Source organism: Schistocerca piceifrons, chromosome 4 (assembly GCF_021461385.2).
Source record: "Schistocerca piceifrons isolate TAMUIC-IGC-003096 chromosome 4, iqSchPice1.1, whole genome shotgun sequence".
In the NCBI taxonomy this organism is placed as follows: Eukaryota; Metazoa; Arthropoda; class Insecta; order Orthoptera; family Acrididae; genus Schistocerca; species Schistocerca piceifrons.
The window spans coordinates 22,562,809-23,139,524 of record NC_060141.1 but is presented as its reverse complement, the minus strand read 5'-3'; the positions used below and the strand labels follow the sequence as shown (position 1 = coordinate 23,139,524).

Below are 576,716 nucleotides of genomic sequence, written 5' to 3'. Positions count from 1 at the left end.
GTCAGCGTCAGAGAAGTTGCTGCTGTACAAGGTAACGTTGACCACGTCACTGTATGGAGAGTGCTTCGGGAGAACCAGTTGTTTCCGTACCATGTACAGCGTGTGCAGGCACTATCAGCAGCTGATTGGCCTCCACGGGGACACTTCTGTGAATGGTTCATCCGACAATGTGTCAATCCTCATTTCAGTGCAAATGTTCTCTTTACAGATGAGGCTTCATTCCAACGTGATCAAATTGTAAATTTTCACAATCAACATGTGTGGGCCGACGAGAATCCGCACGCAATTGTGCAATTACGCCATCAACACAGGTTTTCTGTGAACGTTTGGGCAGGCATTGTTGATGATGTCTTGATTGGGCCCCATGTTGTTCCACCTACGCTCACTGGATCACGTTATCATGATTTCATACGGGATACTCTACCTGTGCTGCTAGAACATGTGCCTTTACAAGTACGACACAACATGTGGTTCATGCACGATGGAGCTCCTGCACATTTCAGTCGAAGTGTTCGTACGCTTCTCAACAACAGATTCGGGCCACGCTCTCTTGACCTCAACCCTCTTGACTTTCATTTATGGGGGCATTTGAAAGCTCTTGTCTACGCAACCCCGGTACCAAATGTAGAGACTTTTCGTGCTCGTATTGTGGACGGCTGTGATACAATACGCCATTCTCCAGGGCTGCATCAGCGCATCAGGGATTCCATGCGACGGAGGGTGGATACATGTATCCTCGCTAAAGGAGGATATTTTGAACATTTCCTGTAACAGTGTTTGAAGTCACGCTGCTTCGTTCTGTTGCTGTGTGTTTCCATTCCATGAATAATGTGATTTGAAGAGAAGTAATGAAATGAGCTCTAACATGGAAAGTAAGCGTTTCCGGACACATGTCCACATAACATATTTTCTCTCTTTGTGTGTGAGGAATGTTTCCTGAAAGTTTGGCCGTACCTTTTTGTAACACCCTGTATAAGTCAAGATATAAAACTCTCTACAGCCGAAATGGACATTTTCACAAAAAAATGTTGTTCTTACTTATAAATGGATGTGGACATATAATTGTCGTAATTATATAGGTTTTAACATCGAAAACGCAGATAAATACCTTCTGCACCATTCAAAATTTTGGCCCTTTAATATCCATTGATAACTTTCACTGTACTTTTGATTCTGGAGCTGTAAACTTTGTTACAGAAACTACATTTAATACGTAATCGATGTACTAGTATATTTTTGACTGTGTATAATTCATTGTAATTATAATGAAAATATTGTAAATTGCTGGGTAATAGCCAAGGGAACTTTATTGGAACGCATCGATAGCAACGACGAAATGGCAGTAGCTGTGCCGTTAGCGAGCTAGGTGGCGCAGTGGTTGGCACACTGGACTCGCATTCCGGAGGACGTCGGTTCGATCCCGCGTCCAGCCATCCTGATTTAGGTTTTACGTGGTTTCCCCAAAACGTTTCAGGGCGATTTTGCTGGCCACGTGAATCCCTCTACGTCAGGCAGTCAGTTCACAGAACATTGTCCTGTTGAAAAATGGCACCACGGTACCGTCGAATGAGAGTTGGTTGGTTGGTTGGTTTTTGGGGGAGGAGACCAGACGGCGAGGTCATCGGTCTCATCGGATTAGGGGCGGATGAGGAAGGAAGTCGGCCGTGCCCTTTGAAAGGAACCATCCCGGCATTTGCCTGGAGCGATTTAGGGAAATCACGGAAAACCTAAATCAGGATGGCCGGACGCGGGATTGAACCGTCGTCCTCCCGAATGCGAGTCCAGTGTGCTAACCACTGCGCCACCTCGCTCGGTGAATGAGAGTTAACAGAAGCAGAGCCAGTATGTTCGTGGCGTGCTACTGTGTCGTCTGAGCTCCCTCAAGCGCTACCAGTAGTGTCCTGAAGCCATACTCAATGATTCGCCACACCACGGCGCCAGGGCTAACACTGCTGTTGGGAGGACGGGAGCTCTCCCCACGTAGCCGCCATGTTCGACAACGGGTAGTGCAGAACACAATACGACGCCATTCATCACCCGTCCATGTTTCCCAATTTGGCTCCCTTCCAAACGCAGCCGTGTGTGTTGTGGTCATAGCAACAGTCCATGCACGGGACAATAATTCACTGATCCGGCCTCTGCCAGTCGCCAACCAGTGATGCGGTATGCCACGTAATGTTATAGGCTATTGGTGTAAAATGGCAGGTACTGATGTGAAGGTGTTAGGATGTGCTTGGTGCGCAACACGACGGTCTTCGTTTGTGCTGATAAGACGTGGTCGACCGGAACCTCGGCGATGTGTACGCCTGCACCCACGCTCGCATGCAGTCCAGCGACGCGCCACTCTCGCATCCGAATGCCCGACACAAGTGGATACACCACGATTCGACCAGCCGTGGAAACGGAGACACGCAATCATGCCCCTTTCATACTCTATGCCGTGCAGATAAGACTGTCCACATGAGCACGTGACACCTGCAAGCCCTTCACAGCGATCAGTCAACCTCTGACTCTGTTCATACCCGTATATACCCTACACGCCCTGACAACAACACTAAAAACCAATAATACTAATGCACTCTGGTGGCCGGCCGGTGTGGCCGTGCGGTTCTAAGCGCGTCAGTTTGGAACCGCGTGACCGCTACGATCGCAGGTTCGAATCCTGCCTCGGGCATGGATGTGTGTGATGTCCTTAGGTTAGTTAGGTTTAAGTAGTTCCAAGTTCTCGGGGACTGATGACCTCAGTAGTTAAGTCCCATAGTGCTCAGAGCCATTTGAACCATATATATATATATATATATATATATATATATATATATATATATATATATATATGCACTCTGGTGGCTGTCCTAGCTGTCAGTGGTAATTGCAACCCTAATCAACTGCATACTCGCCGATGGTTTGGAGTGTTGTGTACATGTACGAAATTACGTTGACGTTCTGCCATGTCTTCTTGTTGTTTCACTTTTTCTTTCAGGTAGCGTAACATGCATGCAATAGTGCGAGAAAAAGAGTAATGAAAATACTTATGCACCTCGAGTGTGCACAATAAAACTCATGTGAAAACGTTAAATGAAAGGTAATAGCAAAAACACATAACAAAACAACACAACGCTGTGTCGGGGTAGTGAATCACTAACGAAGTATCAATGAAAAAGTGAAATATTTTCTCACTCTAGGTTGATTGATTTGGGAGAAAGGACCAAACAGCGACGTCATCTTTCTCATCGGATTACGGAAGGGTGGGGAAGAAAGTCGGCCATGCCCTTTTCAAAGAAACCATCCGCCCACATTTGTCTGAAGCAATTTAGGAAAATCACGGAAAATCTAAATCAAGAGGGCCGGACGCGGGTTTGAACCATTGTCCTCCCGAATGCGAGTCCAGTGTTCTAACCACTGGGCCACATCGCTCGGTCTTGCTTCAGCAAAAGTAGAAAGGTGACATTGAAAACGAACGTGAAACGCAGCTATAAAAGTATATGGCACGAAAGCGAAGTGTATAAACTAACAAGGTGCTGCAGGTGATACATGTCATTACGCACACAGTCTAAATTTATACTCATGTGTTGTATGTGTGTCAGAGTACTGGCAATTAATAGTAAAGAGCAAATGACAAACCGCATCTGATGTTGGTCTGTAGCAGGGTTTTGGAATATGTTTCATGCTCTCGTATCACGGCATTCCTGGAGACCGAAAATCTCCTCTGTAGGAATCAGAATGATTTCAGAACGCTGCAGTGTTATGAAACCCACCACGCTCTGTTCGCCTATGAGATCCAGAGAGTAGTAGATACTGGTTTCCAAGGTTGACACGATGCCCCTCGTCTTCTGGAAGGCATTCGATACAGTTCAACACAGCCACCTAACAAACAGAATAGCAGCGTACCGAATATTAGACGAGGTGTGTGACTGAATCGAAGAGTTTCTAGAGAACGCAATACAGCATTTTCAACGCAGAGAAATCTTGAAACGTAAAAGTGGTTTCGGCCCTACCCAAAGGGAATGTTAAACACCACCCCTTTTGACAATGTACCTAAATGACCCAGTGGATAATGTTGTAAGTCCCATGAGGATTTCTGCAGGTGATGCTGTTGTATGCAGAGAAGTCGGAACGCTAGTAAGCTGTAGCGAACCCTCGACCTCCTGCATACTAACCCAAAACTTTATACACTGCACCAACTGCACAGCGCAACTGAAACGTACCGACAGAGGTAGTCACCATACATGTGGTTACAATGTTGCGATGTTGCCACTCTTTAACGACCTTTTTCTGCCGGATGTACTCGCCAGACGAAATTTTGGGAGAGATATATTTTTTATTGCTGGCATGCGAGGAGTCGCGCTGCGAAACCCGAGTGCGCGAATTTCGCTTCGCCCTGTGTATCTCTGGTGGGCTCTGTAAATCGGATCGCTGACTTCGCACGGCCTCAGGCAGAAAAATACTACTTCTGGTCTGAGATCGTAGTGTTGGAGTAAGTGAGTGCTTGGCGCACAGTGAGTGTGTATCAGTCTGTGAGCGAAAGAGGATACAGTAGGCAGTTTGTGTGGTCTGCTGTGTAAGGGCACCGAGCGTTGGACTATAATCTAGGAATTTTCTCATAACAATATTTCGTGTTACAGCGCACGTAAAATATGCAGTTAAAAATGATGAGTGATTTTATAATGGAATATTAAGTAAAACGATGAACCGTAATTTTAATTGTGACAAGAAAGGATCACTGGATTGATATTAAAAAGAAGCATTGTGAGTACGTTTATTACAGGAAATATAGATGTGGAAACAGAAGTCTTCTCGCAGTTAAGGTAAAGAAATTAATTTTTTTATGACTTTCCTTTTGCCAGCGCGTTAGTATAAATGAGTTGTCTGATAACTGGTAACAGAGAGTTTTGTGTTGAGTAAACAGATTTGCTGTATAGGCTAGTTAGATATCTCCCTTTTGTAATGTTTCTAACATTTGTTGACTCAGGTATCAGTAATTTGATTATTTGTCTTTATGCCTTTTAGTGTTGTTAGATAATACTTGCTGTACAAATCTCATTGTTTGTAACTACTTAAGCAAACAAAGGTTTTAATTTAGTAAAGATGATGTAATTTTTCTGAGCAATGTAATTCCAATTGCAAATATTTTGAAAAGTCAAACTTAACTTAAAATACAACTTCACTATTGAAAAAGTCTGTGTTTGTAATTCACACAAATCACTACCGCTTCCCTGTCCAGGTCATGTGTGTGTGTATTTTTTAAGACATTCAATTTTTCTTAAATGTTTTAATTTATCAGCCAAAAGAATTTCATATATATTACAAAGTATTAAGGCCTGAATTGCACACCGCTGAGCCTGTAGCTAGTAGATTTTATTCTTCTTCATGAGAGAGCAGAATATAACGCGATCCACAATTGCTACTTTAGAGGTAGTAGTAGTAGTAGTAGTAGTAGTTGTTGTTGTTGTTGTTGTTGTTGTTGGTGGTGGTGTCCTCAGTCGAGAGACTGATTTGATGCATCTCTCCATACCCCTCTATCCTCGGCAAGCCTCTTCATCTCCCAGTACCTACTGCAGCCTACATACTCTGAATCTGTTTAGTGTATTCATCTCTTGGTCTCCATCTACGACTTTTACCCTCCACGCTACCCTCCAGTACTAAATTGGTGATCCCTTGATGCCTCAGAGCATGTGCTACCAACCCATTCCTTCCCCTAGACAAGTTGTGTCACGAATTCCTCTTCGATTCTGTACCTTCTCATTAATTATGTGATCTACCCATCTAATCTTCAGCGTTCTTCTATAGCACCGCGTTTCGAAAGCTTCTATTCTCTTCTTGTCTAAACTATTTATCGTCCATGTTTCACTTCCATACGTGGCTACACTCCATACAAATACTTTCAGAAACGACTTCCTGACACTTAAATCAATACTCGATGTTAACAAATTTCTCTTCCTCAGGAACGCTTTCCTTGCCGTAGCCAGTCTACATTTTATATCATCTCTACTTCTAACATCATGAGTTATCTTACTCCCCAAATAGCGAAACTCATCTACTACTTTAAGTGTCTCATTTCCTAATCTAATTCCCTCGGCATCACCTGATTTAATTCGACTACATTCCATTGTCCTCGTTTTGCTTTTGTTGATGTTCATCTTATACCCTTCTTTTAAGACACTGTCGATTCCTTTCAACTGCTCTTCCAGATCCTTTGCTGTCGCTTACAAAATTACAACGTCATCGGAAAACCTACAAGTTTTTACTTCTTCCCTATGGATTTTTAATTCCTACTGCAAATTTTTCTTTTGTTTCCTTTACTGCTTGCTCAATATACAGATTGAATAACATCGGGGAGAGGCTACAACCCTGTCTCACTCCCTTCCCAACCACTGCTTCCCTTTCATGCCCCTCGACTCTTATAACTGCCATCTGGTTTCTGCACAAATTGTAAATAGCCTTTCGCTCCCTTTATTTGACCCCTGTCACCTTTAGAATTTGAAAGAGAGTATTCCAGTCAACATTGTCAAAAGCTTTCTCTAAGTCTACAAATCCTAGAAATGTAGGTTTGCCTCTCCTTAGTCTTTCTCCTAAAATACGTCGTACAGTCAGTATTGTCTCACCTGTTCCAACATTTCTACGGAATCCAAACTGATCTTCCCCGAGCTCGGCTTCTACTAGTTTTTACATTCGTCTGTAAAGAATTTGTGTTAGTTCTTTACAGCCGTGACTTATTAAACTGATATTTCAGTGATTTTGACATCTGACAACACCTGCATTCTTTGGGATTGGAATTATTATATTTATCTTGAAGTCTGAGGTTATTTTGCCTGTCTCATACATCTTGCTCACCAGAGGATAGAGTTTTTTCAGGGATGGCTCTCCCAAGGCTATCAGTAGTTCTAATGGAATGTTGTCTACTCTCGGGGTCTTGTTTCGAGTTACGTCTTTCAATGCTCTGTCAAACTCTTCAGGCGGTGTCAAATCTCCCATTTCATCTTCATCTACGTCCTGTTCTTTGTCCTTAATATTTGCCTCAAGTACATTGCCCTTGTGTAGACATACTATACACCTCTTAAGAGGTAACACAGTTTTGTTACTTTGTTATGTGCACAGGAACGAAAGTTACCGGTTTTTATCAGGGTCAGAGTATTCAGTTCCTAAAGGGCTGAATGTATTTTGCAGTGAGTGTATTTCTTTATTGGTATTCGGAGCTGCATTGCCCAATCAGTTCGTGTAAAGTTTTGCTAACAATAACACATAGTAAACACACCACTTGCAGTTACAACACGCTAGACGATAACTCCAGTTTTGCATGTATTCCCAGTTCAGGCACTCGTCTAAGAATTTCAGTAATTATAAAGAACCTTACAGCCTTAATGAACGAAAATTCTGGAACCAGTATATGACGATTAGCAGCAGCGGGAGCTTTGAGTTATCCTCTCTTCTGGACGGCATTTGATGAACAATTGCTGTGACCACATCTTCTTCAGAGTTTCTTGGCAGTATGCACTTCTGACAGTGGCTTCTGCAAAGGTGTGGTGAATTTTCGCTATTTTCAGTTGTACTGACGAGCCCAAAAATTATGACCGCTGCCTAAGACGAGGTTAAATACCGGCTGCTGACACTGCGGTTAAGTGACACGCCAAAGTAAGTACATAGGCAGAGAAGAGAGGATTGGGGAATGATTCTAGAGACGATGCGGGCTGTAGATGTTGAAATGTACTGACACAAGTGACGCTGACAAGTGCCAGATTGTTGTGGCCCAACGCCGGGGAGGGAGCACCTCGGACGTCGTGAACTTGGTCGGCTGTTCGAGTGCTACTGTCGTGAAAATACATGGATGGCAGACAGAGAACGACGAAATTTCGAGTAGGCGAAAAGGCGTTGGACGTCCACACCACGTCAGGAAACGTGGGGATCGGAAGCTCGCCCGCACATTACAGCGCGACAGGCGGTCATCTGTGGAAGGTCTGGCGACAGAGTACAACGCTGGAGCAGACGCAAGTGTTTCGCAGCACATCGCTTAGCGCACATTTTCGAACAGTGAAAGGTGGCTACACTGAGCCACAGCGCCAGAGATTGCGCCAAAGAGTTTTATTCAGCCGCCTCCACTGGCAGTGCTTGTCGAGAACTCGTAGTAGAGAGTGCTTGCTGAGATGTCGTAGTGAAAAGTTCTTGTCGAGAAGTCGTAGTGGACAGTGCTTGTCGAGATGTCGTAGTGGAGAGTGCTTGTTCCATGTTTTATGCAGTTGTTTGATGGGATAGACGGCAGATGTTGTTCTAATGGAGATATTGTAATGATCAGAGTGCTTTTCGTCAATACATATGAAGGTAACAAAATTCTCTGGTTTTTTTTTTCATTATTTAAATGTCGTAAATAATGCGTGATTTCAGGTTCAGTCAACAAAGCATCTGGCTTGTGTTCTTGTATTAGAGTGTAATTCTGGTTTTCTTGCGCAATTATAGTATTTCTAATTTCTTTTTATCACTTCAGTCTAAATGGTATTTGAAGTTTCTTGTCTTATTGACGAGGAATTGTGCCAGATGTGTACGTTGAGTCATACTTCCACACACAGAACAGTTATACTTGTGCTTTGGTTTCGTAGGTTTTATAGTTGCTGGGGACTTAATTAATTAATTGTGTTAACGAGAATTTTCATTTCATTCTTTGTTGTTGTTCTATGCAGTCAGATTGCGTACAAAAAACTAGTCAGGGCCAACCGTTTACGAGACCTCGTAATCGGACAGACAGTTATTAAAATAAAAATTATTTGCATTATATTTTAATTAAGCCCCCATGCACGTTTAACTCGTGCATGGGGGCTTAATTATTATTTTAATGCAAATAATTTTAATTTTTTTTTAGTAGCTAACTGTCCGATTACGCAGTCTCGTAAACGGTTGACCCTAACTAGTATTATTACGCAATCTGACTGCATAGAACAACAACAAAGAATGAAATGAAAATTCTCGTTAACACAATTAATTAATTAAGTCCCCAGCAACTATAAAACCTACGAAACCAAAGCACAAGTATAACTGTTCTGTGTGTGGAAGTATGACTCAACGTACACATCTGGCACAATTCCTCTTCAATAAGACAAGAAACTTCAAATACCATTTAGACTGAAGTGATAAAAAGAAATTAGAAATACTATAATTGCGCAAGAAAACCAGAATTACACTCTAATACAAGAACACAAGCCAGATGCTTTGTTGACTGAACCTGAAATCACGCATTATTTACGACATTTAAATAATGAAAAAAAACCAGAGAATTTTGTTACCTTCATATGTATTGACGAAAAGCACTCTGATCATTACAATATCTCCATTAGAACAACATCTGCTGTCTATCCCATCAAACAACTGCATAAAACATGGAACAAGCACTCTCCACTACGACATCTCGACAAGCACTGTCCACTACGACTTCTCGACAAGCACTGTCCACTACGACATCTCAGCAAGCACTCTCTACTACGAGTTCTCGACAAGCACTGCCAGTGGAGGCGGCTGAATAAAACTCTTTGGCGCAATCTCTGGCGCTGTGGCTCAGTGTAGCCACCTTTCAACAGCAGCAGATGGACCCTACGTTTCCCCATGTTGGCCCAGTGGCATTGTGAGTAAGGATTGCATTGGGCACGGATCGTTAAAATTGGACAGTGGATCATTGGAATGGCGTCGAATGGTCGGTAGAATCACCTTTCTCGTCACGCCAGGTCGTTACACGAGATCGTGTTCGGAAATTCCGTCATCCGGACGACCACCTGCTCGAAGCAAACAGCGCGATAGAGACTCGGACCAGTGAGGACATTATTATGCTACGCCAGGGCTTCTATGGGACCCGTGGTAGTCATCGAAGGAAGTATGACTGCTGTGGACTACGTGGACATTGTTGCAGACTACCTGCGTCCGTTCATGTTTGATGTCTTTGCCGATGGCGATAGCATCTTCTAGCTGTATAGCTGCCCGAGTCACAAGGCGCTACTCGTGCTGTAGTGGTTACAGGAGCAGGATGCTGCGTTTACGTTGACGTCTTTGGCCACCAAATATGGCCGAACTGAATCCGACGGATCACACCTGTGACGCTATCGGGCACCCAATTACGTGCCCGCTGACCGCTGACGCATATTTTACGGGAATCGCAGCACGTGTCAGGAGACAATAGGCTGCACGTACCCCTGGTAATAGACCAAGGATTTGTCGAACACACATCACTCGGAATCGCTGCTTTATTGCGTTCCATGTGTCGACCAAGACGCTATTAAGAAAGTGGTAATATGTTTAGTCGCGTCAGTGTATGAGTTTAATTACTTACGAGGCGGAATTCGCAGAAAGTACTAGTATTAATATTAATAAAAAGAAATCCCACGAAATTACAAAAAGAGGGCTGCAGCACTGATTCTCAGTCATCGTACGGGTAGGCATTCTGGCATTAGACTTAATTGGGCCATACTTCCTAGCAGACAGATTAAATGGAACTCATTCTCAGGACTTTCTAATTCCCGTATTGCCCATCTCATTTAAGCGAAGACTGTACAAACACTTCACGCAGGAAGCACATTAGCACTTTTTCGCAACACTGTATATCAGCGTACGACGTTGACATTTCAGGAACACACCTTGTCCCTTCTTTGGTTGGTTGGATAATTCGGGAGACGGGACGGAACAGCGAGGTCATCTGTCCCTTCGGAGCCCGCATCTCGTGGTCGTGCGGTAGCGTTCTCGCTTCCCACGCCCGCGTTCCCGGGTTCGATTCCCGGCGGGGTCAGGGATTTTCTCTGCCTCGTGATGGCTGGGTGTTGTGTGCTGTCCTTAGGTTAGTTAGGTCTAAGTAGTTCTAAGTTCTAGGGGACTGATGACCATAGATGTTAAGTCCCATAGTGCTCAGAGCCATTTGAACCATTTTTGTCCCTTCGGATTAGCGAAGGATTGGGAAGGAAGCTGGCCGTGTCCTTTCAAAGGAACCATCCCGGCATTTGCGTGAAGCGATCTGGGGAAATCACAGAAAACCTAAGTCAGAATGGCCTGAGGCGGGGTTGAACCGTGGTGCTCCCGAATGCTTTCCCTTCGTCCACAGACCACATTCCAGCAGGCTTCTGGATGAAGGGACACTCTCAAAATAAATGACTCTCGTGTTTAACCACCCAGTAACTCGGAAAAATACTACAAGGCGTCCATACTCGTACGGATGCTCACCAACTTCGGTTCTTCCTGTACACCTTTCGTGACCGGAATAGTAAAGCGGGGAAAGTTGCAGTGGAACTCTCACGCCATAGGAGGGCTTGCGTAGTAGAGACGTATACGTAGAACGAATTTTGGGGTTAATCGCACTGCTCCCAAAACAGCTGAAGAAAGGAATATGGTTACATTTTCAAAGACAATACTTGTTTCACTACCATTTACTATCTTGTAAAAAACGAAAATAATATGCTAGTAAGTCGCGGAATTTCTGTGGGAACGAGGTCAGTCCCAGATCAGAAAATCTTATTTACGATTTCCTTACGGGAGATAATAATACGGGAGATAATAATAAGTCACAGCTGCAAAATACTAACGCGAATTCTTTACAGACGAATGGAAAAACTGGTGGAAGCGGACCTCGGGGAGGATCAGTTTGGATTCCGTAGAAATGTTGGAACACGTGAGGCAATACTAACCTTACGACTTATCTTAGAAGAAAGATTAAGAAAAGGCAAACCTACGTTTCTAGCATTTGTAGACTTAGAGAAAGCTTTTGACAACGTTAACTGGAATACTCTCTTTCAAATTCTGAAGGTGGCAGGGGTAAAATACAGGGAGCGAAAGGCTATTTGCAATTTGTACAGAAACCAGATGGCAGTTATAAGAGTCGAGGGGCATGAAAGGGAAGCAGTGGTTGGGAAGGGAGTGAGACAGGGTTGTAGCCTCTCCCCGATGTTGTTCAATCTGTATATTGAGCAAGCAGTAAAGGAGACAAAAGAAAAATTCGGAGTAGGTATTAAAATTCATGGAGAAGAAGTAAAAACTTTGAGGTTTGCCGATGACATTGTAATTCTGTCAGAGACAGCAAAGGACTTGGAAGAGCAGTTGAACGGAATGGACAGTGTCTTGAAAGGAGGATATAAGATGAACATCAACAAGAGCAAAACGAGGATAATGGAATGTAGTCAAATTAAGTCGGGTGATGCTGAGGGGATTAGATTAGGAAATGAGACACTTATAGTAGTAAAGGAGTTTTGCTATTTAGGGAGCAAAATAACTGATGATGGTCGAAGTAGAGAGGATATAAAATGTAGAATGGCAATGGCAAGGAAATCGTTTCTGAAGAAGAGAAATTTGTTAACATCGAGTACAGATTTAAGTGTCAGGAAGTCGTTTCTGAAAGTATTTGTGTGGAGTGTAGCCATGTATGAAAGTGAAACATGGGCGATAACCAGTTTGGACAAGAAGAGAATAGAAGCTTTCGAAATGTGGTGCTACAGAAGAATGCTGAAGATTAGATGGGTAGATCACGTAACTAATGAGGAGGTATTGAATAGGATTGGGGAGAAGAGAAGTTTGTGGCACAACTTGACTAGAAGAAGGGATCGGTTGGTAGGACATGTTTTGAGGCATCAAGGGATCACAAATTTAGCATTGGAGGGCAGCGTGGAGGGTAAAATTCGTAGAGGGAGACCAAGAGATCAATACACTAAGCAGACTCAGAAGGATGTAGGTTGCAGTAGGTACTGGGAGATGAAGAAGCTTGCACAGGATAGAGTAGCATGGAGAGCTGCATCAAACCAGTCTCAGGACTGAAGACCACAACAACAACAACAACATACGGGAGACTGGGTGCAGTACACTGGCCGTTGTACAACGTGTCGTTTCGCAGCCAAGTGTTGGAAAGTGTGTCGACCAGAGAGCATACGGTTTACAGCTTTACTGAAGTGTTTTCCCATTACGTCTCCCGCAGTCCAGTAATTATGTCTCTGCACCAATGTGTCCCTATTTCGTAATACTATGTTTAGTTCCAACATTTACGTATATACACTCGATCAACGCTCCGCATTATCCGACAGCAAAGTAGGTCGCTTTCTGATTGGTTGTTGGTAAAAGGCAACTCTCGCGTTATCTGCGTTGCAACAGTGTACGTACCACACTGTACCTGAGAACCTCTTAGTCTCAGTTCCTGTTGGCGGTCCCTGCAGCAATGGAACAGAATCTGGCGCCAGATAAAAGAAGACAAGATCTCATTGTTAGGCAAATTGTATAACACGAGACTTTGATGAAAAACGATCTTGTAACAGACAAAATTACCATAAGGGACGGGTGCCTTCTGTTGAGGACGATCATGAGGTGAGTGTCAGTTCAGACTGTTTCATTCGCGATTTTCAGATACCTTCATAAAGTTGTCTCGTGCAGCATTTGTCAAGTGAGCTGCTAGCACAGTGTCTAGAAGCACAGGTTCGAAATTTTGCGCCCCGTGTTCAAATTCAATCTCATGTTCTTTTTTTCTCTATTTCGTTGTCGCGGAAGTGTACTCGACTAATTTTTTTTGTGACATCGAGAAGTAGAAAGAAATTATTGACAAAACAAGTAAGTATTTCAAGTATTGTTAAAAAAATATTTTTTGCCATCATAATTGGCAGGGATTAACATTTTCCAGTGGACTGGAGTACTCTGTTCCAAATTCTGAAGGTGTCAGGCGTAACATACAGGGAGCGAAAGGCTATTTACAATGTGTACAGGAACCAGATGGCAGTTATAAGAGTCGAAGGGCCTGAAAGGGAAGCATTGATTGAGAAGGGAGTGGGATAGAGTCTTAGCCTATCCCCGATGTTATTCAATCTACACATTGAATAACTAGTAAAGGAAACCACGGAAAAATTTGGAGTAGGAATTAAAATCCAGGCAACAGAAATAAAACTCCTTAAAGCTTGTCGATGACTTTGTAATTCTCTCAGAGACAGCAAAGGACATGGAAGAATAGTTGAACGGAATGGACAGTGTCTTGAAAGGAGGATACAAAGTGAACATCAATAAAAGCAAAACGAGGATAATAGAATGTAGTCGAATTAAATCAGGAGACGCTGAGGGAATTAGGAAATGAGACGCTTAAAGCGGTAGATGAATTTTGCTACTTGGGCAGCAAAATGTGTGAGGCTGGTCGAAGGAGACAGACATAAAATGTAGGCTGGCGACATCAAGGAAAGCACTTCTGAAGAAGAGAAATTTGTTAATGTCGAGTATAGATTAAAGCATCACGAAGTCTTTCCTGAAAGTATTTGTACGGATTTTAGCCATCATGGATGTGAAACATGGACGGTAAAAAGTTTAGACAAGAAGAGAATAGAAGCTTTTGAAATGTCGTGATACAGACGAATGCTGAAGATTGGATGGGGAGATCACTTAACTAATGAGGAGGACTGAACGCAATTGGAGAGAAGAATAATTTGTGGCATAACTTGACTAGAAGAAGGGATCGGTTGGTAGGACACGTTCTAAGGCATCAAGGGATCACTAGTTTAGTACTGGAGGGAAGCGTGGAGCGTAAAACTCATACATGGAGACCAAGAGATGATTACAGTAAACAGATTCAGAACGATGTGGGTTACAGTAGTTACTCGGAGGTGAAGACGCTTGCACAGGATTGAGTAACGTGTAGAGCTGCATCAGATCAAACTTTTGACTTAAGATTACAACAACAAACAACATTTTCCAGGAAACTCTGTTACCAACAGTATTTTTTTGTCCGTAATACGACAGTAGAAGGTTAGGTTTTTGAGTCCTAGAATACTTACACAGCTAATGGAACGGTAACGGAATGTGCCTCAAAGGCGGGAGAGCTGACAAAAGAAACCTGTCATAATTTTTTGGACAAATATTTGCGACCTTCCGTAAAAGTGGAATCGTTTCTCTACGTTATTGACTCTTGTGGTTGCAAAGTGGTCATTCCTTATAAGATTGACTGTTTGTCGATGAAATCGGAGTACCGACGTTTGCATGTAAAATAAGTGTATGCCTTTATATTAACCCTGAAAGGTATACTTTTACTGACAGACGAAGAATGACATCCCCCATTTACAGAAGTTCGCTATTTTCATCACCTATCAAAGGAAAATCACCAGTAGAAGCGATGCAAATAAAATACACGGCTTGATCCATAACAACTGCAGGCTCCAGCTCTTGAAAAAATTCTTCGATATGGGTTGTTTGCGCAAAATTATGGCCAGATCGCGAGATACTTTGCAACTTTAACGAGAATGTTTTCCTAATTATATTCAATCTAAAAAATGTCTTGCGTATATAACTTAGCACTAGCACGTGTTGCTCCAAATTTTTATGCTTTGAATGATTTTTGTAATAGACATCACCCTGGAGACCGCACTGGTTCTGCTGAAGCATGAAAGGAAAAATCAAAGCAAAAAGTGAAATACTACTATTTTATATCTTCGATTTTTCAATTGCCGTTGATTGTATAAGATAACATAATATTTATGATGATAGCATCTGTTTCTAATAAGATTTGAAATGCTTAATTCTTATGTCAGTAATTCTATTGTATTTCAAGATGTTACAGAAAATATTGATTTCACACTATTTTGCGACAGCAAAAGAGAGAAAAAACATAAGACTGGATTTGAAAACGGGGCGTAAAAATTGATGCCGTTTTCCTCTTTTTCCACCAGTCTTCTGCTGGTTTGATGGGGCCCGCCACGAATTCCACTCCTGTGCCAATCTTTTCATCTCACTGTAGCACTTGCAACCTACGTCCTATAATTATTTGTTTGATGTATTCCGATCTCTGTAATCAACAGTTTTTACCCTCTACAGCTCCCTCTAGTACCCTGGAAGCTATTCCGTGACGTTCTGTCATCCTGTCCCTCCTTGTTGTCAGTGTTTTCCATATATGTCTTTTCTCGCGGATTCTCCGGGGAACCCCCTCATTCCTTACCTTATCAGTCCACCTAATTGTCAACATTCAGCTGTAGCATCACATCTCCAATGCTTAGATTCTCTTCTGTTCCGGTTTCCTCACAGTCCATGTTTCACTACCGTACAAAGCTGTGCTCCAAACAAGCTTCACAGAAATTGTTTCCTCAGACTAAGTCCTACGTTTGATCCTAGCAGACCTCTGTTGGTCAGGAATGTCCATTTGGACAGTGCTGGTCTGCTTTTCATGTCTTCCTTGCTCCGTCCGTCATCGGTTATTTTGCTGCCTACGTAGAAGAATTTCTTAACTTCATCTATTTGCTGATTACCAAAGATGATCATTTCTGCTGCTTGTCGTTACTCTCGCCTTCGGTCGATTTACTCGGAATCCATTTCAATGCATCCCATAATTCTTCTTCACTTTCACTGAGGATAAGAATGTCATCAGCGAATCATATCATCGATAATTAAGAGTCTTCAAAAATGGTTCAAATGGCTCTGAGCGCTATGGGACTTAACATCTGAGATCATCAGTCCCCTAGAACTTAGAACTGTTTAAACCTAACTTAAGGACATCATACACATCCATGCCCGAGGCAGGATTCGAACCTGCGACCGTAGCAGCGGCGCAGTCCGGGACTGAATCCCGCGTCCGGCCATCCTGATTTAGGTTTTCCGTGACTTCCCTAAACTTCTCCAGGCAAATGCCGGGATGGTTCCTTTGAAAGGGCACGGCCGACTTCCTTCCCTAATCCCATGAGACCGATGACCTCGCTGTCTGGTCTCCCCCTCCAAAAACAACCCAACCAACCCCCGTACTGAAGCGTCTAGAACCGCTCGTCCACCGCGGCCGTCCTGAAGGGTCTCTACATGAGCCTCGTCGTCATTGTGCTTAACATTTAACTTAATGTACCCAGCCTTGGCACCTCAATTCAGACTGTAAATTCACACTATGTGATCAAAAGTATCCACACACCTGGCTGAAAATGACTTACAAGTTCGTGGCGCCCTCAATCGGTAATGCTGGAATTCAGTATGGTGTTGGCCCATCCTTAGCCTTGATGGCAGCTTCTACTCTCGCAGGCATACGTTGAATTCGGTGCTGAAAGGTTTCTTGTGGAATAGCAGTCCATTCTTCACGGAGTGCTGCACTGAGGAGAGGTATCGATGCCAGTCAGAGAGCCCTGGCACGAAGTCGGCGTTGCAAAACATCCCAAAGGTGTTCTATAGGATTCAGGTCAGGACTCTGTGCAAGCCAGTCCATTAGAGGGATGTTACTGTCGTGTAACCACTCTGTCACAGGCCGTGCATTATGAACAGGTATTCGATCATCTTGAAAGGCGCAGTTCCCATCCCCGAATCGCTCTTCAACAATGGGAAGCAAGAAGGTGCTTAAAACAGCAATGTAGGCCTGTTCTGTGATAGTGCCACACAAAAGAACAAGGGGTGCAAGCCCCCTCCATGAAAAACACGACCACACCATAACACCACCGCCTCCGAATTTTACTGCTGGCACTACATACGCTGGCAGATGACGTTCACCGGGCATTCGCCATACCCACAGCCTGCCATCGGATCGCCACATTCTGTACCGTGATTCGTCACTCCACACAACGTTTTTCCACCATTCAATCATCCACTTAGTACACTGCTAGCCATTGCTACACCAAGAAGAAATGCATATGATAAACGGGTATTCATTGGACAAATATATTATATTAGAACTGACATGTCATTACATTTTTACGCAATTTGGGTGCATAGATCCTGAGAAATCAGTACCACCGAGCGAGGTAGCGCAGTGGTTAGACACTGGACTCGCATTCGGGAGGACGACGGTTCAATCCCGCGTCCGGCCATCCTGATTTAGGTTTTCCGTGATTTCCCTAAATCGCTCCAGGCAAATGCCGGGATGGTTGCTTTGAAAGGGCACGGCCGACTTCCTTCCCCATCCTTCCCTAATCCGATGAGACCGATGACCTCGCTGTCTGGTCTCCTTCCCCAAAACCAACCAACCAACCAAATCAATACCCAGAACAACCACCTCTGGCCGTAATAACGGCCTTGATACGCCTGCACATTAAGTCAAACAGTACTTGGATGGCCTGTACAGGTACAGCTGCCCATGCAGCTTCATCACGATACCACAGTTCATCAAGAGTAGTGACTGGCGTATTGTGACGATCCAATTGCAGGGATACCATTGACCAGACATTTTCAATTCGTGAGAGATCTGGAGAATTTGCTGGCCAGGGCAGCAGTCGAACATTTTCTGTATCCAGAAAGGCCCGTACAGGACCTGCAACATGCGGTCGTGCATTATCCTGCAGAAATGTAGGGTTTCGCAGGGATCGAATGAGGGGTAGAGCCACGGATCGTAACACATCTGAAATGTAATGTCCACTGTTCAAAGTTCTGTCAATGCGAACAAGAGGTGACCGAGACGTGTAAGCAATGGCACCCCATACCATCACGCCGAGTGATACGCCAGTATGGCGATGACGAATACACGCTTCCAATGTGCGTTCTCCGCGATGTCGCCAAACACAGATGCGACCATCATAATGCTGTAAACAGAACATGGATCCGTCCGAAAAATGACGATTTGCTATTCGTGCACCCAGGTTGGTTGTTGGGTACACCATCGCAGGCGCTCCCGTCGGTGATGCAGCGTCAAGGGTAACCTCAGCCATGTTCTCAGAGCTGATAGTCCATGCTGCTGCAAACGTCGTCTACGTATTCGTGCAGATGGTGGTTATCTTGCGAACGTCCCCATCTGTTGACTCAGGGATCCAGACGTGGCTGCACGATCCGTTACAGCCATGTGGATAAGATGCCTGTCATCTCGACTGCTAGTGATACGAGGCCGTTGGGATCCAGCACGGCGTTCCGTATTATCCTCCTGAACCCATCGGTTCCATATTCTGCTAACAGTCATTGGATCTCGACCAACGAGAGCAGCAATGTAGGGATACGATAAATCGCAATCGCGATAGGCTACAATCCGACCTTTATCAAAGTCGGAAACGTGATGGTACGCATTTCTTCTCCTTACACGAGGCATCACAACAACGTTTCACCAGGCAACGCCGGTCAACTGCTGTTTGTGTATGAGAAATCGGTTGGAAACTTTCCTCTTGTCAGCACGATGTATCGCAGCATCTTCATCCTGTCGGTTAAATTTCGCGTCTGTAGCACGTCAACTTCGTGGTGTAGCAGTTTTAATGGCCAGTAGTGTACGCTCCTTACACCAAGCGAGGCGTGGTTTGGCATTTACCGGCGTGATGTGTGCCTTATGAGCAGCCGCTCGATCATGAAATCCAAGTTTTCTCACCACCCGCCTAACTGTCATAGTACTTGCAGTGGATCCTCATGCAGTTTGTAATTCCTGTGTGATGGTCTGAGTAGATGTCTGCCCTCTTCAACTGTCGACCGTCTCTGTCAGTCAACGGACGAGGTCGGCCTGTACGCTTTTGTGCTGTACGCGTCCCTTCACGTTTCCACTTCACTATCACATCGGAAATAGTGAACCTAGGGGAAATCTCGCGTAGAGACATATGACACAATTGACAATCACCTAACCACGTTAGAAGTCCGTGAGTTCCGCGGAGCACCCCATTCTGCTCTCTCACAGTGTCTAATGACTACTGAGGTTGCTGATATGGAATACCTGGCAATGTGTAAGTTTTTGAGGGTGTCCGGATACTTCTCATCACATAGTGTGCAAAAAAAAATTGAGCAGCTGGGTGTGTCTATAGCGGGCACTTCACAATTTACGAAGATTTTTGGGAATTAACGGAGCCCCACATGCATATTCAATACAGCTGTGTGCAACATGTCAGTATATACATCCTTTCCTCCTCTCACCTGACCAATGGAAAGCGTGAAAGAGTGTGCTAAATAAATTTCAGTATCTAGATCTGCGAAAGTAAAGGTAGTCTGCTACTGCGGCAGAACAATCGACCCTATAATGCACGTACCTGATAGCAAAGATGTTTCTGTTCGCTTTGGACGAACCTCTTGAACAGGTTGGGACCACTCAATAGGGAGCTCTCCAGGCACTTCGGGGGAACGGCGTCGGTTCCAAAAAAGTTCGCTCGGCATTGTTCCGGGAGACGTGAGACGAGCCACACCGACTAAGTGTGAGTGTCCCTTTTCATAGTTAATTCACTGCATTATTTTTGTAGATTTCAGCTCCAGTCAAAATTAATGTCTTGCTCTCATCGTTCGTTGCTCGTTGAGCGGTGTACGGAATTTTTCTTGTCAATTTCGGAACATTAAGCCAATAGCCATGCATGCAAGCCATTATGAGATTTTCACTCTGCAGCGGAGTGTGCGCTGATATGAAACTTCCTGGCAGATTAAAACTGTGTGCCCGACCGAGACTCGAACTCGGGACCTTTGCCTTTCGCGGGCAAGTGCTCTACCAGGAGAGCTTCTGTAAGGTTTGGAAGGTAGGAGACGAGGTACTGGCAGAAGTAAAGCTGTGAGTACTGGGCGTGAGTCGTGCTTCGGTAGCTCAGTTGGTAGAGCACTTGTCCGCGAAAGGCAAAGGTCCCGATTTCGAGTCTCGGTCGGGCACACAGTTTTAATATGCCAGGAAGTTTCATGCAAGCCATTGTTATGCTCTGTTGAAACAATGGATTCGTGATGTATCTTCTCAGTTCAGTCTGTTTTAGTTCGTTGGTGATCTCACGAGTATACTATAATTGAACTTCGCTAATTTAGATTTCAGTTCGCACTCTAGTCTCCACCTGCTTTTGTTGTCTCAGGACGTGTTAAGTACGGATCTGAGAGCCTTAAGTTCGCATATCGTGACCCACAGTAATGTATCCTGTCCAATTTAGTCACCTATTCTGAATTTTACCACTCGTTTTATGCAGAATTTTTGTTTGTGGCGACCACATATTCGTGCATTGTGAGTATCATTATATGTAACAGTTACTGATTCTCGGGGTAAGACTTCCGAGTTAATTTAAGAATTTCTTCTATGGTGCAACTATTAACAGTTTATTCTTATCGATGAACTCTTGTTCACTGGCTTCGTGCACTCAGGAACGACCGTTTGCCAACTACGTGCACACTGGTGAAGCTTTTCTTTGTCCTGAATCTCTATTATTTGTGTATATGTGAGTGAATGTCACCATCGAAAGAATTCTCTTACCCTTCCACAATCAATAGTGATAAATCGTGCTGGGGTCTCCAAGATGCAGTTGTAAATGCAATTGTGTAAGTCAGCCGAGAGTGTTATCAAGAGCCAGCTTATTAATTTGTTGAGCTGTTCGTGGGTAAACGTGATATTTTACCAGAGCACATGCTTTCTTATTCCCTCGCAAACTTACATTTTACGTCCTGCTGCTATCCGTTGAGCAACAGATAAATATGACCAAGTTACTTAATAAATATTTATTCAATGATCATAAATGTGCAGATCCGGCAACTTAGTCCATTTAAACATCAAAAGTTTTTCTTTCATATATATCCAGATACCGTTAACATATATGTCATTTTTATGGATACCTTCATCACGAGCACCGATCCCTAACCAGATCCTTGACACAGAGATGTCCTTTAATATCCTTTCACCTTGAATTTTAATTCCACTTTTGAACCTTTCTTTCATTTTCGTCATTCGTTCTTCGATGTGTAGATTGAACAGCAGGGGCGAAAGGCTGCATCACTAAACACTTTTTAATGGGGTCTCAAACGTCCAAAATTTAAGCAGCGAATGGATTTTAAGCTGGGAAGCGCCCCGTTTGTGACTGCAGGTCAGAGACGCTATCCCGAGACCACTGGTTCGCCTTGCCGCTGCCTTCTCACGTGGATACAGCAGCGTCGAAACTTTGACCACCATTAGCTCGGAAACCATTGAATGCTGGCACATCAGCGAAAATAGGTATCGCTTTATTTTCACCCTTCGTGCTATGAAGGGTTCTCCTTGAACGATACACTTTCATAATGCGTTTTGTTGTCTTTCTGGGGTTCGCGTACACAATAATAAGAAACAAAATCGCTCTAGGGTTACGACACTGTAAGCACTTAAAATCCCTCTTTGTCTTTCAAGATGCACACTCCGTTCCTTGCGCTTTAGTTGCTTTTAATCTGTCAACTATATCTGAACCTTGTAAACTTCGGCGAAGCGCTTGAGAAAAGATAGCTCCCATGACCCATATATTGTAGTTTCTTCCCATTCGATTCGTATAAGGGATGCTGTAAGAGTGACTATTTAAGTGCCTCTACCCGTGTTGTTATGTAGTGTAGCTTTGTTTTTGTAGTCCCTTTGCAAGCGATCTATAGTGGGCTGCAGTATATTCCTAGATTCCTAGTTACTAATGATTGTTGAAAGTTTCTCAGTAGGCATTCGTGACGTTTACCATCAAGCTACCGTACCGCTGATCCGTGAGCCGAACAAACATGAGACTACATAAAAAGTTCTCGGTTTTCACGCCGCGTCAAATTTGGATAAAGCGCCAGGTTTTCGATGATTGCCTACACCATTGCCGTCAGGGTGCTAAGTGCGACTGTCGTGAAACTGGCGAGGCTCGAAACTTCATACCAAGAGGATTACGACATGCAGTCAACACGGGGATGGCGCATACAGAGATGGCGTCCTCTACTCCCATAGATATTGTTTGCTCTTCAGGGTAGCTTCTAGCACCGTCATACGCACCAGGCTGTAAACTGCAGGATGTCTCCCTCTGTGCTCTCTCTTTATCAGGTGCATCGTTCCATGCATTGCTGAATGCATATCCGCTGTCTCTATTGAAGTGTTATCACATACACTAATTTCAACTGCGTCCCTGATTCTCGTTTGTTCAAAGAAAATCTTATCCTTATTGAACAGGCTGTGCCCGGCCACCGCTGATTTTTCCAAATACCTGTATGTAATGTGATCCTAGCGCCCGAAGCAGGAAAACTTACTGCTGGTAAACCTTTCGGTGTATAAGCTCGTGGTCCACGAAACTCTTCTGTTCCTAACATTCCGTCCAGAACTGCGCTGGACATCTTCAGAGGCGTTGCTCCTCCTTGACGGCTGACGGGACGGACGTCTGAGGGCGACACGTATAACCTACTGTAGAAAAAGGGAGGGGGGGGGGGGGTGGTGGCCGAAGTCTTCGCCGACTAGGGTTGGCTCTGAGCACTATGGGACTCAACTGCTGTGGTCATAAGTCCTCTAGAACTTAGAACTACTTAAACCTAACTAACCTAAGGACATCACACACATCCATGCCCGAGGCAGGATTCGAACCTGCGACCGTAGCGGTCGTGCGGTTCCAGGCTGTAGCGCCTTTAACCGCTCGGCCACTCCGACCGGCTCGCCGACTAGGGAAAACAGACAAATAGGCTGTAGCAGAGGACGCTCTTGAGCCAGGAAGTCATGAAGTGAAGTTATCTGAAACAAATATTTCATCTACGACGACGAACTATTATCCACGGCTATGTAGGGAAGCCATTGAAATATACACTACTGGCCATTAAAATTGCTACATCAAGAAGAAATGCAGATGATGAACGGGTATTCATTGGACAAATATACTAGAACTGACATGTGATTACATTTTCACGCACTTTGGGTGCATAGATCCTGACAAATCAGTACCCAGAACAACCACCTCTGGCCGTAATAACGGTCTTGATACGCCTGGGCATTGAGTCAAACAGAGCTTGGATGGCGTGTGCAGGTACAGCTGCCCATGCAGCATCAACACGATACCGCAGTTCATCAAGAGTACTGACTGGAGTATTGTGACGAGCCAGTTGTTCGGCCACCATTCACCAGACGTTTTCAATTGGTGAGACATTTGGAGAATGTGCTGGCCAGGGCAACAGTCGAACATTTTCTGTATCCAGAAAGGTCCGTACAGGACCTGCAACATGCGGTCGTGCATTATCCTGCAGAAATGTAGGGTTTCGCAGGGATCGAATGAAGAATAGAGCCACTTTTCAAAGTGCCGAAAGTGCCGCCAATGCGAACAAGAGGTGACCGAGACGTGTAACCAATGGCACCCCATACCATCACGCCGCGTGATACGCCAGTATGGCGATGACGAATACACGCTTCCAATGTGCGTTCACCGCGATGTCGCCAAACACGGATGCGACCAGCATGATGCTGTAAACAGAACCTGGTTTCATCCGAAAAAATGACGTTTTGCCATTCGTGCTCCATGGTTCGTCGTTGCGTGCACCATCGCAGGCACTCCTGTCTGACGCAGCGTCAAGGGTAACAGCAGCCACGGTCTCCGAGCTGATAGTCCATGCTGCTGCAAACGTCGTCTACGTATTCGTGCAGATGGTTCTTGTCTTGCAAACGTCCCCACCTGTTGACTCAGGGATCGAGACGTGGCTGCACGATCCGTTACAACCATAGGGATAAGATACCGGTCATCTCGGCTGCTAGTGATACGAGGCCGTTGGGATCCAGCACGGCGTTCCGTAATACCCTCCTGAACCCACCGATTCCATATTCTGCTAAGTCATTGGATCTCGACCAACGCGAGCAGCAATGTCGCGATACGATAAACCGCAATCGCGATAGGCTACAACCCGACCGTTATCAGAGTCGGAAACGTGATGGTACGCATTTTCCCCCCATACACGAGGCATCACAACAATGTTTCACCAGGCAACGCCGATCAACTTCTGTTTGTGTATGAGAAATCGGTTGGAAACTTTCCTAATGTCAGCACGTTGCAGGTGTCGCCACCGGCACCAACCTTGTGTGAACGCTCTGAAAAGGTAATCATTTGCATATCACAGCATCTTCTTCCTGTCGGTTAAATTTCGCGTCTGTAGCAGGTCATCTTCTTGGTGTAGCAATTTTAATGGCCAGCAGTGTATATACATAGGAATAGTTTTAGTATGAAAGAAGAGACCATGAATCGCTAAACAGCTTTTTATCTTTAATAAGACGACAATCGATAGTTAAGTTTTATCTTTGACAAGTATCATCTCTTCTTATCACATTTAATTTCGGCCACGCCCCTGGTTCTACAGTATAGATGTCGCTGTGAGACTTCCCACCCGTCAGTCGGCGCGACTCAACGAAAGAGTAATGCCTCGAAGATGCCCAGTGCAATTCTGGGCGAAACATTAGGAGCGGAAGAGTTTCGTGGACAGCGATCTCATACCCCAAGAGGTTTACCAGCAGCAAAGACAACCTGGCGTTAAAGCCTTCATTCTGTCGCCAGAAGAGGACTTCCAGCAGTTTACCGCATAATGCGAGGAACGATGTTGCAAGCTACGCTAAACAGAGAGCGCAAACAAAATCTATGGACGTAGAAGGCGCCACCTCTATGCGCGCCATTTCCGTTCTGTCGCCATAACGTAATGCAGCCAACCAGGTGCCGCCCTCTGGGTGTAACGGTGCGAGCCTCGCCAGTTTCGCGACAGTCAGACGCAGCGCCTGACGATGGTGATGTAGGCAATCATCGAAAGCCTGAGGTTTTATCCGGATCTGATACGCCAACTAAACCGATAATTTTTTTATGAGAGGACTCCACCGTGAAAGACTTCGTTACGAAGCATGGGGCTCATCGTGCTATCCCGTTCAACATGCCCTGTCACTCCCATTTGTTTTGGTTGCCCCACACACATGAGGCTGCTTAGAACGAGTGTTTTGTAGGCAATCTTCTTCGTAGGCTGACATTTTTCCAGTATCATACTAATGAACCGAAGTCTGTCATATGTTAAACAAGACTTGAACCGACACTATGTGATCAAAACTTTATGGCGCCCCCAAAAACATACGTTTTTTTTTATATCAGGTGCATTGTGCTGCCACCCACTGTCAGGTAATCCATATCAGTGACCTCAGTCGTCATTAGACATCGTGAGAGAGCAGAATGGGGCGCTCCGCGAAACTCACGGACTTCGAACGTGATCACGTGATTGGGTGTCCCTTGTGTCATACGTCTGTACGCGAGACTTCCACACTCCTGAACATCGCTAGGTCCACTGTTTGTGATATGATAGAGAAGTGGAAACGTGAAGGGACGCGTACAGCACAAAAGCGTACAGGCCGACCTCGCTGTTGACTGACAGAGACCGCTGACAGTTGAACAGGGTCGTAATGTATAACAGGCAGACATCTATCCAGACTATCACACAGGAAATACAGCTGCATCAGGATCCACTGCAAGTACTATGACAGTTAGGTGGGAGGTGAGAAAACTTGGATTTCATGGTCGAATGGCTGCTCATAAGCCACACATCATGCCGGTAAATGCCAAACGACGTCTCGCTTGGTGTAAGGAGCGTAAACATTGGACGATTGAACAGTGGAAAATCGTGTGTGGAGTGACGAATCACGGTACACAGTATGGCGATCCGATGGCAGGGTGTGGGCATGGCGAATGCCCAGTGAACGCCATCTGCCAGAGTGTGTAGTGCCAACAGTAAAATTCAGAGGCGGTGGTGTTATGGTCGTGTTTTTCATGGAGAGGGCTTGCACCCCTTGTTGTTCTGTGTGGCACTATCACATCCCAGGCCTACATAATTGTTTTAAGCACGTTCTTGTTTGGGTATGGCGAGTGCATCTTTCAACACGATCGAGCACCTGTTCATAATGCACGGCCTGTAATGGACTGGCCTGCACAGAGTCCTGACCTGCATATTATACAACATCTTTGGGATGTTTTGGAACGCCGACTTCGTTTCATGCGGTAACGATCTAATCGATACCTCTCCTCAGTGCAGCACTCCGTGAAGAATGGGCTGCCATTCGCGGAGAAACCTTCCAGTACCTGACTGATCGTATGCCTGCGAGAGTTAAGGATGGGCCAACACTATATTTGATTCCAACAATACCGATGGAGGTCGCCACGAACTTGTACGTCTTTTTCAGACAGGTGACCAGATACTTTTGATGACGTAGTATATGTGATCACTCCAGTTCAGATTCCCACAAATTGTTACCTCCAGATATTTATGTGAGTTGGCCGATTCAGTATTTTTAGACTTCCAGAAAGCTTTTGACACCGTTCCTCACAAGCGACTTGTAATTAAACTGCGTGCCTACGGAGTATCGTCTCAGTTGTGAGACTGGATTTGTGATATGCGGTGAGAAAGGTCACAGTTCGTAATAATTGGCGGCAAGAAACAGAAATAATATCAGGCGTTCCCCAAGGGCGTGTTACAGGACCTTTGCTGTCCCTGATCTACATAAACGATCTAGCAGACAAACTGAGCAGTCATCTTAGATTCTTTGTATATGATGCCGTCATTTGCTATCCTGTAAAGTCATCAGATGATCAAAACGAATTGCAAAATGATTTAGGCAAAATATCTCTATGGTGCAACAAGTGGCAATTGACTCTAAATCACGAAAAGTGTGATTCCTCTATACGAACCGTAAAAAGACTCCACTGAATTTCAGTCACACGATAAATCACACAAATCTAGAGGCTGTAAAATCGACTAAATACTTAGGGGTTACAGTTACGAATAGCTTGAAAATTGGAACTATCACGTAGATAGTGTCGCGGGGAAAGCAAACCAAAGACTGCGATTTATTGGCAGAACACTTAGAAAATACAACAGTTCCACTAAAAAGACTGCACCGTCTCTGGAGTACAGCTGTGCGGTGTGGGGTTCGCATCAGATAGGATTGACGGAGGACATGGAATCAGTTGAAGGAAGGGCAGTTGGTTTTGTATTATCGTGAAACAGGGGACAGAGTGCCACGGATATGATACACGAATTGCTGTGGCAGTCATTAAAACAAAGTCGTTTTTCGCTGCGGCAGGAGTTTCTCACGAAATTATAATCGCCAACTTCCTCTGCAGAGTGTGAAAATATTTTGTTGCCGTCCATCTACAGAAGGAGAAATATGATCATCATAATAAAATAAGAGCAATCACAGCTCGCACGGAAAGAGTTAAGCGTTAGTTTTTCACGCGCGCTGTTCGAGAGTGGAACGATAGGGAAATAGCTTTAAGGCGGTTCGATGAACTCTCTCCTAGGCACTTAATTATGAATGGCAGAGTAATGATGTAGTTGTAAATGTAGATTCTAATGTGAGTCATTGGTTTGTAGCCATACGATAACACGTTATTGCGTCTTGTGAAGTGCGCAATTTCCAGAAGAGTCCATTGCTCACTGCTGCTGAAACGTGAAATACATTACGGGTGAATGAATAAAGCTATAGCGAGATACTCGACTGGCAGCTACAGTATCGCCAAGTTTCCCGCGGTGTGAAATCTGCTCCCTGCTGGGGACGTATCGTGCAGCGACATCAACACTGTTTGAAGACGGAACCGAGGGATAGTTCGTTACGGAATTCCTCGCCTCTGGCTGCGCTGTTTGTCTTACTTCCCAGAACAAACCCTCCTTTTCCTATTGCGCTTAATGAGCATGTCTGTGGGTGACAAAATAAGTCACGTAACGTGCTACTACTCTGCTACACTTCTGACGTGATATTTAGCACCGACGTCCCATAGGGCACTCTCTTTACTCAACGACTCCCACGTCATTCCTTTACTGTGGGAAGCACCGGAAGATTTTCCGCTTACGAGGGGACCGTAAAGACTTCCTCCCACCGATTTCATTCACATTGGCCGGATATGTAGGACACTGTTAGCACTTCAACATAGGTAAATAGAAAGACGCAGCTCTCAAACGTTTACGAGAAAATCTAGTGTTTGTAACCTCTGTACGGTCGGTTGTGTTGAAGGAGTTCGTAGCAGAGTGAGTAAGGGCTTCGTCTCCTATGTGCGAGGTCTGAGGATGGAATCTCGCTGCCGGTACTTTTGTGTGTGTGTGTGTGTGTTTTCCCTGCCATCTGATTCTAACGACAGGTTTATTATGACAGCGACTTCCCGTATGAAGCCATTTTCCAGGTATTCGTGTAAGTAGTTCTGAGCCACCACAAACAGCTCTGCATGTGCGCAGACAACTTTAGTTTGGTGGGGGGAGAGAGAAAGGGAACACTGCAACATGTCTGTTTTTACGAGTAAATGTGGTAACGTGCCTGGTAATTATTCAGCAAGAGAAAGTGAACCTGAATGTGAAACCGAATAGCTTCACAGTGAAGTTTCAAATGTGCTATTAAAAACGACAGTTCTGTACAACGAACAGCTCTTTCTCGAAAACGATCTCATTGCTTCGAATCCTTCTGGGGTAACAACACAAGAACATGGGGTACTGGAGAAGAAATATTTTGCAACACTTTTCAAATGCTAGCGGAGAAACAGCTCGTGGTATAAGACTAATTGCCATCAGGAAAACAACGAAGGAAGTCTGTTTGAAGAAACGGAAGAAGTCGCTTCACCTTAATCGGACGATTAAGAGCCCGACGTAAGTTAGCGAAAATGGAGAGCGATTTTGTTCCAGTAGAGAGCATCCAGATTGGAATTTGATAATCTGCACACTCATAATAAAACTGTTATTAGAATTACTTGGGACTATGAGGGAAAAATAAGTACAAGCAGAAAGAATCGATCCAGCACCCTCGCGATTATGAAATGAAGCACTTACTCACTCCGTTGCAGGCTCCTTGACTACTCGCCACTGTACAAAAGTATGTAACCATGTAACGCCGGAAATGCATATCCTCCTATTTCCATCTATTGTACTATAATTTTTTTCCTTGTTTTGTTACCTCAAGATATGACATTTCTGTGTCTTTATATATTGTAATTGTTTTACTATTTGTATATATATATATATATATATTTATGCATTTATGTCGATGTATAATTGGTTGTTTTGTAAATATTATTTGTTTTTTTACGCTGGGTCTTGCCTAGGGAAAACTATGCTATCGAACGATTACATCGATAGGTCGTGTGGAGAACCAAAGTGTTTACGTCTTTGAGAGGGTTAACGCTGTCGCGTGGAGCGCAGGCAGAGGAGAGTCTGTCTGGGGTAGTGCAGTGGAGCAGGTGTGTTGTGTGACGCTCCCGCGGGTTGCCGCGCTTTCGGGGTTTGGCAGCATGTAATTGCGCTCGACTTGCTATGATAGTTTCGGACATGGTGTCGCGGACGGGAAGCGTTAGCTGGCACACATCAAGAGCCCGTTTCGGCTGGAGACCGTGTCGAGAAGAAGGCGCGCCAACATCCAGCTTCTGCAACAGCGACGGCCGACAATGAGTGACTGTCGCTATCTCCTCGATCGACGGCTTCAAACCTTCAATCAACCAACAAGGAAGACTGGAAGTACGTAAGGTTTTTGAACTGTATGGCAGACCTCAGCTTTTAAAATTGTTGCATCACAAAATTACAGCAACTTAGCATGAACCTTTGTTGCTCATTGTCCCAATTGCATTACCAAGCAGGGTCCCTTCCTTTTCCGAAATGAACCCGAGTGTCGTTGAAATTCAGACGCCAGCTTTAAAGTAATATCGTTCCATTTCACTGCTTTAATTTCAAAGTTCAGTTAAGGTATTCATAGCTGGCTACAATATTTAGATTGCACAAGCACAAATTAAGAGTGCGAGTTTTGTTAGCATATTTTAGCTTACCTGTGACTGCAGCTCAGCTTGGTACGTACTAAATTTTACTATTGTTAATTGCTCAGAATCATTTAATTCAAGTTCAGAGTTAAATCTCGTATTTCTAAATTGCGTAGATTCAAGTAGCTTTTGAAATGATTGTTGAGGTAGCCCAAGACTAACCGTATTTTACTGAATTTCGATGTGCTTCAGAAACAAAGCTCACTATTAATTTCAGTCACTAAATTAATTTTCAATTTTCCGGTTTTATTAATTCTTTTGCTAAATTAAGTCAGAGTGTAGCGAAATTTATTACTTCTGACAAACTTTCAGTTTTCACACTACACGTGTCAACCTTCAGTTGCCACGCTTCTAGTGCTAGTTATATGTGTAATAACCTTTCTTTTTCAGTTACTATAGTAATTGTCCATAGGACTGGCGACCGTAATTTCCCCCAAATCTCAAATATCTTATTACCGCTAGTTAATTGTTAACGTAACGGCCGCACATTTACTTCCTTTATTAATTTTACCCTTTTCTCATAATTAATTTCCACCAATTTCATTTGCATTTTTCCTTTCATTTAGATGTAACCCTTTCCTCCCTCTTTACCGACAGATTAACTTCGGTGACGATTGCTTTTCCCAAATTTCCATTGGGTGCACGCGGTTTAATTTTTCACTGTCATTAAGGTCGATAAGTGAGGGGGAGGTTACAATCACACCTAAAATTTCGAAACTCTATTTAATGGAAAACGGTTGATAGTTGCGTCTTTCTGTTTACGCATGTTGAAGTCCTAGTCGTGCGCCACACACCGTTTCAATATGAATCAAATCGGTGAAACTTAGCTAGTCCGGTCCCCTTGTAAGTACAGCAGCAGTTGTGATGGACTGCTCAATGTCTGTAGCTACTGTGCCTTTTTATGCACAAAGGAAACTGATACGTCTTGTGTAACTAAGTGTTTTGAAGCAAGAAACTTTCATGAGAAACTTTTCAAGACGTGTTCGAGAACATGGCCGCGTAATTAAAAATAGAACACAATGATTACCAAATACTGTCTCAAGGCACAAGATACTGCAACAGAAATGCAATTTTGACAAACAGATTCTTTGTAATTGAGCCGTGCTCACTCCCTAACATGCGTTTTCCTGAACTTCGCTGTATATCTGTGTTTGGTTTTCGGCCCTTGCGGCTACGTCGTATTTCTTCCTGCTACGTGTGGCAGCAGTGATGTGTATCGATATTTGCGCCGTGTACCATCTGTGGTTTGGTGCATATAGTTTCCGGTTAGGGGGTCTGGAGGCAGTCGGTCGGTTGTTGCGGACGAGGGAAGTTATCTTCGCGCGGTGCAGCCGGCTGGATCCGTTGGCAGCCCCTGCGCAGTGTCGGAGCGTGTGTGGAGCTGTCGGATCGCTACGAGCTTCGTGGTTCACCGACACAGGACGACAAAGTTGAGTAGTGGTTTCAACTACCCAAGCCACCTCCATTCATGTTGTGGTGGTTCGTTTCGGTGGTTTACTGCTGGGGAGGTTTTCCTGTGAGCAACACCGAGTGTTTCCATTGCTGAAATTTAGCCGCCATGGGGAGCAATTAACAATTTTTGTAGACTACAATTTTTGTAGACTACAATTTGAGTGCACCAGTGGAATTTTCATCCTTGTGGCCGTTAGTGTTCTTGTTACCTTCCCTGGGCACTAACGTAATTTCAGGCAGCGTCCTTTCCTCGGCTGTTGTCGCTGTCCAGCATGGTGTGTAAGTTTGACAGCTAATACCTACTCCATTGTGGATTATCACGTTTGTAACCTTTCCGGTTTGAGTTCTCATTTACTGAGTGACGGGCAGCAAGTCGTTGTGTTGGTCGGTCCGTGGCTGTCCCCTTGTCGGGTTCCGATGGATCAAGTGTAGTTAGGCTCACCACCTGTCTTGCCTAAGTGAACGAGGGCAGACCAACCTCTCTGGAGGCTTCTGAGTGCCACCGGTGTTTAATTATCTGTTGTCAGCTACTTTACATTAAAGGTTTATGTTTGTTTTATTTTCTTAAATAATTTTGCAAGATTAATTTTGAAATTTATCTTTCAAGCTTACACATTGCGGCCTTCTGCCTTGAAAAGATTATGGTAATACATTTTAAAATTTTGAAACTTAATTGTGGCCTTCAGCAATTGGTATTGCACGTTGCATATGTTTGTTCTATCTGCTTAGCCTTAAGGCTTTCCATGTAGCCGTGATACGTTTTTTTTTATTTATTTGATTTGCCTCTTTAATTGCATTTTAATCTTGTTGACTTTAAAAATTTCTTCTTTTTAAACATTCTGGCCTTCTGCCTTTAAAAGTCTATGGTAATATATTCTAAAATTTAATTGTGGCCCACAGCCATTTGTATTGGTATATTAATTGGATTTTTATCTTGTTGATTTAAGATTTCTTGTTTGGAGGCCTTCATCCGTGAAAGAGTTGCATTTAGTAAAGGTCCGACTATGTGCCGCTTTGGTTGTAAAGGTTATTAAATTACATTAAATTACAATTAGAAGGAGAAACTGACCTCAGCCTTTGACCCTTTCCACAATCCTATTGCCTGTGCTGCCCTGCGGGTTTAGCGGGCGTATCAGTAAAGTGTGTACTTACAGAAAAACATTACAAAGCTAAAGCATTGTAATTAGTAATAGCAGATATTCATTCTTAGACAGAAAAATCACGAGCCTTCAGTTCGGCTGCGCATGCATACAGCGCACATAAGACATACTAAATCTACTTCACAAGCCGTACATGTGGAACGGAGTTCCCCTTATATGTTAGGGTCTAATAATATCAGAAATAGGCCTAACGAAAAGAGAAAGACCACTACTAAAAGTGAGAGGATATACATGACTTATCAAAAGTAGTCAGACACGCCCGTGTAATGCCGAACTGACCACCAGATGTCACTGGACGCGGGACCGCAAGTACAAAAGACGCGGGCAGCGTTGTGGTGTCAGCAGAGCAGCAGTGACAGCTGAATGGGTGGGTCGGAAGGGCTCAGTGACTGCGAACGTGGACTAGTCACTTGGAATCACCTGAATTTGGAGTAAAAAATCCATCAGTGACATTTAAAACCATTCTAAAGCTACCGAAGTGGGCTGTTGGTGATGTGATTGTGAAGTGGAAACGCGAAGGAGCAACCGAGACAAGTTAGTAGTATACTGACGGACAGGGAGCGTCCAACATTGCGACGGGAGGTTGTAAAAAAAAAAATCCTGAAATCAGCGGAGGGAATCTCTCGTGAGTGTGCTCCCTGCCGCCGTTGGATAAGCAGCTGAGCAGCAAGTCGTATACTCCTAGCTCACTCATTTGTTACATAGTTTAATTCTTAATTTATTTGCGTGTTTTTGGTACTTGCATTGTTTAATTCATAAATTTCGGGTGTATTATAGTATTTGAGAGTTGTAGCATCGCGTTTTAGTACCTGAATAGTGTAAATTCGCGTAGTCGTTTGTCTTCTGTTTTTGTTTTGAACGGCCAGTGTCGGTTGGTCACAGTCAGTGTGCTCCCTGCCGCCGTTGGATAAGCAGCTGAGCAGCAAGTCGTATACTTCTAGCTCACTCATTTGTTACATAGTTCAATTCTTAATTTATTTGCGTGTTTTTGGTACTTGCATTGTTTAATTCATAAACTTCGGGCGTATTATAGTATTTGAGAGTTGTAGCATCGCGTTTTAGTACCTGAATAGTGTAAATTCGCGTAGTCTCCTTCCGCCGCCGAGCAGTGTCAGCAGTGCGCAAGTAGCAGCATTACTGCATTTACTAGGCAATCTTGTATTTTAATATCCGTTTAAATTTTGTTGATTTGTTTGCGCTCTCTGTAGATTAGTTCAGACGTTCTTTGCAAAACAGTTTTTAGCATGGATAGGGACTGCAACTGCTGTGTTCGGATGCAGGCTGAGTTGGCATCCCTTCGCTCCCAGCTTCAGGCAGTGTTGGCTTCGGTCACACAGCTTGAGGCTGTTGCCAATGGGCATCACTGTGGGGGTCCGGATGGGGGTTTGTCGGGGACGGCCAGCTCGTCCCACGCATCCCCTGATCGGACTACGACTGTGGTTGCCCGGGATACTGCCCGCATTGAGGCTGATCCCTCACCTGTGGTAGAGTGGGAGGTCGTCTCAAGGTGTGGCAGGGGGCGAAAGACATTCCGGAGGGCTGAACGGAAAGCCTCTCCAGTTTGTCTGACGAACCGGTTTCAGGCTCTGTCTCAGGCTGATACTGATCTTCGGCCTGACATGGCTGCTTGTCCTGTTCCAGAGGTTGCCCCTCAGTCTGCAAGATCCGGGCAGTCGCAGAGGGTGGGCTTACTGGTAGTTGGGAGCTCCAACGTCAGGCGCGTAATGGGGCCCCTTAGGGAAACGGCAGCAAGAGAGGGGAAGAAAACCAATGTGCACTCCGTGTGCATACCGGGGGGAGTCATTCCAGATGTGGAAAGGGTCCTTCCGGATGCCATGAAGGGTACAGGGTGCACCCATCTGCAGGTGGTCGCTCATGTCGGCACCAATGATGTGTGTCGCTATGGATCGGAGGAAATCCTCTCTGGTTTCCGGCGGCTATCTGATTTGGTGAAGACTGCCAGTCTCGCTAGCGGGATGAAAGCAGAGCTCACCATCTGCAGCATCGTCGACAGGACTGACTGCGGACCTTTGGTACAGAGCCGAGTGGAGGGTCTGAATCAGAGGCTGAGACGGTTCTGCGACCGTGTGGGCTGCAGATTCCTCGACTTGCGCCATAGGGTGGTGGGGTTTCGGGTTCCGCTGGATAGATCAGGAGTCCACTACACGCAACAAGCGGCTACACGGGTAGCAGGGGTTGTGTGGCGTGGTCTGGGCGGTTTTTTAGGTTAGATGGCCTCGGGCAAGTACAGAAAGGGCAACAGCCTCAACGGGTGCGGGGCAAAGTCAGGATATGCGGGGACCAAGCAGCAATCGGTATTGTAATTGTGAACTGTCGAAGCTGCGTTGGTAAAGTACCAGAACTTCAAGCGCTGATACAAAGCACCGAAGCTGAAATCGTTATAGGTACAGAAAGCTGGCTTAAGCCAGAGATAAATTCTGCCGAAATTTTTACAAAGGTACAGACGGTGTTTAGAAAGGATAGATTGCATGCAACCGGTGGTGGAGTGTTCGTCGCTGTTAGTAGTAGTTTATCCTGTAGTGAAGTAGAAGTGGATAGTTCCTGTGAATTATTATGGGTGGAGGTTACACTCAACAACCGAACTAGGTTAATAATTGGTTCCTTTTACCGAACCCCCGACTCAGCAGCATTAGTGACAGAACAACTGAGAGAAAATTTGGAATACATTTCACAAATTTTCTCAGCATGTTATAGTCTTAGGTGGAGATTTCAATTTACCAGATATAGACTGGGACACTCAGATGTTTAGGACGGGTGGTAGGGACAGAGCATCGAGTGACATTATACTGAGTGCACATCCGAAAATTACCTCGAGCAATTAAACAGAGAACCGACTCGTGGAGATAACATCTTGGACCTACTGATAACAAACAGACCCGAACTTTTCGACTCTGTAAGTGCAGAACAGGGAATCAGTGATCATAAGGCCGTTGCAGCATCCCTAAATATGGAAGTTAATAGGAATATAAAAAAAGGGAGGAAGGTTTATCTGTTTAGCAAGAGTAATAGAAGGCAGATTTCAGACTACCTAACAGATCAAAACGAAAATTTCTGTTCCGACACTGACAATGTTGAGTGTTTATGGAAAAAGTTCAAGGCAATCGTAAAATGCGTTTTAGACAGGTATGTGCCAAGTAAAACTGTGAGGGACGGGAAAAACCCACCGTGGTACAACAACAAAGTTAGGAAACTACTGCGAAAGCAAAGAGAGCTCCACTCCAAGTTTAAACGCGGCCAAAACCTCTCAGACAAACAGAAGCTAAACGATGTCAAAGTTAGCGTAAGGAGGGCTATGCGTGAAGCGTTCAGTGAATTCGAAAGTAAAATTCTATGTACCGACTTGACAGAAAATCCTAGGAAGTTCTGGTCTTACGTTAAATCAGTAAGTGGCTCGAAACAGCATATCCAGACACTACGGGATGATGATGGCATTGAAACAGAGGATGACACGCGTAAAGCTGAAATACTAAACACCTTTTTCCAAAGCTGTTTCACAGAGGAAGACCGCACTGCAGTTCCTTCTCTAAATCCTCGCACAAACGAAAAAATGGCTGACATCGAAATAAGTGTCCAAGGAATAGAAAAGCAACTGGAATCACTCAGTAGAGGAAAGTCCACTGGACCTGACGGGATACCAATTCGATTCTACACAGAGTACACGAAAGAACTTGCCCCCCTTCTAACAGCCGTGTACCGCAAGTCACTAGAGGAACAGAGGGTTCCAAACGATTGGAAAAGAGCACAGATAGTCCCAGTCTTCAAGAAGGGTCGTCGAGCAGATGCGCAAAACTATAGACCTATATCTCTGACGTCGATCTGTTGTAGAATTTTAGAACATGTTTTTTGCTCGAGTATCATGTCGTTTTTGGAAACTCAGAATCTACTATGTAGGAATCAACATGGATTCCGGAAACAGCGATCGTGTGAGACCCAACTCGCTTTATTTGTTCATGAGACCCAGAAAATATTAGATACAGGCTCCCAGGTACATGCTATTTTCTTGACTTCCGGAAGGCGTTCGACACAGTTCCGCACTGTCGCCTGATAAACAAAGTAAAAGCCTACGGAATATCAGACCAGCTGTGTGGCTGGATTGAAGAGTTTTTAGCAAACAGAACACAGCATGTTGTTATCAATGGAGAGACGTCTACAGACGTTAAAGTAACCTCTGGCGTGCCACAGGGGAGTGTTATGGGACCATTGCTTTTCACAGTATATATAAATGACCTAGTAGATAGTGTCTGAAGCCCCATGCGGCTTTTCGCGGATGATGCTGTAGTATACAGAGAAGTTGGAGCATTAGAAAATTGTAGCGAAATGCAGGAAGATCTGCAGCGGATAGGCACTTGGTGCAGGGAGTGGCAACTGACCCTTAACATAGACAAATGTAATGTATTGCGAATACATAGAAAGAAGGATCCTTTATTGTATGATTATATGATAGCGGAACAAACACTGGTAGCAGTTACTTCTGTAAAATATCTGGGAGTATGCGTACGGAACGATTTGAAGTGGAATGATCATATAAAACTAATTGTTGGTAAGGCGGGTACCAGGTTGAGATTCATTGGGAGAGTGCTTAGAAAATGTAGTCCATCAACAAAGGAGGTGGCTTACAAAACACTCGTTCGACCTATACTTGAGTATTGCTCATCAGTGTGGGATCCGTACCAGGTCGGGTTGACGGAGGAGATAGAGAAGATCCAAAGAAGAGCTGCGCGTTTGGTCACAGGGTTATTTGGTAACCGTGAAAGCGTTACGGAGATGTTTAGCAAACTCAAGTGGCAGACTCTGCAAGAGAGGCGCTCTGCATCGCGGTGTAGCTTGCTCGCCAGGTTTCGAGAGGGTGCGTTTCTGGATGAGGTATCGAATATATTGCTTCCCCCTACTTATACCTCCCGAGGAGATCACGAATGTAAAATTAGAGAGATTAGAGCGCGCACGGAGGCTTTCAGACAGTCGTTCTTCCCGCGAACCATACGCGACTGGAACAGGAAAGGGAGGTAATTACAGTGGCACGTAAAGTGCCCTCCGCCACACACCGTTGGGTGGCTTGCGGAGTATAAATGTAGATGTAGATGTAGATGTAGATGTAGATGGCGCACCCGAGACCACGGTCAGTCCGAGAGCCACCAGTGTACACAAAGGTAGTATCGCGAAGTTGAGAGCGAAGGTCGCGAAACTGAAGGCGGCAGAGCGAGGCTGGAGCAGTGTCCTTAGGAAGCGAGTGAAGGCTAAGGTGGACACCGGCCGCCGCACGAAGCCAAGGTGGTGTTCACTCCCATCGGAAAAGTGGCAGGCAGCTGCCGGAGCAAGTGCCGAAAGCAAACTCCAGGAGGTAACAGGGAAGAGGGACGTGCCCCGAGCTGGCGATCAAAGGGGTCATCGGAAAAGGAGGCATAGGATGGGTGGCCAAGCACGGCAGACAAACAGCGTGCATGCCTGCTGAGGAGAAAGTCACGGCGGTAGGACAGCGGTAGTTCGGCAGCTTCTGCACACAGACTCTCGACTGGGCTAATGAAAAAGGCGCCAGTGGCCAACAGGATGCCATGGTGGTGAACAGTACAGAGACGGCGTAAGAGGGACGGACGTGCAGATGCATAAACGAAACACCCATAGATTACCAGAATTACATTTTCACTCTTCAGCGGAGTGTGCGCTGATATGAAACTTCCTGTCAGACTAAACCTGTGTGCCGGACCGAGACTCGAACTCAGCACCTTTGCCTTTCACGGGCAAGTGCTCTACCAAATGAGTTACCCAAGCACGACTCACGTCCCGTTCTGACAGCTTCTGTTAGTTTCTCGTGAAGTTAGAAAGGTAGGAGGCGAGATACTGGCGGATGTGAAGGTGTGAGAACGGGTCGTGGGTAGCTCATTTGGTAGAGCACCTGGCCGCGAAAGGCAAGTGTCCCGAGTTCGAGTCTTGGTCCGGCACACAGTTTTAATCTGCCAGGAAGTTATACCAGTAGTCTAATTTCGAACGGACACGGGACAGCACAAATGGAGGAGGGTTGTTCAATCTGCTGCCCAGGAAGCACCACTGAGAACACACAGGACATTCAAGGACCATATATAGCGGGCTGTCAGGTAAGACATGTGAGAGGACCAAGGAAGTTAGCTATCGAGCATGAGCCCCAGGAATTTCGTGGTTTCAACGAACGGAAGAGCAACAGGCCCAAAACATAAAGATGGTAGTACTTATAGTAAGCCGGCCGCGGTGGTCTAGCGGTCCTAGGCGCTCAGTCCGGAATCGCGCGACTGCTACGGTCGCAGGTTCGAATCCTGCCTCGGGCATGGATGTGTGTGACGTCCTTAGGTTAGTTAGGTTTAAGTAGTTCTACATTCTAGGGGACTGATGACCACAGATGTTAAGTCCCATAGTGCTGAGAGCCATTTTGAACTTATAGTAACCAATTTCGAATGCCTGGTGAATCTTACATGCCATCGTGTGTAGTACCAATTGTGAAGCGCAGAGGAGGTGGTGCTACGGTATGGCTGTGTTTCTCGTGGTTAGAGCAGTGTACTCCTCTTAATAAGCTTAAAGAAGAACTGAATGTAGATGGCTATGAACACTTTTAGTGTTGTGTACTGCGTACAGTAGAGGAACTGTTCGTAGAAGATGACTGCTTGCATCAGCTTGACAGTGCTCCCTGTCTTAAAGCAGCATCTGTGACGCAACATTCCCGAAATCGACCGGCTTGCCCAGAGTTCCGAGCGGAGCCCAATGGAACACGGATGGGATGAGCTACAACGCAGCTCTCTCTCCAGATCCCAGCTTCAAATATCATTAACTTCTCTGCTTTCGGCTCTTTAAGAAAAATAGTTCCCATTCCTCCACATACATTCAGGTACCTCAGTGAAAGTGTCACGAGCAGAGCACAAACCGTCATAAAAGGCGAAGAGTGGACGCACAACATATTAATGTCCAGTAGTATGTGTCCGGATACTTTTGATCACATAGTGTACACTGACCAGCCAGAACATTATGCCCATCTACCTAATAGCCAGCATGACCACCTATGGCAGGGATACCTGCGACGACGTGTCTTGGCGTGGAAGCAGTGAAACCGTGGTAGGACGCTGCAAGCAGTTGGTATCACATCTGCACTCACAAATCTCGTAATTCCTACGTTCAATCCCAGATGTGTTCTGTCGGATCCACATCTGGCAAGTGGGGGGCAGCACATCAGTTGGAGGTCGCCACTGTTTCACCAACTGCGACATGGTGGCGTATACAAACAGTGATCCAATATTGTCGAATGTTTTTTATTTCAGTCTTTGATCACAATATGAATTCTTTAGACTATAACCTGTTTCAGTCCGTAATGACCACCCTCAGATCTTTTTTACACCATGTCCTAAAGTGATTAGGTCATAATGGTATGTCCTAATCACCTTAGGACATGGTGTAAACAAGATCTGAGGATGGTCATTACGGACTGAAACCGGTCATCGTCTAAAGAATTCATATTGTGATCAAAGACTGAAATAAAAAACATTCGCCACTGTTTTCCTCTAACCATTTCATAACACCTCTGGCTTTGTGATCTGGCGTATTGTTGTTGTGGTCTTCAGTCCTGAGACTGGTTTGATGCAACTCTCCATGCTACTCTATCCTGTGCAAGCTTCTTCATCTCCCAGTACCTACTGCAACCTACATCCTTCTGAATCTGCTTAGTGTATTCATCTCTTGGTCTCCCTCTACGATTTTTACCCTCCACGCTGCCCTCCAATACTAAACTGGTGATCCCTTGATGCCTCAAAACATGTCCTACCAACCGATCCCTTCTTCTAGTCAAGTTGTGCCACAAACTTCTCTTCTCCCCAATCCTATTCAATACCTCCTCATTAGTTATGTGATCTACCCACCTTATCTTCAGCATTCTTTTGTAGCACCACATTTCGAAGCTTCTATTCTCTTCTTGTCCAAACTATTTATCGTCCATGTTTCACTTCCATACATGGCTACACTCCATACGAATACTTTCAGAAACGACTTCCTGACACTTAAATCAATACTGGATGTTAACAAATTTCTCTTCTTCAGAAACGCTTTCCTTCCCATTGCCAGTCTACATTTTATATCCTCTCTACTTCGACCACCATCAGTTATTTTTCTCCCCAAATAACAAAACTCCTTTACTACTTTAAGTGTCTCATTTCCTAATCTAATTCCCTCAGCATCACCCGATTTAATTTGACTACATTCCATTATCCTCGTTTTGCTTTTGTTGATGTTCATCTTATATCCTCCTTTCAAGACACTGTCCATTGCTGTCTCTGACAGAATTGCAATGTCATCGGCGAACCTCAAAGTTTTAACTTCTTCTCCATGAATTTTAATACCTACTCCGAATTTTTCTTTCGTTTCCTTTACTGCTTGCTCAATATACAGATTGAATAACATTGGGGAGAGGCTACAACCCTGTCTCACTCCTTTCCCAACCACTGCTTCCCTTTCATGCCCCTCGACTCTTATAACTGCCATCTGATTTCTGTACAAATTGTAAATAGCCTTTCGCTCCCTGTATTTTATAGCTGCCAGGTAATACCTGGCGTATCACCTTCCTGAAAAATGCCACTGCGTTCGGCAAACATGATCGTCATCAAGGGCTGTACCTGGTGTGCACCCAGTGAACGATACTCCTTGGCCGTCATGGTGCCTTGAACGAGCTCCACTGGATCCATGGATGGCCACGTGTTTCCCAGAGCACAGTGGAGCCACAGCCAGCTTGTCCCCTTACCGCTGTACGGATGTCAAGGAGCTGTTCCCCTGCAAGACGACGGATTCTTGTTCTCCCATCAGCATGATGATGAACGTATGGGGATTCATCAGACCACGGAATGCTCTGCCACTGTGCCAACGTGGGATGCCGAGGTCACATTCCCATTTCAGACGTAGTCGCCGATGTGTCGGTGTTAACATCGGCACATGCGTGGGTCGTAGGCTGTGGAGGGCTTCGTTAGGAGTGTTCGGTGCACTGTGTGTTCAGACACACCTGTACTCTGGCCAGCGTTAAAGTCAGTTCCGCCACAGTTTGCCGCTTGTCCTATTTTACCTGTCTGCCAGCCTACGACATCCGACATCTATAATGAGGGGTGGGGGCCCAACACCACGACGTCTGCACGTGGTTTCAATTTGGTTTCGCCACGTGTTGACAAGCACTACAGCACTCCTCGAACACCAGACAAGTCGTGCAGTTTGCGAAATGCTGGTGCCGAGCCTATGAGACATCACAATCTGCCCTCGATCAGACTCAGATAGATTGCACGCCTTCCCCACGTGGGAGGCGGAGTGTGTTAGGCTAGGTCGACACTAAATTCTAATAATAAATGTACCCAGACCCGTGACTATTTCTATTTGATGTGCGAATGAATAGTTTAAAATAGTGCCCAGCAGTTGCGATCTGTCTTTCACTCAAACATGAAATACACTCTTCTTATTCACACCAAAACTGCCACTCTGCAATGGGGGGAATTAGTCCTGTAGGCAGATTTTCCATTATTTTCCTAAATTTCGTTTAGTAAAAACTGCACTTCCGTAAGATATAATAGTTACACATTAAACATTTAAATGGAGGAAAAAGTAACTTGACGGAAGTTTTTGATAATTACAGTTTCAGAAATTAGGTTACAGTTTGAACCACAGAAAGTTTAGGCGACATGCAGTCATCTGTTCACTTTTAGATTATAAACGAATATTTGAGTAATTACTTTCGAAAACGGGCACAGGAACTTGTCACATTAACTTGCCATGTGCCGCAACAAGAACCACTGTATAGTTATAGATAGCTACCGTAGACAGTACCTTGAGGCAGAGCATTATTCAACAGGAAGTATCCTCCTTTTATTTTGGAATCTTAACATGAGACCTAAGGAATAGAGAAAGTCGTATGACAGGTGTCTAAATGTCTGTCACTCTTTTGTTACGAAGTTTTGTTGTGATCTTCAGTCCAGAGACTGGTTTGATGCAGGTCACCAAGCTACTCTATCCTGTGCAAGCCTCTTCATCTCCGAGTAACTACTGCACCTTAATCTTTCTCAATCTGCTTATTGTATTTATTTCTTGGTCTCCCTCTACAATTCCTGGATTACCCCCACTTGATTTTGTATTTATAAACCTGCAATCACCTGACCAGAAGTCCTGTTCCTCCGGCCATGTAGCTTCACTATTTCCCAGTATATCTAACTTCAACCTATCCCTTTTTAAAGTTTCTAATCTGGCTGCCCGATTAGGGGACCTGGCATTCCACGCTCAGATCGAAATGTTGTGGGACAAGGCAGTTTACAGGATATGTGGATAATATAAATTATTATGTGGTAAGACTAATGAAGACATCGCGAGCGGGGTAGCGGCGTGATCTAAGGCTACTTGCGGCGGTTCGGCTCCCCCCTGTAGAAGGTTCGAGTCCTCGTGTGTGTGTGTGTGTGTGTGTGTGTGTGTGTGTGTGTGCACTCTTAGCGTAAGATGATTTTAAATTATATTTAAAACTTGCTTCTCTACGTATCAGATATATTCAGACTTTTTATATTATTGGGACAATGCTTCTCTACGTATCAGATATTTTCAGACGTTTTACGTCATTGGGAAAATGGTCAAAAATTTTTATTTCTGCATACTGAACCCATATCTGAGCCACTGACAGTTTCAACAATGAGTAGAACAGCTATTTCTCCTTTTAGGGTTGTAGGTATGCACAGTCGTTCTCGAAAGTATCCGAACGACCTGAATTGCATTTCACCTGATTCGCATGCGACCGGCATAACGCGGTTGTCTAGCAGGTCCTCTAATCGCTCCTTGGTACAGTCGTTTGACTATTGTAAATGGTTCCAACATGTCACCACTAGAAAACACTGCTCTGTATCGCAGTAACTCAAGATGTAAAGTAATACCACGATCCTACAAACATCAGGGAACACCTTATCACAGATAAGACTGTCCTTCAGGCTTGTAAGTTCACATTTATTACAATAAATGACATACGTGAAATGTTACCACTCTCATTATTACGTCAGATAGGTAATGCATGTAGTAAGTTCGTCGTATTCATGATTTCCTTTCCAAAGTAAAATACAGTACTTATTATTTAACAGAAAATGACAAAAAATTTAAGTTATTTACGAGCAGTTAGTTGAGAGTACGTATGAACTTCAAATGACACGACGAACCGTCTCGTTCTGCATATGGATTCAAACTCAGGTCAGGCAGACTAAGCAAAGATTTCGTGACTGACGCAAACTAATAGTCATTCTTGATAAGGCATACAGAGAGTGATATACCTCGATTTTAGACAGTATCAGTTAGCAAATATCAGCTTTAAATCACATAACGCAAACATTTGTAACGGACGCGAATTCCTACCCAGCACTTATTGTCCCTGTTAACGAACTAAGAGAGATGTTAAAAATTGCTTCTTCACAAGTAACTTACTTGAAAGGCCGTGAGGCAAAGCTTTGTGTTCGACAGGGATTCGAACCCAGAAACTAATCGGATTGATATCGAAGCACAACCAACTGTGACATATCGGATTTTCTCGACAGTAGCTAGATGTTTTAACTGAAATGACGAGACGAAACAATTTTTTCCTTCCCAGGACTCCAACCCGGCACCTATCGCTGTTATATTCTAGAGAAAACGAACGTTAAATATGGGTTTGTTGCACCAGCAGCGACATGTGAGCATGTTTGAACTAGAAATAAAATGACGGAGAGTTCAGTGCTCACTGGGAATAGAGCCCCACACATATCGTTGTTGGCTACACACAAAGAGACGTCAACTACAGAAATTTTCTCCACCAGCAGCTCGGAATAACATCTTGAATTTACAGTGATCTCGCAAATAGTTCTGTGTCCCACTGCGAGCCAAAAACGTCAGATATCGTTAGTGTTGACAACGAATGAAAAAACATCAAAAATCAAAACTATTATCCACGAGCAGGTAGGTGTTCTCATGCTAGAGCTTGATAATACATAATGAAATCTTTAGTGCCGGGCTAGGATTCGAACCCATTCACACGTAATATGTGGAGATGTTGAGGAATCTGCAGTTTTGAACCAACAACAAATTGTAGCCGAACTGTATTGTCACGAAGGGATCAAATTCCGCGTTAAGGGCGGTCTGAGTTGCATTCTCAGTTCAGAACCAATTTTATCGACATACAGAAGCTCAAATAAAAGACGGAATAAGTGTCCTGTGACCATACACAGGGTTTGTTTCGTCACTAGAAATAAATAACTAGTATAAGAAAGGTTACTGGTGATAGAATTTCTGCGTGTCGCCACTCCAGACTTTATTGTGGTTCAACCTAACGCCTAGTTGGCAGAGAAGGAATATCAATCTTTAATGTGAATTTCAGACCACACTGCCATTATATCTTCTTCACCTGGTGTAGTCAGAAGAGAATGGAATCTTTCTCTCCCTATCTAAAACCATTGACAAAAGTGGGAAACGAACCCAGACCATAGGTATAAGAACCTACCATCAGTCCAACAGACCACCAAACCCTCTTTTCTGTGACTCATTTTTACAACGCTACTAGATGACACACAGCTACAACACCTCCAGAGCTGAACAACAATTCCTCCAGAACTTCTGCATACCACAATGCTGCGAGATAATGCAGATGGCCGGGTCTAGACTTCTGAGAGAAACAGTTACAGCTTTTCTTTTGCGCTGCACGACGTTTTTTACAGACAGATAGCGCAATAGAATAGTTCAAGTGTAAAGGAACACTTCCTATCTAAATTTCTGCATCCTACACTGTTGGCAGTTCTGTGTAGGTGGCAGTTACGTGATTTTACTTCGGTGATTACAAAATAGTCGAATGTATGCACTGGGTATAACACTCTCTGTATGCCTTATCAAGAATGACTGTTAGTTTGCGTCAGTCACGAAATCTTTGCTTAGTCTGCCTGACCTGGGTTTGAATCCATATGCAGAACGAGACGGTTCGTAGTGTCATTTGAAGTTCATACATACTCTCAACTAACTGCTCGTAAATAACTTAAATTTGTTATATAATTTTGTTTTAAATAATAAGTACTGTATTTTACTTTGAAAAGGAAATCATGGATACGACGAACTTACTACGTGCATTACCTATTTGACGTAATAATGAGAGTGGTAACATTTCAGGTATGTCATTTATTGTAATAAATGTGAACTTACAAGCCTTAAGGACAGTCTTATCTGTGATAAGGTGTTCTCTGATATTTGTAGGATCGTGGTATTACTTTACATCTTGAGTTACTGCGATACAGAGCAGTGTTTTCTAGTGGTGACATGTTGGAACCATTTTCAATAGTCAAACGACTGTACCAAGGAGCGATTAGCCCGCATCTCGTGGTCGTGCGGTAGCATTCTCGCTTCCCACGCCCGGGTTCCCGGGTTCGATTCCCGGCGGGGTCAGGGATTTTCTCTGCCTCGTGATGGCTGGGTGTTGTGTGCTGTCCTTAGCTTAGTTAGGTTTAAGTAGTTCTAAGTTCTAGGGGACTGATGACCATAGATGTTAAGTCCCATAGTGCTCAGAGCCATTTGAACCATTTGAAGGAGCGATTAGAGGACCTGCTAGACAGCCGCGTTATGCCGGCTGCATGCGAATCAGGCGAAATGAAATTCAGGTTGTTCGGATACTTTTAAGTATGACTGTACATCACTGTTCTGAAATTGTGATGGATTATTTATGACGAATTTTATTAGCGAAAATAGGTATTGTGAAGCCTTAGTTAAAATGCCTAGCGCCTTAAAGAGGAGCCTACATAACGTCCGTGGGTGAACACCGCATATTACTCTTATGCTCGGTTTTGTGCTAGCAATATTTTCTTCATTAGTGATGACTTACCGCAGAAAATTATTCTGTACGACATACTGAGTGGAAATATATATAAAATATATCAGGGGGCCGATACGTTTCTTTCAAACATCAGCAATTATGCGAAGAGCAAAAGTAGCTGAACTTAATATAACTGGTTGAGAAGCTCAGTAATGTGCTTCTGCTAGGTGAAGTCTTAGTCAGTACGTACACCCAAAAATTGGAGCACCGTATGCTACTTACTGACTCCTATTCATGAGCCACATCAATTGTTGATATGACTATTTGTTCCACAGAGCTGAATGTAATGCAGGTTTTCTTTTTTTCAAAATTTAGAGTGTCCATTTTCAGAGAATCGCTTAAGTATTCTTTTGGAAAATACTATTTAGTAACTCTTCTGTTGCTTTCTCTCTAATAGGATTTATTATAACACTAGTATCGTCTGCAAGAAGTACCAATTTCGCTCGTTGAATGTGAAGTGGAAGGTCATTCACACATATGAAGAATCGGAGTGGACTCAAAATTGAACCCTGTGGGACTTCCTCTGTCATGACGATTTCCTCCTGAGTAGTTCCCGTCCGCAGATCCCAATGAGGGATGTTTTACCTCTTGAATATTTTACCCAAGGAAATTCAGTTACCCGCAGTACCAGCGCAGCAAGGCCGGTTTGGTTGATGATACACGGCCAGATCAGTCAATCACCCAGACTTGCCGGTGCACCGGTGCAACTACTGAAAAGGCTGCTGCCCCTCTTCAGGAACCACACGTTTGTCTGACCTCTCAACAGATACCCCTCTGATGTGGCTGCACCTACGGTACGGCTATCTTTACAGATGAGGCACGCAAGCCTCCCCCCCCCCCCCCCCAATGGCAGGGACACACACACACACACACACACACACACACACACAAAGGCGCGTGCTCGCGCGATCTGTGCGCCATTTTCTGTAGCGCAACTTCCCATTTGCTATCCTGAAAAACTGAGTCAAGATCCCTGCATAATGAGTGAGATGTTGAGCTCAGAAAGTGGAAGAGGTGTTAGTATTGTGCTACGCATAGCTTGAGGTAAAAAAAGGAAAAAACGAAGTGAAGGTGTAATGTGGAATGTTGAATGCATTATAACCATTATTATTTCTTTGTATAAATTTTTTTTATCAAACCCCTACTCTGTTTTATATTAGTAATCCTTCAATGAATAAAATGTGTTGCATAACAGGTACTTTCTCGCTGTCTTTTTAAATAAGTGTATTTTTGCAATTTCTTTAATCTCTGTTGGTAATTTGTTGTACAGTTTTATTCCTTGGTAGAAAATGCTGTTTTTAGTTATTTTTCTTGGTAAATGTGAGTCTATCTCTTGTTGCATCGTCGTGGATAGAGCTGTTTGTGCAGTAATTGCCAATGTTATTTTTGATGCTTACAATCTAGGACTACACGCCTGACGCCATTTGTTGCGTAATCAACGGACCGGACACGCTTCATGATCGCTCTTTATGACTTTTCTGGAGAACGAAAATCTCTGTAAAATCAGCATAGCGGCCGCACGCTGTGGCCATAAAGCCAATCTTTTTGTGATTACGTCTTGTATCTTTACTGTTTCATGTCTGACAATTTACTCGGTTGCAGTAACTCCCAATATCTGAAGGAAGAGATCTGGAACGAAACCTGTATTATGAAAATGAGATAAAAATATTTAAATAAGAAATTTTCTTGTCTGGTCTAACGAAGTTGTAATACATAAAAGAAGAAAAGGTATGAGTTACCCTTGTCTACTGCTCGCATTTCAAGTCATTTCCATGCACGTGACGATCGTTTCCTTTTCCAAACACCTCTCTGAGCAATTCATAACTCAGATTAAATTATTATAAGTTGTACTCTGAAAGACATTAAATTTATTTATTTGCATTGTTGTGACAGTCGTGATAAGACGGCAGCGCACTTGGAAGATGGACAATTGATGACATTCTGCTGTTTTAAAATGTAGCGTCCTTCTTTATCAAAAGCAGCTGCAAATAACGTTTTGCTGTGTCTAATCGTGTGATCGTGTTGTTGCGGTCTTGAGTCCAGAAACTGGTTTGATGCAGCTCTCCATGCTACTCTATCCTCTGCAAGCTTCTTCTATGTACCTTCTGCACCCTACATCCTTCTGAATCTTTTCATCTCTTGGTCTGCCTCTACGATTTTTACCCTCCACGCTGCCCTCCAGTAATAAATTGATGATCCCTTGATGCCTCAGAACATGTCCTACCAACCGATCCCTTCCTCTAGGCAAGTTGTGCCACAAATTTCTCTTCTCTCAAGTTGCATTCAATACCACCTCAGCCGGCCGCGGTGGCCGTGCGGTTCTAGGTGCTCCAGTCCGCAGCCGCGCTGCTGCTACGGTCGCAGGTTTGAATCCTGCCTCGGGCATGGATGTGTGTGATGTCCTTAGGCTAGTTAGGTTTAAGTAGTTCTAAGTTCTAGGGGACTGTTGACCACAGCAGTTGAGTCCCATAGTGCTCAGAGCCATTTGAACCATTTGAACCATTTGAATACCACCTCATTAGTTACGTGATCTCCCCATCCAATCTTCAGCATTCGTCTGTAGCACCATATTTCAAAAGTTCTATTCTTGTCTAAACTATTTATCATCCACGTTTCACTTCCATACACGGTATACTATACTCGATGTTAGCAAATTTCTCTTGTTCACAAACGCTTTCCTTACCATTGCCAGACTACATTTTATATCCTCTCTACTTCTACCATCAACACTTATTTTTCTCCCCAAATAGCAGCCGGCTGTGATGGCCAAGCGGTTCTAGGCGCTACAGTCTGGAGCCGCGCGACCACTACGGTCGCAGGTTCGAATCCTGCCTCGGGCATAAATGTGTGTGATATCCTTAGGTTAGTTAGGTTTAAGTAGTTCTAAGTTCTAGGGGACTGATGACCTCAGAAGTTAAGTCCCATAGTGCTCAGAGCCATTTGAACCATTTTTGAACCCAAGTAGCAAAACTCATCTACTACTTTAAGTGTCTCATTTCCTAATCTAATTCGCACAGCATCACCTGCTTTAATTCGACTACATCCCACTGTCCTCGTTTTTCTTTTGTTGATCCTTTGCTGTCTGACAGAATTACAATGTCATCGGCGAACCTCAAAGTTTTTATTTCTTCTCCATAGATTCTTACTTCCTACTCCGAATTTTTCTTTTGTTTCCTTTACTGCTTTCTCAATACACAGATTGAATATCATTGGCGATAGACTACAACCCTGTCTCACTCCCTCCCCAACCACTGCTTCCCTTTCATGTCCCACGACTCTTATAACGGCCATCTGGTTTCTGTACAAATTGTAAATAGCCTTTCGCTTCCTGTATTTTACCCCTGCCATCTTTAGAATTTGAAATAGAGTATTCCAATCAACATTGTCAAAAGCTTTCTCTAAGTCTACAAATGCTATAAACGTAGGTTTGCCTTTCCTTAATCTTTCTTCTAACAAAAGTCGTAGGGTCAGTATTGCCTCACGTGTTCCAACATTTCTACGGAATCCAAACTGATCTTCCCCGAGGTTGGCTTCTACTGGTTTTCCATTCGTCTGTAAAGAATTCGTGTTAGTATTTTGCAGGTGTGACTTATTAAACTGACATTTCGGTAATGTTCACATCTGTCAACACCTGCTTTCTTTGGCATTGCAATTACTATATTCTTCTTGAAGTCTGAGGGTATTTCGCCCGTCTCATACACATTGCTCACCAGATGGAAGAGTTTTGTAATGGCTGGCTCTCCCAAGGCTATCAGTAGCTCTTATGGAATGTTGCCTACTCCCACGGCCTTGATTCGACTTAGCTCTTTCAGTACTCTGTCAAACTCTTCACGCAATTTCACATCTCCCATTTCATCTTCATCTACATTCTCTTTGATTTCCATAATATTGCACTCAACTACATCGCCCTTGTATAAACCCCTCTATATACTCCTTCCATCTTTCTGCTTTTCCTTTTTGTGCTTGGAACTGGTTTTCCAACTGTGCTTTTGATATTCATACAAGTGGCTCTCTTTTCTCCAAAGGTCACTTTAATTTTCCTGTGGGCAATATCTATCTTTCCAGAATGAGATTTTCACTCTGCAGCGGAGTGTGCGCTGATATGAAACTTCCTGGCAGGTTAAAACTGTGTGCCCGACCGAGACTCGAACTCGGGACCTTTGCCTTACCCCTAGTGAGATAAGCCTCTACATACTTACATTTGTCCTCTAGCCATCCCTGCTTAGCCATTTTGCACCTCTTGTCGATCTCATTTTTGAGACGTTTGTATTCCTTTTTGCCTGCTTGATTTACTGCATTTTTATATTTTCTCCTTTCATCAATTAAATTCAATATTTCTTCTGTTACCAAAGGATTTCTACTAGCCCTCGTCTTTTTACCTACTTGATCCTCTGCTGCCATCACTACTTCATCCCTCAAAGCTACCCATTCTTCTTCTACTGCATTTCTTTCCCTCATTCTTGTCAATTGTTCCCTTATGCTCTCCCTGAAACACTGTACAACCTCTGGTTTAGTCAGGTTATCCAGGTCCCATCTCCTTAAATCACCACCTTTTTGCAGTTTCTTTACTTTTAATCTACAGTTCATAACCAATAGATTGTGGTCAGAGTCCACATCTGCCCCTGGAAATGTTTTACAATTTAAAACCTGGTTCCTAAATCTCTGACTTACCATTATATAATCTATCTGATACCTTTTAGTATCTCCAGGATTCTTCCATGTATACAACCCTCTCTTACGATTCTTGAACCAAGTGTTAGCTATGATTAAGTTATGCTCTGTGCAAAATTCTACCAGAGGGCTTCCTCTTTCATTTCTTACCCACAATCCATATTCACCTACTATGTTTCCATCTCTCCCTTTTCCTACTCTCGAATTCCAGTCACCCATGACTATTAAATTTTCGTCTCCCTTCACTACCTGAATAATTTCTTTTATCTCATCATACATTTCATCAATTTCTTCATCATCTGCAGAGCTAGTTGTCATATAAACTTGTACTACTGTAGTAGGCGTGGGCTTCCTGTCTATCTTGGCCAGAATAATGCGTTCACTGTCCTGTTTGTAGTAGCTTACCCGCACTCTTATAATTTTATTCATTATTAAACCTACTCCTGCATTACCCCTATTTGATTTTGTATTTATAACCCTGTATTCACCTGACCAAAAGTCTTGTTCCTCCTGCCGTCGAACTTCAGTAATTCCCACTATATCTAACTCTAACCTATCCATTTCCCTTTTTAAATTTTCTAACCTACCTGCCCGATTAAGAGATCTGACATTCCACGCTCTGATCCGTAGAACGCCAGTTTTCTTTCTCCTGATAATGACGTCCTCTTGAGTAGTCGCCGCCCGGAGATCCGAATGGTGGACTATTTTACCTCCGGAATATTTTACCCAAGAGGACGTCATTATCATTTAACCATACAGTAAAGCTGTATGCCCTCGGGAAAAATTACGGCTGTAGTTTCCCCTTGCTTTCAGCCGTTCGCAGTACCAGCACAGTAAGGCCGTTTTGGTTAGTGTTACAAGGCCAGATCAGTCAATCATCCAGACTGTTGCCCCTGCAACAAAAGGCTGGTGCACCTCTTCAGGAACCACACGTTTGTCTGGCCTCTCAACACATACCCCTCCGTTGTGGTTGCACCAGTAATTCTGATCCGGCAATAGAGAGAGTATGCAAATGGTTCAAATGGCTCTGAGCACTATGGGACTTAACATCTGAGGTCATCAGTCCTCTATAACTTAGAACTAATTAACCTAAGGACATCACACACATCCATGCCCGAGGCAGGATTCGAACCTGCGGCCGTAGTGGTCGCGCGGTTCCAGATTGAAGCGCCTAGAACCGCTCGGCCACACCTGAGGGAGTTTACCCCGGTCATTTCTGAAATAATGTCAAACGCATAATCAGTGTCTAATGATGAAATTCCCGGAAGAGTGAAAATGCAGATCCGTTCACAAAGTTATTTAAGAAAATTGCAGTAACGATGAATAAAAGCGACAACAAAATAGCCATGCAAATGGACGAGTGTGACAAACAGTTTTCAGTGCAAATTAATACGACCATTGTCGAACGCGACAAGGAGATGACCACGGGAATTTTCGCCCAAATTGATAGGCCTAACACTCTTACCGAGAAAGATAAGGAGTTAGCTACCGTATTGATACCGGTTTCTGATGCATTTCTAACGAAATTTCATAACTAAGGAGAACATATTATGGCATGTTGGAAGCAATAAAGAAGTTAACGAACGATATACAGACACTAGACACAGTCAACTGTGAAAACCAGGGTGCAACAGCTGTGTCAAAGTGTCCAGAATTTAGATCTTAATTCCGAGGAAGTGGTACGTGAGCATCTAGACGTAAAAGACGAAAGATTTTCCAACTAAGGTACCAAATGTTTGGAAGTGAAGGACAAACAGGTTAACGAACAGTTAAATACCAAATGGCAAGGAACAGTACAGCGACTTAACGCTGAGGTAACACTCGAATCAGGCTGCAAAGCTTGTGCTGAATCGTCCAATTCCTGAGTGGCGCGATCACGTGTCAGCTCAAGTCACTAAAATGCATCTCGAGGTTACGGCGAATGAATGAGGCGCGTCATCCTTGCTGCCAGTCTTACCGGAATGAAGCAGGACCGGTTCGCCTTCGCACAGAATATATGAATGAATCAGTGGAGGCGGCACCCACCTTAGCGGCGATACCCTTACAAGGAAGATTACTGAAGCTGAAACTACCTCTGTAACTTTTTTTTAACACTGGCCTACAGAATTTTCCCCGACAAAGACAACTCAAACTTAACCTATTCATTTACTACCCATCTGGCTGCTATGAGTGACAACATGACTTCCAGTAATGAACACACAAGAATGGCCCTGAATTGAAAGAAATCCTAACAATAATAGAATTCCAAAAAATATGGAACTAAAGAAATATGAAACTTCGTCCAACTCTTAATTGTCTAAAATCATTTTAATCATGAACCCCATTTTTTTATGAGTCACTTACCTCAGAAAATCTTCATAATACGAACTAAAGCAATTACAGCAAGCAGCAACTACAGCCAGCTAAATAAAAAGATACTAACAACTGTAGACTATGACTACTAGGAAGCACATGGTTAGCAAAAGAAAAATTTTGTTTAAGAGCAAACATTGTATTTAGAAAATTTTATCTATTCATGTGACATCCGGTTCCAAAAACTGTATAGTTGTCAATAATTCCACTACCCAAATACTAACAAAATCAATCATCATACATTTCCTTGCGTCTCACTTTACAATGCATTTCCTACCAACACAGCGTCTCCACTAAGAAAAGTATGTCCATACGCTTCCCTATCCACTTGCTGACTGCTAGTCCATCCAACCATAGAATCTCCTGCCGAGGGCGCACAGCGCTGTCAGTTGTATTAACACAGTTTATAGCGCTGCCAACATACAAACAGGCTACTTAACTAGGCCCTTTGCTCCCCTCAAAAAATTTTACTTAGTGTTTTGGGCAGTGGCCAAGACTAAGTTGTTAATTTTTTTATATTAACAATATCAAATAGAGCAGATGCACACAAAGATTAAGTAATAGGCTGTTGGTCAATAAAGTAAAAATTCACCTCGCATTCCCTAAAACAGTCCTAATAATTCGTCGGAAGAGAAATCTGCGCCATTTTTACCCACAGTGCCTGAGTAGTATATGAAAAAGCACAAGTAAGTAGTGGACAACCACGCAGTCTTTAAGTAGTGTTGTTCTCTCCACGGAAACACAGTGCCGACACTTGAAATGAAGTTTTGAAATGGTACCGTAAGACTGGCAATGGGCCACAACAGAGCAGACCCACAGCAAGTCTTGAAGGATATTGCTACAACTGTTGGGTCACCACAGAGCAGAAACACTGTAGTCTTAACAGATATTATGCTAGTAGTGGGACACCAAAGGTGCAGACGTACTGTAGCCCTTTTAGAGATGGCCAGCAGCCATCTGTTGCAACTATGTGGGTGCACAATCACAACTGAAGACTCCTGAGGATAATATAGCAAGTCCATGAGCCACCATTGTGTAGTCAGTATTGATGCATCATATGACAAGTCCGTGAGCCACCACTTGTGTACTCACCAATCAGTTTTTTTTTTTTTTTCAATGTCCTTACAACCGGCAATACTTTTAACCAGTCCCTTGCTGAATTATCAACACGTGTGCAAGCACTAACACAGTCATATCATCTCTAAGACTTGATACATCTAGTCTGACCAACAAACAAATGTGCACAGTAAAAAGGATCCCTACTATTTACCTAACTTGGAGAACTGGTGTCTACACAATTACAATTTTACAGCATAAGAATAGAATTACAAATGTAAAGAAAGCATCATTATAGTAATGAACATTATAGTACAGATAACATTTTTAATAACACAGGCTTTACAAAAAGAACAGAAATAAGCATATACATGAGGAATTATGACATAAGTAAATAAATGAAAAATGAGAATATCAGTAGAAACATTAACTTAACACTTTAATATTAAAAGAAAACGTAACAGAATAAATAATGTCTGAACATCTACCTAAATTAAAGAACATGGTAGAAAAACAGACATTAAGTTTGAGGATAACAGTATTCCTCATCATAGTGAATGCAGCTTAGTATTAGAAGAAAAAAATTCCACCAAATTTGTCTTATCAGATAAACACGAAGATATAGGAAGAACACAAAGACACAAGGGTACACAAACATATAGGAGTAACACAAAAGGAAAGGACAGGCTCAGCATTTGATACTGCAGTACTTGTGGTGTGTATTTTATACCTCTGTTTTATTTTTCTCTTTTTAGTAATGTCCTTCATGCTCTTACCTCCCTTACTTTCAACCAAAACTACATTTCCAACCGAAACTTCATTTAGTTCTCGCAGACCTCTCTCACTTCAACATTCATTTCCACAAAAATCCTACCTAAGCATGCTACCTGTATTTATACTTTCAACCAGTGCTTATACTTCCATTTTTTTCTACCTCATCATTCGTTTCCAAGAGAATGCTACCTAAACCTACTGTCACTATACCCTACTCATATCTATTCATTTCCTCTTTCAAAGTAATTGTCCCCCATTGGTCAGACTTTCTTTACAGCTTCTCAATGCACATCCCCGATTAGCTAACTTAATCTACTGAGCACAGATACATAAACTAGAGAATGAGCCAATGCAGCAACACAAAAAATTAACACAAACAACGACAAAAATACAAATTGGCAAAGCTAGCAGCAGCGTATCTAAATTAGTAAAGCAAATACAACATTACAACTAATATAAGGCCATATTCAGCAAACAAGAAAAATAAATTAGTAAAACTGGCTTTGTACAGGAATACAAAGTAAAATTCAGTAGGACACTGTCTGACAAATAGCAGCAAATGCTCAAGGACAAGCAGAGATAAATAGCAAGACAGTAATGCAGGTAAGGGAAATATATGAGTAAGCTTACAATAGCATGTGTGCATCTGTGATCATCAAAACTATGCAAAGCAGCAGCGCAAGGAACGAGATGTATACTGTCTCCTATGTGAAGTGCAATGGTTCTGTCACATCTTAACACTAAAGTGGTGCACCACAACAACTTATTCTACCAAAAAAAAATTACCAACTTCTTGAAAATTATGTATGCAGTTCCCGTTACCAGTCCCTTCTACTTCTTATTCTTCTTTCCTTTCCAAGTGTTCTTTTTTTTAAGAATGTGGATCATAAAATTATTATTTAATGGATCTGTTGACAGAAAGTGTTCACATTAGCATATATATTAAGTTTTGTTTTATAAAACCAATGCTGTAGCCCAGCTAGAAACCAGATATGAAATAAAATAAGTACATATGTACAAAGCAAAGCATGGAAACTTCATTCAATAGCCATGTGGTATTTCATAAGTTAGTAGAAAATCTCTCAACGCTCGTAGACTCACTTGTCATAATCAGGTGTGTAAATATAAGAATATTTCTCATCAGTACATAAGCATTTCAGTAAGTAGCACAGAGTTCAATCACAGGTTTACAAGTAGTAATGTATGTCGTGTTTGTGGTGTGTTCTGCAAAGAAATGTCAATAGCGAGTTCAACGTCCTCTCTTTTCTACAGCTATGCGAGCACTTGCGGGAGTACGGCGAGCTCGAAAGCGGCTGAAGCGGCACCAGTAAAGTTGAAAGGCAACACAACAATGGGCTAGCCCGCAGCCCAGCAGAGCCTTACGACAGGGTCACATATACTCTCTACGACAGCATCCAGCTGCAATGACAGTTTCTGTGGTGTCACCGCCAGACACCACACTTGCTAGGTGGTAGTTTTAAATCGGCCGCGGTCCATTAGTACATGTCGGACACGCGTGTCGCCACTGTCAGTGATCGCAGACCGAGCGCCGCCGCAAGGCAGGTCTCGAGATACGGACTAGCACTCGCCCCAGTTGTACGGAGGACTTTGCTAGCGACTACACGGACGAAGACTCGCTCATTTGCAGAGCAGCTAGTTAGAATAGCCTTCAGCTAAGTCCATTGCATTTATCTAGAGAGAGTCTCACTTGTATCATCAAGAACGCTGTATACAAATGATGGATTAAAGTTAAGTATTCCAGCAGCTACGTACTTTTCTTTATAGCATTCATTACGTATCCTGTTTCAGACCTCACGCCACCCTGCGTGAGTTAGCGCGTGCATCTTGGCCGCCTCTTTCTATTAGTGTACGTAGTGTTGGCAAGTCTGCCGATACTACAGTTTCATACAAAAAAAAAAAGTCCCAGGTTGAAAAATTGCAGGAGAAGTGTGTAGAAACGAAATCTCATCAGTGACACTGTCCAAAAATTTCCATCGGAATTCTGGTACTCACATTGCTATATTTTCTTGAAGTACAATTCTTGATTTGCAACATTGTTTTCCACAAACCAGGGTCCCTAACACCTACTCATTATATATGTATATATTCGTTGATACTCTTCAATATATCATAATAAACAAGTAGCATAATCACATTCTTCATATAGCGTCACCTTGCTGATCATAAAAAATGGTTCAAATGGCTCTTACCGCCGGCCGTGGTGGCCGTGCGGTTCTAGGCGCTGCAGTCCGGAACCGCGGGACTGCTACGGTCGCAGGTTCGAATCCTCCCTCGGGCATGAATGTGTGTGATGTCCTTAGGTTAGTTAGGTTTAAGTAGTTCTAAGTTCTAGGGGACGGATGACCTAAGATGTTAAGTCCCATAGTGCTCAGAGCCATTTTTTTGGCTCTTATCACTATGGGACTTAACATCTGAGGTCATCAGTCTCCTAGAACTTAGAACTACTTAAACCTAACTAACCTAAGGACATCACACACATCCATGCCCGAGGCAGGATTCTAGCCTACGACCGTAGCGGACGTGCGGTTCCAGACTGAAGCGCCTGGAACTGCCCGGCCACACCGGCCAGCTACTGATCATAACCATATCTCACCATCATAATGCACATCGCCGTCATAATATCACCATAACATATCAATCAAATCAAGATCATCGTAGCTTCCTTCAATAAACCTTTTTAAAAAAATGCTCTCTGCTCGTTTCAGTAGTGTCATTTACCTCAAACGTACTTCAAAAATCATACCAGGTTTCGCGATCGTAATCGCGTGATCTCATTGAAGATGTTTGCATAATCGCTTCCGTGGAGGAGTTGTTTCAACAGCTCATTCGTGACTTTGTCGTGGCCAGGCGCCTTGCTAGTTGATAACGATTTTATGACTACTACTACTACTACTACTACGTCTTCTGCGCTGCAGAGCGGTAGCGCGTCATCTTCATCGTCTTCTGCTGCGAGGAAGGCGGCCAACTGCCTCCTGACGATAGCGTCGTGTTCCCTATCCTGGGACTCTGCCGGTTAAAATTGTTTTTCGAAAACGTCCACGAGCGGGTTAGCCGTGCCAGCAGCACTGAACGCGAGGCCTCGCTCACCGTGCAGAGGGGGCATTTTTGCTCGTATTTTGGTAAACTGTTTGGTTGTTTACCATACGCTGTTGTCTTCCACCTTTAGAGTGGAGAGACGTGGGGACCAGTCGTGGTTTGTGTGTTCAATGAGCGCTGCTCTCAGCTCTCTCTGGAGCCTGTTGAGCTATCTTCTGGTGCCTGGGTTTCTTGTTAACTTACATTCCTTCGCGATCCTGTTTTTGTTCCTAATCGGAGCAAGCAGGTGCGGTGGGAGCTGTTTAGAGGGGAGGTCGCTTTCTGGAGGCCTGGGTGTGGCTTCCTGAGCTGCTTGTAGGGTCGTTCCGGTAAGGTGGGGCAATGTCCGTGGGCAAGTCGTCACAGAGTTGCCGATATGAAATTGGTATCGCGTAAATCGGCGTAAGATGCAAATGACGGTATGTGTGCTTAGAGGACGGTGGTGGCGTCTTGCAGACGAGTTACAGCGTCGCGACCCAGGTCAAAAGAGCATCCTCGCTTGCTATTGGCTGAGCACAGCTCGACCATGTAAGTTAGTACGGATTTTCTGAGCAGTGATTGGCGGAGAAGCCCAAGATGGAAGCTATACTGTGGTTGCAGACGCAGTGAGGTGACGTCCACAGCCGAGCGCGATCGGAAAGTTAATGGTCAGGTCAGACTTCACCGCTCAAAACGTGTAGCGTCAATAGTCATTCTTCAGAAAGTGATTCAATGGATTAAAAAGAGTTGGCTGTTGGCCCCTGCTAAAGGTGGTCGCAGGTGTAAGAATGGATAGTTTTGAGATTATGAGAAAAGCTCTCATACGGATACTTGAACCGAGTGTGCACGGGAATGTTGAGTCACCGTATATTTATTTTCTAAAACTGTGCTAGACTTATCAGAAACACAGTTGCAGGATGGAACCGAGTGTGGTCAAATATTATTAGCGGGAGTGTAAAACAATGTTAATCTATTATTATTATTGTGAAATATCTCGTGTGTGTGTGTGTGTGTGTGTGTGTGTGTGTGTGTGTGTGTGTGTGTGTGTGTGTGTAACGTTAACAGTGCTCATCAAGAGGTACAACACAGAATAAAAAGGCATCTTCTGGAACAAATTTTATGTACCCTTTACTGACAGGTTCTACCGTGTTTTCCTATGGTCATCAGTCAGCACCACTTTACAAACGAAGCTTCTGCAGCAAGTGGGGTGTATTTACAAGGTGTGTTCTACAGAAAAACTGCGAACTGTAGCTGATGCAGTAAATGTCCAACGATGTCATATGCAGCCCTCTGCTAAGCACTTAAATGTGAATTGCAGAATAATCATGTAGATGTAGATGTAGATGTAGACCTTTACCTTCACGGTCAGCCTGTTACAACCAGCTACAGGAGGGGTAGCTAGTCAACGTGTGTCTACGATGCCTCTGTCAACTGGTTCAAGCACGACAACCATTTCTTTGAACTACTGGCAATAAAGACACAGCTCGTCCACGTCCCCCATTTCTCCGGAATGTCCATCCAGTCTCCCACTTGCCTACAATGCATCATCTCTGAAATTAAATCAATTGTGGAAGTTGTCCTCGTCGTCCTCATGTCTACAATACTAACTACCCAGTAAGCTCCTGGTCCACACTCTTAGTCTAAAACAGCTAACTTCAACACTATCATACGCAGCCTCCGTTCGTAGCTAAGTGGTCAACGTATCTAAGTGGTGTTCCCGGATTCGAGTCCCAATCCAAGTAGGGATTTTTTCTTATCAATGTCTGCTGTAGCGTGCGCACAGCTTCGTCCTGACAACTTGGGAGCTAGCAGCTGAAGGTCTGGAGACTGACAAAGGCCGGGAGAGTGGTCTGCTGAGCCCATGCATCTCCACGCTGCAACCACATGACGCCATTTGTGGAGGATGACATGGCGGTCGGTCAGTAATGAATGACCCGTCATGGCCAGTACTTGGAACTTCAGCTATTTTTGTTCGTAGTAGGTAGATTATAATCAGACACGATCAAATCTTGAGAATAGTCTTTAGATAGCAAGTTTAACTAACGACAAAGACAAAGGTTATTTACGACTCAAGAAACATTATTTCCTTCAATTCACATCTCGTGTCATGAGAGGAATTAGGGAATATCTGGCATATACAAATGGCTGCCAACAATTTTCTCCCAGTCACTGTCCACAAGAGGAAAAGAAAACTTATTCATACCCTCTCCACCAAACACCACACGGAGCACTGTGAAACACAGCTGTTCTTGTAGATCTGGGTTCACACTGGCAGATTCTCTGCTTGCATTCTGCTTTCATTACAGTCCCTATACTCCTCGAAGTAGAGTAGACGCTGCCTTTCAACGACAGTGCTGCTTAGTCAAACATGACGTTACGTAAGACGTAACGAGTAGAACTTTCACTCTAGATGGTCTCTGAGATCTCGTTTGTGGCAGTTGCACACCCGAGGTCGTCGTGGCTGCCTGCAGGGGTATGTTACTCAATGTCACCCGAGTACCATTAGACTGTCTTGGGCAGCGCACTTCCTTCGAAATACCTTCCCTCTCACGTGTCCTCTGGCCAGGAGGTCGAAGACTACGCCCTCGACTGTTAACAGGTGAAATTAAGTGGGGCGGCGACGCGAAACCATTCTACAATCTGTGCCGTTTGAAGAACGTTCACTCGGTGTTACGGTTGTTGGCGTATTTTCAAGGCTGTGTGCTAGTCGATACATGAACCTGTAGAGTAACAAATACAATTTGCGTTGAAGCTACTGTGGCGGTTAACGTGTACAACATGTTAGAACTGTATGTCAGATGGTGCTGGCACACAGTTGAATAGTTACAGATGTCCACCTAAAGAGGCTGTGTGTGTGTGTGTGTGTGTGTGTGTGTGTGTGTGTGTGTGTGTGTGTGTGTGTGTATCATCTTTCCCGAGGCATGTTGTCTAATATAACCTCATGTTTTGTCCCCTATTGTACTGAAGGACACTGTAGGAGAGGAAAAAGAGCTGATCAGAGTTTTTATGTCCACTGTTGAACATGGTGAAGATCGAACACCCTGCTCGATCACTGGATTGCACAGCGAAATCTCGCTCAAGCATCTGGACAGCTAAAACGCAGTTGCCACCGAATGCTGCCGAGTTGGCTACGAAAACGCATCATCATAAAACTCCGTTCTTCGTTTTCCGTTCGATTCCCCCAGTAGTTCTTGTCAACGGCACACCATACCAGTCAGTTTTAAATGAGCAAAAAGACCTGCTAAATGGAAAATTCCTAGACAGCTTTCTACCAGTTCTATGACGAATCATTACAGAGCCATGGATATAAATATGTAATTCGAAACATTACGTAACAATAAAGCAGGTTTTACCTGAGACGCATTTTTCAGTTGTGTTGCATTATAGCACCGTGATAGATTTCATCGTATGATATTTGTACCAACTATTCAAAAATGAGGCGCCCCCACAATAAAAGAATATTTACAAATTATTTTAAAGAAATTACATACAGTCATATTTACACTAATGATGAACGATAATTAAATACAACTGAGAACAAAAACATATGCAGGTTAACGAACAAATTTCTGTAAACTAATTATAATCTTCCCAGTGTTAAGTACGTTAAAAAATGGGCCTGATATGCAACAGCGTTGCAACAACTGCTCGAAAGCAACGTGCTCCTAAAATAGCGTAAATCATATCGGATTTATTTTATGTGATTAACAAGGAGACATAGGAGCAACGACGTACATAATTTACTTCTAAAAAATCATCCATAAAGTAAGTGATAATGCGCCCAGTATGTCTACAGATATACTTGTTCCTACTTCAAACTCGCAAGTGTCTATAATGTACGTAATGTATAATGCTTCCGTTTTAGATACTTGAAAATGGTCCAAGGCCGAAATTGTACAATCGTGCATGAAATAAAGAGAATGGCAGCGGAAGGCATCATGAAATTTTTCAAAAAATTCATAGCAGCTGTCGTCCCTATTGCAATGCAAATTACAAAATATTAGTGTTAAAGGACATGTCTTTCTCATGTGTAATGTACACCGGTAATAAAATACCACGACTGGATTACAGTTTCTGTCTTCAGTAAGGTTTTAATTGTGTTATGTATTCCATAATCCCTGAAAAAATTAAACAGTTCATATATTTTAATTTAAGAATATGGTAATGTTGTTGCTTTAATTTGTTCTGAAAGCGGTGCTGATAGACAATAAAAGCGGATTAAAAGCTGTGAGCTGTCTGGGGAAGTTAACCTTGCATTACTGCGCAATTGTTTCGCCAGGTATCAAGTCTAGCTTACCAAATTCCCAACCAGACTAACATTAATTATAATCTTTTAATCGTTATACGACAACCGGTGATTATATATATATATATATATATATATAAAGAGAATTTAAATGAAAAGAAATAAATCAGTTTATATTTGGAAATTTGTTTTAACATTGATCATTGAAATTTCAGCATATTAAACTTGATTAATAACTGAACTGGTGCCTTTTTTAGGATTGTGAAAATGTGAGTTTGTAATCTTACAGAACACATCAAATATGGAGCCAAGATTGGGAGACTGCATACAACACTGCATTCATAAAATAACACACGAAAAACTTTGTAACATATGCAAGAGGAAATTAACCACAACCAACCGATTCAATTTTCACCCAAAGAAGTTACATTCGTAGCGCAATCCTGTCCGTCACGTAATTACCACACACTGGTATACTAAATTCATACTAACTCTCTGTGAAATCTTCCCGAAAAGAATAGCTGAGGGCTACTTTGATGACTACACCACATGCTTCACGTGGTCAACTTGGTTTACACAAGGAGTGTAACTCCACAATAATTTTGATAATTAAAATAAATTACATCGAAAAGCAATTTACAAAAGAAAAACCTCGAACTGGTTACTATCGTCTTACTATTAACCTGATGGGTCAAACAATTGTATAAGCACGTGGTACTGGTCTCACAAAGTACACCCCACGTAGGTTGAACATAAATAAAAGTTGCTATATAGAAAAATATTGTCAAGATGAGACGTTATAATCTCACGCACATTCGCATTTAAGATTTATGATCTTAGTTAGAGTTACTGATCAACACGTGGCCCCACTTTACTCACAAAGTAGTGACAAAGCAACTAGCGGAAGATATTCTGAACTTCACACTCGAAATACACTGCGTTGTAATTTAAGATAACATTAGATATTTTAGAGCTAAACCTGAAATAAAGGTGATTAAATTTTCAGTTAGGTTGAACTTAAGAAATCCATTGTCCTACGGACTTAGCAGACACGCACTTAGCAGGAGATCTTACCACTTCAGACGCTCGCCACGGACAGACTGCTGTGGTCCCTTCCTGAGGGTGGCTCACAAATACAAACGGAAGTGGCCAGAGGGGCAGCTTCCTATACCAACATGACAAGGGACGGACAGGACCATACTAAGAATAGAAACCTCTCTGCTTTTAGAAAGCGTAGCTACCTGTTCCGACGTTGGTCCTACTGTTCTCTAGCAGACAGGCTTGTCTGCTACCATCAATCATCCAACTAGAAATACATTTGTTCATTTATCCTCTCACACAGAAGGGAAGGGGGATGACAGTATCTTATCATATACAGTATACAGGGTGTTACAAAAAGGTACGGCCAGACTTTCAGGAAACATTCCTCACACACAAAGAAAGAAAATATGTTATGTGGACATGTGTCCGGAAACGCTTACTTTCCATGGTAGAGCTCATTTTATTACTTCTCTTCAAATCACATTAATCATGGAATGGAAACACACAGCAACAGAACGTACCAGCGTGACTTCAAATACTTTGTTACAGGAAATGTTCAAAATGTCCTCCGTTAGCGAGGATACATGAATCCACCCTCAGTCGCATGGAGTCCCTGATGCGCTGATGCAGCCCTGGAGAATGGCGTATTCTATCACAGCCGACCACAATACGAGCACGAAGAGTCTCTACATTTAGTACCGGGGTTGCGCAGACAAGAGCTTTCAAATGCCCCCATAAATGAAAGTCAAGAGGGTTGAGGCCAGGAGAGCGTGGAGGCCATGGAATTGGTCCCCCTCTACCAATCCATCGGTCACCAAATCTGTTGGTGAGAAGCGTACGAACACTTCGACTGGAATGTGCAGGAGCTCCATCGTGCATGAACCACATGTTGTGTCGTACTTGTAAAGGCACATGTTCTAGCAGCACAGATAGAGTATCCCGTTTGAAATCATGATAACGTGCTCCATTGAGCGTAGGTGGAAGAACTAAAATGAGCTCTAACATGGAAATTAAGCGTTTCCGGACACATGTCCATATAATATCTTTTCTTTATTTGCTTGTGAGGAATGTTTCCTGAAAGTTTGGCCGTACCTTTTTGTAACACCCTGTATAAAAGAAAGCGGATGTAGGTTCCGTATGAGACTGTGTGACATGAATCACATATAAACTGCGTTTTAAAGTGTAGTAGTGAGACAGATCGTTCTTGTTTATGTGTAAAAGTAAACACGTTTCACTGCTCAGTCTCCTCCCAGATAGTCAGAAACACCACAGTAAATTTAGAAGAGGAATTTATGCCGTAAATGACAACAGATTTAAGAAATTAATATGAAAGGAATCCAACAGAGACCTTTCAATATGTTGTTGTTGTTGTCTTCAGTCCTGAGACTGGTTTGATGCAGCTCACCATGCTACTCTATCCTGTGCAAGCTTTTTCATCTCCCAGTACCTACTGCAACCTACATCCTTCTGAATCTGCTTAGTGTATTCATCTCTTGGTCTCCCTCTACGATTTTTACCCTCTACGCTGCCCTCCAATACTAAATTGGTGATCCCTTGATGCCTCAGAACATGTCCTACCAACCGATCCCTTCTTCTGGTCAAGTTGTGCCACAAACGTCTCTTCTCCCCAATCCTATTCAATACTTCCTCATTAGTTATGTGATCTACCCATCTAATCTTCAGCATTCTTCTGTAGCACCACATTTCGAAACCTTCTATTCTCTTCTTGTCCAAACTATTTATCGTCCATGTTTCACTTCCATACATGGCTACACTCCATACGAATACTTTCAGAAATGACTTCCTGACACTTAAATCAATACTGGATGTTAACAAATTTCTCTTCTTCAGAAACGCTTTCCTTGCCATTGCCAGCCTACATTTTATATCCTCTCGACTTCGACCATCATCAGTTATTTTGCTCCCCAAATAGCAAAACTCCTTTACTACTTTAAGTGCCTCATTTCCTAATCTAATTTCCTCAGCATCACCCGACTTAATTAGACTACATTCCATTGTCCTTGTTTTGCTTTTGTTGATGTTCATCTTATATCCTCCTTTCAAGACACTGTCCATTCCATTCAACTGCTCTTCCAAGTCCTTTGCTGTCTCTGACAGAATTACAATGTCATCGGCAAACCTCAAAGTTTTTACTTCTTCTCCATGAATTTTAATACCTACTCCGAATTTTTCTTTTGTTTCCTTTACTGCTTGCTCAATATACAGATTGAACAACATCGGGGAGAGGCTACAACCCTGTCTTACTCCCTTCCCAACCACTGCTTCCCTTTCATGTCCCTCGACTCATAACTGCCATCTGGTTTCTGTACAAATTGTAAATAGCCTTTCGCTCCCTGTATTTTACCCCTGCCACTTTTAGAATTTGAAAGAGAGTATTCCAGTCAACATTGTCAAAAGCTTTCTCTAAGTCTACAAATGCTAGAAACGTAGGTTTGCCTTTCCTTAATATTTCTTCTAAGATAAGTCGTAAGATCAATATTGCCTCACGTGTTCCAGTGTTTCTACGGAATCCAAACTGATCTTCTCCGAGGTTGGCTTCTACTAGTTTTTCCGTTCGTCTGTAAAGAATTCGTGTTAGTATTTTGCAGCTGTGACCTATTAAACTGATAGTTCGGTAATTTTCACATCTGTCAACACCTGCTTTCTTTGGGATTGGAATTATTATATTCTTCTTGAAGTCTGAGGGTATTTCGCCTGTTTCATACATCTTGCTCACCAGATGGTAGAGTTTTGTCAGGACTGGCTCTCCCAAGGCCATCAGTAGTTCCAATGGAATGTTGTCTACTCCGGGGGCCTTGTTTCGACTCAGGTCTTTCAGTGCTCCGTCAAACTCTTCACGCAGTATCATATCTCCCATTTCATCTTCATCTACATCCTCTTCCATTTCCATAATATTGTCCTCAAGTACATCGCCCTTGTATAGACCCTCCATATACTCCTTCCACCTTTCTGCTTTCCCTTCTTTGCTTAGAACTGGGTTTCCATCTGAGCTCTTGATATTCATACAAGTCGTTCTCTTATCTCCAAAGGTCTCTTTAATTTTCCTGTAGGCAGTATCTATCTTACCCCTAGTGAGATAGGCCTCTACATCCTTACATTTGTCCTCTAGCCATCCCTGCTTAGCCATTTTGCACTTCCTGTCGATCTCATTTTTGAGACGTTTGTATTCCTTTTTGCCTGCTTCATTTACTGCATTTTTGTATTTTCTCCTTTCATCAATTACATTCAATATTTCTTCTGTTACCCAAGGATTTCTACTAGCCCTCGTCTTTTTACCTACTTGATCCTCTGCTGCCTTCGCTACTTCATCCCTCAAAGCTACCCATTCTTCTTCTACTGTATTTCTTTCCCCCATTCCTGCCAATTGTTCCCTTATGCTCTCCCTGAAACTCTGTACAACCTCTGGTTCTTTCAGTTTATCCAGGTCCCATCTCCTTAAATTCCCACCTTTTTGCAGTTTCTTCAGTTTTAATCTACAGGTCATAACCAATAGATTGTGGTCAGAGTCCACATCTGCCCCTGGAAATGTCTTACAATTTAAAACCTGGTTCCTAAATCTCTGTCTTACCATTATATAATCTATCTAATACCTTTTAGTATCTCCAGGGTTCTTCCATGTATACAACCTTCTTTCATGATTCTTAAACCAAGTGTTAGTTATGATTATGTTGTGCTCTGTGCAAAATTCTACCAGGTGGCTTCCTCTTTCATTTCTTAGCCCCAATCCATATTCACCTACTATGTTTCCTTCTCTCCCTTTTCCTACACTCGAATTTCAGTCACCCATGACTATTAAATTTTCGTCTCCCTTCACAATCTGAATAATTTCTTTTATTTCATCATACATTTCTTCAATTTCTTCGTCATCTGCAGAGCTAGTTGGCATATAAACTTGTACTACTGTAGTAGGTGTGGGCTTCGTATCTATCTTGGCCACAATAATGCGTTCACTATGCTGTTTGTAGCAGCTTACTCGCATTCCTATTTTCCTATTCATTATTAAACCTACTCCTGCATTACCCCTATTTGATTTTGTGTTTATAACCCTGTAGTCACCTGACCAGAAGTCTTGTTCCTCCTGCCACCGAACTTCACTAATTCCCACTATATCTATCTTCAACCTATCCATTTCCCTTTTTAAATTTTCTAACGTACCTGCTCGATTAAGGGACCTGACATCCCACGCTCCGATCCGTAGAACGCCAGTTTTCTTTCTCCTGATAACGACGTCCTCTTGAGTAGTCCCCGCCCGGAGATCCGAATGGGGGACTATTGTATCTCCGGAATATTTTACCCAAGAGGACGCCATCATCATTTAACCATACAGTAATGCTGTAGGCCCTTGGGAAAAATTACGGCTGTAGTTTCCCCTTGCTTTCAACCATTCCCAGTACCACCACAGCAAGGCCGTTTTGGTTATTGTTACAAGGCCAGATCAGTCAATCATCCAGACTGTTGCCCTTGCAACTACTGAAAAGGCTGCTGCCCCTCTTCAGGAACCACACGTTTGTCTGGCCTCTCAACAGATACCCCTCCGTTGTGGTTGCACCTACGGTACGGCTATCTGTATCGCTGAGGCACGCAAGCCTCCCCACCAACGACAAGGTCCATGGTTCATGGGGGGGGGGGGGGGGGGGGGAGACCTTTCAATATATGTGCGGTGTGGGATCCGCATCAGGTGGGACTGACGGATGACCTCCAAAAAGTTCAAAGAAAGGCGGCATCCAACCTTTCAATATATATAATGAAAATTCTTTAACCTGAGAAACATAAGGCAGTTAAGGGGGAAGTTTAGTATTTCTTACAACAATGTATCTTAGAGTTATCTGTACACAAGAGACATCTGAATATTTGGGAGTAGGACAGCAGTTGACAATATAATTGAAGGTAGCGGCGACAACTATCTTGGTCGAAGGAGGACTACCCGTCATTTACGGTCAAATTGTGATCATTGGAATATTATAGGCAGGAACATTTTTAATAACTCTTCTGCTGAGTTTGGTTGAAATGTAAGAGTAGTGCTGATATTTTGTTATACACTCCAAAGAAAGGAACAGCAGTAGCATTGCAACTACAGCCATAACTTTCCGTCTGGAGTGTGATATAGGCGAGCAGTATGCAAGGAATTCTTCATGACGATTTGAATGCATCCGAGGCGACAATCTGTCTAACGGTCCCGCCTCATTACAGGAAGTAGAAGCACCAACAGTGGACTTCAGCACGAAGAGGACCGTTAGATACACAGATGAAACCAAGTTTATTTTGCAAAGTGACAGCACATTCAGTTTGAGGGCCGAGAAAGCGAAGCCTGTAATCAAACATGGGTGAGAGAGATTGTAACGCAGCAAGTTATTACGAGATACAATTCGTTGGAGTAAGGCAAGCAGCCGTCTAGTACAGTGGCTGCAGGATGGCTATGTTTTCTTTCGCTCTGCTCACAGCACAGCTGCCTGCCGTGAGAACTGCATAGCGTAACATTCAGTCCACACGAACATTCATACCCTCTACGAATCTAAATAATCCATATCAGTTATTATCCGATTTTGTTCAAATTTGGTACACAGCCTTTTGTTATTAATGGATTGATCCTGTCAAAAATTCAGATTTTTATTTGTGTAGTTCCGGAGATAAAAGAACTCTGATTTCTCTTATTTTATCGTGATGATCATTTCTCCCTATGTAGGTGGATGCCAACAATGGCTTTCGCAATCGGAAGAGAAAACTGGTGATTGAAATTTCGTAATAAGATCCCTTCGCAACGAAAAACGTCTTTGTTTTAATGATTGCCACTGCTTTTCACGTATCATAACTGTGGCACTATCTCCCCTATTTCGCTATAATACAAAACGAGCCGCCTTTCTTTGAACTTTTTGGAGGTCATCCGTCAGTCCCACCCGATGCGGATCCCACACCGCACAGCAATACTCCATAATAGGGCGGACAAGCGTGGTGTAAGCAGTCTCTTTAGTACACCTGTTGCACCTTCTAAGTGTTCTGACAATCGCAGTCTTCGGTTTGCTCAGCCCACAACATTATCTATGTGATCGTTCCAATTTAGGTTATTTGAGACTGTAATCCTTGAGTATTTAGTTGAATTTACTGTCTTCGGATTTGTGTGACTTACCGGGTATACGAAATTTAGCGGATTTCTTTTAGTATCATGTGAACAACTTCACACTTTTCTTTATCCAGGGTCAATTGCCACTTTTCGTACCACACAGGTATCTTATCTAAATCATTTTGCAATTTGTTTTGGTGATTTGATGACTTTACAAGACGGTAAATGACAGCATCACCTGCAAATAATCTAATAAGGCTACTCAGATTGTCTACTGTGTCGTGAATATAGATCAGGAACAATAGAGGGTCTATAACGCTTCCTTGGGGAACGCCGGATATTACTTCTGTTTTACTCAATGACTTGCCCTCTATTACTACGAACTGTGACCTTTCTGACAGGGAATCACGAATCCAGTCTCACAACTGAGGCGATATTCCATAGGAAAGCAATTTGGTTAGAAGATGCTTGTGAAAACGGTGTCGAAAGCCTACAGGAAATCTAAAAATATGCAATCAATTTGAGATCCCCTGTCGATAGCACTGATTACTTCGTGAGTATAAAGAGCTAGTTGTGTTTCACAAGAACGACGTTTGCTGAATCCGTGCTGACTATGTGACAATATATCGTTTTCTTCGAGGTTATTCATAATGTTCGAACACAGTATATGTTACAAAACCCTAGTGCAAATCGACGTTAGTGATATGGGCCTGCAATTCGGCGAATCACTCCTACTTCCCTTTTTGGAGATTGGTGTGACTTGAGCAGTCTTCCAGTCTTTAGGTACGGAACTTTCTGTGAACGAGCGGTTGTATGTAATTGCTAAATATGGAGCTATTGCATCAGCATACTCTGAAAGGAATTCTGGACCGGAGGCCTTGCGTTTAATAAGTGATTTAAGCTGCTTTGCTACTCCAAGGATATCTACCATGTTTCTCATCTTGGCAGTTGTTCTTAATTGGAACTCAGGAATATTTACGTCGTCTTCTTTGGTGAAGGAGTTTCGGAAAACCGTGTTTACTGACTCTGCTTTAGTGGCACTGTCATCAGTGACTTCACCGTTGTGAAGGTATTCATTGCGTCTCGCCACTGGTGTGCTTTATGTATGACCAGAATTCTTTAGGTTTTCAGCCAGATTCAGAGACAGTTTCATTATGGAAATTATTAAAAGCATCTCGCATTGAAGCACACACTATATTTGGAACTTCTGTAAAACTTTACCAGTCTTATGGATTTTGCGTTCTTTTAAATTTGGCATGCTTTTTTCGTTGTTTCTGCAACAGCGGTTTGACCCGTTTTGTGTACCATATAGGATCAGGACCATCACTTATTAATTATTTATTTTTTATATCTCAATTGCCGTCTTTGAAATCATTTCACATATTTTCTACGCTTACGTGATCAGATCAGGAGTAGTGAAGACTGTCTCTTGAAAAGGCGTTTAAGGGCATTTTTATCAGCTTTTTTAAATAGATGTACTTCGCGTTTCTTTTTGATGGTTGTGGGTGTTACGGTATTCAGCCAGGCAGCAAGTGCCTTGTGGTCGCTAATCCCTGTATTAGTCACGACACTTCCTATTTGTCCAGGATTTTTTTTTTACTTAGAGGTCAAGGATGCTTTCGCAACCATTTACGCTTCGAGTGGGCTCATGGACTAAATGTTCAAAATAATTTTCTGAAAAAGCACTCAGTACAATTTCGGATGATAATGTATTCCTACCGCCGGCTTTAAACGATTAATTTTTCCAGCATATCGAGGGTAGATTGAAGTCGCCACCGACTATAATTGTATGAGTGGGGGGGGGGGGGGAGGGGGGGAATCGGTAAACGATCCAATTACCTCTAAGAGAACAGTCTATTGACACACAGTCAACACGGATTTAGATAACAACGTGCTTGTGAAACACAGCTGGATGTTTACTCACCCGAAGTGTTGAGTGCTATTCACAAAACATTTTCAGTAGATACCGTATTTTTAGCATTCCAGAAGGCTTTTGACACTGTACCTCGCATGCGGCCTGTAACCAAATTCCTTACTTATGAAGTATTATCTCAGATATGCGGAAACTTTCGTGATTTTCTGTCAGAGAGGCCACAGTTCGTAGTAATTCACGGAAAGTCATCGAGTAAAACAGAAGTGATTTCTGGTGTTCCCAAGGCAGTGTTATAGGCCCTCTCCCGTTCCTTACCCACATAAACGATTTAAGAGACAACCTGAGCAGCCGTCTTGGTTTGCTTGCAGATGGTGCTGTCGTTTATCGTCTAGTAATGCCATTAGAAGGCCAAAACCAATTTGCAAAACCATTTAGATAAGATACCTAAATGGTGAGAAAACTGGCAATTGACCCTAATGGAAAGTGTGGGGTCATCCACATGAGTGCTAAAAGAAAGAGTGCTAAAAGTAACACGTTAAACATCGGTTGCACGATAAATCTCAACTGAATACCTAGAAATTACAATTACGAACAACATAAATTGAGAAGAACACTAAGAAAATGCGTAGGAAAGGTGAACCAAAGACTGCGATTTATTGGCAGAACACTTAAAAGAGGCAACAAATATACTAAAGAGACTGTATACACTACGCTTGTCCGTCTTCTTTTGGAGAACTGCTACGCAGTGTGGAATCATTACCAAAGAGCATTAACGGAGTACATTGAGAAATTTCAAAGAAGGGCAGCACGTATTGTATTATGGAGGAACTGGGGAGAGAATGTCACGGATATGATGCAGGAGTTGGGGTGGGCATCAGTAAAACAAAGACGTTTCTCGTTGCGGGGGGTTTATTCACGAAATTTCCGTCACCAGGTTGCTTCCTCCGAATGCGAAAATATTTTGTTGACGCCGACCTACATAAAAAGATCATAATAATGAAATAAGAGAAATCTGAGCACGCACGGGACGATGTGTTCTTTTTCCGCACGCTGTTCGAGATTGGAATAATAGAGAATTATCACGAAGGTGGTTCGATGAACACTACCAGGTACTTAAGTATGATTTCTACAGTAGATGTAAACTAAACCAATCATTAATCTGGAATGTTTTCATATGGTACATTAACAAGTGTTTTTTTTTTAGCGTGCAAAAAGAGGGCATTCCTCAAAAGCAACGAGAGATGCTAATATATTACTCTATTACCAGGACGAAGAACCTTAGTTCACCTACCCAATGTAAGGAGACAATCAAGGGGTGAATATTGCAGAACACCCTAGACGATAAGATGTTTGTGTGTACTTCCGCTGTGGCACAGTCTGTCAGCAAGTCTGATGCGGGACACTACATCTCGTGGAAGGTTGGTCAAGAGCTGGTTCACATGGGTTACCGGTTATGACAAAATTAATGCTGTCAGACACCTGGTCCAGCCCCATCATGTGGCAGCCACACATAACCTACTGAAGCATCCCGGTAGAGGATCACCTATCTGTCTCTAACTACAATGAAGAGCCGAAGAAACTGGTACACCTGCCTAATATCGTGTAGGTCCCACGTGAGCACGCAGAAGTGTCGCAGTACGACGTGGCACGGACTCTACTAAAGTCTGAAGCCGTGCTCGAGGGAGTTGATACCATGAATCCTGCAGGACTGACCATAAATCCGTAGGAGAACGAGGAGGTGGTGATCTCTTCTGAACAGCACAGGCATTCCAGATATGCTCAATAATCTTCATCTCTGGGGAGCTTGGTGGCCAGCGGAAGTGTTTAAACTCAGAAGAGTGTTCCTGGCGCCACTCTAACAATTCTGGACGTGTGGGGTGTCGCATTGTCCTGCTGAAATTGCGATATCTGTCGGAATGTACAATGGACATCAATGGATGCAGGTGATAAGACAGGATGCTTGCGTACGTGTCACCTGTTACAGTCGTATCTAGACGTATCATGGGTCCCATAACACCCAAACTGCACACGCCCCACACCATTACAGAGCTTTCACCAGCTTGAACAGCCCCTTGCTGACATGCAGCGTCCATGGATTCATGAGGTTGTCTCCACAGCCTTACACGTCCATCCACTCGATGCAATTTGAAACGAGACTCGTCCGACCAGGCAACACGTTTCCAGTCATCTACAGTCCAATTTCAGTGATGACGGGCCCAGGCGAGGCGTAAAGCTTTGTGTGGTGAAATCATCAAGGGTACACGAGTGGGCCTTCGGCTCCGAAAGCTCATATCGATGATGATTGGTACGCACGCTGACACTTTTTGATAGCCCTAGCTTTGAAATCTGCAGCAGTTCGCGGAAAGGTTGCACTTCTGTCTCGTTGAACGATTCTCTTCAGTCGTCGCTGGTCCCGTTCTTGCACGATCTTTATCCGGCCGCAGTGATGTCGGGGATCTGATGTTTTACTGGATTCCTTGTATTCACGGTACTCTCGTGAAATGGTCGTACGATCCCCACTTCATCGCTACCTCCGGAGATGATGTGTCCCACTGCTCGTGCGCCGGCTATACCACCACGTTCAAACTCAAATCTTGATAACCTGCCGTTGTAGCAGCAGTAACCGATCTAACAACTGAGCCAGACATTTGTTGTCTTATATATTCGTTAGCGACCGCAGCGCCGTGTTCTGCTTGTTTACGTATCTCTGTATTTGATAGCGTTCTCGCTTCCCGCGCCCGGGTTCGATTCCCGGCGGGGTCAGGGATTTTCTCTCCCTCGTGATGACTGGGTGTTGTGTGATGTCCTTAGGTTAGTTAGGTTTCAGTAGTTCTAAGTTCTAGGGGACTGATGACCATAGCTGTTAAGTCCCATAGTGTTCAGCGCCATTTTTGTATTTGAATAAGCATGACTATACCAGTTTCTTTGGCGTTTCAGCGTAATTAGTAGTTACCACCCAGGGAGTCAGACCCGAGATTGTCACTAATAGAATGAGGACATTATTTTTTTAGATTTTTGTATATTCTGGTAAAAATGTTAGTTGTCTCCGTCTAAATAGTTCAGAGTATGATATTATGCAATTTTTAAAAGCTAAGTTCTTGTAATTAAACCATAGTCCACAACAGGTAAACCACGTAAAAATAAAACCAATTACACTAAGTTTCTATTTACATTCTAGCTACTAGGATACCTAATCATCTAATTTTATTGACTTCATTTTCCGTACTCACGTGCATTATGTTAGTCTGTCCGATTGGGTTATTCCACCCTTTAACTCATTTTTAATTAATGTAACCTAAAGTAGCTCCACAAGGTGGATAGTACAATACATCCATGACTATAGAAATGGCTTGACCAAAGTGCTCTTAAAGTAAACTGAAGTAGCTTCTCAACTACTGGACTAATAATTTGTGCGGGAATTAATAAATTGTTCACCACAATATTCGTGTAAGCACGTCCAATACAGAAGACAAGACCAACTGACCTAGTTCCTATGTACACTGAACGTAACAAAATGACGAGCAAAATGGAAAGATTGCTTATAGCTGCCAAGTCATGAAAGAAGTGAAAAAATAGACTAATGGACTGGTACAGTGGCGCACTAGAATGTTTACAGAGCGCTGGTGAATCGTCTTTTCTATAGCCCGATCGGTAGTAGATGGATAATCTTATTTCAACACGTAAGACACTTTTTGTTTGTAAATGTAATGTATGTAGCGGTAAATTTGTATCTCTATCAGCCAGGTGAAGAGTCTTTGAATCCATACATGTTATAAAAATGTATGTAGATTAGATTAGATTAGATTAGATTACTACTAGTTCCATGGATCATGAATACGATATTTCGTAATGATGTGGAACGAGTCAAATTTTCCAATACATGACATAATTAGGTTAATTTAACAACATACTTAAGTTAATATAACAACTTTATTTTTTGTGTTTTTTATTTTTTTATTTTTTTTTTAATATTTTTTTTCTTAATTTATATCTAAAAATTCCTCTATGGAGTAGAAGGAGTTGTCATTCAGAAATTCTTTTAATTTCTTCTTAAATACTTGTTGGTTATCTGTCAGACTTTTGATACTATTTGGTAAGTGACCAAAGACTTTAGTGCCAGTATAATTCACCCCTTTCTGTGCCAAAGTTAGATTTAATCTTGAATAGTGAAGATCGTCCTTTCTCCTAGTATTGTAGTTATGCACACTGCTATTACTTTTGAATTGGGTTTGGTTGTTAATAACAAATTTCATAAGAGAGTATATATACTGAGAAGCTACTGTGAATATACCTAGATCCTTAAATAAATGTCTGCAGGATGATCTTGGGTGGACTCCAGCTATTATTCTGATTACACGCTTTTGTGCAATAAATACTTTATTCCTCAGTGATGAATTACCCCAAAATATGATGCCATATGAAAGCAATGAGTGAAAATAGGCATAGTAAGCTAATTTACTAAGATGTTTATCACCAAAATTTGCAATGACCCTTATTGCATAAGTAGCTGAACTCAAACGTTTCAGCAGATCATCAATGTGTTTCTTCCAATTTAATCTCTCATCAATGGACATACCTAAAAATTTGGAATATTCTACCTTAGCTATATGCTTCTGATTAAGGTCTATATTTATTAATGGCGTCATACCATTCACTGTACGGAACTGTATGTACTGTGTCTTATCAAAATTCAGTGAGAGTCCGTTTACAAGGAACCACTTAGTAATTTTCTGAAAGACAGTATTGACAATTTCATCAGTTAATTCTTGTTTCTCAGGTGTGATTACTATACTTGTATCATCAGCAAAGAGAACTAACTTTGCCTCTTCATGAATATAGAATGGCAAGTCATTAATATATAGTAAGAACAACAAAGGACCCAAGACTGACCCTTGTGGAACCCCATTCTTGATAGTTCCCCAGTTTGAGGAATGTGCTGATCTTTGCATGTTACGAGAACTACTTATTTCAACTTTCTGTACTCTTCCAGTTAGGTACGAATTAAACCATTTGTGCACTGTCCCACTCATGCCACAATACTTGAGCTTGTCTAGCAGAATTTCATGATTTACACAATCAAAAGCCTTTGAGAGATCACAAAAAATCCCAATGGGAGGTGTTCGGTTATTCAGATCATTCAAAATTTGACTGGTGAAAGCATATATGGCATTTTCTGTTGAGAAACCTTTCTGGAAACCAAACTGACATTTTGTTAGTACTTCATTTTTACAGATATGTGAAGCTACTCTTGAATACATTACTTTCTCAAAAATTTTGGATAAAGCTGTTAGAAGGGAGATTGGACGGTAATTGTTGACATCAGATCTATCCCCCTTTTTATGCAAAGGTATAACAATAGCATATTTCAGTCTATCAGGGAAAATGCCCTGTTCCAGAGAGCTATTACACAGGTGGCTGAGAATCTTACTTATCTGTGAGAACAAGCTTTTAGTATTTTGCTGGAAATGCCATCAATTCCATGTGAGTTTTTGCTTTTAAGCAAGTTTATTATTTTCCTAATTTCAGAGGGAGAAGTGGGTGAGATTTCAATTTTATCAAATTGCATAGGTATGGCCTCTTCCATTAACAGCCTAGCATCTTCTAATGAACACCTGGATCCTACTATATCCACAACATTTACTAGCTGTGCACCATGATAGAAAGACCATTCTCAACAGGCTGAGCATTTATCTGGTTAAACTTATCTTGGTCTATAAAGAAGTTATCTATCAGTGAGCTGCTATCCTTTACCACCCGAGTAGGAAAATCAATAACGGGTGTCAAATTGAAAGAACCGAGTAATACTTCAAGGTCATTTTTCCTATTACCCTCTTTCAGAGAATCTACATTGAAGTCCCCACAAATAATAATTTGCTTCCCCCTGTCTGACAGATAGCACAACAAGGAGTCCAAATTTTTCAGAAATAGATGAAAATTTCCTGATGGGGACCTATATACAGCTACAATTATAAATGTGCCTTTATTTAATTTAAGCTCACAGGCACATGCTTCTATATGTTTCTCTACACAAAACTTTTTTGTTTCTATACTTTTTGCACAATGATAACTTTTGACATATATGGCAACTCCTCCTTTCTCCATATTTTCTCTCATTACATGTGCAGAGAGCTTATAACCACTTACATTTACCTTATCCATATCAGTAACAATGTGATGCTCAGACAGGCATAGTATATCTATTTCATTCTCAGCTTCTAAATCTTCTAAACAAACCAGAAGCTCATCTACTTTATTCTTTAAACTCCCAATATTTTGATGAAATATACTTACGTTATTTTTAATTGTACTTTTATGAGAACCTTTCCTTATTCTAACATTTGCAGTACTCTCCTGTCTGAGTTTCTCATTGTGCTTAGGCCTAGTTCCTATACTAGTGGTCACATGGTGTTCAGAGAGGCAGATTATGTCAATTGGGTTGGGTGACTTTAATTCATCAAGGAATTACCTAGGACTGAGATACAACTTGGTGGAGATAAAATTTCTGGTGATTGGTGAAAATTTATAATTGATAGCTGTGATTGGTGATCCAATGTGCTAGAATTGTGCTGTTTAATTTCTTTCCTAAACTGAAGATTTGTTTCAATCCTGACCTCTCGTAGAACTTGACATCTTTCTGTCTTACCTATCCTAAAAAAGGTGCTGCTCCAACACCTGTAACCACTGGTATTTTACCATTCATGGCAGTGCCTCCCCCCCTTAAATTTCCTGCTATTACCCCAGCCAGTTTCCCCTTCCCTTTCCTGTTGAGAAGTGGGCCGTGCCTGGTATAGTCCCACCTACTGAGATAATCAACAGGAACCACACCAATATGAGCCCCCGCACCCAATCCAAGCAGCCGTTCCAAGTCCAAATTAACTCTCCCAACAGAAGAGTTCAAATGAGGCCGGTCATGGCGTCTCAGGACAGATACAAATTCAACATTGGTGTGTCTCGATGCTGACGCAATCTTTACCAGGTCACACTCTATACTGTACCCAGGATCTCTGTCGATGCTGTTCCCTGGCCCTCCCACAATAACCACGGTGTCTTCCCTGGTAAATCCTTTACAGAGTGAACCTAAATCCTCTGTCACCTGATCCAGACTAGCAATTGGTTTGAAAAAATTTGTGACCTGGTATTCTGGTCCTAATTCCTCCTGCAGAAGTTGGCCTACACCTCTGGCATGAGAACTGCCTAACAACAAAACTTTCTTCCTTTTCGATGACTTTCCTACATTCTTTTTCAATTTCCTATTGAAAGTTTGTTGTGTCCTGTCTACACCTACCTCTGCTTGAGGCTCATCAGTTTCTAACTGAAGCAACAGGTCAAACTTATTTTTGACATTCACCACAAAACTGTCAGACTTAGTTCTAGGCCTATTCCTTCTGCTACCTGTTGCCACTTCCCACCTCTCTTTGCCCTTCTCCCTCCTTAACCTGTCCAGATCTTCCCTAGCCTGATCTAGCTCAGCCTGAAGGGCAGCAATTTTCCCCTCCTGTTCCACTATCTTCCTATCTCTGCTGCAAATCCTACATAACCACTGATGAGCCTGATCCACTTTTCCAACACCCACGCCACTGCAGTCCCCCCAGTGAAAAAAACTACTGCATCCATCACACCAAACCCCGGAACTAACAATTCTACGGCAAGTCAGGCACTTCTCACTCATGGCAAAAATAATACTTTAGCACACGTACGTGTGTATGTTTCGTATGTCCTCCTAGACCAATGGACAGCCAAATTTAGTATACATATCCCTTACCGTCAGACAACAGTCGCTCTCGTGTTAAGAACTACCTACCTGAGACAGTTCAGGAGATATGACGTCATAAATGAGATGCATGAAAAACGGCCCCACTGTGCAAACGTTTAAATTTGTTATTTCTTTACTACTAACTATTCGCGACGCATTTCGCAGACAGTATCCACATATGCCGCTGCATGTACCTAGGGCAATATATCATTATACAACACACAGTCCAAGAGATATAACTTCATAAGCACTGTGATGTGTGAAAAATGCTGCATCATGCATGAAGTTTTAATAAACTTTTTTCATTACTTCTAAGACACTCCTGCAGTCGAGTCAAGGAAACCCCTGACACTAACTGCACAGTTCCTTCTGCTTTTTGTTCAGCAGCATAAGTAAAAAAAAAATCATTGAGAAAACGTTGCTGATGGCGTGAGGCGTTTTAACAGAAATGGAAAATCACTACTTTTATATGAAAACCATAGTCGCCTCCATAATCTCGCGAACTGTCGAGGCGCCGTTTCAAGTTCAACTTCTCACTCAAGAAAAGCATAATTTTTCTGCAAATGAATTTACAAGTAATAATAGAAATACCCTTCTGTGAATTTATATGAAAACGCAATCACATTCTACGATCAATGTATATCATACTATTCACAATATTCTTAGTTTCTCTGTTACTTTTAGGTCATTTAGGATTCTGCAACTAACGTTTAAGCAGAGCTGGAATTCCACGCAGGCCATACTCTCTTACAATGAGTGCCACTACGCATTCAGATGATTTTCCGTTTTATGTTTTCGCTATTCCTGTGTGCTTGGAAGACTTCACTGTTCGTATTACGAACGAACTGCATGATCCTAGGATCTTCCTGTCTGTGGAATGCTTCCACAGAACAAAAGAAAGAAAAATATTCAATATCGCAAGTTAACTGAAGGTTTACACGACATGCATTACGTTCTGCAATGAGTGCAACAGCGCATCCTCTCTTTGTAATTATTCCTTGATTTCTTTGGAACGGCAGCAATAAATTCTTGAACGTCCCTCTCGAGAAAAAAAAATATATCCTTGATGATTGCCAGACGTCATACCTCGACTCCATAGTTCGATCGTTACACAACGACAAAAACAAGATACAGCTCGGCAGCGACATCTTCCCATTGTATCCGGCACCGTCTGTTCTCCCAGAAACGTTTCCTCCCTCGCAGCTTATTGTGTTTTCACGGAAGCTGCTGTGTATTTCATGATATCCAAAAGCCGCCTATATGACAAGAAACTCGAGCAGCCGAATACTAGAAATTGTTCCGAGGACAGCGACTTCATTAGAGGCGGATGTTTGTGGGTGAGACGGATCTGGAGAGGCACAAGCCGATTCGCCGAGATGGGCGTGGAAAATCACACAGCAACAACAGGTTCCCTCGAAGGCAAGGGGATGTCATATGAACTTCTACACCGTAAAAGGTCAAAGCTGGCGTTTTAAATACACATTTCAGTTTCTTTCAGAAACGCAGTATTCTTTTAACAAGTCATTCTGAAGTACAGGAAGCTCAAGTAGTGTTGCACACGTAAGCTTTTTCGAAAGTATAATTTTTTTCTGATGGTTAATTGCAACATTCTTCACACTAAACAATGTTATTACACAACACGTACCAGAATTATAAAATTCGATGTCGGATGTATATACTTTGTTGATTTTTTAAAACATTTTTCACCCTTTGCATTTTGCTCGTCTAAATTTTTGTACGGCTCTATCGGGAAGGAAATTAACGGATATAAAATAGGTTTCGTTACAAAAAATTCTTTAATTGGACCATAATGGTTACAAATATTAATGTAAAGTAAGTTCCCACATCGTGAGAAAGTTCGCGCATATGAGCAGAAAATCAGAAAATAGTCACTAAATTTAAGTTTTGAACAAAACAGGCCAAAGTCAATGTATTAGTTTAACCTTTAGTGAAACGCCTATCAGACGTGTAGTAAAGGCTGTCCAGCAGTATGTGGGCAGAATTCTAACGGACCTAACTCTCACAGAGGCGGCACTAAATCCTGCCTCCTTCGAAGATTTCTTTCATAATAAAATATTGTATCCTGTTCATCAGTTGATGTTGTCGAAAGAAACTTGTTTCCTAAAACAGGTTTCATGGCCACGTCTTTGCTTTCCCACAAAGAACTGATTCCGACACCTAATACGCTTCTTGGAACGGAATATTTCTGACACGCTTCCCTGATTATCACTTCGAGAAGTCTGACTTTTGCTAAAATATCCTTCCTGTTATTTTCATGAGATTTATGTTTTGGCTCCTCCATCTTTGCCAGTTACAGAAAGAAAACTTAAAAAGCTCTTATACTGTTAGTTTTGTCCGGTACAGCCCGAAATTTCTGTGTCCGATACGACACGGACGGACCACCGTGGCAGTTTAGAATACCCATTTGAGCTAAACATTGACACGGTCTGAGTATATATATCGAATAATTTCAGTTTTATGTAAAATTACAATAAAAATGTAATACTACGTAGCTGCAAACAGTTCACGAGACTCCAAAGTTAAGATCGTGCGCCGGAAAAGACGCTAGAAACTGATAATTTGTTTCCAGTCCAAAATGAACTGTCGCTCTCATTCGAAATCGTGTGAACGGTCTTGATCCTCCATATTAGAGACTGCAGTGGCGCTTTAGTGATGGCGTTTTAGCTGCTTCTACAGGCGCTAGAGTTTAGAAACGGCCCTTAGTCCGATACCACCCGCTTTCCGATACGTTACGAACTTCCCCTACTTAAGTGCTGGAAAATTACACTTCAGTTCTCGCTATTTATTGCTCTCAGAGAATTTTTAAAGCAGCAATTTGTTTGGCGAAAGATGTAGTCATAGCTAATCGTGCTCACCCCTAAAAATGGACAAACCAGAGAGCAATAAAGCTTATACGATCTCGTTTCACAACGGTGTACAAAACTCGTCATCTACATGTATTGCGTAATAAAGACTTGACAAGTAAATAAAAAGTTGCAGCAGTGGTCGAGGTAAATGCGTTTATACTAATTCAGGATCTCAACGTTGCTATTAGGAACATAATAGAGGAAGAAAAATGACATGATTCATCTTTGGGCCGTCATGTGGCTAGCATCAGTAACAATTGGCTAGTAGCATTGGCTTTTCGATATCTAAAGCAAACATAGCTGTACATTTGTGGAAATTATTCCACAACGTGAACAGAAGGCAGTGGCATTAAATATACCACATTTTTTTTATTTACACGTCAAGTTCGGTAGGACCAAATTGAGGAGCAAATTTTCAAGGTCATGGAACATGTCAGTACATGAAATTACAACATGAAAATAATAACAAACAAAAATAAAATGTTTATCGACCCGAAAAAAGTCGATCTATAAGTTTAAGTGAACGCAATCAACAATACAACAATAATCAGCTTAGTTTTGCAAGGAACTCCTCGACAGGACAGAAAGAGTAACCCATGAGGAAACTCTTCAGTTTCGATTTGAAAGAGCGTGGGTTACTGCAAAGATTTTTGAATTCGATTGGTAGCTTATTGAAAATGGGTGCTACAGTATACTGCACACCTTTCTACACAAGATCCAGACGCAGGTTCGATTTCTGCCGAGTATTAACTGAGTGGAAGCTGCTTATTCTTGGGAATAAGCTAATATTGTTAACAAGAAATGACAGTAAGGTAAGAGAGAGAGAGAGAGAGAGAGAGAGAGAGAGAGAGAGAGAGAGAGAGAGAGAGCACCAATGTCGAAATACCCAGATCATGAACTTACGCCACTTATTGCCCAAACCGCCCGTTTCTGAGCCGAAAATATCCTATAGTATCATACGACATAAGCGAATGAAATTAAGCAAAGTGGACTAATTTTCGTGTCGAACGATCACTCACTTCATATCGTTCAAACAGTATAAATGGCAGCATTAAGTCTGAACAAGATCGTGAACATGGGCTTTCCACGACAGTTCACTATCTAAACACCTAGAAATGTGAACTGTACAGTTTCACTAATTATATGCCCATTCTGTGAAATTAAAACTTCAGGTTTTGTTGTATTGTGTATCAGAAACTGTAAAAACTGAGTGTTACTGTGATTTAGTGTTTATTTTCTACAGGCGATGAACTGCACTATTTGAAAATGGGCCAATGTTACACACAACACCCTTTATTACCAAGCTAGTGTCGTCAGCAAATATATTTTAGAGTTACCCATAATACTGGAGGGCATATCATTTGTGTAAATAAGGAACAGGAGTGGCCCCAACACTGATCCCCTCCCCCCCCCTCTCCCCCCCTTCCCCCCCATGTGACCGTGTCCCACTCAGACCCGACGTCACAGCCATTCTCAACATTGTGAATAATGACCTTTTACTGTCTGTTTCTAAAGTAAGAAGTGAACCAATTGTGAGCTACTCCCCGTATTCAGTGATAGTCTAACTTCTGGAGCAATATTTTGTGATCAACGCAATCAAACCTCTTAGTTATATAAAAAAAATATTCCTGGCATTCTAAACCTTTTTTTAACCCATCCAGTGCCTCACAGAGAAAAGAGAAATAGCATTTTCAGTTGTTAACGACTTCTAAAGCAAAACTGTACATTTGATAGCAAATCGTATGATATAAAATGAACAACTATCCTTACATAAACAGCCTTTTTTATTGACTTTAGCAAACACTGATGGCATAAAAATAGGTCAAAAATTATCTACATTATCCCTTTCTCACTTTTTATAAATTGGCTTTACTACTGAGTACTTTAATCGCTCAGAAAACTGACCATTCCTAAAGGAAAAATTACAAATGCGGCTAGATACAGGGCTAACATGCGCAACGCTCTACCAGGCACTCCATTATAACCACGAGAGTCCTTAGCGTTCAATCATTCAATTATTGACTCACTCTCCCTCTTGTCTGTATCACATATTTATCATCTGTTATCGGCACTATCAACATACTGCCACTCGTTCCTAGACAAGGTTTAAAAAACTCTTGTGCTATTGAATTAACTTTTCTACAGAGTTTTTAATTATATGTGAGATTCGTTTGAGTACAAAAGCCTTTTAGTGTTAAAATTTTATGCATCATCGTCTGAATGGCCAGTGACCCTTTTGCTAACAGAATGCCCATCTAGTAGTGCACCCTAGTTGGAAAAACACTGCATCAGATCATATGAATTTATAAGATCTACGAACATCGTTTTTCTTGCACCATCATATGCAAAATTTTTATTGAAGTCACCACATATGACTAATTTCAGGTACTTCTTACAAAGTGAATCAAGAACCCTCTCTAGCTTGAAGGTTGGTTCGTTGTTTGGGGAAGGAGACCAGACAGCGTGGTCATCGGTCTCATCGGATTAGGGAAGGATGGGGAAGGAAGTCGGCTGTGCCCTTTCAGAGGAACCATTCCGGCATTTGCCTGGAGGGATTTAGGGAAATCACGGAAAACCTAAATCAGGATGACCAGACGCGGGATTGAACCGTCGTCCTCCCGAATGCGAGTCCAGTGTCTAACCACTGCGCCACTTCGCTCGGTCTCTCTAGCCAGAACAGAAATGCTCTGAAGTCAGAGTTAGGTGACCTATAAAGTTTCACTAAATTCAGCTGCCTCTGCACAAGATTCAAATATCTGTTCAGTGCAGTGTCGTGATACGTCTATGGACTCAAATGGAATACTGTTTCTACGTACATAGCCACTCACCCACCTTGCATGAAACTCCGTGAAAAACAGCCAGCTAATCTCTATCCTGGTAAAGGAAGCGTCTGAATTGTCAAGTTATTTAAGTGGTAGTCCGATATACCAATAATTTCAGATTCAACGTCTATAAGCAGTTCACTATCTCTAACACCTCATATTCTGATGAAGTATGCTAATTCCTCTAGTTGGAAACATGGCGTCCTCTGGAGGTGAGCCCATAGTTAGAGGGACTTCCTTTAAGCAGGTAAACCTATCAATCGATTTCAATCTAAAAACGGTGCAGCTCTAACACCAACTACTACAGGAATTTTTCCTTGCGTGATCCCACCACCACCCACTACACTGTCACCTGTGAGCTTTGCCAGCCTCTCCATCCCATACCTATTGAGGTGCAGGCCATGCCTAGTGAAACCCCTATCTACTGATAGACCCAACTGGCATCACTTCCATGTGACCTATGCCCCCTGCCATCAGCGCTCTCTCCAGCCCCACGCTTACACGCCTGACAGTTGCATTAAGATGAGGCCGATCATAACGCTGAAACAGTTACACGAAATGCACATTATTGCCACCAGTTTATGAAGCTATCTTCACTAGGTCACCACCTACATCATATTCCCCGTCCCTATCAAGACTGTTCCCTGCTCCACCCACTATCACTACCTGATTCTCCTCCATAAAATTCCTACACAACTCCCCTATGCTGTCAGTCACCTGAGCCAACCCTGCATTAGGCTTCACAATGCTGGTGACCTGATACTCACTTCCAGACAATTCCTGCAACTGCTGGCCCACACCTCTACCGTGCGAACTTCCTAGCAGCAGAACCTTTCTGTTAGACTTTACAACTGACCTAGGCCGCCTAACTGCTGAGGACTGCTACATGTTCCCTACATCTACAGCTACAAGAGGCTCCTCTCCACTAAACTCCGACAGTTTCTGAAAACCATTGCATATACGCAAAGTAAAACTGTCTGAATATCTCCTCTTCCTAGCTGCCTTCTTACCAACTGCCAGTTCCCATTCCCCACCACCGCTAACCTCCTCAACCTATTTAGTTCCTCCTTTGCGCTTTGTAACTGCACCTTAAGGGCACAGATCTTATGCGCCTGCTCCTCTACCAACTTATTTCTACCACAGATTCTGCATTGCCAGGAGAGGATCTCGCTAAAATTCCCACTGCATGCCCCCAATGAAAATACTTTGAACTAATTCCACACCGCAACCTACTACTTACAAACCTATGCAAAGCCCACACTTCTCACTCATGGTAAAATTTTACAGTTACTGAAAAGAAACCGTACGTCTACGTTATCTAAGTTCAGTAGTACCAACAAAACTATTTACGGAACTAACAATAGCGATCTCTTTATTCTCTGTCTTCTTAGACGGCAACTACTTATATTAATACTACTACACCACAGCTAATACCAACAAAACTTCACAAAATTATTAGCTAAAACCAAAAAATTCAAACGGCCACTGGAACACTAAGCGAAGTTAACACTGAACGAAAATTTTACTGAAATATTTCACTAGAAACAATAAGAAACGTCAGCTGATAACTATAGCACGAAGTTTACTAAACGACTTCAACGCACAGAAAACTCTGAAAAACACAGCGATCGAACGTTTTCCAAAGTTTAGTAAATCGTTACTTCGCCTCAAACAGCACGAAACTGCACTGAAAACTATTAAATTTAAAAACTGTATAAAAGTGCACAAAAAACTTTATCAGCACTTAGCTTTATAACCGCTATAGCAGCAACTGCACGCCGCGAAATGTAAACACACTACTCAGGACCGAGGCTTGGACGAGCGACGTAATAACACTCACGAATAACAGAGCACTCGAGTCAATAACACAGGAAGAAAGACTGAGATTAATGAAAATCCATTAATAAGTTACTTTTACAGCAAATATTAACACAAATAGAATTTAAAATAACTAGCTGAAGACTAAAATTTTATAAAATACTGACGAGAAATTTCAACAACACACGTGACGTCACTACAAAGTAGGGTATCTGCAGGAAGTGCACTAGGCTGTGTAAGGGTCGAGAAGCATGTTACCGTAAACTTATTCAAGGCATCTGCAACTACCAGAAACTCTAACGAGGTGTAGAACTGAATCATTTCCGCCGTACCGTTACAAAAAAATGAAGCAATATGGTACAGTCTGCCAGAACAGCTGAGGCAAACGAATAAAGTGATTTACTTTGAAAGGCAATTACTACAGCTACAACCAACTAATATGTAACAATATCCGATATTAAGGCGCACACGGGAAGTATAGAATTCGGATGTCATGCATGACAGAGCACTGAAAGACCTAAGTCGACACGAGGTCCTTGGAGTACACGACATACCCTCAGAACTATTGAGATCCAGGTGAGAGGGCCAGGCGAATTGGCGTCAGACTTCAATAAATATGCAATAATTCCAGTTCTAAAGAAAGCAGACGCTCATAGGTGTGAATATTAGGGAAGTGACACGAATTGTTTACAGAAGAATGGGAAAACTGAAAAAGTAGGCACTGACGCTGCGATCTATATTTTGACCGAAATGTTATGTACAACTTGTACAGAAACAACACTGCATTTGTAAGAGTCGACGTCATGAAAGGAAATCAGTAAGTGAGAAGGGTTGTAGCCCATCCCCGACGTTAATCTGTTTTGCCAGCGGCAAAAGAAACCAAGGAGAAATTTGGGAATGGGTATAAAATTCACTATGAGGTTTTGCATTGACACTGGAATTCTGTCAGAATGTAAAAGGATATAGTACATCAGTTAAACAGAACGGAATCTCGAGAAGAGGTTTTAAAAATTTAATGTAAAGGCAAACGTAAAAGAAGAGTAACGAAATGTAGTCGAATTAAATCGGGCAATTCAGACGGGATTAGAGTAGGATATGAGGCAGTGAAAGTAGTAGATGAGTAACACATTTTGGGCAGCAAAACAAACGATAGTGGCCAAATTAGATAGTATATACGAGTAAAACACAGTCTAACAATAGCAAGAGAAATATTTAAAAACTTGTAAGTTAAAGACATGGTTGGAGGCCGAGGCTGTTATTTGAAATAGTTGATGCTGTGCGGCAGGCAGGCACAAATTGTTTTTAGGTTACTGACTTTGAATTTACACAGTTCATCATTAGACGGTTTTCACACTTTCGTCAAAACAATTGATACTCATCGGTAAACCACTGTATCACTTGTTTTGACGGAAACATGGCAGACGTCTGATCATGAAATGTGTAAATTCGAAACGGTAATGGTACTTTTTGAATAAAGTAATTTAGAACCAATTTGTGGCTGGTTGCTGTACACCATCCACAATTTACAAGAAAAACATTTCTGAAACAGAATAACTGTTGATATCGAATATAAATTTAAACGTTAGAAAGTCATTAAAGAAGTGGTTGTCTAGGATATAGCTGTTTAACGGAAGTGAAACATAAAAGTTAAACAGTTCACAAAAGAAGAGAAATATGCTACAGCATAGGCCAGCAGTGACGGCTGCCAACCGGTACGGCAAGCTGCGTGGTTCATTTCGACTGTGTAATTTACAGGCAGAAAGGGTGTCCACATAGTTCGACGATTTTGCTGCGCATGTAGAGGTCTGGAGAGACTTTTCTGTGGTTGGGTAAGATATTAAGTAGAACTGAAGTTAATTTCCGTTTTCCATCCCTAGATCTCGCGCTACAATTATTTGCCCAGGTTCTCGTTCTTACCGCAAGACGTGGTGTTGAGTTATTTGGAGCATTTCCAGATAAAGAGCTCTTGTCTAAGGTCAAAGAATACGTTTGTTGTTTGGTGAGATGGGCAGTATTCGAAGCGACGTATAGAGTCGGGCAACATTAGTCCAAGCGCAGATGAATATATCACACCCTCGTTTAGTGATGTTGTTGTTGTTGTGGTCTTCAGTCCTGAACTGGTTTGATGCAGCTCTCCATGCTACTCTATCCTGTGCAAGCTTTTTCATCTCCCAGTACCTACTGCAACCTACATCCTTCTGAATCTGCTTAGTGTATTCATCTCTTGGTCTCCCTCTACGATTTTTACCCTCCACGCTGCCCTCCAATACTAAATTGGTGATCCCTTGATGCCTCAGAACATGTCCTACCAACCGATCCCTTCTTCTGGTCAAGTTGTGCCACAAACTTCTCTTCTCCCCAATCCTATTCAATACTTCCTCATTAGTTACGTGATCTACCCATCTAATCTTCAGCATTCTTCTGTAGCACCACATTTCGAAAGCTTCTATTCTCTTCTTGTCCAAACTATTTATCGTCCATGTTTCACTTCCATACATGGCTACACTCCATACGAATACTTTCAGAAATGACTTCCTGACACTTAAATCAGTACTGGATGTTAACAAATTTCTCTTCTTCAGAAACGCTTTCCTTGCCATTGCCAGCCTACATTTTATATCCTCTCTACTTCGACCATCATCAGTTATTTTGCTCCCCAAATAGCAAAACTCCTTTACTACTTTAAGTGCCTCATTTCCTAATCTAATTCCCTCAGCATCACCCGACTTAATTAGACTACATTCCATTATCCTTGTTTTGCTTTTGTTGATGTTCATCTTATATCCTCCTTTCAAGACACTGTCCATTCCATTCAACTGATCTTCCAAGTCCTTTGCTGTCTCTGACAGAATTACAATGTCATCGGCGAACCTCAAAGTTTTTATTTCTTCTCCATGAATTTTAATACCTACTCCGAATTTTTCTTTTGTTTCCTTTACTGCTTGCTCAATATACAGATTGAACAACATCGGGGAGAGACTACAACCCTGTCTTACTCCCTTCCCAACCACTGCTTCCCTTTCATGTCCCTCGACTCTTATAACTGCCATCTGGTTTCTGTACAAATTGTAAATTGCATTTCGCTCCCTGTATTTTACCCCTGCCACCTTTAGAATTTGAAAGAGAGTATTCCAGTCAACATTGTCAAAAGCTTTCTCTAAGTCTACAAATGCTAGAAACGTAGGTTTGCCTTTCCTTAATCTTTCTTCTAAGATAAGTCGTAAGGTCAGTATTGCCTCACGTGTTCCAGTGTTTCTACGGAATCCAAACTGATCTTCCCCGAGGTTGGCCTCTACCAGTTTTTCCATTCGTCTGTAAAGAATTCGTGTTAGTATTTTGCAGCTGTGACTTACTAAGCTGATAGTTCGGCAATTTTCACATCTGTCAACACCTGCTTTCTTTGGGATTGGAATTATTATATTCTTCTTGAAGTCTGAGGGTATTTCGCCTGTTTCATACATCTTGCTCACCAGATGGTAGAGTTTTGTCAGGACTGGCTCTCCCACGGCCGTCAGTAGTTCCAATGGAATATTGTCTACTCCGGGGGCCTTGTTTCAACTCAGGTCGTTCAGTGCTCTGTCAAACTCTTCACGCAGTATCATATCTCCCATTTCATCTTCATCTACATCCTCTTCCATTTCCACAATATTGTCCTCAAGTACATCGCCCTTGTATAGACCCTCTATATACTCCTTCCACCTTTCTGCTTTCCCTTCTTTGCTTAGAACTGGGTTTCCATCTGAGCTCTTGATATTCATACAAGTCGTTCTCTTATCTCCAAAGGTCTCTTTAATTTTCCTGTAGGCGGTATCTATCTTACCCCTAGTGAGATAGGCCTCTACATCCTTACATTTGTCCTCTAGCCATCCCTGCTTAGCCATTTTGCACTTCCTGTCGATCTCATTTTTGAGACGTTTGTATTCCTTTTTGCCTGTTTCACTTACTGCATTTTTATATTTCCTCCTTTCATCAATTAAATTCAATATTTCTTCTGTTACCCAAGGATTTCTACTAGCTCTCGTCTTTTTACCTACTTGATCCTCTGCTGCCTTCACTACTTCATCCATCAAAGCTACCCATTCTTCTTCTACTGTATTTATTTCCCCCATTCCTGTCAATTGTTCCCTTATGCTCTCCCTGAATCTCTGTACAACCTCCGGTTCTTTTAGTTTATCCAGGTCCCATCTCCTTAAATTCCCACCTTTTTGCAGCTTCTTCAGTTTTAATCTACAGGTCATAACCAATAGATTGTGGTCAGAGTCCACATCTGCCCCTGGAAATGTCTTACAATTTAAAACCTGGTTTCTAAATCTCTGTCTTACCATTATATAATCTATCTGATACCTTTTAGTATCTCCAGGGTTCTTCCATGTATACAACCTTCTTTCATGATTCTTAAACCAAGTGTTAGTTATGATTATGTTGTGCTCTGTGCAAAATTCTACCAGGCGGCTTCCTCTTTCATTTCTGTCCCCCAATCCATATTCACCTACTATGTTTCCTTCTCTCCCTTTTCCTACACTCGAATTCCAGTCACCCATGACTATTAAATTTTCGTCTCCCTTCACAATTTTAGTGATACTATTTCAATATTTTTAATACAGATTAAATTCTTTTTATTTAAATATTTCGCTTGTGGTAATTTTTTGTAGGCTACCGCGTGTTCCACCCACGGATGTCGTGTGCCTGAAGGTAGCCTCAATCATGTGACAAACGGAATTATATTATCTTGACCAAAAATTCGGAGATTTATTCGTGAGATCTTCGCATTGTTTTAAAATTCTAATATTTCAACAACAGTGCATGCACTTTCATATCTGCATTGAGTTATCTCACACAAATGATAGCTTTCTCAAGCAGTGTGTATACAGGGTGGTCCATTGATCGTGACCGGGTCAAATATCTCACGAAATAAGCGGCAAACGAAACAACTGCATAGAACGAAACGTCTAGCTTGAAGGGGAAAACCAGATGGCGCTATGGTTGGCCAGCTAGATGGCGCTGCCAGAGGTCAAACGGATATCAATTCCGTTATTTTTTAAATAGGAACCACCACTTTTTATTACATATTCGTGTAGTACGTAAAGAAATATGAATGTTTTAGTTGGATCACTTTTTTCGCTTTCTAATAGATGGCGCTGTAATAGTCACAAACATATGGCTCACAATTTTAGACGAACAGTTGGTAACAGGTAGGTTTTTTAAATTAAAATACAGAAGGTAGGTACGTTTGAACATTTTATTTCGGTTGTTCCAATGTGATACATGTACCTTTGTGAAATTATCATTTCTGAGAACGCATGCTGAATACCACATTAATGCAATAAATGCTCAAAATGATGTCTGTCAACGTCAATGCATTTGGCAATACGTGTAACGGCATTTCTCTCAACAGCAAGTAGTTCGCCTTCCAAATTGTTCGCACATGCATTGACAATGCGCCGACGCATGTTGTCAAGCGTTGTCGGTGGATCGCGATAGCAAACATGCTTCAACTTTCCCCACAGAAAGAAATCCGGGGACGTCAGATCCGGTGAACGTGCTGGCCATGGTATGATACTTCGACGACCAATCCACCTGTCATGAAATATGCTATTCAATACTGCTTCAACAGCACGCGAGCTATGTGCCGGACATCCATCATGTTGGAAGTACATCGCCATTCTGTCATGCAGTGAAACATCTTGTAGTAACGTAGGTAGAACACTACGTAGGAAATCAGCATACACTGCACCATTTAGATTGCCATCGATACCATGAGGGCCAATTATCCTTCCTCCCATAAGACCGCACCATACATTAACCCACCAAGGTCGCTGATGTTCCACTTGCCGCAGCCATCGTGGATTTCCCGTTGCCCAGTAGTGCATATTATGCCGGTTTACGTTACCTCTGTTGGTGAATGACGCTTCGTCGCTAAATAGAACGCGTGCAAAAAGTCTGTCATCGCCCCGTAATTTCTCTTGTGCTCAGTGGGAGAACTGTACACGACGTTCAAAATCGTCGCCATGCAATTCCTGGTGCTTAGAAATATGGGACGGGTGCAATCGATGTTGATGTAGCATTCTCAACACCGACGTTTTTGAGATTCCCGATTCTCGCACAATTTGTCTGCTACTGACGTTCGGATTAGCCGCGACAGCAGCTAAAACACCTACTTGGGCATCATCATTAGTTGCAAGTCGTGGTTGACGTTTCACATGTGGCTGAAGACTTCCTGTTTCCTTAAATAACGGCCGGCCGCGGTGGTCTAGCGGTTCTAGGCGCTCAGTCCGGAACCGCGCGACTGCTACGGTCGCAGGTTCGAATCCTGCCTCGGGCATGGATGTGTGTGATGTCCTTAGGTTAGTTAGGTTTAAGTAGTTCTCAGTTCTAGGGGACTGATGACCATAGATGTTAAGTCCCATAGTGCTCAGAGCCATTTGAACCAGCCAGCCTTAAATAACGTAACTATCCGGCGAACGGTCCGGACACTTGGATGATGTCGTCCAGGATACCGAGCAGCATACATAGCACACGCCCGTTGGGCATTTTGATCACAATAGCCATACATCAACACTTTATCGACCTTTTCCTCAGTTGGTAAACGGCCCATTTTAACACGGGTAATGTATCACGAAGCAAATACCATCCGCACTGGCGGAATGTTACGTGATACCACGTACGTATACGTTTGTGACTATTACAGCGCCATCTGTCACAAAGCGAAAAAAGTGGTCCGACTAAAACATTCATGTATCTTTAAGTACTGCACGAATATGTAATAAAAAATGGGGGATCCTATTTAAGAAAACACAGTTGATATCCGTTTGACCTATGGCAGCGCCATCTAGCGTGCCAACCATAGCGCCATCTGGTTTCTCCCTTCAATCTAGACGAGTTTCGTTCTTTGTAGTTTTTTCGTTTGATGCTTATTTCGTGAGATATTTCTCCCGGTCACTATCAATGGACCATCCTGTATAAAATGCAGCCAGACATATACAGTTATCTCACATAATGTTGTAAATTATTTCAGACCCAAATCTAAACATTGTGAGCGGAGCTTTTAAATCAGATCAGGTGGCTCCATCTCGTTCAAATGGTTCAAATGCCTCTGAGCACTATGGGACTTAACATCTGAGTTCATCAGTCCCCTAGAACGTAGAACTACTTAAACCTAACTAACCTAAAGACATCACACACATCCATGCCCGAGGCAGGATTCGAACCTGCGACCGTAGCGGTCACGCGGCTCCAGACTGAAGCGCCTAGAACGGCACGGCCACACAGGCCGGCCTGCATCCCGTACTTTTCGTAAAACACCACAAATGTTCTGAGAATAACTCATCCGTCTTTTGCATATCCTTCAGGCCAGACACGGTCCTTCCTCCGTTGAAATTTTAAATTCGACACAGTATGAAACACGTCAACTGACATGCTAAAATTAAGATGGTTTATAAGTAGTGGAAATCAGTAAAATTACGTAACTCACAACTGACACACTCTCATGGAAGTTGTTTATTTGTGCGTTTGATGTGTGTTTTGTTTGTAGAGACAGAATCGTTACCTTATTGGACTGCATCTCGTAGCTATACTGCGTTTATTACAGTACACTTATTTGTTGCACTCATTCACGGACTCATTAAATTAAAAGATTAAAACTGTTTGTTTCAACATGTTTGGTGACACAGTTCTGTCATTTCTTCTATAGCTTCATTAAGAGGATGTTGTGTACACTCTCGTCTTTTAAAAATGGCGGCAGTCGTGATCACAGCACCGCACGCAAGCGTTCCCGGTTTCACGAACATCCAAGCGGCCTATCCCAGCTCAATTGGCCCGCTAATTTCCCCGATGTTAGTCCCATGGGAAGTGTGTGCCGACTGTTTAGAACAGTGGGTGAAACGACTTAAACACCCACGCAGTTTGGTAGCTCTGCCGGACCTAATAAGGCAATCCGGGAGAAATTTATAGATCCTCATTTTCGTCGAACTGAGGCCATTGTGAAGGTTAGAGGCAGTACTAGAGTCAGTATTAGGATAGTGGCTCCTGCGGTTTTGTGCAGTGTATTTGACAGGAGTCTCATCGACAGCGAGATTTTGTTTGTACGGACGGAGGTGAGGGAAAGGTTCGACAATGGGTTTGCGCAGGTACCGTCCTGGCATTCACCTCAAGTGGTTTAGCAATATGCCTCTCAGAATGTTCGGACGCTGATCTCGGGCCCGCTTCTCCTTAGCATGCGTACCAGGAAGTGGTTTCAGGTGGCATTTATACCCGTTTCGTCAGCTAGGGGCATCTCGCAGGCTTCTGTCTTCGGGCCTGAAACTTGCGTGACTCTAGATGCAGCGAGGCACATGCTAATTGAGACTGTTGCTGTAAACGTATACAATTACGTTGCGCAAAATCCTTTCGTCCCGCCTAACCATCTACGGTGTTATTACGTGCGAGAAACTAAGTCGACGCTTCCGCGCATTGTAGTAAGATGTCACAACGTGGAAACTCTGAAACTAGTGCAACGTCCCGTCCAGTTTCATCGCCAGCCATTGGCGATGGTTAATAAACCCAAATCCAAAGGTTTACTATTCACAAATTTCGATTTTCAACCGAACATCTATAATTCTCCAGCGATGTAATAAATAAAGAAAGTTACTGAAAAAAATCCGAGTTGTGTATGCAACGCTTTGGAAAAAATACATAGGAGTCTTAACAAGGAAACGACTAAAATAGGGTATATAGACGAAAAGGTGAAGCCTCTGAAACGACTCCCGGATTTTTTTCATGCTGGCAACATCTTAAAACTTCTCCCAAAATTTGTCATTTGAATAAAACCAACTTCTTCTTTCTTGCTTTCTTGGAAATCTGATCCGTCTACACAATTAAATGTAAACCTGTTTGGTGCCATACGCGTTTTTCTTCTTATTCATTTATAAACCCCTTCAATGGCATGTAATACGTGTTTGTTTTATGTATAAAATAATTGCATTATATGGGGATTCCAGATAAGCTGCTAGATTTAATTTTTCTGTTATTCTATTGTCAGATAAGAAACAGCATTTTGGACCGCAAGTTTCAGATCGTTAGATTACAGTTTCGTTCTACTTAAGATTTTGTGTCTTCCTGGAGTAGAACGTCCAATTTTAGCCGTTTTCGAACACATATCAATACAACAATTCACTTTAATTCTAATACGTGTGTTTGGTTGTGTGAACGTGTGTACAATATTGCCAACTGTAGTTGTGCGTTTTCCATTCGTATTTTGTTTGTGACGCTGTGTCTTTGTGCAGTTCGACATTCGTTTGTTTATTGTGTGTGTGCATTAGTTACTGTGCGTGGTGAGGACTGCTCTGAAAAAAAGAGAAATTCTAAGTGGAGTGACACGTAAAACTTTTGTTTTGTGTCTTTAGTGAGAGATTAAGTTATTATTTAGCATGGTTATGTTTTACATCTGTTATTTTTTTAGTGGCCAACATGATCATTGAGTTGTTACTTATACTGATTTAGTCATTTATTACTTTCTTGCCCACTGCAAGAAATCTTTTTACACGAAAAGTTTCCTGTGATGATAGAGGTTTTCTGTGGTAGTTGTTCATTCTAATAGTTTTCATATTCTGTTCCATCTCAGATAACTCATCCTACACGTTGTTAGGTTTTCAGAAAAGATAAAATGACTGTATCCATACTTCACGCTTTTATGTTTTCTTTGTAGCTAGTTTTCAAATATCTGCCTGTCATCTCCAGTTACGCTGATTTGCAGTCGTCAGCACATCTGCTATTTTGTGTGTTGATTTGTTTTACGTGTTAAAGTGCACCAATTATTTTTGCTAGTCATGTCATAAGTGTCCCTGTGGTGCGTTCTCTAGTGTCTGTGTTGATTGTAGAGTTTTTTGGTGTTCTTTTCTTCTGTTTGCAGTCATTTTTGTTTAGTTGCGTTTTGATTTAGTGATTCAGTCATTGCATTATATCGGTGTTTTACCAATTGTTTCCGGCTATGAGCTTTATCGCACACAGTTCTTCTTCACAGAGTTTTCTGATGAGTGAGATTTTATTGAGTCTGTGTACCACGTGTTAGAGAGCTGCTATTTTGAGGGTTTTTGGATGCTTTGGTGCAGCATGTATAATTGTGACTGCTACTGTTGCTTTTCGGTAAATGCCAATTTTGTGCTTATTTTGTCTCTCTTTATTGTTATATCCAGGAAGACATTTGTTTTTGCCCGGGTTCCCGGGTTCGATTCCCGGCGGGGTCAGGGATTTTCTCTGCCTCGTGATGGCTGGGTGTTGTGTGCTGTCCTTAGGTTAGTTAGGTTTAAGTAGTTCTAAGTTCTAGGGGACTTATGACCACAGCAGTTGAGTCCCATAGTGCTCAGAGCCATTTGAACCATTTGAACCATTTGTTTTTGTGTACTTTCTCTATAATGAAATGGATGTTTTTATGTGTATTGTTTGTGTCTGTATGAAGTTTATTTCAGCTTCTTAGGGAGGACTGTATACCGTGTGAAACTGTGACTATAAATGCGAATAGAAGTTTCTGTCAATACTGTTTCAGCATTTTGGTTGTATGCTATTTGAGTGAAGTGGCACAGTGGTTAAAGCAATGAAATGTATGTCAGAGTGAGCAGAATCTCCCTACAGCTGTCATGGTGAGGTACTCTGTGGATTTGAAACATTTTTTTGTTTTTAGATTGATTATTTTGTTAGTACCCTTTGATAAAAGGAGAAGTAGCACTTTTTAAAATAAATGAGAAAACAATGACTACTGGACGCAGAAAATTCTCTAACGTTAAGTAGTCCTCTCGCATCAAACTTAAAATCTAGCTATAGGTTTTCAGAACATAATTTTGTAGAGACACTATTTTCTGTGTAGTAACGAGGATAACGATGGAATTAAAAGTCAGATTCACACCACATTTTAAACAAAAACCTAAGAGTACGAGAATGGAAAAGTAAGCCTGCACATCACAAAAAGTAGATTTCATGAATTAACAAACCTGATAGAATACTAGACATAAAATCGGAAATGCAATCTTTACATTGTAGTTATCCGAACCGCCACCTCAAGTCCCCTAATGAAGATATATCGTGTTACTACACGAATTTAAATCAGAGGAGAAACATCTTCTGGTATATCTTCATAAATAATACGATAAAATGTAGGAGTAGAGTTACGAAGCATGTTAGCGAGAATTTCCTGAAAAGCATGAACAGAAAACAAAAAGTGTAGGTACGAAAGTCCGTTACAAAAAAACTGTGCTGGAGAAAAACTATCCGTCATTTACGAATTAATAGAAGAGGCTTGTAGTTAAGTTACGGAGGTTACATTCTGACGCTGCAGCGTGTTTCGAGTGCACTGGTGTCGGAATACTAGCTTCTCTGGACTGAGGAAGATGAGGATCTCTGCCGCTGCGATTATGCATGAGAACAGGTGAACGGCGAAGTGAAATTTGGCCAGTGTGGCACCTCATAAGATATGTGTCTAGCATAATCGATATACTTTACCGATACTCACATTCAGTTCGTTTTTTTTTTCCAGTTCATTCCACTGACGATAACTTTGTGTAAGGTCTGGCTGATGACGTGAAACTGAACAGATATTTCTAAACGTCATTAAAAACAGTTGGTGGGTTTGGTATTAAACAATTAACTAATGTTGAGACTGATACAATAAACGTGAAATTTGGTGTCATTACTAAGAAATTTAAATTAAGGATCAATTCTTTATTCAAGCGGCAAGTACTCGTACATGACACAAACTTGACCGGTATCTTTTACCATTAGCATAAAAACAGATTTACAAATGTATAAAAAGATTTAGCTACCTATAACGAGACTTACAACTAATACATATATATCAGTCATTTTCCAGTTACAGATTACTTGTGGCAATGCTGAATTAGCTTATAGAGCAACTCTCTCTCTCTCTCTCTCTCTCTCTCTCTCTGTCTCTCTCTCCCACACACACGCGCTCGCGCACACGTAAGACACACACACACAAATCATATTTAAAATTTGTAGCTGTCTGTAAACAATTTTTTTGTATAAAATATTATCTTATATAATCTTCAAAAGATTTGTACAAGTACTGTTATTTCATACGAATCTAACCAAAAATTACTGATCACAGCTTGTGGAAACAACAGATGTTGTACATTTATCACGCTGGATTACGTAATAGATACCTATGTTTGAGAGACTGTATAGGCCTGTAAAATAGGATGCTTGTAAACTGTATAAAACTCATGTATTTTGATTTGCAATTGCATCAGCCATATTCTGCCATACTTTCTGTATGCAAACCAGTCTACCTGTTTCATGCTGTAAAACATGCGATACATATAATGTGAAACGGTTGTAATTCATTGTAAAGTTAGTTTCCCACCACGAGAGATAATTATGGGTATACCTACAATACTCTTTGTACACAAACATTTCTGCCTTTATCGTAAGTGAACTTAACCCCACATCTTATTCCATGCCAAAGAGCAAATGCAGAGCAAGTACCATTGATACATGTACGTATATGAGCTGTGAGATTTGATATATATTGTGGAATAAGAGAGTCTCGGACGGCCCACCAGCCCGGCAGCTTGCTGTGCCTCCCTCCGCCCTCAGATAGGCTGCAGAGTGGACTCCTTGGTGAGGACGCTGCCCACCAGAGGCAGGGAGCGCAGGGCCTCCGCCACAGTGTCCATGGCTGAGCGCGCAGTCTCGGAGTAGCCCACCAGCAGCCACAGTAGCAGCATCACGAACAGAGCCTTAGCCGTGCGGTCCAGCACATACAGGCTGCAACAACAACAACAACAGCCACTGGTGAGGCCACAGTATGGAAACATGTAGGGAGCGAGCAATTTAGTCCACAGAACAGACACTGACTACAGAGTCATGTGGACATGATCCAGCGTAAGGTTTCTCCATAAGCATGAACACACCATCAGTACAAATAGATCCTGTTTGAACATACTGAGGATTTTTTACAAGTGGAGATCAGAAACTAAGGTTACGAGGCTGACATTCCTGGAGTTTGGTCTGTTATACACACTGATAAGCCAAAACTTTGTGACCACTGTCCACCGCGACGTTGGATGCGTGTGGTCGCGTTGCTGGCAAGTGACGCTTTAATAAAAGCATGTAAGCGGAGCAGACACGGACGGGGGATCACCCTAGTGAAGATGTGGTCTGCAAAATGAGACATCCATTATAATCCATTACAATCTGCCCTTTGACAAACGGCAGTTTATCATCACACAGAGCCTCTGAACGAATATCTCGAAAACGGCGAATCTGGTCGAATGTTCACGTGCATCTACAGAAAGAGAAGCAGGAGATCCCGGGTTCGAGTCACCATCAAGGTATGCCAACAACATCTGTGGGCAGCTGAGGGTTTCAATTAATTATCAAGAGGTAGAAGGACAGTGAAACTAAAACTAGGTGCTAAATGGTTGGATGTCCACGACTCTTCACAAGACGTGAGGTTCGGAGGCTTGTCTGCTCTGTAGAGTAAGACAGATGGCAATTTGTGACGCCTCTGCCGAAAGAGATCAATGATGGTGCACCTGAAAGTGTTTCGGAGCACACCGTTCATCGCACATCGTTGAACGTGAAGGTTCGCAGCAGAGTGTTCACGTGCTGACCCAAGGACATCGTCAATTACGGTTGTAATGGGCACGGGACCATTGGAATCCGACCGTCAACCAATGGAAACGTGTCGTCTCATCAAGTGAATCACATTTTTGGTACACTAGGTTGATGGTCGTCTCTACAAACGCTGTCATCGAGGTGAAGGGCGGCTTGAAACGTCCAGCTTGCCGTTGACCCAGGCTGTTGGGACATTACGATATGGGAGACATTCTCATGCGGTTGAATGTGACCTCTGACGGTAATCGAAGACACCCTGACAGTTGCGAACCACCTGCATCCCCTTAATGTTTGATGTCTCCCCCGACAGCGATGTCGTCTTTCAGCAATATAACTGTCCGTGTCTCGGAGCCAGAACCGTGCTACAGTAGTTTGAGGAGCATTATAGTCAACTCACGTTGATATCTCGGCGACAAAATTCGCCAGATGTAAATCCTATGGAACCCATCTGGTTCGCTGTCGGGCTCCATCCCCGTGTACGCAGTCCTCCCAGATAGCTGAGTGCTCAGCGTGACGGATTGCCATCCTACGGGCTCGGGTTCGATTCCCGGCTGGGTCGGAGATTTTCTCCGCTCAGGGACTGGATGTTGTGTTGTCTTCATCATCATTTCATCCCCATCCGGCGCGCAGGTCGCCGAATGTGGCGTCGAATGTAACAAGACCTGCACCAAGACAGCCGGATCTGCCCCGCAAGAGGACTCCCGGCCAAAGACGCCAAACACTCATTTCCATTACCACGTACGCAAATCAGCGGTCCGTAACTCACGCGAATTACATGACCTATGCGGAGACATTTAATGTCACATAGCACTAAGAACCTTCCAACAAACTGTCTATCCCTGATACGCAGAATCTGGTATGTATTTCGTTCCAAAGACGAACAAACAAGCTATAAAACATGTGGTTATCGGGGTAGAAATTAGTAGTGTGCGGTAATTCTGATAAACGGGGTTGGTAACTATGCAGAGTTTCAGCCACTAGCCACCCACAGCGCAGGTTGCAGGTAAACACTAATGGCGGCACCTTTGGATAACAGGTCTCGCGAAGAGATCAGTTCAGTTATTTTATTTCTGTGGGCGAAACATCTAACCGCGGCTGAAATTCAGCAGCAACTGGTAGAGGTTCGCAAAGAGATAGTAATGTCCCTTCAGCACGTTGCAGAATGGTGTTGAAAGTTTGGAGCCGGCAGGGAAAACGTCACCGAGAAGTATCGCTGTGGTCGATCCAGCATAGCATGAAGAATCTGAACCCAGTCCACATGGAGGAGCTGATTCAGGGCAACAGGAGGCTCACCTAGCAGGCCGACAACTCGCTTCAGATGAGGAGGTGAAACACTTTAGAACAACGTGGCTGAAGACGCAAGGACGGGATTTTTACCAGGAGAATATATTCAAACTCATCTGAAAAAGCGACAAGTGCCTAAACCGATACCGAAGCTGTCACAAAATCGACCTAATGTATGTGTTATCAGTTGGCTGTATTGGTTCTATCAAATGGTTCAAATGGCTCTAAGCAGTATGGGACTTAACATCCGAGGTCATCCGTCCCCTAGACTTAGAACTACTAAAACCTAACTAACCTAAGGACATCACACACATCCATGCCCAAGGCAGGATTCGAACCGGCGACTGTAGCAGTAGCGGCCGGCTTTGTATCAAATAAAATGTGCACTTTTCACTGCAGTCTTTGTAACCTTAGTTTCTCACCATCCCTTACAAACACCTTAATATATTGCAGTCCATATCTGGGATGAATCTCCCTTGCAGCTCGAGGCATGTCCCTTGATTACAGCGAATGTCACAACAGAGATGTCATGTTTTTTAATGCACTTCATGATATTGCTGTGTCTCTGTTTTAAGAAATTAGACTGAGGCAGCATTGCACTAGTGCCTCGGCCTGAACTTTGGGCAGGACTCCTCTGCCAAACAAGGGAGACGTGGGTCAGCCACTGGCATAACTCTGTAGCTAGGAGCTGCAACACTGCTGGTGCAGCACCCCACAGTGCGACGTTCTGCAGCCTGTGGTTGACCAGACTGCTGCATGGTGCAGCCACAGGGACCATAAATGCTCCCAGATCAGCAGGCAGCAGCGTCCCTACAGCTCCATGCATTTGACTGGCACAGTCTCTATCCCTTTCACTGACCGAATGCACAGCTAAACTAATCCAATCTTACAGAGCAGCATCAACAGTTGAGTGAGGGTACTGATTTGTGAGCTGTCAGCTAGCCCTGTTGATAGTGGGTTTCAAACATAACACCTGCACGGTTCTGGCAGACACCACCAGCCACAGGCAGCAGACGGCAACCACTGGCCTCAGAACACCGCAATGTGGTGCTGACACACTGCTGAGTCAGCGAGGGGACCGTCACTGCCACCTGCTGTCGTGCTGCCTCAGCGTTTTGCTGCAGATGTCACCAGCTGCTCACTAGCCGTGGGTGGCTCCTCGGTTACTATTGTGCAAGTACTGTATGCAAGGCAGCAAATAATAAGGAACGTTCTGTTGAGTAAGCATTCTTGACGTCGTACTGGAGAGCCCACACTACAGCTTCCCACATATACAGCTCTGCAGCCGGAACCAGCCACCCCATAACACTACCGCGCCAAGCTGGAAGTGTACCAGAAAACTTCGAGTAGGGACCTATGAAATGCAGGAAAACGGCGATGTATCACACACTGAAATATTCTTATAGACAAAATTCTTCAATTTTTGTTAGTTTGCTATGTACCTGTATTTAATATTAGAGAAACAAAACATGGGAATCCATGTATACATTCTCCAGGTCGTAGGTACCAGTACTGCAGTTTCGTATTGTGTCTACTTTAAAATAAACACAGTGTTTGGAACATCTATGATAGGGTCGGCCAAGGCGTATTGAACTGCTCACAAGCACAATGTGCAGACCGCGTGTGGGCTGAGACTCGGGGGTGATGAAATGGGAGGTACAAGCCATTACACTGACGATCTGTTTACCCCTACCAGTCTGTTCAGGGCTGGTTCTCTAAAATTCGCACATATGAGAGGTAAAAAATCCAACGGCATTGGCCTCGACTCTGCAACTTCCGCGTCACGTACCGGCGACGTACTTCGAACCTATGAGGCTGACGCATCAGCACCTGCTGTCTGGCAGTGAAACGTCAGCAGCTCTAGCCAATGAGGCAGTGACCGCGAACAAAGGCGCCTGAAACATTGGGATTCCATTAGAGCCGCATCGGTATCATCGGTGCCACGACAGCTGGCGTCTCCGGGCCGTGGCAGCGGCTGACTGATCAGGCCCAGCCCGCCAGTCCAAGCACCGAAGCTGTGGGGAACCTGCACCCCAGCCGAACGAAATCCCTAGCTCATCCGAAGGAACTGTTGGCGCAGTTCAAGAGTTGAGTGGCCGCCATTACTCTTCATTTGTCACCAAGCCACTGTGCAACATCTTAATTATTTACAGTGGTGTAGGACATCATCATCAGATCCAGTTGTGGTCAGGAGTTATTGCCTGTGACGATTTCAAGTAGATTGCAGCTGATCTCTCCACCTTTTCGTAGAAATACCAACATCTGTTTTCCCTTGAGGTCTGCATCTGTATAATAATTAACGTATTCGTTAATCTACCTTCCTTTGAATATGTTCATGTCATTTCTTTCTGTACTCCTGTATTTTCTGAAGTATGCTTTTGATGCGAGTTTCATTTCTGATTTCACTACTCCTTATACGATCCAATGAATTTATAAGCAGCAACTGGTCTTAGCAGTACCGTCTCTGCTTCTTTCACCCTCCTCTGTTGGCTGCTGAATAGTGGTCACGTCTCTGACCCACACATGAGAAGTGGTACTGCCATCACATTACAGCATTTTAGTACCTAATTTTCCCAATGAGAGTGTGATTTATTGTACTTATCAACCGTTGAAATTTTTGCAGTTTGTATTCTTGATGATTGGGTGCAATATATGAGATATCAAATCCCGGGTGTTTAAAAGCATTTATGTATTCTAGCAGTTTATCGTCGGTTATCACGTTGAAAAAGAATATGTTTCAGTCTACAGTCGCAATTTATTTATTTTGCGTACATGCGAACGGTTACGGTACTCAGAACCACCTTCAGGCCATCATTCGATCAAAAAATTCCATTACATACAACAATAATGCAAGAGAAATTTAAAAAATGTTAACCTCTATGACAGCAAAAGTATGGTGTATTGTGTAACCTTAGAGTGCGTAGGTAGCAGTTGTCATTCCCAAATAGGCCTGTCCATTACTAAAAGAGAAGGTCAGCGTTGAGTTTTACATAGACGGAAATTACGGCCAGCAGTGGTAAGAGTGCCCCTGTGTACAGAGTTTCACTTTCTATTCCTTATAATACTTTTTTAACCTTTAGAAAGTTGAATGTAAAAGATTTTCAAAAAAATAAACAAAAAAATTGAAATAAAGAAATTGTATAAAAATAGTTCGCAGTGTAATAAACCATTAAAAGCAAATATCAGTTTATCCAAGTTTACAATTACCGATATATAAAGTTTATGCAACTATGAAACGTCGATATAACCATGAATCATTAAATTAAGCAACTATCGTCGAAATAACAGCATTATGTATTAAAAAAATGCAAAATTATTTTTATTGGGAAAAATCTTGCGTCCAGAGGGAATAGTGACGCAGTGTTCCTATGTTATCTCTGAAACCGCGGGCTAGTGATCTCTGGCAGAGTCCACGTGTACGCTGGGCTCTCAGCGGCGCCCTCTCCACGCCGTGTCGCAGCTCACCGACCGGCCACGGCAGCGGTGACCACTCCACTCCTCGTCGGTAGAGTGCAGCTGTGAAATGCTGCAGTTTCTCTTGCGTCATTGTTCTAACTAGGTAATGGAATTTTTTGTTCGTAGGTTTCCTGAGGATGGTACTGTATACCGAAGCCGGTCCCCATTGGGCAAAATAAATAAACTGAAAATATACACTCAAACACGTTGTATTGGTCGCTGTTCCGCCTACAGTATTTCGGGAATGTGTAATTATTATTTTTGAGCTTCGCTGATCCTTACCATGGAATGGCATTATATTAGTATTATATTTAGATACTGTAATACTACACTACTGGCCATTAAAATTGCTACACCACGAAGATGACGTGCTACAGACGCGAAATTTAACCAACAGGATGCTGTGATATGCAAATGATTAGCTTTTCAGAGCATTCACACAAGGCTGGCGCCGGTGGCGACACCTACAACCTGCTGACATGAGGAAAGTTTCCAACCGATTTCTCATACACAGACAGCAGTTGACCGGCGTTGCCTGGTGAAACGCTGTTGTGATGACTCGTGCAAGAAGGAGAAATGCCTACCATCACGTTTCCGATGTTGATAAAGGTCGGATTGTGGCCTATCGCGATTGCGGCACCAACCTTGTGTGAATGCTCTGAAAATCTAATCATTTGCATATCACAGCATCTTCTTCCTGTCGGTTAAATTTGGCGTCCGTAGCACGTCATCTTCGTGGAGTAGCAATTTCAATGGCCAGTAGTGTATCTTCCGAGTCCGCTAAGATTATTTCATCATCTGCAAACAGGAGTGTGTTTATAATTTTATTATTAAGCTTATAATGGTACACCACTTTCTTCTGCCATGCTTCTGTGGCGACTTCCATGTATACAGGGTGGGTCACTAACTATTGCCACCTAGAATAACTCCGAAAGTATGACGGTAGCTGAAAAGTTTGTGGGACAAATGTTGCGTTGGACAGCGGGGATCATAATATTACGTTGATGTTTTGTTGCTAGGTGGGGTCGCCTAAGAGATATCAAGGTAAACTTTTTATAAATGCGGTGCTAGAGTTTGGTACTTCTTTTCTGATAGCGGCTATCGAGACGAATCCAATGATGTGTGACAGTAAGGTTTTTGTAGGTGAACGAAGGTCAATAAGGTGTCATGAATGTCCATTTACAGAAAGTGTTGGAAGTGATGACCATTGGTGTCAGTGCAGTGCTGCAATCTTCTTGTCATCGATTGAGTGGTATTCCACATCACTGCGGCACTTATCGAATCACATGCTCTGACAATTCTCTCTAGTATCGTGCAAATAGTAAACATTCGCCGAATACGGCGTATCCATCTACCGTGCCATTGACGTGTAAACACCATTCGACGCTTTCGCAGTACAACACTAACAGGAGCGGTAAGACTAGAATCGTCGAATCAAGTGAATGTGAATGCTGTATTCGTTCGAAGAACAATTTGATATGCTTCTCATTTACGGAGAATGCCAACGAAATTCAGTGAGAGCTAGAGACTTATACTCTGAAAGATATCCTTAATGTACTCACCCTACGCGTCGTAAATTTAAATATGTGTGTGATAAATTGAGAACAACTGGATCTTTAACGCATCGGAACCATATCCGGCAAAGGAAAGTTCCTAACGAGGAAACGGAAATTTGTACTCTTGCCACTGTGGTTCGAGATCCTTGTGTTTGTTTGCATAAAATCGCAAGGGAATCAGGCATGAGCCAGAGTAGTGTTCGTGTTCTGCATCGCCATAAATATCATCCTTACCATATCAGTCTCCACCGAGAATTAACTGGTACAGACTGTACGCGTCGCGTTGAATTCTTCCAATGGGTTCAACTTCAGATTGGATGTAGCATATGGCTCTGAGCACTATGGGACTCAACTGCTGAGGTCATCAGTCCCCTAGAACTTAGAACTAGTTAAACCTAACTAACCTAAGGACATCACAAACATCCATGCCCGAGGCAGGATTCGAACCTGCGACCGTAGCGGTCTTGCGGTTCCAGACTGCAGCGCCTTTAACCGCACGGCCACTTCGGCCGGCAACTTCAGATTCAGAGGGCTGATACATTTATTATTTTTATTTTATTTACTGACGAGGCTACATTCAGTAACCATGGAACTGTTAATTTACATAAGAAGCATTGTTGGGCAACTGAAAATCGATGTTGGCTGTGGCGAGATGCACACAAAAAACCGTGGTCGGTGAATGTACGGTGTGGGATTCTCGCCTGCAACAAACATTAGGTCTTTACTGGAAGAAATACCTTCAGGAACAAGGAACAGAATGTGGTATCAACACGATGGGTGTCCGGCACATTTTTCGCTGATGGCTGGAAATAAGTCGGATTGGGCGCGGAGGAGATGTGTCGTGGCCGGCTCGTTCGCCAAACTTGAAGCCTCTGGATTTTTTCTTGTGGGAATTTGTAAACAACATTGTTTATGAAGGTGTTCCAGCTAAACCTGAAGATATGCGGGAGAGAATTGTTAGAGCATGTGCTTCGATAAGCGCCGATGTGATAAGGAATACCACTCAATCCATGATAAGAAGATTGCAGTACTACATTGATACCAATGGTCATCACTTCGAACACCTTCTGTAAATGGACGTTCATACCACCTTTTTGACCTTGGTTAACCTTCAGATACCTTACTATTACACATCACTGGATTCGTCTCGATAGCATCTAGCCGGCCGTGGTGGCCGTCCGGTTCTAGGCGCTAGGACTAACGTTGCAAAACTGTGTGAAAAAGACGAATGGTCGGCTTCGTTTTATTGGGAGAATTGTAGGGGATCGTAGCATCTATGGAAGAGACGCCGTGTACAACGCTAGTGTGATCCATTCTTGAGTACTTCTCGAGTGTTTGACATCTTCACCAGGTCGGATTAAAGGAAGACATCGAATCGTTTCAGAGACGAATAGGCGTATAAAGCGCGAAAGCCATCCATACTGCATTCACCTGGTTCCAAAGTTCATCTGCGGTGACTGGCATTCAGTCACAGCGCTATATCTGTCGTTTCACCAAATGTCACACATTTCCGACTGACGACTACTCTTGTGATGTGACGGGCCAGGACAAAAGGCTGACATCCTGTGACACCAAGAAGGCACGTGTTAATGCAACAACATGTGGTCGTGTATTGGCTTGCTGAAAAATGGCGTCTCCAGTGCTGTGCAGAAAGGGTGTGGCTGCGGGCCGCAGAATGTCATTCACGTGGGCCACACTTGTCACAGTGTCCTTGTGGTTGTCGTCAACAGTACCGCACATCGTAAGGCCTTCGGTTGGCGTTGTATGTTTTTAGCGAATACAGTCACTGTGATGCCGCTCACCTTGTCTGCGGCAAACCCAATGCGGCCATCGTTTTCAAACAAACAGAACCTCTATTCCTCCGAAAACACTATCTGAAGCCATTCCTCTCCCCAGTGACGTCGTTCCACCATTGCACTCTAACATGTTTCTGCACATTCGTTAAACGAAGGCGGAGAAGTGGACGACACGCACGTAATCTGTGCCGCAGTAAAGGGACACGGACTGTCAGCCCTGGAAGTGTAAGGTGTGTTACACTGATCCATTGTTGTGCCAGAGCCGAGGAGGACGGTGATCTGTCCCGCAATGACAATCGGGTAAGGTGTCAACCGACTTGGATTGTCATCTGGGTGGTGAAACTCGACCCATCTCGTCGTGTTCTATGGCCTTCCGTCAACCATTCTGCACACAATCGTTGCTCTGCTGAAACACTTCGTCCCACACGAGCAGCAATTTCCCGGATGGATGCATCACATTCTCTCACGCCAATAATGTGCCCTGTATCAGACTCACTGATCTGACGGCACGGTTCGCGCATACGTAAGCGAGGCATCCTGCACGTCTGCTCAAGTTACATCGATCCATCACCTTCAGTTTATAGCGAGAACGAAATCTGCACTCACATTTTGCCAGTAGGTGGTGTTGCGGTGCGATGTTGGCGTTGACCTTGAACCCGCGGGCGACATGGTTCAAATTCTAATCATTGATGCAGAACATAGTAATGTACATGTCCTGTGAATATGAACGTCCTGTCTCTAGTCGTTCGAGGTGTTGTGCTTTTTCTGAACATGAGTGTATATGCGGTATGACAGGGAATCAAATAAAACTTTGAATTTATGCCTAAGGAGTGTTTTATCCTACAGTTATTACCTCATAAGGACAGGTCAGCTGTGTTGGTGACTGAACGGTCTTGCGATCGACGAGACGTCAGACAACTTCAGTAGCCAGTAGCTTAAAAGTTAAATAAACGAGCAGTGCACGGTATCTGGCGCGCAGTGCCTTGAACATTACCGTCGATTAGATCTGACCTGCTGGAGTACATTTCAGTGATTTGACAGTGCCCACAATGCAGAATGGTTGTATCGTAGAGTATAAGCAATTTAGGACCGATATCATGTGGACTCATGCTTGACAATTTGCTTTAAATGTTCAGAAATGTAAAATTTTTCACTTCACAAAGCGAGAAAGCGTATCGCATGACTATAACATCAATGAGTCACTGTTGGAATCAGCGAGAAAGCGTATCGTATGACTATAATATCAATAAGTCACTGTTGGAATCGGCCAACTCTTACAAATACCTGGGTGTAACACTTTGCAGGGATACGAAATGGAATGATCACATAGGTTCAGTAGCGGGCAAAGCAGGTCGTAGACTTCGGGTTAGTGGTAGAACACTGGGGAAGTGCAGTCAGTCTACAAAGGAAACTGATTACAAATCAGTCGTGCGGCTAGTTATTGAATATTGCTCAAGTGTGTGGGACCCATGCCACATGGGACAAACAAGGGATATTGAACGTATACAGGGGATATTTTACGTATACAGAGAAGGGTAGAACCAATGGTTTGAAAATGTTCAAATGTGTGTGAATTCCTAAGGGACCAAACTACTGAGGTCATCGATCTACTCAAAATAACTTATGCTAAGAACATCGCACACACCCATGGCGGAGGGAGGACTCGAACATCCGGCAGTACATAACATGGCGCCTCAAACCGCGCAGCCACTCCGCACGGCAGCACGAATGGTCACAGCTTTGTTCAATCCGTGGGAGAGTGTCATAGGGATACTGGAGGAAATGTACTGGAAAACTCTGGAAGATAGACATAAAATACCCGAAGAAACTCTATTAACAGGCTTTAGATGATTACTCTAGGAATATAGTACAACCCCGTACGTATCGCTCACATAGGGACCGTGAGCATGAGATTCGAATAATTACTGCACGCACAGAGGCATTCAATCATTCTTTCCGCTCTCCATAGTCGAGTGGAACAGGAAAAAACCCTAATAACAGGTACAATGGGTGCGAAGGCATTGCTAATTACGCATATAATTTTTTTTCGTGATTTTCTTTAGATTTCTATTCTTTTTCTTTTGTTCATATGGGCATTTCTAATTGTGATTAGGTAACATTCTACTGTGGTTTCTAAATGTAAAGATGTAATTGTGATTATTTCAATTGCCAATGGTTAAATATGTTTCTTGATTTGTACCTGTGGTAAAGTTTGTAAAGTTCTCTTTTGGAATATTATTAATTGTAAAAGATGCAGTCAATAACATTTATAAAGATTTATGTAATTTACGATAAAGATATAACATCTATAGACAGGGGCAGGGCCGGCCTTAGCCATTCAGGCGCCCCGGGCGAGTCGTCCAGTTGGCGCCCTTTATTGTATAAATAGCGAACCTGGCAGTGCTTTGCAACACGGTATTTGACTGTTTTCTAGAAATCGTCTTAAGTGGTTAATGGCGTCATCTTATGATCATAACTTGGTTTTTTCCATCGTAAATTTGAGTATTTTATTTTTTTAAATGGAAATGAAATCCAAATAATCTGAAAGCCCGCTAAGACGCTCCATGTGAGTCTTGTGTCGTGATGGGGAGCTCGTGAATGAGTCGTTCAAATGAACGCTTCACTCCAGTGAAGTGTGAACTAACCACTCAATTTCAAAGAACGGGTGCTTCAAACTCTTCACAGATCGCACACTCCACACTTTTTTCTAGTTCACTCACTCTCTTCCCCTCTCCCTCCACCAGTACATCGGCGCTACGTCACTCATTCCCCCTTCACTTCAGTCCTCCCTCTACTGCCAGTCGACGAATCGCGCGGTGTTTGTGGAGAACGATAGGGTTAGTAGGGGTATTGCTGCTGAGGGGCGAGGGGAAGGTAGCGTCAGCTGCTTCCTGCGGTGCTGACATCATTACCAGCGACTATTTGTGCAGTTATACTTCGCGTCTACGGGTAAGCTACCGTTGGCAGCGCTTGCAGACAAATGAATATTAAAATACAAACGAAGAGGGTGGCTGTGTGAGCACGCACAGCCAACATGAAAATAAAATGCTTACCTTGTGAGTCTGGGACTGAAGCATGCGTGGAATCCACGCTTGAAAGATAATCGTTCATGTAGGAATGTTTATCTCATACACATAATTGAAATAGTTACACTAAATGTGAATTTGAGGATTGTCCTAATTAAATTTTAAAAAAATACACACATATATTTATGAATAAACATCAACGGATTTGGTGAATCTTCAGAGATTTCCGTTTAAAAACATGATTTGTTCCACTTTTTTCCCTGTCAGGCTATTTCTTCTGTCAGTTATAAGGTGTCCTGCCTTCGAGAACACTCTTTCACACGGCGTGGTCGTTGCGACAATACACAGTCGTATTTTTGCAAGTTCAAAGAGCGAGGGGTATACTGACAGCCGTTCAGACCACCGCTGAAGTGGATTGCCTTGTCTCTGTAGCAGGGGCTCTTTTAAGTATTTGTCCACTTCCACTATTGCAGCAGCTCTCGGGTGTGGATTACTCTGCAGCCTGGAAAACACTTCATCAAATTCGAGCCAGAGACTGGAAGTTGATTCAGTGGTTGGAACTGAGATTGTTGCAGTAGCAGTGGATGTGTTCGTCACAAATTTCTCACAGTGCCTGATCAGATTTAATTTCACCTTCTCAGCTGAATTTTTATCAGAAAAACCATGTAATTTGAACCGAGGATCCAATGCAGTTGCTTCCGCGAAAATGGAATTTTCCTCTATGTTTCTAAATCGTCGTTTTAGGTCTTCAGCTAACTTTTCAGCCATCTGTTGCACGTCTACATGAATTTCAGTGTTATTAACAAACCTGCAACACCATTTTTTCAACGAGCGACTAAGGAGTATAACTTTAGAAGCAGTGACAACATTTTCACTTGACATTTCCTCAGTGCAGTCTTTGAAAACTTTCAACAGGTCAAAGGCTTGTGTTACACTTGCAATGTCCTCTGCAGTCAGATTTGGAAGATCCGGATAATTCAGAGTGATAACTGTCATTAGGGAATTCTTAACCTCGATTATTCTTCGCAGCATATCATAGGTTGAATTTCATCTTGTAACAGTGTCCTGTTTTAGTGTCAGAACTGGCTCTTTTAACTGTTCCTGCATCTTTTTCAGTTTCGTGCAGGCCTCCGAACTTCTTTTAAAAAATTCAACAATTTTTTTTACTTTATTCAGAATGGGTTGAATGTGCGGAAGCCCATTCTGAACAATTAAATTGAGTGTGTGCGCAAAGCAGGGGATGTGTTTCCTGGCTGTGAGTCTTATAGCTGCCACAATATTAGCAGCATTGTCGCTGACAACACACACGACTTTTTCTTGTATGCCCCATTCCCTTGTGACACGTAGCAGTTCTTCCGAGAGTTTTTCTGACGTGTGCCTTTCGTCGTATTTAAAGCACTCTAGGAGGGAAGACGCCAGCTCCAGGTCTTTAACGTAGTGTTCTGTCACCGACAAATAACTCTCATTTGTAGTTGAGGTCCACCCATCCATTGTCAGCACAACCGCTTCCGCAGAATTAATTTTGGCTCTCACCATTTCTTTCATCATGGCGTACTGTTGTTGTAGCAGCGTATTGGAAATGGTCTTCCGAGATGGCATTCTGTGAGCACCATTCAGTTTGCCTACAAAACTTTGGAAATGTTTGCTTTCCACTATGTTGAAGGGCAAATAATCCTTTACAACAGTCTGCAGAAGTGCGAAATCTATCTCCTGATTTCTTTTGTTAGAAAGAGGTTTCGGAAAATACATGGGTAATGTTCCGTGATATTGAGGTCTGCTTTCTGATACTGAAGTGGTACTGTTATTTTCTGGCACCAACTGCTGTTCGCTTCTGGCATTAGCTGATGTTAGTTCCGGATTGTGCGGCTTTTTATCCAAGAAATATCGGAAGATGCAGGAGCAGGGGGCGCTAAGCGCCTGACTGACAATGACACTGTTGGATGCAGCACTTGAACATGACGCGCTAGATTAAATGTATTTCCTCCTTTATACGAAATACACTTAGAACAATAATTGCACTTTGCTTCCCATCACCTAAATCGGCGAAGAAACCCCAAAGCTCACTACTTTTACGCGACCGCGAGTTGCTAGCCATTGTATAAGAGCGAACAGACACAAAAACTGCTTTCCAAAGAAAATAAAGAGGGATTTTACCCGAAATCGTACCAATGACTACAGGTGACAGTTTACGTTTTGAATTTGGAGGGTTATTATTCTCAACAAAAATAAAATCTACAGGAAAACTTCTGAATAATTACTTAATGTAGGTATATAGACTTTGTAACAGTGGTAAACATACTCATTCTATTTTGGATTAAATTTTAAAAGGAACAATATTGGCCTGCATTTCGTTGGTAGCCCTAGTTTTCAGTCCATGGATACAACAAATAAGGTTTCACTTGGCAGATAAAGACTTTTTTGGCCGCTTCATGAGAAAATGTCGAGCAAGATTAAATGTAATACCTTCTTTATATGTGACAGGTTTCTCTGTTTATCTTTCCTTTGTCCCCTTCGACCATGCACTATTTAACTCTCAGACACTGTAAGAACGTAGAACGTTGCGTTCACGTTGCTGCATAGTTCGGCCATCTGTTGGTAAAATTATGAAGATGATTGACTGATCTGGCCTTGTAACAATAACCAAAACGGCCTTGCTGTGCTGGTACTGCGAACGGCTGAAAGCAAGGGGAAACTACAGCCGTAATTTTTCCCGAGGGCATGCAGCTTTGTAGCTTTACTGTATGATTACATGATGATGGCGTCCTCTTGGGTAAAATATTCCGGAGGTAAAATAGTCCCCCATTCGGATCTCCGGGCGGGGACTACTCAGGAGGATGTCGTTATCAGGAGAAAGAAAACTGGCATTCTACGGATCGGAGCGTGGAATGTCAGATCCCTTAATCGGGCAGGTAGGTTAGAAAATTTAAAAAGGGAAATGGATAGGTTGAAGTTAGATATAGTGGGAATTAGTGAAGTTCGGTGGCAGGAGGAACAAGACTTCTGGTCAGGTGACTACAGGGTTATAAACACAAAATCAAATAGGGGTAATGCAGGAGTAGGTTTAATAATGAATAGGAAAATAGGAATGCGGGTAAGCTACTACAAACAGCATAGTGAACGCATTATTGTGGCCAAGATAGATACGAAGCCCACACCTACTACAGTAGTACAAGTTTATATGCCAACTAGCTCTGCAGATGACGAAGAAATTGAAGAAATGTATGATGAAATAAAAGAAATTATTCAGATTGTGAAGGGAGACGAAAATTTAATAGTCATGGGTGACTGGAATTCGAGTGTAGGAAAAGGGAGAGAAGGAAACATAGTAGGTGAATATGGATTGGGGGACAGAAATGAAAGAGGAAGCCGCCTGGTAGAATTTTGCACAGAGCACAACATAATCATAACTAACACTTGGTTTAAGAATCATGAAAGAAGGTTGTATACATGGAAGAACCCTGGAGATACTAAAAGGTATCAGATAGATTATATAATGGTAAGACAGAGATTTAGGAACCAGGTTTTAAATTGTAAGACATTTCCAGGGGCAGATGTGGACTCTGACCACAATCTATTGGTTATGACCTGTAGATTAAAACTGAAGAAACTGCAAAAAGGTGGGAATTTAAGGAGATGGGACCTGGATAAACTAAAAGAACCAGAGGTTGTACAGAGATTCAGGGAGAGCATAAGGGAGCAATTGACAGGAATGGGGGAAATAAATACAGTAGAAGAAGAATGGGTAGCTTTGAGGGATGAAGTAGTGAAGGCAGCAGAGGATCAAGTAGGTATAAAGACGAGGGCTAGTAGAAATCCTTGGGTAACAGAAGAAATATTGAATTTAATTGATGAAAGGAGAAAATATAAAAATGCAGTAAGTGAAACAGGCAAAAAGGAATACAAACGTCTCAAAAATGAGATTGACAGGAAGTGCAAAATGGCTAAGCAGGAATGGCTAGAGGACAAATGTAAGGATGTAGAGGCCTATCTCACTAGGGGTAAGATAGATACCGCCTACAGGAAAATTAAAGAGACCTTTGGAGATAAGAGAACGACTTGTATGAATATCAAGAGTTCAGATGGAAACCCAGTTCTAAGCAAAGAAGGGAAAGCAGAAAGGTGGAAGGAGTATATAGAGGGTCTATACAAGGGCGATGTGCTTGAGGACAATATTATGGAAATGGAAGAGGATGTAGATGAAGATGAAATTGGAGATACGATACTGCGTGAAGAGTTTGACAGAGCACTGAAAGACCTGAGTCGAAACAAGGCCCCCGGAGTAGACAATATTCCATTGGAACTACTGACGGCCGTGGGAGAGCCAGTCCTGACAAAACTCTACCATCTGGTGAGCAAGATGTATGAAACAGGCGAAATACCCTCAGACTTCAAGAAGAATATAATAATTCCAATCCCAAAGAAAGCAGGTGTTGACAGATGTGAAAATTACCGAACTATCAGCTTAATAAGTCACAGCTGCAAAATACTAACACGAATTCTTTACAGACGAAGGGAAAAACTAGTAGAAGCCAACCTCGGGGAAGATCAGTTTGGATTCCGTAGAAACACTGGAACACGTGAGGCAATACTGACCTTACGACTTATCTTAGAAGAAAGATTAAGGAAAGGCAAACCTATGTTTCTAGCATTTGTAGACTTAGAGAAAGCTTTTGACAATGTTGACTGGAATACTCTCTTTCAAATTCTAAAGGTGGCAGGGGTAAAATACAGGGAGCGAAAGGCTATTTACAATTTGTACAGAAACCAGATGGCAGTTATAAGAGTCGAGGGACATGAAAGGGAAGCAGTGGTTGGGAAGGGAGTAAGACAGGGTTGTAGCCTGTCCCCGATGTTGTTCAATCTGTATATTGAGCAAGCAGTAAAGGAAACAAAAGAAAAATTCGGAGTAGGTATTAAAATTCATGGAGAAGAAATAAAAACTTTGAGGTTCGCCGATGACATTGTAATTCTGTCAGAGACAGCAAAGGACTTGGAAGAGCAGTTGAATGGAATGGACAGTGTCTTGAAAGGAGGATATAAGATGAACATCAACAAAAGCAAAACAGGGATAATGGAATGTAGTCTAATTAAGTCGGGTGATGCTGAGGGAATTAGATTAGGAAATGAGGCACTTAAAGTAGTAAAGGAGTTTTGCTATTTGGGGAGCAAAATAACTGATGATGGTCGAAGTAGAGAGGATATAAAATGTAGGCTGGCAATGGCAAGGAAAGCGTTTCTGAAGAAGAGAAATTTGTTAACATCCAGTATTGATTTAAGTGTCAGGAAGTCATTTCTGAAAGTATTCGTATGGAGTGTAGCCATGTATGGAAGTGAAACATGGACGATAAATAGTTTGGACAAGAAGAGAATAGAAGCTTTCGAAATGTGGTGCTACAGAAGAATGCTGAAGATTAGATGGGTAGATCACGTAACTAATGAGGAAGTATTGAATAGGATTGGGGAGAAGAGAAGTTTGTGGCACAACTTGACCAGAAGAAGGGATCGGTTGGTAGGACATGTTCTGAGGCATCAAGGGATCACCAATTTAGTATTGGAGGGCAGCGTGGAGGGTAAAAATCGTAGGGGGAGACCAAGAGATGAATACACTAAGCAGATTCAGAAGGATGTAGGTTGCAGTAGGTATTGGGAGATGAAAAAGCTTGCACAGGATAGAGTAGCATGGAGAGCTGCATCAAACCAGTCTCAGGACTGAAGACCACAACAACAACAACGAAGCTTTACTGTACGAGCGAGGCGAAGCGAGCGTAGCCGCGGCTGAGCGGCGAACTGGGCAACTTCGCCAGCCTTCCGTACTTCATGAATGAACTACTTCATTTGAACGCTTCACGGCAAAGAGTGAAATGAATGAAGTAGTTCACGGGAATGAACGAGCTCGACCCATCTCTAGTCTTGTGTAGCCTGTGACGTCAGTCCAGCATGCTGCTGTCGCTGCCGTAACAGTCAGTATAGCAGTGATATATTGTTTGGGCATCCACGTTTTGGGAAATTGTCTAAAAATATTGCGTAGTACTGCACTGTACATCTACAACAACTCCAGAAAATTGTTTTTGCGTGTTCCAAACAAAGAAAAGATGCGTAAAATGTGGTTGAAACAGGCTCGTATATCCCAAATATTTCTTTTCTTTTCTGAAGCACCCCTGTACTAAAGCGAACAAAACAAAACAAAAATTATTCAAATTGGTCAAGCCATTTCTTTGTTTTGGTGAGACTAACACACAACAATTGATTTTTATATATAGGAGGTAATATGTATAACGAAAAAACACTAATTTTGAATTGGGTACCATATTTTTATTGAATTTAATATAACTGTAAGCCATAAACCTATATTTTCTGTCAGTCATCTGAACACAAAACATATTACGCCTAATGAAAAACAATTATAAACGACTAAAATTTTACTTTTCTCGCTTTTCTGTCGGCAAAGTCTCTGATCAGATTAGCAAAGTCCAGGTTTTCTGCAACTTCATTTTCAATGGACAGTGAGGCCAAACTGGTTAGTCTTGTTTGAGACATTGTAGACCGCAAGTACGTTTTTATCAACTTCAGTTTGGAAAAACTGCGTTCGCCGCTTGCGACAGTCACTGGTATTGTTAGCAAAATACGTAACGTTATCCAGATGTTGGGATATAACTCTTGAAGATTATGCTTTTTTATGAAGTTTAAGGCTTCAATAGGCGTTGCCTGGCTGTCTTCGAGATAGTGTTGCAGGCCTAAAATTTCGTCGCACAGCAAACTTCCATCAGTATCTGACTTCATGTTGACAGTTAACTTTTCTTGTAATTTAGAACAGCATTGTATTAGTTCTTCTTTATTTTGATTTTTTTTAATGTCAAACAAGAAACTCCACGTCGCAGAAAATTCTTGCATCTGTTCAAATCTTTCTTTCATGGATATGTGCACGGTGTCCAACAGTGCATTGAAAAACTCTACTTTAAACTTCTTTTTTGGGTCAGTTATTTGATCATCAACAGCCTCTTCACCCGGCCTGCGTTTAATACGTCTTAATCGCATTTGTGGTTTAAATAATGGCTGCGTATCAAGATCCGAAGCCAGTTCAGTTGCTGTTACAATAGCTTGTTCGAAACCTGTTTGTCTATATGTTTCCAAATAAGAGCAACATTTGTCAAGGATTCCCATAAACTCGACAAAGTTGATTGTGCGTGACTGACTTGCTTTACTCACAACGTTAATTTGAAACAGAACATCATACCATGTCACGAGAGAAACAATGAAGCTGAAGTCTTTTAATTGTCGTCCTAGTGTTGTCGCTTCGTGTGACACCGCAGCATCGCTTTGTTCAGTAGCATCGGCCAAGGAAACCAAAGCGTCATGCATTTCGCATAATTGATAACGAACCGCTTTGACGCTATCAATTCGAGCTTCCCAGCGTGTGTCACTTACATTTTTCAGGGTGTATATCTTCAAATGGTCGGTCAAAATTTTCCATCTATTTACCGATCCAGCAAATAGATTAAACATTTTTTGTAACATTCCGAACAGTGTCACGGATTTTACTGATGATTTTGCCGCATCACACAATACCAAATTATAACTATGGCATCCACATGGCACAAAAAAAGCTAGTGGATTTAACCTCTTAATTCTGTTCTGGACGCCTTTATTTTCCCCCTTCATGTTCGCGCCGTTATCGTAGCCCTGTCCTCTGCAGTAATTAATGTTAAGGTCAAGATCACTCAATGTTTTTAAAATGCTTCCTGTGAGGCCTTCACCGGTTGTATCATCTATTTGCAGAAATGAGATGAAATGTTCTTTTACACTTACGCCATCCTCTGTTATGTCGGCGCATCTTAAAGTTATCGAAAGTTGTTCTTTGTGGCTTATATCTGGAGTACAGTCAGCTATGATTGCATAATACTTTGAACCCTTTATGCGGGATACGATTGTAGACATAACGTGTGATGCCATGAGTTCTATTAATTCATTTTGTACATTTTTGCCACAACAATGGTCAGCCAAATCACCATTCAATGCCAGTCTGACGTGCTCTTCCATGATTGGATCAAACTTTGCCAATAACTGTACAAGACCTAAGAATTTTCCATTATTTGTGGTAAATAATTTATCTGATAACCCTCTGAATGCCATATTATTTTCAGCCAAATACAAAGTAATGTGCATCAATCTTTGAAGCACATTGCTCCATCGTAAACTTTCTTTAGAATTAGCTTTTGTTCTTCCTTGTCAATAGTTAATCCAGCTTTAAACCTGATTTAAGCTTCAGTCCATTGAGTAAATGCTTTTTTGTGGTTAGGACCTATTTTCATGCAGTTTCAGAGCTTTACTTAAATGTTTCCAATTTCTGAAACCCACAGTGGTAGTCAAATTAGTAGTTGACTTTAAATCAAACAGTCGACAACAAAAGCAAAAGACACTGTCGTTTGATACAGAATAAACTAGCCACCGTCGTCTGATAGTTTCTTCGTTTGATAGTTTTCTTGTGTAATGAGTTGAAGAGAAATGACGCCCATTTTCATCTTTTGGAAAGTTATTTAGACATACTTGTGAGGGTCCACATATTATAATGCGATCTATATCTCTAGTATTAAGTACTTTTGGCCACGTACCTACATCAGAAACATTGTATTCTTTTATTGCAAGAACGTTGATACTTCCATCGACCACAGATGTCATGCGTTGATTTTGACTTGGAGAAATATCAGAGGATTCATGCAAAGATGTACTGCGCTGGTCAATTTGATCACCTTCAATAGGTGATTGTATATTTTTTGTGTATAATTGTTCACAGTCTGAAGAAATATTTACTGATACATGGACTTTTGATTCAATATCTGAAGTATTTGCCTTAGAATTTCCTTTAAGGTACTTATAAATATTCATGTGCTTTTTAGTTTCTTCAAGAACTTTTTCTTTTTCAGCTTTTCTTTTCCGATTTTCTGAACCAGAAAGCTTTTTTTTAATCATTTCCTTCTCTTCTGGCATAATTTAATAAATTGACAAATTATTGCTTGGACACTGCTCTATTTCGCGACCACAATATTCGATCTATAACAAATAAAGAAATTCACCTATCAGTAGACGTAACTAGAAAAAAACCTGAACTGAAAGATAAAAATGTTTTTCGCACCTACCAGAAAATTAAAATGTTGACACAGTCACGACACTCGTTTCACTCACAATTATTCAGCCACGAAAACATGACCGCTGCCTCCGACTCTTACTGACAATTACTGACATGCGGGTGCAAATCGTACCGCTGCCAACATATGCAGTCTAACAAACATTGTGTGGCGCTGTATTATTTCAGTAAGTTAGGGGAGAATTCTCTATGAATGCAGTGCACGCATTGCAAGATCTATTAATTAATGTACATGAATCATTAAGTCACAAATATTCGATATAAATACATTCGTATTAATGAAATCATAATGTAATGTATATTTCACAGTCTGTATTTTCTTTTATTTGGAGCGACCGGTAGTTTCTGTTGTAAACGAGAGATGGTGCGGCTGCATGGGCTCTTCCTTGTTGCAGTTCTTGAAACAAATAAGAGAGGCGCTTTGGTAGAGCCCGTGCTAGCCCGCGTCAAACATGGATGGTTGCAGACAATACGAAGATTGCATTCAGCATGATTTCTCTTCTGCTACCCCGAATTCATCGCGCATTCGTGAGATTAGCGACGTATGTTGAATGAGACTGAATAATATTTTAGTTTCGCGAAATGGGTGATTGTAAATTGTAGTTTGTTTTTTTTTTACATGCGTTTAGTACGTGGCGCCCCTTGGGCCCCGGCGCCCTGGGCGACCGCCCGAGTCGCCCCACCCTAAAGCCGGCGCTGGACAGGGGACAACGATAGTGATATCGATAGTCGAAAGGCTGTTGTGTAGTAGATTGTGGATGGTGTGTGAAGCATCCGCGGAAAAATAGTAGTGTGTTTTATGAAAAAGCATACGTAATTGTATGGACAGTAATACCGAACTATCAGATTGTTAATTCTCTTTACCACTCCGGTATGTAATGCCATCGCCAGCGAACTTTAAGAGCAAATAAACCGGACTGTGAAAGTGCGACTAACAATACTTTGTTGTCGCCGACACGAACAGTGCTTTTATGCGAATTAACTTTGCTGGTATTGGTTTTGGGTGGTGGAACTGTTGTCTATCACATTCTATCAAGCCGTGAAAGTGAAGACTTTAATTAACTGTGCAATATAAATGACTTTCAGTGACGTTGTCGAAGTTTGAAATGGGAGAACAGAGTGGACATTGTTTACGGTGTGCTTCACGCACAAGAACAATTCTATGAACTGTGTATTTGTGGCTAAGACTATATGAATGTGACGAACTGTGTAATTATGGACGATAGCGTCACGGACAGTGCATAAAGTGTAAAAACGAGCGATGTCTACGTAATGTACTTTGAAAGAGAGGACATGTCGACAACGCTCGTATACTGGCGTCTTGTGGTTTGTTAATCACTACGGAGTTAATGATACAGCTGTGCCGGAACTTTATTTGCGTTTCGCCGGAGAAGATTAACCAGCGGAACTGCCTGTATCCCGCTCTCATCATCGTAACCCGCCGACATCGTGCTGCCCAACGCAACGCATCGTATGCAACAAAAAGATAAGAGATTTCGCCGAACGCTATCCCATGACCTAGAAACTTTCTTTCTCTATCAAAAGTATAGGAATTACAGACTCTTCTTTGCTTAGTTTATGTTTGCTTTCTGCTAAAGAAAATAAAGTTACAATCAGTGAATTTAAAGTTGCCTGGTAGTCATTGTTGAAACACCAGTAAATATAAACTTCTTCCTCTCATTAGAACTAATTCTCCTTGCATGTCAAAATTATTGTAGTCATTTTATGTAGTTCTATGTATTGTTATGAGACTAGATATATGACAGTGACTAATAAGAGTATTTTGTCGCGAAATATGGCTTCGCGTGAAAATTACGGCGACCGCCATAATTGCTTGCATTCTGACCAATAACGTAAAAGCTGCTATTCACGTGTTGGTGCATTTCCTGACGTGAGCGGGAATCATAAATGTCAGCTGTCAAATCACGTAGGGACTGTTTACCCAGTAATAAAAGTTTTTGATATTGTATTGCTACGAGTCGTAGTATTAAGAGACACTGGTTATACTCAAAAGTGGGTAGATGTATGGTGAAACCCCTCCCCCCCCCCCCCCCCCCAGTGTTCATGCGATTATTAACAGTATTGTGTGTGATTCACGAAATTTTGTCACTTTTTCTAATTCCTTTCAGATATTGTCTTAGATGTCTTTGAAGTTTCAGAGAATATACACACAATTTCGTCGGTTCATGTTAATTTCAGAGCAGTTTCTCGTGAATATTAGAGTTTCAGTTCATAAACAAAGTAGGATAGTGACCAATTGAGAAGTATAACAGAGTGTGGTTTTCCAACTATAATTTTGGATGACTTCACAGTTCAGATTTTGATAATTACTTTTCCTGTGGGTTGAGGTCATCACGCGGGGCGGGGCGTACCCTCTGCCACGCACCTCACAGTGATTTGCAGAGTGTAGATGTAGATGGGAGACGGTGTTTTGCACTGCAGCCATCACTGTAATGAGAAAGGGGGGAAAAGGAGATTTGTAGACAGCCAACACTTCACGTTCCATATACAGCCGCTCACTTTTGCAAAAAGATTCTTACGCTCGAGCTCGTGGGTACACAGTGATCCACTTAGCGCGCGGCGCAGTTCTGTGGAGGCCGACCCTGTCGCACAGCAGTCGTTCAGTACCGCTATGCGTCAACAGTCATAACGGACGAATTCTGACTGGCGGCCGGCGTTGGCCTGCGTGTATACACCAGTGCTGCCGCGCTGCGCCAACACTCTTACGTGAAGCCCTGTGACACGCACTGTCATGTAAATGTGGCCTCTGACATCAAGTGCTGGCGTCACATTTCGTGCTCCACTGCGTTAGCGGACGTCCTTCGCACACACGACACTGTAGCAGCGTTATGTTCCGTGTTAAATCCTATGAAACGATGACGTTGATGTCCCCCTTAAAAATGAAACTTGATGAGTGGGTTCCTGCTAGCATAACGGTAACTCAAGCTACAGTTACTGCCGGTAAGCAAACGCACACAACGTTCAGTGGCCCTCTACAACATTTTAGATTGTCTACAGACTACAAACAGTCGTTAACGCGGCACTACTCACCTCATTCCGTGATTCGAATCATATACGCTGTTTTCAGTACCCGGGAAAGTACAATCCATCACGTGCTTTACTCTGGTGCTGCAATAGTCACAACGTTTACAGTACGTGCTAGCCCACTGTTCTTCCTTTAACCATATGTGGCTTTATTTCTTTCCTAAGACGCAAACAACAAAAATCGTCGTATTTTACGTGGTGGATTCTGCAAGTCAAATATTATACACATAAATGGCACACTTGGGCAGACACTCCATATGATAATATCTTTGTTATTAGCAGACGTTTAAAAATGATTCGAAGATCTTTCGGTAATCCGACAGGGCCGGAACTACCTATGGCCCTGACTCTAACTTTTGTGCAATAGTATCTTCTTTGTTTCATCGTTCATGTTTCTTCGAGAGAAATTTCTTTTTAAGGGTCGTCATAACATCCAGGTTGGTGTGTGGTTCAAGCATACTGCAACACACAGTTGTTGGAATTTCAGAGACACAATACAGTACATAACAAAGGTCAACAATGAAAAAACTGGAAGTAGCTTATTTTGTGGATTTTGGTTTGCTGAACCGCAATGTAACAACAAAAGAGCCCTCTCCTCCACTTTTCATACGGTTAACACTATATTTACAAAAAAATTTACTGGCTTTAATGACATATATTTCACACACTATTTCAGTTCAAAATAGCATGAGGAGCAACTTTCCACAGAACATTGCATTGGTCATTTTATCGTGATTAGTTTGACAAGCTCTTTGGATCTTTTTCTTTTAGAGCTAAAATCTTGTGCATCCGAAAAAAATAAATTGCCATTTCTACATCTTAATTTGGTCCTAATGAAACAAATTTTGAAAGCCTTAGCCAAATATGGAGACGATCTGGAATATTTTTGCGAGAAATGTCGTCACCTATCAGAAGCTAAATTGGAAGAAGGTGTGTTTATTGGACCTGATACTAGAAAAATGTTGTTCCATTTCATCTTTGAATCAAAAATATGAGTGAGAGGGAGCGCTGGATATTGTTCAGGCTGACCTTTATTACCTTCTTAGGGAGCAAAAGGCAAAAAGCACTCCATCGTCAGGCCTCAATTGGCCCATCCGACCGCCGTGTCATCCCCAGCTGAGGATGCGTGTAGGAGGAGCGTGTGGTCAGCACATCACTCTGCCGGTCGTTATGATGGTTTTCTGTGACCAGAGCCACTACATTTCGGTCGAGTAGCTCCTCAATTGGCTGTTTGCACCCCGAAAAATGGCAACAGACGGTCACCCCTACAAGTCCTGGTCACACTCAACAGCGCTTAACTTCCGTGATCCGAAGGGAACCGGTGTAATGTGTATCCACTGCGGCAGGGCCGTTGCCCCAATAAAAGACACCCACGTTATATCTCGTATTGTAGCCAAAGGTGCTGGAAAAGTTCAATACGTTGGGCTCTTTGGCATACGATTCACCTTTCGGACAGTCACCTTGAACTCTTTTCTGAAAAAATTTGTGTGACGTCGGTGAAAAAGAAGGGTTAGCGCTTTAGCCAAAGACATTAAAAGTTATGTAAAGGTGGCATCACGGCCACTGGAATAAAATATATTGGTCATTTTGTGAGTAGGCTGTATAGGTTTTTTATTGATAATGCCACGTAGCGCGCTGTATGAAAATCACTGGCTGTGCTGTGTGCAGTCTGTGGCTGGATGGCATTGTTGGAATTTGCTATTGTAGTGTTGGGCAGTTGGCTGTTACCAGCGCGTAGCGTTGCGCAGTTGGAGGTGAGCCGCCAGCAGTGGTGGATGTGGGGAGAGAGATGGCGGAATTTTGAGAGCGGACGATCTGGACATGTGTCCATCAGAAAGAATAAATTTGTAATATTCGATATCATGGACTGATATACATATTATGACTTTTGTACACTATTAAGGTAAATGCATTGTTTGTTCTCTATCAAAACCTTTCTTTTGCTAACTATGCCTATCAGTAGTTAGTGCCTTCAGTAGTTTGAATCTTTTATTTAGCTGGCAGTAGTGGCGCTCGCTGTATTGCAGTAGTTCGAGTAACGAAGATTTTTGTGAGGTAAGTGATTTGTGAAAGGTATAGGTTAATGTTAGTCAGGGCCATTCCTTTTTAGGGATTTAGAAAGTCAGATTGCGTTGCGCTAAAAATATTGTGTGTTAATTTAGTGATGATCAGAATAAGTAAAGTGAGAAATGTCTGAGTATGTTCAGTTCTGCTCAGTTGTTTGAAAATCATACAACGTAAGGGATTTACCAGCACAGTAATTCACTAATTTTTCTAATGGGACGTTTCAATTTCATCGAGACGTACCCACAATAGACAGTTCATCGGGTTGAAAGCTACGTTTAAGGCTTTAAGGAGATGATACATCCAAGTCTACGAGTACTTCAGTGAAACCGTTGTTCACACTTTAAAAAATTAAATTGCTTTTCATTCCAGTAGCGTGTGTCCTATTACGTTTATGGTTTCTTGTGAAATGACACTGTGACACCATTATACTCGATAGAAAATGGCCTAAGGTCTAAAATGGATTAATTGCTCCAAAAACATATAAGACTAAGTTACTGCGTTGGTGAAAAACGTAAAGCTAATACCAACCCGAACACTGGTTTTAACATACCAGTGCTTTACTAGGGACGGTCCTATTGGATGTGGTGGTTGCTCTAACAATCCTCCAACCTTTCAGCTGACTTACGAGCCAAACCTGTCATAGGCAGACATTCAGTTTAGCGTGCACTCCAAACCACGGTGTTACCTGGCGTTGAGACACACTGTTAGAGTTGAAAGAGATGATAGGTGGCAGACGAAAATCCTAGAAATCGAACCGATGACCTTTCGAATAACAGTCTGGCACTTCATCCACAATCTACCAAACAATTTTTATTTTTATTTTTTTTTTAATTTTTTTAATTTTTTTTTTCTTTTTTTAGCCTGTATGCTTTTAGCACTTCTCTTTTCACATCGCTTTCCGTATGTCAGTTTAACTCGATACAGAGTTTGTGCGGGAAGGAAATAGTGGGAATCGTTTTGTGTGTTGTATTTACCGCCAAACAAAAAGGTGAAGCACCCTGAAAGAAAGAAGGAAACGAAATGAAACCTCACGCGGGTGTGTGATGTTACTTCAGTGATAAGAAAATCGAGTCAAATTTACGAATAACTTGGCTATTTGGACACACTTATCAGTGTGACGTTGCACCACCCACTCTCGCCTCGATGCATCTACTGATTTGTGCAAAGAAGGGCGTCGTAAAGCTGTTGCGTCGTCGCCTGAGACAAGCTGGAGCACATCTGGTGTGGCTGGTCCTCGACGTCCTGCACTGGGATACAGTCGACGTCCAAGTAGACGTCTGAGCTGGTCCCACCACGTGCTCCATCTGATGACCTGGTTGGCCACAGGAATACCTCAGCCTCACACAGACAGTTCATAGGCATATGTGCCCTTTGTGGAAGAGCAATTTTCTGTTGAAAAATGGCAACACGATACTGTCGCAGCAGAGGTAATACCTAAGGACGTCAGACGTGATACCCGATGGCTCACCACTCCATGATGCCAGTAGTAATACCGCTGTGTCTCTGCGAAACAGTGGAAGAATGGACCCTCTCGCCAGGTCACCGCCATACGAGGTAGTGCAGAACTGCAGTTCATCTTTGAACCCAATGCGGTGGCATTCATCAGCAGTCCACGCTTCTCCGTCACGGCCCCACTCGAAATGGAACCCTTTGTACTGTGGTGTCAACGGCAGCCTACGAATGGGACCGCAGTCCCCTAGACTGATTGCCGCCAGTGTCCGACCAACAGATGTTGCAGAGAGCGGATTACATGTTCTCGGATGGCAGGCGCAGATGCGAAGTGGTCACGGTGTTCTTGACGCACAGTACGGCGACCCTCCGTCGTGGTGGTCACACGCGATCGACCAGAACTTTGACGGCGAGTATGACTGCCGTCACGTCTCCATGCAGTCTAGCATCGGGCCTCTGTCACATCCAAATGCCTCACATGTCTGGATATTTCGCGGTTCGACCAGCCGGCCAAACGGAGACCCACAATGAGGCCCCTTTTAACCTCAGTCCGGTGCTAATAATGTTGTCTCCCACGAGTAGGTGGCATTTTCGTAGCGGTAAGTCATCACCTTTCGCTCTTCGCACCCCTGTTATAACCTATCGCGCCTGGTAACAACATTAAAGACGGGCAACACGAATGCCCTACTCTCTGGTGATCGTCATACCTGTCACAGAGAATTGCAGCTCAGATCATTTACATACCCGCCGATGGCGTGTCCGTGTACGAAGTTGCATTGCCAGTCAACTACATCTTCTGAGTGCTTCACCTTTCATTGTCAGGCAGTGTATTTTATGAAAAAAATCTCAACTCGCTCATGAGGAAATACAGAATAGTGAATAGCTTTCCTTCTTTTCCTCAAATGCTAATTATCACTTAGGATGTCACGAAGAAACTGGTGCTGTACAGGAGATCTCCCCTAATAATTGTCAGGCGCATTTCCTCTGGTGTTTCAGCAGATATTTTCGGTTTTGTAGCTGGAGTTTACCCAAACAAACAGTGGTCATCACGTCTTTCGTGCGACGCTCATTGTCGGCGGAAAGCATCGATTGTTTCCCGCTACAAACAAAATGATTCTTAAAGCGGAATTTTACTTCTCCGTTCGAAAAAGACAATCGTGTGAAACCCAGCTCGCGCTATTCGTCCACGAGACTCAGAGGGCCATAGACACGGCTTTCCACGTAGATGCCATGTTTCTTGACTTCCGCAAGGCGTTTGATACAGTTCCCCACAGTCGTTTAATGAACAAAGTAAGAGCATACGGACTATCAGACCAATTGTGTGAATGGATCGAAGAGTTCCTACATAACAGAACGCAGCGTGTCATTGTCAATGGAGAGAAGTCTTCCGAGGTAAGAGTGATTTCAGGTGTGCCGCAGGGGAGTGTCGTAGGACCGTTGCTATTCACAATATATATAAATGACCTTGTGGATAACATCGGAAGTTCACTGAGGCTTTTTGCGGATGATGCTGTAGTATATCGAGAGGTTGTAACAATGGAAAATTGTACTGAAATGCAGGAGGATCTGCAGCGAATTGATGCGTGGTGCAGGGAATGGCAATTGAATCTCAATGTAGACAAGTGTAATGTGCTGCGAATACATAGAGAGAAAGATCCCATATCGTTTAGCTACAATATAGCAGGTCAGCAACTGGAAGCAGTTAACCCCATAAATTATCTGGGAGTAGGCATAAGCAGTGATCTAAAATGGAATGATCATATAAAATTAATCGTCGGTAAAGCAGATGCCAGACTGAGATTCATTGGAAGAATCCTAAGGAAATGCAATCCGAAAACAAAGCAAGTAGGTTACAGTACACTTGTTCGCCTACAGCTTGAATATTGCTCACCAGTGTGGGATCCGTACCAGATAGCGTTGATAGAAGAAATAGAGAAGATCCAACGGAGAGCGGCGCGCTTCGTTCCCGGATCATTTGGTAATCGCGAGAGTGTTACGGAGATGATAGATAAACTCCAGTGGAAGACTCTGCAGGAGAGACGCTCAGTAGCTCGGTACGGGCTTTTGTTAAAGTTTCGAGAACATACCTTCACCCAGGAGTCAAGCAGTATATTGCTCCCTCCTACGCATATCTCGCGAAGAGACCACGAAAATAAAATCAGAGAGATCGGAGCCCACACAGAGGCGTACCGACAATCCTTCTTTCCACGAACAATACGAGACTGGAATAGAAGGGAGAACCGACAGAGGTACTGCACGTACACTCCGCCACACACCGTCAGGTATGGATGTAGATGTAGATGTAAACAGACATGTCTCATATTAGTCTAGTGCGATATTTGTTTTATCGATGTGTACTAACAAGGAGAGTAAAACACCAAGAATAACCAGTGGTCCAGCAGAGACGGCACTGCCCTGGTCCAGGCTGAGTCCCGCCACCGAGCATGCAGTGCAGCTCAGTCGCTACCGGATTGCTGTTATTCTTCGTGTTTTCCTGTTAAAACATATCGATAAAACGAATATCGGACTAGACAAATCTCGGAGCGCTCTATCGAATGAGCACGTGAACTTCCGACCTAAAAATAATTTTGTTTGTAATAGGAAGAATAGGAAGAAACAGACGCTGTGTGTTCACACTCAGCTTCGCATTCGAGAGGTGACGAGCAAGAATTGTTTGGGTTACTCCAGCTACACCATGCGAAACGAAATTCCAAATATCTGCTAAAATACCAGAGACGACGCGCGTGAGGACTATAAGGAGAGACACTCGGTATATAATGACTCTTGAATGGGAGATCACTCATGTTTTCTCCTTCTCCGGAGTATTTTCAGGCAAGCACTTCGTTACCACGCAAATGATTGCAGTCGCTCTGGTTCCTTTAAGTCCACACACATACTCCGCAATCCACCACACAGTGCGTGGCGCAGGGTACCTCGTACTACAACTAGCAGCTTCTCTCTCTCTGTTCCACCCCAAACAGAACGAGGGAAAAATGACTGCCTATATGCCTCTGTACGAGCCCTAATCTCTCTTATCTTATCTTTGTGCTCTTTCTGCGAAATGTAAGTTGGCGGCAGTAAAATTGTACTGCAGTCAGCCTCAAATGCTGGTTCTCTAAATTTCCTCAGTAGCGATTCACGAAAAGAACGGCTCCTTTCCTCTAGAGACTCCTACCCGAGTTCCTGAAGCATTTCTGTAACATTAGCGTGATGATCAAACCTACCAATAACAAATCTAGCAGCCCGCCTCTGAATTGCTTCTATGTCCTCCCTCAATCCGACCTGATAGGGATCCCAAACGCTCGAGCAGTACTCAGGAATAAGTCGTACTAGTGTTTTATAAGCGGTCTCCTTTACAGATGAACCACATCTTCCCAAAATTCTACCAATGAACCGAAGACAACTATCCGCCTTCCCCACAACTGCCATTACATGCTTGTCCCACTTCATATCGCTCTGCAATGCTACGCCCAAATATTTAATCGATGTGACTGTGTCAAGCGCTACTCTACTAATGGAGTATTCAAACATTACGGGATTCTTTTTCGTATTCATCTGCATTAATTTACATTTATCTATATTTAGAGTTAGCTGCCATTCTTTACACCAACCACAAATCCTGTCCAAGTCATTTTGTATCCTCCTACAGTCACTCAACGACGACACCTTCCCGTACACCACAGCATCATCAGCAAAGAGCCGCACATTGCTATCCACCCTATCCAAAAGATCATTCATGTAGATAGAAAACAACAGCTCACCTACCACACTTCCCTGGGGCACTCCAGATGATGCCCTCACCTCCGATGAACACTCACCATCGAGGACAACGTACTGGGTTCTATTACTTAAGAAGTCTTCGAGCCAGTCACATACTTGGGAACCAATGCCATATGCTCGTACCTTAGTTAGGAGTCTGCAGTGGAGCACCGAGTCAAACGCTTTCCGGAAGTCAAGGAATATGGCATCCGTCTCATACCCTTCATCCATGGTTCGCAAGATATCATGTGAAAAAAGGGCGAGTTGCGTTTCGCAGGAGCGATGCTTTCTAAAGCCGTGCTGATGCATGGACAGCAACTTTTCTGTCTCAAGGAAATTCATTATATTCGAACTGAGAATATGTTCGAGAATCCTGCAACAAACCGATGTTAAGGATATTGATCTGTAATTTTGAGGATCCGTCCTTCTACCCTTCTTATATGCAGGTGTCATCTGCGCTTTTTTCCAGTCGCTCGGGTCTTTACGTTGGGCAAGAGATTCACGATAAATGCAACCTAAGTAAGGAGCCAATGCAGTAGAGTACCCTCTGTAAAACCGAACTGGAATCCCATCAGCACCTGGCGATTTATTTATTTTCAACCCATTCAGTTGCTTCACAACCCCAGGGATGTCTATCACTATGTCCTCCATACGGGAATCTGTACGAGACTCAAACGGCGGTATGTTTGTACGATCCTCCTGCGTGAAAGATTTCTCAAATGCTAAATTTAAAACTTCAGCTTTCGTTTTGCTGTCTTCCGCTGCCACGTCAGACTGGTCAGTGAGTGACTGGATGGAAGCCTGCGACCCGCTTACCGGTTTTACGTAAGATCAGAATTTCCTTGGGTTTTCAGCAAGATCTTTTGCCAAGGTATGACGCTAGTAGTGATTGAATGCTTCGCGTATCGCTCTTTTTACAGCAGCACGAATCTCTACTAACTTTTGCCTGTCCTCATTCTCCCGATCTTTCTTGTATCGCGAGTGCAACTGCCTTTGCTTCCTGAGCATTCTCCGAACTGCGCTGTTAAACCACGGTGGGTCTTTTCCGTCCGTAACCCACTTTTTCCGCACATACTTGTCCAATGCGTGATTTACAATGTGTTTAAAATTTGCCCATAATTCTTCCACGTCCATCGTACCGGAAGTAAATGAAGTCGATTCATTTACTAATGATGCTAACAACTGCTTATCTGCTCTTTCTAGTAAGAATACTCTCCTAGTCTTCTTGACCGACTTTTTAACTTTCGTAACCACAGTCGTAATGACAACATCATGATCACTAATGCCTGTCTCAACACTGACACCTTCGATGAGGATGAGGTCTGGTCTGTTCGTGGCTACCAGATCTAAAATATTTCCATTACGCGTTGGCTGTCGATTTAGCTGCTCAGGAAAGTTTTCGGGTAATGTGTTCAAAAGTAATTCACACGACGGCTTGTCTGTACCACCTGTAATGAATCCATAGACATCCCAGTCTATACTAGGTAGGTTGAAGTCGCCTTAGACTAATATAGCACGATCCGCGTACTTCTGCGATACAGACTGTGGACTCCCTTTGAATGATTCTAGAACTGTCACGGTGAAACTTGGTGGCCGGTAATAAAACCCCACAATTAACTTAGCTTCGCATTGAGAGGTGACGAGCAAGAATTGTTTGGAGCTACTCCAGCTACAAAATGCGAAAACGAAATTCCAATATCTGCTGAAATACCAGAGAGGATGCGTGTGAGGACTATTAGGAGAGACACCCGGTATATAACGACCGTTGAATGGGAGATCACTCATGTTTTCTCCTTCTCCGGAGTATGTTCAGGCAAGCACTTTGTTGCCACGCTAATGACTGCAGTTGCTCTGGTTCCTTTAAGTCAGTGACGTTTTCGTATGAAACATACGTTTCAATTGGTTTTGCGGTGTAAACGCACATTTTTATGTGTGTTGTTCCCACGTGGCGCTTCCCTACTGGACAAACGATAGAGGGCATTGTCCAAGGACGACAAACACGGAGTTCTGCGTCCACAGACGAGACGCACGGTACGTTGACGCTACGAGGCACGTCGAATGACGTAACGCTGCTATATAAGGACGCCCACAGACCCTAGATGGTGTGCTTGGTTTGCTGGGAAGACCACCTGGCCTGTCGAGGGCCGGGGCGTCTTCGAGTGCCCGCGCCCCTGGCTCGGCTACCAGAGTGAGTACACACACATGTGTGTGGAATGCGAGCCGGGATGTCGTGAAGCACTCCTTGGCCCTGAGCGGTTTCAGCCGGCAGTTCCACGTACTTCGTGCGACCGACGCTTCTGGAAGCCTTCCCCACCCCTGTCCGGTACGTCACCAAACTCTCCGCCAGTACTGCCGCCTTCTGCTTAGCCACGTCGACGAAATGCGAGATTAGAAATTTGTTTTCTAGAAAATTATTTCCATATTCCTTACACAGAATTTATCCCAATGGGTATCAAGAATGTTGGCCTTAAGAAAAGACCACTCCGTTTCTGCTGCATGAGGTGTTATTTTGGGTTCTTATGGCTCCGTGCCGTCAGCTTCTTATTCGTTATTTCTCTGACTGACGGAATGCTCTACTGGTTTTCTGAAGCCATCACTGATAAATGTGCCCCATCTGAGTCACCTGTTTTTTGATTATGTTGGTGAACTGACACTAAACATGTCTGGTCGTCTTTGAAAGATCTTTACATATGACTAAAGTGTCACCGAAAGATGTGGAACCTAACGCAAAGTTCGATAGCAAAATGGTCAGAGGGTAATATCAGGTAGTCGTAGAACATGTTGTCGTCCAGCATAAAATAGATTTTGACCCAGCACTCTAGTGAAAGCATCACGAAATGGTCAAACAATCAGTGAAGTCGAATATAGTTACTAGAACTGCAGATCCGTGACTAGCTGTTATATATATATATATATATATATATATATATATATATATATATATATATATATATATATATATATATACTCCTGGAAATTGAAATAAGAACACCGTGAATTCATTGTCCCAGGAAGGGGAAACTTTATTGACACATTCCTGGGGTCAGATACATCACATGATCACACTGACAGAACCACAGGCACATAGACACAGGCAACAGAGCATGCACAATGTCGGCACTAGTACAGTGTATATCCACCTTTCGCAGCAATGCAGGCTGCTATTCTCCCATGGAGACGATCGTAGAGATGCTGGATGTAGTCCTGTGGAACGGCTTGCCATGCCATTTCCACCTGGCGCCTCAGTTGGACCAGCGTTCGTGCTGGACGTGCAGACCGCGTGAGACGACGCTTCATCCAGTCCCAAACATGCTCAATGGGGGACAGATCCGGAGATCTTGCTGGCCAGGGTAGTTGACTTACACCTTCTAGAGCACGTCGGGTGGCACGGAATACATGCGGACGTGCATTGTCCTGTTGGAACAGCAAGTTCCCTTGCCGGTCTAGGAATGGTAGAACGATGGGTTCGATGACGGTTTGGATGTACCGTGCACTATTCAGTGTCCCCTCGACGATCACCAGTGGTGTACGGCCAGTGTAGGAGATCGCTCCCCACACCATGATGCCGGGTGTTGGCCCTGTGTGCCTCGGTCGTATGCAGTCCTGATTGTGGCGCTCACCTGCACGGCGCCAAACACGCATACGACCATCATTGGCACCAAGGCAGAAGCGACTCTCATCGCTGAAGACGACACGTCTCCATTCGTCCCTCCATTCACGCCTGTCGCGACACCACTGGAGGCGGGCTGCACGATGTTGGGGCGTGAGCGGAAGACGGCCTAACGGTGTGCGGGACCGTAGCCCAGCTTCATGGAGACGGTTGCGAATGGTCCTCGCCGATACCCCAGGAGCAACAGTGTCCCTAATTTGCTGGGAAGTGGCGGTGCGGTCCCCTACGGCACTGCGTAGGATCCTACGGTCTTGGCGTGCATCCGTGCGTCGCTGCGGTCCGGTCCCAGGTCGACGGGCACGTGCACCTTCCGCCGACCACTGGCGACAACATCGATGTACTGTGGAGACCTCACGCCCCACGTGTTGAGCAATTCGGCGGTACGTCCACCCGGCCTCCCGCATGCCCACTATACGCCCTCGCTCAAAGTCCGTCAACTGCACATACGGTTCACGTCCACGCTGTCGCGGCATGCTACCAGTGTTAAAGACTGCGATGGAGCTCCGTATGCCACGGCAAACTGGCTGACACTGACGGCGGCGGTGCACAAATGCTGCGCAGCTAGCGCCATTCGACGGCCAACACCGCCGTTCCTGGTGTGTCCGCTGTGCCGTGCGTGTGATCATTGCTTGTACAGCCCTCTCGCAGTGTCCGGAGCAAGTATGGTGGGTCTGACACACCGGTGTCAATGTGTTCTTTTTTCCATTTCCAGGAGTGTATTTTACACTCATGATATGGTTCGTATACTGAGTAATGCTAGCTCTAAGAGTAACATCCTTAGGCAGTGCAACGGCCTTGCCGCAGTGGTAACAGCGGTCCCCGTCAGATTAACGGAAGGTAAGTGCTGTCGGGCGGGGCTAGCACTTGGATGGGTGACCGCCCCGGTCTGCCGAGCGCTGTTGGCTAAGGCTGTGCACTCAGTCCTTAAGAGGCCAACTGAGGAGCTGCTTGACTGAGAAGTAGCGCCTCGTGTCACGAAAACTGATGACAGCCTCGTGAGTGGTGTGCTGACCACATGACCCTCCACACCACATCCAGTGAGGCCCATGGGCTGAAGGCGACGCGGAAGACGGTCGATACTGCAGGGTCCTCCGTGGCTTATTCGGACGATGTTCTGTATCCACAGGCAGTGACACACGCAAAATATTGTGCAATTTTCGTATTTCAAGTCCGTTACATCGTACGGTAACACATTTGCTGAATTACAAATGATATGAAATGATGTTCTTACCCCATAGATAAACGATTAGAATAAAGGGCACCCATGTTTGGTGGCAAGGGTGCCGTCCCCGACACCCCCCAGTCTCCTAGGGAAAAATATAGTGGAGACAGAAGTTTCTGCCGGCCGCGGTGGCCGAGCGGTTCTAGGCGCTTTATTCCGGAATGACGCGGCTGCTACGGTCGCAGGTTCGAATGCTGCCTCGGGCATGGATGTGTGTGATGTCCTTAGGTTAGTTAATTTTAAGTAGTTCTAAGTTCTAGGGGACTGATGACCTCAGCTGCTAAGTCCCATAGTCCTTAGAGCCATTTGAACCATTTGAATAGAAGTTTCCTTTCAAGAAAACTCAGTATTACGCAAGTTTCTAACAGTGTCTGATCTGGATCTTTCTTACGCCTACTTACAAGTCGCCATTTGTCTTCCAAAATATTAAAAATACACAATACCCCAGCTCCACGACCCCCCCCCCCCCCCAATCCTCTTACAAACCATCGTATCGGCGGCCTTGGCTAGAATAATCTGCTGTGTCAGTTCGAGAACTTAGAGAAGGCCACCGTTTTAGCATCTAGATATTATAGTTCTTCTCAGCCTGTGTATATACTGCTTCATGCGATTCGTAGTTAGTAGCATGACAAGTACCATAGACAAGTATCTGTACCATTCACTCGCTGAACTGAGAATAGCGATTTGCCCTTTAACTTTTCCTTAGGTCGTCGTAGAATTGGAAAACGTGAGTGGTAGGTCTGCGATTTTCAAACCTAATTTGAATCGCTTCTTTTGTGGTACACTCTTTTAGCTTCATTATAGTAATTTATTCTTATTGTGCTACTTTCATGTACATACAATAGCAAAGGTATTTTTGTTCGGAATTCTTTGACTTCTGTAGGTTGTAACTCTTCCCAGAGTGGGTGTTTTTGATTAAAGTGATCCCACGTAACGTGAACAAATTAAATAATTAAAGTGTTTGTTGGGGACGGTATCACGAACATGCCAGAGACGGTGACTGATTTTAGGCGTGCAAATCATCAGAGAAACATATGCAATAGTTACAGATTTACAAGCCAAATTCTTACATAAACATGCCTGAAAGAACAGACACCACGCATTTACATACACTTTTTCAAATACTTTACATGTAATTGGTCGGGGCGCCTTCGGGGGATGGACAAGTCTTTTTCCTTGCTATCTCAACGGCGTTACATCGGACAGCCGAAATTTTATTTCGCATTTTGACTGCACGGACATTAAAGTGATTTTCATGACAGCAGCTTTCATGTGCTTGAGTTTGCACTCTAAAAAATAGCATGCCGTAACAGTGCAACAGTCCGCCAGATCTGTTTTAATCAAAATGGGTCAAATGATTCAAATGGCTCTGAGCAATATGGGACATAACATCTAAGGTCATCAGTCCCCTAGAACGTAGAACTACTTAAACCTAACTAACCTAAGGACATGACACACATCCATGCCCGAGGCAGGATTCGAACCTGCGACTGTAGCGGCCACACGGTTCTAGACTGAAGTGCCTAGAACCGCCCGGCCACATCGGCCGGCTTGTAATCAAAGGAATAACCTTCAACCATAAGCTGCTTCTGATAAATTTCAACCACTACGGTCGCAGGTTCGAATCCTGCCTCTGGCATGGATGTGTGTGATGTCCTTAGGTTAGTTAGGTTTAATTAGTTCTGAGTTCTAGGCGACTGATGACCTCAGAAGTTAAGTCACATAGTGCTCAGAGCCATTTTGATAAATTTCAAGACCTCAGTAGGGGACTGGAAACAGACAACAATAACAGTCTCTGTTAAAACTCCGATTAGCTCCCTGAAACATTCTTATTACAGGAAGTGGCACGGGGAACAGTTAAAAGCTAGGAAAAACAGAGAGCTACACCACAATCAAACACTTCAGTTTTCACTAAAACATATCGCTTCAGTCCTACTTCAATGAACCTTGTCAAATCCGTCTCTATGGGCAGACTCCAGCCCCTCCTCCCGGAACTAATAATCTTCTCTACCACATTGAATCCAGCCGAATAATGGTACTTGTTTAGGGGTTACTCTCCGCACACACTACTTCGCCAGTCACAATTTCCAATCAAACGCCAAATTACCACACTAATACCAGCTACGCTGAAGTAACAACGGAACGGCTGTAAACACCCTGAGTCCTGGTACCACTGGACTAGCATTCTTTCTTCCCGGTGGTCCATTGCCAATCCCTGTCACGAAAACGACGCTTAGCTAGCATCTCCTCTATAATCAGCAAGGGGCGGCTATACCGCGGAACAGGGGGCCGCGAGTATATTCTCACAGCGACCTGCTTCGCGGAGGAGCAAGTCCTCAAGCTGTAGGCTCAAATATTTGTTCTTCAGTATGTTCAGTAGTGTGCCAGGTTCCATGAAATGGCTAATATTGGTACAAAGAAATTTCTTCTACCCTTCTAGCCCTCCCTGCCCCACTCTCCCGCACTGGACAGTGGTTTGCGAAGTATATACAAGATTATTCAACTGCCTTTACCGACGTCGTTTTATGCAGCCCGCACTGTTATATCCAGCCTCCAAAAAACCCTCGCGAGATTTTCATATTCTCCCTTTCGCTACACGCAAATTGTTAATGCTAAAGAAAAAATGAACAGGACCCTTTCGTAGAAAATTTAATGTAGTTAAATTTTGTATTGGGAACATTTTCGCTGGAGGCCAGGTTTTCGGTTTGTTCAAGAAAAACCTACAAAAGAGAGCTTCAAACGCACTTCCACCCCCACATTCATCCCTAATCAGTCAGGGTTCCTAGAATATTGTTCGTGACACTCAGTGCTGCCAGTGTAAAAAATTTCCGACCAGACGAACTATTCCCAGTATTCGACCTTTTCTAGTCTCTACTGAATGGGCTATTACGCCACAACCATAGTCGGCTATTTCGTTAGAATTGTTTATTTCAACGGACTAGTAAGGGTAATGAATGTAAAACGACTGTTGTAAACGTTACGCTAAACCAAATTACGTTGACAATTCGATTCAAACTTAATCTTTAACAGGAACAGTAGTTTTGCAGTCAGAAGGCCTAGCGAATACAATGGTGTAAATGTTTACTTTATGCTCAAATTTTTGTCCAGTGATAGGAAAAATTTGGAAATTTGTGGTAAGGTCTTATGGGACCAAACTGATGAGGTCATCGGTCCCTGAGCCTACACACTACATAATCTAACTTAAACTAACTTACGCTAAGAACAACACACACACTCATGCCCAAGGGAGGACTCGAACCTCCGACGGGGGGGAGCCGCACGGACCGTGACAAGGCGCCTGACACCGCGGGGATTCCCCATACGGCTCCAGTGGTAGGAGGGAGTGCCGCGAATGACATACCAGAAATTCTGACCGGTGGGGGCTGAGTGTGAGAGTGGAGTGGGGGTGCATATGAAGGTAACTTCTTCAATAATTGGAAAATCAATTAATTACAATAAATTTCCTCCAAAAAGGTCTTGTTCATTTTTTTTTCTTCTATTGGGCTAACAGTTTGCGTGTAGCGGGCGACAGAATATGTAAATCTCTCGTGTGGCTTTGAAGGCCAGTTGTAACACTGCGGGTTGCATAAAACAACATCGGTACGGCAACTAATTCATCCTGTATACAGAGTGAACAGAAATATAACCGACAAGCTGCAGGGACGGATTCTTGACACGAAAGGGAGGGAAAAAGGTCCTATGGCCATCTGTCCAGGAATGGACGGTGTGCGTGCAACGACAACAGAACGTCTTGGAACACAGTACAGAGCTCCATCGGATCCACGTGACAACCGGTGTTCAAAGTGGCCCCCATGGGATTGTGGGTGACAAGGATAGTAGCGGTTGTCATGCAGGATGCACATAACCGTACTCTGGCTTACACTATATTGGCAGGTTTCTTGCCTGGAGCTTATACTAGGGTTCGCCCCAGTATTCTGTAGAACTCGGTCCACCAAATCTGGTGTATGCGGAATCCACCGCCTCCCTGCACGTTCGTCTGTCTAAAAGAGCCCATAATCACACAGATGCCCAAACAGAGCCTGAAATATTGTGTGATGTGATTGGTATTTGTGGGGATAGTTGTTTTGGTATAGCCGTACTGTCTCTCGAGCGTTTCCAACTCTTTGGTTGTAGACAAACACCATCTTCCCGACATGAATACCGGATCATTCTGCTGCTTACAGTGCGCCGCATTAATCACACAGCCTGCAACATACAAGGAGCACAGGGCACGTGGTCAGAGCGAAAGGGGTCTACTGCGGTGCACTTGTATGTGGCACCCGAAAATGTTAATAATATTAATCTAAAATAAAATGAAACTATGATATTATAAACGCTGTATGTCTCTGATAGGCTTTATAAAGTGTATAACTGGCTGTGCACTACCGCAAAGCCAAAGATACTGCTTCTGAGATTGTAGTGTTGGAATAAGAGAGCGCTTGGCGCACAGTGGTGGCTAGCTGTCTGTGTGCGAAATAGGATAGAGTAGGCAGTTTTTGAGATGTGCTCTGTGAAGCCACCAAGTGTTTGATTATAATAATTACGAATACGCGTATTGTTGGAGAAATGTATGTCGAAGCAGAAGTCTTCACGCAAACAAGGTAAAAATGTTAAATAATTATGACTTTCGTTTTGCCAGCGCGTTAGTACAGATGAATTGGCTGATAATTTGTAATGGTTGAGTAACCCCGGAATGTGCGTAAACTGGTTTGATTCAAAGGCTAGTTAGATATCTCCCTTTTGTAATGTTTCTAAGATTTGTTAACACAGCTATATGTAATTTGGCGATTTGTATTCATGTTATTTTAGTGAGCCTAGATAATACTTGCTGTATAAATCTCATTGTTTGTGAATTAATTAGTAAAACGGATGTATTTGTTTGATTAATGTAATTTCAATTGTCAGATGTTTGCCTTTTCAAACTTAACTTGGAAGATAATATCACTATAAAAGTCAGTGTTAGTAATTCACCGCCTCCCTGTCCAGCTCATATGTTTTGCAAAGACGTTGGATTTTGATTAAATGTTTTCATTTATCAGCCAAAAGAATTTCAAGTACATTTCAAAGTATTACTGCCGGCGTAGCACATCGCTGAGGCTATAGCTTGCACATTTATATTTTTTCATGAGATACCAGAATATATCGCGTTCCACCGTTGCTGCTTTAGAGGTAAGGCAATTTAATTTATTTGTTATGTGCACAGGCACTCACTTAAGTATCCCAAAGATTCAATATTTAAAGAACGTTACAAGAGGAACTGTCATTCGTCAGAGACATCTACCGTAGCAAGACGCATTTCTGGACACATGTTCATGGGACCTTTTTTCTTTAATTTCCAATCAGGAATCCGTACCTGTAGTTTGTCGGTTTTATTAATGTTCACCCTGTGTAGATGCAGATATTACGCTACTTACATTCACTCCGACCAACATACATTAGAGAAAGATCTAAAACCGATGGCTCCATAGTACTTGCACAGCCCTGTCGTACATCTGCTGCTTCTTTCTCTGACTTAGGTCCCGTTGCTCTGAAGAGGCACAGTATTCTTCAAGCCTTTAAACTATGCTCCAGTGTGGCTGTCGAATCTCAATGCATACAGTCTGCGCCAGTGTGGTGGCTTTGACAAGGTGGATATATATTTCGTTAGCTTATCATGAGACAAAACCTAAGACTTTAACAACTTTTAGAATTGCTGGTAGATTTGGTGGAGGCTGCCGATGGCCAGTCAGATTACTCCAAAGGCAGTTCAATACCGACTGGCAGACTACGCATAATTCGGGAAAAATGTAATTTAGTCGTCAGAAGAGTGGAGGGCATCTTCCCAGATTCATAGACCTCTAGATTCAAAACTCATCGGAATAAATACTATGATCTTCAAATTCTTTGCAGTGGAACACCTTTAGGGGAAACAACAGTCAGTTACAACTCTACCACACACAACAGCTAAAGACTCATCGAGTATCACATAACGCCCCAACTGCGAAGATAAGTCGATTTTAGTAGCCGCCTAATGCCTTCTGCAGTATCGAAACGCCCGTATGATGATAAAACTATGTCTCTTACCTTCAAAATTACCTGGCAACAAGAATTTCGAGCTGCAAAGAAGATAAGATTTCGTTCTCGTGTTCACTAATTTTCTGAGCTTATTTAGCTCACATTATCAGTCCCAATGTTAGACTTTACATCCCAGATGTGATGCAATGTTGAAAGTGTAAAATATTTAATCCGGTCTCTCTCTCTCTCTCTCTCTCTCTCTCTCTCTCTCTCTCTCTCTCTCTCTCTCTCTCTTTCTATGTGAAGTATAATGGATAAATGATTCAGAAGCTAACGACTCAGAATCTGAACTTTGATCGTACAGACATGCGATATCTCTTCCAGCAGAAAAGCAGTCTGGTGCACATATCAGCAGCCTTTTGTGGCAGAAAAAGTAACTGACGAACTCTAGATAACTTGGCGTAGACTATGTCGAGGTAGAAAGGCGTATAAATCATTATAGTCTCCCACATTTTGCCGTATAATGCGCCTAAGTATTTATAAAAAGGACTGCTTCGGTCGCTGTATCAACACAAGCAGGCATAACAAAGCAGCCAAACACTTGTTCTCGATCATTTACAAATAAGGGACAGGTAACGGTATGATTACTGTCATCAACACTGTGGAAGAAGCACAAGAAGGAACGCCATGCGGTAACTGTGACCACTCGGAAAGATCAGCAGCCAAAGAATGTCAACAGCGTCACGGCTATCAGACCTTCCTACACCAACACTTCCGAAGGCCAACGACTTTGGTGTAGAATTTGAAATTCAAGCAAAAGAAACTAAAAGTCCATCTTCGACCCTACCCTCTCACAAAATTCACTGAAAAAATGTAGCGAGTAGAGAATGAAGAAGTTTCAGGGGTCAATGGGGACATTGAAACTTACAGCGCTGATGAAGCTGTTATCTTTTAATCAACAAAAATCACACTATAAGAAAAGTGATCCGGTGTGATAAGAAGCCACAATCTTTAGGAGATGATCACAGTGAAAAGATCGTTTTTGCCCTACAAACCATCGTTGCGGCGTTGTAGGTTATGCCCAAGCAAATTCTCAGTGCATTTCGATTATATGGCACATCATCAAGAACTTGTATCAGAGGGTGCTGTAAATCAAATCGAGGAACTTCAGCAACTCTTCCACGAGACTTCAATGCACATATACAGTGTGCCCAAATGAAAAGGACACTACAGTTACATTTCATGGTGTGGGTTCCTGTAGTCATGTCCTAGTTCATGAACCACGGGCAACGTATGAGTGGCCAAGTAAGTGGTCCCAACAGTCGGGATACCAGTTACTTTGGAATAAGGCTGGGCATCTCGGACATATTCTGAGTCGTGGTCACCTTTGTGCTCATACGGCAAAGACTACCAAATCCACCGGTTAGTCCCTCAGCCGTTAGGGGTAAAACCCAATGGGACTCGGGGCAAGTAAGGCTAGCAACCTGCTTCCCTGGTATTTTAAATATGATGCTGGCAACAATCAGAGCAAAATGCCTCGGACCTTTGGAGGTGACGGAGTCCCACCTCTAACTGACAAACCAGGGACTCCTAAGATACGACTTGGCAAACAAATGGTAATGAGATGGGGAGCTATTAATATCAATGGGGGCTACTCTGGGAAGAAGGTAGAGCTGGCAGAGGCTGCAAGTAAGATGGGGCTGGACGTTTTAGCTGTTAGTGACATTCGGGTAAGGGGTGAGAAAGAAGAGGAAGTGGGAGAATACAAGGTCTACCTGTCAGGAGTCAAAGCAGGAATAGCACAATGGGGTGTAGGGCTTTACATCAGGAAAGAAATGGAACCCAGCGTAGTTGCAATAAGGTATGTAAACGAACGACTGATGTTGATAGATTTGACAGTGTCTAGCAAGAAAATTAGGATTGTGTCAGTATATTCACATTGTGAAGGGACAGATCAAGATAAGATGGATAGTTTTTATGAGGCACTCAGTGATGTAGTTGTTAGAGTAAAGGACAAGGACAGTGTTCTGCTCATGGGTGATTTTAACGCCAGGATTGGAAATCGAACAGAAGGGTATGAAAAGGTTATGGATAAATTTGGAGAGGATATGGAGGCTAACAGGAACGGGAAACAACTCTTGGATTTCTGTGCCAGTATGGGCTTAGTAATCACAAACTCCTTTTCTAAACATAAGAACATTCACCGGTATACTTGGGAAGGCAGGGGAACCAGATCTGTCATTGACTATATAATAACAGATCAGGAATTCAGGAAGGCTGTGAGGGACACACGTGTATTCAGGGGATGCTTTGATGGCACTGATCATTATTTAATCTGCAGTCAAATTGGGATTGTGAGGCCGAAAGTGCAGGAGGTCAGGTCCATATGTAGGAGGATAAGAGTGGAGAAACTTCAGGATAAGGAAATCAGGCACAAGTACATAACAGCGATCTCAGAAAGGTACCAGTTAGTTGAATGTAGTCAATTACAGTCATTGGAAAAGGAATGGACAAGGTACAGGGACACAGTACTAGAAGTGGCTAAAGAATGTCTTGGAACAGTAGTGTGTAAAAGTAGGATGAAGCAAACAGCTTAGTGGAATGATACAGTCAAGGCAGCCTGTAAAAGGAAAAAGAAGGCGTATCAAAAATGGCTGCATACCAGAACCCAGGTAGACAGAGAAAGTTATGTTGAAGAAAGAAACGAAGCCAAACAGATAATTGCAGCATCCAAGAAGAAATCGTGGGATGACTTTGGAAACAGGTTGGAGACTATGGGTCAAGCTGCTGGAAAACCATTCTGGAGTGTAATTAGCAGTCCTCGAAAGGGAGGTAAGAAGGAAACGACAAGTATTTTGGACAGGTCAGGAAAACTGCTGGTGAATCCTGTGGATGCCTTGGGCAGATGGAGGAAATATTTTGAAGAGTTGCTCAATGTACGTGAAAATGCGATCAGTAATGTTTCAGATTTCGAGGTAGAATGGGATAGGAATGATGATGGAAATAGGATCACATTTGAGGAAGTGGAAAAAATGGTCAATAGATTGCAGTGCAATAAAGCGGCTGGGGTGGATGAAATTAAGTCGGAACTCATCAAATACAGTGGAATGTCAGGTCTTAAATGGCTACACAGAATAATTGAAATGGCCTGGGAGTCGGGACAGGTTCCATCAGACTGGACAAAAGCAGTAATCACACCAATCTTTAAACATGGAAACAGAAAAGATTGTAACAACTACAGAGGTATCTCTTTAATCAGCATTGTGGGTAAAATCTTCGCAGGTATTGTTGAAATGAAAGTGCGAGCATTAGTTGAGGACCAATTGGATGAAAATCAGTGTGGGTTTAGGCCTCTTAGAGGTTGTCAGGACCAGATCTTTAGCTTACGGCAAATAATGGAGAAGTGTTATGAGTGGAACAGGGAATTGTATCTATGCTTTATAGATCTAGAAAAGGCATATGACCGGGTTCCTAGGAGGAAGTTATTGTCTGTTCTACAATATTATGGAATAGGAGGCAAACTTTTGCAAGCAATTAAAGGTCTTTACATGGATAGTCAGGCAGCAGTTAGAGTTGACGGTAAATTGAGTTCATGGTTCAGAGTAGTTTCAGGAGTAAGACAAGGCTGCAACCTGTCTCCACTGTTGTTCATATTATTTATGGATCATATGTTGAAAACAGTAGACTGGCTGGGTGAGATTAAGATATGTGAACACAAAATAAGCAGTCTTGCATATGCGGATGACTTAGTTGTGATGGCAGATTCGATTGAAAGTTTGCAAAGTAATATTTCAGAGCTAGATCAGAAATGTAAGGACTATGGTATGAAGATTAGCATCTCCAAAACGAAAGTAATGTCAGTGGGAAAGAAATATAAACGGATTGAGTGCCAAATAGGAGGAACAAAGTTAGACAGGTGAACGGTTTCAAGTACTTAGGATGCATATTCTCACAGGATGGCAACATAGTGAAAGAACTGGAAGCGAGGTGTAGCAAAGCTAATGCAGTGAGCGCTCAGCTACGATCTACTCTCTTCTGCAAGAAGGAAGTCAGTACCAAGACTAAGCTATCTCTGCACCGTTCAATCTTTCGACCAACTTTGTTGTATGGGAGCGAAAGCTGGGTGGATGCAGGTTACCTTATCAACAAGGTTGAGGTTACGGATATGAAAGTAGCTAGGATGATTGCAGGTACTAGTAGATGGGAACAATGGCAGGAGGGTGTCCACAATGAGGAAATCAAAGAAAAACTGGGAATGAACTCTATAGATGTAGCAGCCAGGGCGAACAGGCTTAAATGGTGGGGTCATGTTACACGCATGTGAGAAGCAAGGTTACCCAAGAGACTCATTGATTCAGCAGTAGAGGGTAGGAGGAGTCGGGGCAGACCGAGGAGAAGGTACCTGGATTCGGCTAAGAATGATTTTGAAGTAATAGGTTTAACATCAGAAGAGGCACCAATGTTAGCACTGAATAGGGGATCATGGAGGAACTGTATAAGGGGGGCTATGCTCCAGACTGAACGCTGAAAGGCATAATCAGTCTTAAATGATGATGATGATGATGATGATGATGATGATGATGATGAGTTACATTTAAACAAATTTTAATAACTATATTGTAATTATAGCTCATGTGGAATAATTCAGTTGATATGCACTGGTATAGGCACGCGTATTCAAATACAGAGATATGTAAACAGGCAGAATATGGCGCTGCTGTCGGCAACGCCTATATAAGACAACAAGTGTGTGGAGCAGTTCTTAGATGGGTTAATGCTGCTATAATGGCAGGCTACCAAGATTTAAATGAGTTTGAACGTGGTGTTAAAGTCGGCGCACGAGTGATAGGACACAGCATCTCCGAGGTAGTGATGAAGTGGGGATTTTCCGTACGACCATTTCACGAGTGTACTGTGAATATCAGGAATCCGGTAAAACATAAAATCTTCGACATTGCTACTGCCAGAAAATGATCCGGCACTGACGGAACCAACGACAATTCAAGAAAATCGTTCAGCGTGACAGAAGTGCAACCCTTCCGCAAATTGCTGCAGCTTTCAATGCTGGGCCATCAACAAGTGTCAGCGTGCGAATCATTCAACGAAACATCGTCGATATGGGCTTTCGAAGCCTTTGGCCCACTCGTGTATTCTTTATGACTGCAGGACACAAAGCTTTACGCCTCTCCTGGCCCCATCAACACAGACATTCTCAATGTCGTTTCAAATTATAAATTATATCGAACGGATGGGCGTGTGCGAGTATGGTGACAACCTCATGAATTCATGGACCCTGCATGTCAGCAGGAGACTCTTCAAGCTGGTGGAGTCTCTGTAATGAGTTGGGGCGTGTGCAGTTGGAGTGATACGGGACACCTAATACGTTTTAGATACGACAATGACACGCGACACGTAGTAAACATCCTGTCTGATCACCTGCATCCATTCAACTCCATTGTGCATTCTGAAGGACTTCGGCAATTCCAGCAGGACAATGCCACATCCCACACGTCCAAAATTGCTACAGAGTCGCTCCAGAAACACTTTTGTGAGTTTCAACACTTCAACCCATAACTGGCACTGCTAGTTTTTTTTTTAATCAGTGACAGATGTATTTTCGGAACTTTACGTCAGTGACGGAATTAAGCACTGAAATATTATCATTACGAATACAACCTAACACTGACTTTACTTGCCTAGGATATATCCATTTACTAATTTCATTTTGGGTAATAGAAACTTAACGACGTCGTTTTGTTTCTTTCGATAGCTTTTACTTATGTTCTTGTTAAGAAAAAAGAATTTATTGAGTTTGATTTATGATTTCGGTGCCTATTCATTACACTCTGATTTCATTTTGCCTACGAACAAAAATACTTAGAAACGGTCGAGTCTTTTGAATACGCCAGACAGCTAAAAGACTGAGGTTTCTGGATCCAGTGAAGATCATGAGACAAGATTTGTTCCAGCTCGAGAACATCAGGCTTTAAGCCGTTCTTTGGAAGCTCCTTCTGAAAGCGAGGTACGACGTAACTGTGACTGAGGGCGTTTTGGATCATGTTGCTCATCAGGACCCCTCGCTCACAGAAGCTTAAAGCTACTTCTCTCCAACGTAACATCATAGAAGCGAAAAGTCTGACGGAGAGGGGCGCAGGCGCGGAAGTTTTTATACCCTGAATCCTGCTTGTCGTAACAGTTTACCCTTTCACTTTAACCGTTCAAATAGTTCAAATAGCTCTGAGCACTATGGGACTTAACTTCTCAGGTCATCAGTCCCCTAGAACTTAGAACTACTTAAACCTAACTAACCTAAGGACATCACACACATTAATGCGCGAGGCAGGACTCGAAACTGCGACCGTAGCGGTCGCGCGGGTCCAGACTGTAACGCCCAGAACTGCTCGGTCACCCCGGCCGGCACTTTAACCGTGTTCTATTCCCTCTGCACCAGGGTTATGCTACCATCATAAAAGAAGCAGAATGCCAGACGATGCGTGTTGCAGGTGTGGTTCTTATTGTCAGCTGCTTTGGCAAGGTCAGCTCTATGTGGCTCTCTCCCGTGTTAGGAAACATACAGGTTCTACATTCATATCTCCATTCATACTACTTCAAGCGTTATATACAAAGAAGTTTTGTAAATTCCACACACACGAAGTCTCGGGCACAGCTATAAATAAATATCCAGACTAACGGAGTTTCTACTATTACATAAAATGGCCAAGAGACCAAATGGAACTACACTACTGGCCATTAAAATTGCTACACCACGAAGAGGACGTGCTACAGACGCGAAATTTAACCGACAGGAAGAAGATGCTGTGATATGCAATTGATTAGCTTTTCAGAGCATTCACACAAGGTTGGCGCCGGTGGCGATACCTACAACGTGCTGACATGAGGAAAGTTTCCAACCGATTTCTCATACACAAACAGCAGTTGACCGGCGTTGCCTGGTGGAACGTTGTTGTGATGCCTCGTGTAAGGAGGAGAAATGCGTACCATCACGTTCCCGACTTTGATAAAGGTCGGATTGTGGCCTATCGCGATTGCGGTTTATCGTATCGCGACATTGCTACTCGCGTTGGCCGAGATCTAATGACTGTTAGCAGAATATGGAATCGGTGGGTTCAGGAGGGTAATACGGAACGCCGTGCTGGATTCCAACGGCGTCGTATCCCTAGCAGTCGAGATGACACGCATCTTATCCGCATGGCTGTAACGGATCGTGCAGCCACGTCTCGATCCCTGAGTCAAGAGATGGGGACGTTTGCAAGACAACAATCATCTGCACGGACAGTTCGACGACGTTTGCAGTAGCATGGACCATCAGCTCGGAGACCATGGCTGCGGTTACCTTTGACGTTGCATCACAGACAGGAGCGCCTGCGATGGTGTACTCAACGACGAACCAGGGTGCACGAATGGCAAAACGTCATTTTTTCGGATGAATCCAGGTTCTGTTTACAGCATCATGATGGTCGCATACGTGTTTGGCGACATCACGGTGAACGCACATTGGAAGCGTCTATTCGTCATCACCATACTGGCGTATCACCCGGCGTGATGGTATGGGGCACCATTGCTTACACGTCTCGGTCACCTCTTGTTCGCACTGACGGCACTTTGAACAGTGGACGTTACATTTCAGATGTGTTACGACCCGTGGCTCTACCCTTCATTCGATCCCTGCAAAACCCTTCGTTTCAGTAGGATAATGCACGACTGCATGTTGCAGGCCCTGTACGGCCCTTTCTTGTTGCAGAAAATGTTCGACTGCTGCCCTGGCCAGCACATTCTCCAGATCTCTCACCAAGTGAAAACGTCTGGTCAATGGTGGCCGAGGAACTGGCTACGCCAGTCACTGCTCTTTATGAACTGTGGTAACGTGTTGAAGCTGCATGGGCAGCCGTACCTGTACACGCCATCCAAGCTCTGTTTGACTCTATGCCCAGGCGTATCAAGGCCGTTATTACGGCCAGAGGCGGTTGTTCTGGGCACTGATTTCTCAGGATCTGTACATCGAAATTGCGTGAAAATGTAATCACATGTCAGTTCTAGTATAATATATTTGTCCAATGAATATCCTCTTATCATCTGCATTTCTTCTTGGTGTTGCAATTTTAATGGCCAGTAGTGTATATGAAGAGTTATAAACTTTCATTCGTGTCACAATGCATGCTAAAGGTTACTAAATGATAAGCTAGAAAGTAATAATGTTAATTTGTTTAAAAATTTCTGCAATGCTGAATGCTAATTTTATTGAAACAGAAGTCTTTAACATGACGTAATGGATAGGAAGAAATTACAGTGGTACGGGGATGTGCGACGAATGGAGAAAACCAGAATACCAAAACTGATACTGGAGTGGAAACCGGAGGGGAGAAGAAGAAGACGATGACCTGTGACCACCTGGCTCCAAAATGTACAGCAGACATTGAGGAGAATGGGCGCAGAGCAAGAGGACACACAAGATCGAAACACCTGGAGGAATATTTTGAAAATATACTCTAAGAACGTTTATTCTTTTTATTGTAATATCCGAGTAAATTGTTATGTTGGACATAAGCCTTTGTAATGAGGAAAAGTTCAATATAATAAATAAGAGTCTTTAACAAACAAAAATTGCCTTCAGATAGTAATCATATTTTTTAATATGTGCCCTGATATAAATCTGTCTGTATAGAAGACGTGTCATCTTCGTGTATATTACTATCTTAGCAATTAAGATTAGTTCATCTTAACGGTCAACATTCTTCAGAATTATGTAAACATCTGAATGTGAAAGTCTTCAAGTTGTCATCTGTTTATTACTACGCTCAGTGTGACAAATAACTAGACGTAACTAAATATACTAATGAAGTAATCTAAATAACAAACCACTTTATAAACTCTCTAAAATAAATGTATCTTTCCTGGCAGGGCTGTATTTCGATACATAACCTCCCTGGTACACACTACAAATGACCAAAATTTATACTTCAGATTAACGTAACGTTCAAGTGCTGTTATGCACCTGGTAACGTCAGCAGCCCTCTGAAATGCGTCATACTAATTAAATAATTGACAAAAAGTGACTGAAACAGTAGAAATTATTCGATGTATTTCACTTTAACGCTGTTTAAATTAACCATGTCAAATCTCCATCCGCTCCTCCAGATACATCTTTTTTCCTCAATCAGGTTAAAGACCCCTGCCGAATAATAACACGTGTTTAGGTTCTATATACAGTACTTTGTGAATCGCAACTTCCAGTCAAACTGTAAAGCGCCTCAGCAATTCCACGCGCAGCTATGCTGAAACAATGCTCCTGATCCCAATGCTACCGCGTTCTTTCCTCCCAGATGATCCATGACCGACTCCCCGATTTTAGAAATTTGTTGAATATTAGTCTTTCAACCACTCAGCACTTTGATTACAGAATAGATAGCTTATGTCCATCCCATGGCATTACTGTCCGCTCAGCTCCGTCAAAAGTTAAAATCAACTGCACAGTTTATGTTCCGCCGGCAAGAAGCACTTCTACCTTCAATTGCAAATGAATTATCAGAAACGTTCCTCTAGCGCAGCGGTAGTCTTCTGAATACTACGAATTATTCGCCGTACACTGAAAGCCATCTGGCGTGGTTCATTGCAAACAGATGTGGGGAAACTCCCCTCCAACTGTTCAGAAAGGGAGCATCCAGCAGCCCCATGTTGGCTGAAACGTATTCCGAAAATGCCGCCGACGCTCGTGCATACATCGTTGTCTGCTGCATTCGTAAAATTACTTTGTGTATTAAAATTGGAATCGAATAATTAATCCTCTGACAATGCTTCTCTATCATCCTGGAAAAGATGCAGGATGCAAGCTGACTGAGAGCTACTCTTACGGAAATGGCGAAACTGGTTAATACACGAATTGTACGTTTGTCTCTGTACACTCAAAGGCATAATCGGCAATAGTTTAAGAGGGGCAGGAATATCATGATTTGCGCGAGTAACATGTGATAGCACCTGGACTCTGAGATTACTTATTACGCCAAGAGGAAGCCCGGATCAAGGTACGTATCTTCCAGGAGAGTCTTGTCCCCTACCGCCACCACGACAAACATGAAGGCTGGATTGTGGTGGCAGCATTAGACCATGGGACGTTTTCCTTGACACTGTGATGAAATGTCTAGATCCGTGCATTCCCTTACTGTAGATATTTAACGTATCTGACAGGTAATTTTCTAGCAGGACAACAAATCTTTCTAAATACGCTTTACACTGGTTTGAGAATTATGATAATGAATTTGAGATTATGTCCTGCACCCTGAAGTTGTGCTCAGTCACTCTGTGGAACCCATTTATGAGCATATCGATCTCCATCTTTGAATTTAGTAACCATCACGTCTTAAACCACAGGAACAGAATGAATTAAGTGTAGATATCCGTTATTTTCTACTTTCAGCCAAGGAAAAAAAAAACACTTCAGTGCAGATGGTCTACTTTACAAATGTAGATCAGTGCTCTTCATGATTCGTAATTTTAATGTGGCTGATCACTCCAGGCCTCATTGCCTTTGTCCGAAAGCGGCTTCTCAGTTGCGCGGAACAGACTGCTGCTGGAACAAAGTGTGGCAGCAAGCAGTCAGAAGTTGTCCGTTTCTTCAGCGTATTCGACATGTAATTTAACAGAAAACACATCGACTCCGGATGCCAGCCTTTTGCCTATCATTTCTAAATAATTTTAATACTTCACTGACAGATGTAGCATGGTCTTTATCAGTGAATGAATTCTGGAAAATCATAAGCAGGATTTAAACCTCGTTGCGGTAGCAATGATTTCGGTGTCAGTTTCTTCAGTAATTAACTGTAGAGATGATTTCATTCCAGTAATCGACTTCACTTACGGTCAAAAGTTCTTAGCATTTCTTCCAGGCCCTTTACACAAATATTTTCTCCTAAATTAATTATAGGTTTATCGAAGACTGCAATGACACAATTAGGTAAGACACTAACATATTTTTAAGACACACACTTTCAAAATACAAAGGCAGAGCAGATTTTCGTTTTTTTAATTGTTAGTTTCATTTAATATTTCAGTTTGAGTTATTTTAAATTATGCGCCATTTTCTATAAATGTTTCAAGTAAGGCCATCTATTAGCGGCGTACGGAACTGCTTGCATAAAGGTTTTCATTTTCCTTCTGAGTAAACATGTAATTGTAAGTATTATCATTTATGTGATACATGTCATGTAAATTTAAACAACACAGAAACAGCAGCATGTGTAGTAAGGAAAACAAAATTGTGTAAACATTTTTATCACTTCTGAAAGAGAACTGGACGGCTTAGGCAAAGACTTTATTTATTGTACCACCATCGAGTAGACTGTCTGTGGCAGGCTGGCAGTATGACGGTATAGATTGCTTCAAGAGCTGTGGAATGAAAACATTATCTGAAAGCAATGTGAGGTTTGTCATAATTGGAGAGGCGATTTAGTAATGAGGATAGAAAAAATTTGCTGCCCTGTATGACGAGATGCACACGTGCCACAGAAACTCCATAACATTATGCAGTGTCCACATCAACAATGCATCGAACCAGCTAAAATTGCCAAGAAATTTTGTAAAGTACAGCTTCTCAATGAATGTTTCTGTACGATATTGTAGTGCCTGTTATTTCGAATTACGATGCAGAGTTCCTTCGGACTGGTAAGGCGGCCGATAGCGGTATGCGAGAAATCCTGCTTCAAGTCCCGGTCCGTACAAATTTCAGTTGTCTTCATTCCATTATACAGCTGATGGTAGTCCATATGCGCAGCAGCGAATGCATTTAATGAATGTTTTCGTGTTTCTTTCGACATAAGTATAGACCAGTATAAGGAATTCGCTTTTCTTTTAATTTAAAACCTGTTACTATAAATCTGTAGTGAGTTTGGCACTTAAAGTCGTAGTTCGTTTGATGAAAATAAGTTTGCCATTACAGTATAAATAGTATATTTCACTAGCTGCACGGTATCTTTCACTATAGTAGCAGTGTCGCCTTGCATGATTAGTAACAAAGACAGACTGCAAGTTTGCATGAATGTATTATTATTATTATTATTATTATTATTATTATTTGTCATACGATTATATTTCGTCATGTTATGCTTTGTGGTAGGGAAACGTGTCAGAGACATTGTCTTAGTCAGTCTTCTATTTATCATGTCAACAAGAGTAAATTGTTTTCTTTTAAAATTCCAATTCCTAAGTTCTGTAAACATACAAAAATTAGATTACGCGAATATGTGTTCATGCAGCGGTGTCGTTAGAAAATGACGCTGGTTAGTCCGATGCATATACGGTCAAAACATTTGATTAAATAGGATAATTTAATAATAAATCCCGATGGCCGCGTTACGAGACACTCCATCAGTACTATTTTGATTCCATTAAACCTCAGTGCGTCACCAATCTGATGACTCCTTAACCTTGAATCCAGTTTCTATTAACGTTAAGGTTTCCTGGTATTATGTAAAGGTAAATTAAAACAATGATCTGTGTCAGGCATTTTTATTTACTCAGACGACAAAATTCCGAGGGCTTACATCCTTATCTTAAAACTGATCAGTGGATTGCGTTATTTTTTGCTTCCTGGATGTAGCCACTTCTCTGTTTCGAATTCATTTCGAAGATTTTCGAGCCGAAAGAACCCTGAGGTTAGTTATAAATACGCATTTTCATTATTAGATCATACACAAACGCGAAATCCATACTTACTATAAAAATAAAGGAACGTGTGTACGAGTATGTAATGTTCCAAATCACCTCCTAAATCACTGGATCGATTTCAACCAAACTTGGTACACATTTCGCTGATTATGTGGAAAGAATGAGTTTAGGGTTAAGAACCACGTACCTATCAAAGGTGTGCGGGATGGGAGTGAAAAAGAAGTGAAGCTCGCGAGGCACGAATTCCCAGATATTATTCATCCATTATTTGTCAATGAGAGCACGTAGTGCTTCCAACAAACTTTACACTTAATTTTAAATCTTAACGGAACTTTTTCTCGCTGACAACCCCCATAATATAATGAAAGAAATAATAGTTATCGCTTACTACATTTTTGCTATTCATTTAGTAAAACTGCCGCATTAGCTATTACGTTTTAACTTATTACTTCTTCACTACTGACTGTATTCACCACACAATTTGCGCACAGTATTCACATATACTATTGAATGTACCTGGAAAATTATATCATTATACAACACATAATTCAGGGGATATGACGTCATAAAACTGAGATACGTGAAAAACTGCCGCATAATGCATGACGTTTTAATTCGTTACGTATTTACTACTAACTACATTCGCAACATATTTCGCAGACAGTACCCAAATACACCACTGAATGTACCTGCAAAACTGTATCATTGCACGACACATGGTTTAAGAGATACAAGCTTCGTGAAAGCGAAATTGCAAGGCGAATTTCGCTAGACATACAGCAGAAATATGTGTACAAGTTCGAGTGAGATGTGGTAAATATTTGTGAAATATTTGTGACATGTGCGTACTCTGGCAAAGACGAGGGTAAAAAGCTTCTCCTGAGTCGATTTCAACCAAACTCGGTACATACTTGTACATTACTTATTATCTGGAAAGAAATACTGTTGGGGTAAGAACCACTTGCCCGCTATAGGAATGGCGCAGATCTCTTTGTGAAGATGTGAGAAGTTGGGGAGAAGGAGATGGAGAGAGAAGGGAGGGAGCGGGGAGATGGACACAGAGAGGGGGAAGAGGAGGTGGAGGGAACTGGGGGAGGAGGAAATGGACAAAGAAGGGAAGAGGATGAGGTGTATGAAGAGAAGAGAAAGGATGAGATAGACGGAAGAGGCGGAGGAGGCAATGGACAAAGAGAGAGGGGAGATGGGAATTGGGTTAGATGGGGTGACAAGACGAACTTACCGGGGGGCTGGGGGGGGGGGATGAAATAGAGAGAGAGAGAGGAAGGACCAGATGGCCAGGAAGAAAGGCAGGGTTAGATTGCCAGTGTGTGTGTGGAGGGGGGGAGGGGGGGAGCAGGAGATGGACAATGGGGGAAGGAAGAGGTGGACTAACAGAAGGTTAGAATAAATACATACCCAGGCAATTGTTAATAGATAACCTGCCTAACATCGGAGGATGTCATGTCCACGCCCAAAGAAGTACACTGAATATCCAAGGAATCGTACACCCATCAAATATCGTGTAGGTCCACCGCGAACACGCAGAAGTGCCGCAACACGACGTGGCATAAATCCGTAAGGCTACGAGAGGGTGGAGGTCTCTTCTGAACAGCACGTTACAAGGCTTCCCAGATATGTTGAAAAACGTTCATGTTTGGGGAGCTTGGTGGCCAGCGGAAGTGTTTAAACTCAAAAGAGTGTTCCTGATGCCAGTCTGTATCAATTCTGAAGGTGTAGGGTGTCGCATAGTCCTGCTGAAATTGGCCAAGTCCGTCGGGATCCACAATGGACATGGATGGATGCAGGCGATCAGACAGAATGCTTACGTAAGTGTCACCTGTCAGAGCTGTATCTAGACGTATCAGGGGTCCCACATCACTCCATCTGCAGATGCCCCACACTATTACAGAGCCTCCACCAGCTTGAACACTCCCCTGTCCACAAGCAGGGTCCACGGATTCATGAGGTTTTCCCCATTCCCGTACACGTCGATCCTTTCGATACAATTTGGAACGAGAATCGTCCGACCAGACAACATGTTTCCAGTCATCAACAGTCCGCTGTCGGTGTTGTCTTCGGCTTCGAAAGCCCATATTGTTGATGTTTAGTCGAATGGTTCGAACGCTGACACACCATTGAAATTTGCAGCAATTTGTGGAAGGGTTGCACTTCTCTGACGTCGAACGATTCTCTTCCGGCGTCGTTGGTCCCGTTCTTGCAGGGTCTTTTTCCGACCGCAGCGTCGTCGGACATTTGACGTTTTACCGTACACCTGATATTCATAGTACATTCGTGAAATAGTCGTACGGGAAAATCCCCACTTCGTCACTACTTCGGAGATGCTGTGTCCCATCGCTCGTGTGCCGACTAGAGCACCGCGTTCAAACTCGCTTAAATCTTGACAACCTGCCATTGTAGCATCGGTAACCAATCTAACAACTGCACCAGACACTTGTTGTCTTATATAGACGTTGCCGGCCGCAGCGCCGTATTCTGCCTGTTAATATATCTCTGTGTTTGAATATGCATGCCTTTAGGAGTTTCTTTGGCGCTTCAGTGTATTACAGGAAGTGATAAAGTGCGTGCGTGTGTATGTGTGTGTGTGAAACGATTGGTATGAATAGTGAGAAGTAATGCGCCACGTGGTGTCATGCAGCAGGAGTTAGACTGAGGCAGAGACAGAGAGGGGTGGCGTACTGACATGCGGATGTTGCGGCGGCAGCGCGGCAGGGAGGCGGGGTCCTCGTGGAAGCAGTAGAGGCGCGCGCCCAAGGACGCCGTCACCAGGTACTCGTAGGGCTCTATGGGCACCATGTCCATGTCGAAGCGGCGCTTGTCCTCGGCGTTGAGGCCGGTGTAGAGCGCCAGGTAGCGCTCGTTGCGGAAGTTCCACTCGCGCGTCGTGAAGTACTGCAGCAGCTCGAGCCCGTCCGAGATGCGCCGCTGCAGCCGCACCATGCTGCCAACACAGAGCCGCACTCAGCCGCGCGCCTGCCACTCTGCCGACACACTCCACGTCAACATGGGCCGCCGCATCACGCACACAAGCCGAGCGGGAAAAAAACCGAAAAAGCGCGGAGTGCGGCGCAGCTGCACTGCAGACAGCGTATACAAGCCTACATATAGCAGGTGGAAAAAGTATTCGGATGCTTCAGTATTGAACCTTTGGAGTTTTTTTTTTTTCAGTGGATGTAACACTGAAGCACTATTCTCAAACATGTTTGTTCATATACTGGAATGTTTAATCTCAAATGATGTACGGCTTTTTTTTTTTTAATATACTCTGCATCATGTAAAGGAAAAACATCAATGACAGTAATTCCTGATATGTAGAAAGTATTCTTTACATACTTTATAAAAATAGATGCCCTTTTCGTAGCGTGTGTGGGAACAAATAGAGAGGTTAGTACCAAATACAAAACTGCACACAATCACAAAGAACGTTCAGCAAAATCTGTATAAATAAACATGTAAATGTTTACTTTTTCGAAATCGTTATTCTCCGAAATTTCTTCATAGTGTTAACAAAAGCCTCAATATGACCCTTTACGATTTACTTCAGCCTTATGCATTTTACTGTAATCAAACGTTTAGACACTGCATCATGTAAAGGAAAAACATCAATGACAGTAATTCCTGATATGTAGAAAGTATTCTTTACATACTTTATAAAAATAGATGCCCTTTTCGTAGCGTGTGTGGGAACAAATAGAGAGGTTAGTACCAAATACAAAACTGCACACAATCACAAAGAACGTTCAGCAAAATCTGTATAAATAAACATGTAAATGTTTACTTTTTCGAAATCGTTATTCTCCGAAATTTCTTCATAGTGTTAACAAAAGCCTCAATATGACCCTTTACGATTTACTTCAGCCTTTTGCATTTTACTGTAATCAAACGTTTAGACACTGCATCATGTAAAGGAAAAACATCAATGACAGTAATTCCTGATATGTAGAAAGTATTCTTTACATACTTTATAAAAATAGATGCCCTTTTCGTAGCGTGTGTGGGAACAAATAGAGAGGTTAGTACCAAATACAAAACTGCACACAATCACAAAGAACGTTCAGCAAAATCTGTATAAATAAACATGTAAATGTTTACTTTTTCGAAATCGTTATTCTCCGAAATTTCTTCATAGTGTTAACAAAAGCCTCAATATGACCCTTTACGATTTACTTCAGCCTTATGCATTTTACTGTAATCAAACGTTTAGACACTGCATCATGTAAAGGAAAAACATCAATGACAGTAATTCCTGATATGTAGAAAGTATTCTTTACATACTTTATAAAAATAGATGCCCTTTTCGTAGCGTGTGTGGGAACAAATAGAGAGGTTAGTACCAAATACAAAACTGCACACAATCACAAAGAACGTTCAGCAAAATCTGTATAAATAAACATGTAAATGTTTACTTTTTCGAAATCGTTATTCTCCGAAATTTCTTCATAGTGTTAACAAAAGCCTCAATATGACCCTTTACGATTTACTTCAGCCTTTTGCATTTTACTGTAATCAAACGTTTAGACACTGCATCATGTAAAGGAAAAACATCAATGACAGTAATTCCTGATATGTAGAAAGTATTCTTTACATACTTTATAAAAATAGATGCCCTTTTCGTAGCGTGTGTGGGAACAAATAGAGAGGTTAGTACCAAATACAAAACTGCTCACAATCACAAAGAACGTTCAGCAAAATCTGTATAAATAAACATGTAAATGTTTACTTTTTCGAAATCGTTATTCTCCGAAATTTCTTCATAGTGTTAACAAAAGCCTCAATATGACCCTTTACGATTTACTTCAGCCTTTTGCATTTTACTGTAATCAAACGTTTAGACACTGCATCATGTAAAGGAAAAACATCAATGACAGTAATTCCTGATATGTAGAAAGTATTCTTTACATACTTTATAAAAATAGATGCCCTTTTCGTAGCGTGTGTGGGAACAAATAGAGAGGTTAGTACCAAATACAAAACTGCACACAATCACAAAGAACGTTCAGCAAAATCTGTATAAATAAACATGTAAATGTTTACTTTTTCGAAATTGTTATTCTCCGAAAGTTCTTCATAGTATTAACAAAAGCCTCAATATGACCCTTTACGATTTACTTCAGCCTTTTGCATTTTACTGTAATCAAACGTTTAGACACTGCATCATGTAAAGGAAAAACATCAATGACAGTAATTCCTGATATGTAGAAAGTATTCTTTACATACTTTATAAAAATAGATGCCCTTTTCGTAGCGTGTGTGGGAACAAACAGATAGGTTAGTACCAAATACAAAACTGCACACAATCACAAAGAACGTTCAGCAAAATCTGTATAAATAAACATGTAAATGTTTACTTTTTCGAAATCGTTATTCTCCGAAAGTTCTTCATAGTATTAACAAAAGCCTCAATATGACCCTTTACGATTTACTTCAGCCTTTTGCATTTTACTGTAATCAAACGTTTAGACACTGCATCATGTAAAGGAAAAACATCAATGACAGTAATTCCTGATATGTAGAAAGTATTCTTTACATACTTTATAAAAATAGATGCCCTTTTCGTAGCGTGTGTGGGAACAAATAGAGAGGTTAGTACCAAATACAAAACTGCACACAATCACAAAGAACGTTCAGCAAATTCTGTATAAATAAACATGTAAATGTTTACTTTTTCGAAATCGTTATTCTCCGAAAGTTCTTCATAGTGTTAACAAAAGCCTCAATATGACCCTTTACAATTTACTTCAGCCTTTTGCATTTTACTGTAACAAAACATTTAGACACATATAAAGATATACAAGGGTTGACCAGAAAACAATGCATCGCATTTTCTTTTTCTCGGCAGAAAACAATGCTACGAATGCGAAACGTCACGTATGAATTATTTGAAGTCTCCTGAATGAGCGAGCCAAGTTTCCGTCACTTCCGACAGATGGCGAAGTTGCGGAACAGTGTCAAAATGGCGTCTGTAGGTGATGTACGTTACAAGCAACGTGCCCTCATTGAATTTCTCAGTGTGGAAAGAAACTATGGGGAATATTCAGAAACGCTCGCGCCAAGTCTATGGAGCATCTTCTGTCAACAGAAGCACAGTCAGTCGCTGGGCACTGAGGGTGAGGTCATGAGAAGGTGGCATAGTGCTTAGCCCAGTACCCTATTTTACCTGTAGAAGGTAAGTAACATCAAAGCTATTCCTCAAACCGTTGGTGTCACGTTGTTTGTTTTAAATTTAGGTAATACTGTAAACTTTTTTTACGTTATTCGCTTACTGTTCGCTGAGCACTTGTTAATAATAATTTGTTGTTATATGACAGTTTATTCTCAAACTGTCCCATAACCTGCTATTAATTTAATATCTAGATCCCACCGGCCAGTCAAATCAAATAACAAAAACTGCATAAAAGCTACCAATAATTGTATTTATAATTATTTCTATGTCTCCTTTCCTCTTGGTAGAGGAGTGTGTCTTGTAATTAAAGGAGCCTCTGGAATTTCAGCTAGTTCGCGAAGGGTAATTTCACTTACGGGAATGGATAATCATAAAGTTGCTTACCACTGAAAACTATTCTCCATTCAGGTATGGAGCAGAGAAGGACATTCTGTTCTCTCAGCCCAGAAGGGGTCTGGATTGAGGCTGGGCGCTGCAGCATAAAACTGCATTGTGCGAGAAGCAAAGGGAATCCTTTTTAGCAGAGGTAAAGCTCTGCAAGACAGTGGAGAACATCAAGCCACGTAGTGTGGGAGCAACCATTAAGCCCAGCGGAGCCTGCTGAAATATTTGTCGAAATTTTAGTAAGAGGTTTCTGGTTCGCCCATAGTGATCTTAGTTAGGGTGTGCTAAGTAATTCAACTGGCACCTCACACGAACTATGAAACTACATTATAACAAAGTACAATGAATGCAGGTTTTGACTATATTCCAAATGTGTCCGTTTGATGGGTTATGCCACGCAAATTATGTTTTGTTTTATTTCATTTTTATTTTAGTTCTGTTGATTAAACCACTGTTGCATGTTTTGTATTTATATCTTAACAGTGTTACATCTGGTATGTATTTCACACATTTGAAAATGGCCACCCAGATGTACAAGGGCCTTGCAGTAAGTTATACAACGCTTTCTTTTTCTCGGCCAGTTTCGGCTGAAAAAGTGCGGAATTTGTTGTAGGACATCGTGGAATATTCCCGTTTCAGCGGATATAGTTTCACGAAGTTCCGATTGGTGGCGGCGCTGTATATAGCCCTCAAAATTGCGTGTCTAACGAAGGTGTGTTCCAAGTAAAGAGCTCTCGCTGAGTTTCTTTTGGCGGAAAACCAGAGCATCGCAAACATTCATAGCACTTGTAGAATGCCTACAGGGCACATGCAGTAAACAAAGGCACAGTGTGTCATTGGGCGAGACATCTGTAACCTCGCTCGACGCGAACCTCTCCGATGCCCTGCGTCCCAGCTGGCCGCACACAGCTGTGTCTCCGGCAACATTGGAACGTGCGGACACTCTCATTCTAGGTGATCGAGGATCAGAATCAAACATTTCGGTGCTCAGCTGGACGTTTCTGTTGACAGTGCTGAGAGGTGGGGTACTCAAAGGTGTGTGCCTGCTGAGATACTCTCAGCCTCACAAAAGACTACGAAGAGCAATGAAGGACCATCTGTGTGCAGTTGCTTGAACATTACGAGGCTGATTGTGACAGTTTTTCGTTGAACATCGTCGCCGGTGATGAAATATGAGTTCATCACTTTGAACCTAAACAAAATGCCAATCCACATCAAGTGGCACCATACCACAGCTTCACCCTCGGCCAGTAAAGAAATGGCGACCGTCCTTTGGGGCTCTGAAGGGGTTGTTCTGTTTGTAGTTCCCTCATAGCACAACGATAAACTCTGAAGTGACTGTGCTACCCTCAGGAAACTAAAGATACGTCCTCAGTGTGTTCGTCGCCACAGGAATGCAAACGAACTTCTCCTTCCGTATGACAACACAAGCCCTTACACATGTATCCGCACCCGAGAGGTGCTCACACAACTTCATTCGACTGTTCTTCCTCATTCACCCTTCAGCCTGGATCTGTGGGTGACGGGGAGGTTATTGATGCAGAATGACGATGGATCCGACGTTGAGCAGTAGAGTTATACCATCGGAGCTAACAGTCCCTCCCACTAAGGTACCGTAAGGCCGTCACACTGAACGGAGTTTACATTAAGAAACAGGGTTCTGTAAGCAAAAGAGTGAGGAACAATATGGTGTACTGGTGTCCTTAATAAAAAAATAAGCTGTTTTAAGGGAAAAAATTTGTTGCATTACTTACTTAATGCCCTCGTGGGTGTGCAGCGGTGAAAAAGACAAAATAAAATGATGTTCCTCATCCATGAACAATGGACCTTGCCGTTGGTGGGGAGGCTTGCGTGCCTCAACAATACAGACAACCGTACCGTAGGTGCAACCACATCGGAGGGGTATCTGTTGAGAGGCCAGTCAAACGTGTGGTTCCTGAAGAGGGGCAGCAGCCTTTTCAGTAGTTGCAGGGGCAACAGTCTGGATGATTGACTGATCTGGCCTTCTAACACTAACCAAAACGGCCTTGCTGTTGTGGTACTGCAAACGGCTGAAAGCATGGGGAAACTACAGCCGTAATTTTTTCCAAGGGCATGCAGCTTTACTGTTTGATTAAATGATGATGGCATCCTCTTGGGTAAAATATTCCGGACGTAAAATAGTCCCCCATCCAGATCTCCGGGCGGGGACTACTCAAGAGGACGTCGTTATGAAGAGAAAGAAAACTGGCGTTCTACGGATCGGAACGTGGAATGTCAGATCCCTTAATCGGGCAGGTAGGTTAGAAAATTTAAAAAGAGAAATGGATACGTTAAAGTTAGATACAGTGGGAATTAGTGACGTTCGGTGGCAGGAGGAACACGACTTTTGGTCAGGTGAATACAGGGTTATTAATACAAAATCAAATAGGGGTAATGCAGACGTAGGTTTAATAATGAATAAAAAAATTGGAGTGCGGATAAGCTACTACAAACAGCATAGTCAACGCATTATTGTCGCCAAGATAGACACGAAGCCCACGCCTACTACTGTAGTACAAGTTTATATGCCAACTAGCTCTGCAGATGATAAAGGAATTGATTAAGTGTATGATGAGATAAAATAAATTATTCAGGTAGTGAAGGGAGACGAATATTTAATAGTCATGGGTGATTGGAATTCGACAGTGGGAAAAGGAAGAGAAGGAAACGTAGTAGGTGAATATGGATTGGGGAAGCCGCCTGGTAGAATTTTGCACAGAGCATAACTTAATCATAGCTAACACTTGGTTCGAGAATCATGAAAGAAGGTTGTTTACATGGAAGAACCCTGGAGATACTAGAAGATACCAGATAGATTATATAATGGTAAGACAGAGATTTAGGAACCAGATTTTAAATTGTAAGACATTTCCAGGGGCAGATGTGGGCTCTGACCACAATCTATTGGTTACGAACGGTAGATTAAAACTGAATGAACTGCAAAAACCTGGGAATTTAAGGAGATGGGACATGCATAAACTGAAAGAACTAGAGGTTGTACAGAGTTTCAGGTAGAGCATAAGGGAACAATTGGCAGAAATGGGGGAAAGAAATACAGTAGAAGAAGAATGGGTACCTCTGAGGGATGACGTAGTGAAGGCAGCAGAGGATCAAATAGGTAAAAAGACGAGAGCTAGAAGAAACCCTTGGGTAAAAGAAGAAATATTGAATTTAATTGATGAGAGGAGAAAATATAAAAATGCAGTAAATGAAGCAGGCAAAAAGGAATACAAATGTCTCAAAAATGAGATCGACAGGAAGTGCAAAATGACTAAGCAGGCATGGCTAGAGGACAAATGTAAGGATGTAGAGGCTTATCTCACTAGGGGTAAGATAGATACTGCCTACAGGAAAATTAAAGAGACCTTTGGAGAAAAGAGAACCACTTGCAATAATATCAAGAGCTTGGATGGAAACCCAGTTCTAAGCAAAGAAGGGAAAGCAGAAAGACGTAAGGAGTATATAGAGGGTCTATACTTCGGCGATGTTCTTGAGGACAATATTATGGAAATGGAAGAGGAGGGAGATGAACATGAAATGGGAGATATGATACTGCGTGATGAGTTTGACAGAGCACTGAAAGACCTAAGTCGAAACAAGGCCCCGGGAGTAGACAATATTTCATTAGAACTACTGACAGCCTTGGGAGAGCCAGTCCTGACAAATCTCTACCACCTGGTGAGCAAGATGTACGAGATAGGCGAAATACCCTCAGACTTCAAGAAGAATATAATAATTCCAATCCCAGAAAGCAGGTGTTGATAGATGTGAAAATTACCGAACTATCAGTTTAATAAATCACGGCTGCAAAATACTAACACAAATTCTTTACAGACGAATGGAAAAACTGGTAAAAGCCGACCTGGGGGAAGATCAATTTGGATTCCGTAAAAATGTTGGAACACGTGAGGCAATACAGACCCTACGACTTACCTTAGAAGAAAGATTAAGGAAAGGGAAACCTACGTTTCTAGCGTTTGTAGAATTAGAGAAAGCTTTTGACAATGTTTACTAGAATACTATCTTTCAAATTCTAAAGGTGGCGGAGGTAAAATACTGGGATCGAAAGGCTATTTGCAATTTGTACAGAGACCAAATGGCAGTTCTAAGAATCGAGGGCATGAAAGGGAAGCAGTGGTTGGGAAGGGAGTGAGACAGGGTTGTAACCTCTCCCCGATGCTATTCAATCTGTATATTGAGTAGCCAGTAAAGTAAACAAAAGAAAAGTTCGGAGTAGGTATTAAAATCCATGGAGAAGAAATAAAAACTTTGAGGTTTGCCGATGACATTGTAATTATGTCAGAGACAGCAAAGGACTTGGAAGAGCCGTTGAACGGAATGGACAATGTTTTGAAACGAGGGCATAAGATAACATCAACTAAAGCAAACCGAGGATAATGGAATGTAGTCGAATTAGATCAGGTGATGCTGAGGGAATTAGATTACGAAGTGAGACACTTAAAGTAGTAAAGGAGTTTTGCGATGTGGGGAGCAAAGTAACTGATGATGGTCGAAGTAGAGAGGATATAAAATGTAGACTGGCAATGGCAAGGAAAGCGTTTCTGAAGAAGAGAAATTCGTTACCATCGAGTATAGATTTAAGTGTCAGGAAGTCGTTTCTGAAAGTATTTGTATGGAGTGTAGCCATGTATGGAAGTGACACATGGACGATAAATAGTTAAGACAAGAGGAGAATAGAAGCTTTAGAAATGTGGTGCTACAGAAGAATGCTGAAGATTAGATGGATAGATCACATGACTAATGAGGAGGTATTGAATAGAGTTGGAAAGAAGAAGAGTTTCTGGCTCAACTTGACTAGAAGAAGGGATCGGTTGGTAGGACATTTTCTGAGGCATCAAGGGATCACCAATTTGGTACTGGAGGGCAGCGTGGAGGGTAAAAATTATAGAGGGAGACTAAGAGATGAATACACTAAGCAGATTCAGAAGGATGTAGGCTGCAGTAGGTACTGGGAGATGAAGAAGCTTGCACGCGGTAGAGTAACATGGAATGCTGCATCAAACCAGTCTCAGGACTGAAGACCACAACGACAACAACAACAACATCCATGTTAGTACAACCAGTGTCGCAGATTACTTTCATTCATTGAACCCAAAAATTCCGTTCTCTGTAAGGGAAGGGCATAGTTCTTATTTAGAATGAAATCTTGATTCATTAGTGACGAGAAGTTGCGAATCAGACACTTTATTTGTCAAATATGTTGTGCTTTCTTTGCTAGAGGAGAGTAATATTTTGGCGATGATTGCAACGTGAAACCACAGAGAAACCGTTTGGACCCTGTGTTGTACAGTTTTTAGAAGTCAAAAATGGTTCAAATGGTTCTGAGCACTATGGGTCTTAACATCTTAGGTCGTCAGTCCCCTAGAAGTTAAAATTACTTAAACCTAACTAACGTAAAGACATCACACACATCCATGCCCGAGGCAGGATTCGAACCTGCGACCGTAGCAGTCGCGCGGCTCCGGACTGAGCGCCTAGAACCGCGAGACTACCGCCGCCGGCTTTAGAAGTCAAGAAGCAGGACAGTTACAGACCAATGCCTCAGCATTTCAGGATGTATGATCCATGGTCATTTCAACATCTTGAACGATGGCTTCGAAACAGGACACGTTCGTCGTAGGCGAGAGGTCGAGCAAAGAATGGATGAGAAAGAACAGTCCAATGAAGTTTTGTGAGCACCTCTCGGGTGTGCAGACATGTGTGAGACCTTGCTTTGTCACAGAGAAGGAGAAGTTCGTTTGCATTTTTGTGAAGACGAACTTGCTGAGATCGTTTGTTCAACTTCCTGAATGTAGCACAGTACACTCCAGAGATGATCGTTGCACCATGAAGGAGCTACAAACAGAACAACCCCTTCAGAGTCCAAGAAGACGGTCGCCATTACTTTACCGGCTGAGGGTGCGACTTTGAACTTTTTCTTCAGAGGAGAGGTGGTTCTGCTTCCTGTTCGAAGTATTGAGTCCATGTTTCATCGCCGGTGTCGACTTTTAACAAAAAAATTGTCACAATCAGCTTTGTAACGCGCAAGTAGTTCCACACACCTGTGAGTAACCCAAATGGTTGACGAGTGTGTCAACACTGCCAACAGAGACATCCAGCTGAGCAGCGAAATGTTTGACTGTGATCCTTCGATCACCTCAGATGAGTGTCTGCACATCCAAACGTTGGAGGATACACAACTGTGTGTGGCCAGTTGGCACGCAGGATATTGGACTGATAAATAGTACATAGCGGATGTGGCACAAAGGGCATTATCTGCATGGCAGTATGCGCGCCTTGTTACATAACTGCCTGCACAGCTTATAGCTGACTCAGTACTGTAGTTGTCATAAATCGGAGGCCTATGGCAAGAAAGGAAAAAGTCATAGTTACACAGAGGTATAAAAATCTAAAAATATGTACGTGTGGAATTCCCCATTGTACTATAAAATGTTTACACTTCTGTCTTTACTTTGAAATTTATAAAAGTGCAACCTTGATTGTCTTTTCATGCAGATAACAGGATGATTAAATGGACTTTCGAGCACAGATTCAACTGAGTACGACAGCACACTCTATAAGTCATTGGAATGAAGAAGTCACATGATTACATCTCATTGTCTGCATTCTATAGTGTGATAGTAGTAACTGGGTAAGTTGGGTGAACTAGGGGATTATTTACTGCCGTTTTCTATTTTCATATAAATCGATAGGTTGAGTGCACTAGGGGATTATTTGCTGAGCAAACTCAACCCACCAGCAAAATAAGATATAAAAAATTAAATCAATAAAAAATTTTCAAAATCACACAATGAAGTCCAGATCGTGAAATTCATTATCATTATTTTTAGTTCTCTTAATTCCTTTATACTTTAGTACCATCTTCAAGAAATTGGAAGTCCCAATTACTGAATATTTTATTAAACCTGTCTGGCAAAAAAATTTATTATCAAGTGCCATACAAATTTTCTCCCTATATCTAGTTTTAAAATTTACACAATCAGTAATGTAATACAATTCATTCACTTCTAGCTCACTAGAAGAATTGCTTGTATTATTCAGCTTCTTCAGTAGAGTATACATTTATAGAGAATAAAAATATAGTTGATAAATTAAAACTCAATAGCACTCTGCATATGGAATACCATTTTGTTTGAGATAATCGAGATAATTCTTCTTAAAATTGCAGTGTCCAAGTATTTGGACTCTTGAATTCCTTTTAAAAATGCATGGTCTAAAAATTAAGGTCCTGGAATTCAAGGAGCCTGAAATTCCTTACTTAATAAAACCTCATTTTATTTGTTTAATGTTTTCAGTTACCATTATGCAGGCCACTAAAATTCTATAGCAGTCTGTTAATTTTTCAGGCCCTGAATATTTAGCACCTGGAATACCATCTAAAATTTCCCTAATAGTGTGTCATTATAGATTACAATTCCTTTTTTATGAAGTGCATATTGTATTAGAAACTCATAAATGAGATAAAAAATTCACAGTAAAAATATTAGTAATAGGAAGAAAATTAAGAGTGTAAATATTTTATCTATACATCTATACCACATCAGCAAGAATATGAATTCATTTATTAAGGAATAATTTTAGTTCATCTAATGAAAAAAATTGTCTCAATAAAGGGAAGTGTTGAAGAAGTGTGAAAAATGTGAAGTGGAGAAGACAATTTATAACTTTCATTCACTTAAATATATGAAGGATAAACATTGACATATGTGTAAAGAATATTATAAAATGCTTAGAAGAAATACATATAATAATAAAAAAGAACATTTTAAACAGTTTGTATGTAATTGTAAGAATCCTTTGGAAAAATTGAAGGACATGAAAGATTTTTTTGTTTTTACTTTCAACAGCAATAATATAGAGAAAAACAAAGGTAACCACAATGTAAAAAATGTATTGGTTTTGAAGAAATTAAGGTTTTAGTTGTCTTGACTTAAGTCATACATCTAGGGACAAGCTCTCAATTAGATGCCAGATTTGTCAACTACAAGATGTGCGAGAAAAATAAAATAGTGCGAAAGTGTGGAAAACAAATAGTTAAAAGTGGTCTTAATAAACATTTATGGACAAATAGACAAATCAAAATAACTGAAAATGAAATCACTACATTTTCCAAAGCTAATGTTTTCTGTCATTAAATAAATGGAAGCCTCTCTGAGAGCCTTTACAGTCACTCAGCTTCATGATAATTGCAGAAGGAATAATTTACAAGTTTATAGCAGAGTTAGAAAAGATGATTTAATTAATTTAATTATTTCTCATAATTTCTCCACCCCCTTTTCAAAAATATAATGAAAAAAATTCCTAATAAAAGAGAATAAAATGGAACCCTCACTGAGAGAGTTTACAGTCGCTCAAATTCGTGATTATTGCAGAAGGAATAATTTACGAGTTTATAGTGGATTTAGAAACGATGATTTAATTAATTTAAACGTTTCAAATAATTTACCTCCTCCTACATGAAGTCCAGATAATTTGAAAGTAAGTGAATGCCAAGGTAGAGCTAAATATCTTGGTATTAAAGGATGAAATAAATTAAAGAAATCATAGTTAATGCTGTTGGGTTAAAGGCATTTCAATTTCATCCAGAATTATTCCAAAAAACTAGATCAAGGCCATAACTAGTACCTAATATAAATTATTTTTACAGATTGGATGATGATGTTATTGAAAAAGCTTGACAACTGAGAAAGAAAAAATAGTGAGACAACATCAAATTTATCCATTCAGTAGCATACTATTCGAGCAAGAAAAAGAGACTGAGCCATCTAAAAAGCATTTGTTTGAGATTAAAGAAATGAAATCGATTTAATGAAAAATTTAAAGCTTGGTCTGTTGACTACCAAATCGTGTTTAATGATGTCAGTATTTCCAAACTCAGTACTGTCAGTGATAAAACAGGTTATATAACGAAAGTACTTAAGTCTATGGTTGATGTAGCTACAAAGATAACTAATTTCAGGAAAGAAGATAAGTTAAATGCAACAACCAACAATCCAGAAATGTTTTATCCAATTTCCACAGGATATAGAGCATTAGAATCTGTTCAAGCTTTGTGCAATAAAATGAGAGATACCTTAACATCTGATGAGACTATTGATATAGCAGATACCTCATTTAACATTCAGATGATAGCTGAGTGCCCTAGGTGGTCAAGGTAAAAAAAAAATAACAAATCTAGCTGAAGACAAAAAGACAAAAAGATATATCACAAGAATTAAAAATAATGATAATTTGTGTTGTCCTAGAGCAGTAATTGTGGCATTAGCATATCACACAAATAACATTTTGGGCAGAGAACTAACTACAAATGAGATTAAGAAAATAAGAGTAGGAGATAAATACAAATTACAAAAAGAGCTAACTGACATATTATGTAATCAGTTTGGTGAACACAATGAAGTAAGGTTTACTCTAGATGACATTAGAAATGTTAAAGAATTGATGGATATTCAAATAAATGTATGTACTGAGAATTTCAATTCAGTTATCTTTATCAGTCCTAAGAAAGAATAAAGAAATATCTGTATAAAGGTCATAACCATATTGATGTAATTAACAATATGACAGCTTTCCTAGGATCAATTTATTTCTGTAACAAATGTAACAAACCATATAACAACAAGGACCAACATATGTAAAATAGAGAAAAAGTTTAAATATTATGCAAAAGGGCACAACATGAAAGTGTAGAAAATAAGATTTATTGTGAAAAGTGCAATAGATACTGTTATAAAGAATAATGCTTAAAAATCACGAAGAACTTTGTGATACAGCTTACAAATGTGAAGAATGCAAAAAGTTTTTGTTTGACATCTAAAGAACATAAACGTGGCTTTGAACTTTGCAGGTATTGCAAACAAGTAATGAAAACTGGAAATCAAAAATGTTACATGCAATACAAATTGCAAAAAGGAGGAACCTGTTAAAGAAAATTTGGTGAGGATTTTATAGTGCAAGGTTCCCCTAATTGTAATGAAGAAGGTTGTTATGTTAATAGAGAATTCCAAGATTATTATGTTTGCTTTGAATGCAGTGCAATAGTTACTGGTAAACAGTTTAAATGCTGTGAAGATGGATTCCCTAAGAGAGTGAACTGTAGCTATACTGAGAGATACATGTGGTTTGACTATGAAGCAGCTCAAGAAACTGGAAGACGTATTCCAAATCTCATAATTATTGAAATTTTAATAGAAATACTGTTTATAAATTTAAGACAGATGATGAATTCTGTTGTAGGATGATATCTGAAAAAAAACAATTATCACACATTTATAGCTCACCAAACAAAAGGTTAACGTTCCCAGTTTATTTTGAAATACTGTGTTGAAAATACAATAAAGCCATACACCAACTACACAGGAATTAAATTGATGTTATTGGAGATCAAACAGTTAGGCATAAAAATTAAAGATGGCAGTAACTTTGTCCAAGGTCCTATTAGTAGTTTTCCAAAAACTTTTGATTTGAAATAATTGAAGAAAGGCTTCTTCCCTCATTTGTTCAATACACAAGAAAATGAAAATTACATAGGACCTGTTACAGATGCTCAATATTGTTGTGTTGATACTGTGAAGCCAAAAGATAGAGAAGCATTTGTCAAATGGCACAGTTCAAGAGTTTAAGGAAATTATGTGTTCAATATGAAGAAAGAAATTAACAAGTACTGTAATTCTGACGTAGATATTTTGAGAAGAAGTTGTTTAGAACTGAGACAACAATGTCTAGAAATAGCTAATATAGGTGTGTTCTGTTATTTAACCATTGCTGGAGTTTGCATGGCTACAAAGAAACAATAGATGACCTTCATCAAAAGACATTAACAAGAAGCATAGAAATACGAAATGGATATAAATTCGCTGAGATATGTGAATGTGATTGGCTTAATTCAGCAGAGTATAAAAAACTTAAAAAATTGAAACAGTTACCAGAAGCTGTTGAGCCATTGAATCCAAGAGATGCTTTTTATGGTGGTCAAACAAATGCAATAAAATTAATAGCTAAAGCTGATGGTGTTAGCACAAAAATAAAACATGATGATGTATGCAGCCTCTATCCAACTGTACAATACTATGTGACATGAAACAAGAATATGTGTAATCCAAGATATTATACTAAAAGTGGTATGGATTTATAAAGTGTAAAGTATTGGCCCCTAGAGGATTATATGAACCTGTTTTGCATGTAAGAATAAACGAAAAACTGCTCTTTCTTTTGTGTGTCAAATGTGCAGAAGAAAAAATAAGTGAATGCAATCACAGTGATGAAGAAAAAAGTTTTGTTAGTTATTCAATAATCTTTCTCACAACAGGAATATCTAGTCTAATCAGTACATTACCACCAGTTTTTTATCTTTCTTTCTTTTTTGCGCATCAGTGAATAATGACTCAATACTATTTAATTGATCATTGTTCAGTTTAAGTTTAATTGATTTTGGTTTAGTCTTTCCATTTGGTAGCAAAGTATAATTGATTGAAAAGTTATTTATTTATATGGATAAAAATTTATAAGGATTAATATATTTTACATTCCTCAAACATTGTCATCCACACCTAAGCCCATACCTCATTTTCTCTATCCATACATAATGCCTCTATCTGCAGTGGCTGCAACGTTTTCTCCAAATGTTGCAACCCGTGGATACAGTGTTTCTTTTCCAGCTAATTTAAGTTCTTTATCAGCTATATGTCTTTTTTCTAAATCCTTATGATCATGATAGGCAATATCATGTTTTTTGCAAGCTTCATCTAATGGATTAATTCCTTGATCTACACATGCTAATCTTTCTTCTAACTTAGTGAAAGGCCCTCGGTAATTAAAACCCAGTAGATGCATCTCAGGCATTGGTTCATTATTTAAAATCCAATTGACTAATCCTTTTCCATGTTTTTCACTTTTCGAACATGTATGATGAACATTATTCAAAATTCTGATGAAATATGGAATTCCTTTTGGATTGTTGACGACGAAATCACTATATTTATTTGTCAACATTTGCATTATCCCCATTTTTTCATTGTGATAATTTTCATTTCCAGCAAACTGTCCCCTATGTGTCACAGCTAATCTATCAATTAATTATGGGCATCATTCATCCAGGCATATTCGATTGGTTTTTTTGAACATTTTTTACTAAGCCATCACCAACTTCCTCTCCTTCAATTTGCAATGAAGGATCTAATTTTTTGTCTGAGTGCTAGAAAAAAGACATCTATAATTTCCTTTATCAAATATTTGTATCTATTTCCTCTACTCGTTTTTATTTTATTTGGATTATTATCAGAATATAATGCTACTGAATTGTATAATATATCTGCATAATTTAACAAATCAGAACCTGTAAATAATGTAATCTTCCATAATTATCTGTTTTTCAGTTAAAAGATTTATAATCCATCTGTACCTTGATATGTCCTATCACCAATAGTTAATTTATCTCCATTAAATGTTACAGATAATTTACCAACGAATGTAAATGAACCAACAGGTCTTAATCCAAAAACTTTATCTTCATTGTGATTCATATATATTCTAACATTCTTTGACTTACATGTATTTTTTTAACATATTTATCCTTTTTATTCTCTCTCTATTCTCCAAACTTCGTCACTAAATCATGCATTTCCGATTCACTTAAAGTACAGTCATGTTGTGGACTTTCATATTGTTTAATTGGTGGTATTTCATTAAATTCTTCTAACTGATAATGAGAATAAGGAACCATCTGCTTTTCAACTTTTCTATTTTCTTCAATAACTTTCAAAACATTATCACCTAATCCTTTGATACCTTGTTTAACTTTTTCAGTTGCATCAATAACCGGTTGATCTTCATTTCTATATTTTTCATACTTCGTTCTTGGTAGTTTCTTCCATTTTTAACTCTTCTTTTAACTGTTCTTTTACTCTTCTATTTCACCTTGCTGCTTTAACAACTTCTGGATCATATTTTGCAAACATTTATTAGGGTTGAATAACCATTAGTTAAAACATATTTACATTTAACATTTATCTTTAACATTCACATTTATGTTTAATGTTGCATTTAATGTTTATGTATAACATTTAAGTTCATAAAAATTAGTAAGTAAATTCATTCTCATTTTAGTCTTATCGAAATAATAGCAACCACATGCATCTGGACCTCATGTAGCTTCTTTATCAGACCACAGGCAATTAGTATAATGTTCATTACTTTTTCTAATTTTTCATATTCTATTATGTAACCAAAACCTTTTTTAAATTCATTTATATATTCTGGTAAAACGCTATCAGAGTTTCACCATTAGAGATAAAAATTATTAAACATTTATAAAATGTTGTATTTTATTTCTGAATGTACCTTAATCTGGTTTTCTAGTTATGTTTATAATAAAAAATCAAAATCGATGATTCCAACATTTATGACACATTTCTTTAAAATCATCAAACTTTAGATCACCTCCAATGAACTCATGATAAATATGATTTAAATTTGTGTCATCTTATCTAACGATGAACCACAGGCAACGTATGAGTGGCCAAGTAAGTGGTCCCCACAGTCAGGATACCAGTTACTTTGGAATAAGGCTGGGCATCTCGGACATATTCTGAGTCGTGGTCACCTTTGTGCTTATACGGCAAAGACTACCAAATCCACTGGTTAGTCCCTCAACCGTTAGGGGTAAAAATCAATGGGACTCGGGGCAAGTAAGGCTAGCAACCTGCTTCCCTGGTACTTTAAATATGATGCTGGCAACAATCAGAGCAAAATGCCTCGGACCTTTGGAGGTGACGGAGTCCCACCTCTAACTGACAAACCAGGGACTCCTAAGATACGACTTGGCAAACAAATGGTAATGAGATGGGGAGCTATTAATATCAATGGGGGCTACTCTGGGAAGAAGGTAGAGCTGGCAGAGGCTGCAAGTAAGATGGGGCTGGACGTTTTAGCTGTTAGTGACATTTGGGTAAGGGGTGAGAAAGAAGAGGAAGTGGGCGAATATAAGGTCTACCTGTCAGGAGTCAAAGCAGGAATAGCACAATGGGGTGTAGGGCTTTACATCAGGAAAGAAATGGAACCCAGCGTAGTTGCAATAAGGTATGTAAACGAACGACTGATGTGGATAGATTTGACAGTGTCTAGCAAGAAAATTAGGATTGTGTCAGTATATTCGCATTGTGAAGGGACAGATCAAGATAAGATGGATAGTTTTTATGAGGCACTCAGTGATGTAGTTGTTAGAGTAAAGGACAAGGACAGTGTTCTGCTCATGGGTGATTTTAACGCCAGGATTGGAAATCGAACAGAAGGGTATGAAAAGGTTATGGGTAAATTTGGAGAGGATATGGAGGCCAACAGGAATGGGAAACAACTCTTGGATTTCTGTGCCAGTATGGGCTTAGTAATCACAAACTCCTTTTTTAAACATAAGAACATTCACCGGTATACTTGGGAAGGCAGGGGAACCAGATCTGTCATTGACTATATAATAACAGATCAGGAATTCAGGAAGGCTGTGAGGGACACACGTGTATTCAGGGGATTCTTTGATGACACTGATCATTATTTAATCTGCAGTGAAATTGGGATTGTGAGGCCGAAAGTGCAGGAGGTCAGGTCCACATGTAGGAGGATAAGAGTGGAGAAACTTCAGGATAAGGAAATCAGGCACAAGTACATAACAGCGATCGCAGAAAGGTACCAGTTAGTTGTATGTAGTCAATTACAGTCATTGGAAAAGGAATGGGCAAGGTACAGGGACACAGTACTAGAAGTGGCTAAAGAATGTCTTGGAACAGTAGTGTGTAAAAGTAGGATGAAGCAAACAGCTTGGTGGACTGATACAGTCAAGGCAGCCTGTAAAAGGAAAAAGAAGGCGTACCAAAAATGGCTACATACCAGAACCCAGGTAGACAGAGAAAGTTATGTTGAAGAAAGAAACAAAGCCAAACAGATAACTGCAGCATCCAAGAAGAAATCGTGGGAAGACTTTGGAAACAGGTGGGAGACTATGGGTCAAGCTGCTGGAAAACCATTCTGGAGTGTAATTAGCAGTCTTCGAAAGGGAGGTAAGAAGGAGATGACAAGTATTTTGGACAGGTCAGGAAAACTGCTGGTGAATCTTGTGGATGCCTTGGGCAGATGGAGGGAATATTTTGAAGAGTTGCTCAATGTAGGTGAAAATGCGATCAGTAATGTTTCAGATTTCGAGGTAGAATGGGATAGGAATGATGATGGAAATAGGATCACATTTGAGGAAGTGGAAAAAATGGTCAATAGATTGCAGTGCAATAAAGCGGCTGGGGTGGATGAAATTAAGTCGGAACTCATCAAATACAGTGGAATGTCAGGTCTTAAATGGCTACACAGGATAATTGAAATGGCCTGGGAGTCGGGACAGGTTCCATCAGACTGGACAAAAGCAGTAATCACACCAATCTTTAAACATGGAAACAGAAAAGATTGTAACAACTACAGAGGTATCTCTTTAATCAGCATTGTGGGTAAAATCTTCGCAGGTATTGTTGAAATGAAAGTGCAAGCATTAGTTGAGGACCAATTGGATGAAAATCAGTGTGGGTTTAGGCCTCTTAGAGGTTGTCAGGACCAGATCTTTAGCTTACGGCAAATAATGGAGAAGTGTTATGAGTGGAACAGGGAATTGTATCTATGCTTTATAGATCTAGAAAAGGCATATGACCGGGTTCCTAGGAGGAAGTTATTGTCTGTTCTACAATATTATGGAATAGGAGGCAAACTTTTGCAAGCAATTAAAGGTCTTTACATGGATAGTCAGGCAGCAGTTAGAGTTGACGGTAAATTGAGTTCATGGTTCAGAGTAGTTTCAGGAGTAAGACAAGGCTGCAACCTGTCTCCACTGTTGTTCATATTATTTATGGATCATATGTTGAAAACAGTAGACTGGCTGGGTGAGATTAAGATATGTGAACACAAAATAAGCAGTCTTGCATATGCGGATGACTTAGTTGTGATGGCAGATTCGATTGATAGTTTGCAAAGTAATATTTCAGAGCTAGATCAGAAATGTAAGGACTATGGTATGAAGATTAGCATCTCCAAAACGAAAGTAATGTCAGTGGGAAAGAAATATAAACGGATTGAGTGCCAAATAGGAGGAACAAAGTTAGAACAGGTAGACGGTTTCAAGTACTTAGGATGCATATTCTCACAGGATGGCAACATAGTGAAAGAACTGGAAGCGAGGTGTAGCAAAGCTAATGCAGTGAGCGCTCAGCTACGATCTACTCTCTTCTGCAAGAAGGAAGTCAGTACCAAGACTAAGTTATCTGTGCACCGTTCAATCTTTCGACCAACTTTGTTGTATGGGAGCGAAAGCTGGGTGGATTCAGGTTACCCTATCAACAAGGTTGAGGTTACGGATATGAAAGTAGCTAGGATGATTGCAGGTACTAGTAGATGGGAACAATGGCAGGAGGGTGTCCACAATGAGGAAATCAAAGAAAAACTGGGAATGAACTCTATAGATGTAGCAGTCAGGGCGAACAGGCTTAGATGGTGGGGTCATGTTACACGCATGGGAGAAGCAAGGTTACCCAAGAGACTCATGGATTCAGCAGTAGAGGGTAGGAGGAGTCGGGGCAGACCGAGGAGAAGGTACCTGGGTTCGGTTAAGAATGATTTTGAAGTAATAGGTTTAACATCAAAAGAGGCACCAATGTTAGCACTGAATAGGGGATCATGGAGGAACTGTATAAGGGGGGCTATGCTCCAGACTGAACGCTGAAAGGCATAATCAGTCTTAAATGATGATGATGATGATTATTATTATTATTATCTAACGATATTTAAAAATTAAGATTATCTCTGACTAACTGTTTCGGTATTTTTGAAAATGGCTAAGCCAAATAAAAGTAATTTAGTCCTTTATGTCTTCATCTAGTAAAATATTCTCTAATTACATCCTCATTTTCATGAATGAAGTCATCAAATACTTCTACTGAGTTTTCTTGACACTGATTTAATGGAATAATTTCTTCATTATTTTCAATAAAACTAGTAATTTTTTTGTTACACTTAACTTCAATTTTTTCACATCTTCTTACAAATTCTCGATATTTCAGTTGATCTAAACGTTTAGAGTAAATGTACAAATGATTACTTTTATTCCGATTCTACCATCCTGGAACTAGAATATAATTGTCAATCATTAATGTATGTTTTCCACTACCTGTTGGTCCTATGATTGCACATTTGGTAAAAGTTTAATATGTTTATTTTTCTTTTCTTCTCTGAAATTGTTATTTTTGGCTCCCAATCAGTACTCATTTAATTAAATAAACTTTTAAATACTAAATGATTAGATTACATCAATTGATTGGTAATTTGTCTGTTCTAAAAAAAGATTAACTTTACCTATATGAAATAATTTTAGTAATGTTGCGCTGGTTGGTTTTTATTCAACTTTTTTAACTCCAAATACTGGTTGGTTTTTATTCAACTTTTTTAACTCCAAATATTACATCTAGACATAATAAATTATATTGTGATGACGAAACAATAGAAATTCCTATTGGTCAATATAGTTTAAAAAACTTGGAAAAATTTATTCATTCAAAAAATACAAATATTTACATTAAAGCAGACGAAATTTTACACAGAGTTGTCATTGAGAGTGATGTTAAGTTACATATGGATATGAAAGATAGTATTGGAAGTGTGCTTGGATTTGAAGCTAATGAAAAGGCTGTTACTAGCAATGTTCCTCAAATTATTCCATTTGAATTAATAAATATAAATTTTAATTTGGCTGATGGGATGTTTGTAAATCATGCTGATCATTGTCATTGAGAAACTAATATTACTGTCTCATTCAAGCCTAATGCAGAATTTGGTGGACCAATAAGTCAAGAACCACATTATCCTATAAATATTCGTATTTTTGGTGAAATTCAAAATTTAGAAATAACTATAACTGTTGAAAATGACAATTTGATTGACTTTTAATGATTCTTATGTAACAGTTGTTTTAGAAATGTCTTAATAACTTTTATTCTTATTAAATCATGAGCAAAAGTGGTAGTTATCAGTTTTACTCATTACCTGTGAATGAGAAGGGTAAAAATAATCTAAATGTTCCTAATAAGAACATGAAGATTAATATAAATATCGGAGCTAGATGGGTTCATCCAAAGCATACACAATTGTACATAAGTTTTAGTATTATCAGAGCTGATGATACAGATTATCCATCATATGATGGAAAATCCATTAAAAAATAAATTCATAACTATGTGGCAAAGTTGTTCAAGATCATCACTTGAAAGAAAGGAAACAATATTTTGTCTACAGTGGAACATCCATTCATTTCATCTTCTGTCCTTATGAGATTAACTTCGACTATAACCCAAAGGTTAACTATGGAAGGTAATATCCTTAGTAATTAGGTAAAAAGTAAGAAAAATGAAGTACATTTTCCACTAGATTTGTTAGATGGATTCTTCAAAGCTTATACAGAAGTGATGTGGGAAGGAGATTTAACAGTAATTTTTACTTGTAGTTCAAATTCTGGAGATGCTGTTCTTAGAGGGGTTGATAAAAAAGATACTGGAATTGAAATAAAAGATGCACTTCCAAAAGAAGGTAAAAGTGTAGAATGTATGAAAATTTGTGTTCCTGTCATAAAGTATGAACCAGAATATTCACTAGAGCTAGAAGAAGAAAGATTAAAAAATCCAAAAATTCAAATTTCTTTCTTTGAATCACAAACAGTTGAAATAGCCAGATAGGAGGATAAAGAAATTCTGTACTAGATATTACTTATTATAATAATTCTTCTGAATTTCGTACACCTTACTTTATTTTTGTTGTTTTCCAAACTAATCGAAAAAATAATCAACTGATTCAGTCTTCTTTGTTCGATCATGTTAACATACAAAATATCAATGTGAAAAAAGGAAGAAATGAAGTTTTTCCTTGAGAATTTTGGTATCTTGATCTGGCAAATAATTATCTGAAAACATATGAGGCTTTCCCTCGATTTAAGAGAGTCACTCAACTGAGTGACAATGTCCCAGTTAATCCCTTCAGTTTTATTGAGAATTAGCCAATTTTTGTTATAAATATGTCTAGGAGAATGAATGTGTTAGTGACACAGAAAGCTACAATGAAATTAGTTGCTACTTTTGATGATAAAATTCTGAAGGTACAGTTGCATACATAGTCATGTATGATAAGAAAAATTTAACATATGATGTTCAGCATAGAATTTTAAGTGAAAATTTTTAATATTGTTATTTTTTATTCTATATAAATGGATTCTTTTCTGAAAGGGGTACATAATGAAAGCAATTCTGGTTTGTTTAAAAATATTGGAGAGTAAGCACAAAATGAATTATATTACATTACAGGATGTGAATATTTAAATATTTTGGAAGGAAAATTTTTATGGAGCTTGATAATAGATTGAAAATTATTTTGCCAGATAGGTTTAATAAAGCAATAAGAGAATTGGACTTTGAATGTTTTGAAGATGTTGATATTAAACTAAAGTATAACTGATTGTAGAGAGCTAAAAATAATGATTACATTGTTGAAAGGCCTTTCAGAACTCTTTTTTTTCCTAAATTATTAAAATTTATACGAAGGTTGGAAATTTAATAGTGGCAACTACGTATTTACAGCTCTTACAAAATATATACGTGTTGCAAAGTTTTACTGACCTTCAAAGTAGTCACCAGCATTGTGTATAACCCGTTGCCAGCGATGTGGAAGTCGTAGGATACTCTTAGCAGTGCCAGTTGTGTTGACAGTTCGAGCGGCGCGGTCTATTGACCGACGAATTTGTAACAGTTCTGAAGCGAAAGCCGCAAAGTGTTTCCTTCAGTTTAGAAGTAGAGCTGAACTTATGAGGGCTTCAGTCAGGGGAGTGCGGTAGGTGGTACAGCTCTTAGCAGCCCCGTCAGTCAAACAAATCAGTAACAGCTTGCACTGTATGTGCTTGAGCATTATCCTACAAAATGATGGTCAGGTCCAGCAGAAAGTGTGATCACTTCTGTCTCTAAGCTGGTCATAGGCTGTGTTCGAAAAATAAATACCATAGAGACAGAAGTGATGCAGGAACTGACCATAATTTTGGAGGACAATGCTCAAGCACGTACAGTGCAAGCTGTTAGTGATTTGTTTGACTGACTGAGTTGCTGTGTGCTATACCACCTTCTGCACTCCCCTGACTTAAGCCCTCTTCAGTTCAACTCGATTTCTAAACTGAAGGAAACATCTCACGGCATTCGCTTCAGAACTGCTACAAATTGGTCGGGCAATAGACCGCGCAGCTCCAAGTGTCAACACAACAGGCACTGCTAAGAGTATCCTACGACTTCCACGTCGCTGGCGGTGGATTAGACACAATGCTGGTGAGTGCTTTGAAGGTCAGTAAAACTTTGAAAAACGTATCTATTTTGTACGAGCTGTAAATAAATAGATGCCACTATTAAAGTTCCAACCATCGTAGTATTGGTACGTTTTGCAATTGAAGGTTACTCTCTTTCATAGAATCTTCATTGCCTTGAAGAGTTACATACACCTCTAGTCGACAGTTTTACGGAATGGTACTCACAATCTTTTTTGGACGAAAATCAAGAAGAGAAAATCGAGGAAGTAGGCCGGCAGGTAGTGCTGGAAGATGACGCATATCTTGTGCACGAGCTTGGAGCTGCGGATGTTGCCGTCTGGGTACCAGACTGTCCACTCGAATGGGTACTCATAGACGATCTGCCGGCCGTAGTCCAGCACCTCCTTCCACGTCATGCGCTTCTGGTTCGACGACGTGATGTTGTACACAGGCACCTCGCTGGGGCTGTCGAACAGACAACAGCCGGCGTTAGCGCACACGTTCACAGACAACACAGCCAGTTTACTCACAAGAATATATTTTTCTTAAAATAGCTGCTACTGCTGTCATATTGTAATTGAAACCTGCAACCTATAAAATCCATACGCTTTACCAACTCATTGTAAAATTGTATAAAGGTTTAGAAAATCGAATGGCAGCATCTGTGATGGGTACTGTGGTATGCGAATTGACGCTCAGAAAAGTGTAAACGCGGCTGACGAGCTACATCTAAAATCTGTGCTCTAGTTATTAATAATTATTGAATATTTCATCTTTCCGTTTGACGAAATCTAAAAGATAAAGAGGTGTCAAGTAATGACGAAATTAGTTGAACATTTTGTCACAATAAAACGAAGACAAAAGAAAATCGGAAATTCTTGTCACAGCAGTCTCCAGGTCCAGATTGTATACCGATTAGGTTCCTTTCAGATTACGCTGATACAATAGCTCCCTACTTAGCAATCATATACAACCGCTCGCGCACCGATAGATCTGTACCTACAGATTGGAAAATTGCGCAGGTCGCACCAGTGTTTAAGAAGGGTAGTAGGAGTAATCCCTCGAACTACACACCTATATCATTGACATCGGTTTGCAGTAGGGTTTTGGAGCATATACTGTATTCAGACATTATGAATCACCTCGAAGGGAACGATCTATTGATACGTAATCAGCATGGTTTCAGAATACATCGTTCTTGTGCAATGCAGATAGCTCATTATTCGCATGAAGTAATGGCCGCTATCGACAGGGAATCTCAAGTTGATTCCCTATTTCCATATTTCCGGAAAGCTTTTGACACCGTTCCTCACAAGCGACTGCTAATCAAGCTGCGGGCCTATGGGGTATCGTTTCAGTTGTGCGACTGGATTCGTGATTTCCTGTCAGGAAGGTCGCAGTTCGTAGTAATAGACGGCAAATCATCGAGTAAAACTGAAGTGATATCAGGTGTTCCCGAGGGAAGTGTCCTGGGACTTCTGCTGTTCCTGATCTATATAAATGACCTGGGTGACAATCTAGCCAGTTCTCTTAGGTTGTTCGCAGATGATGCTGTAATTTATCGTCTAGTAAGGTCATCCGAAGACCAGTATCAGCTGCAAAGCGATTTAGAAAAGATTGCTGTATGGTGTGGCAGGTGGCAGTTGACGCTAAATAACGAAAAGTGTGAGGTGATCCACATAAGTTCCAAAAGAAATCGGTTGGAGTTCGATTACTCGATAAATAGTACAATTCTCAAGGCTGTCAATTCAACTAAGTACCTGTGTGTTAAAATTACGAACAACTTCAGTTGGAAACACCACATAGATAATATTGTGGGGAAGGCGAGCCAAAGGTTGCATTTCATTGACAGGACACTTAGAAGATGCAACAAGTCCACTAAAGAGACAGCTTACACTACACTCGTTCGTCCGCTGTTAGAATACTGCTGCGCGGTGTGGGATCCTTACCAGGTGGGACTGACGGAGGACATAGAAAGGGTGCAAAAAAGGGCAGCTCGTTTTGTATTATCACGTAATAGGGGAGAGAGTGTGGCAGATATGATACGCGAGTTGGGATGGAAGTCATTAAAGCAAAAACGTTTTTCGTCGCGGCGAGATCTATTTACGAAATTTCAGTCACCCACTTTCTCTTCCGAATGCGAAAATACTTTGTTGAGCCCAACCTACATAGGTAGGAATGGTCATAAAAATAAAATAAGAGAAATCAGAGCTCGAACAGAAAGGTTTAGTTGTTCGTTTTTCCCGCGCGCAGTTCGGGAGTGGAATGGGAGAGACATAGTATGATTGTGGTTCGATGAACCATCTGCCAAGCACTTAAATGTGAATTGCAGAGTAGTCATGTAGATGTAGATGTAGATGTCAAAAACAAACAAAAATTAAGTACTCAACACCGACTACAAAAATAAAATTCCGCGATCGTCTCAGAACTGAAAGCTTGAAATCGTAATATTAGAGGAATACTGACACTTTTGGTTTCATCGCCTGTTTTACATATACATCTACATCTACGTGATTACTCTACTATTCAGAATAAAGTGTCTGGCAGAGGGTTTAATGAACCACCTTCAAGCCGTCTCTCTACCGTTCCACTCTCGAACGACGCGCGGGAAAAACGAGCACTTAAATTTTTCTGTACGAGCCCTGATTTATTTTATTTTATCATGATGATCATTTCTCCGTATGTGGGTGGGTGCCAACAGAATGTTTTCGCAATCGGAGGAGAAAACTGGTGGTTGAAATTTCATGAAAAGGTCCTGTCGCAACGAAAATCACCTTTGTTTCAATTATTGACACTGCAACTCACGTATCATATTTGTGGCACTATCTCCCATATTTCGCGATAATACAGAAGAGTCGCCCTTCTCTAAACTTTTTCGATGTCATCCGTCAGTCCCACCTGATGCGGATCCAATACTGCACAGCAATACTACAGAACAGGGCGGACAAGCGTGCGGTCTCTTTAGTAGACCTGTTTCGCCTTCTAAGTGTTCTGCCAATGAATCGCAGTCTTGGATTTGCTTTACCCACAACATTATCTATGCGATCGTTCCAGTTTGAGTTATTGTAATTGTAATTGTAATCCTTAAGTATGTAATTGAATTTACAGCCTTCAGATTTCTGTGACTTATCACGTAATCGAAAATTAGCGAACTTCTTTTAGTACTCATTTGAATAACTTCGCACTTTTCTTTATTCAGGGTCAATTGCCACTTTTCGCACAATACAGATATCTTATCTAAATCATTTTTCAATTCGTTTGGTCATCTGATGACTTTACAGGACGGTAAATGACCGCATAATCTGCAAGTAATCTAAGAGGGCTACTCGGATTGTCTCCTATGTCGTCAATATAGATCAGGAACAATAGAGGGCCTATAGCACTTCCTTGGGGAACGCCGGATATTACTTCTGTTTTACTCGGTGACTTTCCGTCTATTACTACGAACTGTGACCTTTCTGACAGCAAATCACGAATCCAGTCGCACAACTGAGGCGATACTCCGTAGGCAGACAGTTTGATCAGAAGACGGTTGTGAGGAACGGTGTCTAAAGCCTTCTGAAAATCTAAAAACATGGAGTCAATTTGACATCCCCTGTCGATAGCACTCATTACTTCATGTGTATAAAGAGCTAGGCGTGTTCCGCAAGAACGATATTTTCTGAACTCGTGCTGACTACGCGTGAATAAATCATTTTCTTGGAGGTACGTGATGATGTTCAAATACGGTATATGTTCCAAAACCCTACTCCAAACCAACGTTAGTGACATGGGCCCGTAACTCAACGGATTACTCCTACTTCCCTTTTTGGGTATTGGTGTGACTTGAGCAATTTTCTAGTCTGTAGGTACGGGTCTTTCTCTGAGCGAGCGGTTGTATGTAATTGCTAAATACAGAGATATTGTTTCAGCATGCTCTGAGAGGAACCTGAGTGGTATACAATCTGGACTTGAAGCCTTGCGTTTATTAAGTGATTTAAGCTGCTTTGCGATACCGAAAATATCTACTTCCATGTTTCTCACCTTGGCAGTTGTTCTTGATTGGAATTCAGAAATATTTACTTCGTCTTCTTTGGTGAAGGAGTTTTGGAAAACTGTGCTTTCGTGGCACTGTCATCAGTGACTTCACCGTTGTTATCGCGCAGTGAAGGTATTGATTGCGTTTGCTACAGGTGTGCTTTATGTATGACCAGAATCTCTCTGTGTTTTCTGCCAGATTTCGAGACAGAGTTTCGTCATGGAAATTATTAAAAGCATTTCTCACTAAAGTATGTGCTATATCTCGAACTTCTGTAAAACTTTTCCGGTCTTGGGGATTTTGTGTTCTTTTAAATTTGACATGGTTTTTTCGCTGCTTCTGCAACAGCGATCTGATCCGTTTTGTGTACCATAGGGAATCAGTACCATCACTTATTAATTTATGTGGTATATACCTCTCAATTGCTGTCGATACTATCTCTTTCAAATCATTCCAGCCATAATATATGAAGGCACTATTTTTCTTCCAGTTATATTGCAGAATTCACACCACAATAGAAACAGCACTGACACAAGTATCTGGCTCACCGAAGTTTTAGCCAGAGTCGCGTTCACAGGAACAAGGAGCAATGTTTAGCTATGAAGAAATTTTTCAATTCCTATTACTGATTTCTCCGTTGATTACGAGATATTACTTCCTGAAAACACGTTACTCGTTTCCAGTCTGATGAAATGAATTAGTGCAGATACGGGACACGTTTACAAAAGGACCGGTTAAACTCGCAATGGTGCGACGGCTGTTTTAGTTCGAAGCCCCGCGGGGTAGCCGAGCGGTCTTGGCGCCTAGTCACGGTCCGCGCGGCTTCTCCCGTCGGAGGTTCGCGTCCTACCTAGGACATGGGTGTATGTGCCGTCCTTAGTGTAAGTTAGTTTAAGTTAGATTAAGTAGTGTGTAAGCTTAGGGACCGATGACCTCAGCAGTTTGGTCCCATAAGACCTTACCACAAAATTCCAGACTTTTTAGTTCCACATTATTTTGTAGTCTAATATTCCTAGGACAACCGCAGAAAATTTCTGTGGTACGAACAGAATGCTTTTCAGAATTCTGATCCTTGTTATTGTCAGCGGTTTGTGAACGTGACAAACAATAGTTAGTTGCCTGTGGTTGGTAAGAACAGGAGATACGCCGGCCGCGGTGGTCTAGCGGTTCTAGGCGCTCAGTCCGGAACCGCGGGACTGCTACGGTCGCAGGTTCGAATCCTGTCTCGGGCATGGATGTTTGTGATGTCCTTAGGTTAGTTAGGTTTAAGTAGTTCTAAGTTCTAGGGGACTGATGACCACAGCAGTTGAGTCCCATAGTGGTCAGAGCCATTTGAACCCAACAGAAGATACGCTTGAGGTTGTTATTTTTTCTGAATACGAAACAGTAAATAAAGAATGGAGAAGCAAAGTGAACTCATGGTACTTGCAGCTCACTGCAGAAACAAGGACACAGGGGGCTCTGCGCAGTGGTAAAACCTGTCCCCGCCTGGCAAGACCTTCCATTGTCTCATGCACAACACATCACAACACAATAGAAGACGCAGCCCCCCGCACTCTCGGAAGAAGGCGTTACGTAATCTGTGAGAGATTGCGCTGATATGGAACTCTCTGGCCGCGTCCGATCCCCGGCGGCCCTGTTACGATTGAGTCCGTGATAAAAATCAGAGGCTTAAAAATGCCTTGCAGCATGAATACCATAAGGACGCTACGCTTCATGCTATCATCATCTTCTGCCCCTCAGGGTTTGCCAACATGTGGCTCAAATGATGACACTACCGTACATGTAGTAACAAAAACGTTGATAACAATATTGGTGCTTTAATTCCTAGCCTAATAAGCAGAACTGCGAAATGAAATTTTCTTAGATAGAAGAAAGTGCATTACATTATCGAAACGTAACCTGTTGGGTAACAGAAGAAATATTGAATTTAATTGATGAAAGGAGAAAATATAAAAATGCAGTAAATGAAGCAGGCAAAAAGGTACACAAACGTCTCAAAAATGATATCGACAGGAAGTGCAAAATGTATAAGCAGGGATGGCTAGAGGACAAATGTAAGGATGTAGAGGCTTATCTCACTACGGGTAAGATAGATACTGCCTACAGGAAAATTAAAGAGACCTTTGGAGAAAGGAGAACCACTTACATGAATATCAAGAGCTCAGATGGAAACCCAGTTCTAAGCAAAGAAGGGAAAGCAGAAAGGTGGAAGGAGTATACAGAGGATCTATACAAGAGCGATGTTCTTGAGGACAATATTATGGAAATGGAAGAGGATGTAGATGAAGATGAAATGGGAAATATGATACTGCGTGAAGAGTTTGACAGTGCACTGAAAGACCTCAGTCGCAACAAAGCTCCGGGAGTAGACAACATTCCATTAGAACTACTGACAGCCTTGGGAGAGCGAGTTCTGACAAAACTCTACCATCTGGTGAGTAAAATGTATGAGACAGGCGAAATACCCTCAGACTTTTAAGAAGAATATAATAATTCCAATCCCAAAGAAAGCAGGAGTTGCCAGATGTGAAAATTACTGAACTATCAGTTTAATAAGCCACTGCTGCAAAATACTAACATGAATTCTTTACAGACGAATGGAAAAACTCGTCAAAACCGACCTCGTGGAAGATCAGTTTGGATTCCGTAGAAATGTTGGAACACATGACGCAATACTGACCCTGCGACTTATCTTATAAAATAGATTAAGGAAAGGCAAACCTACGTTTCTAGCATTTGTAGACTTAGAGAAATCTTTTGACAATGTTGACTGGAATACTCTCTTTCAAATTCTGAAGGTGGCAGGGGTAAAATACAGGGAGCGAAAAGCTATTTACAATTTGTACAGAAACCAGATGGCAGTTATAAGAGTCGAGGGACATCAAAGGGAAGCAGTGGTTGGGAAGGGAGTGAGACAGGGTTGTAGCCTCTCCCCGATGTTGTTCAATCTGTATATTGAGCAAGCAGTAAAGGAAACAAAAGAAAAATTCGGAGTAGGTATTAAAATCCATGGAGAAGGAATAAAAACTTTAAGGCTCGCCGATGACATTGTAATTCTGTCAGAGACAGCAAAGGACTTGGAAGAGCAGTTGAACGGAATGGACAGTGTCTTGAAAGGAGGATATAAGATGATCAACAAAAGCAAAACGAGGATAATGGAATGTAGTCAGATTAAATCGGGTGATGCTGAGGGAATTAGATTAGGAAATGAGACACTTAAAGTAGTAAAGGAGTTTTGCTATTTGGGGAGAAAAATAACTGATGATAGTCGAAGTAGAGAGGATATAAAATGTAGACTGGCAATGGCAAGGAAAGCGTTTCTGAAGAAGAGAAATTTGTTAACATCGAGTATAGGCTTAAGTGTCAGGAAGTCGTTTCTGAAAGTATTTGTATGGAGTGTAGCAATGTACGGAAGTGAAACATGGACGATAAATAGTTTGGACAAGAAGAGAATAGAAGCTTTCGAAATGTGGTGCTACAGAAGAATGATGAAGATTAGGTGGGTAGATCACATAACTAATGAGGAAGTATTGAATAGGATTGGGGAGAAGAGAAGCTTCTGGCACAACCTGACTAGAAGAAGGGATCGGTTGGTAGGACATGTTCTGAGGCATCAAGGGATCACCAGTTTAGTATTTGAGGGCAGCGTGGAGGGTAAAAATCGTAGAGGGAGACCAAGAGATGAATACACTAAGCAGATTCAGAAGGATGTAGGCTGCAGTACGTACTGGAAGATGAAGCAGCTTGCACAGGATAGAGTAGCATGGAGAGCTGCATCAAACCAGTCTCAGGACCGAAGACCACAACAACAACAACAACCTGTTGCAACAGACTGTGGAACTGGAAATAAATTAGAACTACACTGCTGACCAAAAAGGAAATTAAGCACCCAGAAACATGGTGGGACGTAGCTTGGCACACGTACCCACCATACGGGGGGGGGGGTGAGGGGGGAGGGAGGGAGGGTTGGATAGAACAACAATATTTTCGATGTGAAGAAATAGCGCAACTACTGTGCTACTTCTTCACATCGGTATTGACAAAAACAGTTGCTGAAAATGATGAACAAAAATATATATGGCAAGACTGGTCTTTTGCGGTGGACGGAGACGTGCGAGGGGAAATGCCGATGTAATCGGAGCTCGGCGCTACCATCAGAAACTGCAACGCTTAATTTCACAACTTAGTTTTGACACTACGACTGCTAGCTCACTGGCGTTCGCAGAAATAAAGAAATAGGGAAGTCGACATGATGTGTTCCGAAAAATCCGACATATTACGAAACCTAAAGCAGCCGCATCGGACACCTCTCACTGTGCCAGTTACGTCCAGTTCCATTTGTTAGCAAAGTGGTTATCGGCAAGCGTGAGCGTGCATCGTTTCAGTTCTTGATCTAAGATAGATAAGCAGGGTGTTGTTTATGTACAGAATGTCTGATAATAAATCAATACTAAATATACACCTCTAAAAGTGGAAATATATTTACAATCTGGAGCCGATGTTTTTATAAAGCGGTACGTCGATATATTGATGCATTTTTCGATATACCGAGAGCCGATAACGGTACTTTTTTAAATATCGGTCTATCGGATTCCCAATATTTTCAAAAATATCAACAGTCCCAGCGCCAACACCCGGGATGTCAATGACCATTTGGAATAGTTGTGGACCAGCTTGCTTCAGGACAGGATGCAACGACTTACGACGCACTACCCAACTGATGCATCCAGGTCAGAGGGGATGCAAAGTCCCGCTGATTAAGTGGGCTTATGCTGCCGAGTTATTCGTAAATTTGACTCGATTCTGTGATCACTGAAATAACATCGCACACTCTCTCAACTCGTGAAGTTTCAGTTCGTTTACTCCTCCGCTTCTGAGTGCTTCTTTTGCCAAGCAATGTATTATGCAATCGTGAATTACGTTTGTATCAAAATATAGTTATGACTGCAAAACAGTCGACACGTGTTCAGAATTACTGTTAAATTTTCAAACGAAAGCGAAACCAAGAAGGCCGAACTGGCAACAGTAATAATAAGTACGACTCCTTTGAACCATTAATCCGTGATCACCCAAGCCGTTAGCTGAAAGTGTCTGAGATATTTTCCAATTTTCATCGCAGAGCTAAAAGAATTTCCTTATAGTTTACGAATTATTTATAAATTATTTCAAAAATTGAGTTTCTCACTTCTTAATTTTTTATCGGACTGTAAACTTATGGCCGCCCGGAGTGGCCGTGCAGTTCTAGGCGCTACAGTCTGGAGCCGAGCGACCGCTACGGTCGCAGGTTCGAATCCTGCCTCGGGCATGGATGTGTGTGATGTCCTTAGGTTAGTTAGGTTTGATTAGTTCTAAGTTCTAGGCCACTGATGACCTCAGTCGCATTGTGCTCAGAGCCATTTGAACCATTTTTTTTGTAAACTTATGTACACGCTATAATTCATGTTAAATGTTTGTATGGCACTATTTTAGATAGGTCATCACACCCTAACACGTCGAAACCCGTATAAAACCTATCTGTACACATTCGCAGCGTTGATACACTCCCCTCTGAGGAAAGTCCATGCCTGAATCCACGACAAGTGACGCTAACGACAGTCTATTCGAACTCACTTACATGCTTCCACAAAAAGCGTAAATAGTTATAGTACGCCAACAGTAATTCAAACTTCTTAGTCTCTTTTACGGTATCGTTTGGTGTGCTTAGTTTCTGTGGAGAATCAGGTAGAAATGGGAGCGTGATTTCACTCACATTTTTCGTATAAAGAAGACAACTGGCACTTTTAGCAAGCTGCAGATGAAATGACTTTAAAAATTCACCCAATGATGTTATGAGCAATCTTTGAATCACCTATGAGACAAATCTTCCAGACCGCGTGGAAACAGTATGGAGAATATCATGCATAATCAATCTCCTTGAGACAAATGTAATCAAATAATTTACAGGAAAATAAATTAGACCTTATAATCTGATTCACTGACCTACTTCGAGATATAAAGCCAATTTGCGAACTTTTTTTTTGCATGACACTACAGTAAGGGAGATTATTATCGCACCTGAAAAAGTTCACATTTGTGACTTCCGAATACTTGTTCACTGAATGACAATTATGGATATTCTGTGTTTAGCGGAGACTTGCGAATCTGAATCTATATGTTCGAATAACATGGGACATAAGAGTGGAATGTTAAGCCGTGACTTTAACGCATACAGTAAAAGTGATGCAACAAAACAATCGGTAATATCCAAAAAAAGGTTTTTGTAACTATGGCCAAATACTATCAGACCGTAACAAAACTCATATCAGTTATGGCAAAGGTATATTACTGCTAGAAGATAACCTTATCTCGGTCTACGATATCGCTAACTGACATCTCTCCAATGATGTCCGACATATTAATGGAGGGTTAGTCTCCTGGTAATGAAAGACAGTTTCATCACCAGTATTCAGTGGCAAGAGAAGATCACCGGACTATGTGCCATCCGAATACGAATGATACACAATATGTAGCAGAATCAAGAGGCAACAATGGGAGTGGAATACCAAGAGCCTTGTGTTCGGGTTAAAAAGGGTGTAAGACAGGCATGTAATCTTTTACCCCTACTTTTCAATGTATACATCGAAGAAGCAATGACCCTTTTATCCTCACTGAAAGTGGAGAAGAATTACACCATGTATTGAATGGAACGAAGAGCCTATTGAGTACAGAATATGGATTGAGAGGAAATCCAAATAAGACAACGGTGAGGAGAAATGAGAAGAGCTAGAAACTTAAAATTAGAGTTGCTGAGTACGAAATAGATGAAGGTAAGGAATTTTTGTACCTGCACAGCAAAATAACCCATGAAGGACAGAGCAAGAAGGACGTAAAAAGCAGACCAGCACTGGAAAAAAGGGTATTCCTGGCCAAGAGAAGTCTACTAGTATCAAACTCAATTTGAGGAAGAAGTTGGAGCACAGCACTGTATAGTAGCGAATCATGAACTGTGGGATAACCGCTACAGAAGAGAATCGAAGGATTTGAGATGTGGTGCTACAGGCGAATGTTGAAAATTAAGTGGAATGACAACGTAAGGGATGAGCAGTTACTCCGCAGACTCGGAGAAGAAATGAATGTATGGTAAACACTGATAAGAAGAAGGGAGAGGGTGGTAGGGCATCTCTTATGACATCAGTGAATAACTCCCGTGGTGGTAGAGGAAGCTGTAGAGGGTAAAAACGACGGAGATTGGAATACATCCAGCACATCCAGGACGTAGATTGCAAGAAGCTGTCTTGAAATGAAAAGGTTAAAAGCTTGACACAGGAGAGTAATTCGTGGCGTGCCGCATCAAGTCAGAAGATTCACCACTGGGAAAAAAGCCGTACAACAATGCGAAACATACGTAAATATTATCCACCCAGTGATGTATGGGGGTGTGAAATTAAGAGCCACACTTGGCTCTGTGCGTGAGGGGCAGGTTATGCGCTGATGACAGATTTGACACACTATCTCCCTTTTGTATAAAGTAAAGTTTTCATCAACCTGAATGTTGTTTTGAAGACCACGTTGTTCCTATTGGAGATGGTACTTCGTTGTCTTCTTCCGACCACTGAATGAGCTATCGAGTCAGTTACTGGACGCGCTACAGTGTAATGTGGAATGCGAGCCATTGTGCAAATCGGCATTTTTCACCTCAGTAGTCATTACGAGAGGTGAAAGAAGTGGTAAGTGACAGATAAAAGTCGTAGGACTGACTCAGGATGAAACCCAAGCCCTCTGCATCTGTGAGCTGGCAATGTACCACTAGGCTGCCGAGTCACAGCCATAATATCGCAAACACAATATTGCACTGCGTAAGAACTCAGCACAGCCAACCACACAGTGCCTTCACACATTGCATTCAATAGCGAAGGGAGACCCAACTCCAGTATAATTTTGGGATACAAGTTCCCGTGTGCTGTAGACAGCTGTGGTATCAAAAGAGTCGTTTGAAGTGAAGATTGCGCCTTGAACGACGAAAATATGTTTTTTCTTCAATTATATTTCATTGTTTTCTTTGGAAGCTCTTTGTCATTTTATAGCACAAACATAAATACAATGGCAACATCAACGTAAACACTAATTACAGATTAGGCCTTCAGCCAGTTCCGACTGGCCAGCGGGTGTCTACTTGAGTACACAGGGGGGAGCACCTGCGACCGTGGGGCACGTGGTTGGTTCAAATGGCTCTGAGCACAATGCGACTTAACTTCTGAGGTCATCAGTCCCCTAGAACTTAGAACTACTTAAACCTAACTAACCTAAGGACATCACACACATCCATGCACGAGGCAGGATTCGAACCTGCGATCGCAGAGGTGGCGCGGTTCCAGACTGTAGCGCCTAGAACCGCACGGCCACTCCGGCCGGCTGGCACGTGGTCAGCACGTGACCAGCCCCTCCAGCCGTTATCGTCCTGCTGCTGCCGCTGCTTCTTTATTCCAGCAGCTCCTCATTTGGCCTCACGAGACTGAGTGAAGTCGTTCCAGCCTCCTCTACCTCAGAAAACTCCAAAGAGGTACCGGGAATCGAACCCAGGGCTTTTTGCTCCAAAGGCAGTGAGCTAACCACTTGCCTACGGAGGCATCTATTTATTTATTTGGATATCTGATGGTATTAGGATTACACAGAGGGAAATGGGAGCTGTATCATAATGCAACAGATACTGAAAGCTCTGTCGTGGAATCACTGTAAAGAGTACTACAAAGTGCAGTAAGATGACATTAAGCAGATAGAAACCACGAATTAAGCTGAAAGAGTACTGAGTGCACAAATTAAAACTGCAAGGAATATTAAGAGTATACAAACGAAGTACAAAACATTCCATCTTTACAGTGCGAAAAGTAAATTTTAATGAAGCATGACAGACGGGAGAAGTATTTAATAACCATCCGTTCTAATGTGGCAAGTAAAATTTATTGGAAGAGAGGAGCATGCAGAACTTTCAGACGCTGGTATTTGAAGACAGTTACAATATACTCAGCTGTTAGAAGCAATAAAACATGAGACTGATTCAGTTCTTCAATTATTGTGACTAAAGACTAAGACATGGGCGATGAAATCCCGATCATAACTTAGAAAACAATTGTGTGCTTCTGCAGAGCTGAACTAAAAGTTCCTTACAATTTGTCTTGTAGGTACATAACCGGATAGATCAAAATTTTAGTAATCCCTCTTTATAACTTGGATTAAAGAGATAATTTACAGTTACAGAATTCTTTGATTCTATCAATATTTACAAAAGGTTAGGAGAAGACCTTATATGAAAGGATGTCATAACATCTCTGTGCAGACAATCTGTTGTCACATTCGCAGTGTAACACTAGGTAACTATCAACAACATAAAATTCAATTTAGCCGGCCGGTGTGGCCGAGCGGTTCTAGACGCTTCAATCTGGAACCACGCGACTGCTATGGTCGCAGGTTCGAATCCTGCCTCGGGCATGGCTGTGTGTGATGTCCTTAGGTTAGTTAGGTTTAAGTAGTTCTAAGTTCTAGGGGGCTGATGACCTCAGATGTTAAGTCCCAAAGTGCTCAGAGCCGTTTGAACCATTTTTTAACCAAAATTCAACTTATCCTTTTGTACGTGTAGTATTTGCATAAACGGATGGGAAGCTGAGAACATTATGCACCTCTCTTGATAAAATAAAAGTTTTTTATTGCGTGTATGGAGATGGTATAAGCTGAATCTCATGGAGTTAGAAGAAAAGTTCATTAACGATTTCTATCGCATATTTCTATCGCATGTATGTCGCATGTCATTCTCCAATGTCAACAAGATGAAAAAGATTTGAGTCTGGAGTTTGTCAATAAACAAGACAGATGATATATAAATTAAGATTATTTCTTTGAAATTGTAAGACATGTGAAAAATTAAAATAAACGATGTAAAAACGCATTTATGGACAATATCTGACGGTTGAGTCACAAAAGTATCTTGTCACAGAACTGTAATAAAACAAAATCAAGGCAATTTATACGACATAGCTCTAATAAATGCGGTGTTTCTTAACGCAAGATCATTAGATGTTGAGTAAAGCAGATCTTTTTAAATTCCTGAACTGAACATAGATACAGAGTTCTCCTGGCCGTTCGATATTTAAGATTTTGTGCACAACTAGAGTTTTCCTGCCCTCAGTATCAGCGGCCCATGAGGCTGCAAAATGACGGGACATTTACATTGACGAATTTCAATATATTATGCCTTTTAAACCCCCCATGAACCATGGACCTTGCCGTTGGTGGGGAGGCTTGCGCGCCTCAGCGATACAGATGGCCGTACCGTAGGTGCAACCACAACGGAGGGGTATCTGTTGAGAGGCCAGACAAACATGTGGTTCCTGAAGAGGGGCAGCAGCCTTTTCAGTAGTTGCAGGGGCAACAGTCTGGATGATTGACTGATCTGGCCTTGTAACATTAACCAAAACGGCCTTGCTGTGCTGGTACTGCGAATGGCTGAAAGCAAGGGGAAACTACAGCCGTAATTTTTCGCGAGGACATGCAGCTTTACTGTATGATTAAATGATGATGGCGTCCTCTTGGGTAAAATATTCCGGAGGTAAAATAGTCCCCCATTCGGATCTCCGGGCGGGGACTACTCAAGAGAACGTCATTATCAGGAGAAAGAAAACTGGCATTCTACGGATCGGAGCGTGGAATGTCAGATCCCTTAATAGGGCAGGTAGATTAGAAAATTTAAAAAGGGAAATCGATAGGGTAAAGTTAGAAATAGTGGGAATTAGTGAAGTTCAGTGGCAGGAGGAACAAGACTTTTGGTCAGGTGATTACAGGGTAATAAATACAAAATCAAATAGGGGTAATGCGGGAGTAGGTTAAATAATGATTAAAAAACAGGAGTGCAGGTTAGCTATTACAAACAGCATAGTGAACGCATTATTGTGGCCAAGATAGACACAAAGCCCATGCCTACTACAGTAGTACAAGTTTATATGCCAACTAGCTCTGCAGATGATGAGGAAATAGATGAAATGTATGACGAGATAAAAGAAATTATTCAGGTAGTGAAGGGAGACGAAAATTTAATAGTCATGGGTGACTGGAATTCGTCAGTAGGAAAAGGGAGAGAAGGAAACATAGTAGGTGAATATGGATTGGGGGGAAGGAATGAGAGAGGACGCCGCCTTGTAGAATTTTACACAGAGCATTACTTAACCATAGCTAACACTTGGTTCAAGAATTATAAAAGAAGGTTGTATACCTGGAAGAATCCTGGAGATACTAAAAGATATCAGATAGATTATATAATGGTAAGACAGAGATTTAGGAACCAGGTTTTAAATTGTAAGACATTTCCAGGGGCAGATGTGGATTCTGACCACAATCTATTGGATATGAACTGCAGATTGAAACTGAAGAAACTGCAAAAAGGTGGGAATTTAAGGAGACGGGACCTGGATAAACTGAAAGAACCAGAGGTTGTAGAGAGTTTCAGGGAGAGCATAAGGGAACAATTGACAGGAATGGGGGAAAGAAATACAGTAGAAGAAGAATGGGTAGCTCTGAGGGATGAAGTAGTGAAGGCAGCAGACGATCAAGTAGGTAAAAAGACGAGGGCTAATAGAAATCCTTGGGTAACAGAAGAAATATTGAATTTAATTGATGAAAGGAGAAAATATAAAAATGCCGTAAATGAAGCAGGCAAAAAGGAATACAAACGTCTAAAAAATGATATCAACAGGAAGTGCAAAACGGCTAAGCAGGGATGGCTAGAGGACAAATGTAAGGATGTAGAGGCTTGTCTCATTAGGGGTAAGATAGATACTGCCTACAGGAAAATTAAAGAGACCTTTGGAGAGAAGAGAACCACTTACATGAATATCAAGAGCTCAGATGGCAACCCAGTTCTAAGCAAAGAAGGGAAGGCAGAAAGGTGGAAGGAGTATATAGAGGGTTTATACAAGGGTGATGTACTTGAGGACAATTTATGGAAATGGAAGAGGATGTAGATGAAGACGAAATGGGAGATACGATACTGCGTGAAGAGTTTGACAGAGCACTGAAAGACCTGAGTCGAAACAAGGCCCCGGGAGTAGACAACATTCCATTAGAACTACTGATGGCCTCGGGAGAGCCAGTCATGACAAAACTCTACCATCTGGTGAGCAAAATGTATGAGACAGGCGAAATACCCTCAGACTTCAAGAAAAATATAATAATTCCAATCCCAAAGTAAGCAGGTGCTGACAGATGTGAAAATTACCGAACTATCAGTTTAATAAGTCACAGCTGCAAAATACTAACGCGAATTCTTTACAGACGAATGGAAAAACTGGTTGAAGCCGACCTCGGGGAAGATCAGTTTAGATTCCGTAGAAATGTTGGAACACCTGAGGCAATACTGACCTTACGACTTATCTTAGAAGAAAGATTAAGGAAAGGCAAACCTACGTTTCTAGCATTTGTAGACTTAGAGAAAGCTTTTGACAATGTTAACTGGAATACTCTCTTTCAAATTCTGAAGGTGGCAGGGGTAAAATACAGGGAGTGAAAGGCTATTTACAACTTGTACAGAAACCAGATGGCAGTTATAAGAGTCGAGGGGCATGAAAGGGAAGCAGTGGTTGGGAAAGGAGTGAGACAGGGTTGTAGCCTTTCCCCGATGTTATTCAATCTGTATATTGAGCAAGCAGTAAAGGAAAAAAAAGAAAAATTCGGAGTAGGTATTAAAATTCATGGAGAAGAAGTAAAAACTTTGAGGTTCGCCGATGACATTGTAATTCTGTCAGAGACAGCAAAGGACTTGGAAGAGCAGTTGAACGGAATGGACAGTGTCTTGAAAGGAGGATATAAGATGAACATCAACAAAAGCAAGACGAGGATAATGGAATGTAGTCAAATTAAGTCGGGTGATGCTGAGGGAATTAGATCAGGAAATGAGAGACTTAGAGTAGTAAAGGAGTTTTGCTATTTAGTGAGTAAAATAACCGATGATGGTCGAAGCAGAGAGGATATAAAGTGTAGACTGGCAATGGCAAGGAAAGCGTTTCTCAAGAAGAGAAACTTGTTAACATCGAGTATAGATTTAAGTGTCAGGAAGTCGTTTCTGAAAGTATTTGTATGGAGTGTAGCCATGTGTGGAAGTGAAACATGGACGATAACTAGTTTGGACAAGAAGAGAATAGAAGCTTTCGAAATGTGGTGCTACAGAAGAATGCTGAAGATAAGGTGTGTAGATCACGTAAGTAATGAGGAGGTATTGAGTAGGATTGGGGAGAAGAGGAGTTTGTGGCACAACTTGACTAGAAGGGGGGAACGGTTGGTAGGACATGTTTTGAGGCATCGAGGGCTCACAAATTTAACATTGGAGGGCACCGTGGAGGGTAAAAATCGTAGAGGGAGACCAAGAGATGAATACACTAAGCAGATTCAGAAGGATGTAGGTTGCAGTAGGTACTGGGAGATGAAGAAGCTTGCACAGGGTAGAGTAGCATGGAGAGCTGCATCAAACCAGTCTCAGGACTGAAGACCACAACAACAACAACATGCCTTTTAATGTTGTATTCTGAAGTAAGTCTTTGTCTTCGAAGGATATTTTTAGGGTTGAAGAAGGCTATGGAATTCATTTGAGACATAAGTTTGTGATTTTCGTGTTTTGTCTGCTGTTGAATCTAAATTACACTTGGATAGGTTTTCCCTAATCCCGTGTTTTCTGTACGCTTGGGTCTACAGCAAAACTGATTTCTTGCAGGTGAACTTTCCCCCCGCGTATGTTGCATTTTATTTGTAATTTCACGTAGTGGTTAACTAATTTCGATCACTTGGTCACTCTCAACAACTTGGTGCAAAGATTGGCTGCTACTAAATGTAAACGAGGAGATAATTGAGGTTGCAAATCCACTCATTGACATTTTAGCTGTATTATCCTGCGATGGCTCATCATTAGACATAATCGAGTGGTCAGAATCATGCGTAAAATTGTGGCTGCAGATTGTACAAGTGAAACACTGTAACAAAAAAAAAGTGTCACATTAACACAGGAGATTTGAAAAGAAAAGTTGTGTCTATAGCAACAAAATTAGAAGAAACAAACAATTTTATTTGTATCACTTAAGTGTCTGATGTTCGAAATTGGGTAATACATGACAACAAAAATATTAGCTCAATTATCCAATAGTAGAAATGCCTGGCAGGTGACAAAGGAAGTCGTATGTACAAACTATAATTTTTTCTGGAATACTTACTGAATTCAACAGATGAGTTTTTAGGTAAAAATTAGCAGAATGTGTAGTATTCCCGGCAGTCACGTTTACTTGTGTGTCACCAGTAAAATGAAAGAAGTAAATGACGCGATAAAGTAAGGAGTCAGACCTCAGTTCAGAGGAAGAAGACATAGGAATAACACTTCATCTACGGTAGAGAGCGCTTATGAAAAACAGTAAGATTCATACTGAAATACTGCTTTTGGGTGGGGTTCTTGTCTCGTAGGACAGCATGCCACATCAGACAGATTTAAAGAACTGCTGCGCAATCAGTCCTTGCAATGTGTTCCAAAAACAGCGGGCGAAAATGCGATTTTTGAGGGTGGCCGTACCTCCGGTTCTGTTGAGCCCAGAGATAGTGGTTAAGTGTTTCGGGTAGCCTTTGGGCTAGCGACCATATGTGTACCTATCGGAAGAACGCAGATGCTATAGCTACCTTAGAGTAGAGGGTCAAAATTTATACACTACGCACTTGCTCCAGCCCAGGAAAATTGAGCAAATAGGTTGGTTCTTTCGCATTAGTTGTGATCTAGGGTGGATCTCACGCGGCTTATAAAACCACCAAAAATAATGATTTTTAGGTACGAAAAGTACCAATTTTTAGGATGGTCACATCAATAATTTCCTTACATGGCAACCCATCGCAATTCATACCGCAAGTTCTTAACATAATGTTCTTGGGTAACCTTGAAACATTTTTTTCGGTATCGTTATCCGTTACCGAGAACCGGAATTTTAAAGTTACCGTACTTATACGCGTAATATCCGGTCTGAAGCGTAAATGTAGTTTTAAATGATGTAGTGAACACGTGACATCGCTAGAATACTGATGTCGCCAAACTACGTTCGTACTTAGCAATTTTTCACCAATCAAACTTTGATGACGCGCTGTCTCTGCATAATGGGCATTTCACGCCTATACAAATAGGCACCAGGTGGCTCTGCAGTGACAAGACATTGGCTAAAAAAGGTTCTTAACATGCATGCAAAATAGTTAAAATAACTATCAAAAATTATTTAAAAGTGGAAAAACTTCAAATTCTGTAAAATATTTCCAATAATATTTATATTCTTTAAAGATGAATTGCTATCGATGAGCAAAGTATTCAGAAAAAAATCTTAAGGAAACAATTTTTCGTTATCTCATTTATGTTAAACTTATTTGTTGTTTACATTTGTCAAAGCATATGAATGTCTCGAAGAATATAAATAAATTGTCCAAACTACACTCCTGGAAATTGAAATAAGAACACCGTGAATTCATTGTCCCAGGAAGGGGAAACTTTATTGACACATTCCTGAGGTCAGATACATCACATGATCACACTGACAGAACCACAGGCACATAGACACAGGCAACAGAGCATGCACAATGTCGGCACTAGTACAGTGTATATCCACCTTTCGCAGCAATGCAGGCTGCTATTCTCCCATGGAGACGATCGTAGTGATGCTGGATGTAGTCCTGTGGAACGGCTTGCCATGCCATTTCAACCTGGCGCCTCAGTTGGACCAGCGTTCGTGCTGGACGTGCAGACCGCGTGAGACGACGCTTCATCCAGTCCCAAACATGCTCAATGGGGGACAGATCCGGAGATCTTGCTGGCCAGGGTAGTTGACTTACACCTTCTAGAGCACGTTGGGTGGCACGGGATACATGCGGACGTGCATTGTCCTGTTGGAACAGCAAGTTCCCTTGCCGGTCTAGGAATGGTAGAACGATGGGTTCGATGACGGTTTGGATGTACCGTGCACTATTCAGTGTCCCCTCGACGATCACCAGTGGTGTACGGCCAGTGTAGGAGATCGCTCCCCACACCACGATGCCGGGTGTTGGCCCTGTGTGCCTCGGTCGTATGCAGTCCTGATTGTGGCGCTCACCTGCACGGCGCCAAACACGCATACGACCATCATTGGCACCAAGGCAGAAGCGACTCTCATCGCTGAAGACGACACGTCTCCATTCGTCCCTCCATTCACGCCTGTCGCGACACCACTGGAGGCGGGCTGCACGATGTTGGGGCGTGAGCGGAAGACGGCCTAACGGTGTGCGGGACCGTAGCCCAGCTTCATGGAGACGGTTGCGAATGGTCCTCGCCGATACCCCAGGAGCAACAGTGTCCCTAATTTGCTGGGAAGTGGCGGTGCGGTCCCCTACGTCACTGCGTAGGATCCTACGGTCTTGGCGTGCGTCCGTGCGTCGCTGCGGTCCGGTCCCAGGTCGACGGGCACGTGCACCTTCCGCCGACCACTGGCGACAACATCGATGTACTGTGGAGACCTAACGCCCCACGTGTTGAGCAATTCGGCGGTACGTCCACCCGGCCTCCCGCATGCCCACTATACGCCCTCGCTCAAAGTCCGTCAACTGCACATACGGTTCACGTCCACGCTGTCGCGGCATGCTACCAGTGTTAAAGACTGCAATGGAGCTCCGTATGCCACGGCAAACTGGCTGACACTGACGGCGGCGGTGCACAAATGCTGCGCAGCTAGCACCATTCGACGGCCAACACCGCGGTTCCTGGTGTGTCCGCTGTGCCGTGCGTGTGATCATTGCTTGTACAGCCCTCTCGCAGTGTCCGGAGCAAGTATGGTGGGTCTGACACACCGGTGTCAATGTGTTCTTTTTTCCATTTCCAGGAGTGTATATTGAACTACAGAATTACTTTTATACGAACAGCAGACCGTGCTGTAACAGGGAGGATAAGGGAACCAGCGGGAAAAGTGCTCCTGTCGGAGCACAGAAAAGACGAATACGCTTTTCTTTAGAAGACTTTGACAGAAAAGTGGGGAAACATCTGCCTAAGCCCTCATTCCACCTTCCTCGGCATAAATTTAGGCATGTGAATATATTTGCACTTTCTTATGCTGAAAGAGAGTAGCAGAGAGATTGTGGAACAGAGAGAATAAGGTCAGTGGGAGAGAAAGAGAGTGAAAACAACCATGGTGCAAGAGAAAATGTGGCAGTGAAACAGAGGCATAGAGAGAGATTGGCGCGACAATAACAGTTGTAGCCAAAGAGAGAGGGAATTTTGATGTTGAATGAGAGACAGTGGCAGCAAAAGAGAAAGAGAGATGGTTGCAGACAGAAGCAGTGGGAGCAAAAAAGAGATAGAGTGGAAATGAAAAACAAAGATGAGACCATTCTTAGGCTTGGGCATCTGGAACCTCCCAGACTGACAAATCTTAAGACAAAGTATTCAACACGTGAATAAAAGGAAAAAAACAGACCACCCCCCCCCCCCTCTGAATTTTTTGAGCTCTCGAGGTATGGTAAAGACAGTCACAGTAGAGAAGAAAGCAAAAGTAAACGGTGTATGTGAGTGGAGTCAGTGGAAGTAAGATACATGTAAATCTAAGGGAGAAAAAGGAAACAGTGGGAGAGAGACTATATATAGACGGTGGCAGTAAGAGGGAGATGCTGAATATGAATGCTTTTTAACTGCAAATGGAGACTGGGTAAACGGATTTAGAATATTGTGTGTTAAAAGATCGCGAATATGATCGCATGCCAAAAGTTTTGGTGAAAAAGGCGGATGAGGATTGGAATAGCTGGTTCCCCATCTTTCTGTCAGTCTTGTAAAGAGGAACATATTCGCCTTTTTGCGCTCTGTCGGGATCATTTTTTCGCTGATTGTTCTTAGGTTTGTTTGACTTACGAATGTCTGAGGACTCTATTGATTGCGAAGATGAGAGTAGACTAATTACAGCAGCAAAGAGTTGTACGAATAATGTTCTTCCTACACTCTATCCGTAACGTAACCGATTAAAAATGAAACACGAAACGCATTTTTCGCTAAAAAGTTGCAGTGCTTTGATGTTTATAGAGTCAAAAACCGAAAGAAAAATATTTGACGAGAAAACTGACGCCTACAGGTGTGTAAACAAAACTACTGCATTAATTGCGTTTTACAAAATTGAAAGATGTTTACAGCATAAATACTGAATCCCCGAGCAAAGCTTCTTTCGCAGCAGGCGTTGTTTATATACCAACGACACGTCTCAAAATATTGTAGAAACTACCTACAGTTTCTTTAATATTTCCGAATATTCGAATTGCAATGTTTCTACTATTTCTGGAAGAATACAAGAGAGATACATTTCCCGAATACTGTAACGATCCTAGGAGACTGACAGATATATCTTCCGACTAAGTGGAGCAGAATTTCTCGCTGTGGGCGGACCAGGACCTGGCGTAAGAGAGGAACTCGACGCTGCTCAGCCGTTGCCTAGTGTCCTGCCATCTACCGGCACTTTTCTTCACTTGCTCTAGCGAGGGCACCACAGGTAGCCAGCGCGCACTCTACAACACCAAGCAGGCGTCAGATGGCAGCACTTTACACTTTGCGTGCGGAGCTTCGACCATAGATACTAATAGACTGGGCAAGCAGTGCGGCGGCTATACATCTGGCGTGGCTGCAACATAGAATCACGTGACTGTTGGCAGAACGTCGGCGGGAGTTCAAGGCAGCATTCTGATTCCTGATTTCACTTCCAGTATTTCTCAGTGGATTTCCTGCTAACTTCACCACATTAAATGTAGCTTATGCAAACACAGCTAGAAGTGATAAATTATTGCGTAACCACTGTACAAATTTAGTTTTACAGCCATTACTTCACAATGAACTTTGTGAACTGCTGAAACACTTTCGATGTTCGGCAATATATTCGCCGCGAATATTTCAGTGTTACCAATTATGAGATGCATTCTCTACTAACAATACGCGTTATGCACTGCATAAAATGTAAATATTGCGCGTGTGTGTTTTAGTGCCTTGATTGTAGAAAGTGTTATAGACTTCATAAATCGGCATAAACAACGAAACCTGTAACGTAAACACACGTGTTCAAATCGAATGTAACGAACTCAATTGTGTCGTTCACCCACAAAACGTAAAGCAGTTTCATTTGAAAGCTCGTTTTTGGTTTAAACAGTTTGTTTCGTAGGTGTATCAAATAAGATATCTACAAAATCAGTACTTACTTACATGAATACTTGTTCCACAGATCATGAATACGATACTTCGCAATGATGTGTCAGTTTAATGAAAGGTAGACCTATCATTACATGACAATTCTTCCAATCACTTATTTATACCTAAAAAATCGTCTACTGAGTAGGAGCTGTCATTCATAGATTCTTTTAGTTTGATTTTAAATGCTGGTCGGCTATCTGTCAGGCTTTTAATGCTTTTTGGTAAATGACCAAAGATTTTTGTAGCAGCATATTATTTATCCCATACATTACAGCTTATTATCTGGAAACTAACATAGGCCATACAACTACCTTTTTGCAAATGGTATTCAGTATCTGTTTCTGATATTCGTATGTTTTGTAACTGGGAAGTACAAAATAAAACTAAACCCTGATGAGAAATCAAACCCCTAACTTGTTTTTGCAAATTGTTCTTTAAAATAATACCAGCATAATTCACCCCCTTTTTGTACCAAAGTCAGATTTAATCTAGGATAGTAAAAATCATCCTTTCTTCTCATGTAGTAGCAATGTACATTGCCATTGCTTTTGGAGTGGGAAGGGTTATTGGTAATAAATATCTCTCTCTCTCTCTCTCTCTCTCTCACACACACACTATATATATATATATATTCTTCAAAGTGCTTCGAACAGATGCGTGTGTGCACAGTAGGCTTGAAATCTTTTCGTTTCACTGCCTGTATCCACATCTGCCTGCGCCCTTCATCCTTTGGAAACCTATACGAAAGAGAAAAAGCAGCTTTGTAGCTTACCATTTCAAGAAATATATACCATTGCAATGTGCGCCTGGAAACACACACAGCACTTCAATTTACGTAACTGTGGCGTTCTGGGTAAGGATATGATACACACAATAGCTTATCAGTATTCAAGAAATGCCGCTAAATTAAACTAATAATACTTACACGTGAAATTTAATGTTACTTCCCTTCACAAAACGCTCGGTACAACCATAAGCACAACAGGATACCACCATTGTTTTGCCAATAGTCACGTGGTATAGCAGTAGAGATGTTGGTGCCACGAAATATACGTCATGACCAGTCTACCAATATCTATGGTCGAAGGTGCGGAGCCAATTTTACTAGGCTTTCCGAGTTTCTGTTAAGGCTGCGGTCGCCATTGGTTCCGATATCGGTGAATTCCGCCGACGACCGACATCGGACGGAGACGGTCGATCTTCAAACCAGTACGCCACTACGTGCGCAGTCACGCTATAGCCGATATTGTCTCCCGAACGCACGGGCTTCGGACGAGAATCGGTGAAATTCAAACCATTTTGTATTCTTTTGCCAAATCGACCGACGTTCTGACACACGAAATATGGAGAGTGAGAAACTGATAAGTTTACTCCAAGAAAGGGTTAGTTTGTGGCATCCTGATGATGGAAATATCATAATCAGATTATAGTTCGGAATCTATGAACTGAAAGCGCAGGTTTATTCGACGCCTCGAATAGGCGAAATCTTTATTGGAAATTTTATGCATAGGTTATAACCAAAAAAATAATTTGTTCAAGTGAAAAGAAAGACGTATCTTACACGCTTATTGCTACTGCACTGGATCTTTTTTGTGATAGGTTGTCTACACATTATTATTACGGCGTACTGGCGTTTTATGCAAGTAGGATAGTGATTCTATTAATATGAAGTGTTTGCAAATGTGATGTACGGTATGTATTTCCACTTTTAAGTGCTTTAGGTTTTCGCAGTATCTTATGCTAGACTTGAAGGTTAATTGACGTACGTCTGCATAACTTTAAATAAATACAGCGAAAGAGAGTGTTTGTAACTTGCTTTTCAAGGTCACCACGAATTATCTCCCGTCATCTCATATATCCGTAAAATTTTGTTTGGTTATCCCGATAACTGAGGACGGAATGTACAGTACCAGCCACGTTCTTTACGAGAGAGCAGAGCGTATTCACGTGCATTTGGCGCCCCTTCAATACAGAAGCCGCTATGCAGCCCTCGTATCGAAGCGCAGAGTCGCCGTGGTATCCACCCCACACTGAGGGGTTAAAATCTAACCTACTTCACACATATAATAGATCCTAATCCAACATAACCTAACATCCTTGACCCTGCCAAAAACCGATGAAGGAGATCGGACGCCCAGTGTTATCACGTGACCTATGGCGATGGTGCCTGACGACCGTTGTCGGCGCCACTGTGAACGCAGACTAAGATTTCAATCCCACGTGCCGGCGACCACCTGACATGTGTATCTGAGTGAAATGGAAAACGTGACAACCAGAAGAGGGATCTATCGAAAACCAAAAATTGTTGCTAAATACGATAAAGGAAAAACTGCCATTCACATCTCTGATCAGGCGAGTCCATGTAGCAGTCCACTGAGGAAGAGAGTAAAATGGAATCGAAGGTAGCAGTCGATCTCATTTTGAACGCTGCTGCCGTGAATGCGTTCTATGTATTCCAAGACTTGACAGGACGGAAAGTGTCAATCGCGATATTTCGGAAACTTTTGGCTCGTGGTTAGTTTTCATAATATGTACAAATCTAAACCCCAGCTTTCTACTGAATGCTTTACTAAACGTCTTTAAAACTGCAGTATTTGTTTTTAAGCTTGTTACTGCCGTTACCATGCACTGACGTGCCCAGACTAAAAGCACAATGGTAGGCCCGGGGTAGTGACGCCGCCCACAGTCCATTACCTGTCCCACGCGACAGACGGCGCGTGTTAAGGTCGATTTCTGAGTTACATTACGCAATACATTATGTGTCACGAGAATTTCTGCGAGAAACTACAAAATGTTTCACGAGATAGACTATTCCAGAGCACTTGAGAAAATTTTCTGTTTTTGTTGTCTACTAAATACGACGCAAACTGAGCGAGGAGGTATTTCGACAAAAGCAGATCACAAATTCCTTTATTCTTCTCGCCCTCGTCACGGTGAGTACCGCACTGTAGGTACACTGTAAATTTGGAGCATGTCATCGACTTTACACACACTGGGCGTTTATATTTTTCTCTGGATGAATTGTGCCACAAATAAATTCAAATTAGCCCCAGTCCCCTACCTGCAATGTTTTCTGGAAGTTTCTCTTCGTGTGAGGGAAACACTGCCACGAATACTCTCCAAAATATTCCCACTTGGTACGGCCTCTCCCGCACTACCACATCTGCTGGTATGGCCGAACTGGACACTTCAATGGATCAGAACTCGAACAACCAACTTAGTCCACTCTTCAAGGAACACAGCGAAATATACTGAGTGTTTCAGAATGAATATACTGGATTTAAGGCTTTGTAGCACATACTACATTCACCTTACCATTATAAACAATACACGAAATGAAAGAGAAACGCAAACAGTTTTTCTTACAATTATTCAGAGTGAACACCGACCACACATCGAGGCGATAGGCGAATTGCGAAACCTCGATCAATGTGTCAGGAGTAACTGTTGCGATAACACTGTTTCTAAGGCCGGTATTACACTATCAAATTTCTTTGTCAAAGATTTGATCAAAGATGTGATCCAATATTCCGTCCAATATATTTGACAAAGATCTTTGACGTAGCGCTAGAAGGGGTATTACACTGTCATCAAATTTTTCGTCAAAGTTCAAGATGGCTGACAACAACTTGTTATTAACCGCAGCAGTTGTACGTACCCCAATTGCATTGTGTGCACATGCGGAAAAGAAGTGGGGGGAAAAAATGGAACCATACATACGAGGTTGACAGTCTTAAAAGTCCTGGGATTACAACTTGATAATAAATTCAGTTGGGAGGAGCACACCACAGAACTGCAGAAAGGCCTTAACAAATCTGTATTTGCAATTCGAGTGTTAGCAGACATAGGCAACATAAAAATGAAAAAGCTTGTATACTTTGCCTACTTTCATTCCATAATGTCATATGGGATAATATTTTGGGGGTAAATCTTGAAGTCAAACAAAAGTTTTCAAGGTCCAAAAGCGTGTAATACGTATTATTTGTGGAGTAAATTCACGGACCTCCTGCAGAAACCTCTTCAAAGAACTGGGTATAGTAACTACTGCCTCTCAGTATATTTACTTCTTAATGAAATTTGTCGTAAATAATATATCTCTTTTTCCAACAAACAACTCAGTTCATACATAAAATACCAGGAACAATAATGATCTGCACAAGGACTTAAAAAGCACTTACTTTAGTTCAAAAAGGGGTCCACTACTCAGGAACACTCATCTCCAATAATTTGCCAGCAAACATAAAAAATTTAGTTAGAAATAAAGATCAGTTTAAAAGGAGCTTGAAAGACTTACTACTGGGCAACTCCTTCTACTCCATTGGCGAAATTTTTAATAGAAACAAATGATGTATTGTATTTATTCATACTATTAGTATTGTTATTTCAGCTTAAAAAATATCGACATGTTCCACATCCACGAGGCTCTCCTCAGCATGAATCTATGGAACGAAAAACTAATCTAATCTGGGTGAAGCCGTGGGTTTTACGACGACACGATAAAAGCATTCAACAAAATTTATTACGTGAGCTTACAGTGGAAGACGTCAAGTCGTACATCAATTACTTAAGAATGGATGAGCATACATTTCTGTATGTGCTCAAAGAAGTGTATCCTCCTATCACAAAGCACAATATTCACTTAAGAACTGCTACATCTTCAGAAGACAGGCTCACTATAACACTCCGATTCCTTGCTACAGGAGAGGGTTATGTTACGTTGGTTTAGGTTAGGTCAGGTTAGGTCTCCAATCTTCTTAATCTATTTTTGTATTCAGGGTGCCTCACGTTGTAAAGCGCCTCATCAGCTTCAGACATCTCTATTAATTTTGCAGTTGTCGGCACACACCAATTGTATTTACCGGCAATGGTTATAAAAACACTACAGACGACAGAACGCTACAGCGATGCTAGCGCTCCATGTGGTAACATGTCACATTGCAGTGAACAGAAGACAAGCGGTTTCTTTGATCAAATATACAGCGAGGCCCTAGATTTGATCAAATATTGGACGACATTTCACAAAGTCCCTATTACACTATCAAATATCTTTGACAAAGATATTGGACAAAGAAATTTGATAGTGTAATACCGGCCTAAAGTCGGATAGATCAGCTGGTATCGGAGGCACATACACGTGATCGAGTCAGATCGTGTGTGAACGTGGAGATCATGCATAAAATGCTGTCAACCAGCCCCTTGCACCCAATCCACCGGTCGGATGCAACGTCGTTTAACCAGTCGCGTACTGAGTTATGGCAGTGAGGCGGCGCACCACCTTGGCCTCAAATAAAGATGTGTTGTTCAGCTTCTTCCCATTGAGACACGGACCATAGCTGTAGCACATCAAGATAAGAAACATCAGTTAAGTTGATTCACCGAAAAAGAAATGCCCGTAAACTTTCCTCGCGGATATTTCTTGGGGCTAACAAGGGGAGGCCGCCAATTGCGAAATTCAGATTCGATTCATACTGCGCATAATAAAAGCTCATGGCCAGAGGTGTAATGTGGCAAAGCACCAAGATGCACTTCTCAGCCGTTGTCGAGAAAATCGACAGTTAAAAGAAACCGTTGCAGTGAAATACACTCTACGATTAATAAATCTGTACAATGTCGTGGCGCAGCGGTAAGCGCTCTGGTTCGTAATCCGAAGGTCGCCGGATCGATTCTCGCGCTATGAAACTTTCTTTTTTTTTTTAGTATTTGTTTTTTATAATTCAAATATATACATATATATATAAATCCCGGCAATCAGTTGCAACAATTATGCATATAATAAGTTGTTGAAAGTCGTTTGTCGTGGCAAAACTGGCGACTTCGAACATCATCATGTTTTCCGCAAACAAAGTTGTATTTCACAAATGTTATTAATTGTCTTCATAATGTTAACCACGCATAGTTAACGGAAGACGTAGAAACGATATTCCGAAACGAATACGTATAGCGTAAGTCAAACGTTCGAATTAGAATAGAGACCCCACGAACACAAATTTGCTGTGGCAGGTATGAAATATAAACTCCGTTACTCGCTCGTTGCACTTGAATGACAGATGTTGAATGGGCCGAAACGAGCCGCCGCATAACAGCGTAGTTGCCTGCTAACTTCGAAAGAAGGTAGATGCGGTCCCTAGCGCAACTTATAACATTGTCGAAAATCAGTGCGAACGGGAGAGCTTTGGTACACCCTGTTAAAAAAACGGAAAAATAGAGGCGGTACAATTCGAGAGCGATCCGCCTTCACCAACATGCATAAGCAATTCATTAATACTTTATGTATATATATATATATATATATATATATATATATATATATATATAAAACTAATAATAAAAAAAATTGCATGGCCCGAGATTCGATCCGGCGACCTACGGATTACGAACCCGAGCGCTTACCGCTGCGCCACGACGCTGTAGAAAATTCCTTCTCGACAACGGCTGAGAAGTGCATCTTGGTGCTTTGCCACATTACACTTCTGGCCATGAGCTTTTATTAAAATCGAATCTGAATTTCACAATTGGCGGCCTCCCCTTGTAAGTGTGGAACACTCGAACTCGTTCAACACGTTTTCCAGTCACTCTTTGTAATTCCATGTTCTTCCCATTGCGCACAGGTATACAAACAAAAATGTTTGAGATGCTCTTTCATTTGGTGTATTATTTACAATTGTAAGTTGAACGTAATAAATGCTATAACGCCTTAAAACCGTTATGTTCATTTTGAAACACCCCGTATTTTTAAAACAGCTTGTCGCCTTCGATCACTATGAAGCATACACCACCAAGTAAGTAGGCCTATGAGTACGACAGCTCCTCCCAAAATATTTTTTACACCTATCTCTCTTCTAAAAATTGGAGACAGCAGTTCCGTAGTGTTTTTACGGTATTCTTACTGTGGCTGTGATTATCACCATCAATAATTGGTTCAAAAGCTAGCGAACTGTCACGTAGCTACTTCTATGTGTATCAACATCCCCTCCTTGGGTTGTTTTATATCAGTGACCTCCGCCTTTTGGTCATAAAAGCTTTTTCTGATACTGTTATGTACTGGAAGAAATGCTGTTTTATTATCCTCCTTTTACCCTGTTTGTACTGACATTTGAGAAATTAAACCAACAATGATGGGCCCCTTGAATGATACTGATCATTTCCTCGTTTTTCATAATTTTCCTTGCAACTTCCATAACTTCTTTGCAAGAATGCTATTTTTAATGTGGCAAAATACATGGTGACGAATTCTAATCATTCACCTTTCTTCAAGTTCCTTGTCTACTTCCACTAAATTTGCAGTAATATGCAGTTGCCAAGTCTCTAATACAAACTTTAGGCTGACAGCTCAACGTTATCATCATCAGTACCTTCTGTTACAGCGTCACGATAATTCTCCCTGCTGCACCCCTAAAAATCAAACCTAGCAATTCATATTGGCTTGTAATATTGTTTTAACTTTTACGGAAGTCAGTTATAACACACTAAGCTATTTATTAGTCACCGCACGCCATTTTTTTTCCTATGTCACAACTTACTCTTGGCGTATTCAATTCACCATCAATCAATGTAATTCTTTTAGTGCGGTTTCTCACAGCCGCGTTGTGAATTCCGAGAAAGATGTATTTTTTACTCTTGTTACCTCACACATGCTAACATCTTTTCGTGGTGTCTTCCGTGCTGCTCACAACAAGAAATCTGCTTTGGTGCAGCTGACTATGATTATAAATACTCTGTGTTAAAGAATTCCTTGGTAACACAATTTCGTTTTAATACTGAAGACGAAAAATAGTTTTTCAGAACGAGAACCAGCTGATAGTTGAGTAAATTTACGAGGGTGTGCTGAAAATTAATGCTTCCGAACTTTTTATGTGAAAACTCTTAGAACCTTCTAAATAAAACGAGCGTTATTAACATTCTACATCTTTGTTATTCATTTATACATATTTATTTCTCAACGTAGTCATCGTGCCGATGAACGCATTTCTCAGGCGGAGACCAGTTTGTTGATACCGTCATTGTAGAATGTTTGACTTTCTTGGCGGAGCCATAACCTCACCTCTGCTTGCATGGCTTCTTCACTATCGGAGTGAAGCCCTCGAAGGTGTTATTCAAGTTTTCGAAACAGATGAAAATCGTATGAGGCCAAATCTGGATTGTAGTGAGAATTATCGATGACACTAAACCCAAGGCGTAAGATTGCTGCGGGTGTCGCAACGCTCCTGTGTAGTCTAGCAACGTGAGGTATGTGTGAAAGAAATCTTCGAATTCGAAACTCAGTTACAGAATGCTGTTTCTGCCGCAGTAACGTAGTTACGTTACACACTGCCATGTTAACACACTACAATTCGTAGCTCTCTAGTGGCAGACGATTGCAAGTATGCAGACATGAAGAATAAAGATATAGAATGTTAAGAACTTTTTTTATTTAAAAAACTGGAAGAGTTTTCACATTAAAAATTCTGAGGCATCACTTTTCAGCACCCCCTCAAAATTACGTATTCACTGAACTTCACAATCACTGTAAGAACAACTTGTCGGGAGTAACCTTCGTTTGAATACTGTAACTTCAGTAATAAATCTGCTGTTTCTCCATCAGTTACTCTGTCTGATTTTTACAGATGTATTATTATTATTCAAATTTTGCCAACTCCCTACTGATTATTACATAACTTCTCCCTGCTGTGTTTTCTATTGGACGTTAAGATTTACCTCTCACACTCCTTTTTCCGTGTTTTCAATATTTTCTCGCATACTGATTTTGGGTATTGCCTGTTCCAAGATATTTTAGGTCCATCTACAGTACCAGAACTAAAGATCTTCTACATTGGATGTCATCTGGACACTGTAAGCGTCCTCCCCCACCACTCTCTCACATACACACATACAGCTATATGAGGCACATCTTTAACGTAATTGGGTTCAAATGGCTCTGAGCACTATGGGACTTAACATCTTAGGTCATCAGTCCCCTAGAACTTAGAACTACTTAAACCTAACTAACCTAAGGACAGCACACAACACCCAGCCATCACGAGGCAGAGAAAATCCCTGACCCCGCCGGGAATCGAACCCGGGAACCCGGGCGTGGGAAGCGAGAACGCTACCGCACGACCACGAGATGCGGGCAACGTAATTGGGCACTAGCAATTTGTGTACATGTATTTTCGACAGTTGGCTAATGGTTTTATTATCTATGATCCCAACTAATCTTCCTTTAACTGTCATCTATCATTGAATTACATGTTTTAGGAAGTGTGTAATGTTTCGCGTTTTGTAATTCGATATGAACATCCATAAAATCTGGATTAGTTTTTTCTGCCTTTCTTTGATAGTCAATTAGTTTCCCCCCCCCCCCTCCCTCATGAACTACGGACCTTGCCGTTGGAGGGATCGCTTGCACACCTCAGCGATGCAGATAGCTGAACCATAGGTGCAACCACAATAGAGATGTGTCTGCTGAGAGGTCAGACAAAACGTATGACTCCAGAACAGTGATTCTCTGACTTCTACAACTTAACAACTTATAAAGGAACGATATGTTACGTTACTACTGATGAATCTACATACACCTTAGCATTTAAGCAGCAAAAAATATTGAAAGTATGACTGAATTTATAATTATTCAGTAGTAAAGTTAGTTTTTGAAGTTCTTTAGGTAATAACGAGAAATTGTATGAATAATGCAAGATTTATCTGTATGTAGTTACTGACTTACATTGTAGATTAATATTTACCGTAAGTCACGTGTATATTTTAGTAACCAATGAAGTATATAGATTTATATCACATCAGCAATATAGAATTGTATAAATAAATGATATGGCAATTAAAATTTTTCTTTTATAATTTCGGCAGTCATAATGTTTATGAACATTTCAGTTGGTAATTTCGACAGATTAGATAATTTCGGCAGTCATAATGTTTATGAACATTTCAGTTGGTAATTTCGACAGATTAGATCTACATGTTAATCTGGATTGTGGGATTTTATTAATAATTTTACAGAGTTGTAACGAAACATTATTTTAGCAACATCTGCTTAAGCATTATGTTTGTTATTTTCAATTTTCACCTAATTAGCTCCTTTATCAATCTGAAACAAATTTCATATCCAATCCTGTTGTTCTATGTTTTGGACACCTCATATTGACATGTACCCAATAAACTGCAAAGTGTTATCTCATTCTGAATAATGTTTCTGACCAGTTAGATCTCTTTGCATGTGGTTACTACATTTGAGTGCAAAAACCGTTACTTCGTGTTTTGTGGATACAATACAAAATGATGCAGAACATGTCATCAATTCAAGGAGAGTAGTAGGCATGGAAAGGCGGACAAGCAGAGTAGCATAGAATAACTGATAAACAGAGCACTTATTTCCTATGATCTATTTATAAAATGGATATCGTTATGTAACACAGACTTCAGCTTAACATTAATTTCTTTTTTTCTAAATTCACATATCAGTTGTGAGTCTTTCATTTACAAAAAAATCACCAAAAATTGGTAAGAATATTTGCACATGCAGCTTTGACGTAGAGCAATTCGGTCACGTTCTCCATAAGACTTCATTTAAGAGTAATATAAGTCTTTATATTGGTGTGCCTCAGTGGGTAAGTGACAAAATTCAGTGGTTCGAGTTTCAGTTGCCACTTCTTTCTAAAAATTTTTGTGCTAGTAAACACTTCTTCAAGATTGTTAATGTCTTGTTAATTTTAATAAGGCCAATTTACATCGTGGTTTTAACGCTACGCTCAGTTATAAGTACCTGGATAACTGGCTGGATAGGTCATTTCATAGGTCGGAAGCATAATACACTATGTGATAAAAAGTATCCGCACACCTGGCTGAAAATGACTTGCAAGTTCGGGGCGCTCTCTATCGGTAATGCTGGAATTCAATATGGTGTTGGCCCACGCTTAGCCTTGATGACAGCTTCCACTTTCGCAGGCATACGGTCAATCGGGTGCTGGAATGTTTCTTGGGGAATGGTAACCCATTCTTCATGGAGTGCTGCAGTGAGGAGAGGTATATATGTCGGTCGGTAAGGCCTGGCACGAAGCCGGCGTTTCAAATTATCCCAAAGGTGTTCTATAGGATTCAGGTCATGACTCTTTGCAGGCCAGTCCATTACGGGGATGTTATTGTCGTGTAACCACTCCGCCACAGGCCGTGCATTATGAACAGGTGCTCGATCGTGTTGAAAGATGAAATCCCCATCCCGGAATTGCTCTTCAACAGTGGGAAGCAAGAAGCTGCTTAAAATATCAATGAAGGCCTGTGCTGTGATAATGCCACGCAAAACCACAAGGGGTGCAAGCCCCCTCCATGATAAACAGTACCACACCATACTAAAACGTAGACTTTCACGGCCGGAAATGTCATGTCCATTATAATTATCCGGGCTGTTATGCCGTGGTCGGTTGATGAATTCTGTGGTGATTCCCACCGTTTCGTCTCCGACTGCGGGAGACATCTTCAAGGGGGTCCGTAGCTCTCTGGAAGGTCCAACAGCCAGTGGGTGTGTTGGACCTTCCAAAGAGCTACGGACCCCCTCGAAGATGTCTCCCGCAGTCGGAGACGAAACGGTGGGAATCACCACAGAATTCATCAACCGACCACGGCATAACAGCCCGCATAATTATAATGGACAGTACCACACCATACACCTCTGCCTCCGAATTTTACTGTTGGCACTACACACGCTGGTACATGACGTTCACCGGGCATTCGCCATACCCACATCCTGCCATCGGATCGCCACAATGTGTACCCTGATTAGTCACTCCACACAACGTTTTCCGACTCTTCAATTGATGAAGTTTACGCTTTTACACCATACGAGGCGTCGTTTGACATTTACCAGCGTGATGTGTAGCTTATGAGCAACCGCTCGACCACGAAATCCAAGTTTTCTCACCTCCCGCTTAACTTCTATAGTTCTTGCAATACACATTGGAACACGTGAGGCAATACTAACCTTACGACTTATCTTAGAAGAAAGATTAAGAAAAGGCAAACCTACGTTTCTAGCATTTGTAGACTTAGAGAAAGCTTTTGACAACGTTAACTGGAATACTCTCTTTCAAATTCTGAAGGTGGCAGGGGTAAAATACAGGGAGCGAAAGGCTATTTACAATTTGTACAGAAACCAGATGGCAGTTATAAGAGTCGAGGGGCATGCAAGGGAAGCAGTGGTTGGGAAAGGAGTGAGACAGGGTTGTAGCCTCTCCCCGATGTTATTCAATCTGTATATTGAGCAAGCAGTAAAGGAAACAAAAGAAAAATTCGGAGTAGGTATTAAAATCCATGGAGAAGAAGTAAAAACTTTGAGGTTCGCCGATGACATTGTAATTCTATCAGAGACAGCAAAGGACTTGGAAGAGCAGTTGAACGGAATGGATAGTGTCTTCAAAGGAGGATATAAGATGAACATCAACAAAAGCAAAACGAGGATAATTGAATGCAGTCAAATTAAATCGGGTGATGCTGAGGGGATTAGATTAGGAAATGAGACACTTAAAGTAGTAAAGGAGTTTTGCTATTTAGGGAGTAAAATAACTGATGATGGTCGAAGTAGAGAGGATATAAAATGTAGACTGGCAATGGCAAGGAAATCGTTTCTGAAGAAGAGAAATTTGTTAACATCGAGTATAGATTTAAGTGTCAGGAAGTCGTTTCTGAAAGTATTTGTATGGAATGTAGCCATGTATGGAAGTGAAACATGGACGATAACCGGTTTGGACAAGAAGAGAATAGAAGCTTTCGAAATGTGGTGCTACAGAAGAATGCTGAAGATAAGGTGGGTAGATCACGTAACTAATAAGGGGGTATTGAATAGGATTGGGGAGAAGTTTGTGGCACAACTTGACTAGAAGAAGGGATCGGTTGGTAGGACATGTTTTGAGGCATCAAGGGATCACAAATTTAGCATTGGAGGGCAGCGTGGAGGGTAAAAATCGTAGAGGGAGACCAAGAGATGAATACACTAAGCAAATTCAGAAGGATGTAGGTTGCAGTAGGTACTGGGAGATGAAGAAGCTTGCACAGGATAGAGTAACATGGAGAGCTGCATCAAACCAGTCTCAGGACTGAAGACCACAACAACAACAACAACATTACAACCCTCTTGAACTGTCGGCTGTATATGTTAATCAACAGACGAGGTCGGTCTGTATGCTTTTGCACTGTACGTGTCCCTTCACGTTTCCACTTCACTGTCACATCGCAAATAGTGGACCTAGGGATGTTAAGGAGTGTGGAAATCTCAGGTACAGACGTATGACACAAGTGACACCCAGTCACCTGACCACGTGCAAAGTCCGTGAGTTCCGCGGAGCGCCCCATTCTGCTCTCTCACGATGTCTAATGACTACTGAGGTCGCTGATGTGGAGTACCTGGCAGTAGGTGGCTGCACAATATGAAAAACGTATGTTTTTGGGGGTGTCCGGATACTTCTGATCACATAGTGTATCTCCAGCAGGAGCAGAACTGTGTACCTGTGTAGAGTTACACAGGTTACACCGTTGGTCAGTTGACATACTCAATCTTCCTCCACTGCTGTCTTTTCTGAAAGAAAATTCATATATTCAGTATGTTCCCCATGGTAAGCCATACAGTCCCTTCGTAAGCATCGAGATCTTTAGTTTACTGTCGAGGAAACAATGTGCAGAACTTTGCATTCAGAAACCAGAGCCTAACCTTTTCCATCTATTGTATTTCACTATGCATTGCCTCTCGAGTATCTTTGTGAAGCAACTGGTTTCAGTTGAGTCATGTTAATTATTGTAATAAAGATACTTCTTCTAGTGGTATAGATAGATAAAAATAAATTACTTTCATTTCTAATATAGAGACAATTCTGCATTGGCATTACAGTTCACTACTCTGTATCTTAGTAATCTATTTTATAACAGTGGATCACTTATTTTCTGTTGCTTTTGTGAAATGCTGTGTTGCTTAACAAATAGATAATATCGCTATTTTGTGTTATTTTTTGTATTTTGTGTTACTGTTACATTTTTTCTGAGGATTTAACTTCTTTTAGGAACATCAAAGGAGGGTATGAAAAGAGTGAAGAAAGAAGATTGTTGTCAGCATTAGGAATTGTGCCACTGTATTCACAACTATGACAGCATCCATACATTGCACCTTAACCTCGTTTGTAGACCTGATATCAGAAATGAGATGACCTTATAAACCTTGAGTGCCTAATCATTCAGAGAATTTTGCCATTGCAGTTCTGAATACTAAAGTAATTTTTATTATTTCAATAGTCTTCCTATTCATACATCCACTTTTAATATGGTGAGTCGACTATAGTGACAGCAGAGGAAGAAAAGCAAACGATAATTTGAAAGACTTGAAGGATTAACAGATCCATGAATTGTAGGGGATGTTCTTCTGAAAATTTTCATAATGGTATCGATCATTAACACATATACCATAACTTTATGAAAATATTTCCACTGCTTCAGTCACTTTTTATTAACATTTCATTAGCACAACTTGTTTTCGCAGCATGCTGCCACCACAAGGTGCATTTGAGTTACATGTTCATTACATGAGTGAAAATTTCCAGTACTTCATATAAGTCCATTAGGTGTCCCACTTTTATTTTATGTAGTAGAAGAAGATCATTCATGGAATGGATGGTCATTGCTTTTATATGTGTATCTATTGCTGATTTATTATAGTTGTGAAGGTGGTTCGATGAACCCGCTGCCAGGCACTTAAATGTGATTTGCAGAGTATCCATATAGATGTAGTTTATGCGGTGGGCATTTTTAACTTGATTCTGTCTTTTCTGGAAGTCTCTCCCTGTCTGGCCTACACATAGGAGTGTGCATGTACTGCATGCTATTTTATAAATGCCTGATTGTGTGTGTTTATCTGCCTGTGTGTTCATGTTGTGTCTCTCTGTGTGTTGCAGTTTATGTGCTGTCAAGGAAATGTTAGTATTGTGCAGTCTGAAAATGTTTGGTATTTTATAGGAGAATTTGCCTGTGAATAGTACACAAACAGTGGCTTTCTTTTTCATTGTGCATGTGGCAATCGGTTTTTTTTTCCTGAGTGCCAATAAGTGTGTCATCATAGCCCTTTGCTGCAGCTGTTTGTTTGACTTTGCCTAATGCATAAAGCTTCACATATTTATCCATTGGTATGATTTGCATATATTACATAAAATGGACAAGGAACACCAAATGGACTTATATGAACAATTAGAAATTTTCATTAATGCCAGAGTACATGGTAACATGTTATTAAATAATAAGCTGGAAATTAATAACATTCATTTCTTCAAAAACTCCTCCGATTTTGAATGCTTGTTTCATTGAAAAAACTGTCTTTAACAAAAAAAATTGTCTGTATTAAATAATCATAGTATCTAACATGCGCCATGACTAGATGCATCTAGATAGAAAAAGGTTCATCTTCACTGTGCATTACTATCTTAGCAATCGAAACTAGTTCATCTTAACAGATAAGATTGTTTGGATTGATGTAAACATGTGTACATGAAGGAATTACGCTGCGATGTGTTTTTCACTTTGCTCTGTGTACCAGACAACTAAACTTCCAACAAAAATTTAAGTAAATGCCCTAATGATATGATCAAAGCACACAAATCACTTAATGTACACATCAAAATATACGTATCTTTCTGTACAGAATTGTAATTCGATCCATAACCTCACTGGCACACATAGCAAATGAAATCACATTTCAGATTAATGTAATCTACATGTAACTGATAACAGCGTGCTGCCGGAAAGTCACTGCAAGAACGGTGGAGAGGCGGAGAGGGAGGGAGAATGGAACGGTCTCGACGGTGCTGTAAATGGTAGGTTTCGATTTATTGGTAGGATGCGTAGGAACCTATATGTAACAAAAAGGTGGGATTAAAAGCAAGTATTGTTCAGAGTTCGCATCAGATAGGTTGAAATGTTGTGTACTGCAAAGCCGGGGTTACGAGGTTGGAAAAGTGCTTTTGTGTACGATTAGTGCTTCAGTTCTTTCATCGTTGCTGAAGTGTTACCACTGTTTGTAGCAGGGAGCGAAACTGTTGAAGTACACTTAAATAGATCGTTGTGTAGAAGATAGTGCGCGATGGGCAGTGCCGTAGGCATATTGGAGTACGTGCATGGGAGACAACAGGCTCTTACAAGAGGTATGAAGAGGTGGTAGGACAGCTGAAAGGGGTGAACCCGCAGTTGGGTGCAAAACAAGGGAATGGCAGTGTTGTTGAAGGCTTTTCCCAATTTTAGAGATACGTGGAGTGAGCGCTGACACTTATTATGTTTATTTCATGCAAAGTTGACTAGTTATAGGAATTAATTTTCGGAGGAAGTTGGAGCAGAACCTACAGTAGGTGATGGGGAGAGGGTAGTGTCGGTCTAGGTGTTTGTGAAAGTGCTTGGCGAGGATCGATTCAAGAAAAATTGGGATAAGGCAAATAACGTTGGCTATGTCTACTGGTGTATGGGAATGAGAGAAATATATTAGACGCATTCGTATTTTATACATGTACGAGAATATTTAACGTTTGTAAATTACTTTAATCAGTTTGATCGACCAGATCTCTTACGGTAGGCATGCGCTTGGCCTGAATTTTCATCTCGTTAATTTACCTCCCACTGACTAACAACGTCGATGCCGATCTTGACCGGCATGACTTGTCATAATCTGGATACATTCTGTTTTATTCAAGTTTTCTGTCGCAATTACTGCTACGGAACTTTTTAAGATCTTTTCCTGAGGAAGATGTTCATGAAATTGGGGAGTCAAGTGGAGTCGCTACGAGCTATTACGTATTGCTTACTGTCAAAGGTTTATAATGTAGTCCGCTTATCAAATTCGCGTAATATTAAATCATGTTGAGATGCTACACTTTTCATTGTAATAGGCGTTGAAACGTGTACTTGTAAACATACCGGGTGATGAAAAAGTCAGTATAAATTTGAAAACTGAATAAATCACGGAATAATGTAGACAGAAAGGTACAAATTGACACACATGCTTGGAATCACATGGGGTTTTATTAGAACCAAAAAAATACAAAAGTTCAAAACATGTCCGACAGATGGCGCTTCATCTGATCAGAATAGCAATAATTAGGATAACGAAGTAAGACAAAGCAAAGATGATGTTCTTTACAGGAAATGCTCAATATGTCCACCATCAATCCTCAACAATGGCTGTAGTCGAGGAATAATGTTGTTATCAGCACTGTAAAGCATGTCCGGAGTTACGGTGCGGCATTGGCGTCGGATGGTGTCTTTCAGCATCCCTAGAGATGTCGGTCGATCACGACACTTGCGACTTCAGGTAACCCCAAAGCCAATAATCGCACGGACTGAGGTCTGGGGACCTGGGAGACCAAGCATGACGAAAGTGGCGGATGAGCACACGATCATTACCAAACGACGCCCGCCAGAGATCTTTCACGCGTCTAGCAATATGGGGTGGAGCGCCATCCTGCACTTCGGTTCTAATAAAACCCCATGTCATTCTAAGCATGTGTGTCAATTTTTACCTCTCTATCTACATTATTCCGTGGTTTCAAATTTATACTGACTTTTTGATCACTCGATATTTAAGAGAAATGTTCAGAAATTCATTCGCTTTATGGTATAATTAATTTTATCGTACATGAAACACAATCAAGAGTCATGAAATGGAGCGAAGGGTCCATGTGTCCTACAGTAAACACACTTTGAATGCGGAATGCTAGTTGGAGCTAGATGCACTGGACATTGCATCTCGGAAATCGTTAGGGAATTCATTACTCCCAGATTTAGAAAGTCAATAATGTGCCGAGAACATGAAAGTCAACAAGGCACTGTGCAAGCTCCTGCTTCCTCCATGATGGTGTGCGCTGTGCTGAAATGGAATGAACGGGTTCGTCTGCTACAACTGAACACATCATTGACTGGAACTGGATGTGTACGGCTAATGGGAGACCTTTTTCAGCCATTCACGGACTTCATGTTCCCAAGAAAGAATGGAATTTTTGTGGATGAGGGATCTCAGTTGTTCAGCACTGGTTTGAAGAGCATACTGGACAGTTCAAGCGAATGGCTTGGCCAGCCACGTGACACAACATGAATTGCATCGAACATTAATACTCGGCAGAAATCAAACCTACATTTGGATCGGACTTCCTTAACTCTTGTGCAAAAAGGTGTGCAGTACACTGCTGCATCCATTGTCAATAAGCTGCCACTCGAATTCAAAAATCTTAGTAGTAATCCACGCGCTTTCGAATCGAAACTGAAGAGTTTGCTCATGAGTCACTCCTCCTATTCTGTCGAGGAGTTGCTTGAAAAAGTAAGCTTATTTTTATTGTATTGCTGATAGCGTTTACTTAAACTTTGATTTTTTTAACGTTCACGAACATTTATTTTTATCTGTTATTACGTTTATGTTGTAATTTCATGTACTGACACGTTCCCTGACCTTGGAGATTTGCTCTTGAGTTTCGTGCAACAGAACTTGACGAGTAAATAAATAAAGAAATAAAATTTGTGGGACATGGTCGAGAGGTCAGTTCGTGTACAAAATCCTGCAGTGGCAATACTTTCGGAATTATGGACGGCTACAGAGTCACCATGGCTCAATATTTCTGCAAGGGACTTCCAGCGACTTCTTGTGCCCGTGCCACATTGAGTTTCTACACTACGCTGGACAAAAGGAGGTCCCCACGTCAGTTTACAAGATCTGCAGGGCACTGAGGATTTCAGAAAATACAGTGGCCCTCTATCGCGAGTGAGGAATAATGGTGACTTAAAACGATAATAATGATTATGGTCTAATTTACGAGTAATCCAGTGGTAATACCGACAAACTGCTTAAGCCACCAAGCGGATATTCCCAGTTGTGCTTACGGATATTCATCTCGCCGTGGGCTTCTTTGTTACCGCTAGATACATCCCTCAGGTTTTGGGAGGAGCGTCGCACCGCTTCGCTGCAGTACCGGCGAGGCGTGAGCCCCTGGTGCCGGGTGTCCCCGCGCTGCCGCTGGCTGGCTGGCTGGCTGGCTCGGCTCACCTGCCCTCTTTGGCCCTGCGCGCGGCCTCGCGCGCCGCCAGCGTGATGAGCCCGTTGATGGCGAAGTCGACGCTCATGACCTCGGCGTGCAGTTCGCCGCGGCAGTACATGCTGCGCAGCACGCCCTTGCCCGCCGCCGCCAGCAGCCCCACCGGCCCGTTCAGACTGTCCACCCAGCCCGCCACCGGCTCCTTCCACGACGGCGTCACTGCGGCAACCACCAACCACGTCACCATTTGCAGCCTGTACAATGAGCACACGAGGACGATACTTGTCACAGTACAAATTGTATATGAGCTGGGTGCTGACGGAAATCGAGACCGAATGGGATCACTGACTTCTGGAAGACATCCACAGTCCAGGCTGAGAGTACCAGAGTAGTGGGGCAACGAGGACATCGCCCCACATTACGGGTTGCCTACATTCTGGGCCAAGTATACATTCAGGGGTAAACCTACACTACTGGCCATTAAGATTGCTACACCACGGAGATGACGTGCTACAGACGCGCAATTTAACCATCAGGAAGAAGATGCTGTGATATGCAAATGATTAGCTTTTCAGAGCATTCTCACAAGGTTGGCGCCGGTGGCGACACCTATAACGTGCTGACATGAGGAGTGTTTCCAACCGATTTCTCATACACAAACAGCAGTTGACTGCCGTTGCCTGGTGAAACATCGTTCTGATGCCTCGTGTAAGGAGGAGAAATGAGTACTATCATGTTTCTGACTTTGATAAAGGTTGGAATGTAGCATATCGTGATTGCGGTTTATTGTATCACAACATTGCTGCTCGCGTTGGTTGGGATTCAATGACTGTTAGCAGAATATGGAATCGGTGGGTTCAGGAGGGTAATACAGAATGCCGTACTGGATCCCAATGGCCTTGTATCACTAGCAGTCGAGATGACAGGCATCTTATTCGCATGGCTGTAACGGATCGTGCAGCCACATCTCGATCCCTGAGTCAACACATGCGGACGTTTGCAAGACAACAACCATCGGCACGAACAGTTGGACGACGTTTGCAGCAGCACACATTATCAGCTCAGAGACTGTGGCGGTTACCCTTGATGCTGCATCACAGACAGGAGCACCTGCGATGGTGTACTCGACGACGAACCTGGGTGCACAAATGGCAAAACGTCATTTTTTTGGATGAATCCAGGTTCTGTTTACAGCATCATGATGGTCGCATCCGTGTTTGGCGACATCGCGGTGAACGCACTTTGGAAGCGTGTATTCGTCATCGCTATACTGGCGTATCACCCGGTGTGATGGTATGGGGTGCCATTGCTTACACATCTCGGTCACCTCTTGTTCGCATTGACGACACTTTGAACAGTCGACATTACATTTCAGATGTGTTACGACCCGTGGTCCTACCCTTCATTCAATCCCTGCGAAACCTGCATTTCAGCAGGATAAAGCACGACCGCATGTTGCAGGTCCTGTACGGGTCTTTCTGGATACAGAAAAAGTTCGATTGCTGCCCTGGCCAGCACATTCTCCAGATGTCTCAGCAATTGAAAACGTCTGGTCAATGGTGGCCGAGCAACTGGCTTGTCACAATACGCCAGTCACTACTCTTGATGAACTGTGCTATCGTGTTGAAGCTGCATGGGCAGCTGTACCTGTACAGTCCATCCAAGCTCCGTTTGACTCAATGTCGCGGTGTATCAAGGCCGTTATTACTGCCAGAGGTTGTTGTTCAGGGTACTCGTTTCTCAGGATTTATGCACCCAAATTGCGTGAAAATGTAATCACATGTCAGTTCTAGTATAATATATTTGTCCAATGAATACCCGTTTATCATCTTCATTTCTTCTTGATGTAGCATTTTTAATGGCCAGTAGTGTATTATTATCTTTTGACTGATAGGTCCTTAAACAACTGTTCTGCTGAGAGGATTATGACCCTCTGGGGACAATCCGTACTTTTTACTGACGCATCCTTAACATGTTGTTCCCCCACCCATCCGCCTCCTCCTCCTCCTCACCCACCCATTCTCCTCCATTCTCTTGGGATCTATCCTCGCTGACATAAGCACACTTTTGATATTAGTTTGATTGACTGATTAATTAAACCAATCAATTAATTAAATCCCCCCCCCCTCTGGAAACTCCCAGCCTCCCCTTCCCCTGCCTCACCTGAAAATTGGCGGGAAAAAGGCCCAATTGATCAGCCATTTGGAGGGAATCGATTCCAGTGTATGGAATATTGTTTAAACAATTTAGAAAATATATTTTATTTATATATTTAAAGAATTTGGTGGGAATTCGATTGCCGTGTATGGAATATTTAAACAAATGCGGCACTTTTTTCCAATCACATAAGGAAACATGTAATTACAACATCACAAATTTCTTAAACATGTATGAAAAACTTGCTCGTGCCACACAACAGTCCCCAAACAAAAACACACTCCTGTCGGCGTCCACTACCATCTCAAGTGCTCTGTATGCAGGAACCAATCTGTTGGATGCCGGCACACGTGAGAGACGACTTCTCTTCAAAGTAAATGTCTGCCCAGAAATACTGCTGGTATTAATTCTCGGTCACATGATCGTGATGTAGGGGACACGGAAGCTATTTCACACACACAAATTGACGATGTCACAAAGCTAGTAGCAGGCTGACTCAAGAGAGAGAGAGAGAGAGAGAGAGAGAGAGAGAGAGAGAGAGAGAGATGTATATGCTTTGCAGATGACATAGGAACTAGCATGGGATATTTCATTCCTCGATGGGCTCTAAGCTGCACATTCTTCCTTCTGCACTTTCTTGTGCTGCATCTCACGAAGTGCTTCAGGAGTTACTAAAGCTGAAGCGGAGTATCACATCTTGAGGATGTCAGAAATGTTTGCCGGAGAAGACATGCCACGGGAAATGTTAATTAAATCGTTAAGGTAGCGGTTAAACAATCTGCTTCACACAGTTTAAAACCACTCGAAATAAAAAAAAAAAGATCAACAGTGTAGAGTAGTTTTCGTGGATACACAACAGTGTTATGTTCTTGACGAGAAATTTCATTAAATAATTCAAACCTATTATTATTTGACGTCACAATTGGAAGCGGTGATGTATGATATGATCGGTAGAATTTCAAATTTCGACGTGAATTTATACTGCCACAGTCACAGAGTTCCCAACCACTACAGTTCTGCTAAGTGTATTTTCTTTTCTAAAGCGCTGAAGGATCCATAAGTTGCCTGGTTTTCTGCACTACACCAGGACGAAGACGTATGGAGAAAAGGGTCTACCACAGGAGGAGATAGTAGCAACGAAAACAACAAATACCTACACAAGACAGAGTCCACTGTGATGCATTGAGAAGCACTGAACACGACATACACTTAAACCGCAATTCAATCTGTAGCGATAAGTTGGCATGGTTAGATGTCAGAGATTGTTATGAGTGAGGAATTCGACGTCGTAGTTGGGGTTCTAAAGCACTATAGAATTCCTAGATTCGTTCTTTCCGCTACATTCCGAAGCAGGAAGGCCTACTGCATGACAGAATAGAGACAAAAGCAAATATCACAGTAAAGACAGAGTCCACTGCGATGTATTGAGAAGTACTAAACACGACACACGTGAACCATGATCCAGTCCATAGTAATAAGCTGTCATGACTAGATTTCAGAGATTGCTATCAATCGGGAATCTGACGTCGCGACTGTGTTTCTAAAGCACTATAGAATTTATATCTCCACTACATTCAGAAGAAGGAAAGCTCTACTCCGTGAAGGGATAGAGCGCACGGCAAATATCATTGCAAGACAGAGTCCACTGCGATGTATTGAGAAGCACTAAACACGACACACACAAACCACAACTCAGTCCGTAGCAATAGTTGCCGTGGGTGGATGTCGGAGATCACTGAAACACTCGCACATGCCGTGCACTCGTGACCCAAACGCCCACACACGGGGCGCCCATCTCCTCGTAATCCGCCAGTGCTGACGTTCAGAGGTCTGTGAAAACTTCCCCCAACCGCCGCCGCAGTCGTGGGCGCGCCCGTGCGCCAGAGTTCACCAGCCGCCGGCCATGGAGGGCGTCCGGGGATGACTGGAGTCGTAGGAATTCGGATGTTATATCAGTACGTCCCATCCAACACACACACGTCCGTTCTGCCGCGCTCACCCAGCACACCGGTCACTTTACGAGTCGTCGCTGCCGCGGACGAGATCAGACATGTCGGCGCTTTCTTTGTACCTGTCGCAGGCTGAGATAATCCATTACTTCCGGTTGCCGACTCCTCGTGAACTCCGCTGCAGCCAGCTGCGGTGCATTGCGGTACAATCAGCTGGAGCTTGGACGTATACAGTAGTTCTAAACAATCCCAACTTGACATCGTAGACCAACTAGTTTAAAAAATCTACTTTACCCAATCCAAAGCAGCGATGTTGTTGACCATACACCTCGAATTTCTCGGGCAAAATGTTGATTCCTCCCGTTTATACGAACTATTTTCGAACATAGAAGAAATTGGACAATACAGCCGTTTTCACATAGCTTAAGTATCGTTACTTGTTGTGATAATCCTGTATAGGACTATGGCATAAGCTATATTCCCTCTAAGTATTCGTACATCACGTAAAAAAAAAAGCACTCCGTCTTCAGGCCACGAGTGGCCTACCGGGACCATCCGACCGCCGTGTCATCCTCAGAGGAGGATGCGGATAGGAGGGGCGTCGGATCAGCACACCGGTCTCCCGGTCTCCCGAAGCCGCTACTGTTCGGTCGAGTAGCTCCTCAATTGGCATCACGAGACTGAGTGCACCCCGAAAAATGGCAACAGCGCATGGCGGCCTGGATAGCCACCCATCCAAGTGCCGACCACGCCCGGCAGCGCTTAACGCCGGTGTAGCCACTGCGGCAAGGCCGTTGCCACATCATGTAAAAACGTGTATTTTCTTGTGTGCCATGTTATGCATCACAGGACTAGAATATTAAACTAATTTTTGGCGCCTTCTCACTTTCAGACTTCATGTTAAGGTAACAGCGCAGAGAAGTTGTAAAGTTTATATTACATATCATTTTATAAATTCGATAAGACATCTGATTTTATTACGATGGTTGTTTGTCCCTGTGTAGGTGAGAGATTCAAATATCGTTAAAAGATATCACCGCAACAAAAAAAGCGCCAACTCAAGAATCATAACGTGGCGCCCTAGCCATCGCTTCCATGCACCTGGCGGCATGTCACTAATCTCAAATTGATAGACAAATTAATTACATTGTTTGTGAGAGTCACTTTGCACGGCGAGTAATTTTTCTTTTTCAGTAGTCGAATTACACTCACCAGGTAGTTCGAATAGGATGCCTGCAAAGGAAGACGATGTTCTTTTCAGGGAACACTATTGAAAACTGACATTTGAAGCTGGCCGCAGAAGGACTCTACCGCCGGCAACATATATTTTGCACAAGAACTGCACTATTAAGAACACGACCACAACGACTATGTTACCTGCATAAAAAGCTGTCTTGGTTCTACAGGCACACACAAGAGTCGCAGATAGCAATACACTTTTTGGTAGAAATGCTGTCTGCAGTTTGGAATCAAGTCTGTCCAGTCAACCACATACTTGCGTTGGATCCTATGGAGATGTCTTTTAATGATTGCAGCCATTAGTGAGTAATACTCATCCCACTCTCTTATCTCGAAACGAGTCACGTTCATGGAACGTATCTGCTACAGGAAAACTCCAACGTTATTATAGAAGACAGTCCCTCTGCATCTTGTAACTGCTCCTCAGTCTCTTCCCCGCCTCCCTGCAGCTTAGTCCATGTGGTCGTCTCAGTTGAAGTTGGAACTCAGCAGAAGATGGAGAGCGCTATATTTACCGTACATATCTACCACCTTCTGTAACCGGTGTAGACAGGGTGAGCTGAGTTAATGGTACAGGGCCATGTTTTGATCACTCGGTGGAAAAGGGGAACATGTCGTTATTTTGTGCCATCCGACAGAGAAAGCAACTACAAACTATTAACTTTATCCAACAGAGAACTCGATACATATACCGAAAACAAATACGATCCTTCTGCTGGCATCGAGTATACGTGGCGATCCTGTTAAACATACAGATATTGATCGACTGGAGCAGGTGCCCAGTGGTCCAAGTCGCTTGCACAAACCAGTGTAAAGTTTCATCGTCCACAATGTAGGAGGGCCGTATCCCACAGACTATCAGCCACAAGACAGGGTCCCCGTTTCGCTGTCTGATACAATGTTTTTCTGCTGTAAAATGTCCAAGTAGCATAGTGCCACAGCTTTGTACACCACCATACATTTTGTTTTTTCCACCGCGACATTGTGGTCTGTGTTAGGTTCTAAACTGGCATTAACATGTTTCGATCCACTCACTCTCACAGAAAACTGGACATCGCACAGTGTAAATCACGTTGCGGCTGCTCCCACAACACACATACTGAATGATTTGAATAAAAGATAGTCACAACATAAGGAAACTGATAGAGTCTGGCGGCATTGTGGAGCGTTTCCAAACAGCTGTTCGAAGGTGATTGATGACGTCTACATTTAAACTCATCTTTCATGGTGACGCGGTAGCAGATGGCTCGGTGTTCTATTTCGACTGATTCCTCATATTGCGATCATGTATGCGATCGCTATTTCTGTGCTGGCCATGCCCGGAAGGTGCTACCCCTTCACCAAGATTCTCTCCATCTCAAACAAGTCATGTCAGTCAATCATTATGTGGTAATCAACAGCATACCATTAGAGAGATGGGATGGAAAAGACACTGCCGATGTACTGTAAGAAGCATCAGAGTTGATTGTGCGATCAGTTTTAGCAATTTCACTGTAATGTCAATGCCGAATAATAAAAATAAATAAAAGTCGTGTGACTAGGGTCTCCCGTCGGGTAGACCGTTCGCCAGGTGCAAGTCTTTCGATTTGAAGCTACTTCGGCGACTTGCGCGTCGATGGAGATGAAATGATGATGATTAGGACAACACACAACACACACTCCCTGAGCGGAGAAAATCTCCGACCCAGCCAGGAATCGAAGCCAGGCCCTGAGGATTGACATTCTGTCGCGCTGACCACTCAGCTACCAGGGCTGGGCATGCCGACCAATGACGGGGCAGCATGCTTCCCAATATCTGTATCATCGCTAAATCGCCCCTCCACCACTTTGTAAGTACCATATACTAGACTGCGAATGTACATAGATGACGGTGTAGTACGTTCATTCATTGTCAACCCTCCAAACATATACATCATCAAAGTATACCCGACAGCGTTCTACATATTTCTGGCTCTCTGGTCATGGCACATACTTTAGGATCTCTCCCTTTGTGAGTGGGAGTCCCAGAGCATTCTCGCATTCTTAGGATAAAGCTAGAGATCGAAAGACTTCCTCGCATTGTCTCTGACCAGCCCTCCCTGAAACACAGTCACGATTAAATTTGCAGCTGACCAGAAGTAGACCAGTACATTGCAAATCTCGTGAAGGAGCAGAGCGAGCCGAGTCCGTAACTGCTCTTCAGTACCAATCTTACTCATGACAGCCATCCACGTACACAAGATTTCCCCAGATTCGCGCGTGTTGAGGAGGTTAGCACCCAATATCGGAGTCTAGCAGATACGAAAGCGTTGTGATTATAGAAGAGACGGTTGGGTTGAAGAAGAAGCGTGTGGTTTTTACGCATGATGGAACTCCAGACGGACGAAGCATTTTACGCAAATCAAGTGCTCTATCAATTCTAAAGTATTATCTTAGTGTCTACGGTCAGTACCAAGAAGGTACTGGTAAGAGAGAACAAACACATGCATTCCTAAGGCGACAAGGCTATTCACTTAAAAGACACTATAACGCTAGAGTGGTGCGGCTTCCCAGCGCATGACATACATTCTCCATGCACGTTTCTCTACAATAAACTATGGTGACAAACTTTAAAGTGATAAAACTACTACTTTTCACACCAAAGAAAACATCGATTCTTTGTAACACAAACACTACACAGGTTTCGAGAGGTGTTCTTTACGAAGCTCATGCCCAATAACTGTTCGGAAATTATGATATATTCACAACAGCCCCATAAAATGATCTTCGAGGGCCGAAAAATGCATACGAAGAAATAGTGACATCTGAGGAGGAAATATACACCATGATCGGCAGTCAGATTAGATGTAACAATCTTACCGCAGTTTACCACCGCCCCTGGTAACCTCCCTCTTGTACGCGAAAGTCATGGTCCGCTGTTTGGCTGTATTGCTCATGTGCAGGATAATATTGCCGCTTTGCACTGGCGTCACGTCTCTAAAATACCTCCCCTCTCCTCTATTAAGGTGTGCATATACAGCATGAGTCCACTCTCCTCCTGCAGAACACGCAGTTTTATTGATTTTGCTCAGTACTTTTTTCATGGTATGTGTCTCTAATTTTATTTATTCTCAGTCAGTTTCCGCAATTTTACTACGTTTTCGCGATTTTTACATACTTAGTGGCATTTCCCTCAATTTTTATGCATCTCACATCAATTTTTGTGACTATCCCATGTTTTTCATTGAATTTTACCGATTTTTTTATCATCTTCTATATTTTTTTCTACAATTTTTTTCATGTGTATATGGTTATGTTGTTGACATAGCCATGTGGCTTTTTGGATTTCTACAAGAATATCTTTACTTCTTATACACTAACCTACTAAAATATCTTAAGACTTGCCCCCTCCGCGATGATCCAGAATATGAAAAGAATAGTAGTAGTTGTTTCGTACCTATATTAAACTGAAGACCTGATTTATGTCCAAGATGTGGCAGAGAAATGGTCTACTTCGCATACATCTTCATTCTTCTAGAGGAGGGTACCAAAACAGGTTTCCCATCGATGGACATGTTTCATCAGACATGAGATGCAGGTCCTCTGATGACTGTGGTTTGGAGAGGTTTGCTGTTAACTATCACATGTAGATAGTGCTCTAAGTCACACACAGTAGCCGCTCAGTCTGAGGCGCCTTGTCACGGGCCGCCCGGGTCCCTCCGTCAGAGGTTCGAGTCCTCCCTCGGGCATGGATCTGTGTTGCTCTTAGCGTAAGTTAGTTTAAGTTCGATTAAGTAGTTTGTAAGCTTAGGGACCGATGACCTCAGCGGTTTGGTCCCAGAAGATCTTACCACAAACTTACAAAATTTACACATACAGAACACGCAATTGGATACGAGTCGATCGCGGATTATACCATACAAGTGATGCACCGCAAGAGAACAAGGGAAGAAATGGTTAAAAGCGTGACAAATGACCTGGCTCTCTTTTCTGGGAAAGCATCAAAGGCAGCATTCATCTTGCATGTATCACTATCACCTCAATAGACACGCAGTAGAATGTTGTTAAAGAAATCATACAGCTGACACCGCAATGTTGTGAGTGGTGGAGATTACAGAGAAGCACATTGTAGAAACTGTTTGTTACGGCTTAGAACACCTAACCGGTCTTGCACAGGCTCAAACACGCGATCCATTCTGTAGCTGTATAGTGCAATCACCCCAGCTGGTAATACAATGCTCTTTTGCTAAGGACACTTTATAAAAATTTATAAGCCGATTGCCGATAACTTTGGGATCACACCTGGACTTGTGATCCGACATATATAAATTTATTGCCCTGCTTTTGGTGGTCATCCACGACAAACATTCTATTCTAACCGTCTTATCATTGTCGACGAAAAATTATTGTTTCCCTGGTTCCCACTGCTTCCATGTCAATATCCCTCTTGCTGTTGCATACCTGTGCTAGAACTGTCCTGCACGAAGCAAAAGACGTGCAAGTAATCCCTCAATTTCCCCGCATTTCGGCGTATTTTCCCTCAGTTTATACATATTCTCTGTCAAGTTATGTCACTTCTACCAATGTGATCATGACATCACTCCTCGTTCCATATTCTAAAATTGCTTGTAAATTTAGTACAGTTGCCAACACCTAGCGCAAATGCACTACTCTTCTGGTCAGACGGCATAGTATAGCACTGTACTCGAATGCACCAGTCACCTCCAACCACATATTCTACAGTTGCAGTGTGTTTGCTCTGTTTTCTGTACGTTGGTGTCTGTGCGTGTGTTGCAGAAGGCTCCCACGACCTAGAGTAGACATGAGTTAGAGTTAGTGTTCGACTGTGGATCCGCCACGCCTTATATCCGGTGCAATGTTGGGATGCGGATCCACAATATACGACATCTGGTATAGGGTTTTAATGTCGATCTGCCGCGCATTATATGAAGGGCTTATTCCAGTAGTGGTACATTTTTGTTCATTCTGAGATACAGAGTCCTAAAGTTAATTGAGCGCTGAGTTGAGATACCAGAAATATTCAATATACACTCCTGGAAATGGAAAAAAGAACACATTGACACCGGTGTGTCAGACCCGCCATACTTGCTCCGGACACTGCGAGAGGGCTGTACAAACAATGATCACACGCACGGCACAGCGGACACACCAGGAACCGCGGTGTTGGCCGTCGAATGGCGCTAGCTGCGCAGCATTTGTGCACCGCCGCCGTCAGTGTCAGCCAGTTTGCCGTGGCATACGGAGCTCCATCGCAGTCTTTAACACTAGTAACATGCCGCGACAGCGTGGACGTGAACCGCATGTGCAGTTGACGGACTTTGAGCGAGGGCGTATAGTGGGCATGCGGGAGGCCGGGTGGACGTACCGCCGAATTGCTCAACACGTGGGGCGTGAGGTCTCCACAGTACATCGATGTTGTCGCCAGTGGTCGGCGGAAGGTGCACGTGCCCGTCGACCTGGGACCGGACCGCAGCGACGCACGGATGCACGCCAAGACCGTAGGATCCTACGCAGTGCCGTAGGGGACCGCACCGCCACTTCCCAGCAAATTAGGGACACTGTTGCTCCTGGGGTATCGGCGAGGACCATTCGCAACCGTCTCCATGAAGCTGGGCTACGGTCCCGCACACCGTTAGGCCGTCTTCCGCTCACGCCCCAACATCGTGCAGCCCGCCTCCAGTGGTGTCGCGACAGGCGTGAATGGAGGGACGAATGGAGATGTGTCGTCTTCAGCGATGAGAGTCGCTTCTGCCTTGGTGCCAATGATGGTCGTATGCGTGTTTGGCGCCGTGCAGGTGAGCGCCACAATCAGGACTGCATACGACCGAGGCACACAGGGCCAACACCCGGCATCATGGTGTGGGGAGCGATCTCCTACACTGGCCGTACACCACTGGTGATCGTCGAGGGGACACTGAATAGTGCACGGTACATCCAAACCGTCATCGAACCCATCGTTCTACCATTCCTAGACCGGCAAGGGAACTTGCTGTTCCAACAGGACAATGCACGTCCGCATGTATCCCGTGCCACCCAACGTGCTCTAGAAGGTGTAAGTCAACTACCCTGGCCAGCAAGATCTCCGGATCTGTCCCCCATTGAGCATGTTTGGGACTGGATGAAGCGTCGTCTCACGCGGTCTGCACGTCCAGCACGAACGCTGGTCCAACTGAGGCGCCAGGTGGAAATGGCATGGCAAGCCGTTCCACAGGACTACATCCAGCATATCTACGATCGTCTCCATGGGAGAATAGCAGCCTGCATTGCTGCGAAAGGTGGATATACACTGTACTAGTGCCGACATTGTGCATGCTCTGTTGCCTGTGTCTATGTGCCTGTGGTTCTGTCAGTGTGATCATGTGATGTATCTGGCCCCAGGAATGTGTCAATAAAGTTTCCCCTTCCTGCGACAATGAATTCACGGTGTTCTTATTTCAATTTCCAGGAGTGTATATACTTGAATATTTCTGGTATTTAAACTGCAATTTTTCAGCGCTCAATTAACTTTCTGTATCTCAGAATGAACAAAAATGGACTTGTACCGCTATTGGAATAAGCCCTTCATATCCAGAGCAATGTTTGGAGGCGGATCCAAAATGCGTCACATCTGGGATAGGGCTCGAAGATAGGCCAACAACACGTTACATCCAGACATGTGTTATATGTTCCAAGTTGCATCCACCAGTGAGAGGACTGGGCCATGGGAGCCTTCTGCGACACACACAGAGTCACAGGCATATAGAAAACAGAGAAAATGCACGGCAACTGTGGAACATGTAGCTGGCAGTGACTCGATGCATCCGAGTACTTACTACGCCTTCTGACCAGAAAAGCAGTGCATTTGCACTAGGTGTTGGCAACTGTACTACATTCACAAGCTACTTTAGAATATGGATCGAGAAGGGATGTCATGAATGCATGGGTAGAACTGACATGAAATCGATAAAATGACGGACAACACGTATAAACTGAGGGAAAATTCACCGAACTGTGGGGTATTGAGGAAGTATTTGCATGTCTTCTGATTGGTGCAGGACAATTCTTGTACATGGGGACGAGTATGCGGCAGCAGGAGGAATACGAGAAAACGTTGACATGGAAGCACTGGGAACCAGGGAAACAGTTTTCGTCTTGATTACGTATTTGTTGTTGTTGATGATGTTGTTGTTGTTGTTTGTTGCTACTATCCCCTCACGTGGTACACTCCTTCTTTGTCCTGGTGTAGCAGAGAGAAGCAGTCAACTTAGGAATTCTGTAGAACTTTAATAAATAAAATACACTTAGCAGACCTGCAGTTGTTAGGAACTCTATAACTGTGATGGTATAAATTCACCTCGAAATTTGAAATTCCAGCTATCATTTCATACATCACCACTTCCAATCGTGATCTCAAATAGTAATAGGTTTGGATTATTTGAAATTCTAGGTATCATTTCACACATCACCACTTCCAATCGTGATCTCAAATAATAATAAATTTGGATTATTTAATGAAATTTCTAGTCGAAAACATAATACTGTTGTTTATGCACACAAACTACTGTGCAGTGTCGATCTTTTCTTGTTTTCAGTTGCTTTAAACTGTGTGAATCAAATTATTTAAAAGCTATACTAATGATTTAATTAATATTTTCCGTGGCACATCTTCTGAAGTAACATTTGTGATAGTCCACACCAGATTTAATAACTTCTGATGCAGTTCGTGAAATGCGACCCAAGAAGGTGCACCAGGAAAGCTGGGGCAGCATGGAGACCATGGCGGAACGAAATATCCCATGGTAGTTCCCTTGTTATCTACCAAGCAAACTACAGCTATCTCTCTCTTTGTATGCATCAATCTTTTTTTAAAGTGTATTTGGAGTCAGCTTGCTACTAGTTTTGTGACATTGTCAATTTGTGTGTGTGAAATAGCTACTTCGTCAGCCTTATAACCCCTACATCATAGACTGGGAATTAATTATTTATTAACACTAATTATTTTTCCTGGAACGATTTCCAGTCAGGCATTTGCTTTGGAAGGAAATCGTCTCTGACGTGCACCGTTGTCAGACACGTTGGTTCATGCATACAGACCACTTGAGATGGCGGTGGACGCTAACACTAAATGTGTTTTTGTTCTGGGAGGGCGACGATGTAATTACGTCTTTCCTTATGCGATCGGAATGAAAAAAGCGCCGCAATTGTTTAAATATTCCACACACTGCAATCGACTTCCTGACAAATTCTTCAAATAAACAATATTCCAAACACAGTGTAGTATCCTATAAATTATTGAAATATGCAATATTACACAAATTGCCTAAATTGTTTAAGCAATATTGTGTACATCACAATCGATTTCCCACCAAATTCTTTAAATAAATAAATAAACTACATTGTCTAAAATAATATTCACTGCAATCGATATCCCTCCAAATGCCCGATCAACTGAGTATTTTTCCCGCCAATTTTCGGGTGGGGGAGGGGGGAGGAAGTCTTGGACTTTCCCAGAGGGGGGAATTAATTAACTGATCGATTTAATTAATTAGTCAATCAGATTGATATAGAAAGTGTGCTTGTATCGGCGAGGGGAGTTCCTGGAGGGATGGAGGAGGAGGAAGAGGAGAAAGAGGGGGAGGGGGATGGGTGGGAGAACAATATGTTAAGGACCTGTCAATGAAAAGGACGGATTATCCCCAGGGGGCCATAATCCTCTTAGCAGAACAATAGTTTAAGGACCTCTCAATCAAAAGAGAACAATAGGTTTGCCCCTGATTGTAGGCAATGTGGGGCGATATCCTTGTTGCCCCAACACTTAACAGTTTAACAGAATTTTTCAAAACCTGCAGTCATATGAGTCAGAAGACTGAGAAAATACTATTTCGCAATTAATAAAATCGTTTGGGTTAATGGCAACCAAACAATTCAAGATGCAGAAATTCCCCACAATCAGCTTAACAGCGCAAGCATCCAATTTGTTAACAAGAATAATATACAGAACAATAGAAAAGAAAATTAAAAATCTATGTGGACAACTTTGGCTTTGTGAAACGTAAAGGCACCATAGAGGCAGTTCTAACATTGCGCTTGATAATGCAAGAAAGACTTAAGAAACATCGAGATATCTTCATAGGATCTGTCAAACCAGAAAAAAGTGTTCGACAACGTAAAATGTTGCAAAATGTTCGAAAATTGCTGTAAGCTATGGGTAAATAATGGTAATATTCAATAGGAGCAACGACCAAGAGGGAAAGATAAGAATGGAAGACCAAGGACGAAGAACTGACGTTAGAAAGGGTACAACAAAAGGATGTAATCTTTGGCCTCTAATGTTCAGTCTGCACGTCGAATAAATGGCGACAGAAGTAAAAGCAAGGTTCAGTACTGGGATTAAAATTCGAGGTGAAAAGATGTAACTCATGCCATTGGCTGAAAGTATTGCTACCCTTAGTGAAAATAAGGAAGAACTGCAGAAACTGGTGAAAGGAATGAACAGTCTAATGAGTACCCAATATGGGTGAAAGTAAACAGAACGAAGACGAATATAATAAGAAGCAAAAAGAATGAGATTAGCGATAAACTTGACATCAAAATTTTTGGCCGCGAAGTAGCAGACGTGAAGAAATTCTACTACATTGGGAGCAAAATAACACTTGACAGCCGAAACAACCAAGACATACAAGGAAGACTAGGATGGGCAAAGAGACCATCCCTGCCAGAAAAAAATCTGCTGGTGTCAAACACAGATCTTCGTTTGAGGAAGAAACATCTAATAATGTACTTTGGGAGTATAGTACTGTATGAAAGTCAATCATGGACAATGGGAAAATTGGGAAGGAAGAGAATCGAAGCGTCTGCAATGTAGTGTTATAGAAAGATATTTAAAACTGGTGGATAGATAAGAAACGCAGAGGTTCCTTGCAGAATAGACTCAGAGAGGAAAATCTGTAAAACACAGAAAAGAAGAAGAGACAGGATGATAAGACATGTGGTAAGACATCAGGGAATAACTTCCAAGGTACTAGAGGGGGCTAAAAACTGTGAAGGAAGACAAATATTGGAATTCATCCCGCAGATAACTGAGGACGTAGTTTGCGATTGCTATTCTGAGAAGAAAAGGTTGGCACTGGAGAGGATTTCGAGGCGGGCCTCATAAAACCACTCAAAAGACTGATGACACACAAAGAAAACAACTTTTAGGACACCTTTTCATGGCCCAGAGAGGGAACTGAATACTAAAGGACACTAGATAGTCGGTTGTTCACACTGTGTCGTCAGAATCTGTAAACAATTGGAAATAAATTACTGTAATTGAGTCGCTCATTTCCAAACCGTCCGTTATCCAGTTTTTGTGGAAATTGAGTTATTGTTACCATAGCATTCATCAAATTTTTTTATATCACATTAAACAACGGTTTTCGTTCAAAACGTCATTTAAACCATTATAATTGAATAATAAAATCCTGAAACACGCCTATTTAGTTTCAGAATGTCCCTTATCCAGTCCAACATGGCCGACTCATCTACCGTTAATTTTTGTACCAAAACGATCTATATTCTTTGCTTTTTCTAAGCAGTGTGTCAATGTTTCAAAAGTGAGTCTTAACACAGTGCAACTACCAACCATTTTAAGGAATAGGTTTATTTAAAATCATTATGTAGGGTATTTTTCCAGTGAAAAGTGTTGTGGTAGAACTGGCAATCAGCTGAAGCTAAATTTTGCTTACTATTGACGATAGGTTATGTTTTTCTGTTCGTTGTGAAGTTGGCACTTGTTTTGTGTGTTCACCATGGCGTTTTTAACGTCAAAATTCTTACCAATAATTGAAGTTAGGCTGTTTTTAAGTGTTCTTGCTAAAGGATCCAGGTAAATGGAAAAAGACAATAGAGAAGCGGAAGCTCCATACGTCAAAGACATTGCCAAGACTATCACACTGTCTTCATTCTGATCAAGTTTTCAAGTGTAATCAGCTTACAATGCAAGACGCTCGTAATTTTCATGGAGGCTTTTATTCTTCTAAGAATAAAACTGATCAGGATTATATACTTAAATATACTGTGAGCTAAACTCCTAAACGGAGGAGAACTAATGAAGGTGAACGGAAACAAATCGCTGAAAATTGGAATCGCTATCTAATCACACATACGAAATCTAGAAACACTTCTTTGGTTCGGATATGTAAGAAATCCTTTTGTGGCATACCTAGTGTTAGTGAGAAAAGAGGTCAACGAGTTTGTAAGAGACATTTCCACTCCAGAAATCTAGCTGTAGAGAATAGAGGAGGAGACCGTAAGTCTAAGCTGTTTGAGGCTAAAAGGCATCCTGTAAAGTCATTCTTAGAAAGCCTCTGCCCACTTGAAAAAAATTACTACAGAAACACTAGAATTACAAGACAGTATTTTTCGAGCCATCTTTCAATATGTAACTTTCAGAAGGCTTACAATTCAAGAGTTGAAAGTGATCAAGTTCGATATTCATATTTTTATGAAATATTTTTCAAACGTTATAGCTTAAGCTTTGGCTCTCCTGCCGTGGACGAGTGCTCCAAATGCATCCAGTTTCAGTTGAAATTAGACAATGGGAACAAATCGGTTGAAATTGAGCTCAATCTTTACAAAAAAAAGGGCAGAATCATTCTTTAATTTACTGAAAAATGACTTGACTGCCAAAAGAATTTGGTTTTACCCAAAATCCCTGATCAGGCAGCTTACTATATACGACAGTTCTATTTATTTAACTTTACTATATGCCAAGGTAAAAAATACTTGCTTGGAAGGAGTGACCACTGTAAGGCTTTTTGCGGATAGTTGTAGCGGACAAAACTGGAACAGTTCAATGATGATTATGCTTCAATACTGGTTGGTAAATGAAGCCCCGCCAAATATTAAAGACATTGTTTTACTATTCCCTGTACCACGTCATTCGTATACTCCGCCTGATCGTGTATTTGGCAGAATTGAGAAGGAAATTCAAAATTATGACACTGTTACTAAGCCTGAGAAATACATTGAAATCTTTAAAGAATGTGGAAGTGTTTTCAGTATGACTGAGAGTTGTAATATTTTTTACTGTAAGAAGATATGTGAAAATTACCAAAAGAAGCCTGGAAATTGTGCACTTGGAAATTTTCAACTGTTAAAAGTTTTATTATAACACTAGGCAATGTGCCCACCTGTGAAGTAATTGTTGCAGGTGAACCTTGGTACAGCACCAATCTCGGAAAGACAAAAGCAGTACTCAGACCTGGATGTAAAGTTCAGAACTTTGAATTACCGTTAATACTACCTGGAGTAACAATAAAAGAGTTGAAAGTGAAAGATGTCAACAAGTTTCTGACTCTTACCTTTGTGGAAAACAGGGCTCAAAATGAAGACCTGGCTTCAACAAAAATATTGTATTCAATCCAGTACAGAATAGACCTTAAGAACAATCTCATGATTGAAACGCCGTTGGACACATGGACGATGAGAATGGCTTTAATTACTTCACAGCAGTTAATAGGACAAATCCAGATTTAAATAAGTAAATGACTACCCTTAAGACACTTTTAAAATTATGTTTTCTGTGATGTGTGTATGTTTAATGTTATTTTTTAATAATTTTCTGGTAAATGTATGTTTCTATCTGTTTCCGTAACTTAAACAGAAATTACTTCAGTTGTTTTAAAAATACCTACAGACATTGTTTCCACAAAAATTAAATTATATACATTTACTAAACCAACACTGCTTATAATTTTTCCCGTATTTCTTTTTCAAACTGTCTCTTATCCAAAGTTTTTATTTTCAATATGTCTCTTCTCCATATCTGGTTCCAAAACGTCCATTATCCAAGAGGTTTTTATTTATAACAAAATTTTGAAATAAGTTATTTTTATGATTTTTTTAATAACAAAAATAGATAACTAAGAAACATGCAGAAAAAATTTCAAGTTTATACATACAGCAGAAATTGTTAAATACGTTTTCTACTAATTACTGAAATTTATGCCGATTGGATAAAGGACATTTTGGAACTAAGCGACTGAATTCTTCCCTAACTACAACACATTTGACGTTGATGCCCTATCTACGTAAGATCTCCGAAATAATATGAAGGTGCCAGGCGGTCATGTGAACCTGCACCACAGACGTAGGTCATGCCGACATGTCAGCCTGTTGTACGCAATCAGCGAAGTAAAATGGGACGACATGGAGGCGTGCGAGAATGGCAGAAGGGAAGTATCATGTTTGGATGTACACATGGTCACAGTGTACATGAATTTACACGATTTGTTGGTATATCGACGTGGAGTGGTCCACATGTCTAGCGAGACATGCTATAACACTCGTAGCAATGCAACAGTGATCGCAGGAAGATCCTCATGAATGGAGACCTATGTCACTCTCTATCCATCACAATCGGTTACAGACCCGAAAGGAACTACACCAGTCAGTGAATACGGTTCACCTCAATCACTTTCCGAGAGAACACTGCGAAGTTGAGCCTCGTAGAACACCTGTGATGATGAGTGAAACTACAAGATCTCAGTCTTTTCCGGGTTATTGGTGGTTTACAGCTGCATTCATGTACGTAGATAGTGTTTATGTTCCAAGTGGTACGTAGGTGGTCACTAATTACAGAACCGCTAGGTGATCCTCGTACGTCTGTTCTTCTGCCAGTTCGTTACCAAAATTAACTACACTGATGTCACGTCATTTGATATCAGTAATCCTCACTGTCGCAATCATCAAATGATCCAGCTTTCACACAATAAGTCAAAAACGTTCCTGTGTCTAAACAAAATAGCACCATGCCAACACCTGTTGTGGATGTCTTAGGTAGACTGCTGCGATCAAACTTTGATAAAGCTGAAAAAGCGCCTGAAGGTGACTTTTAAGTAGTGATATCGCAGTTTGTGGAACTCGTGTATGAACCAGGAGAAGGGAAAGAAGAAACTAGAGGCATGTGTGATGCAGTGCTCGAAAATATGTGATGATGAAGTACGAAACTAAGTGGTACTGGAAAGAACAGAGGCATGAAGTTGTTGCTAGGGAAGGGGACACTTGGTAAGAAATTCAGGAATAGTAATTTGGTATTGGCAGGAGGGCGGGAAAAACTGCTGAGACGAAGAAATAAACGCTCAGACCTACAGCTCCACTCTTGTTTCCGCTACCTGTAGTTCTTGAATTTCATTCATGTAAAGGTTCTTCTTATCAGTTTTGTAAAGTTTATGTTGATCATTTCATTCTGATCCAGCACTTACACATCTGACACATACGCGTATGGGTACACAGTTAGGAAGAAGCGCTGTTTCAATCTTTATGTAAGAAATAGAAAGCTGTCATTTATAATAAATTAATTTATGCAATTTTTATACAACCAGTCCTTAGTGCAGTTTGACTGTTTCTTCAACTTTTAAGCCCCAAAAACTACCTCAAACACGATTTCATAATAAATTCTTAACATATAGATATCACATTAGAGACTAGAGAGCGTAGTACACAGAGGGACTGATGACCCTGTAGTTCGGTCCCTTTCGGCTCCAAACCAACCAACCAACCAACCATAGTACACAGCCAGCCATTAGAATTCAACGTCTGAAACGATAGCAAATAAAGAAATTTTACTCATTGTGCTTATACTGTACAGTAGTAGAAATAAGTTATTAAGTTTTTAAGCGGTTTGGGGGCATACGGGGTGCGAAATATGGTAGGCAGTGCTGTCACCTCTGACAGCAACTATCAAGCTAACCCAGCTGGGTAGAGAGTCTAACAGAGCTTGGAAGGGCGATGTAGCTACGTCATTCCATACTTCTTCAAAAATATTCATCTATCGTAACGGATGACAAGTAATGGCGTGTCTTCATTGGTGTAGCAATGTTAATGACCAGCAGTGTACATATTCAGGCATACTGTGCACCGGTGGAAGCAGTCAAGGAGAGTGCTACTCTTACGAGGGTCGTTCAATAAATAATGCCCCATATTTTTTTTCTCAGAACATATGTATTGTTAGGAGTCAGGATTTTGCTGTAAATATATACATCAGCATGTCTTGTCCATGTCCTGTTTTTCTACATAGTCTCCATCACGTTCTATGGCCGTACGCCAACGTTCTGGAAGAGCATGCGTTCCCCGCTGGTAAAAGCTCTTGTCCCGTAGGCGTAGCCATGTTTTCACTGCATTCACTCTCCTCACCTTCAAAATGTGTACTTCGTAGAGAATCTTTAAGAGACCCAAAGAGATGGAAGACCGAGGGTAGGGTGGATGAGGGAATGATGTCCAACCTAATTTGGCGATGTGTTCCCACGTTCTCAGACTTGTCTGTGGGCGTGCATTATCGTTTTGGAGCAAGATTTCTGCTGGATTCTTGTCCGATCGAACACGTCTGAAACTGTTATTGAGTTCATTCGGAGTCTTCACGTATGCCTCGGAACTGATCCTCGACCCTCCTGGCTTTCACATCCACGAGAATGACGCCATCCTAGAAGACTGACACCATGACTTTTCTGGCAGATGGGGTTGTCTTGAATTTCTTCTTTTGTTGTGAATGAGCATGATGCCACTCCATGGACTGCCTTTTTGTTTCCGGCGCAAAGTGGTGCACCCATTTTTTGTTCCGCGTAACGATCCGTGACAGAAAGGCCTCTCCGTCGGTCTCAAAACGCTCCAACAATTGAGATGAAATGGCTTTTCTTTGAAACTTGTGGTCCGCTGTGAGCATTCGTGGAACCCATCTTGAGCACATCTTTCAATATCCGAGAGTCTCGATTACTGCAGATGCACTTCCAATGCTGGCCGACAACTGTAGAGACAATTGTGATGCGCCGGTCTGCACGAATAATGGCTGTCTGGAGCAGCGGTTGTGACAGGACGTCACGAGCGTGGCTGATCATTACTGTTTCTGCAGTTAAGATCCTTAGACGCCAGGAAGGCATCTGGCCCAGACGGCACCTCCGTAAGATTTTATGTTGACTATGCTACAAATATAGCACCATTCTTATCCGTCATCTATCAGAGATCATTGGAACGGCGGAATGGTCCACGGGACTGGAAGAAGGCCCAGGTCATAGCAATCTATAAAAAGGGTAGAAAATCGGATGCACATAATTACCGGCCAATTTCACTGACATCGATTTGTTGTAAAATCATGGAACATATTTTGTGTTCAGACATAATGACCTTTCTAGAACCTGAGAAGCTCATCTGCACAAACAAGGATGGTTTTAGGAAACAGCGGTCATGCGAGATACAGCTGGCCCTCTTTGCGGATGATATACAACAGGCTCTAGATACCGGCTCCCAGGTTGATGCCACATTTCTCGACTTTCGAAAGGCGTTCGACTCAGTTCCGCACTGTCGCTTGCTACGAAAAGTGCGCGCTTACGGTCTATCCAGTGACATATGCGGTTGGGTAGAAAGTTTTCTAACAGACAGGGAGCAGTATGTCGTCCTGAACGGGGTAACTTCAACAGAAACAAGAGTAACTTCATGTGTGCCCCAGGGCAGCGTAACAGGTCCTCTGCTTTTTACGATTTACATAAACGATCTGGTTGATGGTATTGACAGCAGCCTTAGACTATTTTCCGATGATGTTGTAGTCTACAGGAAAGTAGTATCACACGAAAGTTGTGAAAAAATCAATGAGGATTTGCAGAAAATAAATGCGCGGTGTAATGACTGGCAGTTATCTCTCAATATTAGTAAGTGTAACCTACTGCGTATAAGAAGGCGCAAATCCCAATTAATGTACGAGTACAGAATAAATGCCCAGTCTTTGGAAGCGGTAACCTCCGTCAAGTATCTGGGTGTGGCTATTCGAAATGATCTCGAATGTAATGATCAGATTACACAAATAACGGGTAAGGCGAACTCTAGACTGCGGTTTATTGGAAGAATCCTGAAGCGAAGCAGTCCTTCAACAAATACCTTACAATACGTTAGTTCGTCCAGTCTTAGGGTGTTGTTCGTCTGTATGGGACCCTTACCAGTTGGGTCTGATTCAAGAAATTGAGAAGGTCCAGAAGGTCCAAAGAAGAGTGGCAAGATTCGTGACTGGTACATTTAGCCATCGCGAGATCGTTACAAATCTCATATAAAGTTTGAAGTGGGACACACTTGCAGATAGACGACGCGCTAAACAGAAGCGGCTGCTCACTAAATTCCGAAATCCAATCTTCACCGAGGATGTAGAGCATATATTATTACCACTAACTTTTAAATGGCGTAATGATCATGATTCAAAGATAAGGGAAATAAGAGCTCGTACTGAGTCGTTCAGACAGTCGTTTTTCCCTCGTGCGATCCGCGAGTGGAACAGAGGGGGGGAAATATGACTTTGGCGCGAATTGTGCCCTCAGCGACACACCGCTTGGTGGCTAGCGGAGTATATATGTAGATGTAGATTTCCTGAGGCTGTAACTTTCTTTACCCATCGCCCAACTGTATTCATATCAACTGCAGCATCGCCATACACTGCACACAAACGTTTATTGATGTTCACCACGATTTCTTTTACTGCACACAAGAATTCAGTAACAGCAAGCTGCTTGTAAAGTAAGTCGTATGTAGACGCCATTTTGACGCTGTACTGTGGCTTTGCGATCGGCTAGAACGGTTCGAAACAAACATCAGATGTGAAGCACCAATAAGGACGTTTGTCTATGTATATTAAGAGCTTTTTTTTAAAAAAAAAAAAAAAAAGTGGGGCATTAGTTACTGAACAACCGTCGTACATCTCAAATGTGGTTTCTGTAGTTTCTTTAAGCTTATGAATTTTCTCTTGAAGTCAGTCTTAAAGAAAACAAGTGGCAAGCACACAGAAAGGGTAAGGTGCCGTCCAGTGTTTGGAGCGGGCTCCGTTCAGACAGATTACTCCCTGCATACAAGCTACCACGCTGTGTGCTGTGGTCTTTTATACGTAGGCTACTACGCCCCCGCGCTCACCAATGGAGGGCCTCGCGATGACGACGGGCAGTTCGTGCAGGTGCTGCTCCACCAGCACCTCGGCCAGCCGCTTGGTGAACGTGTACGTGTTGGGATGCGGGTGGATCAGCCTGCAACAGGGCGAGCGCCAGCTCACAAGCGCTGCACCGTGGGCGAGCTGTGCTGCAACTTATTCGCTACAGAAGAATTTCTATTACTCTAATTTATAACGTGTGGTGGACATTTAATAATAATGATAATAATAACAAAAAAAACATAAATGTTCAGCATGTAGCCCTATTTACAAATAATTTTGCGATGTGAATGTAAAATGACTCGAATGTGAATGTAAAATGACTCGAATGTGAATATAAAATGACTCGAATGTGAATGTAAAATGACTCGTTCCACATCATTACGATTTACCGTTCAAACGAAACACTTTCTCTGAATGCCGTTTCAATCTTTACTGTCATTATACCTTCTGTTTGTGGTCATGTGAAACGAGGCTCCGAAAGTGCTAAACTAATTCGATTACTGGCGTTGTTAATGTCTGCTATTACTACTATTGTTAGTATTCACTATTATTATTATTTACGATAATGTAGGAAGGTGAAGAAAGGAATTAAAATTTGTGCTACGGCCAGGACTCGAACCCGGGTCATCTGGCTAATTAGGCATAAATGCTAACCATTACATCAGCGCAGCACTATAGTGAACGATGCTGCACGAACTACTCAAGCCGAATGGCCTCCCCAGCACAAACTTCAATCCATATCACCAGCTTATTTTCCTGCTAAATTGTCACTATTGCCAGGTCTCTCCAGCCATGAAATAGCATTGGACGTAATGGTGCAGGAATTCCCCATTAGGTCCAACGCTGAGGTGTTATTCCAATGCCAGAGAGCCCTTGCAATAGTGACAATGTAGGGGGAAAATAAGCTGTAGATACGGATTGAAGTTTGTGCTGGGAAGGGCATTCGGCTTGAGTTGTTCGTGCAGCATTGTTGACCGTAGTGCTCAACCAGCGCGGTAGCTCAGCATGTTCGGTCAGAGGGTGACTTGCTGTCTGTAACAAAAAAACTGAGTAAAGGAATCAATTTCTTGTGACGTCCTCCCAGATCAAACGCAACGAACAATACCAAAAACGTTAAAAAACAGGGCTGTGGTGGGGGTTGTGGTGCTGTATTGGTCAGCATTTCTGCCTGGTAAGCAAGACGACCTGGGTTCGAGTCCCGGCCGTGCCACAAATTTTAATTCCTTTCCTCAGCTTCCGCCATTAGCGTAGATAAAGATGAGACTTAAATGTCACAGTTGAAATTTAATTATAAGATTGTTATTATTATTATTGTTGGTAATTATAACTAACCTCATAGCAATATCTCAAACACACATAAGCAAACCACAAGTACGCACAGAAAATGCGAATGTTTTGTAACAGTTTTTGGTGTGTTTAGTTGCTGGTTTGATGTAGGGTAGGTCGTGAAAGAATATGCTCAGAGTAAATAAAACAATGAAAAATAACTATAAAAGAGTAAACATAAAACTCTTTTCACTAAATAACCACAAGCACTTTGAATCAGCTGCAGCCTGAATTTACTGGAAATTGCATGCTGCGACGTATTATTTTACACATCAATTGCATCACCATCTTTTCTAAAATATTTACAGAATTCTACAAATACTTACTTTCCTTCTCAAATACACGTGTTTTTTATCCAACAAACACACAGACTTAGAAAATGACATTCTGAAACTACAATATTAAAGTAAGAACAACTCTAGCTAAGCGGCAACGATGCAGTTTACTTCCGACACGTCCATGTTGATGATACGTCGAGCAGTGGCTGAAGGAAATAGAATCATACATCCGTTAATATAACGTTAACAAAATAAATAAACTAATGAGACGTTCTCTACTGATGATCGACTCTCACCGCTGAGAGATAATTTCCTTTTTTTTTATTTATTGCATTTTCGTGCCCACAAAGAAGGGCAGTACGCATAAGTAAGGTAACTTCGGTCTTACAGATATTGATTACAAGTATCTTGAATGGAAATCCACAAAAAGATGATGAAATGTTTGAATTTTATCAAACTGAATCGAGCGATCTTGTTGTGGTGGTGGGTGTTAGCGATAGGGGGTTGGAGCTGGCGTTGCAGTGCTGCTGTTGGTGCTTGTGTTGTAGCTCAACTGAAAATCGATTTCAATGGCGTGATTACCAGCTCCAGCTATACAACCTGGACGAAATGGCGTGGAATCGTGGGACAGAAAAAGGAGGCGGCACATGGGTAGAGTGCTGGGCAGTTTGTGTGGGTTCGAAAAGTGAGTTTGTCAAGTATGTATTTCGAGTGCTGGATTAGTGGAATAGGATTTGTCTCTGCTTATGATTCGGGCGTAAGGGAGGGAAGCAGTGCTGTCCAGGGTGAGATGGGGGTGGGGGCTGGCATTATACAGCGGTATCCAGTCGGGAGAAAGCGAAATGCCGCTAGTTGTGGCACTACTTTTCTATGGTATCAAGGTGAAATACAGGAACGGACTGGCAGTGTATTGTAATTTATTGGAGAGCGTTGACTCGCACAAATGGAAGTATTCTTTGGAGAACTGTGGTAATGGATGAGGAACATAATGAACCGTCTGGGAATAGTTATGTATCAATAGGGCAAATAAGAACTGTTAATGCATGTTTGATGTGGTTATAGGAGTAGGCTATGAGGATAGGCTGCAGGGGTTACGCAGATGTGGAAATTGTTGAATCAGACTTTGGCTCAGGAGGTGATTGACTTCGTAGTGAGGACGTGTGTGAGGGTTTTACGGTCTCGGTTCAGGCGTTTGAAGCACCGGTATTATTGGGATTGTTAGTTAAATTACCCTTCAAAAAGCCGTTTACATAGCATGTACACTGAAGCTCCAAAAATTACTGGTGTAGGCATGCGCATTCATATACAGAGATGTGTAAACATGCAGAATACGGCGCTGCGGTCGGCAACGCCTATATAAGACAACACGTGTCTGGCGCAGTTGTCACATTGGTTAGTGCTTCTACAATAACAGGTTATCAAGATTTAAGAGAGTTTGAACGTGGTGTTGTAATCGGCGTACGAGCGATGGGACACAGCATCTCCGAGGTAGCGATGAAGTGGGGATTTTCCCGTACGACCGTTTCACAAATACTCGATTCGCTGCGGCCGGAAAAAGATCATGCGAGAACGGGACCAACGACGACTGACGAGAGTCGTTCAACGTGACAGAAGTGCAACTTTTGCGCATATTCCTGCTGATTTGAATGCTGGACCATCAGAGGTGTCAGGGTGCGAACGATTCAACGAAATATCATTGATCTACATCTACATCTACATTTATACTCCGCAAGCCACCCAACGGTGTGTGGCGGAGGGCACTTTACGTGCCACTGTCATTACCTCCCTTTCCTGTTCCAGTCGCGTATGGTTCGCGGGAAGAACGACTGTCTGAAAGCCTCCGTGCGCGCTCTAATCTCTCTAATTTTACATTCGTGGTCTCCTCGGGAGGTATAATTAGGGGGAAGCAATATATTCGATACCTCATCCAGAAACGCACCCTCTCGAAACCTGGCGAGCAAGCTACACCGCGATGCAGAGCGCCTCTCTTGCAGAGTCTGCCATTTCAGTTTGTTAAACATCTCCGTAACGCTATCACGGTTACCATATAACCCTGTGACGAAACGCGCCGCTCTTCTTTCGGAGCCGAAAGCCCACTCGTATACCCTTGATGCACGACACAAAGCATTACGGTTCGCCTGGGGCCGTCAACACCGGTATTGGACTGTTGATGACTGGAAACATGTTGCGTGGTCGGACGAGTATCGTTTCAAATTGTATCGAGCGGATGGACGTGTACGGGTATGGAGACAACGTCTTGAATCCGTGGACCTGCATGTCAGCAGTGGACTCTTCAAGCTGGTGGAGGCTCTGTAATGGTGTGGAGCGTGTGCAGTTGGAGTGATATGAGACCTTTGATACGTCTAGAGACGACTCTCACAGGTGACACGTACCTAAGAATCCTGTCTGATCACCTGCATCCATTGTTGTTCATTGTGCATTCAGACGGACTTGGGCAATTCCAGCAGCACAGTGCGACACCCCCCACATGCAGAATTGCTACAGAGTTGGTCCAGGAAAACTCTTCTGAGTCTAAATACTTCCGCTGGCCACCAAACTCCCAAGGCATGAACATTATTGAGCATATCTGGGATGCCTTGCAACGTGCTGTTCAGAAGAGATCTCCACCCTCTCGTAGTCTTACGGATTTATGGACAGCCCTGCAGGATTCATGGTGTCAATTACCTCCAGCAGTACTTCAAACATTAGTCGAGTCCATGCCACGTCGTGTTGCGGCACTTCTGCGTGCTCGTGGGGGTCCTACAAGATATTAGGCAGATGTACTAATTTCTTTGGCTCTTCAGTGTAATAGCGATTATTTCTTTGCTGTTATGGCGATTGTCTTCGTTGGAGTCTCGGACACTATGCCTCCAGCATGTGTATCCTCAACTCTACAATAACAAAATTTTTTGTATGCGTTCGGATGCTTGACGTTGGCTACTTGTGCGTATCGAAAAGCATCGGTAATAAACATCTGCAAATAATAATACATACAACGTCCGCATCCCCATGTTAAGCCACTGGGTCACAGACGACGTAAAAGGTACACAACAGCACGTTCTGCGTCTGTTAACCGAAGGACAAAGAGGGAAAATAGGGTCACTGGCTAGAGGAGAGAAACTGCACGGTCATCAGGTACAATGACTCAGCGAACTGGCGAAGAAAAGTCCGTCAAAGTACTGCGCCGCGCGTCTACAAAAACGATGGCGTGACGGCGCAAGGATCGGGAGAGAAGAGTAGGGAACGGGGCCAGTGCCGCGAACTTCATTTGTAGTCGCTGTCCCCAAGCCGAAGCTTCTAGCAGACGATGTACACATCCACACAATTAGCGTCCTACTGAAAAACCAGATCCTTTGCAATCAAATTCACTGCTCTAGCAGTGATAGGTGTCATTTGAGTATCAATCTATTGTACAAGAATGTCATATCTTTCCTCTCGAGCTGTTACATGTGAGCGAGCAGCGATGTTGTAAGCTGTATTGCAGGGTTAGGTTATCTTCTTTGGTGTGTGCGTAGGCTCAGTAGCAGATAGTGGATAGCTGTGTTGAAGTGAGGAAGCAGTTGTAATGTTACGCTTGAAATGTAAAGTCTCAATTTATCGATAACTTTAATTAAGCTGATAATGTAATGGTAACTGATGTGAGAAGGCGGAAGTGTAATGGAATCTTTACTTACGTGAAGAGGACTTATAAGGTAATTTCTTTGAAGTCACTCCTTTATTATTGCAGCCTTATTTTTCACCTACCTTTCTCTTACAGTTGTTAATTGATCACGGTTTTTTTCGAAAGTAGAAGAGGAACCTAGTGTGTTCCGAAACTACTTCGATTTGCAACTAACAGAGAACTCATTGCGCCTCACGAGTGTCCCTGTGTAGGTACAGTAATTTGGAGCTGTAGCATAGCTGAGCAGTACTGCAACGCATTATCCAGATTTGCACAGAACAGAGGTAAGGACTAAATATTTTGATGTTTTTTTATTCAATCAGGGCCAACTTACGTCATTCAGAGACAGTTAGATTTTTCTGTGTTGTGTATCAGTTTTAATTCTGGGATCTGGGATCAGTTTTGCAAAACTATGTCAAAGTTCATTATCCAGGCAGTTTATACTGTTCAAAATTCTTGCAGTCACATTATTACTTTACCTGTATTAAAGGCTTGCATTCAATCAGGGCCAACTTATGTCATTCAGAGACAGTTGGATTCTTCTGTGTTGTGTATCAGTTTTAGTTCTGGGATCTGGGATCAGTTTTGCAAAACTATGTCAAAGTTCATTATCCAGGCAGTTTATACTGTTCAAAATTCTTGCAGTCATATTATTTCTTTACCTGTATTAAAGGCTTGCATTCTAATTACGACAGTTTAATTTTCTATTACGATGCATCATTACTTCTGCGCAGCTCTTATTATTCAGCCGGCCGTTGTGGAAGAGCGGTTCTAGGCGCTTCAGTCTGGAACCGCGCGACCGCTACGGTCGCAGGTTCGAATCCTGCATCGGGCATGGATGTGTGTGATGTCTTTAGGTTAGTTAGGTTTAAGGGAACTGATGACCTCAGATGTTAAGTCCCATAGTGCTCAGAGCCATCTTTTCTTATTATTCGAAACAGAGCATAGCAGTCGTATTTTAATTATTTAAAGAGAACTTTCAACATTACCTACGATAAAAGATGAATAATTGCACAGTATAGTTCCTCTCATCAAAACCACCTGTATTACTGTCATAGATGCATTTGCGATGTTTGTTGTTGCACTGTCCGGCATATAGTAACCATAGATATTTCAGTTATTTATCATTTCTCTCCCCCCATGAACCATAGACCTTGCCGTTGGTGGGGAGGCTTGCGTGCCTCAGCGATACAGATGGCCGTACCGTAGGTGCAACCACAACGGAGGGGTATCTGTTGAGAGGCCAGACAAACGTGTGGTTCCTGAAGAGGGGCAGCAGTCTTTTCAGTAGTTGCAGGGGCAACAGTCTGGATGATTGACTGATCTGGCCTTGCAACACTAACCAAAACAGCCTTGCCGTGCTGGTTCTGCGAACGACTGAAAGCAAGGGGAAACTACAGCCGCAATTTTTCCCGAGGGCACGTAGCTTTACTGTATGGTTAAATGATGATGGCGTCCTCTTGGGTAAAATATTCCGGAGGTAAAATAGTCCCCCATTCGCATCTCCGGGCGGGGACTACTCAAGAGGACGTCGTTATCAGGAGAAAGAAAACTGGCATTCTACGGATCGGAGCGTGGAATGTCAGATCCCTTAATCGGGCAGGTAGGTTACAAAATTTAAAAAGGGAAATGGATAGGTTGAAGTTAGATATAGTGGGAATTAGTGAAGTTCGGTGGCAGGAGGAACAAGACTTTTGATCAGGTGAATACAGGGTTATAAATACAATATCGAATAGGGGTAACGCAGGAGTAGGTTTAATAATGAATAAAAAAATAGGAGTGCGGGTAAGCTACTACCAACAGCATAGTGAACGCATTATTGTGGCCAAGATAGACACGAAGCCCATGCCTACTACAGTAATACAAGTCTATATGCCAACTAGCTTTGCAGATGATGAAGAAATTGATGAAATGTATGATGAGATAAAAGAAATTATTCAGGTAGTGAAGGGAGACGAAAATTTAATGTCATGGGTGACTGGAATTCGAGAGTAGGAAAAGGGAGAGAAGGAAACATAGTGGGTTAATATGGATTGGGGGAGAGAAATGAAAGAGGAAGCCGTCTGGTAGAATTTTGCACAGAGCATAACTTAATCATAGCTAACACTTGGTTCAAGAATCATAAAAGAAGGTTTTATACATGGAAGAAGCCTGGAGATACTAGAATGTATCAGACAGATTATATAATGGTAAGACAGAGATTTAGGAACCAGGTTTTAAATTGTAAGACATTTCCAAGGGCAGATGTGGACTCTGGCCACAATCTACTGGTTATGAATTGTAGATTAAAACTGAAGAAACTGCAAAAAGGTGGGAATTTAAGGAAATGGGACCTGGATAAACTGACTAAACCTGAGGTTGTACAAAGTTGCAGGGAGAGTATAAGGGAACAATTGACAGGAATGGGGGGAAGAAATACAGTAGAAAAAGAATGGGTAGATCTGAGGGATGAAGTAGTGAAGGCAGCAGAGGATCAAGTAGATAAAAAGATGAGGGCTAGTAGAAATCCTTGGGTAACAGAAGAAATATTTAATTTAATTGATGAAAGGAGAAAATATAAAAACGCAGTAAGAGAAGCAGGCAAAAGGGAATACAAACGTCTCAAAAATGAGATCGACAGGAAGTGCAAAATGGCTAAGCAGGGATGGCTAGAGGACAAATGTAAGGATGTAGACGCTTATCTCACAAGGGGTAAGATAGATACTGCCTACAGGAAAATTAAAGAGACCTTTGGAGCAAAGATAGCCACTTGTATGAATGTCAAGATCTCAGATGGAAACCCAGTTGTAAGCAAAGAAGGGAAAGCAGGAAGGTGGAAGGATTATATAGAGGGTCTATACAAGGGCGATGTACTTGAGGACAATATTATGGAAACTGAAGAGGATGTAGATGAAGATGAAATGGGAGATACGATACTGCGTGAAGAGTTTGACAGAGTACTGAAAGACCTGAGTCGAAACAAGGCCCCGGGATTAGACAACATTCCATTGGAACTACTGACGGCCTTGGGAGAGCCAGTCCTGACAAAACCCTACCATCTGGTGAGCAAGATGTATGAGACAGGCGAAATACCCTCAGACTTCAAGTAGAATATAATAATTCCAATCCCAAAGAAAGCAGGTGTTGACAAATGTGAAAATTACCGAACTATCACTTTAATAAGTCACAGCTGCAAAATACTAACGCGAATTCTTTACAGACGAATGGAAAAACTAGTAGAAGCCGACCTCGCGCGAAGATCAGTTTGGATTCCGTAGAAATGTTGGAACACGTGAGGCAATATTGACCCTACGACTTATCTTAGAAAATAGATTAAGGAAAGACAAACCTACATTTCTAGCATTTGTAGACTCAGAGAAAGCTTTTGAAAATGTTTACTGGAATACTCTCTTTCAAATTCTAAAGGTGGCAGGGGTAAAATACAGGGAGCGAAAGCCTATTTACAATTTGTACAGAAACCAGATGGCATTTATAAGAGTCGAGAGACACGAAAGGGAAGCAGTGGTTGGGAAGGGAGTGAGACAGGGTTGTAGCCTCTCCCCAATGTTATTCAATCTGTATATTGAGCAAGCACTTAAGGAAACAAAAGAAAAATTCGGAGTAGGTACTAAAGTCCATGGTGAAGAAATAAAAACTTTGAGGTTCGCCGATGACATTGTAATTCTGTCAGAGACAGCAAAGGACTTGGAAGAGCAGTTGAATGGAATGGATAGTGTCTTGAAAGGAGGATATAAGATGAACATCAACAAAAACAAAACGAGGATAATGGAATGTAGTTGAATTAAGTCGGGTGATGCTGAGGGAATTAGATTAGGAAATGAGACACTTATAGTAGTAAAGGAGTTCTGCTATTTGGGGAGAAAAATAACTGATGATGGTCGAAGTAGAGAGGATATAAAATGTAGACTGGCAATGGGAAGGAAAGCGTTTCTGAAGAAGAGAAATTTGTTTACATCGAGCATAGATTTAAGTGTCAGGAAGTCGTTTCTGAAAGTATTTGTATGGAGTGTAGCCATGCATGGAAGTGGAACATGGACGACAAATAGTTTGGACAAGAAGAGAATAGAAGCTTTCGAAATGTGGTGCTACAGAAGAATGGTGAAGATTAGATGGATAGATCACATAACTAATGAGGAGGTATTGAATAGAATTGGGGAGAAGAGGAGTTTGTGGCACAACTTGACAAGAAGAAGGGACCGGTTGGTAGGACATGTTCTGAGGCTTCAAGGGATCATAAATTTAGAATTGGAGGGCAGTGTGGAGGGTAAAAATCGTAGAGGGAGACCAAGAGATGAATACACTAAGCAAATTCAGAAGGATGTAGGTTGCAGTAGGTACTGGGAGATGAAGAAGCTTGCACAGGATAGAGTAGCATGAAGAGCTGCATCAAACCAGTCTCAGGACTAAAGACAACAACAACATCATTTCTCTGACGTAACTGATCACCCCGTGCCCCAGTAGGCTGGTACAGGGGCAGAAGGCGGAATCCCCATTGAAAATATTTAGGGGGGAACTTGCCATTCCGGCATATGCCTGACAACCAAGGGAAGCCTCGCAATAACCTTTCTCATTAGTGGGGGATAGGACGATTTTAATTAACTTCTGGGTCGATGTTACCTGTCGCTACAGAGAACAATTAAAATCTGATGTTACATATTACACTCAAACACTCCTATATTTATTTACATTAGTGCAGTGTCTGTATTTGATAGTGTTCCTATAGTTCGATGCAATGGTCCTTCAGATATGCATGCATGACCGAAGGGACAGACACTGCACAAAATCGACAGCCGTATTCGCAATTTACGAATGCATTTCGTGCTTTAATACGGCTATCGGTTTTCGGCAGTGTCTGTTCCTTCGGGCATGCATACAACGAATTATAGAAACACTGTTAAATACAGACACTGCAGTAATGTATTTCAAGCCACAGCCAAGGCAATTCTGTGCGGCTGGTCCCGGCGGAGGTTCGAGACCTCCCTCGGACATGGGTGTGTGTGTTTGTCCTTAGGATAATTTAGGTTAAGTGGTGTGTAAGCTTAGGGACTGATGACCTTAGCAGTTAAGTCCCATAAGACTTCACACACATTTGGACATGTTTCCAAGGCAATCTCACGAGAAAAATAAATAAGTCTCTCCCTGTGTGGGAATCACATCACTGTACGAGGGTTGAGGGAAGGAAACGCTGGCACATATGGAGATTGGGGTCAGTCCTGGACACATGCCCGGATAGGCAAAGTTTTTATGGTGACCGCCGGCGACAAGCAGGAAATCCGTGTTCGAAACGCGGTCAAGCACAATTTTTCATTTGTTTCCAGCAAATTGTTTGGCTGACGTGGTACCGTTTCCGCAAATTGCGAATACATTTCATGACTTTTATATGTCTCGATCGCGGTACCTATTTTCTTAAAATGCCTTAAGCGTTTAGCAATCGCCATTTTCAAAGGCTACAAAAACACATACACTTGTGATGGTAATACCACAATACGTACATTTACACACTGAAACAGAGAACTCACCGTAAATACATAATTTAATTCGTGCGTAATAAGCCAAATGGATATATCCAATACGGATATAAAGTATCTAGTCAACGAGTTTGTTTGCATGGCCATCCTCCGCAGCAAGTGCAGATATATTTGTCTTATAGAGCAAGACAAGACCTTTTTATATTTATGAAACAGATATAGACAAAAGTAGATTACAAATTCAAATGGTTCAAATGGCTCTGAGCACTATGGGACTTAACATCTGAGGTCATCAGTCGTCTAGAACCTAGAACTACTTAAACCTAACTAACCTAAGGACAGCACACAACACCCAGCCATCACGAGGCAGAGAAAATCCCTGACCCCGCCGGGAATCGAACCCGGGCGTGGGAAGCGAGAACGCTACCGAACGACAACTGCAAGGAACATAAAAACGCATTCAGATTAAGTAATTATAAGAAATCAGCAATTGCGAATCGTATACACGAAATAGGCCGCTCCCTCAGGGAACAGAGGTAGACTTGGTAATCTTATGCTTAGAAGTGAAAGGGAAAGAAGTCGACTTGCTAGAATAATTGGAGATAGTCATTCATGAAAATGAACTAGCAATACTCTGAATGCAGAAGTGAAAGACATCGAAATGGGATTTCTTGGCTTTGTAGAATCATTTTTGTGGGAGACACATGAGTATTAATTTGTAATATCTCTATAAGGAATAATTAGAGGCCGACGATCATAGGCTTAGGAAACGAGGAAAAGTAGGCGTCCACTAGAGCAGTGTTACGGTTGACGCAATATCTGCAGTCGTACGGTAATACCGCGGACATGTCAGTTGACAACAACCCGCGCAGCTCAACAGAAGTGCCAACTTGATACTCGCGGAGCCCACGGCAGGGCAGTGGGACGCGGCGGGAACAGCCTGCGGTGTGACTTAGGACTGCCACCGACAGACGTCTACGAATTTTCTGTAAGACGAGGACCCACAGTCCAATGCGTCTCTATTCTGTTTTATCTTACGTGCGCAGCAATTAATATTGTTGGTAGATTTCCTTAGTGTAGTTTCATAAGAAATGTTTAACTACCTGGTCATGAGAGCACGGTATCTCGAATCGCGTTGTTGAGATGGGTGTAGAACAAATACCGGTTGAATTACTACTGTAAAATTTGATATGCAGGAGAGTTTTTACGTACGTAATTTATTCCCTATTTTTTTCGTTTCGACTACGAGAGCGGATAGTTTAAGATCTGGCCTATTGCAGAGACACGGTTCTATCCAGTCATTATGCCAAGAGGTTAATAGTGGAGCAGCAATAGTCCAAATGTGCCTGCTGTCTCAACTGTTTACTAATTCGTGTACTGATATGAGCATTTATTTCAGCTAAATTCATTTCAGGCCGACAAAAACGCCTGTGAAATCACTTACGCTGATAAATAAAGCCGTGTAAAATCAGAAAAAAGAGCGTTTTAGGATCAGTGTCTCCATCGTACGCAGACTGCAGTAGAAAAGTTACAGTGCTGATGAAGAGCGACGATAATTGATATGGTCAGTCGATGCACTGGCGCCCCTTGTAATCTTCCAAGTTTGTGCACAGCTGAATGAGCAGGTGCTACTCACACACTGGTCTGAAGTGCTAAACTGCGCAACGGTTTCGACGGACGTCCTCCCAGTGTCCCGCCTAGTTGATTCTCTGCGAAAAACCACGCGGCACACTTCCCAGCAACGTGCCGAAGCGTCATGCGCTGATCTGCGCCTGCGTACGGCGGTTCTCGATTCCGAAGCAAGGCCGCAGACATACCCCGCTTTATACGTGAACACCCTCCATGTGGCGCATGTTGCTTGTTCGATGACGTGACTTTATCTATTATACAGTATGAACATTAGATCCTAGCTAAGTACCTCGCGTTTATTGGTGGGCCTTCCGCGTGACACTGGTTAATTACGCCAAGAGAGACAACGGTTGATGTTCTGTACACTATTTACAGTTTCCCAGGTTCGACACTGTACAGGGTGTTACAAAAAGGTACGGCCAAACTTTCAGCAAACATTCCTCACACGCAAAGAAAGAAAATATGTCACGTGGACATATGTGCGGAAACGCTTACTTTCCATGTTAGAGCTCATTTTATTATTTCTCGTCAAATCACATTAATCATGAAATGGAAACACACAGCAACAGAACGTACCAGCATGACTTCAAACACTTTGTTACAGGAAATGTTCAAAATGTCCTCTCCGTTAGCGAGGATACATGCATCCACCCTTCGTCGCATGGAATCCCGGATGCGCTGATGCAGCCCTGGAGAATGGCGTATTGTATCACAGCCGTCCACAATACGAGCATGAATAGTCTCTACATTTGGTACCGGGGTTGCGTAGACAAGAGCTTTCAAATGCCCCCATAAATGAAAGTCAAGACGGTTGAGGTCAGGAGAGAGTGGAGGCCATGGAATTGGTCCGCCTCTACCAATCTATCGGTCACCGAATCTGTTGTTGAGAAGCGTACGAACACTTCGACTGAAATTTACAGGAGCTCCATCGTGCATGAACCACATGTAGTGTCGTACTTGTAAAGGCACGTGTTCTAGCAGCACAGGTAGAGTATCCCGTATGAAATCATGAGAACGTGCTCCACTGAGCGTAGGTGGAAGAACATGGGGCCCAATCGAGACATCACCAACAGTGCCCGCCCAAACGTTCACAGAAAATCTGTGTTGATGACGTGATTGCACAATTGCGTGCGGATTCTCGTCAGCCCACACATTTTGATTGTGAAAATTTACAATTTGATCACGTTGGAATGAAGCCTCATCCGTAAAGAGAACATTTGCACTGAAATCAGGATTGACACATTGTTGGATGAACCATTCGCAGAAGTGTACCCGTGGGGGCCAATCAGCTGCTGATAGTGCCTGCACACGCTGTACATGGTACGGAAACAACTGGTTCTCCCGTAGCACTCTCCATACAGTGACGTGGTCAACGTTAGCTTGTACAGCAGCAACTTCTCTGAGGGTGACATTAGGGTTATCGTCACCTGCACGAAGAATTGCCTCGTCCATTGCAGGTGTCCTCGTCGTTCTACGTCTTCCCAGTCGCGAGTCATAGGCTGGAATGTTCCGTGCTCCCTAAGACGCCGATCAACTGCTTCGAACGTCTTCCTGTCGGGACACCTTCGTTCTGGAAATCTGTCTCGATACAAACGTACCGCGCCACGACTATTGCCCCGTGCTAATCCATACATCAAATGGGCCTCTGCCAACTCCGCATTTGTAAACATTGCACTGACTGCAAAACCACGTTCGTGATGAACACTAACCTGTTGATGCTACGTACTGATGTGCTTGATGCTAGTACTGTAGAGCAATGAGTCGCATGTCAGCACAAGCACCGAAGTCAACATTACCTTCCTTCAATTGGGCCAACTGGCGGTGAATCGAGGAAGTACAGTACATACTGACGAAACTAAAATGAGCTCTGACATGGAAAGTAAGCATTTCCGGACACATGTCCACATAACATCTTTTCTTTATTTGTGTGTGAGAGTTTGGCCGTACCTTTTTGTAACACCCTGTATAACTACTCACATCTGGCGTATAACTTTCCTGGGTATAGTTAAGAAAAAGAGAACCGCTGTTGCACCGTTCTTTTTATTCTAGTACTGTCTTTTGAAAGAAGGTTCCTGAAATGTGATCTGATATTTTCCCAGAGGAATGTTTAATATTCAGACATGTGACGGGAGCAACCATTCGAAGCACAAAGCTCTAGAAAACAAGTGCATACCTGGAGAGCTGTGGGCACTTGTTCATCTTCGCTACTGTGAAACACGTCTTCCTACTGATCAAGTGCTCATAGCTCTTAAGGTATGCACTTTAGAGCCCATGTTTCCTACGTTTTTGCTTCGAATGATCGCTCCTATCATATCCCTGAGTACTGGCCGTTTCCCCGGGGACACTCTGAACACGCCGGGTCTCAACCCCACCACCACTCCGCTCCTGTCATTATTCGTGCAGCCTCCTTGGCTGGTGCTGGCGACACCGGGGAAGGCGATGCCTGGCTTTGAACTGTGGTCTCCGGTGTCCGTGATATCGCCATGTGGTGCAGACCTCACTATACGGAACGCTTTGCTTTTTCTCGGCTCAGTACATGGTTCCATGCCTGATGTAGGCTACTAAATTTAACGAGTCCTGGTCCCTACTTCAACGATCTCTTTAATTACGCAGTCCCAGAACGGGTAGAATTGCCTAAATATCTTGGTTTTGTTGTAATCTGTAGTATGGCCAGCTCTTACATCATGGTCGGGTTCCGCTGATTTGGTTGTCTGGTTTCAATCAGTGTTGCATCTATATTCACGGCACCTCTATCCTTTACTGAGCCCATTAATATCAAGGCCGTATAGGATGAACGAAACACACATTGGATGATTGTGTCGTTCCAACATTCTGCTGACTTTTCTGGAGGTATTTAGGACAAAGGAGATACACGCCAGCGATTTCCGCTTTTTCTTCCTGCTGTTGTCTAGATACAACACACGCATTATCTGCTTGCTGCTATATCCATTCCTCCAGTATGTCTCCAGGTACTTCATCTCAGTTTCAAGGCTGTCTTGGTCGCAGATGACTCGCGTCCTGTGAACAGATGTGCATAAAACGCCTTCTCGCTAAGAGTTGTGGCGACTCCTGGAGGCGTGGAGAGCTTACGACCTGATCCGATCAGATATCCGAAAATTCTACAAGGTTGCTGACCATACACGAGGATTTCTCCAATTGTTGTCGCCACCGTACTAATGGGGCTGCGGCATTGATCACATGCAATTTACTAACATATTATAACTATTTTGGAGGGTTCTTACATTCGAGAACATTTTATATCATACAGTAGTACATAAAATAAAATCTCTAACGTGTGATCTACAGCTTAGCTATGACACTCTACATTCCTGCCAAAATGCTGCAACATAGCAGCGTGTTCTATCCATGAGATGTTCTATGAGCAGTCCACAAAAACATTACGACTTGTAATGTCCTCTAACGGAATAACATAGACACTCTGTTCAAAAGTATCCGGACACCTGTCAATGCGCATTAATATGCGGTGTGTTCCTTTGTGCCTTTATCACGGTGATCACTGATGGGGACAGTTTGAATGAGGTGTCTCAATATCTGTGGAAGAATGTCGCCCATTCCTCCTCAAGAGCCGAAACCAGAGAAGTTAGTGATGTTGGACACTGGGATCGCCACAGGAATCGACGTTCTTGAAATGGTTCAAATGGCTCTGAGCACTATGGGACTTAACTTCTGAGGTCATCAGTCCCCTAGAACTTAAAACTACTTAAAGCTAACTAACCAAAGGACATCAGACACATCCATGCCCGAGGCAGGATTCGAACCTGCGACCGTAGCAGTCGCGCGATTCCAGACTGAAGCGCCTAGAACCGCATGGCCACCGAGGCCGGCCGACGTTCTTACTCATCCCAAAACTGTTCCGCTGGATTCAGATCTGGACTCGGGGCAGGCCACTTCATTTCAGGAGTGTTATTTTCCACAACACACTGCCTCACAGAAGCTGCTTTGACAGGCTGCACTGTTACGCTGATACAATCATCCTCTTTGTACCGTTCCTCTACTGAACGCAGAACACGAGGATGTAAAATAAGTTCATATCCTTCCGAATTTGAAATTTCCTGAAGCGCTGTAAGGGGACCATACCTTGACTAGAAGAAACACCCCCATACCGTAACATTACCCCCTATGTACTTCAGTGTTGGCACTGCACGCGATAGCAGGTAACGTTCTCGAGGCATTTGCCGAACCGAAACCCTTCCACCGCATCGCCAGAGAGTACAGCGTGATCCGTCACTCCATTCGTTTCCAGTCGTCCAGTGTCCAGTGGCTCCGCCCCTTACACCACCTCCAACGCCCCTCAGCACTGAGTACTCAAGTGCGTGGCTTGTGAGGAGCTGTACTGTACGACAGTCCCACGTAATAAATATGACACACAACACAGGAATGTTGTTGTTGTTGTTGTTGTCTGCAGTCCTGAGACTGGTTTGATGCAGCTCTTCATGCTACTCTATCCTGTGCAAGCTTCTTCATCTCCCAGTACCTGCTGCAACCTACATCCTTCTGAATCAGCTTAGTGTATTCATCTCTTGGTCTCCCTCTACGATTTTTACCCTCCACGCTGCCCTCCAATACTAAATTGGTGATCCCATGATGGCTCAGAACATGTCCTACCAACCGATCCCTTCTTCTGGCCAAGTTGTGCCACAAACTTCTCTTCTCCCCAACCCTATTCAATACTTCCTCATTAGTTATGTGATCTACCCATCTAATCTTCAGCATTCTTCTGTAGCACCACATTTCGAAAGCTTCTATTCTCTTCTTGTCCAAAGTATTTATCGTCCATGTTTCACTTCCGTACATGGCTACACTCCATACAAATACTTTAAGAAACGACTTCCTGACACTTAAATCTATACTCGATGTTAACAAATTTCTCTTCTTCAGAAACGCTTTCCTTGCCATTGCCAGTCTACATTTTATATCCTCTCTACTTCGACCATCATCAGTTACTTTGCTCCCCAAACAGCAAAACTCCTTTACTACTTTAAGTGTCTCATTTCCTAATCTAATTCCCTCAGGATCACCCGACTTAATTCGACTACATTCCATTATTCTCGTTTTGTCTTTGTTGATGTTCGTCTTATATCCTCCTTTCAAGACACTATCCATTCCGTTCAACTGCTCTTCCAAGTCCTTTGCTGTCTCTGACAGAATTACAATGTTATCGGCGGACCTCAAAGTTTTTATTTCTTCTCAATGGATTTTAATACCTACTCTGAATTTTTCTTTTGTTTCCTTCACTGCTTGCTCAATGTACAGATTGAATAACATCGGGGACAGACTACAACCCTGTCTCCCTCCCTTCCCAACCACTGCTTACCTTTCAAGCCCCTCGAGTCTTATAACTGCCATCTGCTTTCTGTACAAATTGTAAATAGCCGTTCGCTCTCTGCATTTTAGCCCTGCCACCTTCAGAATTTGAAAGAGAGTATTACAGTCAACATTGTCAAAAGCTTTCTCGAAGTCTACAAATGCTAGAAACGTATGTTTGCCCTTCCTTAATCTATTTTCTAAGATAAGTCGTAGGGTCAGTATTGCCTCACGTGTTCCAATATTTCTACGGAATCCAAACTGATGTTTCACGAGGTCGGCTTCTACTAGTTTTTCCATTCGTCTGTAAAGGAATAAGAGATGAAAAATCTGTATACGAAGGAATACGTACTAAGTCAAGTCCATAGCTACCTAAAACTTAAAATACAAATAAATTTAAGGAAACGTAGGAAATGACAAATCATAAACGGAAAATACACGGAACTTGGTAACAGAACTCAAAGGGCGACAACAGTACACTTTATAAAAAATGTGTATGAAATCTTATGGGACTTGACTGCTAAGGCCATCAGTCCCTAAGCTTACACACTATTTAACCTAAATTATCCTAAGGACAAACACACACATACCCATGCCTGTACACTTTATGTTATGTACCCTTTACACTAGTATAATTGCAGGACATGCGTGCAGGTTAATTTGCGCTCTCGCAGCAACTTACTGGGCCGTAATCGCATCCAACATTGAGTCGTCCATCCAACGAGCGGCGCGGAGTATGTCTCGAGGGTCGTACGGGCAAGGATACATCTTCTCGCCCAGTTCCTCGAGGTCGCAGTAGCAGAAAGCCGTTGACAGGTGCACCAGCACCTGCAAAGCCCCAAAAAGAAAAGAAAAATAAGAAATACTCGTGATACACCACTCGCATAATGCACATGTTGTGTACGATTGTGGTATCACGAAAAATCCAACGAGCCGCGCCAGCAGCAGCCACAGGGGGCAAAATATTCTGAAGATGGCTTGCAGATAAGCCGAAACTGGTTAATAAAGAAATATTATTGCGATCTCGACTGTTCATTTTAACTTAAATATAGCATCGAGCCGCTGCTCTCCGAACACTATGTTGTCAAAGTTTATGTACTTACTTTTTTTCCTCCACAAATAGAACCATTTTCTAATACATTTAATTTAATATTAATAAAATAAATTTAAAGAAACTGAAAAGCATAACATTAAAACATAAACTTAAAATAAATGTAAAGAAACAGAAAAACATAAAAATGAGGTTTAAACCAAAAATAGACGAACGAAAAACAATAAAAAGCGTGTTTACAAAGCAGGAACGACGAAAAAGGTGAAAACGAACGGAAAGGTACTGGGCAGTTCGTAAACAAAAAAAAAATCCTACTGAGAAAGATTCCCAGAAAATGAGTGACTGATGTGCTCCAATGAGGCCGTAAAAACAGAATAACCATAATGTGTAACTTACACGACATTTTTTCATGCAATAGCAACAATATATGCATTGAAGGAATAGTGTGCTAAATGATCAGAGAATTATCCAGATTACGACGCCACCAATCGTCAAATGTGGATTTGTTCTTTTGTTGTCAGTCCTGAGACTGGTTTGATGCAGCTCACCATGCTACTTTATCCTGTGCAAGCTTTTTCATCTCCCAGTACCTACTGCAACCTACATCCCTTTGAATCTGCTTAGTGTATTCATCTCTTGGTCTCCCTCTACGATTTTTACCCTCCACGCTGCCCTCCAATATTAAATTGGTGATCCCTTGATGCCTCAGAATATGTCCTACCAACCGATCCCTTCTTCTAGTCAAGTTGTGCCACAAACTCCTCTTCTCCCCAATTCTATTCAATACCTCCTCATTAGTCATGTGATCTATCCATCTAATCTTCAGCATTCTTCTGTAGCACCACATTTCGAAAGCTACTATTCTCTTCTTGTCCAAACTATTTGTCGTCCATGTTTCACTTCCATGCATGGCTACACTCCATACAAATACTTTCAGAAACGACTTCCTGACACTTAAATCTATACTCGATGTTAACAAATTTCTCTTCTTCAGATACGCTTTCCTTGCCATTGCCAGTCTACATTTTATATCCTCTCTACTTCGACAATCATCAGTTACTTTGCTCCCCAAATAGCAAACCTCTTTACTACTTTAAGTGTCTCATTTCCTAATCTAATTCCCTCAGCATCACCCGACTTAATTCGACTACATTCCATTATCCTCGTTTTGTTTTTGTTGATGTTCATCTTATATCCTCCTTTCAAGACACTATCCATTCCGTTCAACTGCTCTTCCAAGTCCTTTGCTGTCTCTGACAGAATTACAATGTCATCGGTAAACCTCAACGTTTTTATTTCTTCTCCATGGACTTTAGTACCTACTCCGAATTCTTCTTTTGTTTCCTTCACTGCTTGCTCAATATACACTCCTGGAAATGGAAAAAAGAACACATTGACACCGGTGTGTCAGACCCACCATACTTGCTCCGGACACTGCGAGAGGGCTGTACAAGCAATGATCACACGCACGGCACAGCGGACACACCAGGAACCGCGGTGTTGGCCGTCGAATGGCGCTAGCTGCGCAGCATTTGTGCACCGCCGCCGTCAGTGTCAGCCAGTTTGCCGTGGCATACGGAGCTCCATCGCAGTCTTTAACACTGGTAGCATGCCGCGACAGCGTGGACGTGAACCGTATGTGCAGTTGACGGACTTTGAGCGAGGGTGTATAGTGGGCATGCGGGAGGCCGGGTGGACGTACCGCCGAATTGCTCAACACGTGGGGCGTGAGGTCTCCACAGTACATCGATGTTGTCGCCAGTGGTCGGCGGAAGGTGCACGTGCCCGTCGACCTGGGACCGGACCGCAGCGACGCACGGATGCACGCCAAGACCGTAGGATCCTACGCAGTGCCGTAGGGGACCGCACCGCCACTTCCCAGCAAATTAGGGACACTGTTGCTCCTGGGGTGTCGGCGAGGACCATTCGCAACCGTCTCCATGAAGCTGGACTACGGTCCCGCACACCGTTAGGCCGTCTTCCGCTCACGCCCCAACATCGTGCAGCCCGCCTCCAGTGGTGTCGCGACAGGCGTGAATGGAGGGACGAATGGAGACGTGTCGTCTACAGCGATGAGAGTCGCTTCTGCCTTGGTGCCAATGATGGTCGTATGCGTGTTTGGCGCCGTGCAGGTGAGCGCCACAATCAGGACTGCATACGACCGAGGCATAAAGGGCCAACACCCGGCATCATGGTGTGGGGAGCGATCTCCTACACTGGCCGTACACCACTGGAGATCGTCGAGGGGACACTGAATAGTGCACGGTACATCCAAACCGTCATCGATCCCATCGTTCTACCATTCCTAGACCGGCAAGGGAACTTGCTGTTCCAACAGGACAATGCACGTCCGCATGTATCCCGTGCCACCTAACGTGCTCTAGAAGGTGTAAGTCAACTACCCTGGCCAGCAAGATCTCCGGATCTGTCCCCCATTGAGCATGTTTGGGACTGGATGAAGCGTCGTCTCACGCGGTCTGCACGTCCAGCACGAACGCTGGTCCAATTGAGGCGCCAGGTGGAAATGGCATGGCAAGCCGTTCCACAGGACTACATCCAGCATCTCTACGATCGTCTCCATGGGAGAATAGCAGCCTGCATTGCTGCGAAAGGTGGATATATACTGTACTAGTGCCGGCATTGTGCATGCTCTGTTGCCTGTGTCTATGTGCCTGTGGTTCTGTCAGTGTGATCATGTGATGTATCTGACCCCAGGAATGTGTCAATAAAGTTTCCCCTTCCTGGGACAATGAATTCACGGTGTTCTTATTTCAATTTCCAGGAGTGTACATATTGAATAATATCGGGGAGAGGCTACAACCCTGTCTCACTCCCTTCCCAACCACTGCTTCCCTTTCGTGTCCCTCGACTCTTATAACTGCCATCTGGTTTCTGTACAAATTGTAAATAGCTTTTCGCTCTCTGTATTTTACCCCTCCCACCTTCAGAATTTGAAAGAGTATTCCTGTCAACATTGTCAAAAGCTTTCTCGAAGTCTACAAATGCTAGAAACGTATGTTTGCCCTTCCTTAATCTAGCTTCTAAGATAAGTCGTAGGGTCAGTATTGCCTCACGTGTTCCAACATTTCTACAGAATCCAAACTGATCTTCCCTGAGGTCGGCTTCTACCAGTTTTTCCATTCGTCTGTAAAGAATTCGCGTTAGTATTTTGCAGCTGTGGCTTATTAAACTGATTGTTCGGTTATTTTGACATCTGTCAACACCTGCTTTCTTTGGGATTGGAATTATTATATTCTTCTTGAAGTCTGAGGGATTTATATAATTTAAATACACAACTCGGTTCGGATAGGCATGATCCCATTACCAAGTTCTATAAATAAAGAAAACTGAATAATTATTTCAAGTACTGTAATGAATACACGTGTTTTTTATGTAGTATTACGTACCTTAATAGTATTACGCTATTAGATATAATCAGAAGTATGCAATCAGCAAAAATGAGGAAACAAGTGAAGCACTGAGAAGGCTTGATATGATGCTGTGTACACACCATTGGCGGGTATATGGATTAGAGTTGGAATTCTCTGAGACAGGCGGAACAGACTCCAAGAGTGCGTCAGGTCTGGTAGGGTATAAAAGGGGCGTGCGCAGCATCAGATATCGAGTGATTACTGCAAAGGACGCGGAGACGCTGCGTATTCGTCAAAGACCGAGCGAGGTGGCGCAGTGGTTAGCACACAGGAAGCATTTGGGAGGGTGACGGTTCAAACCCACGTCCGGCCATCCTGTTCTAGGTTTTCCGTGATTTCGCTAAATCGCTTCAGGCCAATGCCCGGATGATTTCTTTGGAAGGACACTGCCGACTTCCTTCCCCGTCCTCCTCTCCCCCGAGATAAACTAACCAATCAATTCGTGTGAGACAGCGTTCCCAGTGCCTGGCCGAGTTTTGGAGGGGCATCATCATCAGTCCCCATTTGGCTGGCTGGTTGAATCGTGCAGTATCCAGATAGGGCTCTGACAGTGGTCCGATGACGGACTGCGTGGGAGCATGAGGGCAGACATCTTGTCGCCAACGTTCCGTTAGACCACCTCTCATGGCCGTACTGGGCACCAGGCACATCGTAACGCCTTGACAACTCCTCCTGCCTTCGGGGAACAAGTAAAGGAAACAATACCAGCAGCAACTCAGAGATTTATACCAAATAAATTAACAAACGACGGAGCTGATGCCCCATGGTACACAAAACGGGTCAGAAAACAGTTGCCCGCATCTCGTGGTCGTGCGGTAGCGTTCTCGCTTCCCACGCCCGGGTTCCCGGGTTCGATTCCCGGCGGGGTCAGGGATTTTCTCTGCCTCGTGATGGCTGGGTGTTGTGTGCTGTCCTTAGGTTAGTTAGGTTTAAGTAGTTCTAAGTTCTAGTGGACTGATGACCATAGATGTTCAGTCCCATAGTGCTCAGAGCCATTTGAACCATTTTTAGAAAACTGTTGCAGAAACAACGAAACAAACATGCCAAATTTAAACGGTCGCAAAATCTCCAAGCTCGGCCATCTTTTACAGAAGCTCGAAATTTAGCGCGGGCTTCAATGCGAGATGCTTATAATACGAGGTGCATTCAAGTTCTAAGGCCTCCGATTTTTTTCCTAATTAACTACTCACCCGAAATCGATGAAACTGGCGTTACTTCTCGACGTAATCGCCCTGCAGACGTACACATTTTTCACAACGCTGACGCCAGCGGCGAAGGCTTCTTTAGGAGTCGGTTTTGACCACTGGAAAATCGCTGATGCAATAGCAGCACGGCTGGTGAATGTGCGGCCACGGAGAGTGTCTTTCATTGTTGGAAAAAGCCTAAAGTCACTAGGAGCCAGGTAAGGTGAGTAGGGAGCATGAGGAATCACTTCAAAGTTGTTATCACGAAGAAACTGTTGCGTAACGTTAGCTCGATGTGCGGGTGCGTTGTCTTGGTGAAACAGCACACTCGTAGCCCTTCCCGGACGGTTTTGTTGCAGTGCAGGAAGGAACTTGTTCTTCAAAACATTTTCGTAGGATGCACCTGTTACCGTAGTGCCCTTTGGAACGCAATGGGTAAGGATTACGCCCTCGCTGTCCCAGAACATAGACACCATCATTTTTTCAGCACTGGCGGTTACCCGAAATTTTTTTGGTGGCGGTGAATCTGTGTGCTTCCATTGAGCTGACTGGCGCTTTGTTTCTGGATTGAAAAATGGCATCCACGTCTCATCCATTGTCACAACCGACGAAAAGAAAGTCCCATTCATGCTGTCGTTGCGTGTCAACATTGCTTGGCAACATGCCACACGGGCAGCCGTGTGGTCGTCCGTCAGCATTCGTGGCACCCACCTGGATGACACTTTTCGCCTTTTCAGGTCGTCATGCAGGATTGTGTGCACAGAACCCACAGAAAATGCCAACTCTGGAGGCGATCTGTTCAACAGTCATTCGGCGATCCCCCAAAACAATTCTCTCCACTTTCTCGATTGTGTCGTCAGACCGGCTTGTGCGAGCCCGAGGTTGTTTCTGTTTGTTGTCACACGATGTTCTGCCTTCATTAAACTGTCGCACCCACGAACGCACTTTCGACACATCCATAACTCCATCATCACATGTCTCCTTCAACTGTCGATGAATTTCAATTGGTTTCACACCACGCAAATTCAGAAAACGAATGATCGCACGCTGTTCAAGAAAGGAAAACGTCGCCATTTTACGTATTTAAAACAGTTCTCATTCTCGCCGCTGGCGGTAAAATTCCATCTGCCGTACGGTGCTGCCATCTCTGGGACGTATTGACAATGAACGCGGCCTCATTTTAAAACAGTGCGCATGTTTCTATCTCTTTCCAGTCCGGAGAAAAAAATCGGTGGCCTTAGAACTTGAATGCACCTCGTAGTTTCCACAGCGAAACTTTGTCTCGAAGCCTGGGAGATAATGGAAAGAGATCCTGGTCGTATGTGAAATATGCTAGCGGCAACATACACTGAATCCTTCTCTGCGCGATAGCAATGGAGATACTATCGAAGACAGTGCTGACAAAGCAGAGTTACTAAACAGAGCCTTCAGAAATTCTTTCACCAATGAAGATGAAGTAAATATTGCAGAATTCGAATCAAGAACAGTTGCCAATGTGAGTAACATACTGTAGAAGTAGATTACCTCGGGGCAATGTAGCAATTTAAATCACTTAATAAAAGCAAGTCTTCTGGTCCAGAAGACTTACCAGTTAGCTTCCTTCCGGAGTATGCTGATGCATTAGCTCCTTACTAAACAATCTTATACAACCGTTCGCTCGACGAAAGATCCGTACCCAAAAACTGGAAAGTTGCACAGGTTGTAACCTCCCCCTCTCTTATCGACCTTAATGACAGTGAAAATTTAAACCGCGTGTACCTAATGGAAATTTGGGAAAAGCAATCGTCGCCGAAGTTAATTTGTCGGTAAAGAGGGAGGAAAGGGTTACATCTAAATGAAAGGAAAAATGCAAATGAAACTGGTGGAAATTAATTTTGAAAAGGGGTAAAGTTAACAAAGAAAGTAAATGTGCGGCCGTTACGTTAACAATTAACTAGCGGTAATTAGATATTTGAGATTTGGGGGAAATTACAGTTGCCAGTCCTAAGGACAATTACTATAGTAACTGAAAAAAAAGGTTATTACACATATAATTAGCACTAGAAGCGTGGCAACTGAAGGTTGACACGTGTAGTTTGAAAACTGAAAGTTTGTCAGAAGTAACAAATTTCGCTACACTCTGACTTAATTTAGCAAAAGAATTAATAAAACCGGAAAATCGAAAGTTAATTTAGTCACTGAAGTTAATAGTGAGCTTTCTTTCTGAAGCACATCGAAATTCAGTAAAATACGGTTAGTCTTGGACTACCTCAACAATCATTTCAAAAGCTACTTGAATTTACGTAATTTAGAAATAAGAGATTTAACTTTGAACTTGAATTAAATGATTCTGAACAATTAACAATAGTAAAATTTAGTACATACCAAGCTGAGCTGTAGTCACAGGTAAGCTAAAATATGCTAACAAAACTCGCACTCTTAATTTGTGCTTGTGTAATCTAAATATTGCTGCCAGCTATGAATACTTTAATTGAACTTTGAAATTAAAGCAGTGAAATAGAATAATATTGCTTTAATGCTGGCGTTTGAATTTCAACGACACTCGGGTTCATTCCGGAAAAGGAAGGGACCCTGCTTGGTAATGCAATTGGGACAATGAGCAACAAAGGTTCATGCTACGTTGCTGTAATTTTGTGATTTAAACAGTTTGAAAAGCTGAGGTCTGCCATACAGTTCTAAAACTTTACGTGCTTCCAGTCTTCCTTGTTTGTTGATTGAAGGTTTGAAGCCGTCGATCGAGGAGGTGGCGACAGTCACACATTGTCGGCCGTCTCTGTTGCAGAAGCTGGATGTTGGCGCGCCTCCTTCTCGACACGGTCACCAGGCGAAACGGGCTCTTGATGTGCGCCAGCTAATGCTTCCCGTCCGCGACACCATGTCAGAAACTATCATCGCAAGTCGAGCGCAATTACATGCTGCCAAATCCCGAAAGTGCAGCAACTCGCGGGAGCGTCACACAACACACCTGCTCCACTGCACTACCCCAGCCAAACTCCCCTCTGCCCGCGCTCCACGCGACAGAGTTAATACTACCAAAGATCCTAAACACTTTTGTTCTCCACACGACCTATCGATGTATTCGTTCGATAGCATAGTTTTCCCTAGGCCAGACCCAGCGTATAAATACAAATAATATTCACAAAACAAATCAACATTAATGCATAAATATATATATATATATATATATATATATATATATATATATATATATATATACAAACAGTAAAACAATTACAGTATATAAAGACACAGAAATGTCATATCCTCAGGTAACAAAATAAGGAAAAAAATCGATAGTGCAGCAGATGGAAATAGGAGGATATGCATTTCCGGCGTTACAAGGTCACACCAACATTCAAGAAAGGTAGTAGGAGTAATCCACTTAATTACAGGCCCATATCATTAACGTCGATATGCATCAAGATTTTGGAACATATATTGTGTTCGAACATTATGAATTATGTCGCAGGAAACTCTCTATTCACACACAGACAACACCGATTTAGAAAACATCGCTCTTGTGAAACGCAGCTAGTTCTACAAGCACGAATTTCTGGGTGCTATTGTCAAGGCTTTGCAAATCGATTCCGTATTTCTGGATTTCGGGAAGTCTTTCGATACTGTGCCACACAAGCGGCTCGTAGTGAAATTGCGTGCTTATTGATATCGCCTCATTAATGTGACTGGATTCGTGATTTCATGTCAGAGAGGTCACAGTTCGTAGTAATTGGCGGAAAGTCATCGAATAAAACGGAAGTGTTTTTTGGCGTTCCCCAAGGTAGTGTTATAGGCCGTTTGCTGTTCCTTATCTATATAAACGATTTGGGAGACGATGTGAGCAGGCGTCTTGAATTGTTTGCAGATGACGTTGTCGTTTATCGACTAGTAAAGTTATCAGAAGATGAAAAAAAATTTCAAATCGATTTAGATAAGATATCTGTGTGGTGCACAAATTGGAAATCGACCTTGATTTAACGAAATGTAAGAGGTCATCCACATGACTGCGAAAAGTAATCCGTTAGACTTCGGTTACACGATAAATCAGTGAAGTCTAGAGGCCGTAAATTCAACTAAATACCTAAGAATTACAATTACGAACAACTTAAATTGGAAGGAATAGGTAGAAAATGTTGTGGGGAAGGCTAACCAAAGACTGTGTTTTATTGACGGGACACTTAGAAAATGCAAAGCAGACTGCCTACACTACGCTTGCCCCTCCTCTTTTAGAGTACCGCTGCGCGGTGTGGGACTCTTGCCGGATAGGGTTGACGGAGAACATCGAAAAAGTTCAAAGAAGGGCAGAAAGTTTTGTATCATTGCGAAATAGGGGACAGAGTGTCATTGAAATGATACAGGATTTGAGAGGAATCTCCTCACGAAATTCCAATCACCATTTCTCTCATCCGAATGCGAAAATATTTTGTTGAAGCCGACTTGCATAGGGAGAAAAAATCAGCGTGATAAAATAAGGAAAATCAGAGCTAGCACGGGAACTGTTGATGAATGGGCGCACATTGAGTTCAGCGATGAATCGCGGCCCTGCACTACTCCGAATGAAAATCGTCGGTAAGTTTCGCGGGAACCTGGTGAGACGTTCCACTGTCCCAGTTAGTCTTGCGGAGGCACGGCGGTTTTACTCTTGCGGTCATGGTGTGGGAAGGCATCGGGTATGACTTCAGGTCATGGCTTGTAGTGACTGAGGGAACTAAGACGGCACAGTGCTACGTCAAGGACATCCTGCGTCCTCACATATTACCTCTCATATGTCACTATCGAGACGCCATTTTTTAACAGGACAACGCTCGCCTGCACATGGCACCTGTCCCTGTGAACTGTCTGCTTCATGCTGAGGTACTCGTGTGGTTAGCAATATACGCAATAGAAATGAAGTTCCATTTCGTTTCCTCCCCCCTCTCTGCGCGATATTTTCTTGGATAGTGTGTGTCATGAAATAACAGCCTTAATTACTGGCAGCTCTAAACACTCTCTCAGACTCTCTCTTTTCACTGACTAATGAAAGACAAGTGTCATTCACCTTCCAAATGTTGTAAATACATTGTGATGCATACATCAGTGACAATCAACGATACGGCTGTCGACTCAAGGATGTTTGAACATCTGTACGTCTGCGTCATAGCAAGAACTAAAATCATTTTTAGACCATCATTACAACGTCTGCGCCTCTTGCGCTTTGACAGAATATAGTAATATTCACTGGTGTATACGCAACACTTGGCAAACAATCGAATGCTCATCTTTGGCGGCCAGCCCCTTGCGATGTGTTTTGTCTCGAAAGGAATGTAATCCAATAGTTGTGAATGACAAGAAGTAACTGTAAACATATCTGTGTTGCTACAAATGTTGGTAACTTCTCTTTATTAGATGCAGCGTACCAATTATATACTAATTTACCAGTGTAGGATAAAAAGCAGCTAGTTAATACACTCCTGGATTTGAAATAAGAACACCGTGAATTCATTGTCCCAGGAAGGGGAAACTTTATTGACACATTCCTGGGGTCAGATACATCACATGATCACACTGACAGAACCACAGGCACATAGATACAGGCAACAGAGCATGCACAATGTCGGCACTAGTACAGTGTATATCCACCTTTCGCAGCAATGCAGGCTGCTATTCTCCCATGGAGACGATCGTAGAGATGCTGGATGTAGTCCTGTGGAACGGCTTGCCATGCCATTTCCACCTGGCGCCTCAGTTGGACCAGCGTTCGTGCTGGACGTGCAGACCGCGTGAGACGACGCTTCATCCAGTCCCAAACATGCTCAATGGGGGACAGATCCGGAGATCTTGCTGGCCAGGGTAGTTGACTTACACCTTCTAGAGCACGTTGGGTGGCACGGGATACATGCGGACGTGCATTGTCCTGTTGGAACAGCAAGTTCCCTTGCCGGTCTAGGAATGGTAGAACGATGGGTTCGATGACGGTTTGGATGTACCGTGCACTATTCAGTGTCCCCTCGACGATCACCAGTGGTGTACGGCCAGTGTAGGAGATCGCTCCCCACACCATGATGCCGGGTGTTGGCCCTGTGTGCTTCGGTCGTATGCAGTCCTGATTGTGGCGCTCACCTGCATGGCGCCAAACACGCATACGACCATCATTGGCACCAAGGCAGAAGCGACTCTCATCGCTGAAGACGACACGTCTCCATTCGTCCCTCCATTCACGCCTGTCGCGACACCACTGGAGGCGGGCTGCACGATGTTGGGGCGTGAGCGGAAGACGGCCTAACGGTGTGCGGGACCGTAGCCCAGCTTCATGGAGACGGTTGCGAATGGTCCTCGCCGATACCCCAGGAGCAACAGTGTCCCTAATTTGCTGGGAAGTGGCGGTGCGGTCCCCTACGGCACTGCGTAGGATCCTACGGTCTTGGCGTGCATCCGTGCGTCGCTGCGGTCCGGTCCCAGGTCGACGGGCACGTGCACCTTCCGCCGACCACTGGCGACAACATCGATGTACTGTGGAGACCTCACGCCCCACGTGTTGAGCAATTCGGCGGTACGTCCACCCGGCCTCCCGCATGCCCACTATACGCCCTCGCTCAAAGTCCGTCAACTGCACATACGGTTCACGTCCACGCTGTCGCGGCATGCTACCAGTGTTAAAGACTGCGATGGAGCTCCGTATGCCACGGCAAACTGGCTGACACTGACGGCGGCGGTGCACAAATGCTGCGCAGCTAGCGCCATTCGACGGCCAACACCGCGGTTCCTGGTGTGTCCGCTGTGCCGTGCGTGTGATCATTGCTTGTACAGCCCTCTCGCAGTGTCCGGAGCAAGTATGGTGGGTCTGACACACCGGTGTCAATGTGTTCTTTTTTCCATTTCCAGGAGTGTATAACTGAGAGAAGAGCAACTATCTTTTCGTCAAATTATTACTCAGTTAAATGTAGCTGGTGCAAGAAAAATCGTATTAAAGTACCGTAATAACTTATTTTTAGTACAGTGTACACATTCAGTCTATAAGCAGCGTACCTTGACTCGTTCCACATCCACTTGGCATCTGTGGAACGCAACGACTGAATGAAAACTTAACCTGTTGTAAGATCCAGGCGGGCAGCAGCGTGGTTTGAAGCGCACCTAAACTTTGAAGGCAAGCAACATCCGCTCAGGACGAAATGCGAAATTTTTTAGTGTCCCCTAAATAAAATATGCTATTAATAGAGGATATTTCTTTCCATTTACATAGGATAAATTAAGTCTTCTGACAAACAATTTGTTTCTGTGGTGTCACCGCCAGACACCACACTTGCTAGGTGGTAGCCTTTAAATCGGCCGCGGGCCGTTAGTATACGTCGGACCCTCGTGTCGCCACTATCAGTGATTGCAGACCGAGCGCCACCACACGGCAGGTCTAGAGAGACTGATTAGCACTCGTCCCAGTTGGACAACCGACGTTGCTAGCGATGGTTCACTGACAAAATACGCTCTCATTTGCCGAGACGTTAGTAAGCATAGCCTTCAGCTACGTCATTTGCTACGACCTAGCAAGACGCCATTATCAGTTACTATTGATACTGTAATCATGTACCGTCAAGAGCGACGCTCATCATTAATGGATTAAAGTTAAGTATTCCACCAGCTACGTCCGTTTTTCTAAAGTCTAATTTCCTTGTCCTGATCCAGACCTCACGCCAGCCTGCGTGAGTTTAAACGCGTGCCTTTCGGTTACCCGTCACTGTGGACTGGCTGTCTTGTCAGTCCACAACATTTTTGGCGACGAGTAAAAACTGGGTCTTGTTCTTTATACTTGCTTAGATTACTTGTGTCAGGGCTTCGCCACAATCTCCAGATGTACTGTCCGAATTTTATCGCGTGCAGAATCAGCAGACGCAGGCCTTATTGGGTGCCCTTGGACAGCTCGTCCAGGGTCAACGTGCAATGCAAAATGATGCGGCCGTCGCCGCTCCACCGCTACCGCACCCACGACATGCAGTTGCACCACCGTTTCGACCGTATGATGCGGCAATAGAAAGCTGTACGGAGTGGTCACGCCAATTTGGATTTCATCTTGCCGCCTACAGAATTCAAGGTAACGAGCGGCAGCCTCACTTATTGTCATGTGTAGGGGTGCAAACGTACCGTGTGATAGTGAAATTATTTCCACGACGCGACGTAGCAACTCTGTCCTACGAAGAAATTTTGTCTGCTTTAGATGCCTATTTCAAGGAATCAGTTAACATCGTTGCAAAACGGTATACGTTCTTTCGCACAAAACGTATGGCCGGTCAAACTAATCGGGAGTGGGTTGCAACTTAGCAAGGCCTTACAAGGGATTGTCCTTTCGGGTGTGAATGTGGACTCCCTTATTCAGATACTATGGTACGTGATGCAATTGCACAGAACGTTTCTGATGTTCGTATACGGGAGCAAATTTTGAAACTAGTCAATTCCTCCCTTCAACAGGTGATAGACATATTGGATAGGCAAGACACACTTGACTTTGCTCAGGAATCATTTGCAACTTCGCCAGCCGTGTGTAACATTAACCGGCCCGCCGGGTGAGCTGCACGGAACGGTAAACAGCCCTCACGCACGCCCGCGCAGCCACGTGTCCCACGCCCGCAAGCAAATGCAGTGAAATCATGCCCGCGGTGTGCTACTAGACATTCGCGTGAGAATTGCCCATCACACCAGGCTATTTGCTTTTTCTGTAATAAAAAAGGACATGTTCAAAGTGTTTGCCAGAAAAAGCTCAGAACGGACACTCACAACCATTCCAGGCCCTTTGCTTCACGCCGGAATCGGAATCAAACCCAGAATACTCAGGCTCATGAACCTTCGCCCATGGACATTCATGTAGTTAATTCCACTCCGCCCAGTGCCACTCTCTCTAAAAGTGACTGTGTTCGTCCCACAGAAAGCGTGCGTCGTCGTCGCCGGAAATCACATCAATTAGCAAGTGATTCTGTACCAGTGTCTGTTCACGTTGCACGAGACAGTCGCTCTTGTCATCAGCAGGACAATAAACTTTTTGTAGACTTGGACATTCATGGCAACGTAATACCATTCCAGCTCGATACCGGAGCTGCAGTTTCATTGATCACTAAAGACATGTACAAACAACTGGGCACACCTCCGTTGCGTGCCGCAAATGTTAAGTTAACTTCATATTCAGGTCAGACTATTCCTGTGTTAGGACAGTGTAGCCTTCTTGCAACATACAAGGGACAACCAAAACTTGTGTCATTTTACGTTCTTCGTTCTTCTTCTGCAGTGAACTTGTTTGGTTTAGATTTATTTCAGTTGTTTAACTTGTCTATAGTAAATCAGGTCCTATCAGTGAACCAGACTGTGCCTTCAGCCAGTGTTTCTCGTCTATGTGAAGAATTTGCAGACATTTTTGCACCGGGCCTTGGTTGCGCTAAGAACTATGAAGCACATTTGGAACTGCAAGTAAACGCGCAACCGAAATTTTTCCGAGCGAGCATTGTTCCCCACGCATTGTGTGATGAAGTCGCAAGAACATTACACGATTTAGAATCACAAGGTGTAATTGAACGTGTGCAGTCTTCTCTCTGGGCCTCACCCTTAGTAATTTTGCCAAAACCTTCCGGAAAATTGAGACTTTGTATGGACTTCAAGGTAACAGTGAATCCACAACTAGTGATTGCAACTTATCCTTTACCCCGCCCGGAAGATCTTTTTGACAAACTGTGCCCGGGTAAATATTTTTCTAAGTTGGACCTCGCAGATGCGTACTTGCAAATACCAGTGGACGACGAATCCCAGCGCGTTTTGGTGGTTAACACGCATCTTGGTTTGTATCGCTTCAAAAGACTGCCATCCGGGTGTGCATCCGCCCCTGCATTGTTCCAGCAATATTTACAAACTGTTTGTGCGTCGGTCCCTACTGCAGCAAACTATCTGGACGATATTGTGATCTCCGGAAAGACAGAAGAAGAACATTTCGCCACCTCCGAACATTGTTTCAGGTCTTGCGACAAAATGGTCTTCGCTTGCGGAAGGACAAATGTGTGTTTTTTGCTCGTGACTTACCATATTTGGGACATGTAATCAATGCCCAAGGCATACATCCGCGTCCAGAGCACCTCCGTGCCATACAGGTCTTGCCTTCGTCGCAGAATTTGAAGCAGCTACAGAGTGTGTTGGGAAAAATTAATTATTATAATAAATTTGTGCCGTGCGCTTCTTCCATTTCAGCTCGGCTTTATCGCTTACGCCGTAAAGGTGTTCCGTTCGTCTGGACGACGGAATGCGAACGCGCCTTTCGCCAGTTGAAATCGGCGTTGCTTTCTAATAATTGCCTTACGCCATTCGATCCCCAGAAACCCCTTTTGTTGATGGTAGATGCATCGGATTTCGGGATCGGTGCTGTGCTTGCGCACAAAGATGGTTCGCATGATCGCCCTATTGCCTTTGCGTCCAAATTGCTCTCGTCAGCGCAAAGAAATTACTCACAGATCGAGAACGAAGCTTTGGCTCTTGTATTTGGTGTTATAAAGTTTCATGATTTCTTGTATGGTCGTCACTTTACGATCATCACTGACCACAAACCTTTGACATCGCTTTTTCATCCGAACAAGCCTGTACCTCCACGTACAGCGCAGAAATTCATTCGCTGGTCTCTTTTCCTCTCGCAGTACCGCTACGATATCCTGTATCGGTCCACTGCTAAGCACGGAAACGCCGATGCGTTGTCCCGTTTGCCTGTTGCTGAGGATAGAGCATTCGATTCTTCCGAACTTGCTTGCCTGTTCATTGATGCGGAAACCGATGACGTGGTCGAATCGTTTCCGATTGATTCTCGTCGTGTAGCTACAGCCACAGCTGCTGCCACCATCCAAGCGTTGTCCGCTATCTTTTGCTACAGTTTTGCGTTTTGTTGCTACGCAATGGCCCTTGTCAAAGTCACGGATAGAGGATCCGTTGGTTCGCCGACTTTTTGCTCACAAGGAGAGATTTTTTGTACGACGTGGTGTTTTGCTGTTGCGTTCTGATAATGATCAGTCCCGCGTCGTGGTCCCACGTTCGTTACAGTCCTCTGTCTTACGGCTTCTCCACCAAGGACATTGGGGTATAGTGAGAACGAAACAACTTGCTCGTCAGCACTGTACTTGGTTCGGAATCGATGCAGCGATTACGAATATGTGCTCTTCTTGCATGGCGTGTGCCGAAGAACAATCCGCACCACCGCGGAAATTCTTTGCATGGCCGAAAGCCACTTCCCCTTGGCAACGCTTGCACATCGATTTTGCTGGTACATTCTGCAATGCTCGATGGTTGGTTGTTGTCGATTCATTCAGTAATTTTCCTTTTGTTGTCCGGATGTCTTCCACGACGTCATCTGCCACCATCCAAGTGTTGTCCGCTATCTTTTGCATTGAATGTCTTCCACAGACTATTGTTTCCGACAATGGCCCACAATTCATGTCCGCAGAATTTCAGTCATTCTGCAAGGCCCATGGTATTCAACATCTGACATTTGCGCCGTTTTCGCCTCAGTCAAACGGTGCCGCTGAACGATTGGTCCGGACTTTCAAGTCACAGATGTTGAAGTTAAGAGTCGCATTCTCGGGAGGACGCGTTATTGCTCTTTTTGTCCTCGTATCGCTCTCAGCCCCGCGATGGTCGCTCGCCGGCTGAGTTGCTTCATGGTCGTCCTCATCGAACCTTGATGTCTTTGCTGCATCCGCCGCATCAGGTTCCTGTGCAGCGGCAGACGCCTGCTTTTGCTCCAGGCGACGTTGTCTATTATCGCAACTATCGCGGTTCACAGCGTTGGCTCGCAGGGCGCATTCTTCGCTGCCTCGGCCGCGCTATGTATCTGGTTTTGGGGGCCTCTGGTGAGGTGCGTCGGCATCTCAATCAGCTGCGCCTCTGTCGTCGCACGGGTTCTGCCGCTCCCCGTCTGCTTTCAGCGACGGTGCCGTCCGGTCAGCGCCCTGGGGACCCATCTACTGGCTCGCCTCATCCCCAGGTGCTGCCGACGCTGCCTTCCATTCTGCCCCATGGCGTCGCGCCGCCGCCGCAGCCGCCGCCGGCGACGCCCGCAGTGGACGCGTCGCTGCAACCGCCGGGCGCCTCCCTGGGTCGCGCGCCGCCGATCGCTTCCCGTGACCAGCTGTCCTCCGCCATGGAACTCTTGCCCGCTCCGGACCAGATGTCATCTTCGCCCGTCGGGTACTCCGACTCGATGGAGGTCGGCCCCTCCTGCCTATCTTAGGGCGCATAACCCGCATGTTGGCGTGCACCCTGGACTAGGTTTTCAGGCGTTTCCTAGCTCCCCTCGGACCGAATGGCCGGGTGCCGGTGGCACAGCCTCGCCTGTTGTTAGGCTCCCCACCTCGTCGCATACGCCAACGTGGGGTCCTCTCCACGGCGGGCGGAAGCCTTATACCACAACCGTCCGCCGATTTGCGGGGGAGGAATGTGGTGTCACCGCCAGACACCACACTTGCTAGGTGGTAGCCTTTTAAATCGGCCGCGGTCCGCTAGTATACGTCGGACCCGCGTGTCGCCCCTATCAGTGATTGCAGACCGAGCGCCGCCACACGGCAGGTCTAGAGAGACTTACTAGACTAGACAGCCGACGTTGCTGGGAAAGGTTCACTGAGAATTACGCTCTCATTTGCCGAGACGATAGTTAGCATAGCCTTCAGCTAAGTCAATTGCTACGACCTAGCAAGGCGCCAGTTATCCTTTGCTATGTATCTAATGAAGCATGTACAGTAACAAGACCAATGTTCACCAATTGTGGATTAAAGTTAAGTATTCCAGCAGTTACGTACTTTTCTTTATAGCATTCATTACGTATCCTGTTTCAGACCTCACGCCAGCCTGCGTGAGTTTAAACGCGTGCCTTTCGGTTACCCGTCACTGTGGACTGGCTGTCTTGTCAGTCCACAACACAAGCAGTGTTGTAACACACGTCATCGCTAACCACGACGTCGGAACTGTGGTCGGAAAAAGATCCTGACAGGGAGGGACAGGCAACTCGTTCCACAGCTTGTAAATCAAAATCGCTTCCAAACCCGACGGGAATCGTTGCAGGCAGTGAATGAAAGTTTGTCCCAATATGTTAGAGAGAGAACATTGCGACGGAAACTACAATGAACGTTTTCAGTTGGTCACCTCGCAAGAAACCACTGCTCATACAGACACGTAAAGACGACAAGACCAAAGGTCATCGGGCTGGTTTCCTCAACACATCTGCCAATCCTTTTACATCTCGACTGGTCTGTAAACTCAACTGACTTGAATACCATTAGACATGTTGGAACAGCGGGCGAGGCGCCAACATCACTAACCCCACAATTTTGTGGAATTGCGCGATCAAATCCTCAACAATGGGGCTTGACCTATAAGTGACGTAGCTGCACAATCCTGTAGACTCACTCGCTGACCGAATCCAAGCAGCTTTCAAGTCCAGAGGCAGAAGCACACGACAGGAAACTATGCCTGTAATTTGATCCTTCAGTTTCTCCGGGCGTATTTCTTGCTCGAACAGTCCACCGGTGCACTGCCGGTCCATAGTGTCCAACGGGACACAAAGAAGGTGGAGAACAAGTCGCGTCGCGTCGTTTGGCATTTACCGGCGTGATCTGTGGATTATCAGCAGCCTGTCGACCGTGAAATCCAAGTTTTCTGACCTCCCGCCTAACTGTCATAGTACTTGCAGTGGATCCTGATGCAGTTTGGAATTCCTGTGTGATGGTCTGGATACACGTCTGCCTATTACACATTACGTCCGTCTTCAACTGTCGGCGGTCTCTGTCAGCCGACAGACGATGTCGGCCTGTACGCTTTTGTGCTGTACGTGACCCTTCACGTTTCTACTTCACTATCACAACGGAAACAGTGGACCTAGGGATGCTTACGAGTGTGGAAATCTCGCGTACAGACGTACGGCACAAGTGACACCCAATCACGTGACCACGTTCGAAGTTCGTGAGTTCTGCGGAGCCCTCTATTATGCTTTCTCACGATGTCTAATGACTACTGAGGTCGCTGATATGGAGTATCTGGCACTAGGTGGCAGCACAATGCACCTAATAGGAAAAACGTATGTTTTTGGGGGTGTCCGGATACTTTTGATCACATAGTGTAGAAATACCATTTACAAAGGAAGGAACGTCGACGCCGCAGTCATTATAACCGCAGAACATGCTCGCAATCGGAAAAAGATAGGGTAGGTAATCAACCAAGTCCTGGATGCTTCATCATGTGTCCAGAGGGAATATTCTTTATTTCCTGACCTGGTGCCAGAAGACTCTTCCACACTTATTATTTCTAGTACCCTTTCATTTAGTGTTTGCCTACTTAATGTTTTACTGGGCCACCAGATATTAATGTTTGCACATTCTTCTTCTGCGATTACCTCAGTTCTACACTCCTGGAAATTGAAATAAGAACACCGTGAATTCATTGTCCCAGGAAGGGGAAAATTTATTGACACATTCCTGGGGTCAGATACATCACATGATCACACTGACAGAACCACAGGCACATAGACACAGGCAACAGAGCATGCACAATGTCGGCACTAGTACAGTGTATATCCACCTTTCGCAGCAATGCAGGCTGCTATTCTCCCATGGAGACGATCGTAGAGATGCTGGATGTAGTCATGTGGAACGGCTTGCCATGCCATTTCCACCTGGCGCCTCAGTTGGACCAGCGTTCGTGCTGGACGTGCAGACCGCGTGAGACGACGCTTCATCCAGTCCCAAACATGCTCAATGGGGGACAGATCCGGAGATCTTGCTGGCCAGGGTAGTTGACTTACACCTTCTAGAGCACGTTGGGTGGCACGGGATACATGCGGACATGCATTGTCCTGTTGGAACAGCAAGTTCCCTTGCCGGTCTAGGAATGGTAGAACGATGGGTTCGATGACGGTTTGGATGTACCGTGCACTATTCAGTGTCCCCTCGACGATCACCAGTGGTGTACGGCCAGTGTAGGAGATCGCTCCCCACACCATGATGCCGGGTGTTGGCCCTGTGTGCCTCGGTCGTATGCAGTCCTGATTGTGGCGCTCACCTGCACGGCGCCAAACACGCATACGACCATCATTGGCACCAAGGCAGAAGCGACTCTCATCGCTGAAGACGACACGTCTCCATTCGTCCCTCCATTCACGACTGTCACGACACCACTGGAGGCGGGCTGCACGATGTTGGGGCGTGAGCGGAAGACGGCCTAACGGTGTGCGGGACCGTAGCCCAGCTTCATGGAGACGGTTGCGAATGGTCCTCGCCGATACCCCAGGAGCAACAGTGTCCCTAATTTGCTGGGAAGTGGCGGTGCGGTCCCCTACGGCACTGCGTAGGATCCTACGGTCTTGGCGTGCATCCGTGCGTCGCTGCGGTCCGGTCCCAGGTCGACGGGCACGTGCACCTTCCGCCGACCACTGGCGACAACATCGATGTACTGTGGAGACCTCACGCCCCACGTGTTGAGCAATTCGGCGGTACGTCCACCCGGCCTCCCGCATGCCCACTATACGCCCTCGCTCAAAGTCCGTCAACTGCACATACGGTTCACGTACACGCTGTCGCGGCATGCTACCAGTGTTAAAGACTGCGATGGAGCTCCGTATGCCACGGCAAACTGGCTGACACTGACGGCGGCGGTGCACAAATGCTGCGCAGCTAGCGCCATTCGACGGCCAACACCGCGGTTCCTGGTGTGTCCGTTGTGCCGTGCGTGTGATCATTGCTTGTACAGCCCTCTCGCAGTGTCCGGAGCAAGTATGGTGGGTCTGACACACCGGTGTCAATGTGTTCTTTTTTCCATTTCCAGGAGTGTATTTCACACGGCCGTACCATACTGTGTATGTATAGCTTAATTTATTTCCATTTCAGTTCTAGGTTAGTCTTTCATGCTAATTTCTTTTACATGAAGTTTTTTTTCGCCTGAACCAATCTTGCTCTTCACATCTTGAGTACTTCGACTATCGCCTGCGATCTTGCAAAACAAGAATGCCTGGCGCCGTCCCTCGTGCTTATCTGTGGCTTCCTGAAAACAGCGCATCGGCAGGGAGGGAAGCGATGTCACGGAAACGCCTAACAGCGCTCTGGATGACGTCACAGATTACGCAGGTTGTTGCGGGCTGTTTGTAAGTCGCTTATTCCACTTTCGTTCACGTTCCGCTTGTGATACGCTTGAACGCGCCGTGAGGTAATTACGTTAAGTAGCTGCTAGGCCCAGAAACTACCAATTAAGGTTTCCTTAGTGCCGTTCCTCTTAACAGAACACATTGTTATGCACGTTGCGCTCGAACTTAGCCCACCTGTTTTGTAACACGTAATTGGTGAGGTTTAACGGTTAACTGAGTACAGGTTAGAAGATTCGTATTTACATTCTTTTTATTAGATTAGGTAATAACGCTGTCGTTAGTGAGTGAGTCAACGTCTCAGAGTGCTGTAGCGGTTGTCTCAGGATTAATAACCAACTGGTTCGTTTCTCAGAAGTCACAGGAACTGCAAAAGACTTTTTAATCATCCTTGTTTGCCAGTTTTCGACCAAAATGCAGAATCTTTCTCGTATCACGAAATGTAGAGCAATAGCTACCTGTGCAGCTCGTCTTCACATGAGGAAGCAAAGTAATGTCAAGAAATGAAGATTCCTATCGTCACGTAAACGCGAAGGTACTTAAATTGCGTTAGAATGGGAAACGGATTCGGCAGTGACATTGCAGAAGGAAACATTGTGGCATGGTGGTGAAGTGTTTGATGGAAATTTTGTGAGACGATGGTTTGAATAACGCTCCTTTCTCGTACTAGCTCACTGCGAATAGGGTTCTCAGATCCAAAAGTACAAAAGCTAAACTCGGCGATATACTTAGCAAGACATTTTACCCTGAAAGCTGGACTACCAATTTTGAACAGAAATAGTCATCTCGGTATTTTCAGTCGTTTATTATTAATCAATTACACTAACTTGTTTTCCTCGAGACCATCCTTAAACGAGCTTCTCTTGTCACGGTTCGCTCGGCTCCACCCGTCGGAGGTTCGAGTTCTCCCTCGGGCATGTGTGTGTGTGTGTTGTCCTTAGCGTAAATTAGTTTAAGTCAGATTATGTAAGCATAGGGACCGACGACCTCACCAGTTTGGTCCCATAAGATCTTACCCAAAACTTCCAGTTGTTTGTTCAGTATTCTTCCCAAGAAAATCTTACCTCGAAATAATGTAAAAGTTCTTCAGTAAACAAAACAAACAATTATCTATTCTTCTGAGATGGAAAACGAAAAGATATGCAATAACGCCGGTCATTTCAGTAACGTCTATACAGAAGTAATGTTCTTCATCTGAAACAACTTTATCGAGAACGCTATTTTTCCTGGAAATGATTTCGTGGAACTCTAGACAGGATAATTTTAAATTGCACCACAACAACACCGTCTTTGCGATTGCGTCGCTTTGCACTTTATTGCACTCCTTTAGCCACTCGATGTGTAGAGGGTGAATATCCGTTCGAAGTTGGCATAAATGGTCTGGAATTGTAAAATAAGATTTTGCCAATTTCAATAATTCCGAATAAAATTCTTCTTAATTATGTGATTTGGAATAAGCTGTCCACTTTTCATGAGGTAATAGCTTTTTAAAGGCATTTTGTAGAATGGCATTGGATGGTATATCCATATACTGATGAGCCAAAACATTATGATCTACTGCTTAGTCTGCAGCTCGTGGTCTCGCGGTAGCGTTCTCGCTTCCCGAGCACGGGGTCCCGGGTTCGATTCCCGGCGGGGTCAGGGATTTTCTCTGCCTCGTGATGAGTGGGTGTTGTGTGATGTCCTTAGGTTAGTTAGGTTTAAGTAGTTCTAAGTTCTAGGGGACTGATGACCATAGCTGTTAAGTCCCATAGTGCTCAGAGCTATTTGAACCATCTACTGCTTAATAGTTTGTTTGTTCGTCTTTGGAACGCAATACATCACCGATTCTGTGTATCAGGGAGCCGACGGTTTGTTGGTGGGTTTGTGGAGGTACGTGCCATTAGACGTCTACGCACGGGTCACGTAATTCACGTGAGTAACGAACCACTGATCTGCGTAGGCGGTGATGGCGCCCGATAGGGACCCTGATGGATTGCATAGGATTTGCATCAGGCGAATTTCGTCACCGACATATCAAAGTGAGTTCAGTATAATGCTCCTCAGACCACTGCAGTACGGTTCTGGCTTCGAGAGACGGGCAGTTATACTGCTGAAAGGTGATATCGCCGTCGGGGAAGAAATCGAGTATGAAGGGATGCAGGTGCTTCGCAGCTGTGTGTCTTCGATTACTACCGCAGTTTCCACGCAAGCGTAGGAGAATCCCTCCCGTAGCATAATACTGCTTCCACCAGCCTGCGTCCGTGGAGCGCTGCAACTTTCGACCCGTTGTTCACCTTGATGACGGCGTTTACTACCATCGACCTAGTGTAGCAAAACAGTGATCCGCGCGAAGAACTGACACGTTTCCTTTGGTCGAAGGTCGAATCCCGATGCTCCCGTGCCCACGCAGTCGTAACTGACAGTGTCGTTGGGTCAACGTGTGAGCACTTTGGGGTGGTCTGCTGCGTAGCTCCATGTTCAGAAATGTACGATGAACGGTGTACTCCGAAACACTAATGGATGCGCCAGCATTGTGCTCTTTCGGCTCAGTTGCCATAGATCGCCATCTATCCTACTTTACAGAGCAGACAGGCCTCCAAAGCCGTCAACCATTTAGCGGCTAGTGGTAGTTTCACTGTCAAAAAATGTTCAGATGTGTGTGAAATCTTATGGGACTCAACTGCTAACGTCATCAGTCCCTAAGCTTACACACTCATCATCATCATCTTGGACAGTTTCCAGCCACTGGCTGGGTCTGTCGGGAACACAAGCCTCTCCATCGTGTTCTGTCTTTCCACCATTCCCCCTCTTCCACCTTCGTCCAGTTCTCTCCTCTTCTCATCACACATTCCTTCACTCCCTTCACCCATCTATCTCTTGGTCTTCCTCTGGGCCTCTTCCCCTCCAGTTGCAGATCAAACATCCTCTTTGGAATTCTTCCCTCATCCATTCTCTTCATGTGTCCATACCACTGCAGTCTTGATTTTTCTATCCTGTCCTGTACTGGTTCCTCCTTTAGTCTTTCCCTCACATACAAATTTCGCAATCTGTCTCGTCTTGTTACACCCAACCTGCTCCTCTGGAACTTCATTTCACTAGCCTGTATTCTACTTTTGTCGCTTTTGTGCATTACCCATGTCTCACTTCCGTATGTCAATATGGGGACAAAGTAGGTTCGGTATATAATTCCCTTGGATTTCTGTGGCACCTCCTTGCTCCAAATAAGCCCCCTAATGCATTTGTAGAACTGCCCTGCTTTTCTGCACCTTTCATTTATTTCCATTGCGTTTCCCCCCTTACTTTCAATCACGCTTCCCAGGTACTTGAAGTTCTCTACCACTTGTAGTTTTTCCCCTCCACAAGTTATATCCACATTTGGCCTATTCTTCTTCCTTGTTGTGACGATTATTTCACTTTTCTTTGCAGAGAAATGCATTCCATATTGTGCTGCCGTTGCCTCCCATGCATCTAACTGCTCTTGCACCTCCTTCACGCAATTTCCCCATAACATCAGGTCATCGGCAAAAAGCACTGCTTTCATTTTATGATCTCCAATTGCATCTGATACTTACACACTACTTAACCTAAATTATGCTAAGGACAAACACACATACGCCCATGCCCGAGGGAGGACTCGAACCTCCGCCGGGACCAGCCGCACAGTCCATGACTGCAGCGCCCTAGACCGCTCGGCTAATCTCGGGCGGCGTTTCACTGTCCTTCTACCTCTTTACGTAGATGCTGACAACAGCAGCAAGTGAATATTCGACCAGCTTCACCGTTTTCGAGTTACTCGTTGACAGGCTCTGCGTAATAATAATGTGCCCCTTGTCAAAGTCGCTTATCCCAATAGATTTCCCCGTTTGCAGCCCATATCTTCGACAGGCCGCTCCACCGCCCGCGTCTGCTCCGCTAACATGCTTTTGTTACCGCGTCACGTGCCCGCAACGCCACCGGACAGCAACCAATGACACCATGGGCAGTGGTCATAAAGTTTTGGATTATCGGTGTATATCCTTAAGGTGCTTATTCCTCGCGTTTACGTCATTAGCTAGGAACGGGCTGTAGGTGTGCGTATTTCATCGCTAAAAATCCTAACAAAGACCGGGCAGACCGGGCCTGTATAAATACGTTGCGCGAAATGACTAAAGAGCAGTATGTGACACGTGGTAACCTTAACTGTGAAGTCCCTCTTCTTTCCCAACAACGTGAAGACAATAATCTCAGTCAGCTTTTTGCACAGTGAAAAAACGTGTAGCTGGATCCTTCAGAGCTGTGTGAAGTGAGACTTAATGAGCTCGCCGATTAGTGCACGCCCCGCAGCGCTGCTCGTCCTGTTCAGGTAAAAATCAGTGAGGCGCTGGTGGCTGCGCTAGCAGCCCGTGTGAAGCCAGATTCATAACGAGACGTGGCCCTCTAGCAAAGCACACAGCGCCTGCAGCCATGAAAGCATGAGCAGTGCGCGATATGCAGGGGAGGATAGGGGAGTTCATTTCCCCTGTCTGTATCAAAGTATCAAACCATCCACCCGTTCCCTCTGATTTTAAACTACCCATCCCAAACACGGATATTTATTTACTACTCACTTGATATATAATACTTAACATTTAATTTCAATTTGTGGAACCGTACACAGAAATGTAGTAAATGAAGCAGGCATAAAGCAATACAAACGTCTCAAAAATGAGATCGACAGGAAGTGCAAAATCGCTAAGCAGGGATGGCTAGAGCACAAATGTAAGGATGTAGAGGCGTATATCACCAGGGGTAAGATAAATACTGCTACAGGAAAATTAAAGAGACCTTTGGAGAAAAGAGAAGCACTTGTATGAATATCAAGAGTTCAGATAGAAACCCAGTTCTAAGCAAAGAAGAGAAAGCAGAAAGGTGAAAGGAGAATATAGAGGGTCTATAGAATGGCGATGTTCTTGAGGACAATATTATACAAATGGAAGAGGATGTAGATGAATATGAAATGGGAGATATGATACTGCATGAAGAGTTTGACAGAGCACTGAAACATCTAAGTCGAAGCAAGGCCCCGGGAGTAGACAACTTACCATTAGAACTACTGACGGCCTTGGGAGAGCCAGCCTTGACAAAACTCTACCATCTGGTGAGTAAGATGTATGAGACAGACGTCAAGAAGAATATAATAATTCCAATCCCAAAGAAAGCAGATGTTGATGTGAAAATCACCCAACTATCAGTTGAATGTCTTCAGTTGAAGCTTCAGGTCTGAGAGACCGTGGTCGATGTATAAAATTTCCACCTCATGTTTCGTCTTCAGCTGCGGGAGACATCTTCTGAGGTCGTCCGGCTACTGCCTAATGACCCATGGCGGCAAAATACTAACACGACTTCTTTACAGACGAATGGAAAAACTGGTAGAAGCCGACCTTGAAGAAGATCAGTTTCGATTCCATAGAAATACTGGAGCACGTGAGGCAATACTGACCCTACGACTTATCTTAGAAGAAAGATTTAGAAAAGGCAAACCTACGTTTCTAGCATTTGTAGACTTAGCGAAAGCTTTTGACAGTGTTGACTGGAATACTCTCTTTCAAATTCTGAAGGTGGGATGGATCAAATACAGGGAGCAAAAGGCTATTTACAATTTGTACAGAAACCAGGTGGCAGTTATAAGAGTCGAGGGGCATGAAAGGGAAGCAGTGGTTGGGAAGGGAGTGAGACAGCGTTGTAGCCTATCCCTTATGTTATTCAATCTGTATATTGAGCAAGCAGTAAAGAAAACAAAAGAAGAATTCGGAGTAGGAATTAAAATCCGTGGAGAAGAAATAAAAACTTTGAGGTTCGCCGATGACATTGTAATTCTGTCAGAGACAGGAAAGGCCTTGGAAGAGCAGTTGAACGGAATGGATAGTGTCTTGAAAGGAGGATACAAGATGAACATCAACAAAAGCAAAACTAGGATAATGGAATGTAGTCGAATTAAGTCGGGTGATGCTGAGGGAATTGGATTAGGACATGAGACGCTTAAAGTAGTAAAGGAGTTTTGCTATTTGGAGAGCAAAGTAACTGATGATGGTCGAAGTAGAGAGAATATAAAATGTAGACTGGTAATGGAAAGGAAAGTGTTTCTGAAGAAGAGAAATTTGTTAGCATCGAGTATAGATTTAAGTGTCAGGAAGTCGTTTCTGAAAGTATTTGTATGGAGTGCAGGCATGTATGGAAGTGAAACATGGACGATAAATAGTTTAGACAAAAAGAGAATAGAAGCTTTCGAAATGTGGTACTACATAAGAATGCTGAACATTAGATGGGTAGATCACGAAACTAATGAAGAGGTATTGAATAGAATTGGGGAGAAGAGAAATTTGTGGCAGAATTTGACTAGAAGAAGGGATCGGTTGGTAGGACATATTCTTAGGCATCAAGGGATCACCAATTTAGTATTTGAGGGCGGTGTGAAGGGTAAAAATCGTAGATGGAGACCAAGAGATGAATACACTAAGCAGATTCAGAAGGATGTAGGTTGCAGTAGGTACTGGGAGATGAAGAAGTTTGCACAGGGTAGAGTAGCATGGAGAAGTGCATCAAACCACTCTCTGGACTGAAGACCACAACAACAACACAGAAAAGTCTTAATACACTGTTAGTATTAACATGTTTCGCCATTAATTTTGGAAAAAGAGTTATGTGTTTAAGAATCTCACATTATCTCAAACTGAATCGTCGTTCTCATGCTTCATTCTCGCTTTCATTCAGGGTCCGCAGCCCCGAGCTTGCGTGGCAAGAAGCGTGGCAGCCGAACCACAGAGGTACGTGAGTGCCGGGGCTGACATTCACCCCCCAATCCCGGCCAAGGGCTAACATCCCTGTACCTGCGTGCACGTCATTAGAGTTGGGCCAGATTTTTGGCAACGGTGCGGCATGAACGAAAGCCTACGGGACAAAAGCACAAAGCAGTGTAAACTGAGCAACGGCGGGGACCTACCCAGCAGACCGGTTTCGACAGTCTTGACTTGGCTAGCCCCCGACCACGTGAGACGAGTTTAACGCAGCTTGCCCAGTATGGCGTAAGCGAAGTTAATTGATGCCGTTCGATTGTTGTCTCGCGTCTGCAAAAGACATGGCGATCTCCACACTGCCCCACTTCAGTAGCATTGTTATTCAGTTGAGTGCGTGCAGGCTGAAATTCCGCAATTCTCACAATTGCGGAATTTCAGCGTGGCTTTCACACAAAGAAAAATTTCGTCGTTCCTTGACAACAGTGCATTGCCAGATACGTGTCCAAACACTGGCAGTCAGGATACTAACAGTGATGCTAAATGAGTTGATATAGGCGGTAAAACAAAACTGTAATGATGGCGCTAACAAAGAGGAAAGGAGTGAATCTTCGGGGACTGAAAACTGTGAGAAATCTCAAGGTGGGAATGGGAATAATAGCAGGCTTGAAATCGTAGTTGGAGATTGTGTTGCATTATCGCGTTTTCAGAACTGGCAAAAGACTAAGACGTGCCTGTCTGTAGATTACCAAAATTTTGTAATATGCGCAGTGCGCCTAGAAGTTCGTGAACTTAAAGTGGAAAGCATGGAACGTGTGCGTATTGATAATGAATTTTCGCTTCTAAAATCGGTGATCATGCAAATTACAAATCATACGGGAAATGCTTAGAAATAACCCGTAAAGAAGGAAAGCAAAGACTAGAAAAATCCGTGAGTGAACGTGAAAAGTTGTGGGGAAACAAACATCAAGAAAAATGATCGTGAATGCTTCAGTGTTCAGATATGCGTATGTTATAGCTAAACAGGAATTATCATTCACATCATGTCCTGCAGTAATCTAACTACAAAAATGTAACGGTTCTTTCCGTCGGTAACATGTTTCATTCTGACCCTGCATGCCGAATTGACATTATGTTCTCAGGAGAACAAATGAAAAAAAAAAGTTGCTCACCTCCTTATATAATCGCGTACAAACTTCAGTATCTTGTCTACAACCGTTTCCAATAAAACCTGTTTAATAATATATGACGGAATTGCTTGCAATTCTTTTTCTATATTGTTGAATTAGAAAATGCGACAAGAGACAGCATTTTCAGTGCCCTCTCAGCAGCTCTTGAAAAGTATGACATTAAATATCATGTACTAAAAAACCATCATGTGGATATCCTAACAAATGGTGCATCAACAATGCTTGCATCTTACATAGACGTAGACGCTGTACTACGTTATGATTTACGTAAGAATTTAACCGTCACGCACTGTATGAATCACAAAACGGAACTAACTGTCCACAATGGTATGAATGATGTAGCAGATGTATACAATATACGGGGTCTTCTAGATTCCTTATATACTGCGTTTCCTCGAAGTCCCAAAAATTAGAGAGTACTGCGAGGTGCTTCACAACAATTATCCTGGCAACTATCAAAGCAGGCCCGTGTTTTTCATGTAAGTCATGTTGCTCCCTCATTTAATGCTGTTAGAGCTCTTCTTGAATGTCACAGTTCTCTTGTCAATCTTTCTGAAAACCTGAGTCATGACGGTTCCCAATCAACTTACGAAAGATCTAAATTTCAAAGTTTGCTGAAACATCTCGCAGAGTGGTTCCTAATAATGGAATTAGTTGTTCTTTATGAGGTCCTACAAGTTATGTAATTCTGTACACAAAATAGAAATTCTTCAGCTCTTGTAGCAAAACAAGGCATTGACGTGGCTACAAAAACTCTTGAAACACTGAAAACAAATGACTTGCCTTGAATGAGGATTATAGCATTAGTGTTACAGGAAAAGCGCACATTCAAAGGAACATTAAGTAAAGAACCATCTTGTGATGAATGTAACAAATTTCAGAGATTTCGGAAGAACTTTTTTCAGTTTTTGGTAGATAATACAAAAAACTGCTTTGAAGACTTGGATTTCTTTTCTGGTGCAGCCATATTGAATTCAGAAACATGGCCTTCAGACGATTATGAAGTGTGTTTCATGATGAAATGCAAATTTCTGGCTTATGTAAGAAGGTGTATTTGAAATTAAGTGAAACCACATCTGCGTCACTAGTAAAAGATACCCGAAACTACAAAGAAAATTCTCAACACAAGCCCGCTTCTGTGAAAGAACTTGTGAAAACAATCTAAATTGTATCTACGCCTGAATATCGACGCTTATTTAGTGCCATGAATGTAACGCTGGCTGATCAGAGAAATCATTTACAAATTCCGACACTTTCAAATCTACGAGGGCAGTTCAATAAGTAATGCAACACATTTTTTTTCTCGGCCAATTTTGGTTGAAAAAACCGGAAATTTCTTGTGGAATATTTTCAAACATTCCCGCTTCGTCTCGTACAGTTTCATTGACTTCCGACAGGTGGCAGCGCTGTACGGAGCTGTTAAAATGGCGTCTGTAACGGATGTGCGTTGCAAACAACGGGCAGTGATCGAGTTTCTTTTGGCGGAAAACCAGGGCATCTCAGATATTCATAGGCGCTTGCAGAATGTCTACGGTGATCTGGCAGTGGACAAAAGCACGGTGAGTCGTTGGGCAAAGCGTGTGTCATCATCGCCGCAATGTCAAGCAAGACTGTCTGATCTCCCGCGTGCGGGCCGGCCGTGCACAGCTGTCACTCCTGTAATGGCGGAGCGTGCGAACACACTCGTTCGAGATGATCGACGGATCACCATCAAACAACTCAGTGCTCAACTTGACATCTCTGTTGGTAGTGCTGTCACAATTGTTCACCAGTTGGGATATCAAAGGTTTGTTCCCGCTGGGTCCCTCGTTGTCTAACCGAACACCATAAAGAGCAAAGGAGAACCATCTGTGCGGAATTGCTTGCTCGTCATGTGGCTGAGGGTGACAATTTCTTGTCAAAGATTGCTACAGGCGATGAAACATGGGTTCATCACTTCTAACCTGAAACAAAACGGCAATCAATGGAGTGGCGCCACACCCACTCCCCTACCAAGAAAAAGTTTAAAGCCATACCCTCAGCTGGTAAAGTCATGGTTACAGTCTTCTGGGACGCTGAAGGGGTTATTCTGTTCGATGTCCTTCCCCATGGTCAAACGATCAACTCTGAAGTGTATTGTGCTACTCTTCAGAAATTGAAGAAACGACTTCAGCGTGTTCGTAGGCACAAAAATCTGAACGAACTTCTCCTTCTTCGTGACAACGCAAGACCTCACACAAGTCTTCACACCCGAGAGGAGCTCACAAAACTTCAGTGGACTGTTCTTCCTCATGCACCCCACAGCCCCGATCTCGCACCGTCGGATTTGCATATGTTTGGCCCAATGAAGGACGCAATCCATGGGAGGCACTACGCGGATGATGAAGAAGTTGTTGATGCAGTACGACGTTGGCTCCGACATCGACCAGTGGAATGGTACCGTGCAGGCATACAGGCCCTAATTTCAAGGTGGCGTAAGGCCGTAGCATTGAATGGAGATTACGTTGAAAAATAGTGTTGTGTAGCTAAAAGATTGGGGAATAACCTGGTGTATTTCAATGCTGAATAAAACAACCCCTGTTTCAGAAAAAAAATGTGTTGCATTACTTATTGAACTGCCCTCGTATTTATCATTTCAATAAATGGACCTTCACTGCATTGCTTCGATGCAGAAGAATTTGCAGCAAGATGGATCAAGTCCCAGCGCCTTCGCGCCCTTGACGAACCAACCGGCAAATCCTCGAATCCTCAGGAGCAGCCTCATTCATCTCGTATATAATGTGAAGGACACTCAGACGATTTAAGATCAAAGATAGTGAAACAGGGTATATTACTCTGAATGAAATTCCAAATCCGTAATAGCTGTTTATTGTGCTTTTTCCTGTACGACGATCGGATCTATACCTTGGAGGTATGTACAGCGTATGAAACTGGTGGTCATACGGGAAAAACACAGTGAACAGCTATTACGGATTTGGACTTTCACTCAGTTTTCATCTTTGATTTTAAATTGTTCGATTGTCCTTCACATTATGTACAAGTTCTTTAGCTGTAGTTGCCCGACCTATAAAGTTATTTGTATTTCAGTCATCTCGCCTGTTCACCTACAACTCTGTTAAGTGTTGAAACGTCCCCTTAGAGAAAATTATACATGACTGTGTTTAAACTGACACACAATATTTTTTGCGCAACGGAATATGACTTTCAATAATCCCTACAAAAGAATGACCCTGACTAACATTAACCTATACCTTTCACAAATCACTTACCTCATAAAAATCTTCGTTACTCGAACTACTGCAATACAGCGAGCGCCAATACTGCCAGCTAAATAAAAGATTCAAACTACTGAAGGCACTAACTACTGATAGGCATAGTTAGCAAATGAAACATTTTGATAGAGAACAAACAATTTATTTACCTTACTAGTGTTCAAAAGTCATAATATATATAGCAGTTCATGACATCCATTCTTACAAATGTATTGTTTCTGATGGACACACGTCCAGATCATCCGCTCTCAAAAATCCGCCATCTCACTTCCCCACATCCACCACTGCTGGCGGCTCACCTCCAACTGCGCAACGCTACGTGCTGTTAACATCCACCTGCCCAACACTACAATGGCAGACAACAATGCAAACTAGCCACAGACTGCACACAGCACAGCCAGTGATTTTCATACAGAGCACTACGTGGCGTTACCAATAAGAAAACCTAAACAGGCTACTTACAGTGTGTGTATTAATTGTGCAGGTAATACCTTTATAAAATACAAAATCTGATGGAAGCTAACTAGCCATCACATAGTCACCAAGAATGCCCCTTAATAGCTTCCCAGTTTCAGGAATAATAACTGAAATGCATTATTCCGAGATGCGAAACAAATAGCCAGCTGCAGGTAACAGAGTGTTATTGCCAGCAGCATCTCTATAGAAATTGCATTTTACATAACAGTATCTTGCCTAGAGGTAGTGTTCCAGTTTCGTAAACAAAAATCAAAATTTATTGTGACATTATTGTGAAATCTTCAGACAAAACATCCCTATCATTTTGCATATCTCGCAGTGAAGTACCTTTGTCGTTTAGATACTGTTTCACCATGGTCGCATTTGTAACTTCTTTTGCTGTTGCCTTCCTTATCACAGTAAACGCATCGCAAACTGTGGAGCAAAGAAACGGATCGATAACAGACGGCAGCAGCAATGAGGCAACGTATGGACACGAGAGGGTTCATCCGTAAGTGCTTCAATCCACTAAAATTCTGTGCGTGCGCTTTTGTGCATGAGGAAAGAAGCATTATCTGGACATACTGTGACTCCTTCATGCTGAGACGGCTGAATGGATTTGGATGAAATGTGGAATGGAGATAGGTTATACCCTGCATTAATACGTAGGCCATACATTTTAATGCATATAGTATATACCAGTACATGCACTACTGGCCATTAAAATTGCTACACCACGAAGATGACGTGCTAAAGACGCGAAATTTAACCTACAGGAAGAAGATGCTGTGATATGCAAATCATTAGCTTTTCAGAGCATTCACACAAGGTTGGCGCCGGTGGCGACACCTACAACGTGCTGACATGAGGAAAGTTTCCAGGATAATGCACGACCGCATGTTGCAGGTCCAGTACGGGCCTTTCTGGATACAGAAAATATTCGACTGCTGCCCTGCCCAGCACATTCTCCACATCTCTCACGAACTGAAAACGCCTGGTCAATGGTGGCCGAGCAACTGGCTCGTCACAATACGCCAGTCACTATTCTTGATGAACTGTGGTATCGTGTTGAAGCTGCATGGGCAGCTGTACCTGTACAAGCCATCCAAGCTCTGTTTGACTCAATGCCCGGGTGTATCAAGGCCGTTATTAACGGCCAGAGGTGGTTGTTCTGGGTACTGATTTGTCAGGATCTATGCACCCAAATTGCGTGAAAATGTAATCACATGTCAGTTCTAGTATAATATATTTGTTGAATGAATACCCGTTTATCATATGCATTTCTTCTTGGTGTAGCAATTTTAATGCCCAGTAGTGTATATATGTAGTATATAAAGTGGAAACGATAGTATATGTTCCGAGAAGTTATTGACTGATTTATTTCAAATTTTTACGCGATAATGAACATTTGGATAGACATAGACTATACATATTTTTGTAAGATATATGAGAAGGAGTTTACAGAGAGAGAGGGAATGAGGTGATGCACAGACAGAGGGGGAGGAGTTGTTTATGGACAAAGAAATAGGCTATATATTTTTATAATGCATATAATAAAGAGTTCCAAGTGATAGGATTTGAAATGGCGTATACACGTGGATAGTGCATTTCAGCATTCACGTTTATTCAGAAATAATTGTTAAACCATGGTAACATCGCGGGGTGAAGCTAGTAATTAACTATAGTAACCCACACCAGCAGATCCTCCTGGTCTCCTCCCCCCCTCCCCCCCCCCCGCCCCCCCGCGCCACTGACAGGACCACAATTCGCACATACCGGGCACGAGTCAGCGGTGGTAAGTGGAGGTGAGGGCAGCGAGTGGCGAGGCGAGGGGAAAAAAGCCACTGCGCATGCGCCAGAAAACGGAGCCGCCAGCACACTTTTGATCTCGGACGAAGATCTGCATTGCCTTGAGCCACTTCCGTGGCTGAGACCGGTCAGGCAAGTTACGCCAGTGATGTAACGCTGGAGCCAAGAGCAGCCCGCCCGAGGCCGGGTATGTCGCCAGCAAAAGACGTACGACCACAATTGTAATATAATGGCAACCATCATAAATTTCGGCCATACATTAGCCATCTTCAGATTCTATACATCGTAGACAGCTCAGGCGGCAGCTGGTTGAAAAAGGTTGTCCTTAGATTAATAGCAAAATACCCGTGAACTGCGGAGAGCGATAACGATTATCGTGCTATGAACGCTACTATTTTCAGTTTGAAAATACTAAAAGTGTAATCAGTCTTCTGGACAGAGAGGATGTCATTTTTTTTCAGTGGAGAAAAGAATTGGTGATAAACAGATCACTGTCGCCATACTGTACACCAAGGGCAAATACGCCGTGAACTGTCCGTCATATGAGGACTCTGAACTTCGCACCGTACTTCATGCATCTCTAGAGATGTAGACTACGTTCCGGCACCAGATTTCACGCTCTTCCCACACCCATCACCGTCAATGATAACGCAAAACTTACGCTGCACAAACATTTTACACAGTAACGCGCACTTCTGTTTCCCATCAGACTAGTCGGTTGCGGAAACAATTGAAACAGCGTCCATTTCTTGATGACTTTACGCGTAAAGCGAGCACCTTTAACCAGTAGCGAACTCAAACTTCGATTGGATAAATTAAGAACGTGTGCAAAACTACGAGTAGATAGAATAAAAGTAAAAATCTGAAATCGGGCCTTAAGTGACGCTGCATGTTCTAGGGTTAACGGTGATGATAACACGATAATGCCCAATGTGTAGCCGAAATTTGCAATGGTTGCCATCATATTATAAATGTGATCGTGTCTTTTGCTCTTGCTGGCGAAATACTGGACCCCGGACGGGTTACTTTTAGTTCGAACGTTACGGCGATAATCTGAAAAACTGTAACGAGAGTGAAAAGCCCAATAGCTCAGTTTAACAGCAATGATGGAGACTGTAGCGTGTCAAATATTACTGGCCACTATGTTCCTACAGAACTGATTAATACCAGTTGAGCTCGCATTATTTTAAAGTAATGTCTTAAATGTATTATAGTCAAGCTAGTAAATAAAACAGCATATTTCTACTTATTTTCACGTTGACAAGCGAGGGGAGAGAATACCAGCGTCCAAAACCAGGATTTCGTATGCAACTCGCCTGCCCGCTTCTCAACGGGATGTGAAGTCTGGACCGAAGTTGCTGCAACAATTCCCTTCTGGTACTGGCACCAGACTGACAAGCAATATTCTGGTATTGGTCGGACGAGGATTTTGTAGGCTACTTGCTTTGTGTGTGGACTATATGTCATGAGAACTCTTCGTGAATCTAAGTCGGGACTCTGCCTCACCTGCCATTAGTTTTATGTGGTCGTTCCGTTTTAAATTCCTCCGTACACATACTCCTTGACGTTTTATGGATGTGACTGCTACACTGATTCTTCTGGAATGCCATGATCATATAACATGGGGTATTTCCGCCTATTTATGAGCAATACGTTATACTTGTTTACGTTGAGGTTGAACTGCTACTTCCTGCAACAAGCGTCGATTTTTTGTAGATTTCCCTACCTTTGAGATTTTCTGTGCACAACAGCGTCATTCGGGAAAAACCTTATGGGGGTTGGGGTTGGGTTGTTTGGGGAAGGAGGCCAGACAGCGAGGTCATCGGTCTCATCGGATTAGGGAATGATGGGGAAGGAAGTCAGCCGTGCCCTTTCAAAGGAACCATCCCGGCATTTGCCTGGAGCGCTTCAGGGAAATCACGGAAAACCTAAATCAGGATGGCCGGACGCTGGATTGAACCGTCGTCCTCCCGAATGTGAGTCCAGTGTGCTAGCCACTGCGCCACCTCGCTCGGTAAACCTCATGGAACTTATGATTATTACTTGAAAAGTGCCGGCCGCAGTGGCCGAGCAGTTCTAGGCGCTTCGGTCTGGAACCGTGCGACCGCTACGGTCGCAGGTTCGAATCCTGCCTCGGGCATGGATGTGTGTGATGTCCTTAGGTTAGTTAGGTTTAAGTAGTTTTGAGTTCTAGGGGACTGATGACCTCAGATGTTAAGTCCCATAGTGCTCAGAGCCATTTGAACCATTTTGAACTTGAAAAGTAGTGGTTCTCGAATACTCCTCCGAAATAAGTCTGAAATTGTTTTTACGTCTGAAGATTTCTCTCTGTTTACAATAGCATGCTTTGTTCTGTTTGCTAGAAATTCTTCATTAGAACCACATGGCTGGTCTGAAATTCTGAACGCTCATGTTTTGTTCACCGGCGACATACATACATTCTGGTAGTCCAGGAACACAGCACGAATGTGGACGCCGTTATCTACTGCTTTCTCGGTCTCGCGAACGAACAGAGCAAGTTGGGCTTCACACGATTGTTGTTTTCGAAACTCATGCTGATTCATACAGAGGAGATTTTCTGTCGCCAGAAAATGCCACAATACTCGAGCATAAAACACGTTCCAAAATTCAACAACAGACCTAAGTCAGAGATATGAGCCTATAGTTTTGTCCGTCTGTGCAACGACCCTTCTTGAAATCTAGTATAAGCTGCGCCTTTCTCCAGTCATTGGGAACGCTACACTCCTCGTGCGACATACCGTGTACTGCCGCTAGAAGAGGGCCTATTTGATTCCAATATCCTGCGGAGAATCGTATAGATATCCCGTCAAGAAAGTAGCTTTTCCTCGTTGAACTATTTCACTTGCTTTTCTATTCCGTGGTCATTTATTTCGATATCTGTCATTCTGACGCTCGTGTGACGATTTAAGGAAGGAACCACAGCGCGAATTTCTTCCGTGAAACAGTTCAGGAAAAAGGTACTTAGTACTTCGGTCTTATCTCCGTCAGGCTCCTTTACGATCCCGTTATGGTCAGAAAGCGTCTAGACAAATGGTTTTGGTCCGTTTAACGTAAGACCAAAACATCTTTGGATTTTCTATCAAGTTGATAGGTAGAATTGTACTTCGTAGTCGTGGAACATTTCCTTATGCTAATTTTGACCTCGTTCAGCCTTTATTTGTCTGTAGGCTTTGGCTACGTTTAAATTTGCAGTGAATATCTAGCCGCAGTAACTTTTTAACACGTCTGTCGAATTACAGCGGATTTCTTCCACCCCTCACAATTTTGCTCGGCACTAGTCGTCTAAGGCGTATTGTGCTATACTCTTTAACTTCGCCCAATCACCCTCAACATTTTCGGTCCTGGATATGAATTTTTCTACGGTGACGCTCAAGTAATCTGATATCTGTATTACGTCGTTCTTCCGAAACAGAAGTATCTTCGTACCTTCCTTTGCGTTCCTACTTACAGTCGTATGCAATGACGCATTAACTGCCTGATGATAATTGTTTCCCTCCTCTACACAACCACCACACACGCCCACAACCCACACCCTGCCAGAAGTAGGAAACGCCTGCGGTAACCTCTGCAAAAGCTCAATAACAACAGCCAGGCACAACACTTACATCGATTTTCTCAATTTCCAGTGCCTGCGATTGTTCAAAACTCGTATTCAGCAGTTTCACACATCAACCAAGTCTGAAGCAAGATAGGAACAGTAATCTAACTCAAAACTAGGCCTAAGACCGTAATGAGGACCGACACATACACCAGCAACCAGTGCTCTGCTCTTGAAACAGCGCTTCTTCGTATTCGGTGCCAATTCCTAGCTGATAAATTTGCGTTTCGGATAAACCCATCTCTGTAGTCCCCTATATACTGGAGCTAAGTGGGCGACCGGAGTTTCTCTGGACCAGTCAACGTTCCTCTCTTGAAACACAAATCTTGCTGCTGAATAGTTTCATTGATTAACAGAAGTGCTTCCTTCATACCCAGGTAACAGGACTAGCCAGCACTTTGAGATTTGTTTTCCTCATCCACTCATTTCGTGCAACACTCATCTGCTCCCCAAAAGTGAAATGCTAAACATTAACAACATGGTGAAGACAACTGTGTAAATGCATTGGCCAGCTCTGATCAGAATCTTTGTTGGCTGATCGAAAGTAAGTGATAAAAGACATGTGCTAAGCACCTTCCTTTGTCCTGTTCGCCAATCGGAAAGGCCGCACTTGCTCGCTCAGAACATTAATGTTGATCAACCTAGCTTTCCCGTCTTGGGAAAACTCCTTGCATCCACCAAGAATACTTTTAGACCAGGAAGGGGCGGTTGGGCAGATGTGCGGTGTCTGTCCGTGAACTTCTTGAAGGCCGTTGTTCAAGTGTCTCGCTGTTCTAAGTCTGCCCCTCCGTGTCTGTACTTCATCGTGGTGTTTGTTGTTGACAGTACTGACTGATACAGAAGAAACTGCAACATTAATTTAATGAACACTACCCGGAAAGACGATTTGCACTTGGGTAATACGAATACTTCGTTAAACATTTTACAAACGTATGTGGACTGTTCATGAGGTTTCGTTTCCAGCAGGCTTCCAGCAGAAATTAAATAATTGAGCTATGAACCCTCAGTCTTCAAATCTAAGTTGAAAGGTTTCCTTGTTCCACATCCCTTCTGTTCTCCATAGGAATTTCTCGCACTAGTAAACAACATTTCTACGCAACATGTCCATTCCTATACTCTGTGTAATGTATTCATTTCTATACTCCATGCAATTTATTCATTAGTATACTCACTTGCAATGTTTTTGTGTTTTATTAATTCTTTCGTTCATATTTTTCGTAATCATCATTCTGTAAAATTTGTACTATATCATTCCATAGATTTAAGTGTCAGGAAGTCGTTTCTAAAAGTATTTGTATGGAGTGTAGCCATGTATGGAAGTGAAACATGGACAATAAATAGTTTGGACAAGAAGAGAATAGAAGCTTTCGAAATGTGGTGCTACAGAAGAATGTTGAAGATTAGGTGGGTAGATCACGTAACTAATGAGGAGGTATTGAATAGGATTGGGGAGAAGAGAAGTTTGTGGCACAACTTGACTAGAAGAAGGGATCGGTTGGTAGGACATGTCCTGAGGCATCAAGGGATCACCAATTTAGTATTGGAGGGCAGCGTGGAGGGTAAAAATCGTAGAGGGAGACCAAGAGATGAATACACTAAGCAGATTCAGAAGGATGTAGGTTGCAGTAGGTACTGGGAGATGAAGAAGCTTGCACAGGATAGATTAGCATGGAGAGCTGCATCAAACCAGTCTCAGGACTGAAGACCACAACAACAACAACATCATTCCATGACCAAGTTGCTTTGGATCGCATGGTCAAGCGGGACTTGATCAATAAATAAATCGAAGTCACTTGGCCTGAACAAGTTCTTGATCATAGTGAGTCATTAAGCGTACAGCCAGCCCTCAGCCTACCAGCGATACGGAGGGACAACGACATTCATCTAATAATAAACTTAATGCAGAATGTGACTGATCTGCAAAGATGTGGAACTCAGGAGAACTCTCTGCGTTTCGTGGCGCCGAGGAAGCGAATAGGTGGACCTCGCAGAGGGCGCAACACACTTTGGACACTCACTTATCCTCAAACCTCAACCTGAAGCGATACCATACAGAGTGTTACAAACACGTGTGACCAAACGTTCCCCACACGTAGTGGAACAAAAAGTTATATGGACACGGGTTTGGAAATGCTGTATTTGCATGTTAGCGTACAGTTTCTACAACTACTCAACACACTTATCATGGGAAACACACAGGAAAAGAATGTATCAGTACAGTATAAAATAGTTTCCTAAACAGAATGTTCAAATCGGCCTCCGTGCGCAAGGTTACGCGCAACGCCCGCCGTCGCACTGAATCCCTGATGCGCTCAGCGGGTTTAGGCCCGAAGAGCGTGGAGGTCAAAGAATTGGTTCACCTCTACGTTATTTAGAAACTTACGGACATCATCTCTGAAACGAGGAACTCTATCGTGCATGAACTACATGCTCTGTCACACTCGTAAAGGCACATGTTCTAGCAAAACGGGCCTTCTCTGAGACACCATAGTAAGTTCCTCAGTTGGGCCTCGGTGGATGGACATGAGGCACTTTCAAACAGTCACTAACAATGCCAGCCCAAACGTTGAACAAATTCTTTGTTGATGACGTGACGGCCCAATTTCGTGACGATACTCGACAGCCCATACGTCCTGTTGGGAAAATTTACAACCTGATCACGTCAAAGCGAAGCTTCATCCGTGAACGGCACATGTATAAGGGTTCACTGCCGAATGAGTCATTCGCAGAAGAGTACCCGTGCAGGAAAACCAGCTGCTGATGGTGCCTTCACAAGCTGCACGTGGTACGGATACAGCAAGGTTCTTACGTAGTACTCTCCAGACGTTCATGAGGTCAACATTAGTTGTCGCAGCTAATTGTCTTACGCTGACACTAGGGCTGTCGTCGTCTGCAAGAAGTTCCTCCTGCAGTTGCGGTGTCACCGTTCTTCTAGGCTCCCCCCCCCCCCCCCCCCAGTCGTGAGTAGTAGGTAGAAGCCTCCCACGGCCCCTAAGACGGCATTATGAACGTTTCTTCTAAGTAAATATTTTATGTAATGCTGGTACGGTCTGTTTCTGTGTGCTTCCTCTTGTGACGAAGCAAGCTAGGATCTCTTTACTTCCTCTCTTGGTTTGCCATCTGCCTCCTTAAATTCATTTTATTTTCATTTTTGCCTAATTACCATTAACGTGCATGAGTATAAATGCATTTCCATAAAAAAGAAAGGTTGGCCCTCAGTCTTAAGGAATATAGCACCTGGTTATTTTGTGCTTAGTTTTGTATATGTAATTAATTTCCTAATTTATTTTGACAATTTCTAGTTAACATCTTTTGCTACAGATAATTACAGGATGAAATTAGTAATTGTTTCGTGAATTCGAGTCTGTTGTTGACTTATAAACAAATATAAATTCTGTAATAATTATAAACATATGGAAGAAGAACTACTAGGATTCTTAAACTATTTATCTCGCTTTACTCTACAATATATTAGCAAAGCCAGCCCTTCATTAATTCCAAAATAATTACCAGGTTTGTCAAAAGTATAGTTTGCATAACTATATCTGTTAATTTCATTATTTAAACAAATAATTAGGCCTAACCCTTGTGGTAGAACGAACTGTTAAAAACAAGGAATTTTTCATTGTATTCAGTTAATCGAGTGAGTTATGTTTTAATTGTGATTTCTGTAACTTAAACATCGAACAATGTATAGTTTCAGTGCCTATTATTGTGTGGATATGCAAAGGACCGATTTTTGGTCGCGTCACTCCACTCAGTCGACGGCCGATTTTCAGACGTGAAACATGTATTGGTTAGATTAACAACAATGCTTCAACTGAGTGGAATTAGCGTAACACAAACAGGCTGTGTGTTAGAACAATTAATGACAATGCCTCTTTAATTTATTTGAAAAATACCGTCACACGTATTGTATTATTCTGCAAGAACTGAGAACTGAGTGGTTAGGTTTTTACTGCTCATAGATGTTCAACAGCAATCTATTGCAGCAGTATGCTGATGCTGCCTGCAAGCTATTAATGAGGCTCATCAACATTTACCAGTAGTGAACTGGCCATATAATTGTGTAATATTGGGAGGTTATGAACAGCAGAAGTAAAGAACTGTGAAATGCAATTGTTCAAGTCTCGGCTACATAATTTACAGTAGACAGTGTTGAACTTCCACCCCCCATTTTCAGCCAATATAACAATACTGTACGTCGACACCTAGCTCTAGAAACTAAATTTCAAACTGCGAAATGTCACCAAGGGCAGATGTGGACTCTGGCCCTTGTTTATTGGTTATTAACTACAGATTAATACTAAAGAAATTTCAGAAAGGTAAGAAACTAAAGCTAGGGGATCTGGTTAAATTGAATGAGATGTTGACAGGTTCAAAGGTGTTAATATACAGTATAATGAAGACAGCAAAGGATCAACGTGACAAAGAAAAAAGGACCAGTAAAAATCCTTGGATGACACCCGAGACATTGAATTTGAGAAAGGAGAAAATATAGACACCAAAAGTGAAGCAAGCCAAAGGGAAAACAGACGTGTAAAAATGAGACCGATGAGAAGCAGGAAATGGTAAAATAGCAATAGCTGATGGAGAAATGCAAATCTACAACAACATGATCGAGGGAGGTGACGCAGAGGTTCGCACACTAGACTCTCATTCGGGAGGACGACGATTCAAAACCGCGTCCGGCCATCCTGATCTTCCGTGATTTCCCCAAATCACTACAGGCAAATGCCGGGATGGTTCTTCTGAAAGGGCACGGCCGACTTCCTTCCCCACCCTTCCCTAATCCTTTGGGACCGATGACCTCGCTGTTTGGTCCCCTTCTTCGGTGGTAAAGAAAAGGGTAGATTGTGTGAGATTGACAGAGGTAGACTAGTGAGGCGAGAGGCTGTGATAAATATCTGAGGACACAACCGGTCTCGGGGCAGGTCGGCCAAAGAAATGTGGGGAAGGCGTGCGCTGGCGACGCAGTTAGCATGTAGGCCGCGGGTGACCGCAGCGTATCACTGGGGAGAACCCAGCCGAGGGGGGCGGGGTCGTTCTCCGGTCTGAGAGAGGATTGTACGTGCACAAAAAAATAGTTACATAAGCTACAGACGTGCTACGCAAAAACTGGATGCACCAGAGAAATCGCGACAATGAGACGATCTCATTGCAACTTTCAGCTAAATTCCAAACTTTATACTTCAAAATACATAAATAGTTTCAACTATAATTGTTTACAAAATTAATAAAAAATGAACCAATAAAGCCAGTATGTATTTATTATGCAATATATGAAAGCTGACAACGTCAGTAATCTATTCAACACATTACTTTCACAATGGGGCATGTATATAAACAATTATTAGCAATTTACGAAACTTGTATCCAAATTGTGTCATTACTACAATTTCTGCACACACACATGTAACATAGACTGGCACGTCTACTTAAAGAAGACAGTTTTCGATAAGTGTGTCGTACCGGTTTTAATGTACGGGTGCGAAACTTGGATTTTAAATGAATTTTTCAAAAGGAAACTCAGAACTGCTCAGAGAGCTATGGAAAGGTCAATGTTAAGTCTCACTAAGAAAGATCGACACAAAAGTGAAGACATACGAGCAATAACAGCAGTAAAAGACATTATAGAACGGGTTAAGATTCTAAAATGGCAGTGGGTAGGACATATTGCATGAACGAAGGAGTGGAGTCCCAGAGAAAAAGAAGACCACCTGATCTCTGGGATAAGAAACTCAGGAAAGTTGCGGGCTTCAACTGGCAGAAGACAGCAGCGGACAGAGATGCATGGAAAGACCTCTTAAAAATGTATTTAATAACTTAAAGAGGCTACATCTTGTATAGACTGAATTAGCTGAACAATAAATAAATAAATAAACATGTAACATAAGAAGAGCAGTGGTGTCCCAGATCATTACCCAACATTCCTCAGCATTGCCCTGGGATTTACTTTTTCTGTTTCATAAAGCTCCTTTGTGTACAACGTTTGAAGTACTATGACAGGGGAAGTAAACGAAGACCTTTTTGTTTTCCTTTGCTTCATTAACATGGGTGAGAGCCATATAGAGCTGGCCATGTGAAAAGCAACTGACGCTACGGTCCACCATGCCCGGAACACCATGTGTCTGGTCTCGTGCATTGTTTATCGTCATGGCATAACACATGTTCAACGGGAACTGTACACATTTGAAGGGAAATGGTAAATTGGTGTGATGAAGTGGGATTCAGAGCATAAAAATTCGCTCACCTGCGCCACCTCCCGTCCAAATTTCCGCTTACATGGCGTTGCGTTGGAGAGAAGGATAACTTGAAGTCTCTGTGAGTAAAGGGTTCTGAGAAGCGAGATAACGCATGATTTGCTCGATCGGGGTTATGGCATGTCTCACTTTTCGAAGAAGTTTCCAAAAAGTGAGACAAAAGCCTGAAGTTTTCGAGCTGCAACGAGTTTCGTCTAACATCTTCACTGGATCTTTGACACTGCACAGTCCTCAGTCTTTTACCTATTCCGGTGTATTCAGAAACGACCTGACCGTTTTCTAGACTTTTTCCTTGTAAACGAAACGTAACGGAATCAAAAAGTAATGAGTAGGCACGCAAAAAACTTAATAAATCCGTTTTTCCTAGCAAAGAATATAAATAAAAACTTTTTGACAGGAGTAAAGCAATGTCGTTAAACTTTTAATACGCAAGGCGAAATCATTAATATGGTATATCCTAGCCAAGTAAATTCGGTATTAGTTTGTATTCGTAAAGATAAGACTGCAGCACTTCATTCTGTCAGTGACGTAAAATTCCGAAAATACATCTGTCACTGCATTAAAACGACTAACAGCGTCACGTTTTGGTTATTTGGTGTACTACGCGATAATGATTGAATAAAACTTTAAATTACGCTATTTCTTTTCGTCGTCCAGTTTTGATGAAATGAAGCGTGTACGTTGCCCCAAGCTATGCTCAGGTTACCTGTGAAAATCCCTTGAAAATTCAACTAGTTTTGTAGGTTAGTGTGTTCAAACAGACTAACAGAGACACACGACAGTTTTACAGTTCTGTTATTAGTATAGATTGTAAACTGAGCTTAAACTCGTTGCTCGATTCACGAGGTCTTTTGTCGGTGATCGCTTGGTGTGGCACGCTGATTGGTTGTTGTGCGGCCAGAATGCCGCGTGTCTTCGTGTTCGTTTTACTTTGAAAATTTCTTGAAAGTTTGAGTTGAATAGTTTGAAATTTTGCTGTATAGAATTATTTAGTGTTCGTGAGTTCTGACCTTACATTAGGTGGTCTTACGTAATTGTTTTTGCGACCATGCGAACTTTAACGTTGGTTAAGCGATTTAGGGCACCTGTGAATTATAGTCTTTCGCTGCATTTATCATTTGCAGTAGTGTGACAGACTTGATAGATGTATTGTGGCAACAGTGAATACGACTTACGAACTTTAGTTTCCATGTCGGCTGTGAGATTTTTCCGTTGTCAAACTGCTGTTTTTGAGATGTTCACCTGAATGAATTTTATTCACGCTTGCTGCTATATTTAAATGCTCTCCTCACACTGCATGACAACCTTTTCACAACTTAGTTGTTTTTCAAATTATTTCTCATATTTCTTTAAGCTGTAAATCTATGTGAGGCCACCATTCACGTGTATGCATATTCATTTAATAAATATTCTTTTGAATTGAACTTTAAACAATTTGGTTTAACCTATGCTATTATCCTATGTGATTTTATCCATTCGTTCCAGGAACTTTGTTAATTTTCTTATTTATAATATCAATTGATTTCACTAACCTGATCTGTCTGCTATTTAAAGGTTTGATGAGTATGTTTATGTTAAAGAGTTGGGCTCAGGAGTGATGGTGCACGGCCGACCTCGTCTGACTTTTACAGCGAGCCATGCTAATAAAGCTATAGGTCGTGCATTTGTCCGCATCAACAGCAATTAAATTTAAGCAGTGGTAATCTCACTTGTAAGAAAATTAGAAACAACCTTTCGAGAAGAGAGAAGGTGTACGAATATCACAAGCTTAGATGACAAAGTACTGACTAAAGAAGGGAAAGCTGCTAGTTGGGAGCGAGGGTTATACATAAGAAAAGAGCTAGAAGGCAACATTACGGAAAGGGATGATGAAGTACATCAAGATGAGACGGGACTGGTGATACTACAAGAAACAAGGCCGCTGGAATAGACGATTTTCCATAATAAATAAAAAGCACCAGTTTGCTTTTGTTCTACAATATCACTTTTATTGTTAACCGGTTTTCGGCTTACAAGGCCATCTTCAGACTGAGTAAATTTACTCAGTGAAGACGGCCTTGTAAGCCGAAAACCGGTTAACAATAAAAGTGATATTGTAGAACAAAAGCAAACTGGTGCTTTTCATTTATTATAATGTTGTTCTCGCAAGAACCGGCGGAAAATTTTGTTAACACGATTTTCCATAAGTTTGTTCGAGATCCTTAAGAGAACATGCATCGACAAAATTATGCTATCTGACGTGCAACCTGTATGGGACAAGCGAAATACAGAATAATCGGTCTAACAATCCATAATTGCAAAACACTGACACGAATTATTCATAGAAGAAAGTAAGGACTGGTAACCGCCGACCGCGATGAAGGTTATTCTGTGCTCTAGAGCCCCAGAGGAATCTAGGAACACGTGAGGTATCACTCATCCAACGACCATATCTCACAACGCAGGCTGAAGGAAGGAAATCCTACGGTTGCAAGAGACTTAAAGAAAGCTTTCGACAATATTTCCTACAATACACTCTTTAAAATTCAGAAGGTACCAGGCATAAAATACAGGGCGGGATGTGTCGTCTAAAACCTGTACAGGACCCAGCCTGCAGGCGCCATCGGGTCAAAGGGCATGAAAAGGAAGAGTAATTGAGAAGGGGGTGAAACGGTTTTAGCATATCCACCATGCTGTTGAATTTGTACGCTGAACAAACAGGGAAAGAAGACGAAGGTCAAAACTGGAAAAGGAATTATAGTTCGAGGAGAAGAAATAAAAACATTTAAGTCTTCCCCACAGAAGAATGTTGAAGATTAGGACTGCATCTGCATCAAAATGATTACTCTGCAATTCACAGTTAAGTGCCTGGTATGGGGTTCATCGAACCACCTTCTTCCTATTCCTCTGCCGTTGCACTATAGAATAACACAGGGGAAAAACGACACTTAATCGTGATGTCTCTGTTTTACTACGATGATAGTTTCTCCCGAAGTAGATGGGGCATCAACAAAATATTTTCGCATTCGAAGGAAAACGTTGATGATTGAAATTTTATGAGAAGATCCAGCCACAAAGAACAACGCCTTTGTTTTAATAACTGCCACCCCAATTCGTCTGTCAAATCCGTGCACTCTCTCCCCTACTTTGCGACAGTACTGCCCCTCTTTGAACCTTTCCGATGTCTTTCGTCGATCCTACCTGACGTGGACCCCACACCGCTCTGCAGTATTCTAGCAGCGGACGGACAATCGTACGAGCAGTATAGGCAGCCTCTTTAGACGGCCTGTTGCATTATCTAAGCGTTGTACCAATAAACCGCAGTCTGTGGTTCGCTTTCCCCACAGCGTTATCTGTGTGATCGTTTCAATTTAAGTTTTTCCTAATTATAATCCCTAAGTACTTAGCTGACACCACAGCCTTTAGATTTGTGAGGTGTGTCGTGTACCCGAAATGTAGTGGTTTCCTTTCAGTACTCATGTGGATGACCTCACATTTTTCATCACTTAGAGTCAATTGCCACTTTTCCCACAATACAGACATTTTTCCTGAATCATTTGGCAATTGGTTTTGGTCATCTGAAGACTTTATAAGGCGCTAAGTAACAGCAGAGTCTTCAAACAACCTACGAAGGCTGCTCAGATTTTCTTTTAAGTCGTTTATATAGATCAGGAACAGTAGAGGGCCTACAACACTTCCTTGGGGAACGCCAGATCTCTTTTACTCGATGCGTTTCCGTCAATTACTACGAATTGCGGCCTTTCTGACAGGAAATGACGAACCCAGTCGCACAACTGAGATGATATCCCATATGCACGAAGTTTGACTAGAGAGGTCGCTTGTGAGGAACGGTGTCATAAGCTTTCTAGAAATATAAAAATATATTTTTTTAAATATGGAATAATTTTGATATCCCCTGTAGATAGCTCTCCCCACGTTTGTGACAATATGAAGTTCAATTGTATTTCACAAGAACGATATTTTCTGAATCCGCGTTGGCTGCTTGTAAATAATTCGTTTTCTTCGAGGTAATTCATAACGTTCGAAGACAGTACATTTTCCAAAATCTTACTGCAAATATACAGGGTGATTCAAAAAGAATACCACAACTTTAGGAATTTAAAACTCTGCAACGACAAAAGGCAGAGCTAAGCACTATCTGTCGGCGAATTAAGGGAGCTATAAAGTTTCATTTAGTTGTACATTTGTTCGCTTGAGGCGCTGTTGACTAGGCGTCAGCGTCAGTTGATGCTAAGATGGCGACCGCTCAACAGAAAGCTTTTGTGTTATTGAGTACGGCAGAAGTGAATCGACGACAGTTGTTCAGCGTGCATTTCGAACGAAGTATGGTGTTAAACCTCCTGATGGGTGGTGTATTAAACGTTGGTATAAACAGTTTACAGAGAATGGGTGTTTGTGCAAAGTGAAAAGTTCTGGACGGCCGAGAACGAGTGATGAAAATGTAGCACGCATCCAGCAAGCATTTGTTCGCAGCCCAGGAAAATCGACTCGCAGAGCTAGCAGAGAGCTGCAAATTCCACAATCAACCACATTGGCACTTATCTGTCCGTAACTACCTGAACGTCAACTACCCGAGGCGATGGATCGGCCGCCAGGCAGCCCGTGACAGAGCACTTCATCACTGGCCTCCAAGAAGCCCTGATCTTACCCCCTGCGATTTTTTCTTATGGGGGTATGTTAAGGATATGGTGTTTTGGCCACCTCTCCCAGCCACCATTGATGATTTGAGACGAGAAATAACAGCAGCTATCCAAACTGTTACGCCTGATATGCTACAGAGAGTGTGGAACGAGTTGGAGTATCGGGTTGATATTGCTCGAGTGTCTGGAGGGGGACATGTTGAACATCTCTGAACTTGTTTTTGAGCGAAAAAAAAAGTTTTTAAATGCTCTTTGTAATGATGTATAACAGAAGGTTATATTATGTTTCTTTCATTAAATACAAATTTTTAAAGTTGTGGTATTCTTTTTGAATCACCCTGTACATTAGTGAGTCATGTCTATTTTCTTTCTTGAATATTGGTGTGACCTGCGCAACTTTCCAGTCTTTGGATATGGATGTTTCTACAAATGACAGGTTGTATATGATTGCTAAGTATTGAGTTATTGTATCAGCATACTCTCAAACGAACCTAACTAGTATACAATATGGACCAGAGGCCTTGGCTTTATTAAGTGATTTCAGCTGCTTCGGTAAACCGAGCGTATCTAGGTCTAAGTTCCTCACGTTGGCAACTGTTCTTGACTCGAATTTTGGAATATTTACTTCATCTGCTTTGGAGAGGTAAATTCGAAAACCTTGTTTTAGTTGCTCTGCTTTAATGGCGCTGTCATCAGCAACATTGCCATTGCTATGTGTGTATCGGATAACTACTGATTCTCATGTACTGAATCCACCTGAGGAAGAAGAGAAATATATGGCAGAACTTCACTATAGGAACGGATCGTCTGATGGGACGTATCGTGAGGTATCAACGAATCTTCCATGTGGTAATGGTAAGAAGTGTTGAAGGTAAGAATTGTAAAGGAAGAGCAAGGTTCGACTATGGTTAACAGGTACAAATGGATGTAGGCTGCAGTAATTATTCAAAGATGTAGAGGCCTGCACAGCGCAGACTAGCCTGGAGGACGGCTTCAAAATAGTCTTCTCACTGAGGAGCATAAATTAACACACGCTCGGAAGTTTGCAATTAACTTACAATTTTGTAGCTTAACCGTTTGCATGCGCCTCGGTGGAAGTAATTCAAGGACTTATGTGTAATTAACATGTTGGCCGGTAAAAGCCGGAACTACACGGATCCCTCGTGGGATAATACACACGCAAGTCACGTTAAGAAAATATGACACAATATGAAAGCCGTACAACTTGCGTCTCACCCCAGGAATATAATTCCGCCAGTCCACGTGCAGAGAACGACGAAACTGCCTTTGACAAAGTACTGCATATGACGGCTGGGAACGAGCAAAAAGGAAAAGGTGGGACTGTCCAGACATTCGTGTACCGACTCACTGACAACCGTAGAGAGTGGACTTACGATGCTAAGGGAAAAATTTGTTAACCGAGAACGAAATATTGGCTCTGGCTCTGAGCACCATGGGACTTAACATCTGAGGTCATCAGTCCCCTAGAACTTAGAACTACTTAAACCTAACTAACCTAAGTACATCACACATATCCATGCCCGAGGCAGGATTCGAACCTGCGACCGTAGCGGTCACGCGGGTCCAGACTGACGCGCCTAGACCCGCTCGGCCACAGCGGCCGGCCAGCGAAATATTGTGTTTTCAGATTAAAATATGTTTATTTTTCTACATACGCTCATTTCGCTTCAGGACATGTGGTCTCACGTTTTTCTAGACCAATACTTCTGTTACCACTGTACCTCCTTCACCTCCCCTGTTCCATTCGCGGCGCGAGTGGGACGACTCTCGGTAAACCACTGTGTGAGCTTCGAGTTCTATGATTTTCTCGTATGGTCATCTCGTATGTCACAATAAGTAATATGTTCTCCTTGTCTTCTTTGAACCTACGCACTCGTAGTTTCAGTAGTGAACCTTTACGTGTTGCACAATGCCTCTTTTGTAGCGTCTGCCACTGGAGTTTGGCGGCCTGTGTGGCCGAGCGGTTCTAGGCGCTACAGTCTGGAACCGCGCGACCGCTACGGTCGCAGGTTCGAATCCTGCCTCGGGCCTGGATGTGTGTGATGTCCTTAGGTTAGTAAGATTTAAGTTGTTCTAAGTTCTAGGGCACTGGAGACCTTAGAAGTTAAGTCCCGTAGTGCTCAGAGCCATTTGAACCATTTTTGAACCACTGGAGTTTGTTGATCACCTCCGCAACGCTCTTGCGACGAGTAAACGACTCTATGACCAAACACGTCACGCCCGCATCTCGTGGTCGTGCGGTAGCGTTCTCGCTTCCCACGCCCGGGTTCCCGGGTTCGATTCCCGGCGGGGTCAGGGATTTTCTCTGCCTCGTGATGGCTGGGTGTTGTGTGATGTCCTTAGGTTAGTTAGGTTTAAGTAGTTCTAAGTTCTAGGGGACTGATGACCATAGATGTTAAGTCCCATAGTGCTCAGAGCCATTTTTGAAACACGTCACTCTATCCAGCAGTAGCGGATATCGTCCCCTATTGATGCGTCATACGCGACATTTACAAGGTGACAATTACTGAAGTATTTGAGATAAAATCGCTACAATTTCTGACGATTAGCGTTAGGACGTTAAAACTGCACGGTTGGCCGCGGGGCATGATGGGAATTAGTATGCGCAGGCATGGTCTGGTTTAGCAGCGAAGCCCACTTTCACTTGGGTGGGTTCGACAATCAGCAAAATTGGCGCATTTGGGAACTGAGAATCCGCATTTCGCAATGGAGAAGTCTCTTCACCCTAAACGGGTGACTGTGTGCTGTCCAATGTCCAGTCACGGAATAAACTGTGCGATATTCCTTGATGGCACAGTGACTGCCGAACGGTACGTGAAGGTTTTGGAAGATGATTTCATCGCCATTATCTAAAGTGATCCTGATTTCGACAATACGTGGCTCATGCAAGACAGTTGGACCCCACCGAAGCAGGAGAGTGTTTAAGTCCTGGAGGAGCACTTTGGGGGGCAGCATTCTGACTCTGGGTACCCAGAGGCCACTTGATGGGCCTCGATTGGCTGCCATATTCTCCGGATCTGAACGCATGAGCCTCCTTTTTGTGGGGCTACACTAAAGACAAGGTGTACAGTAATAACCTCAAAAGCTGAAAACAACGATTTAGGTGGTCACGACAAGATCGATGGTCTGACACTTCAGCGTGTCGTACAGAATTTCGCTATTCGTCTGCGCAACATCATCGCCAAGGATGGCAGGCATATCGAACGTCATAACCTAAAACCGAATATTTGTAGTGATGTTTACATGTCGAATAAAGTGTGTGCGCGCCGTAATTTGTGACTAATTTGCGTTTGGTTTTTTTTCATGTAGTTCAATAACTGTCACCCTGTATTTACGTTCAATGTCAACTTCCAGTCCCTACACCAACTGTCGATCTTCTGCAGGTCTTCTTGCGTTTCGCTAAAGTCTCCTGGCGGTGCAGTCTCCCTACAGACAAAAGCGTCGCCTGTGAGTAGCCTCAAGCATCCTGCGACGCCATCAGTTAATACAAATTGTAAACAGCATCAGGGCTGCAACACACCAGATATCACCTTAGATCCGTCAATTTCGTTCAACGGGGACTGACGTGTTGAGTTCAGTCTGCAAGCCATTTCTGAAACTAGTCAAAGGTCTGGAGCGATACTCTTACTTACTCAGCGACCGCACGAATCTGCACCTAGTGCCTTCTTGCCATTGTCTACAGTACTGTGGTTCTCACGTACAAACAGAAAGAGTTGAGTTTCGCAAGGTCTTTGAGGAATCCAGGTTGATTTTTATAGTACACATTTTCATTCTCATTCATTTCTGTGAGACGTCTATGTGGTATCTCGCCTGCTCTCACTATCCATCACGTTTACTTGCGACGGTAACTTATTCTTACCACATGACTCATATTCTATAACCAATGTATGGTATGACAACTGCCAAGACTGCAAAAAGAGAGCAAATATTGCAGTGACGGGACGGAATGTTATGGAAAAAAGTAAATAAAAACAAATTACAGGAGGGAGTTTTGTACACGGGTCGTCCGCTTTACTGTCCCACACCGTGATCACATAACCATGAATTCGTGGTTCTTGGAATCCACTCGACGCAGCAAATCTTAAACTAGGAGTTTTCACTGTTTCTACGCGTATTTTGCATCTTTCGTTTCACAGTCCAGTACACCTTCTTCCTGTTTTCATGCTCGATCTGTGTTTAGTTTTTGACGGCCTATCCATTGGACGATCTTACCACTAAATCTGAGGGGCTTGCGATGGGGAGTTTTCCCTTATGAATAACAAATCCATCAGGAACATTTCAGCCCTTCTAAATCTGCCCAAGTCAACTGCTGGAGATGTGACTGAGAAGTGGAAACGCAAAGCAACAACCACATTTATTGACAGAGAGGGACTGTCCATCACTGGGAAGGAATCAGTCCCGAGTTCCGAGATGCTACCAGCACGCAGCAAGCGCAGTGGCTGTGCGTGGGGAGAGAATGCAGTACAGTGGTGGAGCAGAAGTTACACACTTCAGTGGGCGCTGCTGAGCGGCGTTCGAGGTAGTGCGCAGAGCGATGCCACTGAAGGGCGAAGGACTGCAAGCAGCTGGTGTGGAGTGATGAATTGAGCTGTGCCGTGCGGCATTCGGAAGGGAGGGTTTGGGAGTCCCGAGGCCCTGCACAACCTTACCTACCAAAATGTGTGGTACCAATGGTGAAGTACGATGGAGGTGGTGTTACGGTATGGGGGTGTTGCTCGTGTTCAGGGTGTGGTCGCCTTATTTCACTCAAGAGGCCGCTAAATGTGGAAGGGTATGAGCACATTTTACTGCACTGTGCACTGCGCGCAGTAGGTGGACACTTCAGAGACGATAATTATTTGTATCACCGTGATAATGCACCCTGTCGTGGAGGATGAGGCAATGGTTTGGGGACAATAACGTCCCTGAAATGAACAGGTTTGTCCTGGCCCAGCCTGAGCGCTATGCAGCACCTTTGGTGTGAGTCGTTCATCTCTGGGCTCGGGACCTCAGGAAGAATGGGCTGCCATTCCCCCCGTAGTAACACACCTCACGGGATGTGCTCCAGCAGAGTTCCATACGTCGTGCACGTGAAGGGTGCAAACACCTCTTACTATCGTCCACTGACATCTGTCCAGATGCTATAGGTCTGACTGTCCACGTCATATGTAAATATGGAGGTGGAAGAAGGAGAGGGAAGGGAAAAATGTGTGCCAGAGCGGGACTCGAACCCAGGATCCTCTGCGCCATCTGGGACACGGCGTTTACCACATCTGCGCTGATTTCGGCGCGCCTCACGGCCGCCTCACACGCCTACCGATCGCCAGCTGTCCGCAGTGGCTGTCCATTCCCTCCAAGCTCGCTACTCCCAGACGTTCCTGCAGGAGGTCGAACGAATTTGTGCGTCCGCACTGAAGGAGGAGGATCCATTGCCCATCCAGGCGAATCAGTTATATGGATGCGTGGTGTCCGTTCTTTCATCATTACTGGGTAATTGTGACAGATTTTTTATCACCGTATACCGCACTGGAATTCGAGTGTAGGACAAGGGAGAGAAGAAAACGTAGTAGGTGAATATGGATTGGGGCTAAGAAATGAAAGAGGAAGCCGCCTGGTAGAATTTTGCACAGAGCACAACTTAATCATTGCTAACACTTGGTTCAAGAATCATGAAAGAAGGTTGTATACGTTTTGAAGAACCCTGGAGATACTAAAAGTTATCAGATAGATTATATAATGGTAAGACAGAGATTTAGGAACCAGGTTTTAAATTGTAAGACATTTCCAGGGGCAGATGTGGACTTTGACCACAATCTATTGGTTATGACCTGTAGATTAAAACTGAAGAAACTGCAAAAAGGTGGGAATTTAAGGAGATGGGACCTGGATAAACTGAAAGAACCAGAGGTTGTACAGAGTTTCAGGGAGAGCATAAGGGAACAACTGACAGCAATGGGGGAACGAAATACAGTAGAAGAAGAAGGGGTAGCTTTGAGGTGTGAAGTAGTGAAGGCAGCAGAGGATCAAGTAGGTAAAAAGACGAGGGCTAGTGGAAATCCTTGGGTAACAGAAGAAATATTGAATTGAATTGATGAAAGGAGAAAATATAAAAATGCAGTAATTGAAGCAGGCAAAAAGGAATACAAACGTCTCAAAAATGAGATCGACAGGAAGTGCAAAATGGCTAAGCAGGGATGGCTAGAGGACAAATGTAAGGATGTAGAGGCTTATCTCACTAGGGGCAAGACAGATACTGCCTACAGGAAAATTAAAGAGACCTTTGGAGAAAAGAGAACCACTTGTATGAACATCAAGAGCTCAGATGGAAACCCAGTTCTAAGCAAAAAAGGGAAAGCAGAAAGGTGGAAGGAGCATATAGAGGGCCTATACAAGGGCGATGTACTTGAGGACAATATTATGTAAATGGAAGAGGATGTAGATGAAGATGAAATGGGAGATACGATACTGCGTGAAGAGTTTGACAGAGCACTGAAAGACCTGAGTCGAAACAAGGCCCCCGGAGTAGACAACATTCCATTGGAACTACTGACGGCTCTGGGAGAGCCAGTCCTGACAAAACTATACTATCTGGTGAGCAAGATGTATGAAACAGGCGAAATACCCTCAGACTTCAAGAAGAATATAATAATTCCAATCCCACATAAAGCAGGTATTGACAGATGTCAAAATTACAGAACTATCAGTTTAATAAGGCACAGCTGCAAAATACTAACACGAATTCTTTACAGACGAATGGAAAAACTAGTAGAAGCCGACCTCGGGGAAGATCAGTTTGGATTCCGTAGAAATACTGGAGCACGTGAGGCAATACTGACCTTACGACTTATCTTAGAAGAAAGATTAAGGAAAGGCAAACCTACGTTTCTAGCATTCGTAGACTTAGAGAAAGCTTTTGACAATGTTGGCTGGAATACTCTCTTTCAAATTCTAAAGGTGGCAGGGGTAAAATACAGGCAGCGAAAGGCTATTTACAATTTGTACAGAAACCAGATGGCAGTTATAAGAGTCGAGGGACATGAAAGGAAAGCAGTGGTTGGGAAGGGAGTAAGACAAGGTTGTAGCCTCTCCCCGATGTTATTCAATCTGTATATTGAGCAAGCATTAAAGGAAACAAAAGAGAAATTCAGAGTAGGTATTAAAACCCATGGAGAAGAAATAAAAACTTTGAGGTTATCCGATGACATTGTAATTCTGTTAGAGACAGCAAAGGACTTGGAAGAGCAGTTGAATGGAATGTACAGTGTCTTGAAAGGAGGATATAACATGAACATCAACAAAAGCAAAACGACGATAATGGAATGTAGTCGAATTAAGTCGGGTGATGCTGAGGGAATAGGATTAGGAAATGAGACACTTAAAGTAGTAAAGGAGTTTTGCTATTTGGGGAGCAAAATAACTCATGATGGTCGAAGTAGAGAGGATATAAAATGTAGACTGGCAATGGCAAGGAAAGCGTTTCTGAAGAAGAGAAATTTGTTAACATCGGGTATAGATTTAAGTGTCAGGAAGCCATTTCTGAAAGTATTTGTATGGAGTGTAGCCATGTATGGAAGTGAAACATGGACGATAAATAGTTTGGACAAGAAGAGAATAGAAGCTTTCGAAATGTGATGCTACAGAAGAATGCTGAAGATTAGATGGGTAGATCACATAACTAATGAGGAGGTATTGAATAGGATTGGGGAGAAGGGGAGTTTGTGGCACAACTTGACTAGAAGAAGGGATCGGTTGGTAGGACATGTCCTGAGGCATCAAGGGATCACCAATTTAGTATTGGAGGGCAGCGTGGAGGGTAAAAATCGTAGAGGGAGACCAAGAGATGAATACACTAAGCAGATTCAGAAGGATGTAGGTTGCAGTAGGTACTGGGAGATGAAGAAGCATGCACAGGATAGAGTAGCATGGAGAGCTGCGTCAAACCAGACTCAGGACTGAAGACCACAACAACAACAACCGCACTCCTTGACTACAGAGAGCTTTATTGAAAAACAGATCTGTTGATTTTTGGACAACATGGTTGTGGAGATGAAGCAGCGATTAGAATGATTAATCAATAATTCAAAAACAGTCTTAATCGCATTTGTTATTATTATACCGCCAACCAGTTTCAACCTGACGCAGGGGTCATCTTCTGGGCGTTTACACCATTGGTCGAATGCTGGTGGTGTCACTCCTGTCTACATAACGGCAGGAAGCTAGGAGTGACACCACCAGCAGTCGACCAACGGTGTAAACGCCCAGAAGATGACCCCTACGTCGGGTTGAAACCGGTTGGCGGTATAACAACAATAAATGCGATTAAGACTGTTTTTGAATAATTGAAATCTGATGATGGTCATTATGGACCGAAACCGGTAATCTGTTAACAAAAAGTTTGTGACCATGGACGTAAAGTAAAGGAAACTTATTGAAAAATACTGAAGGATAGTTTTCCTTTGTTTTAGCTAATGGGCGTTACAATTCTGTACACATATTTGAAACGTAAAAAATTGCAGACCAAAGCGCTTTTACATTAAAGAAGGCTACTCCCCGCCTGATCAGCTTGCTACACTCCTTGTACTCGGGGTAAAGCAGAAGCTGTGTAGCTGTTGCAGAACTGGCCTCGAGTCTTTTAAAAATCTGTCGTTGAATTGGCGCTGTGCCTGCAGGACAGCTTCACCGGCCGCCTGCAGAACACACACTTGTGGCAGAACAGTTCTTATGGTCTGCAAGCAGCAGCTTCATCGCCTTTCAAACTCTGTAAGAGAAGCGCGGTTCAGGTCCTCGTCCAGCCATGCAAACGACGCAAATATCTTGATGCAAATACCTTGAGAAGGATACGGGCCATTTCCTTCTCTTGGTGCATTCATTCCAAACTGACAGCCTGATCATCTATTTATTTTTATCACTTTTCGTGGAATCATGTGTGCTAAACCTAACAGACTTATTCAGGGTTTGCAGAATTATAATTAGAAAGTTTATAAATAAGAGAAACAATAGTAAGATTGAAATACGAAAAATGTGAAAGAGGAGGCGAATAAAATTCGAGTAACATATTAGAGACGACAGTGGTCAACTTGTGTGGTGAGTCTGTTTGCTCCACCGCCGCGGCGGCACTGGGAGGGGCGGTCGGGGGCGGTTGTGGCGCTGCTGGTGCCGTTCTGACTCTGGACGGGGCAGCGCGAGGCTAGGCGCTGGAGTCTCGGGCTGGCCACCGCTCGAGCCAGAGAGGGGCTTGGGTTGACCAGCGGGCGAGGCAGTCATCTCCCAGTTGGCATACCAAGGAGCTGTCTACGGGAGCTCACTAACAGTCAGCGCGGGGCGTGGCCGCTGTCTGGACACAAACAATCCGGTGGGGCGGCTGGTACCGCTTCCCATGTGAGAGGACGGCGATTCGAGTGGGCGCGCGGACAGGGGCATCCAGACTACAAGAGGGGCACTAACTTTAATGGCCGACAGCAGTATTTTGAACTATCGGGAGATGGGTTGGGTTGGGTTGTGTCGGGGAAGACACCAAACTCCCAGGTCATTGGTCTCATTGGATTAGGGAAGGACGGGGAAGGAAGTCGGCCGTGCCCTTTCAATGAAGCCATCCCGGTATCTGCCTGGAGCGATTTAGGGAAATCACGCAAAACCTAAATCGGGATGGCCGGAGGCGGGATTGGTCCGTCGTCCTCCCTAATGCGAGTCCAGTGTGCTAACCACTCCCCCACCTCGCTCGGTTATCGAGAGATGCCATGCAGTGAAGTGCATAGGCTGTGCGGAGAGTATGTCGGATCATCAGTAATGTTACGAAAAATCCGTGGGTACAGTGTGGCCCATTATGGTTCTTGCTGGGCGTACCGATGTTTTCTCCAAAACCAAGAGCAACATTGATGTGTTATTTATAGGCCGTGTGCGTGACTGATTTGATATGTACCAATGTACAGAAGGTAATCATGTTATTATTACTCAATGACCGTGACTTATTTTGTTTATACCACTCTACTGGACATTTACCCTGTCAGAGTTAACTATTTTGTGTGTCATATTGTATAGAAAAATGTACTGTGATTGCATTGGCACTCCTGTAGACGGTTGGTAGTAGCTTTGCTTTAGTAATTAGGTGGTGGGACTGGTTGAATATCTCGATTTAGCTGAATGCTAATGTAAGTAGCCTTAGTTAACAGATTTATCTTCCAGTTTATTGCTCTGCGGTTAATTGCAGAAGCTAAATTTATTATCTTAATCTGTCAGTGGCCAGGGTCCTACGTTGTAACTATCATTTTTTTTATTGTTGGCCCGGGTCTACCTGCCGGGTAGAACCCTATTTGAATTTCCTTCGCGTTGTGTAAAAGGTATTTTATATTATTATTATGTCGTTGAGCGCTGCCTTCAGGAACTGTACAGGGCTGTAAATTAAGTTTTGTTCAGTACTCATTTCTATATTGCCAGGAAGAATATTTTATGTTTAAATAATCCTTTGTAAAATTGTGTCGATGCCTACACTTCCTCCAACTCACAAACCACTCTGTCCAAACCCTACGCTGCACTCGTCTTTGAGGAACTCCTTTACGGAAAAAAAACCAGTGCCCCAAAGGAAAACTTTCAAGTTTGAATGATATTTTTCCGAAAGTCCGATGCATGTCGCCAGAGTCATACATTCCACACACCAATGTCTATTTCAGTACACCAAAACCCACGACGATGGAAATATCAGTACGCACAGGGGTCAAAGTAGTGGACGTAGGAGAGAGCTGTGAACGGATCAACCCACCTACGCACGCGTGGCTTCCGAGATAAGTGCAGAAAAGCAGGCTGAGAGAGCCGGTGCGTTGGGAAACCAGTGGCGGCTTTCATTCTTTCCCTCAGGCTCGCACGCACACTGCGGGAGGCTGTCCGGTGAGCAAACAGCAGACCCGCTTTCGGCGCGGCGCGCGGACCACGTGCTGTGCTGTGTACCAGGGTTTCGCAACCACTGCCCGGCCCTCGTCTCCGGACCGCTTCCTCGCCGGCCTTAACGAATTACGACACTCAGTTATGCAAACGTCCAGGGCCCTCTGCAAAGCAGCGTCCGGCCACTTAAGTTGCCAAACAACACCAGTAGAATTTCCTTTGACGATAAGACTTGACGATTCATATCAGATTCCTTGTTCTTGTGATCTTTAGTCCGAAGACTAGCTTATGCAGCTATCCACGCTGATCTATCCTGTGCAAGCATCTTCAGGGAGGTATAACTACATTTCAGCCACTTTACTACGTTCAAGTGTCGATGGGCCTTACAATTTCTACCCCTTGTGAGATGGTCATGTCATTTTGGTTTTTCTATGTTATCGATGTGCGCTTCAGAGAGAGACCAAGTTCGGTTACTGTTAACCAATCTTTGGTCTTGCCGTGACACAGTCTTTCTCTCTGCGTAGTCTAATACGTTCTTAGTTGAGGTGTGGTAGGTGATGGACGTATTCCGTAGTGCTCTGTTACCTTTTGATTGTATCTGTTAAATGAGGAAAGAGTGATTGTAAAGGACAGCATGGATGAATGAAATATAGATTAGAAAGCGAGAAGAAATTTTTTTAAGAGAAGTACGAGTTGAGGCTGCAGCACTGCGTAATGGAAACGATTATTAGTGGCTACTTAACTTTGTTCACTTGCTCAGAGCTCAAAGGAAGGCTACCCCACTTCCCTGAATCATGCATTAAGATACCAACTGATTAAGCTGTTTGATTTTTACAGAAATTCTCTGTTAACACTGTGCACTTTTTAAAACATCGTTCATTTTGTTGAGCATAGTATTGTTTAGACCAATGTTATGTGTGAAGACCACGCGAAGTTTCACTCTGTCTTTTTGAATGCATACTTGATTCTAAAATCGTTGTCTTGGAGCAGCATTTCATAGGAATAGTTACCCTCTCCATTCCAATGTTTATCGTTACGCATTATCACGTATCACAGTTTGAATATAGCTTGGAAATTTTATTTACAAACAAAGGTCTAACTTAGCCGCTGCCTGCTTGCTGTTGTGCTTTCGAGAAGTCTGCAACAGTGTTGTCAACACGCAAGGTAAGTGGAAATGTTGATTAGGGTCAGATAACTGTTTTACGTCAGTTGCAGTCAAAAGTTAGCATCCGATTTTAAATTGGATAACAGTTAGTGAGTACATCGTTTGGGTAATACTTAGACTTTTATAGTGTGGGAGGTAGATTTGGGCTACATTCCATACAGAAACATATAGTGGGGGGCTTACGCCCTACGCTCCATTTGATTACCAGATTATCTGTTCCTTGAAGCCTTAGAATGTGTCTAATCAGTTGGTCCCGCCTTATCCTCATGTTCAGCAATAAATTTATTTTCTGCCAATTCGGTTCAGTATCTCTTCGCTTATAATCCTATGTACCCAACTAATCTTCAGCATTGTCTTGCGGCATCACAGCTCCAAGGCTGTTAGCGTCTTCGTGTCCAAACTGTACATCGTTACACTCCTGTACAAAATTTGCTATAGTAACATCTTGTCTGAATTTTGATCAATGTTGTAGTGACAGTAAAAGCACTGAGAGAAGTTTCCCGCCAACTTGTGCAAATTGGTGTAGTTGTTCTTGCCTTTGTTGAAACGAAACATCACATGATGTGCAAGAAATGAATGTTTACTCGCGACATCTAGAATACGTGCGGCGATTTCCTTCGGCGTTCCAGTAAGGGCAGTAGTCGTAACTGCGTATATCTCTATGTGAGACAGTAGCTCTGGGTCACCCTTGCTTGTTCTACCCCACTTTGTCCGTATCTTCCTCTGCTACGAAGGCGTTGCACCGCCTCCATCCTGAACTATTTCTAATTCAATGGTTGCTCAGACGGTTTCTTCTTCAATAGTAATTCCTTACAAAGGATCCAAGAATGTCTGACTGAAATATCAAGCAAATAGCAAAGCAGCCCGAAATAATTTCATTTCCCTTAGAATAACCTACGTTTCCTTTAAATTTCTTCTGGTTCTCAGTGAGGGAGAAGTTCTTTCTTTTCCACGTTCGCTGGTTGCGTTTTTGAAATGCTTCGACACTTTTATGTTCGACATTCTTCTGTGATTGCTTGTGTGCACTATCAACAGTTTTGCTGTTATGATGATCGATTAGAGAAACATGTTCATCCTCAACCCTTTATGAGGTACTTGCAGTAAAATGTGAGAACTCTACAGTTTCTATCTTCTGCTGAGAAATGGCGTAACGACGTAATTCACTGGACTTACTGCAGGATTGTCATCACTGCTGTTCCGACGTGAAGTCAGGTGCCGGCGCGGCGGTCAGAGCAGAGGGCGCTGTGGAGAAGGCGTCAGCCAATAGCACGCTGACCGGCCACTCCCTGGGACGACGACGAGGCGGCAGCGGCCTCCCCTTGTAAGCCGCGGCCCAGTTGAAGACTAGCCGTTCTATGAGCGATCAGCAGCGACTTGGCAACTGTATTATTTCACTTGTATTAAGCCTTGTCTATACTGATGAGATTGGTTATGTTTGTCTGTCACCCTTTGCTCGCGACACGTCTGTGCCTCACAAAGTTAAGTACTATAATCATTTCTTTTTGTAATAAACTTCATTAATACGATTTACTTGAACTGTTGTCTAGCGAACTGAGCAGCAGGTTTCCTAGGTACCCCATATTCGACAGGTAGGCAGGACACAACAACTGCAACCGCCAAAGCCACTGAGTTCATAACTACTCACGTAAGGTAAATCTTACACCCTCTTTAAAAAAAAAAAACCTCTGTGATTGAATAATCGGTCCATAACCTAAAACTAAGATTCAAATAATAATAATAATCACCACCCTAAAAAAATAACATCAAACACAAAAAACAGACCACTGTATGAAAATATTTAGAAACAGAAATCGTGACAAGGCAAAATAATCTGATCAGTGCAGTCTTCCAGTATTCACACAATGTTGCACATGTTGTAAAATCCAAAGTTGAATTATTTGCACAGCTTTTCTTGTGGTTGGTTGGTTGTTTCGGGGAAGGAGACCAGACAGCGAGGTCATCGGTCTCATCGGATTAGGGAAGGACGGGGAAGGAAGTCGGCCGTGCCCTTTGAAAGGAACCATCCCGGCATTTGCCTGGAGCGATTTAGGGAAATCACGGAAAACCTAAATCAGGATGGCCGAACGCGGGATTCCTCCCGAATGCCAGTCCAGTGTCTAACCACTGCGCCACCTCGCTCGGTTTTTCTTGTGATATACTCTTATAAATACACCTACTTCAGTCTGTGTGATTTTTTTTCCTTCTTCCTAAACTGGCTCTTGATGAGGCAAACACAGTCTGAAACTTTGCAGAATTCGCATTCACCCACAGAGGTTACCAGAAGTCCGCGGTGTAGCCCCAAGTGCTAAGTACTGTAGGCAGAGATACTCTGTGAGCTTGATTGCACCTGTGAAACTCGGATTGGTTCACTAAACTCCCAGCACAAGTCCATAAAGCAATTTAAAATCCATTTTGCAGATCTGCAACACTATGCATTTGAGAGATAACGTTGATCTTTGAATTTTTATCTAAGCAGTGGCACATTAACAAAATTATCGCCGCCAGACAGGTATGCCGACCATAGATTCTTGTGTGAAGCCTGGCTGGGTCGCTAGCTCGATATACGACGGTTGGATCTATGAAACATCCTCTTAGAAAAATTTATGAATGACTGTGCTGATAAACCTCTTACATTATTTTCTTTTCAAACAGCTGAGCAAAACTGAACGTACTCAGACATTTCTCTCTTTACTTATTCTGATCAACACTAAACTGACACACAATATTTTTAGCGCAACGCAATCTGACTTTTAATAATCCCTACAAACGAATGGCCGTGACTAACAATAACCTATACCTTTCATGAATCACTTACCTCACAAAAATCTTCGTTACTCGAACTACTGCAATACAGCGAGCGCCACTACTGCGAGCTAAATAAAAGATTCAGACTACTGAAGTCACTAACTACTGATAGGCATACTTAGCAAATGAAAGATTTTGATAGATAACAAACAATGTATTTACCTTAACATTGTTCAAAAGTCATTATATATATATATATATATATATATATATATATATATATATATATATATATCAGTTCATGACATCCAGTCTTACAAATTTACTGTCTCTGATGGACACACGTCCAGATCATCCGCTCTCAAAACTCCGCCATCTCACTCCCCACATCCACCACTGCTGGCGGCTCACCTCCAACTGCGCAACGCTACGCGCTGTTCACATCCAGCTGCCCAACACTACAATAGCAAACAACAATGCAAACCAGCCACAGACTGCACACAGCACGGCCAGTGATTTTCATACAGACCGCTACGTGGCGTTACCAATAAAAAAAACCTGAACAGCCTACTTACAGAACTTAAAGTGACAACTATTTATTCACAACCGATACAAAAGAGTTACATGTTTGCACTTGTTGCTGTCCTTCAAAGTAGTCACCAGCGTTGTGTAAAAACCGTTGCCAGGGATGTGAAAGGCGTAGTATACCGTTAGCAGAGCCTGTTCTGTTGATGGTGCGAATGGAGCGGTCTGCTGCCTGTCGAATCTCTGGAACTGTTCTGAAGCGAATGCCTCAAAGTGGTTCCATCATCTTTGGAATCAAATCAAAGTCACAAGGACTAAAGTCCGGGGAGTATGGTGGATGGTACAGTACTTCCCAGTCCCATCGACCGAACAGAGTAGTCACAGCTTGCGCTGTATGCGCCCGCGCATTGTCGTTCAAAATGATGGGTGGGTTGCGCAGAAACTGTCGCCGCTTCTTTCGCAAAGCTGGCCGCAGGTGATGCTCCAAAAACGAACAGTAATACTGTGCATTGACGGTCTGCCGTGGAGGAACGTAATGCGTTAGGATAACACCATTACAGTCGTACACGAGAATCAGCGTAACTTTCACCACACTGGGGCTCTGACACACTTTCGACTTTCGCGGCGACCCATAATGACGCCATTAGTTCGATTGGTGTTTCAGTTCTGGCTCGTACGATGTGGCCCATATCTCAACCACTGTTACGATACGGCGTAAGAAAGCCTCTCCTTCGCTCTCATCGCACTCAACGTGCGTCTGAGCAGCGTCGTAACGCATCCATTTCTGCATTTCCCTCAACTCATGCGGAACCCATCGTGATCCAATTTTTCGCATGCCCAGGCGTTCCTTCAGAATGTGAAGCACAGTCGTAAGCGCTAATCCGGTTTCATGGGCGAGCTCACGAAAGGTATGGCGTCGATCACAGTCCACTAACGCAGCAACAGCATGCAGTTCTTCTTCAGAGACGCTAGGACTACCAGCTCGATGCATGTCTGCCACAGTTTGCCGACCTTCGTTGAAGGCGTTTACCCAACGTGCTACTGTTCTGTACGGCAATGCCGATTCCCCGCACGCCTCTTGAAGACCTTGATGACACTGTCATGCTGTACGACCCCTGGCACATTGAATCTTGATCCAACTCCGTTGTTCCTGTTTCGAAAACACAGTGACACCGTTACGTTAGACCGCTCGCTCACAGGTGACTGTGTTTCCCTCGATTGTGCGCACGCCGGTGACGTGGGACGGGCGAGTCCATTTGCTCGGAGGTAAGATAGGTATGTCAACAACGTGTGCTATCAGCGACAATAGTAGATTCCATTGCATAGTGTCTCCACAGCACTGTCGCCACATTTACATACATACTCCGCAATCCACCATAAGGTGCGTGGCGGAGGGTACCTCGTACCACAACTAGCATCTTCTCTCCCTGTTCCAGCCTACGTATAAACTGAAATACCGGGTGGATATAATTAAACTTTCCCTATTTAACACGTTGTAACACGGAAACTAACCACCGTACGAGTATCGAACTTGGTAGCATTGATGTCCAGAGTGTGATTTCCATACGTCACAGCGCCACTGTCCAGTTCCAACTATGTCCACCAGGTGCCGTGATCAGTCATCCTGGTTCATTTTCTCACACACTCTACCAGTCGCAGTGCACCACTTGTTCACGTGCCAACATGAGCTTGGACAAAAGGAGCAGGGCGTTATTGGTGAATCTCTATTATGGAAACAACAGTAATGCTGCAGCTGCGCTTCGAGAATATCGCCTGCTGAGAGGGTTACAGAAGGGTCCTTTTTCTCCACCTGCTGTGCGGACAATGATGAGGAAGTGCGAATCAACTGGAGAACTGGGCGTCGCTCCGGGAAGAGGCCGACGACCGGTTGCACCACAGGTGGTGGATGAAATCGCTGTCGCCGTGGCAGACGATGCTGCGCGCAATTCCCCATCGTCAGGCAGTGCGCGTGCTGTGTCACGACAGTCGAACATCCCTTCGTCCACTGTACGGTAGGTGTTTCGAACCATTCTCAGATGGTATCCGTACAAGATCCGTATCGTACAGCAGCTTGCACCACAGGGCGCTCAACGCTGTGTTGACTTTTCTCTCCACTTTCTCGCAAGGACTGAAGTTGACGAGGGTTGGCCCTGGACCATTCTACGGACAGACGAAGTTCATTTTTCTCTGGCGGGTGAGGTGGACGTAAGGAATTGCGGAGTGTGCGGATCTTCACCTCCAGTCACTGTGCTTGAAGTTACTTTGCATGGTGAACGTGTCGCCGTATGATGCCGCTACACGGCTACGTTCATCAGTGGACCACTATTTTTTGAAGAGGTTGGCGCTCAAGGGCCAAAGACGTGCAGTGTTGCTGGCCAGCGTTACTGCGACATGCTTCGCCAGCATATCCTCCCTACAGGAGACAGAAGCATTGAACTCAACAGTTTTCATGCAAGATGGGGCTCAACCGCACATCGCTCGTGAAGTTCACCTGCTTCTCCGAAACACATCTGGAAACAATCGAAGTTTCAGCCGATCGCTTCCAAATGCTTGGCCGGCACGACCACCTGATCTAACTCGCTGATATTTCTGGTTATAGGGCTGCCTGAAGGACAGGGTTACCAGAGTAACATTCACACATGTGCTGATCTGAAGCACATCGTATCAAGAGAGGTAGCAAACATGCCTACGGACATGCTTCGTTCTGCTGTGCAGAATGCAGTCCTGCGCTTTGAGACTCTTCTGGTCACTGATGGACGCCATATTGAGCCCCTTTCGTAGCAGGAATTGTACCGGTAAGTAATGGTGTGATGTACCAAGCAGCACATTAAAAGTGTTTCAATTGAACTGATTCTGCCTTAGTTCTCTTCCCCATGTGCTTGGCATTAATATTATCAAGTTTGGTCCTCGTAGTTTCCGTGTTATAACGTGTTAAACAGTGAAAGTTTAATTATAACTACAAGGTATAAGTTGTTTGAAAATAAACACACACACTATCGACAGGAAATCACAATTTTTGACAAATTATGTGGTCATCATTGTCAAAAACATTTTTAATAACATAATTTGCAAAATGAATGGTTTTAGTCCCAAGAAAAGTTGTCGTAAAGCTTCATTATGATTGGAGGTGTTTTTTAGCTACGAGATCGCTTAAATTTAAACCAACATGCTTACCGTGATATCGAGCTGCATAAAGGACATTAACCGTTGTATCGACGGAACTCACGTCACGGCGACACCGTCTTCAACGACACAGAAACTGTTACGCGCTAGTACTTAGGTGTTCTAATTCAATTGCTCAGTGTATAAGATAGCACGTTAACAGGTGTGGCACAGCAGGGTACACAAGTAAAGGTCACCTCTAGTTTTTTCAGTGTCTTGCAGAGCTGCAGGACGTTCCAGGTGCCGAGCAGGTTCATCCGTATGGAGTCCTTGAGCTTGGCCTCCAGTCTGAGCGTGGCGGCGCAGTGGAAGACGACGCTGACCTCTCTCCGGACCACGGCCAGGTCCTCCTGGCTGAGGCCGAGGTCCTCCTCCTGCACGTCGCCGTGCAGGAACACCAGCTTCTCCAGCCGCTCCGGGCACTCGCTGCGCACGCGCTGGAACACCTGCAACAGGGGGGCGTCGCGTTACTCACACCTCTACCTCACTGTTACGAGCGTGTCCAAATCAAATGGTTCAAAGGGCTCTGAGCACTATGGGACTTAACATCTGAGGTCATCAGTCCCCTAGAACTTAGAACTACTTAAACCTAACTAACCTAAGGACATTACACACACCCATGCCCGAGGCAGGATTCGAATCTGGACCGTAGCAGTGGCGCGGTTCCAGACTGAAGCGCCTAGAACCGCTCGGTCACAGTGGCCGGCTGTCGAAGATCGCACTGGAGACCGACAATGGACATAACCAATGTAGTCGAAAAACAGCCGAAGTTACAAATTTCACTTTTATTTACGTGATGTCTAGTTTCGGGTCGGTACCTATTTTCAGACCATCCAATTAGCCAAAATGGTATTTCCCAAACTATAAGAACCGTGCCACAGAGACAAACACGTACTTGTAACAAAGTGTAAACGATCAGTTACAGAACATACCCGACCCGAAACTGATTACGAAGTAAATGAAAGTGAAATCTGCCACTTTGGCTGTTTTTTCACTGTACAGATTAACATAAGTTGCTGCCATACAATCACTCCAGTATGCTAGACGTTAGTAATGAATAAAATGTTAACGGGTCCCCAGCAGCGTAAAACCGTTAAAATGCCTCGAGCTTTCGTCCAAGTACTCCTTGATCACTGTCGAGCACATTTGACAATGGCCAAGCAGTGCTTGGTCGAAAGCTCGAGGCACTAGCTCTTTATACTCATGAAGTAATGAGTGCTATCGTCTGGGGATGTCAAATTGATTCCATATTTTTAGATTTCCAGAAGGATTTCGACACCGTTCCTCGCACTCGTCTTCTAATCAAACTGCGAGCCTACAGAATATCGCTTCAATTGTACGACTGGATTCGTGATTTCCTGTCAGAAACGTCACAGTTCGTAGTAATAGACGGGAAGTCATCGAGTGAAACAGAAGTAATATCCGGCGTTCCACAAGGAAGTGTTACAGGCCCTCTATTGTTCCTGATCTATATTAACGATATACGAGACAATCTGAGTAGCCGTCTTAGATTGTTTGCAGATGATGCTGTCATTTACCGTCTTGTAAAGTCATCAGATGATGAAAAAGACTTCCAAAATGATTTAGATAAGATATCTGTATGGTGCGAAAAGTGGCAATTGACCCTGAATGAAGAAAAGTGCGAAGTTATTCACATGAGCACTAAAAGAAATCAGCTAAATTTCGATTACGCCACAAGTCACACAAATCTGAGGGCTGTAAATTCAACTACATAGTTAGGGACTACAATTAAAAATAATCTAAATTGGAACGATCACATAGATAATATTGTGGGTGGAGCAAACCAAAGCCTGCGATTCATCGGCAGAACACTCAGAAGGTGCAACAGGTCTACCAAAGACACTGCTTACACTACGCTTGTCTGCCCTATTCTGGAGTACTGCTGTGCGGTGTGGGATCCGCATCAGGTGGGACTGACGGATGTCATCGAAAAAGTACAAAGTAGGGCAGCTCGTTTTGTATTATCGCGAAATAGGGGAGATAGTGCCACAGACATGATACGTGGAGTGGAAATCATTAAAACAAAGGCGTTTTTCGTTGCGACGGGATCTTCTCATGAAATTTCAATCACCAGTTTTCTCCTCCGATTGCAATATTCTGTTGGCACCTACCTACATAGGGAGAAATGATCATCACGATAAAATAAGAGAAATCAGGGCTCGCACGGAAATATTTAAATGCTCGTTTTTCCCGCGTGCCGTTCGAGAGAGGAACGGTAGAGAGACAGCATGAAGGTGGTTCATTGAACCCTCTGCCAGGCACTTTATTGAGAATAGCAGAGTAATCACGTAGATGTAGATAAACTTGACGCTGCTGGAAACCCCGTTCTTATGAAGAGAATAGAAGATATAACTGCAGGAAAGCCAGTCACCGATAGGTAAATGCTTACATAGAAAAATTACACTCGTTCTATTAGTTAATTTATTAATTATGGAAGTCAATGACTTTGGTACCATCTAAGGGTTATGGCAGTTAAAACTAGAAGATGAATTCTTATACAAGATACGACATGGTAATAACGAATATAACATACAAATATTGGCAGCACTGCGAATGAATAGTTGGGAATGCAGAATAACTACTTTCACAACTACATAGCGCAAGAGATTTCGTTCTATTACACCCACAGCGACGGAATCTTCTTTCAATTGCAACTACTACCGCTAGGTCTGTTGCTCCCGTTTCACTCTTTCTGAAAAGTTCAAAAGCAAAGGAAGTTAAGTGTTCTTGTTTACAGAGGCATCACTGAGAAAGAAGCGGGGGCTAGGCATGTAACACACGTGGTCATGTGTAAGGAATGATGCTGGAACTAGGTGACTTGCGTGCATCGCTAAATCTCCAGTATGTTAGAACGATCAGACTGAGTCACGAGATTTCCGTTAATGGGACCTGCGTTTCTTTCGAGCGGTGACTAATCTAGATAATTCCTGCGTTCTCTGGACCAAACCTGACGTTTATAGCATGTGAGCAATTTCTTTGCGCTAAGATTGTAAGAAGTCGTTCGTCTCGATACTAGTTCCCAGTGTCACAAATTGAACATTTATTCACATGAGCTATTCCAGTACTAAAGCTTCACAGCTTCACAGAATACTGCAAGTTACAAACAGAAATGTTGGATGGCACCAGTTTCAACAGATTAAATGGTCTCTTCTAAATTTTCGGAAAACAGCGTAGTTGCCGTTACTTATCGTCATTAAAAAAAAGTCCAAAATAAATACAGAGAAAAGTGTACTGCAATAACCATCGTCCGTCCAGCTAAATTTATCATTAAATAATAGAAAGAAAGCCGAGCCCAGATGTAGAGATTATAGTAGTTCTGGTGAACAGGTTCATTGTTTAAGTAAGGATGGTAAAATGGCGCCTTCTATTCAAACAGTATGAAACCGTAAACATTTGGTTGCGGGGTATGAACTGATTAGAGGACTGTGGACGCCAATAATTTACCATATTTATAAAACTATAAAGTTAATTACTCGGCCCACCAGAACTGCCAAGATGTGGCCATAATTGACTTAATAGACTGCAATGTAAAAATTCTTGATGCTCCACCATCCATTACACAGGGTGGAGAAAAACGACCTGATAGTAAGGTCAAAGCTGATTACAAGTATTGCTTTGTGGAACTACTACGGGGAAAGACAGTCAACAACGAGGTGGTGAGACGGACGTGTTTGGGTGCGTCTAGTAGAGGGATAGTGTCCTGCCAAACTGCTGCTCTGTTATGCCGAGTTTATGCGTTATTGTACTCTTAGCGTAGTTGATTTAAAAGCTGGACTTTATAGAGTAAATATCACAGAAAATTCTTGTATAATCAGACGTGGATAGAAATTTAAGGTTTGTCTAGCTTTGACTGTTCAGATGTAGCCATTATTCTTAACCTAATGTAATTATCAATTGCGCTTTTTAATCTAACGGGTGCCAGCTGGGACAAGCTACTATAAATACACACACTTCTGCGCGTTCGTCTCTGATTGGCTGTCCCTTTGTGGGTGGAGCTCTACACGAGTTCCCCTCCCTTGCTCCCTCTATACAGCTGAAAGGGCACAGTGTCCAACATGCTGTGAAGTTGTTATACGGAAATGAATATGCAAGGAAGGGGGTAGTGTTGAGTGAAGTGGACGATTGCAGACGACGTCATGTCTGTAACGCAAAACGATGCAAGTCGACAGTTTTCAACAAATGGAGGAGTGGTCGGAAGCCGCGTGCTGTGAGACGACGGAGCGTTGTCGTTGTCGTAACCGGGCAATAGAATCTTCTTGGGACGCATTGCGTGAATCGCCAGGCTCGGTTACAGTAATAGAGTTTCAAGAAGATTTGTAACATTTAACAGATTTATAAGAACGCTGTCTCAATTCTCTTCTGCGTAATAATTTTCTTCTGATGTATCTATGGGGAACTTTTTACGCAGGTAGAAACACCTCATACTCATTATCCTTATTTATTAAAACGTTTATTGGGACTCAGTATTCTTAAACACATCCAAACCAATTATTTAGCATTATTTAGCGGCTTACCAAGTCATATATTTCGTTATACAGACAAATACAACTACGCAAGAGTCATTTTTAAAAAAGTATAAACGCGGTTACAAAAGGATTTGAAATGGACAAGCAAATTAAATAAGCGGGAGAGATCATCTCCAGCCACCTATACCTAACTGTGGAACTTAGTACGGAGTTAAGACAAACACGAAGTTGGCTAACATCTATCAGTTTTTGAACACAAATAGTAAATGAGCAGACTGGATTAGATGAACTGTTCGTTGCATTGTCCGTACCGAGGAGATCCTCGTCAAAATGGCCTGTGTTAGATTTTATTTTATTTTATTTTATTATTACATTATGTGATATTGACGTGCACTTCCATAGCCCAGTGGTCAGCTTATCTGACACCTTTCCGGATTACCCTGGTTCGATTCCCGATTCGAGCAGGGGTTTTTCCTGGTTGGGAGGACGACAACGCCTTTCGCTCACCCTCATGATGCCAATTGAGGAACTACTTGAGCGACTAATAGCGGCTCCAAGACCTTCTTGACTTTGGACAACGGCCGAGAGAGCGGTATGCTGTCCCCGTGGCCCTCTATACCGCATCCAAATGACGTCATTAGCACATGAAAAGGCGGCGGTCGGTCGGTCGGTTCCGATTAGTCCGTCTGGACCAGAAAGCAGAGCTATACTTTATTTATTGCTTTGCTATTGCTTTGATATTAATAAAAAATATAGTAATAATATATACAATACACCAACTGGTTCTGTTTGGAAGTTCGTCGATGGACTAGAAGGAGTTGGCCGCAAGTAAGGCTTTCCGGTTCTTCTTAAACTGAATTTTATTTCTAGGTAAATTATTTATGGTTGCTGGCTAAGTTTCGAAAACGCGTATACCTAAACAGTTGACCTCTTACTGCCTTTATGTCTATATATACTTTGTTCCTGAAACTTCCTGGCAGATTAAAACTGTGTGCCGGACCGAGACTCGGGACCTTTGCCTTTCGCGGGCAAGTGCTCTACCGCGAAATTTAAAGGTCCCGAGTTCAAGTCTCGGTCTGGCACACGGTTTTAATCTGCCAGGAAGTTTCATGTCAGCGCACACTCCGCTGCAGAGTGAAAATCTCAATCTGTATACATTGTTCCTGTTCATAATACTGATTTTGTGAAATTAGCTGCTTGTTGCAAAAAGGAATGTATTATTTACAACTCATTAAGAAATAAATACACTCCAAAACAAACAAAAAAGACGCATCACAAACGAGTTATGCAGATTTGTCACAAATTGATATACATGTAAGTATCGACGGCAAATGCGAAACTGCAAACGTTGATGGCCGGTGGATGAATGTGTGACGCTGCAGCACGAATTTCACCGCGCAGCTGGCAAGGACACTAAACGGGGATATGTCGATACCAGGGCGTAAAGTCATTGCGAATTTCATTCCGTGTACTCAGTTCGACAGTAACTATGTCTGGCAGACCGGCGCGTGAACAATATACACAGATGTCAGCATTTGAGAGAGGATGTGTAGTTGGGCTCAAAGAAAGCAGTAGGAGTCATCGGCGAATAGCTCAGCATTTGAACAGGAACGACGCCACTATTCGACGGCGTCGACAGGAATGGGTGAACGACGGCCGAACACAGCTTCAAGAAGGAAGCGGCCTACCTAGAGAGGCGACAGAACGGAAGGACCGAGAAATCGTCAGAGAGCACTCAGAGCCCTGGATTCGTCAATCGCAACTGGAGCTTCACTGGCTACAAGGACCTGTAATAGGTGGCTCACAGAAAAGGTGTTGAGCTCACCATTGACTTCCGTACTCCAATATGCCCGTCTGCAGCGGTGTCGGGTACATTCGGCCTGGAATCTCACTCACTGGAGCAGAATCGTGTTCAGTGATGGTCCCACTTCCAATGAGCCCCTACAACCAGCGGAGACGTGCCTGGAGAGGCCCCAGACAGCAGAGGAGCACCATCCTGACTGTCGCATGCCATATGAGCCAGAAGGGTGGTCTCGAGTGTCACTTTATTTCTCAGCAGGGCCCAACTGGTCGTCATCCGCGCCAGTCTCACAGCACAGTGTTTCGTAGTCGATATTCTACGCCCCGTTTAGTTGCCCTTCATGGCAGCCCATTCTGGACATACATTTCAACAAGATATTAGCCGCCTGCGCACGACGAGGGTTTAGAATGGTTGTCTTCGTGCTCACCAAGCCCTACCTGGACCAGCAAAGTTGGCGGATCTCTCCCCAACGCAGCACGTTTGGAGCATTGCGGGCAGGGCCCTCCAGTTAGCTCGGGATTTTGACGATCTAACGCTCCAATTGGACAGAATTTCGCAGGTTATGCATCTGGAGGGCATCCAACAACTTTCTCAATCAGTGCCAAGCCGAATAATTGCTTCCATAAGGACCAGAGATGGACCAACGCGTTATAGATTTGCTAAATTAGTAAAGCTCTTTCTGTCCATTATAATTATCCGGGCTGTTATGCCGTGGTCGGTTGATGAATTCTGAGGTGATTCCCAACGTTTCGTCTCCGACTGCGGGAGACATATTCAAGGGGGTCCGTAGCTTGATGGAAGGTCCAACACACACACTGGCTCGCTACTGACTGCCGCTAAATTCCGTGTCCGCGCGCCCCCGCGCCGCGACGTGACGTCACGTGTTTTGAAAACGTCAGTGCAATTGGCCGCTGTCCGTCGCCGTCGATCGCCGTTGGGAATCACCTCAGAATTCATCAACCGACCACGGCATTACAGCCCGGATAATTATAATGGACATGATATTTCCGGCCGTGAAAGTTTACATTTTAGTAAAAGCTCTTTCTCTTGGATAAATCATCAATTTTTCTGAAATTGTAATTTTTTTTTTTTTTGTCGTTACATGTACATCAAATCTACCGACTTCATCGTATTCGGGTGATTCCTTCGTGGTGCCTCTTTTCGTTTTTCTTTTTCTTTTTTTTCAGAACGGATGCTGAGTAGTCATTACACTCAGTTCCTTGAACAAGGTTCTTCATTGTGTTGTCAGCATGTGATGTCAATTTCACACGCGCGTGTAATGTGCTTTATGACTTGTCAAGCACAAAGTTTCAGTGCAACTCTCGAACAACATTGGCGATCTCCTTCGCAGATGTCAACTCTAGAAATAAGATGACAGTGCTATTTGGATGAAAAGCGTGTAGCCCACAGTTGCAAAGCATTCCCGACGAGCGGACTCCGTTCCCAAAATGCTCATCGATCAGACTTCCTGACAGATCAGAGCTAGAATGAAATTTTCACTCTACAGCGGAGTGTGCGCTGATATGAAACTTCCTGGCAAATTAAACCTGTGTGCCGGACCTTTGCCTTTCGCGGGCAAGTGCTCTAGAAACATCCCCCAGGCAGTGGCTAAGCCAATTAAAGCTGTGAGGACGGGGCGTGAGTCGTGCTTGGGTAACTCAGTTGGTAGAGCAGTTGCCCGCGAAAGGCAAAGGTCCCGAGTTCTAGTCTCGGTCCGGCACATAGTTTTAATCTGACAGGAAGTTTCAGATCAGAGCTGTTTGCCGGTCCGGAATACGAGCCCAGAACCTTGCCTTTTACACTGGACTCGCATTCGGAAAGACGACGGTTCAATCCCGCGTCCGGCCATCCTGATTTAGGTTTTCCGTGATTTCCCTAAATCACTCCAGGCAAATGCCGGGATGGTTCCTCTGAAAGGGCACGGCCGACTTCCTTCCCCATCCTTCCCTAATCCGATGAGACCGATGACCACGCTGTCTGGTCTCCTTCCCCAAACCAACCAACCAACCTTGCCTTTTTCGTGGGATTTCTCTTGCCCGCTGAGACAGGTATCTAAGTACGGCTAGGTAGCTACCAAAAAGTGATTCAAATGGCTCTGAGCACTATGGGACTTAACATCTATGGTCATCAGTCCCCTAGAACTACTTAAACCTAACTAACCTAAGGACATCACAAAACACCCAGTCATCACGAGGCAGAGAAAGTCCCTGACCCCGCCGGGAATCGAACCCGGGAACTCGGGCGCGGGAAGCGAGAACGCTACCGCAGGACCACGAGCTGCGGACGTAGGTAGCTACCCTCACAGTTCTTCCGCCACGCTGTTACTTTCGAAATGTCGCAGAAGTTGTCCTGCGTAGCTTGCAGAAGCTCTCCCTCGTAACTTGCGGGTCTAGTACTTCTGGAAGACGGGAGTAGCTTCCAAACTGAACTGAGATGCTCATCGTCCAGCTTAAAAGCTTTCTGGCAATGGACGAGTAACGCACAGCCATCCTCATCAGCGAACAAGAACATTTGCAGCCGCCTACATAATCCCCTGAAAAACGTAGCACAAAGTGCAACAAAGAAGAGAGTCTCCAGCAGGAGAGCAGGTCACTTTCGAGACGCTCCTGTGCACACAGACAATCCTGACAGTACTTCGCAATCCACACGAATAGCGGTTCTTACAAGGGAATATCCCCATCGCACCCCCCTCAGATGTAGTTATAAATTGGCACAGTGGATAGGCCTTGAAAAAATGAACACAAATCAATCGAGAAAACAGGAAGAAGTTGTGTGGAACTATGAAAAAAAATAGTAAAATATGCAAACTGAGTAGTCTATGTGCAAGATAGGCAACATCAAGGATAGTGTAAGTTCAGGAGCGCCGTGGTCACGTGGTTAGCGTCAGTAGCTGCGGAACGAGAGGTTCTTGGTTCAAGTCTTCTCTCGCCTGAAAATTTTACTTTCTTTATTTTCGCAAAGTTATGATCTGTCCGTTCGTTCATTGACGTCTCTGTTCACTGTAATAAGTTTAGTGTCTGTGTTTTGCGACCGCACCGCAAAACCGTGCGATTAGTAGACGAAAGGACTTGCCTCTCCAATGGGAACCGAAAACATTTGATCGCAAGGTCATAGATCAACCGATTCCTCCACAGGAAAACACATCTGATATATTCTATACGACACTGGTGACGGCATGTGCGTCACATGACAGGAATATGTTGTCGACCCACCTAACTTGTACACTTGGCGAATGGGTAAAAAGATTCTTCTACCTTGCCCGATTTATGTCTTCCTGTGGATGTGATAATTACTCCCAAAAAAGTGATGAAAACATAAGAGTTTGTCACATAAACTGAAAATAAAAAATTAAACTTTTCACTCGAGGGAAGACTTGAACCTAGCACCTCTCGTTCTGCAACTGCTCACACTAACCACGGGACCACGGCGCTCCTTGAGTCCCATTGTCCTTGATGTTGCCTATCTTCGCATAGACTACTAAGTTTGTATATTTTACAAATTTTTTTCATAGTTCCACACAACTTCTTCCTGTTTTCTCGATTGATCTGTGTTCAATTTTTCAAGGGCTATGCGCTGTGCCAACTTATAACTAAATCTGAGGGGGGTGCGATGGGGAGGTTCCCTTGTTAGAGGTATCTTTAAATTAGTGCCGCAGCAGACCACCAGTACCATATAACACAGTCCCACAGCCTGTTACTAGTTGGTGTTGGACGTAGTCAGCACACACCCGGGTCTTAGTGAGGCTGCAACACAGTGTGACGATCATCCGTAGCTCGGCTGCCTTTCTAAAGTAGTGATTACGACGAATGGTTCTTGGATTTTGTACTTCCAATAGGAACCCATGTGACTCAGTGTCGGCTCGGTTAGATTTCCTTCTGTTTATTATTCCTCTTTTATCCTGCTGACTGACAGGACATTACTAAAAATTCCTTGATCAATTGTGGCTTTTATCTCATGAAGTGGGTGGTATCAGTTTTTGAAAACTCGTGGATATCATGCGTATTGATGGCTCCGGAAGTGTTGCTTATATAATCAATAAGTACTTAACTGTTCTCGAAAACCAGTATTTTATCTCATGAAGTGGGTGGTATCAGTTTTTGAAAACTCGTGGATATCATGCGTATTTATGGCTCCGGAAGTGTTGCTTATATAATCAATAAGTACTTAACTGTTCTCGAAAACCAGTATTTTATACTACCACATTTAGACCTTGGAGCTGAAAGAACGAGTATCAGCATGAAAATTGACACAATGATCATGGAATACAAGTTCGGCTACATTCAGCCTTTATATGCATTACACAGCGTGACTGATCGGTGAGAGGGTACGGGACAGACAAGGTCTAAGGAACTTGTGTCCGGAAATCCATGCTTTTCATGCTAGAGACCATTTACTCAATCTTACTTTGTTACAGAGACTGCGGTCTAATACGCGCTGTACCATGCAGCCACGGTTACGACAGGATGCATGGCTTCCTTCTAGAGGGTGGTACCGTTTCTCATACGTCATGCACTAGCGCCATCTCCTGCCACAGTAATTGGTAATTTGTGTCTGATTCACTTTGTTGTGACTTGGCAAGACAGCCAAGTCACAATGAGAGGAAGCCGAAAGGCACGCGCTTAAGCTCACGCAGGCTGGCGCGAGGTCTGGAACAGTTGAGGGAATTAATAGTAGCAAATACAGTACGTAGTTGATATAATACTTAACTTTAATCCACAATTGTAGAACATCGCTCTTGATTGTACATGCTTCATAAAATAATATCAAATGCTATGGCGCCTTGTATATAGAGGGTCTATACAAGGGCGATGTACTTGAGGACAATATTATGGAAATGGAAGAGGATGTAGATGAAGATGAAATGGGAGATATGATACTGCGTGAAGAGTTTGACAGAGCACTGAAAGACCTGAGTCGAAACAAGGCCCCCGGAGTAGACAATATTCCATTGGAACTACTGACGGCCGTGGGAGAGCCAGTCCTGACAAAACTCTACCATCTGGTGAGCAAGATGTATGAAACAGGCGAAATACCCTCAGACTTCAAGAAGAATATAATAATTCCAATCCCAAAGAAAGCAGGTGTTGACAGATGTGAAAATTACCGAACTATCAGCTTAATAAGTCACAGCTGCAAAATACTAACACGAATTATTTACAGACGAATGGAAAAACTAGTAGAAGCCAACCTCGGGGAAGATCAGTTTGGATTCCGTAGAAACACTGGAACACGTGAGGCAATACTGACCTTACGACTTATCTTAGAAGAAAGATTAAGGAAAGGCAAACCTACGTTTCTAGCATTTGTAGACTTAGAGAAAGCTTTTGACAATGTTGACTGGAATACTCTCTTTCAAATTCTAAAGGTAGCAGGGGTAAAATACAGGGAGCGAAAAGCTATTTACAATTTGTACAGAAACCAGATGGCAGTTATAAGAGTCGAGGGACATGAAAGGGAAGCAGTGGTTGGGAAGGGAGTAAGACAGGGTTGTAGCCTGTCCCCGATGTTGTTCAATCTGTATATTGAGCAAGCAGTAAAGGAAACAAAAGAAAAATTCGGAGTAGGTATTAAAATTCATGGAGAAGAAATAAAAACTTTGAGGTTCGCCGATGACTTTGTAATTCTGTCAGAGACAGCAAAGGACTTGGAAGAGCAGTTGAATGGAATGGACAGCGTCTTGAAAGGAGGATATAAGATGAACATCAACAAAAGCAAAACAAGGATAATGGAATGTAGTCTAATTAAGTCGGGTGATGCTGAGGGAATTAGATTAGGAAATGAGGCACTTAAAGTAGTAAAGGAGTTTTGCTATTTGGGGAGCAAAATAACTGATGATGGTCGAAGTAGAGAGGATATAAAATGTAGGCTGGCAATGGCAAGGAAAGCGTTTCTGAAGAAGAGAAATTTGTTAACATCCAGTATTGATTTAAGTGTCAGGAAGTCATTTCTGAAAGTATTCGTATGCAGTGTAGCCATGTATGGAAGTGAAACATGGACGATAAATAGTTTGGACAAGAAGAGAATAGAAGCTTTCGAAATGTGGTGCTACAGAAGAATGCTGAAGATTAGATGGGTAGATCACATAACTAATGAGGAAGTATTGAATAGGATTGGGGAGAAGAGAAGTTTGTGGCACAACTTGACCAGAAGAAGGGATCGGTTGGTAGGATATGTTCTGAGGCATCAAGGGATCACCAATTTAGTATTGGAGGGCAGCGTGGAGGGTAAAAATCGTAGGGGGAGACCAAGAGATGAATACACTAAGCAGATTCAGAAGGATGTAGGTTGCAGTAGGTACTGGGAGATGAAGAAGCTTGCACAGGATAGAGTAGCATGGAGAGCTGCATCAAACCAGTCTCAGGACTGAAGACCACAACAACAACAACAACATGGCGCCTTGCTAGGTCGTAGCAAATGACGAAGCTGAAGGCTATGCTAACTATCGTCTCAGCAAATGAGAGCGTATTTGTCAGTGTAGCATCGCTAGCAAAGTCGGCTGTACAACTGGGGTGAGTGCTAGTAAGTCCCTCTAGACCTGCCGTGTGGTTGCGCTCGGCCTGCAATCACTGACAGTGGTGACACGCGGGTCCGACGTATACTAGCGGACCGCGGCCGATTTAAAGGCTACCACCTAGCAAGTGTGGTGTCTGGCGGTGACACCACACACTTCTCTTGTGGACTCACCTTATAGTAGATATGATACAGCGTTGTACACAATGGTTCCATATTCGAATCGAGAGCTTGCCAACGTGGTATTTACTTACAGAAAGGCAAATGGTAATGTGGCGGGCAGCAAGGTTGTATCAGGAGACCTATCCCCGCCGGCAACAACCACAGCATTGAATGTTAGCAACAAAAATGGTTCAAATGGCTCTGAGCACTATGAGACTTAACATCCGAGGTCATTAGTCCCCTAGAACTTAGAACTACTTAAACCTAACTAACGTAAGGACATCACACACATCCATGCCCGAGGCAGGATTCGAACCTGCCACCGTAGCGGTCGCGCGGTTCCAGATTGAAGCGCCTAGAACCGCTCGGTCACAGCTGCCGGCAATGTACTGTAAATGGTGTGTGGAATATACAGTGTGTCCCAAAACAACACCGCCAAACTTTAAGGACAGTTTCCTTATACAGAAATAAGTAAACAGTGTCTAGTAAATATAGGCTCTATGATGCTTACCTTAAGAGCTATGAGTACTTGTTCATCTTCGCTAGTGTGAAACACATCTCTTCTGCTGAACACGTGTTCGTAGCTCGTAAAGTATGCCTTTTAGAGGCCATGTTTACTGAATGTTTTTTTCTTGCTTTGGTCCATACTACCTCCTCCCAAAATAAGAAAAGCATTTCATGCGAGTGCCTCTCCTGATGGAAGAAGTGCCCTCGATGATTCGAAGTGTTATGTGGGTGCTGCATGATGGTGCTCCATCTCACTTCTCCGTTAACGTCCGGACGCATCTCAATCGTGTCTTCCCTGGTCGATGAATCGTACGAGAGAATCCAGTTGCATGGCCTGCTCGTTCACCGGATCTCAGCCCGTGCGATTTCTGGTTTTGGGCTATTCCAGATGTGGAGACACTGGAGCAGCGTATTCATGCTGCGTTTGATAATGATCGGATGCAGCTTGGGCGATGTGAACATATGAGACAGAACATGCTACAAGCATGCACTGAGGCACATGCAAACCATTTTCAGCGCATACTGTAACTGCGGCTGCATGGTACAGCTCGTATTAGACCGCAGTCTCTGTAACAATGAATAAATGGTCTCTAGCATGGAAACCATGCCTTTCCCGACAGGGTATTTATAAATGAATATCGGGGTTTTAACGCTTTATAGTATTTATTACATTAAACGTACAGCTATAAATGATATGCAAATGAAAGAGCAACTCAAACAGTTTTACCAAGAGCCTTATAAATGAATGTTCAATGTGAGCACCATTTGCCACACGGCACACTTAAGTCTATAGCTGAGTTCTTCCCAAACGTTGAGAAGTGTGTCTTCAGTGATTGATTGTAGCGACAGCTGCTTCAATCCGGTTTCTTAATTCAGGGAGGTCTGCTGGTAGCGGAAACACGTACACACGATTCTTGTTGAAGCCCCAAAGGAAAAAATCGCATGGCGTTAGGTCGGGTGAATGTGGAGGCCACACAAAGCAAGCCCTGTCATTGGGGCCCCTTGCGGCCTGTCCAGCGCTTGATGTGTGCCGTGTGACAAATGTTGCTCACATTGAACATTTATAAAGTTCTTGGTAAAACTGTTTGACTTGCTCTTTCATTTGAGATATCATTTATAACTGTAAGTTTAATATAATAAATATTTTAAAGCGTTAAAACCCCGATATTCGTTTATAAATACCCTGTGTATTCATTTCTATTTGTTATTTATCAACAATACTTATCATGCGAGTTAATACACTCCAGCTGTAAGTATTGGAAAATACTACCAGTTAACACACAAACTACTACACGCGACAACCAGATACAGCACATAAAAAATTGCTGCAAATACTTGATCTAACAGTCTCAGCTTCTGCATTGAACTTACGTGATGAACACTATTGTTGCCGTACTCCAGTCAGTAAAGTCACAATGTGTGCTGTAGCTCTTTTTTATCATCACCTCCTATGGAGCTACACGAAAACTTAGAACAAGACAATGTTTCTTGGAATTCTGCACAACTTATTTTTTAACTTTTCAGTAGTAAGCACTATATTCACAACACAGCGCTACATATTTTTCTTAATTTATTTATCGTGGCATAATTGGAGAAAGCTCTACAGTCATGGACTGTGCGGCTGATCCCAGCGGAGGTTCGAATCCTCCCTCGGGCATAGGTGTGTGTGTTTGTCCTTAGGATAATTTAGGTTAAGGAGTGTGTAAGCTTAGGGAATGATGACCTTAGCAGTTAAGTCCCATAAGATTTCACACACATTTGAACATTTGAACATAATTGGAGGTGTCAAGGCCGCACTGAGATCTAACCAGGTTTTCTGCATATTTTACGTAATTTCTAGGAAGACATATGTTACAAAGGACAGGTGTGGCTAGCGCTTGGATGGGTGACCACCCGGGTCTGCCCAGGGCTGTTGGCAAGCGGGTCTCACTCGTACCTTGTGAGGCCTTTTGAGGCTCTGCTTGACTGAGAAGAAGCTTCTCCAGTCACGAAAACAGACAACGGCAGCAAGAGGTGTGTGCTGAACACAAGCCCCTCCATATCCACATACGATGACACCTTTGAGTGAGGATGACATGGCGGTCGGTCGGTACCATTGGGCCTTCCGAGGCCTGATCTGACGGCGTTTGGAGAGAGATATATAGTACACAGCACCTAGAAGTAACTATGAGATAAAAGCGGGGAAAAGCAGTTGGTTTAAGCAAACAAGTAAAATTTGTAACTGTTCATTAAAAACGGCCCGTCAAAGGCAGATTACAACCAGATTTAAAAATGGACCGCTGCCAGAAATGGACGCAATAAAAAGGGTGGGTGGGGCAGAGAAAGAGGAACGCGGTGTAAAACAAGAGGCGAAGAGGGCAGCTCTTGGACGATGACATCGACCTAATTCATTCAGGTCTCAGGGTCCGTGCTGTGTCCGTGTTTCACAAGCTCTCTCGCAGTGTCTGAACGCCTTCTCCCGCCTTTCAGACGAATAAACTATCGAGTGCAGTAGAAAGCTGTGCTGGAAGAGCGAGGTACCGTGCAGCGGAGAGCGCCCGCTCCCGACCCCGGCAACCTCTTCAGAAGTTGCGGCCGGCGGCCCACTTGGCCGCGGCTAGGCGAACGGGTGGGCTGGGCTCTCCAGCGCTAGGCCGCAGCTACGAAGCGTACCTGCGGGGCACTGCTAGAGAGCCGCTTGCGCTTCCGCCTTCGAGCGTTTTCAGAACCCGTTATCGCAATATGTCGACACTCGAACTCGTTCCTGGACGAAAGCCAATATTTTATGTTGCTATTCCCAAGCATTCTGAGGCTTCCCATTTCCGCAGCGTCACATACCTAGCACATTCCCAGAGCACGGTATTAACAGCAATTCCTGCGTGCCTACACCGGTTGATCTGCAGCGGTTTTAAACAAATATATTTACAAAATTTTCATGAAGCAGAAACTGGGTGAAGGAGACACTGAGATCGACAACTTTAAAGGGGAGCAAAAGCAAATCGAGCTGTTCTACAGCTCCCAGGGTAACAGATATCGGATTTTAACTAAATACTACAGTCAGTCTCCCAGAATTTACTTAAAGACCGTAGCCTTGATGAACATGCAGCTGATCTTACAGGAGTTGGCTCGTTCAATTGCCTCTTATAATGTAGACGGAACAGTCAAGGAGGAAGGGTAACTGCGTCAGTTTGTTTATAAAGTCACGTGAGATTTTACCAACCATTATATGTTTGTTGTAATGGGAATCCAGTCCAATATTAGCTATCACAAGACTGGACACCTGTCTACGAGCATAGCATCTGGAGACTACATCATAGTAAGACAGTCCAGCAAGCACAAGCCGTATGTTTCAGATTTACCACCCGGCCCCGGACAAAAGAGTTAGCTTTTTTACCAAGAACTAACACCATGAAAGGTTGAATAACAGTTTCTACAACTGCATAAACAGGCTGTCCCAAAAAAGACGCCGATGAACTTTAGGGACAGGTTCCTTACACTAAAACAAAAAAAGTCTATTAAACAAGTGCTCTAAAGCGCGTACCTTAAGAGATATGAGCACTTGTTCGTCTTCGATACTATCAGACAAGTCTGTTCTATTGAAGCTGTCTGCTTTTCTTATTTTGGGAGGAGGTAGTATGGACCAAAGCAAGAAAAAACATTCAGTAAACATGGCCTCTAAAAGGCATACTTTACGAGCTACTAACACTTGTTCAGTAGAAGAGATGTGTTTCACACTAGCGAAGATGAACAAGTACTCATAGCTCTTAAGGTAAGCATCATAGAGTCTATATTTACTAGACACTGTTTACTTATTTCTGTATAAGGAAACTCTCCTTAAAGTTTGGCGGTGTTGTTTTGGGACACACTGTATATTCCACACACCATTTCAGTACATTGCCGGCAGCTGTAACCAAGCTGTTCTAGACGCTTCAATCTGGAACCGTGCGACCGCTACGGTGGCAGGTTCGAATCCTGCCTCGGGCATGGATGTGTGTGATGTCCTTACGTTAGTTAGGTTTAAGTAGTTCTAAGTTCTAGGGGACTAATGCCCTCGGATGTTAAGTCTCATAGTGCTCAGAGCCATTTGAAACATTTGAACAGTACATTACTGCCAGCATTACCGACTACCTGTATTTTTAGTTTCACGCAACGGGCGAAGCAGAACTATGTGTTTGCAGAGTATCGTCGAAATATCTCCAAAGCCAGGTGTCGAAGACTTTATTCGAATCAGTGACTGGGTCAGTGGCTAAGACGATGGTTCAATCCACTTTCCACTAGATGACGCTGTTGTGAGTTAGAGAACAACTTTTTTTGACGTGAGGATGCTATTTTTAAATACATATTCGTGTTCGATCAGAAAAAAATGAGTAAGTATGAGTGGAATTATTTTTCAACTCCTGGTACGAAACTGAGGTTATAAGCGCGAATGCACAATCACAGTTTAACTGGAAGATTATACAAGCTGTACTGCTATTAGCCAAGAGGAGCGGTCTGTGCTAATGTTAATACGTGTACCGAACACCAGGTTATTGATGTCTAGTCCACTTGAATCTGTATTGAGTCGGGTTCGTGGAACAGTATCTTGTTGTAAGTAGACTTGCATTACAGGCCCTCTTGTTGATACCGACTAGTAAGATGTGTCGTTCTGTGTTTTTCTTCGCCATGAAATACTATTGGATGTTTTTGGTGTTCTTCCGTGCGAGAACTGTTTCTGACAGTTATCATGAGCTCAAGTGCTGTTGGAGATCGAACTGAAATGGTTTGAAACTATTTGAATCAGAAAGAAACATTAGAAATTCTATCACCCTTTATGCTGACATTCTCCGCCAAGAAACGTTCAAGTTTTTGTACAGTGTGCAGTTCACCGCCAGTGGGAAAGGGGACATAGAAAAACTGTACCGTAAAGAAAATAAAGAGACTGTAGTGTCAACTGCTGTCCCTGTAAAACTAAACATAAGTCCTCGAGTTGTTGCTCGCAGCTCTGGAATACTGCTCTTAGCGAATCACGAGATCAAAAATTTAACTCCGATGAAATGAAATGACATGTCATGTGGCTACGGAAGGTAGACCTGTCGCCCGGTGCAAGTCTTTCGAGTTCACGCTACTTCGGCGACTTGCGTGTCGATGGACATGGTATGATGATGAAGACGACACAACACTCAATACCTGAGAAGAGAAAAATCTCCAACCTAGCCGGGAATCGAACCCGGTCCCTTTGCATAGCATTCCGCCGCGCTGGTAATTTTTTTATCTTATTTTGTTCGATATCGTTCGTTCTGTTTGTTCCTGACGGACGTCCCCTGACGCTTGTTCAAGTTCATCGTTGAGCTATTAACTCGTTGTTGTTTTTTTTATTTTTATTTTTTTTTTTATTACAGAGAGCAGCTAACTTCGAACACGCTGAGCTACCGTGCCGACAGCACTCAGCAGCTATCGAGGCGGACTTTAGCTCCGATCATACGTTAGTGAATAAGTAACTCGTTGGCAATGTCTTTTACAATCTCCTCATCGTTTTCCTTTAGGCTTGCGACCAAATAGACATAAATCCATATTTGTTGTTTTGGGTTAGCGTTTACGCAGTTAGGTCACCGACAAAAATGATTTTTATCTAATCCGATAACTGGAATAAAATTCCACTCTATTTTGGAAGGACCTCGAATTTTTAGGGTTCAAAAAATGGTTAAAATGGCTCTGAGCACTATGGGACTTAACTGCTACGGTCATCAGTCCCCTAGAACTTAGAACTACTTAAACCTAACTAACCTAAGGACAGCACACAACACCCAGCCATCACGAGGCAGAGAAAATCCCTGACCCGCCGGGAATTTTTAGGGCAAATGGATGTGAAACACAGGTGAAAGTATAAGAACCTAGTTTAACGAGGCTATATCCTATACGACTGCGATGTTTGCGCGGTGGAGTCGGAAAGATCACCTCCACAGGGTTACTAATAACCATTTACAGAATGCATACCGTCATGGTGTTCCAGAACTCTATTATCGCTTGTTGATTTGCCTTAGCAGTGGTTTTGATGCTGGCAAAGGTTTCATTTTCTCTTCTCTGAAAAGTCAGTAAACGCAACACTCATAAGCGTCTTCTGTTAACGTGTGAAACACAACAACGAGAGGCGGAAAGAAAACAACGTAATTTACGTTAGCGAGGGTATGTTGCACAGTCACAGGGGCAATAGACAGTAAACTGACGGTGCAATAAAAGCTTTGAACGAAATTAACTGCTTTATTAAGTTCACTCGTTTTTTTATTCTACAGTTCAGACAAACTGTTGTGGAAAGACGTGTTGTCCGGCACTGAATCTTTCTCTTACAAATCAAAGTTAAAATATAGAGGCTATATTGAAGTATAGTTTCTGAAATTCGTACACATGAAGTTGTCGTGTACGTCATCTCAGTAATGGACGTTCCTCTGTACATACTTATTGGCTAATTACAGCAACCAAATTTTGGTTTTTGTATCATCTCGTCTGTCGTGCAGAATATAAAAAATTTCCCAGACAGGAATACGTACATGTAAGCATTGGAAACAAGTGGTAATACACTTTTTATAAATTGAAATAATAATGAAGGAAAAACACCAAATTACATTTAAGAAATATGGAACACAGAGACATGATATGAACTAGAAAAAATGCCTATAATTTCCGATAAAGCTAGCAGAAATTTTAAATATCTAGAACAATTTCAGCGATCGACGACTCTCAAAGTATTTGATCTGAAATGCTGTTCCAGTCGCTACGCTTATGTAAAATTTACTTAATTAAATTTTAATCATCAAACGTTTCCTTATCATTGAGGCCACTGGTTGCGGAAAGTGTCCATAGATCAGCTGGCTGTCAAATAAGTACCTGCTGGCTGTCATACGGTAAGTACACGTCATTTGACCGCTCATGTACTACGGGAACGGATGCTAGAGTTTCTTCTGAACGTCGTCAGCAGCTTAAAGCCGTCCTCGGGGGCACTAATGAGATGTCTCACAATAGCATTTTTCATGTTGCGTTCATTATACCATTACTGACGACCTCTACCACGGAAACTACATTCGTGTTTCATGAAACTGAGACACAATCTAACAAGGAAGTTCGATGCAACTCTCAAAAGTTCTCTGAAAAATCGAGTTTGAAGTTTTCCAAACGTCTTTAATTCCCCAAATCAAAGTCAGTCTTTCGACGACTGTGGTAGAATGAGTCACTGGCCGGTGGGTCCCAGGTTCGATTCCTGGCTTTTGTAAAATTTTTCTTCTACGAGCATTTCTGTGAAACGTTAGAAATTTAAAAAATGAAAAAATATATTTTGTAACTTTTTAATCCACTAAATCTTTATTATCGACGTTTAATAGAAGATCGGTAACTGCCGGCCGTTGTGGCCGAGCGGTTCTAGGCGCCTGAATCCGGAACCGCGCTGCTGCTACGGTCGCAGGTTCGAATCCTGCCTCGGGCAGTTAAGTAGTTCTAAGTCTAGGGGACTGATGACCTCAGATGTTAAGTCCCATAGTGCTTAGAGCCATTTGCACCATTTGAAGATCGGTAGTTAAGAATTTATATTTCCAAGGAAAATTAGATTTTTGTATGCGATATACAATCGAAAATATGAAGATGTGCAGTTTTCATGAACGGTGGTTATTAGACGTGTGATGAAATGATCGTGTGGCGTTATTAGCTGGGGCATCATATCTGGGACAGTTCGGCCGCCGAGCTGCAAGTCTTTTTGGTTGACGACACATTGGGAGACTTGCGTTTCGATGAAGATGAAATGATGATGACAACACAACAACCAGTCCCCGAGCGGAGAAAATCTCCGACCTGGCCGGTAATCGAACCTGAGCTGTCTATATGGCAGTCAGACTCACTGACCTTCCAGCTACGGTGCCGGAATACATATGTGATAATCAGCATAAAGTTGATGAATTTTGTTTTAAGTGACGTAGGTATTTGAACTGAATGGGAAATAAAACGAAAAAAATAATGACCAAAGGAGGGTTTACCAGTCTCAGGCGCTACCGATATTTCTTTTTTACATCTGTACGTATTTTACGCTCCACAGAAAATCCCACAGAAAGTGAACCTTTGTTTAAAAATTTGCGTTAGCTGGGAATCGAATACAGTACACCTAATTTGCAAGCAAGCATTCTACCACAGAGTCAAACACCGCTTTCGACATTGACCAAGTTTTTGGCAACTTAAGACTATCGAAAAATTTTAGAGTCTCTTTTCTCGAGAATTTTTGGGTTTTTTGAGCGTCATAACGAATTGCTTTGCGTGTTGATATCTGAGTTCTGAACCTGACTTATATTTAATATAAAAAATTACTAAAATAGCCGTGTGGTCTCTTTGTAAGACATAATTTGAGACAGAAATGCCGGGTTTTCCGTTTGCTCAGCTAGTATACTGAGATAAAGAACATTGGAAGTCGTAACAAAACTAAGAACTTGCAACGTACTTGTCTTTCCCGGTCCACCTGCCAACTTGGTTTTTTTTTTTCGTCATTTTCATGAGGACTCGCGCTGTGCACCATTGCTTTTGAAGAGAGGGAACTCTGTCATCGTCTTCAAGTGACACAGTAACCTTTAAGAATTGATGTAAAGGGTACTCGCCGCAGGCCGCGTATTATTGGCTTTTTCATTGGTTCAAATGGTTCAAATGGCTCTGAGCACTATGGGACTCAACTTCTGAGGTCTTTAGTCCCCTAGAACTTAGAACTAGTTAAACCTAACTAACCTAAGGACATCACACACATCCATGCCCGAGGCAGGATTGGAACCTGCGACCGTAGCGGTCTCGCGGTTCCAGACTGCAGCGCCTAGAAACGCACGACCACTTCGGCCGGCTTTTCATTGGTATTGTACCTCTGACAACGAGAGCTTCTTCAGATTTTTGTAGCCTGGGGGTAACCTGTCAAAAGATCACGACCACGCTTAGTGTTTCACTGTAGTGTTGGCAGAGCGAAACCAGAAAGAAAAGGAAAACTGGTTTGTCTTTAGACTAACTGTTAACGGTTGAGGAAGGGAGATTAAGTGTTTCATGTCGTCGACAACGAGGTGATCAGAAACGGAGCACAAATTAGGATTAATGAAGAGCGAGGAAAGAAAGGGGCTGTTCGTTTCCAAAAAAATCATCCCAGCATATGCCTGAAGCTATTTCGAGAAACCACGGAAATCCGAGGGTGGCCAGACGTGGATCTGAACCGTCATCCCCCCGAAAGCGAGTCCAGTGTGCTAGCCACTGCGCTTCTTCGATCCGTGTCAAAGGTTAAGAAGCCCTTCCGAGTTAAGTATTCGGTTAGCGTCTCCAACAACCAAACCTAACAGTTATTGTTTCATTATGCGTGTTCAATTTGTCGTGTACGTTTGCCTCACGTTTAAAATCACACAGATGTATGTCAGTCGTTAAAGACGTTTAGGATGTCTTTAACAACTTGTTGTAATATGTCAGTTGCATTTGCAGACGTACGGATGCTAATACCCTTATGCCAATTCGTGAGTGGAAGGTCCACTTTCTTCACCTTAACAGCTCTCTGCTAAGTAGTTGCTGACAGTCACTGAGACCCTACGTTCAGTCCAATGGCAATGCAGGCGTACCTCAGACCTGAAGAACTGCGTTTTTATTCAACGCTCTTCAAATGGAAACCCAGTTCTAAGCAAAGAAGGGAAAGCAGAAAGGTGGAAGGAGTATATAGAGGGTCTATACAAGGGCGATGTACTTGAGGACAATATTATGGAAATGGAAGAGGATGTAGATGAAGATGAAATGGGAGATACGATACTGCGTGAAGAGTTTGACAGAGCACTGAAAGACCTGAGCCGAAACAAGGCCCCCGGAGTAGACAATATTCCATTGGAACTACTGACGGCCGTGGGAGAGCCAGTCCTGACAAAACTCTACCATCTGGTGAGCAAGATGTATGAAACAGGCGAAATATCCTCAGACTTCAAGAAGAATATAATAATTCCAGTCCCAAAGAAAGCAGGTGTTGACAGATGTGAAAATTACCGAACTATCAGCTTAATACGTCACAGCTGCAAAATACTAACACGAATTCTTTGCAGACGAATGGAAAAACTAGTAGAAGCCAACCTCGCGGAAGATCAGTTTGGATTCCGTAGAAACACTGGAACACGTGAGGCAATACTGACCTTACGACTTATCTTAGAAGAAAGATTAAGGAAAGGCAAACCTACGTTTCTAGCATTTGTAGACTTAGAGAAAGCTTTTGACAATGTTGACTGGAATACTCTCTTTCAAATTCTAAAGGTGGCAGGGGTAAAATACAGGGAGCGAAAGGCTATTTACAATTTGTACAGAAACCAGATGGCAGTTATAAGAGTCGAGGGACATGAAAGGGAAGCAGTGGTTGGGAAGGGAGTAAGACAGGGTTGTAGCCTCTCCCCGATGTTGTTCAATCTGTATATTGAGCAAGCAGTAAAGGAAACAAAAGAAAAATTCGGAGTAGGTATTAAAATTCATGGAGAAGAAATAAAAACTTTGAGGTTCGCCGATGACATTGTAATTCTGTCAGAGACAGCAAAGGACTTGGAAGAGCAGTTGAATGGAATGGACAGTGTCTTGAAAGGAGAATATAAGATGAACATCAACAAAAGCAAAACGAGGATAATGGAATGTAGTCTAATTAAGTCGGGTGATGCAGAGGGAATTAGATTAGGAAATGAGGCACTTAAAGTAGTAAAGGAGTTTTGCTATTTGGGGAGCAAAATAACTGATGATGGTCGAAGTAGAGAGGATATAAAATGTAGGCTGGCAATGGCAAGGAAAGCGTTTCTGAAGAAGAGAAATTTGTTAACATCCAGTATTGATTTAAGTGTCAGGAAGTCATTTCTGAAAGTATTCGTATGGAGTGTAGCCATGTATGGAAGTGAAACATGGACGATAAATAGTTTGGAAAAGAAGAGAATAGAAGCTTTTGAAATGTGGTGCTACAGAAGAATGCTGAAGATTAGATGGGTAGATCACATAACTAATGAGGAAGTATTGAATAGGATTGGGGAGAAGAGAAGTTTGTGGCACAACTTGACCAGAAGAAGGGATCGGTTGGTAGGATATGTTCTGAGGCATCAAGGGATCACCAATTTAGTATTGGAGGGCAGCGTGGAGGGTAAAAATCGTAGGGGGAGACCAAGAGATGAATACACTAAGCAGATTCAGAAGGATGTAGGTTGCAGTAGGTACTGGGAGATGAAGAAGCTTGCACAGGATAGAGTAGCATGGAGAGCTGCATCAAACCAGTCTCAGGACTGAAGACCACAACAACAACAACAACTCTTCAAATAATCTTCTTTGTCTTCGCACAAGTAATAAGAAACTAAGTTCAATCCCACCAAACAACTAGCAAAATAACGTGCGTTTCAGAACCACCCATCAATCTGAACCGTAAAATTATTGACGGAAATCAAAAATAAAATATGTTTTCCTTTTTTCCGGTTTTTTCCGTATCGCTGGGACCGTAATTATTTCGTAGATCACTAAATTTTTTGTGGGAACCGCTGCGTTCTTTAGAATACTGTGCCGTCGATGTGTACCCTTTGCAGTATGCATTCAGTGTCGTTTCCAAAAGCCACATTCCCGAGGTGAATCGTTTGTACAAGTGCGTAAGACTGAACGCTAACCAGCGCGGAGAACATGCAGCAGCTCCGGCTGAGGTGCAGAAACTTGTCTTGTCATCAATATGACGTCACGAGCTATTCGAGACGTCCTCCTTGCTAAGATCGGCTGGTCAAGAGGACATCGTGACTACACAAGGGAGGCAGAGAAACTGCGTTTCTCAACCAGCGAAGACACACCCAGATGTACAACTGTGCCAGACACTTGTTGTCTTATATACGCGTCGCAGAGCGCAGCGCCGTATTCTGCCTGTTTACATATCTCCGTATTTGAATATGCATGCCTATACCAGTTTCTTTAGCACTTCAGTGTATTTATGGCTCTAAGCACTATGGGACTTAACATCTGAGGTCATTAGTCCCCTAGAACTACTTAAACCTAACTAACCTAAGGGCATCACACACATCCATGCCTGGGGCAGGATTCGAACCGGCGACCGTAGTGATCGCGCGGTTCCAGACTGAAGCGCCTACCCGCTCGGCCACTCTGGCCGGCAGTGTATTTCTGATGATGCAAATGCGTCTGGAGACCAGGGCATCCACTTACGCACAAACTTCAAACTGAAAAGGCGCTTCCTACATCTATTGCTATCTCCACGATCTAAGATCAAAATGCTAAAAACGGGAGACGTCTAAGAACCCTTTATGCTCTTTCTGGCCACCGTGAATCAAGGAAACAACTCAAATATTGGCGGTTCAAAAATTTTAACCAACAGTTATAGAACTCTGCCAAAGTGGACAACTTATGGCGTGTTATGAATAAAACATCATAATACAATGCTGGATCAAGAATCCGTGTTTCGTGGTAGATGAGTGGAATGTACAGGATAGGTACACCTCATACATCGCTCTGCAAGGTCAGCTGGTATTCCGCCATTGATTTCGAAAGCAGCGTACACGTTTGTATTCTCACTGCAAGATCAGCTCATATCAAGAGTTTTGAGTACTGTTATAATGGCAAGATAAAAACTTCCGTATGAAATACTACACATTTTCCTGAGTTTTTCTGTTATTATGATTTTTCTCAAAATTAATGGTAAATACAAAACTGAATATTTTTTTAATAGTTTTCTGAACCATTCCACTCGCTTCCTGACAGAATTGCGCAATTTGTTGTATATGGGAGCTCATATTCGTTGTCAGTTTGTATCTCAGACAGTATTAGTTACCAGCAAATTAAAGTTTTCGGCGTAGTTTCCTACACCGTTTATAACTGATGCGACAGTTGACGTTGTTGTTGGTACGGTCGTTAGTCCAAACACTGGTTTGATGCAGCTCTCCATGCTACTCTGTCCTGTCCAAACCACTTTATCTCCGAGTAACTGCAACCTACATCCTTTTGAATCTGCTTAGTGTATTTATCTCTTGCTCTTCCCCAACGATTTTTACCCCTAACTCTTCCCTCCAGTACTAAATTGGTGATCCCTTGATGCCTCAGACTGTCATCGAGCAACCTATCCCTTCTTCTAGTCAAGTTGTGCCACAAGCTCCTCTTCTTCCCAATTCTGTTCAATACCTCCTCATTAGTTATGTGATCAACCGATCTAATCTTCAGCATTCTTCTGTAGCACCACATTTCGAAAGCTTTAGTCCCCCTTAAACATCCCAACCACCACCATTTCGAAAGCTTCTATTCTCTTCTTGTCTAAGCTATTTATCGTCCACGCTTCACTTCCATACATGGCTACACTCCATACAAATACTTTCATAAATGACTTCCTGACACTTAAATCTATATTCGATGTTAACAAATTTCTCTTCTTCAGAAACGATTTCCTTGCCATTGCCAGTCTACATTTTATATCCTCTCTACTTCGACCATCATCAGTTATTTTGCTCCCCAAATAGCAAAACTCCTTTACTACTTTAAGTGTCTCATTTCCTAATCTAATTCCCTCAGCATCACCCGACTTAATTCGACTACATTCCATTATCCTCGTTTTGCTTCTGTTGATGTTCATCTTATATCCTCCTTTCAAGACACTTTCCATTCCATTCAACTGCTCTTCCAAGTCCTTTGCTGTCTCTGACAGAATTACAATGTCATCGGCAAACCTCAAATTTTTTATTACTTCTCCATGGATTTTAAGACCTACTCAGAATTTTTCTTTGATTTCTTTTACTACTTGCTCATTATACAGATTGAATAACATCGGGGATAGGCTGCAACCCTGTCTCACTCCCTTCCCAACCACTGCTTCCCTTTCATGCCCCTCGAGTCTTATATCTGCCATCTGGTTTCTGTACAAATTACAAATAGCTTTTCGTTCTCTGTATTTTACCCCTGCCACGTTCAGAATTTGAAAGAGAGTGTGTCAGTGAACATTGTCAAAAGCTTTTTATAAGTCTACAAATGTTATAAACGTAGGTTTGCCTTTCCTTTACCTATCTTCTAAGATAAGTCGTAGGGTCAGTATTGCCTCGCGTGTTCCTACATTTCTTCGGAATCCTAACTGATCTTCCCCTAGGTCGGCTTCTACCAGTATTTCCATTCGTCTGTAAGGAATTCGTGTTAGTATTTTGCAGCCGTGACTTATTAAACTGATAGTTCGGTTATTTCCACACCGTTGATAGGGACCTTACGTTGTACGACGCACGTTATTTTTGCCGGTATGAAAAGTTATACACAAAGAAAATCATCCTAATTAGAAGTTGTTTACAGAGAATGGCGCACGATCTTACTTGGTAAATGTATGAAATAATAGAGAGTTTCAGGGAGAGCGTAAGGGAACAATTGACAGGAATGGGCGAAAGAAATATAGTAGAAGAAGAATGGGTAGCTCTGAGGGATGAAGTAGTGAAGGCAGCAGACGATCAAGTAGGTAAAAAGACGAGGGCTAATAGAAATCCTTGGGTAACAGAAGAAATATTGAATTTAATTGATGAAAGGAGAAAATATAAAAATGCAGTAAATGAAGCAGGCAAAAGGGAATACAAACGTCTCAAAAATGAGATCGACAGGAAGTGCAAAATGGCTAAGCAGGGGCGGCTAGAGGACAAATGTAAGGATGTAGAGGCTTGTCTCACTAGGGGTAAGATAGATACTGCCTACAGGAAAATTAAAGAGACCTTTGGAGAGAAGAGAACCACTTGTATGAATATCAAGAACTCACATGGCAACACAGTTCTAAGCAAAGAAGGGAAGGCAGAAAGGTGGAAGGAGTATATAGAGGAAACTTCCTGGCAGATTAAAACTGTGTGCCCGACCGAGACTCGAACTCGGGACCTTTGCCTTTCGCGGGCAAGTGCTCTACCAACTGAGCTACCGAAGCACGACTCACGCCCGGTACTCACAGCTTTACTTCTGCCAGTACCTCGTCTCCTACCTTCCAAACTTTACAGAAGCTCTCCTGCGAACCTTGCAGAACTAGCTGTGAGTACCGGGCGTGAGTCGTGCTTCGGTAGCTCAGTTGGTAGAGCACTTGCCCGCGAAAGGCAAAGGTCCCGAGTTCGAGTCTCGGTCGGGCACACAGTTTTAATCTGCCAGGAAGTTTCAAATCAGCGCACACTCCGCTGCAGAGTGAAAATCTCATTCTGGAGTATATAGAGGGTTTATACAAGGGCGATGTGCTTGAGGACAATATTATGGAAATGGAAGAGGATGTAGATGAAGACGAAATGGGAGATAAGATACTGCGTGAAGAGTTTGACAGAGCACTGAAAGACCTGAGTCGAAACAAGGCCCCGGGAGTAGACAACATTCCATTAGAACTACTGATGGCCTTGGGAGAGCCAGTCATGACAAAACTCTACCATCTGGTGAGCAAGATGTATGAGACAGGCGAAATTCCCTCAGACTTCAAGAAGAATATAATAATTCCAATCCCAAAGAAAGCAGGTGTTGACAGATGTGAAAATTACCGAACTATCAGTTTAATAAGTCACAGCTGCAAAATACTAACGCGAATTCTTTACAGACGAATGGAAAAACTGGTAGAAGCGGACCTCGGGGAAGATCAGTTTGGATTCCGTAGAAAGGTTGGAACACGTGAGGCAATACTAACCTTACGACTTATCTTAGAAGAAAGATTAAGAAAAGGCAAACCTACGTTTCTAGCATTTGTAGAGTTAGAGAAAGCTTTTGACAATGTTAACTGGAATACTCTCTTTCAAATTCTGAAGGTGGCAGGGGTAAAATACAGGGAGCGAAAGGCTATTTACAATTTGTACAGAAACCAGATGGCAGTTATAAGAGTCGAGGGGCATGAAAGGGAAGCAGTGGTTGGGAAAGGAGTGAGACAGGGTTGTAGCCTCTCCCCGATGTTATTCAATCTGTATATTGAGCAAGCAGTAAAGGAAACAAAAGAAAAATTCGGAGTAAGTATTAAAATTCATGGAGAAGAAGTAAAAACTTTGAGGTTCGCCGATGACATTGTAATTCTGTCAGAGACAGCAAAGGACTTGGAAGAGCAGTTGAACGGAATGGATAGTGTCTTGAAAGGAGGATATAAGACGAACATCAACAAAAGCAAAACGAGGATAATGGAATGTAGTCAAATTAAATCGGGTGATGCTGAGGGAATTAGATTAGGAAATGAGACACTTAAAGTAGCAAAGGAGTTTTGCTATTTAGGGAGTAAAATAACTGATGATGGTCGAAGTAGAGAGGATATAAAATGTAGACTGGCAATGGCAAGGAAATCGTTTCTGAAGAAGAGAAATTTGTTAACGTCGAGTATAGATTTAAGTGTCAGGAAGTCGTTTCTGAAAGTATTTGTACGGAGTGTAGCCATGTATGGAAGTGAAACATGGACGATAACTAGTTTGGACAAGAAGAGAATAGAAGCTTTCGAAATGTGGTGCTACAGAAGAATGCTGAAGATAAGGTGGGTAGATCACGTAACTAATGAGGAAGTATTGAATAGGATTGGGGAGAAGAGAAGTTTGTAGCACAACTTGACTAGAAGAAGGGATCGGTTGGTAGGACATGTTTTGAGGCATCAAGGGATCACAAATTTAGCATTGGAGGGCAGCGTGGAGGGTAAAAATCGTAGAGGGAGACCAAGAGATGAATACACTAAGCAGATTCAGAAGGATGTAGGTTGCAGTAGGTACTGGGAGATGAAGAAGCTTGCACAGGATAGAGTAGCATGGAGAGCTGCATCAAACCAGTCTCAGGACTGAAGACCACAAGAACAACAACAACAACATGAAATAACTTATTTTGACTATAGTATTGAAGCATAGACATGGTAGGGACGACAAATTACCTTCGCCTGAAAGTAGACTACTTCAGTCTTGATAACTGGTCAGCATGAATCAACGTTAATGTGAAAAGTTCCAGTCCAGCAGCGCCAGAAACTTCATCTCGGTCTGAAACTTCCTGGCAGATTAAAACTGTGTGCCGGACCGAGACTTGAACTCGGGACCTCTGCCTTTCGCGGGCAAGTGCTCTACCATCTGAGCTACCGAAGCACGACTCACGCCCGGTACTCACAGCTTTACTTCTGCCAGTATCTCGACTCCTACCTTCCAGACTTTACAGAAGCTCTCCTGCGAACCAGTGCAGAACTAGCATTCCCGAGTTCGAGTCTCGGTCCGGCACACAGTTTTAATCTGCCAGGAAGTTTCACATCAGCGCACACTCCGCTGCAGAATGAAAATCTCATTCTGGAATTCATCTCGGTCTGCTACTGTATCCTAGAGGAGAAGTAAGGTTCACTTCGTTATGTACCAACCTACTAGCAGCTGCAGTCATACGTATTACATCGCCGCGTCATAAGAAAGGGAGGTGCTGGAAGCATTGTTACACTGTCTTTGATACAAAAACTACTTACTCGAGGACATTGCTCGTACTTCAGGTGAAAGTTACAATAGTTCCTTCAGCAAGTCAACACGACAGTTACTCCCGCGTCCTTGTTCATCACAGCTGGGTTGTAATGGAATGACCTCAATGAAAACTAAGTAGTCGATAGTAGAAAAAGAAAATGAGTTCATCAAGATTGCCTCGCGACCGCAAGCGGCAGTAATTCGATGTGTGTACGGCCATCGCGTTCCACGAAAAGCAGGTTCTCCGGCAGCGGACAGCCAGCTGGTGTTACGTCACACCTCCAGGCACAATACGCCTCGCACCTGTGCGTCCTTCAGACCGCGTCGGTGTGTGACGGAGTTGCTCTGAATCAGTTCCCGCTCGCCACCTGCGTTTATGGCGTTCCTCGTAAGCTGTCCTGCAGCGCCGGTCTCTTAACGAACCGCTTTAACATCCGTGGTCGCTAAGGCAGGTTAGAATGGTAACACCTGACATGAGAGGCGCAGGTTCTAGTCCTAGCAATTACAGATATTTTCGCCACCATAATTTGACGACGATGAGTCGCCAGGTTATTTCACAAAAATTGAAACACGTACCATACCAAAAAGCAGAGTAGCTTGTGACCGTTCAAATTATGTAACATCAGCATTAGTATCCCGTAGTTTCGTTTGAACTACCAAAACATTTGCTGCTGCTAGTCGTAATTTTTGATTGTTTTATTTAATTTGCATTTGGCATATACCTGTAATTCCACTGTGAATTAAGTTTTTAAGTATCTTTATTACTGCATTTTTCAACTTTAATGTGTAATGAGGTTCCCTTTAAGTAATGAGAAATAAAGAACGGAATACACATAGGTAATTATTTTCCCGTACACGACGTGCACAAGTTAAATTGAAAATTAAAGGTTGGGACTGGCAGCGTAAAATGATTTGATAGTAAAAAAGTTACTTGTTCTACAGTGGCAGATATTCGCAACTGTTTTACAACGAATAGAATAAACGTGCTAACCTGATTAAAAATTCTACTAAATATTGCTAAACGAAGATTAAATGCCAATATTAACTGTCATTTCGGAGACGATCAGTATCGGCTTGAAAACGGAAAGAAAGAAGAAAAGCTATTTTAGCGTGTAACGGGACATACCCCTGTAGCACTACTTTTCCTCAACAGCAATTCTCTATACCAGTATCATCTTTTTGAATTTTGGAGAAGTCAGTATTATCGCAGTTGCTTTTCTGAAAACTTTGATATAATTTTATATACAGTACGTTATATTTCAAGCTCAAATTTATGAAAATGAGTTACTCTTTAAAATACTTTAGTCTCGATGTTATAATCGGTACGTACTAGTTCTGTACAGTTGAAACTATTTTTTTTAGAAACATTTGAAATTAGGAACTAATGGCAGACTTTAAATTTATAATATTAATTACGCATTACTATACTGGTTACTACGTTTATTCGTGGATTCATTTACGAAACAATAGTCGACAATAACAATGTAACTGAAACTAGTAGACAGTCATTTGTTAAGCAAAATTCTAAACCCTTTGGAATATGAATATTTTTGCGGAGTGTGAGAGTCGTAAGCACACCTCCGATGTGATCGGACGTATTTTTGTATTTTGTGCCAACACTATAATTTCGGGTTTGTTAATCTAAAAATCAAAAGACTGTATGATATACAAGAGTGTGAGAAAATATATTAAAGGAAACACAATCTGCAACAACAATCTTCAAATTTATTTAGGTCAATCCAACCGCGAGGACCTAAAATGCGACATTTCCAGCTTTAAGAATCTGACCCCTAGACAACAAGAACTGGAGACAACACTACATGACAAGCTAAGTAAACAGGAAAGCTTATTGTAATCTTCGCTCCTCTCGAATCTTCATAAAAGACTAATGTGGACAATACTTGCAAATTGGAAGGAGGGTATAAATTACAAGCAGTACGAATTTTTTTAGAAGGAGTATCTACATGAGCAACTAATATGAGACAGTCATTTTCCTAAAAAAAAAGTCCTTAGAAAAGTGTGGTGTCACCGCCAGACACCACACTTGCTAGGTGGTAGCCTTTAAATCGGCCGCGGTCCGTTAGTATACGTCGGACCCGCGTGTCGCCACTGTCAGTGATTGCAGACCGAGCGCCACCACACGGCAGGTCTAGAGAGACTTCCTGGCACTCGCTCCAGTTGTACAGACGACTTTGCTAGCGATGCTATACTGACAAATACGCTCTCATTTGCCGAGACGATAGTTAGCTTAGCCTTCAGCTACGTCATTTGCTACGACCTAGCAAGGCTCCATTACCAGTTTATATTGAGATTGTAATTATGTATCAAGAGCGATGTTCTCCAATTATGGATTAAAGTTAAGTATTCCAGAAGCTATGTACTATTTTTGGCTACTATAATTCCTTGTCATTTTCCACACCTCACGCCAGCCTGCGTGAGCTTAAACGCGTGCCTTTCGGCTTCCTCCAAACTCCGTGAATTGGCTCCTGCCAATTCACAACAAAAAGGGGAGCGGATTGAAAGATACTGCCTGAAGAACAACAAAACTGGATCAGGCGCAAGATACAAAAAAATGATTGCGTAAGCATGTAAAATCCAAAATACATGTATAGGTACTGATGAATGAAGGAAAAGTGCTAAACTGTTTCCTCTCTCCCTGTTTGCTTGGCGTGTTTATAGAAAAGCCAACAGAAAAAAGAGATTAATGTTAACGGTTAACAAATATAATACGTTCGATTTGCTGAAGATATTGAAAGCTCTGTAGGTTAAGAGGTGTGACTGCCTCTGTGGCAAACCATAAGGTAAGCATACACATACACAAAACTAAAACGTTTATAGGGAAATTAGATACGTTTTCACGTTGTTGTGTAAGTAGCCTCTACAAATTAATGAAATTGTATTCTCTAATTCGTGTTTGTTTTGCAATCGCCTGCAATATCGCACAACAACACAAGTGCGTTATCTCTTTCACATTCATTTCTACACTGTTCAACATTAAAATGTAACAGCACCAATGTGGCATGTAACAAGCATTAAACTGGCCTGAAGTGTACTAAACTCGCACGGATCAGCATTTAAGCGCTAGGGATCAGAGTAGTTCGGATTAACACCAGCTGTATTCTACAGACAAACAACAATTGCGCTGCGCGTATCTCATTAAGAAATCACAATTGAGTGTAGCTTGTTTCTGAGAATATCGTGTTATGTTTCGTGTGTAAGGAAGAGACACATGTATCAGCAGGTGTCGAAATCCTACAGAGGAATGATAGAGATCTGTAGAGACCGCGCCGGCCGAGATGGCTGAGCGGTTCTAGGCGCTACAGTCTGGAACCGCGCGACCGCTACGGTCGGAGGATCGAATCCTGCCTCGGGCATGGATGTGTGATGTCATTAGGTTCGTTAGGTTTAAGTAGTTCTAAGTTCTAGGGGACTGATGACAGAAGTTAAGTCCCATAGTGCTCTGAGCCATTTGAACCTTTTTTTTTTTTTTTTTTTTTTTTTGTGGAGACCGCAGTTTATCGGTCCTCGATATTCCTGCTCCCGCTGGTCCCCATCTCAGAACTGTTATGCGAAAATAAAACCCGTGGGTTGAAGAGGTCTATACCCAACACCATGCAGGAGCTCAATGGTCCCACGCGACTACCACCCGAGAGGAAGGACAGCATCGTGCAGCCATATCACGTAGTCTGATTCAGGGAGAGGGTTTATTTGGAGCAGGACACGTGTCCACACGAGGAGATCCAGCACATCCGTCACTTCTACACTGTCCAGTCACATTAACGTGACCACCAGTCACGCCTGGATGACCACCTTTCGCAATGTAGACTGCTGCGAGACATGCAAGAAGATATTCCATAAGGTTCTGGGAGGTACCGACAGGGATATGGAGCCATGCGAGAAAAGTTCTCTGTTGAGGATGCACGGTGCAAACAGCCCAGATATACTCGACTGGCTATAAATCCGGGGAGTCTGGAGGCCAGGGGAGTGTGGTTCCCTTCGAACCACGCACGTGCACTGCGAACTGTGACACGTTGCGTTATCCTGCTGGTATATGCTATCGAGCTGAGGGAAAACGAACTGCACCTAGGGGTGATCCTCAAGGATAGAAGCACACCTGTGATGATCCAATGTGCCTTTCAAAATAACGAGATCACACAGGGAATGCCACGATAACATTTCCTAGACCATAACACTAGCTGGACTCCACCGACAACTGTTGCAGCGTACTCTCATTCAATCCGATGGAGCATAGAACGTGGTCTCTCTGAAAAGGCCACCTGCACACAGTGGACGTCCAGTTGCGGCAGTCTTGGTCGTCGATAGACAGCAGTCAGCATGTGTGTATGAATGAGGCGCCTTCTGTGGAGGCTCAGATGCAGCAACGTTCACTGAACAGCAGTTGGGGAGACGCTGCTGGTAGTCCCATGGTCCATCTGGTGGTCAGTTGTTCAACCGTAGCAAGTGTATCCGCCCGTATGCATGTCCACGGCCACCGTTCGCCCCTGTCCTCTGTGGCTCGTGACGCACCACAGTTGTTTCGGTGCCAGTTTTGGACATCGCCACTTTGCATGCGCGGTATACTTTAACTGTGGCAATAGGTAAACAGTTTCAGACTTAGCCGTTACAGAATTGCTTCCACGCTTGCCCAAAAGCCAACGACCATGCCCTTTTCGATGTCCTCAATACGACAACGGCTATACTGTTTTCAGCATCCCCCGACACACTGTATACGCCGTCCACTGCTGCCACCTGCCGTGTGTCTGTAATGTTTTGGCTGCCTGCGATGAAGAAGGGAACCGGACTCGCTGACTACGGAGCTGGTCTGCATGCATCAAGCACTTACATTTAGGAATTCGTTTGGGATTGTATCGCGTGTGGGGGGGGGAGGGGGGGAGGTGTTTGTGTGTGTGTTTATTTAGAAAGAAAAAAGTTCAAATGGCTCTAAGCACTATGGTACTTGACACCTGTGGTCATCAGTCCCCTAGAACTTAGAACTACTTAAACCTAACTAACCTACAGTCGCAGGTTCGAATCCTGCCTTGGGCATGGATGTGTGTCATGTCATTAGGTTAGTTATGTTTAGGTAGTTTTAAGTTCTAGGGAACTGATGACCTCAGAAGTTAAGTCCCATACTGCTCAGAACCATTTGACATCACACACATCCATGCCCGAGGCATGATTCGAACCTGCGACGGTAGCAGTCGCAGGTCCCGGATTGAGCGCCTAGAACCGCTCGGCTACCGCGGACGGCCTTTTATTTAGGTTTCTTAGAAATCTGATTGTTAATCTAACAGACCACTGTATTGTTAACCTAAGAGGCCAATGCATTAATTCTTGCGTTAATCATCATATAAATGAAATTTGTTTTGAATTTCTATGAATTTGTGTGCTTGCGCTGGTTGTATGGGCGACAGTAAACGCCAGCAAAGAAAAAATAAGAGACAGGATCAACAAGGATAGTGCGAGGACCCCTTCAACAAACACTACAGAGCTTCAGCAAGGTAGCTATTGTTGTGGTTTCCTTTGACGCGAGAGCAGGGGGAGCCACGACGACAATGGAGCGCCCGTCGACAACAATGCGAACAGCAACGTCACCGCAGCGTCCGTTCAGGGGACTCCCTGTTCTGTGCACAGCATCGCTCTTAGCGCTTACGTATGAACTCTGGCACACTGTACTAGGGACATAAACGTGACTCAAGACAGACGTTAACAGCAGTCAAACTTGAAATTCGTATCGGAATGTACCGGTAGTTATAATTAAAGTGCAGTTGCTCACGAAGGTCCAGTGTGGGCTGTACGGTAGCTCAGCTTGTTGGGTCAGAGGGTTAGCTACCATCTGCTATAAAAAAAAACTGAGTGAAGGGATTAACAACGAATTTTAACGGGTATCATGGGACGTCCGCCCCGAACAAATGCAACGAACAACATCGAATCAAATGAGTTAAAAAAAGGAAGTGGTAACGTGTTTACCTACCGTGTAGCAGGCCCGGGTTCGACTCCCGGCCGGGTTGGAGATTTTCTCAGCTCGTGGAGCGGGTATTGTGCTGCTCTCATCATCGTTTTATCATCACCGACATGCAAGTCTCCCAGTGTGGCGTCGCCTGGCGACCGAACTTCCCCGGATAAGACTGTCGGGCCATCTACGTCACATGACCATCTCTTTTCATTTTTTTGGTAGATATGCTAATGTGTTACTGCTGAACCGATATCGGCTGGAAAATAAATTAGTTCCAGTAGTGGGCACCAAGTGCAAATCTGGGACTGCACACTATTTGTAGGAGGATACGACGTCCACATCGTTGTACGAGAAGCCATTACGCGGGTGAACAGTGTGGCCATCGAGAAGAGAGGTCGTGCGCTCTTAGCGAGACTGTTTTATGTGAGTAGCAGCGACTACAGTGCCGCAGCGCCGACTGAAACGTCTGAGGAGAGGTCCGACGTCATTAAGCAGTTTAATTAAGATGGCGTCCTATCATGGTGGGAGTCATTGCTGTTGCTGATCTACGCAAAGACCGGCCCTGGGTGGCGCCAGCGCTCGTGCAGCGTCGCTAAGATATCCATTTCACGGTCGACAGTACGGAATCTTTTGTCGTCAGCTTTACACTGGTACCCGCATTAATATCCAGACGGTGCAGCAATAGGAGCCTCGCGGTCCGCAGCGATCTTCTGAATTTGCCCTTCGGTTTCTGGCAGTGATCACATGTGGCCGGGCAATATTCTATGAAGAAGTGATGAGGCAAATTTCATATTACAGGGTGCAGAGAATACACAGGACTGGCGAATATGGCGTACTGTCTAAGCGCGTGTTGTTCACGGAGAGCCACTGCCGTATATGACACTGTGGTATGGTTTCACAGGCACCTCGATTCTCGATTCGTTCTTCTTTTTCTTTGAAGAGAAATCACCCTCAGGACGTGTTAGGAGTGCCGTGACGTCTGCTTTATCGAGAGCTTCCTGAACAGCACGTATTTCGTAGTGTGGAAGTGCACAACTGTATGGTAAACACTCCACTGTTTTCGTGAAAGATGCGGCAGCGCCTAATGTCGCACGCCCAGTGAAAGAACTGCTTAATGCCACTGCGAGCAACTGTATCACGTCGTTTTACGGATGCAGCATCTCCCCGATGTCTCCGCTGTGTAAGCGGCGGTTAATAACAATAACAGTAATAAAATCAACATTATACCTCTCTCAATTGTTGTACCTTTCCTGACCCTGTACCGTTTATAATACAGTACATATCGAAACATTTCTGTACGTCTTTCTTGCATTCACAGCGGCAGATTTGCACCTAGAGGCCAAAATTAGAATTAATGTTTTTTCGGCATAAATCAGTTTAGCAATGACGCATTAGAATATCTATAATACGTTCATCATACGAATAAACCTGATGTGAACAAACACAAACCCGATGTTTGGTCAGAAGCCGCAGCACACGTACACTGGCGTTCTTAACGCGCTTGGAAGCAGGTCCTAATTATGTGTTAGATACACAGCTGGCCATTGAAATTGCTACACTACAAAGATAACGTGTTACAGACGCGAAATTTAACCGACAGGAAGAAGATGCTGTGATATGCAAATCATTAGCTTTCCAGAGCATTCACACAAGGTTGGCGCCGGTGGCGACACCTACAACGTGCTGACATGAGGAAAGTTTCCAACCGATTCCTCATACACAAACAGCAGTTGACCGGCGTTGCCTGGTGAAACATTGTTGTGATTCCTAGTGTAAGGAGTAAAAATGCGTACCATCACGTTTCCGACTTTGATAAAGGTCGGATTGTAGCCTATCGCGATTGTAGTTTATCGTATCGCGAAATTGCTGCTCGCGTTGGTCCAGATCCAATGACTGTTACCAGAATATGGAGTCGGTGGGTTCAGGAGGGTAATACGAAACGCCGTGCTGGATCCCAACGGCCTCGTATCACTAGCAGTCGAGATAACAGGCATCTTATCCGCATGGCTGTAACGGATCGTGCAGCCACGTCTTGATCCCTGAGTCAACAGATGGGGACGTTTGCAAGACAACAACCATCTGCACGAACAGTTCGACGACGTTTGCAGCAGCATGGACTGTCAGCTCGGATACCATGGCTGCAGTTACCATTGATGCTGCATCACAGACAGGAGCGCCTGCGATGGTGTACTCAACGACGAACCTGGGTGCACGAATGGCAAAACGTCATTTTTTCGGATGAATCCAGGTGCTGTTTACTGCATCATGATGGTCGCATCCGTTTTTGGCGACATCACGGTGAACGCACATTGGAAGCGTGTATTCGTCATCGCCATACTGGCGTATCACCCGGCGTGATGGTATGGGGTGCCATTGGTTACACGTCTCGGTCACCTCTTGGTCGCATTGACGGCACTTTGAACAGTAGACGTTATATTTCATATGTGTTACGACCCGTGACTCTACCCTTCATTCGATCCCTGCGAAACCCTACATTTGAGCAGGATAATGCACGACCGCATGTTGAAGGTCCTGTATGGGCCTTTCTGGATACAGAAAATCTTCGACTGCTGCCCTGGCCAGCACATTCTCCAGATCTCTCACCAATTGAAAACGCCTGGTCAATGGTGGTCGAGCAACTGGCTCGTCACAATACGCCAGTCACTACTCTTGATGAACTGTGGTATCGTGTTGGAGCTGCATGGGCAGCTGTACCTGTACACGCGATCCAAGCTCTGTTTGACTCAATGCCCAGGCGTATCAAGGCCGTTATTACGGCCAGAGGTGGTTGTTCTGGGTACTGCTTTCTCAGGATCTATGCACTCAAATTGCGTGAAAATGTAATCACATGTCACTTCTAGTATATTTGTCCAGTGAATACCCTTTTATCATCTGCATTTCTCCTTGGTGTAGCAATTTTAATGGCCAGTAGTGTATATTAGTACTAAGTTATGTTAAACGAAACTTTAAGATATTCCACTGTATTAACAGCTATCGGCGTTTTTCTTAATCACGCTTTAGCTACGTAGTTTTTATTTAAAAACTCGTGTATAGTCACAGCCTCTGCAGCGTTGTGCTGTGATTGTCGCGCTGTTAAGACCCAGTATGAAAATGGCTGAGGCTGCTTTCTGTTCCGTAGTGAAACGCGGGTGGAACACTGTTAATAAGTGCCGAGTAATAGTCAATGTTTTTCATAAATTTACGGAGATACTCGGCATTGAAGATTTGCGTACAATGCAGTTGATGAACGTAATGAGATTGGACGTGTGGTGCGGTCGGTAGCGTCATGGACTGTGAACGAAAGGCGATCATTCGTGAATTGGTTCAAATCATCCCAATATCTTTTTTTTTTCTCGTTCAATTTTAAATACTTACATCTCGTAATTATAAAACTCGTCATCATTTTTATGAATTATGTACGTTATCTTGTTTCTAATTACTTACTGGAACGCGAAATTCCTGTTTCCGCTTCAAATACAAGTTCTTAATTATCGATATTTTATGAAAGACTGTTCATAAAAGTTGTTTAAATTAAGAAAACATAACAATTTAATTTTCAACGCAAAAATTAAAACACAAATGCGCTTTATTTGGACTATGCCCATCGTTTTATATCACACAGGTAGATAATTATCGTAGAAACATGAAAAACTATCATTTTCAGAGCATCGAGCACATCATTCAAATGCTGCATTTCTATATTTGCTGCTGCTACTTGCAGAACGCTGGCGGGACCCAGAACGGCTCGTAATAAGAGAATAAGAGAAAATGCTACGCCTGGTTGGCATCGAGGATTCTGTTGTTGGTAGGCTGGTTATCAACGTAGCAGGTGACACTTCCAGAACTGAAATGTATTTCTCGGGTTCGGGTAAGGAAGGACATTACCAGACGACTGACTGTAAGTAATACTTTAAGTAACCCTGTGGTTAAGTCAGAAATTTTCAACATTCTTGTTTTTAATTACAATAGTACGTCAGCTAAAAACGATAACATTTTGCGGAGCGTGTTGTGGGAGATTCGCTTATCAATTATAACCAGCCGGTATATCGCAAAGATAAGGATAGGTCGAACGCGTGCTTCCAGCTTAAAAAAAAACACGAAAACATCTAGTGAAATTAGTACATATTTCCAATGCGAAATAATCTGGGTCAGAAGTGTTTTAGGTGGTTAAAAACATTACAAGGGGGTGCTTTTAGAGGCTCCCTGTCTCAGGAGCAGTAATGGCGGAACATTTAACGGCAGACTTGGAGAATATTTCGCTTAAACTTCTTGGTGATGTGACAGTGTTAGGTGGAGATTTAAACTTAACCAGCTATAGAACGGAATGCTCAATGATAACGTTGGTAGTAGTGACAGGGAATCACGTGAAATTGTTGTAAATGTCTTATTCGAAAGTTGCTTCGAGCAATTAACCAGAGAATCGACTCATGAAAATAACATAATGGACCACCTGTCACCAACAGGTGCGAACTATTCTACTCAGTTAGGGTAGAAGAGGGAATAATCGATCAAAAGGTGGTTGGAGAGTCACTGAATACGGGTGTAAACAAAAATACAAAGATAGAGAGGAAGACATTTCTTCTTTGCAAGAGCATCGAAAACAGATTTCAGATTGCCTGAGCTGTCAACACGAAAATATCTCCTGCAGCACTGACGATCTATCGACAAAGTGGAAGACTCTTATACAATACGCGATAAACAGCTATATTCCGAGTAAAGTTGTGACGGATGGCAAAGAGGGTAAGATCGGGTAAGAGTATGCGTCTGGTAAGATGCGAAATTTCGCCGCACTGTCCTAATGGATACGTTCTCCGTGCGTGTCACATTGATTTCGGCGGTTATGTCACGCAGTGTTGCTTGTCTGTTAGCACAGACAACTCTTAGGAAACGTCGCTGTTCTCGATTGTCAAATGAAGGCCGTGGGCCACTGAATTGTCCGTGACGAGAGGTAATGCCTGGAATGCGGTGTTCTCGGCGAGCTCTAGACATTGTGGACCTCGGAACATGGAATTCCCTAAAGATTTCCGAAACGGAACATCTCCAACTAGCATTCCGCGTTCAAAGTCTATTAGTTCCCGTCGTGCGACTATAATTACGTCGGAAACCTTTGCACAGGAGTCACCTGAGTTAAAGTAACGCCTCCAGTAATGCACTGCACTGTACACCTTGTTTACTTGATACTACCGCCATCTACAAATGTGCATATCGCTACCCCATATCTTTTGTCCCCTCAGTGTAGATGGCGCGTCCCCACACGGCAGTGTGGATACACCTGTGTCACTGCTTACCGAATTTTCTTTCCTTTTTGTCTGTGTCAGTCCTCGCAAAGGGACTCGGTGCGTTTTATGTGGGTGTAAATGGCTACTTTTAAATATTTACTCTAGTATTTAACAGACATTAGCATTTTACATAGGTGATAACTCTCTGAAGGTCACATACTGATTACCATCGCTCTTTACGATAATTTCCACACCTGACTGTCTAGCTGCTTGGCAGTTGGGGCGTTTTCGTGCCGCGCACGAGCGGCCTCGCTTGCCACTTCTTATTTCTGGTAACAGACGTATGAAATAAGTCTTACGGACGAATCATTATTTCAGAAGAGTCATGCAGGTCGTCGAAATTCACACGATGCCATAACGGCGCTTCATGACAAAATTTGACGTACTTCGCAGCAAAATCTCTGACGCCCGCGCTACACCACTTACAGGATGAGTCGCTGGGCACTGACTTGAAAGAAGCAAATTTTTATTTTCGACAGCACTATTCTTGGATGTTTCCATTTTTCTGTGTGTTTCAGTTTGGTAAGTGTGTCTTCGTGGCCGTCTACACGGAGAGTTGTCTCCTCATCATAAATAAGGTGTTCTTTTTTTCACGCCACGATTTCCTATCCTTTGCCAACCTGCTCACCTCAGAGTAGCACTTGCAACCTACGTCCACAATTATTCCCTGAATGTATTCCAATCTCTGTCTGTTGTTTTGATTTTTCACTGTACAGCTTTTCCTCCAGTAATGATGCATGTAATTAGTGAAACCGATTGAGAAATAAAGTTGCACGTATTCAGCTGAAGGCTGAAGATCCTGTACTTCAAATATCTAGGGCTGTAAGCAATTACCTTTATAAAGCTTTTAGATATAGTTGACAGCTGCAAGATGCGGATGAGGCGCATCTGCAGTGCGCGAAACAACACCGCTAGCATTACAAAGGAACTATTTATCCGGTCGCAAGCTCCCATAACAAACATAATCAACGAATCCTTTGCATCAGGAAAATTTCCAAAGTATTTAACACAGGGGTGAGTTGTACGTGCGTTAAGGAAAGGTCATACATTACATAGTCGTACAGGAAATTACCGGCCCATTTCCCTGCTCTCGCCGTTCTTCAAAATAATAGAATCATTTAACAGAGTAATGAATCACTTGAATAAATACAACCTTTCAACTGAATCACAGTTTGCCTTTCTGGGTGGTAGAAGTGCGGCACTAGCCATAGTACAAGGAGACTTCAATAAGAAACGCAACACTTTTTTTTTTCTCGGACAATTTCGGTTGAAAAAATGTGAAAATCGCTGTCGGACATTCTGGAATATTCTCGCTTCGATTGCTAGAGTTTCGTGACGTTCCGATTAGTGGCGGCGCTAAACTTAGTCTCCACAACGACGTCTGTAACTTATATGCATTCCAAGCAGAGGTTTGCCACTGAGCTACTTTTGCCGGAAAATCAAAATCATAGGCGCTTGCAGAACGTATACGGAGACATAGCAGCGAACAAAAGCACGGTGAGTACTTGGGCAAGGTGTCTGTCATCATCGTAACAAGGTCTCGCCAACCTGTCCGATCTCCCGTATGGCGGTTGACCGCACACAGCTGTGAATCCTGCAATGCTGGAACGTGCGGACACTCTCACTCGACCTTCTCGACGGACCACAATCAAACACCTCGGTGCACAACTGGACGTCTCTGTTGGCAGTGTTGACACACTCGTCCACCAGTTGTGGTACTCAAACATGTCTGCCGGCTGGGTTCCTCACAGCCTAACAGAAGATCATGAAGAACAACCAGCGACCATCTGTGCGGATTTGCTTGCGCGCTACGATTCACAAAAGTAGTACTTAATTCTCTTGACAAAGATGAGTATGCCGTAGACATATTTGTAGATCTTTCTAAAGCTCTTGGTACTGTTGACCCAAGATTATACCACATAAGTTAGAAGCATCAGGAACAAGAGGGATAGCTACTGACTGGCTCCAATCACACCTAGCAGATGGCAAACAAAAACCAGAGACAATGCGCACCTCAAACAAGTCTAAGGTTTAGTAAAAAAAATTAGCAGAACCCAAATACATAATTATAGGAATTACTTCGGACAGCATTTCAAAACCAATACTCTTCCTCATACACATCAATGACTTTCCTACTATTGTTACTAAAAAGGGAAAAAATTCTATTTACTGATGACGTCAATATTATAATCAGTGAAGAAACTACAGAACTTGTAGCAGATAAAGCAATTGAGAATGTAAAGGAATTTTGCAACTGGTCAACATGCAACAAAGTGACATTGAACACAAAGAAAACAAACGTCATGCAATTCAGTTTGAAGACGGAAAATGACACTATTAAATTAAATGCAGACCGCACGTCTACAGACAGTGTAACAAATAAAAATTTGTAGGAATGATTTTAGACTTCATTATCAGTTTTCAATCACAATCGGAAAGACTCTCCACACTCACTTTTAAATCTGCTAATAGAGTATACACAATTGTGAATGCACATGCCCCCATAAATGAAGACAATAGGAAAAATAAGGAAAAGGTGGAACGTTTTTGGGAACAACTAGATGACGTGGTGCAAAAGATCCCAGACAAACACAACATCATACTTACGGGGGACTTCAATGCTCAAGTAGGAAAAGAGAAGAAATACAAAAATATTGTTGGAAACTACCCAGCGCACAATAGAACTAACCAAAATGGAGTCAGATTAGTAGAACTCTGCCAAGCGCATGGCTTGATCCTGAAATCCACAGCCTTTAAGAGACTACCCAGAAAACAGAAGACATGGACCTCACCAAACCCATACTTGGGTGAATTTCAACTTGATCATGTGGCGATAAAATGGAAACACCATACAGAAATACAAAATGTCAAAGTACTCAGAGGAGCAAACTTGGATTCTGATCACTATCTTCCTAAAATAAAACTCAAAATTATCCCCAAAAGGAAAGATAGAAACAGTAAACCCAAAAGCAGAAGATACGATCCAGAAAAGATAATGAATTCGAAGGAGTTTCCCCTCGCGAGTCAAGATATAAGGAACCAAAATTGGGATCAAATGAAGGAAAGCCTACTAACCAAAGCTGAACAAATAGCACCTATAACCAAAATCAAAAAACACGCATGGTGGACAGAGGAATGTGACAAACTTATTGAGCAAAGAAAGAAAGCATGGCAACAGATGCAATCTCAGAAAAATGAATATAATAGGCAAAATTTCCTCAGTGTAAGAAAACTAGTGAGTAAAAACCTCAAAAGAATTAAAAAAGCACAAGAAGATCAACTTCTTTTGCAGATCAACGAAGACTTCAACAAAAACAAGACTAGGAACTTTTACAGAACTTTTAAACAAAAAATAACCAAGTACAGCCCACCGACACTCCAATTACAAGATAAAAATGGTAATATTGCACACAACAACAGGGATAATTGCAAAATTTTGAGAGAATATTTCAGAAACCTTCTCAACTGTAAAGAACCAATTGAAAAAATGGATTTCAGCAACTCAACTTCAACAAGTCCTAACTCAGAACCACCCACCGTCGAGGAACTACAATCAATCATTTTGAATCTCAAAAACTATAAGGCTTCGGGAGAGAACCAAATTACAGCTGAACTGTGGAAAAATGTCAATAGAAATGCCATAGAATCTCTCCAAAACATATTTGAAGAAATATGGAAAACAGAAAGAATTCCGGATGAATGGAAGATGGCCCTCATTCACCCAATTCATAAGAGGGGATCCAGAACAGACCCCAACAATTACAGAGGGATTTCGCTCCTTGACGTAACATACAAAATACTGTCTAAAGTCCTTTTGAACAGAGCAGAACCCCAGCTAGATTGTCAACTTGGAGAATACCAGGCAGGCTTCAGAAAGGGAAGATCCTGCCCAGAACAAATTCTAAACCTCAAAAATCTTATGGCCTACCAAAAATCGAGAGCAAAAGCGTATGTCATCACATTCATTGACTTTCAAAAGGCGTACGACTCCATAGACAGGGAATCTCTAATCTCCATATTAAAAGAATTGAACCTAGACAATAAAACTACAAATCTAATTAGAGAAACCATCACCAACACATACTCCAAAATTAAATTTATGGGAGAACTCTCAGACCTATTTGAGATAAAAACTGGAGTACGACAAGGTGATGGACTCTCTCCATTGTTATTTAACTGTGCCCTAGAAAAAATAGTAAGAGAATGGAACAAGAAAATCAATAGTGGAATCCGACTAGGAACAAAAAACAAAGGCATCAAGGTTAATTGCCTAGCATTTGCAGATGATATGGCCCTACTAGCTGAAACATGGGAAGAAGCCAAAGAACAGATCCTCGAATTACAGAAACAAGCAGAGAAAATAGGCCTTAAAATTTCTTTTGAAAAAACCAAAATAATCACAAATATAAAAAAGCCAATGAAATATCTTAAAGTAAGAGACCAAAAGATCGAAATTGTTAAAGAATTCAAATATCTTGGTGAATGGATTAGCTGGAACGCCCTTGAGAAAAAAGCAATAGAATTAAGAAGAAACAAAGTTGAACTAGCCTTTCAGCTTACTAAAAATACTTATAATAAAAAGTCCCTCTCATGGAATTCAAAAATAAAACATTACAACACTGTCATTAAACCAGAAGCACTATATGCAGCTGAGACATTATCTATCACTAACCATGGCCCAATTGAAAGGCTAGAGATCAAAGAAAGAAAAATATTGAGAAAAATTTTAGGCCCCAAATTTCATAACGACAAACTAATTCATACCAAAAATGAAACACTCTACAAAACCACAGAAAAACTTTCGGATACAATGAGGAAAAGAAGAATTGAGTTTTATGGGCACATTCTCAGAATGAACCCAAATAGACTTACAAAAAGAATGTTTGACTACTTCAGGAATAAAAAATCCAAACCAAATTGGTTTATCCAAACAGAGAAAGACTTAAGAGAACTACACATCACAGAAAAAATGCTCACAGACAGGACCGCAAAAATGATAAGCAAAGACAGAAAAGAGGGATTCCAGCTCCAAAATAGAAAGAAAAGAACGATTGTCATCTCTGATGAGGAAAGAAAAGCAAGATCAGAAAGAATGAAGCAGTACTGGGCGAAAAGAAAGGCACAGAACACACAGAAGTGATTGATTCAACGTACCCCAAAGTTGGGTGAAACGAAGAAGAAGAAGAAGATATTGGTTCTCAGTTGAAGAGGCGTGAACACACAAAGATACTTGGAGACAGAATATCATCAGCATTATTTGCCCTTAGAGCTATGCCGTTAGTGTGTAACAACCATTGTCTTTTAGTTACATACTGTTCATATGTACCCCAATCCTTAAATATGGCATTCTTTACTGGGGAACAAATGCACAAAATATGAATTCAGTTTTCAGGCTACACAAAAGGTCCATCGGAATAATAACCAAAAATAGTACTAGAGCTATTCTTAAGATCTGTTCAAAACAGTGTGAATTTTAACTGCACCTTGTGAATACATTTACCAATCAGTTGCATACATCAAAAACAACACTGATAATTACTGCACAAAGATCTCTGTCCATGATCATGGAACAAGATCTAGAATTAAATTACATTTATCAATAAAGAACAAATATAAAACTCAAAACAGCGTTTTCTACCAAGGAATGAAACTGTGCAATAAATTACCAAATGAGATTAAAGAAATTTTTGAAAGAAACTTATTTAAAAATGTAATTAAATAGAACCTGTTAAGCAATACATTCTATAAATCGAAGGATTACTTCGATAATACAGCGTAAGGGATATGGTAGAAGATGTACCACAAATAATAATAGTAATTATGGTAACAAAACGTCCAACAATTCGCATAACACTTCGCACTATATATTTTTTATTTTTCTCTCCTTTTCTGGGAAAACTCACACCCAAAGTTATGCACTCTATACTCAATCTTTATAGAGGGGTGCTGACTCACTTTTCAGGCTAGCAAATGGGAAGTTGCGACGTACAAAATGGTCCTGACATCAGCTTATAGTGTGTGAAGTGTTACGGAACGATGTGTGTATAGTGTGTCTACACTGAGGTGACAGAAGTCGTAGGATACCTCCTAATACCGTGTCGGACCTCATTTTGCTCGGCGTAGAGCACCAAGTCCGCGTGGCGTGGACCCAACAAGTCGTTGGAAGTCCCCTGCAGAAACGTTGGGCCACGCCGCCTTCATAGCCGTCATAACACAGAAAGTGTTGCCAGTGCACGAACTGACCTCTGGATTATGTCCCAAACTATTCGATGGGATTCACGTCGGACAATCTGGATGGCCAAATCAGGGGCTCAAACTGCCCAGGATGTTCCGCAAACCAAGCGCTAACAACTGTGGACTGGCGACATGGCACATTGTCGCCCAAAAAAATTACGTCGTTGTTTGGGAACATGAAGACCATGAATAGCTGAAAATGGTGTGCAAGTAGCCGAACATAGCCATTTCCAGTAAAATCTGTCCAGCTGGACCAGAGGACCCAGTCCGTTCCATGTAAACGCAGCCCACACCATTCTGGAACCATCACTAGCTTGAACAATGCTTAGTTGACAACTTGGGTCCATGGCTTCATGGGGTCTGCGCCACTCTCGAACCCTACCACCAGCTGTTACCACCTGAAGGCAGGACTCATGTGATCAGACCACATCTTTCCAGTCGAGTCCAACCGATATGGTCACGATGTAAGGTGGGTATAATTTCGTACCTTACAGAAACTCATCCACATACTTTGCCATGAACCACAATTAGATATCATGTGATAGGTTGTACATCGTATATACAGGGTGTTTCAAAAATGACCGGTATATTTGAAACGGCAATAAAAACTAAACGAGCAGCGATAGAAATACACCGTTTGTTGCAATATGCTTGGGACAACAGTACATTTTCAGGCGGACAAACTTTCGAAATTACAGTAGTTACAATTTTCAACAACAGATGGCGCTGCAAGTGATGTGAAAGATATAGAAGACAACGCAGTCTGTGGGTGCGCCATTCTGTACGTCGTCTTTCTGCTGTAAGCGTGTGCTGTTCACAACGTGCAAGTGTGCTGTAGACAATTTGGTTTATTCCTTTGAACAGAGGATTTTTCTGGTGTTGGAATTCCACCGCCTAGAACACAGTGTTGTTGCAACAAGACGAACTTTTCAACGGAGGTTTAATGTAACCAAAGGACCGAAAAGCGATACAATAAAGGATCTGTTTGAGAAATTTCAACAGACTGGGAACGTGACGGATGAACGTGCTGGAAAGGTAGGGCGACCGCGTACGGCAACCACAGAGGGCAACGCGCAGCTAGTGCAGCAGGTGATCCAACAGCGGCCACGGGTTTCCGTTCGCCGTGTTGCAGCTGCGGTCCACATGACGCCAACATCCACGTATCGTCTCATGCGCCACAGTTTACACCTCTATCTATACAAAATTCAAACGCGGCAACCCCTCAGCGCCGCTACCATTGCTGCACGAGAGACATTCGCTAACGATATAGTGCACAGGATTGATGACGGCGGTATGCATGTGGGCAGCATTTGGTTTACTGACGAAGCTTATTTTTACCTGGACGGCTTCGTCAATAAACAGAACTGGCGCATATGGGGAACCGAAAAGCCCCATGTTGCAGTCCCATCGTCCCTGCATCCTCAAAAAGTACTGGTCTGGGCCGCCATTTCTTCCAACGGAATCATTGGCCCATTTTTCAGATCCGAAACGATTACTGCATCACGCTATCTGGACATTCTTCGTGAATTTGTGGCGGTACAAACTGCCTTAGACGACACTGCGAACACCTCGTGGTTTATGCAAGATGGTGCCCGGCCACATCGCACGGCCGACGTCTTTAATTTCTTGAATGAATATTTCGATGATCGTGTGATTGCTTTGGGCTATCCGAAACAGGAGGCGGCGTGGATTGGCCTCCCTATTCGCCAGACATGAACCCTTGTGACTTCTTTCTGTGGGGACACTTGAAAGACCAGGTGTACCGCCAGAATCCAGAAACAATTGAACAGCTGAAGCAGTACATCTCATCTGCATGTGAAGCCATTCCGCCAGACACGTTGTCAAAGGTTTCGGGTAATTTCATTCAGAGACTACGCCATATTATTGCTACGCATGGTGGGTGTGTGGAAAATATCGTACTATAGAGTTTCCCAGACCGCAGCGCCATCTGTTGTTGAAAATTGTAACTACTGTAATTTCGAAAGTTTGTCTGCCTGAAAATGTACTGTTGTCCCAAGCATATTGCAACAAACGGTGTATTTCTATCGCTACTCGTTTAGTTTTTATTGCCGTTTCAAATACACTCCTGGAAATGGAAAAAAGAACACATTGACACCGGTGTGTCAGACCCACCATACTTGCTCCGGACACTGCGAGAGGGCTGTACAAGCAATGATCACACGCACGTCACAGCGGACACACCAGGAACCGCGGTGTTGGCCGTCGAATGGCGCTAGCTGCGCAGCATTTGTGCACCGCCGCCGTCAGTGTCAGCCAGTTTGCCGTGGCATACGGAGCTCCATCGCAGTCTTTAACACTGGTAGCATGCCGCGACAGCCTGGACGTGAACCGTATGTGCAGTTGACGGACTTTGAGCGAGGGCGTATAGTGGGCATGCGGGAGGCCGGGTGGACGTACCGCCGAATTGCTCAACACGTGGGGCGTGAGGTCTCCACAGTACATCGCTGTTGTCGCCAGTGGTCGGCGGAAGGTGCACGTGCCCGTCGACCTGGGACTGGACCGCAGCGACGCACGGATGCACGCCAAGACCGTAGGATCCTACGCAGTGCCGTAGGGGACCGCACCGCCACTTCCCAGCAAATTAGGGACACTGTTGCTCCTGGGGTATCGGCGAGGACCATTCGCAACCGTCTCCATGAAGCTGGGCTACGGTCCCGCACACCGTTAGGCCGTCTTCCGCTCACGCCCCAACATCGTGCAGCCCGCCTCCAGTGGTGTCGCGACAGGCGTGAATGGAGGGACGAATGGAGACGTGTCGTCTTCAGCGATGAGAGTCGCTTCTGCCTTGGTGCCAGTGATGGTCGTATGCGTGTTTGGCGCCGTGCAGGTGAGCGCCACAATCAGGACTGCATACGACCGAGGCACACAGGGCCAACACCCGGCATCATGGTGTGGGGAGCGATCTCCTACACTGGCCGTACACCACTGGTGATCGTCGAGGGGACACTGAATAGTGCACGGTACATCCAAACCGTCATCGAACCCATCGTTCTACCATTCCTAGACCGGCAAGGGAACTTGCTGTTCCAACAGGACAATGCACGTCCGCATGTATCCCGTGCCACCCAACGTGCTCTAGAAGGTGTAAGTCAACTACCCTGGCCAGCAAGATCTCCGGATCTGTCCCCCATTGAGCATGTTTGGGACTGGATGAAGCGTCGTCTCACGCGGTCTGCACGTCCAGCACGAACGCTGGTCCAACTGAGGCGCCAGGTGGAAATGGCATGGCAAGCCGTTCCACAGGACTACATCCAGCATCTCTACGATCGTCTCCATGGGAGAATAGCAGCCTGCATTGCTGCGAAAGGTGGATATACACTGTACTAGTGCCGGCATTGTGCATGCTCTGTTGCCTGTGTCTATGTGCCTGTGGTTCTGTCAGTGTGATCATGTGATGTATCTGACCCCAGGAATGTGTCAATAAAGTTTCCCCTTCCTGGGACAATGAATTCATGGTGTTCTTATTTCAATTTCCAGGAGTGTATACCGGTCATTTTTGAAACACCCTGTATGTATATTTGAAGGAGACTGACATTGTCACATATGCCTTGCAAATAATTGTTAACGTTTATTGCGTGAAAGGTGACGGTGTCTTTATTATAAAACCTATACTTGTATTGGTTGGAACGCGAGTGGAGACGAAACAGCAGGCAGAACTCAAGCTCTGGGTGGAAGGCGCGCACAGGTGTTGGTCCTGCTTAAACACAGGAAGTAGCCAGGCGGACGTCGTGACACCTGATCGCTGGTGCACAATAGAGTCGCGACCAGCCAGTTTGTAGCCACACGGGAAGGATTACACTTCAGAAACTACGAAAATCTTGGATACAGCTGAGAGGAACGAGGAAGCGTCACCTCGGAAACCACGCAGGCTTTGTTATTTCCGCGGAATTTTACTCCGAAGCGTACCATTCTACGAGTATAGGTTTTCCCTAGCAAACTTTCCGCGCTGGGCGACAAAAGACTAAAATTTGGTTGGTCGGCGTTTGGAAGATTCTGTAGAGAGGGAGAATATTCTGTGGTTTCGGGAATATGGTTAGTTTTCCGAATTACGATGGTGGGGAGCTGAGCCTTGTTGGGAAGCCAGCGGTGGAGAGACGAGGTCTTCCATTGTGAGTGCCCGTGTGTGACGGTCGCTCGATATCAGCTTTATTGGTACAAACAGCACTGTACTGTTGCGAAACTCTACGATTCTGGACTTCACCTCCAGACTGGAAGTCGTCGTGTAGTACATAGCGTTCAGTAATTGAGAGCATTTCCTCTGCCTATACTTACGTTCAGACGTTATCTGAACGCCGTCCTTGTGGCTGGGAGTTTGCGTTTCTCAGCTGTAGAACACAGAGAGAGGAAGACAGTATTAGAGAATATTTGTCAGAGGACTGCCTTCTGCCGTCCTAGTGTTTGAAAGAGTTTATTTGTGGATGTAGTTCTTCCATCGTCGTCGCCGAGTACGAGAACCATCAATTCGACGCACTGGATGCAGTACATACGGTGATATCGCAAATTGCTTCGGCTTATTAGGGCTATAAAAGCTTAACAGCTGTGATCACGTTAGTGTATTTCCACTGAGGTTCCACACCACCGTAGATCATCTTTGAAAGTAGTGTCTTCTAGTGTTTGGTACGTAGATGATATCAGTCATTTCGCGTTATTGATATTAGACAGCGCAGTCATCATAAGCATGTGGGCAATTGATTAGTAATTTTACTCACGAAATGTAAAATTGGAATATAAAGGTTTTTTCTAATCTGCAAGAAAAATAAATCAGGAGCAATGTTTATCATTTAGTAGGATTAGTTGCCTTCATCGTTCATTTATGTTTAGATTGTAATGTATAGAATTAAAAGATCCTAAGATCTGCTTCAGGGGGTAGTCAGACACGGCCAAATCTTCATTTTAGCGTTTATTATTTTCCGTTGCGGACATTCATTGTACACCCGCCCGGAGTAGCATCTTGGAACGAGGCCATGGGAGGCGGTGCAGGCGACGTCGTTATGTTGGCAAAGGCACTCGCGCAGGTCGTCTGCTGCCATGGCCCATTAACGCCAAATTCCGCCCCTCTGTCCAAACGGATACGTTCGTCGCGTGTGCGACATTTATTTCTGTGGTTATTTCAAGCAGTGTTGCTTGTCTGTTAGCACTGACATCTCTAAGCAAACGCCGCTGCTTTTGGTCGTAAAGTGAAGGCCGTCTTCGTGATGGAATAAGTTTTCTCGTTGATCGTCGGACAGAGAATGATAACTCGTAAGCCTGAAGGTTCACCACTTGAAAAACAAAGGAAAGAGGGAGGGGTTATGTGGGGGGAGGGGGGGAGGGAGGAATGGAGGACTGTCGGAAAAATCGGCAGAGTCACGTCTAATACTGATGATGATGATTAATGATAGTTGGTTTGGACGCGTCTGTTACCGTTCGTTTGGACAGCTGCAGGTCATTTTGTGATTTATTGTTTTTCATTCATGCCACATACATTTGACACAAAAGCATATAGTTCAAAAGTACGTCAGTCCTCAGAGAACCGGGCGAGATGAACTCCGCCTTCGATAAGTTTTTCGAAGCCTGCCCTCTTCTTTGCCACTACGTTAAGGGGCTCCGGAACGCCCTATACTTGCAATGTTAAAATAACGCTTATAAATTACATCTTTCCTCACAAAGTATTTGAGGTAGGAAGTTGAACTTTATACAGATTATTTATTGGAATATGGGCTACAACTTAACACAGGGATTTTACAAAATTTTAGTTCAGTTATTAAAGATGATTTTTTTTCAATTGTAATGAAAATTCACATTTTTTTGCAATTTTTTATTTATATATTCAAAAATATACAGTTTTTTGGAAAAAGGCTGTGTTAAATTATGCAGAAGGTACTGTGTAACATTTACTGAAAGTTTGAAACAAATATGTTTGGAAGATCCTTAGAAAACATGTAATTAGTATGAGAAAATAAAAGTTTTGGGAATCGAGCGACAAAGATTAACTGTTTAGTGCATTCCAGGTCCATAGGATGGATTATCTTCATCCTCTGCAAACTCCTCCTCTAGCTTCCTCTTGTTCCTCCTCCTGTTTACTCTTGCTTGTATTTCTAGACTCTTTACAGCACTGTCTGCAGCCCGAAGGCGTTCCTTGTCTAAAGCAAGCATCGCTCGTACCATGTTAGAACCTATCTTCATTCCCATATTTCTAAATACCTTGCACCTTACAATGTTGCCATCATTGAAAGTCGCAACAGCATCATACACAGCAAAGTGAAGTGTTTCTATTCCAACAAATACAGTCTTGGGGATTCTCGACCATATAACACTATTTACACTTTCATTGGGGTTTTGAGTTTTTCCGTGAATACACTTTTTCAACAGTTCAGGTGCTGCTAAGTCTCTGAAAATAGGTTTTATCACCTCCATTATTGCATGAGGCAGACTAAAATGTACCTGATGAACACGGACGTTAATAATAACACCATTTGACAGCAGTTTAACAGCGCCACAGTGGGTCACGCCCATGTAGAACACATTTCAAAAAAAATTTAAAAATAGTTGTAGTCTTCGGAATTGAATAAATTATATATCTATTAAAAGGTAATAGTCTGCAGATTCAGAAAACGCAAAAAAGTAAAAATTGAACTTTTCATGATTTTGAGCCTTTCCGGAGCCCCTTAATCCACGGCCAGTTTGCTCAGTGCCGCCAACAATAAAGAGAAACAGGACGGCGGATACCTTATTGATGGCCTGTCTCGGCAGAGGCTGGCGGAACACGCTTTCCTTCACGACCTCAAGATGATGTGACATTTATACTTTAACGAGCGGACCGTGAAAGTTTCAAACAGCGGGTAGTATCGAAAGGTGAGGTCATCCATATCTCTGTCCTCCGCTGAATGTTGCGACTCGTGTCGACAAGCAGAATGTCGACGGCTGAGTTCTGCAGAGAAATGCTTCTCTCGTTGAACACGGTAGTCAGCAGGCCTTCACGAACTTTCTGAAGGTACACTTGTAGGGGGTCTTGCAGTACCGACGGGAGATGGCCAAGTCTTGTGAGTTTGCAATATAACAAAGGGAAAGTTAGGAGACAAGGGTACTGGTCACCTAGGCACGACGTGTACCAGACCTGGGAGGGAGGTTAACATAAAATGTCAGACTTCTAAACGCATCAGGGAAAATACTGACCAGATGCGCCAGCATGGTGATCGGCGCGTATGGCGTGAACACCGTAAGCTGTAAAAAGAAGACTGATGTAACTTCAGACTAGGAGCGAGGGTAAGAGAGGGATAAAGAGAGGGTCCTTGAAAGGGGCATTCATGCGCAATGAAGAGTCTACAGCAGGCCTAAGACATTATTTAATGTCGGATTGTGTTTTGCGTAAAAGGCAGAAACTGTATCCAATAATTTAACTGCAAACAAGGAAAAAATGAAAGAGATGGCAATCCAAAAGATGAATATCAATGTCAGACGCCTGCCTCCCTCCGTGCACTCAGCCTTCGAATAATAGTGCACAGCTGCAGCCAGCGAGGTGGTGAGGGCCTTTCGACAACACATTGTAAGTAGGCTGTTCAGGTTTTTTTATTGGTAACGCCACGTAGCGCTCTGTATGAAAATCACTGGCTGTGCTGTGTGCAGTCTGTGGCTAGTTGGCATTGTTGTAATATTCGCTATTGTAGTGTTGGGCAGTTGGATGTGAACAGCGCGTAGCGTTGCGCAGTTGGATGTGAGCCGCCAGCAGTGGTGGATGTGGGGAGAGAAATGGCGGAGTTTTGAGAGCGGATGATCTGGACGTGTGTCCTTCAGAGACAGTAAATTTGTAAAACTGGATGTCATGAACTGATATATATATATATTATGACTTTTGGACACTATTAAGGTAAATACATTGTTTGTTCTCTATCAAAACCTTTCATTTGCTAACTATGCCTATCAGTAGTTAGTGCCTTCAGTAGTTAGAATCTTTTATTTAGCTGACAGTAGTGGCGCTCGCTGTATTGCAGTAGTTTGAGTAACGACGATTTTTGTGAGGTAAGTGATTCGTGAAAGGTATAGGTTACTGTTAGGGCCATTCTTTTGTAGGGATTATTAAAAGTCAGATTGCGTTGCGCTAAAAATATTGTGTGTCAGTTTAGTGAATGTCTGATTACGTTTAGTTTTGCTCAGCTGTTTGAAAATCAAATAACGTAAGATGTTTATCAGCACAGTAATTCAATAATTTTTCTAAGGGGACGTTACAACATGTCAGGGACTGCTGAGGGCGAAGGGGAGAACTGGATCAAACTCGGAAGCAGGATGCCTCGAGAGGTTTGTTGCAGTCAAAGTAGGAAGTTGGTAGTTGTATCAGCAGAGACAGCCGAAGAGAGTAGACAGGCAAGGCTAAGCAGAGTTATCTGCAGAAGCTGCAGCGCAGCTGATGGGATGCTAGCCGATTAACTAGAGACCGATGCGTGTCAGTTAGTACTGACAGTTTGAGTTTACATAGGCAGAACGCTGCTAGTTAGTCACCGTCTCGTTGTAAAGACTTGTCTTTTCGTGGGCAAAATTCCTTTAGAGCAAGTGTATCAGATGTTTATACCGTTTTTTAAATAAACTCAGAAGTTGTAAAATGATAAGTGTTCGTCATTCAGTAGTTATTCCAAGCTTTACCTTTTACAATAAGGGAATTTCAACAACATGGGTCAACATTCCCTCTCATTTAGGCCAACCGACTATTTCCCTTCTTCCTGAACCTTGCCACCCAGTCCCAAGAAAATCACGTTTGGGACGCGTCTTCCTGTATATATATTTTTTTCTTTTATTATTTTGTTTTATTCAATAATTTCATATACACACATCAAAAAAAGTTATGGATCACCTCGGTTCCCAGAACTCCTGAAGAGAGACGTTGACTATGGATATTGTATCACAAACACAGTTCCTTTGACTGTTCAGAGATGTCACTAAATCCGCCCAAAGATGTAACCAACCATGCATGAGCAGCGCCTATTAGACGGAGGGGGTCCGACAGCCGATCAGTTCCAGTCATTCCACCAGGAAGGAGGTACACGTCTAGTGTTGTCTGTACTTCAACCAGCTTAGAAGCTGCTTCAATTTGTGAACATCATAAAAATTCGATTAAATAAAAACAAAAGAAATCTCTGCAGGCCATACTGTGTACGCGAGCGAAGCAGTGGGCGCTAAGCCAATGATGCGTATATCTGAACATAAATGTTCCAGTGTATCTGTATACATTTTTGACATGAGAGAACCTGTTTTCTACTATCTAAATGGAAGAGTCTAGTGGTAGGCCGATGATTAAGGAGGGAACCTGACTGACTGATGAGGCGGCGTGGTTCGTGTGTTGACTTTCATGCGTGGGGATACCGAATAATCATTTAAACGAATGTGTGCAGCTTGTCCATATGAGCTGCAGAAAGACGGTGACTGATATTCAGTGAAGTGTGAAATGTGCACTCTGCTTTTATTTATGGATGAGCTAAGACAGTTTTCGCGTGCGCAGTAGACGCAGATTTATGGGTGACTGGTGAAACAATTCATGTGCACGATTATCAAGCTTTAATATTTCGAGAACTGTGCTTTGATCTGTATAGGGATTCGAGGGTGCCACCGAGTAGGAAACCGTATAGACGAATTTACTCCGAAAATACGTCAGTGTCGCGTATTTCGAATTGCGCACACTCTTGAACCACAATCTCACGACATCATACTCACGACAGTTCCAACAACATCAGTGTCATATAATTACCTGTAGAAGACTTACAACGCATCTGGAGACATTAATTTCAACGTGGAATCGTTAAAGAGCAGCTTCTTGCGTCATTGTTACCTCACTATGTCTGACTCCTGCAACGAGTTAAGAGGTGCAAGCGAAAACTTTTGATCAGGCTCCCGTTTGAAAAAGTTATGTGGTGTCTTATTTGTTTTGTAAATAAAAACACCTTCTCTTTCTGCACTGTGTTTTGCTTCCCCAGACGCGTTTCATGATGAGGATGAGGTACACAGTGAACTCAAAATAGGTATGTCTACACTCCTGGAAATGGAAAAAAGAACACATTGACACCGGTGTGTCAGACCCACCATACTTGCTCCGGACACTGCGAGAGGGCTGTACAAGCAATGATCACACGCACGTCACAGCGGACACACCAGGAACCGCGGTGTTGGCCGTCGAATGGCGCTAGCTGCGCAGCATTTGTGCACCGCCGCCGTCAGTGTCAGCCAGTTTGCCGTGGCATACGGAGCTCCATCGCAGTCTTTAACACTGGTAGCATGCCGCGACAGCCTGGACGTGAACCGTATGTGCAGTTGACGGACTTTGAGCGAGGGCGTATAGTGGGCATGCGGGAGGCCGGGTGGACGTACCGCCGAATTGCTCAACACGTGGGGCGTGAGGTCTCCACAGTACATCGCTGTTGTCGCCAGTGGTCGGCGGAAGGTGCACGTGCCCGTCGACCTGGGACTGGACCGCAGCGACGCACGGATGCACGCCAAGACCGTAGGATCCTACGCAGTGCCGTAGGGGACCGCACCGCCACTTCCCAGCAAATTAGGGACACTGTTGCTCCTGGGGTATCGGCGAGGACCATTCGCAACCGTCTCCATGAAGCTGGGCTACGGTCCCGCACACCGTTAGGCCGTCTTCCGCTCACGCCCCAACATCGTGCAGCCCGCCTCCAGTGGTGTCGCGACAGGCGTGAATGGAGGGACGAATGGAGACGTGTCGTCTTCAGCGATGAGAGTCGCTTCTGCCTTGGTGCCAGTGATGGTCGTATGCGTGTTTGGCGCCGTGCAGGTGAGCGCCACAATCAGGACTGCATACGACCGAGGCACACAGGGCCAACACCCGGCATCATGGTGTGGGGAGCGATCTCCTACACTGGCCGTACACCACTGGTGATCGTCGAGGGGACACTGAATAGTGCACGGTACATCCAAACCGTCATCGAACCCATCGTTCTACCATTCCTAGACCGGCAAGGGAACTTGCTGTTCCAACAGGACAATGCACGTCCGCATGTATCCCGTGCCACCCAACGTGCTCTAGAAGGTGTAAGTCAACTACCCTGGCCAGCAAGATCTCCGGATCTGTCCCCCATTGAGCATGTTTGGGACTGGATGAAGCGTCGTCTCACGCGGTCTGCACGTCCAGCACGAACGCTGGTCCAACTGAGGCGCCAGGTGGAAATGGCATGGCAAGCCGTTCCACAGGACTACATCCAGCATCTCTACGATCGTCTCCATTGGAGAATAGCAGCCTGCATTGCTGCGAAAGGTGGATATACACTGTACTAGTGCCGACATTGTGCATGCTCTGTTGCCTGTGCCTATGTGCCTGTGGTTCTGTCAGTGTGATCATGTGATGTATCTGACCCCAGGAATGTGTCAATAAAGTTTCCCCTTCCTGGGCCAATGAATTCACGGTGTTCTTATTTCAATTTCCAGGAGTGTATATTAGTGTGCCTTTACTAGCGACCGAAGACTAAGAATGCATTAAAGCAACAAGTGCAAAAAATGAAAAGTGGGAAGAAAAATGTTCGAAACACAAAAAATTCTCGTGTTTCGTAAATAGAGCGGTAGTGCAACCTCCGTGCGGTCAGATGAGAGAAAACACCGATGCTAACTAAAAACAGGAAGAACAATCCAATTCATTGATGCCTTTAAGTGAAAAAAGGCCAAATATGTCTGGGAAAATGAAACTCAGCGCAGCAAGTGAAAGCGTTTTTATTTACAAAACAAATATCTCTGTGCTTGCTGCGGAGAATGGACACGTAAAGAAACTCGTTATGTAGTGTCTGTTCTTTTCTTTAGAATGAAATGATATATCATTCGTAGTATTGTAATTTTTCAAGACAACATTTTCATGGGAGCAGTACCAATATAAGAACGCAGTGTTTTTCTCCACATTCCTCCCAACAATTATTTTTTTTCGATTTAGTAAAATAAAAGTCACACCTGCCCACATAAATTCGATGAACCTTCCATATTTCACAGATTCTGATTTCTCACGTAAGTAATAAATAAGTTTGTGAAACGGACAGATTCACAACTCGCCATTATACAGCGTGTGGGCGAACCTATCATAAGTGTGGTCTGCCCTGATTGGTCGAGAACCGCTACTGGCGCGGTATTCGAATCTTACAGCTGGGCTGCACGTGTTTGGGGTTGGTTCTGTTTACAGTACTAACCGAACTGCATGGGATGAACGCATAGCTGTGTCTCAAACAACAACATTTCTACCGTGTACTCGTAGCAGCCATATTTAATGCCAGGGAATGACATATATTTAATTTACTTGTTCTTGGTTTTTCAAATGGCTCTGGGCAGCATGGGACTTAACATCTGAGGTCATCAGTTCTCTAGAACGTAGAACTACTTAAACCTAACTAACCTCAGGACATCACACACATCCATGCTCGAGGCAGGATTCGAACCTGCCAACGTAGCGGGCGTGCTGTTCCGGACTGAAGCGCCTAGAACCGCTCGGCCACCGTGGCCGGCCCTCTTGGTTTTTCAAGTTTCAGTGGACTGACAGGACGAATGTATGAGTACAGTTTCATTGCTTTTCACTTGCAGATGCTTCAAATGGCTCTGAGCACTATGGGACTTAACTTTTGAGGTCATCAGTCCCCTGTAACTTAGAACTACTTAAACCTAACTAACCTAAGGACATGACACACATCCATGCCCGAGGGAGGATTCGAACCTGCGGCCGTAGCGGTCGCGCGGTCCAGACTGTAGCGCCTAGAACCGCTCGGCCACCCTGGCCGGCTCACTTGCAGAGTAAATTTATTTTTTTGGCTCAGAATCGCTCACAGGGAATTAATCATTGTCGACTAACATACTTAAGTTCACTCGGTGTAACATAACGAGATTAGGTCACTGCTTGATTGCCAGGTGGTTATAATTAAAGTACACCTACTCACAGAGTTGTATTATGGGCTATAACTACCGTATAGCAAAGAAATATTCTAATGCGCTAATGAGGAATCGATCCACGCTGGGAGAAAAATTGTTCCAATTTTGGCCAGCAGGTGCAAATAAGGCGCTGTAAATGCAAGACAGACGTATTGAAATAATCCCATATTTAATGGATTAGGAACGGGACGTGGGCAGAAAAAGTGAAATAAGTGAGGAAAGCATAATTTATATTTTATTACTAACCGCCTTTTCCCTATTTTGCTATTTTGTCAATACGGACACCGGAGACGTCGACGAGATGCTGCGACTGTAAAACGACGTGATCGACAGTTGGTCGCAGCAGTTCCGGTGGAATGTGAGCAGCGTGTTACTGTATACTGGCCTCCAGATCAGGTAGAAAGAAAACGTATCCATTGGAATCGCGTTCTTTTAGACAGCTCCAGAGGCAAAATTCAAATGGATTCAGATCAGGCGATTTTGCAGGCTATGCATCTGGAAAATCTCTGGAGATAGTAACGTTCGTGGCAGATTGCATTAGCCGGCTTTTGTGGCCGAGCGGTTCTAGGCGCTTCAGTCTGGAACCGCGTGACCGCTACAGTCGCAGGTTCGAATCCTGCCTCGGGCATGGATGTGTGTGATGTCCTTAGGTTAGTTAGGTTTTATCAGTTCTAAGTTCTAGGGGACTGATGACCCCAGAAGTCCCATAGTGCTCACAAGGGAACCTCCCCATCGCACCCCCCTCAGATTTAGTTATAAGTTGGCACAGTGGCTAGGCCTTGAAAAACTGAACACAGATCAATTGAGAAAACAGGAAGAAGTTGCGTGGAACTGTGAAAAAATAAGCAAAATATACAAACTGAGTAGTTCATGGGAAAATAGGCAACATCAAGGACACTAGGCGCAGGAGCGCCGTGGTCTCGTGGTAACGTGAGGAGCTGCGGAACGGAAGGTCCTTGGTTCAAATCTTCCATCGAGTGAAAAGTTTAATTTTTTATTTTCAGTTTATGTGACAAACTCTTATCTTTTCATCACTTTTTTGGGAGTGATTATCACATTCACAAGAAAACCTAAATCGGGCAACGTAGAAGAATCTTTTTACCCATTCGCCAAGTGTACAAGTTAGGTGGGTCGACAACATATTCCTGTCATGTGACGCACATGCCGTCACCAGTGTCGTATACAATATATCAGATGTGTTTTCCTGTGGAGGAATCGGTTGACCTATGACCTTGCGATCAAATGTTTTCGGTTCCCATTGGAGAGGCACGTCCTTTCGTCTACTAATGGCACGGTTTTGCGATGCGGTCGCAAAACACAGACACTAAACTTATTACAGTGAACAGAGACGTCAATGAACGAACGGACAGATAATAACTATGCAAAAATAAAAAAAGTAAAATTTTCACTTGAGGGAAGACTTGAAGCAAGGACCTCTCCTTCTGCAGCTGCTCACGCTACCTCGGTACCACGGCGCTGCCGAGCTGCCAGACTCCATGATGTTGCCTATATGGCCCATGGACTACTCAGTTTGTATATTTTGCTTATTTTTTCACAGTTCCACGCAACTTCTTCCTGTTTTCTCAATTGATCTGTGTTCAGCTTATCAAGGCCTATCCACTGTGCCAACTTATAACTAAATCTGAGGGGGGTGCGATGGGGAGGTTCCCTTGTCAGAGCCATTTGAACGTCAACAAAAAAAAGCGCACAGAGAATATGTCGCAAACAGCGACAATAATTGCTTAAAACATGCTGTAACAAACAATAAATAAGATTAAAAGAAACACTGATCACGGTGATATTTGTCTCCGAAACTAGTTTGGGAGAATAAAGAAATAAACGTATAACAAGGTGTTTTGCATCAAGGCGGACTCAGTTTCTGACATTACTGATCATTTACACAATTTAAATTTAGGTCGACTATTCTCCTTGTCTTATACTTGTGAGCAGGGTATGTGTTTCGTTGGGGCCGTCATTACGAGTCGACGCTTTCGGAGCAATATGCTGAGCACGTCAGCTCCAGGCGGGGAGCACGCGTGTTCGGTTTCACTTGGCCTCGCTTGCTGTAGGGGGCCACGTGGGCGCATCTTTGGGACAGGTCGGGTCAAGGTGAGCCGGCGGGCCGCTTTCCTTGGTGCACCGGGCGGCACAGCGGCACAGGTAGAGACTACTACTCTGTGACGGCTGCCACCCGATGCTCTTTCCGACACTGTGCGTCCACATGTCCCCGCGAAAGCTGCAGCGCCATGAAACTGACGTGCAAATGACTTCAAGCTTGTAACAGGTTCTAAGCGGGGCGTTACAAGCGAATGATTGCAACTGGATGGTGCTGATCCGCTTCTATCGATCAGATTCTCTGATTCTCTTTATTTTTTGTATTCGCTTTTGGTCCACGACACTCAGAGGGCCATAGACACGGGTTCCCAGGTAGATGCCGTGTTTCTTGACTTCCGCAAGGCGTTCGATACAGTTCCCCACAGTCGTTTAATGAACAAACTAAGAGCATATGGACTATCAAACCAATTGTGTGATTGGATTGAAGAGTTCCTAGATAACAGAACGCAGCATGTCATTCTCAATGGAGAGAAGTCTTCCGAAGTAAGAGTGATTTCAGGTGTGCCGCAGGGTAGTGTCGTAGGACCGTTGCTATTCACAATATACAGAAATGACCTTGTGGATGACATCGGAAGTTCACTGTGGCTTTTTGCGGATGATGCTGTGGTATATCGAGAGGTTGTAACAATGGAAAATTGTACTGAATTCAAATAATTGGTGATGTCGACAATTAGACACTGGTGCCCAAAAATTAAAGAAACAACGGGAATTTTGCAAGGTTGATTTTCCTTTGCCACAAAACATTATAAACAGATGACAGTAAAGTATAATCAATGTAAATAACACAGAACATAAAAAACTGCAACATGCATAACAGCAGACAAAAACGTTGTTCATTTTTCCAACTCAGCGGATTTGCACACACTTTCCGACAACTGATTAATGTGCTCAGTATGGGGTGCGACCACCTCTGGTAGCCGTACAGACCTGACAACGACGGGGCATGCTGTGAATGATGTCATCAGTCTCATGCTGAGACAATAACGCCCATTATTCCTGCAGAGCGGCTTACAAGTCTTGGGAAGTGGTTGCTGGATACCAGCGTTATGTAACCCGTCTTCCTAGTGGATCCCAGACATGCTCTATGGGATTCAGATGGGGAGAGCGAGTAGCGCAGAGTGGCCGTGCGGTTTGAGGCGCCATGTCACGGATTGCGCGGCCCCTCCCTCGGGCATGGGTGTGTGTGTTGTCCTTAGAATAAGTTTAAGTAGTGTGTAAGTCTAGGGACCGATGACCTTGGCAGTTTGGTTCCTTAGGAACTCACACACATTTGAACATTTGGGGAGAGCGAGCAGGGCACGTTGTGGGTGTAATATCTTCCGTTTCCGAGGAAACATCAACAACCTGTATCTACATCTACATACATACTCCGCAATCCACCATACGGTGCGTGGTGCAGGGTACCTCGTACCACAACTAACATCTTCTCTCCCTGTTCCACTCCCAAACAGAATGAGGGAAAAATGACTGGCTATATGCCTCTGTACGAGCCCTAATCTCTCTTACCTTATCTTTGTGGTCTTTCCGCGAAATGCAAGTTGGCGGCAGTAAAATTGTACTGCAGTCACCCTCAAATGCTGTTTCTCTAAATTTCCTCAGTAGCGATTAAAGAAAAGAACGCCTCCCAAACGCTCGAGCAGTACTCAAGAATAGGTCGTATTAGTCTCATAAGCGGTCTCCTTTACAGATGAACCACATCTTCCCAAAACTCTACCAATGAACCGAAGACGAATATCCGCCTTCCCCACAACTGCCATTACATGCCTGTCCCACTTCATATCGCTCTGCAATGTTACGCCCAAACATTTAATCGACGTGACTGTGCCAAGCGCTACACTACTAATGAAGTATTCAGACATTACAGGATTCTTTTCCCTATTCATCTGCATTAATTTACATTTATCTATATTAGAGTTAGCTGCCATTCTTTACACCAATCACAAATCCTGTCCAAGTCATCTTGTATCCTCCTATAGTCACTCAAAGACGACACCTTCCCGTACACCACAGCATCACCAGCAAACAGCCGCACATTGCTATTCACCCTATCCAAAAAATCATTTATGTAGATAGAAAACAACAGCGGACCTACCACACGTCCCTGGGGCACTCCAGATGACACCCTCACCTCCGATGAACACTCACCATCGAGAACAACTTACTGGGTTCTATTACTTAAGAAGTCTGTACGAGGTCGAATGTCATCGTCCATTAGTGGGAAGTCTGGTCCACAGCATCCTGCAACAACAGCGCTTGAGGTCCCAAGATCTCGTCACGATACGTGACAGCAGTTAAACCTTGCCGACTGAGCGGTACAATTTCATGAAAAGATGTTTGAGTGGTCAACATAATCCCTGCTCACAGCATTAGGGTTCAAACGGTTCAAATGGCTCTGAGCAATATGGGACTTAACATCTGAGGTCATCAGTTCTGTAGACTTACTTAAACGTAAGTAACCTAAGGACATCACACACATCCATGCCCCAGGCAGGATCCGAACCTGCGACCGTAGTGGTCACGCGGTTCCGGACTGAAGCGCCTAGAACTGCTCTGCCACAACGGCCGGCACAGCATTAGGGAACATCCTCGATATCGGTCTCTTTCCACAATGCTTGGGTCGCGAAATCATGTTCTACATTCCATCCAGGTGTGAATCCGTCGGAAGTCACTCTCCAGACCAAATCGGGACTCATCTGTGAAAAGAACATTGACTCACTGTTCGACTCTCCAGGTGGCATGTTGATCACTCTAGACGCTCCCTTCTGTGAAGACACGTCACAGGAACACATACAGCGGGTGTCCGACAAGAAAGGCCAGACTGCGTCGATAAAACATCTTCAGTGGATGCTGCGAGGTCAGCTGCCAGTTGCCGTGCAGCACTAAGGGGATACCGTCGTGCCCATCCAGGCAAATAACGGTGCTCTCCTTCTGATGTCACACGCGGTCGGCCCTACACTGGTCTTCGGGGTACAGTTTCGGTCTCATAAACTGTCGCCACAAGAAGCAACAGAACGATTCACACTAAGCAATTGGGCCACATCAGTTTGCGACTCTCCTGGACCCGCCAGGGTAACCGAGAGCGCTAACGCGCTGCTTCCTGGACTCGGGTAGGCGCGCCGGCCCCGGATCGAATCCGCCCGGTGGATTAACGACGAGGGCCGGTGTGCCGACCAGAGTGGGTGTGGTTTTTAGGCGGTTTTCCACATCGCCCTAGGTGAATACCGGGCTGGTCCCCACTTTCCGCCTCAGTAACACGAGTCGCAGACATTTGCAACACGTTCGCACTATTTCACGATTTACACTAGACGCAGACACTATTCCGTCCCAGGGGGGTACGGGCTGGCGGCGGGAAGGGCATCCGGCCACCCCTACCCTACACACTTCTTCTTCTTCTTCTTCCGTATCCGGATGCACCAATTATATCTTCCCTTCCCAGTAATTAGCAACGTAGATTGCTTTGTCATTGACTTTCAAAATATCATCTTCAGTGCATATTATAGACGTATCTGGGCAGATCAGTAGGTGGTCCAAGTCCTGTATTGCTCCACATTCACACCTGTCGCCATCACTGTAACCCCATTTAAATAGGTTTGATTTGCACCCAGTTACTGCAGTGCGCAGCCGGTTTAATGACCTCCAAGTTGTAAAAGGTAGTTGAAATCCTGCAGATCCCTCCTCAAGTAGTTCCGTTGTGGAGTGTGGCACCATTTCTTCCCAGAGAGATAGCCGCCTTGCGACGGGCTCGGTGGCAAGCTCTTCAGTAGTTTCAATGAAACTCCTGCGGGATTTCAGCCGGACACGTTGTTTTCGGTGCATATGCATCGGGTGTCGAGGATCATTCTTTTGTTTTGATCTTTGGATCTCGGCGGCTACTTGTCTGCGGATAGTGGGTGGTGCTATGCCTATGATGGGGTACATGATGTTTGTGGGAGTTGGTTTGAGGCATCCTGTGGCAATACGTACAGTTTCGTTTACGGCGACGTCGCTTAGTGTGGGCAGAGTTCCTCCAAACTGGCGCCGCATATTCCGCTGCTGAGATACTCTGCACCAGACCCGTGGTGCGCAAAACATGTGGTTGAGCTCCCCACGGTGAACCTGTTAGCTTCCGCAGTATGTTGTTCCTGGCACAGACCTTTTTTTTAGTGTTGTGGCAGTGCTGCTTAAAAGTAAGTGCTCTGTCCAATGTTACTCCCAGGTATTTTGGGCTGTTTGTATGTTTCAGCTCTTCCCCTTGCCACATGACTCGGAGTTTCCGTTTGGCTTGTTTGTTCCTAAGATGGAAGGCGGATACTTGAGATTTACTAGGGTTTGGTTTGAAATTATTGCCGTCGTAATAGGTAGCAAGTTCTGTTAAGGCTCCTGTGAGATTCTCCTCCACTTGTTCAAAGCTTTTATCCTGTGTGGCCACTGCTGCATCATCAGCATATATGAACATTCGTGTCTGGTGGCTGACGGGAAGATCATTGGTATAGATGTTAAATAATATTGGAGCCAAGACACTGCCCTGTGCAAGTCCATTTTTCTGTGTCCTTCATCGGCTGTTTTTAGATTGTAAGGTTACATAGTAGCGCCTGTTCTGTAGCGTACATTGCACGAACATAGAAAGGGTGTAGTCCTTAGTGACATCATACACTTTCTGGGTAAGCAACTTATGGTTAACTGTGTCATATGCAGCATTGAGATCCAGGAATGCGACCCCAGTTACTTCTACCCTCTGATAGCCGTCTTCGATGTACTGTGTGAGATTAAGGATTTGGCCACAGCATGATTTTCCTGGTCGGAATCCAGCTTGTTCGCTAATGAGGGCTTTGTCCACATAATCAGCTATGCGTTTGAGGATCATTCGCTCCAGCACTTCAAATAAATGACAAAGCAGTGAGACAGGCCGGAAATTTTTAGCTTCAGCTGGGTCTTTCCCTGGTTTTAGTAACGCAATAACCCGAGCTTTCCTCCACAGTTTAGGAATTTGCATTAATGTAATACAGTTATTCATTAGCTCTAGGATCCATGCTTGTACTCCCGGTCCAAAATGTTTAATTTGCTCAGATCTCAGATCGTCGAGGCCAGCGGCCTTATTGTTTTTCAAATCTTTGATGGCATCTTGTAGCTCCTGAATGAAGAACGGGTGAGCTAGGAAGCTAATCTCCTCGTTCAATTTTCTTTTAATTTTGCCATTCCTGATCTTCCTTTTAGTTTAGTGATCTACACACTAACCTTGCCAAATCCGTTGCAACCACGCGGACGCTGCGATCGCTGCGGGACTAAGGCGTCAGCAAAAGAAAGAAAGAAAGTTTGCGACTCTCCTGCTTCCATTCTTCTTATGGTCTTCCGCCGCAGAGAGATAGAGGTTTCTCTCTGTGCCACATTGCGCCGTCTACAGCTGTGTACACAGAGATTGTGGATATGGGACTAGCCATCAAACACAACCCTGTCTGATAGTTGCCTAGATGTCATCGTTAACATGGTTGTCCATTGACCGGAATGCCATCTCCTGTAAGAACACGATCGAACGGACATCTGTTGAAGCATTTGTATGATTATATCGCCAGTTAGACGCAGGACGGGGAAATAGCGGTTTGTTGCTTTAATTGTGGACACCAGTGTAGTTTTTGCCACCACTTTGCTTAATCGTTAATTCAGTTTTATCCCTAATAGCCGCCTTCAGTTCAGCCACCATTCACCGTCGTTCGTCAAAAAATAAGTGCATCATATCGTCTTCATGGCTGGTATTACAATGAGTGTCTTTCAAAAATGGTTTAAATGGCTCTGAGCACTATGGGACTTAACATCTGAGGTCATCAGTCCCCTAGAACTTAGAAGTACTTAAACCTAACTAACCTATGGACATCACACACATGCATGCCCGAGGCAGGATTCGAACCTGCGACCGTAGCGGTAGCGCGGTTCCAGGCTGAAGCGCCTAGAACCGCTCGGCCACAGCGGCCGGCTGAGTGTCTTTCCAGTACATAACAGTGCGGTGGTATATTGAGCCCTTTTCATGGCCTTTAAACAATACGAAAAGTACGGCAATTCCCATTTGGCATTTAACGATGTGACTTCGCCACTTCTTGTGTTTTTTTGGGCATATGCGTAGTGGCCGTAGGATAACTGATGCAGAACGGAAATGTAATTTAACGCAAACAGTACTGGCAGAGAACTGTTTGGTGTCCGACAAGGCGACTTCTTTGCTGCAGGCACGCCACGCCGCAGTCTTCATTTTCCCGTTCCTCCCCCCTCCTCAGCCCTCAGCACCGCTTGCCGGTAGACAGCTCGAATCCCACTTGGACGTCGTAGCTTCGGTTCCCAGCTGACGTAAATTTTTAAACACATCTGTGGCTTCTATGAGCTTCTCCTTGAGGCGTAAAATACACGATTAAGGAAAAAATATTAGCAGAGCTAGAGGCTGGTAATTGCTGCATCGCTGATCCGAGTCTCGTTTCGGTATTCATTTTTTACTTTTGAATACCTGTGTCTTTTAAACATAAAAAGTACCAAACATCTGCTAGTAAACACATATCTAATTATCATATTTATGAAAAATGAACTGCGTCTTATTTCTAATTACTTACACCACGCAAAAGTCCAGCTGTCATTGCAAATATAAATTATTTTTTACTAATTTTTCATATAAGAGTTAATAAAGACTGCTTGCATTAAAAAACAGAAATTAATTTTTCCATCTTTATGTGTCTTACAGTCCACAGAAATATTTGTAGAACTTACGCCTTTGCATAAAACATTAGCGCTGGTGCGAATGCATCTGAGCTTCCCACATGGTAGTCGCACATTCTGTCACAGATCCACACTGCTCACTGGCAACCCTGCCTTGCTTCAGTATATTAACGGCATTCGGAAAACTTCAACGCCGATTTTCTCAAGACGTTCTGAGAGTTACATAGCACGGCACTGGGTGATTGATATTTGAGTTCTGAATTTCACGTGCCATAAAAATAAGAGTGGTTCATGGTGTGGGTTCCTGTAGTCATGTCCTAGTTCATGAACCACGGGCAACGTATGAGTGGCCAAGTAAGTGGTCCCGACAGTCGGGATACCTGTTACTTTGGAATAAGGCTGGGCATCTCGGACATATTCTGAGTCGTGGTCACCTTTGTGCTCATACGGCAAAGACTACCAAATCCACCGGTTAGTCCCTCAGCCGTTAGGGGTAAAACCCAATGGGACTCGGGGCAAGTAAGGCTAGCAACCTGCTTCCCTGGTACATTAAATATGATGCTGGCAACAATCAGAGCAAAATGCCTCGGACCTTTGGAGGTGACGGAGTCCCACCTCTAACTGACAAACCAGGGACTCCTAAGGTACGACTTGGCAAACAAATGGTAATGAGATGGGGAGCTATTAATATCAATGGGGGCTACTCTGGGAAGAAGGAAGAGCTGGCAGAGGCTGCAAGTAAGATGGGGCTGGACGTTTTAGCTGTTAGTGACATTCGGATAAGGGGTGAGAAAGAAGAGGAAGTGGGAGAATACAAGGTCTACCTGTCAGGAGTCAAAGCAGGAATAGCACAATGGGTTCAAAAATGGCTCTGAGCACTATGGGACTCAACTGCTGAGGTCATTAGTCCCCTAGAACTTGGAACTAGTTAAACCTAAGGACATCACAAACATCCATGCCCGAGGCAGGATTCGAACCTGCGACCGTAGCGGTCTTGCGGTTCCAGACTGCAGCGCCTTTAACCGCACGGCCACTTCGGCCGGCAGCACAATGGGGTGTAGGGCTTTACATCAGGAAAGAAATGGAACCCAGCGTAGTTGCAATAAGGTATGTAAACGAACGACTGATGTGGATAGATTTGACAGTGTCTAGCAAGAAAATTAGGATTGTGTCAATATATTCGCATTGTGAAGGGACAGATCAAGATAAGATGGATAGTTTTTATGAGGCACTCAGTGATGTAGTTGTTAGAGTAAAGGACAAGGACAGTGTTCTGCTCATGGGTGATTTTAACGTCAGGATTGGAAATCGAACAGAAGGGTATGAAAAGGTTGTGAGTAAATTTGGAGAGGATATGGAGGCCAACAGGAACGGGAAACAACTCTTGGATTTCTGTGCCAGTATGGGCTTAGTAATTACAAACTCCTTTTTTAAACATAAGAACATTCACCGGTATACTTGGGAAGGCAGGGGAACCAGATCTGTCATTGACTATATAATAACAGATCAGGAATTCAGGAAGGCTGTGAGGGACACACGTGTATTCAGGGGATTCTTTGATGACACTGATCATTATTTAATCTGCAGTGAAATTGGGGTTGTGAGGCCGAAAGTGCAGGAGGTCAGGTCCATATGTAGGAGGATAAGAGTGGAGAAACTTCAAGAGAAAGAAATCAGGCACAAGTACATAACAGCGATCTCAGAAAGGTACCGGTTACTTGAATGTATTCAATTACAGTCATTGGAAAAGGAATGGACAAGGTACAGGGACACAGTACTAGAAGTGGCTAAAGAATGTCTTGAAACAGTAGTGTGTAAAAGTAGGATGAAGCAAACAGCTTGGTGGAATGACTCGGTCAAGGCAGCCTGTAAAAGGAAAAAGAAGGCGTATAAAAAATGGCTACATAGTAGAACTCAGGTAGACAGAGAAAGTTATGTTGAAGAAAGAAACAAAGCCAAACAGATAATTGCAGCATCCAAGAAGAAATCTTGGGAAGACTTTGGAAACAGGTTGGAGACTATGGGTCAAGCTGCTGGAAAACCATTCTTGAGTGTAATTAGCAGTCTTCGAAAGGGAGGTAAGAAGGAAATGACAAATATTTTGGACAGGTCAGGAAAACTGCTGGTGAATACTGTGGATGCCTTGGGCAGATGGAGGAAATATTTTGAAGAGTTGCTCAATGTAGGTGAAAATGCGGTCAGTAATGTTTCAGATTTAGAGGTAGAATGGGATAGGAATGATGATGGAAATAGGATCACATTTGAGGAAGTGGAGAAAATGGTCAATAGATTGCAGTGCAATAAAGCAGCTGGGGTGGATGAAAGTAAGTCGGAACTCATCAAATACAGTGGAATGTCAGGTCTTAATGGCTACACAGGATAATTGAAATGGCCTGGGAGTCGGGACAGGTTCCATCAGACTGGACAAAAGCAGTAATCACACCAATCTTTAAACATGGAAACAGAAAAGATTGTAACAACTACAGAGGTATCTCATTAATCAGCGTTGTGGGTAAAATCTTCTCAGGTATTGTTGAAAGGAAAGTGCGAGTATTAGTTGAGGACCAATTGGATGAAAATCAGTGTGGGCTTAGGCCTCTTAGAGGTTGTCAGGACCAGATCTTTAGCTTACGGCAAATAACGGAGAAGTGTTATGAGTAGAACAGGGAATTGTATTTATGCTTTATAGATCTAGAAAAGGCATATGACTGGGTTCCTAGGAGGAAGTTATTGTCTGTTCTACAAGATTATGGAATAGGAGGCAAACGTTTGCAAGCAATTAAAGGTCTTTACATGGATAGTCAGGCAGCAGTTAGAGTTGACGGTAAATTGAGTTCATGGTTCAGAGTAGTTTCAGGGGTAAGACAAGGCTGCAACCTGTCTCCACTGTTCTTCATATTATTTATGGATCATATGTTGAAAACAATAGACTGGCTGGGTGAGATTAAGATATGTGAACACAAAATAAGCAGTCTTGCATATGCGGATGACGTAGTTGTGATGGCAGATTCGATTGAAAGTTTGCAAAGTAATATTTCAGAGCTAGATCAGAAATGTAAGGACTATGGTATGAAGATTAGCATCTCCAAAACGAAAGTAATGCCAGTGGGAAAGAAATATAAACGGATTGAGGCCAGATAGGAGGAACAAAGTTAGAACAGGTGGGCGGTTTCAAGTACTTAGGATGCATATTCTCACAGGATGGCAACATAGTGAAAGAATTGGAAGCGAGGTGTAGCAAAGCTAATGCAGTGAGCGCTCAGCTACGATCTACTCTCTTCTGCAAGAAGGAAGTCAGTACCAAGACTAAGTTATCTGTGCACCGTTCAATCTTTCGACCAACTTTGTTGTATGGGAGCGAAAGCTGGGTGGATTCAGGTTACCTTATCAACAAGGTTGAGGTTACGGATATGAAAGTAGCTAGTATGATTGCAGGTACTAGTAGATGGGAGCAATGGCAGGAGGGTGTCCACAATGAGGAAATCAAAGAAAAACTGGGAATGAACTCTATAGATGTAGCAGTCAGGGCGAACAGGCTTAGATGGTGGGGTCATGTTACACGCATGGGAGAAGCAAGGTTACCCAAGAGACTCATGGGTTCAGCAGTAGAGGGTAGGAAGAGTCGGGGCAGACCGAGGAGAAGGTACCTGGATTCGGTTAAGAATGATTTTGAAGTAATAGGTTTATCATCAGAAGAGGCACCAATGTTAGCACTGAATAGGGGATCATGGAGGAATTTTATAAGGGGGGCTATGCTCCAGACTGAACGCTGAAGGGCAAAATCAGTCTTAAATGATGATGATGATGATGATGATGATGATAAAAATTTAAAAAAATACAAAAATTCGACTGCTGAGTGGTCTCCTTTCTAGGGCAAATTACTTGAAAAAATGTTTTTTTTTTTCTTTCAGTTAAGCCCCTTCTAATGGAGCTCAAATTTCACGCGTCTTACTGTAGCAAGAAATTCAACACAGCAATTTACTGTATACTTACAACTGTCGAAAGGACATGTTCCCACAGGTGGTCCTCGCATTTGCAGCCAATGCTGCTCTCCCCTCTACAGTGATTTTTACGTAATCTTTCATATACCTCGGCTCATCTCGTAACTTTTAGCAAGACGATAGAATTCGCTACTCCCGTTCTTCAAATGTGTCGATGCTAACGCTGTGCACCACTTTTGTGACGACCCCAGACAGAAAATATTCAGAGGCGTGAGGTCAGGTGATCTCTGAAGCGAAGGTACAGGCTCGGCCTATACGCGATGGACCGCAGTGGCGCGTCGTATGCCGTCGTACACCAGCAACACAATACGCCTCTAGCGTCTCATCATGCTACGTTGACGTGTTTTTACTACGTCACTTTCTTGACTCTGCCCGGGGACTTGGTGTTTGAGTTGTCCTCATCATCATTCGTGCAAGTGTCTAGACTGGACTGTGTAAAGGTTGGGATTTTGCACGGGCGCTGATCACCTCGCAGTTGAGCGCGCCTCAAATCAAACATCATCATCATCATCTTGACCTTGTGTCTCTCTGTTCAGTACAAATTTTGCAATTGATTTTAAACATCCCGATGAGCTAGAAACTTGAAATTTCAAATATGCCTCACAACTGGATGATAAAACAGTAACGTTGGGGTACCAACCATTACCTGCAATACGCGAGGGGTTGGGGGTGAAAACGGGGTGACAAAGGAGCATAACGCAGAACACCGCTTGTCCAGATGTACTCCATGTGCGATGGTTCTGCTTAGCAGACTGCGTCACAGCCTCTACAGGCGCTATGAGCATAGATTAACTGCTGTAGAAAGAGTCTGCGACGGTTCATTTGATTTATAGGCTCACCTCTGTAACGCCTCGAGCAATTTCTATCGAACTTAACACACGTATCACTTGCAACCTGGAAAAAAAATTACTCTGGCAATAAGATACCTCTAGCTCCCCTGTGGCTGAGCGTGCAGGTCGCAGGGGGCGGTATAAAAACAAAACGCAGGGATACCTGGAGCAATTTTAGCGACATCTGCTGTAAACATGACTCATTTTACTGCTTGTTTAGGGCTCCCTATCTCAGTCGGTACAACCAGAACCCTATAGTATTACAGTGTTGTCCGTTCGTCTGACTGTTTCTGTCTAACTGTTAGACGTTTCAATTTGTCACATACCAAGGTCCACTGACCTTTGGTGGTGTAACACATGTAAGCTTCTAAGTACACCCAATCAAAAGATATGGCTTTTTATGTGACCTATTTTGATTCTCCCAAACTCACTCATCAAAACCTGTAGGTACTTCCCGTTAGCCTAGAATCAGGACATGTGGGAAGAAGAAAGACTTCACAGTACAAGCAAAGACAAAAAAATCAAAACAATGTTAATTTCTAATTACACACCAAAAAATATTTCTTTTGTCACTTGTTATCCCACTTCAAAATTAAAATTAAAATTAAAAAAATTCTTCATACTCTTGAATTCTCAGGATCTATAACTTGCCAGGCAAAAATAATGGAGACTGCCGATTCCCAGGACGGATGAACCGCCCACATACATGACTAGGTTTGCATTGAACTCTCAGAGCGCGCGTTTTACTCGCAGATGGTCCACTTTCTTGTCTGTGTGTCTGTTTTGTGCGGTAAAAATTTTGCAGTTGATTTTAAATTAACTTCCTCATGAGCTAGAGACTTGAAAGCTACATCGTAGCTCGGAACTGTATGATAATCAATATTAACTCGCCTTCTTGTCTGGTTAAGAAAACGGTACTTTGTGTACGACTACCATTTCCCCCGTTTCCAGTTCGAGTCGCAAATGGTTGGGGTGAACCACAGTGGCCGTTTGGTAGTTCTCTCCAATTTTTACCTTCACGTTGTTTCTTTTTTTTGCGTGATGTACTTAGCAGGAAGCAACATATTCGTTACCTCAGATGAATAGAAACTAAAATAAAGCTCAAATTTATCCGGAGTCTCAATTGTAATCTCATTAAAGCGTTTAACATCAATTGAAAAATTTCGCACGCACAAAACTGAAAAGTAGAAAATAATTATTTAAGTAAAAATAAATTTTAATTCAACACGTTTTCAAATCGGACTGAAGACTATAAAATAATTTTCCCTAGCACCACACAGGTAGTTCTGATAATTTGTGATAGTGAATTTTTAATAGCTAAGAAAATACCTGTAAGATTTTTAACGGAAAACGTGGATCTCATACAGTACATAACTGATGCATTAATAGTTCACCTCCTTACGATTACACTAAATAGTAATTGATGCATGAATTGTTCACCTCCTTACTATTACACTATTTAGCAACTGATTCATGTATAGTTCATCTCCTTAACATTATCTATTACGTGTGCCCCACGTTTTTAGTTTTAAATCTTACAAGTATTGTCAAAGCTATTAAAAATTCACAATCACAAATTTTCAGCGATATCTGTATAGTGTGAGGAATTTCTATACGGTTAAGAGAAATTTTTAGTTTTCAGCCCGATTTAGGAACGTGTTACATTAAAAATTCATTTTTATTTGTATAATTATTACACTGAAGTCGGTGGCGACTCGAAACCGTACATTCAGAGTCACTTTGCAAATGGATCGCCTGCAGAGCCACGTTTACTGGATCGGTTTTGCTTCTAAGTTTCTGAAACCAGTCACAAGTCGCACTTTGCGTTTTTTACTGACCGATTCCACTACTCAAATGAACAAGAGCATCATCAGAATATACAGTCTACAGTTGCCTCCCAGTTCTAAAGATTAAGCCTTGGATTCATTAACTCTAATCGGCGTTTTTTTACGGGTAATGCGTCAAATAGAAATTGAGAAACATCAGTTATTCTTTTTCGTTCGGTTTGGAAGTTATTAAGTGGATCTTAACTAATTTCTTTTACGCCATTCTGTTTGAAATACTGTAATATTTTGTCAGTGTAATCTTTTTCTTATAATAACTGCGTCGTATACCATTATCAGATTTTATCACTAAATCTCCTGCGTCCCGCAATTTTTTATTTAAAGTTTTAACTATGGCAAGTTCCGGTGTATTGGTAGTACTTGCATTTAGTGCACTATGTAGGGGTTTGTTCGTTTGTAAAGCAACTTTTGTTTCTTCATTTTTGTTTAATTTGGCGCAAATACAAACCACTTTTATCTCAGAAATTATATCTTTAATGTCTTTGTTCGATAAATTGTGCTTTCAGTGATGCTGAAGTCCTTTCTCCAATAAGGCAACCTCACTCTTGTTTAGCTGTATATTTGTTAAATTGACGTGCTTATCATAGAAATTAATTTGTGTTTCTGAGTCAGTTATGATACCATCGGTAGCGAATTGTAACGAGTTATGAACTTTCTTAAGTGAATTGCACTAGATTTATGTGTAGCACGTTAATGTAACAGTTATACAGTTGCTTTACAAACGAGCAAAGCCCTACATAATGCCCTAAATGTAAATGCTTCCAATAACCGGAATATAGAACAGTAAAAATTTTAAATAAAAATTTGCTAGATGCAGGAGCTTTGGTGATAAAATCTGTTACGGATAATACGGCAGTGTTATTATATGAAAAAGATTAAATTGACAAAAAATTTCAGTATTTCGAACAGAATGGATTAAACGAAATTAGTAAAGATACACTCAACCAGTTCCAAACCGAACTGTAAAGAAAAATTGAAGCCCCTGAATTTCTATTTGATCCATCGGTAAAACGTAGATTAGAGTTAATGACTCCAAAGCTTAATCTTTAGAGCTGTCAGTCAACTTTAAAAGCAGTCTGTAATGCTGTCAGACAACTGAAAACTGTTGAAATAGGTCTATTGGGAGTTTGTTATTTGCATTTCTGGAATTTGTACATACTTTGTGTGGTATCAACGTTAGATACCACACTTGTTAACAGTTGGAATATCGACCGCAGTCCGTAATAGATATATATCGCTGGACCTGCGAGTCGCAACTAGCGCCGCTCCGCGGCTTGTATCAAGTTCCTAGCGAGATCTCGTCCACTCTTGCTAGGGACGTCAAGTAGGAATGTAGCATAGCCTTCAGCTGATAGGAAGCAACCTCTAACAAGGCGCTTAGTCAAGTATGGCATAAGTAGTGCCTCTGTCGACATCTGTTTGTAATTATATGTATGCAGCATATGAAGAAGCCTGTAACACAAGTTAAGTACTATATATATAATTTTTTACCCACGACTACTAATTATTTCAGTCGTTGCAGATGCAGACTTCACTGCCAAACCTGTAATATAGGTTTCTATTTAGCATTGGCCACCTGTCATCATAACAACTGACGACGAGCATCATAACACTTTCTGGATGTCTCAAACGCTAAGCGACGATTTTGAATCGCTTACTATTCGCGCGTAGACTTTGGTCAGAGTAGTTGTGTCGCTGGGAGATTTGATTGTTTTGTTATCGCTGCTTGGCAGCGAAAAGCGCGGGAGTTCTCTCGTTAGAGCAGTAGTGAGAAAGATGCCGAGCAGAGGACTCGAGGCAATGTAGATGTAAATTTAAGTGCATCTGTATTGATGTAAAATTAGTTGTATTTGGATGCTGTGAAACAGACGAGAAGGATTTGATTAGTGTTTTAGAATGAAAACTGTATGAAGAGGAATAAGGATAATATTTTATTTATTGGCACTGCAGTCGCGAGTAGTTAGAATCATTATTGATTGAGACGTCCTTATCAAGGAAGTTTAGATTTTTCATTAAAGATTGAGTAATTTTCACTGTAAGGTATTTTTCACAGTTATTAATTTTTTGTCTAATATTTGAGAGAGTGAGAGTTTGGTATCAATGTTGCCCTTTGTCAGTGTTAATGACTGTTGTAACATGGACTGCATACAAGTAATATATATCAGATAATTTAAAAACATCCTGGCAGATTAAGACCGTGCGCCGAACCGAGACTCGAACTCGGGACTTTTGCCTTTCGCGGGCAAGTGTTCTACTCGCTTTTAAGCTATGGGGAGGGGTCGTGAGTCGTGCTTGGGTAGATCAGTTGGTAAAGCACTTGCCCCCGAAAGGCGAACGTCCCGAGTTCGAGTCTCGATCCGGCACACAGTTTTAATCTGCCAGGAAATTTCATACCGGCGCGCACTCCGCTGCAGAGTGAAAATTTCATTCTGGAATTTAAAAACAGCTTGTTAAAGGAATTTTTCTCGTAACAGCATTGTTCGCATCCACGATCCAAGCCGCTTTTATTTAAAGAAGTGTCTCACTCAACGGTGTGTATAAAATAGTTTATTTGTTGTCTGGAGCACACTGCACTAAGCTCTCAGCTACTGTAGTTGACACACAGACAGCGGCAAGCACTAGCAATTACATTACGAGGTAAGATATATTCATTTTAGGATTAGTTTGCTACGAACATTATCGACGTACAGGGACCATTTCACGAGCTGCATTAACCCACGGGAACCACTTTGTTTAATTGAAGAGATTAATACTAAAGTTCAGGATCTAATCACTTTGCATATTTTTTGTTAATATTATAAAACAGGGCAGGCAGATATATATCTGGTTTTTCTCGCAGCTGGAAATGCACAGTCACCCAAAGCTAAACAACAGCAAAGTTACGACCAACCAATCAAGCCAGTACGAAATCTCAAATCAAACGAAAAGAATTATCAAAAGAAACTTTCACTGTATACAGGGTGGTCCATTGATCGTCACCGGGCCAAATATCTAACGAAATAAGCGTCAAACGAAAAAACTACAAAGAACGAAACTCGTCTAGCTTGAAGGGGGAAACCAGATGGCGCTATGGTTGGCCTGCTAGATGGCGCTGCTATAGGTCAAACGGATATCAACTGCGTTTTTAAAAAAATAAGAACCCCTCATTTTATTACACATACGTGTAGTACATAAACAAATAAGAATGTTTTAGTTTGACCACTTTTTTCGCTTTGTGATAGATGGCGCTGTAATAGTCACAAACATATGGCTCACAATTTTAGACGAACAGTTGGTAACAGTTAGGTGTTTTAAATTAAAATACAGAACGTAGGTACGTTTTAACATTTTATTTCGGTTGTTCCAATGTGATACATGTACCTTGTGAACTTATCATTTCTGAGAACGCATGCTGTTACATCGTGATTACCTGTAAATACCACATTAATGCAATAAATGCTCAAAATGATGTCCGTCAACCTCAATGTATTTGGCAATACGTGTAACGACATTCCTCTCAACAGCCAGTAGTTCGCCTTCCGTAATGTTCGCACATGCATTGACAATGCGCTGACGCATGATGTTAGGCGTTGTCGGTGGATCACGATAGCAAATATCCTTCAACTTTCCGCACACAAATAAATCCGGGGACGTCAGATCCGGTGAACGTGCGGGCCATAGTATGGTTCTTCGACGACCAATCCACCTGTCATGAAATATGCTATTAAATACCGCTTCAACCGCACGCGAGATATCTGCCGGACATCCATCATGTTGGAAGTACATCGCCAGAGAAACACCGTGCAGTAACATCGGTAGAACATTACGTAGGAAATCAACATGCATTGCCCTATTTAGATTGCCATCGATAAAATGGGCGCCAATTATCCTTCCTCCCATAATGCCGCACGATACATCAACCCGCCAAGGTCGCTTATGTTCCACTTGCCGCAGCCATCGTGGATTTTCCAATGCGCACTAGTGCATATTATGCCGGTTTACGTTACCGCTGTTGGTGAATGACGCTTTGTCGCTAAATAGAACGCGTGGAAGAAAATCTGTCATCGTCCCGTAATTTCTCTTGTGCACAGTGACAGAACAGTACACGACGTTCAAAGTCGTCCCCATGCAATTCCTGGTGCATAGAAATATGGTATGGATGCAATCGATGTTGATGTAGCATTCTCAACACCGACGTTTTTGAGAGTTCCGATTCTCGTGCAATTTGTCTGCTACTGATGTGCGGATTAGTCGCGATAACAGCTAAAACACCTACTTGGGGATCATCACTTATTGCAGGTCGTGGTTGACGTTTCACATGTGGCTGAACACTTCCTGTTTCTTTAAATAACCTAACTATCCGGCGAACGGTCCGGACACTTGGATGATGTTGTCCAGGATACCGAGCAGCATACAGAGCACACACCCGTTGGGCATTTTGATCACAATAGCCACACATCAACACAATATCGACCTTTTCCGCAATTGGTAAACGGTCCATTTTAACACAGGTAATATATCACGAAGCAAATACTGTCCGCACTGGTGGAATGTTACATAATACCACGTACTTATACATTGGTGACTATTACAGCGCCATCTATCACAAAGCGATAACAGTGGTCTAACTAAAACATTCATATTTCTTTACGTACCACACGAATATGTAATAAAAAATGGGGGTTCCTATTTTTAAAAAAACGCAGTTGATATCCGTTTGACCTATGGCAGCGCCATCTAGCGGGCCAACCATAGCGCCATCTGGTTTCTCCCTTCAAGCTAGACAAGTTTCGTTCTTTGTAGTTTTTTCGTTTGATGCTTATTTCGTGAGAGTTTTGGTCCGGTCACTATTAATGGACCACCCTGTATAATTGGTTTCTCTCGCAGGTGGAAATGGACAAAGACACGGTAAGCTAAACAACGGCAAAGTTACGACCAACCACTCAAGCCAAAACGGAATCTCAAATCCAACGAATAGAATTATTAAAAGAAACTTCCACTGTATATTCTGATGATGCTCTTGTTGATCTGACGAGCGAAACGGGTCAATAAAAGATACAAAGTGCGATTTGTTGCTATTTTCAGAAATTTAATTTTGAAACTCGTTGCCCCTTGTACTGGCTCTTTATTTACGTGACCATTACGGCACTCCAACCCCAGTTCTCGATACCAGTAATATCGTACTACTTTTCTGCGAAGTAACAGACATATTTTTGTGACAATATTCACATTTGGTTTTATTAATGTGTAGGTACTCCGATGAATCGATGTATTACAGTGATATGGTTCTTGTGTGTATTCATTTCTATGAGACTGTCATAATCTGTGACTTACTTGTAACCGTTTCGGCGCGAATGTGCAGAGAGCAGCCTTTGTTTCACTTTGCAGAAGTTGAATTGTTATTTCGCTTTGTAAAAGAACAGTCAAGTCTTTTGTTTGGTTAAAGTGGAAATTAAATATCTGAAGATTGATACAAAACTGTTTTCTTGATGATGTGACAATTAAGAAGTATATGTGAATTTACAAGAAGTTTAATAAAAATGTGGTTCGTGAACACCGAGTCAAAAATTATTTCTACCATACCATTGTTCTGATCTGGGATTGTTTGATCATTAAGAATTTCCTGAAAAACGCATTTGTTAGGTCTTCAAATATTGCTAAAATACAGATCTGGACCTTCTAGCAGTCAAAGTGGAATCACCTTAGAATCAACAAGATGAGCCATAACAACTTCGACGAAATGTACGTGGGAATCCATTCAAGATAAGTGCCAAAATTAATTACTTTTTTTACAGTGACTTCCTTATTTCCATTCTGACGATACCATCCACAGTCAATAACTTTGTTGTTGCCCGATAAAGCGAACATATGCTGCGTGAGCAACATTATTAATCTGATTTCTAACCTACTTTGCAAGTGGTGGTACTGTTAGACCCTGCAGGCAAAGCCTGCTCTTGGTTTTTGCTTCAGTTGTCATTGTACAGGGTGATTCAAAAAGAATACCACAACTTTAAAAATGTGTATTTAATGAAAGAAACATAATATAACCTTCTGTTATACATCATTACAAAGAATATTTAAAAAGATTTTTTTTCACTCAAAAACAAGTTCAGAGATGTTCAATATGGCCCCCTCCAGACACTCGAGCAATATCAACCCGATACTCCAACTCGTTCCACACTCTCTGTAGCATATCAGGCGTAACAGTTTGGATAGCTGCTGTTATTTCTCGTTTCAAATCATCAATGGTGGCTGGGAGAGGTGCCCGAAACACCATATCCTTAACATACCCCCATAAGAAAAAATCGCAGGGGGTAAGATCGGGGCTTCTTGGAGGCCAGTGATGAAGTGCTCTGTCACGGGCTGCCTGGCGGCCGATCCATCGCCTCGGGTAGTTGACGTTCAGGTAGTTACGGACAGATAAGTGCCAATGTGGTGGCGCTCCATCCTGCTGAAATATGAATTGTTGTGCTTCTTGTTCGAGCTGAGGGAACAGCCAATTCTCTAACATCTCCAGATACTGTAGTCCAGTTACAGTAGCACCTTCGAAGAAAAAGGGACCAAAAACTTTATTGGCTGAAATGGCACAGAAAACGTTCACCTTAGGCGAGTCACGTTCATACTGAGTTGTTTCCCGCGGATTCTCAGTGCCCCATATACAGACATTGTGACGGTTGACTTTCCCGTTAGTGTGGAAAGTTGCTTCATCACTAAACACAATCTTTGAAACGAAAGATTGATCTGTTTCCATTTGAGCAAGGATAAAATCACAGAAATCGATTCTTTTAATCTTATCAGCTGCAGACAGTGCTTGAACCAATTTCAGACGATAAGGTTTCATAACTAACCTTTTTCGTAGGACTCTCCATACAGTTGATTGTGGAATTTGCAGCTCTCTGCTAGCTCTGCGAGTCGATTTTCCTGAGCTGCGAACAAATGCTTGCTGGATGCGTGCTACATTTTCATCACTCGTTCTCGGCCGTCCAGAACTTTTCCCTTTGCACAAACACCCATCCTCTGTAAACTGTTTATACCAACGTTTAATACACCACCTATCAGGAGGTTTCACACCATACTTCGTTCGAAATGCACGCTGAACAGCTGTCGTCGATTCACTTCTGCCGTAGTCAATAACACAAAAAGCTTTCTGTTGAGCGGTCGCCATCTTAGCATCAACTGACGCTGACGCCTAGTCAACAGCGCCTCAAGCGAACAAATGTACAACTAAATGAAACTTTATAGCTCCCTTAATTCGCCGACAGATGGTGCTTAGCTCTGTCTTTTGTCGTTGCAGAGTTTTAAATTCCTGAAGTTGTGGTATTCTTTTTGAATCACCCTGTATAATGTTCACCACTAATTATGAGACACCCTGCTGCAGATGTGAGAGTAGGCGTAGATCCCCCTTCCCCCTCCCCCTCCCCCCCTCCCCGCCCCTTCAGCAGGTGACTCGCCAGGTGGACAGACAACCACTAGTTGTGAGGCACCCTGTAGATATGAGAGTAGCCGTCGCTGCCCCCGCTTTCAGCAGGTGAACTGCCGGGTGGACACGGGAGAGTGTTATTGAGAGGCGTCGGCTCACCGGCAGCTGGACGATGTCGTCCCGGCGCTCGCTGGGCGACCGCCCTCGCTTGGGCCGCACCAGCACGAAGACGGAGCGCAGGTGGTCGCAGGCGTGGAGCAGCTTCTCCAGCAGCACCTTGCCCATGAAGCCGGTGCCGCCCGTCACCAGCACCGACCGGCCGTCGTAGAACGCCGAGATCTCGCTAGCGGGGCTGCTCTCCGCCATCTTAGCCTCTCCTGGAACCGTCAAAAGGTCACAGTCACACGTCAGGCAGCAATAAAACTTAAGTCACAGTGTGTCCTAATTATATCGTTGCTTTTAGGAACGAACTGACCACTAGAACATCAGTCCAGAGACTTTCCTTCAGAAATATATCAACGACCTCTTTTTTTTTCTTTTTCGGTTGGGGGGGGAGGGGGGAGGGGGATTGATTAGTCTTCTGCCTGGTTTGGCGCGGCTCGCCACGAATTCCTCTCCTGTGTTAACCTCTTCATCTCAGAGTAGCGCTTGCAACCTACGTCCTCAATTATCTGCTGAATGTATTCCAGTCTCTGTCTTCCTCTGCAGTTTTTTCCCTCTACAGCCCCTCTAGTACCATGGAAGTCATTCCCTGATATCTTAACAGATGCTGATGGTGTTAGGACAGCAACCAGCCACAAATTTACTTTCAGTTCCTTTATTCAGAGGGTACCGCTACTGGTTTCAAATCGTTCTGATTGATCCTCAGACGGTTTACGCGCTTTCTTTATGACATGTGGTGTGTTTCTTACAGTTTAATAGTCCTAAAATATAAATAATACAAATTACAAACACGCCACACACAGATGGTTGCGTTACAGATTTTCGTTGTATGTGACTTACGTGAAACGTCGGTTTGGAGTGTTTGTTTTCATAACATTCGTCCAACAGATGTAAATACATTCCCACTGCATTCTTATTGTTGTTGGACGAATGTTACGAAAACTGTTTTGTTGGCGGAAGAGCCAACACCGTGTTACTAATGGAGGCCGAAATGCACGCGTTTTAGCTCACGCAGGCTGGCGTGAAGAGGGAAGAACTATACTGACGGGAGGTCTGGAGCTTGGCAAGGAATTAGAATTCAGAAAGCGGACGAAATTAGTTTGATACTTAACTTAAATCCATTAAAGATGAACGTCGCTCTTGACGGTACATGAGTCACAATCTTATCTGCTCAGAATACTTTCTTGAAGTAACTGAATATGGCGCCTTGCTAGGTCCTAGCAAATGACGTAGCTGAAGGCTATGCTAAACTGTCGTCTCGGCAAATGAGAGCGTATGTAGACAGTGAACCCTCGCTAGCAAAGTCGGCTGTACAACTGGGGCGAGTGCTAGGAAGTCTCTCTAGACTAGACCTGCCGTGTGGCGGCGCTCGGTCTGCAATCACTGATAGTGGCGACACGCGGGTCCGACGTATACTAACGGACCGCGGCAGATCTTAAGCCTACCACCTAGCAAGTGTGGTGTCTAGCGGTGACACCACAAAAACAAACACTCCAAACCGACGTTTCACGTAAGTCACATGCAACGAAAATCTGTAACGCAACCATCTGTGTGTGGCGTGTTTATAATTATTTAATTATTTATATTTCAGGACAATTAATCTGTAAAAAAACACACTACATGTCATAAAGAAAGCGTGTAAACCGTCTGAGGATGAATCAGAACGATTTGAAACCGGTAACGGTACCCTTTGAATAAAGGAAATCAAAGTAAATTTGTGGCTGGTTGCTGTCCTAACACCATTCAAACAACAGACACGGTCTCCACCATGTTATCATATGGCAAAATTGCATCTTAAAAGATGTCCTGTCATCCTGTCCCTTCTCATTGTCAGTGTTTTCCACATATTCCTTTCATCTCCTATTCTGCGCAGCACCTCCTCATTCCTTACCTTATCAGTCCACCTAATTTTCAACATTCGTCTGCAGCATCACAAATGCTTCGATTCTCTTCTGTTCCGGTTTTCTCACAGTCCATGTTCCACTACCATACAATGCTGTGATCCAAACACATATAGCCGCGCGGTTTATTTATTTATTTACACGTCAAGTTCCGTTGGACCAAATTGAGGAGCAAATCTCCAACGTCATGGAACGTGTCAGTACATGAAATTACAATATAAAAGTAATAAGAGATAAAAATAAATGTTCACGAACCTGAAAAAGTCAGTCCATAAGTTTAAGTAAACGCTAACAGCAATACAACAAGAATCACCTTAATTTTTCAAGGACGTCCTCGACAGAATAGAAGGAGTGACCCATGAGGAAACTCTTCAGTTTCGATTTGAAAGCGCGTGGATTACTGCTAAAATTTTTGAATTCGAGTGGCAGCTTATTGAAAATGGATGCGGCAGTATACTGCACACCTTCTTGCGCAAGAGTTAAGGAAGTCCGATCCAAATGAAGGTTTCATTTCTGCCGAGTATTAACCGAGTGAAAGCTGCTTATTCTTGGAAATAAACTAATATTGGTAACAAGAAACGACGATAAGGAATATACATATTGAGCCGCCAATGTCAAAATATCCAGACTCGTGAAGAGAGGTCGACAAGAGTTTCGTGAACTCACACCACTTATTGCCCGAACCGCCAGTTTCTGAGCCAAAACTATCCTTGTAGAATGGGAAGAGTTACCCCAAAGTATATTACCATACGACATAAGTGAATGAAAATAAGCAAAGTAGACTAATTTTCGTGTCGAAGTATCACTCAATTTTGACACCGTTCGAGTAGTAAAAATGGCAGTATTAAGTAAGGGAGACCAAGAGATGAATACATTAAACAGATTCAGAAGGATGTAGGTTGCAGTAGGTACTGGGAGACGAAGAAGCTTGCACAGGATACAGTAGCATGGAGAGCTGCATCAAACCAGTATCTGGAGTGAAGACTACAACAACAACAACAACAACAACGAGTCTTTGAACAAGATCCTGAACGTGGGCTTTCCACGACAGCTTACTATCTATCTGAACACCTTGTCACGGTACGCGCGGCTACCCCCGTCGGATGCTCGAATCCTCCCTCTGGCATGGGTGTGTGTGTTGTCATTAGCATAAGTTAGTTTAAGTAGTGTGTAAGCTTAGAGAACAATGACCTCAGCAGTTTGATCCCAGAAGATCTGACCACAAATTTAAAAAAAAAACATATATTCTCAGAAATTTCTTCCTCAAATAGAAGCCTACGTTTTATACTAGTAGACTTCTCTTGGCCAGGAAAGCCGCTTTTGTCAGTGCTAGTCTGCTTGTGATGTCTTCCTTGCTCCGTGCGTCATTGGTTATTTTGCTGCCTACGTAGCAGAATTCCTCAACTTCATCTACTTCGTGACAATCAATTCTGATGTCAAGTTTCTCTCTGTTCTCATTTCCGCTACTTCTCATTACTTTCGTCTTTCTTCGATTTACTCTCAGCCCATATTCTGTACTCATTGGTCTGTCCATTCAGCAGATCATGTAATTCTTCTTCACTTTTACTCAGGATGTCATCAGTGAATCGTATCATTGATGTCCTTTCACCTTGAATTTTAATTCAACTCCTCAACCTTTCTTTTTTTATCATACGCCAAGTTGAAGGTGCTGTAAGCACACACAGTCAGCGTATTGTGTACACCTGTGGTTGTAGAGTGGAAAAACTAACTGAATTAAGTGCCACGCTTTGGCATGGTCTTCTTTCTCTCATAGAAATCCATGTACTGGAGGCAGTGCATAACTCGCAGCGTTTGTAATCTGTGACCCGAACGGGTGGTGGCGCCAATATGTCCAGAGATAACTACACCCCAAATATAAGTAACAGGGAAACATCACCAACTTGACCTCACATTTTACGGACAAGAAAACACACTAGGAAAATAAAAGTCGAGTTAGACAAAATTTCCAAATGGATCAAATAGCTCTGAGCACAATGGGACTTAACATCTGAGGTCATCAGTCTCCTAGAACTTAGAACTACCTAAACCTAACTAACCTAAGGACATCGCACACATCCATTCCCGAGGCAGGATTCGAACCTGCGACCGTAGCGGTCGCGCGGTTCCAGACTGAAGCATCTAGAATCCCTCGGCCACAACGGCCGGCAAAATTTCCAGATGGTGTGATGAATGGCAGGTCGCTCTAAATGTGAAAAAATCTAAGTTAATGCGGATGAGTAGGGAGAACATACCTGTAATATTCTGATACAGTAATACTAGTGTCCTGCTTGAGACAGTCGTTTAAATAACATGGGCGTAGCGTTGCAAAGCGATATTACATGGAACGAGCATGAGACAACAGTGGTAGGGAGAATTTTAGGAATGAGTGGTTCACCTGTAAAGAAGACCGCATGAAGGACGCTGGTGTGATCTGTTCCTGACTACTGTTCGAGTGTTTGGGATCCGTAGCAGGTCGGATTGAAGAAAGAGATAGAGGCAATTAGGATTCGGGCTGCTAGATTTGTTACCAGTGGGTTCGAACAGAACGTAAGTGTTACAGAGATGCTTCGGGAACTCAAATGGTAATTCCTGGACGATAGGCGACGTTCTTTTCTAGAAACAGTATTAAGAAAATTTAGAGAACCGGCGTTTGAAGCTAACTGCCGAACGATTCTACTGCTGCAAACATACAATGCGAGTGTGGACCACGGAGATAAGATTCGAGAAATTTGGGTTCATATGGAGGCATATACTCGTAGATATCGTTTTCCCCTCGCTCTAGTTGCGAGTGGGACAGGAAAGAAAATGTCTAGCAGTGTACATCGTACTCTGCATGACGAACTGTACCGTGGCTTGCGGAGTACCTAGGAAGGTGTAGATGTACACTAGTCCACGTCATCGACCTCGAGCGGAAATTTGGGCAATCATTTAGACAGTACGCAGTTATGACTCTCTGAGAGTACAGTTTTTAAATTTTCCGCGTCCCGTTTGTTTGCCAATCGCGCCAATCTACCCCAGACCCGTAATACCCGAACGCGAAGCACTGTGCAGTGGGGTAACAACCTCTATTCGTATCATGTTTGATGACGAGAAAAGAGTAGGGCCTACGTGTCTCGAAATCTCTTCGAGAAAACATGTTACTCTATGCAAAAAATAACAGGTAATATGCGTACGAAATACGTCAACCTCACGCACATCTACGTTCGATTTTATTTTAACAGTATTCTCGCGCTGATATTCTGCAGCTATATATACGTCTCAACATCAAAATGAATTGTGAAATGAAGTTGATGATTTTCGGTTTGCAATTTTCCACACCATTCCCGCTTAAGAATAACGCTTCTCTTGCAAATGTACTTCACTTTAACAGTCCCAGCTTTAAAATCCAAGAAAATGACGCACAATGGTAATGCCAATAATCAAATGGCACTACGCTACTTTTTTATTGGCACACTCACTCATTTTATTCGTTACTCTGCATTTGTGAATCGCAACGTTAAAATGTCCGAAACAAAGACATCTCTTGCACCAGCTGCAGGTTAGAAACCGCGCACTTTGACACAATGAACAAAGCATATTATCAATGTCAAAACAGTTCTTCAGAAACCTTTTACCGATACACTGTACAGTACTTCGCGGCTACAGTGCATCGGAGCGAGTGACAAACCGCGGGTGCACGCGAAATACGAGTATTAAAAGCTGTACTGTCAGAAGGTCGTAACTGCCTATATCACGGCCATAATTTTCTCGTGGGATCGATCGCTGCGGTTGATATCTTGGGAGTACGTTCTTTCCTCCTTAAAAAAGTGTCAAGTCAAGCTGGCGACGTTTCATTGTAAGTACCCCAACACTACTGCCAGCTTGAGTATGAAGCCTGCGTCTCACAGTAATGCAGCTAGCGACATTTTCAGAGTACTGCTCCCCTCGATTTTCTGTGTTTTCTTTCACTTCATATGAAACTGGGGGAAAGGGAATGGGGAAACGGAATTAGAAAGCTGGAGGTCTCCTCCACCCTATGCGGTTTTCGATTAAACACGACAAATCTTCTTCGTTTTTAATAATGCCTGAAGAAAATACATAGACAATCCGAGTGTTGCTGTTTACTAGGCTTCATGGCTGTGAATAGAAAACGAAGGTCAGTGACTCAGTGAAGACCTATTGTGGCAAGCTGTAGCGGGAGAAGCTCTTTATTCTGCAACGAGCAATTGTTCATCACGTGAGATCAGCAGAACTGCACGTCTTTCTTGTGTAGTATAGTAACCTTCAGCGGAACAAAGGAAAAGACCATTAGTGCTATTGACCAATGGTATTGAAACATGTACCCTCACCAAAAGAGAATTATCAAGGCTGCAAACATCAGAGATGAAATTTCTTAGATCCACCATCCAGAAGACCAAGATGGACAAGTTAAGGAATGAGGAGGTGAGGAAAGATGTCGGAAAAAAGACATCCCTATTAGATCGAACTGGCGCATCTAGACTTCGATGGTGCGGGCATGTGATGAGAATGGAGTCAACTAGAACAGACAACATAAATTTGGTAAGACAGGTGGATGGAAAAAGACCTCAAGGAAGACCTCAAACCGATGGATGGACTTGATTAAAGCTGATCCAGTGACCAGAGGGTGGATAGTGGATGATGTTCTCTCTGAACAGGTGTATTTGGACAGGACGAAGTGGAAGAGGCTCATTACCAATACCCGGGGAACTGGAACTGTTAAATGATGATGAGTGCTATGCACCAGTTTTGTTTGGGGAACAAAACATGAATTTTATAACCGAGTTATATGCTTAACAGCTTGTTTACAACTGGATTAGGTCATATAATTTCATTCATCATACTACATGTTTCGGGAAAGCCTGCAACTGTGTCATCCAAGGCTTAAATAATGACAACTGCACAATTTATTTATTAAGTAACTGGTGCAGTTTTCATTATTTAGATCATGGATTAGGCCATTCCGCACAATTCAGCATAGAAATGTCTTTTCTTACTTTCAAAAACTGTAAATAATCGGCTTAAGTAATAAAAAACATCTCCTAAAACAACAAGAAAACTTCCGAATTCAAAAGGCAGTCACAGAAAAGAAAACATATAATAAATGACCAAACAAAAATTAGCAATGAAATTTTATTTAAAACAAAAATACGATAGATAAACAACAACCACTTTAGATACCACAAAAAATGACGAACCAAACAATATACCCGTCCATGATTCCCACCACACGAAAGTCAGGACATATCATCCCGCCGTTACACACACACACACACACACACACACACACACACATACAGAGAGAGAGAATAATAGCAGACGCTTCGCTTCCACAACCACCGAAACAAAAGATAATCACGTACCGCAACATCAAAACAAATTAGGTAAGTGTAAGTGGACATATACAACATGAAAACAAAAATACACTCCTGGAAATTGAAATAAGAACACCGTGAATTCATTGTCCCAGGAAGGGGAAACTTTATTGACACATTCCTGGGGTGAGATACATCACATGATCACACTGACAGAACCACAGGCACATAGACACAGGCAACAGAGCATGCACGATGTCGGCACTAGTACAGTGTATATCCACCTTTCGCAGCAATGCAGGCTGCTATTCTCCCATGGAGACGATCGTAGAGATGCTGGATGTAGTCCTGTGGAACGGCTTGCCATGCCATTTCCACCTGGCGCCTCTGTTGGACCAGCGTTCGTGCTGGACGTGCAGACCGCGTGAGACGACGCTTCATCCAGTCCCAAACATGCTCAATGGGGGACAGATCCGGAGATCTTGCTGGCCAGGGTAGTTGACTTACACCTTCTAGAGCACGTTGGGTGGCACGGGATACATGCGGACGTGCATTGTCCTGTTGGAACAGCAAGTTCCCTTGCCGGTCTAGGAATGGTAGAACGATGGGTTCGATGACGGTTTGGATGTACCGTGCACTATTCAGTGTCCCCTCGACGATCACCAGTGGTGTACGGCCAGTGTAGGAGATGGCTCCCCACACCATGATGCCGGGTGTTGGCCCTGTGTGCCTCAGTCGTATGCAGTCCTGATTGTGGCGCTCACCTGCACGGCGCCAAACACGCATACGACCATCATTGGCACCAAGGCAGAAGCGACTCTCATCGCTGAAGACGACACGTCTCCATTCGTCCCTCCATTCACGCCTGTCGCGACACCACTGGAGGCGGGCTGCACTATGTTGGGGCGTGAGCGGAAGACGGCCTAACGGTGCGCGGGACCGCAGCCCAGCTTCATGGAGACGGTTGCGAATGGTCCTCGCCGATACCCCAGGAGCAACAGTGTCCCTAATTTGCTGGGAAGTGGCGGTGAGGTCCCCTACGGCACTGCGTAGGATCCTACGGTCTTGGCGTGCATCCGTGCGTCGCTGCGGTCCGGTCCCAGGTCGACGGGCACGTGCACCTTCCGCCGACCACTGGCGACAACATCGATGTACTGTGGAGACCTCACGCCCCACGTGTTGAGCAATTCGGCGGTAAGTCCACCCGGCCTCCCGCATGCCCACTATACGCCCTCGCTCAAAGTCCGTCAACTGCACATACGGTTCACGTGCACGCTGTCGTGGCATGCTACCAGTGTTAAAGACTGCGATGGAGCTCCGTATGCCACGGCAAACTGGCTGACACTGACGGCGGCGGTGCACAAATGCTGCGCAGCTAGCGCCATTCGACGGCCAACACCGCGGTTCCTGGTGTGTCCGCTGTGCCGTGCGTGTGATCATTGCTTGTACAGCCCTCTCGCAGTGTCCGGAGCAAGTTTGGTGGGTCTGACACACCGGTGTCAATGTGTTCTTTTTTCCATTTCCAGGAGTGTATATTACCTGTCGGTGAAGGGCAGTGTACTTGAATTAATAAGCGTTTGTGTGAAATTTTATGTTATGGTATGATGGTACAATAACACACTTCAGATGTAAAAATTAACTTTGTACTAAACATTTTTGTCGCACATCGCCACACGAAGATCAACAGTGCTACGATCCTCAGACCTCTTACAGAGTTTTCCCTGCATTACTGTGTTCAGCTGCAGCCACACATGTTGTGACTTGGCAAGACAGCCAAGTCACTATGAGAGGAAGCCGAAAGGCACGCGCTTAAGCTCACGCAGGCTGGCGCGAGGTCTGGAACAGGACAATGTCTTGAGAATTGCAATAAAGTACGAAAATCTTGTAATACTTAACTTTAATCCATAATTGGAGAACATAGCTCTTGATGATACAAAAGTATATATAAACTGGTAATGGCGCCTTGCTAGGTCGTAGCAAATGACGTAGCTGAAGGCTATGCTAACTATCGTCTCGGCAAATGAGAGCGTATTTGTCGGTGTAGCATCGCTATCAAAGTCGGCTGTACAACTGGGGCGAGTGCCAGGACGTCTCTCTAGACCTGCCGTGTGGTGGCGCTCGGTCTGCAATCACTGACAGTGGCGACACGCGTGTCCGACGTATACTAGCGGACCGTGGCCGATTTAAAGGCTACCACCTAGCAAGTGTGGTGTCTGGCGGTGACACCACAACACATCCACCTAACTCTTAAATGTTTTAAAACGGCATCCACCAACGTGCCATTAGGTTGCAGTCTCGGTATTTTCTTTTGTCTTGGAATCCAGCACAGGACTTACCGGTTTCACCCACCATCCACTCGTCTAACAGCGCGTGCCGCCAACCTCGGTCCAGTTTTCGTCACACTTGTGACTTTGTGTTCCGCTCCAGTCTGCTTCCTGACCCCCTTGTTCATTCCCCTGCCTTCTCTCACAATAATTCCAAACACGCACATCTCCAGCGATCGTTGAGCGCCTCTCAGTTTGGAGTAAAAGTTTATACATCAGTTTCATCAGCCAAAACTCGTAATATACACTGATTGTAAACTTTCCTTCCCACACAAATCGAGTAGTAAGCTTAGATTTGGAAAGCGCATGTAGTTTACCAAAATCCGTTGGATCTTCTTTATCTCTTTTATCAACGCTATCTGGTACGGATCCCACACCGGTGAGCAGTATTCAAGCAGTGGGCGAACAAGTGTACAGTAACCTACTTCCTTTGCTTTCAGACTGCATTTCCTTAGGATTCTTCCAATGAATCTCAGTCTGGCATCTGCTTTACCGACGATTAATTTTATATGATCATTCCATTTTAAATCACTCCTAATGCGTACTCCCAGATAATTTGTGGAATTAACTGCTTCCAGTTGCTGACCTGCTATACTGCAACTAAATGATAAAGGATCTTTGTTTCTATGTATTCGCAGCACATTAAACTTGTCTACATTGAGATTCAATAGTCATTCCATGCACCATGCGTCAATTCGTTGCAGATCCTCCTGCATTACAGTACTATTTTCCATTGTTACAATCTCTCTATATACCACAGCATCATCCGCAAAAAGCTTCAGTGAACTTCCGATGTCATCCACAAGGTAATTTATGTATATTGTGAATAGCAACGGTCCTACGACACTCCCCTGCGGCACACCTGAAATCACTCTTACTTCGGAAGACTTCCCTCCATCGAGAATGACATGCTGCGTTCTTTTATGTAGGAACTCTTCAATCCAATCACACAACTGGTCTGATAGCCCATATGCTCTTACTTTGTTCGTTAAGCTCCACTCTTTGTGACGTCTGTCTGCAGTAGGTGCAAATACTGTCATGTTACTAGGATTGAAGTGCATATTCTTCAGTATTCTAACAAATGATAAATGAGCACCTTGTTTCCCCAGGGATGTTAGCACAGATTTAGTCGACGCCGAGACGCTTTTCACTGCAAATTTTCCGGTCTGTTCATGAGAACTAGCATTAGTACAGTTTTAGGAGGTATTTAGTTGGTTAACTGCATATCTTCCACACATATGTAAAGTCCTGTACGTGGACACGTCGTACTACAATTTAGTTTTGCATGTTACTAGTTAAACGTTCTTAAATTTTACTTCAAATGTGAACGTATAAGTCTTCCATACGAGCCAAAACATTATGATCTCCTGCTTAATAGTTTGTCTGTCCGTCTTTGGAACGAAATACAGCACTGATTCTGCGTATATGTATCCGACGGTTTGTTCGTAGGTTTGTGGTGGTATGTAGCATCAGATCTCTACGCACAGGTCGCGTAATTCGCGTAAATAATGGGGCCGCTGATTTGCGTACGCTGTGATGGCGCCCGCTAGCGACTCAGATGGGTTCCATAGGATTTATATCAAGCGAATCTGGTACCGAGACATCAACGTGAGTTCACTGTAATGCTCCTCAGACCACTATACCACTGTTCTGACTTCGATACACGGACAATTACACTGCTGGACATCAAGCATGAAGGGATGCAGGTGGCTCGGAGCTGTCACTGTGTCTTCGATCACTACCACTGGTCCCAAACAAGCTCTGGAGGATGCCTCCCTTAACATAATACTGCTTCCACCAGTCCGCGCCCGTGGTGCGCTGCACGTTTCGAGCCGCCGTTCACCTCGATGAAGGCGTTTGTGGAGACGACCATCGACCTAGTGTAGCAAAAATATGATTCGCCCTAAGAGCCGACACGTTTCCACTGATCGACGGTCGAATCCCGATGGAGTCGTGTCCACTGTGTAGCGGGACTTTGAATTTCGCCGCGCTACACTCGTTCCCTCAGATAAAAATATCCCGTCGCAGCGGTATGAGCGCTCGACGGCAGAGGAAATACCAAAATTGTAACTTTTTTTGTTTTCTATCCATTGTCTCTTGATAGCCGAAACTTAAGGGGCTCCGGAAAGGCTCAACATCATGAAAGTTCAATTTTTACTTTTTTGCGTTTTCTGAATCTGCAGACTATTTATTACCTTTTAATAGATATATAATTTATTCAATTCCGAAGACTACAACTATTTTTAAATTTTTTTTTTTGAAATTTGTTCCACATGGGCGTGACCCACTGTGGCGCTGTTAAACTGCTGTCAAATGGTGTTGTTATTAACGTCCGTGTTCATCAGGTACATTTTAGTGATGTGAGATAAAGTATGTGTTGTGGCTAACCTGGTGTGATTGTCGATTGTTTCATGTTTATTTACTCTGTCGTTATCTTGAAAATATTCGTAATTAATTCTGTTTCTTGAGTCTCTGTTTTGTTGAAGTATAATAATGAGTAAAAGTAAAGTTATTAGAAATCCTCTGAAGGCTTTTAAGAAAAGGAGAAATGTTGGAAAGCCAAAGGTATGTGTTATTACTCTAAACAATAAAGACGATAACCAAGTGAGTGAACCTAACCTCTCAAGTACACCTGCCCATAGCAGTCAAAGTGGGAAAGAAAATACTTCACAGAAGAAGCTTGGTTCAGTGAGTGAAAACTATGAATGTTTTATGGGCGAATCGGATGTGAATGAAATATTTGATATGTCGGTTCTCAAAAGAATTTTTTCAAACTGTGTAAGATGTATTCATTGTACTGAAGTCGGTCTGGAACTCTCCATAATAAAGCACGTAGGACTTGCTAGTGAAATACAACTGAAATGTGATAAGTGTTCATACATGGCCACCTTTTGGAACAGTGTTGCAGTAACTGCAACTGAAGAAAACGGTAGCAAAATCTACGAACACAACAACGAGCGATGCTTGCTTTAGACAAGGAACGCCTTCGGGCTGCAGACAGGGCTGTAAAGAGTCTAGAAATACAAGCAAGAGTAAACAGGAGGAGGAACAAGAGGAAGCTGGAGGAGGAGTTTGCAGAGGATGAAGATAATCCATCCTATGGACCTGGAATGCACTAAAAAGTTAATCCAATCTTTGTCGCTCGATTCCCAAAACTTTTACTTTCTCATACTAATTACATGTTTTCTAAGGCTCTTCCAAACATATTTGTTTCAAACTTTCAGTAAATGTTACACAGTACCTTCTGCATAATTTAACACAGCCTTTTTCCAAAAAACTGTATATTTTTGAATATATAAATAAAAATTGCAAAAAAATGTTGTGAATTTTCATTACAATTGAAAAAAAATCATCTTTAATAACTGAACTAAAATTTTGTAAAATCCCCGTGTTAAGTTGTAGCCCATATTCCAATAAATAATCTGTAAAAAGTTCAACTTCCTACCTCAAATACTTTGTGAGGAAAGATGTAATTTATAAGCGTTATTTTAACATTGCAAGTATAGGGCGTTCCGGAGCCCCTTAAGGCAGACGTGATCTGATGCTGACGTAAAAAACTTATTAGATAGTCTTGATCTGATTTTAATATGTAGACATATTGTGGAAGTTGTTAAGAAATTCAGAGGATGGAAGTAGCAAAGTGAATTAAATTGCATACAGTATCAAGATGATTTTAATTGGTATAAATTAGTGATTCCTGGACTATTGCAAGATTTCGGAGCAGATTTTTCACGCAGAAATGAAGGAGATTTTTGAAGACCTGGACGCCGCCCAAAAGAAGATAAGTTAACCTGGTAAAGGATGATCTCTCATCTACGCCACTTCCCCCTGTCAGTTACATTCTGTTATTCTCTCTTTCTTTTCAGTAATTTTTGTAGTGGAAATTGGTTTTTAACTTTTGCTCAAAAACGCCACAAGGACCACCCCAACAATAGCTTTTCTGTAATACGAAGTCCGATTTGCTTTTCATTCTTTCCCTTTTTCACGGTCTCTCTTCTCCCATTTATTTTTTTATTAACCACTACAACTGCAATATAACTGACGACGTCGTTGCGTTAACATGTGAACCCATAGGAGTGATCTGCTGCAGAGCCCCATGTTCAACAATGTACGGTGTGCTCCAAAGGACTCGTGTGTGCACCAGCATTGTGCTCTTTCGGCAGGGATGCCACAGACCAGCGTCTATCCCACTTTACAGAGCAGACAAGCCTCCGAACCCCACGTTCTGTGAAGAATCGCGGACGTCCAACCATTTAGCTCCTAGTGGTAGTTTCACTGTCCTTCTACCTCTTTCTGTAGAAGCTCACGACAGTAGCGCGTGAACGTTCAATCAGAATCGCCGTTTTGGAGAAACTCGTTCGCAAGCTATGCATAATAAACTACTGGTCATTAAGATTGCTACACCACGAAGATGATGTGCTACAGACGCGAAATTTAACCGACTAGAAGAAGATGCTGTGATGTGCAAATGATTAGCTTTTCAGAGCATTCACAAAAGGTTGGCGCCGATGGCGACACCTACAACGTGCTGACACGAGGAAAGTTTCCAACCGATTTCTCATACACAAACAGCAGTTGACCGGCGTCGTCAGGTGAAACGTTGTTGTGATGCCTCGTGTAAGGAGGAGAAATGCGTACCATCACGTTTCCGACTTTGGTAAAGGTCGGATTGTAGCCTATCGCGATTGCGGTTGATCGTATCGCGACATTGCTGCTCGCGTTGGTCGAGATCCAGTGACTGTTAGCAGAATATGGAATCGGTGGGTTCAGGAGGGTAATACGGAACGCCGTGCTGGATCCCAACGGCCTCGTATCACTAGCAGTCGAGATGACAGGCATCTTATCTGCATGGCTGTAACGGATTGTGCAGCCACGTCTCGATCCCTGAGTCAACAGATGGGGACGTTTGCAAGACAACAACCATCTGCACGAACAGTTCGACGACGTTTGCAGCAGCATGGACTATCAGCTCGGAGACCACGGCTGCGGTTACCCTTGACGCTCCATCACAGACAGGAGCTTCTCTGCCTCGTGATGACTGGGTGTTGTGTGCTGTCCTTAGGTTAGTTAGGTTTAAGTAGTTCTAAGTTCTAGGGGACTGATGACCATGGATGTTAAGTCCCATATTGCTCAGAGCCACAGACAGGAGCGCCTGCGATGGTGTAGTAAACGACGAACCTGGGTGCACGAATGGCTAAACGTCATTTTTTCGGATGAATCCAGGTTATGTTTACAGCATCACGGTGGTCGCATCCGTGTTTGGCGACATCGCGGTGAACGCACATTGGAAGCTTGTATTCGTCATCGCCATACTGGCGTAACACCCGGCGTGATGGTATGGGGTGCTATTGGTTACACGTCTCGGTCACCTCTTGTTCGCATTCACGGCACTTTGAACAGTGGACGTTACATTTCAGATGTGTTACGACACGTGGCTCTACCCTTCATGCCATCTCAGCGAAACCCTACATTTCAGCAGGATAATGCACGACCGTATGTTACAGGTCCTGTACGGGCCTTTTTGGATACAGAAAATGTTAGACTGCTGCCCTGGCCAGCACATTGTCCAGATCTCTCACCATTTGAAAACTTCTGGCCAATGGTGGCCGAGCAACTGGCTCGTCACAATACGCCAGTCACTACTCTTGATGAACTCTGGTATCGTGTTGAAGCTGCATGGGCAGCTGTACCTGTACACGCCATCCAAGCTCTGTGCGACTCAACGCCCAGGCGTTATTACGGCCGGAGATGGTTGTTCTGGGTACTGATTTGTCAGGATCTATGCACCCAAACTGGGTGAATGTGTAATCACATGTCAGTTCTAGTATAATATATTTGTCCAATGAATATCCATTTATCATCTGCATTTCTTTTTGGCGTAGCAATTTTAATGGCCAGTAGTATTATAATCTGCTCTTTCTCAAAGTCGCTTATCTCAATGGATCTCCCCGTTTGCAGCCCCCATCTTCTATAGGGTGATTCTCCGTCCGTGTCTGCTCCCCTTACATGCTTGGTGTTATAGCGTGGTGACCGGGCGGTATCCAACGTCGCGGTGTGCAGTGGTGGTGATGTTGTGGCTTCTCAGTGTATATCGCAGTTAAGAGTACAGTTCAGTTTCAAAATTTATGTTGCTCTTTATGGGCTTCTCTTAGGCGGCGGGAAACCCGGCGCGCGCACTCTTTTGAGTACCCCAACTGGTCGACGAGTGTGCCAGCACGACCGACAGAGACGTCCAGTTGAACACCGAAGTGTTTGGTAATGACCGGTCGATCACCTCGAATGAGAGAGTTCACACGTTCCAACATTGCAAAAGTCACAGCTGTGCGTGACCGGCGCTTGCAGAATGTCTACGGAGACCTGGTAGGGAACAAAAGCACGGCGAGTCGTTGGCGAGGCGTCCGTCATCTTGCAACTGTACTCGAGCTCGTTCACTACCTATTTTACACGTGGCTCATCTGCAAAGGGTTTTGGTAGTGAACGGTTGCACTTGCACCCTCAATACTGAGTCATATGTAGGCTATCTTTTGAACAGCAGTGAATTGAATACACAATTGTCTATATCACAACCTTGCGCAAAATGAGGAACACTATACAAGTTCAGATTGAAACTTACTTATTTAAAAAAACACTTCTAACTCTGTGGTCATGCATATTAAAGTTCACAAATAAATCCGATCTGGATAAATAGTAAGCGGTGCAATCCGTACACATGGTTTATTGTCTCGCACCTACACACTTTCACGATGTTCCTTCACAGTTTATTCGCATAACACTGGCGTCCATGCTTACACTCGCGGCACTTTGCCGCTCCGAACATACCACCACAACGGACAATTTTTCCGCTTATATCCCCAGTCCTGAGTCGCGTCACGTGACACTACATTAATCAAAATAATTCCTAAAGATGGCCACAATTCGCGTACAATTTTTACAAGCTTTAAAAAACCTAAATCATTATGTAATTTTACACACATTTATCACCACAAAATTTAATAATTCGTTGCAATTAAAAAAATAAAACGCTATGCAGCGGAACTACGAACGCTCATCAAAACACAAAACAAGTACTCATGTCCATTTTGCATTACACTATTTTCACTCTGCATTTAATACATAATTTTATTGTTAAGCATGGAAAATTAAAATCAGAACTAATTTATGACATGCTATCAGATTTACGTAATTAGGAATAACTCCATGTTTTGGCACAGTTTTATCCTCTCCCTTCATTTAATGATGTCTTTGCACGAAATATGAGACATACAAAAACTTGTCTGGCACTACAAGGTCGAAACTCAGTGGTTTCTTTGTTGTGTCACCGCCAGACACCACACTTGCTAGGTGGTAGCCGTTAAATCGGCCGCGGTCCGTTAGTATACGTCGGACCCGCGTGTCGCCACTGTCAGTGATTGCAGACCGGCGCCGCCACACGGCAGGTCTACAGAGACTTCCTGGTACTCCCTCCAGTTGTACAGCTGACTTTGCTAGCGATGGTTCACGACAAATTACGCTCTCATTTGCCGAGACGATAGTTAGCATAGCCTTCAGCTACGTCATTTGCTACGACCTAGCAAGGCGCCATTATCATTTGCTATTTATCTTGTGATACATGTACCGTCAGACCGATGTTCACCAATTATGAATTAAAGTTAAGTATTCCAGTAGTTACGTTCTTTGCTACTATAAATTCCCTCACCTGTTCCAGACCTCACGGCAGCCTGCGTGAGCTTAAACGCGTGCCTTTCGGCTTCCTCTCCTAGTGGCTTGGCTGTCTTGCCAAGTCACAACAGTCTTCATAATAAAATAATGTCTTACGTTGCAGTTGTTCTAAACATCTTTATAACTTAATTCTACTATGAAACGTTTTGATTGAAGTACACCAGCCCAACATATTATTTCTGCTGCTGTGCTTTAAATTTAAATTGCGAACTATCGGAAGAGCTCGTTTTCACACGACTTGTATTTCAATCATCCAAGCACTCATTACAAGCACACCCTACATTATTTACTTGAGTGCAAAGTCAAGTACAGTAATTAAATGCAATTATGTAACCAAGTAATTGAAACCATCTGAAACTGCTGAATGCCGTCTTCTCTTTATCAGGGAAAGATGAGTCTATAAATATATTAACTTTTCTTTGTGTTTTTCACATCCCATCCATTTTTCAATAGCTGATATTTCCATTGCCAGCAAAGCTGCTGTTTGGCCGTATTATCCTCCGTTACTTTACAATCTTCGCAACAAGGTCGCGCCAACTTACACGATCTCCGCCGTGTGAACACGCGCGCTGCCGTCAGCAGAAGAGGTTCCACGAGTGTCTGTGCTGTTACGGTACCAGATGTGAACAAAGACGTGACTCAGGTATGGTAAGCGAGCTTTTTTTTTTAATTGGTTTCGCCTGCTAAGGAACGCGTAAAATAACTTTTGTCTTATTTCTTTTGAGTGGTTTTCCTTTCTTTTCCTACGACTTTCTCTTCTTCTTCCGTTCATATTGGGCATGCCTTTTTCTTTGTTTTCTCCTGGATGCCCCTGAGGCTTTTTGCTTTTTCTCTGAACTTCTCTTTTTCTCGTACTTCTTCCTCCGTTATTTCCAGTTCTCTCAGGTCTGCTGTAACTTCTTTGATCCACAGCATTGATGTTTTAAGATTTCTGTCAAAAAAAGTTAAATACAGTGTTTGGTATTCTTCTTTCGTCTAGCATTTTTAGGTGTCCACACAACACAACTCTTCTCTTCCTCATTGTCTCTAATATTCGTTATATTTGTTGATAAACTTCCTTATTACTCAAGACATCTGCAACTGAGAGGCGAATTTAATTAACTTAAAGAAATCCGCTTCAGTTGTACTAATGATTTACTCAAACCGCAACCGCTCGGGATGTTAAAACCACACCTTCAAGTGTATAAAACTGTAACATATAAAGGAGAGGAGGGAAGAAATATATCTGGAAAAAGTAGGAGAACAGACTAACAAAACAAGGCGACTCATTTAATGCATCTGGTGACGCATAACATGCGGTCGGGCCAGTCAGTGAAAGCCCGCCAAATCATTGCATCTTAATCACAAATACAAGAAAGAGGAGAGTTCCGTTTGACTGTTAGGCCCTCTCATGTCTTGGCCTCCAAGCAACAGACAGACCTGAACGACTTGAATCAGTTAACGTAGAAGAGGGTATCAGTGATCTTAAGGCTGCCGGACCATCTATGACAGCATACAGGGTGGTCCATTAGTAGTGACCGGGCCAAATATTTCACGAAACAAGCATCAAACGAAAAAACTACAAAGAACGAAACTCGTCTATCTTGAAGGGGGAAACCAGATGGCGCTATTATGGTTGACCCGCTAGATGGCGCTGCCATAGGTCAAACGGAATTGCGTTTTTTAAAATAGGAACCCCCATTTTGTATTACGTATTCATGTAGTACGTAAAGAGATATGAATGTTTTGGTTGACCACTTTTTTCGCTTTAAGATAGATGGCGCTGTAATAGTCACAAACGTAGAAGTACGTGTTATCACGTAACATTCCGCCAGTGCGGACGGTATTTGCTTAGTGATACATAACCCGTGTTAAAATGGACCGTTTACCAATTGCGTAGAAGGTCGATATCGTGTTGATGTGTGGCTATTGTGGTCAAAATGCACAACGGGCGTGTGCTATGTATGCTGCTCGGTATTCTGGACGACATCATCCAATTGTCCGGACCGTTCGCCGGATAGTTACGTTACTTAAGGAAACAGGAAGTGTTCCGCCACATGTGGAACGTCAACCACGGCCTGCAACAAATGATAATGCCCAAGTAGGTGTTCAGCTTCTGTCGCGGCTAATCCGCACATCAGTAGCAGACAAATTGCGCGAGAATCGGAAATCTCAAAAAGGTCGGTGTTGAGAATGCTACATCAACATCGACTGCACCCATACCATATTTCTATGCACCAGAAATTGCATGGCGGTGACTTTGAACGTCGTGTACAGTTCTGCCACTGGGCACAAGAGAAATTACGGGACGATGACAGATTTTTTGCACGCGTTCTATTTAGCGGCGAAGCGTCATTCACCAACGGCGATAACGTAAACCAGCATAATATGCACTATTGGGCAACGGAAAATCCAAGATGGCTGCGACAAGTGGAACATCAGCGACCATGGCGGGTTAATGTATGGTGCGGCATTATGGGAGGAAGGATATTTGGCCCCCATTGTATCGATGGCAATCTAAATGGTGCAGTGTATGCTGATTTCCTACGTAATGTTCTACCGATGTTACTACAAGATGTTTCACTGCATGACAGAATGGCAATGTACTTCCAACATGATGGATGTCTGGCACATAGCTCGCTTGCGGTTGAAGCAGTATTGAATAGCATATTTCATGACAGGTGGATTGGTCGTCGAAGCACTATACCATGGCCCGCACGTTCACCGGATCTGACGTCCCCGGATTTCTTTCTGTGGGGGAAGTTGAAGGATATTTGCTATCGTGATCCACCGAGAACGCCTAACATCATGCGTCAGCGTATTGTCAATGCATGTGCGAACATTACGGAAGGCAAACTACCCGCTGTTGAGGGGAATGTCGTTACACGTATTGCCAAATGCATTGAGGTTGACGGACATCATTTCGAGCATTTATTGCATTAATGTGGTATTTACAGGTAATCACGATGTAACAGCATGCGTTCTCAGAAATGATAAGTCCACAAAGGTACATGTATCACATTGGAACAATCGAAATAAAATGTTCAAACGTACCTACGTTCTGTATTTTAATTTAAAAAACCTACCTGTTACCAACTGTTCGTCTAAAATTGTGAGCCATACATTTGTGGCTATTATAGCGCCATCTATCACAAAGCGAAAAAAGGAAAAAAGTGGTCCAACTAAAACATTCATATTTCTTTACGTACTACATGAATATGTAATAAAAATTGGGGTTCCTATTTTAAAAAACGCAGTTCCGTTTGACCTATGGCAGCGCCGTCTAGCGGGCCAACCATAGCGCCATCTGGTTTCCCCCTTCATGCTAGACGAGTTCCGTTCTTCGTAGTTTTTTCGTTTGATGCTTATTTCGTGAGATATTTGGCCCGGTCACGATCAACAGACCACCCTCTATATTACAAAGAAAAGTTGAGAAAGATACGAAAAAATTTTTGCTTTCCGGGAGTGACAGGATGCAAATTGCATAGTATCTGTGTATTCAGCATCGAATATTCAGTGCTGAGGACCAAGATATCGAGCCCAAATGGAAGAAGGCAACAACATCGTCCAATATGCCTTAGACAAGTATATTCCGAGAAAAGAGTTAAGGAATGGAAAAGACCTACCGTGGTTTAACAGTCGTGTCAGAAAATTGCTATGTACACAAAGAGAGCGTCTTGACAGACTCAACCTAGCTGACAAACGAAAGCTGAACAACGTGAAAATGAGCTTACGGGAAGCAAAGAGAGAAGCGTTTATTGACGTTGAAAGTCTCAACGGATCTGACTAAAAACATAAAATGATTTTGGTCTTAATTAAAATCAGTAACCGGTTCGAAATCAATGAGAAACATTAATGGCACGAAAACGGGAAATGGCAGGGAGAAGGCCCAAATACTGAATTTCGGCATTTCGAATTTGTTTCACCGCCGAAGAAAGTAATGTGCTCTCTTCTTTCATCATTGCTCGAAATTCGAAATGATAGCTATCTGATCGCGGAATAGCAAAAACAACTGCAATCGCTTTGTAGTGTAAAGACATCACGACCAGGTGAGATACCTATAACATTCTTGCTGGCCTTCTAGGAGCACTGCGGCGTGAACCGCTGAAGCAACGAAGGGTAGCTAACAACAGGAGAAAATTGCAGGTCATTCCCATTTTCGAGAAGGATCCTAAGACAGATGCTCATAAACCTATATCATAGACGTCAATCTGTTGTAGAACTGTGGAATATATTTTATGCTCATATATCAATATGTTTTTGAAGGACGAAAATCTGTTCTACAAAAATGAACGTGGATTCAGCTAACAGAGATCTTTGGAAACTCAGTTCGCTCTGTTCCTCCATGAGGTCCACGGCGTCGCAGACATCGGCGCTCATGTTGTGCCGTGTTCCTCGACTTCCCGAAGGCATCTGACGATGTACCGCACTGCCGTTTAGTGGAAAAAACGAGTTTACCTAGTATCGCACTAACTTTGTAATTGGGCACGAGACTTTCTTGCAGACAGAACTCCACGCGTCGCTCTTAACGGAACAAAATAGGTAGAGGCAAGCGTAATTTCCGGAATATCCCGTTACCATTTACATTGTATATAAACGATCCAGTAGAAGGCGTTCGAAGCACCTTAGGACTGTTCGCAGATGATACGGTTGTCTGTGCAAAAAAAAAAACGCCGTATGACAGTAACGATTTGGAGAAGAACGTACGAAGGATTGATGAATGGCGCAGGCTCTGGCAGTTGACCCTGAAGGTGCGTAAATGTAACACCAACTGCGACATGGTCGCGTATACAAACAGTGATCCAATACTGTCAAATACTTTTTATTCCAGTCTTTGATCACAATATGAATTCTTTAGACGATGACCGGTTTCAGTCCGTAATCAGCATTCTCAGATCTTTTTTACACCATGTCCATTATGGCCTTATCACTTTAGGACATGGTGTAAAAAAGATCTGAGGATGGTCATTAATGACTGAAACCGGTCATCGTCTAAAGAATTCATATTGTGATCAAAGACCGGAATAAAAAACATTTGATAAATGTAAGACGTTGCGCATACATAGGAAAATAAATCCACTATTCTAAAGGTACACAACTGATGACAAAATGCTGGAAACAGTAGTTACCGTCAAATATCTACGAGTGCCCATCCTGAGCGGTCTTAAGTGCAATGACCACATAAAACAAATAGTAGGGAAAACCGATGAGATTCACGGGAAGAATTGCAAGGAAATGTAACTCATCCAAGAGAAGTGGCTCACCACAAGGAGCTTGTTAGACCGAATCTTGAGTACTTTTCGTCAGTTTGGGACTATTTCAAGGTAGCGCTGATGGAGGATATGGAGAAGATTCAACGAAGAGCGGCGCATTTCTTCAGCGGATGGTTTAGTCCGTGTGAGAACGTTACGGAGATGCTCAACAAATTCCAGTGGCACACGTTACGAGAGAGGCGAGGTTTACCTTTGACATTGTGTGGGAATCGTTCCGGGGGCATATTACTTCATCCCACATACGCAAAATGACCACAACGAGAAAATTCGAGTTACAGCTCACACAAAAGCTTGCCGACAATCTTTCCACGCGCCATTCGCGAATGGAACGGGGGGGTGGGGGGGGTGGGGGGGGGGATGAGTTAGTCATACCAGAAGTACCCACCGCCACACGCTCTCAGCTGGCTTGTGGAGTACTGTAGATCAGCACGGCTCTCCAGCACTTTGCTTGTGCAGAATCGTAAATGCTACAAAGAGAGCGGAATGGAAGCGACAAACCCGCTCCTTAAATTTTAGCCAACGTTACCCTATTTGGTTGCTGGACCCAAACAGGCCGGCAGTTGCGTGACTCCTGTCCACACTGTGCCCTTACAACACTTCCCTCCTGAGGATGTGGAACCGGATTTGCAGCTCCCTACCATCGCAGATGGTGAGAAGCGCGAGCAATCTTCTGCACGTGTTCCCCTCGCAAGAAACGTATCTCATGCAGGAGGAGAGGTCGCAGGCGTCGGTCTTGTTGACGTCCACACGCAAGGATGCCTAAGCGTCAACAAAAAACCTGGGACAATGGAGCCGGCGCGTCCACCAAATTGCCACCTGCTGTCCCTGAAGTCAAAGACGTCGCGTCAGTCCAGCCAGAGCGGCTTTGAAGCAATCAGGGGGCAAGGCCGTGCAGCGGCTGCTCCCATAGGCGTGACGAGGTGTGGGCAGCCGCCATATCGCCTCCACTGGCTGCAGTACTCAAACTACAGTGCCGCACTGTAAATTTCCTCTTTATATTACGGGGCGCTACAGACTCCCACAACTCCTTACCCGTAAATTCCCTGTAGAACACTGTACCTGTTCGTGTTTACACCATAGTGAGGATATGAGAAACTGATATTTGCCTCCTCCCGCCGCGTTTAGAGGTTTCATTGAAGAAAAGTTCTTTTGGTGCTGTTGTCTTTCTTCGACAGATGACGTCAGTGGAAAGATATAGCTTCGCCGCTAGAACACTCATATCTGGATACTTTATGTTCGATGTAAAATAACAACATTAAATATGCCTAACAAATGTTGACCTTTTAGTTGTATGTCATATTTTTGTCCACATAAATAATGTCGTTATGAGCTATACGAGACAGATAAAAAGGTAAATATTTCTTCTCAGGAGGTTTCAATACGTTACCAGGCGCTTCTTTCTAAGCAGCTCCATTTATAGATAGTGCATGTCTTAAATCGTCGCGAAAAACATGTCTTGAGTAATTATTCAACCAGTGTAGCGTTTAAATTACAGCTCTTGTTGTTGTGGTCTGATGCAGCTCTCTACGCTACTCTATCCTGTGCAGGTCCTTTCATCTCAGCATAATTACTGCAACCGACATCCATTTGAACCTGCTAACTTCATTCATCCCTTCCTCTCTCTACATATAATTTTAACCCCCGCCCTTTTCTCCAGGATTCGATTAACAAATCCTTGATGCCTGAAAAAAAATGGTTCAAATGGCTCTGAGCACTATGGGACTCAACTGCTGTGGTCATAAGTCCCCTAGAACTTAGAACTACTTAAACCTAACTAACCTAAGGACATCACACACAGCCATGCCCGAGGCAGGATTCGAACCTGCAACCGTAGCGGTCGTGCGGTTCCAGACTGTAGCGCCTTTAACCGCTCGGCCACTCCGGCCGGCTTGATGCCTGAAAATGTATCCTATCAATCGATCTCTTCTTTTTGTCAAGTTGTGCCATAAATTTCTTCTCCGCCCAATTCCATTAGTAGCTGCCCATTAGTTACGTTATCTACCCATCTAATCCTCAGTCTGAATTTTATATTCTCTCCACGTCGACCATAATCAGTCATTTTGTTGCCTAGTAGCGAAACTCATCTACCAATTTTAGCGTCTCATTTACTAATCTAATTCTCTCAGCATCACGTAATTTAATTCGACTATATTCCATCATTCTTCCTTCATTTTTGTTGATACCTACTTTCTAACCCCTTCAAGAGACTATCCATTTCATTCAACTGATCCCCCAAGTCCTTTGCTCTCTCTGACAGAATAACAATGTCATCAGCAAACTTGAAAGTTTCTATTTCTTCTCCCTGAACTTTCATTTCTTCTACAAACTTTTCTTTCTGTTCCGTTACTGCTTGCTCAATGTTCAGACTGAATAATATCGGTTGTAGACTACAATCCCGTCTCAGTGCCCTCTCAACTATGGCTTCCCTTTCTTGCCCTTCGACTCATATAACTGCTGTGTGGCTTATGAACAAGTTTTAAATAATATTCGCTTCCTATATTTTATCTCTACTACCTTCAAAAATTCAAAGAGTGTGCTCCAGTCCACACTTTCAAAACATTTTTCCAATTCGAATGTTATAAGCATAGGTTTGCCTGTTTCCAACTTATCTTCTAAGATTAGACGTAGGGTCACTATTGCCCCGCGTGTACACACCCTGAACAGCCAGAGAAACTGGTATAGGCATGAGTATTCAAATACAGAGATATGTAAACAGGCAGAATACGGCGCTGCGGTCGGCGACGCCTATATGAGACAAGTGCCTGCCGCAGCTGTTAGATCGCTTACCGCTACTACAATGGCAGGTTACCAAGATTTAAGTGAGTTTGAACGTAGTATTATTGTCGGCGCAAGAGGGATGGGACACAGCATTTCCGAGGTAGTGATGAAGTGGGCATTTTCCAATACTACCATTTCGCAAGTATACTATGAATATCAGGGAATCCGGTAAAACATCAAATCTCCGGCATCGCTGAGGCCGGAGAAAGGTCCTGCAAGAACGGAACAAACGACGACTGAAGAGAATCGTTAAACGTGACAGAAGTGCAGCCCTTCCGAAAATTGCTGCAGATTTCAATGCTGGGCCGTCAACAAGTGTCAGCGTGCGAACAATTCCACGAAACATCATCGCTATGGGCTTTCGGAACCGAAGGCCCACTCGTGTATTCTTGATGAAGGCACGACATAAAGCTTTATGCCTCGCCTGGGCCCGTCAACACCGGCAATGGATTGTTGATGACTGGAAACATGTTGCCTGGCCGGACGAGTCTCGTTTTAAATTGTATCGAACGGATGGACGTGTACGGGTATGGAGACCACCTCGTGAATTCATGGACCCTGCATGTCAAGGGAACTGTTCAAGCTGGTGGAGGTTCCGTAATGGTGTGGGGCGTGTGCAGTTGGACTGATATGGAGCCCCTGATACGTCTAGATACGGCTCTGACAGGTGACACGTACGTAAGCATCCTGTCTGATCACCTCAATCCATTCATGTACAGCCGGCCGAAGTGGCCGTGCGGTTAAAGGCGCTGCAGTCTGGAACCGCAAGACCGCTACGGTCGCAGGTTCGAATCCTGCCTCGGGCATGGATGTGTGTGATGTCCTTAGGTTAGTTAGGTTTAACTAGTTCTAAGTTCTAGGGGACTAATGACCTCAGCAGTTGAGTCCCATAGTGCTCAGAGCCATTTGAACCAACCATTCATGTACATTCTTCAATCCGACGGACTTGTGCAATTCCAGCACGACGATGCGACACCCCACACGTCCAGATTTGCTACAGAGTGGCCCCAGGAACACTCTTCTGAGTTCAGACACTTCCGATGGCCACCAACCTCCCAAGATATGAACATTATTGAGCATATGTGGGATGCCTTGCAACGTACTGTTCAAAAGAGATCTCCATCCCCTCTTACTCTTAAGGATTTATGGACAGCCCTGCAGGATTCATGGTGTCAGTTCCCTCATGCACTACTGCAGACATTAGTCGAGTCCATGCCACGTCGTGTTGCGGCACTTGTGCGTGCTCGGGACGTCCTACACGATATTAGGCAGATGTACCAGTTTCTTTGGCTCTTCAGGGTGTATCTCCACGGAACCCAAACTGATATTTCACTAGGCCAGTGTTTATCAGTTTTTCCATTCATCTGTAAATAATTAGTGTCTTTAATTTACGGCCATGACCCATTAAGTTGGTAATTGTTCTCACACGTAATAGTTTTCACACGTGTTAGCACCTGCCTTCTTTGGAACTGGAATTATTACATTCTTCCTTGAGTCTGAAGGTATATCGCTTCTCTCATCCTGCATACCATATGGAATCATTTCGTCACCCGGACGAATATCAATAATTCCGAATGGCGCCAACTCCATATCCTTATTTCTACATTGATCTCTCAGTGCTCTGCCAAATTGTTCTCCCAAAATCATACAAAGCTTCACATCTTGACCGACTTCATTTCTCTGTCTATAATATTACCTTCAAGACTATTTTACTTGTACAGTCATTCTGTATTTTCCTTGCATCTTTCAGCTTTCCCATCTTTGCTTAGTAGGGCTCACCATCTGAGCTCTTGATGTCCACACAAAGCTACCTCTGTTTTCTCCTGTACTTTACAGAATATAGGTCACCTATTGCCAGTGTTCAATGCTGCTTCTACTCAACATACAAATACTTTATCTGACCACATCTAACACGCGTAAGATGTGATTACACAATGCACATCTATAAACGATTCACTGTTTACATACAGTAGGTGTTTATGTGACCTTAAAAATAAATAGATCGCTCGCTTAATGCTGTAATTTAGTGTGCTTGTGTGCCTTACACAGCGTCACTAACATCGTTACAACTGTAACGGTTTTGCTGGCTCACAAAGCAAATAAGGAGTACAAAACGAGAACGCAACAGGAAATCAAGAAAAAATGGAAGAGACGTGTGAATATGGCTTTCTAATAAACCCGAAACAGGTGACGGTTTGATTTGTTGTTGTTGTTGTGGTCTTCAGTCCTGAAACTGGTTTGATGCAGCTCTCCATGCTACTCTATCCTGTGCAAGATTCTTCATCTCCCAGTACCTACTGCAACCTACATCCTTCTGAATCTGCTTAGTGTATTGATCTCTTGGTCTCCCTCTACGATTTTTACCCTCCACGGTGCCCTCCAATGCTAAATTGATTTAAATAAACTTTTTGAAACTCCACTTGTTGCTATTTTAAATTATAATACACTCCTGGAAATGGAAAAAAGAACACATTGACACCGGTGTGTCAGACCCACCATACTTGCTCCGGACACTGCGAGAGGGCTGTACAACCAATGATCACACGCACGGCACAGCGGACACACCAGGAACCGCGGTGTTGGCCGTCGAATGGCGCTAGCTGCGCAGCATTTGTGCACCGCCGCCGTCAGTGTCAGCCAGTTTGCCGTGGCATACGGAGCTCCATCGCAGTCTTTAACACTGGTAGCATGCCGCGACAGCGTGGACGTGAACCGTATGTGCAGTTGACGGACTTTGAGCGATGGCGTGTAGTGGGCATGCGGGAGGCCGGGTGGACGTACCGCCGAATTGCTCAACACGTGGGGCGTGAGGTCTCCACAATACATCGATGTTGTCGCCAGTGGTCGGCGGAAGGTGCACGTGCCCGTCGACCTGGGACCGGACCGCAGCGACGCACGGATGCACGCCAAGACCGTAGGATCCTACGCAGTGCCGTAGGGGACCGCACCGCCACTTCCCAGCAAATTAGGGACACTGTTGCTCCTGGGGTATCGGCGAGGACCATTCGCAACCGTCTCCATGAAGCTGGGCTACGGTCCCGCACACCGTTAGGCCGTCTTCCGCTCACGCCCCAACATCGTGCAGCCCGCCTCCAGTGGTGTCGCGACAGGCGTGAATGGAGGGACGAATGGAAACGTGTCGTCTTGAGCGATGAGAGTCGCTTCTGCCTTGGTGCCAATGATGGTCGTATGCGTGTTTGGCGCCGTGCAGGTGAGCGCCACAATCAGGACTGCATACGACCGAGGCACACAGGGCCAACACCCGGCATCATGGTGTGGGGAGCGATCTCCTACACTGGCCGTACACCACTGGTGATCGTCGAGGGGACACTGAATAGTGCACGGTACATCCAAACCGTCATCGAACCCATCGTTCTACCATTCCTAGACCGGCAAGGGAACTTGCTGTTCCAACAGGACAATGCACGTCCGCATGTATCCCGTGCCACCCAACGTGCTCTAGAAGGTGTAAGTCAACTACCCTGGCCAGCAAGATCTCCGGATCTGTCCCCCATTGAGCATGTTTGGGACTGGATGAAGCGTCGTCTCACGCGGTCTGCACGTCCAGCACGAACGCTGGTCCAACAGAGGCGCCAGGTGGAAATGGCATGGCAAGCCGTTCCACAGGACTACATCCAGCATCTCTACGATCGTCTCCATGGGAGAATAGCAGCCTGCATTGCTGCGAAAGGTGGATATACACTGTACTAGTGCCGACATTGTGCATGCTCTGTTGCCTGTGTCTATGTGCCTGTGGTTCTGTCAGTGTGATCATGTGATGTATCTGACCCCAGGAATGTGTCAATAAAGTTTCCCCTTCCTGGGACAATGAATTCACGGTGTTCTTATTTCAATTTCCAGGAGTGTACTTACAAAAGGAATAAATGTAAACGCCGTGTAGCTAGGGCTTCCAGTCGGGTAGATCGTTCGCCTGGTGCAAGTCTTTCGAGTTGACGCGACTTCGGCACCTTGCATGTCGATGGAGATGAAATTATGATGATAAGGACAACACAATACCCAGTCCCTGAGCGGAGAAAATCTCCGACAGCCGGGTTCAAATGGCTCTGAGCACTATGGGACTTAACATCTGTGGTCATCAGTCCCCTAGAACTTAGAACTACTTAAACTTAACTAACCTAAGGACATCACACACATCCATGCCCGAGGCAGGATTCGAACCTGCGACCGTAGCAGTCGCGCGGTTCCGGACTGAGCGCCTAGAGCCGCTACACCACCGCGGCCCGACAGCCGGGAATCGAGCTCGGGCCGTTAGGTACGACACCCCGCCGCGCTGACCACTCAGCTACCAGGAGCGGACACAAAAGGAATAATTCAACAAGAAGACCGAGCGAGGGGGCGCCGTGGTTAGCACACTGGACTCGCATTCGGGAGGACGACGGTTCATACCCGCGTCCGGCATCCTGATTTAGGTTTTCCGTGATTTCTCTAAATCGCTCAGGCAAATGCCGGGACGGTTCCTTTGAAAGGGCACGGCCGATCTCCTTCCCCACCCTTTCCTAACCCGACGGTACCGATGATCTCGCTGTCTGGCCCTCTCCCCCAAATCAACCAACCAATCAACCAGAAGTCCCCTGTGTTGCATTCCCGCGATTGAGCCGCAAGGCATGTATGAACTTCTCACGAAGCGACAGAATTTGGAATGAATGATAAGGAGCAGACGAAGCTTGGAGGTTCTCTGGTGGTTTGAGTGGAAGGGCAACGAAGGCGAAACGCAGTGGTTTGGGTTCTCGCCTCGGTCCATCTCAGAGTTATTATTTACCATATGCGAGTAATAAAGAGTTTTTCTGTCTAGTACAATGACTCTGCGCAAGGAGACCGACCACCACATGCTATTTGAAGCAACCATCGTACCAAATGGTGATGAACAGATAACATTAGTCCTCATGATAAGACTGTTGCTGCACACTAAAGCATATGCCTGTCTAGGATATAACTTTCTTATATACCGATTTATAGTGAAGTGATTTGGTCCCCCCAGAACAGCAAGAGCGAAGGTGTCTGGAGTAGGTGGGACGGTGTTTCGCTGTGCCAGATCGAGCGCCGAGAGAAAGGACGCCCGACTGTTGTGTCCGCGGAGCGCAAAGTGCAGGGCCCGTTCCCAGCGTTCCGCTCCGGGGGCGCCGAAGAAACGCCTGCACTTGTCCAGGGCGCTCTCACCGCCCCCCAGACACAGGTGAGTGTCCCGCGACACGGGCGGCTGGCGCAGCCGGCAACCAGGGAGCACGCGAGGGCAGCCGGCTGGGACCTGCTACCCGCTCTGGCGTGGCAGGAAGGCAGGCGAGGTTTCGGGAGACTCGCTAAGCCGTCCACGTTGAGGTCATTAGAGCACAAAGCGTGGAAGGCCGAGCCCAGGGCTGGACCCGAGCTTACGTGATACAGTGCAACAATCGACAGGTAGTCCTCGAGATGTCATGCGGCGGGTGGCGCACCAGGCGGGTCCTGCGTGGTATACCATTGCACAACTGCATAGGCTGTCGACGCATGTTCTCTGCATTCATTAAGCACTTGACGTTTGTGCGACGAACATCGGCTATGTTTGAGCCTTGTCAGAGTTGATTTATTTTAATGTTTTTGTGTGTTCTACATCTACATCTACATACATACTCCGCAATCCACCATACGGTTCGTGGCGGAGGGTACCTCTTACCACAACTAGCATCTTCACTCCCTGTTCCACTCCCAAACAGAACGAGGGAAAAATGACTGCCTATATGCCTCTGTACGAGCCCTAATCTCTCTTATCTTTGTGCTCTTTCCGCGAAATATAAGTTGGCGGCAGTAAAATTGTACTGCAGTCAGCCTCAAATGCTGGTTCTCTAAATTTCCTCAGTAGCGATTCACGAAAAAAACGCCTCCTTTCCTCTAGAGACTCCCACCCGAGTTCCCGAAGCATTTCCATAACACTCGCGTCGTGGTCAAACCTACCAGTAACAAATCTAGCAGCCCGCCTCTGAATTGCTTCTACATCCTCCCTCAACCCAACCTGAAAGGGATCCCAAACGCTCGAGCAGTACTCAAGAATAGGTCGTATTAGTGTTTTATAAGCGGTCTCCTTTACAGATGTACCACATCTTCCCAAAATTCTGCCAATGAACTGGACTATCCGCCTTCCCCACAATTGCCATTACATGCTTGTCCCACTTCATATCGCTCTGCGGTGCTACGCCGAAATATTTAATCGACGTGACTGTGTCAAGCGCTACACTACTAATGGAGTATTCAGACATTACAGGATTCTTTTTCCTATTCATCTGCATTAATTTACATTTATCTATATTAGAGTTAGCTGCCATTCTTTACAGCAATCACAAATCCTGTCCAAGTCATCTTGTATCCTCCTACAGTCACTCAAAGACGACACCTTCCCGTACACCACAGCATCATCAGCAAACAGCCGCACATTGCTATCCACCCTATCCAAAAGATCATTCATGTAGATAGAAAACAACAGCGGACCTACCACACTTCCCTGGGGCACTCCAGATGATACCCTCGCCTCCGATGAACACTCACCATCGAGGACAATTGTTCGCAATCTGACGTAAATAGCAGTAGACGGAAGTTATTTAAACTTTTGTAAGCTGCGAATGTCCTGATCCTCTAGAGAGTGGGTTTGGCAGCCACAGAAAAATTGGTCTTGCCTGCTACCTTCTGTCAGCTTACAGATCTTAGTCTCCTAAAAGAAACTGAAAATAATCAGTGTATTGACAATAAGAACTACTGTGGATGGCGACTTATGTGGAACATTTCTGGTGAAATAGTGGGTGAACAAGTGTCTATTAGGCATTTAGAACATTGTTGTGAAACGTCCCCTTTGATAAAACCTCTTACGTTATTTGATTTTCAAACACGTGGGCAAAACTGAACGTACTCAGACATTTCTCTCTTTACTTATTCCGATCAACATTAAACTGACACACAATATTTTTAGCTCAACGAAATCTTACTTTCAATAATCTCCACAAAAGAATGGCCCTGACTAACAATAACCTATACCTTTCATGAATCACTTACCTCACAAAAATCTTCGTTACTCGAACTACTGCAATACAGCGAGCGCCAATACTGCCAGCTAAATAAAAGATTCAAACTACTGAAGGCACTAACTACTGATAGGCGTAGTTAGCAACTGAAAGATTTTGATACAGAACAAACAATGTATATATCTTAATAGTGTTCAAAACGGACACACATCCAGATCGTCCGCTCTCAAAATTCTGCCATCTCTCTCCCCACATCCACCACTGCTGTCTCTCTCCCCCCCATCCACCACTGCTGGCGGCTCACCTCCAACTGTGCAACGCTACGCGCTGTTCCCATGCAACTGCCCAACACTACAATAGCGAAAATTCCAACAATGCAAACCAGCCACAGACTGCACACAGCACAGTCAGTGATTTTCGTTCAGAGCGCTATGTGGCGTTACCAACATAAAAACCTAAACAGCCTACTTACAGTTGTGGCACAAAATATTAGAGCTGTCAAGTAAAATTTGGGACACCTTGCCTGGCAGCGCAATGCGTAGAGCAAAGCAGATGAGGCAATGACAGCCAGCTGGAGTTTCAAGACTGGAATAGCACTGATATTGCCGATATCACGGACGCAACGCCGAGCCCATTACTAACACCTCACAAACAGAGCAGCAGGAGACACATATGCAGCAAAGCGACGTCCCAGGGAAAGAGGTGCCGTCATTATGGTGATTACGCACGATTATGTAAGAAAGTTTATGTCGGATGCAAGATGTGCTATTCAGTACACTGACGATGCAAAATACGAGGTACCATCAATAATGCAACACAGTTTTATTGAAATCAGGTTGGTTTTATTCAGAGTTCCAAAACACCATATTATTCCCCACTCTTTTCCCTACAAAACAGTATTTTTCAACGTAGTCTCTGTTCGGTGCGATGGCCTTACACCACTTAAGGGAAGGGCCTGTATGGCCACGTGGTACTGCTCTACTGGTCGATGTCAGGCAACATCTTACTGCATCAATCACCTCCACATTATCCACATACTACTTCCTTCGAAGTGCATGTTATATTGGGTCAAAGAGATGAAAGTTGGAAGGTGTGAGGTCCATGCTGTGGGGTGGCTGAGGAAGAACCGTACAATGAGGCTCTGTGACCTCCTCTCAGGTGCGCAGACTTGTGTGACACATTGCATTGTTGTGGAGGAGGAGAATTTCATTGACATTGTTGTGGCGACGTACCACTTTCTGGAGGGTGGAGGGTGTGTGTGGAAGGCTGGTACACTGGAGATCGGTCAGGTTTGCGCGGCCCTGTTGCGATGATGACAGGCGCCTCGCCCGACGACTCACCGTGCTTTTGTTCAGTGCAAGGTGTCCGAAGACACTCTGCAAGCACCTATAAATATCTGCAATGCTCTTGTTCCCCACGAAAAGAAACTGAATGACAGCTCTGCTTGAAATGCACCTCCATTACAGATGCCATTTTGAACGCTACCTATGGTGCTGCCACATGTTGGAACTTCATGAAACTATACGAGGTAAGCAGGTATATTCCACGATGTCCTACAACAAATTCCGCCATTTTTCAACCACCTCGTACACCAGCCACAGTGCGTAAAGTGTAATTTTGGGGCATCATAGAGCGTTCAGGAAAGCTGACCAGGTGGGAAAAGCAAAGATAATGATATCACTGCTGCCTCACGTCAGCATAAGGAGTGCGGGTCAGTCCTACAGAAATGTTGCTCATTTCCAGTGGAAGTATCTCAGTCTGCAGCTTGCGGAGGGACCTACGTCGCTCTGTCACCTATATACACTCCTGGAAATTGAAATAAGAACACCGTGAATTCATTGTCCCAGGAAGGGGAAACTTTATTGACACATTCCTGGGGTCAGATACATCACATGATCACACTGACAGAACCACAGGCACATAGACACAGGCAACAGAGCATGCACAATGTCGGCACTAGTACAGTGTATATCCACCTTTCGCAGCAATGCAGGGTGCTATTCTCCCATGGAGACGATCGTAGAGATGCTGGATGTAGTCCTGTGGAACGGCTTGCCATGCCATTTCCACCTAGCGCCTCAGTTGGACCAGCGTTCGTGCTGGACGTGCAGACCGCGTGAGACGACGCTTCATCCAGTCCCAAACATGCTCAATGGGGGACAGATCCGGAGATCTTGCTGGCCAGGGTAGTTGACTTACAGTACACCTTCTAGAGCACGTTGGGTGGCACGGGATACATGCGGACGTGCATTGTCCTGTTGGAACAGCAAGTTCCCTTGCCGGTCTAGGAATGGTAGAACGATGGGTTCGATGACGGTTTGGATGTACCGTGCACTATTCAGTGTCCCCTCGACGATCACCAGTGGTGTACGGCCAGTGTAGGAGATCGCTCCCCACACCATGATGCCGGGTGTTGGCCCTGTGTGCCTCGGTCGTATGCAGTCCTGATTGTGGCGCTCACCTGCACGGCGCCAAACACGCATACGACCATCATTGGCACCAAGGCAGAAGCGACTCTCATCGCTGAAGACGACACGTCTCCATTCGTCCCTCCATTCACGCCTGTCGCGACACCACTGGAGGCGGACTGCACGATGTTGGGGCGTGAGCGGAAGACGGCCTAACGGTGTGCGGGACCGTAGCCCAGCTTCATGGAGACGGTTGCGAATGGTCCTCGCCGATACCCCAGGAGCAACAGTGTCCCTAATTTGCTGGGAAGTGGCGGTGCGGTCCCCTACGGCACTGCGTAGGATCCTACGATCTTGGCGTGCATCCGTGCGTCGCTGCGGTCCGGCCCCAGGTCGACGGGCACGTGCACCTTCCGCCGACCACTGGCGACAACATCGATGTACTGTGGAGACCTCACGCCCCATGTGTTGAGCAATTCGGCGGTACGTCCACCCGGCCTCCCGCATGCCCACTATACGCCCTCGCTCAAAGTCCGTCAGCTGCACATACGGTTCACGTCCACGCTGTCGCGGCATGCTACCAGTGTTAAAGACTGCGATGGAGCTCCGTATGCCACGGCAAACTGGCTGACACTGACGGCGGCGGTGCACAAATGCTGCGCAGCTAGCGCCATTCGACGGCCAACACCGCGGTTCCTGGTGTGTCCGCTGTGCCGTGCGTGTGATCATTGCTTGTACAGCCCTCTCGCAGTGTCCGGAGCAAGTATGGTGGGTCTGACACACCGGTGTCAATGTGTTCTTTTTTCCATTTCCAGGAGTGTATCTTGCTGTCTACAAGCAAGTCCCACGCTGTGTGTCTGAAGCACGGTGAGATCACAAGTAGGGGACAAGGTTTTGATCATCGCTGCTTGTCAGTACAGAACGTGGAAGTCGGAGGCTTGCTGACACTGTAAAGCTGGATAGGCGGCGACTTGGTGGCAGATCTGGCGACAGGGTACACCCATGGTGCAGGCGCAAGTGTTTGGGAGCACACTCTTCAGCAGGCACTGTTACATGTGGGGCTTCGCTTCGTGTTCCCAAGTTGATGCAATGACTTTGTTAGTTACTACTGCAGTGAGCCTGGGGCCATCGAAATTGGATCATGGATCAATGATTATGTGTCACCTAGGGCGAAGTCTCACGTTTCTTGTTCCACCAGGTCGATAATCGCTTCTAGATATTCAGCTATGTAGGCGCTCGGTGGCACGATATATAAGCTGTACCATGGACGGAGGCCGGAGGTGGCAGTATTGTGCTAGAGGGAATATTTACTTGAGCTTCCATGGGACATTCGTGGGCAGGTGTATAGCGTAACACTAAAATTGATTTTTTTTAAAACCTTCTTCCCAAGAATAGTCGGCAAATTTCTTGTGAATGAATATCTGGTCTTTGGGCGCAGGGTAGTTTTAGCTGAGTTGCGTAACAGTGCAGATACCTTGCGAATGAAAATAGGCAAGCCACTGGTGTGATGCTGTACAATATTTATCCGTTTTCTTTTACAAACCGGTTTTCAACTGTTCCACCGTTGTCAGGTACAAAATAAATGTGTACGGCTGTGATATTTTATTGTAGGACCAAAGATTTGGAACTAGTGTTACTACAGGGCATCTCAGTTCGTTTCATGGCAAGCTCTATTTAATCAGCAAGGTGGTGGTGTGGCAACTCTGTGTACCGACTCATTACGTATTGACGACAGCATAAGAGAAGCGTTCAATACATAATGCAACACTTTTTCCTCTCTACCGATTTCTGTAGGAAAAATGTGGAATTCGTTGTGGCACATCCTGAAATACTCCCGCTTCAGTCCCTACAGTTTCATGAAGTTCAGATAGGTAACGGAGAAATACGTAGTCTCCAAAATGGCGTCTGCAACAGAGAAGCTTTCCAACCAAACAGCTGCCACGGAGTTCCTTTTGGCGGAAAACGAGAGCATCGCGGACATTCATAGTCGCTTGCAGAATTTCTATGGAGACCTAGTAGTGAACTAAAGCACGGTGAGCCGTTGGGCGAGGCGTCTGTAATCATGGCAACAAAGTTGCGCACACCTGTCAGATCTGACAGTATCAGCCGGGTGCGCACAGCCGTGACGCCCACAAAGTTGGAACGTGCGGACACTCTCACAGTCAAACACCTCGCTGCGCGACTGGACGTCTCTGTTGCTTGTGCTGACAGACCCGTCCACCAGTCGGGGTACCCGAAGCAGTGTGTTCGCTGGTTCCTCGCCCCTAACAGAAGACCATGAAGACCAACGAAGGACCAGCTGTGCGGAATTGCTTGCGCGTTACGAGGCTGATCTTGACAACATTTTGTCGAACATCACCACAGGCGATGAAACATGGGTTCGTTACTTCGAACTGGAAAAAAATTTCAAAGCCGCACACTCACCGGTCTTCTGGGACTGTGAAGGGGTTATTCTGTTTGTCTTCCTTCCTCATCGTACAACAATGAACTCTGAAGCGTATTTTGCTACCTTCAGGGAAAAAATGCAAACGTACTTCTCCTTCTCCATGACAACACAAGCCCTTACACATGTCTGCACAGCCAAGCGGAGCTCACAAAATTTCATTGGACTGTTCTTCCCCATCCACCCTACAGCGGGAACCTCGTACATCTGATTTCCATGTGTTTGGCGCAATGAAAGATGCACTCCGCGGTAAACAGTACTTGGGCAGCGAGAAGATGACTCTGATATCGACCAGAAGAATGGTTCCATGCGGGCATTACAGGCCCTCACAGTCAGGTAGCGTAAGACGGTCGCATTGAACGGAGATTGTGTTGCAAAATAGGATTCGTAGCCAAAATAGGGTTTCATTCAGAAAAAATTTGTTGCATTACTTATGTCCCTCGAAGCATAATCCTGCCATCAGAGTTTAAAGTTACACCATCGGGAGGTTATTGGTTTTTCTCGTGCTTGTTGGGTACACTGCAAAGCACATTAAAGACTTAGAGTCGGCATGGACTTTAATAAAACTGTCTTAAAGTATCTGGAAACACGCATGCACGTCCAAAGGAACTTGACATCGTAATTTGGAATAAAGCCGGCACTGCAATACTGCATTTTCAGCCGACACCGGGCAAGTGACTTTCAAATAAAATGTCTCCCCTGCACGGGAATATACATACTGGATATACGAGTATAAGTTGTAGTCAAACGACTGACGACAGGTGGAAGTTCGGGTCTGGTAGTGAATCGTGCTCAGATAGCCAAATGGCAAGAAGACCGCTCGCGATAAGCGTGAAATCCGAGTTCTAGTCCCGGTCCGGTACCAGTTTTGACTGTCGTCATTCCGTTATGCAGCTGATGATTGTTCATATTCCCACTTGAGAATACATTTCATGTACCTGGAAACAGTCGTGGTGGTTAATAAGTCAGAAGGCAGAGAAGTTAGGACCACTTAAACTTACTTTTTTTGCTGTAGAACACAGTAAGGAATCCATTCTTGATATAAATCCAGGCCATGTTCATCAATGTGAGCTTTTCAAATTCGAGGGTACGTTTGCCACCGACGAAAAGGTGGTACGTAAAGACACTGCATCGTGATCGGGTTTCATATCAAAGTCCTATCATTCTGACACCGAATCATTAAAACATTCAAGCGAATGATGGTATGATCTCTAGTCGATGTCCTTCACCATTCACATTCTGTTAATCTAGTACCAGTTATTTCATTATCTCCTACCATCCACGCAGAGACGTACTTGTAGTCACTGTGCAGACTCAAAAAGGAAGAATTTATTGACACGCATAGCCTCTAAAAATACTTTTAACTTTGGCTACAGTTTCCTTGTACCTGCACATTTTTGGGTAAAAACTAACAACTCGATGAGCAAAGAGATTCACGGACACTGTGAGATACAAAAACTTGAAATTCTACAAATTTATTTACTGACGATGCGCAAATGATTAGACAATCAGTCCAAATAATTCCAGGTTAACTGGAAAGAAGAAACGGATGAACATGTACAAGAAATGAATACCACAAAATGCGGCATAAGAAATCCTGGAACTTTCGAACAATAGTTTGGCGAATAAATTTTTGGCAAGAAATTACCATAAATTGGAAGAAACAACACAGATAAGACAGTTAGTAGCAGCTTCATTGCCATGTTTCGCCGTAATGACTGTCAGCCACATTGTTTGAGAAACTTCCGATAGCAAATCCATTTCGTAAATTTCATTCCTTTTTTTAGTTTTTATTCGTTTTTTTGCCAACGAGTAACCCAGTTATCTGCGATAAAAAATACTTGTTTGTATCGAAACCAGACATACGATGCTATCACACGCTCTTTGCTGCAGCGAAAGTGGCTGGACCAGACGCACGACATGTTTGTGCGGAAAGAGATTGCTCGATTTTCCAGTCCACATCGCGTTTCTCCCTAGCAGTCACGGACAACTACTTAACGGGGCAGTGAATCTACAAGTTCTCTCTGATGTGAATTTTTTTTTTCATAAGCTGCGAGCGCAACCTGATGAATTTGAGAATAAAAATAAAAAAGCATTACTTTAATCGGCCAGTCACCACATTATAACGCAGAAACAGGTGTTTCATTCATACGTTTTAACTCTGATTTGTCTTTGTTTAGGTTCCATAGGACCGTATTGCGTATGAGAAGTTAGCACGACTTAAGTCAGTTTCCAACCACGAAAATTCTTCCCAGTCTAACTGTTAAGATGACTTGGCACTCAGTACCAAAAATTCGTATTCAACTCTCGCAAAAACTATAAGTCTGCAAAAAAGTAAACAGTAATACGCTGGGAGGATCATAACAGTTCGACATGAATTATACGCCAGTGTAGCTTAAAGAGAAATCTTTGAAAGGAAAACAATACTGTTCTCGCAAAACTATACAAAGTTAGTTTACAGAACCAATTATCGGCGAAGCGTAACTGACTATTCTGCTACCTCCAACGTTTGTCTCCCTTAGGGATCATGAGAATAGGATAATGACAGATTGTTACATACGCGAATGATGAGGATATAGATTCGCTAAAACTGGTATAGAGGCAGGAATTAGTTATCATGACGACATCATAGCGATGATGGTTACTAAATCTAATAAAAAAAGTCATGAAGGTTAGGAGAGTATTTACGCTAGAAAACGCGGATAAGCAGTTGACGACATCCCACTTTGACCATGAGTGGACATCATTTAGCTGCAGCACGACGGACGTAGAAGAATTAGGGGAAAATTTAAAGTGCTTGTAAATCACACTCTGGAGACGTATGTACCAAGTAAGTTGATTAAGGATGGAAAGGACCTTCCGCGGTTTAATAAATTCGGAAAGTACTGAGGAAACAGAGATCGTTGCAAATTGGGTTTAAAACAGAACGCGCAAATATCGACAGGCAAAAGTTGGCAAAAATTTGTGGGTTCTTAAGAAGGTAAATGCGCGAAGAATAACAAAACTTGAACCGTCACACCATAGTGAAACATCTTCCCAAGAGCTCGAGAACATTCTGGTCATGCGTAACATCACTAAATGAGTCGAAAGCTACCATTCAGTCACTTGTCGACCAGTTTGGTGTGATGAATGGCTGCATGCTCTAAATGTAGAAAAATGTAAGTTGATGCGGATGAGTAGGAAAAACAATCCTGAATCCTCTAATGTTCGAATACAGTATTAGGAGGATAGTGCTTCGCACAGTCAGTCTGATTAAATATCTAGGCGTAACGTTGCAAAGCGATATGAAACGGAATGGACACGTCAGGTTGGTAGCAGGGAAGGCGAATGCTAGACTTCGTTTGGTTGGAAACATTTTCGGAAAGTGTAGCTCTCCGTAAAGCAGAAGGCATATGGAACTCAATTGCCACCCATTCTTCAGTACTGTTCGAGTGTTTGAGATCCCTACCAAGTCGATTCGAAGGAAGACATCGAAGCAATTCAGAGACATGCTGCTAGATTTTTACCTGTAGACTTTATCAGCACTCAAGTATAGTCCAAGTAGAAAAAAGACCCACCACGAAGAAATTATGGTAATAGGAAGGAAATCGGTATGTGATCTACGTCTATAGAGAGACAAATGATTACAGTTTCAGATAAATTGGATGATTTATTCAAGACAAAGAGCTTCACAAATTGAGGATGTCAATCACGCGTGGGTCCACCTTTGGCCCTTATTCAAATGCTTAATCGGCTTGGCATTCATGAGTTGTTGGATGATCCTAGGGATATCGTGCCAAATTCTGTGCTACTGGCGCGTTAGATCGTCAAAATACCGAGGTGTTTGGATGACCCTGCCCATAATGCTCCAAACATTCTCAAATGCGGAGAGATCTGGCGACCTTGTTGGCCAAAGTAGGGTTGGCAATCACGAAGACAAGCGGTGTGTGGGCGGGTATTATCTTCCAAAAACGTAAGCCTAGCCACGAAGGTCAACAAAATGGAGCGTATACTACCGTCCACGTACCGCTGTGATGTAAGGGTGCAGCGCATGACAATCGAAGTTGTTCTGCTATGAAATGAAATGACACCCCAGACCACCACTCCTGGTTGTCGGCCGTAGGTCGGGCGACAATGAAGCTGATAGCCCACTGCTGGCCGGTGCATCACCAGTCACATCTTCGCTGGTCCTGGGGACTCACTTCAAAGCGGAACTCACTGAAGACAACTGTACTCCAGTCAAAGAGATTCCAGGCCGAATTTGCCGACATCGCTGCTTGTTGCTATACAGGGGTGAGCTCAACCCCATCTCTGTCAGCTGCCTATTAATGGCCCCAGTGGGAACTGAAGCATCAAATGTACATCGGATCGATGTTGAATCCGAGGTTATGAATGCCCCTCTGGCAATTGCCCAGTGATCTCGTTCTTTTGTCTCTCTAGATCGAACACTTCCTTCTTCGGCCGTGGTTCACCCATTCCTGGCGACATCGTCGAATAGTGGCATTGCTCCTGCTCAGATGCTGAGCGATTCGCCGATTACTCCAACTGGTTTCTCTGAGCCCAACTACGCATCCTCTCTCATCTACATCTACATCCATACTCCGCAAGCGACCTGACGGTGTGTGGCGGAGGGTACCTTGAGTACCTCTATCGGTTCTCCCTTCTATTCCAGTCTCATATTGTTCCTGGAAAGAAAGATTGTGTATGCCTCTGTGTGGGCTTTGATCTCTCTGATTTTATCCTCATGGTCTCTTCGCGAGATATACGTAGGAGGGAGCAATATACTGCTTGACTCCTCGGTGAGGGTATGTTCTCGAAACTTCAACAAAAGCCCGCACTGAGCTACTGAACGTCTCTCCTGCAGAGCCTTCCACTGGAGTTTATCTATCATCTCCGTAAAGCTTTCGCGATTACTAAATGATCCTGTAACGAAGCGCGCTGCTCTCCGTTGGATCTTCTCTATCTCTTCTATCAACCCCACCCGGTACGGATCCCACAGTGGTGAGCAATACTCAAGCAGTGGGCGAACAAGTGTACTGTAACCTACTTCCTTTGTTTTCGGACTGCATTTCCTTAGGATTCTTCCAATGAATCACAGTCTGGCGTCTGCTATACCGACGATTCATTTTATATGGTCATTCCATTTTAAATCGCTCCTATGCCTACTCCCAGGTAATTTATGGAATTAACTGCCTCCAGTTGCTGACCTGATATACTGTAGCTAAATGATAAACAAACTTTCTTTCTATTTATTCGCAGCACATTACACTTGTCTACATTAAGATTCAATTGCCATTCCCTGCACCATGCGTCAATTCGTTGCAGATCCTCCTGCATTTCAGTACAATTTTCCATTGTTACAACCTCTCGATATACTACAGCATAATCCGCAAAAAGCCTCAGTGTACTTCCGATGTTATCCACAAGGTCATTTATGTGTATTGTGAATAGCAGCGGTCCTACGACACTCCCTGACATCTGAAATCACTCTCACTTCGGAAGACTTCTCTCCATTGAGAATGACGTGCTGCGCTCTGTTATCTAGGAACTCTTCAATCCAATCACACAATTGGTCTGATAGTCCATACGCTCTTACTTTGTTCATTAAACGACTGTGGGGAACTGTATCAAACGCCTTGCGGAAGTCAAGAAACACGGCATCTACGTGGGAACCCGTGTCTATGGCCCTCTGAGTCTCGTGGACGAATAGCGCGAGCTGGGTTTCACACGATTGTCTTTTTCGAAACCCATGCTGACATTTAGTGTATATTGTCCACGCACCTGTCTGCGAGGCATAGTTACTGTCCCAACTGAGTACATGGAATGCATTTCGCAAAGACTTTATGGCCTGGCATCGACATGTCCCCTGTTTACTGTCCTTGCCAGCTGTGCGGTGAAATTGCGCTGCAGCCTCACATATCCATCCATCGGCCGCCAAAATTTACAGTTTTGCAATTTCTGCATGAAAATCAATTTGCATAACTCCTTCCTGGTGGCTCTTTCCGTGCGGCACTATTGCGGAAGTTTAGACAACTGCCAACGTACGTTTCACTTAAGCAAAAAATTGGGTCCCGTGAGGAGGGTTTTAGACAGTCGTTTTGTCCGGCTCTCTGTGTGAGAATGGAACAGGAAATGAAATGACTAATAGTGGTACGTGGTCCCCTCCGCCATGCACCTCACGACATTTCGCGGATTTTGTATACAGATACAGGCGAAGACGTAGGTATTTGTGTAGACTGTCCACCACAAACTGTACACAGGCTTGGGCAGAACATACGTGGATATACGTCATAAAAATGGACTTACGGAGGTCGCACCAAGCACGAAATAATGTCTCCGAAAGCCAGAGTCAGTTCTGGCAACACGTATGTGAGGATGTTGTTGCTGTTGTGGGCTTCCGTCCAGAGACTGGTTTGATGCAGCTCTCCATGCTACTCTATCCTGTGCAAGCTTCTTGATCTCCCAGTACCTACTGCAACCTACATCCTTCTGAATCTGCTTAGTGTGTTCATTTCTTGGTCTCCCTCTACGATTTTTACCCTCCACGCTGCCCTCCAATACTAAATTGGTGATCCCTTGATGCCTCAGCATATGTCCTACCAACCGATCCCTTCTTCTAGTCAAGTTGTGCCACAAATTTCTCTTCTCCCCAAGTCTGTTCAATCCCTCCTCATTAGTTATGTGTTCTGCCCATCTAATCTCCAGCATTCTTCTGCAGCACCACATTTCGAAGCTTCTATTCTCTTCTTGTCTAAACTATTTATTGTCCATGTTTCACTTCCATACATGGCAACACTCCATACAAATACTTTCAGAAACGACTTCCTGACACTTAAATCTATACTCGCTGTTAAAAAATTTCTCTCCTTCAGAAACGCTTTCCTTGCCATTGTCAGTGTACATTTTATGTCCTTTCTACTTAGACCATCGTGAGTTATTTTGCTCCCTAAATAGCAAAACTCATTTACTACTTTAAGCGTCTCATTTCCTAATCTAATTCCCGCAGCATCACCCGATTTAATTCGACGACATTCCATTATCCTCGTCATGTGAGGATAACCATGCGAATTATATATCTACCATCATGTGTGGCTTATTAGAGGATAAACAAGTAATGTTGCTGATTAATGAGCGATGTTGCTGGCAGATCATAAATCTTAAACGCTTTCGCCACATGCGAAGCAGTCCGGTAATGCTGCATCTTAAAGCTTCCGGTAGAGCTGTGATCTTCCGGGTAGGGCTCTTCTTGTCCTTGCGGTTGACCCTGAGGATGGATGGAGAGTGCCGGTGGCTGTCAGGTGGGTCTATAGCGTCCTAAGGCTCCTTCTTTTTCTCTACACCGCTGGAGAAAACGTGAAGGCAAAGCAACGCAGCCGGGTCCCAACGCACGTGGCTGTATCATGTCCCCTACCAGGAGCACGCGTTACGTCAGGACACGCACTGCCCGCATCCTGCAGAAGAGCAGCTGTTTGTATCAAGCCTTTCGTTTCACTTTTACGCGACGTCTCCAATAGGGGACCTGCAGCAAACCATTTTAACAGAGCGATGGTCCCTAAGGCATTTGTAAGATACTGGATATATCCTGATTTTATTTTTAGACTATTCACTTCATCATACTGCGCAAGCCACGTAATGGTGTGTACCACTATCTGATCCCTCCAACCCTGTTCCTGTCGCAAGTAGTGCGTGGGAAGAATGATTTTCAGCAAGGCTCTGTATTGGCTCTAATCTCTCGAATTTTCTTCTCGTGGTCAACACGCGAGATGTATATGGGGAGGAAGTAACATGCTGTCCGACTCCTCCTGAAAAGTGCTGTCCCTAAATTTCAATTGTAAACCCTCTCTTACTGTCCTCTATGGTGTTATCGCACAACCGCACCTTCTTTCCGCAAGCCAGCTACGTTTACTCACTTCCTGGCTTTGCTGAGGGAAAAAAAACTGATGTGTAGAGACTCACTTACTAAAGCTTTTTGTGTTAATGTCACCAATGATATCTTCACCAATTGATCTCACTTTAATAACCGTTTGCATATACACGGACGTAAAAAATTATATCAACAAAAAATAGTTAATGTAGAGTAATGAAATTTCGAGAATACATTTGTCTAGGTAGTATATTTAAGTGATCACAGGTTAATTTAAATGAGACATAAGCCGTTGATAATGTGAAATTCTGGTGAATTAATAACTGGCGTAACCGTAAGAATGTTGAATGCAAGCATGCAAACGTGCATGCGTTGTGTTGTATGTGTGTCGGATCTCAGATTGTGGAATGGTGTTCAACGCGTGTTGCACCTGGACAGTCAATACAGGGACGGTTAATGCTGTTTGTGGATGACGCTGGAGTTGTCTTCCGATGATGTCGCATATGTGCCAGATTGGAGACAGATTTGGTGATCGAGCAGGTCAACGCAACCGTTCGATACTCTGTAGAGCATGCTGGGTTAAAAATGCTTCAAATGGCTCTGAGCACTATGGGACTTAACTTCTAAGGTCATCAGTCCCCTAGAACTTAGAACTACTTAAACTTCCTAACTAACCTAAGGACATCACACACATCCATGCCCGAGGCAGGATTCGAACCTGCGACCGTAGCGGCCGCGCGGTTCCAGACTGTAGCGCCTTTAACCGCTTGGCCACCACGGCCGGCCATGCTGGGTTACAACAATTGTATGTTGCGAGCGTTATCCTGTTGGAAAACATCTCCTGGAATGCTGTTGATGAACGACAGCACAAGAGATTGAATCTACATCCACATGTACATGGTTGCTCCGCAATTCACACTTAAGTGCCCGGCAGAGGGTTCATGGAACCATGTTCATACTACTTCTCTACCATTCCACGTTCGAATGGCGCGTGGGAAAAAGGAACACCTAAATCTTTCCATTCGAACTCTTATTTTATTATTATGATCATTTCTCCCTAGTGGCCGAGGGGTTCTAGGCGCTACAGTCTGGAACCGCGCGACCGCTACGGTCGCAGGTTCGAATCCTGCCTCGGGCATGGATGTGTGTGATGTCCTTAGGTTAGTTAGGTTTAAGTAGTTCTAAGTTCTAGGGGACTGATGACCTCGGGCATGGATGTGTGTGATGTCCTTAGGTTAGTTAGGTTTAAGTAGTTCTAAGTTCCAGGGGACTAATGACCTCAGATGGGGTCCCATAGTGCTCAGAGCCATTTGAACCATTTCTCCCTACGTAGATCGGTGTCAACAAAGTATTTTCGCATTCAGAAGAGAAAGTTGGTGATTGAAATTTCGTAAATAGACCTCGCCGCAAAGAAAACCGCGTTTGTTTCAGTGACTGCCACCCCAACTCGCGTAAGTATCAGTGACACTCTCACCCCTATTGCGCGATAACACGAAACGAGCTGAACTTCTTTGCACTTTTTCTATGTCCTCCGTCAATCCTACCTGGTAAGGATCCCATAGCGCGCAGCAATATTCTAGCAGGGGACGAACAAGTCTCTTTAGTGGGTTTGTCGCATCTTTTAAATGTTCTCCCAACAAAGCGCAGTCTTTGTTTCGCCTTCCCCACAATATTATCTATGTGGTCTTTCCAATTTAAGTTGCTCGTAATTGTAACTCCTAGGTTGGTTCAAATGGCTCTGAGCACTATGGGACTTAACGTCTGAGGTCATCAGTCCCCTAGAACTTAGAACTACTTAAACCTAACTAACCTAAGGACATCACACACTTCTATGCCCGAGGGAGGATTCGAACCTCCGACCGTAGCAGTCGCGCGGCTCCAGACTGTAGCACCTAGAACCGCTCGGCCACCCCAGCCGGCAACTCCTAGGTATTTAGTCGAATTTATCGTATACCCAAAATTTATCGGATTTCTTTTAGTACCCATGTGGATGACCTCGCACTTTGTTTAGTGCCAATTGCCACTTTTCTCACCATACAGAAATTCTCTCTAGATCATTTTGTAATTGGAATTGTTCGTCTGATGATTTTTACTAGACTAGGTTGCGTACAGATTTGCAGCCAGGACGCGTGAGGGGAGTGCTCCTGCTGTCATACGAAATCGCACCCCAGACCATAACTCCAGGTGTGTCCAGCACACAGCATGCAGACAGGTTGGTTGCAGGTCCTCAACTGGCCCTCTCCTAACCAACACACGCCATAACTGGCACCCAAGCAGTACCAGCTTTCATCAGAAAACACAACAGACTTACATCCTGCCCTCCAATGAGCTCTCGCTTGATGCCAGTGACGTCGCAAATGACGATTCTTTGGCGTGTCAGTGGAATACACGCTACGGGACGTCTGGCTCGTAGCTGTCCTTGATTTGTAACAGTTTGTTGAGTCGCTGTGGTGCCAGCTGCTGCTCAAATTGTTGGTGCAGATGCGGTACGATGCGCCAGAGCCATACACCGAACGCGATAGTCTTCTGTCTCGGTAATGCCATGTGGCCGTCCGGACCGCCGTCTTCTTGCGACTGTACATTCCAGTGACCACAAAAAAATAGTTAACTACATACGAACAGGCCATGAAGGCCGAACGGTACCGACCGGCCGCCGTTCCATCCTCACCCTACAGGCCGTCACTGGATGCGGATATGGAGGAGCATGTGGTCAACACACCGCTCTCCCGGTCGTATGGCAGTTTACGAGAACGGAGCCGCTATTTCTCAATCTGTTTGCCTCACAAGGGCTGAGTGCAGCCCGCCTGCCAACAGCGCTCGGCAGCCCGGATGGTCACCCATCCAAGCGCTAGCCGAGCCCGACAGCGCTTAACTTCGGTGACCTGACGGGAGCCGGTGTTACCACACCTGCACGGCCGTTGGCCCTGTGATCGTTGTTGCCAGCAATCATGTACAGTGATTACATTTCTACCATGTCTTTCTTCGATATCGCAGGAGAAACATTCAGCTTCTCGTAGCCGTATTACACGACCGCGTTCAAACTCAGTGAGTTGTCGCTAATGGCGTCTCGGCCGCCTTAAAGGGATTCTTGACTAACATCAATTCACCACGTCCAGTCTCGAAGGTAACTAGCGCTCGCTACCGTTACAGCGTGTATTTAAAGCAAACCTGATTTGTATCCTCATGGTGGCGCTACTTTCGCGTTGGTCGCACAACTTCTGGGTGTTGCGTTTTTTTTTTTTTTTCTATCACTGTATTTTTTTGACGCCCACCTACGTAGGGAGAAATGATCATCGTAACAAAATAAGAGAAATTAGAGCACGTTGTTCGTTTTCCTCTTGTATTATTCGAGACCGGAACGGCAGCGAAGAGACGGAAGTGGTTCGTTCGATGAACCCACTACCAAGCATTTAGGCGTGGGTTGCGGTGTAATCATTTAGATGTTGATACTCCCTACACTACCTACCGTCAAAGTGAAGGGGCATCGTCTTATTGGAAAACGAACACCTGTTCCTTCCCCCTTCACAAAGAGTTGTAATGTCCCGACATGTCTCGGTAGAACCATCCTTTGACAGGTCTTTCAGCGAGGAAATCTAGGACGCATAAATCTCTTTTAAAAACGACATGAAACGCTTTTGGTGATTCACGATGGATATCAAGTCCATACGAGGTTTCTCAGATCCTTATATCTGGACAATGCGTCTCTTGAACTCTGGTTTTGCTTGAAACATTGCTTTCATTACTCGCAATTATTCATTTGCCCTCCTGCCACCAACCAGCGCGTTCTCTTTCGCAGAGCAGCATTTTTGACACTCGTATTGACGATAAAACATCAGAACCCTCTCCCCCCCCTCTTCTTTGAGACGGTGATACGATCATGTACCGGATAATACCGAAAATATACAAATTTCAGTTGTTTATTACAAACTGCGAAAGATAGAGACTATTGCGCATGTCTCTGTATAGAAGACGGTTCAAAGTTTTGACACAGCTGCACTGTTGCCTCTTTGTAGCAACATGACAACTACACCACGAGAGAACGCATTTTGTGTAGTCATATTTGCTGGGAGTCAATCCATTTTTCAAATGCAATGTGAATTCTGCCGTCACTTCAGCAAGAAGCCGCCTCTGTACAAGCAGGTTTATGACTGGCATACACACAAAATTCTTGGAAGTTGGTTGCACATGCAGAGGGAATAGCACTGGTCGGCCACACACGTCTGATGAAAATGTCCAGCGTACCCGAGATGGGTTCACGTGGAGCCATCGCCACGAACTACAGCTTCTTCAGACAACGGTGTGGCGGGTTGCGAAACGACGCCTGGATGCTAAGCCTTACAAGTGGCAGTTACTGCGGCAATTGCAACAGAAGGTACGAATTTCGCATTTCATTTCTCCATGGTATGGCAGAGGACACATATTCCGAAAGTTTCATCTTTTCGGACGAATCGACGTTTAGTCTATGGGGTAAAGTAAACCGCCATAATGTAAGAATTTGGGGGTTACAAAATCTTTGCGTCGTCGTGAAAAATGAATGAGACTTACCCAAAACAATGTTTTGTGTCGTTTCTGTTCGCAAAGTTTATGGACCTTTCTTTTTTTGCGGAGGAAACTGTGACAGGAATGTCATATCTGGACATGCTGCAAAATTGGATGTGAAACTTCAGGAAGATTCCAGTTACTTCATCTTTATGCATGACGACGCCCCACCTCAGTTTCACCTTGAGGTGCAGACTTTCTTAACAACACCATCCCAGAACGTGGGACTGGAAGATGTGGACAACAAGAACTTGTTCACTGCTTTCGGCCTGCTACGTCGCCACACCTCACATTTCCATAGGGGTACATAAAAGACAGAGTCTTTGTCCTGTCTGTGGCAGCTATTTTTCAGGAGCTGAGAAATCGAATTGTTGAAGCTGTCGGTTCAGTATTAGGGACCTATTGATTCACGACTGGAAGTGCTCATCTTGATTGTACGATATGGTGTCTGTGCGAAAATAAGACTTTGAACCTCCCTGTATCCAGTAACACACGCAAAGTGTTAATACCCTGAAACGCCAAAGAAACTGGTATAGGCATCCGCACTCAAATACAGAGATATTTTAACAGGGACAATATGGAGCTGCGGTCGGCAACGCCCATATAACACAACACGTGTCTGCCGCAGTTGTTACGTCGGTTAGTGCTGCTACAATAACAGGTTATCAAGATTTAAGAGAGTTTAAACGCGGTCTTATAGTCGGCGCACGAGCGATGGGACACAGCATCTGCGAGGTAGCCATTAAGTGGGGATTTTCCCGTACGACCGTTTCACGAGTGTACCGTGAATATCAGGAATACGGTAAAACATCAAATATTCGACATCGCTGCGGCCGGAGATAGATCCTACAAGAACGGGACCAGCGACGACTGAAAAGAATCGTTCAGCGTGACAGAAGTGCAGCACCTCCACAAATTGCTGCAGATCTCAATGCTCGGCCATCAACAAGTGTCAGCGTGCGAACCATTCAGCGAAACATCGTGGATATGGGCTTTCGGAGCCGAAGGCCCACTCGTGTACCCTTGATGACTCCACGACACAATGCTTTACGCCTCGCCTGGGCCCGCCAACACTACCATTGGACCGTTGATGACTGGAAACATGTTGCCTGTATGGACGAGTCTCGTTTCAAATTGTATCGAGCGGATGGACGTCTACGGGTATGGAGAAAACCTCATGAATCCATGGACGCTGTGTGTCAGCAAGGGACTGTTCAAGCTGGCGAAGGCTCTGTAATGGTGTGGGGCGTGTACAGGTGGAATGATACGGGACCCCTGATACGTCTAGATACGATTCTGACAGGTGACACGTACGTAAGCATCCTGTCTGATCACGTGCATCCATTCCTGTCCATTGTGGATTCCGACGTACTTGGGCAGTTCCAGCAGGACTATGCGACACTCCACACGTCCAGAATTGTTAGAGAGTGGCTTCAGGAGCACTCCTCTGAGTTTAAACTCTTCCGCTGGGCACCACGCTCTCCAGACATGTGACATTCCTTGCATCGTGCTATTCAGAAGAGACCTCCACCCGGTCGTGCTCTTACGGATTTATTGACAGCCCTGCAGGATCCATGGTTTCAGCTCCCTCCAGCACTACTTCAGACATTAGTCGAGTGCATGTCACGTCGTCTTGCGGCGCTTCTGCGTGCTCGCTGGGGGTCCTAAACGATATTAGGCAAGTGTACCAGTTTCTTTGGCTCTTCAGTGTAGTTAGTCTGTAATAAACATTTGAAATCTGTTCTTTCTTTTGGAATCACCCTGTGTTTGTATTCGTCGATGGGGAAGATATTACGGCGTCGTAAAGTCGTAGAATCATAGGTATTTTCTCTGTGTATCGCGTTGGACTGAGAGTTCCAGCTGAAATCATGGGAGTAACGACGGAAACGCTGCGGAGTGGTCTGTCTTTTCCCTGGCAGATCGCCTTTCCCTCGAGGCGTCTGCGTGTGCTGGCAGTATCGCTCAGGCCATCAGCTGGGCGGAAGCACCAGCGGACTGGTCTATAGTGGAAAAATACCGGCGCCTAATGGCCAGGCAACATTCCCCAGGTCTGGGAGGCAGCGGTGAAAGCAACGCGGCAGAGGCAGCGGCAGCGGCAGCCCGGCCATCCAGGGGGCGCCGAAGCGAGTCAGCCGGCTGGCCGAGATGACAAACACGCCGCCGGTGGCCGGTGGCTGGCGGCTGGGCGGGGGCTGAGGCGACGGCGCCTGCTGGCCCGCGGGGACGCGGCGGACACCTGCCCGCCCCCACCTGCCCCCACCTGCGCCTCCAGAGCGAGGCTGAAGAGCGCTCCAAAAGGCTCTGTGCTGATTACCGGACGGGACACCACCGAGGAGCGCCAATTTCTCAAACACCTATCAGCATTCAATTGTCGACCTTATTTTATTGTGCAACTAGTTTCAGCGTTTTACTACATCTTCAGGCCCCGGATCGACGTGTAGGAATAATCTTCCTCGCTGGCGATCAAAACAGGCAGGCGATGGTTCAAGTGGTCACTGTAACAAGTAGATATCTACTGGCCATTGCTACACCAAGAAGAGATGCAGATGATAAACGGGTATTCATTGGACAAATATACTAGAACTGACATGTGATTACATTTTAACGCAATTTGGGTGCATAGATCCTGAGAAATCAGTACCCAGAACAACCACCTCTGGCCGTAATAACGGCCTTGATACGCCTGGGCATTGAGTCAAACAGAGCTCGGATGGCGTGTACAGGTACAGCTGCCCATGCAGCTTCAACACGATACCTCAGTTCATCAAGAGCAGTGACTGGCGTATTGTGACGAGCCAGGTCCTCGGCCTCCATTGACCAGACGTTTTCAATTGGTTCAATTGGTAGGAGATCTGGAGAATGTGCTGGCCAGGGCAGCAGCCTACCATTTTCTGTATCCAGAAAGGCCCGTACAGTACCTGCAACATGCGGTCGTGCTTCATCCTGCTGAAATGTAGGATTTCGCAGGGATCGGATGAAGGGTAGAGAGCCGGCCGAAGTGGCCGTGCGGTTAAAGGCGCTGCAGTCTGGAACCGCAAGACCGCTACGGTCGCAGGTTCGAATCCTGCCTCGGGCATGGATGTTTGTGATGTCCTTAGGCTAGTTAGGTTTAACTAGTTCTAAGTTCTAGGGGACTAATGACCTCAGCAGTTGAGTCCCATAGTGCTCAGAGCCATTTGATCCATTTTTTGAAGGGTAGAGCCACGGGTCGTAACACATCTGAAATGTAACGTCCACTGTTCAAACTGCGGTCAATGCGAACAAGAGGTGACCGAAACGTGTAACCAATGGCACCCCATACCATCCCGCCTGGTGATACGCCAGTATGGCGATGACGAATACACGCTTCCAATGTGCGTTCACTGCGATGTCGCCAAACACGGATGCGAGCATCATGATGCTGTAAAGAGAACCTGGATTCATCCGAAAAAATGACGTTTTACCATTCGTGGACCCAGGTTCGTCGTCGGGTACACCATCGCAGGCCCTCCTGTCTGTGATGCAGCATCAATGGTAACCGCAGCCATGATCTTCGAGCTGATAGTCCATCCTTCTGAAAACGTCGTCGAACTGTTCGTGCAGATGGTTGTTGTCTTGCAAACGTCCCCATCTGTTGACTCTGGGATCGAGACGTGGCTGCACGATCCGTTACAACCGTGCGGATAAGATGCCTGTCATCTCGACTGCTAGTGATACGAGGCCGTTGGGATCCAGCACGGCGTTCCGTATTACCCTCGTGAACCCACCGATTCCATATTCTGCTAACAGTCATTGGATCTCGACCAACGCGAGCAGCAATGTCGCGATACGATAAACCGCAGTCGCGATAGGCTGCAAACCGACCTTTATCAAAGTCGGAAACGTGATGGTACGCATTTCTCCTCCTTACACGAGGCATTACAACAACGTTTCACCAGGCAACGCCGGTCAACTGCTGTTTGTGTATGAGAAATTGTTTGGGAACTTTCCTCATGTCAGCGCGCCGTAGGTGTCACCACCGGCGCCAACCTTGTGTGAATGCTCTGAGAAGCTAATCATTTGCATATCACAGCATCTTCTTCCTGTCGGTTAAATTTCGCGTCTGCAGCACGTCATCTTCGTGGTGTAGCAATTTTAATGGCCAGTAGTGTACTAATACCAGTGTTGCTGGCCCCTGTTTGATCACAAGCGAGGTTGATTATTCCTGAACGTCGGTTAGGGACCTGAAGATAGCATGGTAAAACACTGAAACTAGTTGTCCAATAAGATAAGGTTGACAAATGACGGCTGACAGTTGTGTAGTCTGACATCCTCTGTCGAACAGCCGAGTCCCGCAACCATCGCTAAAAAGATGGACATACGGAGCATTTAATCGCGGATGAATCCATCGCAAAGGGAATGGGAGTTAAGCGATATGGGCCGTAGGGTATATCATTTCTTTCCGGAAACCAGGGAACGTTTGAGACTGAACCACATCAGTCACAGCCGCGGTACGGTTCACTTTCTGACAGCTCACGGCCTTTGGCCCGCGCACTTACACCGCGTAGGCCGCAGCCAGAATGCTTCTTGTACATGTGGGGAACGTGAATCCCCAGTACACATACTTTTTAAATGTCACCGATACAGAGCAGCACACGAGACATCAACGCAGTACAACAATGACCTGATACGTGCAATAAGAGAGAAAGAAGAGTAGGACATAGTAAATAAGATCACTGACGTTGTCTCAACGACATTACGTGACGAATACAGACAGACACGGCCATGTAAGAGAACACTGCAACACACACGAAGCACGTAAGACAGCAGTTCCAGTTCGTACACCCACACACACACTCACTCATACAGTGAACACTTTCATCAACACGTACCGCAGACAACCTTAACAACATCTTGAATAATTAAACTGTATTAGAATAAACCGTGTAATGCAATCAGCCCTGTGAATCTGTTCTAGCTTAAGTATAAACTGCAGCCATATCCACCCGCAGTCATTATACCGCACTTTTAACGCAATACTTCATTATAAGCAACATAACAGGTAAAATTCAAGACACACAATACAGGGTGAGTCACCTAACGTTACCGCTGAATATATTTCGTAAACCACATCAAATACTGACGAATCGATTCCACAGACCGAACGTGAGGAGAGGGGCTAGTGTAATTGGTTAATACAAACCATAAAAAAAATGCACGGAAGTATGTTTTTTAACACAAACCTACGTTTTTTAAATGGAACCCCGTTAGTTTTGTTAGCCCATCTGAACATATAAACAAATACGTAATCAGTGCCGTTTGTTGCATTGTAAAATGTTAATTACATCCGGAGATATTGTAACCTAAAGTTGACGCTTGAGTACCACTCCTCCGCTGTTCGATCGTGTGTATCGGAGAGCACCGAATTACGTAGGGATCCAAAGGGAACGGTGATGAACCTTAGGTACAGAAGAGACTGGAACAGCACATTACGTCTACATGCTAACACCTTTTTATTGGTCTTTTTCACTGACGCACATGTACATTACCATGAGGGGTGAGGTACACGTACACACGTGGTTTCCGTTTTCAGTTACGAAGTGGAATAGAGTGTGTCCCACTGGAAAGGCGTCGACGTATGTGGTATGAGCATGATGGTGCACCTGCACATTCCGCAATTAACAATGGGCTGACCCTTGACAGGATGTTCGACGGACGTTTCATAGGACGTGGAGGACGCATAAATTGGCCAGCCTGTTCTCCTGATCTTACACCTCTGGACTTCTTTCTGTGCGGTACGTTAAAGGAGAATGTGTACCGTGATGTGCCTACAACCCCAGAGGATATGAAACAACGTATTGTGGCAGCCTCCGGCGACATTACACCAGATGTACTGCTGCGTCTACGACATTCATTACGCCAGAGATTGCAATTGTGTGCAGCAAATGATGGCCACCACATTGAACACCTATTGGCCTGACATGTCGGGACACACTCTATTCCACTCCGTAATTGAAAACGGAAACCACGTGTGTACGTGTACCTCACCCCTCATGGTAATGTACATGTGCGTCAGTGAAAAAGACCAATAAAAAGGTGTTAGCATGTGGACGTAATGTGCTGTTCCAGTCTCTTCTGTACCTAAGGTTCATCACCGTTCCCTTTGGATCCCTACGTAATTCGGTGCTCTCCGATACACACGATCGAACAGCGGAGGAGTGGTACTCAAGCGTCAACTTTAGGTTACAATATCTCCGGATGTAATTAACATTTTACAATGCAACAAACGGCACTGATTACGTATTTGTTTATATGTTCAGATGTGCTAACAAAACTAACGGGATTCCATTTAAAAAAAACGTAGGTTTGTGTTAAAAAACATACTTCCGTGCATTTTTTATGGTTTGTATTAACCAATTACACTAGCCCCTCTCCTCAAGTTCGGTCTGTGGAATCGATTCGTCAGTATTTGATGTGGTTTACGAAATATATTCAGCGGCAACGTTAGGTGACTCACCCTGTATACTAACTGAACGTTAATTAATAACCTCAGGAAATAACATACTTTACACTCACACACCACTACGCTTCCCGCATTGTGCACTATAGTTACAGTGTTTTCGTAAATAATGGTTAGAAATATTAATCCGTAAATTTAACTGTAGCAAACTGGGACTGCAAGACACGAAGTAGTTGCATGGCGGTCAGACCAGTCTGGCTCCGAGAGGCTTTCTCTCTCTATCTCTCTCTCTCTCTCTCTCTCTCTCTCTCTTGCCATCCGAATCTTTCCTATCATCTATCATCATATCTTCTCAAAATTTTAATATTTTTTTGTTTTTTTTTCTTTCAGTTTCGAATGCATTGATCAGGCTGCATCTGAATTTGCTAAGACATTTGTGCAACCGCATCGACAGATTACTTCCATTCCAATTGCTGAAACCAATAATTGCTGTTTGTAACATGGAATATGTTTTGTAATCTACACGAAAAACTGTAAAATGGACGACCTGTTATAAAATGTAAGGCAACAGGTCTCTAAGTGCGCAATAAATCAAATCAAGCTCCATAGGAGGTCCAGAGTTTGGGGGTATAGGTCTGGAAGGGAAAACTGGCGAACTGAAGAAAGCCAAATTGAGCATCACGTACAGTGACGAACTCCTCATGATGGTGGTCAGACGGAACTCTAGCACCGGTTTAGAAGCGGATATTCAGTTTGTTATGGCCGTCTTTAACAGTATGTGCTCAGACGACAAATTAAAAAGAACTAAAAGAAAAATCCCCATAAGAATGTTTCTGACAGTTTAAAACTGTGTTTTGGAGAGGGACTCTAACCTGGGACCTTTGCATTTGGCGAACAAGTGCTCTAACGGATGAACTATCGGAGCACAACTCACGACCTGCCGTGACAGCTTTAAATGAAACTGTAATTAAATCAAGATCCTAAGCTGTCGACGGCCGTTGATTTACGTCAACGGGGACAGTTGAAAATGTGTGCGCCGCCCGGGACTCGAACCCGGGATCTCCTGCTTAGATGGCAGACGCTCTACCCATCTGAGCCACCGAGGGCACAGACGATAGTGCGACTGCAAGGATTTATCCCTTGCACGCTCCCCGTGAGACCCACATTCCCAACTTAATGTCCACACACTACATTCGTAGTGCCCCTGCCCATTACACTCATTACCCGCGGCAGACAATCTTACCCAGTCCCGTAAGAGTTCGGCAATGGGTGTGCATCCAGCACAGTAGAAGGTCAATGGCCGGTTAGCCTTAACTATATGAAGATGGTATCTGTTCTTTCGGACATGTCCGAAACAACAGATACCATCTTCGGACAGCTTTACTTCCGCCAGTACTTCATCTGCTACCATCCAGACCCCACATAATTTCTCCTTACAGTTACAAATTCTTTAAAGTGGACATACAGGACGATAGCGTACAACCCAAGTGAAAATAAGGGATAAGTGCAAAAAATAAGAGACCTAAAGCTGACTACTCGTACAGTGTAACAAATGGTAAATAATCCTATCGTATTATTATTCTCAATAGAAAAATATCACTACATTAACAACACAAATCAAATACATTGCTACAAATACGAAAAAATAAAAAATAAACACATCACAAACAGAGAAAATTAAGCTCGACTTAGACGGGTCTTTCAAAATTTCAATAAAATCGGACATACTTTTGGGGGCCAAAACATTTTTCACGACCCCTTCAGCTTTTGTGCGACCACACTGCATGTTTTTTGAAATTCGCGAATCACTGAACACTTTTTAAAAATTATTTTAATTTTTATTTTAAATTGTAAGACGTTTCATGGGCAGATGTGGACCTTAGCAGAAAAGAGAAGCACTTGCATGAATATGAAGAGCTCAGATGAAAACCCAGTTCTAAGCAAAGAAGGGAAGGCAGAAAGGTGGAAGGAGTATATAGAGGGTCAATACTGGGGCGATGTTCTTGAGGACAATATTATGGAAATGGAAGAGGAGGTAGATGAAGATGAAATGGGAGATATGATACTGCGTGAAGAGTTTGACAGAGCACTGAAAGACCTAAGTCGAATCGGGGCCCCGGAAGTAGACAACATTCCATTAGAACTACTGACAGCCTTGGGAGAGCCAGTCCTGACAAAACTCTACCATCTGGTGAGCAAGATGTATGAGACAGGCGAAATTCCCTCAGACTTCAAGAAGAATATAATAATTCTAATCCAAAAGAAAGCATGTGTTGACAGACGTGAAAATTAGCGAACTATCAGTTTAATAGGTCACAGCTGCAAAATACTAACACGAATTATTTACAGACGAATGGAAAAACTGGTAGAAGCCGACCTCGAGGAAGATCAGTTTGGATTCCGTAGAAATGTTGGAACACGTGAGGCAATACTGACCCTACGACTTGTCTTAGAAGAAAGATTAAGGAAAGGCAAATCTACGTTTCTAGCATTTGTAGACTTAGAGAAAACTTTTGACAGTATTGACTGGAATACTCTCTTTCAAATTCTAAAGGTGGCAGGGGTAAAATACAGGGAGCGAAAGGCTATTTACAATTTGACAGAAAGCAATGGCAGTTATAAGAGTCGAGGAACATGAAAGGGATGCAGTGGTTGGGAAGGGAGTGAAACAGGGTTGTAGCCTCTCCCCGATGCTATTCAATCTGTATATTGAGCAGGCAGTAAAGGAAACAAAAGAAAAGCAGTTGAACGGAATGGACAGTGTCTTGAAAGAGGGGTATAAGATGAACATCAACAAAAGCAATACGAGGATAATGGAATGTAGTCGAATTAAGTCGGGTGATGCTAGGGAATTAGATTAGGAAATGAGACACTTAAATTAGTAAAGGAGTTTTGCTATTTGGGGAGCAAAATAACTGACGATGGTCGAAGTAGAGAGGATTTAAAATGTAGACTGGCAATGGCAAGGAAAGCGTTTCTGGAGAAGAGAAATTTGTTAACATCGAGTATAGATTTAAGTGTCAGGAAGTCGTTTCTGAAAGTATTTGTATGGAGTGTAGCCATGTACGTAAGTGAAACATGGACGATAAATAGTTTGGACAAGAAGAGAATAGAAGCTTTCGAAATGTGGTACTACAGAAGAATGCTGAAGATTAGATGGGTAGATCACATAACTAATGAGGAGGTATTGAATAGAATTGAGGAGAAGAGGAGTTTGTGGCACAACTTGACGAGAAGAAGGGATCGGTGGGTAAGACATGTTCTGAGCCATCAAGGGATCACCAATTTAGTACTGGAGGGCAGCGTGGAGGGTACAAATCGTAGAGGGAGACAAAGAGATGAATACACTAAGCAGATTCAGAAGGATGTAGGTTGCAGTAAGTACTGGGAGATGAAGAAGGTTGCACAGGATAGAGTAGCATGGAGAGCTGCATCAAACCAGTCTCAGGACTGAAGACCACAACAACAACAACAACTGAACACTTGCTTATCCAGTTTCACGTTGCAGTCCGTGCTATTAATAGTGAGGTTATGTTTCACATTGTGATACAGAAACGCCAGTTGTCCTGCAGTTGCGCTGCCGCACATGGAGGCTCTGGCCGGCGACTAGCTCCCAGGCTGTCCAGCGGCGCCCTTTGTGGGGAACAAGTGGTGCGCGGCCGAGGCGAGGAGTTTTATGTCGGCTCTCTGACTTGATAGAGGGGCACATTCCAGTTCATCGCTGAAGTAGAAGCAGTATGGTGCGACTCACGCATAATAGGGCAAAGTGTTAACGGTTGGTGTCCGTGGCCACATCGTTGATGTGAAGTTCTTCCTCATTGGTTTCCGCATGATTTGTTTCAATTATCAATTCGACGGGAGGGTAATACAATAGTGTACGAGGCTGTGGACGCAACAGGCAGGTATCAGTTTATTGAATGAAGACCGTTCACTGTGTCGAGTTGACGGTTCTGTGTCGTACCTTGGGTCTGCCATTGTTTTAGTTCTGCGTCGTCGCCGTAGTTGGTTGTTGTTTTCTGCAGACACGCTCTGGTCGCGAAAGTGTGAGTGGTGTGCAGTTTGGATTTTGTTCCACCGTTGCTGTCACTGCGACTTCCTTGGCATCGCTGTTTTGGCGAGTGGTCACTAACGCTTAGGGCAAAAATCGTACAGTGAAAGAGTGAAAAGAGGTTGTGTTACGGGTGGAGCAACCAGGACTCGAATTCTGTGGAAGCTCCTGGACAGCAGGCGCTACAAATTAACGACGGTCTTTGCGTGGTGGGACAAGGCCAGCGTTGTCAGTGTGTGACGCCACGTGTCAGCGCGGAAGTGCAGCCCACGTCAGTTGTTGCAGCACGGCATTGCTGTTATTGTGTTCGTCTGAGTTGAGGTTAATAGCAGCCCGTGAATCGTCAGTCCTCCCCCTCTGTGCTCATCGCTATAAGTGTCAAACAGCAGACGTTTTGTACCCACGTGGCGGGACGTGACTACATATTTACGCGTGTGTGTTGATCGTACAAGACTGTATTTGCGATTCTTGTTCAACCATGGTTTTTAAGGCGCCACACGCGAAATAAAAGCGTGGGATTGTGCTGTTATCGGCAGTGCCTGTGAATGCATTTGGTGCCTTGTGTATCGTGATGAGATACACCTCCTTTCAATAGTCGTACGAACGTCCAAATGGCAGATGTTGAGAAAACCGATCGCGGATTTGAAAAGCAGCTACAATCGCTTAGTAGTGGAAAGGCATCAGAACCAGATGCGGTAGCTATAAGATTCTATAAAGATTAATGCGAAAGAACTTGGTTCCCTTCTAGCAGTAATTTATCGCAGATCGTTTGAGCAACGAAAGGTACCTAACGACTGGAAAAAAGCGTAGGTCATTCCCGTTTTTAAGAAAGGCCGTAAGACAGATCCACACAGTTTAGGCTGCTGATGCTTTGGCATGTAGAGAGCATACCGTGTAAAGCTGTACCGTTAAGAAGGTGCACTAGACACAGCTACTTGTGTGTTTGTGTTGTGTCGTGGTGATCGGTGACCAGAGGTTCATTAGCTGAAAAAACGTGGTGTAAATTATTATGGTGGGGTAGTTCTCGTCGACAAGAATAAGTTGAATGCAATTGGAATTTATTATTTTCTTCGATTATTTTAAAACGTAAATCTGATAAGGTAAAATCAAGCGTTGATACTGACCATATAAACTGAGTTTTTAGTGTGACATGATAAAAGTTAACTTTTATAGTAATGGTAGAATTTGGAGTCAGTTTATTTTTTTATTACATGAGAACCTGTCGAGTTTAGAGAGTTCCTTTTTAACAAAAGAGTATATAAATTCGTTAATATTACGTTTAAAGAATTTCAAAAGTAAATTTTTTCAAAATTTATTTTATACCGTTATCACCTGCCTTCTTCGCAAAGGCGAGCTTTCACTGACGACGACACAAAGCCTCTAATCTTGTTGTGTAGTCCGTCGTATTTGACAGGTGGTAACACAGGTGGGCCCTGGTTCTCACAGTGATCTCAGTTACAGGAAGACCCTCTGCGGCTCACAACAGCTGTAGGGTCGGCGGTGCCAGGAGTCGAATCCCAAGCATCTGGCCCCGCAGCCACGACACCAACTCCACTGTAGCCTCCGACATTACTGTCCCAGATGATGCCTCGAATAGATGCTATTCAACTCAACCACTTCAGTTGCTAAAATCCCAGCCCTCCGCTCCCAACCACCATAATCTCGGGTCAACGTATAGTTACCGGCAATCGAAAATAAACAAAAGAAAAATAAATGAATGGCTACACCACATCAGTCACTAGAGCAGCATATAATGACAACCGGTCAGGATCCACAGATATTAAAGGTCAAACACTGTAACCCCCTTCGTTGGACACCCTTTGTTTCCAATTCATAACGTCGCAGTGACGAAACTGAGATGCGTTCAGAGATTCGACACCCGCCTCCGAAGTAGAGGTGGTTAAAACACGCTTTTGCGGTAGCGCTCGAATCTGAAGTAAATCGGATGGAATACTGATGGAAAATCTTCACTACCCGTAATCGGCCGGCGAGGGTAGCAGATATGGTGACGTAAAGTTCCTGATCGCCGGGATTTGCGCTCGCCGCCCCGTTGGTGTTATTCGAGAGCAGAGGGCCGCGTCCCGGCACCAAGTTTCACCCTCTTCCTGCACATCTACATCAGCATGATTACTCTGTAGTTCACGACTAAGTGCCTGGCAGAGGGTTCGCCGAACCACCTTCAAGCTATTTCTCTACCGTTCCACTCTCGAGAAGAGCGGGAAAAACGAACGCTTAACTCTTTCCGTCCGATCCCTGATTCCTCTTGTTATGATGACCATTTCTCCCTAATAGCTGGGCGCCAACAAAATATTATCGCATTGGGAGCAGAAAGTTCGATGTTTCATGAGAAGATCCTGTCGTAACGAAAAATTCCTTTTTTTTTATTGTCACCCAAACTCACGTATCATGTCCGTGGTATCCTCTCCCATATTTCGCGATAGTACAAAACGAGTTGCCCTTCTTTGAACTTTTTCGATGTCCTCCGTCAGTCCTATCTGATGCGGATCCCACAACACGAAGCGTGCTCTTCCTTTAGATTTTGATTATTGCTTCCGCCCGTGATGACTGGGTGTTGTGTGATGTCCTTAGGTTAGTTAGGTTTAAGTGGTTCTAAGTTCTAGGGGACTGATGACCATAGATGTTAAGTCCCATAGTGCTCAGAGCCATTTGAACCATTTTTTTTGGTTCCACTTTCCTTGTTTCGCGTACCCTGGGCAACGCTTGAATTTATCCCAGTGGCAGAACCTTCCACCACCAGAACAAAAACAACAATATGATTCTCATAGACAGTGTCAATAAACATAGGCTACCAATTAGTTCCTTTGCAAATAATTTACTTACAGCGCTACACAAAACTGTACGGTGCAGCTAGGCTCGTAACGACATTGGTGTATAGTAGACCGAATTCGTTGCAGGTAGAGTCTGAAGCTATTAGACTGTAGTTGCAGATACGGGACTGGTGAGTCATATGCATCCTGTAAAAATAATTAGTTAGGAAGGAGTCATCACGTTTCGAAGTGATTGTGGATAAATACGAAAAAACACTTGGAACTGCGCAGACTTGTTGAATCTTTGTCGTGTAGATATGTGACGTATGTCGAAGGTCATTACTGCGTAGTGGGAAGCATCTCAGGCTCACGACAGGCCACACGATAGCTCTTACTCAAGTAATGAGCTCATAGTGTTGCAGGTAATGGCGGGCAGGCTACTTAAGAGAGACCAAGGACAAGCTGCACAAAAAAGCTCGTTACATCTTTGTTGCTGCCCTTGCGTACGGACAGAGTTGAAACAAAACGATAGTAGTTCGTCAGACGTAGAGAACAAGTTTTTGTTGAAATTTTCCGTAAACGGACATGCAGGCTCACTATATAATGGGACTGTATTTGAACCACTACATTTGTGATTTTAGTAACGCACCCCAATTTCCGTCTGCATAGTTCTAAAAATTCATTTAATCAAAACGCGAACAATTGATTGCTTTTACCACAAAGCAAAGAAAACATCACAAAAATAAAGGTGGATAAAATGCTATCTGCAGAAAGTCACGTAAACAAGACAGTGTAGACACGTGAGGCGGCCAAATGAATGTAATATCGCAAGTAATTTCTGCTACAACATAGAACAATTTTGAACTGTCCAAACGGATTTACCAGTCTGAGTCAGCTATGGGTGTCCGCAGAAATTTATGTACAAGGAGTTATGATTCTAAAATTGCAGTTTTTGGCGTAATTAATACACTGACTCTAAAATTGTGTCGTGTCGCAGGAACCGAATTTGACAAGAAGTATAGGGAAGTTACTGAATCTCTAATGACTGATGATTATCCACTTGTCGTCACCATTTTTAACGTAGATTATTTCGGTATGTAAACAAAAAGTAAGTTTCATTAGTACACGCAAAATACAATTTCTTATGATATTAATGTGAACTTGCATGCTGCGTTTTTGGCTCATCGCTCTGAATTATGTCCTCTTGACATTAAATGTAGGATATGCACTGATTTTATGCTTTAAAGGGACAGAAAAGTGGTTGATATTCCAGTAATGGGAAAATTAGACGTCTGATACAGGAAAAACGTCTCATACGATTGTAAAAATACTGTTGGTGAAAATCAACAAAAAACGACAAATGTAACTTTAATACTGCACTAAGTGTAGAAACATGGAAGAAACTTTAAAAAACGCTTATTCAATTTGAATGTCATCTACAACACTGTCCTTAATGAATTTATTGCATTACTTTCACGCTTTACATTTCTTAATGCTGACTGGTGAAAGTAAAGTTAAACAAAATGTATTTTGAACTGTGCATAATGTGTAGGTCAGCACCATTGCACGATAAAGGTAGGATATCCCGCTAAGTAACACTCAGGTTTACCGGTAGAATTTGCTTTTAACTTTGTAGGACTGAACCATCCCACATATTCCCTATTTCTTACATTGTCAACCGTGCCAACTGAACTGCAGAATTCGTAGCTGACAGTATGTGTGTAGTCGACATAGGTTGAGGCCCCAATTGCTGGAATCAACATTATTTGGACCACGAAATTTCACACATTTTTCCTATCTTCTGGCGCATAAAATAATTTTTTTTTGAACTGCTGTATTTTGTTCCATCCATTAAGTATGACGTACAGATACACAGAACAGTATGACTGCTTTCTTCACAGAGTCGTGTAAAACTAAAAATGGTATCACAAGCCATTAGGGATCTTCGTACAAAGACAAACGATAAACAGCTGACGTAATTCCGTTCATCAGTAGAGAGAAAGAGCGTCAGTATCGTAGTAGGGACGGAATGGCGGGGATGTACACTACTGCCTCGTTTGAACTGTGCTGGAATTGTCGCTGGAATCCGTGTATCAGAGTGCTGGAGCGGTTCCTTTCTGCAGCTGGGTAAGGGCTGTATGAGAGAGTGGCAGGTAAAAGACAGAGGACACTTCCGGCTCTGTTCTGTTATCCGCTCTGAACAACCGTGAAATTGCCGCCTCTCCTAGGAGTCAGCAAAATTTCTCGTCAACAGGATGTCAAACAAAATCGCAATGCATTTTTGTTGAACATTGACAAGGTCTGATCATGCCTGTGTCAAAATACAGCTTCAAGCTCGCAACAAAAATAGCAACCACCCACTGATAGTAAAACTATCTATTAAGAACAAGAAGCGCCTTGATCGGTTTCGAGCCGACATGTTAATCATCAGACAGTTGTGCGCGTTTAAAATTCCACGTACGTGATTCTGTAAGTAGGATGTTGGCTGATTTTCGATATGGTGAAAATTCGGTCGCACCCTGCGGTGAAAAGGATGTAAGAAAAAAGATTATTATACCATAATTGGGTCTAACAGTGAACTAAAGTAAAGCAAACAACTTTCTAAGACATCAGCTAAGTTCGTTTCGTGTTACTTACACCGAAAATTCTGCGTCTTCTTATAACGCTGTTGACTGCTTTCGAAGAAGTTTACGAAAGCGTTAAATCTTGCTTACTATTCGGTGAAATAGGAACTTTTTGAGAAGCGGTCGATGATACTTTTTTTTTGAGTCATCAGTCTTCTGACTGGTTTGATGCGACCCTCCACGAATTCTGTTCCTGTGCCAACCTTTTCATCTCGGAGAACAGTTGCAACCTACGTCTTCAATTATTTGTTGGATGCATTACAATCTCTGTCTGGCTCTACAGCAGGGGTGCACAACCCGTCGATCGTGATCAATCGGTCGATCATCGTGGCTTTGAGTCGGTATTCCAAAATTTATTTAAATGACTGTCTTTGTATAGCACCAGTTGGTTAACAGGTGAGTGTCTGCACAGTCTTTGTAGGTGGTAAATCTGGCAACACTACACCCCTTGCATCTCTATCCGCATTTCGCTTCCTTTAACGCTCGCGCTAACAAGTCTTCCCTTCTGCACAGTTACAGAAATTAAATGCGAAGGACTTACCTCAAAAACAGAACTGTCGGGTCAGCAAACATCATTGGATCTAGAAGCTGCAAAGAAGTATACGGTCAACTTGATAGCACTGAAGGCAGACTTTGAAAACTGATTTCAAGGAAATGGAACCGGTTCTAGCTTTCATAGCTCAACTTTTCCAAAAATTGGTGTGGAAGATATTGAAAGTAAAATGAATACTCTTTTCTCTTGCAGTTAGATTGATCTTGGAGAGGAAATGACATTTACTCAAAGTCAGAATACCGTGAAGTAAATTTTGTAAATTAGTGAGTGTAAAAACATGTTCTTAGCATTGCAAAAGCGGCATCGTATGTTTTATTGTTTTTAGGATCAACTTGTCTGAGATAGCGTTTTCAACGATGAACGTACTTGTATGTAAGCTTATAATTAAACTGACTGATCCTCATCTTTCGGAAGGCGTAAGATTGACTCTGACAATTTTATCGCCAGCTTAGAATAAACTTGCCAATAATTTGGAAAGGCAAGTATCTCACATAACTTTTTTCAGCATTTATGGCGGTGCATATTTTATTATTTTTCACATGTACAATACCTTGAAAATTGAGTAGCAGGCCCACAACTTTTGATAGTGAAAAAATTACCTTTTATATATTTTGTGTAACTAAAATATTTAATTTTGGGAAAGGTGTAGTTTTGCGTTTAAGCCTTTAAAAATTCTCAAGTCATTAGATCTCTAAATCCATTGAAATGAAATGAAATGATCGTATGGCATTGTTGGCCCTTGAGGCCCCATTCAGGGGAGTTCGGCCGCCGTATTGCAACTCCTTTTCAGTTGACGCCACTTCGGCGACTTGCGAGTCAATGATGATGAAAATGATGAAGGACACACAACACCCAGTCCCCTGCCGGGAATCGAACACGGGCCCCCTGCGTGGTAACGCTACTGCTACGCTACGGAGGCGGGCTCTAAATCGATTAAATTGCATGTAGTAGATCTCAAGCCTAGAAATATTTTACCCGCTGCAGCTCCCTCTGGTACCATGGCAGTGATTCCCTTGTGTCTTAACATATGCCGTATCATCTTGTCTCCTCTTATTGTCAGTGTTTTCCATGTATTCCTTTTCTCGGCGATTCTTCGGAGAAGCTCCTCATTCCTTACCCTATCTATCCACCTAATTTTCAACATTTTTCTGTAGGACCACATCTGAAATGCCTCGATTCTCTTCTGTGTCGGTTTTTCGCATACTCCATGTTTCACTATCATTCAGTGTTGTGCTCCAATTGCAGATTTTCAGAAATTCCTTCCTCAAATTAAGGTCAATACTTGATACTAGTAAACCTCTCTCGGCCAGGAATACTACTATAAAAAGGCGAAAAACTGACTCATCTGTTATGAAAGTTGGTTACGTTTTTTTAATTCGCTGTTAGGCCAAATAACAGTGAAGCAACCTTTTTTGCAGCACGGTTTTTAGCTGTGGACGTCAGCGCCTCAGGGAAGTCTTATCACACTAACAGCCAGGCGAGAATATGCGATATGTATTTTCAAACACGAACACCCGCTTGATGATGCCGAAGGAGGTGCGAAACCGGTAGCAGCGCTATTTGTTACATATCGTCCACTCTTTCCCCCCTTTTGTGCCACCTACAAATACGGAAAAACTAGACGAGTGCAATTAGTCGGAGCGACATTGTTAACTGTGGAATCAGCGAAAGCAGTAGGAAGTGAATGCCGTTCTTCTTGCAGAGCAGCTTTCAGCGTGACGAATATCTGCGGAGGAAAAGCCCAGCACGGCATTCGGCACAGGCTGCGTAGGGTCCAGCTAGAGAGGGACAGACCTGGACCACTACACGAGCTAATATTTTTGTATTATTATCATCATCGTCGTCATCAACATTCAAGATATTCTCTGACCAGAGAATTCCTATACGATCGAGCGTTTTCGTACAGTAAAAGGTGGGCGGTATACGTGAGTCTGGCCATTTACGTGACGGGAGCCTGTACCACTGCACTCTTTGGTGGACATAACTGAAAATGTCAGTTACGCCGCTTGCCGAAACCTTAGTCTGAACCTTCTATATGCCGAATTTGCAGTTTGAATTGGTCACCATAGCCCATACACACCCAAAAAAAAAAAATATCACCTTCCAATCAGCTAACTTTGCCTAAGCTGCCTCCAACTTGCCGACAGCCGTCCACCGTAGCTAGTCCGGTATGCCACCGGCCTAACTCCCGGTTTGCCACGCCTCCCACCTACAGCCTCACACGCCATGCTTTCGTCATAAATGCAGCCGGCTGCTCTGATCTGACGACGTAAGCGGACTGCAACGAAGCCGTATCGTATGCGCCAGTTTTGTGCAGTACTGCTGCAGCAACAAGGTATTCAATCTGTGTGTCAAGTACTTTGAGCTTCCCTGAACTACTGCTATCTTAATTTTTCAGTTTTTTTCTAATCCTGTGGAAACAATGTACACAACATGAAAAGAGGCTTGAGACCGAAAATACAGGGGCTGGACAAAAGTATGGTAATACCACGAGAAACGCGTGAACATAAATGAAGATGTTAGCCACATCAGCAGGTTGCGCTGTTGTATTTCACGCGAACGGCGCCTGTGCAGCGTCGTCAATACGGTGCGAGTTTAAGTCTTGGTCACGACAGTGTTCTGTGTAGTTGTGCCTGCGTTATGTCGGAGCGATAAGAGTTCGAAAGTGGGTGCTTCCGTAATCAACGGAGCCAAAACGTTCGGTGTTTCAAGAGATATAGTATCGAAAATTCCAAGATTTTAAACATGGCTGCAACAGCAACTGTTGAAATTCTTCACGATAAAGGATGACAGCCAAAAACAGCTACAGGATAAAAATTTATTAAAATTTCTTGACCAAGGTTTCGGTACATATAAATATACCTTCATCAGAAGTAAAAAATCCTGAACAGGAAGACACTTTCATTAGAAAAGCCATAGCATCGGAAGTGAGAAACAAAAGCTTAAGTAACAGTGACATTATCAAAGTAATACAGGCACAAAATCTTTAGTTACTTACTGAAATTACATCATGTAATGGAGATTAATAAAACAATTATGCCAAAGGCGTCGTCAATAATTGAAACATCTTCTCCATTTGTACAACATGACTACGGGCACAGGGTCAAAGCGAACAGTTTAGCACCATTACTTCGCCTATGAACTATCGAGACAAGAGTGCGAAAGCACTAGGGCAGATGCTTTCCTCGAGAGAGGGCACTTGTATGTGCCAGACACTCGCGCATATTAAAATCCATGAATACATACATAAGCGCATCAAAAATTATTAAAAGTTGTGTTAATTCAAACTTTCTGTCATAATAAATAAAACGTATCAGGCCATTTAAAAACATTTATGTAAAACAGAAAATATAGAACCAATTTCCTGTTTCCTGGTGTCAAACAGCTAAAGCTTGCGCTATGGAACATCTAACGAGAGAGGGCACTAGTGTAATGCGCGAGAATCTCGCGTAACGTAGGCGGTGAAATACATACTAGCGAAAACAACCAAAATGTTATAATAAAACGAAACCATCTGTCGTTGTGAATAAAAACATACTAGTCAATTAACCACACATACATTTATTTCAGTAAGTAAGTAACTAAAGATTTTGTGCCTGTATTACTTTCATAATTTCACTGTTACTTAAGCTTTTGTTTCTCACTTCCGATGCTATGGCTTTTCTAATGAAAGTGTCTTCCTGCTCAGGATTTTTTACTTCTGATGAAGGTATATTTATATGTACCGAAACCTTGGTCAAGAAATTTTAATAAATTTTTATACTGCAACTGTTTTTGGCTGTCATCCTTTATCGTGAAGTATCGAAGATCGATACAGCATACAGTCAAAACGGAAAAACATCATCCGTTAAAGCACAACGAAATTGTGTATTGAGTGATGGCGACCAACGGTCATTATAGGATTGTGACGAAAAATGGTTCAAATGGCTCTGAGCACTATGGGACTTAACTTCTCAGGTCATCAGTCGCCTAGAAGTTAGAACTACTTAAACCTAACTAACCTAAGGACATCACACACATCCATGCCCGAGGCAGGATTCGAACCTGCGACCGCATGTGACGAAAAATCACCCGCGGAACTGAGTGTTGCACTCGCGAAACGCTATCACCTCCAAAACAACACGGAGGGAACTCCAAAAGCTGAGAATTGACTGGGGTGAGCTGGAATTCCCAAACCATGTATCAGCGATGAAAATTCCTGTTACAGGAAAACGTGGTTCCGAACCTAGAAAATATGTACTAAGGAGGAATAGACGAGGCATTTGCTCCGATGAGTCTTGTTTCACACTGTCTCCATCTTCTGACCGTGTTTACGTTCCAAGAGTGAAACATGGGAGGTTGGGGGGCGGGGGAGGGGGGGGGGGCTTTCGGTGATGATTTGGGCAGCCGTATCCTCATATCCCGTGGTCCCCATGGTTAAACTGCAAAGTCGCATCATTGTCAAGGATTATTTGACCATTTGACGGTGGACACGTCCATCCCATGGTACAATGTTTGTTCCCCAATGGAGATGCTGTGTTCCAGGACTTCAGGACCACTGTTTACACAGCTCGCATCTTCCAGGACAGGTTTTATAGGCACGAGGATGAGTTGTCGCATCTGCCGTGGCTGCTGCAATCACCAGATCTCACTGTTGTTGAACATTTATGGTCTGCTTTGGAGAGAATGGGGAGTGATCGCTGTCTACCTGGACCGTCGCCACCTGAACTCGCCACTGTTTCACAGGAAGAATGGTGTAAGATTCTCTTCATATTTTTGTCCAATCCTTCTATCTCGACGTATTAAATTGGATTTGCAAGTTTACGGAAGATAATGTTTAATTTCAAGTGTAAAAACGTCGTCTAACAGAACAAAAGTTTTTGATCAGTGTATACTACCAGTAATAATATACAGCTGCGAGACATGCACATTAATTAGTTCTTTCTTAGAAAGCTTATAGACATGCACATTAATAAGTCCATTTGCGAGGTGCCGGGGTGGAGAAGAGTTTGTACCTCCTTAACTCAGACGAATCTTGCATGAGAACGAGACATGCACTCGACCCCCTCCTCATCTACCAGCTAATTAATTATGCACACAGCGGTAACGGTAGGATATGATGGTGGACCCTGCTAGTTGGTAAAATAAGGAGTGCACACTCACAATAATTTAATAAAAATCGTAATCTACTCAAAAAAAGAGAACTTTATCATGATAAACGACAGGAAATGGGATTCTGCCTATATCTCAGAAATGATACGCGGATTAAATATCACAATGAGATTTATTATACATCAGAACACAAATACACATGATTGTCGACACACACAGTAGGTTAAAGGATAGGATATGCTGAAATGTTAGGAGAATAAGAGTTGGCTCGGGAACAAGGGGCTCCTACTCTCTGTGATGCAATAGACTGACGATAATGACTGGAGTTCCTGATGAATCAAGTATTAACGTCCCGACTGTATAGCAGTATCGCAATTAGTAGTGAGAGCTCAAATGGGATCACATGGAGAAACAAGCAAGGTGGACTTGTAGCAAAGCGAACGCGCGTGCTGCTGGGGGATTCACTATAAAATTGATAAGGTAGTACAATGCCGGAGCTGCAAAACACTGTACCAGTACTGAAATCTGCAACACGTCGTCGGTATGCAGTGTCCTGATGATGTAGGCGCCGACTTCTGCCGTGCAACAACTCTGTGTCAACCCCTGGCCGCGAAGGCTGTCCGAGAATTCTAAGTTCTTCCGAAAACGAGCGACCAAGTCGCAAGACCGTCCGACTCCGAGGAAGAACAGATCCCCAAAACCACTGCCCGCGCAACGCAAGAACGAAACCAACATTGCTCTACTCACTACTCTCCTCGAAAAACTGCGAATCAGCATTCAGTTCTGAATTTCCCCACACTGTCTCAGAGCATCATTCGCGCCTATGGCGACCATTCCCTCCAATTTCGAGCAGGGCTTTATGACGTCAACTAGCCTCAGTTTAAGTTGACCAATCATGCCTCTGCTATTCAGCTGAAGGCACTGAACTTGCCATTTGACCGGCTACGAAAACAACCTGCCTAGACCACCGGCCATCCGGTGCCAGACAGTCGCACTCAGCAGGGCAAGTCCACACGTTTTCTCCGAATCAAGAGGACAATGCAGTTAGTCGGTGCCAGGAATCTTCGTTCTAGACGCGCCGGAACGGTAAACACATAAACTGCGGCGACACTCAGACGTCTAGCAGGTCGTTTCGCCCTGCATACAATAGGCGAAACTCGGCCGACGCCAGCGTTCTGCCAGGCGCTTAAGCCTATTGTACGAACCTCTCAGAATTCAGGGAAGTGCAGCCCCCAACCGGAAACGCACTGTGCCGCGTCCTCCGATGCTCGCCTCGCACAGGCCACCCAGGGAAGTAAAACAGCATGTTCAGGAATCGAGTTAAAAGTATTTTTTTGAGCTCTCAGTACAAATACTCTCATTACAATAACCTTATTCGGTCTGTTACTACCGTGCAATGACATAGCACATTAATAAAATTGATGAAAATGAGAGGCGACATGGAAAAGAGGGCATGGAACCTGTGAAATTGTTAGACAGCTTGTAGTAGCTCAAAAGAGGAATGGAAACATCAGTGCTGGGTTAGACAGAGAAAGGGAGAAGGTGAGAGATATCAGACGTACAGCCAAGCGCTGGCGCATAATGGGGAGAGCAAACACCTTGAAATGGCTGTGGGCTGGTCATGACACGCGAAGAAAATATCGCAGATAGTCAAACGAGAACTCGATTCGAGCTGCGTCGTGTACCAAAAGGAACCGAGGGGAAGGCTACCGGGCAAATGGGCCGGAGACTTGCGAAAGACAGCTGGATTCAACTGGCTACAGAAAGCTAAAGATCGGCAGAAATGTCACTACCTGTTGGGATTCTACACTGAAGCGCCAAAGAAACTGGTATAGACATGCAGATTCAAATATAGAGACATGTCAACAGGTAGAATACAGCGCTGCGGTCGGCAACGCCTATATAAGACAACAAGTGTTTGGCGCAGTTGTTACATAGGTTACTGCTGCTACAGTGGCAGTTTATCAAGATTTAGGTGAGTTTGAAAGTGGTGTTATAGTCGGCGAACGCGCGATGGGATACAGCATCTCCGAGGTAGCGATGAAGTGGGGATTTTCCCGTACGACCATTTCACGAGTGTACCGTGATTATCAGAAATCCGGTAAAACATCAAATCTCCGACATCGCTGCGGCCGGAAGAAGATCCTGCTAGAACGGGGCCAACGACAACTGAAGAGAATCGTTCGACGTGACAGAAGTGCAACCCTTCCGCAGATTGCTGCAGATTTCAATGCTGGGCCATCAACAAGAGTCAGCGTGCGAACCGTTCAACGAAACATGATCGATATGGGCTTTCACAGCTGAATGCCCACTCGTTTACCCTTGATCACTGCACGACAAGGCTTTACGCCTCGCCTGGGCCTGTCAACACTGACAATGGACTGTTGCTGACTGGTAACATGTTGACTGGTCGGACGAGTCTCGTTTCAAATTGTATCGAGCGGACGGACGTGTACCGGAATCGAGACAACCTCACGAATCCATGGACCCTGCATGTCAGCAGGAGACTGTTCGAGGAGGTTGTGGCTTTGTAATGGTGTGGGGCGTGTGCAGTTGGAGTGATATGGGACCCCTGATACGTCTAGATACCACTCTGACGGGTGACACACGTACGTAAGCATCTTGTGTGATCTGCTCCACCCATTCATGTCCATTGTACATTTCGACGGGCTTGGGCAATCCCAGCAGGACAATGAGACACTCCAGACGTCCAGAAGTGTTACAGAGTGCCTCGAGGAACATTCTTCTGAGTATAAACACTTCCCCTGGCCACCAATATCCCCAGACATGAACATTATTGAGCATATGTGGGATGCCTTGCAACCTACTGTTCAAAAGAGATCTCCACCCCCTCTTACTCTTACGGATTTATGGGCAGCCCTGCAGGATTCATGGTGTCAATTCCCTTCAGCACTACTTCAGACAATAGTCGAGTCCATGCCACGTCGTGTTGCCGCTGGGGCCCTACATGATATTAGGCAGGTGTACCAGTTTCTTTGGCTCTTCAGTGTACCCTAATAGGCCACCTCTCCAAGTGATCGAACTGGATGATGATGATGATGACGATGTTGATGAAAGTGCTCAATTATCATATGGAAACCTGCTAAAGTAACTCAATTCGGCTTTGCTTGGTTTATGCACTTCTTCCTGAAGAAAAAAGTTTCTATAATCGATAATTTCAGAGCTCTAATAGATAGACCTTTCTAACACCGCAAAAATGTACATCCTGAGCTAAGTTTCCAGATTCTTATCACAATTATAAACTTGATTTCCTTGTACATTGACAGAATACCAGATAATTACTTTTTTAAAGTAAGAAAAATAGCTATGATGGGCAAGCAGGAAACATAGCTGTTAGAGTTGGCAGTTAAATTAAAGGCGTTTAATAACGCTCGAGTGAAATAGCTGCTTACTGTTTTGTTCACTTAAAAGGTGTGACTAAGTTAAGCTTCTGTAATTCGCATGTACCGTGCCTAAATTGCCGCAATAACATTGTTATGTTGGTTGCTGCAATATCTAGAGAGAGACAGCTTATGGTGAAGACGCAGTACGACAGTAAAATGCACCTTTCTCATTTGTTACACGTACCAGTAAGTTCACACTCGTATATTAACGTCACGCGATCTGTAACGGCTTCAGTTATTTCCCGTACGATTTTAGTTTCCAACCACTCCTCACGACCGCTTTTAAAAGCACAAAATCCAATAGTCGGTCTTATTACGCTCGGCAGAGCTCGTGGACATTAAAATGAAATAGCTGCATAGAGGTATAATTACCTAACGGTAATGACTGAGTGAAACATCCGTAATTCGTGGGTTCCGTGCTTAAATTGCAGTAATAACATTTTTATGCCGCTGTTTCAGAAATCTCATTGTGTGCGCATAGGGAAGCACTGGACCCTTTGTGATCAGTCTCTATAGCTGTAAGCCTCTAGAAAAGCTAACAATTTAAAACACGCCGTGAAAATAGTCGAGAGAGGACTAGCGCGTAACTGCGTATAGCATATCAAGTGGAGAAGCAGGAGTCTGTTTTCGGCAGTTACCAGCTTTCAGAGTTATCCGGTCGTGAGTACTCCGTAAGTACGAAACTGGACTAAAAGTCAGTTATACTGCCGACCACTTTCACCTTCAATAGTCACGACGTAATAGAACGACTTTGTTACGTGACTGGATTCTGCACCGGCCACTTAATTTCAGCTTCTGTCCGCTTCTTCTCTCTCCCTTTCTCTCTCTCTCTCTCTCTCTCTCTCTCACACACACACACACACACACACACACACACACACACACACACACATACACAAACAAACAAACAAACAAACAAAATTCGTGTTCAGGAGTACCAAATCTATGTAAAGCTGAATTCCGCTGCTTCCATTAGCGGGCGTCATACTATTCATTCCTCCTGCCCCTTTCTAGTTGTTCCGCCCGCCCTTGTTGTGTACTAGACATAATCTAACATCTAAATTTCATCACTGCACTCCCTTCTAGTGCTGTACGGCCTACTAGCCACATGTCTATTTGTTGTCTCTGACGGACTCGGTACGCGTTACAAAAACGTGATACACTGGAATTACTGGACAACATAGAGAACTTAGGTCTATGTCAGAAGGTCTGATGGTCACTTCTCAGTGGTGCCAAAAACAGTTCCTAAACTGACCCGTACACCTGAACATATACAGATGTCATCTTCCCCACATTCGTCAATGGCACACCCAAAATGTAAACGACGCCATATATTATCCAGAAGAGAAGATGGCTAACATGCCAATAGAATACGCTTCACAAGTATTTCTCAACAGATGAATTTTGACCTACATCATTTGGATTCGGATGATTGCTTGCTCTTGTAACTATGTTCAGATGGAAGCAGCCGGTTGACATTGTTGAATATAAGCGTATATTATGTGTCGATCTGAACTCTTCTTCACACTGTTGTTTCGAAGATAAACAAATAAAGAAAATATCTTTGGTTTGTCATTACTCAATGTTACTGTAATTTTTGAGAACATTCTTCATGGAGAACAGCGGATTCCCAAAAAGTACTTTAAAACGATCAAAAAAAAAAAAGTGTGTGAATTCCTATGGGACCAAACTGGTGAGGTCATCGGTCCCTAGACTTACCCACTACTTAAGCTAACTTACAACTTACACTAAGAACAACACACACACCCGTGCCCGAGAGAGGACTCGAACCTCCGGCGGGAGGGGCCGCGCAATCCGTGACATGACGCCTGAGACCGCGCGGCCACTCCGCGCCGCTTAAAATTATCAAAAACAGTCTCGACTGAAAAAAAAAAAAAACTTTATTTTGTGGTAACTGTTTCGGTCGTTTTCGACCATCTTTACACCTCGTACTGAAATATAAATATAGAATGAATTTAGAAAGATGTCTGAAAATAGTAATAATATACAAAAAAATCTAATATAACAAATATCAAAAGAAGAAATTGTACCCATGATGGTAGGCGTTGCCGGTGTCATGACTCCACAAACGTCAGCTGCTAAGGACAGCAAGGTAGCTGTTGCTTAAATACGCGATGCTCCGCCCACTGCACACCGAATTACCTCAGTGATAGCCATTCAGGTGTACAGGCCTTAGTTATTACAGTAAGATAAATACAGAATGGTTACACGAAAGCTAACAACAAATGATGAAATAGGTGCCTTACATTATATAAACTAGCTGTTATAAACAGCATTTCGTCACGCTGTGACGAAAATATGCCGAGTGGTTGTGATTAAACTTTCCCTATTTTAACACATTCTAACACTGAAACTAATTACCGTACAAGGAACAAACTTGGTAGAATTAATGTGAAGCACATGGGGGGGGGGGGGGGGAGAGAGAAGTAATGCAGAATCAGTTCAATTGAAACAATTTTAATGTGCTGCTCGGTACATTATACCATAAGCTACCCGGAACCATTATTTGTACAGAAGGGTCTCAATATGGCGCCCGTCAGTGTCCAGAAGAGTCTGAAAGCGCAGGATTCTGTAGGTGTGCTGGCTGCCTCTCTTGATATGCTGCGCTTCAGATCAACACATGTGTGAATGTTCCCCCGGTAAAACCTGCCCCTCAGGTAGCCCCACAACCAGAAATCACAGGGAGGCAGATCAGGTGATCGTGACGGCCAAGCATTTGGAAACGATCGGGTGATAATTCGATCGTTTCCAAATGTGTTTCGGACTTCGCGAGCGATGTGCGGTGGGGCCCCATCTAGCGTGGAAACTGTTGAGCTCCATGCCTCTCTCTCCTGTAGGGCGGATATGATATTCTGGCGAAGCATGTCGCAGTAACGCTGGCCAGTCACACTGTACGTCTATGGTCCTCGAGCGCCACCCTTTTCAAGAAAGAATGGGCCAATGACGGACGTAACCGTGAAGCCACAACATATTGTGACACGTCCACCATGCAGAGGAACTTCATGCACAGTGACTGGAGGTGAAGATCCCCACACTCGGCAATTCTCTGTGTTCACCTCACCCGTCAGAGAAAAATGAACTGCCGGCCGAAGTGGCCGTGCGGTTAAAGGCGCTTCAGTCTGAAACCGCAAGACCGCTACGGTCGCAGGTTCGAATCCTGCCTCGGGAATGGATGTTTGTGATGTCCTTAGGTTAGTTAGGTTTAACTAGTTCTAAGTTCTAGGGGACTAATGACCTCAGCAGTTGCGTCCCATAGTGCTCAGAGCCAATATATCGGAGCCAAAAATGAACTTCGTCTGTCTATAGGATGGTCCACGGCCAGCCCTCGTCAACTTCAGTCCTTGCGAGAAAGTGATGCAAGCTGCTGTACGATATGGATCTTGTACGGATGTCATTTGAGCATGGTTCGAAGCACCTTCCGTACAGTGGACAACGGGATGTTCAATACCTGACGATCGGGAACTGCGCTCAGCGTTGTCTGCTATAGCAATAGCGATTTCATCAGCGACCTCTGGTGCAACCGGTCGTCGGCCTCATCCTGGAGTGACGTCCAGTTCTCCAGTTGATTCGAATTTCATCATGCTCCGCACAGCAGGTGGACAAAGACGACCCTTCTCTAATCCTTTCAGCAGCGATATTCTCGAAGTACAGCTGCAGCATTACTGTTGTTTTGTTAACAGAGCTTCACCAATAACGCCCTGCTCCTTTTGTGCAAGCTCATTTTGACAGGTGCATTGCAGGGACTATGACTCACGATGACTGATCCCAGCACCTGGTGGCCATAGTTGGAACCGGGCGGTGGCGCCGTGACGCGTGGAAATCATGCACCCCATACTCTGGACATTAAATCTACCAAGTTTGGTATTCGTACGATAATTAGTCTCCTTGTTATAACGTGTTAAACAGGGAAAGTTTAATTATAAACATCCGGCACATAAAAGAGATAACCAATCATAATCGGCTGTGAGAACACCTCTAGCCATCTATGGAGATTTATCGCAAACTCGTAGATCGTATGGTAGCAAAAATGGTGATTCAGCGACGCCAACGGTTCCCATGGAGACGGCGTACTCATATCGATATGCACCATCCGGCTGAAGAGTATTTCAGATCTGCGACAGCGGCTGGATGTCAGACACGTACTGACATGCAGGTCACGTGTAGAAATGCACATCGATCTGCATGCCAGTATTGTATGTTGCTCCTAGGTCGTAGTGCCAGTGAAAGTAAAGCTCGAGTGAGGCAATTATACAGGGTGTTACAAAAAGGTACGGCCAAACTTTCAGGAAACATTCCTCACACACAAAGAAAGAAAATATGTTATGTGGACATGTGTCCGGAAACGCTTACTTTCCATGTTAGAGCTCATTTTATTACTTCTCTTCAAATCACATTAATCATGGATTGGAAACACACAGCAACAGAACGTACCAGCGTGACTTCAAACACTTTGTTATAGGAAATGTTCAAAATGTCCTTCGTTAGCGAGGATACATGCATCCACCCTCCGTCGCATGGAATCCCTGGTGCGCTGATGCAGCCCTGGAGAATGGCGTATTGTATCACACCCGTCGACAATACAAGCACGAAGAGTCTCAACATTTGGTACCGGGGTTGCGTAGACAAGAGCTTTCAAATGCCCCCATAAATGAAAGTCAAGAGGGTTGAGGTCAGGAGAGCGTGGAGACCATGGAATTGGTCCGCCTCTATCAATCCATCGGTCACCGAATCTGTTGTTGAGAAGCGTACGAACACTTCGACTGAAATGTGCAGGAGCTCCATCGTGCATGAACCACATGTTGTGTCGTACGTGTAAAGGCACATGTTCTAGCAGCACAGGTAGAGTATCCCGTATGAAATCATGATAACGTGCTCCATTGAGCGTAGGTAGAAGAACATGGGGCCCAATCAAGACATCACCAACAATGCCTGCCCAAACAATGAGTCGCATGTCAACACAAGCACCGAAGTCAACATTACCTTCCTTCAATTGGGCCAACTGGCGGTGAATCGAGGAAGTACAGTACATACTGACGAAACTAAAATGAGCTTTAACATGGAAATTAAGCGTTTCCGGACACATGTCCACATAACATCTTTTCTCTATTTGTGTGTGAGGAATGTTTCCTGAAAGTTTGGCCGTACCTTTTTGAAACACCCTGTATAGCACTGAATCGGCGTGGAGGTGTCGATGTGGACGTTTCAACAATAAACGATTTCACAGTTGCGGCAGCGATGAGTTGTTACAAAATACTGGCGTCCGAGTGTGACACTGTCGTAATGTGTGTCAGTTCCGCCACATGACAACGGCCAAGTAACCAACAGGGTAATAAGTAAAGTAGGGTACATAATACCTAAACTATGAAAGAAATACAAGTTAGGTCAAAAAGCTACGGCGCAAAACCTCATTGACCCATCCAGGTAGTCAAAGACATAACATGATGAGCATAAGAAACTGATGCTTAAAAGAAATGAGAAGGTAGTTATTTAGTCATTCCATAAAATAGGTGTATACAGTGTCAGATGAACAAAAATATAGGTTCCATCATGGACGCATCTACGTAGTCATTAATGTAAAACTAACGCAGTCAAAGCAGTCAAAAGTTGAGATATACTGTGAATCTAGTACTTTATAGTCACGGAAGTCTATAAAATGGGAATAAGCATGAAGTTACAATTATGATTTGGAGAAATAAAAGAGGAATAAAAACGAAGAGAAGTAAAACAGCATTCTTTAGTTAGCCTAGAGCAAAATCATACTACATAAAGGGAAGTACTGCGCAGTAGTTGTCATAAAACAAACTCTGTCTATTAAGATAGTGATGAATAGGAAGTAAAAACATAAACAGTCAAGAGTTTAAAATAAAATTCACAAAGTGTTATACAATCATGGAAACATTCCATAAAAATTAGAGAAATAATAAAAGAGGAACGGAAGAGCAGGAACGTTCTATAGTAAGTCTTCAAAATCATAGAAATGTTTTTCTCTGAAGTCTAGTTGCGCATAGAGAGTGGACGAGCAGTGAGCATAAATCTCTCTCTCTCTCTCTTCTAATGTGTGAAGTAACAATCCTTCACATGCACTGCGAACAACATTCAAGTTATTTGTTATAGATTCTTCTCAGTGATTGTGATGTGTTAGGTGTTGGCCAAATACTGATTTATTACGAGACATAAGTGAAGTGTGTTCTTTATAACGAGCAGTGAAGGTCCGACCTGCCTGGCCAGTGTACTATATGTCGCAATCTTTACATAATATCTTATAGACACCGGAATTTAGATAGATATTATTGCAGCTTTCAGTTGTATGTTTCAGCCATTTCGGCAAAAGGTTATCACTAGTAAAGGCTGTTGTCAAATCGGTGTTCTTGAACAATTTGTTAATTTTGTCAGAAATTAAGCCCATATATGCAATTTTTTGGTAAATTTGCTACTGGGAATAGTGAGATAGTTATTGCGTAATTTGTTCATACAACTAAAATTTTCATTTATGCTTTCTCATAAAAGCTTATACTGTTAACCGGTATCGGCCTCGTTGGCCGTCAATAGCAACAGAAAAGGAAAAAGAACGAGATATATAATTAATTTGTCAACTCTATGGCCATGGAAAACAAAATTAACTTTCCCTACCAATTGAAGCAGAATCAGTATATGCCACAAGAAATGCTTAGTCAAACTACTTTGTCAGTCTTTACCTGACGTAGTATAAGTTAGGCCACATCCCAATGCTGCTGTTTGTATGTTATCCCCCACTTATAACAGTCGCCAAAGTAAAGCAGATATTCATCTGTTTTTTATTTGTATTTTTTTTTTCAGGTTTTGATGATGGCCAATGGTGACCGATACTGGGTAATGGTATAAAACCTTTATCTGGTTACATCAATGAAAATATTAATTGCAAAACCGAAACAGCCAATCACAATATGTCATATCATTTGTGTTGCACTAACGAAAGAGTACAGATAAGGCCATCAGGGGCGCCTCTCCCCTTACATTCTCGGAACTAAACAATACAAAAATGTAACAGCCTCGGTTTTCACCGTTTAGCACTGATCATTCATAGCGACCCTCGATTACAACATGATTTTTGCGAACAGTTTCAGAACACTGGAATCAGTAAGAGAGAGTTGGTGGCTTTTTGTACTATTCAACCCCCCATTACTTTTCGAGAAAAGCAGCGAGTAGTACGTAGAGTAGGTTTTCTTTTTTCTGGCTATTTTTATAAACGTATTTTGAGTCTATGAATCCCAAAACGTATAATGCAAGAATTGCAGGGAGTCTTAGAATGTTTCAATCTTTGTTAAATGTACGTTGTGTACAACTTCCGTAAACGACAGTAAGGAGTGGTGGACTACGGAGTGGTGGGGCAACTGTCATTGTAGGAAAGCTGGACAGGGGCAAAAACGATTAGCAAACAAGTTAACACGGTAAGCAGAAGATTTACTTAACGTGTATCTCTCCACATGTACGAAGATTCATTACAAGTGATGCACCAAGAGATAGAGTCCAGCTTATATACAGGACGTAAAATGAGGCTCACTGTACTATGGACAGATGATGCTCCACAGTGATGAGGTTCCAAATGCATGTGGAGTGAGTGACAGCCAATGGCCGTCCTACACTGTAGTCACACAGGACGCTAGTGGTACGGAGCCACTGGAGGCGTGGTTCAGCGGGGCTGCGCCACTGGGTCTGCCTTATCCCGTGCAACCTCTGTTCCACAATTCCGCTCCACAGTTGATACGCCAATAAAGTGGTATCAATACCTGATACCACAAGGTCTACGTTTATTATTGGAAGTAATAGAAATAAAAACCTGAAAATTGGTTATTTCTGAAAAATAAGCGAGACCTTTCACTTTCCAGGCGTGCGCTTTACCGCAACCAGGTCAAACATGTATAAATTTTAATGAGTGAATTAGAGAGGATGAAAATATGTGATATACAGGGTTATTACAAATGATTGAAGCGATTTCACAGCTCTACAATAACTTTAGGCATTCACAAATGTTCGATATGTGCCCCTTTAGTGATTCGGCAGACATCAAGCCGATAATCAAGTTCCTCTCACACTCGTCGCAGCATGTCCCCATCAATGAGTTCGAAACGGTAAGGCTTCTGCTTTAGCCTTTTCCGTAAGATTTTCCAAACCGTCGGCTGTGGTACGTTTAGCTCCCTGCTTGCTTTATTCGTCGACTTCCGGGGGCTACGCGTGAAACTTGCCCGCACGCGTTCAACCGTTTCTTCGCTCACTGCAGGCCGACCCGTTGATTTCCCCTTACAGAGGTATCCAGAAGCTTTAAACTGCGCATACCATCGCCGAATGCAGTTAGCAGTTGGTGGATCTTTGTTGAACTTCGTCCTGAAGTGTCGTTGCACTGTTATGACTGACTGATGTGAGTGCATTTCAAGCACGACATACGCTTTCTCGGCTCCTGTCGCCATTTTGTCTCACTGCGCTCTCGAGCGCTCTGGCGGCAGAAATCTGAAGTGCGGCTTCAGCCGAACAAAACTTTATGAGTTTTTCTACGTATCTGTAGTGTGTCGTGACCACATGTCAACGAATGGAGCTATAGTGAATTTATGAAATCGCTTCAATCATTTGTAATAGCCCTGTATAAGGCTGTATCTTTTGACTGCATTGACTTAGAAGCTTAAAATTCGTTCACCGCCGAGGGACTGTAGAGCTTAGTGTTTGACATAAATTTCAACTTGATACCTCTACCCGTTACTGGGAAAAATGTGTCTGAACAAACGGGCAAGAAATGGGGAAAAAATATTTTTATGTGGTGTAATTAAAAATTAAAAATTTACGTGCTTTTCTCTTTAGGTGCACTGCGAAACATAGCTTCTTGCCAAATTTTACAATTCTGGGTCAACGGGAACTAACCTATGGGTTTTCATGAGTGAGTTTGTGAGTAACAAAAAATTTGCGTATATTTTGGTGGCACTGACTTATAAGCTTAAACTTTTCGCGCCGCTAAGGGACAGCAGACCGAAGTACGTGACATATATTTCAACTCGACACTGATACCTGCAGCACTTTTCGTTTCATTGACTTATTAGCTCTTGCTTAAGTATAAGGGGCAATCAAAATGCTCGGTTTGAGGGCGTTGCTGTAGCACGTATGCGGGGTACCGCGACTCCGTTGTGGGTATATACAGGGTGTTTCAAAAATGACCGGTATATTTGAAACGGCAATAAAAAGTAAACGAGCAGCGATAGAAATACACCGTTTGTTGCAATATGATTGGGACAACAGTACATTTTCAGGCGGACAAACTTTCGAAATTACAGTAGTTACAATTTTCAACAACAGATGGCGCTGCAACTGATGTGAAAGATATAGAAGACAACGCAGTCTGTGGGTGCGCCATTCTGTACATCGTCTTTCTGCTATAAGCGTGTGCTGTTCACAACGTGCAAGTGTGCTGTAGACAACATGGTTTATTCCTTAGAACAGAGGATTTTTCTGGTGTTGGAATTCCACCGCCTAGAACACAGTGTTGTTGCAACAAGACGAAGTTTTCAACGGAGGCTTAATGTAACCAAAGGACCGAAAAGCGATACAATAAAGGATCTGTTTGAAAAATTTCAACGGACTGGGAACGTGACGGATGAACGTGCTGGAAAGGTAGGGCGACCGCATACGGCAACCACAGAGGGCAACGCGCAGCTAGTGCAGCAGGTGATCCAACAGCGGCCTCGGGTTTCCGTTCGCCGTCTTGCAGCTGCGGTCCAAATGACGCCAACGTCCACGTATCGTCTCATGCGCCAGAGTTTACACCTCTATCCATACAAAACTCAAATGTGGCAACCCCTCAGCGCCGCTACCATTGCTGCACGAGAGACATTCGCTAACGATATAGTGCACAGGATTGATGACGGCGATATGCATGTGGGCAGCATTTGGTTTACTGACGAAGCTTATTTTTACCTGGATGGATTCGTCAATAAACAGAACTGGCGCATATGAGGAACCGAAAAGCCCCATGTTGCAGTCCCATCGTCCCTGCATCCTCAAAAAGTACTGGTCTGGGCCGCCATTTCTTCCAAAGGAATCATTGGCCCATTTTTCAGATCCGAAACGATTACTGCATCACGCTATCTGGACATTCTTCGTGAATTTGTGACGGTACAAACTGCCTTAGACGACACTGCGAACACCTCGTTGTTTATGCAAGATGGTGCCCGGCCACATCGCACGGCCGACGTCTTTAATTTCCTGAATGAATATTTCGATGATCATGTGATTGCTTTGGGCTATCCGAAACATACAGGAGGCGGCGTGGATTGGCCTCCCTATTCGCCAGACATGAACCCCTGTGACTTCTTTCTGTGGGGACACTTGAAAGACCAGGTGTACCGCCAGAATCCAGAAACAACTGAACAGCTGAAGCAGTACATCTCATCTGCATGTGAAGCCATTCCGCCAGACACGTTGTCAAAGGTTTCGGGTAATTTCATTCAGAGACTACGCCGTATTATTGCTACGCATGGTGGATATGTGGATAATATCTTACTATAGAGTTTCCCAGACCGCAGCGCCATCTGTTGTTGAAAATTGTAACTACTGTAATTTCGAAAGCTTGTCTGTCTGAAAATGTACTGTTGTCCCAAGCATATTGCAACAAACGGTGTATTTCTATCGCTGCTCCTTTAGTTTTTATTGCCGTTTCAAATATACCGGTCATTTTTGAAACACCCTGTAAGAACCGACACGTAAGCGAGGGATTGGTGTGGAATTCGTGTCTTTCCGACCTGTGTGCGGTGTATGCGGAAACGTGAACCACGGCGAAGTTATTACCAAATGCTTCCGAACAGGACCAACGCGCTGTTATTCTTTTCTTGGCTGCCGAATGACAAATGCCGGTAGATGTACATCGGAGAACGAAGAATGTGTACGGGGCAGAATATCTGTCCGAAACCAGCATCGTGGAATGGTGCGGCAAGGGCTGCTGCTTCGTGACCGCACACGTCCGCATTTTGCAAATGTAGTAGCGCAACTCAGGTGGGATGTACTCGCGCGCCTGCACTACGGTCCCGATATCTCTCACGAGATTATCACGCCTTCGGTTCATTAAAAAAAAGGCCTTGAAGCGACGACGATTCCTGTGGGATAAGGACGTGCAGCAGACCGTAACGGACTTCTTAACGCATCAAGACGCGCCAAAGGGATATCTTCAACGTGATGCGTAGGTGAGATTTTTGCCTCAATGCTCACGGCGGCTTTGCCTGATTGGCATACCCATTCTGGACTGCACAGCCTTCCTTCGAACGCAAACTTTTGATCACTCCTTAGAAAGCAACTACAAAAAGTGAATATCATTTACCTTTCAGCCTTTTAAAACTAAGAGTGTTGAAATCATATTCATTTTCTTTGTAAATTTCAGTTAGTCTCTAACTTTGATAACGTTAGTGTCTAGCTCTGATAATGTCAGAGGGGTGGTGGTAAGAGCTAATACATGACTGCAGTCAAGGGTAACGGTCTCAGGTTTGCAACAACTGCCCTAGTCATAAGGTGGCGCATTGTTAGAGTTGACTCGTACTTTCACCAATCCGGCACGGGTTGTTTGTTGCAGCCTTGTTGCCAGTTACAGGGATGACAGTTATCGCAGAAACAACCGATTTTCTGTTGTATCGGTTTCTTTCGATGACCGTTTGACCGTTTAACCTGAGTGTTAAAACCGCACAAAATAACCGGTTTCTGAAATACTATATTTTCGGTTTTTTATGCCTATGATTTCTCCTAATAAATATAGAAATCGAACAAAAATTTCACTCACCCAATTTCAAGATACATAGAATCAAAATCGTATATTAAATAGGCAAATAAAAAGGAAACGTAGCTCGTCCGCCGTTCCCTGCTTTTCTCTAAAAGCGATACTATAAAAAATTACATGCATTCTATTGATTTTAATTTTTTGAAACTCTGCTCGAAAACCATGTTGTAAACGACGATAATACCATTATTTGGGCATTAGGAATAGACAGTGCTAAAGATTTTTCGTGTTAAAGATTACAAGTAGATAAAGGCATATTACGTAAAGACAAGTAACAAATAAGTTACTTTCAATTTTTATTGTATACTGTGATTGAATTGTTAACTTAAATTCTCTGGTTGTACGACGTCACAAGTTTGTTGTGGCTCCTCCCAAAAACGGTTCAAATGGTTCTAAGCACTATGGGACTTAACATCTGAGGTCATCAGTCCCCTAGACTTAGAACTACTTAAACCTAACTAACCTAAGGACATCACACACATCCATGCCCGAGGCAGGATTCGAACCTGCGACCGTAGCAGCAGTGCCTAGAACCGCTCGGCCACAACAGCCGGCTGTGGCTCCTCCCAGTTTTGATCTTTTAAGGAAAATATAGCAATGTCCTTCATTGGTTCCGCACTTCGTAAAATACAGGGTGTATCAAAAAGAATCATCAGATTTTTAAAAAAATCTTAACTATTGTGTCATGTGAGATGTGCGTGAACAACGTACTGTTGAGCAAACTCTCAAGTTTTACATGGTTCCCGCGAGGTAGCAGCAGTGTGCGGCCACTTCAGTTCCAGTAAGAATGGTGCCAGGATAACAGAAAGCGCTTTGTGTTGTATGTTTTGCGCAGTGCAGGTCAGTAATAACTGTCCAGCGTGACTTTCGTACTAGGTACGGTAGGATCCTCCTACAGCACAGAGCATTAGAAGATGTCTTGAACAATTCCGAGAAACAGGTTGTGTGTGTAAAGGCAAATCGCCAGGCCGTCCCAGAGTGTCTGACACATACGTCGAACGCATCCGTCATAGTTTAACGAGGAGTCTCGATATGCTTGAGGATTTTCTTTTCCCACAGTTGGAGACTGATTCGAACGAATTCATTTATCAACAGGATGGGGCACCGCCACAGTGACATCTGGAAGTGCGGTAATTTTTAAATCAAAGGATTACTGAACGATGGATCGGTCGCACTGGACCAAATGATTCAGCCTTACATTACTAGCCTCCATGGTCACCGAACCTGACTGTATGTGATTATTTCTTGTGGGCTTTTATAAAATAAACCTGAAGAAGCAAACACGGCCTTCAAGAACACAAATCACGAAACTTTTTCAGAGAAATGAAGAGCAGAATTAAAGGTTTCGAGGCAAAAGAACTCTTCGTAATAGGACAAGATGGCACAATAAAAATTGGCGACAAAGAGGTGTGCGAGGAAGTGGCCAGGTATTTTAGGGATTTGATGAATGCAGAAGCTCCGACAGTAAAGTGGACACATTTACGCTCTAGGGACGAAAGTCAGGATAGTCTAGACAATGTACCCACCAGGGCAGAAGTAGCAAAGGCAATTAAAAACCTCAAAAACAACAAGGCATCAGGCAATGACGGTATCTGTGCTGAAGAGATCAAGTAGAGTGGGCCTAAAATAGAAAGAAGCATGTACAATATAATAATGGATATCTGGAGAAATAAGAAAAGACGCATAGGCTGGAAAGAAGCCATTATAATACCACCAAACAAGAAAGGTGACAAGAAAGTACTGGATAAGTACAGGGACAGCCGGCCGGTGTGGCCGAGCGATTGTAGGCGCTTCAGTCTGTAACTGCGCGACCGCTACGGTCGCAGGTTCGAATCCTGCCTCGGGCATTGATGTGTGTGATGTCCTTGGGTTAGTTAGGTTTAAGTAGTTCTAAGTTCTAGGGGACTGATGACCTCAGATGTTAAGTCCCATAGTGCTCAGAGCCATTTGAACCACAGTTTGTACAGAACTAAAATATTTGTATCGGCTCTAACCAGTAGGTTTCTGCCATCCCTGTGACGTTTGCCCATCTAGCGGTGTGCTACCATACTGTGGCGCGGGTATTTCAATGGCTACCAGTGCTGCGGGCATATACCTACACATAAATAAAAAGTTAACTACGTAACTTAATTTTTCGAAGTGTTAGTGAAAAAAACTTTTAACTGCCCTTCGTATGTCACTGCTGGTCTACAACCACCGTCTGCTACGTCAAGGCAACTGATGTTTGCGCTGTGTTTAGCGGACTACACCCAGAGGTATCAAACCCAGTAAAATCAGGTAGATGACACGATGAACACGGATTACGAGCTTGGCGATGCCAGACCGGCAGAATGTTGCAACCCGTTGCTAAATCAACTCGCTAGAGCCATCCGGAAAAGCCGGAGGAGCATTACATGTAATACGGCGGCGCCTTTTCCTCCCACAAACATTCATTTTTTTCCACAGACCGTTCTATGGGAAACACTCAAATTTAGACCCGCTAGTGCCTTTTTGACAGTGTGGTCCCTTAGCAGAATTATGTGCGTCTCCGTCGTCTATATGTGTTTTCTCACTTCGACTGGTAGTCGCAGTATTTTCATAGATGTCTGCGGTATCTTCCTGGGTCCGTGCGGCGTTCACGTAGCACTTGAACGCATTCGCAAAGCCAATAGCGAAATGACGGACCATCGTCTGCACCCTGTACGCGGTACTGCTGTCGCACGGATACACAAAATTTTTTGTGGAATAATGTAAAGACCGGTAGAAACCAGGGAAGACGAATTTGGGCTCCAGGTACATGTAGAAACCCTACGTAATACAGACCTTTCCACCTCTACCGGAAGACATCTTGAAGAAAGACGAATCCACATTTATATCATCTGTAGATTCAGGGAAAGTTGTAGAGGTGATATTGACTGGGATATACTTTTTGGGATTCTAAATATGTTGTGGATAAAATACAGGATGAGACAGATTATGTGCAATTTGTACAGGAAAATAGACTGCAGTTATAAGACTGGTAGGACACACAAGGCAGCCAGTGATAGAGGCTGGAGAGAAACATGTTTGTAGTCAGTCCCCAACGTTGTCCAATCTGTACATTGAACAAGAAGTAAGAGAAATAAAGCAAAAGTTTAGGAAGGGAATTCAATTTCAGAGGCACGAAGCAATAACTTGAGGTTTCCCGATGACATAGTGTAAGTGGGCTGCTTGTGTGTTGGCAGCGCTGTGTAGCGCTTTGCATTGGATCTCTGACTGCGCTTTCTTTGTAAGAGACTCTGTGGCTGGCTGGACTCGTTGTTGGAAGTTAGTCGCCAGCAGTGATGGAAGTACTGTTGGGCAGTTGGAGGTGAACAGTCAGCAGTGATGGATATTAAATGTGAGAAGTTAGCATTGATGGAGGGTAGAGGCCTGAAGTGTTAGCGTAGGGTAACGATCTGGAAGTATGAGACTTGGAGACTGAAAATTATTCATGATTATATGTCTTTGTACTAGATGTCAATGACGATTTATATTCGTGTTTGAACTAGATGTCACATCTTCTCAGTCGTTCAGCAGTTTGAGTGCAGACTCACACATTTAAATAATGAAGTTTCAATAGTAATACTGTCAGAGCCGGCAATGGACTAGGAAGACACGGTGAGCGCGAAGGATAGTATCTTGAAAAACAAAAAGATTATAAGATGAACGTTAATGAAGGTAAAACGAAGTTAATGACTTGTACTTGAATTAACTCAGAAGATACAGCAAGAATTAGATTACGAAATGAGACTCAGGAATGGAATATATGACTTTTGCTTTTTGGGCAGCAAAATTACTGGTCATGGACGATGTAAAGAGGATATTAACGCAGAGTGGCAGTAACAAGAAAGAGTTTCTGAATAATAAAATATTTTAACATTTAATATAAATTTAAGTGTTAGGTAATCTTCCTTGAAAGCATGTGTCTCAAGGAAGTCAAACGTGCACTATAAGCATTAGTAACCAGGAGAGGGTTTTCGTAGAAATGTAGTGGTGCAGCAGATGCTGTTGATTAGACAAATGGAATAAGAAGTCAAGAGATACATAATCGAAATTTACTTAAAAGCCTTCGTGTAGGGTGCACAACACGGAGATCCTTCAATTAAAACTTTTCTTTCATGTTCCCCTCAATTACAGTAGTAATCAATGTATCTTAGTGTTTTAGCGTTAATTACACTACTGCACTATAACTTCCAATGTCTTTGTGATGTGAAGGAATTTGCGCAATCATGGCAAAGGCAGCAAAGTCAAGGGTTAGTAGCATCACACGACATGACCGTATCCGGTTCTAGTCCTGGTTGGGAAGCAGTTTTCATCGCCAAAATTGGAACGGCGAAGACGGAAAACTTTATAATTATCACGCCGTACTCGAATGCCTAGGGTTAAATAGGAAACTTCTACGTATCGTGTTACAGAATGAGAGCTTAAGAAAATGGCGATGCATCTGTCAGCTAGGAACATTAAACCAACATCATGGGCTACTTACGAAAACAGATTCAGGAAGGTCGGTGGTCAAATTTCCGTTGGGCCACTCTATTATTATCCGCGGTTTCTTCAGGAAAGCCATAGGTATTTCTTACTCTGTTTTCCATCTCTAATGATTACGCTGCTGTAATAATATTATCTTCGTCTTACTCTTCTTCTTTTGGTGACAGCAGGGTTAATGACTGGTGCTGTTTCTAAAAATATACGCCAGATGGTAGCATCAGTTCTCCCTCAATCCTCATGTCCTCACCATACTCATCGTCGTACACTTAACGACAAGTTACAAAAATTATAAAAATATATATGTGTGTGTAGCACCGTGTCTTCTCTTTTACAAAATTGCAAAATTTTCAAAATATATGTAGTGGGAAAATCTGAACTCATTTCACATACTGAAGACTTCTGACATTGAACATGTTACATACAGATGTTTCGGATTTATTGTAAAAATGAAAAAAATGTTTCAAATGGCTCTGAGAACTATGGGTCTTAACTTCCGAGGTCATCAGTCCCCTAGAACTTAGAACTACTTAAACCTACCTAATCTAAGGACATCACACACATCCATGCCCGAGGCAGGATTCGAACCTGCGACCGTAGCGGTCGCACGGTTCCAGACTGTAGCGCCTAGAACTGCTCGGCCACTCCGGCCGGCTTAAAAAATGAATTCGAATCACAAGAGTAAGTAGCTTATTATGCTGCAGGTAGAGCCAATACGCACATACATACTAGTAAGGGCAAACATTTCATCCGTTATAGTGATGCGAGAAATCCGACTGCTAATTTAAAGAAAAAGAACTAGATTTCGGAGTCACCTTAATAATTAATACCATTCAATAGTAATTTTATCCATAATGGATAATATGAAATTCAATTACTGAGTGACACTAGATATCTGTTTAGCTGCTAGAACTTCCAAGAGTCATACGACATTATGCAAAAGTTGCCTCCCACATGACGTCGGTGTAACTGTCGAAAGGTATAGTACACAAAATAAAAATCTAGTGACTCGCATTGAATTGTAATACTTTTTTACTGCTACATAAACCTTGGAATCTCATTATCTCGAAGAGCGACAGAAAACGGATAGGACCCATAATTACGAAATATTATTCTGCTATTAAGAATTCTCGTACCACGACGTTCACATCAGTACATCGTATTGCCCTTGGGAACTCTCCTGAGATGACAGTGTGCTTTTGTTCGCATACGTTTTATTTTAAGACAGTTTAATTATGATTACTCTGTTTCACTAGTGCCTCTCCATCGTCCCTTTTAAAAAACACCGTTTTTTTATTTCTTTTAAATTGCTTTTATTGGCATTACTTGCGCAATTAACAAATTTCAAGGCCGCCGGCAATCAATCCTGTAACCTAGAGAATAGAAAATATCCTTGACAGCTTCAGGTTAATCTGTGCTAACCTAGCAGTTTCTCTAACGGTAAAAAAAGAAGAAACGATATGGCTAATGTGCTCACACGGTATCAGCAGCTAAGTGGCAGTTACAACATAGTTGTGTCTAATTTTAGCATTTGTTACTTTGGAATACATTGTGGGAGCAGACAGTGATCAATGTTATTAGTAATAATTACTATTAAAATCAGTGTTGATCACAAATTTATTTATTCTGGTAACCGGTTTCGACTACTCCTGTGGTCATCTTCAGACCAAAATGCTGTATGAGCAGGAGCGTCCTTCTGGTGGTAAATCACTGATTTACCACCAGATTACTTTAAAATACTTGCAGAGATACTTTCACAAATTGAAAGTTAGTACGCATGTTGGTCCTTGGATGTAAAACTTCGTGAATGATTAAGATTTTGAGACGACATATCGTTAATATCTAGCTCACTACACCACTAAAATCAAAGTTTTGTAATATATTACGCTTCCTATGATGATATCGTTTCGGTATGTGTACTGGATTAAGCAAAAGTCAGAAAACATACGTGCTTATTTTGTGTAAATAGCTGACGTTATGTATATGAACGAATTTCCGTTCTTACAGAAGCTTACTAAAGCATTTCACACATATTCTTGTGGAATCGTTAGAAAAGTAACACGGCGTTCGAAATTATTTTGTCTTCCACTTGTGTGCAAGCGGTGAAGTACAAAAATTCACACCGCAAAAAAAAAAAAAAATGAAGGAAGGAAGTATTCACTAAAGAACAGTCATTCTATCAGAAGAACGGTCAATACGTTTGAACTTGACCACATATCAGAAAATTCGGAGAAACTAGGTTAACTGCAGTACTACATGCATAAGAACAGTACTACTGTTTGTTGAATTGTCAAACATCAATGCTTGATTTCAGCTATAAATGAAACTACAACTGTCAGCTCCACTTCACACAGCGCGTAATTCTGCCTCGAGTCACGTGACTTAGATGTTGAAACGCGTATGTATTCAGTACCAGCGATGGCGAGGCATGACAGGATCTCTGACCAGAGAGTTATTTATCGTTGCTAGTCTGCGCTTGACCGCGCGAGTGTTCAGTTGCGAGTTGGACTCAGTCGGTAGTTGTGTGTGAGGAGTCGGCCGGCGTCGACATGGGTCTCTGGTCAAGGTTCGGGACGAGGTATATTGTTAAATAAGGTAATGAAGCAGCATTGCGCACATCTGATAATGTAATGTATGTTAATTGTAATTAATTTGTTCAAGAAATGCCCCAATAATAATTTTGTTTTCAAAGCAATCGTTTTTAAGAAAAGAATCATTATAATTGAAACAATATTTCCTATGCTTTTCCTCCCAGAATCAATTTATCAGATTAATTATTGTACAGGGCCTAAGGTCAGCGATGCTGCCCTATTATTGTGGGTTTAATGATTAATCTTCATTTCTTAATTTTTTGTGTCGAGTGTACATTGGGCCATTATTTTTCTATAATTTTTGTGGGGACCAAACATTTGGCTCGTTTTCATTATCATAAACATTTTCATACATTTCTGCGGGGAGGTTACACTTGGCGACATCCGGTCCAGGATCGTATTTCTTTGAGAATCTTCTGAAAAGTAGTCAGATATCTGCTCTTATTTACTAAAATATAAGTAGCATTTGGCGCAACGCTTTTACTAATTTTGTGACTTTCTTCCACAGATCATCGGCAATTCGTTGCTCTCTAATGTATTTGTGTTTGTTGCTTTTTGCATTGTGCTTATTTCATTTGTGAATAATTGTGACTATTGTAAAATGCCGCGAAAGACTGTGAATAGTGCATCGCGAAGTATAATGAGTGAAATAACCGAATTAAACAACTTGACCGATAGTAATTGTGACACGCAATGTAATGATGACAATCCTCCATTTAGTGACAATCAGTACGTACCGACCACTAATAATGATTTTGATCTTAGTGATGAACAGACGAATTCAATTGTGTCCTCTGTTAATTTGACGACAATTGATGACGCGGGGCGTTCTGTTGCAATGAGCGCTGCCCAGCTTAACGCAACCGGTTTGCAAAATTTAAGTAATGAACAGACAAATTTGTCTAATGAAAATGAACAGTGTAATCAGAGTACGACAGATTTATTTAATTCCGGTGCAGTGACTAACAATGCACATCTGATTAGCACACATTTTCAAGAATCACAAAATAACCAAATGGTTACAGAAAACGTGACAATTGCAGGTACGCCATTAAACAGCACAAAGAATACAGTAGCGAATTTTGACATGGATCGAATCATAGCATTAAGGATACAACTTAACGAGAACAATCTCAAACAACAGAGTAAAAAACAAGACGACCTTAAAGAAGATCTCAAACAACAGCTTAATGAAAATAACGAAAATCTCAAACAACAGCTAAATGAAAAATTAGACAACAATTCCAGACAGCTTAGTGAACATATTAGAGCCGTTGCCGCGCAGTGTCATGATACTAAGGAACAATTACGTGTGGAAATTGAGGCTTGTGCTAGGAAAAGTAGCGAAGAAATTAGGTCTGTTGCTCAGGAATTAAGGGATATGCAAACAGCCACAACAGAAACACTTAGAGACGAAATAAGTGCAGTCGGTAAACAATGCTCTGAAAAAGCTACACAATTACGCGACGAGTTTAAACTAATGACAGCAGAACTTTCGCGCACAATGATGCGAAGATAGACGCGAAATTCGACCAACAGAACACTCAGATTGACGAACGTTTTAATCACCACATACAAAACAGTCATACGCGTTTCCGCAAATCTATACAGAATCAAAATAAAGTAAAACGACAAGTAATGGAAACAATCACAGCACAGAGACAAGAAGACAAACGTAAATTGTTCGCGAAGGCAAAACATACGTGGACAGCAATATTGCTGCAGTGTCCGATGAAATTAATACCATCAAACAGTCGAACACAGAATTACGTGACGAAATTTCCGATCTTAAATCGAAAACAGACACATACACAACAGATTTTCAAACAGTGACCGACAGACTCGAACAATTAGAAGTAACACAGGATTCCGATGTCGTCAAAGCTGACGTTAAAAAACTGAACGAAACCACACGTAAAATGCAAAAACAGATTAATGCCTGTGACACTAAAACCGATAATCAGGTAAAAATACTGACTGAAAAATGTGATGAATTGGCCAGTCGTATTGATATTATTGAAAGTAATAATGACAACAAATCTGACGATACTGCACCGATTTCGTTTAACCAAACACCTGAATTCCAAAATTTACAGCAGACAATCAATGAGATCGATTCATCTAATAACACCTTACGTAGAAAATTGTCATGTTTACAGCAAGAGGTAACAGAGATAAAAAATGTTTCAGGGTTTAACACATCACAGCAGACGCCACTTAGTGAACATTTGTCAGACTCACGCAGCGCGTATAACTTGGGTAATCTACAGAGAGTACGCGACTTAAAATCTGAAAAGCTACGCAACTTGAAATCGGAAATGAGACAGACAAACAGATTCTCACACAAACCTGAACGTGTTCTCAAATTCAGTGACGAGAATGTAGATTATGAGCAATTTTTATCTGTAAGAAAATCTGAGGAACTTAATAATAACAGAGCACAAGTACACGATTTGCACTGTATACGACAATTTATTTTTGTACTTTCACCGCTATTACCTGTAATGCAGAAACTAGCTTTGAACTGGATACTACAATTTTCTTTTGGATTTTTACCGCCATTGCCTGTAACGCAAAAGCTAAAATTTATTTGCAGTATATAATAGACCTCAGAGGATTCATTACGCTTTAATGAATATGTGCCGTAGCGTGCATAGGGCCCCGAGCTGTAGTAGTGCTGTTTCATCTTTAGTTTTCTGCACTGCTGCCTTCTCTTCTACTATCCTTTATATCTATCAAAACAGCTCTTTAACCATTGCCCTATCTAGGATTAAGAATATGTAATAAAACCCCGATAAGACAAATTTTTACCGAAAGTGACAATTTTCATTAGGGACTCCAGAACCACGAGAACTTTAATAACAGATAAAATTTTAATCATCAGTATGTGTAAAATTAGCAGTAACAGCGAATGCATTTTGGTAACAATAGATGTTTTCCACCGCAACAGCATGAAAGTCAGCCGGTTAGCATACCTAACCAACAATGTGATGCACAAGGTCAACCAAACTTTAATGTTTCGCCGCGTGGATGTATAGTCCCTGGTACAACAAATGGTAACACACAGCAACAAGGGAGTCAGTACGTACAAAAAAGACACTGTTTTAATTACTATCGCAATGCGCCGTATAGAAATGACTATCACGACAGACGTAAAAACAATTAACACAATTTTCAACTTACATTTAATAACAGTCGGTCTTACCAGCAGCAAAATGATCAACAACAACATATTCTCATGAATGAACCAGACAGTAGATATCATCCCGAACGTAATACGTCAGGAAGGAATAACAGAACCGTACAAATAGTAGAAATGCCACAGAATTGTCCTGAAAATAATAACATGTCAGATAGAATCTGACTAGATACTGTACAGGTCGCATCTTCTAATAACACAAGCACTACTTTAGACACGCAGAATGTTGTTCGCGAAAATGTTATTACCTTTGACGACATCAGAGACACTCTTTTGCAGGAAAGACCAATTGTGCAAAAATCCATTTCACATCCTGTCATCGAAATTAAAATTGGTTCATCGAAATTTTCAGCAGTAATCAATTCCGGATCACCTGTGTCAGTTATAAATGAAGAAACTTTCAAGGAGTGTAGCAAGGAGAATACCTATCCTACATTACCATTAGGCAAAACAAAAGTAAAAGGAGCAGTATCGAGTAAAGGATTAGACGTTAAATTACAGACACATTTATCATTTTGCATTGCAGGTCACACATTTCACTCAAATTTTTGGATTATTCCGTTATTGACGACAGACATTATTTTAGGTACGAATTTTCTGGTACAACACGATGCCATTATTGACTTTCAAAATTCCTATTTAATGTTGAAGGATGAAAATGTACAATTGGCTTTAGAATTTCAGCATTCTTTATCTGCGGAAGAACAAACAATTAATCGTACAGAGGTCATTTCTGCATCACGTAACATAGACTGTAATTCCACATTGTTCACTGATACGTACGTACATAACCATAATACTCCAGACGAAGCTGACTACGACGTAATGCAGATGATTTCTGATAAAGTTAAACAAAGCAGTGCAAATACAGACGACGAACGCACGCAACTACACAAAATTCTTTTACAGCAAGCTCCAGTTTTTGACAATGTTCCTGGTACGATGTCCGGTTTTATGTATGAATTTCAAGTCAAACAGCACGACACATTTAAAGCCAAGCATTATCCCATTCCATATATCCATAGAGAACAGGTTAAGAAAGAATTGCAGGATATGCTTGACCAAGGAATTATTGAAGTGGCAGTTAGTCCGTACATAAACCCGCTCCATATTGTTAAGAAAAAGGATGGCTCACTTCGCCTCGTACTTGATTCACGTCACATCAATGACATAATTATTAATGAAACAGATCGACCACAGACACTAGAGGAACTTCTACAGAAATTTCACAGTACTGCTATTTATTCTACATTAGATCTAAAATCGGGATTTTGGCAAATTCAACTCCATCCGAACTGCAGAAAGTACACAGCATTTCTCTGTTTTGGCGACTGTTATCAATTTTCCAAATTACCATTCGGTTTAACTATTTCTTCTGCAGCTTTTATTCGCGGTTTGAATACAATACTTCCGACAGAACTTAAAGACAGAATTACAACGTACGTAGACGACATTCTTATTGCAGAAGCTAAGTGGACTGAACACAATCTGATTCTAGAACAACTGTTACAAACTTTTCGTGCACAAGGACTCACAGTTAACCTCAGTAAATCGCATTTTGGCAAAACTTCTATAAAATTTCTTGGACATGTAATTTCAGCAGAAGGCATTGCACCTGATCCGGAAAAACTTCAAGCTTTACGTGACATTACCGTTCCTACGACGAAAAAACAACTACGCAGTTTTTTGGGTTTAATTAACTTTTTTCGTAAATTTATTCATCACTATGCTTTAGACACACCTAGATTATGCGAATTGACAGGTAAAAACACTATTTGGTCCTGGGATAAGCAAGCACATTCTGAATTTATGAACCTGGAACATGCTTTGTTGAATGCACCACTTTTATCGCACCCAGATCTTACCACAAATTTTTCCATTGCCACCGACAGTTCCAACACCGCTTTAGGCGTACATATTTTTCAGGAAATTGAAGAAGATGGCTCTACAATAATTAAAAATATCACATTTGCAAGTCGCATTCTGTCACCTGCTGAACGAAATTATTCTGTTACAGAACTGGAAACGTTATGTGTTGTATGGGCTTTTACGAGATTTAGGCATTTTCTTTATGGAAGACACACCACCGTTTACACAGATCACAGAGCAATACAATTTTTACTTTCAGCTAAATTTTCACACGACAGATTAAGCAGATGGAAGCTTTATTTACAGGAATTTAATTTCACAATTGTTCACATTCCTGGCACACAAAATGTTGTAGCAGACGCACTATCTTGTTCTCTCAGCAACAATCAGCAAGACATCGCAACCAACTTCTGCAAAGCAAATTTCAGCGTGATGTACATTCAACAAGTTGCATTCGAAAATTTTATTTCGTCATCATTACAGGACATAGCAAAAGAGCAAAATAAAGACAACGTGTGGAAAGAGATTAAACACCTCTGGCAAGATAGGAATAATGTTACGATTAGAAACCATTACACTGTACGCAATGGCATTCTGTTTCGCCGCTCTCATCCTGACAGCAACAATTGGTTATTGTGCATTCCTGACGAGCTTGTTAACAAATTAATCTGGTATACTCATTTAAGTTACGCACATTACGGAGCTAGAAAATGTTTTCTTATACTGAGACAGAACTGTTATTTTGCCAACATGGAGAAACGTATACGACGAGTTTTATCGTCATGTAAAATCTGCCAGAAAGCTAAGTCAGACACAACTTCACATATTCCTCCATTATATCCCATTGTACCTGTTAAATTAAGACATATGGCCGCTGTAGACATTTTTGGTCCGATTCCCAGAACTAATAGAGGTTTTTGCTACATCTTTGTCGCTGTTGAACTCACTTCAAAATTTGTTACTTTCACTCCATTACGCAAAGCTACTGCTAAAACCGTTTCGAAAGCATTTGTAAAGCATTTTCTATTTCATGTAGGGCATGTGATGAAAGTAATTTCCGACAATGGATCACAATTTCGATCTGCTATATGGACACGTATGTTACGAGCTAGAAACATTTCTCCGATCTATATATCCAGGTACCATGCTTCATCGAACCCTTGTGAACGATTAATGAAAGAAATTGATAAACTGTGTAGAATATACTGCCACAAAGGACATATTGATTGGGACACACACATACACTCATTCCAGGATATAATTAATTCCATACCAAATGAATCCACTATGCTATCTCCGTCTGTTATATTGAAAAATGTTGAACCACCTAACAAAATTAAAGAATTAGTAACATTTCCTACATCTCGTCGACTACGACACCATGAAATAATCGACATTGCGCTGAACAACATCAAACGTGGCGCAGAATGCCGGAGAAGACAGCAAAAACAAGTTTGTACACGCCGTGACTTTCACATTAGACAGAAGATATTAGTATGTACACACCATTTATCTAATAAAGGAAAAGGTAGGTGCAGTAAATTTGAACTTCTATACGCAGGTCCATATCGAATTCGCAGCATTACTCACCCTAATGTTCTACACGTCGAAACTTTGAGAACCAGAAAATCGACAGGAAACCACCACTGGTGAAACGTCAAACCTTTTATTGAATGAAGATACTTTATGATTTAACATGCTATAATGCCATTCGCTAATTTTATGATCACTTATGCAATTATATTCACATGACTAGTTACTGATGACTATCGTATTTTTTCTTGGCAAGTGCCCGGCAAGGTAAGGTTAGCAGGTCGCTCTTCTTGTCGTTACACATCAGACCGTGCATATTTTCCCAGATGAATTTACACATTTTATGACCATTTATGCAATTATATTTATGTGATTACTTACTAATGACTGTCGTTTTTTTTTTTTTTTTTTTTTTTGGCAAGTGCCCGGCAAGGTAAGGTTAGCAGGTCGCTTTTCTTGTCTTTACACATTAGACAGTGCACATTTTCCAGATAAAATTACGTATGTTACGAATACTTATGCAATTCTATCTAGTGATATATTAATTTTATCAAATTTTTTCTCTATTAAAGTCTTCAATTCTCGCCTCTATTAACTACACAACATACAAGCTGAATACAAAGGAGGTCATATATCTTGTCATCATTTTTTTTATGTTTGTACGATTGTTTTCATATTTTGTTTGTATGCACTATGAAATAGTTAAAATATAGCAAACACCAGTTGACTTTGACATTTTGCCTTATGATATCTCAACATCATGACTACTTTACTGCTACATTGTGATACACTGGGTACATTTTTGCCTCTGAACACTATCTATGTTTTTTCACATATTACGTTTTTTGTCATGTTATGCTGTATGCTTAATTATGTTACCATAAACCAGTCATTATTTAGTGAGTATATGAATGTAAATGCAAGATATTAATCTTTGTTCATCAATTTCAGAAAGAAATGATGTGTGAAAGAAATAAATTAAACAAAATGGGAATTTCACCTTCAGAATGAACGAAAGAGAATGCAATACTTCGTGATGAAGAGTAAATGCATCAGAATTAACAAGCATTAACAAGAATATACTATACACATCGTAGAATAGCAGTCTTAACTAATTTTTTTCTTTCAGAATACGAGGCGATTGATGCAGGCTGTCAGACAGAACTACACATCTTAGTTTTAGTGATGAAATATGATAGAAATAAGGAATAGTTGTATAATGAGTAATGAAGTGATTTTTTGCAGATGATAATGAATGCTGATGACTAATGATGAAGAATATGCTACTATGGATAATGAAGTTTTTCTTTACAGGTGATGATAATAATGGAGTTATGATAATATAGATAATGAAGTGATGGATAATGAAGTTTTTCTTTACAGATGAGGATAATGTAGAAGTTATGTATTCATGCTATGTAGTTATTTAAGTATTTGTTGCAGTTCGCTTTGACAGCAGGTGTTATATTGCATAGTATAATGACTGAAGGTTTTGGAAAGGACAGCTATGGAACACATTTTTATACACATTTCACTACCTGTTAATTCGAAGTTCACTACTTTTCAGCATAAAATGCGTTTCTTCTTTCAGCTTAATAATCCATTTTTTTGCAGGAGAAATTATTTATGAAATTAATGTGCTATAAGCAGTTGTTCATTAAATCTATGTCATTTATGAATGTGAATACATATACTCTACTTGTTTCATAACCTTGCTACAGCTGACTCATGACGAATGACGTTACACATTTTCATTGACAGGAACAACCCAGAAGCAAATTTTTTCTTTTTCTCTTCTTGCTTTCCCCTATAAATACCCAAAGCAATGCATTGCTAACAAAAAAATGTATTACCAGTCCCAAATAATGATACCAGTTTAAGAGAGTTCTGAGTAGTACTGATTAGCTCTGAATAGTATGTCACTTGAATAATGAATGCTACTGATTACTGTATTGGGATGACCAATGATTAATTAATAATGCTTTGTAACTGGGAAATGAATGCTACTGATTACTGTATTGATATGATCAATGATTAATTAATAATGCTTTGTAACTGGGAAATGAATGCTACTGATAACTGTATTGAGATGACCAATGATTAATTAATAATGCTTTGTAACTGGGAAATGAATGCTACTGATTACTGTATTGAGATGACCAATGATTAATTAATAATGCTTTGTAACTGGGAAATGAATGCTACTGATTACTGTATTGAGACGACCAATGATTACTTAATAATGCTTTGTAACTGGGAAATGAATGCTACTGATTACTGTATTGAGATGACCAATGATTAATTAATAATGCTTTGTAACTGGGAAATGAATGCTACTGATTACTGTATTGAGATGACCAATGATTAATTATCAACATTATTCTGTAATACTATGTTATTGACTACCTCCTGTTTTAAGTAATGACTTCTGATGATTTGTAATTAGGGAATGAATGCCAATGTTCTCTGTAAAACGAATGACTTCTATGATTTGTAATTAGAGAATGAGTGCCAATGTTCTCTGTAAAACAATTAATGAACATTTTTCTGTAATACTACATACATGGTACAGAAATGTTCAATAACTGGGCTATGACTGCCGCAAACTACTAATGTAATTCCCAATGAAGACTAGTATGTGACTTAATGTCCTTCACCTTCTGACCTAACTACCTTTAATTACTGCAATATCCATTTGTCCTGTATATCCTCTTGATCATGGAGCACTATATTTGGTTTTTGCACTAATTCTACGTTGGTGTGCCTTGTAAGAGCGTGGTGTTGACACGACATGCTGTCCACCACCGTGAGCGATGGAGACGTTATTATGGTCCCAGTGTTTGGTGTACGTGATGTACTGCCAAAATGATAACATGGAATATTACTACGACATTTCAGTATCTTGGCTACGCTGATAAACACTTCTGGGAAAAGAACTTCAGATTGTCTCACTTGGTGTTGTACTTCTGTGGAAAGATATGGACTTTCAGTGCAGCTGCGTGCAACCTAAAGTGCTACAACCATGATGCAATCCTTCCCTTTCCTATCCTAATTCTTGTAACATAGTGAAAATCATTTTTTTGCTAATATCATTTGTATTCATGGCTTATACATTTTTTTCGATATATTCTGAACTACAGTGCGTGTGCACTTTATCATTTTTCTAACATGATTTCCACTTATTGTATATACATTTTGTGATTTGCTGATATATTCTGAACTACAGTGCATGTGCACTTATGTCACTTGTCAACATGATTTTTTTGCCATTACGTTTATTTGTTGTGAAAATGCTAAAGGGTTTTTCAGTGCGTGTGCACTTTTGTCATTTTTCTAACATGATTTCTACTCATTGTATGTGCATTTTGATTTGCTGATATGTTCTGAACTACGGTACATGTGCACTTATGTCATTTGTCAGTGAGATTTGTACTCATTATGTTTATTTGTTGTGAAAACGTTGAAGAATTTTTCAGTGCATGTGCACTTATGTCATTTGTTAATATGTTTTGTACTCACTGTATATACATTTTGTTATTGACTAATATGTTTTGTACTCGGTGCATGTGCACCACATTTACTTCATGTTCTACATCTGTATATTCTGTGATCGTAAAGTTAATTAGTCAAGAAAAAAATTTGTTGCTCATGGCAAGTCCAAATGACTCACCATCGCTGCCAAATTTTTGCCTCCCCAGTGGAGGGTTATGAAACGCGTATGTATTCAGTACCAGCGATGGCGAGGCATGACAGAATCTCTGGCCAGAGAGTTATTTATCGTTGCTAGTCTGCGCTTGACCGCGCGAGTGTTCAGTTGCGAGTTGGACTCAGTCGGTAGTTGTGTGTGAGGAGTCGGCCAGCGTCGACATGGGTCTCTGGTCAAGGTTCGGGAAGAGGTATATTGTTAAATAAGGTAATGAAGCAGCATTGCGCACATCTGATAATGTAATGTATGTTAATTGTAATTAATTTGTTCAAGAAATGCCCCAATAATAATTTTGATTTCAAAGCAATCGTTTTTAAGAAAAGAATCATTACAATTGAAACAATATTTCCTATGCTTTACCTCCCAGAATCAATTTATCAGAATAATTATTGCACAGGGCCTAAGGTCAGCGATGCTGCCCTATTATTGTGCGTTTAATGATTAATCTTCATTTCTTAATTTTTTGTGTCGAGTGTACATTGGGCCAATATTTTTCTATAATTTTTGTGGGGACCAAACATTTGGCTCGTTTTCATTATCATAAACATTTTCATACATTTCTGCGGGGAGGTTACAATGTTGGTTTCAAGTGTTAACACGACAGAGATAGGGGCATGTTATGTATGGCCTATGCCACTGTGCGTCTCTGAAACAGCGGAAAAAAGTGGCCTTCCCTCCTACTCCTGCCCCCTCCAACACCGCCGCCATACTCGCCGACAGTGGTCATCCGAGGTAGCAGGGAACCGCGGTCCATCGCTGAACACAGTGTCATAAACATTCATGAGCAGTCCATGGTTCCCGGTCATGGCACTGCTCCAAACTCGGCACTTTGTGTTGTGGTGTTAAAGGCGGCCTACGCACGGGGCAGTTGACGATAATTCCCTACACAGGCTGCTGCTTGTCTCCGACCAGTGGTGAGAGGATCACAGGTGCGGATGTGAAGGGAAAACGACGTGCTCGGTGTGCAACACGGCGATCCTCCTTTGTGGTGGTCAAACGTGGTCATCTGCAACCTTGACGACAGGTATGCCTGCCGTCACGTTCCCAAAAAATGCAGTGTTGAGCCACTGTCATCGAATGCCCCCACAAATCGGGATATTGCACGATTTGACCAGCCAGCCAAACGGAGACTTGCGATTTGGGCGCTTTTAAGGTCTGTCAGGTGCCGGTGAAGTCTGGCTTGAGTACGCAACATCTCCGTGTCATTCACAGTGATCACTCAACATCCGACGCTGTTCGAGCCCCTCATATACCCTATCGGGCCTGATAAAACACTAAACACGTGAACAACACTAATGCACCCTGGTGGTTTTTCTACCTGTCGCAGAGAGTTGCGACTCTAATCATTCACACATCCGCCGATGTTGTGCACTTGTACGAAGTTACACTGACATCCGATCGTGTCTTGTTGTCAGGGTGCGTAACTTGAAAATGGCCACCGGGCACCGATATTCGTCATCGGTGAGCTGTTGCCTGCCGACCGTTAAGGCACCGCGGCATTTCGCAGAACACGAGCTGCCTTCCCGGGAAACCCCCACCAACACACAGACAGCAACTGGTTAGTGGACGCTGCGGTTGGGACCGGTCGGCAAGGTCGCTGCTGAATGGCGTAACGTAGCGAGCGACGACGAATCCTCGTTTTGTGTCCAACACGGATGGCCATCGGATGCAAATGCTGTGAAATGTGAAAGCTAGAGGCATGACCCCACAATACGGCCCCCAACTGTTCCCTATTCCCTGTACCTTTAATTCAGCAACAAATCTAGACACAGTGCAGTGGTCCAATTCTTCCTGTTTAGTATCACTGATCACTGCACGCCATCGTTTTCGAATCAACGTAACTTCTATCACATTAACTATCCTTTCAAAATTTTATTTTTCCGTTTCTTGGGTTTACGGGGGATTTTTCATCGTCTCTGCAAGTGCACCTCATTGTGGCATCTCTCTCACAGACTGTATACTTCCCTTCTTATCTTTACGACAGTGTACATCATATTTTTCTGAGTTGTACAACCCTCCTTCATTTCACACATGGATGCAAAAGGATATTTTTTTCAAAAAAATGAGGGAGGTGATCAGTGGCGTACTAAAGTGCCAATCATTCACAGAAAAGCACCTAAGTTCTTGCATAGTTACGGACTGGGATGTAGTATCGAGCTTAGAAGTGTAAAAACCAATAGAGAGATTTCGCACACAAATAACAATAAATAATATAAAACTTAGATTAAACAACAGTCCTGTATTTCTTGACGCGGACGAGAGGTAGACTTAGAACAGGCTATGCTATCTGCAGAGGACTAAGGTCAATAAAGTAATGCAGCACAATTATTCCATTTACACGCTCTCTGATTTACGAGGTCTCCTGAACTTTGCCCACACAATTTTTCTGCGCTTACTTTTACTTATGGTGCATCATCTTCTTCTAAATACCCTCCTCCGCAACTGATACATCGCTCCCAATGCTGTTTCCGCTTCCGGAAGCAGTCTTGGTACGCCTATTGCTGGATCACGCGTCTATCGTTGCAAATCTTCGTCCTTTCGACAGGGTTTTCAACTCTGGAAATATAAGAAGTCCGCAGGGGGCAGGTCTGGAGACTACGGAGGATGAGGGAGCAAAGCGATTTCATTTTTTGCGCAATAATCACCCACCAACAGGGATGAACGTGCAAATGCGTTATCGTTCTGCAAGAATTGTTTCGAAACATTTCAGGCAGTTTCCTTCTCACATTTTCTCGCTGGCTTCGCAGCACGTCCCCATAGTACCATCTATTAACAGTTCATGATGACCTAATCCTTCAAAGTCAAAGAATACTGTCAGCATGACTTTGACATTTGATCTGGAAAGTAGCACAGGTCACACCAATATTCAAGAAGGGAAATAGGAGTAACCCATTGAATTACAGACCCATATCACTGACCTCAATTTGCAGTAGGATTTTGGATCATATACTGTACTCGAACATAATGAATCACATTGAAGAAAATGATTTACTGATACATAACCAACACGGATTCAGAAAATATCGTTCTTGTGCAACACAGCTATCTCTTTATTCCCATGAAGTAATGAGTGCTGTCGACAAGGGATCTCAGATCGACTCCATATTCTTAGATTTCCAGAAGGCTTTTGATACCATTCCTCACAAACGACTATTAAATTGCGTGCATATGGAGTATCGTCTCAGTTGTGTGACTGGTTTCGTGATTTCCTCTCAGAGAGGTCACAGTTCGTAGTGATAGACGGTAAATCATCGAGTAGAACAGAAGTGATATCTGGCGTTCCTCAAGGTAGAGTCATAGGCCTTATATTGTTCCTCATTTTCATAAATGATCTAGGTGAAATGATAATTAAATGGACACCATAGCTGCAAACAGGCGTTGATGTACTTCATTGGGGACATGTTGAAAATGTGTGCCCCGACCGGGATTCGAACCCGGGATCGCAGACGCTCTATCCATCTGAGCCACCGTGGGCACAGAGCATAGTGCGTCTGCAGGGACTTATCCCTTGCACGCTCCCCGTAAGATCCACATTCCCAACATGTCCACACCACTACATTCGTAGTGCGCCTAATAGATATCTAGGTGATAATCTGAGCAGCCCCCTTATAGTGTTTGCAGATGACGCTGTAATTTACCGTCTAATAAAATCATGACGATCAATTCCAATTGCAAAATGATCTAGAGAGAATTTCTGTATGGTGCGAAAAGTGGCAATTAGCACAAAACAAAAAAGTGCGGGGTCATCCACATGGGTACTAAAAGAAATCCGATAAATTTTGGGTATACGACAAATCGCACAAATCTAAGGGCTGTCAATTCGACTAAACACCTAGGAATTACAATTACGAGCAACATAAATTGGAAAGACCACATAGATAATATTGTGGGGAAGGCGAAACAAAGACTGCGCTTTGTTGGCAGAACACTTAGAAGATGCGACAAGCCCACTAAATAGACAGCCTACATTAGACTTGTTCGTCCTCTGCTGGAATATTGCTGCGCCGTGTGGGTTCCTTGCCAGATAGGCTTGACGGAGGACATCGAAAAAGTGTAAAGAAGCCAGCTCTTTTCGTGTTATCGCGCGATAGGCGTGAGAGTGTCACTGATATGATACGCGAGTTGGGGTGGCAGTCACTGGAACAAAGGTGGTTTGCTTTGCGACGAGATCTATTTACGAAATTTCAATCACCAACTTTCTCTTCCGAATGCGTAAGTATTTTGCTGACACCCACCTACATAGGGAGAAATGATCATCATAATAAAATAAGAGAAATCAGAACTCGAACGGAAAGATTTAAGTGTCCCTTTTCCCCACGTGCCATTCGAGAATGGAATGGCAAAGAAGTAGTATGAAAATGGTTCGATGAACCCTCTACCAGGCACTTAAGTGTGAATTGCAGAGTAACCATGTAGACGTATATCTGACCTCACGAGGTTTTTTTGGTCTTGAAGAACGTTTCCCGACACGTTGTGAAAATTGAACCTTCGTCTCAGTACCAGATAAGTAGACCCACGTCTCGTCACCAATTATAATTCTCTCAAGGAACATCTCGTTCCAATTGCGCTATCCAGAAGCTCTTCACGGATTGCGAGGCGAAGGTCTTTCTGGTCTTGACTCGTTGAGCAGTGGGACGAACTTAGCGGCCATACGATGCATTCCAAGATGCTGTGTCGAGGTTTCAACAGAAGATCCAACTGAAACGTTACATTCTTCTGCACTCTCTCGAACAGTCAGTCTTCGATAGGCAGGAACAGTTTCGTTGACGTTCCTGACATGAGCGTCGTCGGAAGACGTCGAAGGGTGTCCTAGACGAGGGTCGTCTTGAACTTCCGTCCGGCCGTTTCTAAACCCTGGGAGCCATTCGTAACACCGAGTACGGCTTAAGCGCTCGTCACCGTAGGCTTCAAGCATCATTTGGTGTGTCTCTGTAAAGGTTTTCTTGAGTTTCACGTAAAATTTGATGCAGACGCGTTCCTCCTCTAATTTTGCCGTCTCGTACTTCGCAGACTGTGCGACACAACGATCTACTCAACACAGCACTGAACAATAACTAACAGCATACGACAATGAAACTCCAAGCAGTTACACATTAAACACGTGCGTGTGCAGGGAAGACAACGGCATTTCGCTCCAATACACCACTGCAGCGAAATTACGAATGTCCCGGAATTTTTTGAATAGACATCCTACAGAATGATGTTGGCAATGCAGATACCGATCTATTCGTACTATGTTGTTGTTGTGGTCTTCAGTCCAGAGACTGGTTTGATGCAGCTCTCCATGCTACTCTATCCTGTGCAAGCTTCTTCATCTCCCAGTACCTACTGTAACCTACATCCGTCTGAATCTGCTTAGTGTATTCATCTCTTGGTCTCCCTCTACGACTTTTACCCTCCGCACTGCCCCGATACTAAATTGGTGATCCCTTGATGTCTCAGAACATGTCCTACCAGCCGATCCCTTCTTCCAGTCAAGTTGTGCCACAAATTTCTCTTCTCCCCAGTTCTAGTCAATACCACCTTATTAGTTATGTGATCTCCCCATCTAATCTTCAGCATTCTTCTGTAGCACCACATTTCGAAAGCTTCTATTCTCTTCTTGTCCAAACTATTTATCGTCCATGTTTCACTTCCATACATGGCTACACTCCATACAAATACTTTCAGAAACGACTTCCTGACACTTAAATCGATACTCGATGTTAACAAATTTCTCTTCTTCAGAAACGCTTTCCTTGCCATTACTAGTCTACATTTTATATCCTCTCTACTTCGACTATAATCAGTTATTTTGCTCCCCAAATAGCAAAACTCCTTTACTACTTTAAGTGTCTCATTTCCTAATCTAATTCCCTCAGCATCACCCGACTTAATTCGACTATATTCCATTATCCTAGTTTTGCTTTTGTTGATGTTCATCTTATATCCTCTTTTCAAGACACTGTCCATTCCGTTCAACTGCTCTTCCAAGTCCTTTGCTGTCTCTGACAGAATAACAATGTCATCGGCGAACCTCAAAGTTATTATTTCTTCTCCGTGGATTTTAATTCCTACTCCGAATTTCTTTTGTTTCCGTTACTGCTTGCTCAATATACAGATTGAATAACATCGGGGAGAGGCTACAACCCTGTCTCATTCCCTTCCCAACCACTGCTTCCCTTTCATGCCCCTCGACTCTTATAACTGCCATCTGGTTTCTGTACAAATTGTAAATAGCCTTTCGCTCCCTGTATTTTACCCCTGCCACCTTCAGAATTTGAGAGTATTCCAGTCAACATTGTCAGAAGCTTTCTCTAAGTTTACAAATGCTAGAAATGTAGGTTTGCCTTTCCTTAATCTATTTTCTAAGATAGTAAGTATTGCCTCACGTGTTCCAACATTTCTACGGAATCGAAACTGATCTTGCCCGAGGTCGGCTTCTACCAGTTTTTCCATTCTTCTGTAAAGAATTCGCGTTAGTATTTTCCAACTGTGACTTATTAAACTGATAGTTCGCTAATTTTCACATCTGTCAACACCTGCTTTCTTTGGGATTGGAATTATTATATTCTTCTTGAAGTCTGAGGGTATTTCGCCTGTCTCATACATCTTGCTCACCAGATGGTAGAGTTTTGTCAGGACCGGGTCTCCCAAGGCCGTCAGTAGTTCCAATGGAATGTTGTCTACTCCGGGGGCCTTGTCTCGATTCAGGTTTTTCAGTGCTCTGTCAAACACTTCACGCAATGTCGCATCTCCCATTTCATCTTCATCTACATTCTCTTCCATTTCTATAATCTGTCCTCAAGAACATCGCCCTTGTATAGACCCTCTATATACTCCTTCCACCTTTCTGCTTTCCCTTCTTTGCTTAGAACTGGGTTTAAATCTGAGCTCTTGATATTCATACAAGTGGCTCTCTTTTCTCCAAAGGTCCCTTTAATTTTCCTGTAGGCAGTATCTATCTTACCCCTAGTGAGATAAGCCTCTACATCCTTACATTTGCCCTCTAGCCGTCCCTGTTTAGCCATTTTGCACTTCCTGTCGATCTCATTTTTGAGACGTTTGTACTCCTTTTTGCCTGGTTCATTTACTGCGTTTTTATATTTTCTCCTTTCATCAATTAAATTCAATATTTCTTCTGTTACCCAAGGATTTCTACGAGCCCTCGTCTTTTTCCCTACTTGATCCTCTGCTGCCTTCACTATTTCATCCCTCAAAACTACCCATTCTTCTTCTACTGTATTTCTTTCCCCCATTCCTGTCAATTGTTCCTTTGTGCTCTCCCTGAAACTCTGTACAACCTCTGGTTTAGTCAGTTTATCCAGGTCCCATCTCCTTAAATTCCCACCTTTTTTCAGTTTCTTCAGTTTTAATCTACAGTTCAAAACCAATCGATTGTGGTCAGAGTCCACATCTGCCCCTGGAAGTGTCTTACAATTTAAAACTTTGTTCCTAAATCTCCGTCTGACCATTATATAATCTATCTGATGCCTTTTAGTATCTCCAGGTTTCTTCCATGTATACAACCTTCTTTTATGATTTTTGAACCAAGTGTTAGCTATGATTAAGTTATTCTCTGTGCAAAATTCTACCAGACGGCTTCCTCTTTCATTTCTTACCCCCAATCCATATTCATCTACAACGTTTCCTTCTCTCCCTTTTCTTGCTCTCGATTCTAATCACCCATGACTATTAAATTTTCGTCTCCCTTCACTACCTGAATAATTTCTTTTATCTCATCATACATTTCATCAATTTCTTCGTCATCTGCAGAACTAGTTGGCATATAAACTTGTGTTACTGTAGTAGGCATGGGTTTCTTGTCTATCTTGGCTACGGTAATGCGTTCACTTTGCTGTTTGTAGTAGTTTACCCGCACTTCTATTTTTTTATTCATTATTAAACCTACTCCTGCATTACCCCTATTTGATTTTGTATTTTTAACCCTGTATTCACCTGACCAAAAATCTTGTTCCTCCTGCCACCGAACTTCACCAATTCTCACTATATCTAACTTTAACCTATCCATTTCCCTTTTTAAATTTTCTAACCTACCTGCCCGATTAAGGGATCTGACATTCCACGGTCCGATCCGTAGAGTGCCAGTTTTCTTTCTCCTGATAATGACGTCCTCTGGAGTAGTCCCCGCCCAGAGACCCGAATTGGGGACTATTTTACCTCCGGAATATTTTAACCAAGAGGACGCCATCATCATTTAATCATACAGTAAAGCTGCATGCCCTCGGGAAAAATTACGGCTTTAGTTTCCCCCTGTTTTCAGCCGTTCGCAGTACCAGCACAGCAAGGCCGTTTTGGTTAGTGTTAGAAGGCCAGATGAGTCAATCATCCAGACTGTTGCCCCTGCAACTACTGAAAAGGCTGCTGCCCCTCTTCAGGAACCACACGTTTGTCTGGCCTCTCAACAGATACCGCTCCGTTGTGGTTGCACCTACAATACGGCCATCTGTATCGCTGAGGCACGAAAGCCTCCCCACCAACGCCAAGGTCCATAGTTCATGGGGGGGGGGGGGGGGGGGGAGGGGGGCGAAGTTACGAAATTCAAATGCTCTGACAGCCTTGGAAGAACGACAGTGTCCAAATCAAACTTCAAAACCAGATACCACTAACAGATGTTGGAAGTAATCATGCACGACAACAGCACTTAGTAAGGTGTCAAAATGAGATGCAGCAATCATTGCATCATCGAATAAGAAGTAAAAAAGGACCGACCGTGATTGCTTTCTCACGTCTGTAGGACGTCTTGACAATGCAAACGTAGCGTTTGTGTCTTAACGGGCTCGTATCCAACCGTAGCCGACTGCACATGCTCATCGCACACTGTGATAGTATTAATCCTAAAAAAGTAACAAAAGTGTGATACGTCTACACGCTGAGAATTCCAAAGAAAACTGACCTCCGTGGAAAGCAGTAACACAGAAAAGCGTAAGTCAGATTGTTACTCATAAACGTTCGCCATTGTATGCTGCAATATTCCAAAGGGTTTATTCACAGGAAACGGAAATGCCTTCTTCATTCGTATTCATTCCGTGCTTTTAACTTTCGAAAAGCGACTGTTGCGTTTTTAATTAATTAGCGTATGTGACTGCAACGACTGTCTGTGCAGCGACGTATTTGTGGTATTGATGAAAGGGTGGAAGTGAGAGGCTGAAACATGATGGCGGTACTTAGCCTATTTCTCTCAGGTAGTACCAAAGAGGCCTCTAAACATAACGTTTCCAGCCGACTGGCGTATAGCCGCGATCAGTTTCCACACGCCATCACTGAGGGGATATTTGAAATCCAGCAAATTTTCGCAGGGTCGAGTAACCAGAAACTCTACGCCACCTTTTCTTCCCCTCCTGGCCAGCCAAACAGTCGCGGAGAAAATTTCTTCCACCGTCAGAATACGAACGGCTAGCAACGAGCAAGGCGCTGTCATAACAGAGTTTAGTTGTGGTCTCTGCTACAGAACCGGGTGAAGCCCAGCTGCACACGTGCACTTAAAGGTTTCCGCATATGCGACCTATCGGAAGCTCCTTGACCAATGGCACAGAAATAATTGCTAGTAACATCTCCTCGGACGTCGGAAATTCCAAGTGCCGCTGGCGTCTGACTTCTCGACGTGTGGAAAATACCGTGTGCGGATCACGCATGCGTAGTGGCCGCGAGTGTCTGACAAAAGGTCACTGCCGTATGCTCATTAACTTCATTAATTCGTGTCACTCGGGTGAAATCACAAACCGATTAAGCTTCTCTGTGGATATCTGATAGCTGCTCGTCTATATGAAACAGCAGCTCTCACTTAGTCATTGTCAGGTACGCTGCTGTGTAAAACGTGAGGTCTAAACAAGCTTTCGCGTGATGTGTCACTACCAAGTAACGTAGTTCCATGAAACTTGGACCATACACATAACGAAATGCTACAGTATGTTACAGAAGGCAACCGAAATAAATATGCAGTGATGGTTGGTTGGTTGATGTGGGGGAGGGAACCAAACAACAAGTGCATCGGTCCCACCGAATGAGGGAAGGATAGGGAAGGAAATCGGCCGTGCTCTTTCAAAGCAACCATCTCGGCAATTTCCTGAATAATTTTAGGGAAAACCTAAATCAGGATGGCCGGACGCGGGTTTGAACCGTCGTCCTCCCGAATGCGCGTCCAGTGTGCTAACCACTGCGCCACCACGCCCCCTTTCATTCGACGACAATAATACACTACTGGCCATTAAAATTGCTACACTAAGAAGAAACGCAGATGATAAACAGGTATTCACTGTACGATTATATTATACTAGAACTGACATGTGATTACATTTTAACGCAATTTGGGTCCATAGATCCTGAGAAATCTGTACTCAGAACAACCACCTCTGGCCGTAATAACGACCTTGGTACGCCGTGGCATTGAGTCAAACACAGCTTGGATGGCGTGTACAGGTACAGCTGCCCATGCAGCTTCAACACCATACCACAGTTCATCGAGTGACTGGCGTATTGTGACGAGCCAGTTGCTCAGCCACCATTGATCAGACGTTTTCAATTGGTGAGAGATCTGGAGAATGTGCTGGCCAGGGCAGCAGTCGAACATTTTCTGTATCCAGAAAGGCCCGTACAGGACCTGCAACATGCGGCCGTGCTTTATCCTGCTGAAATTTAGGGCTTAGCAGGGATCGAATGAAGGCTAGAGCCACGGGTCTGCAATGTAACGTCCACTGTTCGAAGTGCCATCAATGTGAACAAGAGGTGACCGAGACGTGTAGCCAATGGCACCCTATACCATCACGCCAGGCGATACGCCCGTATGGCGATGACGAATGCACGCTTCCAATGTGCGTTCACCGCGATGTCGCCAAACACGGATGCGACCATAATGATGCTGTAAACAGAACATGGATTCATCTGAAAAAAATGACGTTTTGTCAGTCGTGCACCCAGGTTTTGTCGTTCAGTACACCATCGAAGGCGCTCCTGTCTGTGATGCAGCGTCAAGGGTAACCGCAGCCATGGTCTCCGAGCTGATAGTCCATGCTGCTGCAAACGTCGTCGAACTGTTCGTGCAGATGGTTGTTGTCCTGCAAACGTCCCCATCTGTTGACTCAGGGATCGGGACGTGGCTGCACGATCCGTTACAGCCATGCGGATAAGATGCCTGTCATCTCGACTGCTAGTGATACGAGGCCGTTGGGATCCAGCACGGAGTTCCGTGTTACCCTCCTGAACCCACCGATTCCATATTCTGCTAACAGTCATTGGATCTCGACCAACGCGAGCAGCAGTGTCGCGGTACGATAAACGGCAATCGCGATAGGCTACAATCCGACCTTTACCAAAGCCGGAAACGTGACGGTACGCATTTCTCCTCCTTACACTAGGCATCACAACAACGTTTCACCGGGCAACGCCTGTCAACTGCTGTTTGTGTATGAGAAATCGGTTGGAAACTTTCCTCATGTCAGCACGTTCTAAGTGTCGCCACAGGCGCCAATCGTGTGTGAATGCTCTGAAAAGCTAATCATTTGCATATCACAGCATCTTCTTCCTGTCGGTTAAATTTCGCGTCTGTAGCACGTCATCTTCGTGGTGTAGCAATTTTAATGGCCAGTAGTGCATTAACAATAGTTCTATATTTTACACAGAAACTATCTTTTGCTGATCTATTGTCGCATTTTGGTTTGCATAATTCCGCAAAGTCTCTTAATTGCTTTAAAATGTAATGACTTTCGTTACATAAATTCGTTTCACGGATGGATAACAGCAGTTCACATGTTATTCCAAATTCTGTTTCTGGTATTTTGGCTAAGAGACGACAATGAGTAGCACTGCTTCACACGATTTCATGGTATGACAATTAGAATAAAATGACCAATTTGTATAGGTGTGATGTGTTGATGTTATATAATCGTTTACATTTTGTATTATCCACAAAGTAGAGATCACCGATACTGACATTATAATGATCTTTTTAATTGGAATCTAGGCGATCACGTCGTCGGATGAATCCAGGTTCTGTTTACAGCATCATGATGGTCGCATCCGTGTTTGGCGACATCGCAGTGAACGCACATTGGAAGGGTGTATTCGTCGTCGCCATACTGGCGTATCACCCGGCGTGATGGTATGGGGAGCCGTTGGTTTCGGTCACCTCTCACTGGCATTGACGGCAATTTGAACAGTGGACGTTACATTTCAGATGTGTTACGACCAGTGGTTCTACCCCTCATTCGATCCTTGCGAAACACTAAATTTCAGCAGGATAATGCACGACCGCATGTTACAGGTCCTGTACGGGCATTTCTGGATACAGAAAATGTTTGACTGCTGCCCTGGCCACCACATTCTCTAGATCTCTCACCAATTGAAAACGTCTGGTCAATGGTGGCCGAGCAATTGGCTCTTCACAATACGGCAGTCACTACTCTTGATGATCTGTGGTATCGTGTTGAAGCTGCATGGTCAGCAGTACCGGTACACGCCGTCCAAGCTCTGTTTGACTCAATGCCCAGGCGTATCAAGGCCGTTATTACGGCCAGAGGTGGTTGTTCTGGGTACTGATTTCTCAGGAACTATGCACCCATATTGCTTGAAAATGTAATCACAAGTCAGTTCTAGTATAATATTTTTTGTCCAATGAATACCCGTTTATGATCTGCATTTCTTCTTGGTGTAGCAATTTTAATGTCAAGTAGTGTACTAATATAGAGATCTATTCAAATACATACCTAAAACACGGTAGGAAAGCTGTGCTTAATTTCGTGTCGATGTATGTAAGAAAACTATGAAATTCATTGTTGGTTCTCCGTATTCGATGTGTGATAACATTGTTTTTTGCCTGAGTTGTATGCCAGAACTGAAACAGTAATTGAAACTGTTTTGTAAGTGTGTCAGATTAATTTTATGTGATAATTTTTAATTGTAACATCTAAAAACTGGTACTGTTAACACTCGGGCAGTTGCACTAAGAATAAAGGAAGTTCCTCTTAAGGTTGCGTGGAAACGCAGGCAAGTAAAGACTTTGTAATCAAACACACGCACCAACTACGCTTCTAATATTATTGCAACTGCCACGACCGGTTTATGTATACCGTTACAGCAACAGACATACTTGTGCGTTTTATAGCCATTGCACATTGGCCTTGGGAGAGCAAACTGTTCGTGGCCATCAAAAGAGAAATGAAAGTGCAGCTATTGTGTGCTACACGATTGCAAATTAAGACCACACTTGCAGAAACTGCCCACAGCGCAACAAGAAATGTTTAACAGGCAAAGGCAACAGAGGCAGTGTCTGTGAGATCATCCTGATTTTGTCAACCGGTACATTGCTTTGCTACTTTCGAAGTGACTGTCCATTTAAAAAAAATAGTGGGGCAAAACCATTACATACTGTACCTTCGTATGTGAATACTAAAATGATTATGCGTGCCTCATTACTTTTTTTTTTATTTCCAGAATTCAGCTACATTTACAATTAAGAACATACATACTCCCAAAGCCAGCGTGTGGTGCGTGGCGGAGGTTAACACTAATAGTCATATCCTTTCCCTTTCCACTAGCAAATAGAACGAGGGAAAAATGATGGCCTATTTACCTCCGCACGATTCCTAATTTCTCTTATTTTCGTCGTCCTTAGCCGAAATGTACGTTAGCTGGAGCAGAATGCATCTGTAGCCAGTTTCGAATGCCGTTTCTCTACATTTTCTCGGTAGTGTTTCGCGAGAAGACCATCTTCCTTCCAGGAATTCCCATTTGAGTTCGCAAAGCATTTCTCAAATACTTTGCGTGTTGTTCGAAACGACCTGTAAGAAATCCATCAGACTGTCTCTGAATTACTTCGATGCCTTCCTCGAATCCGACCTCGTGCGGATCCAAAACAAACAGTATTCAACAGCAGGTCGCACTTGTGTCCTCCATGTGGTCTCCTTTACAGACGGCGCTGATGACCTCGATGTTGAGCGCCCATAAACCCCAACACGCACACACTCCTTTACAGACGAACCTTACTCTCCTAAAATTCTCCCAATAAAGCAGGGTCGATCTTTCGCTTTCCCTACCGACATCGTTACACACTCGTTCGATTTCATATCGCCTTGCAACGTTACGCCTAGACGTTTAATCGACGTGGCTGTGTGAAACATTACACTATTACTGTTGTACTCAAACATTATAGGATACACTACTAATGCTGTACTCCAACATTACGGCGTTCCTTCTCCTACTCAACGGCTTCATGTTACATTTTTACGTCTAGAGCGAGCTGCCATTCAACACATCAAATAGAAAATCTACGTGAGTCGTCGTGTATCGTTCTGCAGTCACTCAACAGCTATACCTTCTCGTACACCACATCGTCATTTAACAGCTGCATTACATTTTTTCATTGTTTTCAGTGGGCATAAACCTTATCCAACCATTCAGTTTCTTTTCCTCACTGTTTACGAATACGAACGCGTGTCGTTCTTATTTTTATTGTAGCGATACAACTTATTAACATCTCTGGACAACGTCTGTGTCATCCTTCTTTTTTTCGAAAGAGTATCTTTGTCACGGAGATCGATTTTGCTTTGCTTGCAATATGTTATGCAAAATATACGAACATAAGAAAAAGTAAGTGGCGCTGAATAATGAAACTAGAAAGCTAAAAATTAGCAAGAATGTGCAAAAGTATGTTACAATTGAAAGTTACAGGTCTCATCTTGATCAGAGCAATGTTTGGTAAAAACCAATATTTTTATGAAGAACTGAAGGCGCTAAGTATTAGACTCAGAAAGATGAAAATTCGTGTGTCACTTCAGTTTCAGAAAAAAAAAATCTTACATATGTGACACCAATGAGCTACCTCTATTAGTTTTCATGTTATTTACTAGGAACCAAATTTGGAACGAAGACGTCCTTATCCATGATAGATTATGTATCATTTGTATTTGTAATAGAAAATTCTAATTAGAATACTGCAATAATACAGCTGTACCAAGTTTCAAGATTGAATTGTAAATAACTATGAATACAAGGAGTCTTAAAGAGGCAGTTCCGAGGTCATGTTCGACTGTCGTTTCCATTCTAAAAATTCTAGCCGACAAAGTTTAAATGCAGTCGAGTTAAGGCCATTACAGTAACTAAAGTAAACTTAACCTTATTTATATAAAAATTAAGGAGATTGTAAATTGTTAAACGACACAGTTACATTGAAGACCCAAAGAAACTGGCACGCATGCCTAATATCGTGTAGGGCCGCCGCGAGCACGCAGAAGTGCCGCAACACGACCAGACAATGAAGTAGTGCTGGAGGGAACTGATACCAGAACCCTGCAGGGCTGTCCATAAAACAGTAAGAGGGCGAGGGGGTGGAGATCTCTTCCGGACAGCACCTTACAAGGCAATAAAGTCCATGTCTGGGGAGTTTGCCGGGCAGAGGAAGTGTTTAAACCCAGGAGAGTGTTACTGGAGACACTCTGTAGCAATTCTGGGCGTTTGAGGTGTCGCATTGTCCTGCTGGGATTGCCCAAGTCCGTTCGAAAGTACAATGGACATGAATGGATGCAGGTGATCATACAAGGTGCTGACGTATATGTCACCTATCAGAGTCGTATCTAGACGTACCAAGAAAATCCCTTGTACAATTTCAAACGAGACTCGTCCGACCAGGCAACATGTTTCCAGTCATCAACAGTCCAATGTCGATGTTGACAGGTCCAGGCGAGGCGTAAAGCTTTGTGACGTGGAGTCATCAGGGGTACACGAGTGGGCCTTCGGCTCCGAAAGCTTCTCTTCAGTCGCCATTGGTCCTGTTCTTGCACGATCTTTTCTCGGCCGCAGCGATGTCCGATGTTTGATGTTTTACCGGATTTCTGGTTTCACGGTACACTCGTGAAATGGACGTACGGGAAAATCACCACTTCATCGCCACCCATGGCTCGTGCGCCGACTATAACACCACATGTAAACTCTCTTTAGTCTTGATAACCTGCAATTGTAGCAGCAGTAACCGATCTAACAACTACGCCAGACACTGAAACGTCCCCTTAGAACAATTTATACATGACTGTGCTTCAACTGACACACAATATTATTGGCGCAACGCAATCTGACTTTCAGTAATCCCTACAAAAGAATGGCTCTGACTAACATTAACCTATACCTTTCACAAATCACTTACCTCACAAAAATCTTGGTTACTCGAACTACTGCAATACAGCGAGCGCCACTACTGCCAGCTAAATAAAAGATTCAAACTACTGAAGGCACTAACTACTAATAGGCATAGTTAGCAAATGAAAGATTTTGATAGAGAACAAACAGTGTATTTACCTCAATAGTGTTCAAAAGTCATAATGTATATAGCAGTTCATGACATCCTGTCTTACAAATTTCAAAACTCCGCCATCTCTCTCCCCACATCCACCACTGCTGGCGGCTCACCTCCAACTGCCGAACGCTATGCGCTGTTAACATCCAGCTGCCCAACACTACAATGGCAGACAACAATGCAAACTAGCCACAGACTGCACACAACACAGCCAGTGATTTTCATACAGAGCGCTACGTGGCGTTACAAATAAGAAAACCTAAACAGCCTACTTTCATAGCCCCCATGCTCCCCACAAAAAATTTTACAAATTTTTTTGGGCACTCGCCAATACATATTTGTTAAAATTTTTTTCACAAATACAATAACAAAGAAATCAAATGTACACACTTATTGATACAATGTTGGTCAAAAGCAAAAATTTTCTCATAGTCCATAAAGACAGTCCTGATCATCCATCACAGTAAAATTGCAGTGTGTTTTTTTTTTTCTGAAAGTCTGAGCAGTAAAAGAGAATGCACCCGGAAGTAGTGGATTTCCATGCAATCTTGAAGAAGTAGTGTTGTCCTTCCAACGGAAAGACAGTGCTGACTCTTGACATGCAGACATGTATTGGTCCACAACAGAGCAAACCCACAGCAGAGTCAGTCGAAATTTTGAAGAGTATTGGTAGGTAGGTCGTCACAGGGCCACAGACTGCACAGCCAGTGATTTTCATACAGAGCGCTACGTGGCGTTACAAATAAGAAAACCTAAACAGCCTACTTACAACACTTGTTGGCTTATATAGGCGTTGCCGATCCCAGCGCCGTATTCTGCCTGTTTTCGTATCTCTATATTTGAATACGCATACCTATACCAGTTTCTTTCTCGCTTCAGTGTATTTTGTGCTTGTGAACTTTTACATAATATATACATCCGTTAAAACTCAAAACTTTTATTTATAAACGTAGTTCCTGATCCCGCTGAGTGAATAGCAAGTAGGAACATTTTCTTTGAGTAAGGACTAAGAGTACATGGACTTGCAGCCTGGAAATTATGACCACTGCTGTAAGTGTGTGTGTGTTTGGGGGGAGGGAGGGGGGGGGGGGGGTGTGAGTGGCTGGCTGAGTGGCTGCGTGGTGTACTCTACGTTATTAAAACATTCTTCCGAAAGCTAGCAAAGTTATCATTTTTTTGTGTGTGATTGTTAACGACTCAAGACTTCCACTGTTCGGTGAGTTGTCCCCTTTTCTTAAGATACTCTAGGAACAAAGTGACGGTCGTGTATTACGATCGTTCGCTTTATGGATGTACTTGCTGAATAGTATTTGAGAAATTCTGGATACCAAATTTATGTCGCGATTCACTGTCTCGTGTCGTGGTTACAGCCTCTTTATTCCACGAATTATTGACCCTGATTTTTTGCGTGACATAATTCTTTGCGACTGGTGACGATGAAACTGTGTCTGTCTAAATGAGGTGCATTTGCGTTCACTGAGAAGAATCCTCAGTTTCACGAACGACATAGCGAGATCACATTTCACGCCCAAGTGCTAAATGGCAAATTAATAAACATACTACTCTCTGTAAAAATCTAGTGCATCATGGAACAAGCATGAAAACAGAATGTAACATACAGGAAAACGAAAGTATGATGACTAGGAATGAAGAGGCATCTGGTCTAATTCCCATGTTTTAAGTTACCTGACAAGAAGTTTGTTGCTTGAAAGTGTGTATTAATACTTTCTTTACGATGTCAAAAACCAATAGTTGGCATGTTTGATGCAGGAATTTTGTACCCGACGTTTCTGGTCACATGGAGCTTTGTACCTTGATAGTGGTGCCCCTTGTGGAAGGAACAGAGTAGGAGAAGCAGACGATATGAAATTTAGAGAAAGCGAGCTAAGGAGTCATTCAGACACTGGACTAGTACCCGAGAGATTTCAGATTCCTGTTGGATTATCCTGTCTTCAGTTTTTCACAGATTCCACAACGCACATGTGCGTTGCTACACCAAGAAGAAATGCAGATGATAAACGGGTATTCATTGGACAAATATATTATACTAGAACTGACTTGTGATTACATTTTCAAGCAATATGGGTGCATAGTTCCTGAGAAATCAGTACCCAGAACAACCACCTCTGGCCGTAATAACGGCCTTGATACGCCTGGGCATTGAGTCAAACAGAGCTTGGACGGCGTGTACAGGTACAGCTGCCCATGCAGCTCCAACACGATGCCACAGTTCATCAAGAGTAGTGACTGCCGTATTGTGAAGAGCCCGTTGCTCGGCCACCATTGACCAGATGTTTTCAATTGGTGAGAGATCTGGAGAATATGCTGGCCAGGGCAGCAGTCGAACATTTTCTGTATCCAGAAAGGCCCGTACAGGACCTGCAACATGCGGTCGTGCATTATCCTGCTGAAATGTAGGATTTCGCAGGGATCGAATGAAGGCTAGAGCCACGGGTCGTAACACATCTGAAATGCAACGTCCACTGTTCAGAAAGTGCCGTCAATGCGAACAAGAGGTGACCGAGACGTGTAACCAGTGGCACCCCATACCATCACGCCGGGCGATACGCCTGTATGGCGATGACGAATACACGCTTCCAATGTGCGTTCGCCGCGATGTCGTCAAACACGGATGCGACCATCATGATGCTGTAAACAGAACCTAGATTCATCCGAAAAGATGACGTTTTACCATTCGTGCACCCAGGTTCGTCGTTCAGTACAAAATGGTTCAAATGGCACTGAGCACTACATCTACATCTACATCTACCTCCATACTCCGCAAGCCACCTGTCGGTGTGTGGCGGAGGGTACCTTCAGTACCTCTATCGGTTCTCCCTTCTATTCCAGTCTCGTATTGTTCGTGGAAAGAAGGACTGTCGGTATGCCTCTGTGTGGGCTCTAATCTCTCTGGTTTTATCCTCATGGTCTCTTCGCGAGATATACGTAGGAGGGAGCAATATACTGCTTGACTCTTCGGTGAAGGTATGTTCTCGAAACTCAACTGCTGAGGTCATTAGTCCCGTAGAACTTAGAACTAGTTAAACCTAACTAACCTAAGGAAATCACGAACATCCATGCCCGAGGCAGGATTCGAACCTGCGACCGTAGCGGTCTTGCGGTTCCAGACTGCAGCGCCTTTAACCGCACGGCCACTTCGGCCGGCGTCGTTGACTACACTATCGCAGGCGCTCCTGTCTGTGATGCAGCGTCAAGGGTTACCGCAGCCACGGCCTCCGGGCTGATAGTCCATAGTCGTCGAACTGTTCGTGCAGATAGATGGCTGTTGTCTTGCAAACGTCCGTATCTGTTGACTCAGGGATCGAGACGTGGCTGCACGATCCGTTACAGCCATGCGGATAAGATGGCTGTCATCTCGACTGCTAGTGATACGAGGCCGTTGGGATCCAGCACGGCGTTCCGTATTACCCTCCTGAACCCACCGATTCCATATTCTGCTAACAGTCATTAGATCTCGACCAACGCGAGCAGCAATGTCGCGATACGATAAACCGCAATCGCGATAGGCTACAATCCGACCTTTACCAAAGTCGGAAACGTGATAGTACGCATTTCTGCTCCTTACACTAGGCATCACAACAACGTTTCACCAGGCAACGCCGGTCAACTGCTGTTTGTGTTTGAGAAATCGGTTGGGAACTTTCCTCACGTCAGGACGTTGTAGGTGTCGCCACCGGCGCCAACCTTGTGTGAATGCTCTGAAAAGCAAATCATTTGAATATCACAGCATCTTCTTTCTGTCAATTTTAATGGCCAGTAGTGTATGTAGTTGAACCGAAACTACTGTTCAGGACAAGCATATACTTGCGATGTACTATACCAGACACCTGCGTTTACTGGCATGCAAAAGAGAATTCATTTATTTGTCATTTCCGCAGGGTGAAATATCCAGTCAACTGCGACATCGTTCCAGATTGACGCTTTTGACGTTCGTTGAACCAGATAGCATTCTAATACCAAAAAAAAAAAAAAAAAAAAAATTTCTCAGTGAAGTCCGGTGCGAAGTAGTAGCATACGAAACACTCGCATAAATTGTTGTGCTCGACGTAGTTTGGTGACGGGGGAAACTGGTGATTAACATACTTGCTACTCAACTGGTTGATTCGCATACCTTGTACGTTAGCTTGTACGGAAAGCGGCGCCTGAAAGACGCTTTTCCGTTGCCGTATGTAGAGGAATGTCAGTTCTCGTTAGTCACGCAAGCTTTCTCCGGCGCTGTTTGCCAGCTGCCCACTGGGCCGGGTTAAGAACACGACGAGGGCCGTCAACGAGCCGGACTCTTCTGTTGAGTAGGTCAACGGCCAGGCCAGCGACGGCCACTTTCTCACTTCCGCCTATTTCTTCAGAATAGCTGCAGAGAAGTCGGAATGTGCGAGGGGGTCTGCATCCACAAAATTTACGCGATTGCAGAGGTACGTAGTAGAGCAACAGCGCACACGTTATCCAACGATGCTTCAGACCACACCCACACCCACACCCACACACACACACACACACACACACACACACATATATATATATATATATATATATATATATATATATATATATATATATATGTTGTTGTTGTGGTCTTCAGTCCTGAGACTGGTTTGATGCAGCTCTCCATGCTACTCTATCCTGTGCAAGCTTTTTCATCTCCCAGTACCTACTGCAACCTACATCCTTCTGAATCTGCTTAGTGTATTCATCTCTTGGTCTCCCTCTACGATTTTTACCCTCCACGCTGCCCTCCAATACTAAATTGGTGATCCCTTGATGCCTCAGAACATATCCTACCAACCGATCCCTTCTTCTGGTCAAGTTGTGCCACAAACTTCTCTTCTCCCCAATCCTATTCAATACTTCCTCATTAGTTATGTGATCTACCCATCTAATCTTCAGCATTCTTCTGTAGCACCACATTTCGAAAGCTTCTATTCTCTTCTTGTCCAAACTATTTATCGTCCATGTTTCACTTCCATACATGGCTACACTCCATACGAATACTTTCAGAAATGACTTCCTGACAAATCTATACTGGATGTTAACAAATTTCTCTTCTTCAGAAACGCTTTCCTTGCCATTGCCAGCCTACATTTTATATCCTCTCTACTTCGACCATCATCAGTTATTTTGCTCCCCAAATAGCAAAACTCCTTTACTACTTTAAGTGCCTCATTTCCTAATCTAATTCCCTCAGCATCACCCGAATTAATTAGACTACATTCCATTATCCTTGTTTTGCTTTTGTTGATGTTCATCTTATACCCTCCTTTCAAGACACTGTCCATTCCATTCAACTGCTCTTCCAAGTCCTTTGCTGTCTCTGACAGAATTACAATGTCATCGGCGAACCTCAAAGTTTTTATTTCTTCTCCATGAATTTTAATACCTACTCCGAATTTTTCTTTTGTTTCCTTTACTGCTTGCTCAATATACAGATTGAACAACATCGGGGAGAGGCTACAACCCTGTCTTACTCCCTTCCCAACCACTGCTTCCCTTTTATGTCCCTCGACTCTTATAACTGCCATCTGGTTTCTGTACAAATTGTAAATAGCCTTTCGCTCCCTGTATTTTACCCCTGCCACCGTTAGAATTTGAAAGAGAGTATTCCAGTCAACATTGTCAAAAGCTTTCTCTAAGTCTACAAATGCTAGAAACGTAGGTTTGCCTTTCCTTAATCTTTCTTCTAAGATAAGTCGTAAGGTCAGTATTGCCTCACGTGTTCCAGTGTTTCTACGGAATCCAAACTGATCTTCCCCGAGGTTGGCTTCTACTAGTTTTTCCATTCGTCTGTAAAGAATTCGTGTTAGTATTTTGCAGATGTGACTTATTAAGCTGATAGTTCGGTAATTTTCACATCTGTCAACACCTGCTTTCTTTGGGATTGGAATTATTATATTCTTCTTGAAGTCTGAGGGTATTTCGCCTGTTTCATACATCTTGCTCACCAGATGGTAGAGTTTTGTCAGGACTGGCTCTCCCACGGCCGTCAGTAGTTCCAATGGAATATTGTCTACTCCGGGGGCCTTGTTTCGACTCAGGTCTTTCAGTGCTCTGTCAAACTCTTCACGCAGTATCATATCTCCCATTTCATCTTCATCTACATCCTCTTCTACTTCCATAATATTGTTCTCAAGTACATCGCCCTTGTATAGACCCTCTATATACTCCTTCCACCTTTCTGCTTTCCCTTCTTTGCTTAGAACTGGGTTTCCATCTGAGCTCTTGATATTCATACAAGTCGTTCTCGTATCTCCAAAGGTCTCTTTAATTTTCCTGTAGGCGGTATCTATCGTACCCCTAGTGAGATAGGCCTCTACATCCTTACATTTGTCCTCTAGCCATCCCTGCTTAGCCATTTTGCACTTCCTGTCGATCTCATTTTTGAGACGTTTGTATTCATTTTTGCCTGTTTCACTTACTGCATTTTTATATTTTCTCCTTTCATCAATTAAATTCAATATTTCTTCTGTTACCCAAGGATTTCTACTAGCCCTCGTCTTTTTACCTACTTGATCCTCTGCTGCCTTCACTACTTCATCCCTCAAAGCTACCCATTCTTCTTCTACTGTATTTATTTCCCCCATTCCTGTCAATTGCTCCCTTATGCTCTCCCTGAATCTCTGTACAACCTCTGGTTCTTTTAGTTTATCCAGGTCCCATCTCCTTAAATTCCCACCTTTTTGCAGTTTCTTCAGTTTTAATCTACAGGTCATAACCAATAGATTGTGGTCAGAGTCCACATCTGCCCCTGGAAATGTCTTACAATTTAAAACCTGGTTCCTAAATCTCTGTCTTACCATTATATAATCTATCTGATACCTTTTAGTATCTCCAGGGTTCTTCCATGTATACAACCTTCTTTCATGATTCTTAAACCAAGTGTTAGTTATGATTATGTTGTGCTCTGTGCAAAATTCGACCAGGCGGCTTCCTCTTTCATTTCTGTCCCCCAATCCATATTCACCTACTATGTTTCCTTCTCTCCCTTTTCCTACACTCGAATTCCAGTCACCCATGACTATTAAATTTTCGTCTCCTTTCACAATCTGAATAATTTCTTTTATTTCATCATACATTTCTTCAATTTCTTCGTCATCTGCAGAGCTAGTTGGCATGTACTACTGTAGTAGGCGTGGGCTTCGTATCTATCTTGGCCACAATAATGCGTTCACTATGCTGTTTGTAGTAGCTTACCCGCATTCCTATTTTCCTATTCATTATTAAACCTACTCCTGCATTACCCCTATTTGATTTTGTGTTTATAACCCTGTAGTCACCTGACCAGAAGTCTTGTTCCTCCTGCCACCGAACTTCACTAATTCCCACTATATCTAACTTCAACCTATCCATTTCCCTTTTTAAATTTTCTAACCTACCTGCCCGATTAAGGGATCTGACATTCCACGCTCCGATCCGTAGAACGCCAGTTTTCTTTCTCCTGATAACGACATCCTCTTGAGTAGTCCCCGCCCGGAGATCCGAATGGGGGACTATTTTACCTCCGGAATATTTTACCCAAGAGGACGCCATCATCATGTAATCATACAGTAAAGCTGCATGCCCTCGGGAAAAATTACGGCTGTAGTTTCCCCTTGCTTTCAGCCGTTCGCAGTACCAGCACAGCAAGGCCGTTTTGGTTATTGTTACAAGGCCAGATCAGTCAATCATCCAGACTGTTGCCCTCGCAACTACTGAAAAGGCTGCTGCCCCTCTTCAGGAACCACACGTTTGTCTGGCCTCTCAACAGATACCCCTCCGTTGTGGTTGCACCTACGGTACGGCCATCTGTATCGCTGAGGCACGCAAGCCTCCCCACCAACGGCAAGGTCCATGGTTCATGGGGGGGAGGACATATATATACATATATATATATATATATATATATATATATATATATATATATATATTTGTAGGACAAATGACAATGTGTAAGACCAAAGTGGACTGACGCAGGGAGAGCCAAGGCTCCAGATTCGGAAGAGCCAGGTTCAAAATTCGTCCCGGTCACACTAACCTTTTCGCAGTTTTCCTAAATCAATGCCATTGCGGACTCTACAATATTTTGCCGAATTTCTTGCCTTCGTGCTCCTACGTCCTACCGAGAAAATTCTATTATCTATCGACGCTGTTGCTGGCGGGAGACCTTTGAGATATAAAACAAAACTTTTTCAGTATTCCACGTGGTTCATACAGCTCAATAAATCTTACGAACAGATAACATGTATTACTTGTTGCCAAAGAACCGATTTGTCTCAGTATTTACAGGGCTATTACAAATGATTGAAGCGATTTCATAAATTCACTGTAGTTCCATTCATTGACATATGGTCACGACACACTACAGATACGTAGAAAAACTCATAAAGTTTTGTTCGGCTGAAGCCGCACTTCAGGTTTCTGCCGCCAGAGCGCTCGAGAGCGCGGTGAGAGAAAATGGCGACAGGAGCCGAGGAAGCGTATGTCGTGCTTGAAATGCACTCACATCAGTCACTCATAACAGTGCAATGACACTTCAGGACGAAGTTCAACAAAGATCCACCAACTATCAACTCCATTCGGCGATGGTATGCGCAGTTTAAAGCTTCTGGATGCCTCTGTAAGGGGAAATCAACGGGTCGGCCTGCAGTGAAAGAAGAAACGGTTGAACGCGTGCGGGCAAGTTTCACGTGTAGCCCGCGGAAGTCGACGAATAAAGCAAGCAGGGAGCTAAACGTACCACAACCGACGGTTTTGAAAATCTTACGGAAAAGGCTAAAGCAGAAGCCTTACCGTTTACAATTGCTACAAGCCCTGACACCCGATGACAAAGTCAAACGCTTTGAATCTTCGGCGCGGTTGCAACAGCTCATGGAAGAGGATGCGTTCAGTGCGAAACTTGTTTTCAGTGATGAAGCAACATTTTTTTCTTAATGGTGAAGTAAACAGACACAATGTGCGAATCTGGGCGGTAGAGAATCCTCACGCATTCGTGCAGCAAATTCGCAATTCACCAAAAGTTAACGTGTTTTGTGCAATCTCACGGTTTAAAGTTTACGGCCCCTTTTTCTTCTGCGAAAAAAACGTTACAGGACACGTGTATCTGGACATGCTGGAAAATTGGCTCATGCCACAACTGGAGACCGACAGCGCCGACTTCATCTTTCAACAGGATGGTGCTCCACCGCACTTCCATCATGATGTTCGGCATTTCTTGAACAGGAGATTCGAAAACCCACATGAACGATGCTTTCGAACTCATTGATGGGGACATGCCGCGCCGAGTGTGGGAGGAACTTGATTATCGGCTTGATGTCTGCCGAATCACTAAAGGGGCACATATCGAACATTTGTGAATGCCTAAAAAAACTTTTTGAGTTTTTGTATGTGTGTGCAAAGCATTGTGAAAATATCTCAAATAATAAAGTTATTGTAGAGCTGTGAAATCGCTTCAATCATTTGTAATAACCCTGTAGTTTCACCCAACTCTTAATCGATGTTGCGCAATATAACGACAGCCTTCGAAAATGCTGGTTTTTGATGTAACATGTATGTCACATGACGTAAGGCAGGGTAGTGTGACTGTAGGGACACTCAGCTGCTTTTTGAAATCGCTTATCCTCTACTGTTACGCATCCAGGGAGAAAATCAGTCACATACACTGAAGCGCCAAAGAAAGTGATAAAGGCTTGCGTATTCAAATACAGAGATACGTAAACAGCGCTGCGGTCGGCAACGCCTATGTAAGACAACAAGTGTCTGGCGCAGTTGTTAGATCGGTGACTGCTGTTACAACGGCAGGTTATCAAGATTTAACCGAGTCTGAACGTGGTGTTACAGTCGGCGCACGACCGATGGGACACAGCATCACCGAGGTAGGGATGAAGTGAGGATTTTCCCGTACGATCATTTCACGAGTGTACCGTGAATATGAGGAATCCGGTACAACATCAAATCTCCGACAAAGCTGCGGCCGGAAAAAGATACTGCAAGAACGAGACCGACGACGACTGAAGAGAATCGTACAACGTGACAGAAGTCTAACCCTTCCGCAAATTGCTTGCAGAATTCAATGCTGCGCCATCAACAAGTGTCAGCGTGCGAACCATTCAACGGAACATCAATGACATGGGCTTCCGTAGCCGAAGGTCCACTCTTGTACCCTTGATGACCGCTCGATACAAAGCTTTACGCCTCGCCAGGGCCTGTCAACACTGACATTGCGCTGTTGATGACTGGAAATATGTTGCCTGTTCGGAGGAGTCTCGTTCCAAATTTTATCGAGCGGACGGACGTGTACTGGTGTGGAGATAGCCTTATGAATCCATGGATCCTGCATGTGAGCAGGGGACTCTTCAAGCTGGTGGAGGCTCTGTAATGGTGTTGGACGTGTGCAGTTGGAGAGATATGGGTCCCCTGATACGTCTGTATACGACTCTGATAGGTGGCATGTAGTGATTATCCTGTCTGGTCACCTGCATTCGTTAATGTTCACTGTGCATTTCGGCGGACTTGGGCAATTCCAGCAGGACAATGTGACACCCCAGACGTCCAGAATTACTACAGAGTGGCTCCAGGAACACTCTTGTGAGTTTAAACACTTCCGCTGGATACAAACTGCCAAGACATGAATATTACTGTGCATATCTGGGATGCCTTGCAACGTGCTGTCCAGAAGAGATCTCCACCCCGAGGTACTCTTACTGTTTTATGGGCAGCCCTGCAGGATTCATGGTGTCAGTTCCCTCCAGCACTACTTCAGACATTAGTCGAGTGCCAGTCACGTCGTCTTGCTGCACTTCTGCGTGCTCGCGGGTGCCCTCCGCTATATTGGGCAGGTGTACCAGGTTCTTTGCCTCTTCAGCGCAGAATAAAGCTTAAAAGGGAGAAAAAGTGAGTTCTCAACTCACTCTTGAGCAGGCTGTTTCAAAAAACATTAGACAGTGTGTAAGACGTATGCCTTGCCGGCGATGGGCGAGGCATGACAGAATCTCTGACCAGAGAGTAGTTTATCGTTAGTTGTTGCTTGTGGCTAGTCTGCGCTTGTCTGCGCGAGTCGACAGTAGCGAGTTAGTAGTAGTCAGGAGTAGTCTGCGTGAGTCTGCGGGAGTCGGCATGCGTTGGCTGTGTGCTCTGCTCGCGACTCTGGTCAGGATTCTGGAGGATGAGTATTGTTGTAGAAGGTAAAGAAGCAGCCTTGCGCATATTTAATAATGTGTGTTAATTGTAATTTAATTTGTTCAAAAATGATGCCCCAATAATAATTTTTATAATATAAAGTAACTCTTTTAAAGAAAAGCATTCATTTCAATTTAAAGAATTTTTCCAATGCATTATCATTGCTTCCAAGAATCAAAAAAAAAGTATACGCCAGCATTGCACGAAGCTGAGTCGAAAAATGACTAATTAAGTGCAGATATAATTGCAGTTTTATTGAGGTAAGAATTTTTGCTTTTTTTTATCCAGAATACAGGGCCGAAGGTCAGCGTCGCTGTCCTTATAAATTCATCAGGTTATAAAACTTTTTTTTATTATTTTGGTGTTTAGGAATTTTTCTGTTTCGAACTTGACATTAAATAAGAAAAGAATTTTGTGCGAATATTAAGTGTGAATGCATTTCTGCTCACAGACAATAAATGGGAGCCAATTTTGTTCAGAGGTTACAATATTAGAAAAATTCATTTAATTATTATTTTGTGCGGAGTTTACGCTTCGCACATTTCCATTAACATTATTTTGTGGGGGTTACACTTGGCTCCATTTTCATTTCCATTTAAATATTTTTGTGGAGAAGTTACAAGTGTCTATAAAATGAAAAAAGTTAGAAACTTGCTGTAAATTCTAACTTCCGCGTAGGACTGCAAAGTTATTGTTATCAAAAGAACTATCCGATCTTACAACGGTATTTCTTCACATACCTGCTTGCACAAGCAAACCATCTCGCTCTGCATTATTGTGCATTATACGATTGCAGAACAGTCGCTGCAAGCAGTTTCATCCATGAAATATCTAGGAGCGATTTACATTGGAACGACCTCATAAAATTAATTCGAGTAAGGCAGATGCCAGATTGAAATTCTACATCTACATCTACATCCATATTCCGCAAGCCACCTGACGGTGTGTGGCGGAGGGTACCTTGAGTACCTCTATCGGTTCTCCCTTCTATTCCAGTCTCGTATTGTTCGTGGAAAGAAGGATTGTCGGTATGCCTCTGTGTGGGCTCTAATCTCTCTGATTTTATCCTCATGGTCTCTTCGCGAGATATACGTAGGAGGGAGCAATATACTGCTTGACTCCTCGGTGAAGGTATGTTCTCGAAACTTCACAAAAGCCCGTACCGAGCTACTGAGCGTCTCTCCTGCAGAGTCTTCCACTGGAGTTTATCTATCATCTCCGTAACGCTTTCGCAATTACTAAATGATCCTGTAACGAAGCGCGCTGCTCTCCGTTGGATCTTCTCTATCTCTTCTATCAACTCTATCTGGTACGGATCCCACACTGCTAAGCAGTATTCAAGCAGTGGGCGAACTAGCGCACTGTAACCTACTTCCTTTGTTTTCGGACTGCATTTCCTTAGGATTCTTCCAATGAATCTCAGTCTGGCATCTGCTTTACCGACGATCAACTTTATATGATCATTCCATTTTAAATCACTCCTAATCCCAGATAATTTATGGAACTAACTGCTTCCAGTTGCTGATCTGCTATATTGTAGCTAAATGATAAGGGATCTTTCTTTCTATGTATTCGCAGCACATTACACTTGTCTACATTGAGATTCAATTGCCATTCGCTGCACCATGCGTGAATACGCTGCAGATCGTGCTGCATTTCAGTACAATTTTCCATTGTTACAACCTCTCGATATACCACAGCATCATCCTCAAAAAGCCTCAGTGAACTTCCAATGTCATCCACAAGGTCATTTATGTATATTGTGAATAGCAACGGTCCTACGACACTCCCCTGCGGCACACCTGAAATCACTCTTTCTTCGGAAGACTTCTCTCCATTGAGAACGTCGTGCTGCGTTCTGTTATCTAGGAACTCTTCAATCCAATCACACAATTGGTCTGATAGCCCATATGCTCTTACTTTGTTCATTAAACGACTGTGGGGAACTGTATCGAACGCCTTGCGGAAGTCAAGAAACACGGCATCTACCTGGGAACCCGTGTCTATGACCCTCTGAGTCTCGTGGACGAATAGTGCGAGCTCGGTTTCACACGATCGTCTTTTTCGAAACCCATGCTGATTCCTACACAGTAGATTTCTAGTCTGCAGAAAAGTCATTATACTCGAACATAATACGTGTTCCAAAATTCTACAACTGATAGACGTTTGAGATATAGGTCTATAGTTCTGCATATCTGTTCGACGTCCCTTCTTGAGAACGGGGTGACCTGTGCCCTTTTCCAATCCTTTCGAACGCTACGCTCTTCTAGAGACCTACGGTACAACGCTTCAAGAAGGGGGGCAAGTTCCTTCGCGTACTCTGTGTAAAATCGAACTGGTATCCCACCAGGTCCAGCGGCCTTCCCTCTTTTGAGCGATTTTAATTGTTTCTCTATCCCTCTGTTGTCTATTTCGATATCTACCATTCTGTCATCTGTGCGACAATCTAGAGAAGGAACTACAGTGCAGTCTTCCTCTGTGAAACAGCTTTGGAAAAAGACATTTAGTATTTCGGCCTTTAGTCTATCATCCTCTGCTTCAGTACCATTTTGGTCACAGAGTGTCTGGATATTTTGTTTTGATCCACCTACCGCTTTGACATAAGACCAAAATTTCTTAGGATTTTCTGCCAAGTCAGTACATAGAACTTTACTTTCGAATTCATTGAACGCCTCTTTTCTTTGGAAGAGTCCTCAGGAAATGTAATCCATCCACAAAGGGGATAGCTTACAAAACCCTCACTCGACCCCTACTTGTATATTGCTCGTTAGTCTGGGATCCGAACCAGCATTCGCGACTGCAACAGGAAAAGTGAAAGTTGAGAATGGTGTAAAGTACCCTCCACGATACTCCGCAACGTGGCTTGCGGAGTACAGATGTAGATGTAGAGGTATATTTTTACAGTTACGTCCTTCCATCGGACACACGGCAACCAGATGACAGTCAAACTCCTAAAATCGGATGATACTTTTGGTGACAGCTTTGTAGTTCTATGCGTAAATTAAAGTTTGCCGTGCCGTTCCATCTTCATTCATGTAAAAGCTTTAGTCTTGTACAATCGGATGATTGTTCTACAAACATCCGGTGTTGTGTATTCGACAATTTGTGCTCTTTAGTTAAGAGGAGTAGTTAGGTTTTGAGAAGAGTGGGGGAAGTGAGAGAAATTTTAAAGATAATCAGGAAGAGGAAATACGGTTAGTTTGGACACTGGGTAAGGAGAGACTGTTTACTGATGGATGCTATGGAAAAAATGGTGAATGGAAAAAGAAGAGGAGGACGCATAAGATACCAGTAGTGGATTGTATAAGGATAGGGAAGATTTATGAGAAAACGAAAAAGGTAGCAAATGACAGCACTGCATGGAGAGCTACATGTGAAGACTGATGATGATGATGATTGATGATAGTGATGTAGTTAAGATGTGGTGAAGGAGAAATATGTGTATTTCTGTTACAAAACAAAGCAGTAGCGGTGCCGTAACGAAGCAGAAGCACTGTTTCGTTCAAAACCGAACATTAAGAGACAACGTAAATATCGCGTTCGGAGATAAGTATCGACCGAATGACAGAGTTTGTGTATCGATTTACGAAAATTCTGAATAGTTATCCTACGAGTACATTTTCATTCCTCATTTCGTCATGCTGTGTCGTCGGTTATGCATGAACAGCTCGTTAACCAGCTATCTTCCACAACATTTTCTGTCAAAGAAGCGTACATTACTGTCTTAGTGATGAGTGTATTCGGCAGAAGCCAAAACTCTGAAACTCACTGTAGCAAATAATTGGTGCAGGTCATTATTTTTTGTTACATCATATGCTCCTGAGACTAATACTTGACATCATATTTTCATGACGTCGTGTGATCAGACCTGTGTTGCCTCTTGTGTGACAGTGAAACGTCAACGTGCCAAATGATGTGAGTTTAATTTTCAGTATGTTGTAGAGATCAATACATTGCTGTCTTCGTGTTCGTTATTTGCCACCTGCTATGACACTGTCGACGTAGATGAAGTCGTTAGGCCATAATCAAAGTGGAGTTTGCAGCAAAAGTGATACGACTCACACAGAGCAACTAGAACATCTTAACTAATATACGCGTGTTTCCAGACAGGCTCGCATAAACACGACCCTTTTTTTTTTTTAATCGTCTTCTGACTTCCCGTCAAGAATTCCTCTTCTGTGCCAACCTTTTCATCTCAGAGTAACACCTGCAACCTACGTCCTCATTTATTTGCCAGATGTATTCCAATCTCTGTCTTCCTCTACAGTTTTTTACACAACACTTGCCCTAGGCAAATTATTTATACACAGACATCTCAGAGAACAAGGCACGCATTGACAGCCGTAATGTACCCTAATTCGTTCGTTTCTTTCGTCAGTCGACTCGAATGAATCGAGTTATCGAGTAACTGCACTTTCCTATATAGCATGCGCGTCCGCGTCATCGCATTTTATACGTTTCTGTGTGACACATAGATGATTAACACATACCTACGAGAAAAGTGGCGGCCATTCTAGTGATCTCGATACGTTATTGTGTCTGGCATTTGTTCGAGACAAGTCGCGAATATTCTGCTGTTTTCTTGTACAGAGATCCTTCGATACGTAGCGTTATAAATACGGACTATTCGTCGAACAGGAAGCTAGTTTACATTCAGAAGCAGAAATATTAAGACAGAAGAATGAATAAGTAGAAAGTCCTAGTTGCAGCAAGTGCAAGTGTGAAGGTTAGTCAAGAGTGAGAGTGATCAGTTGATTATGAAGTATTAATAATAATGATTCATAGTAATTTCTCAGTAAAAATATTATTACGAGACTCGTAACAATATTGTCCTATTGACGATGTAATTAATCAATTTGCCAGGAAGAATAGGTGCGTACAATTCATCATTTACGGAAGAGAACCACAATTGTAATTACACAAAACTTTCTTAAATTTTGCATGTGACGTGATTATTTTTTATTACGGTAAAAGTAAAGGTAGCTCACGATATCTTTAGCGCCCCCTCTTTGAGGTTTTTCTATATCCGCCCCTGCTTCAGTCTATAACGACTCGGTAAGCTGTTCAGCTCAAGAAAGGTTCTAATGAAAACAAACCAACTAAGGGCAAAGTTTGCCCCTCACAGATAGCGTCAGCGGAGTAATCAGAAGACACAGGGTTGACGCAGGTTTAAACCAACAAGAAAGGGTGTGCTGATATATTAATACTGCAAAGGATTATGTCCCCAACTTGCAAAAGCAGGAGTATATAAAATCCATTGCAGGTACCGTCTAGTGCACACAGGAAATACAAAAAGAAGCATTAACACCCGTCTTAAGGAATACGAGAACAACTATCGTGTGGGCAACGCGGATAAATCGGCAGTCGCAAATCATGCACTGGCACTAGGGATAAACCAAATTTGTTTCTCCTGTACTATGACTTTATCGACATCTAATCGTTACTACGTTAGGCCATAGACATTAAAAATCAGAAAAACAGTTTTAACGGAAAAGAAGGACTGAAAGTAGACTGGTTACGGAACTTAGTGCTAAGTAAACGAACAGCGCCAAATCTTCCTCGTTACAAGCTCCATAACACAGGTTGGCGCAACTGCGGGATTTTAGTCAGTCTGCGTGATGACGTCCCGAACTGACCGTTGCTGAACATGTTTGAGACTTTAACTGCTTTCTGAGTCGTTACCGCCTCCGATGATGTTCCCAGCATTGGAAGACGATACGTTACACAGAGAAATATGCCTTGGGCCACTGCCTAGAGCCTGTAAAACAAACAGCACCAAAAATCTCACCGAAAGTTGTTCATGTATTATTACTACGAAAGTATCCAAAGGGGCACTTAAGTTTTTATTTTTCCACTTGCCGAATGAAATGCCCGTTCTTGAAGAAATGCGTGGTCCGTCTAAGAAAGAAAAAAATCGTTGACAGGAGTCTACACTACAGATAGACCGCATGGAAATGAACAGCTGAAAGGCGGTTTCAATACTGAATGGGAGATAATAGCAACAGGAGATGGTTCTAGCAAAACTTTAGTAAATTCTAAAGCTCATCTCACACCGGCCTTAACTGTAGTTCGTATTTCCATATCATTTTTCTCGTTTAATTAACTTTACTGGCTTTACGTAGCAAACAATTCAACTCTTGCAATTGTTTAGGTTGGTGACTACAATTAAATTTTATGCATACATTTATTTTACATAGATATAAAATTACAAGCTCATTATTTTACAATATTATGGAAAGGAAGTATAGCGGCCGGCCGAAGTGGCCGAGCGGTTCTAGGCGCTACAGTCTGGAACCGCGCGACCGCTACGGTCGCAGGTTCGAATCCTGCCTCGGGCATGCATGTGTGTCATGTCCTTAGGTTAGTTAGGTTTCAGCAGTTCTAAGTTCTAGGGGACTGATGACCTCAGAAGTTAAGTCCCATAGTGCTCAGAGCCATTTAAACCATATAGCGGGGTTGCTGAGACGCAGACAGGCACAACAAAAAGACTGTCTCAAATAAGCTTTTGGCCAGCAAGGCCTTCTTCAGAATAAACGTTACACACACACACACACACACACACACACACACACACATACACACACACACGAACGCACGCAAAATCAACTCACTCGTGACTGCAGGCTCTGGCAACTGAAGCCACAGTGTGGATTCAGTTGCCAGATTGAAAGCTTATTTGTGACAGTCTTTTTGTTGTGTTAATCTGCGGCTCAGCATCCCCGCCATATGGTGAATACCAACTTTCCTTTTCATACTATTGTTACATTCCATCCTGGATTTTCGACTGTCCGATTTTTGCCAGACTCTTTATTTGATACGTCAGAGTTTTAATCTACTTCTTGTAGAAAACGTAGAATTAAACTGTTAATTTTGAGGTTATTCTCACTCATTAATGTTTCAACATTTGTTGGCAAAGGGAAAGTTCATTTTCGCGAGATTTTGCCACAGTTTATTTTGTTGTGGAGCGTATTTGGAACATCTAAAGATGATGAAGATCTCCACCGTTTTTTGGATTTTCGCTGCATTTGGAGTGTCTCTCACTCAAATCCTCTACAGGTGTTCAGGGAAACACGCACGTCCCAACCTTATTCTAATAATTGCTATCATATATCTCCTTGAGAAATTTTTCTAGCTGTACCACGGTTTTGCTGGTATGGTACGCTGGACTGAAGCGAACGAAAAGCCCTTTTTTCTGCAGCGATTTTTGCCGTTGCTGTTCCCATTGACCATATGCCTCTTTTCCTCTTTTTTGAAACGGGAAGAAATTCGGAGTGCGAAAGCTGTGTAAACTGCGGGTCCCCCTTCTTTGATGCTTCCCTTTGCAAGACCATCTGCTACTTCGTTATGGCGAATATCTGAGTGCCCCTTTACCCACAGCAGGTGAACAGATTTACTTCTTCTGTTGGACTTCAGTATTAATTCCAACGCAATATAAATACAACTGTTATCAGGTTTCGACTTTCGATGGTCTCATTGCCCCGACGCACTTGCAGAACTAGTGTTTCTTTCCCTTTTTTCGTTTCAACTTAATTGCTCCTGTAATAGCTGTTACTTCTGCAATGTAAATACTGCTTAATGGTCGTAATAAAAGTTTTTCCATCCGCAGTCTAGGGCAATGGTACGTGCAACACCTGTTCATGGCTCTGTAGACGGCTATTGTTTTCGCCTACAACCGTTTGCGGTTCACATTTAAAAGCTGTCATAGGGGCCGCCAGATGTCAGGGATTTCTTTGAGTAGACTCCATTGTAGTAGTGTCTTATGAGTAAAAAATAAAACTTCATGCATGACGCGGCATTTTTTCACTAATCTCCGTGTTTATGACGTCTTACCCCTTGCACTATTGTGCCGTACAATCATATATTTGTGTAGCTACATTCAGCAGCATATGTGGATACTCTCGGCGAAATATGTTGCGAGTAGAGTTAGTAGCAAATAAGTAGTAAATTTAATCGTCATGCATGATGCGGCAGTTTTTCAAGCATCTCTTTGTTTATGAAGTCATATGTCCTGAAATATGATAGGTAGGCGGTTCTTACTCCCAGAGGTCGTTGTCTGATAGTAAGGGAGACGTGAACCAAATGTGGTAGCAATCGTCCCAGTGGTTTAGGAGGAGATGTGGAACGAACACACATACATACGCAAATATACACTATGTGATCAAAAGTATCCGAACACCCCCAAAAATATACGTTTTTCATATTAGGTGCATTGTGCTGCCACCTAATGCCAGGTACTCCATATCAGCGACCTCAGTAGTCATTAGACATCGTGAGAGAGCAGAATGGGGCGGTCCGCGGAACTCACGGACTTCGAACGTGGTCAGGTGATTGGATGTCACTTGTGTCATATGTCTGTACGCGAGATTTACACACTCCTAAACATCTCTAGGGACACGTGCGGCGCAAAAGCGTACAGGCCGACAGTTGAAGAGGGTCGTAATGTGTAATAGGCAGACATGTATCCAGACCATCACATAGGAATTCCAAACTGTACCAGGATCCACTGCAAGTACTATCGCAGTTAGCCGGGAGGTGAGAAAACTTTGATTACATGGTCAAGCGGCAACTCATAGCTACACATCACGCCGGTAAATGCCAAACGACGCCTCGCTTGGTGTAAGGAGCGTAAACATTGAACGACTGAACAGTGGAAAACGTTGTGTGGAGTGATGAATCACGGTACACAATGTGGCGATCCGATGGCAGGGTGTGGGTATGGCGAATGCCCGGTGAACGTCATCTGCCAGCGTGTGTAATGCCAACAGTAAAATTCGGAAGCGGTGGTGTTATGGTGTGGTCGTGTTTTTCGTGGAGGCGACTTGCTCGCTTGTTGTTTTGCGTGGCACTATCACAGCACAGGCCTGCATTGATGTTTTAAGGACCTTCTTGCTTCCTTCTGTTGAAGAGCAATTCGGGGACGGCGAGTGCATCTTTCAACACGATCGAGCACCTGTTCATAATGCACTGCCTGCGGCGGAATGGTTACACGACAATAACATCCCTGTAATGGACTGGCCTCCACAGAGTCCTGATCTGAATCCTACAGAACACCTTTGGGATGCTTCGGAACTCCGACTTCGTGCCAGGCTTAACTGACCGACATCGATACCTCTCCTCAGCGCAGCACTCCGTGAAGAATGGGCCGCCATTCCCCAAGAAACCTTTCACCACCTGATTGAACGTATGCCTGAGAGAGTGGAAGCTGTCATCAAGGCTAAGCGTGGGCCAACACCATATTGAATTCCAGCATTACCGATGGAGGACTCCACGAACTTGCAAGTCATTTTCAGCCACGTGGCCGGATACTTTTGATCACATAGCTGTACATCCATTTTTATAACATGAACTAGCTTAGAGCCCGCTGCTTCGCTCGCGTAGACTACTCGGCCTGCAGCGATCTTTGTTTTTTGTTTTTGTTTTTATTTAATAGAATTTTTATGTTTTACACAAACTGCAACACCTAAGCTTTCCATGCTACTCAAGGTCACATAATCACCGTCCTTCCCGAATGTTATGTGCGGTCATGTGTATTGATAACAGTGAAGTGCAGAGCAGCTGATGTTATATTACGCCGATGTTTTACGTGATAACAGTGTGGTCCCTAATTGCGCTTAAGAAAAGACTAATTGAATAAGGACGTGAATAGGCTTAACAGAATTCTGTGCTGCCTGCAGTATGAGAACATTTCGGAGACGGTGACTTAGTGGCATGCTGCCTGCTGTAAAGCAGCGTCTGTGAGCCATTGGTTTGTAGACAATAACATTCCTAAAAGGGACAGGGCTGTACAGAGTCCCGACGTGAGCCGAACGGAACACGTTCGCGACAAGTCAGAGTGCTCACTTCGTTTCCAGACTCCAGCGTCCAACTTCACAACCTTGTCGCGTTTCGGTTCTTGAGCAACGATGGACTGCCATCTCTCCACTGACACACAGGCATCTCACAGAAAGTTTCTCCAGCAGAGTTCAACCTGTTATATAGGTGAAAGTCGGATACACTCCATATTAACGTCCAATAATAAGCGTCTGGATAGTTTCCATCAGATAGCGTGCACGTACCCGTTTGGAAGAAGGTTAACTGAGCTTGGGGCCTTTAGGTAGCGGGAGGCGTTGTTTAACGAACGAGGAGGCATTGACGAGGTCTAATACAAGACTGCTTGTTCGAGAGGAATCTTGAAGTGTGGTGTGTTTGTGCATGTGTGCTCGTCGTTTTTGACTGTCGAGTGTTATTCATGTTTTGGTTATGAAAGAGACTATGGGCGAGGGTTGCCAGAAACTAGTGACAGACTGTGTACCGACTGTTTGCGGCGCCTATTTTTCTAGTCTGCTTGTCGGATCTGACAATTTTTTCAAAGTACTTGGATTGCTAAAGGACACTGATTAATGGTATACTAGCAATGACAATTTCAAGGACAGACGTAGGGAAAAATGCATTCTTGTACTTACATATATATCCAAAAAATATTACAGCTAAAACAGTAGAACGTGAGACTATTATGCACAATATAATGCCTGATATTCTATGCAATTTTTGTTCGAAAATGCGCATCGACACACATTTTATAAGGATTTGAATTTTTAATTACCATTCTTTCTATAATGTACCTTTTCTTGTAAATTAAGCAAGCAATAAAACTGGAATTTCACAGTTTACATGTGCATAAGGGGCTAATAAAACGTGTGGAAGAGATCTTTGTTTAAGGTCATAGTTGCTTTGAAATTAAACTTTACAGTTTTCTGTTACGCAGGACTGCTCTGTTTTTCTCAAATTTTAAAGAAGAACTTTTCTCAGAGGAACGATAACGGAAAAGAAGTGCAAAGGATTATTCAGTAATCAATTCTTAAGAATTATGCCGAATTTCAGAATGCTAGCTTTTATGGTTCCTGGGAAAAGGTACTTTACAGCTCAAAATAGTCAATTTACGGCAACTCGCATCTAAAATTTTTATTTCAGTTTTTGGCGATATTCCTCGGGCATGGATGTGTGTGATGTCCTTCAGTTAGTTAGGTTTAATTAGTTCTAAGTTCTAGGGGACTGATGACCTTAGAACTTAAGTCCCATAGTGCTCAGAGCCATTTGAACCTTTTTTTTTTTTGGCAGTATTGCTACACTTCTAGTGACAAATGGTGTCCATATCATAATTTTTATTCTCTTCGTCGTCTTCCTGGACTAATCTCTTCCCCTATCTCCTTTGCCTAGACAATTTTTGCATGTTTTCTTCCGCCGCCAGAGCTTTGTCCAGTCGCGCTTCATCGATGCTTCCGCGTATCTTCAGTGTGAATGCACCTGCATGGAAGGCACTTAATCCTACCTACATTTCCACTACTGAACACCAGACAGGCCTCACATCCAGCTATCTTCGTAACAATTGAGGGCACAAATACTGTTTTTGGACAACGCATCCGTATGAGGTGATTATAGCTCTCATTTGGATTCTGTGTTTTTCCATGTACACATTTTTTCACCAGTTCGGGAATGGCTATGTACCTGAAAGATGGTTTTATAACGTCTGAAACAGCAAGTGGGAAACCATGTTTGTGGGTGTATGGCTTTCCACGGATTCCTGCTTGAAGATATTTGCACCACGATAGGTCTCAAAGGGAATGTTGACGAATATCATGTGTGGAAAGTTTGTGAAAGAATGTTGACCACACGTGAAATTCGACATTTCCTCTCTTTTTAGAATATGCGCCCAGTGTTGCGACCCATTTCCAGCAAAACAGGTTGATACATGCAAAATTATGAACTGAAATAAGTTTGTAGCACGTACTATTAAAAAAAACCGTTGAAAATTAAGGAATAAGCAAAGGTAATCTTTCTCACAGCCTTCTAGACTCATCTGCAGTTCGTTTCGATTGTGTGAACGAAAAATTGACGCTTAAAAAATTTCTAGCGTTGAGAAGTGGTGGATCACAGCATAAAAAGAGGGGGCGCGACAGGCGCAGATGTCCAAGCGAACCTTTTTAAAACATATTTCTATCCAGAATTCGGTAATGAAACTTTGCGATATTATTCTTAAAGAATTAATCTAATAAATTAGGCAACAAAAAAATTCAAATGTTTTCGCAATTTTGCCCTACATCTGTCCTGACCTCGAAGGTTAACCCGCGGCTGACTACCCTTACTTAGACTGATGTCACCGTGATGCAGCGCACAGAATCGATCCGGCTCCGCCAGTTAACCTTCCCGAGTTAGTCAGCGGAGCGATCCGCCGCGTGATTCCACTCGCACGCCGCCCATCGGAAAGGCCGCGCGGATTCTGCCCGCCGCGCCCGTCTCCTCCGTCGCGACGCCAGGGAAGCTCCGGAACCGGGTCGGGAAAGAACGCTGCACGGTGTCTGAATGCAGTCGGAGCGCCGTTAAGAGTGAGGTCTCCGATTACTGCGGGACCCTCAGAGCGAGAAGCTATTTTCGGCCTTCCGGGGAAGCAGCCCACGTGTCGACCTCTACTTTCACCCAGTGTCTCACTACCGTTCATTTCTACACTGACAGACACACACTAGTTCGAGCCGTGGACACCAGCGCCTCCTCAAGGCGGTCTTCAAGAGATAATGCGACCTACGCGAAACCTTAACCAAAAGTGAGCTTTCGAGAATGCCTTGCGAACCTTTCGCGTAATTCCTGATTTGTGCTTATCGGACGTACCTGGCTATATTCTCGTTTCGAATGCATCATTAGGAGCAGTAAACAAATAACATCTCTTCCTTTTACGCATCTGATTGCAATTAATTGTTTTCCATCTTTATTTCCGAATGTTCCGCGGAATCCTTAGGTAATGCTTCGTGCGTTTGAATAACACGGTTTCGAAGTTGTCCATGTACTCTTTACCATATACGTTAGCACAGAGGAAATCATTATGACCTTCCTGAGAGTAATAACATCGAACTGAGCACGTGTGGTGTTATTGCACCGTTTTACAGTCATTGGTCATCATGCCAACATGTCACTCGGCATGGAATTATACTTACCTTAGATGTACCCTGTTCTAAGTTTTAGGAACTATTTTCAGGCGGAAAATTATGTAGGGAAATCCGTTTGGGGTGCCTAACAGAAAGGGATCAAAGTATTTGACAATGTGTACATTTCTGACAATCAGTTTAAACTGTTACCGAGTGGGGTAGCGCTGTGGTTAGCACACTGGACTCGCCATTCAGGAGGCCGACGGTTCAAACCCACGTCCGGCCATCCTGATTTAGGTTTTCCGTGATCTCCCTAAACAGCTTATGGCAAATGCTGGGGTGGTTCCCTTCCCCGTGGGTCCCTAATCCGAGCTTGTGCTCCATTTATAATGACCTCGTTGTCGACGGGACGTTAAACAGTAATCATCCTCCCAGTATAAACTGTTAATAGGTGTTATTACGCTTATCATTGGAATTGTTGAAATTCCCGACAGACAGATACTGGCTTCTTCATCAGTCTTAGCCCTAGTAGAGAGCGGTCTAAGTACGTAAGGTAATAGCAAATACTAATTACTTTCTAGTGACTTTCTGAAACTTAATATTTGATGCCCATAGCTGGAATGTACCTCACCAATTATGTGTAGACAATTAGCTCCCCAGGTGAATATGAGAATCATGCATCTAGTACATAAATAGAAGCTAGAAGTCATTAGGTTTTTTCACAATATATATTTGCATCTAAATTTGTGCTCCGATACCCAACTTAGTGTGAACTCAACACAGTGAAGTAGTAATATTTCTGTCTCTTAGTATTTTATTTGCTTGCGATGGGAAGAACGAAAGACTGCCGGCAAGCCTTCGTGAAACAGCAGGTTTTGCTGGTTTTACTGTGAAGGACAAGAAAAAACGTTCCACATATCTGTCCATAATGAGAAACGTGTTTTCTTGTATTGTCTCTTACGTTCTTGGAATTTAAAACTACGAGAAACACGTCTTGCCAGCAGCACATTCCCCTGAGTCTGGGCATTTTTGTCACGCTCTCACATTTACTTCATCTGCGCTCTAAACGTCCTCCATCCATTTCCTCTATCCGGCATGATAATCATCTCAGACCAGTTAACAAACAGCGACATTACTCAGACAGGAGTTAGTTCAATGATCACGATCTTCAAACGGTTACGACTTTTGTTACTCGTCCAGGAAGATTTTCATGAAGAAGTCGTATTATCGTCAGGTGCACAAGAGCTCCCTTACATTCTGCTTACGAAGTCTATACTAGTTTCTCCGTGAGAAAGATGCTCCACATGTCATGAACTAAAAATACACATCGCAGAATTGGATAACATAGAATTTAATTAGAACGACTACTATCTTCAAATAGTTTTTTAATGTCTTGTTACTCATTCACTACGATTTCCGCAAAGATCTCGTATTGTTTTCAGGAGGACAACAATTCGTCAACATTCGGTTTACGATATTTGTTTTGAGTTTCTCGGCCACAATGATGCTCGATGAATGCATAACTAGAAACATACCTGCTAAAAACAGAACGAGTCTTTCCCGGTTCGAACCTAACTCCTCTAGCAAATTTCACACAATTATGAAGTATTGTTGACTAATAAGCCCTCATAAAGTTTACAAGTGCAGTAGGGTATAAAACAGCACTTAATTTGGTATTTAAGATACCAATGGGGATACAATAACTGTAATAAACTAATGCACAACCTACAAATTATTTTATCTTAGTTAAACAGTCTTACATCGCAGCCTCGCGTAGTGGCCGCGCGGTTTGAGGCGTCATATCACGGATTGCGCGGCCGCTCCCGCCGGAGGTTCGAGTCCTCCCTCGGGCACGGATGTGTGTGTTGTTCAAAAATGGTTCAAATGGCTCTGAGCACTATGGACTTAAATTCTGAGGTCATCAGTCCCCTAGAACGTAGAACTACTTAAACCTAACTAACCTAAGGACATCACATGCATCCATGCCAGAGGCAGGATTCGAACCTGCGACCGTAGCGGTCGCGCTGTTCCGAAATGTAGTGCCTAGAACCGCTCGGCCACCGCGGCAGGCCCTCAAGGCGGGCTTCAAGAGATAATGCGAGCTACGCGAAAGCTTAACCAAAACTGAGCTTTCGAGAATGCCTTGCGAACCTTTCGTGTAATTCCTGATTTGTGCTTATCGGACGTACCTGGCTATATTCTCGTTTCGAATGCATCATTAAGAGCAATAAACAAATAACATCTCCCCGTTTTACTTATCTGTTTACAATTAACTGTTTTGCATCTTTATTTCCGAATGTTCCGCGGAATATTTAGGTAATGGTTCGTGCGTGGGGCCAGACTGCAGCGCCTAGAAGCGCCCGGCGACCCTGGCCAGCGTGTGTGTTGTTCTTAGCATAAGTTAGTATAAGTAGCGTGTAGTGTAGGGACCGATGGCCTCACCAGTTTGGTCTCTTAGGAATTCACACACACACACACATCTTACATTGCATTTACACTGAAATAATCCCTCTTGTTTTATTCTTGATTCTAACATTAATATTTTACGTCTCTGGAAATGGACATACTCTGTAGATACACTTGTTTCCAAATGTTTAATCCAACAAAATTTCACTGCACCACATACTTGTCTTTGTAGCCGATGATAGCGTAAAAACCGAAAACCGCTTCGTGAAACAAATAACAAATATTGTAGGACATTAGACCACGTTGTGTGTGTTTCATTCCGTATAAATTATGACTTCCTTTGAATAAATTTGGAGTAGTACAATTGAAGACAAGCGCAGAAAAACGGGCTAACCCTCAAATATTAAAGCTTAGAGATAAGTGTCGCCATCTGTTGCTGGGTACGGGAACTATCAAAACTGACACTGTCCTCGCCCCTAAATATCACTTAGGGGTGGGAACAAAGTCAATTTTCATAGTTCCCGTACCCATCAACAGATGGCGACACTTATCTCTAAGCTTTAATATTTGAGGGTTAGCCCGCTTTTCCACGCATGTGTTCAATTTACGATGGTTTATTAGCAATGTAAGATTTCCCCCCTATAGTGTTCTAGGGTTAAATATTATAATCAGTTACATAATTATCGATTTCAAACTTGTGTAAACGACGACGACGAGAAATTCCGTTCACGTAATCATAAACCGGTGTTAAAGAAATTGCCGTCGACGTGAAAGCGGGTAGCGACGTTCTCGAAACGAGTCCACGTGAACAATGACTGGTTGCAGTAAACATCTCGGAACCTTTCGACAACACCCGTACACAACATGTAGAGCGAAATGGAGTGATAGTGAAGTGCGGACAGTACTACATCGAGCCCACGCCGTCTACTGTCAGTCGTCCGCTGAGCTGCAGACACGTGGGTGGTAACGCGCACGCGCGTCGAGTTGCCGCCTCACCTGCGTGTCGAGCTGCGGGACCGTGGGCGTGGGCGGCGTGGGCGGCGCGGGCGGCGGCTGCGTACGAGTGGTCGCGGGGACGGCCGGAGAGGCACTGTGGGCTGGCCGCGCACTAGGCGCGCCGGCCGCTGCGCTCCCACCACCCGGGCCCGGCACAGAGGCACCCCGCTCCTCCACCACCTGCCAGTGTCCACAGTAGCAGCGCCTCCCCCCCCCCCTCCCCACACACACACACACACACACACTGCTCCGCAGTCGCGGCGTTTAACGCGTCGCAGTTGGGAACAACAGTACACACTGTCCACCTAACAGCATTATGACAACTTTACAACAGTGACCACTCTCTGCAGCAAGCACACCGCCTAGACAAACGATGAAAAGAACGTTGCTGTTAAAAAGTCAAAATCACCTGGGTTGTTACGCCGCGTCATATTTCCTTCCAAAATAATCGACGTTTCGACCCCTCTGCTGGGATCTTCTTCAGGATGCTTCACTGCCCCGTATTGCTAGAACACTATCAGGGACTTTTTTTTTCCTTTATTGTATTTCGATTCCCCCCGAAGGGGGCGGGCTGCCAGCAGCTTATTACGCTGCTCTGCAGCCTACAGACTTTTTAAAATGTAAGGAGAAGTTAAGAAACAATAGAAGCAGGCGATAAAACAGGGACTTAAATTGTAAAATGGCGGAAAATTGGGCAAAGTTAAAACATAAAGCAAAAGGTTGGCAAAGCGAATAAAAATACACAGGATGCAGACAGGTAACATAGTAGACAGACAATTAAAAAACATGGCGACAGTCTGGTTTCTGTTCGCAAGAGACAGTATGATGGCCGTTCGCAACTCTTCGGAAAAGACACACAACACTGAACACTCACTGTAAACACTGCACTAAAATGTCGGCACAGAGAGAACACACCATAGCCTAGGGCAGATGGAGGGTGGACCTGGTCAGATGAGGGCGAAAACAAGGAGGGAGGAGAGGAAAAACGAAAGGGGGGGGGGGAACCAAAGGAAGGAGAGGACCCATAAGGGGGGGGGGGGGGGCAGGGCAGACGCGAGAGGGAATGGGAAAAGGCAGAGGAGGGAAATGCAAAAGGACTCAGGGGAGGTGGGGAAAAAACAGGATGGAAGGATGGAAGGGGGGGAGAACTATCAGGGACCAGTGTCGCATTCTCTTATAGAGAGTGTTCCCGTGTTTGTGCTAGAGAAGTAGGAGTATTGGGTAAAATTTTTGTGGCTACCATTGGTGAGCCGTCGTCATAGACTAATATTCCCGCTCTGATGCAGAAGGCGCTGAACATCGTCATTGGACAGAAAAGCACTACTCCACACTTACTCTGGAAAAGGTTATTGGTTGAAATTCCTCCTACTGTTATTGGTTGGCCGTCATCATTGACTAGAAGCGAAACAGACAGAGGAAGAGAGGGGGAATGTTTACCGAAAACATTATTGTCCCCCGAGGTGGCTTGCAGCACGTTGTTTAAATTTCTCGCACAAAAAATGTTCAAATGTGTGTGAAATCTTATGGGACTTAACTGCCAAGGTCATCAGTCCCTAAGCTTACACACTACTTAACCTAAATTATCCTAAGGACAAACACACACACCCATGCCCGAGGGAGGACTCGAACCTCCGCCGGGACCAGCCGCACAGTCCATGACTGCAGCGCCTCAGACCGCTCGCTTGCCAGCACACCGCGGTGACAGATTCACTTCCTTGATGGCGGGAAGCCACGATTACGAAGGCCTATAGCCGTTGTCTCTATTGAAATTACATGCATTCATGCATTCTTGGTAATTTCAACCGCTTCTCGGACCTTTCCTCTATAAATGTTGGCTTCTTTAGCCAGCTCACGTACGTTATTAAAATTGATGTCAGAGCCACAGTTCTCGTGATGTTTCGCTACTGCTGATTTTACACTTTGTTTTAGCCGCGCGTGCCGTTCGTATTCCTTAATGCGTTCTTTTAACAGTTCTTCCCGTTTCGCCCATATACACTTTGCCGCAACCACATGTCACTTGATAGACGCCTGCATTGTGGAGACAATCAGGTGAATCCGTTTTTCATCGGAAAAAATCTTTTATTATCTCTTTTACTACAAAAAGATGTCTGGATACCATTTTTCTTTCGAATTCTGCTCATGCAGTCAGTGCGAACGGTAACCTAATGGAGTGAGAATGTGGTTGCTCGTCATTGTTATTAGCGTGATTAATATTCCACCTAAAAGCCCTATCGATTGAAAAACTACCATAGACATTTGCCCTCATTGTCCTCTTTAAAAAATCCAACTCCGATTCCAAGTTGTCGTCATCACTGATACGGAAGGCAAGTGAAGTCAGTGTGTTGAGCACTGCTTGCTTCTGCGCTGGGCGGTGGTGCCTGCAGACTTACATAATGTTGTTGTTGTCGTCGTCGTCGTTTGTAGACTGGACTGATAGAGTTCTCCGCGCTTGTAGACCCTCTGGAAGCCACTTTGTAGCACCACACTCCAAGGCAAAAAAAAAAAAAAAAAAAAAAAAAAAAACAGACACTACGCACCACGAAGGGATTATCTGAGTGGGGGCTTATTTCAGGCAAGGCTACATTGGGCGACTTGCGTGTCGGTGATGATGAGATGATGATGAGGACCTCATTACACGCAGTCCACGAGCGGAGAAAATCTCCAACCGGGCCGGAAAACTAAGCCAGGCCCGCCCCTTGGTAGGGAAATACGTTATCACTCAGCTAACCAGGAGGACACGGAAATCGGTAAACGTGCCGTACATGTAGGGACAAACAAATGATTACAGTTTCAGAATATTTGGATGATTTGTGTAAGAGAGTGAACTTCACAAATTGACCAAGTAACACACTAGTCTACCTCTGGCCCCTATGCAAGCAGTTATTCGTCTTGTCATTGATTGACAAAGTTGTTGGGTATCCTCATGAGCGATATCATGTCAAATTCTATCAAACTGGCGCTTCACATCGTCAAAACCCGAGATGGTCGGAGGGCCCTGTCCATCATGTTTCAAATGCTCTCTTGTAGAGAGATACGACAAACTTGCGGGCGCCATTATCTTGCTGATATGTTGAAAGGTGGCTACACTGAGTCACAGCGCCAGAGATCGCGCCAAAGAGTTTTATTCCGTCGCCTCCACTGGCAGTGCTTGTTCAGAAGTTGTGGTGGTTAGTGCTTGTGGAGAGGATGTTGATAGCTGTACTATTTGAGGCCATGTCGTGTGCGGTTGTTTTGATGGGCTAGACAGCAGATGTTGTTCGAATAGGGATGTTGTAATGATCAGAGTGTATTTTTCGTCCATATATGAAGGTAAAAAACATTTTTTTTATTTTTTTTAAATTTCCTAACTAACAATGTCTCTTGGTCACAGGTTCAGTCAACAAAGCATCTGGCTTGTGTTAATGTATTAGAGTGTAATTCTGGTTTCTATGTGCAATCATAGTATTTCTGTTTTTTTTTTTTTTAATTACTTCATTGTAAATGGCGTTTAAAGCATCTTGTCGTATTGAGGAAGAACCGTGCCAGATGTGTACGTTGAATCACACTTCCACGCTTGTGCCTTGTTGTTTCGTAGCTTTCATAGTTGCTGGGGACTTAATTAATTGTGTTAACGGAAATTTCGTTTCATTCTTTGTTGTTATTCTATGCAGTCAGATTGCGTACTAATACTAGTCAGGGCCAACCGTTGACGAGACTGCGTAACCGGACAGACATCTACTAAAAATAAAAAATTATTTGCATTATAAATAATTAAGCCCCCATGCAATGTAAACCCGGGACGGCTTGCCATGAAGGGCAACAAAACGGGGCGTCGACCAACCGCTGTGCAATAAAGTTGCCGCGGATGACAACGAGAGTCGCCCTGCTATGAAATGAAACGGCACTTAAGACCATCACTCCTGGTTGTCGGGCTGTATGGCTGACGACAGCCAGCTTGATATCGCACCAATGTCCATGGCGTTTCCAGACACGTATTCGCTGGTCATCGGGGCTCAGTTCGAAGCGGGACTCTTCACTGAAGGCAATGCTACTCCAGTCAGTGAGGTTTCAAGCCGAAGACGCGTCTGCAGACGCCTTGGACACTGGTGGGCTACCGACCTGGCTGTCGCTCACCATACGGCCCGACAACCAGGAGTGATGGTCTGGGGTGCCATTTATTTTCATCGCAGGTCCCGTTTTGGTTGTCATCCGCTGCAATCTTATAGCACAGCGGTACGTCTACGATATCTACCTCTACATGGTTACCCAGCAAATCAGACTTAAGTGCGTAGCAGAGGGTTCATCGGACCATTTTCATACTACTTCTCTACCATTACACTCTCGAATGGCGCGTGGGAAAAAGGAACACCTAAATCTTTCCGTTCGAGCCCCGTTTCGTTGCGCTTCGTGGTAAGCCATCTTCGCCTTGTATTTCAGCAAGATAGTGCCAGCGCGTTGACAGGTTCTACTTCTTATCTTCGTGCATGGCAAACTGTACCTTGGTGAGCAATGTCACCGGATCTCTCCCACACTGAGAACGTTTGGAGCATTTTTGGGCAGGGCCCTCCAACCAGCTCGGGTATTTGACAATCTAACGCACCAGTTGGACAGAATTTGGCACGATGTCTCGCAGGAAGACATCCAACAACACTGACAGTCAACGCTAGGCCGAACAACTGCTTCTGTAAGGCTCAGAGGTGGCTGGGCCAACCAGCTATCGGCTTGCTCAATTTGTGAACCTCTTTCTCTTGAATAAATCGTCCAAATTTTCTGAATTGTAATTATCTGTACATGTAAATCACATACATCGATTTCCGTCCCACTCGAATAATTCCTTCGTGGTGTGTCTTCTTTTTTTCCTTTTTCTCACACTCACTCACTCACACACACACACACACACACACACACACACACACACACACACATACAAAAACGCACACACAAATGCATACACGAACAGAACACAGATACTTCAATAATTACACTCACTCATAAGTTTGGCACTAACATTCGATCTTTGGCAAAAACATTTGACAGTCGGCAACAGAAACCAAAAAATTGCATTAAAACAAGCGTTCAGTTCATAGTGCTGTGGAATGTGGGAAAAAACCGCAAATTGGCGTTCATAAGAAGAAGAACAACACCAAAAATGCAACAGGAGCGTAATATGTAAGAAATTGTCCACGCAACCTGTAAGTACAGTTCAAAACATTACTACTTAATAGGACATACCAACCACCAGAACTGTTTATAACCTATAGGCACAGTGACAAAAATTTTAATTATATAGCTAACATATGTACATATTCCAGGCCACTGACGATGCCTTGCAGAAAATAAAGGCGAAACGCGTATGGCACTAAAATTGTGTTTTATTCAGTTGCTGTCAGACGGTCCGTAAGTAAAAATTATCAATATACCGTAATCTTGGTGGTGGGTCCTTTAAGTGTGACAGGCTGTTCAAAAAGGATCAAATAAAATGTGTCTTCCGCCCTCCGACGTAATTGTATACTATGCTGGGTTCCATTGAAGACGGCCTGTGTCTAAGGAGATCAGACATATACAAAATCCCGCGCCAGTGTGGTAAATCATACATTGGTCAGATGTGTCGCACTGTTAGGAACAGATGCGTTGAACATACACGTCACACCAGATTGGGTCAGGCAGAGATGTCTGCTGTTGCTGAACACTCTTGGTACGGGAGGTAGCATGAACTTCGGAAAGGCGAAGATCCTTTCGTCCGCTTCCACGTAGTGGGACTCCATCATTAAAGAAGCAGTCGAAATACGTATAAGTAACAACCTGATAAAGAGACGCACAGGATTCCAACTTGGCAACGCATGGGAACCAGAACTGACGGTACTAAGACATTATCCGACGCACACAAACGAATCCGAGTCGACACAGAAGAAGAATCGGAGTCAGCGCAGTTAAACTGGACTGTGCCCGCGTGCTCTCTGTTTCGTTATTTGTAGCCGCGCTTTTGCCACGTCGCTCGTGCGAAGACCGTGGCCCGCTTCTCCGGCAGGGGGCACTGGATGTCGCCGTGCTCTATGATTAGTCTACTATGACGTTAGAGCCCCACCCGTCGGCGCCTGCGCGAGTCAGCGTAAATGTTGCCGACCCACTGCAGTAAAACGTCAGCAAGCACCTGAAGATGACGAGCACTGTCTCGTTGAAACATTATGCAGCTTCCACAACATTATCCGACGCGACGCCCGTAAACCGATGAAGCATTTTATAACCTCTTTTCAAGACATCTTCTATTCAGTTCAAACGCTCTTCCAGTTACTCTGTCGTCTCTGACAGACTTACAATATCATCAGCAAACAAAGTTTTTATTTCTTCTGTCTGAACTTAAAAAACGATGAATTTCGCTAACAAATTTTCCCCTTGATATATACATATTTATATATCACATATATTTAAAGAATATTCAACCAATGCCTGTCCGAATATTCATTAGAGCATCGTGTAAAAATCTGAAATAGATTGGTCAAGAATTTTTCGAAATTTTTGCTAACAACCTTCTCTCTTATGCATTAAACATATATTTATATACCACATATATTTAACAAGTATGTAGTCTATGTCCATACGAAAGTTTATTGGAGTACAGTGAAAAAATAGGAAAAAATCTCTCAAGAACTTTTCGAGATATTTACTGACAACTTTTCTCCTTTATGTATTACATGTATTTTTATGTACCACATAGACATTTACTGACAACTCTTCTCCTTTGTGTATGACAAGTATATTTACGTACCATATATATAATATTATGTAGTGTATGTCCGTTCAAACGTTTATTACAGTATCGTGTAAAAATTTGAAGTTAATAGGTCAAGAACATTTTGAGCTTTTTTCTAACAACATTTTCGCTTTATGTATCATATGTACTTTTATATACACGTTTATTGAAGAAATGTTTTGCCTATTTCCGTCTGAAAATATATTACAATAGCATGCAGAAATTTGAACAAAATCGGTCAAGCACTTTACTGTATACATTGAAAAATATGTAGCCTATGTCCGCCAGAGAGTTTATTCGAGTATTGAGTAAAAATCTGAAGTAAATCGATCAAGAAATTTTCCAGATTTTTGCTAACAACGTTTCCTCTTTATAAATTTCAATATATATCTATATGCCACATATATTAAAAATATATAGCCTACTTACATCCGAGCCTTTAGTAGAGTATAGTGAAAAATTTGCAGTAAATCAGTCAAGTACTTTTCGAGACTTTAGGTAACAATTTTAAACAACGACTTGTCTTTCTATAGTGACATAGATTCATATACTGTATATATTAAAATGTATTTAGCCTATATCTGTCCGAATGTTTGTTAGACTATTGCGACAAATTTCAAGTAAAGCAGTCAAGAACTTTTGGGGAATTTTGCCAACAACATTTCTATTTTATATGGTTATACATATTTATATACCATATATACTTTTAAAAAAGTAGCACATATCCGTCTGTGCGTTTATTAGAGTATCGTTTAAAATCTGAAGCTATTTCATCAAGTACTTTTCGATATTTTTGTTAACAACCTTACCCATTTATGTAGTGTATATATATTTATATACCATATATTTAAAATTGTTTAGCCTATGTCCATCCGAACGTTTACTAGTATACCATGTAAAATTTTCAGTAACTCATTCATGAACTATTCGGGATTTTTGTAACAATGTTAAAAAATGATTTGTCTTAGTATAGAAGTATCAATATTATATATACACTTATTAAAAAAATTTATAGCCTGTGTCCGCCCGAACGTTTATTTAAGTATTGTGTAAATATCATCAATAAATCAGGAAAAAACTTACCGAAATTTTTGCTTAAAGCTTTTCGTTTTTATACAATATAGATATATTTATACTTCAAATAAAATGAAAAGGTGTAGCCTGTGCTGTCCGACCGTTTATTACAGTATCATTTAAAACTGGAAGTATATCGGTCAGGAACTTTTCGAGATTTTTTGTGACAACAACAAACTACAATTTGTTTTTATATGCTTAGTATAGATGTATGTCTGTGTGTTCTACACCTCCTCCTAAAACACTGAACCGATTTCAATCAAACGTGGTACACATATCACTTAATGTCTGAAAAGGATCACAATGGTGTTAAGAACCACATACCTACCAAAGAAGTGGGGATGGGGTGAAAAACCAGTGGAGCCCACGACACTCTCTAGTGACTTTTCACGTAATTTTGGGTGTATAGATCCGTTATAGCGTCAGTGTAGTGTCATTTACGTGTGTACATATAGTGCGTAGGTACGGGTCACTGAACAATAGGTGTGAGTACACTTGTGCTGTTAATAACACGACGTAAGATCACTTGAGGCTATGTACAACATATTCCCTACAATTTCATTCCACGGGCAAGAAATTTTATCTTTGGTATTGTTAATGCTTTCTATACTCAAGTACTCGATAAATAAATCACTTTGGAGTGTCTGTATTTGCTTAAAATAAATTAGGAACAGATTAGTGTGAAGCACCTTAACCGTTTACTCTAAGAAATGTCTAAGGGTCGTAATGAAACGTATTTTAGCATGAATAATAATTTGTACTTTCGTAGGTTCGCATGGAGAAATAACTTTTGCGTAGCACACTTCTTATTAATTCAAAGCTCAGCACTTTCTTAACTGTAAAAAATCTCGTCACTTGAACAGAAGATAGCGGTGAAGCGGCAACCACAAGAATCTGTTTTGATGTCGATATTACTCTCTGGAAAATGAAAGAAATTAACTTGACTTTATTTATTCAAGAAATTAATTGTAACGCATCTCCTTTTGGCTTTACGCCACGTAATACTGGAATGATTTAAAAGAGACTCTGCCGTGTTGCAAGTGGTGGCCAACAATACTAACTACAGCTTGCGCTGTACCACACGTTATAAATCTCTGAAAAATATACAATTAATTTTTCATACATGCGGGGATGCTAATGCTACTGACATAAGTGGTTTCATTATCAGTAACAGCACATATTTACCATAAATACGTTACAAGGTACATACGTCTCCATCCACATCTTTCTTGTAGGAAGATTCTAACCAGAGTAAAAAGATTATGAATAACTATTTCTATTGTTTTCATTATTCTCAGTATCTTTACTACAAAGCATAAATCGTTGTGTGAGAGTCAGAGGAACGTATCTCCAAAAATGCGATTGTCGGTTTTCTTAACGTATGTCCTCACGGTAATCAGGTCCTTGTTGTCTCAAAACGGCGTATCTCTATCTCTTCTCGTTGCGAGAATAACCTGCTGCGTATCTCCAAGTTGTGAGCTTAATGTAGAGACAGATAAACGTATTGGCTCTTACGTACTTCTGTCTCGAGTCAGTGCATCTCTATTTTCGGATCAGCAAAACGTATGCGCACTTACGTTCTTCTGACTGCTTACTTCAAGAAGTAAATTTGGAAATACGTTTTTATTCAGCAGATACCATTATCTGCTTGTTTTGTATAATACAATTTTGCTGCATTTGTGCACTATTTTCCTGTGTGCTGAAAGAGCATTATATGTTGTCTAGCAGATAATAACGGAGCTTGCGACGCCAAGTAGAAACTTCGCATCACGCCTCCCAGCTGAATCATTCGTCTGTTCATCAGTTCTCGAAACACTTTACGTACGAGGTTTCACGCCGCTGTATTTCCCTTGCAAGAATCAATAAGCGGAGAAACGCTAAACAATGAGTGTCCTTTGTAAGCATTGTCAACGCAGTCACGTTGCTGTCATTGTCACGTCAAATTTTGTTTAGTTTCTTGTGGTATTCACTGTGAAGAGGTTGTTGTTAGTGTGCGCTCTCTGTTAGATAAAAAATGACTTCACGAGGAAGGAGAATGGTTGAGCTAATGATACAAAAATACCGCAGTGAAAGTAATTCTACATCCGATGAAGGTAAGATGAATTACTATTAATTTTATCTATGAGATAATCATCCACATTGTTTGTATATCGTATTGTAGAAATTACAGAAGCAGAAGAAAAGAATGGCGAGACCTCGTCTGCAATACAAAACCGTTCAGAAGTGAAACGACTGCAAGAGTTAACTGAAGAAGATTGCAATGATTTCAAAGTGCTTACTTCGGGTTCATCAGATGATTACATACCCGAAAACAGCATGGATTCTTCATCAACATCATGACCATCACCATTTCCGAGGCTAAAGAAAAGGAGAGCTGCAGTTCAACAGAAACTGCAACTATCTTTAGAAAACCTCGGTAAGCAAAATGATAATCTGTAGGTCTTGTTTAACATTTCAAATACTAATTTCTTAGTCACAAATTATTTGACAAACAAAATACATATACTAGGACTATCGTTTGAATATGGTTGTGTGTACGCATTTTCTTAGTGGTCCTTAATTACATTCTGAGCTATTTCTTCCCCTAACTGCGATGTTACTAAAATAATAACACATGTGCATTTCAATAGATCTAGGGCCACATTTATTGTCTTTGGGTGAAGTGGTACATTTTGTCGTAATTATCGCACGTCATAATATTTAAAATACAATGGGACTGTAAGATTCATAGTTGATTAATGTGGTATATTATGCTAGATAAGGCACTAACGTCAGTAATATAATTTTCTCCTTTCCATGCAATGTCACAAAGGAGATACAATACGGAAATCCACGTTCACCGACAAATCATCTATTCAGTCCTGATTCTTCAATTTGTGTGGATAAAGGTTTTGTGATGTTAATGAACATGCAACAGGAAGAAGTTAATCCAGTGACCGTTGAGTCTAATGATCAAGAACATGGGCAATCTGACAGAGGAGATGAAGTTGGTAAGGGAAATAAAACGAGAAAAAGAAGTAAGAACACTGACAGTTGGAAAAAGAACATGGGAAAAATGAATAGGCAGTCAGGAAAGGCGTACAAATCAACTGCTAATAAAGAAGTACCAGCCAGAACATTTAAGTACAAGGATTGTTCCAAATGGCGGAGAAGTGTAGCGAGAACATCAGCGAGACTGAAGGGAGACAGATGTTCCAAGGATTCTGGATGATGAAAGATTTAGAAAAGCAGCGACAGGATTTAGCTCCACTTATTAAGGTGGTCACGTTATGCAGGTGCGCAGTCTCGAAGAAATGTCACAAAGAAGTACGTTCTCCTGAAAAATGGTAGTGAAGTTCAAGTGTGTCTAGGGTTTTTCCTTAGCATTTTTAATATATCAGAAACATTTGTGTGATATATATACAGAAGAAAAGGGACAGCAGCTACATGCTTCTGTCTGCTGACAAGAGGGGTCATCATCGTCCAGGTATAAGGAGATCCGACGAGGCAAGGGAGATAACAAGGAACCATGTAAAATCATTTCCTACCATTCCGTCGCATTACTGCCGACAGAGCACTGTGCGACAGTTCTTACCAGGAGATTTGAATATACAGGGTTATTACAAATGATTGAAGCGATTTCACATCTCTACAATAACTTTATTATTTGAGATATTTTCACAATGCTTTGCACACACATACAAAAACTCAAAAAGTTTCTTTAGGCATTCACAGATGTTCGATACGTGCCCCTTTAGTGATTCGGCAGACATCAAGCCGACAATCAAGTTCCTCCCACACTCGGCGCAGCATGTCCCCATCAATGAGTTCGAAAGCATCGTTGATGCGAGCTCGCAGTTCTGGCACGTTTCTTGGTAGAGGAGGTTTAAACACTGAATCTTTCACATAACCCCACAGAAAGAAATCGCATGGGGTTAAGTCGGGAGAGCGAGGAGGCCATGACATGAATTGCTGATCATGATCTCCACCGCTCCG

The 576,716-nt window shown here is 43.1% G+C and overlaps 1 protein-coding gene across 1 annotated transcript; it reads right to left on the bottom strand.

The window, feature by feature from the left end:
* Window positions 1-98,896: 98,896 nt before the first annotated feature.
* On the bottom strand, window positions 98,897-565,018 carry LOC124794934 (putative fatty acyl-CoA reductase CG5065). The gene is made up of 9 exons (XM_047258649.1): window positions 564,938-565,018; window positions 417,574-417,791; window positions 333,534-333,782; window positions 265,814-265,959; window positions 247,429-247,538; window positions 224,212-224,419; window positions 182,161-182,400; window positions 157,680-157,937; window positions 98,897-99,982 (listed from the first exon to the last, which is right to left on the bottom strand). The coding sequence occupies exons 2-9, from the start codon at window positions 417,778-417,780 to the stop codon at window positions 99,808-99,810; spliced, it is 1,593 nt and encodes a 530-aa protein (XP_047114605.1). The 5' UTR covers window positions 417,781-417,791; window positions 564,938-565,018; the 3' UTR covers window positions 98,897-99,807.
* Between the last annotated feature and the right edge of the window lie 11,698 nt (window positions 565,019-576,716).

Bases quoted from the DNA above. Each gene is read 5' to 3' on its own strand.
- LOC124794934 (XM_047258649.1), bottom strand. From the start codon at position 417,780: ATGGCGGAGAGCAGCCCCGCTAGCGAGATCTCGGCGTTCTACGACGGC. The intron at 247,539-265,813 runs GTAAGTTGCTGC...GCCCTGTTGCAG, and splicing joins TTGGATGCGATTACGGCCCA to GCTGATCCACCCGCATCCCA. The intron at 224,420-247,428 runs GTGAGCGCGGGG...TGGTTGCCGCAG, and splicing joins CATCGCGAGGCCCTCCATTG to TGACGCCGTCGTGGAAGGAG.